The 440,326-nt window shown below is 41.4% G+C and overlaps 1 protein-coding gene across 4 annotated transcripts; it reads left to right on the forward strand.

Moving 5' to 3' along the window:
• Positions 99,888-439,693, forward strand: ZFAND3 (zinc finger AN1-type containing 3). 4 transcript variants are annotated; one of them, XM_021099855.1, is made up of 7 exons: positions 99,888-100,012; positions 100,538-100,820; positions 221,337-221,377; positions 355,732-355,914; positions 376,002-376,067; positions 406,436-406,603; positions 437,459-439,688. In XM_021099855.1, the coding sequence occupies exons 2-7, from the start codon at positions 100,750-100,752 to the stop codon at positions 437,611-437,613; spliced, it is 684 nt and encodes a 227-aa protein (XP_020955514.1). In that variant the 5' UTR covers positions 99,888-100,012; positions 100,538-100,749; the 3' UTR covers positions 437,614-439,688. The 4 variants fall into 4 exon arrangements, with proteins under 4 accessions (XP_020955514.1, XP_020955513.1, XP_020955512.1 ...); XM_021099854.1 differs by having other exon boundaries at positions 99,889-100,012; positions 100,521-100,820; positions 437,459-439,693; XM_021099853.1 differs by lacking the exon at positions 99,888-100,012 and having other exon boundaries at positions 100,260-100,820; positions 437,459-439,693.

Below are 440,326 nucleotides of genomic sequence, written 5' to 3' on the forward strand. Positions count from 1 at the left end.
ACAGCTCTGATTTGACCCCTGACCTGGGAACCTCCGCATGCCTTGGGTGCAGTCATAAAATGTCAAAAAATAAAATAAAATATAACATAAAATAAAGTTCAGTTTCTCAGTCACATTAGCCACGCCTCGAGTGCTCAGCAGTCACGCATAGCCAGGGACTACCGTTCTGGACGGTGCAGATAGAGAGCACTTCGGTCATCATAGGAGTTTTGTTGACAGCAGTGCTCAAGAATCTTTAACTCTGCTCCAGTTCCACGGCTTAGTAGCTGAGCAACCATGGGCAAGTTATCTAACCTCTCTTGTGTCTCAGTTTCCACATCTGAAAAATGGCAATAAGAATAGTACCAACCTCGTAAGGCTGTTGGGATTAAAAACATATGAAGTGCTCCATACCTTGCCTAACACATGGTAAGCACCCTAAAGAGTTCTAGTTTTATTATTACGAATCCTAGTCTAGGCCTTCATTTAACTAAGTAGGTAGCTAAAGGCTACAGAACCTAAGGCATTGCTTCAAAGCCACACAGCAAAAAAAAAATGCCCAAACTAGGGCTCCTGGTTCTATTTATCATGGCCTAATGATATAATACAGTTGATAAAGGACTTCCACATTTGACCCTCTCCAAAATGCTGGAAGGCTTGTAAATGAGGTTTCATTAACCCCATTTTACAGAATAAGAAACTGAGGCACAGAGAAGGTGAAGCAAACTTTTCAGGGTCAGGATGCTATTTACCAGGGTGGGGACATATTACTATCCAATGTTCTGCCCCCTGCTCTATTCTCCATTGCCTGTGCAAATTAACATGTAAGTGTGTGTGTTTGCGTGACAGTGTGTTCATTTGTTTACCATGCAGAGCTCAGGGAACTTTGTCCCCTATAGACCAAATATAAATTATGTAAATCATATTCATATGATCTCAATTATGTAAAAGCTGTATATAGAATAAAGACCAGAAGGACAAATACCCTTTTAATGATTATTATGGGTGATTTGCATTTCTGTCTTTATGTTTCTATTTTTGCACCCCCCCTTGGGGGGGGCATATCCATAGCATTTGGAAGTTTCCAGGCTAAGGATTGAATCTGAGCCACAGCTGTGACGTATGCCACAGCTGTGGCAACACCAGATTCTTTTTTTTTTTTGTATTTTCTAGGGCCGCACCCATGGCATATGGAGGTTCCCAGGCTAGGGGTCTAATCGGAGCTGTAGCCACCGGCCTACGCCAGAGCCACAGCAACGCAGGATCCGAGCCGCATCTGCAAGCTACACCACAGCTCACGGCAACACCAGATCCTTAACCCACCGAGCGAGGCCAGGGATGGAACCTGCAATCTCATGGTTCCTGGTCGGGTTCGTTAACCATTGCGCTACGACGGGAACTCCGGGAACACCAGATTCTTAACCTCCTGTGCCACAGCAGGAATGCCTATTTTCCTCCATTTTTTGTAAGCAGTATATATTATTTTTATAATCATAAATAAACAAATGTGGTTTTCAAATACATTTTTAAAATTAATTTCCTCTAATGTTTTCCCATGGTCTCCTGGGCCCTCTGAACAGTCAGGAGTCCTGAACTGGGGGTGGGTTTTGCCTGGCCAGATCCACCAGCAGACAGGAGGTTGGTGTTGTGTCTCTCAGCTCAGTCCCCTTCATCCAGAGGCCCTCAGGTCCCTCTGCACTAGAGTGGATTTGAATTTACTCAGCAGCATCCACATGCAATAAATGTCATACTGTTTTATTTTTTCAAGTCAAGTAAACTCTGATCCCAAGCCTCCAATTGCCAGCATGCTGAGAAATCAGCCTTAGTTATGTTTCGGGGGGAGTCTCCAGGGTCATAGAAGAATCTGGGACCCAGGAAAGAGGCCTCAGACCTGTGGTTGCCATGGTGATTGACTCCTGTTGCCTTGGCTCCTGAACCCTGGGCCAGGCCCCAGTTGGCGGGTTGCTCTGGACAGGCTCTGAGAGGTCTCCACAGCAGCGCTCTCAGTGACCATAAGTGGGCCCTGGAGACCCTCAGGGCCTTAGCACTTATCATTCAGCCTCCACAAATATCCCCATCCGGCACTGCAGGCCAGGGGGACACAAGGCCCCCCACTCAAGCACCCAAATCTCTGTCCCTTCCTGGCCTGAAGAGGCCCTTCTCCCTGCTGGTCAGTCGTGTTTTTTCTCATCCCTTATCTAGTCCATTCTCTCTTTGCTCCCCCTCCAGAGACCTCCGTCCCCAAACCTAACTGGGCAGGGCATCCCTGCTGTGTTGATAACAAAACCCAGAGCTCCCGGAGGCCAGAAAGCCCGGACTCAGACACTGACCTTGGTGCCTTTCTTGGGATATAAGAAGGGGAAATGTCAGTCATTATTCCAAGAGAAATGGGAAAACACATAATCACATTTCAGTGTAGATCCTGGCTGCACAACTCAAGCATGAACCTCATGTGAGGGCTTCTCAGATCTCTCCTTGCCAGGTCAAAGGAGCATTTATGTACTGGGAGTAAGGAAGAGAGTCCCGGAAGTCCCCGCCCCCGCCATCCGGGACTCAGGCTGGGAGAGGGCTTGACCTTGGAAACGCAGGCATTGGAGTTAGAGACACTAAAGTGCTGGACCAAGTAGGTGCTCAGTAAATACTGCCATCGTGGATGAGTCTAATCTGGGCACAGTCCTTCACGGCTCTGAGCCTCGCCACCTTTATCTGTCAAATGGGCATCCATTCATTCGACAGCTACGTCACGTTTACCAGACACTGTTCCAGGCACAAGGGTTGTACCAGTGAACACGACAAAGGCCCTCCCTTCCATGTTAGTGGGTGAGACAAACATAACGTTGTTATGTCATAGCAGGTCTAGAAGATCCTGCGGGTGTTCAGCCTAGCTTCACTCTTACTAGCTTCACTGCCCCTGGGGCTGACTGCTAATTGCTGGCATCCAGATACTTTTGCCCAAGGCCTTCTTTGCCTGCCCACGTAGTAGCCAGAAGAGCCAGGAACCCCCAGCTCCCTGGGAGCAACCCTCAGCCAATGACTTACAGGTCTGGTGCATGAACACCCTGGCTCCCTCACCCCTCAGGCAGGATGTGTGTCCCACACTAGGCTCCAGATTGCCCGGCAGGGTTGGCCTCCAGTCCCCCACTGTGGTAACTGGATAAATAATGCACACTTGATTGGCTGCCTTCCCCCTCTCCTGTATCACTTCCCCTTTTGCCCATGGGTGTTTCCTGGAGTCACTGACTACTATGTGCCCTTGAATCCTTGTCTTGGGGTCTGCTTCCGGGAAATCCAGCCCAAGACATCAGAGTATGATCAGTGCTATAAAAACAAAATTAGGAGTTCCTGTTGTGGTTCAGCGGGATAAAAACCCAACATAGTGTCCGTGAGGATGCAGTTCAATCCCTGGCCTCACTCAATGGGTTAAGGCTCTGGAGTTGCCATAAACTGCATCCAAGCACAGATGCAGCTCAGATCCAGTGTTGCTGTGGCTGTGCCTGCAGCTCCGATTCGATCTCTAGCCTGGGAACTTCCCCATGCAGCAGGCATGGCCATAAAAAAGAGAATGAAAAAATGAAAGTAGGACATAGGAGTGGAGAACAAGGGGAGGTGTCACTTTAGACAGGGTAGTCAAGGAAGGCCCCTCTGAGGAGGTGACTTTCAGTTTGATCAAGGACCTGAGTGAAGGGAGGGAGGCAGGGAGATGGATATCTGGTGGCAAGTGCATTCTAGGCAGAGGGAACAGCACATACAAAGGCCCTGGGGTGGAACCTCCTGGGAGCAGCAGGATGTCAATGACACCTTCCCGTGGCTTGCAGAGAGGATTCCTTCAGAAGGTCTATGTGGACTGGAAAGCCCTGGACACACTAAGCCTTTTTAAATTCCCTCTCAAGCTGGCGAGCTCTCTTCAGGGCATCACTTAGTCTCCTGCCCCACCCAGGCTGCTGGGCTCTGCCCCTCCCGCTCTGTGCTCACCCAGCCTCTCTGGCCTGGAGCAGGGCTGGGTTTTTCCAATAACTCATTGTGCAGCTTTTGTCATGATTAAAGAAACAAAAGCCCCAACGAGTAAACCGCATTCGGCGGCATTACGAGTTATTTATGAGAGGAAGAAAAGCAGCTTCAGAACTGGGGGAAGCCTGGGGAGGCAGAAAGACCCTCTGGATGGGGGACTGAGATCCTTGGATCACTCCAGTGCTGGCTGCCCACGCCCCTGCCCAGCAAAGAACAGCCTCTCTGCCCCCTCCCCCACTGCCAAAGCCCGGAGTCACCACCGCCCTTGCTACTAGATTGACTTCCACCCACTCATCCAGCTCTCAGCCATTCAATCAATTATTTCTGTACTCATTCATTCATTCAAACATGTATAGAGGGCCTACTGTGTGCCAGGCACTAACTGATGTCAGTATTTCTGGAGCGTAGACATAAGGCAGCAATTGTGTGCAGAAAGCAGCTCAGACAAGCTCAGAGCTGACTGTTCACATCTCAGCTTCTTCTTCAGTGGCTTCGCATCGGTAGCTTTAATTGGTTATGGTGGGAGTATTTTTTTTTTTTTTTTTTGTCTTTTTAGGGCTGCATCCTCGGCATATGGAGGTTCCCAGACTAGGGGTCGAATCAGAGCTGCAGCTGCCGGCCTACACCACAGCCACAGCCACAGCAACGCGGGATCTGAGCTGCATCTTCGGCCTATACCACAGCTCACGACAACACCAGATCCTTAACCCACTAAGCAAGGCCAGGGATCAAACCCGTGTTCTCGTGGATATTAGTTGGGTTTGTTAACCACTGAGCCATGACGAGAACTCCAAGGCAGCAGTATTTATATCATAGAAAGGTACAAATCAGGGCCTTTCCCCCAGAGAGCTGGGGTTGTTAAACATTCACTAACAGGCCACTGAACCAGGCCTCAGTATCCTGGGTCACGCAAAGCTGAACCCCCAAAACTCACCATCCAACCTGGAGAAGGGCATTGGCCCAATATACAGTGTCACTTTGGCGCCCCCAGATTTGTTGGACACAGAGCCAGGCTGGACTCCTACACAGTTGTCTTTGCAACCTAGGAGCACCAAGAACAGAGAATTTAATTCTATCATGCTCGGAATAAGAAGGCATGATGAAGGAGGTGCTTTTGAGCTGAGCCTTTAGGGAGAGGTGAGATGTCAGCTTGAAAGGAGGGTGTTCTGAATGGTGGGAGCAGTTTCTAGTCCAGGTGTGAGGGAGGGTCAGGCAGAGCGTCTTCACGCCACTTAAAGAAAAATGCCATAGCAGGGAGGTTTCCCCACCTATTACCTCCCAAGCACAGCAAAAATGAACTGCTTTCTGAAAGAAAAAAATTGATATTGCAAGAGCTGGATTGTCAGGGAGAGGCTGCTGGTTGAACACTGGGTACCGAGACGTGAGGCTGCCCCCCCCGCCTCCATCCTTTCTTAAGGAAGAGCCTGACCTATGGGGAAGATGTCTACTGTGCATGACAGGGGCAGCCAAGAGGCCACCATCAACCCACCCTCAACACCACCGCCATTGTTGTCACCAGGGGTCGCCGTGGCATGTAACCATCTGGCTGGCCTCACCGTTCCCACTGGCCCCAACATTATTTTGAGTAGGGCTCGTTGGTACTGTTTAGCAGCTCAGACAGACATACACACACGTGCAGGGCTTACAGACAGCAGGACACCCAAGCAAATCCAAATGCTTCAAGTACTCCAACTCTCTCCACGGCACCTAAGAGGAGGCTTCTCCCAGCTGTAATATTTGCCACCTCCTCACTCTGGGAGACAGCTGAGCCTCCCTCGGACACATACACACGGGTGTGCAGAGGCGAGCGTACAGGATGCAGCGCCACTGAGCACCAAACCAGCCAGGCGTGGGGGAGGCCAAAGTCCACTCGCCTTAACAATCCCGCCTGGACCTGGCGAGCCTGTGGCGGCCCACGCCTGGCCCTCGTCCTCCCAGTGATCCCAGCCTCGTCCCGCTTGTCTGATAAGATGCTGAGCTTCCCACCAGTTCAAGGCAGCCTCCCTTTCACTGTCCCTGGTCGGCTGCCAATGCAGCCGCCTTCGGGGAAGCCACGCAGAGCCTGAGCGTGCACTGGCTTTGTAGAACACGCCACGCAGTCCTCAAAATCAGATTCCTGTTCTTTCATTTAATCCTAGGAACCCTGGGAGGTAGGAGTTAGTGTCTCCAGTCTGCAGGTGAGGAGACCGAGGCTCTGAGTGACTCATCCAAGGGGAAAGTGGGACGAGAACCAAGGTGTGCTGATCGCAGGTGTTTAAGTCCTAGATGCTGTGCTAAACCCTGGAGATTCAAACATGAGCACCCATGACAGTAACGATAATGGCCAATAATAAAAATGATGACTAAGCTAAAGAAGCACCTGTATACCATCATCTCAACCTTTGCCACGACCCTTTCAGAGGCACCACATTCCCCGTCGCCTTTCAGGGGAGGACACTCAGCATCGTTCCTGTGCTGAAGGAATTCACTGTCAGCTCTGGGGTCTCTCAAGGTCAGCCCAAGACCTTGACTCTTCTAGAATGACTGAAGTAGAGGTTCTTGGATGGGACGCAGGAATGTGCTGGGAACCCTCTAGGGGGGAGCAATATGTGATTAAAGTGTGGGCACCAGTCCCCAGTCTTGGGGACTGATTGTCAGAGTTCCCTGGGCCACGGCTCTGGGCCCCCAACTTTATTCCTTTCATGATCCCCCCGTGTGAGCTCATCCACCCCCCAGCTCTGATCATCACCTACCCTCTGCAGCCTGCAGACAGCGTGGTGTAAGGTCAAGGACACTGCCCTGGAGTCAAGCTGCAGCTGCTTGTCTGTGTGACCTTGGACGACCTGCCTCACCTCCTTAAGCCCCAGTTTCCCCGCCTATAAAACAAAGCTAGTAATAGTAATAATAATAGCAGTTTCTTCCAGAGTGCTTCCACGGTGAGAGGCACTATTCTGAACCATGAACTCATGTAATCTCCCAGAGACCCCGTGAGGCGGGCTCTCAGCACAGGGCCCAGTGTGCTGGATGTGCTAGTAATCGTTAGCTGTTATTAGCTGCATCTTCTTCCCCCAGGCTTCCTAAGGCTGCCCACCTCTCTGCGTAACACTTACAACCTCATTCTTCCTCCTGCGTTTCTTCTCTCAGTGAATGGCTCACCGTTTTCTCATCACCCATGCAGACACCTGGGACCAAATCCTGAGCTCCTCCTTCCCGCTCTAAATCCACATTCAAGTCCTGCAGTCCACCTCCTCCACATCTCTCATTTCCATCCCCTGCATCCACTTCCTCTTCCCATCACCCCATCGCCGCTGCTTCTGCAGTGTGACCCTGCTCATTTCTCACCTGAATTATGCAAAGGGCTCCTGGTAGCTGCCTGCATCCGGCCTACACACCCTGCAAACCATCCTCCCGCTCTGCCGGAGATTTCCGAATTGCAAATCCACTGAAAATCCCTCTGTGGCTCACCACAGACTCCAGGATCAAGTGCAGACTCTTCAGCTTAGCACACTTAGTGCTCTGCCGGATCTGGGCCGGGCCTTCCTCCCCCCACTCTCCCCACCCACACTGCAGTATGGCTAGTTCAGTCATGCCAGTTCATTCCTCTGGCCCTTTGCACATGCAGTTTCCACAGTCTGGAGTGTCCTGCCCAGCTTCCTTTGTCTAACCAGTTCCCCACCTACCTCACGACTCAGCTCAGGCAACATCTCCTCCCAGAAGTCTCCCTGGATCTCACTAAGTTCTCCTCTGTCATGCTCCTAGTGTGATATCTTTGCTACATTGAGATAATAATGACATTATCCGTGTGTTCTCCCATCAAACACAGATGTCACCTGGAGGCTGATGGTTAAAATTAGCACAGTTGGGAGCTCCCGTTGTGGAGAAGCAGAAACGAATCTGGCTAGTATCCAAAAGGATGCGAGTTCAATCCCTGGCCTCACTCATTTGGTCGGGGATCCAGTGTTGCTGTGAGCTGTGGGGTAGGTCGCAAAAGCAGCTTGGATCCCGAGCTGCTATAGCTGTGGCCAGCAGCTATAGCTCTGATTCGACCCCTAGCCTGGGAACTTCCATATGCCGCAGGTGCGGCCCTAAAGGCAAAAAACGAACAAACATAATAAATTAGCACAGTCACTGCAGTCCAGGTCCACCACTTACTGATTAATTTCAGCTCCACCATTTATTAGCTGTGTGATCTTGGACAAGTTACTTAACTTCTCTGAGTCTCAGTTTCTTTGTCTTCACTATGAGGCTAATGAAAGTACCTAGCACATAAAGTGGTTGTCAGAATTGAGACATAGAAGGAAAAATGCTTAGCACAGTGTCTGGTGCAACCCAAGCACTCAATAAACATTAGCTAATAAGTTACATACCTGGTGCAAGGCATCCTGGGAAAATGAGTTCTGGCTTCTACTTAGGGGAAAGGCAGATACATAAGCTATGGAAGGCCCAAATAAAGGAGAAGTTTTGTTTTTTTTTTTTTGCTATTTCTTGGGCCACTGCCTCGGGATGTGGAGATTCCCAGGCTAGGGGTCGAATTGGAGCTGTAGCCACCGGCCTACACCAGAGCCACAGCAACGCAGGATCCGAGCCGCATCTGCAACCTACACCACAGCTCACGGCAACGCCAGATCGTTAACCCACTGAGCAAGGGCAGGGACCGAACCCGCAACCTCATGGTTCCTAGTCGGATTCGTTAACCACTGCGCCACGACGGGAACTCCAGGAAGAAGTTTTAGGCACCCGAGAAGGACAACAAATGTCCAATCTAATCCACCTCTTGGCTGCTTAAGATCAACATACACACTTCTTCCACTCTTTTTCCTTTTTTTTTTTTAAATAGCCATATGCACAGCATATGGAAGTTCCCAGGCCAGGGATTGAATCCAAGCTGCAGCTGTGAACCACACCTCAGCTGTGGCAATGCCGGATCCCTTAATCCACTGTGTCAGGCCAGGATCGACCCCGGGACTTCACAGCGATCCGAGCTGCTGCAGAAGAATTCTTCATCCACTGTGCCACAGCAGGAACTCTACACTTCTTCCATTCTTAAACTTACCCACCACCACCACCACCAAAACCTGCTTCCACCTAACATAATGTAATCATTCCTCACTAATGAAAACTTACCTTTTTGCTCAAGGGGTTCCAACCCAAATTCACACAGTAATAACACCGGCATAATTGGGATATTCATCCTTCTTCTAAATCCATCATGATCCCATGTTGATATTCTATAATCCATGCAACAAATTGCAAATATAATCATCAAAAACATCCTGTAACAATAATAAGGAATGGGAATGGGGAAGAAAAAATGGAATTTTTATTAAAATAGATTAATGTATTCATCACAAAGCAAAGTTTACAATATAAGTAGATACTATAGTTCTGTGTTTCTGTGTCTAATCACAAGCCCAGTATTTGTCATTTCATCCCATATCCCATTTGCCCTTCATAAGAGCCTCAGTTGATCAGGGTTCTTTATGCGGTGGGACAGCCTTAATCTTCTGTCTGGAGAAGGCTGAGCCTTCGATGATGCTGTCTGTGTGGACTTGCTGTGGTTTTCTGTTAACTTTTACCACTCGACCTAGAATAACTAGGAGATGCTGCATATACCTCCCTGCCCCATTGTCTCCTGCTGGTTGTTAAGGTCAGTCACCCCAGTCAACACTATCCCCCTTAAGCATGAGAAACCTAAAGGGCCTGGCAACTCACCTTCCAGTCACTGGAACTATTTTGCCCCCTGCTAGAAGTATTCTTATGGTGGATATTCAGACTTCTAAGATAGCGAAGTCTGAAGCCATGCAGCTAGCAAACCAAAAACTTACAAAGGGGTCTTTAGGTAAAAGAGTGCAAGAGATCTGGGTTGGAGATGTGAATTGCAGTTTCATCAGTTTCATTGAAAGCAGCATCATAGATGGGGTGCCCCAAAAGAGCATGAAAACAAGAAAAGGGCTAAAAACACGTCCTGGGGAACATTGCCTTGTAAAAGCTCAGCAGAGGAGGAGGAGAACTGGGGAGCCCGTGAGGTTGGGTGTTCTTTTTACTGAAAAGAACCAGTCCAGCGCCATCTACAATGAACCTCTGGGCAGCGGAGTCCCACCCAAGGGCAGACATGTCAAATGTTCATGTTCAGAGTTCCCGTTGTGGCACAGTAGAAACAAATCCAACTAGGAACCATGAGGTTTTGGGTTTGATCCCTGGCCTGGCTCAGTGGGTTAAGGATCCGGCATTGCCGAGAGCTGTGGTATAGGTTGCAGAGGCAGCTCAGATCTGGTGTTGCTGTAGCTGTGATGTAGGCCGGCAGCTGTAACTCAGACTAGACTCCTAGCCTTTGAACCTCCATATGCCACAAAGAGTTCATGCTCTTCATGCGTTCCCGCTGTGGCTCAGGGGTAACGAACGCAGCTTTATCCATGAGGATGTGGGTTTGATCCCTGGCCTCACTCAGTGATTAAGGATCCAGCGTTGCCATGAGCTGTGGTGTAGGTTGCAGACACGGCTTGGATCTGGCGTTACTATGGCTGTGCTGCAGGCTGGCAGCTACAGCTGCAATTCAACCCCTAGCCTAGGAACTTCCATATGCCACATGTGCAGCCCTAAAATGACCAAAAAAAAAAAAAATAGAATTCATGTTCCTTGGATAAAAGCTTGGGTCCCTCAAGCCATGCTGTAGACATTACAACACAGCCATGTCATTCCTTCATTTCTAGAAATTTTCTTTCTCAAGTCAAGAAAAACTGAAAAATGGGAAAAATATTAACATTCCCCCACATGCATTAAAGCTTCATAATCAACATAGAGATCCTACTGGTTTGAAGGAATGGTGTCAAATTGAAAGCAAAAGCTGAAAACCCAATTCTTGGAGTTGAAGGTTAAAGTCGGGGTCTCTGGGAACTGGGACAGGAGCTCACTGGGGGAATTTACCATCTAATCAGTCAATCCTGCTTGTACTGTTGCTATTATATCAGTGTATGCTGGTAGCCCTGAATGTTGCCAAAGGTGAGTCATTCTCACAAACAGAATAAATATTAATCAGTTTATATGCATAGCATACTTTACACAAATCCTGACTGATATTCTAAGAAATAAGCTCTGAAAGCAAAATAAGCCCTTAAACTGGCAATTTGGTACGTGTCATCCTGTTAACTTTGGGATATGAATGTCACATTCTTCAGGTACCCCCAGTCATGATCACTGGCTTTTTCCAGCGCTTGAACTTTCACCATGGAAGAAATGCAAAGAGAAGAAAATAGGAATGTGTGGAATTCTCAGACAAAAAATCAGAGACTGATCTAAAATCTGAAAGAGTAAAGGCAGTATCAATTTCAGTGGCAAAAGAAAATCAGGGAGAGATTGCTGAAAAAATGAGCTTATATGAAGCAACGTGTGTCCCAACACTCAAACTGAGGGCACTTTTGGACATTTTCCTGACAATTCAAACAATGTCAACACGACAGTTTTGGGTTTTTTTTTTTCCTATGTCTGGAATGTTTTTGCAAAACCAAGATCAAAACTCTCAGGTCAATTAATGCTTCATGGGTTTTAACTTTTTCATTTTAAGAATAATTTTTTTTTTGGTCTTTTTGTCTTTTTAGGGCCACACCCGTGGCATAAGGAAGTTCCCAGGCTAGGAGTCCAATTGGAGATGCAGCCACGAGCCTATGCCACAGCCACAGCAATGTGGAATCCGAGCCGTGTGTGCGACCGACACCACAGCTCATGACAACACCAGATCCTTAACCCACTGAGCAAGGCCGGAGATCAAACCTGCCACCTCATGGTTCCTAGTCGGATTCGTTAACCACTGAGCCATGATCCGAACTCTAAGAATAAAATTTTTAATATTAAATATTCACATCTTTCCATTTTAATGACTTTTGACATTAAATTTTGTGTTAATGTTCCTTTATTTATTTATTTTTAATTCCTTTATTTTAATGTTTTATCTTTCAAATACCCATATCAGGAAGGTATCAATTTCCGTATTATTGAAATATGTAGTTGTTCAATATATTTTTTTTTTTCTTTTTTTTTTTTTTTGTTCCGTAGCTGTTGTAGGTTGCAGATTGATAGTTGCTTGGTGTAGGGTGTACAGCTCATTCATAGTGAACTCCATATCCGAGATATATATTGATTCACAGTATAGTGTGCTTCAGAGATATTAAAGGTTTGGTTCCAGACCATGGTAATAAAGTAAATATCGTAATAAAGCAAAAGTCACATGAATTTTTTGTTTCCCAATGCATGTGAAAGCCATATTTATAACATTTTGTAGTCTATTAAATGTGCAATAGCATTATGTCTAAAAAAATGTATATACCTTAACTTTAAAATACTTTATTGCTAAAAAATGCTGACCATCATCTGAGCCATCAGCAAGTTATAACAGTAACATCAAAGATCACTGATCACGGATCCCCATAACCAGCATAATAATGATAGGAGTTCCCATTGTGGCTCAGTAGGTTAAGAACCCAACATAATGTCTGTGAGGATGTGGGTTCAATCCCTGGACTCAATCAGTGGGTTAAGGATCCCTCGTTGCCACAAACTGTGGCATAGGTGGCAGAAGCAGCTCAGATCTGGCATTGCTATGGCTGTGCCTAAGGCGGCAGCTGCAGCTCCAGTTCGACCTGAGGACTTCCATATGCTGCAGGTGCAGCTGTAAAAAGAAAAAATGTATATAATAATGACAAAAAAGCTTGAACTATTGTGAGAGTTACCAAAAATGTGACAAAGAGAAACAAAGCTAGCAAATGCTATTGGAAAAACAGGACTGATAGACTTGGTCGACACAGGGTTGCCACAAAACTTCCTTCAATTTGTAAAAATACAATATCTGCGAAGCACAGTAAAGCAAAGCACAATAAAATGAGGCATGCCTGTGATAACGGATCATGCATTTCACAATCTTTTCTTTTTTTTAAACAAAAGACCTCTGAAAGTTTTAGCATAATCCTATTGGAAAGGAAAAATTTTCGCTCTTTATTATTGATGGGCACTCTTTTTTTTTTTTTTTTTGGCCACACCCACAGCATGAGGAAATTCCTGAGGGCAGAGATTGAATCCAAGCCACAGCCACGACCTATTCACAGCTGGGGCAACACAGGATCCTAAACCCACTGCGCTGGGCCAGAAGTTGAACTCGCACCTCCAAAGAGACAATGCCAGATCTTAACCTGCTGCACCACAGCGAAAACTCCAGGGGTACTCATTTTTTAAAAAAAACACACAAATATAGTGTTATGGAAAGTACAAAATACAGAATGATTTCAGGAATTTCCAAGAATTCTCAGGATTCCAATTTCCCATTCCCAAACCCATCTAGTTGGTGGCTGTCAGGAATCTCGAAGGATTGCAGATCTGCACCCTTGACTGGGAAAACTGGATGGGCCCAGTATTTGCAGGTTGCCAGGCTCACCAGCAGCCACCCCCCCTCAGCCCTCAGTGACCTCATGCCCAGCACTCCAGATCCGCACAGACTTGGAGCCATCAGAACCGTGGGTCAGCCTCTCTCTTCCCTGGTCCCCAGGAGAAGAGGAGAGTAACATTTACCTTCCTCCTAATTTTGTCCTTTCCAAATGTCAACAGGGAAGGGAGGGGACTCTTGCTCTGTCAGCTCCACACCAGCCTCCCCCGTACTTGTTTATAGGGGGCGGGGGAGGGGTGTGTCTGGGATCCCTGGGAGATCAGGGTGGCTCTGGGCAAATAAGGCCACTCCTGTTGGGGTGTGGAAACCTGGGCACCTCTCCTCCAGACTTCCTGAAACCCAGGAAATGTGGAAGCGGGTACAAAGCCCCCTAACAAACAGAGTGTCTGTCCCAGACGAAGGACAGCAGTTCTATCTATGGATATGTGCTGAAGTAGCCCAAGACTTTGTTTTTTTGTTTGTTTGTTTTTGTTTTTGCTTTTTAGGGCCACACCCGATGCATATGGAAGTTCCCAGGCTAGGGGTCTAATCTGAGCTACAGCTGCCGGCCTACACCACAGCCACAGCAACGCCAGATCCAAGCTGCCTCTGTGACCTACACCACAGCTCACACCAATGCTGGATCCTTAACCCACTGAGCATGGCCAGGGATCGAACAGGCATCTTCATGGATACTAGTTGGGTTCATTATCACTGAGCCACAACGTGGTGTAGGTTGCAGGCTCAGCTCAGATCCCGAATTGCAGTGGCTGTGGTATAAGGCCAGCAGCTACATCTCTGATTCGACCCTTAGTCTGAGAACTTCAATATGCCACAAATGTGGCCCTAAAAAAAGACCAAGAAAAAAAAAAAAAAAAAAAAAGAAGGGAGGAGGGAAGGGAGGAGGAGGGAGGAAAGTGGGGAGGGGGAGAAGACGAGAAGGTCCCTGATTTGTAGTATTTGCCAGTTTCCATAGTGTGAATACTTCCGTTAAGAGTAATTTCAGGAGTTCCCATCATGGCCCAGTGGTTAACGAATCCAACTAGGGTCCCTGGCCTTGCTCCAGGGGTTAAGAATCCGGCGTTGCCGTGAGCTGTGGTGTAGGTTGCAGACACAGCTCGGATCCCATGTTACTGTGGCTGTGGCCTAGGCCAGTGGCTGCAGCTCCGATTTGACCTCTAGCCTGGGAACCTCCATATGCCAAGTGTGCAACCCTAAAAAGCAAAACAAACAAACAAAAAAGCAAAAAAGAACCACACAACCAATTACCATGAGCTCCCGGGTGACAGATGAGGATTTGGGGACCTATTTCTTATCCTAGCAGCTGAGGCTGCCACCCTAGTGCTCTGCATCCCTGTCAGACACCTGAAGCTGACCCAGCCCTAGGATTCTGACCCGGTGGTGCTGGCCAGTGAGCAGGAAAGATTGATCCCGAAGGCAAGCCAGTCAACACTTAACCCTCTGACTACAGTCTCGGCCTTGACACCAGCTCTCCACCGCCTTTGCCACCACGTGTGGGCAGGCTGGGCATCGCTGGGAGCCAGGTGCCTGCTGCACCGAGAGGCAATTTATGAACCGTGGGTATTTTGTCTGTTTACTTGAAAGCACAAAAATTTGTCACTTGTGTGGGTAATTTGCTGCTAATTACGAGCTTACAATCTGCAGATAGGAAAATCAGGGCCAACGTGCGCTTCTTGAGGAAGAGGAAAATTACCCCAAGTAGTGTGTAATTATACACTTAGCGGGCACGGCGCTCCCAGCCCTCACCCTTCCCACGGAGGGCTGGCGGGGCAGGGTGGGTCTGCACACAGGCCCACTGGGGCTTCCTCATGGGGAGGGGGAGCCCACCCACTGCTGCCAAGGCCCCAGGACATGGCTGCCAGGCCTCCGCCATTCCCTCCACTGAGCACAGAAGGGAGGTGAGGGGAAAGGCTCAGACACCTCCCTCAGGGAGCATCCCGTTGGAGTGGAGACACAGCCTCTGTCCCCGCAGCTCCTGAGTCTGACGGAGACGGCACAGGCCAGGACCTCAGGAAGACCCCAGTCTGAAGGGGGAGACACCGTTCCTGCCGGGAGGGACCCACTCTGATTGGGGGTACAGAATGCCTGCCCTCCGGAACCCCTACTCTGACATCAGGGCAGACATCAGATCATGTCCAGGCCACTGGGGAGCCTGGGTCTGTTGAAGCGTCACGGCCCTGCCTTGAAGGGCTCCCGAGTGGGATGGAGGAGGAGCGCCCTTGTCCTCAAGGAGCTCTCTGCTGAGGAAGGCATAGGCCCTGATCTTGGGAGCCCCCAGCTTCCTGGGGGGACACAGCTCCTGTCTACAACGGCTCCTGTTTTTTTCTTTTTGGCTGCACTCACAGCATTCCTACAAGTTCCTGGGCCAGGGATCGAACCCAGGCCATAGCAGAGACTAAGCTGCTATGGTGACAATGCCTGATCCTTAACCCATGGAGCCACATGGGAACTCCAATTTTTTTTGTTTTTTTGGCTACACCCACATCCTGAAGAAGTTCCCAGGCCAGGGACTGAACCCGAGCCGCAGCAGTCACCCAAGATGCTGCAGTGACAACACAGGATCCTTAACCTGCTGAGCCACAGGGGAACTCCAAGGGCTCAGATTCTGAGGGAGGAGGACGCCCTCAGTCTGATGGGAGAGACAAGCCCTTGTGCTCAGAGTACCTCTATTCGATGGGAAGACAAAGCTGCTGATTTCTGGTTGTCTCCGAGCTTCTTTATGTCCGTTATCCCTAGAAAAGAAACAACCTAACAGTGAGTCTCAGGTTAGCAGGCTACTCACCCCTTCTGGCTCTGGAGATTGTGTCTCCACCCCCACAGTCTTCCCGTAGGTACGCCCAGTGCCCCCTCCCCCAAGACCCTCACACTTTTCAGGTTCCCTCCAGCCATCCCCCGATGGATAATGAGTTAGGCGATCCTGGAAAATCCCTCTCCCTTCCTCTCTTCCTGATCCCTTTTTTTGCTGGCATAAATCATTCATGACTTGCAATAAGGGCCTCCGTGGTCCCTTCCCTGCCCCCTGCAGAAAATATTATTTAACAGAAAGGTGACAGTTATGTAATTTAGTCTCGGTCTCCATTATTGATGAATTTGACCATGAAATATTTAGGCTCCTCCGTGTTCTGATGCTCAGGGTCTGACAGTAACAGTGTCACATTCTAGTTTATCCTCATGGAAGATGTGTCAATCAGGGATGCCCTGCCCCATCCACTCAAGGCTACCCTCCCCGCCCAGCACAAACCCCAGCTCTCCCCACCCAGGGTTCCATCCAGCACTGACAATAAGGGGTCTTTTGTTTCCCGGGGATCCACTGTCTCATCTCCACACCAGCAAAGTCGCCAGAGTGGTGTGAATTCAAGACATTCTGAGAAGGAAGAGAAAGGGGGAGGGAGGGAGAGAGGGAAAGAGGCATTGTGTGTTAAGTTTCTGTAAGTGCTGGCATTGTATTAACTCATTTAATTCTCCCACCAACCCTATAAGGTAGATATTATTACAATTCCTTTGCATTTGAGGACATGGAGGCTCAGAGAGGTTAAGACATGCAGCTAGGCTATGGCAGAGCTGAAATCAATTGCACTGATCTAGCTTGCAAGCATCTGTCCTCTCCACTCCACTGTGGTGGAAACAGATTCTACCAGAAGACAGCTTGTGCCAGAAGACATGCCTGGGGCAATATAACACATGCATTCAGTGACTTCCAGTCCAGGGCTCTTTCTGTTCTGGATCCAAGTTCTTGGCTGGGAATTCCAGGTGGAGTGAGGAGAAGACAGGAGAGAAGAAAGGAGACAGGGTACTTCATCAAAGGACTTCTAGCCTGATGGGGGAGACAGTGCACTCGAGGAATCAACATCCCTAACAGGGGAGTTCCTGTTGTGGCTCAGCGGTAAGAATCCGATTAGTATCCATGAGGTTGAGGGTTCAATCCCTGGCCTCGACCAGTGGGTTAAGGATCTGGTGTTGCTGTGGGCTGTGGTGTAGGTCAGATCTGATGTTGTTATTTGGCTCCCTAGCCTGGGAATTCCATATGCTGTGGGTGCGGCCCAAAAAGCCAAAAATAAATAAATAATAAATAAATAAAAATAATAAAATACTAGCGGAAAGCCATGGCCAATTCTGTTGGCCCAGGTAGGGGGCAGAGCTGCAATTGGGGAAACGGAGGCCTGAGCATCCTCTTGGAAGCTGGAGGGAAGGTCTTTGAGCCTTTCACCATGGCACAGCCCTTCAGACTGCTCTGGAACCCCCTGGAGGTGCTGTGCACCCATAAAGTCACTGAGAAGACCTTCTTCCTCCCGGTTCTACAGGTTGGCTATCTGTTCCCAGATGCAGGTGATTGACGAGCACGAGCAGCTCTGGTGTGATGTTAAAAAATGCATTAGGCTAATTGCATGCTAATTAAACAGACAAGGCCATTACGCTGCTCAGGGGGCCCATCTGTGCTCCAGGGCATCCCCAGTCAGGGGCGGCTGGCAGAGTTGGGGACCTCAAGACACTAAGGACCCAGACCAGCAGAGGGATGAACAAGGTGACCCTCAGAGGGAGCTGAAGGGGGTCAGTGAGTCAAATTGGCAGGCACTTCACTACCATAACTAGCTTTCTAACCACAACTCACCAGCTATTAAATAAGGGTAATAAGCTCCCTGTTGGTGGAGTTAAGCAAGCAGACAAAGGATTCCTGTGCATCAGGTGGAGAGAATGACAATTCTGTCAATGCTTCCATTCCCAAGATTTAGGGTTCCTGAGACAGAGGACAAGCCCTGCCCTCCTGGGCAGAAAGAAGGAGAGATGCCCACGGACACAGCATGGAGGTTTCTGGAGACCCTCTTCTCCCCCGACCAAACAGGGACACATAATATGTGGGCCCTGAGGGCCCCAGAGCTCTGGGAGGAGAGATGGGGAAGTGGAGACACCCCTACTTCCCAGCCCCATTGCTATCACTGCAGAAAAGAGGTTTCTGCCGGGGTCTGGGGATGGGCTCATTTCATTTCATCATCTGGTGCCTCGTGTGTAAATATTTCATATCCCCATTGAATATTTTGGGATGATTATGAATTCTTGATGTGATAAGAACCTTGGTATGCATGAGATGCAGTCAGCCACTGGGAGGGGAGGCACAGGAGAGGGCACATCAGATAAATCATTACAAACCCTGAGCCCCGAGTGAACCAGCTAACACCCGCACATCTCTCGCCCTGGCCCCCACCTGCGTGCCAACCAATTTCCCACCCAAGTACCACGCACACCTTCATGTTACTGCCCTCTACCCACATACCACCACATGCCACTCTATGCCAGCTACATGTCACCAATGACACACAGGCCATTGTCCACTTACTTTTTGATCCTGGCAATCCTCATTGTCATTGTTGTCATTGCCCATCTACCTGGTGTATGATTGTTCCCAGATGACCTCCATGGCCAGCATCTTGCGTGAGGTCAGAAGGACAGAGATCATGACCTTGCAATAATTACAGCACAGAGAGTGGAAACCACACAGTACCAAAATGACGCTTAAAAAGTTCTCATCTGCTTGTGTAACAAAAAATCTTTCACTTGATAATTAAAACGTCCAGTCCATTAAGAGCAAAAGAAAGTGGTAGAAGTGCAAATGGAACTAGACTGCCCATGTGCTGGTAATGGCTGATACTGAGCAATGCCACGTAGGAATCCATTACAGCGTTCTCTCTACTCGCAGATAGGTTCTATATTTTCCACAATAAAGCTTGTATTTATTTATTTATTTACAGCCACACCTGTGGCACATGGAACTTCCCAGGCAAGGGGTCAAATCGGAGATGGAGCTGCCAGCCTACACCACAGCCACAGCAATGCTGGATCCAAGCTGCATCTGCCACCTACGCTGCAGCTTGGGGCAACGCTGGATCCTTAACCCACTGAGCGAGGCCAGGGATCGAACCCACATCCTCACAGACACTGTGTCAGTAGGTTAAGATCCGCTGAACCAAAATAGCAACTCCAAAACTTGTTTGGTAGAGCCTGCTTTGCGACTTTCCGACACAGGCACTTTCACGCCAGTTTGAAGCCTCCTCCTGGCTGGTCCCCTGTTTCCCTCATGGGAAATTTTGTGGGTTCTTGGAAGATAAACTGCTCCTAACTCACCGCTGGGCTTTCTCCCCTGTCATTGTTCCCTGACATGGGTGTGGCACTCTCCAGCTGTCATTTCATCTGCCGTCAGTCTCTCTTCATTTCCAATCTCTGGTCTACTCCTTTGGAAGACTACCAGCCAATCCCAGTTGGCTCCCAGATGTTCCGTGAGAAGTCTTCAGCATCCTTTGCCCTTACAAAGTGCTGACTCATCTACCATCAAAGCAGGTGGCCAGGCATAGCTTCTAGTTTTCCTGTGTGGCATTCTCTCGGTGTCTGCATCCAAATTTCCCTCTTATAAAGACATCAGCCATTGGATTTAGGACCCAGTATTGATTGCCTTGCAAATAAGCTCACATTCGCAGGTGTCCTCAGTATGTCTTTTAAGGGAACACAATTCAACCCACAACCACCACCCAGGAGGAGATGTTTAGGAAGCATGCGAGAATGCAGGCTTGGAGCTTAAAACCAACATCCTCAGAAAAACAGCTGAGGGTGATGCCAGGCTGAGGCCAAGAGGGAGGAAGGGTCTTATATGCTGTTCTCCTAAACCCCTGCACGAGGTTCCACCAGATGTTTTGGGGGGCAGTAAAAGAGAGGGGAGAGACTCCGTGATATAGCAGGTCCAGCCGGGGCAATGGGGTGGGTGTTTAGGATGAGATTGGGGAGCATAGCTCTCGAATTTGGGAGGGCGAATCTCAAATAACTCCCCAGCCAAACCCTGAAATGTCCGGCACTTGGTGCACTTTGTGCTCAGAACATCATCTCCAACAGACTGTGATTCCAGAGTGGGATCACTGAGGTGACAGCTGTAACATGCCAGACACTGGTTTAAGTGCTGGGCATCAGTGAGAAACAAAGCAGATAACATCCCTGCCTTGGTGGGGCTGACGTTCTTATAGGACCACATATGAAACTCACAGCATTTTGCTTTTTTAATTTTTATGTCCGTACCTTGGCATACAGAACTTTCTGGGCCAGGGATTGAATCCGAGCCACAGTAATGCCTGATCCTTCAACCCACTGTGCCAGGCCTGGGATCGAACCCGGGCCTCGGCAGCCACCCAAGCCATTGCAGACGGATTCTTAACCCACTGCACCACAGCAGGAACTCTCTATGCTCAGGTTTGAATGAAAATACATTGCTCAGTTCACTTTCTAGAACAATGGAAAATCCAGAGCAGAGCCTGTAGAGAAAGGGACAGACATCAAGTGTTTTGATCTGGGTGTGATGAGGGAGACAGCTGTAGTTCAGAAGAAAATCAGGCTGAGAGTCAGGAGGCCGGCTGGTAACAGAGGAGAAGTCTTGGGCAGATCAGTATCCCTCTCTGGGCCTCAGTTTCCTCACTGGTAAGGGAACAGGACTAGATTAGGCTCCTGCTTTCTTCACAGTCATCAAGCAACTCGTTGTTGCTGAAGTTAACACAAGCAGCGATAAAACCACAGCCACACACGAAACACAAGCAATGGTTACCTCGGCAGGGGCTCTTCCTAGGGAGAGGCACAAGGGTGTCTTTTTCTTATTACTCAATGAATTTATTACATTTATAGTTGTACAATGATCATCACAATCCAGTTTTAAGGTATTTCCATCCCACACCCCCAGTGCATGCCCCCACCCCCCACACTATCTCCTTTGGAAACCATAAGTTTTTCAAAGTCTGTGAGTCAGTATATATTCTGCAAAGAAGTTCATTCTGTCCTTTCAGATTCCACATGTCAGTAAAAGCATTTGATGTTGGTGTCTCGTTGTCTGACTTCGCTTAGCATGATAATTTCTAGGTCCATCCATGTTGCTAAAAATGCTGTTATTTCATTCCTTTTGGTGGACAAGTAATATTCCATTGTGTCTGTGTACCACATCTTCTTGATCCACTCTGTCAATGGACATTTAGGTTGTTTCCATGTCTTGGCTATTGCAAATAGTGCTGCAATGAACATCGGAGTACATGTGTCTTTTTGCGTCATGGTTTTCTCTGGATAGATGCCCAGGAGTGGGATTGCTGGATCAAATGGTAGTTCTGTTTTTAGTTTTCTGAGGAATCTCCATACTGTTTTCCAGTGGTTGCACCAATTTACAATCCCACCAACAGTGTAATAGGGTTCCTTTTTCTCCACATTGGTGTCTTCTGAATCAAAGGAGACATTCTCTCTTACTCTGGGTGGTGGTTACATGGGTGTGTGCATGACTCAAAGTTATCAATCTCAATTCTAGATGGTATGGTATATGTTATACTCATGGCATGTAAGGTAGACCTCGACAAAGCTCTGCTATATAAAGGTAAACAAACAGCCACACATGTGCACCAGCTGCAGACTGCTGCCCCCCGCGATGACCAGGCACCTCCAAAGTGATGCCACTGGTTCCCAGGGAGGAAGGACCTGAGATGCTCAAGGGCTCAATTTGGTCGACACACACTCACTGAGCATCTTCTCTGCCCCACTTGCATCTGGCCATAAGGAGGCTCAAGCTTACAGAAGGCACAGCCCCTGCCGCCAGGGGGCTCCCCATCTGGGAAGGAAGACTACCTTCAGCACAGGCTGGAAGAGACAGCAGAGAGAATCTCCAGTAAGTATTGTAGGAAAGGCCCAGGAAGAAGTGGTTCATTCCACCTGGGGCTCTGAGGAGGCCCTTGAAGGGAGAGGCATTTAAATGGATCTCCAACCGATGACATCATCTCTCTCTTTCTTCTAAGGCAGTAAGACCCCAGACCGGATTTTTAGCCAGGTACGTGATTCAAAATAAAGACTAAATTTCCCATCCTCCCTTGCAACTTGCCAATGGGAGGTAAGTGGAAATGCGGTGTGGTGGCTCTGCCAGCCTTCCTTAAAGGCAGGCACTCAGACCCTCTGTGCTCTTTGTTGTTTAGAACACAGAGGTGATGGCTGGAGCTCTAGCTGTTGCCTTGGATCGTGAGAATGGGAACCACATCCTAGAGATGACAAATTCATAAACTGGAATGAGTCTGGGTCCTGGAGGACTTTATGGAGCAGAGTTCCATTGGGACTTCTATGTGAAAAAGAAAAAAAATCTATTTTAAGTCACTATTATTTGAGGAGGTCCCTGTGATTTGCAGCTGAATAGGAATCAAATGGGTAGAATTCAGGAATGGGTGGGGAACAAATACATGCAAGTGCCTGGTGTCTCCTGAAAAAGCTGCCACACCCAGGGTGACACTTGCATAGAGGGTTCAGGGAGAGGGAAGTGAGTACAGGGAGATGAGGGGGAAGGAGCTGGTTGGGACCAGGCATGGGGAGCTCACATGCGCCTTCCTGAGTGGTCTGAACTTTATACCCCGGTTTGGGTTTGGGGGTAGATGGGAGATAGAGCAGGCTGAGAGGCAAGGAGTCCGTGTGAGAGGCTGAGGCTCCAGCCAGGGATGCAGTCAGTGCAGATGGTGAGGAGGGATGGAAGGAAGAGACACTCAGGGTGGAAACCCCTGGATCCACGTAGGTCATGGTGGGGACTGGATCTGGCGCCCAGGTTTCTGGATAAAGGGACAGAAGGGGCTGTGGTGCCAGTTGAAGGTTTAGGATTTGCAGAAGATGATCACATTTGCAGAAGAAGATCCTGACAAATTGATGCAGACAAATTGAATTTGAGGTTCCAGTACGAGAGCCTAATGGAAGTGTTTGATGCACAAGGGGAACTGCCAGCCGGGCGTCCTTGGATAAAGCTCTGGACAAGCGATAGGGATGTACTGGGGAGTCTGCTTGGGGGCAGTAAAGCTGGTGATGACGACGGTTGAAGAGATTATGGGGCAGACCTCACCCAGTGGGTTAAGGATTCCATGTGGCTGTGGTTGTGGCGTAGGCCAGCAGCTGCAGCTCTTATTCAATCCCTAGCCCAGGAACATCCATATGCTGCAGGTGTGGCCATAAAAAGGGGGAGAAATAATAATTTTTAAAAAAGAGGCATTCCAGAGTTCCCGTCGTGGCGCAGTGGTTAACAAATCCAACTAGGAACCATGAGGTTGTGGGCTCGATCCCTAGCCTTGCTCAGTGAGTTAAGGAGCCAGCGTTGCTGTGAGCTGTGGTGCAGGTCGCAGATGTGGCTCCAATCCCACATTGCTGTGGCTCTGGTATAGGCCGGCAGCTACAGTTCCGATTGGACCTCTAGCCTGGGAACCTCCATGTGCCGTGGGAGTGGCCCTGGAAAAGGCAAAAAGACAAAAAAAAAAAAAAAAAAAAAAAAAAAAGGCGTTCCTGTCGTGGCTCAGAGGTTAACGAACCTGAACCCGACTAACATCCATGAGGATGCAGATTTGATCCCTGGCCTTGATTAAGGATCCGGCTTTGCTGTGAGCTGTGGTGTAGGTCACCGACGTGACTCGGATCTGGCCTTGCTGTGGCTGTGGCGTAGGCCGGCAGCTGTAGCTCTGATTAGACCCCTAGCCTGGGACCCTCCATGTGCTGAGAGTGCACCCCTAAAAAGACAAAAAGACAAAAAAAAAAAAAAAAAGGAGAGAGAGATTATAGGGCAGGGGGTGCCAGAATTGACCTCTGCTGAGGGGCTGCTTGCATTTCAGGGGAGGACAGAAGGAGGAGCGTGTGGAGGAGAAGGAGGAGCCACAGAAGAGGTAGGAGGAGAAGTGAGTGAGTTCAGTGTCAGCGAAACAGAGAGAGCGTGAGTTTCAAAAAGGAAGTACATGGATACCGAGGGTCAAATGTTGTGCCAAGGGAGGAGGCAAACACTGCCCAGGGACAGTGGGGACCTGCCCACGGTGACATTGAGGGAGGGGGAAGGGGGAGGGGAGCAGACTCACCTTGAGAAATACAGATACCCCCTCCGGTGCCTAATCCCCTCCTCCATGTCTAATCTCCAATGACTGAATCCAAGCTTATTTCCTGCACTTTTTGCAAACAGGTCAATGGCATCTGCCCTAACATGGAAAACAGCTTGGTTCTTTAAACACAAAACCCATGTTTAAAATTTAAATAAAATGCAAACCAACCTTGTGGAGTTAAAAAAATTGGGGGGAGTTCCTGTCGTGGTTTAGCAGTTAGTAAACCTGACTAGCATCCATGAGGACATGGGTTCAATCCCTGGCCTCGCTCAATGGGTTGAGGATCTGGCATTGCTGTCAGCTGTGGTGTAGGTCATAGATGCGGCTCAGATCCCTCGTGGCTGTGGCTGTGGTATAGGCCAGTGGCTACAGCTCCGATTGGACCCCTAGCCTGGGAACCTCCATATGCTGCAAGTGTGGCCCTTAAAAGACAAAAAGACCAAAAAAAGATTTTGGCCGCACCCACTGCCTGTGGCAGTTCCGGGCCAGGGATTGAACCTGAACCACAGCAGTGACAACACCAGATCCTTAACCTGCTAAGGCACCAGAAGACTCCTGAATTATTTTTTTAATACAGCTTGTCATACAGTCTCACCTAATTTGCCAGAGAAATGTTTCTAAATTAACTTATTGTTTCTCACCCTGCCAAAAACTTCTGTAACAGGTGTGCCTTGACAATATGTCCACAGGACAGAGTGCATTTATAAGTCAGGAGTGTGAGCCTGGTGTGTGCACTCACACATGGACACCCACCACTTGGGGTCAGGGCCCAGCAGGCCAGGCCTGGGAACTGATGTGGATAATCACAAACCCCCTCCCCCGCCCCCATGTGAGAGAGTGGGTCTCGTTATACATCACTGCTTAACTCTCTGTGCTCCAACAGCCCGTGGGCTCCTAGCAACAGGGGCTGCAGTTTCCACCCTCTCTTTTCCATACCCCTCATCCCCCAGTGGTGTGCCTGGGAGCAAACCCAACAACAGCGCCCCCCACCCCACCCCTGGCACATAGAGGGACTCCAGGGACCACCCAGATGGCCCCGACTTGATGCTGTGATGCCAGTTCTGAGAGAACCAGTCCTCCAGACCCCCGATTACCGCCTGGCCCTTTCCCTCAGCTCTTCAAGCCGCTAAAGGAGAGCTGGAGAGAAGGGCAAATGCCTGATGAGCCAAGCCGACCATACAGGGGCCTTGGCTCAGCTGTGAGGCCACGTATTGCCCGTGATCATTCCCTCGGTTCCTAGTTGCAGCTCCAGAAGTGACTCAAACACACCAGAAATTAATAACAATCACACTAGCCTCCTCCACCCCCCACCCCCAAGACCCGTCCTAGAGACCCCTGCATCAGCACCTGGAGGCTCTCACAGCCCGGCTCTGTCTTTTACACTCCTCTAGACCCTACAGGTTTAGAAAGATTTGAACACCTTCCCCTCTATAAGAATAATAACCAATATCTATTGAGTGCATGTGTGTCCTATGACCTGAGAATGCATGGTCTCCTTAAATCCTTTAACTGCCCTGCGTGAATGATGCTCTTATTATCTCTTTTTTTGCAGGTGAAATGATACAATGTCTAGGATAGGTTTTAAGATACTCCAACAGGTACAAGAAGAGAGGGTGGAAGAGATGAAACAAAACTAGGCAAATACTGATAAGTTGTAGAACCCGGATATTGCGCTACATAGGAGTTCATTATTACAGTTCTCTCTGTATGTTTGTTTGGAAATTGCCATAATTAAAAATAAAAATTTAAAAATAAAAGCAGAAATGGCATGTAGTACATGCTCATTAAATGTGTTAAGTATTTATTATTATCTCATAAGGATTAAGTGATATAATTATGTAAAGAACCGAGTATTAATTCCTGTATTCCAGAAAAGGGCGGGAGGGTTGCGCTTAGCTGCCGCTGCTATTATTATTACTTAGAGCAGGCCCCTCCTCCTGTCCTATTACCCAGCCCTGTGCCCCTACCCACTGCCCCCCGCACCCCTACCCCGTCTCCATCCAGGTCTTCCCCTACCAGCTGCATCCCGGAGGGCCCCGCAGCAGCACCGCCATCACCCTTGAAATGACCGCGTGGCTGTAAATGATAAGAGCTTGTATGTGTGCCCCGTCTCCCGGTGTCTCTGGGAGCCCAGTCTGGCGGGCACACGGGGGCAGGAACAGCATTTCTCCTTCATCCACTCAGCAAACATTTGTGGGGCCGGACGCCGTGGGAACCGCAGTCCCACTAGCTCCTGAGGCTGTGGGCTGCCAGGGGCGCTCCTGAGCCCAGTGCTTACGTGACCTGGGGAAGCCGTGGTGACTTCTCAGAGTTCAGGGAGGCCGGGAGACCAGCGGGGCCCCGCGTCTGCTATACAGCCCCATCCAGGCCGTCGCAGGCGCAGACACAGGAGAGTGGGTGGGGGCCCCCGGGCCCCCCCCTACCCCGTCCGGTCCCCTCCAGCCCCTCCCAACATCCCAGAAGCCCAATGCAGAGGGCTGCCTCCTCTGGCTCTAATTTTAACCCCGTCGAAGGTGCCAATCGTTCATTTTCAAAGCTGTTTCAAAGTGACTCTGATAAGCAAATTGCTGGCAGCCCTGGCGGGTGATTATTCCTGCATTAATCAGGGGGAAATTATGCCAGTTACTGATTAACTAATTACAGCAATCAGATCAGCTGGGAGAACAGGGCAGGAGAAGGAGCCAAGGTAAACACAGCCTGGGAAAGGTGAAGGAGGCAATTTGGGGCGGGGGCAGAGGGCAGAGCCACGTGGTCCCTTCCTCCCGCCTCTGACCCAACCACCCCACCCCCGCTGAATGTGCTTGAGGCTGGAGCCGGGCTCCCAGTCTGATAGGGGAGGCAGGGCCCAACCTCCAGGAATTAGTGCCTAGCCAGACAGGAGGTGTTGCCCTGCCAGCTTCTGCCAGGTCCCCATCTGCTGAAGGACACAGATTCTGGCCTTCAGGAGACACTTTCTGGTAAAGAAAGCTGAGGTTTCTACACCTACCCCACCCCCACCCACTCCTAGGGAGAAGACCTGAGGATAGTCAGGACTTGGCCATTAAGACACATCTCAGGAGTTCTCTTCTGGTGCAGCTGGTTAAGAATATGATGTTGTTATTGCAGCAACTTGGGTCACTACTGTGGCAAGGGTTTGATCCCTGGCTGGGGACCTTCCACATGTTGCTGGTACAGTCTTAGAATCAGGGAAACAGGAGTTCCCATCGTGGCTCAACAGCAACAAACCCAACTGATGTCCATGAGAATGTGGATTTGATCCCTGGCCTAGCTCAGTGGGTTAGATCCAGTGTTGCCGTGAGCTGTGCTGTACGTCACAGACGTGGCTCAGATCTGGCGTTGCTGTGGCTGTGGCGTAGACTGGCAACTGCAGCTCCAATTGAACCCCTATCCTAGGAACCTCCATGTGCTTTGGTGCAGCCCTAAAAAAAAATCAGTGAAACAAGGGGGAAAAGAGGGTGAGGCATGACAGCCAGGGCTTCGGGACACAGAACCCCGAAGTTGCCTGGTCAGCCTGGTCAAGGGTCACCTGCCTCTGCCCAGTGGCTGCCCTCACACCCAGAAAGGAGAATGAAGCCCATCCTGCCCTCCCCCCACACTCAGCAGAAGCCCCCACGATGCACCTCAGAGAAGCATGGAGCCTCCTTTCAGCATCCTCTGTGCTCCTCCCTGACCTCCTGCCTCCCACGTCCTTCTACTCATGATTAGGTTTGGGTGTGTGTCTCTGTGGGGAGAGACCAAAGTTGGGACCTGGTTCAGCAGGTTGCAGCCACCTGGCTCAGTACAGAAGGTGGCACTGCAAGAGATGCCGTTTCTTGCAGATGCAGGGGCCAGAGGGCAGGGCGGGGCAGCCATTCTCTCCCCAAGGCTTCTCATTATGGAGTCAGGGTGAGAGGCTTGATGCCCGGTGATCACACAGGCCTCTGGGGAGGAGCTGTAGGGTCCCCAGGGAGGCCGCTGCTGGTATGTGTGTGTGTGTGTGGTTCAGTGAGGGTTATCTGCAGGCTGGATGCACAGGGCTCTCAGGCTCAGACTGGAACCTTGCTTCTCTGGATGGGAAGCCTCCATGTGTCCCTTCCCCAGACTTCAGCATGATTTCTCTTCCTGGGGGGCAGTGGGGGCAGACCAGGGAATGGGTGCCCAAGGATGGGGGTGAGGGCTGCCTGGCCAGAGGCTGTGGGGGTCAGCTGCCAAGGTGGCCATTGGCTGGCGCTGGCGGTCATGGGGTAAGGGTCTCGACCACATGGTCTCTTCAGGGTCCTAGAGAACTGCAGCTGCCCCAGGAGGGTGACCCAGGGTGGTGGGGCTATGAGGGAACCAGTGCCAGCAACAAAGACTCTGCCCAGACTGCTGTCCCCTGGGAAGAGCTGCAGGAGGGGGAGGTCACTTAAGGGACACCACACGTCTGTCCTCTTCCATCTCCCCTTGTTCTGCCAGCTTCCATATCAGGGCTGGTGGGAGATTAGGCTGGGGCTGACCCAAGCTGTTCTGGACCTGGCTGCAGGGCTGGACAATGGATGAGGGCAGCCAGCTTCGACCTGACTGGAGGGAGGCTAAAGAGATGGAGCAAGAGAGGAAGACTGCAGCCCCAGGTATCTGACCATTTGTGTGTGATCACTTCCAATGGCTAAATGCTTGCTATATGCCAACTGGTATCATGAACTCCAGTTTATAGATGGGGAACCTGAGGCTTGAGAAAGTAATTTGCTTAAGTGTTATTACTTAAGGCTCCTGGTCCATAACCGCTATGCAGCATTGCCACCCAGTCCTTTGAAATGTGGAAGGATGGTAGTGACCTGACAGGGTGACGGGAAGATGAAATGAGATGATGCTTGTAGAGAGCATCAGACACTGTCACTGAACACCTGCTATGTAACAGGTGCTGTCATGAGAGCCAGAGGACATGAATAAATGAATGACAGACCCTGCCCTTGAGAGCTCCTGGTTTAAAGGGGAAAGTGGATGCAGAAGAGATAAACCTAGGAGTTCCCACGGTGGCTCAGCGGAAATGAATCTGACTAGCATCCATGAGGACACAGGTTCGATCCCTGGCCTCGCTCAGTGGGTCAAGGATCCGGTGTTGCTGTGAGCTGTGGTGTAGGTCACAGATGCAGCTCAGATCCCGCGTTGCTGTGGCTATAGTGCAGGCCAGCAGCTATAGCTCTGATTGGACCCCTAGCCTGGGAACCTCCATGTGTCGTGGGTGCGGCCTTCAAAAGATAAAAAAAAAAAAAAAAGAAGAAGAAGAAGAGATAAACCAGCAGACTGCACAGTGCATGCTCTCAAAGAGGACTGGAGGCAGTAACAGGGTGGGGAGAGGGGTGACCATCCAGGGCGAGGAGGGAAGACTTCTGGGAAGTGATATTTGAGTGGCAGCTGTAAAGATGAAATGAGGAGCAGGAAGGGCATCAGGACGAGGAAGCAGAATATACAAAATCACAGAGGTGGGGAGTCCTTAGGGAAATGCAAGAGGTTCAATGTGGCTGCAGCAAGGTGTACGGGGGAGGAAGGGAGCTGCCAAGTGTGGCCCTGGCAGATGTGAGGGAGCTGCAAATGCTGTGCATTTTTTTTTCTTTTTATGGCTGCACCTGCAGCATATGAAAATTCCTGGGCTAGGGGTTGAATTGGAGCTGCAGCTGTGGCCCAGTTCACAGCCACAGCAATCATGGATCGTAGCTACATCTATGACCTAGGCCACAGTTTACAGCCACATTGGATCCTTAACCCACTGACCAAGGCCAGACACTGAACCTGCATCATTATGGACACTGTGTCAGGTTCATAACGCACTGAGCCACAACAGGAACTCCAGAGATTTAGCATTTATGCTAGAATAGATAAGAGTCTTTAGAAGTTTTTAAGGAATATGTTACTGGAATTTTGTTGTTGTTGTTGTTACAAAAGTAACAAAGTAATGCCTTATTTTAACTGCACCCATGATATATAGAAGTTCTCAGGTTAGGAATCAAACCCATGCCACAGTTATAACCAGAGCCGCAGCAGTGGCAGTGCCAGATTCCTTTACCCAGTGAGTCATAAGGGAACTCCACAAAGTAATACATTTTAAAACCATTCAAATAGGTCAAGTAATAAGTGCAGGATGTAAAAAATAAAAATTGATATTTGACTACTCCCCATGCCCCTTCCCAAACCCTCTCCCTAAATTAATCAAAAGTTTGTTTTCCTCCCCTGGGCAGAGGAAATCAGTTGTCCCCGTTCCTGTATTCTTTTTGCAAAGAGAATATTAGCTGAGAACATGGCTCCCTGGGACGAAGACCACATTTCCCAGGCTCCCTTGAACTAGATGTGACTATGGGAGTAGGCTCTGGCAAATGGGATGTAACCAAAATCAATATATGAGACTTTGAGGAAATGACCTTTTAAGGGAAGAGGACATGCTACTCTTGGTGCCTTCCTCCGTCCTGTTGGTTAGGATGTTGAGGTGATGGCTGAAGCTAAAGCAGCCGTCTTGGGCCAAGAGGTAAACCTGGGAAAGGAAGTTAGTCATAGTGGATAGAAAGAACCAAAATGACTTCATGGAATAGAACCACCATACAAGCCCTGAACCATTTACCTCCAGAACTTTAAGTGAGAGAGAAGAAAACTATCCAGCTTAACACACTCTTGTTTTGTGGCCTTTTTTTCTGTCATTCAAAACTGAATCTAGTATAATCTAATCTTTTCCCTATCTCCCCTCCAAAATATAAACATATACAGATTTTTAATGGGACCCAAATACACATATTAGTCTGAAACTTGATTTCTCATGTGCAACTTTTTAAGTCAACAATCAGATCAACCTCCTTTTTAACAGTTGCATGATATTCTAAAATTGGACCATAATACATCCAACCATTCTCCTATTCATGGACATTCAGATTTCCAGGTTCTTTTGCCATCACCAGCGACATGGCAATAGATACCAAGTACAAGATTCTTTCGAGCTAGTGGTTGTTTTGCTTCTGTTGGGTCAATTCTGCAAAAATAGGCTTGGGTCAATGAGAAAGTATACTGGGGTCAGACCTGCTCCTAAGTCCTAAGCCATGAAGGCAGAATAGGAGGCCTGATTTGGAGGGCTTCACAGCTGAGGACATATCTCTTCTTTTCCTCCTCCCTCTCCTCCCCTCCTCCCCCCTGCCCAGGGCCTACCCTTTTATCAGCATGCAAGTAGTTTCACAGCACAGGTGGAGAGATGACTGCATCTCAGACAGGGGCCACTTAACCTCACTCAGAGGCACCAGCCCTTAGAAGCAGGTCATTTTCCCAGAGAAAATCCTGAGAGTGAAGAGGCCCTGGTCCCCTGAAGAGGGACTGAAGAAGCCTTGAGACATAGGAAAGGGAGTTCAGAAAGGCATCCTGAGGAGTCCAAAGACAAAACTTTATGCAGAAACCCAGAAAACCAAAGCCTAAAGCAGTCCTATTGTGTCTCAGTGTGTTAAGAATCCAGCTATTATCCATGAGGATGCAGGTTCAATCAATGGCCTCCCTGGTGTTAAGGATCTGGCGTTAAGGATCTGGCGTTGCTGTGAGCTGCAGTGTAGGTTTGCAGATGTGGCTCAGACCCTGCGTTCCTGTGGCTATGGCTGTGGCCAGAGGCTGCAGTTCTGATTTGACCCCTAGCCTGGGAATTTCCAGATGCTGCAGGTACAGCTCTAAAAAGGGAGAAAACACACACACACACACAAATAAAAAACAAAGCCTGAGACTTCTAGCCCCTTCCATCATAATTTGCTGCATGATCCTGGGCTGACCTCCCACTTGCCTTAGCCTCTGTGTCCTCAGCTGCAAAGGGAACTGAAATTGCACATTTTGCTCAGGGTGGGCCTGGAGCAAGTCTTCCTACCCCGCGGGCTGCCTCTCCTTCCCACCTCCACCTCCTTGATCTTCTACCGTCCTCTCTTCCACGCGGCCAGAAGAAGGGGAGTGGTACCCCCTGCCTTGGTTTCCCTCCAAGTCAGGCTGGAGGCCATCAGCTTTGTTCCCAGGGCAGGTAGCAGGGGCGCAGCTCTGGAAAGAAAGCTGTGAGTACCGTGCAGGGAGCCCCTGGCCGAGCTGGGCTGTCAGGGGGCGATTTAGGGCGATTGCTTTCCACCAGGCTCATTGTTTCACCGCAGCACATATTTCCTCGGCGTTGCTACAAGACGTCCATTTGGCAAACCCCAGCAGGCCGCGGGCCCCGCTCTCCGCCAGTGAAGAGGCGGGCGGGCACTACTGATGACTGGAGTAAATCTGAACTCACAATTAAAATCTCTTTAGAGATTGCAGCCAAGTGACTGATGGATAGGACCCCGGGCTCCATCCGTCCCCCTCCACGCTCCTCCGCCAAGACAGATATCGACAGGCCATCATAAATAGCCCCGCATACCCAGGGCCTCAGAGGCTGGCAGGAGGTGTGGTGGAGATTCGAGGAAAGGGCTGAACTGGGCCCTGCTCCTTGGGGTTCTAGGTGGGGGAGGGAGTTCTGTGCAAATCATCCCCAATGGGTAGGGAAGGTATGTCCAAAACAAGGAAGCCAAGGCCCTGGGGACTTCCTCAAAGCCCGACTTCCTTAACCTTCCCACCCCAAACTCAGTATGGGCTCCTGGGACCACCACACCCTCTGCCCTGGGGCACAATGTCCCCTCTCTGGTATGTCCTTTGCCTCCCCCAACACCTACCGCATAGCAGAGGTTGTCAGGACCCCACAGCATCCCTCTGTCCTTACCTCGTTGGCGGCCCACGTGAGCCTGACTGCCAAGGGCCAGAACCTGCATTCTCTGCTTGAAGGCGTTCTCTGGCCACCAGAGCCCACTTTGCCACCTGTGTGGCGGGCCAGGTGTGCTGAGGAATGAATGCCTCCCAGGGTGGCCCTCACCCATGGTGGGTGGGAATCGACAGGAGTGCAAAGCCCCCAGCTCCCTCAGCACCCCAGTGAGACAACTGAGATGCGCCCTTCACAGCTTGCAGAGGGAGTGAGCCGGGTTCCCCGTAGTGGTGACCGGCTCCCCCGTAGTGGTGACCGGCTCCGTGATAAACCCTGCCTCGGCTCCCTTCCGTCCAGGTCTCTCTTCCCTACTCCCTGTGAGTACATTCTGGGTTCCTCCCAAATTAACTCCATGCACTCTTTTCCTTACCTTAGGGTCTGTTTCTGGGTGAGCTCAAATCAAAAGAGCTACTCATGAAGTTCCTGCTGTGGCTCAGTGGGTTAAGGACCTGGTGTCTCTGTGAGGATACGGGTTTGATCCCTAGCCTCGCTCAGTGGGTTAAAGACCGGCGTTGCAGCAAGCTGTGGTGTAGGTTGCAGATTCGGCTCAGATCCAGTATGGCTGTGGTGTAGACCCCAGCTGCAGCTCGAATTCAGCCCCTGGCCTGGGAACTTCCATATGCTACAGAGGTGACTGTAAAAAGAAAAAAAAAAAATCATCTTTGAATCCTCCATCTGCCTTGTTCTCCACCAAGGAAGACTTTCCCCGTCCTGTGCCACATCCAACACTATCAGGCATTGACACAGTATCTCTAATATTCTCTGGCACATATCAGTGCCCGAACAGGTTCCCCCAGCTAGATCGGAGCCTCTTGAGGGCAGGAACATGGCTTTGTATTATCTTGACGTCCTTCAAGTCCCACACAGCGCTGTATGCACAACAGCAGCTCAATAGCTGTTTAGTGAATAATTAACTGAATGAATGAGCCAGTGAGTGAATTAAGTGTTCTTGTCAATTAAGAGAATGGGGATGAGGAGCCTTTTCTGCCTATGAAAAAAGAAATAAGCAAGAGAGAGCCACGTGAACAGAGAACAACTTAACTTAGCTCTGTTTTGTTTTAAGCAAGGAATATAAAGCATTTTATCGATCTGCCTTTCAAATTAAGAACAGGCAACGTACAGCCATTCAATAAATAATACATAATAGAAACACTTTGGTTCCAAAATACGGCTAATTAAGGGAGAACAAAGGAGGAGCCAGGAGGGGAAATGAGAGACAGACCAGAGAGGCAGGGTCAGGGTCAGAGATAGAGAGACAGAGACCACGAGAGACTACGAGATGGAACATGGCTTGGGGGCAGAGGAAGGGGGCAGTGAGTCACAGAGACAGTGAGAAAGCGGAGGCTGGAGGTCCCTTGGCAGCTGGGGCCGTTCCAGGCGCTGGGCTGCAGGGGAGATGCAGAGGCAGAGGAAGATCATCCTTTAATGACATTTGGGGGCCAGAAGTAAAGATCTGCTACCAGGAAGATGCCCACTCCTACTCCGGAAGGATGGCACCCTTTCGTCCGAGCCCTTGAAAGGAGGATTCTTAAGGCTGTCAGGACCATTGGGGCTCTGAGGTGGTTTGCGGTTAAAGATGAGGACAAATTGGAATGTGGACAGTGAGTCAGAGGTGGCTGGACACCTACATTCATTATTCTAAGAGCTAAGGCCGATTAGTACTTCCTGCCTGCCAGGGTACGTGGGCTAAGTTCTTTATGTGCCTTAAGTGCATTTAAACATTGTAACAACTCCAGACAGGTACTGTTCTCATCCCCGTCTCTCAGATGAGAATAGAGGCTCATGGAAGTAACGTGCCCAATATATCACAGGGTGAGGAAGTGGTAGAATAAGCCAGAATCTAACACCATGTCTCCTGACTGCAGGGGCCTGTGCCTTCAGGCCTTCCTGTTGTCACTTTTGAAGCCCAGGGAAGGGGGACAGAAGGGGGACAATCACTGTGGAAGGCTCATGAAGACAGAGGAGAGCTCTCTCTCTTTTTTTCTTTTCTTTTTTTTTTTTAGCTTTTTAGGGCTGTACCTGTGACATATGGAGGTTCCCAGGCTAGCGGCTGAATCAGAGCTGCAGCTGCCAGCCTGCACCACAGCCACTGTAACTCAGGATCTGAGCCACATCTGCCACCTACACCACAGCTCACGGCAATGCTGGATTCCCACTCTACTGAGTGGGGCCAGGGACCAAACCCACATCCTCATGGATACTAGTCGGGTTTGTTTCCACTGAGCCACAACAGGAACACCCAAGAGAGGGTCTCTCTTACCTACCATAGCCTCTGAGACACCCAGCCCTGCACCAACTTCTTGCCCTATGTCCATGTGGTATTTTCTTCCTAATTTACCAACTGGCCACCGAGGATCTAAAATCCAAGTGTGGCGTTCCCATCATGGCGCAGTGGTTAAGGAATCCGACTAGAAACCATGAGGCTGCGGGTTTGATCCCTGGCCTCTCTCAGTGGGTTAAGGATCGTTGCCGTGAGCTGTGGTATAGGTCGAAGATCCGGCTCGGATCCCACGTTGCTGTGGCTGTGGTGTAGGCCGGTGGCTACAGCTCCGATTCAACCCCTAGCCTGGGAACTCCATATGCCGTGGGAGCAGGCCTAGAAAAGACAAAATAAATAAATAAGTAAATAGATAAATAAATAAATAAAATTAAATAAAATCCAAGTGTGATGGGGGAGGGGGTGTTTACATTTTGGCCAAAGGCTTGACACCCCTGGCTTGAGGGTGTGGAGAGAATATAGGCTGGGAATCTAGACAGATGAAGGCAATGTCTCCTCTGGGTGGCATCACTGTGTCCCTCCATGCCAGTCCAGCCCTGGGAGCAGGATTACACCTGCCTGACCCAAAGTCATCGAGACTCTCCCCAGGGCCTCGGACTTGCCTTTTACAAGGTTAGTCTCTCCCCTAGCCTCCCCTATCCTGATGCAACTCCTCTCTGGGTCCTTCAGGGTCTGCGGGCTGGCGCATCCCCTTTCTTCTCCTTCTCCACCTTCTACTGGCCCAGAATTAGCTGGGCCCGTGCCTAGGAGATCAAGGCTCAGGGCAGAAGTCCCAGAGCTCAGGACCCTGCGGTTCTCTTAGAAAAGCAGTCAAGGAGTTTCCGCTGTGGCACAATGAGATTAGTGGCATCTTAGGAGCACTGGGACGCAGGTTCAATCCCTGCCTTAACAGTGGGTTTAGGATCCGGTCCTGCCGAAGCTGTGGCTTTGGTGGCAACTGCGGCTTGGATCTGATCCCTGACCTGGGAGCTCCATATGCCATGAAGCAGCCAAAAAAAAGAAAAAAAAAAGAAGTCAGGATGGGGGTGGGAAAAGAAACTCCTATACCCAGTGACCCCCATGGACCTCATACATCCCAGTCTAAAACGAATACTTTTCTTCTTCTTTTTTCTTTTTTTTCTGGGGGTGGCCTCACCGCAGCATATGGCATTCCTAGGCCAGGGATCAAAACCCAGCAGCAATTGCAACGTACGTCACAGCTGCGGCAATGCTGGATCCTTAACCTACTACACCAGCCTGGGGATTGAACCCAAGTCCTGCCTCTGCAGAGACACCATTGATCCCCTTATGCCATGGTGGGAACACCAAAAGAATACTTCTGAGATGGACAGGGGAGTAAAAGAGGACGTCAAGAAGTTGGAAAGGATTTAGTGAGTTTCTTAATCCCCGACCCTGAAACCACATCAGTCAAACACACACAAAGCCCCTTCCCAATGCCTGCGCTGGCCCACCCCGCATCACCTGTGCTCCAACCTCAGCCTTCACCCAACTTTGGTCCCACCACTCTTTCTGTACCCTCCGGGGACCTCAGTGACTTTCCCAATGGATTTTAATTGCCCGACAAAAGTAATACCAATATTTGTAAGGGAACAAACACAGACACCATAAATAAATATATTACTGACTCATTGAATTAATTAGTGTTTAATTACTTGAAATTACCATCAGTTACTACCAATTACTTGAACAACAAGTTTCTTGCTCCATTACGGATGGCAATTCTCAGGGTGAAATTCAGAGAGCTCAGGCCCCATTAGATCTCACCCTGGCCCTTCACCCCTGCTTCCCTCTTTTATTCCCTCATTCATTCCTTCATCATATATTTACTGGGCATTTACAATATGCCAACACTGTCCAAGGCATTGGGGATACATCGGTGACCAAAAACAGAGTCTCTGCCCTCATGGAGCTTACAATCTGATGAGTGAAGATAAACAAAAAATTATGTGGTATTTTAGAAGGTGATGCATGAGATGTAGAAAAATAAGCAGGGCAGAGCTCCCTGGTGGCTCAGGGGCTAAGGATCTAGTGCTGTCACTGCTGTGGTGGGGGTTTGATCCCTGGCCTGAGTACTTCCATATACCGTGGGTACAGCCAAAAAGAAAAAAATAAAAGTGGGGAAGAGGTACAGAGTCCTGGGATTGATATTTAAATAGCACAGTCATGAGTGATGACCTGAGCATCGTCCCTTTGCCTCTCCAGACCCACTCCCCACGCCCCTCCACCCAGCTCTGTACCCAGGGAGGCTGACCTGCATGGGCTGCATCACCTGGGGCCCCTGCTCTCTGGCTGCTGTTAAGTCTGGCCAATGGGGAGCCCCACGGATCAGAGGGGAGCCAGGGGAGTACCCAGGCTGGCTGCATCCCTCCACCAAGGACCTCATCCCCTATCAGCTTGCCCTTTCCACTCAGTCCTTTTTTTTTTTTTTTCTTTTTTGGCCACCCCTCAACATATGGAGGTTCCCAGGCCAGAGACTGAATCTGAGCCAGAGTTGCCACCTATGTCCCAGCTGCAGCAACACCGGATCCCTAACCCACTGCTCTGGACTAGGGATCAAACCCATGTCCCTGTCACTGCAGACACTGTGGATCCTGTTGCACCATAGTGGGAACATCTCCACTCTCCTTTTTGCATCTTAGATTTTACAACGGCTGTGTGCCTCCCACCTGACCCGTCCACCCTGTGGTCTGTCCTTGGGGTGGTCACAACGCCTCACTGTAAAAGCCTAGGGTCCGGCACTATCCTTTGTGGTTTCCAAACACCCTGCCCACCTCTTGGCAAACTCTCCTTAAAGGATCTACATCTGAGTGTGCCATCTGTTTTCCGCTGGGATCTGACAGGTAGAGAGGGCATCATTGATAAGGTGACATTGGAGCAGGGGTCTGAAGGAGAGTTCCCTGTGGCTGTCTGGGAACAAAGTTTCCCAGGCCCAAGAACAGCAAATGCAAAAGTCAGAGACAGGACTGTGCTTGGCATCTTTGTGGCTGGAGCAGAGTGACTGCAGGGGGTTGGGGGCGAAGCGAGAAAGGCAAGTTGGAGAGAAGGCAGGAGGCCAGGTCAGCCGGGGTCTTGTAGGCATTTTAAGGACTTCAGCTTCTTCTCTGAGCAAAATGGGGACCCATTGCAGTATTTGGAGCAGTGAAATGACTTGAGGGACCCATATTTCAAAGGGTCGCTCTGGTGGTTGTGTTAAGAATAGACTACAACGTAAGGGGAAACCACTTAGGGGACTAGCACGGTCAAGAGACCATAATAATGACTATTAAGGTGAGAGGCAGTGGTGGCTGAGACCAGGGTGGGCGGAATGGGAGTGCTGAGAAACAGCCACCCTCCAGATGTCATTTGAAGTAGAGCCAACAGGATTAGCTAATTGATTGGAATGACGAGGGAAAGGAAGTGTGGACCTCTCCAAGGCTTTGAGCAATGGGAAGGATTTACCGAGACAGGAAGACATCAGGAGAAGCAGGTTTGGGGGGAAGATCCAGAGCTGAAATGGAACAGGTTAGGAGTTCCCTGGTGGCCTGGGGTTAAGGTCTCAGCACTGTCACTGCTGTGGCTCGGGTTCAATCCCTGGCCCAGGAATTTCCAAATGTGGTGAGCATGGTCCCCTCACCCAGAATGGAACATGTTAGTAAGGGCATAGCCTAGAATGTGGACGTGAGGTACCCCGATCCCAAATCCAGGCAGTTCCTTTCTCAGTCTTCTTGGATGGGCAAGACACCCTAACTGCCCTTCACCACGTGTTGTCTCCTGCCCCCTTCCCTGATGGAGGCGTTCCTTTAACTCAAACTGAGATATCAAAGGTTCTCGGGCTTCCCTCTCCCCCTGGTCCAGGGCCTCCTGCTCTCTGTTGAATGCTGGCATGCCCGGGTATGGTTGCGCTCCAGAGCAGGGGAGGAGAAGGAACGAGGGAACCCGGGAGAAGATTCCTGCCTGGGTACAGCGGAGGAGGAGGGCAATTGTTTTCTCCTCCCCACAGTTTAGGACGCTGGTGCCAAAAAATAAATGTGGATTGAGAGTAACCCCAATCTCACTTGGGTCAGAGCAATCAAAATGTAATTGGGTTTGTGAATAACTAATGTTTACACTGATGTTGTTCTAATAGGACGATGACACCTGGAGTGTGACTCTGCCGGCTCTGCTCAGTGAGAAACTTGGGTTTTCACAGAAACTGGGTCAGGCAGCAAATGATGGAGAAAGAAGCCACTGTCCTGGGTTAGGTGACCAGAATGGGGAGGTCCCCGAGGTTCTCTGGGCAGATGTGCAGAGGCTGTCATTTTGGGAGCTGGGTGTCTGGGAGAGCAGTTTCACCCAGGAATAATGTCGTCATGATCATCATTTCACGTGCCATGTATTGAGCACCTACTATATGCCAGACACATAGTCCGTTATCCCTACAGTAAGCCAGTGAGATGAATTTTACCATCCCCTCTTTATGGAAAAGGCTGCTAGGCCTGGGGAGGCTGGTGACTGGCTCTGCCCGTCTCATCTGGTCAGTGGCACAGATGAGTCCAAGGTCAAGTCTGTTTAGATCCAAACTCCTCTCCCAACCCCACTCTGTCTCCACAGAACAAGGGAAGCCATACAAGAAGAATACTGCCTCTTCTAGGAGCCATCAAGGTCCCTTAAGGGGCAGGAGTCAGGAGTGGAAATAGAAGCAGCTATGAAGTTAACTTTCTTTTCTTTTCCTTTCTTTCTTTCTTTCTTTCTTTCTTTCTTTCTTTCTTTCTTTCTTTCTTTCTTTCTTTCTTTCTTTCTTTCTTTCTTTTCTCTCTGATTCCATTTTAAATGGGATTGTTTCTCAATTTTTTCTTTGAATTGTCATGTTAGTGTATAGAAATGCAACTGATTTTTTTTTTCTTTGCCCAGGCTAGGGATTGAATTCGAGCTGCAGCCACCAGCCTGCACCACAGCCACAGCACACCAGATCTGAGATGCCTCTGTGACCTACACCACAGTTCATGGCAACGCCGGATCCTTAGCCCACTGAGCAAGGCCAGGGATCAAACCGCATACTCATGGATACGAGTTGGGTTTGTAAGCCACTGAGCCACAATGGGAACTCTGAAACTGATTTTTAAGTTGATTTTGTGTCCTTCAACCTAGCTGAATTTAATTTTTCCTAATATTTTTTGGTGAAATCGTAGATATTTTTACATATAATATCCTGTCATCTGTTAAGAGAGAATTTTACTTCTTCTTTTCGAACTTTAAATTCTTTTTTTTTTTTTTGGCTGCACCTCTGGCATGAGTAAGTTCCCAAGCCACAGCAGTGACCTGAGCCACAGCAGTGACAATGTCAGATCCTTAATCACTAGGTCACCAGGGAACTCCCTGAAATTTCTGACTCCCTTGTTCTTCTGAGTCAAGCTAAAGTGGGTAGTGAAGCCAGGCTGGTAGTTACCTTCCTGTCGGTGACCAGGTGATAATGTGATGGTGGGGATATTGGCTGCTGCCACATGACAAGGACGTCACTGGTGATGGTGCTACTCTTACTGTGGTGGAAGTGCCCCAGGTGGTGGGAGTGGGCGTTGGGATGCTGTCAGAGACCCTGTTAGTGTCACCTCAGCTGTGACAGCGTGAGGGATGCCCCACACTGCAGTCCTGGCGATGCACTGGAGACCTCCTGGGAAGCAGGACTCAGGCTGGCATCCCTGCTGGTGCCTTGCCCTTCCCCCCACAACCAGGGGAAGCCCTCTGCCCCCCCCTCCACCCTCAGCGAAGGGGACAGGCTTCTGTGGTGTAGGACTGGTTTTATTGTGTTCCCTGTTCTGGACAGGGTAAGCGATGGCTCTGCCTCTCCAGGGGGACGAATGTGATAAATAACCAGAGAGGACAAGCGGGAGGAAGCTGCCCAGCCACCAAAAGTCATAAGTCTCTGTCCAGCCACGTGGCAGGCTCATTACAGAAAGCTCCAAAGCCATCCTGGGCTGCCCAGCCTGGAGCTCAGGAGAGCCCCCCCAATGCAGAGCTCCCAGCCCTGTGGCTCTGCAGATCGGCTCCTGGACTCACCAACCTCATCTCCTTGACCGCTCTCTGCCCACCAGGCTGGACGCACCCAATACACCCTTAGGGCATCCAGGGCTCAGGACTCTCCTGTGCAGGGAGGCATCTGACAAGGCTTTCCCAATGTCCTTGGAAATAGGGTAAACAGATATGAGTTAAATGATAACCTAGTTAGATGCACTGGGCTGCAACATAACCACGGAGGCCTGAGTTCCAATCCCACCTCTGGCACTTACCTGTCAACTGTGACTTTGGCAATTCACTTAACCTCTTCTCTCCCACAAAATGGAGATGATCACACACACTTTGCTTTATTGGAGTGAGAATATGGGATAGTGAAAGGTCCCAATTACAAATGTGATGTCAACATTTCCGTGCCTTCTGAGAGCCTGGTATAGGTCTTTACATAAATGATCTCATTCAATACACGCACAGGTGCAGTGTGGCTGGTACTCTCCTATCCCTATTTTGCAGATAAGAAAACTGAAGCACAAAGATGCTAATCAACTTGACAAATGACACATTGCTAGCCAGTGGAGAAGTGGGCGTTGAACCCAGGTAATCTGCCATCAGAGCTCTTCCCTACTAGACTGCCAACCTCATATACACAGGCACTCAACAATGCATATTTATTGAGCAGTTACTGCATTAAGCCAGACTCATGAGGTCCTTCTAACTCTAAGACATACATGACATTTGCATAGAATATTACATTTGAGAAGCTGTTTTCTTATGTAACTTCAGAAAACCCTGTGAGGTGGGTATTATTATCTTTATTTCCCTAGGAGGGACTAGAAGATGCTTAGGGAGTTCCCATTGTGGGTCAGCAGTAATGAATCCAACTAGTATCCATGAGGATGCGAATTTGATCCCTGGCCTCACTCAGTGGGTTAAGGATCCGGTGTTGCTGCAAGCTGCAACACAGGTCACAGATGTGGCTCAGACCTGGCATTGCTGTGGCTGAAGTGCAAGCTGGCGGCTGCAGCTCCAATTCAGTCCCTAGCCTGGGAACTTCCATAAGCTGCAGGTGTGGCCCTTAAAAAAAAAAAAAAAAAAAAGGATGCGTAGAAAGGCTGTGACTTCTCCAATGTCACACATTCAGAAGTGGCCGGACCAGCGCCTGAGCTCAAGGTCTCTGACAAGGAACCCCACAGTCCCCTAAGGCTTGCTCCTTTTCCTTTGTTCCCTTCAACATGTGGTCGCTTCCCAAATACCCACAATGCTCTTGAAAAGCAAAAGGGGGACTTGATTACAAATGATGACAACAGGAATCGCCAGCCCCTCCATGACGTGGCTTCTCACTAACGGGACACTCACTCCCTCCCGGGATCAAATACACTCATTTGAAAAAATAATTGGCGGGGGTTAAGAGCAGAGTCAGTGCACATCTAGAATATAAAAAAGAAACTACAGCAGATCAATAAGAAAGAGTCAGACAACCCAATAGAAAAACGAACAAAAGATTTAAACAGACACTTCATACAAGAGGCCATCGAAATGGCCACCAGGCACATGACAAATGCTCCACACCATTAGTCATCAGGGAAATGCAAATTCAGTGAGATACCATGTCACACCCACAGAAGGGGTAAAATCTGAAAGATCAACAAAACCAAATGTCAGTGAGGATGTTCATATGTTTGTGGTGTGAGCAGAAAGCAGGACCACTACCTACCAGAAGTGTTTAGCATCATCTACAAAACGCATGCATCCTGACCCAGAAATTCCACCCCTGGGGATAGACTCAAACTATGAGTACACACGTGCACCCAAATTATTAAAAAACAGAGTGTTTATAGCCATGCGACTCATTACAGCCCCAGCTGGAGGCAACTCTAATCATCAACAGTAGGACAGATATATCCATTGTGCTATATTTGTATAATGGAGTATTACATATCCATGAGAATAATATAGATGAAACTCACAGAGAGTGCTGGGCAAAAGAAATCAGATAGAAATGAATATATCCTGTATGATTCCATTTATACAAAGTACAAAAATGGGAGACGCTAATCTATGGTGTTAGCAGTCACAAGATGGTTACTCTGGGCAGGGGGAAGTAACTGGAAATAGAAATCTGGGTGCTTCCATACAAAAGAACAAAATGATGCCATTTGCAACAACATGGATGCAACTAGAGATTCTCATACTAAGTGAAGTAAGTTAGAAAGAGAAGGACAAGTACCCTGTCACCTATATGTGGATTCTAAAATATGGCACAGGAGTTCCTGCTGTGGCCCAATGGGATGGGCAACATCTTGAGAGTGCTGGGATGCAGGTTTGATCCCCAGCCCTGTACAGTGGGTTGGCGATCCAGTGTTGCAGCAGCTGCAGCTTGGGTCGACCCTGTGGCTCAGATCTGATTCCTGGCCCAGGAGCTCCATGTGCAAAAAAAAAAAAAAAAAAAAAATATATGTATACACACATACATATATGCACAAATGAACCCATCTACAAAACAGAAACAGGCTCACAGACAGACAGAACAGACTTGTAGTCGCCAAGGGGGAAGCGGGAGAGAGTGGGAGTTTGGGGTTGGTAGATGCAAACTATTATATTTAGAATGGATGGGTGATGAGGCCCTGCTGTACAGCACAGGGAACTACATCCAAAACCCTGGGATAGGCTATGATGACTGAGTCACCCTGCATTTCAGCAGAAACTGGCACAACATTGTAAATCAACTATACTTTAATAAAAAAAAAAGAAAGAAAGAAAAAGAAATAAGGGTTTTCAGGTGGCCTGTATCATTCCATTCCTGTATCATTCATCCGGGTGCTGATTACATTGTGTCACTCGTGAAAAATGGTCAAACTATACGCTTATGATTTGGGGCCTTTTCTGAATATATGCTTCAGTAAAAAGTTAAAAAGAAAAAGTGTGGCATCAGTGAATGGAGAACGGAATCCACCCTTCTTTTCTTGACAGGGTTGCCAGACTGGCAGAAAGGAAACTGTAGGATGTGGTGTGTCTGGACTCCACTGGCCTCCTGTGATGTCCTTGTGAAGAAGATGGATGCATACGGCTGGGTGACCATGTAGCTAGGTGGATAAAACCACTGTCCCCAAAGAGTGCTAATTAAGGGATCTGTGTCCACCTGGAGGGAAACTTCTACTGCCTCCAGGCTCTGTCCTTGTCCTTGGCAGTCCAGCGCAGTTATCAGGGACTGCAATGAAGACATAACAGGCAGGCTTATCACAGTCACGGATGACACGAACCCAGAAGGCAGAGAGAGGAGGACAGAGCATGACAGAAGCAAGATCCGTAATGATTTTGGCAGAATGGTCAAGTGGAGCAAACCTAACAAGGTGAAATTGAGTCAAGGATCTGTGGGAGGACCTGCGACTGGGGCTAAAAGCTAAGTTCCCGGGGAAAGGATGGGATGGGAGTCCTAGGTTTAGAGCTGCAGCTCTGTGAGTGGAGGGAGGGAGCTCCCCCAGGGTGGGGACCCTCTCGTTTTCTCTCAGGACCCCCAGGGCCTACCTCAGGGCCTGGTTCAGACAAAGTGCTCAGAAAGGGTTGCCAAATGACCGCCTGAATGAAGGAGCGGGCAGTGCCTGGTTGTGGCGCTCTGGCCCCCAGGCCATGTAAGAGAATCTGTGGAGTCAGATTCGTTTCTGCTGTGCTGCCACAGGAAATCCCGGATCCTTTTAAAGGGATGTAGACAAACTACTACCAGTTCAGAGGGGAGCCAGAGACCCGTCTTTGAAGAACCATAGAAAATACTGGCTGGGAGTTCCCGTCATGGCTCGGAGGGCTAAGAATCTGATTAGTAGCCATGAGGATGCAGGTTCGATCCCTGGCCTTGCTCAGTGGGTTAAGGATCCGGCGTTGCCATGAGCTGTGGTCTAGGTCGAAGATGCAGCTCGGATCCTGCGGTGCTGTGGTTGTGGTGTAGGCCGGCAGCTATAGCTCTGATTCGACCCCTAGCCTGGGAACCTCCATGTGCCACATCTGCAGCCTACCGAAAAAGAAAAAGAAAACACCAGCCATGTTTAAGCAGCGAAAGAGAAGCCTGGGTGGGGGTGGGAATGAGGACGTTCACAGTCTTCAAAACCCACAGGACTGCTCAGCTGTAAAACGGAGATGCTCATATCTATAACACAGGGTGTGGGGGACACAATGAGAAATGCAGTCACCATCCCAGGGCTTATGGGACTGAGTCCATTGTGGCCAGACTAGAAGGATGCTTATGGGTCTGTGGACCCTGGTCTGTGGCTGGTAGCTCAGCTGGCTTGACTAGAGTTTCCTGGAGATACACTGTAATAGCAGCTCAAGCAGACTCCCTCCTGACAGGCACCCCCTAATGAACTACATGTGTCTGAATCCCTGTCTCAGGCTCTGCATTCAGGAAATCTGACCCAAGACACACAGCAGCAGCAGCAGTAGCAGCAGCAGCAGTAGCAGCTGCAGCAAGAGCAGCTTAATACTGTGTGTTGAATGAGTGAAAAAGGATGAGACACTCCAGGCTTGGGAAGAGGCCCGCCTTCTCCTGAAGACCACAGAACACTAGGTCCACGTGGCTGAGGTTGGCAAGGCCTCCCAGGCCCTCCCCCAGTCAGAGTTACTGCCCACTCTGCTGTGTCTGGGAGATGCTGCCGACAGTGGCCTTGGGCCTCAGGATGGATTGATTAATTAATTACTGCCAGTACCGGCGAGAGAAGGCAGCCAGCCTGACAGCTCGGGCTGCTGGCAGGGCTCGTGGTGCCCCTCCCGGTTCCTCTTGGCAGGTGAGGTCTTCATTCCCCTGCACTTGGCAGAGGCAGCCTGGGAAGGGGCAGGCCTGAACCCAGGTGGGGGTGCATAGTCTGGAGAGAGAGGACCCAGGGGCCTTTCTTAAGGCCTGGGAATGAGCACTTCTTATCCCCTGCCTTCAGAGTCTCTCATGGAGAAATTATCCCACTGTTCAGATAGGGAAACGGAGGCCTCAAGAAAGAGACATGGAAATTTGTCTAGGGTCTAGGTTTTGCGGGGGTGGGTGGGTGATGACATCCTAGGCCCTCTGTCTCCCAACACGCCTTTTTTTTTTTTTTTTGGCTGTACCTGCACCACACAGAACTTCCAGGCCAGGGATCAAACCCGAACCACAGCAGTGACCAGAGCCACTTGGTGACAACACCAGATCTTAAGCCCTAGACCACAGGGAACACCCCTATGTGGCTTTTACCTGCTTTGGAGTGTGGAGGGTAAGAGGAGGGGGCAGAATTTCTGGTAAGTTCTCTCCCTTTCCTCCTCCCTACTGGAGAGCTTCCTGTCAGCAGGTGCCTTTCCAGCCTGAGGCAGATCAGGAAAAAGAGATACAAACTCCAAGAAATGTTCACATAGGCTGGGGGGCGGTGAGGAAAGAGGAGGCACTCTACTCCCAGCTCTGCGTTAGTCTGTGGTTCCTCACCCCCACCCCACCCCCACCCCTCCCCCTCCCCCTCCCCCACCACCTCACTCCATCCCATCCACCCCTTCCTCGAAGCCTGCCCAGAGCTGACAGGAAGGGCAGCCGCTTCCCTGCCACCACATGCCAGAGAGGGGGCTGAGGGCTGTCTGCTCCTCGAGGGGGACATGAGAATTTACCTCTCTGGGCCTCAGTTTCCCCAGCTCTAAAGTGGGAACAGAGGTGATTCCCAGCTGGGGTGGTTGGAAAGAACTAAGGTGTAAATACGCGGAAAGCAGTTGGAAGAGTGCCTGGCAGATAGGAAGGCAAGTTTCATCAAATCTGAGCTGTCGAGGTTTGGATACACCATGGCTTTATGTACTTCTAAGAAAAACAAAACACGGCTGACAATAACTGGAACATTCACTGCTTGTAAGACGCATCCTGATTTCAGAAATGTTAAAATCGTGGGGAAAATGTGCTTCTTAGAAAGATGAAATGCAGCATTATTCTCATTCTTATTGCTCCCTAACGGAAGCACTTAGCCCCCCACCAGCTGCACGGCAGGTGCTGAATAAACATTTGCCGAGTGACTGAGTGACAGCTCAGCCCCCGCCCACCCGAGGGGCGAGGAGGCCCTGGGAGCCCGGCGCCCGCCCCTCCCCCATCGCCCTCCCCACCTGGCTTCCAGCTCCCTCCCCGCGGGCCTGCCTGGCCCTAGGCTTTCTCAGTCCCCAGCTCTCCCTCTTTGTCCAAATCAAGACAACAAACTCGGGAGATCCTGTCATGGCTCAGCGGAAATGAATCCGACTAGTATTTGTGAGGACTGGGTTCGAACCCTGGCCTCGCCCAGTGGGTCGAGGATCCAGTGTTGTTGTAAGTTGTCACAGATGTGGCTTGGATCCCGTGTTGCTGTGACTGTGGTGTAGGCCAGCAACTCTAGCTCCGATTGGACTCCTAGCCTGGGAACCTCCATATGCCGAGGGTGGGGCCCTCAAAAGCAAAAAAAAAAAAAAAAGACACAAACATGTACAACCCCAACACCCCAACAGGCTCCCAATGGGTGAATTCAGTAGACTGGCAAACAGTCCCTCCCCCTGCCCCACACCCATACGGGCACCTACCATACTCTGGCGGCCCAGCCCAAATAAAGCACACCTGTCTGCGGGACACTCCAGAGTGACAGGTCACGGGACAGTGCCACTGAAGGATGTCCTGGCTCCTGCACTGACTGCAGAGAACGCTCTGGGGTAGGCAGAGGGCTTGCAGGGTGGAGGGCAGGGAACACATGTATGTACCTACCTCTCTCTCCCTTCTCCCAGTCTTCTAGGAGATTCCAGTCCCAGCTGTAACCTTGGTCACATTACTTCTTGGAACTGCAGTGTTCCCTCTCTGTAAAATGGGAGATAACAAGAGCAGTTCCCTCCTACGCTTGGTGAGAGGGTTAAATAAGACAATTTGCAGGAGATCCTCTGTGGCTCAGGGGTGAAGGACCTGGTGTTGTCACTGCCAAGGCTGGGATGGCTGCTGTGCCTTGGGTTCAATCCCTAGCCTGGGAACTTCCGCATGCCACAGGCACAGTCAAAACCACACACACACACACACACACACACACACACACACACACACACGCACAGAGGAGTTCCTGTTGTGGTTCAGCAGGTTAAGAACACAACTAGTATCCATGAGGATGGGGGCTCGATCCCTGGTCTCGTTCAGTGGGTTAAGGAGCATGAATTGCTGTGGCTGTGGTGTAGACTGGCAGCTGCAGCTCTAATTTGACCCCTAGCCTGGAACTTCCATATGCCTCAGGTGCAGCTCTTAAAAAAACTAAACTAAAATGAAAATAAAACATACACAGACACACAACATGCAGTGTCTAGAGGAGTGTCCCCCTCCCGGTCCTCCCTCCTCCCCTCCTGGACTCCCTCACCTGCTTCTCTCTCCTCCGACACCGATCTAGCCCTGCCCTATAACCTACTTAACACCAAGACTGATTAATTTTCCTTCAACCACTAAGATGCACTTTAATCCTGGGGGGGAGAGGGGGAGGTGGAAGCCTGGGGCTGGGGGCAGCAGAGCCAGTGAGGGGCCTTCCTCACACAGGGAATCTGTACTCTGGCTCTTCCCACAAAGATTTAATTTGTATCTTAATGGGCCTCAGCCTCCTCCATAAAAGCCCTAAAGTGCCTTTTTATTTAAAAAAAAAATAAAAGTTGCTGATTGTGTCTACTGCTTCCTGGGGGATGGCAGAGGGGAGGGCAGGGGAGAGAGGATGAAGAGTGGCAGGGCCTGGGGGCTGTCAGATTCTGGTTCCCCCTCTGCTCCCCTTGCCTAGAACCAGAACGGGGTGGGGGATTGGTGAGCAGCCCCAGTTCTGACAGCCCAGGGTCCCCTTGCCTGGGACCACAGTCCTAGTTGGTAGTGAGGAGGTGGCTGCTCCTGGCCAGTCTGGCAAGCACAGTTATGGCCTGAAATACTGGACCCTATTTCCCTGGGCACCAGCCCCCTGGGAGGACAGCTAGTTGGGATGCAGCCTTTATAATCATCCACCCAACAACCCCCACTGATCACACAATAGGACGTTCTGCTGGGACCCCTGGGGCTTTAGGGAGGAGGAAAAGGAGAGGAGTTGAATGAATGTTTCAACAATGCTTAGTGGCTCTCCCTGGCCAATGCCAGCCAGTTCTGCCTCTCTACTTCACCCCACACAGCACCTGATCAGCATCCCCTTCAAAGCCCAGCCACAGCCATGACCTTGCCCTTGACCACCTATGCATCTCTAGCTCCTCCCAGCATCTTATTTTATTTATTTATTATTATTATTTTTTTTGGCTGCATCCACAGCATGTGGAACTTCCTGGGCCAGGATCGAACTCAAGCCACCACAGTGACAACACCGGATCCATAACCTGCTGAGCCACAACCCTCCAGAATCCTTCTTAAAGCCTTTTGTCTTTCTTGTAACTGAAAAGAAAGTTTTCTTGTAACTTTCTATTATTGAAGGCAGAGGAGTATGGGGATTGCTGAGGAACCCAAAGCGTGGTGTTCACCTGTCCCAAATGGGAAGCTCCAATTCTAAAAACAGGACCCCTAAACCTTTGTCTCTTAGTATCAAGATTTCTTCCAACAGACAGTGTTCCAGGCCAGTGAGGCTCAGGCAGTTCCAATGAGGAGGAACAGATATGTCTGCAAAATACAATTCAGTGCCAATCAAGATAACTTGTAATGCTACAGATAAAAAAGAAAACAGCAAAGCTCCCAGCTTTCCTTCTCTTGAAGCTTTCTTAAAAATTGAAGTAGAGTTAATTTGCAGTAGTATATTAGTTTCAGGTGTAGAGCATCGTCATCCCGTATTTTTACAGATTATACTCCATTAAAAGTTATTACAAGGTAATGGCAGTAATTCCCTGTGCTGTACAACATATCCTCGATGCTCATCTATTTTATACGGAGTAATCTGTATCTTTTAATCCTATACCCCTAATTTGTCCCTCTCCACTTCCCTCTTCCCTTTGGTAACCACTAGTTTGTTTTATACATCTGTAAGTCTGTTTCTGCTTTTCTTTTTTCTTTTTTTGGCTGCACCCACAGCATGCAGAAGTTCCAAGGCCAGGGATCAAACCTGTGCCACAGCTGCCGTCCAAGCCACAGCCGTGACAACACCTTACCCTTAACCTGCTGAGCCAACAGGGAATTCCTGTTTCTGTTTTGCCTGTACAGTTGTTTACATTATTTTTTAGATTCTGCATGTAAGTGATGTCATTCAGTACCTGTCTTTCTCTTTGACTTATTTTGCTTATCTGCTACCAATTCTTCATCCTCTTTCTTTTTGTGGGTTTTGGAAGCTGGTATGTAGCTGGGTAGTGGTAGTGGATTTTTACTGAAAAAAGCAGCATTTTAGGCCCACAAGTTGAAGGGGTACGCCAACAAGAAGCCAGACAATCTACATCATGGAGCCTCCGGGAGGCGTGAGCACTGAAGACATCAAGTACAACTGGAGGTGGGAGTGAGGGGTGAGGCCAAAACCTGGAAGATTGGTTACGCAGTCTCCAGAAGGAGCAATTAGAACTTTGGGTCTCTTCTTAGACCTTGGTTAGGTGTCCCCACCTCACCCCCACCCCAGCAAAAGACTGGTGGCTTATTCCCAGGAGAGGATGAATCAAGGAGTTACCACAAAACAGGGGTGGCTTAAAACAATACACGTCTTCCTCACAGCTCTGGAGGCCTGAGGTCTGAGATCAAGGTGTCAGCAGGACCTGGCTCCCTCCCAAAGCTCTAGGGGAGAATCCTTCTTGCCTATTCGAGCTTTCAAGGCTCCAGATGTTCCTTGGCTTGTTGGCTGCATCACTCCAATCTCTGCTTCCATCTTCGCATGGACTATCCATAGGTATATTCGCATGGACCTATCTGGGTTCAACTGTTAAAAAAAAAAAAAAAATACTAAGAAAATGGGAAGGAAAAATTAAGAAAATTCAAAGAGCAATTGAGAAGATCTAACATATGGCTAAAAGGAGTATCAGAAAAAGAAAAACAGAGAGTATAGAGGGGAAAAAAGAAGCAAAAATATAACACAAGAAAATTTCCCAGTACTAAAAGACATGCTTGAGATTATCCAGAGCAATGAATAGAAAAGGACCCCTAAAAAACTACATCATTGTGAAATTTCAAAACACTATTAACAAAAAAGAAATGCTAAAAGCTTCCAGAGAGGAAAAAAAAAAAAAAGGTCACTTGCAAAGAAAAGGAATCAATCAGGACATCAATCAGATTTTTCAGCCATACAAGTAGAAGGTAGAAGACAATGAACCGACTCATTCTAAATTCTGAGGCATGGTTTCCTATCTAGAACTGCATACAAAGAAGCTCTTGCTGGAGTTCCGGTCGTGGCGCAGTGGTTAACGAATCTGACTAGGAACCATGAGGTTGCAGGTTTGATCCCTGGCCTCGCTTTGCGGGTTAAGGATCCGTCATTGCCGTGAGCTGTGGTATAGGTTGCAGACACGGCTCAGATCCTGCGTTGCTGTGGCTCTGGTGTAGGCTGGCGGCTACAGCTCCGATTGGACCCCTAGCCTGGGAACCTCCATATGCCGCAGGAGTGGCCCTAGAAAAGGCAAAAAGACAAAAAAAAAAAAAAAAAAAAAAAAAAAAAGTTCCTGCTACAGCTCAGCTGAAACAAACCCAACTAATATCCATAAGGATGTGGGTTTAACCCCAGGGCTTTCTCAGTGGGTTAAGGATCTGGCATTGCTGTGAGCTGCGGTGTAGGTCACAGACGTGGCTTCAATTAGACTCCTAGCCTGGGAACTTCCACATGCCACAGATACTGCCCCCCAAAAAAAGATAGAATTGTAGATTTGCTTACCCAGCAAAATTATCAACCAAGGGAAGAGTAGAATAAAGACATGTTCAGACATGCAACATATCAACATATATATCTATATATCCCCTGCTAGGAGCCTAGAGTCTCCAGATCCTGCTTTTATTTAAAATGTTGCTGTTTGGCTGATTGTATTAGTTTCCTATTGCTGCTGATCAAAATGCCACAAAACAGTGATTTAAAACAACACAATTTTATTATTTTATATTTCTATAGGATAGAGTCTGACACTAATCTCACTGAGCTATCTGTTTTCTTGCCTTTTCCAGGTTCTAGAGGCTGCTCTCATTCCTTGGCTCATAGCCCCATTCCATCTTCAAAGCCAGCCGAACTTTCATCACATCTCATCACATCCCTCTGACTCTGTTTCCATCATTATATTTCCTTCCCTCATTCTGGATCTTCTGCCTCAGTCTTCCTTTTTTAAGGGCCCTTGTGGGTCCCACCTGGACCCACAAGGATAATTTCCCTATTTTAAGGTCATCTGGTTAATAATCTTAATTCTATTTGTAACCCTGATTCCCCTTTACCATAACTTAACATAGTTATAGATTCTGGAGATTAGGACACAGACTTCTTTGGGGGATGGGGGGATTTATTCTGCTTAGCACAATAACGGATTCTGTTTTACATTAATTTTGATCTTTTTTCATTTTTGGCTGCCCCATGGCATATGGAGTTCCCAGGCCAGGGATTGGATCTGAGCAGAAATTGCGACCCACACCTCAGCTACTGCAACACCAGATCCTTAACCCACTGTGCTGAGCCGGGTATCGAACCTGCGTCTCAGAGATCCCAAGAGGCCACCAATCCCGTTGCACCACAGCGGGAACCCCTTAATTTTTTAGAGATATTGCATGAAAATAATGTTTCTCTTAATTACTGAATTTTTAGGCACCATTTACATTTTATGCCTGAGCTGGGTGAGGGATCCTAATTCAGGCCCTTTTTGCCCACCCCTCCCAGCCTCAGGCCCAGCCCAGCCAAGCCACCTGGGCCCCGGGCTGCCTGGAATCCAGCCAAGTTCTGCAAGCTCTTTCCCAGCTGTGCATTTCTCTGCTCCAGTTTGAGAGACAGGGGACTCAGGTTGCAGAGTTAACGGAGGGAAGAGAAGTTTTTCAGCTCCCCCTGGGCTCCAGGGAGGAGCCAGGCCCTAGCGGCTACACACCTGATCCCCCCTCGGGGCTGTAGAGAAAGCCAGCCTTCAAGCCTGGCAGCAAGCAGGGAGGTGTGTTGGGGGGGGGGTGCAGATAGGAGAACTGAAAGAGGATCCTATAACTGCCTGAAGGTCAGGGGCAGCCAGCGGTGTCTATGCCACTGCAGGGGGGATGCTGGAAAGCTGATGCCACTCACACTCTGGAGAGGCCCCTGGGAGGTGGCGGTTCTGATTCTCAGCCTCCTAGCAATGTCACAAAGGACATTGCTGGGGGAGGATGGACTGGGAGCAGAGCAAAAGACAGGGAAATGGGGGTCCCCATCCCAGAAGTGGGGGTGGGGAGGGAGGGGCCCACAGGGGAGGGACCTGTGAGCAACAGAGCTCTCAGAGTCCAGAATCCAGAGGGTGGAAGGAGGGCAGGCTTAACAAGCTGATTCTAACTGCCACGTCTGTGCGAGCCTGCACGGCAGTCCGCATGGGAGGCTGTGTACCCGAGGTCTTAGCCTGAATAGCTTTTTAAAGACCCCAGAGCGAGTCAATATTCTCTTCTGATTCTTTCCACAACCCCAAGAGGCAGGCCAGGTAATCGGCATTTTGCAGAATTGGGAACTCCAATTGGGTCACCACGGCTCAGAGCCCCGGATCTCCCAGGTCCCTCCTCCTCACCACCCAGCCTCTCTCCTAGGAAAGGAAGTGGGAGTGACGAGGAACAGATGACGGACAGACACCACCACTGTCACCCCCCCACAGCAACATGTCTGGCTCCGGTGTCACCATGTAGGACAATGTTAACCTCAGTTCTCCTTGCAGAGTCAGCCCTCAGAGGAGCCAGTAGAGGAGCCCAGAGGGGGAGCCAGCATGGGCCTGTTGGGGGACCCACCCCCCGCGGTCCTCCGCCCAGAACTGCCAGGCTCCCCCTTCTCCCCACATCCGCCGCTACAGAGGTCAGATAGTGGGGTCTAGGGTCACTGGTCTCAGGCCTTTGCAGCCCCCTCCCCTGGGGTGAAGGTTGGTCCAGCTGTCTCCTGTTTCTCCCTCTGGCCTCCCTCCCTCACCACCTTGCTTCAGGCCCACCTGCCCAGAGAAGGACCCAGACCCAGAAGGGCTCCTGACCAGGCCCGCCAGGCCTGCAGCCTCCCCTCGCCAGCACGAAGGGCACCTAGAGGAAGGGATTTTTAGAAGGTGGCTTCTTTCTGAGATACCCTGTCTCCCTGCCACAGGCACTTCATTTTATCATCCACGGACACTGCACAGCAGGGACTTGGCAAATATTGATTCTCTTCCCTCCCTGCGCTGTGGCCAAGACTCCAGGAACAATTTTCCCTCAAACAAGAGCTGGGGGCAGGCCCAGGTGTTCCCAAAGCCAGGCCACCCTCCTGGGTCCTGCCAGCGTGGAAAGGCCTCTCTACGTGTTCAGCGTGGCCTGGTGGGAGGCAGGGGGGTGGACGGGGTACCCTCTCAGGGGCAGGCCTGACTGGCAGCTTCAGGTTTTCTCAATGAGGTGAGATGATGGGGCAGGTCCTTCTCCCCCCTGCCCCCGCCCAGCGCTGGCCAGGGCCTCTGAACCCATCAAATGAGAACCAGGCGCAAATTAAGAGACTGAAGCACAAGGGCACTGAAGCTGGTAATTTTCCATCCACTAAGGGAAAGTTCTCCGGGAATAACTAACAGGTGGAGAGGGCAGTGGGAGGGGGGGTCTCCGGAGACTAGGCGCAGAGAGGAGCTTGAGGGGCAGAGGGGAATGGGCGGGGGAAGAAGGGACATTCACCTGCCCTGAAAGGGGAGCGGAGAAGATGCCCCGGACTCGAGAGGGTGGGCAGTTTGCAAGGTAAACGGGGGTTTCTCTGAGCCTCTGGATGCCTGAACTCCTCACTGCCCAGGGGGTGGCCTGGGGGGGGTGCCCAGGAGGGCCGTTGAGCTGAGGGGTCAGAGGTCCTGGTCTGGGCTCCAGGAGGCCACCCCACCAGACCCTCCCTGGGGGCCCAATCAGAGGTTCAGAACACAGAGCTGTCAACTTATTACTCAAATGACCCAAGCTGTTGACCCACAACTAATCACTATTGGTTTGCATATTTTGCATATCATTTGCATTCACCAGGGGTCTGTCAAAACCTCTGCAATCGCTCTCAGGAGGCCCCTGCCCTGTTTCTCGGGTCTCCTTTGTGCCCAACCCCCTGTCCTCCTTTGTGCCCTCATCCCCCAAGGCCAGCCCCATCTTCCTGCCCTGCTCTCTCATCTGAGGTCAGACAGAGCAGCATGTGGGTGGGGCGTCTCTACACCCCAAGGGTACTGCAGGGGCAGCTGGGAGCAGCTGGGGGCACCTTGGAAGGGGGTGGCCGAGACCTGCTTGGTGATTAATCCTCCCGCTAATGGAGGCTTTGCTGCCACCAGGGCTTTTAAGGAAACTCAGGAAAGCCCTTTAGCACCATTAGAACTGTCTCTGAGGTCCTCAGCCGGCTCATTAGCGGCCCTTCACTTCGCAATTAGCAGCCCCTCCCTGGCGCAGGAGGGGAGGAAAGCTTCAAGGAGCCTCTCAGGCCCAAGGCCCCTGTGGACTGCAGCCTCCACCACTCCCCACCCTCCCCACTCACCAAAGTCTCTGAAAAGGAGTGAAACTGCCCCTGCCGCTCTCCGAAGTCCACGTTGCAGCTGGAAATGATGTGTGTGCAACCTGACCTGTCCTAGACAAGGTAAGCAAGGTCCAGAGAGGACATGAAGCTTGCCCGAGGCCAGCCTGGCCGTGCAAGCCTGACTGGAGGCAAGCGTTCAGCCTCCCAGCACTGCATCCCAGCCTCAGGCCTCCTCTGTTTGCTTCATTAGGAAAGGCGGCCCCTTCTCTAAGAACCCTGGAGAGCGGGCAGGCCCATGACCTGGTCAGGACAAATCCCCGGGCTAGAAGCCAAATGTGACAACCCCTGGGAGTCTCCTATCAGCCCAGGACACTGGGTTCTCCCATATGCTGGGCAAGAGCAAATGAGGTGAACCAGTTCAATTTCAAAACTGGCTGTAGGGAGTTCCCGTTGTGGCTCAGTAGGTTAAGAACACTACCTAGGATCAGTGAGGATGCAGGTTCAATCCCTGGCCTCGCTCAGTGGGTTAAGGATCCGGCGTTGCCACAAGCTGTAGCCTAGGTCGCAGATGCAGTTCAGATCCAGTGTTGCTGTGGCTGTGGTAAGGCCGACAGCTGCAGCTCCAATTCAACCCTTAGCCCAGGAACTTCCATGTGTCTCGGTTTGCTATTAAAAAAAACAACAACATAACACTGTATGTAAAGCTCCCCATTGCTTATTGCATATCAGTTTAAGGCAAAGGAGGCTGGGGAGTTCCCATCGTGGCTCAACGGTAACAAACCCAACTAGTATGCATGAGGACGTGGGTTCCATCCCTGGCTTCGATCAGTGGGTTAAGACTCTGGCGTTGCCATGAGCTGTGGTCTCGTACGAAGATACAGCTTAGATCCAGCAACACTGTGGCTGTGATGTAGGCCAGAGGCTACAGCTCTGATTCGATCCCTAGCCTGGGGTGCAGCCCTAGAAAGAAGAAAAAAAGAAGGCTGTCTAGGGGGGAAATCATGTGGAGAGAATGGCCATCATTATTCCCTGAGAAAGCTTGCACAGGAGGAAGATTTGGGCACAGGAAGGATTTCATTTTCTTTCTTTTTTTAAAAAAAAATTATTTTTTAAATTTTTATAGTTGATTTACAATGTTCTGTCAATTTCTGCTGTACAGTAAAGTGACCCAGTTACACATACACATACATTCTTTTTCTCACATTATCCTCCATCATGTTCCATCACAAGTGACTGGATACAGTTCCCTGTGTTACACAGCAGGATCTCATTGCCAGTCCACTCCAAATGCAATAGTTTGCATCTACCAACCCCAAATTCCCAGTCCATCCCACTCCCTCCCCTTCCCCCTTAATAACCACAAGTCTGTTCTCCATGCCCATGAGTTTGTTTCTTTTCTGTAGAAAGGTTCATTTGTGCCATATATTAGATTCCAGATACAAGTGATATCATATGGTATTTGTCTTTCTGACTTCACTTAGTATGAGAGTCTCTAGTTCCATCCATTGTTTTATTATTTTTATGGCTGAGTAGTATTCCATTGTGTATACATACCACATCTTCTTAATCCATTCATCTGTCGATGGACATTTAGGTTGTTTCCATGTCTTGGCTATTGTGAACAGTGCTGCAATGAGCATAAGGGTGCCTGTATCTTTTTCAAGGAAGTTTTGTATGGATAGAGGCCCAGGAATGGGACTGCTGGATCATATTATTGTTCTATATTTAGTTTTCTGAGGTACCTCCATACTGTTCTCCACAGTGGTTGTACCAATTTACACTCCCACCAACAGTGTAGAAGGATCCCCTTTTCTTCACACCCTCTCCAGCATTTGTTATTTGTAGGCTTATTAGTGGTAGCCATTCTGACTGGTGTGAGGTGGTACCTCATTGTAGTTTTAATTTGTATTTCTCTAACAATTAGTGATGTTGAGCATTTTTTCATGTGCCTGTTGGCCATCTGGCCATGTCTTTGGAGAAATGTCTATTCAGGTCTTCTGCCCATTTTTCAACTGGGTTGTTTGTCTTTTTGCTGTTGAGTTTGTATGAGTTGTTTGTATATTTTGGAGATGAAGCTCTTGTGGGTTGCATCATTTGCAACTATTTTCTCCCATTCTGTAAGTTGTCTTTTTGGTTTTTTTTTTTTTTATGGTTTCCTTTGCTGTGCAGGATTTCATTTTCAATCTACACAAATAGGAACACCCGTCCTGAGCCAGAGCCCCTGCTGGGTTCGAGAAGGCACACAAAGTGAAGGAGACATGTCTTGACTCTCAGGCCAAATGGAAGAATGATTTGGAGCAGATCTTTTCAGTTATGCTGAGACTCAGTTTTTCCATTTGTAAAACGGGAATCATACCTGATGCTTTAGGAAGCCTGAAAGGCCATAAAGAATTGGGTCTCAGGGAGCAGTCAGGGAGGATGGTAGAAATGACAGTGAGAGTCTACAGCATGGCTTCTTGCATGTGAGTGCTCAGCAGTCATTCGTGCTGTCCTTATTATTTGTTGCAGTGGTAGTTGCTATGGAGATTGATTTCTGACCTCAAGGTACCAGGCTGGAAATCATATACTGCAGCCTCCTTCCCAACAGGTTACAAGATAGAGGAAATGGCATTTATTAAGCACCTACTGTGTGCCAGGCACCGCATTGGACACTTTGCATGTGTTAACATATTTGGTCCTCATGGTCCCTAACGGGAGAGTTAACATCCTTCCTCCTTCTCATTTTAGAGATGAGGAAATGGGGGCTTGTTCAAAGATTCCGCACCCACAATTCCAATGTGTGGGTGGGACAGTGTTGGGGAGGGGGTTTCCCACATACCCCCAGGTAGTTCTCTAGGACACCAGCTGGGTGTCCTACAATTCCACTCAATTCTGACACCATCTACACAGACAGAGCATCAGATCCCAAGGACTGCCCCCTGCCTCAGATGCCAATTGTAAGCTTAGGTTGTTAACTGCTTCTGACCAGCAGGCTACAGATGGGAGGTTCAATTCATTTGCTGGAGTAGCTCACAGAACTCAGGAAACTCATTTACCCACTAGACTACTGGTTTATTACAAAGGATAATGAAGGATACAAATTGACAGCCAGACGAAGAGCAAGGTCCCCAACAAAGGAACTTGTGTCCTCATGGAGTTTGGGACTTAGCACGGAGGTAGTGGCACACGGAATCTTTCTGTTACCCGACCTGGAGGCTCTCTGAACCCTATCCTTTTTCAGTATTTTATGGAGGATTCCTCACAAAGGGCAGTGGATCAAATTATTGGCCATTGGCAATTGATTCAACCTCCATCCCCACCCTCCACAGAGTTCACGGGGTGGGGACTTGAAGGTCCAGCCCTCTAACCACGTGGTTGGCTCCTCTGGCAACCAGCTCCCCTCCATAACTGCTTTCCATAAGTCAGCTCATTAACACAAACTCAGGTATAATGGGAAGGGGCTTGTTATGAATAAGAAACCCAGGAGTTCCCATTTTGGCTCAGTGGGTTTCGGACCCAACGTTGTCTCCGTGAGGATACGGGTTTGATCCCCTGGCCTCACTCAGTGGGTGAAGGATCTCAAGTTGCAGCATAGGTTACAGATGTGGCTCAGATCTGGTGTTGCCAAGGCTGTGGCATAGGCCTTAGCTGCAGCAGCTCCAATTCAGCCCCTAGCCTGGGGAACTTCCATATGCTGCAGGTGCAACCATAAAAAGAGAGAAAAAAAAAGAAACCCATTTTACATTTATGGCTCTGACATGATTTTAGGAACTGAGTACAAAATATCAAATATTATGATAAGAGGTGTTCTTATTGCTCTTATCACTCAGGAAATTCCAAAGGTTTGAGGCAATATGAGCCAGGAATTGTAGATTAAATATATATACATATATATATATAATATATATACATATATATATGTATGTGTGTGTGTGTGTATATATATACATTTCTTACAAATAAGAATGTTCCCCAAGGTTACACTGCTCTTAATATGCAGAGCATAACAGGTACAAGAATGTACCTGTTTTATTCATTACAGCCCACACTGAAAACCACCCAGATATCTATCAAGAGGAGAACAGTTGAGTAAACTGTGGTATATATTCATACAGTGGAGTACTCCATAGCGACGAAAAATAATGAGTTACTGCTACAAATGATAACATGTACAAACCCCATGGACTTAATGTGGAGCAAAAGAAGCCAGATACAAAAGGGTACCTACTGCATGATTCTATTTATATAAGTTTCGCTAACAAGCAAAACTAATCAGTGGTGATCGAGGCCAGAGTAACAGTGACCTTGAAGTGGTAGAGAGTGGAAGGGGATTGTGGAAGGGGGCTTCCAGGAGGCTGGAAATGTTCTCCATCTTGATCTAAGCAGTTGGCGGTTCTAAGGGTCTGAGTATACATGTGTAAAAATGCATCGAGGGAGTTCCCGATGTGGCACAGTGGTTAACGAATCCGACTAGGAACCATGAGGTTGCGCGTTTGATCCCTGCCCTTGCTCAGTGGGTTAATGATCCAGCGTTGCCGTGAGCTGTGGTGTAGGTTGCAGACGCGGCTCGGATCCCGCATTGCTGTGGCTCTGGTGTAGGCCGGTGGCTACAGCTCCGATTGGACCCCTAGCCTGGGAACCTCCATATGCCTCGGGAGCGGCCCAAAGATATAGCAAAAAGACAAAAAAAAAAAAAAAAAAAAAAATGCATTGAGCTGCATTCTCAAGATATTCCTCCATAAAAAAGAAAGAAAACGAATAAATAAGGGAAATCAATGTGTAATATATATCACTGAAAAATGTGCCAGACCATGTCTGGAGTAGCCAAATAAACGCTGGCTTTGCATCCTGGCAGAAAGTGGGGATGGGGAGGCAGACCCGGACCCATGTGCCCTTAAATGGAAGGGACAGGTCCTAAGTCTGTACATAGAGAGAGGGGTGTCTGCATTCTGTGCCCCCGCCCAGTGCCTCCCCCTTGGGAGGAGCCTTCCAGACCAGTGCCCCCCCCCCCGCCCGCGCTACCCAGGAGGGGAAGGGGGAGGGGAAGGGAGGGAGGGGGGAAGGAAGAAGAAGGAGCAGGGAGGAGAGAGGGGAAGGCAAGAGGGGAGTAGGGGTACATTTCCTTCGAGCTTCCTGTGGTTCTGACTCCTGGAGGAATTAAGTTCAGGGGGACCGTCTTAATCACCCAGGGAGAAGGTGTGGCACTGGCAGGAGCCTGGGAGGCTGGGAGAGACGAGACATTTCTGTGCATTTTGATGGGTCTTGAAGAGCATTCGCCCTGAGTGCTAGATGATATGCCAGTGCATGTCCCAGATGGGGAGGACAGGGAGGCTGGCTGGCTGGCAGATTTCCTGGAGGGGCAGACTCCTGCTGGCTTGCATGCCCAGACCCAGCTGCCCCCACGGGAGCAGGGAGCAGAGCCAGTGACCAGCCCTCCCAGGCCTGGAGCCCCCCAAGCCTGCCCTCCCTCTGTTCCTTCATCCTCTGCTTCTTTCCAACCAGCCACCTGACTGTCTTTCCTTCTGTTTCTGTGTTTCCTGCCCCTCCTCTGGCCCTCTCCCTGGACTCTTACCCCACTTCCCTCTCCCTGTCTCTCCATCTCCCACCTCTTCTCCTAGCGCCCCCCCCACTCCCCCTTATTCCCCAGGCGTGTGGCTCCTCTCTAGCCCAATATAAATAATAGAAATTAATTTGTCAGCCAGCACACATGGCCCAGCCAGCGTAGCAGCGAGCTGAGGAGGAAAGCTGGTTGAAATAATTATTCTTGACTTAAGAAATCGTTCTTTTTATTCCTGAAGGCTAATGGAGTAAGAGCAGCGCCTGGCCAGCCTGTGCTAATAATGGCCGACAGTGTGGGCTTGAGGAGGGGAGCAGCATCTTCTGGTCCCCCTGTAATGAGCAGATCCCTCACACACACACTTTCCACCCCACTTTCTATTTAAAAGGCAAATGAGGAGTTCCCGCTGTGGCTCAATGGGTTAAGACCCAACGAGTATCCATGAGGATGCAGGTTCAATCCCTGGCCTCACTCAGTGGGTTAAGGATCCAGTGTTGCTGCAGAATGTGGCTTGGATCTGGCGTTGCTATGGCCATGGTGTAGGCCAGGAGCTATGGCTCTGATTTGACCCCTAGCTCTGGAAACTTCCATGTGCCATGAATGTGGCCCTAAAAAAAAAAAAAAAAGACTAAAAGGCAAATGAAGCATTGAGCAACACTCCCTAGGTTATTGGAATCATGCATACGGTTTGGGGATAGGAATTTTTTTTTTTTTTCTTTTTTGGCTGGCCCTCAGCAGACGCAGTTCCCAGGCCAGGGATCAGATCCGAGCTGCAGTTGTGACTTAAGCAGAAGCTGCAGCAACGCCAGATCCCTAACACACTGTGCCGAGCCAGGAATCGAACCAGCATCCCAGTGCTCCCAAGACACTGCTGATCCCATTGCGCCATAGCAGGAACTCTAGGGGGACAGGATTTTTCATCAGAAGCATTCCCCCAGTCCCTAACTCCCCCCTCTCTCTGGTGCACAGGCCTGCCCCTCAGAGGGGATGTTCTCCTTCGGGTCAGGTGGAGAAAGATGCGGAGAGGAAGCCACTTCCCCAAGGGAAAAGCACCTAACATTTGCCAAGGTTCTCCACCGTGCCATGTACCGTGTTAGACCCACCAGCCCAGTGGGTGGACCCTCGGAGTGCAGGCCGACCATCTGCCCGTTTACCCACCAGCAAACTGAGAACTTAAGCAACTTGTCCAAGATTGAAGAGAAGAATCACCAGCACCCCAGGAGAGACTTGACTCCCTCACCCCAGCATGAGGGTAGAGGGAGAGTGATGGGAGATTTGAGGATCGTATCTATCAGTCCTGGCAGGGAACACGGTTTCATTGAAGGCATATAAATGGACTATTTACAGAGGTACAGGCAGCTTTAAGGAAACTAATGAGAGATGATGAAGCACCCAGGGCTAGTTACCATCCCAGGCGTGAAGGAGGAAAGGGAGAGGGCTGGCAGCTCACTCCATAGGAACCGCAACTCATGGCCTTGGTGGGGAAAGGCAGCCTCGGGGAGGGGGTGAGCTAAATACCCTGGCCTTTCCCTCCTGCTGCTCTCAGATCTATCACTGGTGCCTCCCAACTAGAATCCAGAGAGCCAAAATGGCCAAGACATGCAGTTGTGGAGGTTGGCCTTCCAGGCGCAAAGCAAAGTGGAGAAGGGCAGAGAGCAGATGGAAGCAGAGCGAGGAATAGCCAGTATGGGGGCGGGGGTGTTCTGGGGGTTCTGAGCAGGGACCAAATGGGTCCAAGAGAAGCTAGGGAGTCCAGAGGGGAGAGGATGAGGCACCCTCAGACTTGGAAACCAATTTCTGTCTCCTGGGAGCAGCACCCATTCCTGTCTGGGGGGGAGGTACCAGTAGGGGATCTTTGGGAAATCCAGATAGAACCAGGACCCCAAGAAATAGCTGGAAAAATCGAACGGCTCCCTGGAGAATGAGAATCTGCCTGCAAGTTGGGAGGAGGGAGGTGGAGAAGGAGCTAAAATTTTTTTTTTTTTTTTTTTTTTTTTGTCTTTTGTCTTTGTTGCTATTTCTTGGGCCGCTCCCGCGGCATATGGAGGTTCCCAGGCTAGGGGTCCAATCGGAGCTGTAGCCACCGGCCTACGCCAGAGCCACAGCAACGCGGGATCCGAGCCGCGTCTGCAACCTACACCACAGCTCACGGCAACGCCAGATCATTAACCCACTGAGCAAGGGCAGGGATCAAACGCGCAACCTCATGGTTCCTAGTCGGATTCGTTAACCACTGCGCCACGACGGGAACTCCCAGGAGCTAAAATTTTTTTAATGATTTAAGTTTCAGACGTGCAGCATTAGAATCTGACATCTGTATACACTACAGAATGGTCACCCCCGCCTGCCTAGTTACCATCCATCCCCATATGGTTGATCCCCTTCACCCACTTAAGAAGGAGCTGATTTAGGAGTTCCCGTCGTGGCACAGTGGTTAACGAATCCGACTAGGAACCATGGGGTTGCAGGTTTGGTCGCTGACCTTCCTCAGTGGGTTAACGATCCGGCGTTGCCGTGAGCTGTGGTGTAGGTTGCAGACTCGGCTCGGATCCTGCGTTGCTGTGGCTCTGGCGTAGGCCAGGGGCTACAGCTCTGATTCGACCCCTAGCCTGGGAACCTCCATATGCCGCGGGAGCGGCCCAAAGAAATAGCAAAAAGACCAAAAAAAAAAAAAAAAAAAAAAGGAGCTGATTGAGTGATGATGAGGCACCAAGCATGGACATAACTTGAAAAGGGGTGGTGACAGAGAGGGCACACAGTCTGCATAAAAGCATCCAGGTAGTAAAAGGTGTTGGGAGAAGGGGTGGGGGTGGGGGTTTAGGGGGAGAATCCGAACTCAGCTTCCTCAACTGGAGGTGAAGTCCTAGGAGGGGCTGGGGTCTCCTCTAATCCCTCCCCATCCGCCTCCTGCATTTTGAGGGTGAGGAATTGTCCAGAAAAGGCCCTGAATACCCTGCTGAGCCCTGAGCTGGCGAGGCCAGGGGCCTGGTGGATGGAGTGCCTGGCTGGCCTCCCCGCTGCTCCTGCGGTCTCACCTTCCATCCATCTTCCCTCTGCACAGCACAGCTGCCGCCAGGATCTTTCCAAAACTACAACCCCGATCCCGTCAGTCACGCCTGAGTCCCCTCCGAGGCTCCCCACTGTACCCATCAAGTCTGGAGTCTGGCCCTCCCCTGCGGTGGCTGACAGTGCCAGCGCGGGGCCCCTTCCCTCCCCCCAGCCCTGTTCCCCCTCCCACCCCCACACTGAATTGCCAAGTGCCCAGAATGTCTTAACGTCTGCCCCTTTCAAACGCTGTCCCCTGAGCTTCAAATCTCTACCATCCACCCTCACACCCACCTCTGGCGAATGCCCAGTCTGTCTTACCAAAGACAGCACTTCCTTCAGAGGCCTTTCCTGGCACTCCCAAGCTGTCTATTTTATTTATTTTATTATTTATGTATTTATTTTTTAGGGCCGCAGTCTTGGCACATGGAAGTTCCCAGGCTATGGGCAGAATCAGAGCCGTAGCTGCCAGCCTATGCCACAGCCACGTCTACCACAGCTCATCCTCAACCCAGTGAGCGAGGCCAGGGATCCAACCTGCCTCCAGATGGATCCTAGTCAGATTTGTTACCGCTGAGCTACAATGGGAACTCCCTGATTTTCTATTTTAAAACATACTTCTCCTATATATTAAGCTTATTAGACAGCAAATGTGCTTCTTGTGACCTTATCTTTGTCTCCCCTTGACTGTAAACCCCATGAAGTGGGGGCTTTGGCTCATTCACTGTTATAACCCCACTGCCCAGTTAGTAGGTGCTTTGTATCTATGCTAACATCCATACAAGGGGATACGATACAGCTGCATAAAAACCAGGAAAGCTTGATATGTACTCACATGGAACCACCCCCCAAGACACCCTGTGAAAAGCTGACTAGAGTGTGTATCTGTGGAAAACAAAGGAAAACAGAATGCACCTGTATTGTTGGGTCTATACGTAATCCCTCCAGAAAGAAACTCAAAGGAACTGATGAAACTGACTGTATCTGAGAAGATCCCAATGGTGCGAGTTGGGGTTAGGAGCAGAGGGAGTTCTCGACGTTTGTATCTGGGATCTATTCAATAAATAAATAAATAAACAAAATCATAATTAAAACTCATGAGAAATATTTGATAACTCATTGGGTAGCCCAGAAGCCCCAAAGTACAGAATATATGGTTTGGTTGGAGTTACTTGCCACTGCCACCCACTCTTCCTGGGTTGTCCAGACCCTGGGCCTGCCAGGAGACACTTGGGAACCAAAGAAGGACCTAGAGAGGCTGGTGCAGAGAGCAAGCATGTGGATCTTCCTTAAGTGAGGTGGGTCTGTGAGGAATTTCCTGGGAGCCCAAGAGCTCAGGGGAGAGGCAAGGAGCTGGGCTCAGAGTGGGTGTCTCTCTGCCTCCCTGCGCTACGGACCTTCTCTGGGCTCTCTGTTTCCACTGAGAACAGAAGAAAAGGCCTGGCATAAACTCTAATAGGAGGGATGGGAGTTAGACAGCAGAGAGAACTTCCCAGAAGGAAAGGGCTTAGCTATTTCTGTCATCCATCCTCAGTCCCTCAGGGCTGGCTGGAGGGCAGGTGTGGTATCTTCTCATCTCTTTCCCAGGCAGTAGAACTTCAAGTGTTCTTTCCCTTGAACTTGGATCCATGAGCCTGATTCTGGAGGATCCCATCAGAGTGTGAGCAGCCCAAACCCCCCTTCCTTCCTTTCAGAGCTGCCTCCCCCCGTCTCTCCTGCCTTAGCTTCCTCCCTCAGTCCTCCCAACCAGCCAATAAAACGGGAAAGCCTCTTAAAGCAAAAACCATACCGCCTACTGCACAGTGTTCAGCACCACCCAGGGTAGCAGGCAGAGGCTTGGGGAGGGCAAGGAGGACGGGGCAGTTACGGCCACAGAAGAGCAGGAGAGCTTCACCTCACTTCTCCTTTGGGCGGGGGTGGAGGGAACGTCTCAGCTTTCCAAGTGCCCCAGACACACCCCTAATCAGCCCAGTCGCCCCGCATCCTCCTCTCCGTGGGCAGGCCCCACGTTGAGGGCTGCAGCTTTCTTGCCGGTTACTGGAGAAGCTCCGCCCTCCCCAAAAGACACGCCCCCTCAGGAGCAAGGACCGCCCCCCCCCAACTCCAGCATCTTTCTCCGGCTGAGGAAGCCCTCAGCCAGGAGAGAAGAAACTGGGCTACTCCCAGCTCCCCACGAACCCGCCGGGCGGTCTTCAACAACAACAGCCTCAATTCTCAGACTGCTTTCTGCAGCAGTAAAATCCAATAAACTCCAGAGGTTTAAATGAGGTAAAGCACCTGCAAAGGCTTTAAACACTGTCTCTTCGTAAAAGAAGATCTTTATTTGGATTTGCGGATTGTTGGGGCTGTTTGTTTAGTTTGCTTGGTGTGTCAGGAGAGAATCCCAGGGAACGACTCCACAAACCAAAGGCAAGCCCCCCCTAGAGGTGATTTAGGGGGTGGTTAAGGAATGTTCCTAGGACGACGGGCAGGAGCCTGAGAAGAGTGGATGCCCATCTGCCCTCTCCCCTGAGCAAGCTCCTGACCCTCCCCACCTGCCCAGACCCCCCCGCTTCCCACCCTCCCTTAGGCAAAGCTGTCATTTATTCGCTTTGGGTGGATCCAGGAGGAGGCACTGAGAGAATCTGGAGAAGTGCCAGGGCTTGGTTAATACCCTGAGAGATGTTAACATCATTTTCTTTTTTTCTTAATGGTTTTTATTTTTTCAGTTATAGTTGGTTTACAGTGTTCTGTCAACTTCTACCGTACAGCAAAGTGACCCAGTCACCCCACATATATACATTCTTTTTCTCACATTATCCTCCGTCACGCTCCATCATAAGTGACTGGATATAGTTAGTTCCCAGTGCCATACAGCAGGATCTCATTGCTTATCCACTCAAAATGCAATAGTTTGCATCTATTAACCCCAGACTCCCAGTCCTTCCCCCTCCTCCTTGGCAACCACAAGTCTGTTCTCCAAGTCCATTTTTTTTCTGTGGAAAGGTGCCATATATTAGATTCTAGATATAAGTGATATCATATGGTATTTGTCTTTCTGACTTAGTATGAGAGTCTCTAGTTCCATCCATGTTGCTGCAAATGGCATTATTTTGTTATTTTTTATGGCTGAGTAGTATTCCATTGTGTATATGTACCACATCTTCTTAATCCATTCAACATCATTTTCTAAGTTGAGTTATATTTGCAGTAAAGTACATGAATCTTAAGGGTCCGGCTCAGTTAATTTTTACATATGGCTGCACTCAGGTAACCACCACTTTGATCAAGATATAGAACATGTCCACATTTCCAGCACCTCAAAAGGTGCAGGCCTCCACCCAGTCAACACCCCCTCCCCCGAAGGTAGCCACTCTTACAATTCCTATTGGCATAAATTAATTTTGCCTCTTCTCAAACATCATGTTAATGGAGTGAATCACACAGCATGGGATGTTTTTGGTGCCTGGCTTCTTTCACTCAACATTACTCTGTGAGAGTCATCCATGGTGTTGCAAGGGGTGATGGGAATTCTTTTTCCTTGCCAGCTGGCTTCACTGTATACTATTAGCAGTATTACATTGAGGGTAAATACATATGACATAGCCCAGCACCATGTATATATTTATTTAACTTCTTGTTGGTGACTATTTGCGTTGTTTCCAGTTGTTGGCTCTGATGAATGAAGCTGCTCTGAACACTCTTGTATCGTCTTCTGATGAATCCATTAACGTTATTTTGAGACACATACTTGACTTTTAAAATAAACAACAACATACCACTTTCCACTTCCTCCCACTGAGTTGTGCCAGCAGGGATAAGATTGCTGAAACTTCTCAGTGTGGATGAGTCTGGGGGAGAAGAGGCAGCCTCAGGCCCCCTGGACAGATCCCAGAAGCCTCTAACTATAGCCTTGGGTCTTGGTGGCACTAGATGAGGCCCTGGCCAAATTCTTATACCCAGAACCCAGGGAAAGAGTAAAGCAGAACAGGTTCTAAAACCTGCTTGGGTGTTTCTAGCATGGATTTTATAACACATATGATTTCACAGATGAAGAAGCAGAGATTTGGAGCGACTGAGCAACCTGGATTCAAATCCCGGCTCTGCCAGCTACTCACTGTGTGGTCTTAGACAAATTTATTTAAATTCTCTGAGCCTCCATTTCCTCACCTAGAAAAATGCGGATAGTAATGTTTACCTCATAGGGTTGTCAGAAGAATTAAATAACAGATGTAAATCACCTAGCGTGGTACTTGGCATCTATAATAATGATTCTTTTTCTTGTTTCTTTTCTGCTCAAGGTCACACAGCTAGTAACCAGGAAAAAAAATTTAAACCAGAGCTCTTAAAGCGAAGGGGACAGAGTGAAAAAGGACCATTTTTGGGGGGCCAAATTTGGGACTGTGTCCATGCTCTGTGTCTCTGCCTTCTCTGTATCCAGCATAATACATGGCATACAATTAGCTCTTAATAAATGCTTGTTGGATGACCGAATGGAGGAGGGAATGAATAAGCCCAGTCCTTCACACTCAAATTGCTTTGAAGCCTTGGTTTAACCTGGCCTCCAACTGGGACTTAGCAGGATGGAGAAACTGGCAGGGCAGGACCGCAGGGTAGATGGGGGACCCTGGGGCTCTCACCTCAGCCAGGAAGGGTTTCTTGGCTGAATGAGGCTGGGTCAGAGAGCACACATCAGGGAGCAGAGAGCACATGTCGAGGAGCAGAGGGAGAGGGAGGGCAAGAAGAGAAAGAGGCACTAGGAGCAGGTGCCTAAGCCGCATGAGCCATGAATGGGACTGTCATGGGGCCACATGGAATATGGGGGCTCTGGGGGCTCTGCATGGAGCTGGCCAGGTCAAGAGGTCAGCCAGGGCACCTGGAAGATAACACTACCATTCTGATCCTCTGTAAACCCAGGGGCCGGGAAAGCAAGTTTGCAGAATGCACAGCAAGGCGGGGAAGCCGGTCTGGGATTCCTGCCTTCACCTCAGGGAGGTGGGGTTGGCTCTCCCACTCACTGATCCTCAGGGATGACTCATGGCTGAGTTGTCAGGAGTGCAGAGGGTTCCAGAGAGGAGGGCCAGCCTCGGCCTCTCCCATCTGTGCACAGCCAGTCCTGGCAGCCTAGCAACGTGAGTGTTCCCAGGCTGGCCACAGGGGGGCAGGGGAGAGCCAGGCCTGGCATTCAGGCCATCTGGGCCTTTCCTGGGCTGGGAAGAGCACTGGACTGGGAGTCAGGGGGCCTGGGTGCTAGACCTTCCTGGACCTCCTGCGTGCTTGCCCTCAAGGGCAAGCCTCTTTCTCCCTCTGTGCCTCAGCTAATCCCCAAATGGGCGTGATGACACTTCTCCTGCCTGAAACCTGGATGTCTCACTTGTCCTTTGTGTTTATGCCTCAAGTTAGAGAAGCCAGGGAAGTTTTCCCAGTTGATGAAAGTAGTTAATCACACTCCCAGCTTTGCTGCCCAGAAAGACTTAGGGAAACTGCTTTCTTTGAGATAATGTCATCTAAATCCATCAGGGGTACAAATAGGGAATAAGAGAACGTGACAGTAGTGGGCAACTGTGTGAGATGCTTTGCTCTCATTCTCTCGGTGAAATCCTCACAACCGCCCTTCAGGCTGGACTTGCGCATGAGGGCAGCTTTCTGATTCTTTGTTTTTATAGGAACTGTAACTTACATGCAGTGAAGCGCCCTAACCTTGAGTGCACGTACAGCTCAATCGAGCTTTACTATATGTGCTCCTGTGTAACCGCTGCTCAGATAAAGGATTTCCAGTGTCCAGAAGGTTCCCTCTTCCCACACAGTCAATGACCCCCATGGTGGAGCTCCCTCGTGGCTCAGCAGGTTAAGGATCTGGCATTGTCCCTGCTGTGGCTCTAGTTATACCTGTAGTACAAGGTTTGAACCCTGGCCAGGGAACTTCTACATGCCATGGGTGTGCCTCTCCTCACCCCACCCCCCAAAAAAATCCCAAGGGTAACCTCTATTCTGAATTCGAAATAGTATTTTTCTCCATTACCTAGGATGAGGATACTGAGGTTCAGCCATGTGGTAAATTGCCCAAAGTTACATAGCTGGAATAGCACTGCTTGTACTTTTGGTGGAAGAAAGCTTGAAGGAGGATGTGAGTGTGCCTGAACCCAACCTCTCCAATGGACAGCTGTCCTGTGAGCTCCCCGCCTCCCCATGGCAGCCAGCTCCAGGCAGGGAATGGCTTTGCCTCCATTGGCTGAAGCTAAAGCCTCCCTTGCCCCCTCCTGCTCATCCCCACTGGCACTGGGGTGCCTCACCTCAATGAGGACAGACCCATGTCCCATTTCCAAGGGCTTTAAGCCTCAAAAGTCTTTAACAGAGAAGTGACCGAAGCTTCCTTCTGTGAGCAATATCCAGCAGTTTTCTCCTGGTGGTTGGTGATCCCTCTTCATAGCCCAGCCTTAGGCCACCTGGAGTGGTGCAGACTGTCACCAGGCAACCTTGCCCCCTCCCTGATCCTCCCTGGGGTGCTGAATAGGTTTGGGCTGAGATTCTACCCCCTTGATGCTACCACTCAGGAAGTGACCCCAGTTCTCGGAGAGGATGTTCCAGCCACTAGCATCATTGCTATTTCCCAGCCTCTCATGAGGGGTCATCCATCCCTATGGGGCTGACTCAGAAATTGTCTTTAATGCACATATGTGTGTAGATTGATCTCAGAATTCTCTTTATCTCCAATCCCTAACATTCTTTACACTCTCCTTAAAATTTTGAAAATACCAGTCCTTCTGATTGTAAGAAGTAGCATGATTTACCAAAAGGAATCCTGGGTCTGGTGTTTCACAGAGATGGGCTTGAGTTTCAGCTCTGGCAACTTCTCTGTGTGGCATTGGGTAAATTGCTTTATGTTTCTGTTGCAAAGACTGCGAGTGTTGCCTCTCTTCTTTGTAGTAATAGAACCTCCAAGTTTTAGTTCAGCACATGGCCACCCAGAAGACATTTCCTAGCCTCCCTTATATGTCCCTGGGTGGCCATGTGACTAAGTTCTGGCCAATGGGAAATAAACATAAATGTCATGTGACAGCTTTGAGGAATTTTCCTTAAAATCAGGCATCCTTTAACCTCTTCTTCATTTTCCCTTCATCCCTCTTCTAACTGGGAACAAAGATGTGAGGGCTGGAGCTCCAGCCACCATCTTGGGCTATCATAACAAGGGCCACACTAGGAGTGGTGAAGCAGCAAGCCCTGAGGACTGGGTACAGAAGAGCTGCCATACCAGCCCAGTCATCTCACCTATGACTTTCACATATGCAAGAAACAAACTTCTTTCTTTGGGTCTTTGTTACTTGCAATATAGCTTATTCCTAACTAATATACCTTCTAAGCCTCAGCTTCCTGATCTGTAAAATGGAGATAACAATGTCTACCTTGAAGGCTGCTCTGGGGAGGATCAAAGGGGGTAACATACAAAAAGGGCCTAGTATAGCATAGTAAATACTAATTTATTAAACACACTAATACTAGAAATAGTATATGTAGTATAAATAGTATAATAGCAAAAATACCAGGAGTTCCTTGGTGGCCTAGTGGGTTCAGGATCCAGTGTTGTCCCTGCTGTGGCTCAGGTCACTGCCATGGCTCAGGTTCTATCCTTAGCCCAGGAATTTGCACATGCTGGAAGCACTGCCAAAGAATATATTCATACTAAAACATCTGTTCACACCTTCCTCCGTAATGTCTGTGCTCATTCAGTGCAGGACGGAGCATCCCCTGTGCATCTGACACTACACTGGGCACTGGAGATTCAGAAATAAAAGCTAGAGTCACTACCAGTTCATGGGAAGACAGGTGAGTAAACAGACACAGTGTGGCCATGGCTCAGCTGGTGGAACTGTCACCAAGGCACCGAGGAAAAGTGCCCAATGGAGGAGGAAGAGCAGCGCTGACTGGGTAGAAGTGGTAGGGCCTGGGGAGGCTTTCTGGAAGAGGTGATGCTGGAGCTGAATTTCAAAGCTGGCGGAAGAATTAGCGCAGAGGAAGGCATCTCGGTGGAAGATGTTAAACACGCAAAGGCACAGAGGCACGGCTGCGTGAGCCGTGTTTATGGAACTTGAGGAAACCATTAGGACTGGAGCCTGAGTGGGAGGAAGCAGCTGCAAGAGATGAAGCCCTTGCCTGCCAGAAGCATCTGTCTTTTGGCCTCAGGGGCCAGAGTACCCGTGTGACCTTGATTAATGACAGCAACTACAATTCAGATTGTGGGGGGGAGTGTGCACACGCGCGCGTGTGTTGGAGTGGGAGTAGATATATAAACACACACAGATATATGTACACACACATATATATACACATAGAGAATAAGATTATACCTGTAGGAGTTCCCATTGTGGCGCAGTGGAAATGAATCCAACTAATATTCATTAGGAGGCAGGTTTGATTCCTGGTCTTGCTCAGTGGGTTGAGGATCCAGCATTGCTGTGCGTTGTGGTGTAGGTCACAGACTCAGCTCAGATCTGGTATTGGTGTGGTGTAGGCTGGCAGCTGGAGCTCTGATTTGACTGCTAGCCTGGGAACCTCTATATACTGCAGTTTGGGCCCTAAAACAGCAAAAAAAAAAAAGAAAAGATTATACCTGTATATAAGACTGTTTGTTAGCATTCTGGTTGCAAGTAACAGAAACTAATTGAAGGAAGAAAGGGGAAATTTATTATTACAAAGACAGGAATGTCTGTGGAATCCACACAGCCATCAAAACTGGGCCCCAACATAATGAGGTCCCCGCCCCAAATGAGCTTAGATTAGAGGACAAGCCTCAAGTCAGTCCTGACTCAGGCTCCCTGCAGCTCTCCTCCTCTCCCGGGTTTCAAGGCCCAGGCAGAGCCTCTGAATATCGAAGCTTAGGGCAGATAACCTCCCGGATCCAATTCTATGGTCCAGTGAAAGGACCTAGTAAACTAAGTTGGCCCCTAGACACCATCGCTGTGAAAGGCAGGAGGAGGGGACAGTCCCACAGGATGTAGGAGATAAGAACGAGGAATCTCAGAGAGCTCAGGGTGTCCTCATTCTCATTATTATTCCCAACGAATAGTAATGGTACAATTATACTAATAATAGGTGGTATAATACTAATTGTGCAATAACAATGGTAGTGGTAGGAACCAAGCCACTCTGAGGACTTATTCCGTTGCTGACTGGTGTTCTAAGCCTTTGAAGTGTCTTTACTCATTTATTCTTCAAAACACCCCCATCTGGTCGGTGCTGTCATCACACCCATCTTACAGACGATGACACTGAGGTGCTTTTAGTCAAGGCTGCACACTCAGAAGCCCAGATTTGAATCCAGGCAGTGTGGTGTCAGATGCTCTACCCCCTCACCCCTACAGCACTAAGGAGACTCTACTGTGTGTCCCAAAGTGTGTGTCTGAGCCTCGTTCCCAGCCCACATGGACATGTGCACACATGCACACACAGCATAACTTAGGTGTATAACATTCTCTGTTTGGCTCTCAGCCCAGGCTCAGTCATACTAAGTGCCTGGGATAAAATGCCTGCCCTGACTGCTTGGGGTCTACATCAGTGCTTACATTGGGGCCAGCTGTCCTCAGGCCCAGTTGTCGCAAACCTTCATGCTTTCTCTCCTCTCATGCTATCAGACCTGCTCCTTGAAAGTATTTGCAACTCATTATTACAAACATGTAAGTGACTGAGAGAAGCTTAATACCCTACCCCATACTTAATAGTCCTTAAAAGTCAATCCTGGGGTTCCTGTTGTGGCACAGCGGAGACGAATCTGACTAGGAACCATGAGGTTTCGGGTTCAATCCCTGGCCTCGATCAGTGGGTTAAGGATCCGGCATTGCCGTGAACTGTGGTGTAGGTTACAGATGCGACTTGGATCTGGCATTTCTATGGCTCCGGCGTAGGCCAGCAGAACAGCTCTGATTTGACCCCTAGCCTGGGAACCTCCATATGCCGTGGGTGCAGCCCTAAAAAGACAAAAAGACAAAAAAAAAAAAAAAAAAATCAATCCTTGGAGTTCCCGTCATGGTGCAGCAGAAACGAATCCTACTAGGAACCATGAGGTTGCGTGTTCGATTCCTGGCCTTGTTCAGTGGGTTGAGGATCCAGTGTTGCCATGAGCTGTGGTGTAGATTGAAGAGGCAGCTCAGACCTGGCGTTGCTGTGGCTGTGGTGTAGGCTGGCAGCTGCAACTCTAATTTGACCCTTAGCCTGGGAACTTCCATATGCCACGGTTGTGGCCCTAAAAACACAGGGAAAAAAAAAAGTCAATCCTATGGATGCTCAGCCTGGACCACATAATCATCTTTCTCTAACATCCTCCATGGCTCTAGATTTTTTTCAGAGCAGAACCCAAACCCTAGCCCAGCATTCGCAGCACTGAATCTAACCCATCTGTTCAGCCTTATCTCCTACTTCATACAACCATGGTGTCCCGTTTTTTAAAGACACACAGTTCAGATAAGTAGAAATGCTTGTCCACTTTAGTGAGGAAATAGTGAGAAGAGAGGGCTGTGGGAATTTTCAGGAAATAAAGTGGTCACCAGAGATAGAGAGTGGTGCTGAGAAGTGCTGGCAGAGGGTGCACTCGGCAAGAAGGACACGGGGCGTTTCCTTGTGGCATGGTTGGAGGATCAGGCATTTTTACTGCCGTGGTGAGGGTTGCTGCTGCGGTGAGGGTTCAATCCCTGGTCTGGGAGCTTCCACATGCCATGGGCCCAGCCAAAAAAAGAAAAGAGAGAGAAAGAGAAGAACATGGGCAGTGAGAGGGGTGGGAAACTGGAGCCAAAGGAGGCTTGTCTTTCTCCCCACATGTCCTGTGCCCCAAGGCTGGAAACAAGAAATGATGGTGATAATAAAAATAGCGATAGGAGTTCCCATCGGGGCTCAGTGGTTAATGAATCCGACTAGGAACCATGAGGTTGTGGGTTCGATCCCTGGCCTTGCTCAATGAGTTAAGGCCGGCATTGCCGTGGGCTGTGGTATAGGTCGCAGACGCAGCTCAGATCCCACATTGCTGTGGCTCTGGTGTAGGCTGGCAGCTACAGCTCCGATTAGACCCTTAGCCTGGGAACCTCCATATGCGTGGGAGCGGCCCTAGAAAAGGCAAAAAGACAAAAAGTAAAAATAAAAATTTAAATTAAAATAGCGATAATGATGAGTTCCTGCTGTGGCGTAAGGGGACCAGTGGCATCTCTGGAGTACTAGGACACAGGTTCAATCCTTGGCCCAGCACGTGGGTTCAGAATCCAGTGTTGCAGCAGCTGTGGCTCCAATCTGATCCCCGGCCCAGGAACTCCATATGCTGCGGGGCAGCCAAAAAAGAAAAAAAAAAAAAATAGTAATGATGAAAATAAGAGCTAATGTTTATATTCAGTGAAACAGCCAGACACTGTTCTGAGCATGGAGGTATATTGATTCATTTGATCGTCACAATTACTATAAGATAGATACCATTGTCTCTGTTTCATGGATGAGAAAACTGCGGCCAGGTAGGCAATAAACTCAGTTCCCCGTCTCCTCTGGACCAACTCTGGCTTCTGTTAGAGCCCCCTTTTTCTTTTTCTTTTTTTTTTTAGGGCCACATCCAAAGCATATGGAGGTTCCCAGGCTAGGGGCTGAATTGGAGCTACAGCTGCCAGCCTGCCACAGCCACAGCAATGCCAGATCTGAGCGAGTCTGTGATCTATGCCACAGTTTGTGGCCATGCCGAATCCTTAAACCTCTGAGGCAGGGATTGAACCCACATCCTCACAGATACTCGTCAGATTCATTTCCTCGGAGCCACGACAGGAACTCCTGTTAGAGCCCCTCTCCTCTCCCAGCTCATCTCCTTCTGTCCTTCTTCCTCAGGCGCCGTTTGTATCTGGGCCCCTCCTCCTGCCTCCCGCTCCTGCCATCCTTCTGTCTGTCTGCCACCCTCCCTCCTCTGCTTAGTACGCACGCATACACTTCCCACTCCAGTCACTCATCATCCATCAAAGTCAAAAAGGGAACCTGGCACGTGACCAAGCTCTGTGCCATCAGTAACGTGCTAATGCCCCATCCTGGAGGAGGCTGCTGCGGGCTGGGGGAGACGGGGTCGGAGGGCTGAGCCTGGTGGGCAAAGAGAATCTTCCTAGATCCCGTTAGTCCTGAATGGGCGTTGGTGTGAAAGAGGCATGGAATTGACCTCCGCTTTCCAGGAAGGGTCTGGAAAATGATTTGGATCTGGATTCCTCATAGTCCAGCTCTGTTTCTGGACGCCTCCCAGAATGTGATAGGGAGACACAGCCCAGGCCCTGGCCCTTAGGATAAGGCCCCATCCAGGGCTGAGAGGTGGGGACAGGCCAGGGAGCGAGGCAGCAGGAGGGACAAGGCAGGCAGCAGACCGAGGCCCTGGGAGCCAGCTGTGAGTCTGCTACTAAGAGGGATTCATTCCAGAGAGGAGCTGGAGCGTCACTGAGGGCAGGGCCACTTCTCCTTCCCACTGCACTTTATTTTATTTATTTTAATTTTTTTTAGGGCTGCACCTGCAGCATGTGGAAGTTCCCAGGTTAGGTGGAGCTGTAGCTGCCAGTATATCTATACCACAGCCACAGCAACATTGGCTCTGAGCCACGTCTGCAACCTAGACCACAGCTCACAGCAACACTGGATCCTTAACCCACTAAGCAAGGCCAGGGATCGAACCCACATCCTCATGGATATTGGTTAGATTCTCAACCCACTGAGCCTCAATGGGAACTCCCCGCTGCACTTTATTTGTTTGTTTATTTTATTTGATTGTGGCATGTCGAAGTTCTTGGGCCAGGGATGAAACCTGTGCCCCAGATGCAGCAATGCCAGATTCTTAACCCACTGTACCACAAGGGAACCTCCCTTCCCACTTTATTTATTTATTTATTTATTTATTTATTTTGTCTTTTTGCCTTTTATTGAGCCACTCCCACAGCATATGGAGGTTCCCACGCTAGGGGTCTAATTGGAGCTCTAGTGACCAGCCTACGCAAGAGCCACAGCAACGCGGGATAGGGGCGGCGTCTGCAACCTACACCACAGCTCACGGCAACGCCGGATCCTTAACCCACTGAGTGAGGCCAGGGAATGAACTCGCCACCTCATGGTGTCTAGTCGGATTCATTAACCACTGCAACACGGTGGGAACTCCATTGGTAGATTCTTTATCATCTGCATTAAGGTCTCCTAGCATGGGTGAATTAGCAGAGAAAAATTTCAAATTAGTCTAAGTGCTAATGGGTCCAGATCCACCCATTTTGGTAAGTTAGGGAGCCCATGGGTCAAATAAATATTCTACAAGCATGAAGCTGATTGGTGGACATTTTCCAAATAATGGATGCACTTTTGGACGACACTTATTACTCACCCTCAATGATCAGAAATTCGGACAAGAGTAGACCTTGCAAAAAGTAGAAACGTAGCAAACACGTACACAGAAATCAGATTATGATGAAATCCAAGCATAGAAGGTGGGATTTGAATCCTCTTTGTGGTAATGAATCCAGTAGGAGGGGGGAGACTTGCGGGTTCCCGGATATCCAGGCTCAGGCTTTGTCCTGTGATTCTAATTCATCTCCTTTGATTTCCTCTGTGCAAGCTGGATGCTCCAGGAAGCATCTTCAGGACCACATGAAAGCTTTAAGAGTTTTTTTGGGGAGTTCCCATCGTGGCGCAACGGAAACCAATCCGACTAGGAACCATGAGGTTGAGGGGTCCATCCCTGGCCTCGCTCAGTGGGTTAAGGATCCGGCGTTGCTGTGGCTGTGGTGTAGGCCGGCGGCTACAGCTTCGATTAGACCCCTAGACTGGGAACCTCCATATGCCACGGGTGCAGCCCTAACAGACGAAAAAAAAAAGAAAAATCTTTTTTGGTTGTTTTTTTTGTTGTTTTTTTGGGGGGTTTTTTGTTTGTTTGCTTTTTAGGGCCACACCCTCAGCATATACAAGTCCCAGACTCGGGGTCAAATCAGAGCTACAGCTGCCAGCCTACACCACAGCCACGGCAACACAGGATCTGAGCCGTGTCTTCAACCTACACTGCAGTTCACAGCAAGTTGACAAATCCTTAACCCACTGAACAGGGCCTGGGATTGAACCCACATCCTCATGGATACTAGTCAGGTTTGTAACCTCTGAGCCACAATAGGAACTCAAAGAGATTTATAGAGTTAAAATCCAGGATGGTTTTTCCACCGTTTGGTTCTGTACATTGAATGGCTGAACTGAGGCGGCAGGGCCCCCCGTGTGGAGGCGACCTGCCCATCCCCATCTCACAAGGAAAAATTCACTGTCATTGCATTTACTTTCAGGACCCCTGAACCCTGGAGGATAAAGCTCCTCTTCCTTCCCAGCTTCCCTTACCAGGCATGAGGGGGCACTTCTAGGAGCGCTTCCTGCCAGCCCCCAGCCTGCCCTGCCCGCCCCCGTCTCCTCTGTCAATGAAGTACTAGGAAGAAATTGAGGGATCCCAACAGCCAGTCTGCAAACAGTGTTGGGGAGCCATTTCTTTTGGAAAAGCGCCTCCTATTTGGAAGGTTCTTCTTTGGGGACTCCCCTCTGGGCGAGAAATAACTTCCTCCCTGAGGACTCCCATTCTACGGAGAACGCCTTCACTTGGGCACCTCTACCAGTGGAGAAATCCTAAAGGAAACCCCTTCTTGGTTTCTTGATGGGTAGTCCACCAGGCTGGGCCGGGTAAACTGGGGCACTGGAGTGGGAGGGGGTGAGAGAGAGGTTTCTGGATGGAAGAGGTCAGGGTTCCTGGTGTTTAATCCAAAGACTGGATGGTCATTTACTACTTCGTTAGAACAATATTGATATCTTTTCAGAAACTGTACTGGGGAATTCTCACTGTGGCACAGCAGGTTAGGGATCTGGTGTTGTCTCTGTGGAGGTGGATGTTTGATCCCATGTCTGGCGCTATGGGTTAAGGATCCGGCATTGCCACAGCTGTGGCATAGGTTGTAGCTGCATCTTGGATTAGGTTCCTGGCCTGGGAGCTTCCATATGACATGGGTTCGGCTGAAAAAAAAGCTGAAGAAGAAGAAAAAGAAAGAGAAACGGTGCTGGGAGGCAGGATAGGTGAGCATGGTGGAGAGTGAAAAATACCCAGGATTCTGTATTCTACCTCTGCTCACACTGCCTCCTGCCTCCCACCCCCCACTTCCCTCCTCTAGGTCAGGGGCTCCCAACTAGAGGGATTGTGCCTCATGGGGGACCCTTGGCAAGCAATTCCTAAGACATTTGGGGTTGTCACAACTGGGAGAGTGGATGCTACTGGCATCTGATGGGTAGATACAGGACAGCCCCCCACAACTAAGAATGATCAGGCCCAGAATGTCCAGAGTGCTGACACTGAGCAAGACCAGCCTAGGGTGACAGAGCTCACTCTGTGGAGGGTGAGTAGACCAGGGACCAGGCCCTGGTGAGGGGGCCATTTGTGGCTCTTGGCCTCACGGGCAAAGAAAAAGTCATTCTTCTCTGTTCTAAAGATCCAAAAGTGTGGAGTTCCCGTTGTGGCTCAGTGGGTTAAGAACCCGACATAGTCTCTGTGTGGTGCAGGTTCGATCCCTGGCCTCGCTCAGTGGGTTAAGGATCTGTCATTGCTGTGGCTGTGGTATAGGCTGGCAGCTGTAGCTCTGATTTGACCCCTAGCCTGGGAACTTCCATATGCTGCAGGTGCTGCCCCCAAAAGACAAATAAATAAATAAATATCCAAAACTTTGAAAGGGTGATGGAGGGCTGTGGGAATCAGGGAGGCTATAGAGAGCAGTCAAGTGGTCCGGGTTGGCCTGGTCTGAGGTGGTGGAGAAAAGGGTGGAAGTGATGAGAACTCCCCCTGCTTTCCCAAAGGGATGGATCTGGACAGTGTGGCCTGTCCTTGCAGAGCAGGGAGGGCGGGGGGTGGGGGGTGGGGCAGTGAGGGGGACATGAAGCTGGCCAAGCTACTATTGCCTGAGCTTCTGTCTCTGCTGCTGATCTCAGGGACAAGAATTACTGTAGCCCATTATAGCCCTAACCAGGGACAAATACAGTAGCATTAATTTAATTTTATTTACATTTCAGAGTCATTTAGAGGGAATAAATTGAACCAAAGTTGATTGAAAGTATCCTACAGGATAGGCCCTGAGCTTCCTCAGGCTACCAAGCCTTGATGAATGATGGCAGCAATTTCTGCCCAGAGCACCAGTCTCCCTGGAAGGCTGGACAGGAGGCGGAAGAAATGGCCCGCTTGCTTCTAGAAGCCAGAGGGTGGGCGCCCAGCCCCCTCTCCCTTCACTGCCCCCAACAAGCTCCTTAAACAACTTGCCCTTGCTCCTCTCCCGTTTTCCTCACAGGCTTAGGATGCCTTCCTTCCGAAAATCCATGCTTCAATTCAATTCAACTACAGCATACGGTGATTGAGTGCTAATGCTTGACTGAATTCTGGGCATCAGAGATGAAAAAGCCAATTTTGTGGATGTTGGAGTCAGGACTCAACTTCCAGTTTTACCCATTAAGAATTTTTGGGAGTTCCTGTCGTGGCACAGTGGTTAACGAATCCGACTAGGAACCATGAGGTTGCGGGTTTGGTCCCTGCCCTTGCTCAGTGGGTTAATGATCCGGTGTTGCCCGTGAGCTGTGGTGTAGGTTGCAGACACGGCTCGGATCCCGCGTTGCTGTGGCTCTGGCGTAGGCCGGTGGCTCGATTCGTAGGGCCCATATGGCAGCGCCGGAGGTTTTTGTCATTTTATCTTCTTTTAGTTTCTTCATTTTAACCAGATTCCGTGTATTCGAATCACCCTGAGGCCTTTGCTTGGGTAAATCCATTGCCGTACTGTTGTAGTGGACCTCGGATCCCGTGCTGGCTCTAGCGTAGCGGGGAGCTCCGAAGAACTAATTGGGGCCCAAAAGGAAGACAAAAATAAATAAACAAATAAATAAATAAAATGAGACTACGAGTTCCCTGCTGGCTTAGTGGGTTAAGGATCTGGTGTTGTCACTGCTGTGGCTCAGGTTTGTTTGATCCCTGGCCAGGGAACTTTCACAGGCCCAGGGTGAGGCCAAAAAATGACAAAAGCAGGAAAAAGAAAAGTGCTATTTTTAAAAAACCTAGTACAGTCTCTTCTACCTCCTTGGTAGGTGGTTCTTTCATTTAGGCAAACACCTTGAAGAGTTTTGATAGGTGATTTTGGCAGGAAAGAGGAGGGGTTGTGGGCCCAGCCTGGGATGCAAGCCCTAAGCTCAAGGGAACTGAATTGCTTTGCATAACAAGTAGGGGACAGGAGGCCTGGAAAGGGGGCAAAAGAAAAGCCAGAAAGTCTGGAGCAGATAGTGCCAACTGGCTGAATGCAAAGCCTTTTATTAAAAACCCATCTCTCCTGCCTTAGGGATGCAGAGGAGGAGCTAGATGTGGCTGCTAGATGTGGGGTTAATGGGGCCTGGAGTGCCATCACCCCCAGGTGTGTTACTTTCCTGTCTCAGGTAGGATTTGGGGATCCTTCCTGGGGATGAGGAGTACAGATGATCACATGGTGGAAAAGGGACCTGAGAGGGACCAACCCATCCAATGACAGTGGCCAGCGCAGTTCTAGGGTTTGTGACACTTACCAGGGAAATGTAAGTTGTTTTGTACCCTATGTTGTAATTACCCCCAATTGAGTCCAGATCTTCAGTAAAAATTAACACTGTCATGGCGAGTAAGTGGCACTTCAGGGGATGAGCGGTGTCCAATGAGTGGTGTCCAGTGTGGGGCAAAGTGTTGCAATAAGAAGACAGTGGCCAAGGAGCCCAGGGCCAGCAAAGAGCCCTGTGAGAGGAGAAAAGGAAGGTGAAAGCCACTGAGTGCCTGCTCTGGGTCAGGATTGTTCCAAGAGCAGGCAACACTCCTCTATGGTGACAGAAGTCAGAATGGTGGTTGCTTTTGTGGGGGACAGGTGAGAAAGGGCCTCTGGGGTATCAGAGATGTTCATTACTGTGATCTGGATGGTGTTTATGCAGGGGTATGTGTGTGGGGGAGGGTAAAACAAACCGTATATGTAAGGTTTGTGCACTTTTTTTTTTTTTTTTTTGGCTGTATATGGAAGTTCCCAGGCCAGGGATGGAATCTGAGCTGCAGCTGCTGCAATGCTGGATCATTAACCTGCTCTGCCACAGTGCCCTTTTTTATATGTATATTTCACCTCAATAAAGGCAAACGAGGAGTTCCCATTGCGGCTCAGCCGTAACAAACCTGACTGGTATCCATGAGGTTGGCTTCACTCAGTTAGTGGGGGATCTGGCATTGCTGTGAGCTGTGGTGTAGGTCACAGACACAGCTTGGATCTGGTGTTACTGTAGCTGTGGTGTAGGCTGGCAGTTGCAGCTCTGATTCGACCCCTAGGCTGGGAACATCCATATGCCTCAGGTGTGGCCCTAAAATAAACAAACAAACAAATAAATGCAAACAAACATTAGGCAACAACAAGAGTAACTTAATCAGGTTACAACCTTGGGCAGCCCTCACCACAATCTTTGTGCCCAATGTCTCTCATTCCCGCCCAGTCTCTGGAAACCACCCTTCTACCTTCTGCCTCCCTGGATTTGCCTCTTCCTTCCGGGCATTTCATGTTAGCAGAGTCATAAATACGTGGACTTTTGCATCTTCCACTGAGCCTAACGTTTTTGACATTCATTCATATGGTAGCATGTACCAGTGCTTCTTTCCCTTCATTGCTGAATCCCATTCTGATGGATGGACGTACCCTTAACCAGTTAATGAACATTTGGGTTGTTTTTACATCAGGGCTATGATAAATCATGTTGCTATGAATATTTGTCTGCAAGTCTTTGTGTGGACAAATATTTTCATTTCTCTTGGTGGGTGGATATCTAGGGTTGTATAGCAAACCTATGTTTAACCTATTAAGAAACTGCCAAACAATTTTCCAAAGTGGCTGACCCATTTCACATTCCTACCAGCAATCCAGCAGGCTTCCAGTTTTCCCACATTCTCCCCAGGACCTGTTGATGTCTGTCTTTTTGCTTATGGTCGTTCTAGTGGCGGTGAGAAGCATCTCATTATGGTTTTGATTTGCATTCCCCTAACAACTAATGATGTTGCATATATATTCATGTGCTTACTAGCTATGCATATAGCTCCTCTGGTGGAATGTCTAGTCAAATCCTTTGTCCACTTTTAAATTGGATGGGTTGTCTTTTCATTATGGAGTTAAAAGAATTTTTTTATGTATTCTAAATTCCAGTTCTTTATCAAATATATGCTTTGCAAACATTTCCTCCCAGTCCGTGGCTTGTCTTTTCTTTCTTTCTTCCTTTCTTTCTCCCTTCCTTCATCCCTCCCCTCTTCCGTCTTTCCTTCCCTCCCTCCTCCCTTTCTTTCTTCTTCCCTCACTTTCTTCCTCTCTTTCTTTCTCTCTTTCCTTCTTTTTTTGATGGTACTTTTTTTTTTTTTTTCCTTTTTATGGCCACACCTGCAGCATATGGAAGTTCCCAGGCTAGGAGGTGAATCCAAGTTGCAGCTGCTGCCACAGCCACAGCCACAACTACAGCAACGCCAGATCTGAGCCACAACTGCGACCTATGCCACAGCTTGTGGCAACATTGGATCCTTAACCCACTGAGTGTGTCCAGAGATGGAACCCATATCCTCACAGACACTATGTTGTGTTCTTAACCCACTGAGCCACAGTGGGAACTCCTTGATGGTACCTTTTAAAGCATGAGTTTTTCTGGACTTCTCTTAAATGAAGTTGAAGTAAACTGCTGTTTTTCTTTCAGAAGAATAACTGAGGCAAAGCTTTCCCTTCTCCAGGTGGAATGTCTCGTAGGCCTTGCAGTGTGTGCAGCATGCTGCACGAGCATGAAAGAGAAAGTGCAGAATTCTCGGTGGGACATTGGGAAATGAAACTTCTTGGGGTATTTGGCATTTGAGGTAGAGGATAGGTCAGAAAGTTCTTCCTTAGCTGTCTCATCTGTCAGCTGTGTCTTTAAAGAGTTGATGCTCTCTTTCAGTCTGGCTGCACTAACCCTGGATACAATAGATTAGTTATGTCTGGTTTTGAGCTTTCTATAAATGGAATCATATAGCAGGTACTTTGTGCCTGACTTCTTTTGCTCAACATCAGCTTTATATGAATCGTTCACATCGTCGTGTGTAACAGTAATGTGTTCATCCTCATTCTGAGAAGATGTGGAATTAGAGACATGGTCTCAAACCCTGGCTCTACCACTTAAAAATTAAGTCCGTGGGCAGCAAATTTAGCCTTGAGAACTTCAGTCTCCTCATCTGCAGGCTGAAGAAGATAAAATTTCTCTTGCATAGTTACTGTAAGGCTTATACTTACTACAATAACCAATATATGTAAAGCATGTGGAAATTACTCAAAAAATGTAAGCTGTATTATTTATCAATGGCTTATTTGCTAAATGATCTCTGAGAAGGAAATAGAACCACAATGGTTTTGAACTTCCAAGATTCACATCCACACCTGGGTACAAGTGTGCGCACATGCACACACAAAAGGTTCACATCTGTGTACACACCTGTACCTGTGTATATACATACACACACTCCTACCAGCATGAGCAGTTTGCACATTTTTCCTCCCAGCAGCTCTTGAAAGAAAGATACACCAGATGGGACTGGGTCTGCTACATGACTGAGCAGCCCCCACGTCAGAAAGTCATAATCACTGAATCCATCATGTGGTGCAGCCCTGGCGAGGGCATAGCTCCTCATCCTGCCCACTGGGCCGAGGAGGAATGTGTCCTCCTCCTCCTCCAGAGCAGAGAGCAGACATGGGCGGGCAGTTGCCAGGCAGTGGAGCCAAAAGAACAGATGGCAGCTGCACAGCCTCCTTCCAGCCCCGTTCCCGGGCTGCCAGGAAGAAGCTCAGGCGGCAAGGGTTTGGTGGATACCTCCCTCCCCTCACTAGGCCACCCTGACCCTGTCCTCCTCTTTTTTTTTGGCCGCATCTGCAGCAGCATGCGGAAATTCAGGGGCCAGGGACCTAACCCAAGCCACAGCAGTGACACGAGCCACTGTAGGGATAGTGCCCGTTCCTTAATCCAGTGAACCACACAGGAACTCCCTGCACTCTGTCCTCTTCATGGGCTTTGGAGTAACACAGACCAGGCCACGGCTCTTATTACCTACTAGCTGTGTAGCTCAGACAGGGTGAACAGCCTCTCTGAGTGCCCTGAACAGAACCCTAATTCTCTCATCCAGTTATAACCTGATCTCTGCTCCCTAACTGCTGATCAGAAGGCAACTAGCCTTACTTAATTAAGCACAGTCTTAGCAAGATTACCAAATACTACACGCCCCAAATCTACCTACACACATAGTTCCCACCTATGGCAGAGGCTGGAGGTGCTGCCTCCTATCCCCCCAGGACCTACCACTTCAGGTAGTCACCCACTAACTTCCAGTGGCCAGTCTCTACACCTCTTCGCCTGAGGGCTTTCTCTGAAACCAAGCACAGGTGCTCTGCCAGCACAAGGCAGGCTGAAGAGCAGCCGTCAACCACAAACAGCAGCGGGTGTATAAATACTCAGGCTCCCCACCCTCCAGGTGGGATAATGTTAAGTTATGCTTCCACGCAGTCCTCACAGGACTGGTCACTGAGCTCTAGCCATGCCCAGTGATAGCTGGCTTGATTGGCCACTTCACCACCCAGAAGTGTTCTCTGCACCTCCCAGCCCTTGTTTCAGAGTCTGCTTTTGCAGGGGGAGGGTGGGGAGGCATCCGATGGAAGATAACATCCTTAGCCTTTCAACGCCTTCCTGAACCTCTAAGTCTCTTCTCCAATCATAACCATTTCCCTGAGACACCAATTCTGCTCAGCCTTCTAAATACCTACTCTGGGGGTTCCCGTTGTGGCTCAGCAGGTTTAAGAAAACACTGTCCGTGAGGATGCGGGTTTGATTCCTGTCCTCATTCAGTGGGTTAAGGATCTGGCATTGCTGCAAGATGCAGCGTAGGTTGAAGATGTGGCTCAGATCTGGTGTTGCTATGATGGTGGCGTAGACCTGCAACTCCAATTCGACCCTTCACCTGGGAACTTCCATATGCTGCAGGTGCAGCCATAAAAAAGATTAAAAAGAAGCCTACTCCTGACTCCCAGGCCAGTTCCTCTGACTCTGGCTTCAGTCTAACAGTGAATTCAAACCTTTCCCCCTAATGCCTCCCCCTTTCTCAGATACCTTTGGTTTTTCCCACTGGGTCAGTTCTTGGAGCCCAGCCTGGCCCCATGACTATGACTGCAGACTTGAGCAAGGGTCTTGATGGGGAACGCTGGGCCATTCCTTGGGGGTGACAGAGCTGTAGAGCTGCTGCTTCTGGCTGTTTTTCCACCTCTAGACAGGAAGTCAGGAAGGCTCAAACAGGTCCTGGATGATCCACCTTCGGGAGCTCAGGGCTGGGACCAAGTCCACCAGGCCAGGCTGACCCAGGGGGGCAGAGCTGAGCCTGCAGGAGAGGAGATGGGGTTGGGAGCCTGAGGGGATGGCATTCCCCTCAGTGCTTGCCCCTCATCTGCATTGTCCTGTCTTTTCTCCTTTAATTCTGCCCTTTTGTACCTATAAGCCGCAACTAGAGGCCTTACGAAAAAAGTGCCCAGACTGGCAATTCAAACAAACATTAGTCAAAGTTAATTCACATTATTTCCCTGAATTTTATTTTATTTATTTATTTTTGGGCTGCACCTGCAGCACATGGAAGTTCCCAGGCAAGAGATCCAACCTGAGCCACAGATGTAACCTGCACCGCAGCTGCAGCAATGCTAGATCCTTAAGCTGCGGCACCACATGGAACGTCCCCCCTGAATATTAGACTCTTGAAAATTAAAAGTCTGGGAGCTCCTGTTGTGGCTCAGCAGTAACGAACCTGACCAGTATCCATGAAGCCGCAGGTTTGATCCCTGGCCTTGCTCAGTAGGTTGAGGATCCAGCTTTGTCATGAGCTGTGATGTAGGTCACAGACTGGCTTGAATCCCATGTTGCTGTGGCTGTGGTGTAGGCTGATGGCTACAGCTCTGATTTGACCCCTAGCCTGGGAACTTCATATGTCACAGATGTGGCCCTAAAAAGCCAAAAAAAAAAAAAAAATATATATATATACACATACATATACATATATATGTATATGAAAGGGCACAAAGAAGAAAATTTTTTTTCATTTTTTTATTACTCAAATGAATTTATCACATCTGTAGTTGTATAATGATCATAACAATCTGATTTCACAGGATTTCCATCCCACAGCCCAAGCACATCCCCCCACCCCCCAAACTGTCTCCTCCAGAGACCATAAGTTTTTCAATGTCTGTGAGTCAGCATCTGTTTTGCAAAGAAGTTCCGTCTGTCCTTTTTTCAGATTCCACATGTCAGTGAAAGCGTTTGATGTTGGTGTCTCATTGTATGGCTGACTTCACTTAGCATGATAGTTTCTAGGTCCATCCATGTTGCTAAAAATGCTGGTATTTGGTTCTTTTTGATGGCTGAGTAATATTCCATTGTATATATGTACCACATCTTCTTGATCCACTCCTTTGTCGATGGATATTTAGGTTGTTTCCATGTCTTGGCTATTGTAAATAGTGCTGCAATGAACACTGGAGTACATGTGTCTTTGCGAGTCGTGGTTTTCTCTGGATCGATGCCCAGGAGTGGGATTGCTGGATCAAATGGTCGTTCTATGTTTAGTTTTCTGAGGAATCTCCATAACGTTTTCCACAGTGGTTGCACCAATTTACAATCCCACCAACAGTGTCCTAGGGTTCCTTTTTCTTCACACCCTCTCCAGCTCTTATTGTTTGTAGACTTTTGGATGATGGCCATTCTGGCTGGTGTAAGGTGGTACCTCAGAGTGGTTTTGGTTTGCATTTCTCTAACGATGAGTGATGTTGAACATCTTTCCATGTGTTTTTTGGCCATCTGTATGTCTTTGGAGAATTGTCTGTTTAGATCTTCTGCCCATTTTTGGATGGGGCTGTTTGTTTTTTTGGTATGGAGCTGCAGAAGTTGTTTATAAATTTTGGAGATGAATCCCTTGTCAGTCGATTCATTTGCGGAGATTTTCTCCCATTCTGTGGGTTGTCTTTTTGTGTTGTTTAGGGTTTCCTTTGCTGTGCAGAAACTTTGAAGTTTGATTAGATCCCATTTGTTTATTTTACTTTTTATTGTCAATACTCTGATAGGTGGATCTGAGAAGATGTTGCTGTTGTTTATATCAGAGAGTGTTTGGCCTATGTTTTCCTCTAGGAGTTTGATAGTGTCTGGTCTTATATCTAGGTCTTTAATCCATTTGGAGTTTATTTTTGTGTATGGTGTTAGGGAGTGTTCTAATTTCATTCTTTTCCATGTGGCAAAAAAAAAGAGAGAAAATTAAAAGTCTAGCTAAAGACACAAATGACAGTAAAATCATTTGTAGTGCGTATGATGAAAGGTTAGTATTCTTAATATCCACATAAATATCTTTTTTTTGTCTTTTTTTGTTGTTGTTGTTGTCTTTTAGGGCTGCACCCGTGGCATATGGAGGTTCCCAGGGTAGGGGTCGAACCTGAGGTGAAGCTGCCAGCCTACCACAGCCACAGCAATGCCGGATCCTTAACTCATTGAGCAAGGCCAGGGATCGAACCAGTGTCCTCATGGATACTAGCTGGATTAATTAACTGCTGAGCCGCAATGGAAACTCTAACATAAATATCTTTAAATAAGAAAAGAACTCTTGCAGAAAAATTGGCAAAGGCTATAAACAGATAATGCACACAAAAATAAATCCAAATTCAAATATTTTTATATCATATCATATAAAAATATGATATGGTATATAAATAATCTGATTCTCATTAATGACCAAAAAGTGAAAATTTAAACAATCCGTTGGGTACCATTTTTTACCTTTGACCTTGGCAACAATGAAAAAGAGTAGTGATATGTCCCAGTGCTACTGAGGTGCGGGGAAATATGCCTTCTCATTCACCGTTTTTTTTTTTTCTTTCTTTCATCTTTTTAAGGCCCCACCTGTGGCATATGGAAGTTCCTGGGCTAGGTGTTGATTTGGAGCTGCAGCTGCTGGCCTCCGCCACAGCCATGGCAACACTGGATCCAAGCTGCAGCTTGCAGCAACTCTAGACCCACTGAGCAAGGCCAGGGTTCAAACTTGAATCCTCATGGATACCAGTGGGTTCTTAACCCACTGAGCCACAACGGGAACTCTTCATTCACTGTTGGAGGGAGTGTGAACTGGTACAACCTTTATGGAGGGAAATTTAGCCATATATAACAAATGTTAAAATGCGATTGCAATTCTTTTTTCTAAACAATTTATCCAAGACATTAATAGGACAAATTGGGGGAGATTCATTATAAAAGGGGGGAAGATTCATTGCAGAAATCACTGGTGGTACAGCAAGTTAAAGATCTGGTGTTGTCACTGCGATGGCTTGGGTTGCTGTTGTGGTGTGGGTTCAATCCCTGGCCCAGGAACTTCTGCATGCTGAAGCAGGTGTAGCCAAAAAAAAAAGTGGAAAGCTGGACTTAGCTGTCCTTCAAGACATTAAAAAAAAAAACTTTTAAATTGCCTGCCTCTATCTTTAGAGTGTAAGTACCAGTAAGTAGGGAAGCTTATGTGTCTCATTCACTGCTGTATCCTTAATGCCCCAAACAGTGCCTAATACATTGTAGGTGCTCAGTGTCTGATGAATGAATGAATGAATGAATGATAAGATAAATGAATTGGAGTTCCTGTCGTGGTTCAGTGAAAATGAATCTGACTAATATTCATGAGGATGCAGGTTCAATCCCTGGCCTCGCACAGTGAGTTAAAGATCTGGTGTTGCCCTGAGCTGTGGTGTAGGTCGCAGACATGGCTCGGGTCTGGCATTGCTGTGGCCAGCGGCTGCAGCCCAGATTTGATCTCTAGCCTGGGAACCTCCATATGCCTCAGGTGCGGCCCTTAAAAAGGAAAGAAAGAAAGAAAGAAAGAAAGAAACAATAGTAGTGAAAGTTTATGGAGCTTGTGCCATGGGCTACACTTGATGCTAAGATTTCCTCATGGATTGTATAATTTAATTTTCACAGAAAACCTATGACATAGGTAGATACTGTAATATATAGTCAGGATTTTCTTACTGAAACATATTGAAACCTGATTCAAATTAGTTTGGGGGGGAAAGGAAGTTACTTGTCCGTGTAAATGAAAAGTCCCCAGAGGGTTGTTCTGGCTTCAGACTTAGTTGGATTCAAGGACACAAACAATGTCTTGATGGTTTAGTTTTTTCTCTCTCCATCTTTCTTCTTTCCTCTGTGTTGGCTTGATCCCTAGGCAGCCTGATTCCACCTGAGGGGTAGTAGCTCTGGGCTTACATGGGCCTGAGGACACTTGCTATCAGAAGGCAAAGCTAGCAAGTCAGACTAGGGGTGGCCCTGGCTCTCCTTGAGCCAATCTGAATTCCTACGGCCAGAGGTTAGATGTGTATATTGTGTTGCCAGGATTTGGCCTCTGTTCACTGGTGCCCAATAGAAACATGAGACAGAGTTTTGGGTAAAGGAGAAAAAGGTACTTTTATTGCTTTGCCAGGTAAAGGGGGCCACAGCAAGTTACTGCCTTAAAGACTGTGCCCACTTCGGGAGAGGTAGGGAGGTGGTTTTATAGTTTGGGAGTGAAAAATAGGGCCATTGATAAGAATCAGGGTAGATGAGATCTTGCGTTGTTTTAATTAATTATTTATTTATTTACTTTTTATTACTTAATGAATTTATTACATTTATAGTTGTACAATGATCATCACAGTGCATTGTTTTTCAAAGCTGGTGTTTAGGTGGTCCCAGGATTCTGAGGATCCTTCTTTTGGAATGAAAAATGTTTCAGCAACATCTTTCTTTTGTGGGGGTTTCAGTTCTGTGATAGAACTCAAAGGTATTGTGATGTATATTCCTTGAGGAGGAACCAGGACCCTGCCCCGAGGCTTCACTATTCTCTTGACTGCTCCTCCCTGGTCTCTGCATCCCCTCCCTTCCCTGACTAGCAACTGTCTGAACCTACTTTTTGGAAATCAAGGAATGTCAAGGAGGCTGAAGCCTATTCCCCAAACAAGAAAAGGGGGACACAGAAAAGCTTGTGTGCCCAGGAGACCCACAGGGCCCCACTCGGTTTCAGTTAGAATATGCATCTCTGAGAAGGCCTGGGAACAGGAAATTGGGACCACTAAAGAGAAACTAAGCAGATGAAAACATAGCACATCATAGATGCCTCTGGTAACAGATGAGGAAACTGAAGCACATTCAGGCCAAGTAACTTCCCTGAAGTCTCAGAGCTAGTAGGTGGTAGGACACATATTTGAACACAGGAATCTTGACTTTGGAGCTTGTGATTTTAGTGTGATGGTTAATTTTCTGTGTCAACTTGACGGGGCCCTGCAGTGCCCAGATATTTGGTTAAACATTCTGGGTAGTCTGTAATGGTGTCTCCAGATGAGACTTGAATTGGTAGATTAAGGCAGATTGTCCTCTCCAGCAGACCTGAGTAGATCAGAAAGTTGAGCAGGAAGAGAATGTGCTCTCTGCCTGAGGGTGTTTGAATGAAGACATAAGTTTTCCATCTTCAGGCTCAGATTAGAACTTATACCATTGCCTGACCTAGTTTTCAAGTCTTTGGACTGCAAATCCTAGGACTTCTCAGCCTCTGTGATTGCAAGAGCCAATTCCTTATAACAAGTCTCTTTTTGCAGATATGGTTAATATAGATAAATGAATACATATAATTAATATACATGGTTAAACTTTATATATATCAATAAAGTCTCATCTGTATGCATGTTTGTATATATGCAACTGACAGCGCTAATGGCCTGAACCCAGCCAGAACAAGAACTGGGACTTGAACCCAAGTGCCAGGACTCAAACCCAGCCTAAACCCAGATTGGGACTTGGACCCACAGTTTTAAATTAGAATCACCTTGTGTCTGGACTTACTGAGGTTCAGGTTCTTCATGCCTCCGTGCAGAAGGAACTCAGCAAGAGACAAAGTGATAGGCAAGAAATAGATTTATTAGGATAGGACACTTGTGGAGCTCAGCAGTTAACAAACTGACTGGCATCCATGAGGATACAGGTTCGATCCCTGGCCTCACTCAGTGGGTTAAGGATCCGGTGTTGCCGTGAGCTGTGGTGTAGGTCACAGATGCTGCCTGGATCCCGCATTGCTGTGGCCCTGGTGTAGGCCAGCAGCTACAGCTCTAATTGGATCCCTAGCCTGGGAACCTCTATATGCCACAAGTGTGGCCCTGAGAAGACAGAAAGACCAAAAAAAAAAAAAGGGATAGGATACTTGTGAGAGATGCAAGCACAGGAGGCTCTGCCCAGAGGATCTGGTGGGCTACAGTTTTATCATCCAAGGGGCATGGGGGTTGGAAAGGCCCGCCTCTTCCTTTCTGGGACAGTAGCTCCTCCCTGGTATCCGATAAGGTGTGTATTCAAATCAGCAGAAGGGTGGTCCTCAAACTCCCGGCCTTGGTCTGAATCTGAACGCAGGCCTCATCCCACCCACCACCCAACAACCTGAGGCAGTTCTCATACCTCCACTAGTGAAGCAAGGCTTCCTTGTTCTGATGGCTTTTTTGAGCAATTTATTAACTTACAGTGATCTCCCAAAGTCCCCTAGTTTTCCCTCTCTACCTATGATCCTTTATTGGGACTTCTATAACTATCTGTGCCTACTCCATGCCTATCATTTATATATATATATGGTTTCATATATATGCTAACCAATAGGAGATAGGATACATACAGATTATATGTAATATATAATATGTATCATATATGTCTCTAGAGAACCCTAATACATTTAGCTACAAGACAATACTGCGAAGTTATTTGCATAGATATGAAAGATGTTCAAGACATATTTCTAAGGAAGTTTCGATTGTGGCTCAGTGGGTTAAGAATCTGACTAATATCCATGAGGATGCAGGTTCAATCCCTGACCTCACTCAGTGGGTTAAGGATCTGGTGTTGCCGTGACCTGTGGTGTAGGTCGCAGGCGTGGCTCAGGTCTAGCATTGCTGTGGCTGTGGCGTAGGCCTGCAGCTCCAGCTTCAATTCAACCCTAGCCTGGGAAGTTCCATGCACCTCTGATGAGGCCCCAAACAGACAAAAAAAAAAAAAAAAAAAAATCAGAAAGAAAGATATATTTCTAAGTTAAGAATAATCAGCTGGAGTATACTATGTGTTGAATGACTGCATTTATATAACCACATATAAATGAAAAGCCTGGAGAGCTATGTACCAAACTGTTAACAAAGGGTGGAGGGGTGGTATAAGGGAGAACTTTTACTTTCTCATTATTTGAATTTTTTTCCCCGCAAAGGTCAAGTATTTCTGGGAAAAACAATATTTCCATTCTTGAAAAGAAATGTAAAAGTCAGTAAAATCAAATTTCACACCAAGACGGGTGTGAGCAGCAGGGAAATCAGCAATTGCTTCATGAACAAGAGAACACAGGACGTGAAATGGCAACATTTTCTCCACTCCTCCCCTCTCCTCCCCATCGCACTCTTCATTTTATTTAATTTATTTTTAGTTTCCTGAGAAGGGCTGGAGACAGTATGCTTGATTGCTCTTCTCTTCCCTTGGCTCTGAGAGTTTATCCATGCCAACTGGACCGTAAGTGACTAAAAGAATCAACTGCACATCAGAAAACTCAAGAGCCAGAAGGACCCTTAGAGACGGTCTGGCTCAGTGACTTTTAAAAAAAAGAGAGAGATTTTATTTTTCTTTTGGAAAGTCAAACCCAAGAGAGGGAGGAGAGTAGAAACCAGAAATCTTGCTCTGAGAACATGGTTTGCCAGCCACTTATCTAATCTAATCTGACCATTTTGCAGAAGGGTGTCAGGTCTCTTGCTCTTGGCCAACTGTACTACAGGTTCCTAGGTCTGCACTTGGACTGCATTTTTTTCTGGACTTTCATAGGCTGAGCAGCTCCTGAGTTAGGCCATAGGCCATGTTGTGACTGTGGCGGGTCTCTGCATCTGTGCAGGTGAGAAATGCCCCCACTTTCTCTTTCCTGAAAGCTCAAGGCTCTTTTCTTTTTTAGGTTCATTGAAACTGGGTCCCATCCTCTCCAGGGGTCCAGGGTATTACAGGGTCCTCTGTTCCCAGGAGTGGGTCAAGGTCAAGGGATAGAAGAAAGAAGAGTGAGGGAAAACAAGATAGTGGCAAGGCAAAGAGCCTTGTTAAGCTCTTAGAATTAGGCTTGGGATTAGCCTTTATATCTAGGATTACATTTTACAGATAATATTAGGATTAGGATTAGGATTAGGATTGAGCCATTGTGGCTCAGTGGGTTAAAAACCCACCTAGAATCTGTGAGGATGTGGGTTCGATCCCTGGCCTCCATCAGTGGGTTAAGTATCCGGTGTTACTGTGGCTGTGGTGCAGGCTGGCAGCTGTGGTTCCCATTCGACCCCTAGCCTGGGAACCTCCATATGCCATGAGTGTGACAGCTAGAGTTTGGATGGGACATTGGGGCTAATATCAGGACTTATGATGGAAAGGTTTGAACTGGGAGTTAGAGAGAGTTGTAGGGTAAGGATTAAGACCAGAGCGGAATGACCATCTGCTTTGTCTCAGGTCTCTGTGCCTCCTATTTTGTTGTGACTTCCTGGGCTAAGGTCTTTGGTCTCATTATTACCAAGAAAGCAGCCCCTGCCCTTGAACCACACCTGGCTCTTTCACATACAACCTCATTTGCTACTTCATGAGCTCTGGCTGCTGAAGCATTAATATTATCCTTTCCTAAACCCTACTGAACACGTAGATGGCTCCTTTTGGGCCAACGGTGATCGCAAACTACCCCCGAGAGTAACATCACATGTTCATTCACAGGTACAGTAGCATAATCCACAGCAGAAAATAGTCAAGACAATTAGGACAAAAGCCCTTCTGCCAATTACCCCCACACTTTGGTCCCCTAATTTGATGATGCCCTGAAATTTTATGTCCTCTCTGAGCTTTCGGCCAACTGAGTGGGCATGTAATAGGAACTGGTTCAAGGGCTTTTTGGATAGAAACCTTGGGAACTAAGAGTGAGTGAAAAAGAGTTCTTGTCCTGGCTCAGCAGAAATGAATCTGACTAGTATGCATGAGGATGCAGGTTTGATCCCTGGCCTCGCTCAGTGGGTTAAGGATCTGGCGTTGCCGTGAGCTATGGTGTAGGTCACAGATACAACTCGGATCTGGTGTTGCTGTGGCTGTGGTGTTTCAGCAGCTGTTAGCTCTGATTCGACCCCTAGCCTGGGAACCTCCATATGCTGCAGGTGGGACCCTAAAAAGCAAAAAAGGAAAAAAAAAAAAAAAAAAGAGTGATCGAAGAGTTAGCCAGTTAGGAACATAATTAGAGGAAGCAGAAGAACACTTGGTCTCATTTCTTACAACTGCAGTATGATGAAAAGGCTCACAGTGAGTTGCTGTGTCTCTTGGGAAGGTAGGTGGTGAGGGAGACTTTCCCCCAGGATTGTCTGATTAGGATGCCAATTCATATATGGGCCTCATGTTGATTAACAAATTATTGTGCCTTTGCATTCATCCAACAAATATTTATTGAATCCCTACCAAATGTGCCTTGGGCATTATGTATTTAGCAGTAAACAGACATGATCTTTGGAGAGGAGACACACAGAGACATTTAATTTTAAGCTGTGATAGGTGCCGCAAAGGAAAAAGAGTGCCGTAGAAAATAAACGTGGGGCAACATAATGGGGCCGAGTGTCAGGGAAGGCTTCTTTGAGGGAGTGCCATTTAAATTTTGGTCTGTCATGGAAAAATACAAATCATTTAAAATAAAAACAAATTAGTTTCGGTCTGAAATAGTTTAAGTAGCAGCTTTCAGGAAAATTCTCAATCATGTCCATTGTTCTTTATGCTTTTGAATTTCAGGCTGCAATTTACCCCTGTTTTGGTCTGTGGTAGACACCTTTTGGAATCTTTGCCAAGAACATAATTGATCTTGAGAACTGTAGGCCACAAAGATGGGGTTCTGGCAGCCATGTTTGCCTTGCAAAGCCGAGCGCTTTGACTACACACTGCTCCACTGGCTAAAGAAGGCTGTGGAGGCTAAAGAAATAGACAACTTGACATAAGCTGGACCAATAAGGTTCTTTATCCTGGGAATTGGGATTCATAGATACTAATTAATCTTTGCTGATTCTTTTTTTTTTGGGGGGGTTGTCTTTTTGTCTTTTAAGGCCGAACCTGTGGCATATGGCGGTTCCTGGGCTAGGGGTTCAATCGGAACTGTAGCCACTGGCCTACACCACAGCCACAGCAATGTGGGATCTGAGCTGCATCTTCGACCTACACCACAGCTCACAGCATTGCCAGATCTTCAACCCATTGAGTGAGGCCAGGGATGGAACCCGAATCCTCCTGGATGCTAGTTGGGTTCACTAACCACTGAGCCATGATGGGAACTCCTGCTGATTCTTTTTTTTTTTTTTTTTCAATGGCTGCACCTGGGGCATAGGAAAGTTCCCAGGCCAGGTACCGAATTGAAATTGCAGCTGTAACCTGCAGCAATGCTGGAGATCCTTTCCGCTATGCTGGACCGTGGATCAAAGAGGCACCTCCCCAGAGAACCAAGCTGCTGCCATCAGATTCTTAACCCACTGAACTACAGTGGGAACTCTTCTCTGCTGGTTCTCTTTTTTTTTTCCTTCTTTTCTTTCTGTTTTTTGGCTGTCCCATGGCATATGGAGTTCCTGGGCCGGGGATCAGATCCGAGCCACAGCTGCGACGTAAGCTGCCACTGTGGCAGTGCTGAATCAACACACTGTGCGGGGCTGGGCATTGAACTTTCATCCCAGTGCTCCAGAGATGCTGCCAATCCCACTGAGCCACAGTGGACACTCCCCTCTGCTGGTTCTTTAAGTTAGCCTGGACAGCCATGTTCTCTGTGTACCCAGAGAAGCAGTGACAGGAGGTCTGCAAAGAGTGAATCATCTCTGTGGAGAGAGGCAGAGATGGAAGAATACTTGACCAGGGAGCAAAAGAGATAGTGAAGGAACAGCTACTTGGCTTCCTGCTGGTATTTTAGATCCTTGTCCCAGTTCTTCATGAGATCTTGGTGCTTTGTGTGCCCTGGAATTCTATAAGTTTTTTCCTTCAGAAAAAAAAAAATTTTTTTTTAATGGGTGCACTTGTGGCATACAGAAGTTCCTGGGCCAGGGACTGAGTATGAGCCTCAGCTGCAGCAATGCCTGATCCTTTAACCCACTGTGCTGGACCAGGGATCAAACCTGTGCCTCCACAGTGACTTGAGCCACTGCAGTTGGAGTCTTAACTCACTGAGCCAGGGTAGAATTCCAAAAAAATTTTTTTGAGGCATTCCCATTGTGGCTTAGCAGAATTAAGAAACTGACTAGTATCCATGAGGATGTGGGTTTGATCCCTGGCCTTGCTCAATGGGTTAAAGATCTAGGGTTGTTGAAAGCTGTGGTGTAGGTCACAAATTTGCGTCGTATCTCATGGCTGTGGTATAGATCTGTTGCTGCAGCTCTGACTTGACCCCTAGCCTAGAAACTTCCATATGCTGCAAGTGAGGCCATAAAGAAAAAGGTAAAAATTTTTTGGAGTTCTCTTGTGGCACAGTGGGTTAAGGCTCTGGTGTTGTCACTGCAGTGGCTCCAGTTGCTGCTGTGGGGCAGGATGGATCCCTGGACCGGGAACTTCCACATGCCACAGGTGCAGACACCCTCCCCAAAAGTTTCAGCTGGTTTTTGTACTAAGTGTGACTTTTATCCGATTAGCTCTTCTGTTTGACAAACATGGATCGAGTATGTTTCAATCCCACTCTGGGAATCCACGAATCCACAGAGCAGGCACAAACAGAATGGTGTATATAGAAATAAAATAGTAACATTTGGTAATAAAATTAATCTAGGTAATACCCTTTAAGGCTCTGGTACCCCCCTTGGGTTGTGGGTACATTAACAGCTATTTCTCAGAGATAGTCCTTTTGGAGGTAGGTTTTGTGAGAAGAGACAAGACATGTAAATTTCCTGGTCCTATAATGGAGACTATGTGGGCAGAGGAATGAGGGACCAATTCTGCCTTGTCAGTGTGTGGAAGGCATTGAAGAGGAGACAAGCAATGAATGGGCAGTAGAAGGGTGCTGGGAACCAGAGGAAGGGGCAGAGGACAATACAAGGGACAGAACCTTAGGCAATGTCTTATAAATACTGGGTACTCAATAAATGCTTGCTAATTGGAATAACTGGCAAACAGACAGGAATGCAAGCTGTTTGAAAGATGACAATCATGTTTGACACAAAATTTTCCTTTCGGTTTTAGGGTTTCTTTTTCCACAGACAAAAGAGTCACCAAGATGCCAGTAGAGAGAGTGCTACTTAATCTTTGTTAAACTCAAAGACTGCAAACCTTGCATGAATGTGGCAATTTTATGTCAGCTTAAGAGAAGATTTAAGGAAATATGAGTCCAATGAGAGCTAGGTGTATTGTATGAGTTCATTCATTCTATAGGTTTTTGACAGAAACATTTATTGAAGGCTTAGGAAAATCCACAAAGCTGAAACTAAATATTGCTCAAAATAAATCAGCATTCACATTTGGGGGTGCTTTGGTTTTAAGTGGTTTGATCTCTGCAATTGCTGTCTTCATCATCAACAGCCTCTTTAGGAGGATGCTAACTAAATGTGTTCCTTGCTCCTCAGAGGCCAAAAGAAGCAACAACATTTAATAAATCAACAGAACATGCACAAACAGAATGGTATAAAAAGAAATAACATTTGATAATAAAGTTCATGTAAGGCTCTCTTACTCCTGCCAGGTCGGGGGAACACCGCAGCTATTTCTAAGAGCCATAAGGGCCTCAGCTGTGGATCACCTTTCCAGGAAGTCTGGTGGAAGTTTCCTCCTCCTTGAATTTAGTCATCAACAACTGCCTTCTGTTCATAATTGGTTGGAGGTCAGTATAAGTTCCGGATCAAAGACAAGGAACGCTAAAGGACTCATTTTCTTAGTGGCTCAAACTTTTTGATCACTTAATTGCCATCACTGACTCGGCCATAGCTCCTCTCTAAAAATCAAAACGTCCACTCCAGGAAGAACAGAGGTTCTTCTAGTCTAGGCACAGGGAGTGGACTTGTGTCTCTGAGGTTGGGGACGCCGATGGGGTTAGAGGCACAGAACATGACTAAGACAACCACCCTCCCACCCCTTGCCATTGCTGCTGCAAAGAAGGAGGGTTATATTTCCCAGAAGTTCATTACTGCCAAAGGGTGACCAGTTCCCTGGGTGAGTTGGGTGTGGCAGGACTGGGAAGAGAGATTTCCAGGGGTTAGCAGTTGGTGGAGAAATGTTCCCCAGTATCTCCCAGGTCCAAGAGCGAAGAGTTAGTGGGCCTCTCAGGCAGCCGAAGACCCAGGCAACCCCCGGCCGACCGAGACTCACTTCCGGGTTTGGAAGCGCTCCTCCAGGCCCCTCCCCATACTGGGTTACGGGTGTCTCCGGGCGCATGCGCAGCGCTCAGGCGCCGCTCTGGGACTGGCCCAACTTACCTAAACAACTAATCTGCTCCTCCCCCTCTCGCTTGGGGCGTACCATTCGCGTTTGGGGGAAAGCAACGTGCCCCAGAGTACTCAGAAGCCTGCTCCCCTTTTTCACACGAGGGGAAGGTAAGTTTGCCTCAGATTCTAAAAGTTCCAACATAAGAAAGCCTCAAAAACCCGTCGCCGAGTGTTAGCTCAACGGTCTCGGCTTTGCCCACGGCCCAGTTCTCTTCCTTTGAGGCGCTGAACAAAGTGGCACGCCCGGATCCCAGCTGATCAGCTGCTGGGCTTTGGCGGCGGCTCCCCCGGGCGAGACCATTGTGACTCCTTGGGAGGGGTGCGTGAGGAGGGGAGGGGGCGGAGCGGCCATTGTCCGGTCAGCGCAGCCTCCGGGGGAGGGGAGGGTGTTACGGAGCGAGCGCGGCCGGGGGTTTCACAGCGGCCGCTGCTACGCCAGAGCCGGCGGGGGCCTCAGATCCTTGCCAGCGCCGCCGCACGGGACATCGCTCTGGCTGGAAGCGGCGGTGGGAGCTACCGAGGGCGCCGGGTCTTCCCTCCTCTCCCGCGGTCCTCGGTTCACCCGCACGCCCCACCTCCTCAGCTCCCCTCCCTCTGCTCTCCGCGCCTCCCCCAGCCCCCCCGTCTCCGTAGGTCGAGTGGTGCGGCCCGCCTCCAGCTGACCGGCCTGGAATCCCGGCTCGGAGCCCCGGACTCGCGCCCGCCCGCGCGCCCGCTCCCTCCCCCTCCCCCCGCCCCGAGCCCCCCGACGCCGCCGCCGCCGCCGCCTCCTTCTAGCGGGGCCCAGGCCCAGCCGCTGCCACCGTCGCCGAGCTCCGACGCCGCCGCCGCCGCCGCCGAGCACCATGGGAGACGCCGGGAGCGAGCGCAGCAAAGCGCCCAGCCTGCCGCCTCGCTGTCCCTGCGGCTTCTGGGGGTAAGTGCCCAGGCTGGGTGGGGGTGGGGGCGGGGGCCCAGGCGCTGGCGCCGGGGCTGCCTGGTCAGGCCTCGGGGCCCTGGGAGGCCGGAACCCTGGGGACTGGGCCCAGGCCGGGCCTTCGGGGAGGGGGCAGGGGCCGCGTCCTGAGGGAGGGTGCGGCGTGGGGAGCTGGGGGTGGGCAGAGGAGGCCCTGCCCGAGGTGTGCTGCCACCCTCGGGACTGCCTGCCGGAGACTTGGGCCGAAAGGGGCCGCCCGGGCCTGGTAAGGGGGCAGGGCTGCGGGCAGCGATGAGGGGGCGGTGTTGGCACCTCCGGGTGGAGCTGAGGTGCCCCCTTCTCTTGGCTTGTGAAGGCCAGCCCTTCCTCCCCTCTTTGGTAGGAGTTGGTGCCCAGGCAGTAGGAGGGTATTTCCTCTGACTTTTTCACCTCCCCTGCTCCCTGTCCCCCAGAGACTTGCATCATCACTTCCTAAATTATATCCCAGTGCCCCATTTGCTTTTAGGAAGCTGTTCACACGTCACCCATTTTTACAAGTCAGGCCCAGAACCCAGGCTAGGGTAAAGTTATAAGACTGTCGAGGTCTCACCTTTATTTAAAGCACGTTTCAGAAGATCTGTAATATTTCCTTGTCAAAAAAACTCAAGTCAGCTGGCTTAAGAACGTGAGAGCCAATTAGCTCAATTGGGTCAAATTTTCCTTCTTTCCTCACTTTTTTTTTTTTAATTCATGATAAAAGTATCCGCCTTGGCCAGCCTGTGTTATTACTTGGCCATCCTGTGTTAAGAGTGAAAATATATGAGATGGGAAATCAACTTTCCCACCTGTAGTTAGAGTTTAAATTCTCCTTGTAACATTTGGAGAGTTTTTATGGATTGCCACCCGTCTTACCTAACAGGTGCTTGCATCATACCTTTTGACTCTAGATCTGTTGTAAGGAAACAGGAGACTTTGAAGGCCGACTTGTGAGGTTTAGTCCTCTGTTTTGTTTTTACTTTCCAAAGATAACCTTGTATTTGGAAGTGCTTAGAGGCAGTAAGGAACTGATTATTTCTGGTGAGGACATCTTGGGAAGATGTATTGAAGTATTTTATCTCTGCTGTTTCTCACATCCTGGGAACTCTTGAGGTAGAAATTAAAGCTATGATTTTTGGGAGTGCAGAGCAAGATTAGAAAGTGGGTCTTGATATAGATTTTTGTGCAGTTTATCCTATCCAAAAATTATGACCAAAAAATCAGTTCTGACCTTCTCATCCTTCTGCCTTTACTTTCTTAAAAATTTCTCAGTGAAAGGACATTAGTTAAAAATAAGTTATGGCATTACCAAAAGTTCTGAAGATGTGAAAGTATCTTAGGTTTTATAGTCTACTTTTTGATTTGAAAATAGTAATTGTGTTGTCTGCTAAGTGGTTTCACAGTCTTAATTACCACAGGAATCTTAAGTAGGAATCATTATCTCTTTATTTATAATAGATGGGGAAACCAAGGCTTTACTTACAGATGGGGAAACTTCCCTTCGAATACAAGGATTTCAGGGTGGATGGAGCTGGTGAGCTCTTTAGAATGTTTAATACCATCACGTTTATGACATCAGTCTGCTGTCCTGGAAAAATCTGGTGTCACAAGCCTTGGATTGTAACTCATAAAGAAGACATGTGGCTCAAGGAAAGTAGCTGCCAGTGGCAGCTAATGCCCAGGATGTATCAGAGAGCCATTTCCTGGCAACATGTTTATGTCCTTGGGACTGTTATTATGAGTGGAACCCTTACTAAAAGATATATCACAACTTAGAAATTGAGGGAATAGAATAGTTTCTTACCTTTAGCCAGCAGAGTTCTGCGTAATGCAAGGAGAGTTTGTTAGTAGCAGAGAGAAATGGTTATACTCATGCCATACTTAACCTGTAAGCAACCAGGGCTGCTTTTTTTGATAATTTCAGTTTGGCACTTTTTATGAACTGCAGTTTGCCTAACAGGAATAGTGAAAACAAAGTTAATATTTTTATAGTGAAAGATTTTCTTTTTAGCCTTTCCTAAGGGTGTTCGAAGGCACATGTATAGTTCGCACACAAAATTGCCACCTAGTTTGCGTTATATCATGACTGACTTTGAACCTGGTTCCCTTATTGCATGGGTTACATTGATGTGTGTTTAAACTTAGAATGTAGTTGGCAAATATTTGGGTGCCTCTGAGGCACTGGCAACATCCTCTGGGTGCAGGGGGCACGGAGGAGTAAAATTACAAGTGTGTTAGGCTTGGTGTAGGGTGTGATGGAAGGGGCACCTAGTCCAGCTGAGGTGGAGGCAGAAGAAGAGGAAGAAGAAGGTAGAGGAAGGTAACCACCAGCCTAGTCCTGTAGGAAGACTAGGAGCGAGTGGAAATAGATGGGGAGAAGGGTTTCTTTCAGACGGAGGGAATAGCATGGGTGAAGGCCTGGATGTTAAGAGCACGACACATTTGAGGAGCTGAAAGTTCATTGGAGTGGATTGAGGAGTCAGATAGAAATGAGGCCGAGGTGGTGAGAGCAAGTGATGCTTAAGGCTTTGGATTTTTATCCTGAGTGCACTGGGGAGCTGTCGAAAAACTTTTGAGTTGTGAGGTGATTTTTTTAAAGTGAAAGATTACTGGATGATTTTGAGGATGGCCTGGGTATGTGGGTATAATTGTGTGTGTCTGTGTGTTTGTGGAATTGTTGCCAAGTCCAGAGGTACAGAATGGCTAGGAGCAGTGCTCTACCTCTGTTGTGGCCAGAGAATGGAGAGAAGTAGCTGTCAGAGCTGTTCAGGAAGTATCTTGCCTTTTCCCTTCATGAACATGAAGGTGTTCTCTGAAAACTTTAGTCAGCATTGCACTCTGGAGAAGCCACAGGTCTTAAAAGTCAGCTAGCCAGGGCCCACACCCAGCCCTTTGCGGAGGAGCCTCTCAGCAGAATGTTCTGGCACTAGCAGAGCAGTTCCTTTGGGATTGCTTTTCTCTCCAGTGACTTAGGCTGTAGGATTTGCTGCCCAGCACTGTCCACTCCGGTCAGTGGGGGTTGGTTAAAAGAGGAGAGCTTTGAGGTTGGTCTTATGGGAATGAAGTTAGAAAGGAGAATGCCAAGAGGATCATGCAATGCAAATATGGTCATGCTCAGAACACACACAGTTTCTAGTTTTCTCTTCTTTGGCTTTATATTGTGAAATTATGTGTAGGTATCTTTACTTTTTTATAACAAGACCACTGGGAAACTTTGCCTCTTTGGAAATTGTTGAAGATTTACCTCTTTATAAGTTGGAAGATGTTTCTTTACTACATAAATGTTTTTTAGGGTTAATCATAAACAGTTTTTTTCTCCAAGACATGGACTTAAAACTTTTAGTGCAATATGAGCATGAGCATTTTCTTGGCTTATTTTAGGCATTCAGTAATCATGCAAAAAACATGTTAGTTTATAATCACCAAATCTGAAATCTGAAAGTCAATTAGTGCATTTTCTTTAGTTGAAATGCTTATATATGTAAAAGTGCTTTTAAATTGTATAGATACGAGTGGTATTAGTTGAAGCTATGTTTTAAATTGTTTAGACGTGTAAAGTACACTGAAGGATATAGATTCCTCATGGATATTTTCAAAATTATCTAAAAGCTTTAAATTAGAAAGAGCAGGAGTTCCTGTCGTGGCGCAGTGGTTAACGAATCCGACTAGGAACCATGAGGTTGCGGGTTCGGTCCCTGCCCTTGCTCAGTGGGTTAACGATCTGGCGTTGCCGTGAGCTGTGGTGTAGGTTGCAGACGCGGCTCGGATCCCGCGTTGCTGTGGCTCTGGCGTAGGCCAGTGGCTACAGCTCCGATTCGACCCCTAGCCTGGGAACCTCCATATGCCGAGGGAGCAGCCCAAAGAAACAGCAAAAAGACTAAATAAATACATAAAAAAAAAAAAAATTAGAAAGAGCAGACCTCTAGAATATTACCAAAAAAGTTAGGAAGACAGTAAGAATATACTGAGTACACTGTAGGATAGTCGAAAGGGTAATTAATTAGGATGAGGAAAGGTGGACTTTTCTTTTTAATTCTACTTATTAAGTACAGATATTTACAGTTATTCTGCTTTTACAGTTGGAGACAATCTTATTGCATTGTAATTTAATGGAAACTTTGAGAAGTGCTATTTTTTCATAAGTTAGTTGAAAGTATAGTAAACATAAATGTTCAGTCTGGTATATAAGGAATAATGGGATAGTTTAGATATGAGATTTATTAGGTAAACTATTCATTGTTTTGATAAAAAAGGTTCATGATTTGTTTTCTTTTTTTTCTTTCTTTCTTTTCTTTTTTTTTTTTTTTTTTGTCTTTTTGTCCTTTTAGGGCTCGTACCCGAAGCATATGGAGGTTCCCAGGCTAGGGGTCTCATTGGAACTGCAGCTGCCGGCCTATTGCAGAGCCACAGCAACACCAGATCCGAGCTGCATCTATGACCTACACCACAGCTCATGGCAATGCTGGGTCCTTAACCCACTGAGCGAGGCCAGGGATTGAACCTGCAACCTCATGATTCCTAGTTGGATTTGTTTCCACTGCGCCACGACAGGAACTCCCATAATTTATTTTCTAATGAATCATGTCAAAATAAATACTGCGCAGGTACATTTTCTTTAGGGAAATAGATTTCATTGTATTTAATTTTGTGATCTATTCTGTTAAAGCATTTTACTAACTAGATCTGCTAGATAATGATAAATTTTAAATAAAGATGGTGTTAGGACAGAGATCAAGAGTAGTCTCAAAAAGTAAATTCTTCTCCATGAAATGGTTACTAGTAGAAAGTTGATTGAACAAGATACTGACTAGGCTAAATAGAAGTTATTTATTTTTCTTATTTTCTCTGATCACAGGCTTTGCGAATCAATGTGGAACTCTGTTTCTGTCACTTTGTGAGTTATCTGGCAAGTGTGCCGGTTCCTGGCAGTGTGTGGCCTCACACTCGTTTTTCATTTTTTCAATCTTCATCTCCGAATTGGATCATCTTGCCATATTTCAACCAGCTTAACCTGGCCTTTCAAATTCATGTGAACACAACATGAATCACTGGTTAATCAGTAGAATGTTCATTCCAGTGATGTCACTAATTATCTGTTTGATTATAAAACCCCCTTAAACATTCTCTTAAACACAAAACAGCTCATTTGTGAAGCTTTACTTTTTTTAAAAAAATTTTTATTATAATTGATTTACGGTGTTCTGTCAATTTCTGCTGTATAGCAAGTGATCCAGTTGTACATTTATATACATTCTTTACAGTATTCTACCACAGATGATTAGATATAGTTTCCTGTGCTATACAGCAGGATCTCATTGCTTATCCACTCCAGATGCAATAGTTTGCGCCTACTAACCCCAAGCTCCCAGTCCATTCCACTCCCCTCTTCCACCCCCTTGGCAACCACAAGTCTATTCTTCATGTCCACTTTTTTTTTTTTTTTTTAAGATTCTATATTTTTAGAGCAGTTTTAGTTTCAGAGCAAAATCGAGAGTAAGATACAGGGATTTCCTGTATACCCCTTGCCCCTACCTATGCACAGCCTCGCTTGTTTTCAGCATCCCCACCATAGTGGTGCATCTGTAACTATAATGAACCTACATCGACACGCCGTTATCACCCACAGTCCACTGGGGTTCACTCTTGGTGTTGTATATTCCTTGGGTTCCTTGTATCTATTACATTGTTGTATAGAGTAGTTTCACCGCCGTAAAAATCCTGTGTGTTCTACCTGTTCGTTGCTTCCTCCCTCCTAACCGCTGTCAACCACTCATCTTTTCACTCTTTCCATAGTTTTGCCCTTTCCAGTATGTCATATAGGTGGAATCACACTGTAGCCTTTTCACGTTGGCTTCTTTCACTTAATAATACGCATTTAAGGATCCTCCATATCTTTTTGTGGCTTGGTAGCTCATTTTTTTAATATTCCATTGTCTTGAGCTAACACAGTTTATCCATTCATCTTGGTTGCTTCCAAGTTTTGGCAGTTATAAATAAAGCCACTGTAAACATCCATGTACAGGTTCGTGTGGACATAAGTTTTTAATTCCTTTGGGTAAATTCCAGGAGTTGTACAGTTTTACTTTGCATCTTTAATTTTGTGTGCATGTGAAGATACAACATGTTTTAGGAGTTCCCATCGTGGCTCAGCAGAAATGAATCTGACAATTATCCATGAGGACGCAGGTTTGATCTCTGGCCTCGCTCAATGGGTTAAGGATCTGGCATTGCCATGAGCTGTGGTGTAGGTTGCAGATGCGGCTCAGATCTGGCATTGCTGTGGCCTAGGCCTGCAGCTATAGCTCTGATTAGACCCCTAGCCTGGGAATCTCCATATGCTGCAGGTGCTGCCCTAAAAAGACCAAAAAAAAAAAGATGCAAAATGCTTTAAATGAAGTATTCACTGTCATTATGTTTCTCTATTTGCCCCATTTTCCTGATAACATTTGGGGCATCTAGAAAACATAAAATTTGCCCTTTGGTGCGATGGAACACAGGGAAATTATTTTTTTAAGAGAACATAGTCATTGCTTACATTGGTTTGAAGCAGTAGCTTTTTAGGAGTTAACATGCAGGACATAATGGCTCTTTTGATATGATCGTCTTCTCTGAATTTACCCTTTTCTTTCCCATTCACCACTACCATCCCTTCCTCCCCAAAAATGAGAACCCAGTACTTTTAAGTTTACTGAAGACTTTTGACTAAAAAGATCAGGTTAATGAACCTGACTAGCATCCATGAGGACGCGGGTTTGACCTCTGGCCTCGCACCGTGGGTTGAGGATCCAGCGTTGCCCTGAGCTGTGGTGTAGGTTGCAGAGGCAGCTCAGATCCCCCATTGCTGTGGCTGTGGCTGTGGCTGTGGCATAGGTCAGTGGCTCCACCTCCAATTGGATCCCTAGCATGGGAACCTCCATATGCTGTGGGTGCAGCCCTAAAAAAAATATATATATATAATAATAATAAAATAAGACATAGTCCTCAATGATATTAAAATTAACATTAGTTTTTATACATTAACCTTTTTTGGGCTGGAAAAATCAGAAGGCTAAGAATTCTTTCTTTTCTTGTTTTTCTTTTATGGCCGTGCCTGGGGCATATGGAAGTTCCCAGGCTAGTGGTTGAATTGGAGCTGCAACTACTGGTCTGCACCACAGCAGTGCAGGATCTGAGCTGCATATGAGACCTGCGCTGCAGCTTGCAGCAACACTGTGTCCTTAACCCACTGAGCAAGGTCAGGGATCCAACCCGAATCCTCATGGATACTAGTCCGGTTCTTAACCTGCTGAGCCACAACGGGAACTCCTGTTTTTCATTATTTTTTTGGCTGCACCTGTGGCATGCGGAAGTTCTCAGGCCAGAACCCACGCTGCAGTTGGGATCTGTGCCATAGTGGTGTCAATGCTGATCTTTAACCTGCTGCATCACATGGGAACCTGAAATGACTAAGTTTCTTAAAAACCCAGCATATTAAATATTATTTACTGAAGTCAGAGTAGTAAGAGGGTGAGAGATAATGTAATTTGGATTTTTTTTTTTCTTGGCTGAGCCCGTAGCATGTGAAAGTTCCTGGGCCAGGGATCGAACCTGTGCCACAGCAGCGATCCTAGCACAGCAGTGGCAATACCAGTTCCATAACTTGCTGTGCCACAGTGGGAACTTCCACACTGGCTGTGTTTTAAATACTCTCTATCTCGGTAGCTAGTGCCTACTCCTTTGGGAAACACAGATATAGAATACTTCATTCTTCCAGAAAGTTCTGTTGGACAGGGTTCTTCTAGAATGTTGACCAGATAGGCAGCCAGGATTTTCAAGCTTTCTTTTCTTCCCTGTTTTTTTTTTTTTTTTTTAGTTTTATTGGGATATAATTGACATTCAAGCCTATTTTTTTCTGACTTCTCTAAATCTGTCTTTTCTCATATTATGAAAATGTGGGACTTGTCTAATTTTCAGCTCTGTTTTTTTTTTTTTCTTTCCCTGCTCCAGTATATTCTAGTCCAAAAGGGGAAGCAGTGCTATTGCTAATTCAGATTACTGGGACATGCCCCTTTGATCAGTTTTGGGAATTAAAATTTCAGTACAGGAGTTCCCGTCGTGGCGCAGTGGTTAACGAATCCGACTAGGAACCATGAGGTTGCAGGTTCGGTCCCTGCCCTTGCTCAGTGGGTTAACGATCCAGCGTTGCCGTGAGCTGTGGTGTAGGTTGCAGACGCGGCTCGGATCCCGCGTTGCTGTGGCTCTGGCGTAGGCCGGTGGCTACAGCTCCAATTCAACCCCTAGCCTGGGAACCTCCATATGCCGCGGGAGCGGCCCAAGAAATAGCAACAACAACAAAAAGACAAAAGACAAAAAAAAAAAAAAAAAATTTTCAGTACAAGTTAGTCTATAATTTGAACTTTTTTTTTCATATTAGGTTTTAGGTCAGTTATCTTTGCCCATTTTTTAGCTCTATTAAGCTGACAACCTCAGAGATGTTGAACTAATAAAGAATCTTTTTTTTTTCCTCCTTTTCTCTATAGTGAGGTGAATTTTTGAAGGTATTCATCTTGGATTATTTTTTGTAGAGGAGTAATATTTGTTTCACAAATGTAAATCTCATATGGCAGCTTTTGATACATCATTGGGGTAAATGCATTGGACTTGTTAAATTCAAGTCCCTGTATACAGAGGAAGATGGAGTGTGTTGGAATATCCAGCAACAGTGGGCAAGACCAAACTGATCTGTGATGCACTAGGCTGAGGGAATGGCACAAGATGAATTGAAAGTTCCATGTTATCCTTGAGGCCAGGGGACAGAGCTGCAGACAGTGCTGGACATCTGAAGTTACGGCTGCAGCTGTTGACCAGAGGAAAAAAGAATGCAGTAGGAAGAAGATGTAGTACTAGCTAACTGCATCTGTTCATTCAGCTGCACCAAATGTCATATATCATAAGCAGGTGCAGTTTTGTTAGGGTAGAGGAATATTCTGGGAAAGATCACGGATTGCAGCTGTGACCACTCTAGTGGGGGGTGGGGCAGACCACCCTACAGCATTTTGTGTCTCCTTTGTGGATAGGCTCTGTTTAACCTCATTGCTGCCTCCGTATCCTGGTAAAGAGTGAGGCTGGGGATGTTGTTCTTGGGACCTTTTGGGGCATGCCATTTCTCATTTCTTGCTGATAAAGTGGAGTGATATGAGGTGACAGTTGTTGATGTCTTATCCACCTCTTGGACTCTTACATACTGGTAAGTTGAAGTGCATTTGTATAAATCATCACACTCTCAGCCACACTTCCTGGAAGGAGAAGTGTTCTAACCATTCAAAAGTATCACAAATACTCTTCCTGCAGTCAAGTTCTTGGCCAGTATTTGGTTTCCTTACGTGGTTGCATTGGTAGGTAGCATTTCTGAACATGGTGTGGTGTGAGGGTGTTCCTCCAGCTTATGGCCCCAAACGGGAAGAGTGGGGCAGGAATTTGGAGAATATAGATTGGGTGGGGGGCTTCGCTGATCATAATATCTACATACTTTCACAGTCTTTGCCTATTTCAGGTCACTGGTTTTTCAATTTCAGCCCTTTCTAGGGTGTCTTATATGGATAGATACGCTGGCAAAGTTCTACCTTGAAGGAATGTTTTTTAGCATAATGAATGAAACACACAATAGGTTGAATAATACAGTCATTTTTCTAGTCAGGAGTGTTTTGTTTGTTTTTTGTTTTTTGGCTATGTCTGCAGCATGTAAAAGTTCCCGGGCCAGGGATCAATCCTGTGCCATAGCAGTGGTAGTGCCGCACCCTTAACCCGTAGGTCACCAGGGGCCCCCTGGCCAGGAGTGTATAACCAGTAAGAAATAATAAACTGAAAGTGGGAGAAAATGTGGTATATTTAAGTGTACGTTGTTTCTAGATATATGATTTCTTGATTTCTGTCCCAGGGAAGCGTGGGTGGTATTCTTCATTTTCTTCAGATGCCACTGAAATCCAGAAAACCATGTTTTTCAAGTGTTTTTGTTTGCATATGAAACTTCTCATGTATATACAAAATCTTCACAGTGTATGACTGTACAGTTTTTCTTAGTTTGCCTTTCCCTTTTAATGTAACACAAAGCTGTGCTACTCACCTTTAAAAGGATTTTTTTTTGTTTTTGGTCATGTTGATCCACAGAAATACTTGCTTATAAGGAACTTTTTTTTCTTTTGTTTATTAGGAGGATATAGTCATTTACTCTCTGAAGCCTATATCCCCTCTTTTTGTGTATAGACCACTGTTAATTAGCTTACCTGTTGTCCATTTCAAACCCCCCCCCCCAAAGTACGGTAGCAATTCCAAGATGTGATTAAACTGTGTGTTTTATTTGTAAAACCAATCTTTTTCTTCACTGTGTGTGACTCAGGATCTAATCAAGGAACAGTTGTAACTTAAGTGGTACAGATACAATCTTGAGTAAAAGTGTGGAGTGTTACGTGGTGTGTATACTAAGAGTCTCTTCGGGGGTTTATAATCTCAGTATTAGTATGTATTAATTTAGACAATGATAGCCACAGTAAAACTTTTTCTGTGGATGTATGTGCACCTAAAGGCTGCATTTTTTTCTCTTTGGTTTTAAACTGTCTGGTGACTAGATTTGTATGATCCTGTAGTTGAAAGCCCCCTAGGTTTATCTGAATAGTTTTACATTGTATGTATTTTTGGTTGGAACTAGAGGTACGAAGAATGGACTGTGTTGGTTTAGTGTTTAAATTTGGGATGCAGAGAAGTCACTGGACACATCTGTATCAGATATCAGATTTGGAGGTCAGTTGGAAGAGTAAGAACACAAAGTGGTCAAAGAGGAGACTGGGATGCAGGGTGGATGAGGGGAAATGTGAGATGGTAGTAATTAAGAATGAGGGTGCTTTGTGACTAGAGTCAAAATACACGAGGTGGCCACATCTGTAAGGGCTTGAGAAATTGATGTGAACAGGTGGTGTGGGTGAGATTAAAGAAAACATTCTGTCTTTTCTTCAAGCGTAGGGTGTGAGTTCCCTGGGGTCTTACAGGAAAGTGTTAAAGATCATTGGGAGAGAGCTGAGGTGCACATTCCAAACTAAAGTGGAAGCAGTAGCACTTTCAGCAGAATTGGTTTTCCATCTATTAGAGGCTCTTGGGCTCATTCCTCCTGCTAAGCCCAAAGGCACATCCTGAGCCAGGTAAAGGATAGTGCTTCATAGTGTCTCTGCAGGAGGCCATGGAGACTTTCTTCTTTCTGTTATTGGTATTGCCAAAAGCAACTCCATTCCTTGGGATGTATTCTCCATTTTCAACCTTCAAGCCTGGTGTGGAATGTTCAACAAAATGTTGCCCATTTTCCGCTTTACTTGTTGTTTGGGGGGTGGGGTGGGGGCGGGAAGAAAAACTCTCACAAGCACTTCTCTTTTAAAAGATTTTTTTTCTTCTTCATCTTTTTTTTTTTTTTTTTTTTTTTTTTTGCTGCACCAGTGGCATGTGAAGTTTCTGGACCAGGGATCAAACCCAAGCCACAGCAGTGACAACACTGAATCCTTAACCACTAGGCCACCGGGGAACTCCAAGGTTTTTCGATTAATACGTATGGGGGAGGTCACATTAAATTTAAAAGAATTTAATAGTAGTGCTGGTCGGGGAATAAGACCTTTCTTATTTGCTGATAGGTTGATGAAGGGCCCCCTCTCATCCAACCTAGGCTCTTCCAAAATGCCTCCAATGATGAAGGGCATGCTGATCTCTTTTCTCCAGAAAACCAGCTGAGCTCAGTGGCCAGGCATGGGCTTTGGAATCAGAGACCTGAATTGAGAATTTGACTTTATAAATTTCTGCTTGCTTTTGGGCAGTTTACCTCTCTGCCTCTTTTTCTTTAAAAAAAGTATATCCTAGAGTTGCTCTGAGGTTTAGTGAGCTCTGATGCCTGTCAAGGCCCTTGGCACAGTGCCTAACCAGGGTAATTACATTTATTAAGGACTGACTTCCCAGCCTTGAATGAAGGCACTTTAGTGACAGATTAATGGATGCCACATTCTCTTGCCTCACCTGGGCAGTTTGCATTTATAGTAATCTCCAGACCACTGCTATCTTGTCAGTTAATGAGGTTTCTGACTGGACTTTGGCTGGTTTGGCTGTTTTCCAGAGCCTATCCCTTGTTCAGTAAGCTTTGTTAAGCAATCTGTTGTGTGTCTTGAGTTCTACAAGGCATGATATATCTTGTTCTAGCTTCTGCCCTAAGAAAACTCACAGTGTGGGAGGGGCGGCAGACGGTAAACAGACAAAACACCATGAGGAAGGTGCTATGGGAGATCATCAGAGTACTGTGAAAGTACTGACAGGGCGTCTCACCGAGACTGGAAGTGGAGGATGGCCAGGAGGGCTTCTCTGAGGAGATGGTGCTTAAGCTGGGTGTAAAAGATGAGTAGGAGTTAACCACGTGGGGATGGTGAGGAAGGGCTTTCCAGGCAGGGGAAGCAGCTTATGAAAAGGCCGAGAGGAGTAAGAAAGTGTGCTGAATTCAGAGAATTGCAGAGTCAGTGCAGGATGTTAGCTGAGTTTATGGCATGAGGGAAGATGAAGCTGGGAGGATGAGCAGGGGCCAGTAAAGAACCTACTTGATTGCAGGGCTGTTGAATTTAGATTTTGTTCTGAGCAGTTTGTACCATTTAAGGATTTTAAGTATGGATGACAGATGATATTTATATTTCAAAAAAATTTTTTTCTGGCAGCATTGTGGAGGAGAATTGGAGGGTATAAGCATGGAAGCAGAGTTCACTTAGAGCATGTAAACCTTTTTGGGCCATGGATCCCTTTGGCAGTCTGGTGGACCCCTTCTCAGAATAATGCATGAAATAAAAAACTGATGATTTCAAAGGAAACTAGTGAGGTCTCAATGCACTTCTCTCTGTGGACTATAGAGTCTGTGAACCCTAGATAAAGCAACCCTGAGTCAATGCTCTAGTACAGTTGAGAATGATTGTAGGCTGAAACCTGGGTATTTTATATTTTAGTCCGTTCGAGCTGTGACAGCAAAAAAAAACCCATAGGCTAGCTGGCTTATAAACAACAAAAATTTATTTCTTGCAATTCTAGAAGCTAGAAGTCCAAGATCATGGCTCTGGTTGTGTCTAGTGAGAGCCAGCATCCTCATTGACGCTGTCTTCTCATTGTAGCCTAACATGGTAGAAGGGATAAGGAGCCTCTCTCCAGCCTCTTTTATAAGGGTACTAATCCCATGATCTAAGCAGAGCCCTCATGATCTAATTGCTTCCCAACGGCCCTGCCTCCAAACACCATCATATTGGGCATTAGGATTCAAGATGTGAATTCTCAGGGGACAGACATTTCACTCCATAGCACTAGGGCAGTGGGGACTGAAGAGGAAAGCCTGAGTATGAGAGCAGAGGCAGATTGGATGGGAGATTGAGTAGGTGGGTGGAAAAGAAAATGCAGCTGAGTGAAAAATGGCCAGTCACATTATGGTGGTTGTAGAAGTTTTGCCTACATACTGGTTAGCTTTGGAAAAGTTGTTTGTGACTCCATTTATTTGTAAGTCCAGTGTGAAATTAAAGAAGCAACCACTGGAATTCCTGTTGTGGCTCAGCAGAAATGAATCTTACTAGTATCCATGAGGATGCAGGTTTGAAGGGTCCCTGGCCTTGCTCAGTGAATTAAGGATCCAGCGTTGCCTGAGCTGTGGTATAGGTCTCAGATGCGGCTCGGATCTGGCATTGCTGTGGCTGTGGTTTAGGCCAGCAGCTGTAGCTCTGATTCAACCCCTAGCCTGAGAAACTCCATATGCTGTGGATACTGCCCTAAAAAGACAAAAAAAAAAAGGAGCAACCACTAATGCCATCTGTTAGTGGTGTGTAAAGTTTGGTTTGGTAGAAGAAAGTTTACACTTTGGAAGTTCTTAAAGTTGAAGTGCTAACAATACTTAGTCTCCCTGTTCATGAATGTTGGGATACCTTTTCATTTATCTGTCTTTAATTTCTTTCAACAATGTTTTATAGTTTGTGCAAATCTTGCAGTTCTTTGTTAAATTTATACCGATTTTATTTGCTTTGATAACTCTTATAGGTGGAATTGTTTTCTTAATTTCATTGTAAAATTATGTAGTCATATATAAATGCAGTTGATTTTTTTCACTTTTAAGAGTTTATTATTAAATGTCTTGTTCCATTCTTTTTTTAAGATGTGATTTGCTTTTTATTATTATTATTTTTTTAATAGTTATTTCCCCAATACATTTTTTTTTCCTACTGTACAGCATGGTGACCTAGTTATACATACATGTACACATTCTGTTTTCACACATTGTCATGCTCCATCATAAGTGACTAGACATAGTTCCCAGTGCTACCCAGCAGGATCTCATTGCTAATCCATTCCAAAGGCAATAGTTTGTATCTATTAACCCCAAGCTCCCCAACCACCCTACTCCCTCCCCCTCCCCCTTGGTAATCACAAATCTATTCTGCAAGTCCATGATTTTCTTTTCTGTGGAAAGGTTCATTTGTGCCTTATATTTGATTCCAGATATAAGTGATATCATATGGTATTTGTCTTTCTCTTTCTGACTTACTTCACTTAGTATGAGAGTCCCTAGTTCTATCCATGTTGCTGCAAATGGCATTATTTCATTCTTTTTTTTACGGCTGAGTAGTATTCCATTGTGTATATATACCACATCTTCCTAATCCAATCATCTGTTGATGGACATTTGGGTTGTTTCCATGTCTTGGCTATTGTGAATAGAGCTGCAGTGAACATGCAGGTGCATGTGTCTTTTTCAAGGAAAATTTTATCGGGATATATACCCAGGAGTGGGATTGCTGGATCATGTGGTAGTTCTATGTATAGATTTCAAAGGTATCTCCATGCTCATCTTCACAGTGGTTATACCAGCTTACATTCCCACCAACAGTGCAGAAGGTTCCCTTTTCTCCACACCCCCTCCAGCACATGTTATTTGTGGACTTATTAATAATGATGGCCATTCTGACTGGTGTGAGGTGGTACCTCATAGTAGTTTTGATTTGCCTTTCTGTAATAATCAGTGATATGGAGCATTTTTTCATGTGCTTGTTGGCTATCTGTCCATCTTCGTTGGAAAAATGTCTATTCAGGTCTTTTGCCCATGTTTCAATTGGGTTGTTGGTTTTTTTGCTGTTGAGTTGTATAAGTTGCCTGTATTTTCTAGAGATTGAGCCCTTGTCAGTTGCATGATTTGACACTATTTTCTCCCATTCTGTTAAGTTGTCTTTTTGTTTTCTTTTTGATTTGCTCTGCTGTGCAAAAGCTTGTCGGTTTGATTAGGTCCAATTGGTTTATTTTTGCTTTTCTTTCTTTCTTTTCTTTTCTTTTTTTTTTTTTTTTTTTTTTTTTGTCTTTTTGCAATTTCTTGGGCCACTCCTGCCGCATATGGAGGTTCCCAGGCTAGGGGTCAAATCGGAGCTGTAGCCACCGGCCTACGCCAGAGCCACAGCAACGCAGGATCCGAGCCGCATCTGCAACCTACACCACATCTCACGGCAACGCCGGATCGTTAACCCAGTGAGCAAGGGCAGGGACCGAACCCGCAACCTCATGGTTCCTAGTCGGATTCGTTAACCACTGCGCCACGACGGGAACTCCTGCTTTTATTTCTATTGCTTTGGGAGACTGACCTGAGAAAATACTCCTAATAAGGTTGATGTCAGAGAATGTTTTGCCTATGTTCTCTTCCAGGAGTTTGATGGTGTCTTATCTTACATTTAAGTCTTTAAGCCATTTTGAGTTTATTTTTGTGCAAGGTTGTGAGGATGTGTTCTAGTTTCATTGATGTGCATGCAGCTGTCCAGGTTTCCCAGCAGTGCTTGCTGAAAAGACTGTCTTTTTCCCATTTTATGTTCTTGCCTCCTCTGTCAAAGAGTAATTGACCACAGGTGTCTGGGTTTATTTCTGGGTTCTCTGTTCTGTTCCATTGGTCCGTCTGTCTATTTTGGTACCATTACCACACTGTCTTGATGACTGTGGCTTTGTAATAGTGCCTGAAGTCTGGGGGAGTTACACCTCCTGCTTGGTTTTTGTGCTTCAGAATTGCTTTGTCAATCTGGGTCTTCTGTGGTTCCATATAAATTTTTGGATTGTTTGTTCTAGTTCTGTGAAAAATGTCATGGGTAATTTGATAGGGATTGCATTGAATCTGTAGATTGCTCTGGGTAGTATAGCCATTTTTGCAATATTAATTTTTCCAACCCAGGAGCATAGAATATCTTTCCATTTCTTTATATTTTCTTTAATTTCTTTGATTAATGTTTTATAGTTCTCGGCATATAAGTCCTTTACCTCCTTGGTCAGATATATTCCCAGGTATTTGATTTTTCGGAGTGCAACTTTGAAAGGTATTGGAAATACAGTTGATTTTCGTGTATTGATCTTGTATCCTGGAACTCATTCATTAGCTCCAGTAATTTTTTTTTAGGATGTTTCTGTATGCAAGGTCATGTCACCTGCAAATAGGGATAGTTTTACTCCCCCCCCAAAAAAAAATCTGGATGCCTTTTATTTCTTTTTCTTGCTTAATTGCCCTGCCTAGAACTTCCAATACAAGGTTGAATAGAAGTGATGAAAGCGGACATCCTTGCCTTGTTCTAGATCTTGGGGCGGGGCTGGGGGAGCTTCAGTACTGTTAAGTAATGAGGTTAGCTGCGGTGATGATTTTAGCTTTTTTCTAAATGCCTTTTATCAAATTAAAGTTCTTTTGTATCCTTAGTTTGTTGAATTTATTATTTTCATGAAGGGGTAATGGGTTTGGTCAGATGCCTTTTCTGTGTCTGTTGAGACTGTCACTTTTTTTTTTTTTTCTTTTTTGTCCTTTAATCTTTTATTACATGATGTGTTGGTTTGGTTAATTTTCTGATGCTAAACCAGACTTGGGTTCCTGGGATTAGTCCTACTTGGTCTTGGTGTATAATCCTTTTTATTTGTTTTATTTGGATTTGGCTTGCTAGTATTTTGTTGAGAATTTCTGTGTCTATATGAGATTTTTGTCTCCATGGTATTTGGAGGTTCCCAGTTGGGTTCCCACAGCAACAAGGGATCTGAGCCATGTCTGAGACCTATACCATACCTTGTGGCAGTGCTGGATCCTTAACCCACTGAACAAAGCTAGGGGTGGAACTTGCGTCCTCATGGATGCTAGTCATATTCGTTTCTGCCAAGCCATGATAGGAACTCCTAGTTTTCTTTTGTTGTGAAATCTTTTTCTGGTTTTGATATCAGGGTAGTACTGGGTGCATAGGTTGAATTGGGACATGTTCCCTCCTTTTAAAATTTTTGGGAAGAGTTTGTGAATAATTGGTGTTCATTCTTCATAAATATTTGGTGAAATTCATCAGTGAAACCATCTGTACCTGGGCTTTTCTTTGTGGAAAGTTTTAAAAGTATCAATTTGACCTCCTTACTTGTAAGTCTATTCAGATTTTCTAATTTTTCTTGTGAGTTTTAATATTTCATGTTTTTCTAGGAATTTGTCATTTCCTCAAAATCATCTAATTGTTGACGTACAGTTGTTCATGATTTTCCCTTATATTTTAAAAATTATTTGTAACATTGGTAGTGATGTCCTCTCTTTCATTCCTGAGTTTAATATTAGTTTGGGTCATCTCTGTTTTTTCTTGTTCAGTCCAGCTAAAAGTTTATCAATTTTGTTGATCTTTGCAAAGAACCAACCCTGATTTCATGTATTTTCTCTATTTTTTTTTCTTTTTTTTTTTTTTGTCTTTTTGCCTTTTCTAGGGACGCTCCCGTGGCATATGGAGATTCCCAGGCTAGGGGTCCAGTCGGAGCTGTAGCCACCCGCCTTTGCCAGAGCCACAGCAATGTGGGATCCGAGCCAAATCTGCAACCTACACCACAGCTCACGGCAAGGCTGGATCCTTAACCCACTGAGCGAGGCCAGGGATCGAACCTGTAGCCTCATGGTTCCTAGTTGGATTCGTTAACCACTGCGCCTTGACGGGAGCTCTGTGTTTTGTTTTTTTTTTTAATAGCATTACTTTCTGCTCATTTTTATCATTTCCTTCCTTCAGCTTTCTTTAGAGTTAGTTTACTCTTCTCATGTTTCAAGATGGAAGATCAGTTTGATTTGAGCTCATTCTTTTTTTTTTTTTTTTTGTCTTTTTTTTTTTGCTATTTCTTTGGGCCACTCCTGCGGCATATGGAGGTTCCCAGGCTAGGGGTCGAATCAGAGCTGTAGCCCCCAGCCTACGCCAGAGCCACAGCAACGCGGGATCCGAGCCGAGTCTGCAACCTATACCACATCTCACGGCAACGCCAGATCGTTAACCCAGTGAGCAAGGGCAGGGACCGAACCCTCAACCTCATGGTTCCTAGTCAGATTCGTTAACCACTGCGCCACGACGGGAATTCTTCTTCTTTTTTTTTTTTTTTTTTTTTTTGTCTTTTGTCTTTTTTTGTTGTTGTTGTTATTGTTGCTATTTCTTGGGCCGCTTCCGCGGCATATGGAGGTTCCCAGGCTAGGGGTCGAATTGGAGCTGTAGCCACTGGCCTACGCCAGAGCCACAGCAACGCAGGATCCGAGCCGCGTCTGCAACCTACACCACAGCTCACGGCAACGCCGGATCATTAACCCACTGAGCAAGGGCAGGGATCGAACCCGCAACCTCATGGTTCCTAGTCGGATTCGTTAACCACTGCGCCACGACGGGAACTCCCATTCTTCTTTTTTAATATAGATGTACACAGGTATGAATTTCCTCTAAGCACTGCTTTAACTACATTCCATAAGTTTTGGTATATTCCCTCTTTTTTTTTTTTTTTTTTTTTTTTTTTTTTTTTTGTCTTTTTGTTTTTTAGGGCCACACCCACGGCATATGGATTTTGCCATGCTAGGGGTCTAACTGGAGCTGCAGTTGCCCTCCTATACCACAGCTCATGACAACACCAGATCCTTAACCTACTGAGTGAGGCCAGGGATCAAACCCACAATCTCATTGTTGCTAGTTGGATTTGTTTCTGCTGCGCCATGTCGGGAACTCCCTTTGCATATTCTCATTTAGGAGTATTTTCTAATTTATTTTTGTTTCAGTCTTTTTTTTTAAAGGTATGGCTCAAATATACTCAAATATTTATTTATTTATTTTTAAAATTTATTTATTTATTTTTTTTTGTCTTTTTTTGCTATTTCTTGGGCTGCTCCCGCGGCATATGGAGATTCCCAGGCTAGGGGTCGAATCGGAGCTGTAGCTGCCAGCCTACGCCAGAGCCACAGTAACGCAGGATCCGAGCCACGTCTGCAATCTACACTACAGCTCACGGCAACGCCGGATCGTTAACCCACTGAGCAAGGGCAGGGATCGAACACTCAACCTCATGGTTCTTAGTTGGATTCGTTAACCACTGCGCCACGACGGGAACTCCCAAATATACTCAAATATTTATACTGGAGGCAGTAGTAATTGCTATTATTTAATGGATAACTATCACTTTATATGTGTTATTCCCCTAATCCTCATAGGAATTGTGTGGTTGGTGAAATAGTAGTTTTCTGTTTTACAGACAATGAAACTGACACTTAGTTTTCCAAGATTTTGCATAGCAAATCAGTGGCCTGACTCTCGTTAGCACTGTGTTCCTTTCACCATGCTATGTTTCCACTCTAAACTACTTGGAAACAGTGGTGATTCCTTTATATAGAAGGTTAAATATGTTTTCATAATATACAGGCAGCAGCAAGTAGCTGGACTGAATTTAATATTTGTCATTCTATTCATGTATGGAATGCTGTCCTTTCTTCCATTTAAACATTTGGAATTTAGACTTTCCGTCCCAGATGTTACAAGGACTTTGGCTGGGATTGACTTTTAAATATGTGTTTTATGGGAGCCCTGTTGAATCAGAAAAGCAGCTTTAAATGGTATTTTATATTCAGATTCTGATGTGAAAAATAACTGTGTCCACAGTTAATTAAATCGTTATTTTAGGTGGGCCACTGTATGTTGAAGATCAAGTGTTTAAAAGTTTTCAGCTTTATTTTTTATTTTTTCTATACAGTTGAATTGCTTGTGGGACACAGAAGAGCTTTGTTGACCCTTTGAAAAACTGGCCAAATAGGGTTTTCATAATTTTTTTTTAATTACTCAAATGCATTTAATCACATCTGTAGTTGTATAATGATCATAATAATCCAGTTTCACAGATTTCCATCCCATAACCCAAGCACATCCCCCCACCCCCCAAACTGTCTCTCCAGAGACCGTAAGTTTTTCAATGTCTGTGAGTCAGCATCTGTTTTGCAAAGAAGTTCAGTCTGTCCTTTTTTCATATTCCACATGTCAGTGAAAGCATTTGATGTTGGTATCTCATTGTATGGCTGACTTCACTTAGTATGATAACTTCTCGGTCCATTCATGTTGCTAAAAATGCTGGTATTTCGTTCCTTTTAATGGCTGAGCAGTATTCCATTGTGTCTATGTACCACATCTTCTTGATCCACTCCTTTGTCGATGGATATTTAGGTTGTTTCCATGTCTTGGCTGTTGCAAATAGTGCTGCAATGAACATCGGAGTATATGAGTTGTGGTTTTCTCTGGATCGATGCCCAGGAGTGGGATTGTTGGGTCAAATGGTAGTTCTATTTTTAGTTTTCTGAGGACTCTCCATATTGTTTTCCACAGTGGTTGCACCAATTTACAATCCCACCAATAGCGTAATAGGGTTCCTTTTTCTCCACAGCCTTTCCAGCACTTATTGTTTGTAGACTTTTGGATGATGGCCATTCTGGCTGGTGTAAGGTGGTACCTCAGAGTGGTTTTGATTTGCATTTCTCTAATAATGAGTGATGTTGAACATCTTTCCATGTGTTTTTTGGCCATCTGTATGTGTTTGGAGAACTGTCTGTTTAGCTCTTCTGCCCATTTTTGGATGGGGCTGTTTGTTTTTTTGGTATGGAGCTGCAGAAGGTGTTTATATATTTTGGAGATGAATCCTTTGTCTGTTGATTCATTTGCAAAGATTTTCTCCCATTCTGTGGGTTGTCTTTTTGTGTTGTTTAGGGTTTCCTTTGCTGTGCAGAAACTTTTAAGTTTGATTAGATCCCATTTGTTTATTTTTGTTTTTATTGTCAGTATTCTTAAGCGGTGGGTCTGAGAAGATGTTGCTGTCATTATGTTTATGTCGGAGAGTGTTTGGCTTATGTTGTCTTCTAAGAGTTTTATAGTATCTGGTCTTTTATCTAGGTCTTTAATCCATTTGGAGTTTATTTTTGTGTATGGTGTTAGGGAGTGTTCTAATTTCATTCTTGTCCATGTGGCTGTTCAGTTTTCCCAGCACCACTTATTGAACAAGCTGTCCTTTCTCCATTGTATATTCTTGCCTCCTTTGTCATAGATGAGTTGGCTGTAGGTGCGTGGGTTTAATTCTGGGCTTTCTATCCTGTTCCCACTGATCTATATTTCTGTCTTTGTGCCAGTACCATGCAGTTTTGACGACTGTTGCTTTGTAGTATGGTCTGAAGTCCAGGGGCCTGATTCCTCCAGCTCCATTTTTCTTTTTCAGGATGTCTTTGGCTATTCTGGGTCTTTTGTGCTTCCAAACAAACTTTAAAATATTTTATTCGAGTTCTGTGAAAAATGTCCTTGGTAATTTGATAGGGATTGTGTTGAATCTGTATATTGCCTTAGGTAGTATAGTCATGTTGATAATATTAACTCTTCTAAACCAAGAGCATGGTATGTTTTTCCATCTATTTGTGTCATCTTTGATTTCTTTCATCAGTGTCTTATAGTTTTTGGAGTACAGGTCTTTTTGTCTCTTTAGGTAGGTTTACTCCTAGGTATTTTATTCTTTTGGATGTGATGGTAAACGGGATTGCTTCCCTAATTTCTCTTTCTGCTCTTTCATTGTTAGTGTATAGAAATGCCGTCAATTTCTGTGTATTGAGTTTGTATCCTGTGACTTTGCCAAATTCATGGATGAGCTCGAACAGTTTTCTGGTAGAGTCTTTAGGATTCTCTAGGTATAGTATCATGTCGTCTGCAAATAGAGATAGTTTTACTTCTTCCTTTCCAATTTGGATTCCTTTTACTTCTTTTACTTCTCTGATTGCTGTGGCTAGGACTTCCAAAAACTATGTCAAAGAGTAGTGGTGAGAGCAGACATCCTTGTCTTCTTCCTGATCTCAGCAGGAATTCTTTCAGTTTTTCACCATTGAGAATGATGTTTGCTGTGGGTTTGTCATATATGGCCTTTGTTATGTTGAGGTAGGTTGCCTCTATGCCCACTTTCTGAAGGGTTTTTATCAGAAATGGGTGTTGGATTTTGTCAAAGGCTTTTTCTACCTCTCTTGAGAGAATCATATGGTTTTTATTCTTCAGTTTGTTGATGTGGTGTATCACACTGATGGATTTGCGGATATTGAGGAACCCTTGCATCCCTGGGATCAATCCCACTTGATCATGATGTACAGTCCTTTTAATGTATTGTTGGATGTGGTTTGCTAGTATTTTGTTGAGAATTTTTGCATCTGTGTTCATTAGTGAAATAAGCCTATAGTTTTCTTTTTTTGTGGTATCTTTGTCTGGTTTTGGTATCAGGGTGATGGTGGCCTCGTAGAATGAGTTTGGGAGGATCTCTTCCTCTGCAATTTTTTGAAATAGTTTCAGAAGGATAGGTGTTAGCTCTTCTCAAATGTTTGATAGAATTCTCCTGTGACGCCATCTGGTCCTGGACTTTTGTTTGTTGGAAGTTTTTTTTTTTTTTTAAATGTTTAACTTTATTTATATATTTTTTTGTGTGTGTGTTTCTTTTTTTGCTATTTCTTGGGCTGCTCCCACGGCATATGGAGGTTCCCAGGCTAGGGGTCCAATCGGAGCTGTAGCCACCGGCCTATGCCAGAGCAACAGCAATGCGGGTTCCGAGCCGTGTCTGCAACCTACACCACATCTCACGGCAACGCCGTATCGTTAACCCAGTGAGCAAGGCCAGGGACCGAACCCACAACCTCATGGTTCCTAGTCAGATTCGTTAACCACTGCGCCATGACGGGAACTCCTGTTGGAAGTTTTTTAATCACAGTTTCAATTTCAGCTCTTGTGATTGGTCCATTCATCTTTTCTATTTCATCTTGGTTTAGTCTTGGAAGATTGTACTTTTCTAAGAATGTGTCCATTTCTTCTGGGTTTTCTGTTTTATTGGCATATAGTTGCATATAGTAATCTCTTATGAACCTTTGTATTTGTGATGTCTCTTGTTACTTTTTCATTTCTAATTTTATTGATTTGAGTACTCTCTTTTTTTCTTGGTAGGTCTGGCTAAGGGTTTATCAATTTTGCTGATCTTTTCAAAGAACCAACTTTTCGTTTCATTGATCTTTTCTATGGTTTTCTTTGTTTCTATTTCATTGATTTCTGCTCTAATCTTTATGATTTCTTTCCTTCTACTAACTTTAGGTCTTGTCTGTTCTTCTCTCTCAAGCTGCTTTAGATAGAAGATTAGCTTGTTTATTTGCGCTTTTTCTTGTTTCCTGAGGTGGGCTTGTATTGCTATAAACGTTCCTCCTTGAACGGCTTTTGCTGCATCCTATAGGTTTTTTTTTTTTTGTCTTTTTGCTATTTCTTTGGGCCGCTCCCACGGCATATGGAGGTTCCCAGGCTAGGGGTTGAATCGGAGCTGCAGCCACTGTCCTACGCCAGAGCCAGAGCAACGCAGGATCCGAGCCGCATCTGCAACCTACACCACAGCTCACGGCAACGCCAGATCGTTAACCCAGTGAGCAAGGCCAGGGACCGAACCCGCAACCTCATGGTTCCTAGTCGGATTCGTTAACCACTGCGCCACGATGGGAACTCCATGCATCCTATAGGTTTTGGAGTGTCATATCTTCGTTGTCATTTGCTTCTAGGTATTTTGTAATTTCCTCTTTGATTTTTTTCAGTGATCCATTCCTTGTTTAGTAGCATGGTGTTTAGTCTCCATGTGTTTGTGTTTTTTTGCAGATTTTTTTTGTTGATTTCCAGTTGTATAGTGTTGTGGTTGGAAAAGATGCTTGATATGATTTCAATTTTCTTAAAGTTACTGAGGTTGGATTTGTAGCCCAGGATGTGATCAATCTTGGAGAATGTTCCATGTGCACTTGAGAAGAATGGGTATTCTGTTGCTTTTGGTTGGAATGTCCTATAACTACCTATTAAGTCCATCTGGTTTAATGCATCATTCAGGGCCTGTGTTTCCTTATTGATTTTCTGTCTGGTTGATCTGCCCATTGCTGTAAGTGGGATGTTAAAGTCCCCCACTATTATTGTGTTATTGTCACTTTCTCCTTTTAAGGTTGTTAGCATTTGTGGTGAATCTATGTTGGGTCTGTAGATATTTACAATTATTATATCTTCTTCTTGGATTGATCCTTTGGTCATTATGTAATGACCTTCTTTGTCCCTTAAAATATTCTTCATTTTATTTTCTTTATTTTTTTGGTCTTTTTGCTATTTCTTTGGGCCGCTCCCGTGGCATATGGAGGTTCCCAGGCTAGGGGTCCAGTCGGAGCTGTAGCCACTGGCCTACGCCAGAGCCACAGCAATGCAGGATCCGAGCTGCATCTTCGACCTACACCACATCTCACGGCAACGCCGGATTGTTAACCCACTGAGCAAGGGCAGGGACCGAACCCACAACCTCATGGTTCCTAGTCGGATTCGTTAACCACTGCGCCATGATGGGAACTCCTATTCTTCATTTTAAAGTCTATTTTGTCTGATATGAGTATTGCTACTCCAGCTTTCTTTCGATTCCCATTTGCATGAAATATTTTCTTCCATCTTCTCACTTTCAATTTGTATGTGTCCCTAGAAGTGAAGTGGGTCTCTTGAAGACAGCATATATATGGGTCTTGTTTTTGTATCCATTCAGCCAGTCTATGTACTTTGGTTGGGGCGTTTAGTCCATTTGCATTTAAGGTAATCATTGATATGTATGTTCTTATTGCCATTTTATTAATTGCTTTGGATTTGTTCTTGTTGCTCTTTTTCCTTCTCTTGTTCTCTCCTCTTCTGGTTTGATGACTATCTTTAGGGTTGTATTTGAGTTGATTTTTCATTATTTGTGTATCAATTGTAGATTTTTGGTTTGCAGTTATTCTGAAGTTTTGATATAAGAATCTATATGTATATGAGATTGTTTTAAGTTGTTGTTTTCTTAATTGCAAGTTCATCTCCAGTGTCCTGCATTTGTACCCACCTCTTCTCATGATTTCTGATTTTGGTGGTATAATTGTGCATCAATGGTTTCATATCTTTACTGTATATATACTTTTACTGGTGAGCCTTGTCATTTGTGGTATTTTTGTTTCCTGTTGCTGTCTTGTCTTTTCTGCCTAGAGAAGTTCCTTTAGTATTTGTTGTATGGCTGGTTTAGTGTTGCTGAATTCTCTCAGCTTTTGCTTATCTGTAAAGCTTTTGATTTCTCCTTCAAATCTGAATGAGAGCCTTGCTGGGTAAAGTAATCTCGGTTGGAGGTTTTTTCCTTTCATCAGTTTAAGTATATTATGCCACTCCCTTCTGGCCTGCAGAGTTTCTGCCGATAGCCTTATCGGGGTTCCCTTGTATATTATTTGTTTCTTTTCCCTAGCTGCTTTCAAGATTTTCTCTTTGTCTTTAATTTTGGTCAGTTTGATTAGTATGTGTTTTGGGGTGTTCCTCCTTGGGTTTATTTTATATGGTACTTGTGCTTCCTGGATTTGAGTGAGTGATTCCTTCCCCATGTTAGGGAAGTTTTCGGCTATTATCTCTTGGAATATTTTTTCTGTCTCCTTCTCTCTCTCTTCTGCTGGCACCCTTATAATACGGATGTTGGTGCGTTTCACGTTGTCCCAGAGATCTCTGAGACTCTCTTCATTTGTTTTCAGTCTTTTTTCTCTTTTCTGTTCTGCATCTGTAATTTCCACTAATCTGTCCTCCACCTCGCTTATTCATTCTTCTGCCTCCTGTATTCTGCTTTTAGCTGCTTCTAGTGAATTTTTTATTTCAGTTATTGTATTTTGCATCTCTTCTTGTTTAAATTTTATATCTTGTACCTCTTTGCTCAGTGTTTCCTGTAAGTTATCAGTCTTTGCCTCCAGTTTATTTCCAATGTCTTGCATCATCTTCAGCATCAACAGTCTAAAGTCTTTTTCCTGGAGGCTGAGAATCTCATCACTTGGCTGATTTTCTGGAGTTTTTCCTTTCTCCCTCATCTGAGTTATAGTTCTTTGTCTTTTCATTTTTATAGGTTTTTGGTGTGGTGACCTTTTTACAGAAAATAGAGTTGTAGCCTCTCTTACTTCTGGTGTCTGCCTGCCTTGTGGCTGAAGTTGGTATGGGGGCTTGCTGTAGGCTTCTAATGGGAAGGGCTGATGCCTGCCCACTGGTAGGTGGAGCTGATTCTAATCCCTCTAGTGGTGGGGCTTTGTCTCTGGATGGGATTAGAGGCAGCTGTGTGCCTGAGGGGTCTTTAGGTAGCCTGTTTACTGAGGGGTGGGGCTGTGATCCCACCTGGATTGTTGTTTGCCCTGTTGTTTGAGGGCAGCATCTGCAGCATATGGAGGTTCTCAGGCTAGGGGTCTAATTGGAGCTGCAGCTGCAGCTGCCAGCCTACGTTACAGCCACAGCAACCTACAGTTGGGATCTGAGCTGCGTCTGCAACCTACAGTACAGCTCATGGCAATGCCGGATGCTCAACCCACTGAGCGAAGCCAGGGATTCAAACTGCAACCTCATGGTTCCTGGTCAGGTTTGTTTCTGTTGCACCATGACGGGAACTCCCTGAGTGGATAATCTTAAGTTGTGCTGAATCTGTTGAGTAGCTCTAGGGATTGAGGAGAAATTTATTTTCAAAACCACTGTAAGGCCTTGATATAAACCTTTAGGTGTTGCTGCTGATCTTCATGATCTGAAATGGACAAGGTAATTTATTTGTTAATAACTACTTGAATTAGGGCCTTTTTAATCACTTAGTAGTTTTATGAATCTTGGATTTGCACAAGGTATTAGTAACACTACCACAAGAATGCCACTAAGCCATTTTACTTTACAGTGTCTGCCTCTCCTATTACTTTGTGTACTTGAATCTGGGTGAGACAAAAGTCCTGCTGTAAATTGGAGGTAGTCTTCTTGACTCACAGATGTCCATGAGTCAACACTAATTACTGAGAGTCAGATGTTTGTACTGAAAAGTTCTCTTAGGTGACCTTAAACCTTTATGGTAATAATCTGCTTTAATAATTCCTTCTTTATTTGTCCAGCAACAAGGTGGTTTTGAGAAATTGTTAGTAACATCATGGAATCATGATAATATATAACACTTGTGTAGAACTTTATTTCTAAAATGTTTTCATGTAATCTCATTTATCCTCAGAAGCCTGTTTTTGGCAGGATAGATATTAACTGAACTTTACAGATGGGAAAACCAACTGGCAGCTTCAGGCATGGCTGTCTTCACAGGGTTGGTATTACTTGTTGAGATATTGCTGTCTGTGGTCTGTTCCTTGCTTCCAAAACTAGAAAGTTTTATAGTTTTATACTGAAGGGTTGCTAAGACTTTGTGGGAGATAGTTTTTTTTTTTTTTTTAGTCCTTTGTTCTTTAAGGGCCGCACCCAGTGGCATGTGGAGGTTCCCAGGCTAGGGTCCAATCGGAGCTGTTGTTGCTGGCCTACGCCAGAGCCGCAGCCACACCAGATCTGAGCCGCGTCTTCTTCAACCTACACCACAGCTCACAGCAATGCTTGATCCTTAACCCACTGATTGAGGCCAGGGATCGAACCTACAACCTCATGGTTCCTAGTCGGATTCATTTCCGAAGCACCATGACAGGAACTCCTGTGGGAGATAATTATGCTAACCAAACTCATGAGACCAGTTGATTAGAAAAAGCAGAGATAGCAATGAGATCCTGCTGTGTAGCACTGGGAACTATATCTAGTCACTTATGATGGAGCATGATGGAGGATAATGTGAGAAAAAGAATGTATGTATGTGTGACTGGGTCACTTTGCTGTACAGTAGAAAATTGATGGAACACTGTAAATCAGTTACAATGGAAAAAATAAATCATTAAAAAATAAAATTTAACAGTTTTTTTCAAAGAAGAAAAATGAGAGAGATGAGGAAGATTAATTACATTAATAAAGCGTGGAACCAGTCCGTTAAAATACTTTTTAGGTAATTCTTCATCTGTGACTGTAATGCTTTTATATGTTTGCCTCAGTAGAGTATCACTTTTGTGAAAACAAGCTACTTGAGAGGAATTCCCTTCGTGGCTCAGCAGAATTGAATCTGACTAGTATCCATGAGGACTCAGGTTTGATCCCTGGCCTCACTCAGTGGGTTAAGGATCTGGTGTTGCCTTGAGCTGTGGTGTAGGTTGCAGATGCGGCTCGGATCTGGAGTTGCTGTGGCTGTGGTGTAGGCCAGCAGCTGTAGCTCTGATTAGACCCCTAGCATGGGAACCTCCATATGCTGCGAGTGTGGCCCTAAAAAGCAAAAAAAAAAAAAAAGATACTTGACAAACAGTAAGTGGTTGAAAGGTTGTTGGATGATAGAAGAATCAGCACAGAGGTAATTGGATGATCTTGAGTAAATATTTTCTCCAGTAATGAAAGAGGGTAATGAAGAAAGCCAAAAGCTAAAGAAGAGGCTTAAGATGAGCCCTAGGTTTTTGAGCAATAGCTTAACGGAAAGAAACTACTTCTCTAGTAAACAGTTTTCTTTTTTTCTAACATTTTATCATGAAAAGATTTTATAAAAATACTAGAGTTGTGCACAAATTGTACACCCATTACCTATCACTCAGATTGTGTAATATTTTGCCTTATTTGCTTTCTACTTCTCAATCCATCTCATTTTTTTTAGTTTACAAATAAATGGCAGATATTAGGACATTTACTCCCAAATACTTTTGCATGCATATTATTAACTATGGTTTAATGTCTTTTTTTTTTTTTTTTTTTTTTTTAAGGCCGCATCCATGGCATATGGGGGGAAGTTCCCAGGCTAGGGGTCGAATCGGAGCTATAGCTGCCAGCCTGTGCCATAGCCACAGCAATGCCAGATCTGAGCTGTGTCTGCGACCTACACCACAGCTCACGGCAATGGTGGATCCTTAACCCACTGAGTGAGACCAGAGATGGAACCTTCGTCCTCATGGTTCCTAGTCAGATTCGTTTCCCTCAAGGCACGATGGGGAACTCCCCCCCCCCCTTTTTTTTCTTTTTTGGCTTTCCTGTGGCATATGGAGTTCCCAGGCCAGGGATCAGATCAGAGTTGCAGTTGCTACCTGTGCTGCAGCTTCAGATCCTTTAAGCCTCTGTCCCAGGCCACGGATTGAACCTGTGTCTTGGTACTGCACAGTTGAGCCACAGTAGGAACTCCGAAGTATAAGGTTGTAAAAAATTTTGAAGTACAGTGTAAAGTAAAAAACACAAAAATCTTAAGTATACTTAGTTTGGTGAGTTTTGACAAAGGTATTTACCTGTGTAACCCAAACCTATATCAAGGTAAACCTCACACTATACTGTATTATAAGGTCCTTTCACTGTGGAAAGTCCTCGAATGTTTCTTTCTAGTCATTCTGCTGCTCCTCTTCTTTTCCCAGGAATAATTCTTTTCTGACTGTAGATTAGTTTTGCCTGATTTGGAAGTCATGTAAATGGAATCATATTTTGCACTCTGTGTAAGGCTTCCTTGACTCTGTAATGTATCTTGGTAGTTTGTTCCTTTTTATTATTATGTATTTTAAAGTAGTTTCCATTGTGTGACTGTACCACCATTTTGTCTATTCTTCTCTTTATAGACACCCTAATTTGCTATTTTCTTTTAATATTTATTTATTTATTTATTGGCACTACCCATGGCATATTGAAGTTCCCAAGCCAGGAATTGAACCTGAGCGGCAGCTGCTACCTACCCTGCAGCTGCAGTAACACTGGATCCTTAAACCCACTGTGCTGGGTTGGGGATCAAACTCAGGCCTCCACAGCAACCCATGCTGCTGCAGTTGGGTTCTTAACCCACCCTCCCACAGTGGGAACTCCTGCTTTTTAATTATAACAATAATACTATAAAAGTCACTTTCCAGCTGTCATTCTTACCTAACATCAGGAAATGGGCTAGAATTGAGTGTAGTCTTCTCTAGATAACTTTATATTACAGCCTTGTTTTTTCCTAGTTGCCTTGATTTGATTTTAGATATGGTTTGTGAGATGCCCTAGCCCTTTGAGCACCCTGATTGCAAGCCATCTCATCCATTATGTATTGATTTCTACTGGGGAATGATTTTTTTTTAAAATCTTAATGCCCTCAGCCCTATGTGTACTGACTATTTAGGTGATTTGCTTTTTAAACAAAAGTGTGCCTGTTTGCACCTGTGATCTAATTTTGTAAAATCTTGCCTGTCTCCCTGCAGCTAAAGGCAATACTAAGAGCTAATGTGAGAGTTTTGGGAACTTGTGGTCCACTGTGTTCCTGTTCAGAGACCATGTTTGCTAATGACTTGACATTTGAGTCTGTTTTTGCAGTTACTCAGCATTTTCCTCATTAAAAAACTTGTAATATATCCAACAATCTTTGGAGTGTGAGATCTCTTTTTTTCTTTCCCAGATCAGACATCCCAGGTTCCTTTAACATTTCCAGTTGATCGTTTTCCTGCCATCAGTGTGGATTCTTGTAGTTTCTTTCTTTGTTTTTTAGAGTATATTTATTTATTTTTAAATTTTATTGAGGTATAGTTGATTTACAATATTGTATTAGGTTCACGTTTACAGCAAAATGATTATACATACATAAACATATATCTCTTCTTTTTTTTCCGTGTAGATTATCAAAGAACATTGAATAGAACACCCTTTAAAACAAGAAAGGAATGTATCCTACAAGTTTGTAGATGTCTGTCTAATGCTGAGTATAAAAGATCATTTCTTAACTTTGCTTTTTTTTTTTTTTTTGTCTTTTTAGGCCACACCCATGGCATATGGAAATTCCCAGGCTAGGGGTTGAACCGGAGCATAGCCACTGGCTTATGCCACAGCCACAGCAATACCAGATCCAAGCTGTGTTTGTGACCTACAGCAAGCTCATGGCAACTCCAGATCCTTAACTCAGAGTGAGTTACTAGACAGATTCGTTTCTGCTGAGCCACCACGGGAACTCCAACTTTGCATATATTATACTGCTTTAAAAATAACTCCACATGATTCCCTCCTCCATCTCCTCCTCTTTAAGTTACTCTGTATTATTACTGTGTTTAGCATGAGTGATCCTTTTGTCATTTTTGATTAATTTTTTAAATACCTAAATTTGCTAAACTACTTCTATTTTTTTCTATGTTTAGTTTTTATAGAACTTTTACTTATCAGTTCATAGTGTGTGTGTGTGTGTATTTTTTTTTCCCTTTTGTCTTTTTAGGGCTGCACCTGCGGCATACGGAGGTTCCCAGGCTAGGGTCCAATCGCAGCTGTTGCTGCCGGCCTACGCCAGAGCCACAGCAACACCAGATCTGAGCCACGTCTGCGACCTACACCACAGCTCACGGTAACACTGGATCCTTAACCCACTGAGTGAGGCCAGGGATCGAACCTGAAACCTCATGGTTCCTAGTTGGATTTGTTTCCACTGCTCCATGACGGGAACTCCATATCGTATCTCCATATTGTGTATTCTCTATTTTCCCATGAGGGATTGAAAATAAATTGGAGTATTAGGTTTAGTAGGTGGAATAACTTGTATTTGAGACCATAGGATTCTAATAAATGATGTTTTGGAAGAAATATTGGTGGTTGGAACTTGTTGAGCTTTTGATTCTGTCCTTTTAGGGAGGCTGCTGATAAACAGGTTGGGAAGGGCCCCTGGAAGTGCTTATAGGTAACAGTGAGTCCTCAAAACTTAGTGATGTGTCAGAGAACAACCTGACAAAACCCTGTGATAATTTCAAAACCTTGTAGCCTTTCTTATGGTGATTTCCTTTCCACGTTGGTTCTTTACTTGACATTAGTAACCAGAAGCAGAACAGAATGTTCTGAATTTCATCTTTCCCTTATCTGTTGAATAGGCTAGAGGTGTAGATTATGAAAACTTAGATATTCATGAGAGGAATTCTTTTTTTTTCTTTTCTGTTCCTTGCCAGTCTTTTTCGTATGCATCCAGCCATCTTGCTAATTTTCTTGGGATTGGGAGTGTGGCAGAAGCCTCACTCCTATTGGGAAAAGGTTTGCAAGGAGGCCTGGTACAGAATTGATGAGCCATGAGCAGAAGTTCTGAGACTGTTCTCCTTCTACCTAGTACCTTTCAAAGTTTGAAAGAAAGAAGTCAAAGCAGTTTCCAGTTGCAAAGTCCACCTCCCTTGCCGGGCACTGTGCTAACTGGGAGTACTTGCTATGCAGGAGCATATGGCTAATGGGATGAGAAAGAGACATTAGAGCATAGGCTCTATTCATGATTAAAAAAAATAGGTATCCTTTGGGTGCTGACACCATCTTTCATTCTGTGAAAGCATAGCTAATAAGAATGGTATTTGCCATCATCTTAGTGTACCAGACAAGCATGTAAAGAAGTTGCTAGGTTTGTAGTGGTTTGTTTTTTCCCAAAGGAAGTATCTTTTTTTTTTTTGCTTGTTTTTTTTTAGGGCCACACCCTTGGCATATGGAGATTCCCAGGCAAGGGGTCTAATTGAAGCTACAGCTGCAGGCCTACACCACAGCCACAGCAACGTGAGATCCGAGCTGAGTCTGCAACCTACACCACAGTTCCTGGCAATGCCGGATCCTTAACCCATTGAACGAGGCCAGGGGTTGAACCCGAAACCTCATGGTTCCTAGTCGGATTCTTTTCCACTGTGCCATGATGGGAACTCCAAAGGAAATATCTTTAAAAAAAAAAAAAAGGAAAAAAAAAATGGAGTTCCTGTTATGGCTCAGTGGTAATGAACCTGACTAGTATCCATGAAGATGTGGGTTTGATCCCTGGCCCCACTCAGTGGCTTAAGGATCTGGCTTGCTGTGAGACAAGGCTTGGATCCCATGTTGTTGTGGCTGTGGCATAGGCCAGCAGCTATAGCTCTGATTTGACCCCCTAGCCTGGGAACTTTCACCCCCCCCCAAAAATGTTACATGCTTATTTCAAGCAATTCAGAATTTTGTATATAGCATAAAATGAAACCACCTCCTTTGTACATACCGCTTTTGGAAGATGACTACTTTTTGGTATCTGACCTTCCAGACCAGAGGGTTTTCTTTGGTATAAAAAATAAGTTGCTTCTCTTGGGTGGTATACTCAGTTTGATTTTTATAACCTTTTCTTTGAAACATGACTGACAGTAGGTAATTTTGCATGTTAGGACACTTTGGTCATCTTTTGCGTGCTCTAAGAGTTGATAGCACATGCTATTAGAAACCTATCCAATAAGTTGTAACTCCTCTGAGGTTTTCTTTCTTTTATACGTGAAACAGTAATTTGGTTGTGGTGTGGTGAAAGCCCTGAAAGCTGGAGCTGTGATGGTAACTGCTGCAGTTACCTGCCTGGTGCTTTTTAGTAAACCACATCAAAACTTAGGATCTTAAAAAGCAATTTATTATTTCCTAGAGTTGAGAGACTCATCTGGCAACTGGCATAGCATCACTCCTGCCATATTGTAATGGTCAAAACAGTTACAGTGCCTGCCCAGATTCACGTGGGTAGGATTGGGGATTGGAATTCATCTCGGTCAGAGGTATAGCGGAGAGTTGGGGGTCCTTTTTAATCTTCACTGGTGGTGTGACTGATGCCGTGGCAGTCTTGGCAGTTACAGACTTTTTTTTTTTTTTTGTCTTTTTAGGGCCGTATCCATGGCATATGGAGGTTCCCAGGCTAGGGGTCAAATTGGAACTGTAGCTGCCCACACCACAGCCACAGCAATACCAGATCCGAGCGGTGTCTACGACCTACACCACAGCTCACAGCAGTGCCGGATCCTTAACCCACCGAGCAAGGCCAAGGGTCGAACCCGCAACCTCAAGGTTCCTAGTTGGATTTGTTTCCGCTGCGCCACAATGGGAACTCCCCAGAAGACCTTTCTTACCATTCATTTTTTAAGAAGTTTTCTTCTGGGTTAAAATTTACCATGCTCAGGCCCAGCTCCAAGGTAAATTTATTTGGTTATTGTTAGTAAAAGTGTAGAAACACGAATAGTTTGTTTATGGAAAGGTTAAAAGTAAATAAACTCTAGAGGAAGAATGTAAGATTTCCTAGTCCAACTCCCCTCAAGGAAGCCTACTTAGATTATTCTTTAAGAACTAACTTGCTGTATTGCTCTTTCTTACTGAGAACTGTGATAACTTGGAGAATATAAGAAAATGGTTTTTGAAGCAGATTGATATATTGTGTATCATTAAGAGAGCCAGGTGTGCCAGTCCCCACTTCTTCAGAGAGTTGCTAAGCCAGATAGCTTTCCCTGTAACTCAGTCCCCTCTAAACATACCCTCTTAGATAATGTTTGTGAAGTGCTTTGGGAAATAATGATGAAGTGGGTTGAAGCCAGTATGGTTCATAATTCTTGACTTTAGCTTAAGATGAGCCTCCCCTTGTCATTCAGGGTGCTTACTCTTAGAGATTTAATGGTAAGATATTTCTTTTCTGGGTTAGATTTTAAAAATGAAAATTTCCTGTAGTTCCCGTCATGGTGTGGCAGAAATAAATCCAACTAGGAACCGTGAAGTTGCAGGTTTGATCCCTGGCCTCACTCAGTGGGTTAAGGATCTGGTGTTGCCGTGAGCTATTGGATAGGTCGCAGACGTGGCTTGCATTCTGAATTGCTGTGGTTGTGGTGTAGGCTGGCAGCTGTAGCTCCGATTAGACCCCTAGCCTGGGATGCAGGTGTGGCTCTGAAAAGAAAAACAATTTTTTTTTCCTTCTGGGATTTGTTTAGAACTTGAACTGCCATGCATTCTAAGGTGTGTGGAGTGTTCTCTTCCCTGTCTACCTATGCTCTTGCAGTTCCCTCTGTTACAGTGTGTCTCTCCCATCACATACCCAGGCTCTTACTATATACCTGTGAGACTTTTTCTCAACCCACAGTATTGATGTTGATTTTCATTTGTTTCTTTTAGAGCACTGACTTATGTCTACGTGTCAGAGTTCATTATAAACTATTTTGAGTTCTGAGACCATCTCATCAACTTTATTGCCCTACAGAGCCTCACTTTATGCTTTGCTTAAGTTTAATGTGTTGAATGAAATGTATTCCTAGGTACACAGTATTCCACTAACCTGAGGCTTAGCAAAAGCTAACACTGGAGTGTTATAAAAAAGTGGAAATTATAATATGAAGAAAGCCATTGAGCATCAGATCATAATGGCAACTGATATTTCTGTAGCACTATATAGTATACAAACTCTTTTGCCTAAATTTTATTGGATACTTTTGACTCTTCTTAGAGGGTTGCAAGTATTTCCTCTTCTTAACAGATGAGTAAAGAGTGCCTGGAACTTGTTAAGCTCACTCGTCTGGAAAGAAGTGGAGCTGGAAGGCAAATCTAGATAGTAAGTGTCTCAGGCGGTCTTATAATTTATACTTGTGATTTTTATTCAGGTAGGTTCTACTTTAAGAATAAACAATATCTGAAGATACAAAATGGATGGAAAGATGAATTTAATTCTGGGCTTTACTAAAAGAGTTTATTATTTGTGTATATTAACCAGAGATTTAACTTGCAGCAGTGTGATTTATATTGTCCATTGACATTGTACTGGATGAGAAAGTTCCTTTTTGTATTTTTATATATTGAGACTTTAAGAAAAGTAACTTGTGGAAGTTCTCATTTTGGCTCATCAGTTCACGAACCCTACTAGTATCCATGAGGATGCAGATTTGATGCTGGCCTCACTCAGTGGGTTAAGGATCTGGCGTTGCCCTGAGCTATGGTGTAGGTTGCAGACGGGGCTCAGGTCTGGTGTTGCTATGGCTGTGGCATAGACTGACAGCTGCAGCTCCATTTTGACCCCTAGCCTGGGAACTTCCATATGCCACAGAGGCAGCCCTAAAAAGAAAAAAAGAAAAAAAGAAAGGTAATGTGTAACTTGTATAAAGTTATTTGCCCAAGTTAACAAGTGCTAATAAAATTTGTAAGTTAGCTTCATACTGGACAGAGTGCTGTAGATACAGAAACTGATTCGAATGACTGTTTTCTCAATTCTGTGTAGTATAGTATGTAATTAGCATCATTGTAAATGCGTAAGAGAGAAGTTTATCTATTAGATACAAAGGATGCTTTAGGGAATAGATCAGCAAACCTGTAGAGCCAAATCTAGCCAAAGAACTAAGAAATTTTTTTATAAGAATGTTTTTATGTTTTTAAATCATTGTAAAGTAGAATAATATTTATGTGAAAATTATATGAAATTCAAATTTCAGTGTCCACATAGTTTCATTGGAACAGTCACTCTCATTCATTTGCTTAACTGTTGGCAGCTTCTATCAAGCTCCAGTAGCAGAATTGAGTAGTTGTGACGGAGACCAGGTGGTCTGAAAAGCTAAAATATTTACAGAGAAGGTTTGCCAACCTGTGCCTTAGGATATTAGTGCTTAATTCTTTACTGTGGAACCTCAGTCGAGAGAAAGGCTAAGTTTACTAATGAAGACACTTGTTTGATTGCTGCAGTATTCTTTGTATTTAAGGGGGAGGGGCGGTATCACAACTGTTTTGAGAGTTTGATCCTTTCTTTGCTTGAGAATGATGTTCTTTGTCACTTGGCTTTGACAGTTGCAGCCTCTGTTGGGCACCCAGGTTTTATTTAGTTCTAATGTGCTGAGTTTGACTGATCCATTGTTTTTGACACTTTGAAAAGCACTTTTTTTAATGGCTTACGTTGAGATTTGCTTTTGAGGAGCTACTAATTGGCGTTCCAAACTGGACAGATTGAGGCCAGGTAAAGCCTGTAGGTGCCTGTCAGACAGCAGTGAAGTTAAAAATCACCTACTGTCAACATTAGGGAATTTTACTATCATGTTCATTTTTGAATAAGTGAAGGATCATTAGATTCCTGGAGTTGCAGCACTGAAGGGGGAAACTGGGTAGTTTGCCTCTGTGGAATGTTCTCTTTGTTTCTATAGTCTAATCATGAATTACTCTCTGCTAACTCTCTGTTTCTGACTTTGGTTAAAAATCAGTTCTCTGATAAGTTTTTAATTAGGAAGTGCAGAAATAGAACTGCTTGAGTTGCCATAACTTAAACTAGCCATGGAACTTTTAAACTGGAGAAAGAGCTTAGAAAGTGAGTTTATCAATGAAGACTTATTTGGAAAAAACAGAGGAGGCATGTGTTTGCTGCCTTAATGCTGGTCGTTTTGTATTGTATGAATCCAAAGACAGTTATAGATGGGGATAAAAACTGTTGAGAAAGCTGTTGACTTCTTTCTTTAAACTTCTATTTTGTGTGGAACTTTATAACTTTTTTTTTTTTTTTTTTTGTCTTTTGTTGTTGTAATTTCTTGGGCCACTTCCGCGGCATATGGAGGTTCCCAGGCTAGGGGTTGAATTGGAGCTGTAGCCACCGGCCTACGCCAGAGCCACAGCAACTCGGGGTCCGAGCCGCATCTGCAACCTACACCACAGCTCACGGCAACGCCGGATCGTTAACCCACTGAGCAAGGGCAGGGACCGAACCCGCAACTTCATGGTTCCTAGTCGGATTCGTTAACCACTGCGCCACGACGGGAACTCCCGGAACTTTATAACTTTGACCTAGTTTTGACAGTGAGGTTCTTCAACATCTTCTTTTCCTATAGAAGTAGATCTTTTTTTTTTTTGTCTTTTTAGGGCCACACAGCATATGGAGGTTCCCAGGCTAGGGGTCTAATTGGAGCTGTAGCCAGTGGCCTACACCACAGCCACAGCAATGTCAGATTCCAGCTGCGTCTGCCACCTACACCACCGTTCACGGCAACGATGGATCGATCTTCAGCTCACTGAGTGAGGCCAGGGATTGTGCTTCCTAGTTGGATTTGTTTCCCCTGCACCAGGACGACAACGGGAACTCCCTAGAAGTAGATCTTTAAATAAAAAAAGAATCAACTCCAAGATTTGACAGAAGTCTTAAAGCCGGTAGTGTTTTATTATTCAGGTAATTAAAATAAATTGCCTTGTAAACTGAAGGAATTAACTCAGATTCTACATTCCTACTGCCCTTCAGCAGTAGCAGCAAATGGTAAATGGCCAAAGTTGCAGTGGAGATGAGGGAGTACAGGTTCTCCATATCCCAGAGGCAGAGCTGTCCTTTTAGAGTTGCTTTGTGATGGTTCTTCTTTTTTTTCCGGTCTGCCTTCTTCTTCCCCTTCTTTGGGGGAAGGGGAGTGGTAAGTAATTTGTAAATACCTATCTTCCCCAGATGATTGTGTGTCTCCCCTGCTCCCCACTTTTGGCTGGTAGGTGCTGCGGCTTGATGTGGGATCTCAGTTCCCAGACCAGGATTAAACCTGGGCCTAGTGCTGAAAGCGCCAAGTCCTAACCACTAGACAACCAGGGAACTCCCCAGTTTGTCTCATTTAGTAATTTATGCTTGTTTAAAACTTCATCAGATTTAAGATGAACTGGAGTTGTGACAGTAGCAGGAACTTGTCCTTGAAGGATAGCTGATGGACTTACTGAAGTTTCTTGTGGGAGGGGTTATGATGGTCCCAAGGAAAGAAAAAAACTTTCTGGGTTCTGCCACCCTCTCCCTTCCTTTCCCGTAGTCTGGTCTGGTTGTCTCTTTCTTTTTTTTTTTTTTTTTTTGTCTTTTTGCCATTTCTTTGGGCCGCTCCCGCGGCATATGGAGGTTCCCAGGCTAGGGGTCGAATCGGAGCTGTAGCTGCCAGCCTACGCCAGAGCCACAGCAACGCAGGATCTGAGCTGCGTCTGCGACCTACACCACAGCTCACGGCAACCGGATCGTTAACCCACTGAGCAAGGCCAGGGATCGAACCTGCAACCTCATGGTTCCTAGTCAGATTCGTTAACCACTGCGCCACAACGGGAACTCCTGGTTGTCTCTTTCTTTGCCATATCCCTTCCTTTGCTCCTCCGTGCGGCTGTAAAGTGGCTATGTTGTGTCTCATCCACAAGTTGAGCAATGGATCATGAGAGAGAACACCTGCAGTCAAGCTGGGCACAGCCCCAGTAGGTTTACTACTTTGTTAGGGGCTTGCTCCTAGCCCTTGAGTATCATATTGAAAGCGGAAGAGAAGAAAAACATGGATTACTGATACATATAACCAGAGATAGTTGTACAGAAGTAATAACAGACACAAGATGGTTTTCTTTCAGTTGAAGCTCCTTGGAGCCAGTTAAGAGATGGTTTTTGGAAGAGGTGAGCTTTTCTGAAGAAGGATAGAGTGAAAATTTTTTTTTGTCTTTTTTTTTTTTTTTTGGTCTTTCTAGGGCTGCACTTGCAACATATGAGGATTCCCAGGTTAGGGTCCAATCGGAGCTGTAGCCACCAGCCTACACCTCAGCCATAGCAACTCAAGATCCAAGCCGAGTCTGAGACCTATACCACAGCTCACAGCAACGCTGGATCCTTAACCCACTGAGCGAGGCCAGGGATCGAACCCTCGTCCTCATGGATGCTAGTCAGGTTTGTTAACCACTGGGCCACAATGGAAATTCCTAGACTGAAATTATTTAAAGAGGTTTTTATAAAAACTGGAATTAGGAGTGGGAGTGGAAATCAATCAATACATATTCTACTGTTTGTTTTTGTGCTTGGCATAGTTCTCAGCACTGGGGATGTGAGAACAGGTCCTGCTCCCATGTAGCCTGTGAGAGGGTGAGGCGTGTAATGGATGATAGAGGTACTTAATGCTGTGGAGGGCCTGAGTTGGGGTTTGGTGGGAAATAGGTGGAATGATTGCCCCCCTCCCTCCAAAAAAAGGCCATGGTTAGAAATTGAGATATGATTTATGAGACCATTGGAAGATGGTCTCATTAGGAGACATCTGAAGGGCTTGTATTATTATTCATACAGTAGTTGAGAAAAAAGAATCTTATGATCTAAAGAGAATTGAAGTTAAGGGTTTTGACAGTAGAGGTAGCCCCCTTGCTCCTGGGCCCCTACAAGTTTTTGTTTTTGTATGTTCTTTTGCCTTTTTGGCATTAATTTCTGCTATTAGTATTTGGAGTATCAACAAGGGATTGGGGGAAAGGTAGAATGCTGCTTCTGAGCGCTCTCAGAATTTAGTCTGGGTGCTCTTATTTCTGATGGTTATGTCTGTGATCTTTCTGGTACAGCAGAGTTGAAAGGTATAAATTATTTCCATTGGTGTAGTGGATCTTAAGGTATAAATTACATACAGATCAGGTAAATCATTAAGATACATTGACTTTTGTCACTTCTCATTGAAGCAAAAGTCACAGTTTTATTTATTTTATGAACTTTTCTAGGTCTTGAAAAATCATGGCAGTTTTCTACTTTGGCCTGAGAGCCTTTTGTACAAGGTCAAATCACAGTTCCTTTAGAACTACAATTTCCTTGAGTCTGTTAATTAAATTCTCAATTTTGCCCCCTGAAATTCCTTCACTTTTTCTTTTGGAAGGGTATGTTTCTTAGCTCTTTCTTCTCAGAACTGCATCCTCACGCTCTCTAAGCCCTAATGGACCAGTTCCAAATACCTTTGGCTGTCTTGTGTGTACCTTGCCCCTGCTTTGGGGACACATTGTAAGATTTCTTTGGTTACAAGAAACAACAATTCCATTAACACTAGTTTGGTAAGGAGGAAGGAAGTTTAAGGCCATTCACTCCTTCATTCAAAAAACATTTATTGAGTGAGGCACTATTGTAGGGATATGAGGAAATCTCACATTAAGAGCAAGCTCCATGGTATGCCCTGTAAACCTGGAGGCTCTGAGGATCTTAATAATCGGCAAACTTTAGGGAACATCACAGTCACTTGAAAGACTTGTTGAAACGCAGATTGCTGGGCCCCATTCTTATAATGGGGCCAAGTAATTTGCATTTCTAGCAAGTTCCCTAGTGAGGTGGGGTTGCTGGTGCTGCTTCTCTGGGGACCACGATTTAGTTCCTTAAAGGGATTACCTAATTGATTCACTTCTGGCAACACATAAATGTTTCCTAATTCCCTTTTGCCATCATGGGTGTCTGATATCCTTCTTTCATCTAAATGGGATTTTTTGGGGGGAGGGGCAGTTATTCTTGAAGAGCACGAAAGTATACATAGGCCATGAAACATGCCCAGTAAAACACATAACCAACTGTGGTGGGCCTTTTGTTGTAGTCATCTATTTTTCTGTGATTTGATTTCTCCTCCTTTTTTCCTACCCATCCTTCCTTATTTTTTGTAAAACTCCCTGGTTTGCTTTTTTGCTTGCTTGCTTGCCTGCTTTCTTTCTTTCTCTTTCTCTTTTCTTTCTTTCTTTCCCTTTTTTGTCTGCCTTGTGGCACATGGTGTTCCCAGGCCAGGGATCAGATCTGAGCCATAGTTGTGACCTGAGCTGCAGTTGTGGCAACGGTGGATCCTTAATGCACCGTGCTGGGCCAGGGATCAAACCTGTGTCCCAGAGCTCCGGAGATGCATCACAGTGGGAACTCAATAAACTCCTAATTTTCTTTACAAAGTCTGAGTCAGCTTTGGAGTTTTTTTTGGGAGGGAAAGAGTATAATGTTCTAACTTTCTATAACCCTTTTCTCTCTTGAGGTTTAACACAAAGAGGAAAATGTATTTACTTCAATGATTCTTCCTTTAGTCTAGTCAGACCTTCACAGAGAGGAGGATTTTTTTTTTAAGAAAAAGTTGGAGGCTCTGAGGCTATTGAAGTATGTAATGCAGATTTGAAGTAGGACTGGGATAGTAGGAAGTAGAATAAGATAGAGTAGAAGAAACATGTGTTAATGGAAGGAAAATAAACTTTGAGAATTAATATCCTTACTGTATTTTTCCTGAAATGGATGCTGTAAAGTCAAGGCAGAGGTGGAACATAGTGGTGAAATAAAACAACTAGTACAGTAGAACAGAAATGTCCAGGAAAAAGCCATTGGTGGCTTTAATGTGAATTATTTTAGGGTGATGATTGGAAAGATTTGTGATAGGAAAACGAAGTACCCAGTGAAGATTGTACTTGGTGGTAGTTTTGCCAGGAATTAAAAAGAAGAGGGGAGTTCCTGTTGTGGCTCAGTGGTAATGAACCGGACTCGTTTTCATGAGGACAAGGGTTTGATTCCTGGCCTCGCTCAGTGGGTTAAAGATCCAGAATTGTTGTGAGCTGTGGTGTAGGTTGAAGATGAATGGCTATGATCTGGCATTGCTGTGGCTGAGGTATAGTCCAGCACCTATAGCTCTGATTCAACCCCTAGCCTGGGAACTCCTGTGTGCCATGGGTGCGACCCTAAGAAGACAAAAAAAAAAAAAGAGAAAGAAAAAGACAAATGGTCATTCCTTATACTAGACTGGTTCTTCCCAAAACGCTTTTATGGTGTTATTTAGTCTTCACAAATAAATTGGATGGCTGTTATTTTTCCCCATTTCACTGAGGATGAAATTTGGTAGAAACTTGATTTGCTTAAGTAAAGTCTAGGTTATTGAGTTCTTGAGGTTAGGCCTCAAAACCTAAGTCTTTTTTTTTTTTTTTCTTGGAAATCTTTCACTGTTTTCCCAGTCTTAGTTATATCTACCTAGGCAGAAGCCAGTACCATCTTTGACCCTTTCTACCCCTCTCTGTTTTCCACCCATCATTCACCACATGGGTTTTCCAGCTTTATCTTCTGTTTTTCTCTTCCTCCTTGCCATCAATGTCACCCTAGTTCAGGCAGCCCCTACTTGGCCACTAACATCTAAATGGAGCTTCTTACTGGGTTCTGGTCTTTCTCTCTCCTCCTATTCATTTTGTGGTCTTTGGAAAACAAACCTGTTAATGTCATTTACCCACCAAAAGAGCAGAATGAACCCTTACTCTTTTGATAGAGTTCAAACTTCTTAGTCTGGCCCTAGGCTATACCGTTTTACCTGATTGCCCAGTTTTTTCCACATACACATTCCTTGAGCCACATAAAACTAATTGTTGTTCTTATAATATTCTCTGAAAATCTCAAAAGTGTTATGTATAACTATGAATGGGTTTCATTATGACCCCAAATCTTATAATGGAGTTAAATTTTTCTTTGATACTCTTATTTAAGAGGGCAGAGCAGTACATAAAAGTAAAGATATCTCTCCAAGAGAGTTAAAACTGGAAAAATAAAAATACTTGATATTGGAGTTCCTGTTGTGGAGTGGTGGAAATGAATCTGACTAGTAGCCATGAGGATGAAGGTTTGATTCGTAGCCTCGCTCAGTGGGTCAGGGATCTGGCATTGCCGTGAGCAGTGTTGTAGGTCGCAGACACACCTTGGATCCCTAGTTGGTGTGACTGTGGCGTAGGCTGGCAGCTGTAGCTTCGATTTGACACCTAACCTGGAAACTTCCATATGCTACATGTGCGGCCCTAAAAAGCAAAAAGAACAACAACGAAAACCTTGATATTTACAAGGATAGATTTTCAGCTGTTAGGAAAAATTTGCTGCTTAAAATACTCACATACTCAGGGATCTGACTGGTTAATGTTTTGGTGTAGTTGCACATTGCCTCCTTGGGTTCCTTTCATAGGGTATACATTTTTGCTTTGTTTTGGACTTTTTGGTTAAAGATTGGTTTTTTTTATGCAGCAGTACAGAAATAAGAGAAAATATTATAGCATATGTAGAGTATGTTACATGTAAAATGTTCAACTTAGGCATCAAAAATAATTTTGATAGCTTCTAAAGAAGCCTATCTAAAGGAACATCACAAAGCCCATTTTTTTGGTCATGCCCTCGACATACGGAAGTTTCCTGGGCGAGGGATTGGACCTGCCCCATAGCAACTATTGAGGCTGCTGCAGTGATGGGGCCAGATCCTTAACTTGCTACTCTGTAAGGGAACTTCTCACAAAGCCCAATTTAATATACTTCTTGGCTTGGCTTATATTCTAGTACTGATGAAACCAAAACTAGGCTCTGTGACCTTAGCAAGTTACGTGACTTCCCTGGGATTGTTTCCTTACCTCATAAAAGGGCTTAGTAAGGTAGGCGGTTCTCCACAGATGGTGGGGAGGTTGAATTTGTCCCCGAGAGGACATGTGACACTCTGGAGATTTTTTTTTTTTGGTTGTTATCACTTAGTGGAGAGAAGTGCTAGTGACATCAAGTGGGTAGATGCCAAGGATACTGTTGAACATCCTACAATATATATAGGACATTCTCCAAAATAAAGTATTACCTGGAAGTGGCCCACTTTTGGTCTGTTCAATTCCATACTGTACCAATTGCTTGAAGTCTTTTTTCTACTCTGTCCCATTGAAACCATGCTCTTTTCCTTTGTTAACCTAGTGTGGTATCCTTATCAACTCTTGCACCAACCTTGCTTTTTCTAAACTCCTTGTTTTCTCATTTTCTCTCTTCATGGAATCTCTTTTTGCTTCCTATTCATACGCAGTTGACCCTTGAACTACGTGAGTTTGAATCCCTCTGATCCACTTATTTGCAGATTTTTTTTTTTCATTAGTAAATGCATGAACTCTGGTTGGTTGAATCTGCAGATATGGATTCTGACTGTAAGTTATATGCAGATTTTCGACTACATGGAGGGTCAGCGCCCCTGACCCCACATTATTCAAGGGTCAACTATATTTATAATGTCTCTTAAGAGATAATTTTTGTGTTCCCTTAGCATTTGATATTAATTTAAACTAAATCTTAATCATTTTTTTGTTGTTGTTTTTGTCTGTTTAGGGCTGCACCCACGGCACATGGAGGTTCCCAGGCTAGGAGTCGAATTGGAGCTATAGCCCCTGGCCTATACCACAGGCACAACAATGCCAGATCCAAGCAACCTACACCACAGCTCACAGCAAAGCTAGATCCTTAACCCACTGAGCGATGCCAGGCATTGGACCCGTATCCTCGTGGATACTAGTCAGATTCGTTTCTGCTGAGCCACGACGGGAACTCCTAAATCATAATTCTTTAATTTTACATGTTCCTATGTGTATTTTATTTTCTAAACTTTTTATTTATTTATTTTTTAATTTATTTTTTATTTTATTTTATTTTTTTTTGTCTTTTTGCTATTTCTTGGGCCTCTCCCATGGCATATGGAGGTTCCCAGGCTGGGGGTCGAATTGGAGCTATAGCCGCCGGCCTACCCCAGAGCCACAGCAACTCGGGATCCGAGCCGCGTCTGTAACCTACACCGCAGCTCACGGCAACGCCGGATCTTTAACCCACCAAGCAAGGGCAGGGACTGAACCCGCAACCTCATGGGCCCTAGTCGGATTCCTTAACCACTGCGCCACGATGGGAACTCCTCTAAACTTTTTAAGTTTCTCGGATGGTGTCCATTCTTTGCTTTTTAATCTTTTCTTCACTGTAGTTGTCTTTGAGAGTTTCGGTACTTTTTGAAACCTGGTGAATTTAGAAGGAAGAGTAAGAGAAGTTATGAGGACCTGATTGTGACTGGTATCCTTGTAGATCAATAACGTCTGTTTTGATGTGGCCTGAGTATTTTGCTTCATTTTCCATTACCAGAAATGCTCCAGCTTAGAATTAAGGGTTTTGATGTGAGTTAGCTCATTCCTATCACTGTATATTTATACCTGTGATCACTTACGTTGGTAGGATAGATGGGAAAAGAGGACTGGGTAAGATTGCATCATGACGAGGCTCGGATGGAGTTCTGAAATAGGTGGGCACAAGGTGCAACATGAGAGCAGGAGGGCACAAACTAGAGGGCAGTTAAAAGATAACTGGAAAAGTGGCCTGTTTAAAAATTTGCCAAGGGCTATTCCTGACCTTCAGAAAGAAGCTGGACTTTTTAAACTTCTGTTTCTTTCTTGCTTTCTGTTTCTTGTGTGCTTGACCCTGGAGTTTGAAACTTAGGTCAATAACTCCTATTACTAGAATTCAGTAATAATGTGGCTAAATAATTTTTCTGGTATACTCTGGGGACTTTAACCATACTTACAACATTGTTTTTAAGGGAAAATGAGTTCTGGGTTCCAAATAATTGAATTACAAATAGATTGTACTCTAGGAGAGAACTTCTAGTATATAAAATTTATTTATATAATATGGTTTAGTAAATGTGTTTTGTTTCCAAGCCTTTGCTCCTGAGCAATGTGTAATAGATGTAAGAAGTAGTGAGAAAATACTAAAACCTTTAAGAATCTAAACTATTTTATTAGGCACTTGGATAAATAACTAGATTGCAATGGAATTCCTGACTGCCAAAATTGAGGGGAAAAACTAATCATATAACATCTATTGTATTTTTTTTTTTTTTTTGGTCTTTTTTGTTGTTGTTGCTATTTCTTGGGCCGCTCCCGCGGCATATGGAGGTTCCCAGGCTAGGGGTCTAGTCGGAGCTGTAGCCACTGGCCTACACCAGAGCCACAGTAACGCGGGATCCGAGCCGCGTCTGCAACCTACACCACAGCTCACGGCAGCGCCGGATTGTTAACCCACTGAGCAAGGGCAGGGATCGAACCCGCAACCTCATGGTTCCTAGTCGGATTCGTTAACCACTGCGCCACGACGGGAACTCCTGTATTTTCTGATTACAAAAATAAAGTATGTTCAGGACAAAAACTCAAACACATGAAAATAAGGCTTTTATCATTCTTTGCACTTACAGTGGCCTAATCCACTATAAATCCACCAAACAGAAGACAGCAGGCAGAACATTTTCCTGAATGTGCCATCTTTAGGGAGACATAAATTCAGGTAAAATGCAGGTTCTTAGAGATGGTAGTGAAGGTCCCTAGGTTAATCTAATGCATTTTGAGACCAAAGAAATATGAATAATGATTAAAATATTTATTGAATATTTTCTGTTTGCGAGCAGTGTTCAAAGAATATTTCACGTATTATCTCCTTTCACCCTTTACAACTCTATCAGGTAGGTTAGTAATTCTTTGACACATGAGGAAACAGACTCAGACCTAAGTTGCTTGCCCAGTATCAGGCAATCAGGCTTGTGACAGGTGTGTTTGATTCCAGAACTCCCTCTTAATTACTGTATTAATGAGACTACATAGGCTAAAATGTCATGCTTAGATTTTTAAACAGTTTTTTTCCTATTTACTTTTTTCTTTTGTGGGGACTCGGCTGACCAAAATTGTATCACTTAATTATGGTTGGTTGTGCTGATCAGAAGCTTCTGCATTCTGTATGTTTGGTTTGAAAAAGCTAAAGCCAATAAATTAGTAATAAAAACAGTTTAGAAGGCAGGCCGTTAGACGTTTGAGGTTCACAGGAGAAATAAAATAGTGCTTTAGTGAGACATTTTGGCTCTTGCTGGATTGTGATATGAATGCTTGTTAATTACCTCTTCTAGTTTCTGGGTGATCCTCTCTAATATCAACAACCATCTGAAATACAGCTTTCTGGAAGATTGCATTGAGGGAAGTACTTTGGATTCTGTGACATTTGAAGTTTATGTCCATAATTTAACTGTTGATTAAAAAAAATTTTTTTTAGTCATGCTGATTCTTTGATATAGTGATTTCAACCTAATAAAAGAGGAAAGGGATTTAGTTTTGATGTTAGGAATTTTTTCTTACCTGCTTCAAAGGTTAGAATTTGAAGAGAAGAAAGAACAAGTACCCTGACTAATTTTGTTAGCCAAATGAAAAGCGTTAACTTTTTTTTTCTTTTCTTTTGGGTGGCAGTGAAAATGAATATAAAATCTGGGTTCTGTATTGAATTGGAAGAGTATATGTAAAACTTTATGTACTGTGAATATACATAGTTAATGTACTTTGTAATTATTGTTGCCTCATTCTGAGGAATAAGTTGGAAGAATTTTTTTCTTTCTGGATAGAAACCTCGTAAAATAATGGCGGTCGTAATCATGCATAATACTGCACTGTATACAAGGATGATCCCTACCCACTTGTCTTTTCCATCTCCCTCTTTTGGACTTAGCCCTTCCTCTATAAATATTGGTATTGGTTTCACTTCTTTTCTCTCCTTATTTTCTGTCAGCCTTTTGCATGGCTTCAGTAGAAGCATTTTTCTTGGATCCATTAAACTCTCCTTTCTAAACAACTTAATATTCCTTTTCTAGCTATGCGGATACCTGCTTCTTTCACTATTCAACATTTTCAGCTTTTTCGGACTTCTTCAGATCACACTCAAAACTCCACCTATTCAGTGAAGCAAACACCACCTACTGAATTTCACTTTCCCTTATCTCCCTGTCCTTTTGGTGAGGAGCACCCGCCATCCCCACATACATACTGTTTGTACTGATCTTAGGTCATCTGTTAAGTTCTAAAGTCCTTAGGGCACATGCTGATTTTGTTCTGATATGATGCATTATGTTGCTGCCTAATACTTTGGTACTTTATAAGTGATGACATGTAGTTCTCATTTGTTTATATGCAATAATTTTAGAAGTATATGTTTTATAATGCTGATTAACATGGTTAAATATTGTACCTAAAAGGTGATGCATAGTTAAAGCTGTTCTTTTACATTTTTGTGTGACTATATTCAAAAATCCAGAATAATGGAATAATAAGAATATCTGACTTTCATATGTCCTTTGAAATAAATTTGTCAGTTAGGATAAGTATTAACAAAATTGTTCATTTGTTCAGGATAAAACACTGTTGGGTTTTGTGGAAACATATACAAGAGTAGACAAGATATGGACTTCTGTTTACTTGCCTTATATTGGGGACACATGCTTTAAAAAAAATTTTTTTTTTCTGGCTTCCCCTGTGGCATATGGAAATTCCCTAGGCCGTAGATCGAATCTGAGCCATTGCTGTGACCTGTGCCACAGCTGTGGCAACACTGGGTCCTTAATTCACAGTGCTGGGCTGGAGATTGAACTTGCTTCTCTGCAGTGACCTGGGCTGCTTCAGTTAGGTTCTTAATCCACTGCACCATAGCAGGAACTCCTACAAATGCTTTCTAGATCTGAAGAACATGGTTCTGTGGAAACAATTGTGAATAAATACAACAGTCAGACTGTATGGGCATAAAGGTCTCTATTTAAAGAAATATTGAGGCCCAGCAAATTTCTTTTTTTTTTTTTTTGTCTTTTTGCTATTTCTTTGGGCCGCTCCCGCGGCATATGGAGGTTCCCAGGCTAGGGGTTGAATCAGAGCTGTAGCCACCGGCCTACGCCAGAGCCACAGCAACGTGGGATCCGAGCCGCGTCTGCAACCTACACCACATCTCACGGCAACACCGGATCGTTAACCCAGTGAGCAAGGCCAGGGACCGAACCCGCAACCTCATGGTTCCTAGTCGGATTCATTAACCACTGCGCCACACGGGAACTCCAGCAAATTTCAAATAATGTTTAACATTATTTGTTTATTATAATGTTTGTTATTATAATGTTTATGTGGTAGTGGAGGTTTGAATAAATCTCAAAAATTCATTGAAATGATGTGGGATTTATAGAACAAACTCTATGGAGGGTTTACAGAATAAAGGAGTGATTTAATGTCATTTCGATCAGTCGGGGAGGTCTTCCTGAAGGAGATGAATTGTCAGGCAGCTCAGGCTTACTATTATGGCTTATTGTGATGAGAGAGAATTGTAGGGTGTCACCTCAGCCTCTGCCACCAGAGGAGCACCGTGATGTGTGTGAAGGCTTGACTCTCCACCGACCAGGACCATGTCTGGAGTGTGTCTGGAGAAGTATGTGAGTTGTATTAGACTTTTTTTAGGAGTGTGCAGTAGCACAGGATATTATTTGCTTCTTAATAACTGTGTTCACTCAGGGTCCTAATCCTTCCCAATCTAGAAGGTAGAGTAGTCCTTATGGGCATCTTAGAATCACTTTAAGCACTGCCTGATCTCTAGTGATTGTCTTCTCTGTGCCCTAATTTTATGAGGGTGTGAATATATTTGTCATTATTCCAGGTGCAGTCACCCTTGTTAGGCCTAGTTTGACCTTGGGCATCCAGTCAATCCATGGCTGCCTTAGGCTGGTGTACCAGTCCCTGGTTCAGTTTGATACAACCAGAAAGCAGGGTCATCTTTACTGATGTACAGGCAACTTTATGCCAGAAGAACCTCTTGGTGTACTTTTCTGGGTGGTGGGGGGAGTGTGTTAAATTTTAGATGGTTTGCAGAAGATGTAGAGGGCCTTCGAGACTTCTTACTAGAATGCTGGGAAGAGAGAGATTTGAAATGCAGAAAGGTTTGGATAAGGTTTAAAACCAAACAGGCTAGCATTTGAGTAGATTGGGGGGTATTATAATAAAGAATCTTTGAAATCCATCCTACAGATTTTATTTTTTATTTTTACTTACTTATTTTTTGCTTTTTAGGGCTGCATCCGCAGCATATGGAGGTTCCCAGGCTAGGGATCTAATAGGAGCTACAGCTGCTGGCCTACACCACAGCCACAGCAACGCAGGATCTGGCTGTGTCTGTGACCTACACCACAGCTCACGGCAACGCTGGATCCTTAATCCACTGAGTGAGGCCAGGGGTTGAACCGGAAACCTCATGGTTCCTAGTCGGATTTGTTTCCGTTGAGCCACGAGGGGAACTCCTGTCCTACAGATTTTAGTCTCAGGACAATGGCTTCTGGCAGTGGAGATTAGTTTTTTCTTAAAAAATTTTAATTCGCAAATACAAAAGAAAGGTCTTTGTTCTCATCAAGACGACTGAAAAGTAGGCCATTGATTATAAAACACATTCTGTTATATATTTGTTGATTTGAACTTGAATGACACATATTGCTGTCCAACTTTTCTAACACTGAAATCTCTTTGTTAAACTAGGTAAAGAGAAGGTATAAAAGGCTTAAGAGCTGTCTTTTACATAGTGCTTTTTTTTTTTTTTTTTTTTTTGGCTACACCCAAGGCATGTAGAAGTTCCTGGGCCAGGGATCGAACTTGTGCTATAGCAGTGACAATGCTGGATCTTTAACCCACTGAGCTACCAGGGAACTCCTATAGTGCTTTGAAGACCAACAGGTTTACTCTCTGAGGAGCTGTTAATGCTTAATCAGCTCTTTTGTGTTTATTGTGTTCTGCTGCAAACGTCATTTTTGAATTTGCCAGTAATTGCACTGTCATTTCTTTTGACTGGAAGAACTGGAAAGAATAATTGTCTACCAGAGCCAGCACTGGGCACTTCACATTGACTTTTATTCATGTATCTTCTGTTAGGATTATGATTGTTTTTATGTACCTTTTTACCAACCTCTCCCAGTTTCCCTCACCCTCAAGCCCTTGGCAACCATCTTTCTACTCTTTTTTCTTTTTCTTTCTTTCTTTTTTTTTTTTGTCTTCTGTCTATTTAGGGACACACCCATGGCACATGGAAGTTCCCAGGGTAGGGGTCGAGTTGGAGCTGTAGCTGCTGTCCTACGTCACAACCACAGCAGTGCTGTATCTGAGCTTCATCTTTGACCTACACCACAGTTCACAGCAACACTGGATCCTTAACCCACTGAGCAAGAGCAGGGATCAAAACCCATGTCTCCATGGATACTAGTCGGGCTCGTTAACCACTGAGCCACAATGGGAATTCCTCTATTCTGTTTCTGATATTGACTTTTCTGTCCCCAGATTCCGCAAATAAGTGGTGCCACACAGTATTCGTCTTCTCTGTCTTGCATAATGCCCTCAAGGTTTATCCATGCTTTTGCAAACCGCAGGATTCCCTTCTTTCTCAGGGCTGACTAATATCCCATTATGTATATATACCACATGTCTTTTTCCATTCATCTGTTGGACACTTAGGTTGTTTCCCTGTCTTGGCTGTTGTGAACAATACTACAGTGAGCATGGAGGTGAAAATATCTCTTTGATATCCTGTATTCACTTCCTTTGGATATATACCCAGAATTGGTACTGCTGGGTCTTAGAATAGTTCAATTGTTAGTTTTTTGAGGAACCTCTATACTACTGTTTTCTGTTGTGGCTGCACCAGTAGTATACAAGGCTGGAACAGTGTATTGGAAATTTGGTTGAACTGCTCCCACAGACACACAAATTATTGTTCAGTAACAGATACATGATCAATTATGTCAACACCCTGGACACCCTAGAAGAAATGGATAAATTCAGAAACATACAGCCTATCAAAACTGAGAAATTGAGAAACCTGAACAAACCAATTACTAGTAAAGAGACTGATTCAGTAATCAAAGTCTTCCCAACAAACCAGAGTGCACAGGCATTCCCTTTCGTGCACATCCTTACCGACACTTACTGCTTTTTGCTCGTAACTGTTCTAATAAATGTGAAGTGATGGTGCATTGATTGCATTTCCCTAGTAATTAGTGATGTTGAGCACCTTTTTATGTACCTTTTGGGCATTTATGTGTCTTCTTTGGAAAAAGGTCTTTTTAATTCTGCTCATTTTTTAATTGGATTTTTTTTTTTTTTTTTTTTTTTGCTGTTGAGTTATGAGTTCTTTATATAGTTTGGATAGTAACCCTTTATTAGATATATGATTTGCAAATATTTTCTCCCATTTGTAAGTTGTCTGTTCATTTTTTTGGATGGTTTATTTCTTTTGCAGTGCAGATGTTTTTTAGTTTGGTGTAGTCCCACTTATTTTTGCTTTTGTTGTCTTTGCTTTTGGTGTCAAATCCAAAATGATGTTGCTGAAACTGACGTCAAAGAGCTTACCCCTTGTGTTTTCTTTTAGGAGTTTTATGGTTTCAGATCCTACGTTCAAGTTTTTAATCCATTTTGAGTTGATTTTCTGCATCTATTGAGATTATCATATGATTTTTATCCATTTTTTTATTGTTTTGTATCACATTATTTAGCAGATTTTGAACCATCCTTGAATCCCTTAAAAAAATCCCACTTGATCATGAGGTATGATCCTTTTAATAATAATGTTTTGTTTTTTTTTTGTCTTTATTGCTATTTCTTGGGCCGCTCCCATGGCATATGGAGGTTCCCAGGCTAGGGGTCTAATCGGAGCTGCAGCTCCGGCCTACGCCAGAGCCACAGCAACGCGGGATCCGAGCCGAGTCTGCAACCTATACCACAGCTCACGGCAACGCCAGATCGTTAACCCACTGAGCAAGGGCAGGGACCAAACCCGCAACCTCATGGTCCCTAGTCAGATTGTTAACCACTGCGCCACAACAGGAACTCCCCTTTTAATAATATTGTTGAATTCAGTTTGCTAATTTTTTTTTTGGAGGATTTTTGTATATATGTTCATTAGGGATATTGATTGTTAGTTTTTTTGTAGTTTCCTCACCTGGTTTTGGTGTCAGATGATGCTGGCCTCATAAAATGAGTTTGGAAATGTTCCCTCTTCAATTTTTTTGGAGTCTGAGAAGGATTGGTATTAATTCTTCTTTAAATGCTTGATGGAATTTACAAGTGAAGCCATCTATGCCTGGACTTTGGTTCGTTGGGAAGATTTTGATTCTTGAATAAGTCTCTTTACTAATAATTGGTTTGTTCAGGTTTTTTTGTTTTGTTTTGTTGTCTTTTTTTTTTTTAGGGATGCCCCCTTGGCATATGGAGGTTCCCAGGGTAGGGGTCAAATCAGAGCTGTAGCTGCCGGCCTACACCACAGCCACAGCAACGCAAGATCCAAGCTGTGTCTGTGACCTGCATCACAGTTCACGGCAATGCCGTATCCTTAACCCGCTGAGCGAGGCCAGAGATCGAACCTGCAACCTCATGATTACTAGTTGGGTTCATTAACCACTGATCCGCAATGGTAGCTCCATGTTTAGGTTTTTTTCTACCTCAGTTTCTCAACTTAATTTCTTAGTTTTGATAGGTTGTATGTTTTAGGAATTTATCCATTTCTTCTAGGTTGTCCATGTGTTGACATAATTGATCATGTATCTGTTATTGAACAGTAATTTGTGTGTCTGTGGGAGCACGTTAACCAAATTTCCAATACACATGTTCTAGCCTTTACTTAAGGAGACATCATGTTGTGATGCAGAGCGCATTGCCCTTGGAACCAGAAAGCCTAAGTTAACATCTTGTCCCCACCACTTGTTAGCTTTGTTATCTTGAATAAGACCACCTCTTCACACCTTAATTCTCTTAACTGTAAAATAAGCATATTTCCTGCATTTCAGAAAGGTAGTTTTAGGAATCAAGTATGGTAATGTGTATGGGAGAACTTTTTAAGCAGAAAAGAGAAAATTTGGGTTTTATATTTAGTTTCTATTTGTTTCAGACCTTTTTCATGAAGACAGTCATGACTCGCTTTTTGCTTAGTGCAGATTTTATCTGAGTAATCTGTGTTTGGCAATTTGAACTTTCAGTATTTCCTATTGTTGGTCCTCCCCCCATAGTTAGGATTCATAACTATGCCTGTCTGCAGTTATCAGCAGAGACTGTGCTGCTCCTTAAACTGTGTCTCAGATACACATAATTTCCAGGGCCCTAATAACTATTTTCTGATGAACCTTATGGTCACAGACTGAAAATGAGGTTTGCTTTTTGGGGAGGGTCATGATAGCAGCAGCCTGGAGACCAGCAGGTAAGGCTTTGGGGTGAATAATACATGAAGACTAAATTGATGAGTGGGCTCCTGGGATTATGAGACTGGCCTTGTACTTCAGTTAGTTTGGGTAATATTTTAGAAAGTAGCAACTTTTCTCCATAGTCATTTGAATTTTTTTTTTTTTTTGCTTTTTAGGGCCTCACCCGAGGCATATGGAGGTTCCCAGGCTAGGGTCCAATCTGAGCTGTAGCCACTGGCCTACTCCATAGCCACAGCAATGCAGGATATGAGCCGTGTCTGTGACTTACACCACAGCTCACGGCAACGCCAGATCCTTGACCCACGGAGCGAGACCAGGGATTGAAACCGAAACCTCATGGTTCCTAGTCTGATTCGTTTCCACTGCGCCATGAAGATTAACTTTAAAAAATTTCCCAAATTTCAAAAATTTGTTAGCTGTATTACTTGACTACAGTGTTAATGATCTTGCACTCCCCCTGCTGGCTGACTCTTTAGAAATACAATGAATTAAGGAAAAGAATACTAATTCTGAGCTGAGAGTATCTGTCAAATTTTATATTCTTTGTAGAAGTGGCTGATGTTATAGGAGGTGTCATTCGAGTAAGGAATTGATGCATTATGTCTTTCCTTTTTTGTGACTTGTTTACAGTGGTATTTAGTGCTCAGAGGATATTCATTTAGCATTTTTTGAAAAAAGGTAAACTTAGATTTAGTTATAGCATGTGTTATAAGTTTACTCTCCTGTGTTCTAAAAAGCCACCATTGGCCTACACCACAGCTATAGCTACGCCAGATCCTTAACCCATTGAGGCCAGGGATTGATCCCACAATCTCATGGTTCCTAGTCGGATTCGTTTCCGCTGTGCCACAACGGGAACTCCTTTAAGCTACTTTTTTCAACCAAAAATAACTTGTGGTTTGTGTGCCTTTATTTGGTCATTCATTCTTACGGCATTTATTTATTGAATGTCGCTTAGTTTCTGTAAAGCCCTGATAGGTGTTGAGGTGAACACAGAAGGATGAGGTGATACTCCATGAAGGCTTAGGGCTACTTCACTCCTAAGATCTAAACTCTCTGCCAATGAAAATATTAAATGCCAGTGTGTCATTAAATAGTGTGATGAATGCTATGGGATATTAAACACATTTGAATGTTAAAGATGATGAAGCCCATTGTGGTGTTAAAGATAAAGACAGGCATCAGAGTGCTTACAAGACTCTGAGGAATGGATGTAGTTCAGGTAGGCAGAAGTGGAGGATGTGACGGACAGGCATTCCAGGGAACAGCATGGTAAAAGGCATGAGTAGGATATTAGTGTAATTTATTTAGGGTACAGTGAAAAGCACTGTCCTGGAGCTTTACACACTTAGTCGATTTAATTCTTAAATTAATCCTCTGGTGTGGTGTGACTCTCTTTCACAGATAAAAGTAAGAAAGGCTTATAGGGGTTAAAATATTGTTAGCATTTCCATCTGCCAGTCATGAAAGTTCTAGGATTTATCTTGCATATATCTGAGTGCAGATGAAGCCTATGCTTCTCTGGCTGTAACTGAAGTTGGATAGGACCATGGAGCATAGGTATTGTGATGTGTGATTTTCATATTCCAAAATGCACTTATTGGGAATTAATGTAAATATGGCTAACTGGAGCTTTATTCTAAAACTTGGTTGTTTTTAGTGCTCGCTAAAATTTTATTGACCTATTGGTAGTAGGGAAAATACGTGTATGTTCTGCTCTGCGCACCCTGTCCCCACCAGGGCACTGGTAGAAATGGGATAACTGATACATAGCACTGTTTGCTGTCAGTCTGCATCTGACCTCAGTGTTCTTTTTTTAAAAAATGCACTCGAGAAGGTTATGCTCTAAGAAAATTTTATGTGAGCTTAATTTTATTCTTTAAGCCATACTTTCATTTCTTTGTCTTTTTAACAATGACCTGTTTCGTGTTACTGAAAAGTTTTAGTTTTCAAAGCTTTTTCATCTAGTTTAACCAAAATAATTTCTCAAACATATTTTCATGGGTGCTTATGTATTTGATTATAATAATTGCCTAACTAGGTCTAGGCATCCATCTATTCTGGGAGACAAACCAAAAAAGTCCAGGACAACTGGCATTTGGACCATTTGCTGACTCCTGTCTGATTAAATTGTTTTTGTCTGTAATGGGTGGATGGATTAGATCAATGGCATACACCAGGCTGCATAAGTACAGGACATTCTCTATACTGGGGGCTAAGTTAGAGACATTTATTCTTTCCCAGCAGATCATTTAAGGGAAAATATTTACTAGGTGTGTGTGGTTTATAAGACATAACTTGATCAATTTTAAGATTAGTGACAACTTAAAAAGTTCTGTTTTTGAATTTAAATAAAAAATTAAAGCTAAAGGGCTTTAGCTTTGAGGCCTGAATCTATCTGCATGATTTCTTTTTCACATTCACATATATAGGCAATTTCCCTTTATGTTTTTGCCAGATAACCTTCTCCATAATTGCACGCTTGTCTGGGGATCTAAGACAAGCAAAATAATGGTTTCTTAATTAAATATGAGAACTCTTAAGTAGTTACCATAATTCTACATGGGAAGGCTTATAGATTTCCTTGCAAGATTCATCTTCTGTAGGACACAATGAAGAATGATTAGGAGGAAAGGACATAGCAGATTATCAAGTATATTATGTCTGTGTTGAATAGCCTTTAAAAGAAACTGAGATATAATTGTCATATAACAAATATTTTATTTATTTTAGTTATACAACATAATGATATGTTTGAAACAATCATTACAATAAATTTACCTCCATCACCAAACATAGTTACATTTTTTTTTAAATGCTTGCTTCCCTATTGTTTTTATTTTTTATTTTTATTTATTTTTTTTGGGGGGGGGGCCTGCACCTTCGGCATGTGGAGGTTCCCAGGCTAGGGGTCAAATCGCAGCTGCAGCTGCTGGCCTACACCATAGATAGCCACAGCAACACTGGATCCTTCACCCACTGAGAGAGGCCAGGGATCAAACCCCAAACCTCATGGTTCCTAGTTGGATTCATTTCCGCTGTGCCACGACGGGAACTCCACACTCTCTTCTTTGTGATGAGAACTTTTAAGTCTACTCTCTTAGCAACTTTCAAATATACAATATGGTATTGTTAACTGTGTCACCATGCTGTACATTACATCCCCAGGTCTTAGTTATTTTATACCTTTTAACCACTGTTACCATCCATTACACCTATTCCCCACCCCCGCCTCTGGCAACCACCAGTCTGTTCTTTGTATTTATGAGGTTTTTGTTTTTTTAAGTTTCCACCTATAAGTGACAGCATATAGTATTTGTCTTTCTCTGTCTGACTTATTTCACTTAGCATCATGCCCTCAAGGTCCATCTGTATTTACTCAGATATCAGGATTGCCTTCTTTTTCATGATTGAATATACCCCATTGTATATATAAACACATTTACTGTTACTATCCATTTATAGACACTTAGGTTGTTTCCATGTCCTGGTTGGTGTAAATAATGCTGCAGTGAATGTGGGGGTGCAGGTATCTTTGTGAGATAGTGATTTTGTTTCTTCATCTAACTACCCAGAAGTGGAATTGCTGTTTCATGTGGTAGTTCAATTTTTAATTCTTTTTTTTTTTTTTTTTGTCTTTTGTCCTTTTAGGGCTGAACCCTTGGCATATGGAGGTTCCCAGGCTAGGGGTCTAATTGGAGCTGTTGCTGCCAGCCTGTACCACAGCCAGAGCTACGCAGGATCTGAGCCTCATCTGCGACCTACACCACAGCTCACAGCAACACCGGATCCTTAACCCACTGAGCAAGTCCAGGGATTGAACCCATACCTCATGGTTCCCAGTCAGATTTGTTTCTGCTGTGCCACAATGGGAACTCCTCAATTTTTAATTTTTTGAGGAACTTCCATATTGTTTACATAGTGGATACACCAGTTTACATTAGCACCAACAATGCACAAGGATTGAATACCTTTTTTTAATGAAAATCTATTCAAAAAAATTAAACACACACATATAAAACTTGTCAGCATTTTCACATATATATAGTTTTTTCTTCTATTGAAATTATGCTTTTTATTTTTTAATTTATTTATTTTTGTCTTTTTGCCTTTTCTAGGGCCCCTCCTGCGGCATATGGAGGTTCCCAGGCTAGGTGTCTAATTGGAGCTAGAGTTGCTGGCCTACGCCAGAGCCACAGCAACGCGGGTTCTGAGCCACATCTGTGACCTACATACACCACAGCTCACGGCAACGCCAGATCCTTAACCCACTGAACAAGGCCAGGGATCAAACCCGAAACCTCATGGTTCCTAGTCGGATTCTTTAACCACTGAGCTACTACGGGAACTCCCAAATTATGCTTTTTAAACTCAAGTAAAACAACATCTGTAATTGCACATAAACATTGTCTTAGCTTTTTTTTAAACTGAAGATTTCCCTTTTTGATGAAAATTTAGAAACTATTTCACATGAATTGTGTATCCATAATGCTATATCTTTGAACAAATTTTATGTGAAATGGAACTATATGGCTTGGGATGTGGGTTGAGCAGTTTGAGGAAGAGTAAATTGACCTCAGAATTTAATTCAGAGTTTAAAACTGCTGATGAGGCAAGAGTTGCCACTGGGAATGGAGAGCAGTGTTGAATAGGAGTGGGTCACAGATAATGTGGTTTAGCAGATTAGGGGTGGAATAATGGGTGCAAAATTTCTTCTTTGCTCATACTATGAAACTGGGAGTAGGGCTTTCATCAAAACTTCAGTCTTCCTGACTCTCTGGTTGCTTTACTGTATCCCAGTGTCTCTTTTGGCAACCCCTAACTTTATCCTTGTTGTAGCAGCAGTGTTAACCCCAGGCTGATGGTGAGATGATGGATTGGAGTTACTTAGCTATAGGTGAGGTTTACAAAAAAAATTGTTAGAAAGTGATTGGTTGGGATTATCATTCTAAGAACATTTTTAAATGAGTTTCTGAAATTAGACTCCAGGGTGATATTGTGAAGTTAGGAGTGTTTGGTTATAGTTTGCTTAGTGTTGTTACATGGTATGGTACTTGAGGGAATTCCAAACATTTCTGATTTCTTATTGGAATTAAAGAAAAGTTTGAAGTTAAAATATTGGCTTATCTGGAGTTCCCTTGTGGTGCAGTGGGTTAAGGATCTGGCATTGTCACTGTGGTGACTTGGGTTGTTGCTGTGGTGCGCCGCGAGTTCAGTCCCTGGCCCAGGAACTTCCACATGTTGTGGGCATGGCCAAAGAAAAAAAAAAAAAGGATTAAAAAAACCCTATTATTCTACAGTTCCGATTTGATCCCTAGCCTGAGAGTGTTCATATTCCAAGAGTGTGGCCCTAGAAAAAAAAAAGACCAAAAAAAATTATCCATAAATACTTATTTGTAGAGTAATCTTGATAAAACTATTTTGTTGATTTCTTTTCTTATCTTTTTTTTTTTTTTTTTTTGGCCATACCCACAGCATGTGGAAATTTCCCTGGTTAGGGATTGAACCTGTGCCACAGTTGCAACCTGTGCCACAGCTGTGGCAATGCTGGGTCCTTAACCTGCTACACCACAAGGGAACTTAGCTTTGTTGATGTCTTTTTTTTTTTTTTTTTTTTTTTTCCTGCCTTTTAGGGCTGCACCTGTGGCATATGGAGGTTCCCAAGCTAGGCATCCATTCAGAGCTATAGCTGCTGGCCTACGCCACAGCAACGCCAGGTCTGAGCTGCCTCTGCGACCTACACCACAGCTCACGGCAGTGCCAGACCTTAACCCACTGAGCGAGGCCAGGGATGGAACCTGTGTCCTCGTAGATACTAGTCAGATTCATTTCCACTGAGCCACGACAGGAACTCCAAAGATGGTCTTGTAGTTTGTTAACATTATTTGAAGAGACTCGGATTTCCCTCTGGGCTTTGAAGTGAAGTGGATGTTGTGCAGTAAAGAAGTAAATCCGTTCTCATTGTGGAACTTGCTGGCTAAGAGGCTATCACAGAGGGAAAGATACTAAGACAGCATTCATATTTTCCTGCATGAAAAATTCGTATGAATCAGCAATAAACTCAGAAGTAGCCATGTCACTCTGGTTTCTCTATTAAGGAGCTTTGGGCCTAAGCTTGCAGCTGACAGCTGCTCCAGTAAGGCATAGACACGTAACAGATTAGAGATACAAATTCAGATAAGGACTTGAATTACCTGTTTATCTGTTGCATTTTAGACCTATAAAGGGAGATATTATAGACCATTGGTTGTGCCCTTTTCTCTCTGCGGCACAGTCATTTGAGGAAAGGAGGTTTGAGATTGATCTTAATGTGGGCTTAAAGTTTTTTTCATTTCACATTAGTGTTACTTATTTTATTTGATCAACTAATGAAATACAGTGGCTCTTTGAATATCATACTGCTTGGCTATGATCACCTAAACGAGTGAGATAGCTAGAAAACTAAGAAATGCACACAGAGTCCCGTGGGCAGTGAACGAATCCGACAGGACCATGAGGTGCGGTTCGGTCCTGCGTTGCTCATGGGTTACGATCGCGTTGCGGAGCTGTGGTAGGTCGCAGACGCGGCTCGGTCTGTGGCTGTGGCTGGGAGGCTGGTGGCACAGCCCGATCGACCAGCTGGAACTCCATATGCCGTGGAGGCCAAAAAAAAAAAAAAACAACAAAAAAAAAAAAAAAAAAAAAAAAAAAAAAAAAAAAAAAAAAAAAAAAAAAAAAAAAAAGGACCAGCACTCAGTCTTTGACAGGGATACCAAAGTTTGTTTGTGGAAGAGACCAGTTGTCCCTTGTGGCATGAGCCTAAAGATGAGATGGCATTTTAGAGTTGAAAGTATTTTTGGACAAAGACTGGATTCTAGTACTGGCTTTCTTACTTGGGTTTATGATTTAACATTTCTGACCCAGAGTTGCTATTAATGCCAGTTGGGAGAATAATAGCTCCCTACTTTTTTTTTTCTTCTTTTTAAAAACAAGTTTGTTGCATGTGCCATTGAGAGATAAATAGGCATATATAAATGTTAAATATTGCTATTGAGGTTAGTGCATCTTGGAAGTTATATATAATGTTAGTTGTAGATTTGTCATAGATGCCTTTATTAGATTAAAAATATTCTTTATTTTCTGAGTTTTTTTGTTCTTCACAAATACATATTGACTTTTGTCAAATGATTTTTCTGTATCTTTTAAAATGGTCATATGACTTCCTTCTTTATTCTTGTTAATATGGTAAAAATATTTGGCCTCTGCTGTGATAGTTGAATGAAAAGTAATGATATTACTTGTTAAAATTGAGGGTTGCAAAAGATGCATGGAAATGTAGAGAGGAGTAATGAAATCAACCCGACAAAAGTCAGAAAGGCTTCCAGAAGAACTCAGCTGAGGTGGAGATTTGGAATTTGGTGAGTGGAGGGAGGGGAGTGACACATCTCAGGCAGAGGACATGGCTATTGTAGCAGGAGTATGTGATACATATTGGAGGTTGGTAGCCAGAGTTGTGGCTGCTGTGCAGGGGCAGGCTTATAAGCCTTCCCTGCTGTGTTAAGTTTCTATCTTAAACGTGGGTATGGAGGAGTTCCCGTCATGGTGCAGCAGAAATGAATCTGACTAGGAACCATGAGGTTGTGGGTTCGATCCCTGGTCTCCCTCAGTGGGTTGAGGATCCGGTGGATCTGGTTTTTGCTGTGGCTCTGGTGTAGGTTGGCAGCTGTAGCTCCAATTAGACCCCTAGCCTGAGAACCTCCATATGCTGTGGGTGTGGCCCTAAAAGGACAAAAGACAAAAAAAAAAAAAAGGTATGGAGAGCCACCAAAGAGTTTTGAGAAAATGAGAGGGCTCCTTATTTTGTAATAAAGATCTCTTCTGCACTGAGTAGTTTGGATGATGATGAGTTATTTGTTTAATGTTAAAAGAGCCTTAGATTCCTGAGATAAACCTCACTTGGTTATGATGGGTCATATTTTTTTATATATGGATAGATTCCATTTGTTAGTATATTGGTAAGGATTCTTATGCTCATGAAAACTATTTGTAGTATGTCAGGTTTTGTTGGCCTCAGAGTGAGTTGGTAAATGTTTCTTCTGTTTTTTTGGAAGAGTTTTGTATTCATTGGCATTAGTTACTCCTTAAATGGTTGAGAGAATTAGCCAGTGAAACTATTTGGACCTGTGGTTTCTTTGTGAGTGAGAAGTCGTTTGATAAGGAATTCAATTTCTTAAATGAAGTCAGGGCTATTAGCATATTTTCATCTGCATTATGTCCATTTTTACAAGTTGTATTTCTCATGGAACTTGTCCATTTCATCTCAATTATCAAATTGATTGGCATGAAGTTCATTCAATTTTTTATAACCTTAATATATGTAGAGTCCATAATGATAGTGACTGTTTCATTTCTGATACTAGTAAATAGGTATTTATCAATTTTGTTAATCTTTTTGAAAAAACTCAACTTTTTCCTTTATTTATTTGTTTTTCTCTGACACTGGTTTTTGGTCCTTCATTTTCTTTACTTTGGGTTTGTTACTTTGGTTTTTTGTTTTTTTTTTTTTTTTTTTTTGCTTTTATTTCTGGTTTCTTGGGGGCTGACTCTTAGGACATTTTATACCTTTTGTCTTTTCAAATATTGGCATTTAAAAGTATAACTTGTTGAGTATGGTGTTCTATAAATATCATTTAGTTCAAGGTTACAGGTAGTGTTTTTGTACTGATTTTTGTAAATCTAGTTTTATCAGTTGCTGAGAGAAGAATGTTAAAATCTCCAACATTTATTTGTATTTGTGTTAATAAAATTCTGGAATTTTTTTGAATTTATTTGTATTTGTGTTAATAAAATTCTGGAATTTTTTGCTGTATATATTTGAAGCTTAAATATTAGGCTTGTGTATGTTTATTATTGTCATTTTTTCCTGATGAATTGACCTTTTTAATCTTTATGAAATGTCCCTCATTCTCTCTGGTGATAAAGTTTACTTCCTTGGATAGGAATGTAGCCTCTTCAGCCTTCTTATGCTGCTTATTCCTTACCTGGTATGTACTTTTGCATCCTTTTGCTTTCAACTTTTCTGGTTCTTTGTATTTAAAGTCTGTCTCTTGCGGACAGCATGCATTTGGTTCTTGGTTTTTGTTTTTTGTTCCTGTCTTTTTAGGAGGCCACACCTGTGGCATATGGAAGTTCCCAGGCTAGGGGTCAAATTAGAGCTGCAGCTGCCTGGCCGCCTGTGCCACAGCCATATCTGAGCCATGTCTTCAACCTAACACCATAGCTCACGGCAACGCCGGATCCTTAACCCCCTGACTGAGGCCAGGCATTGAACACATATCCTCATGTTGGGTTTGTTACCACTGAGCCACAACGGGAACTCTCCAATTTTGTTTTTTTTCAAGATAATTTTGGCTATTCTGGGTCTTAGAATTTCTATACAACTTTTAGGATCAGCTTGTTAATTTTTTCAAAAAATTAACCAGATTTTGATAAGATTTGCATTGACTCTCTGAATCAATTTAGAGAGTATTGCCAAATTGAGTATTGCCAAATATTAAAGTCTTCTGATTCATGAACATGGATGTCTCTCCTTTTAGTTAATTCTTTAATTTCTTTCAGTGATGTTTTTTATAGTTTCGGCAAATAAATATTAACTTCCTTCGTTAAATTTATACCCGAATGTTATTTATTTTGATACTGTTGTGAATAGAATTATAATTTAAGTTTCAGATTGTTCATTGCTAGTGTAAAGAAATACAATTATTGTATATGATGATTTTGTCTTGCAACCTTGCTGAGCTTATTAATTTTATTAGTATTTTAGTGGATCTCTTAGGATTCACCATATAAGATCATGTCATTCTCAAATATAGAGATAGCTTTACTTGTTTTCCAGTCTGGATATCTTCTATTTCTTCTTCTTGCCTAATTGCCTTGTTTAGACCCTCTAGTTCAATGTAAAATTGATGGAATGAGAGTGGATATTTTTGTTTTGATTCTGTATTAGTTCTGTTGCTGCTGTAACAAATTGCCACAAATTTAGTGACTTCAAGCAACAGATTTGTTCTGCAGTTCTGGAGGTTAGACGTTCTATGGGGTTAATATCAGGGGACTGGCAAGACTGGTTCCTTCTGGAGTACAGAAAAAATCCATTTGGTTGCCTTTTCCAGCTTTTCTGGAGGCTGTCTGCACTATTTAACCTTTGGCCTCCTCCTCCTGAATCTTCAAATTGCATCACTCCAACTTCTGTTTCTGCCTTTATATTGCCTCTGTGTCTTTTAGTCCTCCTGCCCACTCTCTGCTATTACCCTTGTGATTACATTTGGCTTATTTGGATAACCTCTCACCGCAAGATCCTTAATTTAATCATATTTGCGAATTTTTTATTGCTATGTAGAGTAACCTATGTTCATAGGTTCTGGGGATTAGGGTATGGATATCTTGGGAACCATTATTTATTCTACCACAGTTCCTGATCTGAGGAGGAAAGTATTCAATACTTCAACATTGACTGTGATGTTAGCTGTGGGTTTTTCATAAATAGCCTTTGCCAGATTTAGGAAGTTCTTTTCTTCTTAATTGTGCTTGCTCTTTGTTGAGTGTTTTTTATCAGAAAATATTGGCTTTTGTCAGATGCTTTTTTTCTTTGTTTATTGAGTTGATCATGTGGTTTTTTTTGTCCTTTAGTCTATTGATATGGTATATCATATGATTTGGTTTTAAGTATTAAACCTTGTCCTTGGATAAATCTCACTTTGTCAGAGTCTGTAATGCTTTTTTGGTGGATTTCATTAGCTAGTATTTTGTTGAAGATTTTTATATCTGTAGTCATAGGGATACTGGGCTATAGTTTTCTTTTGTTGTGATGTCTTTGGTTTTGGCTCAGGGTAATGCTTAAGTTGGGATGTGTTCCTTTTCCATTTTTGGGGGAAAGTTTGAGAAGAATTGATACTAATTTGTCTTTAAATGTTTGGCAGGATTTCACCATTGAGGCCATCTGGGCCTGGCTTCTCTTTGTGGGAAAGAATTTGATCTTTTTCTTACAGATCTATTCAGATTTTCTACTTCCTGAGTTGGTTTTGGTAGTTTGCTTGCTTCTAGGAATTTGTTCATTTCATCTAAATTACCTAATTTGTTGATGTAGAGTTTTTATTTTCTTTTTTGCTTTCTAGGGCCACACCCACAGCATATGAAAGTTCCCAGGCTAGGGGCTAATCAAAGCTACAGCTGCCAGCCTGTGCCAGAGCCATAGCAATGCCAGATCTGAGCCACATTTGTGACCTACACCACAGCTCATGGCAACGCTCTGGATCCTTAACCCACTGAGCGAGGCCAGGGATCAAACCCACAACCTTATGGTTCCTTGTTAGATTCATTTCCACTGCACCATGATGGGAACTCCGAGTTTTTCTTAATTAGTATTATTCCTTTGTTACCTGTTTTATTTCTGAAAGGTGGATAATGATGTCCCTTTTTCGTTTTCAATTTTGGTAGTTTGATTTTCTCTCTTACTGGTCAGTTCAGCTAAAGGTATTTAAAAAATGTTTTCAAGGAATTGCTTATTGATTTCATTGATTTTTCTTTTTTCTGCTTCATTGGTTTTTGCTCTAATCTTTATTTTTCTTTCTTTTTGCTTGCTTTGCTTAGATTTAATTTTGTTTGCTGCCCTTTTTTTAGCATCTTAAGGTAAAGAATTAGATTACAGATTTGAGATTTTTTTTCATTTTTAAAAATGTCATTCAAAGCTATCAGTTTCCTGTGAGAACTGGTCTGGCTGTGTCCTAGAAGCTTTGGTATGTTTAGTTTTCATTTTTATTGTTCTCAAAGTATTTTAAATTTCCTTTGTAAATTCTTTGACCCATTGATTATTAGTAATGTGCAATTTAATATCTTAAAAATTCACTTCTGACTAAGAAATTAAAAAGAGAATAATCTTTTGTATATACCCACATACTTAACATTTCCTGTGTTTTTCTTTCTGAAGATTGGTGATTCCATCTTGCATCATTTTCCTTCTGTTAAGTGAATGTCCTTTAGCAAATTTCTTCTAAATCTGCTGGTGATGAATTCTCTTAGCTTTTGTTTTTCCCAAAATATTTTGTTTTCATTCTTGAAGGATATTTTTGCTGAATATAGAATTCAGTTGTACATTTTTTTCCTTTTAACATTTAAAATGTCCTTCTGCTGTCTTTTGGCCTCCATCGTTTTTTATAAGTCAGCAGTAATTCATGTTATTGTTTTCTTATATGCGATTTGTCTTTTTTTCCTTGGCTGTTTTACTAATTTTCTCTTTTATTTTTGATTGTCAGCAATTTGACCATAATGTGCTTAGATACTTCCTTTGTATTTTTCCTGCTTGTGGTTCACTGAGCTCTCAGAATCCATAAACTTCTTATACTCCATTTGGAAAATTTTCAGCCATTATTTTTTTCAACTATTTCTCTGCTCCATTCTTTCTCACTTCAAATCCGAAGTGAGATTATAGAACTCCAGTTATACATATTACACATGCCTGTTCACTTGTTTTTTTCCTCTCTGTTGTTCAGACTGGATAATTGCTATTGATCTTTTCTCTAGTGTCCTGACTCTTTTGCCACCTTTAATCTGAATCTAATGAATGTTTTCATTTTAGGTAATTTTCAATCTAGGTTTTACATTTGGTTCTTTTTTTGTAGTTTCTGTTTCTCTACTGAGATTTTCTATTTGTTGTGAGTATGTCTTTCTCTTTAATTCTTTTTTTGTTTTTGTTTTTCTTTTTTTTCTTCCTCCTCTTAATCCTTGAGCATAGTCATAGTAGCCACTTTTAAGATTCTTTTTTTTTTTTTTTTGTCTTTTTGCCATTTCTTGGGCCACTCCCATGGCATATGGAGGTTCCCAGGCTAGGGGTCTAATTGGAGCTGTAGCCACCAGCCAACGCCAGAGCCACAGCAACGCGGGATCCGAGCCGCGTCTGCAACCTACACCACAGCTCACGGCAACGCCGGATCGTTAACCCACTGAGCAAGGCCAGGGATTGAACCCGCAACCTCATGGTTCCTAGTCGGATTCGTTAACCACTGCGCCACGACGGGAACTCCAAGATTCTTGTCTATAAAGGAAGACTGGGGAATTATCTCAGGTTGAAGGAGACTAACAATACATAACAACTAAATGCAGTGTGAAATCTTGGAGATGCTAGCCCCCAAAAAGGGTATTAGTTGGGTTGATTGACAGATACGCATATGTTTTGTAAATGAATTTTTTTTTTTTTTTTTGGTCTTTTTGACTTTTCTAGGGCCGTTCCCAGGTTAGGAGGTCGAATGGAGGTTCCCAGGTTAGGGGTCGAATCAGAGCTGTAGTCACCAGCCTACGCCAGAGCCACAGCAACGCGGGATCTGAGCCGCGTCTGCAACCTATACCACAGCTCATGGCAACACCAGATCCTTAACCCACTGAGCAAGTCCAAGGATTGAACCCACAACCTCATGGTTCCTAGTCGGATTCGTTAAACACTCACTGCGGCACAACGGGAACTCCTGTAAATGAATATTTTTAAAAAATCATTTATATCAACTTATTGGTTGCTATAGTTGTGTAGGAGGGTTATGGAGGATGTTAACATTAAAGAAACCTCGGTGAAGACAGTTTAAAAAATTCTTCTCTACTAATTATAACATCCAAGTTATCTTGGTGTTGGTCTCTATTGATTGCCTTTTCTCTTCTGTGGATCATGTTTCTCTTTTCCTTTGAATTCTAGTAATTTGGAATTCAAGTTACTAGAATTCTGGACATTACAAACAATTCATTGTAGAGATCCTGAATCCATTTTGTACCTCCAAAGAATATTGACTGATTTTCTTATAGTAGGATGGGCTTGGACTCCAAGTGATCCACATCATGGATCACTCTGAACTTTGTCTCTGGCTCTTCATTCCAGGAAGAATGTGGTTTCTATCCAAATTGTATTATCTGACAATGCTTAACTGGGCTTATTCAGGCAAAAATCCAAAAAAAAAAAAAAAAAAAAAAAAAGAAGGAAGGAAAAGAAAACTTCTTAAATGCTATTCCTTTTTTCCAGTGACTTTCCTAAAGTGTCTCACTGTTTTTGATTGCTCTCCATTGCCTTCAGGTGGTTACATTTTATATTTTGTTCTAAGTCTATAGTTTTCTATGGAACACTTCATCCAATAGGAGCATATTAAGTTCCAGTAATCTTTGGAAACAGCTTCTGGAAGTGGAACTTAAAATTTTTTGGTTAACCATTTTCTTGAAGTATGATATATACACAAACAGTGCACCAGTTGTAACTCTGTAGCTCAGTGTGCCTTACAAATCGGACATAACTTAGGGAGCAAAAATAGAACATTACCATCACCTTAGAAGCCCCTTTCACATCCCTTCCCAATCAGTACTCCTTTCTATCTTCTAGTGCTTTAGATTAATTTTGCCTGATACTGAACTTTTTATAAATGATTTTATTCATATGTTTTGTTTTTTGTCTGGGGTCTGTTTTAATGTTTGTGAGAGTATTCCATGTTATGTGTAGTAGCTTGTTCATTCACATTGATGAAAAGTATTTCTGGAGTTCCTGTCATGGCTCAGTGGGTTAAGAACCTGATTAGTGTCTGTGAGGATGTGGGTTCGATCCCTGGCCTTGCTCAGTGGGTTAAGAATCTGGCATTGCTGTGAGCTGTGATGTAGGTCACAGACATGGCTTGGATCTAGTGTTGCTGTGGCTGTGGTGTAGGCCAGCAGCTGCAGCTCTGATTCAACCCCTAGCCTGGGAACTAACACATGCTGCAGGTGTGCCTCCCCCCCCCCAAAAAAAGAAAAAGCTATTTTATTGTCTGACTTTATGGTGATTCATTTATCCTTTCAGCTATTAATGGGCATTTGGATTATTTACATTTTGCGCCTATTACAAAAAAGTGCTGCTTGAACATTCTTTTACATGTCTTTTGGTATACATGTGTTTGCAGTTCTGTTGGGTGGGAACAGATGATTGAATTTTTGGGTCCTAGAGTATATGAACCTTTTTATTCAGCTATGGTAGATACTGTCAAAGAATTGGCCAAAACAGTAGATCCTGGAGTTCCTGTTGTGGCTTAGTGGTAACGAACCCAACTCCTTCCTATCCATGAGGATGTGCATTTTTTTTTTTTTTTTTTTTTGTCTTTTTGCCTTTTCTTGGGCCACTCCCACAGCATATGGAGGTTCCCAGGCTAGGGGTCTAATTGGAGCTGTATAGCCACCGGCCTATGCCAGAGCCACAGCAACACAGGATCCAAGCCGCATCTGCAACCTGTACACCACAGCTCATGGCAACGCTGGATCCTTAACCCACTGAGCAAGGCCAGGGATTGAACCTGCAACCTCATGGTTCCTAGTGAGATTTGTTAACCACTGTGCCATGATGGGAACTCCCCACTACAAACACAATTTATCTATATGCTAGCCCCTGGTATTTGATGGATAAATGGTAGTTTGGTTATCTTATCTAAAAGGGAAACACAGCCTTAATTACTAGATAACAGTTGTTTGCTTGCTTGCTAAGGCTTATTGAATTTTAGTGGAATCGTTTATGTGGTTATGCTTCTTGGACATGTCATGTTATTGACAGTCATATGAAGTATTTTATCTAGTTTTATCATTACATAAATTCTGCTAACCTTGGTGGACTTAGAATTTCATGGTCTAGGAGTATGCAAGTTGTTGCCCTTAAATTGTTTGTTAAGGGAGTTAGCGTGGTGGCGCAGTGGAAACAAATCTGACTAGTATCCATGAGGATACGGGTTCGATCCCTGCCTCGCTCAGTTGGTTGGGGATCTGGCGATCCTGTGAGCTGTGGCATAGATCACAGACGCGGCTCAGATCCCACGTTGCTGTGGTTGTGGCATAAGCTGGCACCTGTAGCTTGGATTCGACCCCTAGCCTGGGAACTCCCATGTTCTGAGGGTGTGGCCTTCAAAGCCCCCCCCCCCCAATTGTTTGTTACAATGTACTTATGTTTTATGTGGGTGGAATTTTATAATTTTATGTTTATCATATTTTATAGAGACATACATTTATCACTCAATCTATACACAGTAGTTTTGGAAAATGGGTATGACGTAACTAATTTTGGGAAGATAAGCAGGAAATTGAAGAGCAACTGAGAGAAAGGTGGAAAATAAATGGTAACAGATTGACCTTCTGAAGATACATCTACACTGCAAGGTGTGATGCTTTGTGATACAAGTTATCTCAGACTGGGAAACTTTTCTAAAAAGGGACAGGCAGTTAGTATTTTAGGTCATATAGTCTCTTTTGCAGTTACTCAACTTAGTCATTGCAGTGCAAAAGCAGTCATAGACAATACATAAGAAGCGTAACTGTATTCCAATAACTGTCAACACTGCAGTGTGAAATCATATAATTGTCACATGTTGCAGAATAACATTCTTTGATTTTTTTTTTTTCCAGCTGCATAAAAATGTAAAAACCATTTGTATTGGTCCATCAGGGCTGCTTTAACAAATTGGTTGGCTTAAACAGAAATTTATTGCCTCAGGGTTCTGGAGGCTAGAAGTCAGAAGTCAAGGTATTGGCACATTAGTACTTTAGATGTTTAGAGGTGTTTTTAGGGATGTAAGGAAAGGCTCTGTTCTAACCTCTCTCCTTGGCTTGTAAATGGCCATCTTCTTGTGCAGCTTCATAGCCTCTTCCTTCTGTATTTGTCTGCTCTCTGTGTGTATAATTTCCCAGTCATACTGGACTAGGCCTGCCCTCATGGCCTCATTTTAACTTGATTACCTCTGTGAAGACCCTGTATCTAAGTAAGGTCACTTTCTGAGATATTGGGGGTTAGGACTTAAATATATATGTGTGTGTATGTATTTTTAAAAAATTATTTATTTATTTATTTATTTATTTATTTATTTATTTATTTAAAGGGAGGGTGATACAGTTCAATCCATGGCATCATTCTTAGCTTTGGGTCACTAAAGAAAAGTGGTGGGCTGGACTTGGCCGGGTGGTTCTACTTGTTGCCTCTTGGTTTATCTGATTGGGGCAGAGATGATCCCAGGATTTATCAGCCCGAAAGGCTTGTCTAGGTGCATCTTTGGGTGAGATGACTAATCTTGTGGACCCCTCAGGTTCACTAGAGGAACAATCATCAGTTTCATCTTTGGATATGAGGGTCAGCGGTTTATTGCTGTCAAATCTAATATAGCAAGTCTAATATTGACTTACTGGAGTATAGAAATATATCTTCTTAGACATATTTAAAGTTCAGGTTCAGATAACCATTTTTGTAATTTTAATTTTAGAAAGAGTAATAGATCTCCCCTCCCCCTCCCTCCCTTTGGAGATGTTCCTGGGAGGTGGGATAGAATTGTAACATAGAAGGTGGCTTAAAGCAGTGATTTAAATAGTTACTTAGCGTTGTGTGGAGGTGCTTTTTAAAGGCTTTCATAAACATTTGATGAGAATTTTATTTTAAAAATAAACTTGATTTTAATATATCAGTTATCACTAATGCATTATTGCTATTGTGTTGTCGTTTTTGTGCAGACCTCAAAAGCATTTTTTTTTGCTCTCTCTTTTGGGCCACAACTGCGGCATGTGGAAGTTCCCGGGCCAGGGACTGAACTCGTGCCACAGCAATGATCTGAGCCCTTGCAGTGACAACACGGGATACTTAACCCCCTGAGCCACATGGGAACTCCTTTTTGCTGTGTCTGTTTAAAGGGCTTCCTGAGGCTCTGAGGTGACTTGTTTAAAATAAAAAAATCAATCTGTTACCACTTGCAACTTATATAAGTGAATCAGAATTTTCTTCATCACCATCTGTATATTCTTGTTTGTATTTAACGTCTGTATCTGATTCTTATCTATAACCCCTGATTTTAGTGTATGTTAATCAGATTAGCCGTATTTTTTTTCAGTAGTTGACTTTATTAAATGTGAAGACTACATTTGAACTTAGATTTCCCTCACAACACTTTATTTTTAGGTTTATATTTATGTTCTTTGTAAGGTGTCACTTGAAAGGGAAATTTTTTTACTTCCTGAATATTTGGAAAATTGCTGGTTTAAGTATGTGTAACCTAATAGGAAAAGGTGAGGCAAGAGATAAAGGAAATTGGTTGTTTTAAATTGGGTTAATGTAATGATGGGCAAGGCACCGCAGAAATGAGATCAGTTCAGGTTACCAGTTACCCAAATTTTATTTTCATTACTGTGATGACTTTTGGAATATTGTGGGTACTGATTTGTTTTTGCCTTCAGTGTCAATAGATATATACCATTCTTTATATTTCTTTTTGTATAAGCTATTAAGTAGAGTTACTAGTAACTCCTGAATAGGCAAAGGAACTTCTTGCTTGTCTTAGTGGTAAGAGAAGGCGTCTCTGACAGCATTACAGCAAAATGTGTAGGTCCAGAAAGGTTTTAAAATAGACATTTCTTGGAGTTCCCGTCGTGGCGTAGTGGTTAACGAATCCGACTAGGAACCATGAGGTTGCGGGTTCCATCCCTGCCCTTGTTCAGTGGGTTAACGATCCAGCGTTGCCGTGAGCTGTGGTGTAGGTTGCAGACGCGGCTCGGATCCCGCGTTGCTGTGGCTCTGGCGTAGGCTGGTGGCTACAGCTCCGATTCAACCCCTAGCCTGGGAACCTCCATATGCCACGGGAGTGGCCCAAGAAATAGCAACAACAACGACAAAAGACAAAAAAAAAAAAAAAAAAAAGACATTTCTTGACTGTGCTGATAAGCTATAGAAGAAAATACAGAAAAGGAAGAACTATATCCCTATTGTATATGAAAGTCTGTATTTTTGGAATGTGTTCTTATTGCAGCAGTTCTTATATTTTGTTTGTGCAGTCGAAGTGATAGTGGTGTGTGGTTCTTTTGACGAGGTGCTAATATAGTTAATTGTATCTCTGGTCAGTCTTTCATATTAATCCCTAAAGGTCTGTAGAGAATAGTAAAGTTAGTTACAGTGTGTGTCGGATGCTGTTTGAAATATAGGTAAAGGGCACTTCGAAGTGTAATAATAGAACATTGAGCCTCTCATGCGTGTATTGATGCAAAGATATTGTACAGAGCTCACTTTCTTTTGGCTTGGAATGGGATGGTCATTGCAGATCTTTTTGCTTTGTTTCTGAGATTAAAATACATACACATGGGGAGTTCCCGTCGTGGTGCAGTGGTTAACGAATCCGACTAGGAACCATGAGGTTGTGGGTTCCATCCTTGGCCTCACTCAGTGGGTTAAGGATCCCATGTTGCCAGTGAGCTGTGGTGTAGGTTGCAGATGTGTCTGGGATCCCATGTTGCTGTGGCTCTGGGGTAGGCCGGCGGCTACAGCTCTGATTCGACCCTTAGCCTGGAAACCTCCACATACCGTGGGTGCGGCCCTAGAAAAGGCAAAAAAAAAAAAAAAAAAAAAAAATGGAGAGGAGAACTTAAAAAAAAAAAAATAAAAAAAATAAAACTGGCTTGTTGAAATTACTTTAGATAATTAATTACTTTAATTCATATTTATTATGTTCCTTTGCTTTGAAGGTGTTCTTGCTTCATTGTGGAAAGCCTGGAAGTGTATTAATTAATACTGAGCCTGCAGCAATCATTTCCTTGAGTGACACATGGATTGTGGGTTTTAATGTTTGTATATTTATGCAAGCACTTTATGCATGTGAAAGGAAGGGTGGAGGGTTTTGTATAGTTAATCAGTGGTATAGATATATTCTTAATTATATATCGTCAATTTTCCAATGGGAATAAATAAAGTTGTGATTTTTATAGTTTATCCTGAAGATGGACAAAATCATACCACTTTTCATTTGGGAACAATGTCACATTGGTATTTTCCCCATGATTGTGGAGGGAGAAATTCCTTAGTGGAGCTTTCTCATTTATTATTTAATATGAGCCCCAAGATTACCATGGGAATTGATTATTTCTTGGTTCCTGGCTGTATAGATATTTTTTTGAAACTGGGAGAAATAAGATAAAGGAAGCAAGTTCAAGCTGTTAGGTTAGAGAGAATTAGTTTAGTTTCTCAAAAGAATTTGTACTGATCTGGTTGGTCAGATTTCTCAGAGTGGCAGGGGAGAGACACTTCATAATCACAGGGATGGAATGAGAAGGGAAAAGGGGAATTTGCTTCATTCACTTCATGGGTAGTACTCAATCCCATGTTCCTTATACAGTTCTTAGATAGCTAGGAGTGTCTCATTTTTGCTTCAGGACAGTTACCTGCTCCAGATTACCCCTTCTCAGCCCTTTGAATTAATCTTAGAGACAGCGTTTGTCAGGATTGATTTAACGCTGTGATTAGAGCAGATATCCTTACTGGTCACATTTGAGGTCAGGAGCTTCAGAGGGAAACCATCCTATGTGTGGTTGACTATCAGCCTAAGTAAACTTCCTATTCTTTTTTTTTTTTTTTTTTTTTTTTTTGGACTTTTTAGGGCTGTAACCACGGCATATGGAAGTTCCCAGCCCAGGGATTGAATCGGAGCTGTAACTGCCAGCCTATACCACAGCGACAGCATGCCAGATCCGAGCTGAGTCTGCAACCTACACCACAGCTCACACCAATGCTGGATCCTTAACCCCCTGAGCGAGGCCAGGGATTGAACCCTGTATCCTCATGGATACTAGTAGGGCTCATTACTGCTGAGCCACAATGTAAACTTACTGTTCTTCATTCAACTCCTGTGACTTTTGTAATTGCCAGCTTTATATTCTTAACAAACTGTACCTTGGAGGAATTAGTGTGGAGTGGGATAGGATGATAAAGGGAGAGCAGGTTGGGACCACTTTGCTCAAAATTGTCTTTGTTGGCGGATGCTTCATAGATCTTTGGTCCAGCAAGAACCTCTAATTTTCATTCCAAATGCAGAAGTGGTTTTTTTTGGGGTGAATGGGAGGGTGAATTGATTTTAGAAAGTGGGAAAGTTTGACTGGAACTGTCTTTATTTGATACCTTCATGGATTTGCATATTAGAGGTAATTATTTCTTTTGGATATGCAATATAGTTTTTTCTCTCTGTTATTAACAAATATATAGGGGAGTTCCTGTCGTGGTTCAGTGGTTAACGAATCCGACTAGGAACCATGAGGTTGTGGGTTCATTCCCTGGCCTTGCTCAATGGGTTGAGGATCCGGCGTTGCCGTGAGCTGTGGTGTAGGTTGCAAACGAGTCTCGGATCCAGAGTTGCTATGGCTTTGGCGGCATAGGCCGGCGGTTACAGCTCCGATTAGACCCCTAACCTGGGAACCTGTGGGTGTGGCCCTAGAAAAGACAAAAAAAAAAAAAAAAAAAACCCAAAACAAAAAACAAATATATAGGTATATCCATGTATCAGAAACCAACTAAATGAATTAACTGCATAGTCAAAGGTAATTAAATGTATGGATCTGAAACTTTTTTCCCTGTATTTATTTAATGAGTATTTTAAAAGAGTATTCAAATAACTGAATGAAGTGGATGAATAAACATGCTTTTTGTCTGAATATGGATAATAGTAAATTCATTATTGGTAGAAGATAATTATCTTGTATGTTACAGATCTTTTAGAATCTGAGTTTGGGTTTGAAAAACTGAACACTTAGACCAAGATATATTTGATATTTAATCCTTTTGAACTAGTTTTGAACTAATTTTAGGATCCCTCAGACAAACATGTTGATTTGGAACTTTTTAAGGCAGGCTGTGCATGGATGGTTACAACCATTAGCCTGGCTGTATTCTAAGAATTAAAAGCAAAATGGTTGCATGTGATGTTTTGTATATTTGGCTTTAAAAAAACCCCCACAAGCTTTTAGAGGTTATGGTGAGATATGGGTCATTTTTTTTCCAGACGAGTTAGGTCATTAAGGCATTTACTCACATGAAATGTTTTCCTTTTTTCCTTTCTTGGTATTAAAAGAAAGGTGAATGGACAAAATAGCCATTAAAGGATTTAACTTTAAAAATGTAGCAGCAAAACCACACACTCCAACTGTCTATGTTACTTTAAGCTTTGTATTTCAAAACTATGTTCAATCTTTAGAAATAAACTCTCCAGGAGCTGAATGGTATTAACCAATGCTTTTCTTCTTTGCTTTATCCTATTGTGTCAGCAGGGATGCTGCAGCAGTTCCTTTTGATCTAAAAACAACTTTGTTCTGGAGGTGGAAAAAAATGTTCTAATCTGCTACTAAAATTTTACCTGACAGTGAGGTCAGTCAGACAATGGAATAACTTGCTGAGGGGGTTCAGTGAGAATCTGTCACTGGAGATTTTCCAGAATTGACTAGAATGAGCCACTAGGAACTGAGTATCAAGCTAGAAAAATCCTCCAGGATGAGATAACTCCTCTGAACTAAAATTTTTAAAGGAATTAAAATGTCTATATTGTAGGTTTTGAGAAAATATTGCCTAAAATAATTTATTCAGAATTTAGTTTTATGGGTATGTTTTAACCTAAACAAACATCTTTTCATAAAGGACATTTTTAATAAAGGAACATATTAATGAAAACTGTATAGTTCTAAATCATAAATTACTTTTTCATCATAAGTATTCTGAAAATTCCTTATTAGATCTCCTACTGTTGTGCCCTAGTGCTTCACAAAAGATATCCCTTCGCAGGAAACTGTAGTCAATATCTTATAATAACCTATAATGGAAAAGAATGTGAAAAAGAATACTTATATGTAGCTGAGTCACTTTGCTGTTTACTTGAAACATTGTAAATTAACTGTGCTTCAAAAAAATTTTTTTTTTGCCTACAAGGGAGGGCTGGGATTATTATGGCTAAATTACAGAGCTGGGTGGTGGCTGGCTGGACTGTCAGGGCCATTATTAATGTCCTATAAAGTGATGCTAGAGATTTAGATTTGATCCCCTCTTCTGTCTTTCTGCTTAGGCCAGCAAGAGGTAGGTTTGCTGCTGGAGGGATGCTGTTTAGCACTGGGGCAAGGCTGAATCTTTAATTCCCCGAAAGGTTCTCTTTTCACTAATTAGAAAGAAGCTGGGCTGTAGGAGCTTCGCTGTTTTCAGATTTCCTTGGCCAAAAAGCACCTGTGATATAGGGTTTTAAACATAGCAGTAGACCACTAAAGGGTGAAAACAAGAATTTTAAGTCTTCGGGATCTTCATAGAGATTTTTGATTTTGGCTTTTTGGGTTTTGAAAGCAAAGATTCTGTGTCGAGAAAGCAAGGACTGCAGGGATGGGGGTTGAGGCAGGGGTAGAGTTGAAGACTTTGTATTTAGAATTTCAACAAATGTAGTTTTTAAAAATTTTATTCCTCTCAATGCTAATATAGATAGTTAAATAAATTCAAAAAAGTCCCTGTATAATTACATGAAGACTTGAGGCCATTGGGATGCAGAGCTTAGCAAGTGGCGTGTGTCAGTACAGTTTTGTTTTTTTCACGTCCTAATAGCTGATTTAATTTCACTGGTTGCAGCAGAATGTGCCCAATGTTGAATTTTCTGCCTTTTCTAAAGCATGGCTGTGATAAAATCAGATGTATGCTGTAGCCCTCTTAATCTCTTCCTTCTCCCTTTGCACTGGGATGGGATACTTGTTAAGATTAGGACTCTGAGGCCTAGGGTTCCTCTGATGTTTGAAAGGATTACACTGGGAGGTACTTTTTCCAGGGCTAGGGTTCAAGACTGGCTGCTACACTTCTCTTCTGAAGAAGGATAGTAGAGATGAGTATAATTCCTGTATGATCCAGGGACACCAACCTCACTGATCTGTACACACCCCTCCCTCAGCCTCACACTGCCCCCATTTGTTTAGCTTGGAGAGTTTACATCTTTACCCTCTTTTTTGATGGTAGAGTGAGGGCAGGGGCTAGTTAGTCCATTTCCTGGGCTAGGCTACATATAAAGATGAAGAACAGGGAATAATTGGCCAGTTATTCTGGCATTTCTTATTAGATCCTCTGTGTCTCCATATTTGTTCATTGTGGGACTTTGGAATTTTTTTGTGTGTTTCCTATAAACATTTACTTTTCTGCCCGAGACATTCCAGGGGTTGCTTAATGTTTCACTAACACTATTAGGTATATGGTCAGTGTTTAAAACATAGGTCTAGTTAACAAACCAGCACTATGAGTCACAGATAGTATAAGTAGTGGACAAGGCACATCTGGAGGGTGAGTGCATCCTAGGATAATTTTATCTGATTGTAAATCAGCAGCATTATTTGTCACTCTGAAGAGAATTAACATTGGATTTTTCTTTTCTTCCTAATTTCTCTATCCCTTCTTCCCTCCATTTCCTTTCCTCTCCCTCTTTTTCACTTCTGATAGTATAGAAAATACTCAGATTGCAAATGAGTTTTATTTGCAAACATTTAGAAATCTACCCCATTCCTAAATAGTATGTCCCTTTTATTGTCGACTTTCTCTTTCCCCAAGTAGTTCATGATATATTCTGGAGATTTTTCAGTCCTGGGAACCTTTATCTAGAGTTTCTAAAGGTAAAAGTCACCCATCTTGGTTGACCCAGAGCTCTAGGGCCCTAAGAACTTGTGTGGATGAAAAGATGTCTAGAGTTCTGGAATATTTGTGGCTCTTATGATAGATAATGGTTTTGAACTTGACCACATAAAAGTGAGTGATATTGTTTTGATATTGTTTGGGACCAATCAGGGCTTTATAAGTAGTTGAAAGTGAAGTTTGTCTTGATTCACAAAAGTGAGAATTTTGTCCACTAAGCTTGCATGTCCTTTGTGAAAGTGATAGGACATAGTACCAGTGTGGCCTCAGGCTGTAGGCCTGAAAGTTTCTCATTTATGCCATTTATCTACTACACTAAATATTAAGCCTGTCTTCAGGCACTGAAGAGCATTTCTCTGAATGCTCCTTATGGTGGCCAGTCATTTCTTTGAACTTTGGATGGGGGAAATGATTAGTAAACTTTTTCAAGACAAGATGGGAAGAAAACGGTAGAGGATTGTCCTCTTGAAGAGTACTTAAAGTTTCTACTGAGTGGACAGTAGAACAATGAAAGGAGCCAGGGGTGTGTACGGAGACTTTGCCGCCCCAGGATTTGCCTGACCTTGGCTTTCTTATCTCTAAAACCCAAGAGCATATCCACCTTGTAGGATTGGTGTGAGGGGTAAGTAAAGAGTTGTGATTTGTATTTGGCCTTGATATATGTTAATTCCTTTTTACCCTTTATAAGTATAGATCTGAAGACAGTTTTGAAGAAAAATTCTAACGTTCTTTTTGAGCCTCAGTGTCCAGAATACTTTTTGAGATTACTTCCTAAAAGTAGGTTACAGCCCTTAATTGGGCATATGATTTGTTTATTTAAAAAAAAAAAAAAGAAGCAGCAGGAAAAAAAAGGTCTGGACAGAAACAACTGAGCAAATGTTTTTAATTTCTTTCTTTCTGTTTTTGCTTTTTAGAAGTTCCCAGGCTAGGGGTTGAACAAAGCTGCATTTGCTGGCCTACACCACACCCACAGCAACACCAGATTCCAGCTGCGCCTCTGACCTACACCACAGCTCAAGGCAGCGCTTAATCCTTAACCCACTGAGCAAGGCCAGGGATCGAAACCATGTCCTTGTGGACGCTAGACAGGTTCATTACCACTGAGCCATGACGGGAATGCCTAATTTCATTTTTTTAAGAGTAGTTTTAGATTCATGGAAAAATTGAGAAAAAGGTACAGAGATTTCCCATATACTTCCGCCCCCCCATATGCATAGCCTCCCCCATCATCAGTATCACCCAACTCAATACATTTTTTTGCAACTGATGAAGCTACATTGACACTTCATAATCACTCACAGTTCGTAATTTATGTTAGTGTTTACCCTTGATGTGGTAATTTCTGTGTGTTTGGAGTAATGTAACAACATCATATCATAAGAGTATTTTCATTGCCCAAAAAATCCTATGTGCTCAACCTATTCATCTCACCCTCCCATTTCAGCCCTTGGCAACCACTGATCCTTTTCTTGTCCCCATAGTTTTGAGTTTTGTAAAATGTGTAGTTGGAATCCTAGAGTTTGGAGCCTTTTCAGATTGTCTTCTTTCACTTAGTTGTGTGCATCTAAGGTTCCTCCATGTCTTTTCCTAGCTTGATAAATCACTTCTTTCTAGTGCTGAACAATACCAAATTGTCTGAGATGTTGAAAACAAAAAAAAAATTTTTTTTTTAAAAAATGGCTGTACCTGTGGCATATGGAAGTTCCCGGGCCAGAGATTGAATCTGAGCTGCATCTGTGACCTATACCACAGCTGTGGCAATGCCAGATCCTTAACCCACTACACGGGGCCAGGGATCAAACCTATGCCTCTGCAGTGCCCTGAACTGCTGCAGTTGGATTCTTTTTTTTTTTTTTGTCTTTTTGTCTTTTTGCTATTTCTTTGGGCCGCTCCCGCAGCATATGGAGGTTCCCAGGCTAGGGGTTGGATCGGAGCTGTAGCCACTGGCCAACACCAGAGCCACAGCAACGCGGGATCTGAGCCGCGTCTGCAACCTATACCACAGCTCACGGCAACACCGGATCGTCAACCCACTGAGCAAGGGCAGGGACCGAACCCTCAACCTCATGGTTCCTAGTCAGATTCGTTAACCACTGCGCCACGACGGGAACTCCTGCAGTTGGATTCTTAACCAACTTGTGCTACAGTGGGAACTCTGAAAAAATATTTTAAGTTCAAAGAATATGCTGAAGTTTAGCCTTTGAGTACTACAGCCAAGCTAAATTTCAAAGAAAACAATACTAGACTTTAATTGAGCGATATGACATTAGCCAAGTCACTTATGCATTTCTGGGCCTCATGTCTTTGTGTGGACGATTAGAAATTTAGACTTGATTTATTAAAGTACAAGCCTAATTGGCTTGATAGGCTGAATCCTAAAGCACTAGAGATTGGGCAGTACTAATTATTTCCGAATTAGAGGAGACCTTGCATGGTCATAGCATGGATAGGACCCTTCATTCTTCATTCCTCATTCCTCATTGACTTCTTCAACAAACTTTTGCTTGGTTAAAGTCATTACCTTAAAAACTTAAGAAGATATCTTAGTATATGTTCATATGACTATCCATGTATATGTTGCCAGTAAAAATTACATGTTATGGATGTTATAATCAAGCTGTTGGTTGTACTTCGTGCTTCCTTCTCTTTTCTGGTAATTTATTAAATAAATGAAAATTATAAAGCATAAAGAAGTTTTAGTGAAGTACAAAGTGTGGTGATATGAACAAACACCTTTTATTTTTCTTTAAAGTTTCGTTTTAGGTATAAATTTTGTTCTTGGATTTGAAAGCAGTGAAATTGCAGAGTAATGGAAGTTATTCTCTTATAAAAGTACATCAGCGCTACTTCTCAGTTTAAAAGAAATGCGTTTATTGTTCTTGCCATGTGTTAAGAATTTGTATTAAATACATAATCACTGTAAGTTTCATCTTTAAAAGTCATTAGTACTTTGTACCATCTAAAGCATTTGCTTTATATTAGGATTATTAAAGAAACATCTATCTTTTAAACAAGTTACCTTAAAGTATGTTACAAAGAAAGTCATAACTTCTGGTGTTGGGAATGAAGTTGTGATGAAAAGAAAAACCTCACCTTAAATTGTACTCTCTGATGGAAGAATCTTGTCTGTGGCATAGGCTTCCTCTCAACTTAATAATATGAAAAGCCTTGAATAAAACTACACATGCTATTCTATGTGCTTTAAAAAATATCTGAAAATAAACTTATGCTTGCTGGTATTATACACAATTATGATGTGTATAAAGCTGACTTTTGATAGCATTTTTATAGTTTTCTCTCTGTTTATAGAGTCTTCAGATAGTGCTCCCAGTTGTATATGTTTATGCTCTCAGTGCCCTTTACTTCGCTATAAAATGTTTCGTATGGAGAGACTTTACAAATGTGAGATCTTTAGTCTAACTTTCTTGGTAAAAGATATGTATTGCCTTTCATGTACAGTAAACTTTTTTCCCTCCTCTTGGGGAGGGTATCTTGTTGCTATTTCAAGTCCAAGGCAATTTTAACATAAAATTGTATTTTAGTTTCTGTGTAGATTACAAAACTATATTTGGTGGTAGATGCAGCTTACGTAAGTATACAATTATATGTATTTTTTGCCAAAAATGTGGTTGCCTTGTTTAGTAGTTAAGCTTTTAATTAATGAGAGTTAATCTAATTAGGATGTTAAGATGTTTGTTGATGAATCTATAATTTCAGGACAAGTTCTTTTAGCTATAGATTACAGAATAGTTTTTATTTTTTGAGAAATTAATATATAGGCTTTTGAAAACAAATGACCTTGGCAGAAACATTTGTGAAGTCTTGCTCTCTCATGTGCTCTTGGGCATTTTATTGTATTGAGATTTCTACTTGTATGTTCTCACCTATCATTTTTGGCTGTCCTAAGAAGGCATTCACAGACTCTACTTCTTAAGTGTTTTCCTAGTTTACTAAACAAAAACAAACTGTAGGGTGGAATCCTAAATTAAGGCTTTTCTCAATTATGTTACCTCTTCCTGCTGGGCAATTTTGTTAAGTCTGCAGCTATAAATTTTTTATATGTGTTTCAGCTTTTCTGTCTCAGAGTATTATTCAAAGTTTTGCAGCTTATGATTAAAAAAAATATAATAGGTGAGTGAAAAATAGTTTTCCATCGTGCACTGTTTAACTTTCTTTAAAGGTAGATTGGCAAATTTGAATGTTACATGGCTCGGTCTCTGCTATTGTAATCGATCAGCTCAGCTGAGCTCTGAACTAGTTTAATGAAGTCAGATAATATTAATTCTAAAGAGAATTAACATCTGAAATGTAGTTGCATAATTATAGCATCAGTAGTAATGGATAATTCAATCATTTATGCCTTATTCTTTTAGAGATTAATTTTTTCATGTCATTTGGATTGTCTAGGCATTGAATTTTTTTACATGACTTCCATTTTCCACAGTGCTCTGGGATCCTTAGAAATTTATGGTTAGACCAAAGTGCTATTCTCCAGGTTACATTCGTTTCTATTTTTGTTTAATTTCACTTGGTAATGTTTTATTTGCAGAAAGGTCACTCTTGAAATGAGTGAGGCTATAAGACTTGTATGGATTGCTTTTACTTGGATGTTGCTGAGTCCCTGGATGTTTTTGACTGCAAGTGATTTAATACTCTCTAAAGTGGCTTAAACAAAATGCTTTTCCACTGTGTAGAGAAGGACCTGTTTTTTTGTTTTTAAATCTCAATTTATTGTGGAATTATATCTTGTAAAACAAAAATATGAGAATATAAAATTGCTAAAATGTTTTAGAATGCTTGCTCTCAACTTCTGTATTTGTTTCATGGTAGGCTAATAACATACCCACCCTTTGGGACCACCCTTTGGGTAGCATGGGCTTAAACTGCACAGACAATCTATTATTTCACTTAATAGGAGGTCTGTAGTCAGTGGTTCTGGGGTGAGTTCAGCAGTTCTGCAGTTTGGTTGTCCTTCCCATTATGGTTATAAAATGGCTACAGCAGTTGCAGGTATCCCCCTTCATATGAGGACATTTGAAGAAAGAATGAAAGAGGAGGAGAAAAAAGGAACGTCTCCAGTTGCTCTTTTTTCTGCAAAATTAGGGAATGAAACTTCTCAGTAACTCCTGCTACCTTCAGAAACTTCCCTTTACATCTCGTTTGGTAGAACTGAGTCCCAGAGCCACACCTACATCAGTTGTTGGCAGAGAGGAGCAATGGGTGCCATATTGGCTTAGATCAATTTTGATTTCTACCCTTTTGCTGTGCCTAGGGTTGCCATAAGAAAAATGGGGATTTTGTGTGTTATGAGGAAGGAAGAATGGTGACTGGGTACGTTACCACTAGTATCTGTCACACTGAGAAGAGAGGTGAGTCTGAGAGGCATTGAACTTAATTTTTTTCATTATAGTTAAGAGAGTCCTAGGAAAGTGAGCAGAAATTAATAAATTCTGGAGTTCCTGTCATTACACAGTGGAAATGAATTTGACTAGGAACCATGAGGTTGCGGGTTCGCTCAGTAGGTTAAGGATCCTATGTTGCTGTGGCTGTGGTGTAGGTTGCAGATGCGGCTCGGATCTGGCATTGCTGTGGCTGTGGTGTAGGCCAGCAGCTGTAGCTCTGATTCGACCCGTATTCTGGGAACTTACATATGCCGCAGGTGTGGCCCTAAAAAACAAAAACAAAACAAAATAATAAATGCCTTTGAGACCCATTGTCCTTGATATTGGACTCTAGGCCCCTGTTGGTCAGTCTAGAATTTGCCATTGGAAATTGTTATTATAACACACTTGCCTACTAGCTAGAGTTTATTTGATTTGAATGTGATTAAGTAACCAGCAAGATTTTGCAAAAATAGAAAATGTATTCTTGTTTGTTGATAATAGCCTTTATTTTATAATTACTTTTGCTATTTTCAAACATATTTATGGAAGCTACACAGTATATATTTTAAAGTGATTTATTTATTTTCTGATTACTTTTTGCAGCTTTGTTAAAAAAAAAAAATGAAATGATTTGGCATGTTAAGACATGCTCCATCCATCATCTTTAGGATACTTCTCATGATACTTGTTTTGAACAACTAGGCCTTGTAGTTTGTTATGTTACTGCTTGCATTTAGCACTCAGTTCTTTTAGATAGGATGAAAACAGGAATTTAAAAAATATATGCAGCTGCTGTGTGTTGCTGCTCATAATAGCCAGAATCACTTTGGTTCCTTCTGTAGTCATATCCCAGCTAACAACATATGCAAGCATTGCTTTGATGGAATCAGTCTGGAATTAATAATTTGAAAACTTTACACATGTGATTTACAAATCCTTTCTCAGTTAACAGTTTTTTAATGAATATGTGTTTTTGCCTTTTGGTTTAAAAATAAACAGCACCTCAATTTGAGTCCCTACAGTATTTTTTTTTTTAATTAAAAAAATTTTTTTTGGGTCTTTTTGTCCTTTTAGAGCTGCACCAGCAGCATATGGAGGTTCCCAGGCTAGGGATCTAGTCAGAGCTGAAACCACTGGCCTATGCCAGAGCCACAGCAGCGCAGGATCCAAGCTGCATCTGCAACTTGCACCACAGCTCTTGGCAGCGTCGGATCCTGAACCCACTGAGCAAGACCAGGGATTGAACCTGCAACTTCATGGTTCCTAGTTTGATTCATTTCCCCTACGCCACGATGGGAACTCCCTGCTGCAGTATTTAACTGTTACTAAATTTGAGATATTTAGATGAGTGATCCCTGATTGTTGACATTTGGACTTTTGGGTCTCTATAGAGGAGAATAGGCTGAATGGAAGACTGTGAGTCTTAACAGCCAGGAGCCCCTGGGTCTCCTTCTTACTCCTTGTTGACTGGTACTGTGTGAAGAAGGCATTTCCCTTTTTGAGGGATAGTTGCCTTTTCTGTAAATACCTACTCTATTATTCTCTTCCATTGGGTTGTTTTGTGAAATGAATTAGATTATGAATACTCTAAAAGATTTCACAGATGTAGTCGACATGCATTATTATCATCAACAGTTAGTTTAATCAGATAGTAAAAAGGTACCCAAAGCACGAAAAGTATTGTTAAACTAAAATTGTCATATTAATTTAATTTTTACTAATTCACAAAGCAACCATTATTTAATAAGTTTACTTCATTTTTAAGGTAAGCACAGTCCTAGTATTCTGGAGTTTTTGATAATATGAGAATTTGAGCATCAACATATAGAATAGCAGAAGTTATTCAGAGTTCAGTTTTTATTTCGAAACAGTTTAAACTCTATTGATAGTTCCTTCCACCTTGGTATCTTAAAAGTAAAGCCAGGAGTAACTTCAGCCATATGGCAGAGCAGTCAGCTCCAAACATATGACCCCTCCACAGAAACATTGAAAAACAAGCAGAAGCTGGTAGAGCTAACTGTCAGAATCTGGAAAATAGGGGGTTATGGCAACCAAGCACACATTTTCATCACTACAAATTAAACAAAATACGGTTTAGCTATTACTTCCCTGCCAACACAACCTTCCCTCTTTCTCGCCAGCCCTCAACAACCACTAATCCGCTTTCTCTCTCTATAGATTTTCCTCTTGTAGATATTCCATAGAAGCAGAATCTAATAAAATGTAGTCTTTGTGACTGGGTTCTTTCACTTAGTGTGCTGTTTATAAAGTTCATCTGTGTAGTAGCATGTATTAATGCTTGCTTCCTTCTTGTGGCCAAGTATTCAGAACCTCATTTTCAATAGTGTGTAGAACAACTAGAAGAATACAGAAGATAAGGAAATGAAGACTTGAGCAACACTATAAACCAACTGGAGCTGATGGACATCTATGGAATACTTCACTAGCAGCAGAATATATGTTTTTCTCAAGTGCACATAGACAGTTCTCCAGGTTAGACCATATGCTAGGTGGTAAAATAAACCTCAATAAGTTTAAAAGGATAGAAATAGTATAAATTATGTGCTCCTGCCTACGGAATGACTTCAGAAATTAGTAGCAGGAAGAAGTTTGGGAAGCTCACCAATATGTGGAAATTAAACAACTTACTCCTAAGTATTACCAGTGGATTGAAGAAGAGATCAAAGGGTAAATCAGAAAATACTTCAAGATGAATGAAATTGAAGATACAACATATCAAAATGTATGCAGCTCAAGTGATGCTTAGAGGGAAATTTATAGCTGTAAATGCCTATACTCAGAGAGTAAAAGATATCAAATCAGTACTCTAGTCTTCCCCCTTAAGATAGTAGAAAAATAAGGCAAAGGAAACAGAAGGAAATGATAAAACTTGGAGTAGAATTTAGTGAGATGATAGGAAGAAAAAAAGGAAATTAGTGAAACCAAAAGCTAGTTGTTTGAAAAGATCAACAAAATTGATAAACATTTATCTAAAGAAAAATTAAAGAATTGATACCAATTCTTCACAAACCCTTAACAAAGGAGTGCACTTCCCACCTCGTTTCTTTATGAGGTCAGCATTATCCAGATACAAAACCAGACAAAGATTATCACAAGAAAACTACACACCAGTGTCTCTTATGCATATGGATGTGAAAAATCCTTAGCTAAATACTAGTAACATGTAAAAAGTATTATATACTATGACCAAGTGGGATTATCTCAGGAAACATTTACTTACCTAAAACCAATCAATATCAATAGAATAAAAAATTGATCATCTCAATAGAACTTAGAAAAAACATTGATAAAATCCAATACCCTTTCATGATAAAAACATTCAGCAAACTAATAGAGGAAAACCGCCTGAGAGGCATCTAGATATAACTTTTTATTGTTTTTTTAGTGGTTGCTTTGTCTTAGGATAGTCTGCCTTAAAATAATATACAATTTCATGTATAGTGTAAGGATCTTCTTTTTTTCTATCTGTTGGACTTTGTGTTATCCTTATCATGTCCTTTTACTTAAGAGAATACTTAGAAAAAAGTATTTACTTACATAGTCACTGTTTTCATGCTCTTTATTTTTTTGTTGAGATCTTTTATTTCCATTTGGTTTCATCTTCCTCCTCCTTGAAATACTTACTTTAACATTTCTTGCTGTGAAAGTGTGCTGGTATGGAACTTATTTAGCTTTTGTAGTCTTACTTAACCTTCATTTTCAAGATATATTTTCCCTGGTTATATAATTCTAGGTTGGCAGTTTTTTATTCATTGCTCTAAAGATAATGCTCCACTGTCTCTTTGCATTGTTTCCAAAGAAAAATTTGCTGATACCATTATCTTCCTCCCCATATACTTATTTTTTGGGTGCTTTAAGATTTTGTCTTTATTACAAAATAAGCTTAAAAGCTTTTGCACAGCATAGGAAACTATCGGCAAAATTAAAAGACCTTAGAATGGGAACAAAATATTTGCAAATGATGTAACTGACAAAGAATTACTATCCAACATATATAAAAGCTCTTACAACTCAACATCAGAAAAACAACTTAAGAAATGTGCCAAAGAGGAGTTCCCATTGTGGCGCAGCAGAAATGAATCTGACTAGGAACCATGAGGTTGCGGGTTCGATCCCTGGCCTCACTCACTGGGTTAAGGATCTGGCATTACTGTGAAGTGTGGTCTAGGTCGCAGATGTGGCTCAGAACTAGCATTACTGTGGCTGTGGTGTAGGCCAGCAGCTGTGGCTCTGGACCTCTAGTCTCGGAACCTCCATATGCCACGAGTGCTGTCCCAAAAAGCAAAAAGCAAAAAAAAAAAGGAAATGGGCTGAAGAACTGAATAGACATTTTTCCAAAGAGGGAATGCCAGGGGCCACAGGCACATGAAAATAAGTTCAACATTGCTAATCATCAGGGAAATGCAAATCTGAACCACAGTGAGATAGCACCTCACACCTGTCAGAATGGCTGTCATCAAAAAGACCACAAATAACAAATGCTGGTGAGGATGTGGAGAGAAGGGAGCCTTTGTACACTTTTGGTGGGACGGGATTGGTACTTGCATTATGGAAAATAGTTTGGAGGTTTCTCAAAAATCTAAAAACAACTACCATTTGACTCAGCAATTCCACTACTAAGTATATGTCTGAAAAGAAAACATAAATTTGAAAAGTTATATGTACCCCATTGTTCATAGCAGCATTATTTAGCCAAGATATGGAAGCCTCCTAAGTATCCATCAACAGGTGAATGGCTAAAGAAGGTATATGTATATACATAGACACACACACAGGAATACTACTCAGCCATAAAAATGAACTAAATTTTGCCATTTGCAGCAACGTGAATGGACGTGGACGGCCTTATGCTAAGTGAAATAAATCAGAGAAAGACAAATACTGTATGATAATGCTTAATATATGGAATCTTAAAAATATGACAAACTAATGAATGTAACAAAAAAGAAGTAGACTCAGAACCAACTATTGGTTACTGGTGAGGGGAGGAGTGGGAGGTCCAAATTAGTAGGTGTAGATAGGTTCAAGGGTGTATTGTATCATATGGGGAATATAACCAATAGTTTGTACTGGAAAGTAACTTTTAAAAATTATTTGGGAAGTAACTTAAAAATTATTTAAGAAGTGAAAAAAAGATTTTGTTACTAGTTTTAAGCAATTTTATTATGACATACCTTGATGTAGTTTTCTTTATACTTTTTGAGCTCAGGCTCAAGCCTTTTAGAACAATGGGCTTATCATTTTTAACAAAATTTTAAGGTATTTCTGATGTTTTTTCAAGTAGTCTGTTTCATAAACTCTGGTTACACATATATTAACTCTTTTGAAGTTTTCTCACTCATGCCTTACTCCTTCATTTTTTCCCCCTCTCTTTCATTGTGAACATTATTGCTAGAAATTAATTTATGTTTCCTTTCCTTTCCTCTTCTCTCTCTCTCTCTCTTTTTTTTTTTTTTTTTTCCTTTTTGGGGCCACACCTGCAGCATGTGGAAGTTCCCAGACCAGGGGTCCAATCAGAGCTGTAGCTACTGGCCTATGCCACAGCCTTAGCAACTCAGGATCCGAGCCATGTCTGCAACCTACATCACAGTTCATAGTGACGCCAGATCCTTAGCTCACTGAGCGAGTCCAGGGATGGAACCCACATCCTCATGGATACTAGTTGGATTTGTTACCACTGCGCCACAGTGGGAGCTTATCATTTATCTTTTCTTATGAAATATCTATCCTGTTAATTCTATCCAGTGTATTTTTCATCTTAAGCCAGTGTTTACATCTGTAGGAGTTCAGTTTGGTTCTTTTTCTTTCTCTCTTTCTTCCTTTCTTTTCTTTTCTTCTCCTTCCATCCATTCTTTTTTTCTTTTCCCTTTCTCTCTCTTCCTTTTCTCTCCCTTTCTTCATATAGACGTTCCCAGGCTAGGGGTGAAATGAGAGCTGCAACTGCAGACCTGTGCCACAGCAACACCTGACCAGATCCACGCTGGAGCTTACATATGACCTATGTACAGCATATGACTATGCTGGAGTTTACTGCAACGCCAAATCCTTAATGCACTGAGTGGGGCCATGGATCGAACCTGCATCCTCAGAGAGACTATGTTGGGTCCTTAACTCACTGAGCCATGATGGGTGCTCTTTTTTTTTTTTTTTAAATATCTCCCAAATCTTTACTTAACTTTTTGAACATAGAGAATACTATTACAATAATTGTTATAATGTTCCCCCCACAGTGTTTCTTATTTTCTTTTTTTTAGAATGATTTTTATCTTTTCCATTATAGTTAGTTTATAGTGTTCTGTCAGTTTTCTGCTGTACAGCAAAGTGACCCAGTCACAAATACATGTATACATTCTTTTTCTCAAATTATCCTCCATGTGCTCCATCATAAGTGACTAGATACAGTTCCCAACGCTATATAGCAGGATCTCATTACTTATCCATTCCAAAGGCAATCATTGTTACAATGTTCTTAGTTGTTGATTTTGTCTGTATCAGTTCTGGGTTGGTTTTGATTGATCTAATTGTTCTTGTCACTGTGGATAATATTTTTTTGTTTTTTTGTATGCTTGTTATAACTTTTTTTTTTGACCTGCCTGCAGGCATGTGGTAGTTCCTGAGCCCGGATCAAACACGTGTTATAGTAGTGACAATGCTGAATCCTTAACCTGCTAAGCCATCAGAGAACTTCTGTAATTTTTGATCATATACCAGACATTGCGAATTTTACCTTACTTGAGTGACAGCTTTTTTTGGATTTTTGTAAGTGTTTCTTGAGTCTTGTTTTAGAATGCAGTTTAGTTTCTTGGAAAGAGTTTGATTATGTCATGTCTTTTAAGCTTTTTTAGGCTGTACCAGATCAGTGTTTAACTGATCCACTACTGGCTTTATTCCACTACTGGCCTATGCTATTTATTCCACTAGTGCCCTATGAATTACGCTTTTCCATCTTCCATTAGGACTGATGGGAACAGGTACTATCCCAGGCCATGTGTTCCACTAGCCTGTGAGCTATGGCCGTTGTTCCCGCCAGTACTTTCTGGTGGTTTATTTCTTTCCCTCTCTTGTACACACTGATTAAATACTCAGCTAAATATTCAAAGAATATTCTTTAATTTCTCTCAGTAGTGTTTTAAAATTGTCAGTGAAGTGACCCTGTGCAGCTAGGTTTATTTTTGGCATTTGATTTTTTTAATGCTGATAAATAATACTGATTTAAACTTCACTATTTACTTGTTGCTTCAAATGTAGAAATAACATTTTTGTATGTTGACCTTAATAGTCAGAGATCTTGCCAAAATCATTTGCTAATTTTAATATTTATGGATTTCTTTGCACATTTTTATGTATCCAGTCATCCCAGATGTGAATAAAGACAGGGTTACTTCTTTATTTCTATTCCTTGTGGTTATGATTTTGCTTTTCTTGCTTAATTTCACTAGGTAAGATCTTTAGTATAATGTTGAGTAGATGTGGTGTTAGTGTACATCATTGCCTTTTTCCTGACTCAGGAAAAGTGTACAATAATTCAGTAGTAAGGGTGGTGCTAGCGTGTTATTATCATTCTTTTAAATTAGCTATTTTGATTAAGATTGTGATTTTTCTGAGGATGCATGTTTTCCTTCATAATCTGAAAGTATTGTTCATCTGTCCAGTTTAGATGTATATTTGGACTTAAGTTGTATATATAAATTAACACTTGAAATAAGAGCCACTTGGAGTTCCCGTCATGGCACAGCAGAAATTAATCCAATTAGGAACCATGAGGTGGTGGGTTTGATCCGTGGCCTCGCTGTGAATGGGTCAAGGATCCGGTGTTGCTGAGAGATGTGATGTATGTCGCACACGTGGCTTGGATCCTGTGTTGCTGTGGCTGTGGTTTAGGCTGGCAGCTGCAGCTCTGATTTGACCCCTAGCCTGGGAAGCTCCATATGCCACGGGTACGGCCCTAAAAAGACCAAAAAAAAAAAAAAAAAAAAAAAGAAAAGAAATAAGCACCACTCAAATGAGATTGATCTAATTTTTTACCCTTATGCCTTACAGACATGGAGATGCCCATTATCTTTGCATATTTCAAGTAAAGCTTATTCACAGTTTTATTCTGTAATTTACCCCTCTATTCTGAAAAAAATAATATTCACCTACTGAAAATTCATACGGTTCCAAATGATTTACAGGGCACAGTTAATCTTTTTACTCCAGTTAAACAGTTTCTTTACCTTGTAGCAACGTCTTAGCAGATTTTTTTCTTGGTAAGGGGTGTGTCCTTCCATTGTACTGTGCTAAACAGTTATACATTTAAATATGCACTGTATTGTACATAATGTATATGTATGTACAGTACATACATTCATCTTTTTGTGATATATCTTGAAATTGTTTCATATATAGTTATATAATTCTTTTGAAGAGCTTTATGTAATACTCAGTAGATGCAGTATAGTTGAATTAGTCTCTTGATAGACATTAAATTTTTTTCAATCTTGCTTTACTATTAGTTATTTAACTATTTGAGACAGTGCTGCAGAAAACCTTGTAATACACGTCTTCTGCAGATGTGTGAATATTTCTTCCCATACTTGTTCTTAATTTTATTTATAATGTATTTACACTTTGTTCTGAAAAAGCTGCATAGTGAAATACCTTTTTGGTGCTCCTGAGATGCAAATTACCTTTTAAAATTTTACTGCCTTAGATAGACTTCTGGAAGACATCTATGTTCAAGAACATCTCAGGGTAAAGTAATCTTACAAGTGGTGTTTAAGTAGAAATCCTCTCATGTGGAAAGTCATTGTAGGAGTTGCCGCTGTGGCACAGTGAGTTAAAAATCCTACTGCAGTGGCTCAGATTGTTGCAGAGGCGAGGGTTTGATCCCTGGCCTGGCACAGTGGGTTAAAGGATCCAGCTTGCCACAGCATGTTGCAGCTTCAGCTTGGGTTCAGTTTCTGGCCCAGGAACTTCCACGTGCCATAGATGCAGCTGTTAGGGGAAAAAAAAGGAAAGTCAGTGTAAAATTATAATCTCAAATAATAGGTGACATTAAATGTTTTGCTATTTTAGTTACTCTTAAGTTGATGTAGTTCTCTAAGCAGAGTAGACTTTTTCTTTTCCCTCTTTTGGGGAGAGTGATAAAGAGAAACAGGTATCCCGCTTGTTATAGTGTATGTAATAAGATTATTAATTCATTTAGCAGATTTGTTCCATGCAGTGTTCTGTGCTCTGGGAATATAACAGTAAACAGAGTTCTTCTTGGAACTTTTATTCTCAACTGGAGTGGGGGTGAGACTCCTACTCCAATGAGAATAAAGTAATTAATAATAAAATAAAAGAATATAGTAATTAGGAGTTCCAGCTGTGGTGCAGTGGGTTGAGGATCTGCTCTTGTCTTTGCCGTGGTGCAGGTTTGATCTCTGTTCCAAACAGTGGGTTAAGGATCAAGTGTTGTTGCAGCTGTGGCTTGTATTTGATCCTGGTCCAGGAACTTCCATATACCATGGGTACTGGGCTGCGGCGGGGGGGGGGGGGAAATACAATTATTAAACATGAAAATAATGAATATAAAATGATAGACCCATTGGTCATCAGTGCTAGAGAGAAAAAAGGCATTCAGGAAGACTAGGGAGTCCTGAGGTTTGGAGCATAGGGGGTATATTTTAAAACAGGGTGTGCTTTAGGGAAAGATCTACAGGAAACTGGTAATAGTGGTTGTTTCTAATAGAAGGAACTGGGTGTTCTGGCTGACAGAGATTAGAGTGCCTTTATTCTAATATTGTTTGTTAGTGCCTTTTGAAATTTCTGTTATAGGATACAATCATAAGAATAAATTTTATTGAAAGAGGCGACTGTGATGTTAGAGGTGAGGGAGAAGGGAGCTCCCCCACTTAGCTCAGTCTGTTCTTGTCCTTCTGTTGTGGCAGGGCCACCTTAGTTAAAAATGATAATAAGTGGTTCTTTAATTGTATTTTCATACTAATAGCATATTAGGGAGAAGGAGTTTCTGAGAAAGTAACGGAGTTTTCAGAGGCAAAATGGATAGGAGATGCAAAGCTGTCAACAACAATAACAAAGCACTTTGCTGTTACTTCAATCGTTAACAAGGCTGTTTGTCTTTCTAACATGAAAATGAAACCATCAATAACTAACTTCTAGCGCGTTTCAGTTAAGTATTTTAGGGAAACTTCAATCCTCTGAAAAAAACAGCAAGACTGAGTGGAGATGTGATGACCAACGCCATTTGCTGGGTGGCTTTCTCTCCATTACTGAAACTGAACTGCAGTTGCAGGCTGACTTGGGTTTCTTTTATAAAAGCCAAAGGATTCACACGTCCTTGGATTAACTACAGAGAGATTCTCCTAGCTGGGGCTTTTAACGAAATTGCAAAATACAAAAGTAACTTAATTTCTTACTTAGATCTTTTTTTTTTTTTTTTTTTTTGTCTTTTTGTTGTTGTTGTTGCTATTTCTTGGGCCGCTCCGGCGGCATATGGAGGTTCCCAGGCTAGGGGTCGAATCAGAGCTGTAGCCACCGGCCTACGCCAGAGCCACAGCAATGCGGGATCCGAGCCACGTCTGCAACCTACACCACAGCTCACGGCAACGCCGGACCATTAACCCAGTGAGCAAGGGCAGGGACCGAACCCGCAACCTCATGGTTCCTAGTCGGATTCGTTAACCACTGCGCCACGACGGGAACTCCCTTACTTAGATCTTTTGATTCTATATGTCAAACCAGTTAACCTGAAGCACTGGTGCTGTTGAGTGTTAATCTTGATATTTTGCTGTTTTGTCCTTGGTAAATCTTTTTTAGACTTTGGCTTTTATACTTGTTAATTTGCTGAAGGTAAAGGTAAATTAATTTGGAATCTGAATATGTTATACAAAGAATATAATATCAATTAAAATTATCACAAAATTTTGTCTTTTAATGTTTACCAGATCCTTCTAGTCCTTGTCTGGTGCATTCATGTTCATATTTCCAGTAGCTGTAATCATGAACTGGATCCCATTTACTTAACATTTTACAAACATTATTTTGTCTTGGTACTTTGTCTGGAAGTAGTTTCATAGGTGGTTTTTAATGGTAGTTTTTTTTTTTTTTTTTTTTTTTTTTTTTTTTTTTTTTGGTCTTTTTGCCTTTTCTAGGGCCGCTCCCGCAGCATATGGAGGTTTCCAGGCTAGGGGTCTAATTGGAGCTGTAGCTGCTGGCTTATGCCACAGTCACAGCAATGCTGATCCGAGCCACATCTGTGAACTATACCACAGCTCATGGCAACGCTGGATCCTTAACCCACTGAGCGAGGCCAGGGATCGAACCCGCAACCTCATGGTTCCTAGTTGGATTCGTTAACCACTGAGCCACAACGGGAACTCCCATGGTAGTTTCTTAATAGTTATTTTTTAGCTATTGCTAACATAGCATGGCGGAAAGATTACATCAGGAGTGTGATGTAATACAACTTTTTATTGAAGCTTTATACCTTACTATTCCCTAAGCTATTTGGAATTTCCCCCTCTTTGCACTAAAGTACACCTGTGATGCTTCTCATAGGAGGTTTTAATATTAATAATTTCTGAGATTATAGCTAGATTTCTTTTTCAGAGTAATATAAAGTTGGAAAATTGGCAAATATATTAACCTGTATCAGTAGTAACTCAGGATGAATCATTGTACTCTATTTTTTAAATATCAAGATTTTTATTCAGCTAAGTTTATTTTATTTTTTTGTTTAATTTATTTTTTTTTGTTTGTTTGTTTTTTAGGGCTGCACCTGCGGCATATGGAGGTTCCCAGGCTAGGTGTCTAATTGGAGCACACCTGTCGGCCTACATCACAGCCACAGCAGTGCCGATCCGAGCCACATCTGTGACTCATACCACAGCTCACGGCAATGCCAGATCCTTAACCCACTGAGCGAGGCCGGGGATTGAATCCAAAACCTCATGGTTCCTAGTCAGATTTGTTTCCTCTGCACCAAAACGGGAAGTCCTTATTCAGCTAAATTTATAAACCTCTTCAAACTTACTTAACATCTTGTTTAATTTTTCCTGATTTTTAATTTTGGGAATGGAGTGTGGATAACTACTCGACCTTAGCTGATAATGGAAAACTGTAATGTAAAATCTTTGTCTCATCTCCTTTTTCTTCTCCACAGTCTGAACGCCAAGTGCTGGGGACTAGAATTGTAGAGAATATTTGAAATTCATTTCTTTTTACATTAAAAAACCTAAACATTCAGCTTTCTTGCACATTTTTTTGAATTTTATCTGTAACTATTGAATCCAAGTTTTTATTTTTTATTTTTTTTTTGTCTTTTTGCTATTTCTTGGGCCGCTCCCGCAGCATGTGGAGGTTCCCAGGCTAGGGGTCTAATCGGAGCTGTAGCCACCGGCCTACACCAGAGCCACAGCAACGCGGGATCTGAGCCGCATCTGCAACCTATACCACAGCTCACGGCAACGCCAGATCCTTAACCCACTGAGCAAGGGCAGGGACCGAACCCGCAACCTCATGGTTCCTAGTCGGATTCATTAACCACTACGCCAGGACGGGAACTCCATCCAAGTTTTTAGAAATTACATACTTCAAGTGATAGAATAAGCAACACACATATATGTTAACAATCATTTTGTATTGATCTTATCATCTATTGAGCATTTATTTAAAACACAGTATTCAAGTAAAATATTAATGTGTTTCAGAAAATGTTTCAAGCTCTATAGAAGTTAACACAACCATAAGTGAAATATGCCCCTTTGCCTATCTATCCTTAGACTTTTTACTGTATCTTTCAAATATTTTTTCAATGTGTTTAGGTGCATATATATATGCATATGCTTCTCTTTGATGGCTTCTTCTTTGAGTGTTCTAAATACTGGAGTCCTCCAATGCTTAGTCCTGCCACCCTTTTCTGTACATTCTAGGTGTGGAGGGTTTTTTAATTTTAATTTTTCATTTTTTAAAGTTTTATTGAAGTGTAGTTGTTTTACAATGTTGTGATAATTTCTGCTGTACAAAAAAGTGATTCACTTATACATATACGCACATCCATTCTTTTTCAGATTCTTTTCCCATGTAGGTTATCGCAGAATAATGAGTAGAGTTCCCCGTGCTATAGAGCATGTCCCCATTGGCCAGTCATTCCATATACCTTTGTTGTGCATATGCCAGTCACAAACTCCAAGTCCATCCCTCCCCACCGCCTGTCCCCGTTGATAACCAGTAAGTTTCTTTTCAAATCTGTGAGTCTGTTTCTGTTCTGCAGGTAAATTCATTTGTATCCTTTTTAAAGATTCTCATTTAAGTGATATCAAAGGATGTTTGTCTTTCACTAACTTCACTTAGCATGGTCATCTCTAGGTCCATCCATGTTGCTTCAGATGTCATTATTACTTTAAAAAGTGTTCTTTTTTAAAAGGTTGCTTTGATCACTAATCTCCAGTTTTAGAGAGTCTTTATTTGTACATAAGGAGAATTTTTAAGCTTAGAGAACCAAGTTTTTTATAACTAATTTATTCAGTGGGTAGAGTTGTGTCAGAATTGTAATTAGCTGTATAGTTGAAAAACCCTGTAATTTAAAGTGTAAATATTTAGCCTTTCAAGTTAGATACAATAAAAAGAAACCAAAATGCCAGAATAATTGATTTCTTCTTTGGTTGAAGCATGAAATATTATGGCAGACTTTCAGACTAATAGAACAGTTTCCAGACATTGGATAAAATTGTTAGTTTATTACTAATATACCAATCTTCTAGATAACCACAATTGTTATCTCTGAACTTTGTCTTGTCATTCAGGCACTGATCATCATTTTCTGAATTTTCTAAATTACCTTCAGGCTTCTTCTGTCTACTGTATAACATTTCTTGCTACTTAACTCCTGCTTAACAGAATTTATTCCTTTTAACTTGTAAGGTAGGAGGGAGTTGAGAGTAGGCAAAATTCACATTAGTAGCCATGGTTCTTGAATGAGAAGTATAAAAAGAGGCTTAACATTTGATGAGGATTTAAAAATTATTCATTGATTTCACTGTAAATGATGGTGTACTCTAATAGCGTGAATAATTTAACTCGGTAGAATCTTTAAAGTTTACAAACTTGTAATTGTTTATCAGAATTAAAAAAGTTGCTTTTAAAAACTTGTTTTCCATAAATAAGTTGGAATTTGTGCTCTATAGCTAGATCCTGTTACCAAGCAATAGTCCTTTTGTGAGGGGTGAGGTTTTTGTTCTTTGGGTATTCCCAAAGGGCAGTATGAGGAAATTCTGAAGTAAAGGGCCAGATTAATTTAAAATGCACGTGAGCGCGTGCACACACACATACACACACACAAACCCCCACACACACCCACACACACCCACCCCCAAACTACTTGGCCTACTTGGAAGGGAATAAACAACTACAGGCTATGGTTTTTGCTTTTCTGGAATGCCAAATTTCAGCTCAGAGCAAATTCTTCAGCAGAGCAATAAACCTTTGAAAATTGCTTTATAATGGAAATGCTGACAGACCATTAACTATAGTGGTGCGAATGCACTGCTCTGACATACGTAAGGTTATCCCAAGTTGCTAAATACAATAAACCATGTTGGACAGTGTACATCCTGTGGAAGCCTATATGGGTGTATACAGCTTGTCATGTTATGCCTCCTCATTATTAGTGGAGATGCTCAAACATAGCACCTTTGACATGCAGGAGAGGTATCATTTTTGAAGGAAAGAGTGGTTTAGGCTCTGCTGATGCTGATAGCTCATTTTGTATTTGCCACACTGGAAAAGGCCCAGGGTAAATTTAACATGATGCATTTAATCACCATTCCAATTACAGTGCCACTGAAGCAGATCAATGTTTTCTTACTACCAATTCATTGGAACTTCTAGGTCATAAAGTATCATTATTAGGCATATTGGAAAGTCTCAGCCCAATGGAAATGTGGATTCTGGGATTTTTCCAATTGCTTTGAAATAGTAACAGAGGATGCTTGGGTGTACATTTCCCCCATGTAAAATGGAAATTGGAATTTAAAGAGATTGATATGACAAAGTGAGAATCCTATAATGCCCTAGGGAAGGATGAAGCATAATGTTCACATCTAAAAGTAAAATAAGGAAAATGACGGAAAGGAGTGGGTACTTCCGTAGCAGCCTGCTTAATGACTGATGTCCCTGCTAATAGTAAGTGTTGAGAGAATTTATCTTATTCTTGGCTGTGTTCACAGCACCTAGCACAGTGCCTGGCACATAATATGGGTGTCATTAAATATCTGTTGGTTTTTTTTGTAAGATAGGAGGGAGTTGAGAGTAGGCAGAATTCACATTAGTGGCCATGTTTGAGAGTAGTAGTTTATTTGAAAACTGCTTGAAGCTAGATTGTCAGGCATCTTGCTAAATGTTTTAAGGTTATGTGTGTGTGTTTATGTGTCAGTACATGCATACTATACATAATACATATACATGCGTTTAGAATTAATCCATAAAAGATTTTAAAGGCATTATAGGTACAATTTGGTATGTTGACTATCCTGATAAATGGGAAGATTCAAGAATATTTTGGGTAGAACCATATGCTCTGAAATGTGTGTAGTAAAGAGATTGGACATCATAACCAGGTTATATAAATAAGTCTGGTATTCCTGTACTCTAAAAATCAGTACTAATTGGACCAGCCTTATATGTTCTGTTTGATAAAAAAAAATTTTTTCCCCTTACTTGTCTGTTGCAATTCCTAAACTTGGCTGCCCACCTGGGCTTTTTAAGAAAATATAAAGATTCTTAGGCATTAGTTAGGAGATTTTGATTAACTAGGTTTGGGGTGGGGACTGGTTATATAAATTGTAAAGAAATTATATTTCCTTGGGTGCTTAGAAATAGCTAGTCTCCCCGTACCACTTCAAAATGAGCAGTGACAGTTACCCTGGACCTTTTGGGTTCTCTGTAAACAATAACCAGCATAGTAATTCATGCTTGGTCGTATACGGTGGAAGGGAAAGCAGTGCTAGTTTATGTCATACCGAAGGTCATTTATGTTTAGTGTTGACTTTCTGTCAGTATATTTTGCTAGAAAGCTACTGTCAGGACAGTTTGGGGAAGGATATGGTTTTCTTTTTTTCCTGTGGCATATTCATAGATTTGCATTACTAAAAGGTGCCTTAGAAATCATTCAGTTTATTTTCATCCTTTTATATTTGAATTAATCTTAAAAATGTTAGGGTTTGACTGGTCAGAATGGCCATCGTTAGAAAGTCTACAAATAATAAATGATGGAGAGGGTGTGGAGAAAAGGGAACCTTCCTACCCTGTCGTGGGGATGTAAATTGGTGTAGTCAGTATGGAAGACATTATGGAGGTTCCTTAAAAAATTAAGAATAGAGTTAGCATATGATTCTTCTCCTAGGCATATATCCAGAGAAAACTCTAAATTGGAAAGATACATGTACTCCAATGTTCATAGCAGCACTGTTTACATTAGCCAAGATATAGAAGCAACCTAACTGTCCATTGACAGATGAACGGATAACGAAGATGTGGGGTGTGTGTGTATATACACATATACATAGTGTGCACGTGCACACACACTATAGAATATTACTCAGTCATAAAGAATGAAATACTGCCATTTGCAGCAACACTGACAAATTTAGAGATTATCTTACTAAATGAAGTCTGAAAGAAGACAAACACCACATGATATCACTTATATGTGGAATCTAAAATATGATACAAGTGACGCATTTACAAAATAGAAACAGATTCACAGACATAGAAGACAAATTTATAGTCACCAAAGGGGAAGGGAGGATTAGCAATTGGGGATTAAGAGTATGTATAGTATGTATAAATGTGTGTACAGAATCACTTTGCTGTACACCAGAAACTAACATGACATTGTAAATTAACTGTACTTCAAAAAAAAGGGTGGGGTTTTAATCCCAGATGTGTCTCATATTCATTACCTCATTTCTCTAACCCTTCTTATACATAAAATGGGATTAATAACTCTTACCTTACGGATATTTTTAAGATTAAAATACAAAATTACTAGTATGTTCTTGCATGTAGTAAGTGCTCAACAAATGTTAGAGTTTATGGCATAGCTATTATGTGATCTGTGGTATACTTAAAAGCCAAAATAAGTAGAAAATTGTGGCAGTTAAATTCAAGTCAAATATACTGTATACCCATAAGCAGAGTTTTAAAAAAAATTGTGAAATACACATAACAGAAACATCTTTTTTTTAACTATTTTAAAGGGTACCATTTAATGGCATTTAGTACATTCATGGTGTTGTGCAACCATCATTACTCTCTAGTTCCAGAACATTTTCTTACTCCAAAAGGAAACCTGTACACATTAAGCAGTCACTTCCTATTTCCCCCTGTTCTCAGCCCTTGGCAAGCACCAATCTGCTTTCTGTTTTTCTGGATTTGCCTGTTTTATATGATTACGTATTAGTGACATCATTCAGTTTGTGGCCATTTGTGTTTGGCTTCTTTCACTTTGTGTGTTTTTAAGGTTCATTTGTGTTCCAGCACGTATCTGTACTTCATTTCTTTTATGGCTGAATAATAATCCATTGAATAGTTTTTTACCATAATTTGTTTATTCATTCATCAGTTGATGGACATTTGAGTTCTGAACCTTTTGGTGATTGTGAATAGTGCTGCCATGGGCAGTACTATTCATGTGCAGGTTTTTGTTTGAACAAGTTTTTGTTTGCAGTTCTTTTTGATAAATGCCTATGAATAGAATTTCTGGTTCATATGCTAATTCTGTGTTTATCTTAATTGAGAAACTGTTTTCCATGGTGGCTGTACCACCTTACAGGCCCACTAGCAATGCATGAGAGTGAGGGTTCAAACTTCTCCATTTCCTGGCCAAAACTTTAAAAAATTATAGCCATCCTATTAGGTGTGAAGTATATCCCATTATGTTTTGTTGTTAGGCTTTGTTATTCTTGTTGTTAGACTTTGTTTCAGATGTACACCATAATGATTTGCGATTTGCGGTTTGTATCCATTGCAAAGTGATCACCACATAAAGTCTAGCTAACAACTGTTATCTTACATAGTTACAAAAAAATTTTTTTTTGATGATAACTTTTAAGATCTCACTTGGCAAGTTTCAAGTATGTAATTTAGTATTATTAACTATAGTTGCCATGCTATTCTTTACATCCTCATGACTACTTATTCTACAACTGGAAGTTTGTACCTTTTGCCCCTTTCACTCATTTCTCCAACCTCCAGTCACTCACCTCTGGAAACCATCAATCTGTTGTTCTTCGTGTCTTATGAGCTTGGTTTTTTTTGCTTTTGATTTTTTGGATTCCACATCTAAGTGAGATCATGGGATATTTATCTCTCTCTGACTGACTTATTTAGCATGCGCTCAAGGTCTATCATGTTGTTGAAGGTGGCACAATTTTGTTCTTTTTTAATGGCTGAATAATATATTCTGTTGTGCTGCACATGTATATATATATATGTAAAACTTCTTTTTTATGTCATTGCTGGACACTTAGGTTGTTTCCATATCGTGGCTATTGCAAATAATGCAGTGAACATGGGGGTGCATATATCTGATTGAGTTAGCATTTTTGTTTTCTTTAAATAAATACCCAGAAGTGAAATTTCAGGATCATATAGCAGATCATTTTTTAAAAAATTTTATGAATCACTGTACTCTTCTTAATGACTATACAAGGGTTCCAGTTACTTCAGATCCTTGCCAGCATTGTTATTGTCTCTGTGATAATAGGCATTTTAACAGCGGTAAGGTAGTATCTCATTGTGTTTTTTGGTTTTGGTTTTTGTTTTTGTTTTTGTTTTGCTTTTTAGGGCCACTCCCGTGGCATATGGAGGTTCCCAGGCTAGGGGTCAGACCATCGGAGCTGTAGCTTCTGGCCTACATCACTCACAGCCACAGCAACGCCAGATCTGAGCTGGGTCTGTGAGTGACGTAGATCCATAACCCACTGAGTGAGGCCAGGGATCCCAACCCGCAACCTCATGGTTCCTAGTTGGATTCGTTTCCGCTGCGCCACAACAGGAACTCCTCATTGCGGTTTTGATTTACATTTCCCTGATGATTAGCGATGTGGAACATTTTTTTCATCTACCTCTTGGCCATCTGTATGTCTCATTGGATAAATGTCTATTCAGATCTTTTGCCTTTTTTTTTTTTTTTTTTTTTTTTCTTTTTATGGCCACAACTGCAACATATGAAGTTCCCGGACTAGGGGTAGAATCAGAACTGTAGCTCCCAGCCTACACCACAGCCACAGCAACACCAGATCTGAACTGCATTTGTGGCCTATACCATAGCTCGAGCTCGAGGTAACACTGGATCCCTAACCCACTGAGCAAGGCCAGGGATTAAACCTACATCCTCATGGATACCAGTTGGTTCTTAACCTGCTGAGCCACAATGGGGACTCCGTATGTTGGGTTTTTAACCTGCTGAGCTGCAACAGGAATTCCCGTTTTTGTTTTTTTAAATTTTATTTTTATGCCACACCTGTGGCATATGGGAGGTTCCTGGGCCAGGGATTGAATCCAGCCTGGCAACACTGGATCTTTTAACCCACGGCACCAAGCTGGGGATGATACCCGCATCTCTGCAGTGACCTGAGCCACTGCAGTTGGGTTCCTAACCTGCTGTGCCATGGTAGGAGCTCCCTTACCTGTTTTAAAATAAGGTGTTTTTTTTGTGATATTAAGATATGTGCTATTTATATATTTTGGATATTAACCACTTACTGGTCATATCATTTGCACATATTTTTTTCCCACTTAGTAGGTTGGCTTTTCATTTTGTTGATGGTTTCCTTTGCTGTGCAGAAACTTTTTAGTTTGATGTAGTCCCCTTTGTTTATTTTTGCTTTTGTTGCTTTTGGGGTCAGATTCCAAGAAATCATCATCAAGACCTGTGTCAAGGAGCTTTACCACCTGTTCTCTCCCCCCCCCCCGCCCCCTGGCAGCGATTTTATGGTTTTGGTTTTATGTATAAGCCTTCAATCCATTTTGAGTTGGTTTTTGGGTATAATGTAGGATAAGGGTGCAGTTTCGTTCTTTTGTGTGTGGCTGATCCCAGGACCATTTAATGAAGAGACTGTCCTTTCCCCATTGTATATTCTTGACTTCTTTGTATAAGTTAATTGACCATATATATGTGGGTTTGTTTCTTGGCTCTGTATTCTGTTCATTGATCTCTGTATCTCTTTTTATGCCAGTACCATAGTGCTTTGATCTCTATAGCTTCGTAGTGTAGTTTGAAACCAGGGAGCTGGATGCCTTCAGCTTTATTCTTCTTTCTCAAGGTTGCTTTGGATATTCAGAGTCTGTGATTCCACACAAATTTTAATAATTGTTCCTTTTCTCTGAAGAATGCTATTGGTGTTTTGACCAGAATTACATTGATTCTGTAGACTAGCAGTATGCATGTTTTAACAGTTATTCTTTCAATCTATGAACACAGAATATCTTTCCATTTATTTATGTCTTTTTTAGTTTCTCTCATCAGTATCTTATAGTTTTCAGTGTTACAGGTCTTTTACCTCCTGATTAAATTTATTCCTAGGTATTTTATTCTTTTTGATGAAATAATAAATGGAATTGTTATCTTTTTTTTTTTTTTTTGTCTTTTGTCTTTTTTTTGTTGTCGTTGTTGTTGCTATTTCTTGGGCCGCTCCTGCGGCATATGGAGGTTCCCAGGCTAGGGGTTGAATCAGAGCTGTAGCCACCGGCCTACGCCAGAGCCACAGCAACGCGGGATCCGAGCCGCGTCTGCAACCTACACCACAGCTCACGGCAACGCCGGATCGTTAACCCAGTGAGTAAGGGCAGGGACCGAACCCGCAACCTCATGGTTCCTAGTCGGATTCGTTAACCACTGCGCCACGACGGGAACTCCTGGAATTGTTATCTTAGAATTGTTATCTTAATTTCCCTTTCTGATAGTTTCTTCTTAGTGCATAGAAATGCAGCAGATTTTTGTATACTTTTATCTTTTTACTGTGTGTATGATATTAGTTGTGGACTTGTCATATGTGGCTTTTATTATATTGAAGTATATTCTCTTTATATCCACTTTGCCCACTTTGTTGAGAATTTTTATTGTAAATGGATGTTGAATTGTGTCGTGCTTTTTCTGCATCTGCTATGGTGATCATATGATTTTTATCCTTTGTTTCATTAATGTGGTACGTCGCATTGATTGGCTGATGTTGAACCATCCTTGCATCCTAGAATAAATCCTAGTTGATCACGGTATATGATCCTTTTTTTTTTTTTTTTTTTGTCTTTTGTCTTTTTGTCTTTTGTTCTTGTTGTTGTTGTTGTTGCTATTTCTTGGGCTGCTCCCGCGGCATATGGAGGTTCCCAGGCTAGGGGTTGAATCGGAGCTGTAGCCACCGGCCTACGCCAGAGCCACAGCAACGCAGGATCCGGGCCGCGTCTGCAACCTACACCACAGCTCACGGCAACGCCAGATCCTTAACCACTGAGCAAGGGCAGGGACTGAACCCGCAACCTCATGGTTCCTAGTCGGATTCGTTAACCACTGCGCCACAACGGAACTCCTGATCCTTTTAATATATTGCTGGATTTGGTTTGCTTATATTTTGTTGAGGATATTTGCATTTATGTTCATCAAGGAATTGGCCTGTAATTTTATTTTATTGTGGCATCCTTGTCTGGTTTTGGTATTAGGAGAATGCTGGCTTTGTAGAATGAATTTGGAAGTGCTTCCTCTCCTTTTTTTGAGATGAGTTTGAGAAGGACTGGTATTAATTCTTATTTGAATGTTTGGTAGAATTCACCAGTAAAGTCATCTAGTCCTAGACTTTTGTTTGTTGTGAGGTTTTTGATTACTGATTCAGTTTCATTATTAGTCATTGGTTTGTTCAGATTTTCTCTTTCTTCGTGATTTAATCTTGGTAGGTTTGTTTCTAGGAATTTATCCATTCTAGGATGTCAAATTTATTGGCATTATGGTTTTGGTTTTTGTTTTGCTGGAAACTAAAGACATTAGACACCTTCCCGATGTGATTGTTGACCATTTGTGTATCTTTGGAGAAATGTCTGTCTGGGTTCTTTGCCCATTTTTTGATTTGATCATTTGTCTTTTTTGTTGAAGGCAGAGTCTTTGGATTATAAAATTTATGTATTATAATTTAGGTGGGGACCTTATTTGGAAATATAGCAATAAGGGGTTATAGTTCTTTTTAAGTAGCATTTTTATTGAATGTTTTATTTCATCTGTTTTTAAAATAGAAATGTAATTTCCTTTACTTACATAGCTTAGCCTAATCTCTTACTCCCTGCCTCCAACCTATACTAACAGATAACCAGATTTATTCCTTTCCAAATTGTCATTGTTTTACTTTGATTGTTTTTCTAGGTTATGGAATGTTTCTTTTCCAACTTCTTTCTTACAGTCTTATTGAGGTATAATTTACTTACTATAAAATTCATTCACTGTAATTGTACAGTTTCCTGATTTTTAATAAAGATACAGTGTTCTACCACCATTACCACAGTAGTTTTAGAACATTTTCATTACACTGAAAAGTTTCTTTATGACTCTTGGGGGTAAATTTTTCTGCTCACATCCAGGCAACAACTGATCTGTTTTCTATTTCTATTGATTTGTCTTTTCTTGATATTTCACATAAATGGCATCTTAATATGTAGAAAGCTAGCTTTTTTCATTGAGATTAATATTTTTAAGGTTCATCCAGGTTGTAGCATGTATTTGTAGCATGCTCCTTCTTGTTACTGATTAGTAGTCCATTCTATGGGTAATATCCCATTTTATTTATCCATTTGTCATTTAATGGGCATCCGACTTGTTTCTAGTTTCTGGCTTTTATATAATGAATGTTCTTGTGTAAGTCTTCATGTAGACATCCTCCTTCAGCTTTTTATTTTGAAAAATTTCAACCCCATAGAAAGGTTGAGATAAGTAGTACACTGAAGGTACATGTACTTTTCACTGGAATCACTGATTATTAACCTTTGCTACCCATGCTTTACCTCTTTCTCTAAATATACCTTTTCAGAACCATTTGCACGTTTCATGGCCGTTTGCTTCTAAAATGTTTCAGCATGACTCTTAAAAGAATGAGGACACATTTTCTTATATATAACTATAGTATCATCAAACTCAAAAAAAAGTAGCAAGAATTTCATATCAGCTATTTATATTCATATTAAAATTTCTCCAGTTGTTCTAAAAATATCTTCTAGAGCTTTTTTTACCCCTTTTTTTTCTAACCCAGGATCCAAAAGTGATTTTTTTTTTGGTTCTTTTTTAGGGCTGCACCCACGGCATATGGAGGTTCCCAGGGTGGGGGTTGAGTTGGACTTAGAGCTGCCTGCCTACACCACAGCCACAGCAACGCCAGATCTGAGCTGCGTCTTCACCTATAGCACAACAGCTCATGGCAACGCCAGATCCTTAACCCACTGAGTGAGGCCAGGGATCGAACCTGCAACTTCATGGTTCCTAGTCAGATTTGTTTCTGCTGTGCCATGACGGGAACTCCCCAAAAGTGATTTTATAGATTATATTTGGTTACTTAACCTTAGTCTCTCTTTTTTCTTTCTTTTTTTTTTTTTTTTGCTTTTTAAGGCTGCACCCACAGCATATGGAGGTTCCCAAGCTAGGGGTCAAAATTGGAGCTACAGCTGCCGACCTACGCCACAGCCACAGCACTGCTGGATCCTTAACCCACTAAAAAGGCCAGGGATTGAACCTGCAACCTCATGTTTACTAGTTGGATTTGTTTCCACTGCGCCACAACAGGAACTCCTCTTAGTCTCTTTTAATATAGAATAGTTCTTCTGTTTTTCATGTCAGTGAGGTTTAGAAGAATGTAGGCCAGCTGTTCCACCTTTTAGATTTGTCTCATTGCTTTCTCATGATTTGTTTTAAGTTAAATGTTTTTGGCAAGGTTATCTAGTAGGTGAGGTTGTGTACTTTTTTATACAGTAGTGATTAAGTAAAAATGAGGTAAAGATTGGAATTAAAGACACCTTAGATATTTCAGTTTAAAGCATAAGTTTACAATGTATTGGGATGAACATAATGTCAGGTTGTCTCCTTACTTGAACAAATTTGTAAATATGGTCACTTAGTTAAGTACTGACTGTCAGATTCTAAAGATAAGACCTTTTGTATTTACTGATTTTTAGGGTGAAACTTTGAGACTCTATGATATCTTGTTCTTCAGTAACCTTTTTTACCTAATGGTTTCAGCATCTATACTTGAAATAAATACTCCATCAGTGGGAGGGTATTGCATGCATAGAATGCTTTAAAAAATTAACTTCTTTGGCTAAATAGTTCAGAAGGTATTTTGTTTGCATTGTCTTCTCTAGATTTCTATGCTCAGATAAATATATTTCAGATGTCTACCTGGCTTATTAATTGTTTATACTTATAGTTTCAAAGAAGAATTTATTGTACGTATATTTTTAGTATGTAAGGTATGGAGATGAACTTTATGTTTTAGAGTTAGCTTTTGGTATTTGATAGAAACTTAGTACTCTGTAAGACAGTAGAGAAATTAATGAAATCTAGTAAGATAGAGCACTTTCTCTAAAGTAAATAAACTTATATGTCACCAATTCACCCTCCCCAAACCAGATGTAATTATTTATGAGTATTAAGATTTCAGCAAGAGTTTCTTTTTCTCTGTAATTTTTATTTTATTTTATTTGTCTTTTGTCTTTTTAGGGCTGCACCCGTGGCATATGGAGATTCCCAGGCTAGGGGTCTAATCAGAGCTGTAGCTGCCATCCTATACCACAGCTCACAGCAACGCTGGATCCTTAACCCCTTGAATGAGGCCAGGGATCGAACCTGCAACCTCATGGTTACTAGTCGGATTCATTTCCACTGTGCCACGATGGGAAGTCCTGCAATTTTTTTTTAAGATTTTGGTAGAATTGCTTTATTTTGTCCTCTATGTGTTCCTAAAACTGCTTGTATTAAGGTACTGATTAATCATAGGTAGAATCTCAGAATGATACATATAAGCCTGTTAATATTTTTCTTTCTTTTTCTGGGAAAAGAGAATATGATATGTTGGTAATATCGGTAATTAATGTTATTTATTCTGTCATTCTGGTTTGTGACTGACTTGCCCCACACCATGGGAAATGTATACCAGAAATCTCTTATTCTAATGAGATTGATAGGTAAATGAAAAGAAAAATGTGTTTAAAGTATGGAATCCTGAAAAATAACAGTTTAATTTTAAATACGTGTGTGTGTGTTTTATTTTTTGGTGGTAGGCTTGAGACTTTTTCTTTGCATATCAGTGAACTGATTTGAGAGCCATACACTTTTTTCTTGTGTAAATCACACAATCTGTCGTTTGTGATAGCTTAGCTTATGGCCTCTGGAAATGACCTTCTTGGTGGGAACCCTTACTCGGCCTCATACTAGAATTTGAATTTAGGCAAATTACTTAAACTTCTCTGTGCCTCATTTTTCCTATGTGAAGAATGCAGAGGATAAAAGCAATGAGCTAGCAATTGTGAAACATAGACTGTGTAATAAAATGGTGAACTCATTTAGCCTTGCTAGCACATGGCACATGAATGCCTAGATAAATGTTTGTTAATTAACATCCAGTTTTGATCTCATTAATGGGATGAGATTCTAAAGATATTTGTAAAGCAATCTGAGGACACTCCTCAGATTTCTGTGATTTGTTCCTCAGTCTTGAAGTTGTCTTGCTTATGCTTAATCTGGCAGCATTCAGCATTCTTTTTTTTTTTTTTAATAGCACTGTGTCTTTTAATCGCTTCAAAGTATTCAACATAAATATCGTAAAAATAATGTTTTCTTGTACTTACTGGTTTAGATAGTAACCAAACCATGTGATCACAGCCACAAGCAAAATAGGCAAAAATATAAGGCATAGACAAAAAAATAAACTGGTTCTTTATAAACATTCAGCTCAGATGATTGAGCTATATTGGAAAATAGCTCTGCTGACTGAAAGAGTATTTGGCCTATTAGTCTGTTTTGGGAGAGTCTTAGGAGCATAGGTTAATAGAACCAGTTTAGTGGAGTCTTGACAAGAAAACCGCTATATTCTTTGGAGAAGATACTGCTCCTAGCGACTCACCCTCTTAGGGCATGCTGCAGGTTATATGTTGTGGGTTTGTTTCCTGCTAGATTACAGCTTTCCATCTTGGTTTTCTTACGATGGTTTAGGTAGCATATATTTGTGAGAGGTGGCAAATTGTATGGCCGAGAAGATAGACTCACCCATGATTACCAAGTTCTTCTTAGAACAATTCAGCCATACCTTAGCATAGGTCTTGGGAGGGGAGTCATGTACTCTAAGTTGAATTCTTTCAGATGGATCCTGAGCTTCTAATATTTCCAGCACAGTCTTAGATGTGACACGCAGAATATATTCATTACGTTTGTGAAGGGCATTAAGGTGGATGGAATAGGTGGTTCAGTAGACAACTGAATTGAAATTCAGAATATCTGATATTTTAGACAAGTTAGTGAATATACACGATATGGCGTTTAATAGTTTCAAAGCAAGATAATTTTCTTAAAGAAGGTAGATAAACAGCTGTGGAAATTCAGTATGGTGGTGGGATTGAATTTGTATCAGTGGTAATACAAACAATCCTAAGGTGGTAAGAAAACCAGTTAATAAGTAAGAGCCAGTGATGCCTTTGCATTTAAAACCACTGATAACAAGTCATATAATTGGAATGACACTTAAATCACAGGACCATACCTTCACATTAAATGAAGATCTCAGGAAAATGTTCCAGAGTGAGAAAACTGAAAAATTAGGAAATCATCCCTATCAGAAGGTTTTAGTGGATATTAAGCATAAAAATAATGGAGAGTTTAGTAGTTCTCTTAATAGATTATATGATTATATTATTGCATGATCATAGAGTCACAGTATGTCAGAAGTCACTGATATAAAGAACCCATTTTATTTTAATGGTTGGGAAAATCCTAAACCTCAGGTCACACATTCAGGCCAGGCTCTTTCCCTTCCAGGTCACGGCTCTTAGCACTTAACCCCTGTGGCACCTGTGTTTTCAGTCTTATGACAAGATTATATTAAGGCGTTTACAGTAGTAGGAAGGCTATAAAGTAAGATGTTAGATATTAATGATGTTGACATTTGGGAGGCAATGGAATATGACACAAAATGAAGCAGTGGAATCTCTTGTGGTTATAGAACAGGGATACTTTAGATTGAGTTTTATGGAGGCAGAGACAGAAAAGATGTACTATTGAGTTTCTTTCTAGCTCTTGTCTTTTTCTGCTGGGGGTTATAACTGCTCAGGTTGATTACATGGAGAATTTTCTTTTGCAGACTTTAGGTAATTTTGTATTTTGTGGTGAATGACTAAAACAGAAAATGAAAATTTTAAACTTTAAATTTTACTTCCTTTTCAGTGAGCATTGGACTGGGAATAAGAGAGTTTCTTTTTCGCTATTGCCTTTCATCCATTTCTCATCTAGGTTCAAGGAAGTTGTATCCCAATCCTTTCACCCAGCCTCCACAAGAATATCCTGGTAGACTGATGGAATATATGAAATGTTTGGAATTTGAACAAATGGATATTGCTTTGAAGTTCTAAAGACATTTTTTGATGCCAGTGACATAATTGCACATTTAAATTTTTCTTATGATTGTATGTTGCTGGATATTACTTTCACATTTTTCTTGTGACTGTGTGTTGCTGGCTATTACTTTCTCCTCCTTGTTTAGTAGATAAGCTGTAGGTACTTGCCTCTTAGCTGATTGACATGAACTGAAATGTTGCCTCTTGTAGATGTCTTTTCACTTGGATGTTTTCCAGCTGCTAGAAGCACCTTGTGCTTTTCTTTCTTAGCCTTATAGCCTACCCATGCTAACCTCTTCAACTTTGTAACTTGGACCCTTGTAACTCCCTCACTCCCAGGTTTATTTCTCATTTTCTGATAAAGATATAATAATAATGTGTTAGGTTTAGTTTTCATCTTTTATTAAAATTATCCTGTATTTGATCAGATTTTCCATAAAATCAATACTGAATGCCTCTTTTGCAAGCTTAAATTATCGTAAGAGCAGATAAATGTACACTTCACCAGTGTGAAGCAGAAATATTTGCCACTTGGGTAGCTGTCCTATGTAATATATAAGACATATATAATATGTACATATATAATTCTAAAATAGTTTTTATGTAATGATGGTTGAAAAAATGATGGAAAATGCAAGCCTCAGTATTATTCCTTAGAAGAAGTGGTTCTTTAGTATAGTTATTAACTCATTACAGAAGTTCCATAACCATTTAATTATTTTGACCACCATTTAGGTGAAAACACTCTGACCCCCATAAATGTAGTGTCTCCTAACCCTATTTGCAGCAGCGGCATGGCTAGCCAGGAGAAGAATAAGAACAGGGAATACCTCATTGTTAGCGCTCTTAAATTTTCTGTTCTCAGTTTAATTCTCAGATAGTTATTCCTGTACCACATGGTTGGGAATTCTTCTGTGTGTTGTTTTCATAGCAACACAAAGAATTCCGTTTGTGATGAACCAGTAGTACTTAATGTAGTAGAGAATTTTAAGAATTATTTTTTGTACCAGTAGTGCTTTATTGAACTATATATGTAGTAAAATGCACATCTTGGGTGTATAATCTTATGTGTATAATATATATGAATTTCAGCACATGTATCCACTTATGTAATCACCACCCAGATTAAGATATAGAACATTTGTATCACTCCGGAAAGTACATTCCTTTGATGTACAAGTCTAAAAAACTTTAATAACATGGATAGGAATAACTCAGGTGAGAAGTTTATTTTTTATAAATTTTTTAATAGATTATAGTTGATTTACAATGTTGTACCAATTTCTGCTATACAGCAAAAAGATCCAGTCATCCAGATACATACATTCCTTTTCTTACATAATCTTCCATCATGGTCTATCCCAAGAGGTAGTATATAGTTCCCTGTTCTTTACAGTAGGACTTCATTCCTTATCTATTCTAAATGTAATAGTTTCCATTGACTACCCCCAAACTCCCAGTTGACCCCACTCCCTCTCTCCCTCTTGGCAGCTACAGGTCTGTTCTTGTGTCTTGTGAGTCTGTTTCTGTTTATTTAGGTAGTGGGACTTAGGATCTCCCCTCCCCCCATTTTCTCTCTTACAAAAGTGAATTCTGCTGAGCATTAGTTTTACTCTAATATAGCATTTGAATTTTCCAAAATATTATATGTATTTTCAAACAAAGAGACCCACATACAAAGCATTCCGCCAACTTTTCAATAAGAAAAAGATATGTTTTGGTTAACATGAATATAGAAACTCTTAGGGTTATAGATTAACTAAAAATTTAAATAGTTAATTAAAGTATTAATTACATATCTATTTTAAAAAATCTTTAACTTTTTCATTTTGAGATAATTTAGATTTACATGCAGTTGTAAAAAAAAATAGATTTCGTATATTCTCTTTTCAGTTTACCCTAGTAATAACTGTACATGCATATTTAGGATGGTAGGTTATACTATCAAATTATATGCATTTGAACACACTCCTAATGTACATTTAAAATACTGTTCCACACTCATTTTATGAGACATTTATTTGAATGCTCCACATCTTCATAGCTATGAATGTCTTTAATATTTATTTATTAAAACCATATTTAAGGTCACTGACCATACTTTTTCAGTTATTCATTTCCTTACAAGTTGAGACAGAGCACTTTAAACACCTGTAAATGTTGCTTTCTGAGAATGTCATCTGAAGTCACAAAATTCATTCATATACCATTAGAGTTGCCATCATTTTGATGTTATTTATGATCTTCCTAACTTTCTAAAACTTCTATTGCATTACTTTCTACATGATCTTCAAAGGCTTTTTTCAGTGGCAGCTACTACCACTTCTGTAATCATGAGATCATACTCCAGAAATAGTATTTAATCTGTGTTGAAAACTATATTTTACTCCCTTTCAAAACTTGTTTGGTTTAGTAACTTTGGCAAAGCATCCAGCACTGGTGTTGTCTGATGTTTTTCCAGACTTCAGTGTTTATGCCCAGAGATGAGAACTTCACTCTCTCGCCCCTTTCACAGACTCTGACTGGATGGATGTCTTTGGGAGTTTGATTCCATTAACAGTCTTCCTCTTCGGAATCCCAAATGACATTCCTTTGGGCATGACTGCAGGCCTGGAGTTTTCACCTCTAGGTTTTGGGGTCTCTCTTTTTCTTTCTCTCTTGTTGATATGTAGTATAAAATCACTGGTCTCTATCTCAAAAGTAAGGACTGAATTATAAACCAGTTCTTGCTTCTTGAAGGGTAATTTTAGGGAAGAAAACCTTTCTTTATGTTTGGGCATACATGGCAAGACAGCTGCAGTTACTATATACAATGCATGCTAGAATCGATAGTGTCATTAAGTTTGTCTACGTGGAAAAAGTATTAGGCATTTTTATTCAATTCATTGTTTTTTGTTTTTTTTTTTTCCTCCTGCTTTTCTATAAGGGCTTTGCTTTTTTTTGGGGAGGGGTGTCATTTTTGGCTGCTCTATGGCATATGGAGTTTCTGGGCCAGAGATTGGTGCCACTGTTGTGACTTTAAGCTGCAGCTGCGGCAGTGCTGGATCCTTAACCCACTGTGCTGGCCGGGGAACAAACCCACATCCCAAGATGCCACCTATCCCATTGTGCCGAGGCAGGAACTCCACATATTTTAAGTTTTACTCTTTTTACTACTTTATTGGTCGTCATGCCTAATCTTGTTTTACTTGTTAGATAGTGCTAGTCTGAACTTTCAGTAATGTGTACAGGGCCACAGATGAAAATATGAACTTGTTTTACATCTGTGTATCTTTTTAGCGCAGGGACTTAGAACACATAAAACCAGAGACATATGCTGTGTCCTAACTGTCCTTGAATTTGGGTATAAAATGTTAAGAGTCTGTTCATTACAGTTCTCTACCTGAAATCTAAATTATTACATTGAAATTAGCTTTTAGGAGTTCCCATCGTGGCGCAGTGGTTAACGAATCTGACTAGGAACTGTGAGGTTGTGGGTTCGATCCCTGCACTTGCCCAGTGGGTTAAGGATCCGGCTTTGCCGTGAGCTGTTGTGTAGGTCGCAGACATGGCTCGGATCTGGTGTTGCTGTGGCTGTGGCGTAGGCCGGCGGCTACAGCTTCGATCCGATCTCTTGCCTAGGAACCTCCATATGCCACGGGAGCGGCCCTGGAAAAGGCAAAAAAAAGAAAGAAATTAGCTTTTAAAGTAGCATAATTCTTATTGCTACATTCTAGAAACTAATCTGCCTTATTAACGATTTTATCTTTTCCTTTACAATATTCTCTTAAAAAGAAAACTTTGGAGACATTGTCTGAATGATTTAGAGTGATGTGTAACAGTTCAGACAGACTGGATGCACTGTTGAAAGCCTCCTTTGTCATTGCTAGCTAGGATTTCACCTTTTTGAACTGGCCCTCTTGTTTGCCTGGAGTGAGCAAGAGTGATGATTTAGTAGAGTTGTTTGCTGTTTCCTAGCTGTTGTAGGAAGTTAGACTTTCCGGTTTTAAGTGTATGAGGTGGCACACATATTGTTACTAGTCTTTAATCATCTAATCTTACTTCTAAGGTGACAGGAATGATTTTTAGAGTGGAGGAGGCATTGTGGTTTGTTTTTCCTTCTCATTCTTTGCACATACATACATAGCCCTGCCCATCTCTCCTCATCTTCCTCTCCTTCTTCTGGGCAATTAAAAAAGATTGCATTAGGAAATGTGACAAGTTGATTTTTACAGATTGAGTCTCTTCATTAAGAATTCCCTTGGTAGTCAAGATTTTTAAACATTTTGTAATCCACGCCTAACCTAGAGAAACTAAGGGACATTAGGCTGGAATAGGTTGGCATATTTATGTATTGGTACCGTTATTTTTTTCCTTTTGACTCTTTTTTATCTTTCTTGTGCCTCATTTTCTTCCTCACTGACATGGTGACGTAATTGGTTTGTTTCCCTATTTGTATTACTATATTTTGGGGAGGGACCTGATATGTGTGTGTTTTCCTGGGTGGCAAGAGGTAGTAGTGTTTAATGAATGATAAAATATGAAAACTGTTTCTAGCATTCTCAGAAATTAAGAATGTTCTATCAGTTTCTTGAGACAATTAATAGTACTTAATGTTGGTGAGAGTGTATTTAAAAAAGTACTTTCAGATGCTTTTAATGAGAGTGTAAATTGGCAGAACTTACCTGGGAAATAATTTGGCAGTACTTAGCAAAATCATACCTTTTTATTTTAGTAGTTCTCCTTCTTGGAGTCAGTTTTTTTTTTGTTTTGTTTTGTTTTGTTTTTTTGGGTTTTTTTAGGGCCACACCTGCAGCATATGAAAGTTTCTAGGCTAGGGGTTGAATTGGAGCTGCAGCTGCCGGCCTACCCCACAGCCACAGCAACGTGGTATCCACCTTAGCTCATGGCAACAATAGATCCTAAACCTGCTGAGCAAGGCCAGGGATCAAACCTGCATCCTTAAGGATACTGGTTGAGTTCGTTATCACTGAGCCACAATGGGGACTCTCTCAGAGTCAGTTTTAAAGAAGGATATTCAGCTAGAGATTTATGACCAAAGATTTATGTCCAAAAAATGCTCATTATAGCAGTATTTATGATAGAAAAAAATCTGCAGCAAAGATTAAACATTGAACAGTAAGAAAGTAACTATATAAATTGTAGTATTAGTATGTAATGGACTACATTCCGCCAATATCTTCCTACATCTTCACATTGCCTTCCCCTCGCCTTTCCAAACTCCCTTTGACTCTCACAAAAATACTTGTAATGCCATTTAGAACTCACCTCGTTAATACAGAGTAAGCTCGAAATCTTTAGCGTAATTCATCTGCAAAGCCCTAACCCTGTATTAACGAGCTCACCTCGTCATTACAGAGTAAGCTCGAAATCTTGAGCGTAATTCATCTGCAAAACCCTAACCCTAACCCTAACCCTTTTTTCTAAGTAAGATAAATTCCAGGGATCCCAGCTTCCAGGGATTAGGATTTGATATCTTTGGGTAGCCATTATTCAACCTACTAAACGTTGGTTTTAGAGACATGGTAGCCATTGGAGATTTCTCCCTTCCTTTCTCCCTCCCTCCCTTTCTTTTCTTGGGCCGCAGGTGCAGCATGTGGAAGTTCCCAGGCTAGGGGTCGAACAGAGCTGGAGCTGCCTGCCTACACCACAGCAACACTGGATCATAACCCAGTGAGCAAGGCCAGGAATCGAACCTGCATCCTCGTGGATACTAGTTGGATTCATTTCTGCTGAGCCACAACAGGAACTCCTGGAGATTTCTTTTTCTATTCTTTTTTTTAAAAATGATTTTTATTTTTTCCATTATAGTTGGTTTACAGTGTTCTGTCAATTTTCTACTATACAGCAGAGTGATCCAGTCACACATACATATATACATTCTTTTTTCTCACTACTATCCTCCATCACAAGTGACTGGATAGTAGTTCCCAGTGCTATACAGCAGGATCTCATTGCTTATTCCTGGAGATTTCAATAAGAGTAGTTTCTTTGGAGCAGTTGAGAATGATATCTACCTTACATGCTTGCTACCACATAGAGAACTCTAGTTAGTCTATTCCAGGACTGTGTAGTTTGTTCACACTGTGCTTTATTGGGCAGTCAGGAGTGTTATGCCTGTGGTTAGCTTGAAGTTTTACATGTTGAACTTGAGAAAGGAGCAACGTTCCCAGAAGCCTCTGCCATTTTTTTCAAGTTCAGTGTTGTTGACTTTGTGATCCAAGTTGCCATTACTAGTAGCTATTATTTTATAGCCAAAGTTTGTCCCCCCCCCCAGATTTCAGACATCTCTGTTTTGATTAATAATATCAGTAGCTGTATTATTTCTTTCTTAATCTGATTGATAACTAAGTTTCTACTCAGAAAGTAGAATGGATGTCATTTAGGTACTACATAGGTACAGTGGGTATTTTAAAAACATCAGCTGTCTGAAGAGAAATAAGACCATGCAGGAAAAACAATGCTATTTTGCCGTTTTTCTTACCAGCCTTATGAAACACAGATGTTAAAACTGGTACACTTGGTGCTGAGCTGCCCTCAGTTCTTCTTTACAGGCTTTCCATTATCGGGATAGCAGGAGAGCATAAACAGGTTACCTCTGGCTCTTTGTGGCAGAGCGAGAATGAGAGAGAGCAACCATTTCAGGAAGAGACCTTATTCCCTTGGCAGGGGGTGGGGTTCTAGCAGCCAAGGAATTCCTTCATCCCCAGTACTTCCTTGAGTTGGAACTGAAATGGCTGGCAGCCTTGGGTTACTTCCCCGTGTGTGTGTGTGTGTGTGTGTGTGTGTGTGTGTGTGTGTGTGTGTATTTGTAGAGGAGGGCCAGGCTTGTGTTTCCTCCAGCTTTATTTTCTCCTGGAGCTGACTAGAACCCCGTAGATTAAATTGTTAGCTGTAGGACTGTTCTCCCTAACCACCAGTGTGGTCCCCTCAGCTTCTGTATTGAGGCAGAGACCCTAGTTTGACATGGTGAAAGAGCACAGATTTTGGAATTAGACCAGGTTCATCTGCTTAATATTTCCATAACCTTAGCAAGTAAAGTACCCTCTTGTGTAGCCTCTGTTTTCCTCTTTGGTAAAGTAAGGTCAGAGGCATCTGCTATTACACTTGCCACATAGTAGGTGTCTGAAAAATGTTAGGTGCCACTGTTAATACATCTCTTTGTTAATTCATTCTATTGATACTTAAATTTCCTTACTCCCTTTGATGTCTTTATATTAAGCAGAGTCCTAAGGAAAGATCTGCCTATGAAGATAGCATCTGTAGTGACCCCTTCCTACCTCCCACCTCCTCTCACTCCCCCCTCCTCATTTTATCATCCTGTAACAATTACTGTAACAATTACTGACAGTACAGTGAAGAATAGTCATAATCATCAGGGAATACTTTCTGAGGGAGTCTTCAATTAATTGTAAAATTTGCTACAGAGGGAAGAAGATAGTTGCCTAATTCATGTGTAGGAAGGGCTCTAGGCAAAGGCTCAGATAATGGGAGGGGAGTTGTTGAGGAATGAGGCTGTAGATAGGTCTGCTTACTGAAGAAAGAGTATTCTAGGAGGTTTTTGCAGTTAGGATGGCCTTTGGAGTTAGCTCAGACCCTAGGTCAGACACTTCCTCTGCAGTTCGTTCCCCAGTTATGTGACCATGGGCAAGCTGCTCACCTGTTAAATGGGGATGAAACTGTATGTCCTTGATTTCTAAGACCCTTCAATTTAATAATACCTTGGAGGAGGTGGTGGAAACATTTCCTCCTTATATTATTCATCACTGGTAGCCAATTGTATGATGCTTATTGGCTATAGAAATATTAAAGTGTTTTTTTAAAAGTGCATTTTAGAAACAAAGAAATATGGTAATACCCAATCTCAGAGATGTTGGGAAGATTAATAAGATAATGTAAAGTGCCCATCCAAGTCAGTACTCAGTGAATTGTAGCTGTTATTAACAGATGAAAGGACATGAGAAATAATTTGAATGGGAACATATGAAGAAAGGATTTTAAACGACATGGCCATAATGTGGCCAGAATCTGAAATTGAACTAGAGTGAGGTGAAAGAAGACCAAAAGTTAGGTATTGTTGTAGAGGTAATTGAGTGTGTAAATGAGGAGCAAATTTTACCCCCTTTCAGAGAGACTTTTCTCTCCTTTTAAGTCATGATTTTGTGGTGTATGTTCCAGTGTAAACACAGGGATGAGGTAATCATGTGGAATAAATTGACTCCTCTGTTATCTTCCAGGCATAGTATAGTATTTCTAAACTTGGTCCTGCATAAGTTGCAAGTCACAAAAAATAAAGCATTGCTAACTCACAGATAACAAACATACAAGTAAACAAGCATTGCTATTTTTTCGTTGTTTTTGTTTTGTTGTGGGGGAGGATTGGCTGAATACAGACATAACATTAATTTATTAGTTCAGTTGCCTGGCCAGGACATTTTTCACCTATATTTCAGACATCTTTGTTTTGATTAGAGTGACAACTGAATTTTTAGCTCTTCTTTCTTTTCTTTCTTTTTCTTTTTTTGCCCCAGGTCCAGCAAGACTATGAACCTCTGTTCCAAATGCTTTGCTGGTAAGTGCAGAAAAGGATTTTTAATTTATTTTTAATTTTCTTCTTTTGGTTGTTTTTAAGATTGTCTATTACCTTCCTTTGGGTTTATGCATGGGGTTTTATTTTCTTTGCTTGTGTGTGAAAGCAGTTTCTCCTCACCAAGGTACTTCATATATTTGCTCTTGAAATGAGTGAAATGAAATCTCACGTGTGCTTGTACCAAACAAACTTTCCTCAGTTTACAGTTGTTGGTGTATAGTGGAATTGGCATATAGTGGAATTCATGTTGTAGTAGGATAATATATGTGCATCTCTGATCATGATTTAACTGATTAATGGTGAATGTTGCTTTTACCCATGAGAATACAAGAGAAAGAATATTTTCATGTTGGAGTCAGGAAGAAAATAATATGAATTAGCCCTTATTAATCCAATCCCTCATTGAAATCACCTCTGGTAAGTCACTTAATCTCTTTGGGCATTAGATTCATCATTTGTAACACAAAGGGTTTAGGCTTGATGTTGCCAAGGGCCCTTTCCACCCCCTCAATGCTGATTGGTTAATGCTTTGAATTATGGCTCCTTCAGGAAATGGAAACTTTCAGGGTTGTGTTTTGTTTTGTTTTGTTTTTAAAGACCTTCACATCTAATCTTACATAAAATAAGTCTTTACTAATTGTGATGTGTTTATTACTTTTTATTACTTCAATCTTTTGGACACAAGGACAGATTTTAATCCGTAATATTCTTGTTTCCGAACTCAAAGCAAGTTCATGTGCCCCAATGCACAGTGAGGCCAAACAAACTAAAGTGTCAGAGTTTGGAGCCAAGAAAGGTTTTATTGAAGGGTCAACCAAGGAGGAAGGGCGGCTTGTGCTCCAAAACCCCCCAAACTCCTTGATGGTTTTCAGGAAGTTTTTGTAGGCAAAATTTAAGGTATGACTTTCTTCCTTATTGGTGGTTGGGTGGTGAGGTAACAGGAATCTTTTGCTCAGCCCAAAGTTGCCTTTTTCCACCTGGGTAGGGAGCGCCCACGCCCCCCACCGCAGAAGGACTCAAAGATATTGTTATGTATATTCCTTGAGGAGGACCCAGGATCCTGTTTTAATCGCTGCACTAAAGTTTCTTGATTGTTCACAGTTGGTTTCTGCATCACCTTACTTCCTTGATGAGCAGCGGTTTGCATCTGCTGATTGATTTTCAGGAAGGTCTAGGAGGCTGAAGCCTTTTTCCTGCAAATAAGAAACGAGGACCAGGAAAGGCTTTTGTGCCCAAGGAGGCCTCCATAAGGGTCCTACTCTGTCTCAAGCTGCAGTGCCGGAGAGGGGACTTGTGCAGAGGGGCTTGGGCATTTGAAAGGGAGAATGCGGGAGTAGGGGAGGGGCTGCTAGCTTGGCTCAGGTAATCAGAGGAGTAGAAAGATTACAAAGGTTTGGTTACTGTAAATGATGATTAGGCCTTCTCTGTTTGTTAGTTGACAGTTGTTGAAGTTAGGATTTTATCCTCCTACTGAAACTAAGAGATTGAGGCTCTGCCCTTCCTGATGACTGCCTTTTAAAGGAATGGCTTTCTTGTCCTTGAGAAAGACACTCCTGAGTGACTGAGTTGTAGGAGATAACATACACATCTCAAAGGGATAAAAGAAGGATTCAGAGTTTTAAATTGTAAATGCTCTCAGTTTGGGTGGCCAGGGGCCTGTAGTCAGGTGTTGACTAGAACGAACCTTAAATTCTTTTGGAAGCTTTGAGCTTTCTAAAACTGGCACTTTAAGAAGGGCTAGGGTCATTGAGCTGTTAAAAACTATTAGTGGTTGTTTAAATCTCTTAATGTAGGGGGACATGCATGTACAAAATCATTTGTCTTTAGAGTCTGTAGTTTTTATAGGACAGGGTCGAGGCGTAGTTGAAAGGAGGGCTTAGAGGAGCCTGGCTAGAATTTGGTCAAAGAGAGAATCTATGACAGTTTTGTCTTCTAGTCATTGTGGTATTTGGACAAGGAACTAATTGTAGTGTAAGTTTTAGACCTTTACATTTATGCCTAAACTAGAGGATAGGTGGGATGCAGTTAGGAGGGACGGAGTGGCAGTTTGTATCTGTTAAAATTCGGAATTTGTGAAATACTTTGGGTTTTTTAAAGGAAAAAATAACTCTAAGTTTAGTTTTTAACTCAGCTTTTAAGAGTATCTTTGCCATGTTAAGTGAATATATTCTGTTTTTCCTAATTACTCTGCATGTATGCAATTATAGATCTGAAGAAATGCTTCCTCACTGATAATAGTTTATAGTAAAGATGAAGTAGCATCGAGAGAAAATGTGTATTAGATTTTAGGTCTGTCTCCATATGGAGCTAGTTCCCTCTTAAAATTCACTAAAGTGTGGTTCTGGGAGAAGCTAGGCATCTTTAGGTCAGGTGGTTCACATTGTTACGGCAGATGCGCTGCAGCGTATCAGCTCTGGCGATAGCCCCGTGGCTGTAGTGTACCAGCTCTGGCAGCTCTGTGGCTGTAGTGGATCAGCTCTTTTACCCGGCGAGAAACCAAGCGAGCACTAGGAGAGTTGGAGAACTCAGGTTTATTACGCCGGCAGGCTCAGAGAAGATCGATCTTAAGAGTCTGAGCCCGGAAGAAGGGTTTCACAAGGCTTTTATGGGCTACGTCTTCCGGGTCCATGCTTGGCTAGTTGGACCGGAGTGACGTCAGGCAAGGTAGTAGATGTGGAAACAAATTTACAGAAGCAGATGTGTGGGGGAGGGGTGGTTGGGACAGTTGGCTAGACTTTGCTTAGTTATCATGGCTGGGGTCTCTCCTTTCTACATTTTTATTGGGACATTTTCTCCTACAACATCAGTACTCAAAGAACTGTCTCATGTCCCTAAGTAAACATAAAGTTTAAAAAACTGTTGATGAAGACAGTTCAACCATGATCTTTGTGTTTCTTTGGACTTGTAGTTTTATTTTCTATAGTTACCATTATTTATTGTATCTCTGGTGGTCTGTGTCAATTTACTCTTTACACAGCTTTGCCATTTTTTCTTTTAAAAATGCTAAGAGGCTATTTCAAAGTATGTAAAGAAACACTCCCTCATTTCCTCTTTACCTTTACCCCCACACTCCTGATTTCCCCAACATTCGTTGAAAGCAGTAGCTAGTAAACATCCTGCTTGATGAAGCAGCATTTGGTGTTTTTTGAAATTTAAAAGCAAAAAGATCATTGAACTCTAAAGATAGATTTGTGGATTTTATTTCTGTATGAAGGTGAAACTGTACAACTCATATTGGGACTTGAACCCACTGATTTTGAATTAAAAATCACACACCTGGTCTCAGAACTTACTTAAGTTCAGGTTCTTTATGCCTCAGCACAGAAGGAATTTAGAGGGGCAAAGTGATGGGTAAGAAGTAGATTTATTGAGAGAATTAGAGTGTAGGTGGTCTCAGAAGGCAAGAGTCAGTTGGAAAGTGCATAGTCCATAAATAGAATGTACTTCTGCCTCAAAAGGCAGGAATGTGTCCTGAGATATGGGGTGGTTAGTTTTTATGGTCTGGGTAATATCATAGGCAAAGTAGGAGTAGGAGGATTATTCCAACTATTTGGGGGAAGAACTGGGGGATTTCTAGGAATTGGGCCACCACCCATTTGTTGGCATTTTATGATCAGCTAGGGAACTGTCATGGCACCTGTGGGCTTGTCACTTGGCTGCTAATGTATTACAGTGAGTTGTATAATGAGGCTCAAGGTCCATTGGAAGTTGAATCTTCTGCCATCTTGGATCTAGTTGGTTCTAACCAGTTTTTATTGTATCCTCAATGGCTATGTCATGCTTTTAAAGGCTGTGCCCCGCCCCCTTCTCTCCTGTTTCAGAGATGCAGTATAGAAATGTATTATTGGAGCAGAGGCAGGAGATATGCAAGACAGCATGAAGATTACTTTGGCCAAAGCCACAGTGAGCTTAAATAGTCTTTTAAAGTGTATCAAATGTATAGTGTACTTAAAAAGGTGGAAAAGTTACTTGAAAATAGCTATTGTATACCATTAGGTTAGTTAAAGAGATTTTGTAGGATTCCTTTTTAAGATTATGTGGTGGCAAAATGAGTTTGTTATAACTTGTTTACGTAAAATTGAGTGAAATGAGTAAAGACATGTTTAAAGTCCTGTTGAGATAATAAGGTGCTGGCTTAGAAACCTTGGGTGCTAGTTTAAAGTTAACTTTGATAATTGTTTCTCTGATAAAATAGTCTACTTAATGGTGAGTACACACCCTCAAGTACTTCTGTCACTTCAGATATTTTCTCTTTGTGAAAGTTTGCTGGGCTGTTTAAAGTCAGAGGAAGCGACTAAGAAGGGAAAGGAGATGAGTATATGGAAAGTGAGAGTTACTTAAAAACCATTGAAATCTTAGCTGCTGGTAAATTATATGCCAAATAATAGTGTTTCTCTGAATTTTTAGAAATGTCTGTGGTAGCCGTTTGCTGTAAAGCAGAAGAGTGTCTGACTTGGCTGGATTTGTTATTCCTACAGGCTTGCAGCTCAATCAGAATCCTTCTCTTTAAGGGAGGGTAGTGTTCTTGACAGCTCTCATCTTGTACCCTAGTTTGGCCTGGCTGAAATCATTTAAGACCATTAGAAGTGTGTGTCGTTTCCCCGACCCCCATGTGTAATATTTTAGCCTTAAACTTCCTTTGACTTGAAGATCTTATCATCCAAGATTTTCTATGCCAGGATCACTAGGACACTTAACAGGAAGTATTCTAGGGAAGCATCAATAAGTGTTGACTCTGGTACTGTGATTTGAAGTACAATGGATTTAAAATGTTCTACTAGATTCTCTTTATCTGAGGTTATTATTTAGTCTTAAAAAAAAAAAAAGGCAATGGAGTTCCCATTGTGAAATGAATCCGACTAGTAACCATGAGGTTGTGGGTTTGATCTCTGGCCTTGCTCAGTGGGTTAAGGATCTGGTGTTGCCGTGAGCTGTGGTGTAGGTTGCAGATGTGGCTCAGATTCCTGTGCTGCAGTGGTTGCAGGCTGGCAGGTGTAGCTCCGATTAGATCCTGGGAACCTCCATATGCCGTGGGTGCGGCCCTAAAAAAAAAAAAAAAAGAAGGGAAAAAAAAGGGCAAAAGTTAATTTTACAGGAGTTCCTGCTGTGGTGCAGTGGGTTAATGACCCAGCTTGTTGCTGCAGCGTTGCCAGTTCCATCCCCCGCCCAGCACAGTGGGTTAAGGATCCAGCATTGCTCCAGTTGTGGTGTAGGTCACAGATGTGGCTCGGATTTGATTGCTGGCCTGGGAACTTCCATATGCTATAGATGTGGCCAAAAAAGGAAAAAACAGTTAATTTTACCATACTACATCCCCCCCCCCCCTGTTCTTTTGCTATTCTTCTCCCTTCCCCATCAGTTCCCCTTTCAACATGTTCTGTATTTTCCTTCCTCAAATCAAATCTGTACATTAGTTTGGAAATTTTGGTGTCTCTTTTTTAGACTAAGACTGTTCTGTGAGCAGAAGCCAGAAACAGCTGTAATTTTGGGTAAAGTTTATTCAGTCTTTGAGTTGATATATTATCCTTCTCAGTCAAGAGTGTTAATTTTAAAAATATTATTACTGAAGTAAGGACTTGCTTATAAGATTTGCAGCTTATTTAAAGCTATGGAAGAAATGTCTAAACCATTGAAAAGGATGGCATTTTATCACCATTGAATGTAAGTAATTGATCTTTCCACAGGTCTTGCCAATTTTTAAAGCTATCTGAGGATCTTTTTTTGGTTTAGTTTTGACTTTGCTATTCCCATTATAATATTCTATCTGTCATACAATTTTTTCATTAAACATTATATATATATTTTTTGTATAACTTTACTAAAAGAATCAGTAAATAGCTATAATAGAAAGCAACAAATTTCATGACATGATACTTGTGTGATGGTGATAAAAACACTTATTGGTTGAAACACTATTTTTAATGCAGTTTTTCAAACTATGTGTGTTATGATTGACTAGCAGATAGAGAAATCAATTCAGTGGATCATAATTAGTATTTAAAAATGAGTACAGGGAGTTCCCATTGTGACTTAGCAGTAACGAAACCTGACTGGTATCCATGAGATCGAGGGTTCAGTCCTGGCCTGGATCAGTGGGCTAAGGTTCTGACAGTGCCAGGATCTGTGGTGTAAGTCACAGATGTGGCTCAGATCCTGCGTTGCTGTGGCTGTGGTGTAGACCTGCACCTGCAGCTCCAATTAGACCCCTAGCCTGGGAACTTCCATGTGCTGCGGGTGCGGCCTTAATAATAATAATAATGATAATAAAAAAGTTGAAACAAATTGAGTACAATAGAAAATAATGAGTGTATCACAAATATTAAGGGTAAGTATTGTTTGTGAAACCTTTGAGTTATGTATATAAATGAAAATGATATGTTAATGGGTTGTGAAGTACATGCTACTATGTGATATGGTTTAAAAATTTTAAAACCATCAAATTGCAGAAATTCTTTGGAAAGTCGTTAAGTTACTTGAGATGTCATTTTCTTTGCATAACAGGGCATATTTCCTTTCTGTCTTTAGGCATGGTGTTAACCAGCTTATTTCTTAGGTTCTTTGTTCATTCTGAGCTCTTGACTAATTTAGATTATGTGATTTTTGTTGTGTGTGTGAAAGCACAAACTAAACCCAGATACCTACTCCTGTCGGTGTTAAAGATATATGAAAAGTTAAGCATAGCATCTGAAGGATTCTCCTGCCTCTTTGGAAAGTAGAAATGCCCCTGGTATTATTTTCTGTTTGAGTACAAACCCAATTTATGTATTTTGAGTTAAAGTTACCAACTGCTCTGATATTTAGGGACATTTAGTACTAAATTCACAATAACTCCCTGTAGTATACCGTGTTGAAGCCCAGCTATCATTTAAAGCAGTCTTTTTCACAGAATGGATTTTCTAAATAAAAAAAAGTATGCATGACAGAAACACCAAATGGGATGATCACAAGTGGGAAGTCAAATTTTATTATTATTATTTTATTTATTTATTTACTTATTTATTTTTTTTAAAGGAGAAGGCAGCAATTTATTTATTTATTTTTTGTCTTTTTGCTATTTCTTTGGGCGCTCCCGCGGCATATGGAGGTTCCCAGGCTAGGGGTCTAATCGGAGCTGTAGCCACTGGCCTACGCCAGAGCCACAGCAACTTGGGATCCGAGCCGCGTCTGCAACCTACACCACAGCTCACAGCAACGCCGGATCGTTAACCCACTGAGCAAGGGCAGGGACCGAACCCGCAACCTCATGGTTCCTAGTCGGGTTCGTTAACCACTGCGCCACGACGGGAACTCCCAGAAATTTTAAAGAACTGACTGAAGTAACTCTTCTAGCAGTGTATCATTTTTCCTACCACCCTGAGAAATGCTTCCTGCGGGGGACAGAGGAGTGTGGTAACTAGGAGGCAGCTTTAATCCGTAGACTAGTTTGTGCTTTATAAGGGAGTGAGCCTGAAGATATGTCCCAAGGGATGGGAGAGTCTGCGTAGTAGCACTGGTGACAGTTACTTAGCTGAAGACAAACTTGGAGTTCCCATCATGGCTCAGCGGTTAACAAACCTGACTAGTATCCATGAGGACACAGGTTCGATCCCTGGCCTCTAGCAGTGGGTTAAGGATCCACCGTTGCCGTGAGCTATGGTGTAGATTGCATATGCGGCTTGGATCCTGTGTTGCTGTGGCTTTGGTCTAGGCTGGCAGCTATAGCTCTGATTAGACCCCTACCCTGGGAACCTCCATATGCTGAGAGTGTGGCCCTAAAAAGACAAAAAAAAATTTAAAAAAGGAAGACACACTTTAACAAGTGCTCAGTGTGAAAAGAACCAGTAACTTCTTGTGGAGTTTTAGACTGTGTGTATGTGATTTTTAATAATTTTCAGTAATTTCTGTAAAAATGAACACTATTATGTCTAATATTTATAGGCAGAAAATAGTACTTCATTGAGAAATCAAAGTAAGCAGTTTCTTTTAAACCATAGACATGATTTGAACATATTGTTCCATTTTAGCCTAACTTTTAAGAAACATGCTATTCCATGATTCACATAAATTGGAAAAATAAGGGAGAGATGATTATTCACAGTGCAAGAAGCTTGCTTCTTTTACCTATTACAAAATAGTTCCTTTAAAGAGGAATGCTTTTAATGTATTACTTATATTGATTTATGGAAAAGGATACAACTGAAACTAAAGTGTAGGAGTCTCAGTTGAAGATTAAAGTGGATAAAGCATTTCTTAAATTATAAGCTAATGGTGAAGTTATTTAATTTTCTGAAAACTCTTCCCTCCCCCACTTTTGGCTGCCCCATGGCATATGGAGTTCAGGGCCAGGGATCAGATCTGAACCTCAGTTGCAACCTATGCTGCAGCTATGGCAACGCAGGATCCTTAACCCACTGTGTGGGGCCGGGATCTATCCAGCTCCAGACATACTGCCAATCCGATTGTACAACAGTGGGAACTCCTGAAAGTTACTTTAAATGTGACTTTTCATAATAAATGGAAAGATAGCTAAGCAAGCTTATTTTTGATGGTTAGCTGCCTTAGGCCTTGTTAGTGGTGAAAAATACTGCAGTAAAATAAAGAAAATGATACATGTTATGTAGGAAACGTATGACTCTAGAGCTGTGTACTTGGTTTTATAGGAATGTGTTTTTATGTACCCATTCAAATGAGTAACCTTAGGTGCTAGGTTCTGGTATTTAACATTGAGAAAATATTGTTATAAATTAATATATTTCTTTTACTAGCCTTGTCAGTTGGGAGAACATTAATTAAATCTGTTTAGTAATTTCATTTTCACATTCATTCTTTCTTGATATTGACATATAGTTGCTTTAAATTTAAAATGGATTTTGGAGAGGCTGTCAGGGATTGAAATAGCCAGTATTAAAGCAAGATTTCATTTTCTTCATTGCTGCATACTTTGTATCCAGTCTCAACATTACCAGGCTTGTTCAGCCGGCTAATCTGTGTAAATCCAAAATGGTTATTGAATAATAGAATTTCAGAATGTATGTGCTTAGTGCCATTAGCTTGTTTGGCATTCTTTTCCCTTTAATAAGTAGCATATAGGCATTAATTAAATGCTGACTGAGAGACTGCAAAGCAGTACATGTTATATATTGGTTTTAGTTAGACTACACATAATTTGTATGTATATAGTTGCATGGGATAAAGCTGAATGAAGGTACATGAAAAACAAGTTTAGTAGTCTCAGAGTAGAAGTATTTGGGGAGATTTTAATTATCTTTGATTTTGTTTTTATTATTAATGTAAATATAAAAATTATAAAATTAAAAAAAATGATAAAATTGTATGTTTGATGGGCTCCAGAAGTGTTTAGTTTCTTTGTTCAATAAGCAAAATAAAGTTGGCTGTAGCTTGTAACATGGAGAATCTCAATATTGACATCAGAGGTAAGTGATAGAGCAGTGGTGGGCCTGAGGTGGAATGATAGTTAAAAGCAAACGTTTTTCCTCAAGGTGATTTGAGTTTCATGGTAATTTCTAGAACAAGATAACATTCCCATTTCATAGCAAGTTAACTAAAATGTTTCCTTATGAACCTGGAACTCTTACTGCTTTGGAGTTGCAGTCTAATTTCTTTTCTGCTTCTGTTTCCTGTTAGAAGTTTAGAATAGAAGCTGCTTCATTCTAGTCAGCATCGAAAGGGAAGAATTTAGGATACAGCTGAATTTTGAGCATCTTACAGTAAAAGGAACAGAGTGAACCTAAAAAATTTAAAGCACTTCTTGTAAGCATGTTTCCTTATAAAAATTGTGGGAACCCTGTACCCATCAGTAAAATAGTTTAAAACAAAATAATCACTCTAATGAGTTGTTTTATGGCACAGTGAGCTTTGAGCAGTATAGTGGAATCTGTATGCTTGTCCTACCCTAACTTTTCAAATCACCTTTTCCTGGAAGTAAGGCAGCTGCTGCTCTTAAAGTGAAGTGTTTGAATAGGGTATTTCTGCCTTTGTAATTCTGTTAACTTGATTACTGTTCTGTATTCTTTGATTTCTGGAAAGCCCAAGAATGATTACTCAAGTCTACTTAACACACACATTGGCATGTGTTTGTTAAAAAGAGATAGTTCAGCTTATCAGGTTCTCTGAAACTTTTTGTATCCATTGGTGGGTATATATGTCTAGTGTGGGTGTCTGATATATAGAGTATTATAGAAAGTACTATAATAAACATTCAGAAGCCAACCCAGAAGTAACAAATACTAATATTTATTAGTATTAGTCCTTCCCTCCCCCCTCCCGCTTCGCCCTGTAAAATCTGTTTTCTTTTACCCCAGTCATCCTCTTTCATTCTCAGAGATGATCATCATCTTTCTTATTTTTATACTTTTTATTATGAATGGGTATTTATATAAACAATATATAATTCTGTTTTTAATATGTATAAGTGAGATGTTAAACTACATTCCCAGGCTAGGGGTCCAATCGGAGCTGTAGCTGCCGATGTACACCAGAGCCACAGCAACGCCAGATCCGAGCCGCATCTGCGACCTACACCACAGCTCACAGCAATGTCGGATCCTTAACCCACTGAGCAAGGCCACGGATTGAACCTGCAACCTCATGGTTCCTAGTCGGATTCGTAAACCACTGCGCCACCACAGGAACTCCTACAACTTGTATTTTTTTAAATAATGCTTTTAGAAATCAATCATGTTGACACATGTTGCTCTAGTTAATTTAAACTGTTACACTATTATAATGAAAGTCCTAGTTTACCAGAACAGTCTTAGTTTATGCTTTTTGTACCAGTAAAATCAATAACATCCCTTTGTATTCTTCAGTGTCCCAGTGTGGTTGGTAAATTATTGGTCACCCTAATCATACTGTGCTCTTCCAGTTTATCTAGTCCCCTGTTGATGGGCAGATTTTATATACATAGTTTTCAGCTACTGTTTTTATACCACAGTTGTGATAACCTCATGCTCTCTCTCTCCCTCTTTTTTTTTTTTTTTTTTAAGTATTTTTTAAACACTCGCTTGAATATATTAAGACTGTTTCTGGATTAGAAACCCTCTTCTTTGTGGTGTAGCTTCCTTGCTGTCAAATGAAAGCAAGTCGGGGCAGCAGGTCTTTAACTGATTAGCAAAGCTGAACTCTGGCAGCCCTTTCTGATCTTAGTCTATAGCAGTTTGCTGTCTTACTAATAAACATTCCTAAATTGTGTGGTTAATTATTATGCTAGTCAAGATAAATGAAGCATTGTGCTGAAGATGATGTTGTTAGGGAAATTATGTCAGAAATAATCATTGCATTTCTAATGGGAAACAAAATGTTGTGTGCTGTAAGTAGCAGAAAGGCAGATTCTTTTAGGCTAAGTAGAAAAATTGCGACCATGTGTCATTCTTTGAGATAAAATGGAAGAAAGTTAATAGTCATTGAGTCTTTTAAGATAGTTTGGTTCTGTCATTTGGCTTTGCTTCTGTCCACATATTGGTCTAAAGCTGTGGTCTTTGCGCGGGTGCGCAGGATTGTCTGTTGAGACAGTAAAGAGAAAATATTAGAATTTCTCCTTATATATTATATATATTTTTATCATTCTTTAAAGATTATTAATTTTTATAATGTGTATAATCTTATTGGTATTAGTTTGCTAGAGTTGCGATAACAAATTGTCACAAATTTGGTGGCTTAAAACAGTAAAAGTTTATTCACTCAGAGTTCTGGAGGTCAGAAGTCTGTAATCAAGACATGATGATGCCCGTGAGCAGGCTTGGTGCCTTCCAGAGGCTCTGGAGAGAATCCGTTCCATGCTTCTCCTAGCTTCTGGTTGCTGCTTGTCGTTTCTTGTGGACACATGACTGCAGTCTCTCCTTAATTTTCATATCTTTCTCCCTTGTGTGTCTCTGTCTTTTCTAAGGCCAAGTGTCATTGAAATTAGGGCCCTACCCTTAGGTAGGATGATCTTATCTCAAAATCCTTAAATATATTTGCCAAGATTCTTTCTCCAAATAAGATTATAGATTCCGGGTGGACTTTTTTGGGGGTTGGTGGTGGTAATCTGCTGCAGGAGTATATAACTATTTTTAAAACAAATAGATGTGTAAGAGGTGTGTGTTCAAATTTTATGCTGATGGTGCACCTCCGTGAAAGAGGCTTGGAGACCCCTAGTTTTGAGACCTGCTCGGGTTAGATGTGGTTTGGCCCCTTTCCACATAATAAAGGCAGCCCTCTATGACACGAAAGGTGACATGAGTTAAATGCTGATGTTTCATGTTCTCAGAAGACTAATATAAACTAAATCAGATGAGCACTTAGTCTTATGGGCTTTCTTTTAGGTTTGGCAGGAAAATGGATAACTATCAGGTAGACTCAGGAAAGCACAATGAAACTTTTTTTTGTGTTTCACTGGTCTTGACTCCACCATACTACAGTACTGGCTGTCTCCGTTGTGTTTGAATTACAGGGTTATGATCAGGTTGCTTGTTGATAGTTTTCTTGGTTATAATACCCTTATACTTAATCCTGAGTCCATAGAAGGGATGGTGGGAAAAAATGGTAGGGCATTATTTTCAGGCCATTAATGTATAACGAAATTTTGATCTTTAACAATACAAAATTTTACATCATTTAAAAGCCCCACTATTTAGCTGATTCTTACTGTATAAAATAGAACTGTTAACAATCTTAACTATTTACCAAAGGTTTAAATTTCTTAATTTACTTTTAGACTAAGTATTGGATATAGACAAGGAAAAAAAAAAAAAAACCTTAACCTAAGACTTATGGTTTGGAGAAATATAACAACATATATAAATCTTAAAAAGGGAATGCCAAAAAAAGGATACTAGAAATGGAGCAAGAATTACTGTTCGTGAAATAAGATGGAGGAAGGGCATGGGCAATTACATCTATATAACAGATGCTTTTAAAAAGGCAATAGAATCCTGAAATGAAGTAATTACAACAGTAATAACTAAGATGTCTGCAGCTCCTTTATGTTATAAAGCCGTTTTGCACAACATTATCCTTTTTGATCCTTACAGTTTTGATGATTTTGGATCTCCATGTTACAGATAAACTGCAGTGTGGAATTCCCTGGTGCAGTGGGTTAAGGATCTGGTACTCTTGTTGCACTGGCTTGGGTTGCTGCTATGGTTTGGGTTCAATCCCTGGCTGGGGCCTTCACATGCTAGTGGCATGTCCCCCCTGCCAAAAAAAAAACCCTCAAAAAAACCCAGAAACTGAAGTTTGTGTGGATTAAATAAATAAATTTTAAAGCAGGGAGCTGAAATTTGATTTTAGATGTTTAGACACCAGTCCCAGTCTTCTACCCCTATTCACTGTTGCCAGAGATGAATTGCATTGTATTGAACTTAAGTGTAGATTATGGTTATACCCTTTTCTTATTCTCCTTTCATTTAGTTCAGTTGCAGTTTGTCTTTAGATCTCAAGGGAGAATCAAAAACAGTGCTGGAAGCTTCACAAAGTGGCTAATTTGGGAAAAGGGGCACATGTGTGGTGGGGGGAGTGTTTTTGTCTAACGCATTTTCTAATTTGGTGGTGAGATCTTTATTTCTTTATATCTTTCTTGTTCTTGTTCATATAACTTTTAGCTCATTAACCTTGCTCTCTGCACTGTGTAGTGAAGTACTATTTCTAATTTAGTCTCCTGTGTTTTTGCTTCTCAGATTAAAAAAAAAAATGTTTGGAGGTGTGATTTAATTGCAAGGCTATTTTGCACATTGTCATTGTGAAGGCAAAGATGAGTTTCATATTTGGACAGCGCAGCCTGCATGTTTCATTTGTTAAGCTTTCTTGGTATTCCCATTCTCTCATACATGTGTGCATAATAGGTGTTGGGAAAAAGTCTTGTTTTGTTGTATCCATATTTAAGCAATTTGGTTGAGTTATGGAAAAGCCTATCGGCTGCCTTGTGTATTTGCTCATTTGGAAACCTCGTATAGTTTATAGAGACACTAGTGATTTGTTCCCCAGCCTCCCTGTGGATTTTGTTCCATATTACAATCTAATTCTACCCTCCTGTCCCATACTCCTGCACTGTTAATTTGTACATTTCGATGCAGTTTGTTTCATTGTGTGTTTTTGTAATCCAAACTGAATATAACGAGCTTTGTGCTTTGGGGACCTGGCTTTGCCTTGCCAATTAGAACAAAGTGGTTACTGAGAAAGAGTATGTTTTAAATAAAACATGGCACCTCTGAGTGGGACTGACACTCATTTGGGAGTAAGAGAGATGGTTCTAACTCTGACTCACAAAGAAGAGCCATTACTAAAGATCAGCACTTTTGAGGGGAAAAAAGGGTAAATATGCCTCCATAAAATATAGTTTTATAAATTTCCTCATGAACTAAATAAATTTAAAAGTTTGTCATTTCAAATCCACTTTTTTTCTTCATGATCAAGACTTGTTAGCAAAATTCTTTAAGTTTCTCTAGCCTAAATTCTGCTGCAGTTTCCAAATTTTGAATTATTCATGTTTAGGAAGGTGAGGGTGTATAAAACCATACCTCTGTTAGCCTCTAATATATCAAACCAAGTTTTCAGTGTAATAGAGGCCTTGCTCCAAAGATACTTGAAGATTATGAGGAAAATGTAAGATTTTGTAATTGTGTGTAGATGTCATTTTAGTGTTAGATGGTAACAGAATTTTGAGCTATTGGTGACTTGAGACTATTTGGAATTTTAGCAGCACTTTCATCAAATACTTAAAACACAGATGTTTTTGAGTAGATGTTTGTAGGCTGACAGTTTACAAATCCATCCCATAGAGAGACCCCTCATAAATTGAGACCCCCTCATAAGTTGATTCAATTATTGTATCTACCCTAAAAATAATAAATTCTGTTTTTAGCTTATATATCAAATTAAACTGTAGAATTCAACATTGGCATAAGGAAAGCATGAAGTTGCTTTTTTTTTTCCTGTTTTCCATAGGACTTGATTTGCAGGAAAAAATAGGACTATCAAAAGCTTTGAAATATAGACGATAAGGGGAAAGTTATACATGTAAAGACTGGGTGGTGGGAGTTCCTGCCATGGCTCAGCAGGTTAAGAACCCAACATAGTGTCCATGAGGATGCAGAAATATAAAAAACTATACAAAAAAACACTTTTGTAAATTTCCTCATGGACTAAATAAATAAAGTTTGTCATTTCAAGTCCACTTTTTTTCTTCATGATCAAGGCTTTTAGCTATAACAAATCAACTATATTTTTGATCCCTGGCCTTGCTCAGTGGGTTAAGGATCCAGCGTTGCTGTGACTTGTGGTGTAGGTCGAAGATGCGGCTCGATCCCACATTGTGGTGGCTATCTATGGTTTAGGCCGGCAGCTGCAGCCCCTATTCGACCCCTAGCCTGAGAACTTCAGTATGCTACCGGTGTGGCCATAAAAAAGAAAAAGACTTAGTACTAGGTTTAGATGACATTTTAACATTTATCAACCTGTGTAAGCAAGAAAGAACAAGAGGAATGCATTTCCATGGAATAATTCAGTTAAAAAGTATATAGGTATACCCTGTTGAAGCCAGTTTAATTAGACTAAATTAAACTAAACCTACACTGTCCTAAAGTCTTGAAAGCCCCACTGACAGTTTTAAGATATAGTCATTATAACAGTATTATTAAGGCATCAACACTCCCATTTTTGAAGATTAACATGTGGACTGATAGTATTTTAAGTTTGAACCATTTTCTGAGTAAAGATAATTAAGGCTTAAATCTGCTGCTGCCTTCTCCTGTACTGTTCTAACCTGTGGCTGAACTAACAGGCCAAGATGAATAACTTTGAAAATAATCAACATCTTCAGAAATCATTGAATTTGCTAGCTTTGGCTAAAGTGACAATGGCTCATATGGTTTAAGATCCAGTAGCTATTAATCTCCATGCTTGAAGGACAGATTAATGTCAGGAAAAGTCTCTTGTAAAAGAACTTCTAACACATGTCCTAGACTTCTGTTGGCAACTGAAAGCTAGGTTATTCCTTTCTTCTGTGTCTGTTCAGTTACTCAATTTATGTCTTAACTGTTTTTGTAACACAGTTTTTAGGATGTCTCCAGGTGTTGAATCACCACTAATCATGTGGTATTGGGAAATAGTGATCATGGAATGTTTGATTGGGAGAAATCTTAGAGTCTTTCCTATCTAAAACACTGCTGCTTATTCCAGATGTCTATTGAATTAATGAATTTCAAAGCAAATTGAGGTGGTGGGGACAAAAAGTGGCTTGTTTTTTCATCTTTTATGTGTATCTTTCAACCTCAGTTTCTTTTCTCCTTCCATTTGTAACTATGCTAAATTAATAATCTTGGAGACCAGAAAGAAATCTGTAACAAAGTGGCAAGACGACTTTTGTTTTTCTAAGGATTATATGTGTTTTTCTTTTTACTAGGTTAATTCATTTGCTGATTGTTTCGTAGCACATGTGCACACACACACATATACATATTTGTGATGTTGCCTGTAGCTTTTGTAGCAGATTAAGAATTTAGGTAATGGGGAGATCCCGTCTTAGTGCAGCGGAAACGAATCCAACTAGGAACCATGAGGATGCAGGTTCAGTCGCTCAGTGGGTTAAAAATCCGGTGTTGCTGTGAGCTGTGGTGTAGGTCGCAGATGTGGCTCAGATCCCACCTTGCTGTGGCTCTCGTATAGGTCAGCAGCTACAGCTCCAATTAGACCCCTAGCCTGGGAACCTCCGTATGCCTCGGGTGAGGCCCTAAAAAGACAAAAGACAAAAAAAAAGGGGGGGAGAGAGAAAAAGAATTTAGATAATGGCAGTACTGGATACTTATTTAATACTCTTCCTTTTGAGAGGGGGAAACTACGTAGTATTTAGAAAAATAGCAACAAAAGCAGATGATTTTGTACAGTGGGAAATTTTGTGTTGGAACATCATTTACATAGTCTTATATTAGTGGTAATCACTTATTTTTGGATATGCCAAATGGTATAAAGTTTATAAGACAAAAATGAATGTCTTGCCTAAAACACTTTTTAAAAAATGTGTATAAAAGTTGTCATATAAAAGAACTGACTTTGTTTTAAGCAAACCTTTCCTTTTTTTGGTGTTAATTTTTTTTTTTTTTTTTGCTATTTCTTGGGCCGCTCCCGCGGCATATGGAGGTTTCCAGGCTAGGAGTCGAATCGGAGCTGTAGCCACTGGCCTACGCCAGAGCCACAGCAACGAGGGATCTGAGCCGTGTCTGCAACCTACACCACAGCTCACGGCAACGCCGGATCGCCAACCCACTGAGCAAGGGCAGGGACCGAACTCGCAACCTCGTGGTTCCTAGTTGGATTCGTTAACCACTGCACCACAACGGGAACTCCTGGTGTTAATATTTTGAGCCTGTGAAAAGCACAGGTCAATCTTAAGTGCTTGTCAGAAACCTGGACACTTGAGGCACTACTGGTTGTCAGTTCTTGTTAAAATTCTGTGGGTGACTCTAGTTGCATCATAACTGGAATTCAGAGGACCAGCGCACCGTGATACCAGAGTAGTGTTTTGATACCTCACAGGGCTGGTGTCCTTTGTTTGTTTAGTGGCTCCACTGAAAGGCTGTCTGGGACCTCTGTGAGTTTTAGATGGAATTAAATGCAGGTTATTCAGGGTAGAGAGTCCAAGTGAGAGAATGGAAGGCAATGGAAGGGCACACAGCAACCCCTTTTTTTTTTTTTTAAAGCTGCATCCAAGGGAACCTTTTCAAAGTATATTGTAAAGGTCAGGTTTCATGTATTTTCTGCTTGTGCTCTGTGTGACTGAATGGAAGCTCTTTTACTTCTGATTTATAAGCTATTTACCATGACTCAGTATTTTGTGAACACCTACCATTGTTAGCACTTTTGTTTTTGTGTGGCCTCACCCTTAAAATAAAAAATAAAGACACAGTCTGAATTTATAGAAGCCCTTTCTTATAGACTTTTGCTGCACAGCATAAAAGTGCACTAACCTTAGAGGGAAGGTAATGGTTTGGATTTTTCAAGAACAGAACTGGGTTTCCCCCTTCCTTCATGTACATTATAAAGTACCAACAAACCCTTTCTCAGTAGTTTAAAATTGTGACTTCTCTTTATTCTCTTGTACCCTGATCATGGTTGAGGGTGAGGGAAACATTAATTTTTCTTAATTAGTATCTGTTAAATTCACCGATGCTTTAATTTCTCAGAGCATTATCAAAGAAATTGTTTTTTATTGCTTTGGAAACTAGTTTTTAAAAGTTTTGCTGTAACATAGAGGAACCTTGAAGACATTGTGCCAAGTGAAATAAGCTAGTTACAAAAGGACAAATAACTGTGATTCCACTTACATGAGGTACCAAGGAGTGGTCTGATTTATAGAGCCAGAGAGTAGAGTGGTGGTTGCCAGGGGCTAGAGGAAAGGAAGGATGGGAAGTTCTGGAGATAGATGGCGGTGATGGTTGCACAATAGTGTGAATTTACAAAATGCCACTGAATTGTCACTTAAAATGGTTGTGATAGTAAATTTGATGTTACATGTATTCTACCCACAGTTAAAAATAATGATAAAAATGTTTAATCTTGGATTTTGAGAATAATTTTGCTCTCCACATTTGCCCAAAACAAATCTTTATTCCAGTTTCTTTTTAAAAAAACATTATTAACAGGAGACTAATTGTGAATATTTCTTCCTATTTTATGCAGCCATAACAGTCTTCAGAAGAGGTGGATAAAAATGAAAAGTATTTACAGAAATAAGTTAAAAGGACAAATGAAAACAACTCATCTTCTTTTCCCTCCTTTAATTTTCTGTGTAAAATGATTCCATGGCAAATGTATATATAATGAGCAAAATGAAAATGTAGTGGCTTTGGTTTGGGGAAAGCTACTTAACCTAGAATATCAGGTAACTCATTTGTCAAATGAAGGTCATTATACTTTCCTTGGAATTAAATGAGATGACATACGTAAAGTCTCTTTTAAAAGTATTTTTCACAGTACTACATGCACAGTTTAAATAGTCACTATATTATGTGCAACAAAATGCCCCACCCTTCCTATTCACTATTAGAATTAATGAATAATATTGTGATTTGTGACCTTAGAGAACAATGTTTATCCTTTTGAGGTCACGGGCCTTGGAAAACCTGCTGAAAGCTGTAGATTTGTCTCTGAGGAAAATGTGCATGTGCTCATGGTTTTGTACACATCTTTTTGTGGGTTTATAAATTTCACTGGAACACCTGCATTCAAGTCAAGAATTCTGCTTCAGAGTCGTCTCATTAGGAATGGTAGCTATGGAAGCCATATTAAAGAAGGAAAGAGTGGCGAGGTGGGAGCTCATAATTGTGGATGTGGACAGACCTTCATGATTGTGAGGATTGGTGAGCGTGGACTGATGATTGTGGAATTCCCCTTTTGGAGGCCCTTAAAATAATTGTGTGGCAGCCCAAATATCTCTTGAGTTTTTAGGGATACTGTGAAAGAAAATGTACTCATTTCAGAAAACTGAAATGATGGCCTCTGGCTTTCCTGAATTCCTTTCCTTGTCACTTGTTTTTTGCTACCTTTCAGCTCTGGAGGGGCCAAAATTGTTTACTGTGTTTGGGATGACTCAGTCTTAATAGTCTTTCTGTCATGCATTAACCAAGTGTGCCCTCTTTCAGGAAAAGCAAATATTTGTTTCTGGAAGAACATGAATTGTTTTCCCATCACTTGCCAATTTTAGTAGAAACATTTCACTTTGTCTTATGTCCTTGGTCAGGTGCTTTAGACTTGGTATCACATTTTTTTCCATTGAGTTTCAACTCTCCTTTTTGTTCAGTGTGTGACTTTGGACAAATGACTTAAATATCTCTGAAACTCAGCTTGCCCTTTTGCTTTTGATGCTAATAACCTGCTGGGCAGGGGTTTTTAAGAAACGAATTTTTAAGATACCTAGTATACTGTGAACCTATACTCATATAATAAGTGGCATCTTACTAGACACAGTGTAATAGAATATGTTAATGAACAATGCTAAAATGATAAAGATTTTGTTTCTTATTTAAGGAGAAAATTTGGCTCTAACATCTAGAGCTGGTGTGGAATAATTTTGCATAGATTGAAAATAAACAAACTGAAAACTCTAAGACATTGATGAAAGAAATTGAAGACACAAATAAATGGAAAAATACCCTGTTCTCATTAGTTTGAAAAATATTGTTAAAATATTCTCACTACCCAAAGCAGCCTACAGATTGATGCAGTGCAATTCCTATTAAAATCACAGTGGCATTTTTTAGAGGAAGAAAATCCTAAAATTCGTATGGAACCACAAGAAACCTCAGATAACCAAATGAATCTTGAAAAGGAACAACAAAGCTGGTTGTTCCTGATTTCGAACTATGTTACAAAGCTATCATAATCAAAGGACTATGGCACTAGCATAAAAACAGACACACTGGCCAGTGGAACAGAATAGAGTGCCTAGACAGGAGGACATCTGTTTATACAGTCAATAATCTTTGACAAGGGCACCGAGAATATACAATGGGGAAAGGATAGTTTCTTTAATAAATAGTGTTGAGAAAACTGGACAGCCATATGCTGTCACATACACAAAAATGAACTCAAAACAGATTAAAGATTTAGTTGTAAGAACTGATACTATAAAATTCCTAGAGGAAAACTTAAAAAAGATCTTTGACATAGGTCTTGGCAGTGTTTTGTTGTTTTTTTTTGTTTGTTTGTTTTGTTTTTGCTGTGATAGCAAAAGCACAGGTAACAAAACCGAAAATATATCGGACTATATTAAAATAAAAGTTGTACAAAGCAAATGAAACCATCAACAGAATGAAAAGGCAGTGTTGAAAGAAAATATTTGCAATCCATATGTCTGATAAGGGTCTAATATCCAGAATATATAAGAAATTCATATAATTCACTAGCAGAACCCCCCAAATAACTTGATTGAAAAATGGGCAAAGGACCTAAATAGACATTTTTTCCAAGGGAGGCATGCAAATGGCCAACAGCCAAATGAAAAAGAGCTTAATATTAGTAATCATCAGGTCAGTGCAAATCAAAACCACGAGATAGTATGTCATACTTACTAGGATGGCTGTTATCAAAAGGACAAGAGATGACAGGTGTTGTTGAGGGTGTGGAGAAAAGGGATCTCTCCTACTCCGGTGAAAATGTAAATTGTATAGTCATTGTGGAACATAGTAAAATTCCTCAAAAAATTAAAAATAGAACTACCGTATGATCCAGCAATTCCACTTTTGGGTTTATATCCCCAGGAAATAAATCAGTATCTCAGATATCTGCACTCCTATTTTCATTGTAGCATTATTCACAGTATGGAAACAACCTAAGTGTGTGTTAGTGGTTGAACAGATAAAGAAAATATCATGGGGGGGTGTGTGGAAAGAGGAGGACGGAGAAATATTACTCAGGTGTGAAACCCAAGGAAACTTCTTTTTTGTGACAAATTGGATGAACTTGGAGGACATTATGCAAGTCTGGCAGAGAAACAAATACGATCTCAGTTCTATGTAGAGTCTGAAAAAGTAAAACTCACAGAAGCAGAGTAGACAGTTGGTTGCTAGAGGCTAGGGGAGTGGGTGAAATAGAAGGTATTGGTCAAAGGACACAGACTTTCAGTTTTAAGTGAATAAATTCTGGTGTCTATAGTTTAGTGCTGAATTATATACCTGAAATTTGCCAAGTGAGTAGATTTTAAATGTTCTCTCTACATCAAGAACAGTAACTGTGTGAGGTGATCATTTTACAGTGCACGTTGTATATATCAAATCATCTCGTTGCACACCTTAAATATGTATAATTTTTGTCAATTATATCTTAATAAAGCTGGGAAAAGAAGCTAAATATAGCGAAAACAGAGTTTCCAGCTGCTTTTTACCTAAGGATTATGGTTTAGTTGTCAAGGAAATGTGATATATATATATATATATATATTTCTATCCTCAGTTTAATCTTGGAAGCTAAATATCTGATCCAAGTTAGTGAGCACTTGGTTTGGTTTTTATTTAGAAAAACATTGACATTGTTCTAACAGTAAAGTTTGGGCTGAGTGTATATCAGCTCTTCTTTCACACTTAATGCTTTTAAGAAGCCTTGTCTGGGAGTTCCCCCGGTGGCATAGTGGGTTATCAATCTGGCTTGTCTTTGTGGAGGACTGGTTGGATCCCTGACCTGGCACAGTGGGTTAAGGATCTGGCGTTGATGCAGCTATGGTATAGATTGCAATTATGGTTCAGATTCGATCCCTGGCCTGGCAACTTCCATATGCTGCTGGTGTGGCTGAAAAAGGGACAGGAGCGAAGTCTTACTTGGCTTTTCAGGACCTCCAGATGGGCATGGGTAAACCTTATGTTTACATTGCTTATATTACACAAAGGTAAATTTCTGTAGAAGTAGGTATGAATTATGGTAAATTCCTCCCCTAAGTTTGCTTTATGTATTTCCAGAGCCTTAAGATGATTGGTCTTCATTCATGGTATCTGCAAAGTGAAGTCTGAGTCTTAGTTTAATGTACAAAAATAGTTAAAGGGTTAAAGGAGCTGAAACCTGCCATAGGTTTTAGTACCAGTCATCTTCAGGTTCGGTTCCCATTCGTAGGTGTCAGTGAAGGTATTACTTGGTGAAGAAGTAAATTAGAGCTAAATCCATGATGAGTAGAGCTGCAATAATAAGTAGTGAGGTATGGTGTTCTTAGCAGCCCATTTTACTTTCAGAATTCTCTTAAATACAGAGCTTTGTTTTGTGTTGCAGTTTTAACCACCATGATGCACCATAGTGGTCCATAAATTCAGGCTTCAGTCTAGCTCTGACGTTAATGTGCGGTAACAGCATGTGTTGTTTCAGTGTTATCAGTGCAGTTTCTCCACAGTAGTGATGGTTTCTGCAAATGCATTTAGCCTAACTGCAGCAAGATACAGATGTCAGGAGTTCCCATCATGGTGCAGTGGAAACAAATCTGACTAGGAACCAGGAGGTTGCGGGTTCGATCTCAGGCCTTGCTCAGTGGGGTAAGGATCTGGCGTTGCTGTGAGCTGTGGTGTAGGTTGCAGACGTGGCTCTGATCCTGTGTTGCTGCGGCTGTGGCGTAGGCCGGCAGCTATGGCCTGGATTTGACTCCTAGCCTGGGAACCTCCATATGCTGCGGGTGGTGCCCAAAAAAAAAGCAAACAAAACACAACACAAATGTCAGCATTGGAGTCATAAATGGCTTCATATCTGAATTGTGGTCTATTAGTATTATGTGTGCAATGTTAAAACCAGATTTTTTTTTTTTTAACTTAAAAATGATTACAGTTTTAAGCAATTAACCATGTATTTTTCTACTGACTGTGGTGGTGTTTCTCATCTGTATAGTTTCACTAAAGGTTATCAGTTTGATTAATACAGATGCACATTATAGATGGAAATGGTAATGACATGTAAATTGTCAAATATATAAATATAAATAGTTGGACATATAAGAATCTGATGTGAACACGATAGGACTTTATTAAAAGACCTTATCCTTCTGATCCTTGCTTTATATAAATCAGCATTTTCTGGAACTGCTCTCTGGTTATATCTGTACCTTGAAAATCTTTCTATTAAATTGGGATAACTTTTATCTTTCAGATCCAGAATTAAATTGAGACCAAAGAGAGGCAAATTCTTCAGGCTTCCAATTTAAATTGAAACTATTTCTTTCTGAGGAGTACACTTATAATCTGAGCCTCTGAAACTTGAAAAGAAGTGCTATATGGAAATAAATTGTATCTGTTCAGAAGATAGTTTTCTTGAATATCTGCTTTGTTTATTGCTTTGCATTAGGCATTGTAGAATTGTAGATATAGCCCCTGTGCTCAAAGACCTTCACTTTTAATTGGGGAGATTAGGCATAAACATTGAAGTAACAGTACACCCTTGAAAATTGTGGGAGATGTGTTCTAAAATCTTCAAGATACCAATGTAGCATATCGTTTTCTTAGCTATAAATGTGGGTGGTAATACCATACCTCTCAGTATTGTTCTGAGAATTATTTGAGATCCTGTGTGACATAAAAATTGTAAAACCTTACTGAGCTGGCCTGCTTAGGCTCACTGATCAGCCAAGTAACTCATGCCTATGCAGCTGTCCTGCAACACAATTTAAATTCATACTTAGCAAGATAATTTCTTACATGTAGTGAACCTTGAAACCCCACGTATTAAATCCTTGAATGCCAGGTGTGGCGTGTGACAAATATTTCAGATCTTCGTTGCCAGCACACATTCACATACACCTTGTACTCTCTGGACAGAGGGTGATAAGGACTGTCATTGGTGATGTTTGCCCCAACCTGGCACCTTCCTCTCTTTTGTGGAACTGCTCACTCTCCATGAATTGTATCCTCCTAGCTTGTATGCATACTGCTGTTATTCAAACAACCACCTCAGAACTTTGTAGCTACCTTCCCATGTGCATATCTTCCCTTTATTTAGAAGTTTAGAAAAGACTGCCATATTCACTTATTTGTTGATTCATTTGAGCTAAGGCAACTACTTTTATAAAAACTTCTACTGATCTCCATGTTAAATGACACTCATTTATCTCAAGAATATCCCCCCCTTAAAAAAATTAAAGTCATGGCTGGATTCTAGTTTTTAGGTTTCCCTCCTGCTTCACCAGTACCAAAAGCTTTTCCTGTGAAGCTTTATAGTCTGCTTCTGAATACAGAAGCCTTCCCTTTCAAGTCCTCTCTTTTCTTTGACTTTTTGCTCTTTTGCTCTGAACTTAGAACTTAAGATTGTTTTGTTGATCTAGGTGTTCAGTCTTTTTTTTTTTTGCCATTTCTTAGGCCGCTCCTGCGGCATATGGAGATTCCCAGGCCTAGGGGTCGAATCAGAGCTGTAGCCACCAGCCTACATCAGAGCCACAACAATGCGGGATCCGAGCCGTGCCTGTAACCTACACCACAGCTCACAGCAATGCCAGATCCTTAACCCACTGAGCAAGGCCAGGGATCCAACTGCAACCTCAGGGTTCCTAGTCAGATTCGTTAACCACGGAAACTCCGATGTTAAATCTTTCTATCCAAGATCTCTCTATTGGATACCACACTACCATACTACAACACTGCAACAGGATTAGTCCATAATGTAAGGTGCATAAGATGAATATTTAACTATGTTTTTCTGTACTTTTCTCAGAATCTCGGCTGTGAGGTCTGTTAACTTACTAATGATGCTTTTCTGGAAAAATTGTTGACTGTTTTTGGCTTGGGCTAGTGTTTTATAGGGTAAAAATCCTTTTCAGATCTTATTTTTTCTGTTGAATTTTGTTTTTCCTTCTGTTCCATTCTTCTTTTTCTTCCCTCCACCCCTAGTTTTTTCCTGATCTTCCTCTCCCAAGTCCTACAAATGCAACAAACACTTGAGCACAAATCTTTCCTCAGCCTTATGAACTATTATCACTTTCTCAAAGATCATGTAGTATAATATAGTAAAAGAAATATGGACTTTAGAGACCTACTCTGACCCCTAGCTATTGCAGGTGGGTTCACCCTGGTTTTGTGTCTCTTACCACCATGCCAAGCTACTGGACCAGGAGAGGTGCCTGATTCATGAGGACGTCAACTTTTAACCTCTGTCCTGTGTGATTCTGGGAGAAATGTGACCTTCTAAGAGAGGCAGCGGGAAATTTAAACTAGGGACGGGCAAGTGTACGTCTGTGGTTGAAGTAGAGGAAGCCCTGGGCAGAGAGAACAAAGCAGAAACATGTGTGATATCAGTGACTGCACAGCCTCTCAGAGAGATGGCCAGCCAGCATAACTTTAGTTTCTGAGAGTAACCTGGGTTCTGATATTGGCACACAAGATATATGTGTTCTTGTGACCTCCTGCTCTCTCACTCAGGGCAGGTTAAAAGGCGTATTCTCTCTTGGACATAATAGAGTATAGGCCAAAATACCCTTGAACGCCCGTGGTCCATCATGCATTGAGAAAATTTTCTCCCATCATTTCTGAATTAAGTTGATTTTCATTTCTTCCTACTTTGTATTGTTTTCAGGACTCCTTGGCTTAGTAGTTAAGGGCTTCAGTTCAGAAATTAGACGTCTTTTTTTTTTTTTTTTTTTTGCTTCCTTTCTTTTAAAATTTTGTTTTAAAAAATTGAAGTATAGTGATTTACAATGTTGTGTCATTTTTCTGCTGTACAGCAAAGCAACCCAGTCTCTCCCCTCCCCCACTCATACACTCACACAGTCTTTTATGTTCTATCACAAGAGATTGGACCCAGTCATACATATATATATGTGTATCACATATTATTTTACATCAAGTTCTATCACAAGAGATTGGCTATAGTTCCCTGAGTTGTACAATAAAACCTCATTGCTTATCCATTCTAAACGTAATAGTTTGCACCTACTAACCCCAAATTCCCAGTTCCAGTCCACTCCCTCCTACTCAGCAACTGTAACTCTGTTCTCTATGTCTGTGAGTCTATTTCTGTTCTGTAGATAGGTTAATTTGTGCCACATTTTAGATTCCATGTATAAGTGATAAAATATTTTTCTTTTTCTGGCTTACTTCACTTAATATGAGAATCTCTAGTTGCATCCATGTTGCTGCAAATGGCATTATTTCATTCTTTTTTATGGCCAAGTAGTATTCCATTGTGTATATGTACCACATCTTCTTAATCCATTCTTCTGTCAATGGATATTTAGGTTGTTTACATGTCTTAGCTGTTTTGAATAGTGCTGCTATGAACATACCAGTGGATGTATCTTTTTGTCCAGATATATGCCCCAGAGTGGGATTGCTTGATCATATTATAGTTCTATATTCAGTTTTCTGAGGAATCTCCATACTGTTCTCCATAGTGGTTGTTACCAGTTTACATTCCTACCAACCAACAGTGTAGGAGGGTTCCCTTTTCTTCACACTTTCCAGCACTTGTTATTGTAAACTTATTAATGATGGCCATTCTGACCAGTGTGAGATAGTACCTCATTGTAGTATTGATTTGCATTTCTCTAGTAGTTAATGATGTTGAATGTTTTTTCATGTGCCTGCTGGCCATCTGTGTGTCCTCTTTGGAGAAATACGTAGTTAGGTCTTATCCTCATTTTTCTGTTGGGTTGGTTGTTTTTTTGTTGTTCAGCTGTATGAGTTGTTTTTATATTTTGGAGATTAAGCCCTGTTGCATTGTTTTCTCCTAGTCCACAGGTTGCCTTTTCATTTTTTTTTTTTTTTTTTTTGTCTTTTTGCTATTTCTTGGGCCGCTCCCATGGCATATGGAGGTTCCCAGGCTAGGGGTCGAATTGGAGCTGTAGCCACCAGCCTACTCCAGAGCCACAGCAACTTGGGATCCGAGCTGCGTCTGTAACCTACACCACAGCTCACGGCAACGCCGGATCGTTAACCCACTGAGCAAGGGCAGGGACCGAACCCGCAACCTCATGGTTCCTAGTCGGATTCGTTAACCACTGCACCATGACGGGAACTCCCCTTTTCATTCTTTTAATGGTTTCCTTTACTGTGCAAAAGCTTGTAAGTTTGATTGGATCCCATTTGCTTATTTTGTTTTTAGGTCTATGACCTTGGGAGACTGACCTAAGAAAACATTTGCATGGTTGATGTCAGAGAATGTTTTGCCTATATGTTCTCTTCTAGGAATTTTATGGTGTGTTGTCTTATGATGAAGTCTTTAAGCCATTTTGAGGGTTCTTTTGTGTGTGTGTGCATGGCGTGTTCTAGTCTCATTGATTTACATGCAGCCAGTTTTCCCAGCACCATTTGTTGAAGGACTTTTTCCTATTTTATATTCTTGCCTCCTTTGTTTAAGATTAATTGACCATGGGTTTATTTCTGGGCTCTCTATTCTGTTCCGTTGATCTGTATGTGTTTTTGTACCAGTACCACACTGTCTTGATTACTGTAGTTTTGTAATATTGTCCACAGTCTGGGAGAGTTATACCTCCTGCTTTGCTTTTTTTTCCCCCTCAGTATTGCTTTGGCAATTCTGACTCTTTTATGGTTCCATATAAATTTTGGATAATTTGTTCTGATTCTGTGAAAACTGTCATGGTTTTTTTTTTTTGGCTGAGTCTTTTTTTTTATGATTTTATTTTTTCCATTATCGTTGGTTTACAGTGTTCTGTCAGTTTGTACTGTACTGTACAGCAAAGCAAACCATATATATATATGTGTGTGTGTGCATATTTTTTCTCACATTATCTATCATGTTCCATCACAAATGACTAGATATAGTTCCCTGTGAGATATATATATATAGCAGGATCTCACTTCTTCTCCACTCCAAATGGATTATTTGCATCTATTAACCCCAGACTGCCAGTCCATTCTACTCCCTACCCCTCCCTCTTGGCAACCACAAGTCTGTCCTCCAAGTCCATGAGTTTCTTTTTTGTGAAACGGTTCATTTGTGCTATGTATTAAATTCTGATATAAGTGATATCATATAGTATTTGGCTTTCTCTTTCTGACTTAGTTCACTTAGTATGAGAGTCTCTAGTTCCATCCATGTTGCTGAAAATGGCATTATTTCACTCTTTTTTATGGCCGAGTAGTATTCCATTGTGAATATGAACCACATCTTCTTAATCCATTCATCTGTTGATGGACATTTGGGTTTCCATGTCTTGACTATTGTGAATAGTGCTGCAGTGAACGTACAGGTGCATGTATCTCTTTCAATGAAAATTTTGTCTGGATTTAGGCCCAAGAGTGGGATTCCTGGATCATATGGTAGTTCTATATTTAGTTTTCTAAGGTACCTCCATACTGTTTTCCATAGTGGTTGTACCAGTTTACATTCCTTGCGACAGTGTAGGAGGATACCCTTTTTTCCACACTCTCTCTAGCACTTGCTATTTGTTGACTTGTTAATGATGGTCATTCTGACAGGTGTGAGGTGGTACTTCATTGTAGTTTTGATTTGCATTTCTCTAATCTGTGATGTTGAGCATTTTTTCATGTGGTTCTTGGTCATCTGTGTATCTTTAGAGAAATGTCTGTTCATGTCTTTTGTCCATTTTTCAATTGGGCTGTTAGTTTTTTTGCTGTTGAGTTGTATAAATTGTTTGTATATTTTAGAGATTAAGCCTTTGTCAGTTGAGTTATTTGAAACTATTTTCTCCCATTCTGTAAGTTGTCTTTCTGTTTTCTGTGGTTTCTTTGTTGTGCAAAAGCTTGTCAGTTTGATTAGGCCCCATTGGTTTATTTTTGCTTTTCTGTTGCCTTGGGAGACTGACCACAAGAAAACATTTGCATAGAATGTTTTGCCTATGTTCTCTTCTAGGAGTTTGATGGTGTCTTGTCTTACATTTAAGTCTTTAAGCCTTTTTGAGTTTATTTTTGTGCATGGTATGAGAGTGATTTACATGTGGCTGTCCAGTTTTCTCAGCACCGCTTGTTGAAAAGGCTGTCTGAAAAAGAATATAAAATGGGAAAACCATTTTATATTCTTGCCTCCTTTGTTGAAGATTAATTGACTGTAGGTGTCTGGGTTTATTTCTCGGTTCTTTATTCTGTTCCATTAATGTGTGTGTCTGTGGTGGTACCAGTACCACACTGTCTTGTTTACTGTAGTTTTGTAATATTGCCTGAAGTCTGGGAGAGTTATGCCTCCTGCTTGATTTTTGTTCCTCAGGATTGCTTTGGCAATTCTGAGTCTTTCGTGGTTCCATGTAAATTTTTGGATTGTTTGTTCTAGTTTTTGAAAACTGTTATGGATAATTTGATAGGGATTGCATTGAATCTATAGATTGCTTTGGGTAGTATGACCTTTTTAACTATTAATTCTTTCAGTCCAGGAGCATGGGATAGTTTTCCATTTCTTTGAATCATCTTTAATTTCCTTGATTAATGTTTTAATAGTTCTCAGCATATAAGTCTTTAACCTCCTTGGTCAGATTTATTCCTAGGTGTTTAATTTCGAGGGGTCCAATTTTAAAAGTTTTTTTTTTTTGATATTGTTTTTCTAATATTTCATTGCCAGTGTACAGAAATGCAACCGGTTTCTAAATGTTAATCTTGTATCCTGCAGACATCTTTTTTACTTTGTTTTCTGGGCAAATTGTACTCTACTCTCATTTGGAAAATGAGACTAGAGATAAGACTTAGCTTGCTGTCAGGATTTAAGAAGGTATTGTGTATAACATAAACAGAACCTGGTGTATAGTAAATGTTCTGTAAATGTTAGCTTATTATATATGAACTTACGATATGAAAACCTTAATGTATTGCCTTTCAAACTGTTTTTGATGGAAGACCAGTTCTTTTTTCTTCCAACCTGTCACATTCCAATATTTTTGAAAAATACAATAAAATGAATTGCAAGAATTAAAAAAAACCAGCAATAAAGGCATAGATTATAAGTTCTATTTTTTATTATAGTCAATAGACAAAGTTATTCTGTCAAGTTAATACAAAATTCTTAATTCTTACCATTAGTATCTCTCCTTATCTTATTATAGATCATTAGTGCTTTTCAGAGTGGTGTTGGTCTGGTCATACTTTGAGTAGCACTGTAGTGTTATGGAGAATATTATAGAAGGAAGAAAACATGTATAACGTAGTTGGGGAACAAAATATAGAACGATTCTTATTTAGTGGTTAGCAATTCAAATCCATTTCTTGACCTGGACAGAGTGTGAGGGACATCTGAGGCCTTTGGAATACCTTTTATGATTGTTATTTCACCCCCTTGCCAGATAATGGAGTTTTGTTTTTGTTTTTTCTTCAAGCTGTGCAGTTCTCCCCTAATTGCTTGTCAGTTTAGAAATAAGAAAACTCTCCTTGTTGCAGTCCAGATAAACATGCATTGTCTTGGACAAATCAGTTTTGCTAACTGAATAAGAGCAGGATGCTGAGTAATGCTACTTCTTGGGCTAAAGTGAAGCAGTCAGTGGCAGTGTGGTAAGAAAAAGGATTTAAGGATTCCCTAAAGCATAACCTCAAACCAGACTGCATGCTTGTGGACAAGTGGGGAACCATAGACAGAGGAGCTTGGCATTTGTGTTTTCCTTCTCTACAATGGCTTGAGAGACCATGCATCTCTCAATTGCAACCAGCTTATCTTCCAAGTAGCAGCAGTAGCTGACAACCAAACGTCTGCAAAATGCTAGATGCAGCCAGGATTGGGTATTCTCTTCCAAATATTTTATGGAAACCAAGTGTTAGCAAATTTTATCTCTCCGTGAGCACATACTGTATGCCAAGGCATTGTGCTAAAAATAAAGGTGTTTTTAAAACATATCTCACTTAATTCTCACACAGACCATAAGCTTGATCCCCATTATTAAATGAGCAGACAAGGTTTAGAGAGATTAAGCAGCCTCTCTAAAGTCTTGTAGTTTTTTGTTTGCTTATTTATTTATTTTTGCTTTTTACGGCCGAACCGCAGCATATGGCGGTTCCCAGGCTAGGGGACCAATCGGAGCTACAGCTGCTGGCCTACACCACAGCCACAGCAACATCGGATCTGAGCTGCGTTTGTAACCCACACCACAGTTCACCCACATGGGGATCCTTAACCCATTAGGCAAGGCCAGGGATCAAACCTGCAACGTCATGGTTCCTAGTTGGATTCATTTCCTCTGTGCCACAGTGGGAACTCCAAGTCTTGTAGTTCAAAAGTAGCTGAACCTGATTTTGAAGCTAGGTTTGCCAGATTCCTAGATAGTTTTTTTTTTCCCCTCCTTTTTCACCTTAAAAAAAATCACAGATAACTTTTAGAACCATTTGAAATTGCTGACCTGATGTTTCATTACTTCCTAGTGTTTTAATGTTTATTTTCTAAGAAAATATTTTCATACCTAACTAAAGTACAATGATCAAATTTAGGAAATTAACATTGATACATTACTGTTATCTAATCCTTAGACAACATTCGAGTTTGCAGATTATCTCAATGATGTCTTTTATATTATATATCCCCATAATGTCTTTTTATTTCTTTTGGGAGTAATTTCTCAGTCTTTTCTTGACTTTGTGATTTTGGCACCTTTGGAGATTACATGGCAGTTATTTTATAGAATGTCTCTTGATTTGATTTTAATCTGTTATTTCTTCATGATGCAAGCCATACCTTTGGAGGATATCACATAAGTGATGTTTTTCTCATTGTACCCTGTCATGTCATACAATTTCAGTTTGACGCATTGTAGTGATGACTACTTTTACTGCCTTATTGAGATGTTGTCCACTAGGCTTCATTACTGTAAAGTTACTCTTCTTGTTATATTGTAATTAATACATTTTATGTGGGAAAGTCCTTTTAAGTAGGTAAGTATTTCATCTCCATGACACTGTTTTTTTAATCATTAAATTTGTGTCTGTAGCGGCTTATGTTTTATTCAGTGGGTTATAATCTGTTACTACCACTATGTATTTTGATGCCCAGTTGTCCCAGGTTTGACCAGTGAGAGCCTCTTCAGGCTGATTTCTACGTCTTTGTGAATATCCCTTGACAAAATATTCTTCAGCTTTTGCTTGCTTCCTGGTGCAAGATGATTTTCTAGGCTCATCTTATACTTGCCCTAGCCTAGCCCCAGAATCACTCATTTCTCTAAGGAACTCTTGTTCTTTTAAGTGGAAAACAGTATTCAGAAGCCAAGATCTGGGTGATTAGTGTGCTTATTATTATTGAGGTAGAATTCCTTTCAGTTATTATACACACATTTAACCTCTATATTTATTTATACCTTTTTTTCTTTCCTTTTTTGGGCCACACCTGTGGCATATGGAGGTTCCTAGGCTAGGGGTTGAATCAGAGCTATAGCTGCTGGCCTCCGCCACAGCCACAGCAATGCCAGATCTGAGCTACATCTGTGACCAACACCACAGCTCAAGGCAACTCGGGATCCTTAACCCATGGAGCAAGGCCAGGGATCGAACCCACAACCTCATGGTTCCTAGTCGGATTCATTTCTGCTGTGCCACATGGGAACTCCTGTTCATATCTTTATTAAGTATTTTGAAAGTATACTTATCTTCGTAATAACTTTCAATAAGGACATGAATTCCTGTTAACTCCAATTCCAGTCTAACACCACAGAATTCATTTTAGTTTGCTTTCTTTCTTGTTTTGTAATGTCATTCTCTTACAATGAGAACCCTGGCTTCCACTGTCCTGAATAGTTATTAAGTGTTGTAATAGATAAGTATTTATAATGCCCCTGTATGTATCCCTGAATGTTACCTCATCCCCTGCAGGGATGCTCTGCTTTTCTCTCTTAGGCTGAGACTTGCCATTTCAGACGTCTCCCCACTTTCCCTCTCCCAGTGTGTGATACCGTGCTCCCAACTTGGGCTTCCAAGTGAATTTTCATGACTGTATCCTGCCATCTCAGTTCTCTTATTTTGATGTTTTCACTACTGTATATAAACTGCAACATTAAGGGTTCTTAAAAATGATTGTCCTGCTGGTAGGAGAGCACCAACTAAAATATTTAAGTTGGGAACAGTAGAGCTGAAAAATAAAACTTCCTGGGATCAGCCTGGGTCAGTAATTTGTATTCTGCAAATTATCACAACTAGAATTGTTTCTTTGGCAAGAAATTGGGGCTTAATGGACTATCTCTAGAAGTCTCATTAGAGATTAAAAAGAAGAACAAGTCTTACTGTTATGCAGAGGGTGTAGAATGTGGTAGCTTCTTGGGTGGGAAGAGGGCTTAGAATGGATGGAAAAAGAATCTTCTCTGTAGGGACTAATTGGGATAGGCCTCACCATTGGCAGGATATTATGCATTCAGCAAGCCAGACGGGATGGAGACTTAGGTTGGGGCAAACTAGATGCAGAAACTCTTGGGAAGGGTGTAAGGAGCAAACAGACTGTTGGAGGATCAGTAGGAGGCGTGGAGCTGAGCTTTAATATGAGGTGGGATGGGGTGGGCTGACAGTTATATTTGGTCTGTGCTGTTCTATGGGGAAAATAAGCAGGAAGGATGGCTGGCATTTACTGAAAGGGAGATTTTAAGTCTCTTTTAACAGCAAGGACTAGGACAGTGAATGAGCTGGATGGCACACTGCCCTAGAGTACGTTCATTCCCAGTGTCACATACTTCCTTGTTTTTTCTCATCAGTCCAAACTGATAAGAAAATTTATTCTGTTTTCGAAATACCCCAGAGTGAATTAAGTAATTTGGAGATACCGTGAAATCTTACCCCTGAAATTCTTAAAGATGTAACTCAGGTCAGTTAAACTGTGGAGTATTGGTATTAGAAGTCATCCCCCCACCCCCCTTTTTTTTAAACAAGAGAAAGGTGTATTGGTGCATCAAATATACAGTAGTGAGTTACTCAGAAAACCTTTAGGTATTGGGGAAAATTGGTCTAGTAGTTACTGGATTTTGCTCCAGTTCATACTTTTTTTTTTTGCCATCCCTCTCCTACCTGAATTCAGTAATTTGGGACTTATTTACTCCCTTAATATTGAGGGAAACTGTTTCTCTGATGGGAACCCTTGGTAATAAATTCTTGCTCAGTGTTTAGAAGACATCAGATCCCCTTATGATATTGAAATCATTTAGCGTCTTTAAAGTGAGAGAAATTAGAGGACTCATTAGAATGTAAAGTCATTTCCAGAAAGAAAAAACGTGGGTCACCATATCGTATTTTCCATGCCAAGAAAATGTGAGCACTTGGTTGGATCGGGTAAAAGATATATCCTTATACTATTCTTGCAGTTTTTGAAAGTTTAGAATTAGGTAGAAATTAAGTCGTAGAAAATTGTACATGCTAAGGTTCCATCCAGTTTCATCTGTACTGAAAGGCCAAAAGAGCATATTCCAATGACTGAGTACTGACAGAACTTGGTTCTATGGCATGAATTATCCTAGGGCCCCCTCACTGAGGACCAGGACCCAGAAGGTTCAAGGTCTTGACTCACATATCAGGGTAGGTGGAATGGGGAGCTCCTAGTTTTTGTCTTTTTGCTATTTCTTTGGGCCGCTCCCGTGGCATATGGAGGTTCCCAGGCTAGGGGTTGAATCAGAGCTGTAGCCCCCAGCCTACGCCAGAGCCACAGCAACGCAGGATCTGAGCGCGTCTGTGACCTACACCACAGCTCACAGCAACGCCGGATCGTTAACCCACTGAGCAAGGGCAGGGACCAAACCTGCAACCTCATGGTTCCTAGTAGATTCGTTAACCACTGTGCCACGACGAGAACTCCAGGACTCTTAATTATTCCTTCCCAGTCTTTCTCTGATGATATACATTGAAAATTTGGATTAGTGATGTGGTTTGTGTTTTGATAAAAGCACTTGTCCTCAGAGATCTGAATGATGCCATCCAGCCTGCATCAGGAACTCTTTTAGCTTTCCTTTAAGTAGCCCTCTTAGGCTCTGCTTCTCTCACTCTCCAGTGCTTTACACAGAGCAGAGTACTTTGGCAATTCTTGTTACTGTTGAACCTGTAATCTAGGCCTTAGATTATGTGACTTTTTTCTAAGCCATCTAGTGCCCCAGCCCTTAATTGCTGTAATTAACTCAGCCCTGGTTTGTACACACCAAAGTACCTTTTGTAAATGCAAGAGATGCTGTTCTGTGTGTCTGAGTGAGGGAATGAGTCCAGGGTTAGCTAAGTGTCTGTCTAATTGAGATGAAATTTTTGCTTTTGATACTTGTTGATTTGACTGCCTTCTAAGTAACATGATGAATTTGTTGCTGATGGCTGGATGAAGTTTAGGGGCATAGTTCCTCATGTTGCTAAGCTCTAGAATGACTGAAAGTCTTCTTGGTACATTCTAGTCAGCAGACTCACTTATTTCTAGGGTTTCCTTAAGAATCGACAATGTTAGCTTTTCATATTTGCATTATTTTCTTTCTGGCTTAATAGCAGAAATGAAGGTTTCTTATTTCATTTGTATCAAATTCCTCAGGGTGATATTTTTTGTTCTTATTAAATGGTGGTTTCCCCAAATATTTTTTGGGTGCATAGGAGGGAAGGAAAAAATGGAAGGCCGCAATTAGTTGGGTGCATTGAGTTTTTCTCTTGCTTCCTTCCTTTAGGTTGTATAATCTCTCTCCAAGCAATTTACTAGGGTTGGTAGGCCCCTGCTGTTACGTCTTACTCAGTACCGCACACAGAGGATCCACATAAAGCTAGGTTCAGCACATAAACCTCACTCTTGGAGCATCAATTCATCAAACCAGACTTTTTGTTTTGTAAGGCATTCAGAGTCTATGCTTGCCTCTGCAAGGCTTCAGAAATAATCGATGATTCTTCGTTAATGAAAATACATCCCTAGGTGTCTGATGCACATTAAATATGTTGTTAGAATAACAAATGTGGCTGCCTAGCCTTTTTTGGACCCTAGCAGTTATATGGAATGTGAGCATGTTCATTTTGAAGATCCATAAAGAGTCAAGACTTACCAAAGTATGGTTTGAAACATCAAAGAATAGCTCTTAGTGTCACAGTAGTTGTTATTTGAATGGGATTTTTTATGTTATTAGTGGATTGATAGTTGGGACAAGGTGCTATACATGATGCTTTTTCCTCTGTAAGGTTTTTGGCCTCATTAAATTACATGTGACATTGGAAAAAGATTTTATTTTGACAGAAGGGAAACTGTTTCTTTAAGTGAAAGAGTTAGATGAGTGATAGACAATATTCATCTCCACTGTTGGCTGCAAACTGGGATTAGAGTGGTTTTGTTAGCAGTCAGCTGGAAGACGGGTGCTGTAAAGTCAGTAATGTATGGCTTCAATGAAGATTCCACTTAAATGAAAATGAACCTGAATTATTCATGCAATTTACCAACATTTATATCCATTAATAAGGTGATAGTTTATTTTGAAAAACCTTTGCACTTAGTGAATTTGTTGGCACTTCACTCCTCTGAATTCATTTGTCAAAGTCATTAGATCTTCTATCACTATATCCACGGCTTTTAATTGTTTGACTGCTTTGCCTCAATTTCTGAGTTGCTGATTTGGTAAAGCTGTCTTGATTTTCTTTATCAGCCTTCAAATGTTCCAGATGGTTAGAACAACTTGTGTGCCATAGATTATTGATGGTACTTTGCATTGTAGTTAAATACATCTAAGGTAAAGGGAATTTTATAGGATTAAAAAACGAGGAGTTCCTGTTGTGGCTCAGTGGTTAACTAACCCAGCTGGTATCCATGATGATGTGGGGTCAATCCCTGACCTTACCCAGTGGATTAAGGATCTGGCACTGCTGTGAGCTGTGGTGTAGGTCACAGATGTGGCTCAAATCTGGTGTTGCTGTGGCTGTGGTATAGGCCAGCAGCTACAGCTCCAATTTGACTCCTAGCCTGGGAACTTTCATATGCTGTGGGTGCAGCCCTAAAAAGACAAAAATAAAAAAAAAAGATCTGTGCTGCGTACTAGGTTGATAATGTCTAGAGCTAATTTCATTCCATGGGTGGCCTCAGTACTTGGACTTTAAAAAGCATTGATTCATAAAACTGTATTTGTTCCTTTCCATTATGGTTTAATCCAGGATATTGAATATAGTTCCCTGTGTTAAGCAGTAGGACCTTGTTCATCTGTCTTATACATAGTTTGTATCTGCTAATCCCAAATTCCTAATTTATACCCCCTTCCTTTGTAACTATAAATTTGTATTCTGTGTCTATGAGTCTGTTTCTGTTTTGTAAATAAATTCATTTGTGTCATATTTTAGATTTCACATATAAATGATATCATATAATATTTGTCTTTGTCTTTCTGACTTTCTGAGTATGATAATCTCTATTCCATCCATGTTGCTACAAATGGCATTATTTCATTCTTTTTCATGACCGAGTAGTATTCCATTGTATATGTATGTACTACACCTTTATCCATTCCTCTGTCGATGACATTTAGGTTGCTTCCATGTCTTGGAAGCGCTATTGTAAATAGTGCTGCAATGAACATTAGGATTTATCTTTTTTAATTGGAGTTTCCTTTTTTCTTTTTTTTTTCAGGGCGGGGGGCACATCTGTGGCATATGGAGGTTCCCAGGCCAGGGATCCAATCTGAGCTGCAGCTGTGACCTACACCACACCTGTGGCAACTCTGGATCCTTAACCCATTGCGCTGGGCCAGGGATGGAACCCATGCCTCAGCAGCAACCCAGGCCACTGCAGAGACAGTGCCTGATCCTTAACCCTCTGTGCCACAGTGGGAACTCCTCAAATTAGAGTTTTCTCCAGATACATGCCCAGGAGTGGGATCATATGGTAACTTATTTTTAGTTTTTTAAAGGAACTTGCATACTATTTTCCACAGTGGCTGTGCCAGTTTGCATTCCCACCAACAGCATAGGAAGATCCCCTTTTCTCCACACCCTCTCCAGCATTTATTATTGGTAGCTTTTTTTTTTCTTTTTACTGATACACCTGTGGCATATGGAAGTTTCCAGGCTAGGGGTCAGTTGGAGCTGCAGCTGCTGGCCTACACCACAGCCACATGGGATCTGAGCCGCATCGCATCTGTGACCTGCACCACAGCTCACAGCAACACCAGATCCTTAACCCACTGAGTGAGGCCAGGGATTGAACCCATGTCCCCCTCATGGTCACTAGTCGGGTTCATTACTGCTGAGCCACAACAGGAACTCCCGCATTTACCATATTCTTAAGGAGCAATACAGTAGTCAGTATATTGTGTAATAGGTTTGGTTAGTTCTCTGTCTCTCAGAAAGACACTTTTAGTGACTTGAGAGTTTATTGCCTACTAACTGTAGGAAAGTAATTGATTTTTGCTTTACTCAAAACTGCTTGACTTGAAAGTGTTTTATAACAAATAATTCTTTTGGCTACTTTCCATACCTGTCTCCTTTACCATCATTACTTATTTTCTTTGAAAAATTTTCTGCCTACAAGTATTCTTTGCTTTACAAAATTTAATATGTAGGTAAATGTGGGAGTAAATTTTCACATCACAAAGAATTCTTGCTTTTCAAGGTCATCTTCACAGTTTCCCCTAAATAGCACCTCTAATGTCATTAACCTTAAGTTATTCAGTTCATTAATTGAAGGTTATTTGGAAGTGAAACTATATTAACCAGTGGCAAAGTAAAATTCAGTATATATAAATATATATGTTCTTTTTTTAGGGCTACACTCATGGCATATGGAGATTCCCAGGCTAGGGGTCAGATCTGAGCTGTACTGCTGGCCTACACCATAGCTCATGGCAACACCAGATCCTTAACCCACTGAGTAAGGCCAGGGATCAAACCTGCATCCTCATGGTTACTAGTCAGATTTATTTCTGCTGAGCTACAATGGGAACTACCCCCAAAATAATTTTGATCACATATTGGATGAAGTGAGGCATCACTGACTTCAGGAAACTGGCCAGTTAGCCATGAACTGATGAGCTATCTCCTCACATTTTCATCTACATACTTCATTTTAAGCTCCTCAGTATCCTTGCTTGTACTAGAGTAGAAGTCTGTTTTTGTGAAGTTGTTAATATAAATAATGGTGAGAAATAACTGTTTCACTCAGGTTCATTCTCTGAATGAAAGTGGTTCTCACTCAAAGCAGCCTTACTTTCTGTATAACCCAGATTAATCCATTGCGGGGATAAACAGGCTAAGGAAGATCAGCTTTGTGGAAAGACTCACTAAAACATTTCATTAAATATAAAAACATTCTTTAGCTGTAATGTAGAAATCTAAGGGAAAATTTGAAGGCCATTATTCTAGTTTGAGAAGTGCTTTTACTGGTAGTGATGTGAATGCAGAAGAAAGGAGAAAGTGTTAACAGAGGCAAGATAGTGGTCTGAATTAATGTGGCTTGTATTAGAAATATGTTTATTGTACATTTAAAAATTTTTAAAATTTTGATATATTTATTGAGATATATTTGACATAATGTATATACCTATGAAACCATCACAATTGCGATAATGAACACAGTCATCAATCTGCAAAAGCTTTCTCTCTCCCATTAGAACCTCTCCTTCCCACTCAGACTCATCTGCTTTCTGTCACTATAGATTAATTAGCACTTTGTAGATTTTTATATAACTAGAATCATATGATATATATTCTCTTTGGGGGTGTGTATTGTGTGTGTCTGCCTTCTTTCAGCATAATTATTTTGAAATTCATCTGTACTATTGGCTGTATCAGTAGTTCATTTCTTTCATTTTCTAAGTGGTATTCTATTGTGTAGATTTATCACAAGCTATTTATCCCTTTATATGTTGTGGACATTTCAGTTGTTTCCAGGTATTGGCAATTACAAATAAAGGTGCTGTAGGAGTTCCTGTCATGGCTCAATAGTAATGAACCCAACTAATATCCATGAGGACGTGGGTTTGATCCATGGCCTTGCTCAGTGGGTTAAGGATCCAGCATTGCTGTGAGCTGTGGTGTAGGTTTGAAGACATGGCTCTGATTCAACCCCTAGCCTAGGAACTTCCATATGCCAAAGGTGCATCCCTAAAGAGCAAAGCAAGGAGTTCCTGTTGTCCCATTGTGGCACAGTGAAAATGAATCTGACTAGTACCCATGAGGATGCAGGTTCAATCTCTGGCCTTGCTCTGTGGGTCAGGGATCTGGCATTGCCATGAGCTGTGGTGGGTCCGCAATCTGGCATTGCCATGAGCTGTGGAGGCAGACCAGCTTGGATCCCAAGTTGCTGTGGTTGCGGTGTAGGCTGGCAGCTGTAGCTCTGATTCGACATCTAGCCTGGGAACTTCCATGTGTTGCAAGTGCAGCCCTAAAAAGCAAAAAGGAAAACAAAAATAAACCCAAACCAACCCAACAACAACAAAAAAAGGTGCTGTAAACATTCATATGCAAGTCTTTATATGGACATATACTACTTATATTCTTTTTGGGCAAATTCCTAGAAATGCGATGGCTGGAGCACATGATAGGTGTTTGTTTTACTTGTTAAGAAACTGCCAGACTTTTCCAAAGTGCCTGTACCATGTAATACTCCCATCAGCAGGGTATGGAAGTTCTGGTTCCTCCGTATCCTTCCTAGCAATTGCTGTGGTCAGTCTTTTTTAATTTTGACCACTCGTGTGTACTGGTATCTCATTGTGATTATCATTTGCATTTCTCTAATGACATTTAGCATCTTTTTCATGGGCTTATTTGCCATCCCTGTATCATCTTTGGTGATCTGTCAAAACTTTTTGGCAGTGACAATTTGGAGGAAATTTTTTGAATTTCAGTTTTTAGGTTAGATTGTTCATTTTATTGTTACTGAGTTTTGAGAAATCTTTGTAAATTTTAGATACAGGTCCTTTTCAGATAGATGCTTTGTAAAGATTTTTCCTGCTTGTGGCTTATCTTTTTATTTTATTAGTGACTTTTTTCTTTTCCCCCTCTTTTGGGCTGTGCCCATGGCATATGGATGTTCCTGGGCCAGGGTTTGAACCTGGACCACAACAGAGATCTGAGCCACTGAAGGTGCAAAGCTGTGCAGAGATCTTAACCCAATGTGCCACAAGGCAACTTCTTAATGGTGAATTTTGAAGAGCAGATGTTTTAGTTTTGATGAAGTTCAGTTTATTTATTTATTCTATTATAGATTATACTTTTGAAGAATTTTTTCTATATTCAAGGAGTTTCATGGTTTTAGGCTTTATTACATTTGGATTTATGATTTATTTTGTGTTAATTTTTATATGAAGTATGAGGTATAGATCCAACTTTATTTTTTGTTGTCAGCAGTAATAGTTGAAAAAGGTGTTTTTCTCCAGTGTGTTTCCTTTAGGCCTTAATCAAATATCACTTGTCCATTTATATATGGATTTTTTCCCCCCTCTGGACTCTACATTCTGTTGCATTGAATTGTCTGTCTTTATACCCCAATACTGTACTCTTGATTTACTGAACCTTTTAATAATTTTTGAAATCAGGCGGTGTTAACACTTCAGCTTTTTTTCCCCAGAATTATCTTGGCTATTCTAGGTTCTTTTTGTTTCAATATGACATTTAGAATCAGTTTGTTCTTTTCTACAAAGAAGCCATCCTTTTGTTATTGGGATTGCTATGAATCTATGGATAACTCAGGGAGAATTGACTCATTTTAACCGTTTTTTTGGTTGTTGTTGTTGTTTTTTTGCTTTTTAGGGCCACAGCTTTGGCATATGAAAGTTCCTAGGCTAGGAGTCAAATGGGAGCTATAGCTGCAGGCCTACACTATAGCCACAGCCATGTCAGATCTAAGCCATGTCTTTGTCCTGCACCACAGCTCATGGCCACACCGGATTCTTAATCCACTGAGCAAAGCCAGGGATTGAACCCGCATCCTCATGGTTACTAGTCAGGTTTGTAACCCACTGAGCTGCAACAAGAACACCCCGTTTTAACAATCTTAAGTCCTTTGATCCAAAATCCAGAAAATCTGTTTCCATTTTAGTTCTTTAATTCTCTTGGCAGTATCTTATAGGTTTTTTGCATCTTTTGCCAGATTTATCGTAAAGTATTTAATATTTTTGTTATTATAAATGTTATATAAAGTTTTTTTGTTTCCGATCATTTGTATATTGATTTTATATCCTATTACTTAAGTAAAGTACTTATTAACATATTAGTTCTAGCAGCTTTATTGTCTTCCTTGGGTTTTATACATAAATAATCCTGTTTTCAATGAATGAGGGGAGTTTCCTTCTTTCTCTCCAGTTTGGATGCCTTTCATTTCTTTTTTCTTGCTTGACTGTACTGGCTGGATCCAGAAGTACAGTGTTGAATGAAGGTGGTGAGAGCAGATATCTGATCTAAGAGGAAAAGTGGTCTTTCACCATTTAGTGTTTTTAATAGATGTTCTTGATTCAGTTGATGAAGTTCCCTTTTATTCTTAGTTTGCTCACTTTTTTTATCAAGAATGAAAGTTGGATTTTTGTAAAACACTTTGTCTGTGGAGATGATTATATGGCTTTTCTCTTTTAGTTTGTTAATCTAGTGAATTAGTTATACTAATTGGTTTTCAAATGTTAAAATAGCCCTTCATTTTTGAAATAAGCCCCACTTGATGATGCATTATCCTTTTAATGAGTAATGTGGGTTCAATTTGATAATGTTTTATTTAGAATTTTTGTATCTGTATCTTATGTGTCTGTAGTTTTCCTATCTCATACGGGATTTGTCTGGTTTTGTGATCAGAATCCCTTCTGACCTTATCAGAATGAGTTGGGACGTATCCCTTCCACTTCAGTTGTCTGTCTGTAAGAGTTTTTTAAGAATTGGCATCATTTCTTCTTAAATGGTTGAATTCATCACTGAAGCCATCTATGCCAGGAGTTTTCTTTGTGGGAGGGTTTTGAACTACAAATAGTTACTTTTAGTAAAGATAGAGTGCTATTTAGATTATCTCTTTATTTTTGAGTGGGTCTTAGTAGCTTGTCTTTCAGTAATTTTGTCTCTTTCATGCAGTTTGTCATATTTATGATACAAAGTTCGTAACATGTGATTGTTTTTAATATCTGTAAAACTATAGTGATGACAGCTCTTATTTCTGATATTGGTAATTGTGTCTTCTCTCTTTTTTTCTTATTGAGTCTGGCTAGAGGTTTATCAAGTTATTGATTGTCTCAGAGAACTAGCTTTTGGCTTCATTTCTTTTTCTCTTTTGTTTCGTTTTTTTTTTTTTTTTAATTTTCAGTTAGATCTTTATTATTTCTTTCCTGTACTGTGTTTAATTTGTTCTTCATTTTCCAGTTTCTTAAAGTAGAAGCTCACTTTATTGATTTAAAATCTATTCTAATAAAGATATTTAATGCTATAAATTTCTCTTAAGTACTGCTTTAGTAGCAGTCTACAGATTCTGCTAATAATGTTATTTTAATGTCCTTATCTGCTAATTCTCACATCTGTGTTCTGGGGTTGGTTGCTGGCTTAGTCCTTTCAGGCTACTATAACAAAATACCACAGACTGGGTAGCTTTATAAACAACAGAAATTTCTTTCTTAGAGTTATGGAGGCTGGAAGTCCAGGATCAGGGTGCCGGTATGGTTGAGTGAGGACTGTCTTCCAGATCACGGACTTCACCTTGTATCCTCACATGGTGGGCGGGGCTCGGTAGCCCTGTGAGAGCTCTTTTACAAGAGCACTGTATCATTCATGAGGGATCTAACCTTGTGACCTAGTCACCTCCCAAAGGCCCTTCCTACTAACACTGTCGCCTTTGGGGATTAGGATTTCAGCACAGGAATTTGAGGTGGGAGACAAACATTCAGACCACAGCAGTTATGAATGGTTCATTATTCTTATTATGGGCTATGTTTTCCTATATTGTGTACCTGATAATTTCTGTTTAGATGCTAGATACTGTGAGATTTACCATGTTGGGTACTGGAGATTTTTGTCCACACAATCTTCTTGAGCTTTGTTCTGGGATGCAGTTAAGTTACTTTGAAGCAATTTGATCTCTTGGAGTTGTACTCTTTTTTTTTTTTTTTCCCCTCACTTTTAAGTTGGACCCAGAGTAGTGCTCCCTCTAGGGTTAATTTTTCTTCATTTCTGAGGCAAGATCTTGAGTGCTTTTACCCATCCATTGCCCCTGAATTATGAACTTTCTCTGCTTGACCTTTGGGAACAGACACTGTTCCCTTCCTTGTATGCATGGCAGGTAACTATTCCTCCTAATCCTTTGAATGATCATTTCTTGGCCTTAGATGGTAGGTTTTTTTGTTTGTTTGTTTGTTTTTTGTTTTTTGTTTTGTTTTTTTTTAATATGCATGTGATAGTCTGTACCCTTATTGTGTCCTCTGAACCCTGGCTGCATCAGTCTCCCCAGACTCATTTTATTTCCTCAGCTCAGGGTATCTTCTGGGTAGCATCTGCTGTACAGTTTGCAGGGCCCCGTGTAAAATGAAAATGTGGACCTTTTGTCCAAAAATTATTTACAATTTCAAAATAGCACCAGAAGAGCATTATACCCAGCACACACAGGTCCCTTGTGAGCTGCAGCTGCACAAGTTACATGTGCCTGAAGGCAGTGCTACTGTGGGCTCTCACTTCACTTCATCCTTCTGTGGCCTGGAAACTCTCTTCAGGGCAGTAAGCTGGGATTGTCTCCTTTGTTTCCTATATCTCAGGAATCAACTGTCCTTTTTTGCCAGATGTCCAAAGTTTTGAAAACTGTTACCTCATGTATTTAGGGAGAGAGGTTGGTTTTGATTGTTTCAGGCAGGAGGATAAATCCAGTTCCTGTTAGTCCCTCCCAGCTGGAAGCAGAAAATATTTTCAGTGTAAAGATCTGATAGCTTCTTTTTTGTGTTTTGTTTAAGGACCTGCAAACATGTCTTGTGTCACACTGGGATTCTCCTATCTGGTCTCTTGGCTTGGCACCTGGTTTTGATAGTTGTTGGGGTAAAATCTGTCTTGCGTCATTGCTGATCTCTTTTCCACTCTTAATTCCTTGGCTGGAGCATCTTGAAGTGGAAGGAAATTTCCTGGTAACCATCAACTCATTTTCTGAATTGTACCACTTGATTTCAGGCAAGCACTAGCTTCCTGCTTGAAATCACTCTGCCCTTATTTGTTTCCATGTTGCATTTAAATGCAAGCTCCAGATGGGTAAGGACGTTCTGTTTTCTCCCATCTTCTGCAAAATACATCCTTTTGTAGTACAATTTGATCGGCATTTGTGCAGTAAGGTATTAACAGCCTTTCACATATGCCCTGCCCTATTAGCAAGAATATACAGTGATACAGAAATGAATTTGTCAAGAGTTTTATGGCTCCATGATCTATTGTACAATATTAATCCTGCTGCAGTGTTATTAAGTCGTTTTTCATCTCCCCTCAAATTAATGTTGACGTTCTATTACTGGATTTGTTCTTGTCCCTAGATTAAAACATAAAGGAAAATAATCTTTCGTGGTACAATATTAAAATTAATTGTAGGGTAAGCAGGACCTTGCTTGGTAAAGTAGAATCCTCCTGGAAAAATTATGAGTTTATTTCTCTGCTTTCTACTTGTTCATGTACACGAAAAGCACAATTGGAATATGCTTCTAAGGGCACAAGGATAATATAGCAAGGAAAGGAGGCAAATTTAAAGTACATAAGATTTTCCAAGGAGAGAAATAAGAAAATTATAGGCCTGAGCCTGGGGAGACCACAATTAATGAGTGTTTCCAGCCTAAAGGCTGATAGAAATGCTGGTAGTATTAGATGTGTAGGTAGAAGGATTCGGATTGGCTTAGAGTGAATGCTGTTATCTTATTTTCATAGGAATATCATATTTCATCTATTTATAAGAATTTAAAGGCACTTATAAATCACATGATGAGGTTAACGCTTATGAAGCATCTGGACTCGGAATAAAGAGAACTGTTGTAGTTTTAAAATTAAGACTGATGCTTTTCTGTGGAATTTTTAAAAGTTATCATTTTTGCCCATATGGGAGCAGATCTCTCTTACCTGTGACCTCAGTAATGAGATCTCAGGGTATTTTGGTGATTTCTTGTCATAGTTAGGTAGATAATTTGGAATACTAGTCTGGAATCCTATAGTAATAATTTAGACCAAGGAGTAAGTTGAAATTTACTTTAAAATACTTATTTGTACTTTTTAGTGAAAGAAGCAAGCTGAAATATAATATTTGTTTTATAAAATACTCCTTTTTGTAAAATATTTACTTTTTAAAAAGATAACAAATAATTAAAAAAATTTTTTTTGTATAACCATCATGAGTAAAAATTTAGCCAATTGTATTTTTATAGCTGCACCTGCAGCACATGGATGTTCCCAGGCTAGGGGTTGAATAGGAACTGCAGCTGCTGACCTACGCCATAGCCATAGCAATGTGGAATCTGAGCTGCAGCTAGTGGTAACACTGGATCCTTAACCTAGTAAGTGAGGCCAGGGGTGAACCTGTATCCTCATGGACACTTATGTTGGGTTCTTAACCTGCTAAGCCACAGTGGGAACTCCTATATTTTTGTATTTGTAAATGATGTAAGCATTGCAGCAACCTTAAAGGAGGTGAGCATTGATGTTAGGGCAAGGAAAATTGATGTTGAATCTCTGATAAGTTGGAAAAATAATCACCATTTATCAGCTGGGTACAGTGGGTATTCATATTTTTAATATTGTAAGTCATTTTTATGAATACTGTACAGAAAGAAGTAAGAATAAAAGGATAGTGAAAAACTTAGGAATTTTAATTAGAATTTAAATGTAGGAAACTTCTTAGTATCAAGTAAATTTAGGCATGCAAAAATCATAAAGGGTGAAAATACTATCTATATATGTAATTTTAGCAGAATGGAGTATTCTTTTTTTTTTTTTTTGCGGAGTATTATGTGAGTGTCCTTCCTGATAAATGACATATTCTTTTTATCTCTAAAAATATATTCTTAGAGCCTAGAATGCTCCTTTCTGTCTCTTTGCATTCATCTGATTCGTCTAGTATATATTTAATCATCTTCCTCTGTTTGTTTTCTCCTCTTTGCCATCATGGGCAGAAAATACAAAACTCTGAATTCTTAACTGTATTCTTTGGAAGCTAAAAGCATTCTGCAAAGATGGTGTCTCCCATCTTCTATTTCTTCTTGAAAGATGATGCAAATACATCATAAAATGCAGTGAGAAACTGAAGGATATGATTTATTTCTCTGTTGTATCATCCTTCAATCTAGGTAATTCCATCATTTTTCTTTTCTTAATACAAATACAGTTTTTTCAAAAACATAGTTGGTTATAATTGAGGAGTAATGATGAGTAATGGTGAAATAATTGCTGGGATGATGAAATGGCCATATGTTTCAAGATATAGGAAAAATAAGATCTTTAAGCTCCTGTAATATATGTCTTAGATTTATAAATGGCTCTCATGGACCATTATGGTAATTGTGAGATGGAATATAGTATTCCTTTCAATGACTCTAAGAGTAAAGGTCAATAAATATCAATCCTCACAGAACTGCTGAAAAAGAAACCATAATCTAAATTGAGTCTGATGAACTGAGGGTTAAGAGCTTTTAAGGTAAAGCTTTCCAGGCCTCCAATTATACATTTGAGAAGTGGAAATGGATTATGAGTGGCAGAACCATGGGTTGGAATGATTGATCAGACTCATGCAAGCTTAGCTTCTGCATTCCCCCAGTTGGTGTTAGAAAGCAAATTAAGAATTTGAACACCAGTCACTGCCTGTAGTTTCTTCTTTAGTTGATGATAAGGTGTAGAGATATCACCTCCTGGCAACTTTTAAATTGTATTTGATTACATAATTTCAACACAGCAGTGTTATTCTTGATACAGTGCTAATGGTGACTTGGCATTAACCAGTACTTAGGAAAGGATGATGATTTGTTCAAAACTTCCTTTTTGAAGCATGATGGACTTCCCCATCCTAGAATCCAGGTGTTCAGCACTACTTTAGTCTGTAGGAGTGAATGAACTGCTTTTTCAGATGTTAGGGCAAGGTTTAGCTAAGCCTAAAGACAGTGAGTGAGCCAGCTATAGATGCTGTTGGCATGTTTCACTTTTGAGAATGTGAAATGCCTAGAACTTAGTCTTTTAATTTTCAGAGAGGACATTGCTGTAACTGTTACATGTTTACAGGGCTGATGCAGCAATTGTACTTTTCTTTTTAACATAGTCTCAAGTTGAATGTGGAACTTGTTGGAAAAAAAATTTGAAAGGAATGTATCATTTGTGAATGTATCATTTCTAATTGTTCAGTTGTGTAAGACTTCTAATACTCTATTTCCCTTAGTTTCTTCTATCTTGGTAAGCAATGAGTATTTATTGACAGTAGAGGAATGGGATACTCCTTCTGCAAAATATTCCTTCTATTTTGTAAAATAAAAATTTCTTTGTAATGACAGTTTAACAAATAGTTATGTATTACAAATGTAGGTGGGGTGAGGAATAGGAAAGTGATAGTTGGGGGATACAGGAATATAACAGTCCTGGCCCAGAGAAAATCTTATATTTGCCACGTTTTTTAACATCTTAGTCTAACACTTTTTTTTCAAGGTTAAAAAAAAAAAAACATCAGTACAGTAAAGTTTAGGTTGATGTTACCACTTAAACTGTTAGCGCCACCAACAGAGTTAAGCATAAACAATTGTGGAGGGAAAAAGGGGAACAGGTAAAGAGAATTTAGAAGAAGCGGTAAACAGACAAGAGAAAAACATCAACCTAAACTTTACTGATTTTTTTTTTTTAACTTTGAAAATTAAAGTGTGAAATTGTGATACTCATGTGAAATTTGCCTTTTATTCTTCTGGTTTCTTTTAACACTTGAACTACCTTTTAATTTCAGATCTAGCCACCCATCTAACAAGTTTTTATTGAATATCTACTGTGCTATGCTTTGTGCTGATATGATATCCTTAGACTGAAAATGATAACCAGCTCTCTGAGGCACATTTGTATTTTTTAACAGGAAACACAAAGTAGAGATGTCTGCAGATGTGTTTTATCTGGCCTGTAGTATTTTAAAACGTAAGGAGTTTTCATGTAAATTTTGAATGTTTTCTCTATACAAAATGTAGTATTTTTGTTTCCTCTTTTAATTTCTCAGTGCTTCCTTTGCTGGAGTTGATTAAATGTTGCCCCTTTAGACTGGGAGACTTTCTTGAGGTTGCCGCAGAATCATACTGCCTATTGTTCTGAACCTCACTTTTACTCACTTAAATTACCTGCCCAGGTATTTGAGTTTGTAACCTGTGCCCTTAAGTGACTGGACTTTGATGAGATTAATCAGCTACTTCTAGGAGAGGATTTAAGCAGACTTGGGGATGGTAGCAATGATTGAATGTCATTATAATTGGCACCAAAAGTTAGGCTTAGGAAGCTGCTGCCAGTACCACCTGCACGTAAATGTTTTCTTTGGGGAGTGAAGAAGTAACTCCACCAATTTCCTTAAATGGCAAATAGTGACTAGCCCCCAGTGTTAGGTTTTTTATTCTTAGTTTGGTGGCTACAAATAAGTGTTTTTAAATTAGTAAACCCCCCTGAATCCTCTGTCCAGCTTTGCTCTGATCTAGCTTTTTTTTTTTCAAATAGCATTTTGGCAAATAATTTAATCTTTCCATCCAGAAAAGTTTAATCATTAGAGCAAGAGGTGAATCTCTGAAAAAGGAGTGCTGTAATATTTAACCATTCACACTTAACCAGAAAGGTGGATTTTTTTTTCATTATTTGTTCCTTTACTATAAACATATATATATATATTAAATGTAATGAATTCCTTTTTTTTTTTTTTTTTTTTTTTGGTCTTTTTACCATTTCTTGGGCCACTCCAGCAGTATATGGAGGTTCCCAGGCTAGGGGTCGAATTGGAGCTGCGGCCGCCGACCTAAGCCAGAGCCACAGCAACGCAGAATCCGAGCCCTGTCTGCGACCTACACCACAGCTCATGGCAACGCCGGATCGTTAACCCACCGAGCAAGGGCAGGGATCAAACCTTCAACCTCATGGTTCCTAGTTGGATTCATTAACCACTGCGCCACAATGGGAACTCCCTTTTACTATATTTTTAAAGGCAGACTTTGTTTCATACTCAACATGTTGTAAAGAAGCCTAAGCCATAGCTATGTCAAGGAAAAAATTTTCAGAAAGCTTATTAAATGTTCCAGGCATGGGGAATACAAAGATGATTAATTAGCATGTGATCTCACTCAGATAGGCTGTGATTTATCAGTTTTAAAACTTGCTCCTGAATGTAGGTCAGTGATTGATCTCAGAGACCCAAGGGCCTTGATAAAAATTCAAGAATTTAGATTGGAGTAGGGTTTTACTTTGAGTAAGATTATAGTACCTGCTGGCAAAGTTTGAAATTTAACTGCAGTTCTAGGAGATACTGCAAATACTCAGAACAAAGGAGGAGACTTGAGGTGAATAGCCAGCAAATGTCTGAGCATGAGGAAAATTCAGTTGTCATATAAGGAGTCAGAGGTTTACAGGTGGTGAGGTTCAGAGGAATTAGTTTTTAGGATTTGAAAGAATGGTTCAGAGTTTTGAATTGGCTGTAGAAGTCCCCCCAGTAACAACATTTAGCATTCCTTTAATTGGAAACTTTATTGCCTTAAAATTTACAAGCAAGTGGGAAAGTTAGTAGAAAAAACAGAATTCACTTCATAGAAATTTAAAATATTCTGAAGTGCATCCTTCTGAGGAAAAAAAAAAATGAAGGTAGTTGTATTTGTGTGTGGTATTGGGGCTATATACCTAACCTATACCTAAAAAAATCTTAAGCATTCTCAGTGCAGTAATTGACTGCTGTCAAACAGTAATTCAGAGTTACCTGCAGGATTTTTGCAACCTGTAACTACCTTGGCCCAGCCGCAATTGTATTGGATATAAATCTTAACCCCTTTGTGGACACTCCTGTCTGGTGCAAGACTTCTGAGGCCATTTGCCTGCATGTAGTCCAATTGGGATTAAGAGGAGAGGAGAGAAGAGCCAGATTGGTGACATTGTGACTCTTCTCACTGGAAACGGGTGTGGATCTAATGACCCAGATCATGATTTGCTTGGTCTCAGCTGCTCTTTCTTTAAAAAGGAGTATTACTACTATTGGACTTTCAAAATGAAACATCTTAAAAATAGTGGTTTCTGATAGATTCATTAGTATTTCCTGGGAAGAAATTCTGAGTTTCTCAGGCAAATCTAGAACTGTTCTAATTATTTGCATATTTTTGTCCCCATAGAACATGTTTTGAAAACTGGTTGTTAATGTTGTTGGAGTTGAGAGAAAATACTGTGTAAGTTAATTTTTTTTTGGTAAAAGTTTTAAATGGTACATTAGAAGTAAAATAGTAATTTTGTAAAAAAAAAGTTGAAAAAAATGAAGCAAAGTTCCCATAGTAATGTTATCTTTGCCCTCACACAGCTGCGTTATTACCCCATTGGACTGTGTGATTAATGCTTTTTCCTGATAACCACAGAAGCACATAGGATTCTTTCTGTATCACTGGGTCTGAACTTTAATGCTACTTTCCCAGTAAGCTGTGTAAATACGTGGTCTCAATATGTAGCTCCAGTTTGACCTTTATACTTGCTATTCCTGCCAGAATTTGTCCTTGCAGTGCTTTCTTGCTTCATCTGTTGCAAACTCTTTCCTGTCCCCCTCACCCCTCTTCCGGAAATGTCACTGCTCTGAAATTTGTTTATTTTCTCATTTCGTCTCTCCATTCCTGACATTCCTCATTATTCCCCCCCCCCATATTCAAGCTGTTCACTTTCTCTCAATTCAGTTTCTAATGATAAGCTTATTGGATTTCTTTATTTTGTTTTGCAAAATTAAAATATTTTCTAAATGTTTTTCTTATTAGCTCCATGTCTCTTTTGAAGCCAGCCCCTATCCTGAGATAAAATAAATATTTGACATTTGTTTTCATATTTCTTCTAACAACTCCTTTTGTTCTTCATGCTCATTTAAAGATGTGGCCTTAATGTAGACTATTAGCTCTTCCCTTTTCTCCCCTCCCTCTCTCCAGCATTTACTGTGTATGCTCTATGTCAGGGACTCTTAGGCTCTAGAAATAGAGCAGTAAGAAGGCTGCATACTTTTTAAGTGTCCAGTTTTTATTTGTTCCACAAATATTTAACTGAACACCTAACGCATATTGGACACTACACTAGCACTGGGAACATAGCAGAAAATGAAGCTGCTAAATCCTGTACCATCAGGGACCCTAAATTCTTGTAGGAGGAGAGATCAATATAAAAATATGTAGTATGTCAGATGATGATGAGTGCTCTGGGAAAAAGAATAGTTAAGGGGATGGAGGCCCTAGGGAAAAGGGTGTATACATATATGAGCTTCCTAGTTTTTGTAGGGAAGGTCAGTAGGTAAAGACCTAGCCATGTGGTTAACTAAGGGAAAAGTATCCAGGCAGAGGTGACAGCAAGTGTTAAGGTCCTGGGGCCGGTTGGGAGAGTGTTCAAGATGTGTTCCAGGAATAGCAAAAATGCCACTGTTGGTTGGTGCAGAGTTAAATACTAGTAAAAGCTGGAGCGTGAGATAATAAGCTTGAGTCATTGAGGCTCTTGTATGCTTTTTACTCTGGTTAAGATGGGAAGTCAGTGTAGAGTCGGGTTTGTTTGATCATGTCAGAGGAGTGATATGATTATACTTAGTTTTAAAAGGTTTACTTGGGCTGCTATGTGGGGGCAAAGGAGGATACACTATTATGTAAAGTAAAAGAGTATGGAATATTACAGTAATTCAAGTTTGTGGTCATGACGGTGTGGACCAGGGCTGTGGAGTTGAACAGAATTGTTAGTAGTTTGGATATACTTTGAAGATAGATTTGACAGGATTTTTTTGATACAGTTAAAGATGATTACAAAATTTTGGCTTAAGCAGCTAGAAAGATGGAATTGCCTTTTACTAAAATGAAGAAGGCTGCCAGAGAAGCAGTTTTGTTGGGAAAATGAAGAATTGAGTTTTGGACATGTGAAGTTTGAGATGCTGTCCTACTGGATAAGGGCACCTAAGTTTGATAATCATGTTTCTTTGGAGTTAGCTGTTTGCTTGGTTAAAAGCAACAAAAGTAGTGATCTGTTTATACATAACCGTACGTTTAACTTTTTTCTTTTTTTACTTACAACCTTTTCTCTTCTTCCTACCGATGAGGATCACTTTTTTGTTGTTGGAGAGCGTGCTCTGGTATCCTTATATCCATGTGGTAAATTTGAGAGCCATGTTAGTATTTTGCTCTTTGGTGTGAATGCTATTTATTTGACTGAGTATAAGAGTCTACATTAAAAATTATTTTTGGGCATTCCCATTGTGGCTTAGTGGTAATGAGCCTGACTAGTACCCATGAAGATGTGGGTTTAATCCCTGGCCTCGTGTTCAGTGGGTTAAAGATCTGGTACTGCCATGAGCTGCATTGTATGTCAAGGATGTGGCTCAGATCCTGCGTTGCTGTGGCTGTGGTGTAGGCTGGCAGCTGTAGCTCTGATTGGACCCCAGCCTGGGAACTTCCATATGTTTCAGGTGCAGCCCCAGAAAGCAAAAAAAAAAAAAAAATCCCTCAGAAAATCTGTCTAACAAGAGTCCCAAAATGAGAAAGCAGGGAAAAATGGGAGGGGGTCAAAGTAATAATGAAAGAGAATTTCCGGTGTTAAAGACTGAGATTCTCAAATTCAGTGGATTTGCAGCAGATAAGATAAATGAGATAAGACCCCATTCAAACTAAAACTTCTTAACAGATTAAGAAAATTCTTCCAAAAGAAATTTCACACCAACTTCCCTACTTAAGGAGATTGAGATAGCCAAACTTCATTAGCATCTTTGGTTGCTATGAGTCAATGAAAGGATGCCTTTAAAGCAGGATATGAAGTGTCAGGGTTTGGAGAGTAAAATTTTAGATACAGTGACCAGAGAAGACCTTTTAAATAAAAATCTGAAGGATGTGAAGTAGCTAGCCATGTAGATACCTAGGAGATGAGCAACCCAGGCAGAGAGAACATAACGGCAGAGATCCAGAGGCAGAAGTATTCTTGATGTTTCAGAACAACAAGGGAGCCAGTGACTGCAGCAGAGAGAGCAAACAGTGAGTAGTAGGAGATGAAGTCAAGGGGTAAGGGGCTCTCAGGTCATGTAAGGGCTGGTGTGTCATGGTAAAGATTAGTATTTACTGAATGAGATGAAAATCCACTGAAGGGTCTTGAGCGGAGTGGTGCTATCATCTGCTGTGCATTTTAGCAGGTAGAGTCTTCTGTGTTAAGAAATGACTGGAGGGGAGTTCCTGTCGTGGTGCAGTGGTTGACGAATCCGACTGGGAACCATGAGGTGGCGGGTTTGGTCCCTGCCCTTGCTCAGTGGGTTAACGATCCGGCATTGCTGTGAGCTGTGGTGTAGGTTGCAGATGCAGCTCGGATCCCGCATTGCTGTGGCTCTGGCGTAGGCCAGTGGCTACAGCTCCGATTCGACCCCTAGCCTGGGAACCTCCATATGCCGCGGAAGCAGCCCAAGAAATAGCTAAAAAAGACCAAAAAAAAAAAAAAAAGAACGAAGAAATGACTGGAGGACCAGAGCAAGGGCAGTTAGGAAGTTACTGTAGTAATCCAGGGAGAGTTCACAGTGGCTTCCATCAGAGTAATGATAGTAAGGATGATGAACAGTAGTTGAATTTGGAAACTTTTTTTTTTTTTTTTTGAAGGTGGAATTGGCAGGATCATGGGCAGATTAGATTTTGGGGGAGAAGGGAAAGGGAGAGAGAAACAGACAGATCAATAAAGTATGATATTAATATTTTTTGGCCTAAGCAATTCCTGAATGAAATGACCACAAACTGAATTGCAGAAGGTGGAGAGCGGGCTAGGGCAAGAATATTCAAAGCTTACCTTTAGACATGATTTTAAACCCTTTTGATCTTTGCCAGTCAGAAACGTGAAAAAAAATTATTTTAATTTTCATTTCTCCAGTTATGAGTGAAATTGAGCATTTGCATTTTCTTTATTGTGACCCATCTATTTTAATTAGTTAATTTGGAGATTTCAAATTTCACCATCTCTTGGGTGGTTCTTTTTCTTTTGATTTGTAGGAATCCTTTTTATAAACTAAGAAATTAGCCCTTTGTGGTATTTGTTGCAAAAAATCACCCTGCCCCAGTTTTTATTTCAAAAACCTTCTGATGGTGTTTTTATACAATTTTGACTTTTTAAAAAATTGCTGAATTAGTCTTTTATAGTGTCAGGGTTTGGATCATACTTAGGCCTTCACCCTAATATCATTTTAAAAACTATGTATTTTTTGCTAGTAATTTTGTAATTTCATTTGCATTTAAATCTTTACTTCGTTTGGATGTTAAATGAAATAAAATGATGTCCTAGACGATGGTCTTGTTTAAGGTATGCTTTGGAAAGTCAGGATGCAACTGCAGAACCTCCATGTTCATAGATGGAGCAGGACTCTAGAAGTGTCAACAAAGGATATAGTAACAGAGACTAGCCTTTTCTCAGATTTCTCATAGTTATCTTCCTTTGGAAGGATTTGATTGACTGTTTATCTGTATAGTTCAGAAAACTTTGGGGCTAAATCAACATCAGCTGGAGGGCTTGTTAAAATACTGACTGCTAAACCTTACCTCCAGAGTTTGATTCTCTAGGTTTGGTATATGGCCTGAGAATTACTATTTCTAACAAGTTCTTAGATGATACTACATTTTGGAGTAGGGATTCTGGACTTAAGGTCTGAAATGAGAAGGTTTGAGTTCACATCCCTGCTCTGGTACTTAACTAGCTCTGTGTTTTGCTTCAGGGTTTTATTTTGTTTCATGTCTCTTCTCCCTCCCCCACAAGCCAAATTTCCCTTTTCTTGAAACAGGTATGTATTTAAGAAGCTGCTTTGAGGACTACTGTTTTTGAAGTAGTTAGCACATATCTGAAACACAGTGAATGCCCTTAATAAAGTTGCTGCTGCTTTTTTTGAGCTTTCTTTTTGGTCATAGAGTTACTGCTGTCCCATAAGAAGATAATATGAGCAGAATGTAATTTAAAAATTTATAGTAGCCATATAAACAAAATGAAAAAGGTGGAATTAACTTTAATTCAGCATATATGAAATATTTCAAAATATAATCAATAGGAAGTTACTGATGAGGTATTTTACATACATTTCTTCATAGTAAGTCTTTGAAATTTGGCATCTATTTTGTACTTTTAACACATCTCAATTCAGACTGGACAGATTCCAAGTACCTAAAGCCATTTGTGGCCAGTGACAACCGTTTTAGACAGTGCCAGTCTAACCAGCATTCCTCTTCACCCTCTCTTCCATTATGTCTAGCTGTACTTCAGGTGCTGATTCTTGGTCTGATTAATTATAGACTTGGAAGAGAAGCTTGTTGTTTCACTTGATGTGGAAGACTGACTGGGCGTGGCAGGTGTCCTTGAGCTGGATGTAGGCTTTTTAAGTCTCTTGAGAGATGAACCAGTAAAGAGTTTGTATTCCTGGGAGTCAGTTGCCATCAGGGATATCTGGCCAAGTTAGAACCCAGTCTGAAAGGTCTCTTGCAAGTTCTGCAGGCTTGAGTATGTCTGACTTGAAGAGTAGCTCTGGAAATCTCCAGGGGTATAAGGAATAGCCCTGATTCTTAAAATCATGTCTTCTCTTTGGTTTCTAGTACTCGGTCTCTTGACTCATAGGAGAGGCATTTCTCTTCCCTGTGTGTCTGTGGAGGCTCTTTCTTGTGAAGGAGGATCCCTTTAGGACTTGTGATTAGTTTTTGATAGAGTAAATATATACTACTTCAAACAGCCACTGTGCCATTTTTTTTTGGCAAGGATTTTGCTAGGGTATACATATATATCTGATAATTGCAGTGTTGCAGTCTTAGTGAAATTTTTTTACATGCCCCTGTTTTGCTGGACACAGTAGCACATTTTAAAGGCATATGGCATACTTTTGTCTTTTGCAAGTATTTCTATTAAGTAAATATTTGAACTCCCACTATGTGCATAACACAGTTTTCTTATTCTTTACAGGTCCTCTTTTGGAGTTTCATATTTTTCAAAGACTGTTCTTAATCATCTAACTTTTACATATTGTAACCAACATAATGAAATCCTACTAGAAGAAAGATTTCTGGTTATTAAACTTTTTATATTCGTTCAGCATTCTTTTCACACTTGACTCATTGAAAGATAAACAAATTAAATGTTAAGATTTTCTTGCCCATGGTGATAAATCATGTTTGATAAATCCTTTAAATTTATAAATGGGCAATATGATTTACATTTTTTGAAAATATCTTACTATTCTTACTTCCTGGCTTTCTCTAAATTGATTGGGGCTTTTCTTTTAACTTATGTAATAAAGTTTGGGAGCTGTGTTGTTTCTTAGACTAGGCTTTTTAAAATCCACTCACCCTTGAAAACTCTCTTCTGAATTTGTTTTTTTTTTAAGGCAGCATTTCCTGTGCTTCAAAAAGAAAGACTTTTATGTCTGTGCTGCCTATCATACATCAGCATTTAATTTATCATCTTTTGCTGCTGAGAGAAAAGTTATGAGGATTTGGGTGTTCTTTGGGTATATGAGCAAAGCTCAGTACTGCAAGTAGATGAAAACACTGAAGCCCCTACACTCATTCTCCCCCTCCCAACTTTATAGTTTAAAAAACATACAAGCCTACAGAAGGTTAAGACTGGAACATTGAGTATCTGTATATTCTTCACTTCGACCAACTGAATATTAGTGTTGGGGAAAAGTGACTCTAGCTTGAATTGTCATTGTCAGAAAGTGAGACACATGAACCACGGGGGCATCTCGACAAGGCTCTTCTGCAGAAGGGTGCAAGTGCTCAAAAAGTGTGCACAAAAGAAGGAAGACCTTCCTATTTATCCCTAATGCAGGTGGTACATCTGTCCCCTTCCCATTGGTCAGGTCAGGGTGCACATTCTTCTTGGTTGGCTAATCTGAAACAAATTATTACTGGGAGAAGAGAGAAGAGGGTGGAGGTGGAGGAGGGTATCTTAGACGAAGCAGGAACAAAATGGAGTAACCAAGACTTCCTTTGATAGAAAAGATATATGTTAATGCTCACATTAGTATTTGTGACATTTGCTTTTGCTCCCTTCTCCTCTATTCTTTGCTACCTTGCTGCATGCACGTTGTAGCATCCTGACACCTTACCCCCAAATTCTTTAGCATGCACTTCCTAAGAATAAGATAGCACAATACCATTACCATTAATGGTACCAATAAGTACCAAATACCATTAATTTTTTTTTCTTTTTTTTCTTTTTAGGGCCGCGCCTGCAGCATATGGAAGTTCCCAGGCTAGGGTCAAATTGCAGCGGTAGCTGCCGGCGTACACCACAGCCACAGCAACACAGGATCCGAGCCACATCTGCGACCTATACCACAGCTAACGGCAACACTGGATCCTTAACCCACTGAGCGAGGCCAGGGATCGAACTTGTCTCCTCATGGATACTAGTCGGGTTCGTTAACCATTGAGCCATGATAGGAACTCCCACAATACCATTATACCTAAGAAAAACATCAACAATTTCAGAGTATTTAATACACAGTAGTCTCTATTCAGATTTCCCAAGTTGTTCCCTAATTCTTTTTAGGTTTTTATTTTTTCTATTATAGTTGATTTACATTGTTCTCCTAATTTTTCTCTAAAGCAGTTTAAGGAGTTCCCATCAAAACAGGAAAACGAATCCAACTAGGAACCATGAGGTTGCGGGTTCAATCCCGGGCCTTGCTCAGTGGGTTAAGGGTCTGGCATTGCCATGGACTGTGGTGTAGGTCGCAAACACGGCTGTTGATTTGGCGTTGCTGTGGCTGTGGTGGAGGCCGGCAGCTGTAGCTCAGATTAGACCCCTAGCCTAGGGCAAGTGCAGCCCTAAAAAGAAAAAAGACAAAAAAAAAAAAAAGGAGGGGCAGTTTAAAAATTTTGTTTTTAATCCCAGATCCAGTCAAGATTCCAGCATTTGATTGTCTCTTTGTTTTAGTCCGCAGTGGTTTTCTGGTCGTTCCCCCCCCCCTTTTTTAAAAGAAGACAAGGCTGGGTCAAATTCTAAGTTTCATACACTCTTTAGCATTCAAGATTTATCATATTGATTCCCTCATGATTAAATTCAGCTTTAACATTATTTGCAAGAATTGCTTTATAGATGACATGTTCTTTACTCATCATACCAGGTGTTCCACAGAGTCAGGTTGTGCTACTCTTGTACCTATAGCCAAGTTTAATACTTCCTCAAGTTGATGACTGTTTGATTGCTTCATTATATACCTATATTTTTTGACCTGTAGTGACTAAGTAATCTATGGGATCCAAGCTCACTTTTGGATTAAATTTTGTACGGTCAAGAAGTGTTTTATTAACCTAGAAAAAAAAATCTGGATATGTATTTATTAGCTTAAAACATTTTTTTTTATTTTGTTATGTGATCCTAAGCCTAATGAAATCGTAGAGCTAGAAATAGAGCCATTGCTCAGTTTTGTTAACCTTTAACAAATGATTTTATTTTTAAAGAGAATTTCTTTATTCAAATTACTGGTAATATGGGCTACTTATTATTACCAATAACAATAAAGTGTTGGTACAAATCTATCGGTTTTAAAAATTTGGGAATTTAGAATTTTTTTTTTTTTTTTTTTTTTTTTGTCTATTTGCTATTTCTTGGGCCGCTCCCGCGGCATATGGAGGTTCCCAGGCTAGGGGTCTAATCAGTGCCATAGCCACCAGCCTACGCCAGAGCCACAGCAACGCGGGATCCGAGCCGTGTCTGCAACCTACACCACAGCTCACGGGCAACGCGGATAGTTAATCCACTGAGCAAGGGCAGGGACCGAACCCGCAGCCTCATGGTTCCTAGTCGGATTCGTTAACCACTGCGCCACGACAGGGAACTCCGAATTTAGAAATTTTTAAAGTGTTTTCTGAAATAGTTTAATAGCTTGTCTTCAACCTAACCAAATTGAAATGGTCACATAATAATGATAGATTTAAAATATTTACATTACAGAGCACTATATAGTAATGTCTTCCTTCCTTCTTTCCTTCCTGCCTTCCCTCCTCTCTCACTCCCTTCCTTCCTTTCCTCTCTTCCTTTTTTTCTTCTCATTCTTTCTTTCTCCTCCTCCTTCTTCTTCATATAATTCTGAACTCTTTGGGGGCAGCTTGTAATAATTTCTTTTTTTGGCAGAGATACAGAAATCCTCCTTTAAAGAATGGATGTTACCAGTAAAGATAAATCGTTATTGAACTGCCGCTTAAACAGGGTGTGCCATGGAACCAATGAGAGAATTTGATTTCTAACTTTTTGCATTTTTACATTTACTTACTAGAATTGTGTGTTTGTGGTTCGAAGAACAAGTTGATGGTAAATATGTTGGCTTCTGTTAGGAAAAAAAATGTTAGTTATATGATGATTATAGATGGTATTATCGTCCCAGACATGGAGCAAAGAGGTTAAAGTCACTGGAGGGAAAAATTCTAAAATGTTAATAGGTGGCTTACTTCCCATAGTGGACTTGGGAAATGAGAAAACACTTATTCTTTCTTTGACTTTATTTTTCTTGCATTTCCTTCTACTAGGAATCATTTAGATTAGGTAGACCACCTGGTGTCTGGCTTAGAGTGAACAGGAATATTTATGAGCTGGCTGAAGCAGTTCTTAAGTGTCCACTCTTCGATAGAGAGAGACTGCTTATTCCAAGCTCAGACATTACTTTTCCCACAGAAATTGCCTGCCATCACCTCCGTAGCAGTAGAATGACTAATTATGAGCTGGAGTCTTTTAACATTTTTCACTGTTTTGACATTGTGTGCTTGGCAGGGTATAGGGCACTTCTTTACTTCTTAAGGGTGTCTGTATTTATCAGATACAATGTAGATGCCATTACAATGTTAAATATATGATTTGTAACTCTTACTTTCCAATTTCCATCAATAAAGCACAGCTGCTTACTTACAAATCAGGCTGGATTAAGCAGTTTGTTACATCTCATGGCTCACTAGAGTAATTTGAAACAGTGAAGATTTACCAAGCATATAAAACCAGATTTTCATTGGTGCGGTTTTGTGCTTTGTTAACATTCAGCCTTAGTCGCTAGATCTTAGGTAGGTTCTCCAAGCAGACTAGCATACAGTAGTGGCCAGCTCCTAGTTTCCTATTTCAGGGAGGAGTGGTGATTTTGATGATGGTGTTCTAGAATATTGTCTCTAGCTGATCAAGCAGGCTGTTGGTGGTGGTGTGGCAGTTGGACAGCTCCTTTACTGAATGAGAGTGAAAGGCAAGAGTAGAAACGGGAAGGTGACACCGTGCTGGAGACACCTGGGTGAGGGTATGTGTTCTTTTGATGCACTGTGCCACGTCAAGGGCAGAAAGGCAGCTGTTGACTCCTGGCAGATCCTTTTAACCAGATTTTCTCCCTCCTTTTTAGGAGATTTACTTGGTTGAAATTTATTTCTCTCACGTTTCTTAAGGTGAGGTAGACTTCTATCTTGGGTGTCATTTTTTTTCTCAGTTGTCGGGGGAAGGGTTTTAGGAGAACTTACTGTCTGGAAGCATTTAATTTTCAACCATATTTGCCTTTAGCAGCCCAAAGTATGTAGGAATGCAGTTGAGTTTTAGGATGCCCCAATCTCTCCGTTTCTTGTGCACATTGTTTCTGGGTTTCTGTTAATGAAAAAGGAATTCCCTTTTGGAAAACAGCATCAGGAATGTGCAGTGATAATTTGTTCCTTAGCCAGATGTTGCATAATTTAATTTTGCAGTGGGAATAAAAAATCTTTAAAGAATTCAATTGATATTTATTGAATGTTGACTCTATATGCTATGTATGGTGCTGGGGGAAATACTGAGATGAGTGATGCAGAGCCCTCCCTTTGAAATTTTATTTTTTATTTTTATTTTTTTTTTGTCTTTTGTCTTTTTGTCTTTTGTTGTTGTTGTTGTTGTTGTTGTTGCTATTTCTTGGGCCGCTCCCGCAGCATATGGAGGGTCCCAGGCTAGGGGTTGAATCGGAGCTGTAGCCACCGGCCTACGCCACAGCCACAGCAACGCGGGATCCGAGCCGCGTCTGCAACCTACACCACAGCTCACGGCAACACCGGATCGTTAACCCACCGAGCAAGGGCAGGGACCGAACCCGCAACCTCATGGTTCCTAGTCGGATTCGTTAACCACTGAACTCCTCAGGGAGTTCCCGTCGTGGCGCAGTGGTGCATCCGACCAAGAACCATGAGGTTGCGGGTTCGGTCCCTGCCATTGCTCAGTGGGTTAACGATCCGGTGTTGCCGTGAGCTGTGGTGTAGGTTGCAGACGCGGCTCGGATCCCGCGTTGCTGTGGCTGTGGCGTAGGCCGGTGGCTACAGCTCCGATTCAACCCCTAGCCTGGGAACCTCCATATGCCGCGGGAGCGGCCCAAGAAATAGCAAAAAGACCAAAAATAAATAAATAAATAAATAATTAATTAATTAAATAAAATGTCCTCATTTAAAAAAAAAGCTATTTAATGAGATAAAAAATAAAACAAAGCTCACAAGTAAAATGAGTAGATACGTGTTTGAAATATTAAATCAGTAGGTATTTTTTATGGGATACTATCAAACTATTCTAATTTAAGGATATTTTAAACCATTGGACTTTTGTAGAAAATAATTTAAGAGCAGATTTTCAGAAATTGTAGTCTTGCCAATACACGACAGATAATCAACACAAAATATGTACTGCTTTAAGATTATATTGATGGTTTTCAGAGTATTTCTCTTCAACACTGTTATCTGATCAACATATATATATATGTATATATGAAGGGACTAATGAACTTTATCATATACTTAAATTTATAAATGTATATAAGTATAATGATAATGTAAGTTTATCATACACTTGTTATATACAGTTCTTTTTTAGTTACAAAACTTTAAGAGTAAATTTTATGGGGGACTCTTAGAGATTAGTAACTGTCCTGCAGTTACAGAGCTTAGCTGGAAGAGCTGGGATTCAAATCAGGCAAGTTAGATATTTTAGCACCTTTTATTTCTTGAGCTCAGTTATCCCCTGCACCCCTTCCAGCTAGATCCTTTTTTTTTTTTTTTTTTTCTGTTCAATATGATTTGGAAGAACCTGCAAAATTCAGTCTCAATAAAAGTGACTTTTTTCCTTCAAACTTTTATTGTGAGAGAAAATTTTAAGGAAAAATGGGATTAATTTCATTACCTAAATTGAGTTTCTGATAAATACACATATTTTGCAATGTGTAAGTGTATTTGTGATTTTATATTATACTATTTCTGAATCATTGTATCGGACATTTCACATACTTGTTTTTAAAATTACTCTGAATTGGTATGTATTATGCTATTGACCTAATTTCTTCATGTTTGCTCATCTCTCTCCCTACTTTGGGACTGTTTTGGTTGTTTTCAGTTTTTTATTATTATACATAATGTAATAATGAACATCTTTCTGCATAGAATTAGTATTTTGTTGAATTATTTTTATAGGGTAAATTCCCAGAAGTGGGTCAAATATTCTATTGAACCTTATATGTTAGTTTGTGCCTAGCAGTACCTTTATTATGTTAATTAGGGAGAAGTAAATTTGCAGAATAAAATGCATTATTTTCCTTGTAAAGTCATTTTGCATATAAAAAATAGATTGATTTTTTATGGTTTTTTTATACTGTTTTCTTATTTCTGTTGGGAAAAGTAAGAATTCCAGAGATATAGGCAATATTTAAAATTAGATGTGCTTGTAACATTTCAGTTTAATCATTCTCTGGCATGGTATTTTAGTTTTTACATTTTCAGGAATATAACTGGTATGTGATTCCAAACCTTGTAAGGAAAATAAGGGTAGAGGAAAGAATGTCATTGTATTGGAGGAATAAGGCTCAGGAATGTTGATTGACTGTGATGATGAGAGTTTTATTCTCATTAGCAAGACATCTGGGACAGCTCATGTGCGTGGTGGCAGAAGAGTAGAGGCTCCCATAAAAATACACAGGCAGTTCATATCCCTAGGGAGCCCCAGGCTAGCTTCTACTTGGGGTTAAGACAGCCACTGCAGGGAGAGGTAGTTCTGGGGCAAACTTGGGTGCTCTGTGAAGTGCTCCTGTGATGCTTCTTGCTTCAGGTGAAGTGTTTTATTCTCCCTCGCTGAGGGCCAGCATTGCTGTTGCATTTATCTTTTGAATCCTAGTACATTGCTTGGCACATAATAGACCTTTTTAAAGTGCTTATTCAATTGAGTTAAATTCATAGGTGAGTTTTGAAAAAAGTGACTAGCTGATATGCAGTGAAAATTGTACTGGATAACTTGAGGCTGCTTGGGCAGATACACAAAGTTGCTGGGAAAAATTTTTGATGGCTTCAGTAGATGGCTAATAGAATTAGAAGGTGGTTTAGGAAGAAGAGGTGATGTTAACTGCTGTATTGTAATCTTCTTTGAAAACTTAAAACCCTGCAAAAATAAATGTTTTTAGTAGCTTTATTATGAGCTTTAAAACCTGGAGGCATCCAAGATATCCTTCAATAGATGAAGGAATAAACAAACTCTGGTATGTCCATTCAAAGGAATATTATTCAGTGATAAAAAGAGATATTCTGCATAGTAATAGAGTCTGAGACATTAGTAAAACTCATGTTTAGCTTATTATTGGTGAAAATGCTTGTATGTAGAAATAATTATAAATATATGTACACACAGGTTAGTTTATATACATATATATCCTTACTCAGTTGAGAGGGCCTAGAAGTAATGACATCCCATTAGCAATGAGCATACCTAGCACTCAGATCTTGGTGTTTGTTTGGTCTTTTTAGGGCCGAACCACTTGGCACATGGAGGTTCCCACGCTAGGGGTTCTATTGGAGCTGTAGCCACTGGCCTACGCCACAGCCACAGCAATGCCAGATGCACGCCGCATCTGTGACCTACACCACAGCTCACAGCAACCCCAGATCCTTAACCCACTGAGCAGGGCCAGGAATTGAACCTTCATCCTCATGGATACTAGTCAGATTCATTTCTACTGAGCCACGACAGGAACTCCCGGGTCTTGATTTTTAACATCATTTTCCAACCAAAAGAGAAACAGCCAGTTCTAAGACTGGGGTGGAAAATGTACAAAATGAGCATGGTTCATATTGCTAGAAAGTATAGGAAGTGCTTGGGGAAACAAAAACCCACCCCCACAATGATGGGATCATGTCGTAGGAACATAGTAGCCAACTGAAAGAGCTCCCAGTAGCCAAAGAAGAAACAATTTGAGCAACAAAATAAAGTAGTAATAAGTTATAACCCAAAGTATAAAATATTCATGAGTCCATACTGTTATAATTAGTGGTTGATTAAATAAATAAAAGAGGAGTTCCCGTCGTGGCGCAGTGGTTAACGAATCCGACTAGGAACCACGAGGTTGCGGGTTCCATCCCTGCCCTTGCTCAGTGGGTTAACGATCCGGCGTTGCCGTGAGCTGTGGTGTAGGTTGCAGACGTGGCTCGGATCCTGCGTTGCTGTGCCTCTGGCGTAGGCCGGTGGCTACAGCTCCGATTGGACCCCTAGCCTGGGAACCTCCATATGCTGCGGGAGCGGCCCAAGAAATAGCAACAACAACAACAGACAAAAAGACAAAAGACCAAAAAAAAAAAAAAATAAATAAATAAATAAAAGAGAAGAGACTATGCAGAATTTGCTGTGCAAAAGGATTCTGAATTATTTAGGTAGATACTCTTCCCTCAAGGAGGAGCCTGAGTCTCCACCCCTTAAGTATGGGTTGTGAGCAATGATTTTTCCCCAAAGAGGAGCACAGAATGGAAAGGAGTGGGGGAAATAGAGAAACCTGACAAATATCACCTCAACCAGGTGATCAAGATTAACATCAAGTGCTAATTCATTCATATTGATGGCATATACCTTTGATATGATGTGATGAGAAGGGTACTCTACCTATATGGTCTTCATCTCCCAAACTCATAAATCCAGTCTAACTCCACAAAACACCAGACAAACCCAAATCAGTGTACATTGTATGAAATACCTAACTCATACTCTTCCTAACTATAAAGGTCATAAAAAAAAAAGGAAAGTCTGAGAAGCTGTCAGAGTTAAGCAGGCCCTGAAGAGACATAATGACTAAATATAACGTGATATCCTGGATGGGATTCCGGAACAGAAAAGGAATCAGTGAAAACTAAGGAAATATGATGTATAGACTTCATATTCAATGAAGTTAATAGTGTATCAGTCTTGTACTACACATAGAAAATGTTGAAGATGCCACCCCAAAGTTATTAGAGCTCATCAATGAATTCTGTTAAGTTTCAGGATACAAAATTAATTTATAGGAATCTGTTGAATTTCTTTATACTAATAACTATCAGAAAGAGAAATTAAGGAAACAGTTGATTTACAGTCATACTTAAAAAAAAAGAAAAAAAGGAGTTCTTCTTGTGGTTAAGAACCTAACATAGTGTCCATGAGGATGCGGGTTTGAGCCCTGGCCTCGCTCAGTGGGTTAAGGATCTGGTGTTGCCCTGGCTGTGGTGTAGGCCTGCAGTTCCAGCTCTGATTCAACCCCTAGTAGCCTGGGAATTTCCATGTGCCACAGGTGTGGATGTGAAAAGGAAAAAAAGAAACACTAAGAAAGTGTAAAAGATTTGTGCTTGGAAGATCATAAGGCACTGATGAAAAAATTGGAGACAAAAATGGAAAGGTACACTGTGTTTATGGATTGGAAGAATTAGTATTGTTAAAATTACCATGCTAATCAAGGTAATCTATAGATTCAATACAATCTTTATTAAAATACCAGTGGCATTTTTCACAGGACTAGAACAAATAGTTAACAAATTTGTATGGAAACACAAAAGACTTTGAATAGCCAGAAGAATCTGGAGAAAGAAGAACAGAGCTGGAGGAATCATGCTCCCTAAACTTCAGACTACACTACAAAGCTGCAGTAATTAGAACATTTTGGTACTTGCACAAAAGCAGACTTACAGGTCAGTGAAACAGAATAGAGAGCCCAGATATAACCCCACATATTTGTGGTCAATGTGTGACAAAGGGGCAAGAATATAATGGAGAAAAGGCAGTCTCTTTACTAAGCGGTGCTGGGAAAACTGGACAGCTACATATAAAAAAATGAAATTAGAACATTTTCTCACACCGTATACAAAAATAAATTAAAAATGGATTTAAGGCCTATATGTAATGCTGGAAGCCATAAAACTCCTAGAAGAAAACAGGCAGAATACTCTGGCATGAATCATAGCAATATTTTCTTGAATCTCTTCTAAGACAAAGGAAACAAAAATAAACAAGTGAGACCTAATTGAACTTTAAAGCTTTTGTGCAGCAAAGATAACCATTCACAAAACAAAAAAGACAACCTACTGAATGGGAGAAAATATTTACAAATGATATGACTGTTAAGACATTAGGATCCAGTGTATCCAGCTGTTCTAAAAAATTGTTATTAAGAAAAAATATTTCTGGGTCATACACAGCTAGAATTGCTTACATTTATCACCTGATGAAATTAGAAAAAATTTTTTTAATGAAAGCAAATTCAGATAAGAAATCAAAAAGTTTCCTGGGATAAACCTAGAGGTTGCAGTATGAGAGCTATCTTGATTTTCATGTTTATCACTTGCAAGGAACCAGTCAGCTTCTATTAATTAATTATGAACTCTTTTTATCTAAGGAGAACATATTGAAAAATTTAGAAATGCAGGGATGCCTACATAGCCATTTGCAAGGGAGAATTTTTTTAATCTCCAAAATAAACTCTGAGCCTTTGTGTGGGAAGCTTTTTTTTTTTTTAAAAAGGGCTGTGCCTGAGCATATGGAAGTTCCTAGGCTAGTGGTTAAATCAGAGCTGAAGCTGCTGGCCTACACCACAGCCACAGCAATGTCAGATCCAAGCTGTGTCTGCTACCCACACCCACAGTTCATGGCAATGCTGGATTCTTAACCCACTAAGTGGGGCCAGGGATTGAACCCACATCTCATGGACACTAGTCGGGTTTGTAACCTGCTGAGCCACAGTGGGAACTCCTTGTGTGGGAAGCATTCTGATTTATCTTTATTTGGTTAAACTTGACCTGGAGTGGATAGTGCCAACTTCCATGTTGAATAATAACCATAATTCGCTGGAAATAATGTTTGTTCAGATATTTCTGAAACTGGCTTACCCCTCTTCACAAGCCCATTTCTACTCATGTCTGACCTTTTGGAAGGTTCACAGCACCCCGAAAACTATAATTAGGCTGGAAAACTAAAGGGCTCTAGACTATAGTTAAAGATGATGCCCTTAGGAAGCATAGTCTAGTTCTGAATTACATTGCATCTTGTGAGACATTTCTATGCTGTGTTATAAATGATTTCCACCCTGGTGTTTTTTCCTGCTCAGTTTATTTTGTGTTCCTGGGATCTTTCCACAGAGCACCACAAACTATTTTAGAATCTTATCTTTCAGTGGGCTTGTGGCCAAATGTTCAGAACTCCAGATTTTAGAGACTGTAGCATTACTTTTTTACGACATAAAATTACAGGCTTGATATTAGCACTTGTTCTTTTTTAGCCATTAATTCATCTCATGGTCACAGATAAATACCCTAAATTTGTATGACGTAATTGGTATAGCTAGATGTCTGATTTATCCAGTTTTGCAAAACTTTTTTCAGGACATAAACATTTATTTGTACTTTCCCCTAGCTCCCAACAAGCTCATAGAGAGGGGAATAAAAGTGTACGTAGCTTCTTTGTCCCTGGGAATAAAAATTAGTTGCACACAAAAGAAGTGACTTGGACTGAGTTCTGCTCAACCTTTTTCTTTTAGTCTAAATATTGATCTAGTAAGTGAATGCAGAGTTTAAGTCATGTGCTACCATTATGCTTGATTTATGTTTTAGTTTCCTCATTATTTGAAATGTAGATAAGACTAGTTCCCAAACTCACTGAACTTTTAGGGCTCAAGATCTGTCAGCTTTGATTATTCGATTTAGATTTGACTTAAAGTGGCTAAAATTCTGTTGGGCTTCTGATATTTCTCTTTGTTGAAATCACTGATGTATTAAAGCAAAAATAGGACAGATACCAAGATCAAATTGCTCAGTGGTCGAAAGGAAATAGTTATACTTGCCAGATTAACTAGATTTTAATATCCTTTAAGATGCTGGATATCTGATCCAGTGCCTAGCAGGTAAATAGTAGTTGTTTACCAAAAAGGATCCCTTTCCTCTTTTATGACCCAAATCTTTGGTCTCTAATTAGCAGACAAAAATTGAGATAATTTATTGTAGTACCAGACGGATATATGTTTTTAAGCACTGAAAATACAATCCAGCATGAACATTTTAAATAAGGAGTTTTGTCCAATTTAATAGAGTCCAAATTATAGAATACTCAGATGTGATTTTAAAAAAGTAGCAAAATATACTATGCATCTCTGTGTTACATAAGTTGATGTATCCATAAATCAGGCTTGGTTCAATAGTAAACACTTGTCAAAGTCTAGACTATAGTTAAAGATGATGCCCTTAGGAAGCATAGTCTAGTTCTGAATTACATTGCCGAATTTTAACTTAATTTAGAATTATTAAAACGTGTCTTTTACACTGTATTTGCTTATAAATGGGAATTAATGAAATTCAAGTAAATGAACTTGTATCTCTTTCCCTTCACCTTTGGGGCACTCTTCAATCACTGCTTTATCTTTGTACGTAGCCATCATCTTCTGTGTTCTGATTTCTTTTTTCTTTTTCTCTATTTTTTCTTTAGGGCTCTAATATTGAGTGGCAACTCATTTTTTCTTCCTGTCAGCTTTCTTATTTAATTTTGTTACATTTCCTATCAGACCTAAAGATGACCAAGGCTCGATATCCAGCTTCCTGGGGCCAGCTTTCTAGGCTGGTCTCTTGGAGGAATTTTTGGAGTATGGTATTTTTAAAATTTGGTAACATGGAATTGGGTGTAGAAGATGAGGAGAAGGTATGGTAGGGGCTTTAAATTAAAATCCTAAAACTTGGATGCATTCAGTTTGGGATCTTGTGATTTTAGAAATCTTTTGTGTTATTATGAGGTTGGTTTCTGATAGTAGATATTTGGTGGAATCTTGGCAAAGGAGGAATCTGATTTCTAAGACATTAGCTCTTAGTATTGCTGTATTGCCTACCTTGGAGATGTGATGGGTGTTCTTTTTCTGTGGCATTTCTTTCCCTTCCCTCTCCCTTCCTACCTTCCTTTCCCCTCCCTCCCTTCCTTGATTCCTTCCACTTTAAGGACAGCAGTATTCTGATAAAGGCAATGTAGTATTGTAAATGCAAAAACTTACCTATTTTTTGACAAGAATAGGTAGAATTAGTCACTTTCATTCAGGTGGAAGTGACTAATACTAAATGCAGCAAATTTTTCGTTTGCACTTTTGCTTTTGTAGTTTCTAAATTTTCAGTATTTGAGTATGTAACTTACAAATTCATAACCTTCAAACTTGACTTTTTAACCCAACACTTGATGTTATTGTAGAATAGGAATGGTGTGGAAAAATGAGATCCAGAAATATTCTCAACGTTTAACCATTCGAAGTTAAAATTTTTATCCATTTCAGGAAATGTCTACATGTACAAAGATCAGCATCATGTGGTAAAGTGGAAAACAGAGTGATTCCCTTTTGGGTGGAATTAGTCAGTAATCAGTGAGGGCTTTGCTGAAGTCTATAAGATACAGGTCTTGAAATAGAAAATCATTATGATCCTTTCTAACTGAAAGTTGGTGATTTTCTTGGCATCACAAATTAATGGGAGTATATGTGGATGGTGAAATACTCAACCTGTAACAAGAAGTGGACAGTCTTCAAGGAGATAATTAGCTTCTGAAAGAGCAGTGGCTTTGAAGTTTTTATATGAGCAAGACTGAAAATGAGAGTCTGCTCAGCACATTTGCGGGGAATTTTTGATAAATTTCTTTAGTGCCATTTCAAATCCCAGCAGCTCCACACAGGATAGTTTTATTTTGGGCTCTGTTATGGGCATATTCTATAAATCTGCTCTCACTGGACAGATCTGTCTATGTATTTTTTGAAAAAGTACCAAAGCCTCAAAGATAAGGTTTAATATCTTTACCAAAAGATGCAGACATTGACAGATGGTTTCTAAGGATAATTCCTTGCAGTCAAACCTTAATTTCTTTTTAGTGCCAATATATAAAATGAGTATAGGTATGTATTATTACATTGCCAATAAGAACTAACATTGATTGCCAAAAACATACTTTTAATAGCACCCAACTTTTCTAGATCAGAATTACGCAGTATAAGGCCCTTTTAAACAAGTGTGAGAAGCCTCAGTCTTTCTCTCAGTTTTGGACTTTGGGGCAAGTCATTTAACCACTCAGAGTTTACTTATTTGTAGAATGATAACATTATCTATTCCATCTGTAATATAGAATTCTTGTGAAAAAATTATATCATGTATGTTAAAACATTTTGAATATAGTATTTAAAAATTTCATGGCCATGGTACTGTCATAAGTCCATCTTCTGATTGGGAAGGGAAAATTTTCAATAATTTAAAATTACTTATGAAACTAGTAATTAGTTTGTGCACACTTTTCAGAATTGGTGAAACCAGAGTCTGTCTCACATAACCAGTAAGGACTGTGATAATCTCCTGAGCAATCCGGTTACTCTTCTCTTTTTCTACGCACTGACTCTTTTCTACACACCGTAGTGATTCTCTTTTTTCCCTTGAGATTCAGGTTTAGTTATGTATCTCTCATGGTCTTTCACTTAAGAGAGAGGGAGAGAGGGAAGGAGAGGGAGGGAGAGGGAGAAAAGGAAGGAAGAGAGAAGGAAAGGAAAGGAAGGAGCAAAAACTTTTTGTACCCTTATTTCCTTTTTAGACAAAAATATTTAAGATAGACTTGTGGAAAGATTATAACAAAGTCATTGAAGTCAAAAGTGCACAGTAGTCTCTCCTTATCTTTGGCAAATGTATTTCAAGACCCCTAGCAGATTCTTGAAACTACAGATAGTATTGAATCCTATATAAACTATTTTTTCCCCTAAACTTAAGGGACTAGTAGTGTATGTAATGTGGGTATGCTGGACAAAGGGATGAGTCACGTCCTGGGCAGAATGGGATGGGACAGCATGAGATTTCATCATGCTACTGAGAACAGTATGCAATTTAAAACTTATAAATTGTTCATTTTTGGAATTTTTGATGTATTTTTGGACTGAGGTTGACCACAGGCAACTGAAAGTGGAAAGTGGAACCATGGACAAGGAGGTACTACAGATTCTAGATTGTAACAGGCAAGCAAGCACCAGTTTGATTAAATCTGGTCCTTTTTGGTATTCTGCTCTCTGATGGAAGAAGTTCTTAAGGCCAGGGCCACTTTATGGTTATGTATAGAATTCAGCAAGAACTCTGAGCCTTTTTACTTCATTCTAAGTAAGTTATGATTATGTGTATTTTCAGAATATGTGGTGGAATTATTTATTGTTAGAAGTAGAAAATAGTGTTGACGGAAGCTACCTTTCTCAAGACACCATACAAGCAGAATAGTTTCACTTCCTTTGCCAGTTATGACAAATAGCTTTCCATTTATAGTGTTACATGAGAATCTGAACACATTAAATCAAATAATCACTTTTCTTATAATGGATTCTTAAAAAATCTTTTTAATTATTATAATTATTACATTCTGCATAGTTAATAATGTGTGATTTGCCAAGAGGAGAATATTACAGCTGAAAAATCTTAATTTTATCAGGTTTCTAAAACAGAATAGGATTCAGAATATTACTGTGGTTTATAGTTCTTTGCTATATGTGAGGCAAAGTAGACTGCTTGGATGTTATCAGTCTGTACTAAAGTGAGTGTACAATTCAGGGGACACGAGCACCTGTGTAGATGTTTGGCAGATTTATTAAGCCTATATTCTGGTTCTTTGAAATCCCTTTAAGAAGTTATTAATTAGGTAATCACAGATCATTGAACCAGAAGACTCTTCACTTGGTTTGTGTGCTAAATGAACTCAGATGAAGGCAGAGGCAGTAACTCTCCCCTGCGTCCTGTAGCTGTGAGGCTCACCTTGAAGGTATGTAATATAGGTTTCTTTTGCTTCAGTTTCCTGTAGTGATAGTTCAACATGCAGCACACCTTAGAGAAAAGCATCATCTTCCCAATTTGAAGATGTACAATTTATATATAGTTTTGTGTGTGGGAAGAGTTGGAGGAGAAAGTGAGTTTAATGGACCTGAGGTAATGTTTAATAACAAAAGATGTAAGTTAAATTGACCAGCTGTTGTGTCTCTACATTTAATATAATAGCATGTGGGATGGTGAGAAATTTCACACTAATTTTATTTCACACTAACTTCTGATTGTTTCTTTTTTATACAGAACATGTGAAATTTGCATAATTAAGAGGCTCTCAATTCCAAATTAAATATAAATTTGGCCTTCTTTAGGTAGTCTGAAGTGGGTTTTTGTTTTGTTTTTTTAAATGGCCCCACCTGTGGCAAATGGAAGTTCCTGGGCCAGGGATCGAATCTGAGTCACAGCTGTGACCTACACCACAGCTGTGCAGTGTGGAATCCTTAACCCACTGCATTGGGCTGGGAATCAAACCTATATCTCCTCAGCCACCTGAGCTGCTGCAGTCAGATCCTTAAACCACTGCACCACTGCAGGACTCCTGCAGAATAGTGTTTTTAAATGAAATTTGGGTTCAAAAAATTAACCTAGAAAGGCTTAGAGAAAATTTTAACACAATTGGGAAAGCAACCCAAACCAACTTCAGTAGTGGATGGTGTACATTGCCATACTGAATATTCACATATATAGTTCTCATGAAATATTGGAATATATACCTTGAAATCTTAAAGAATGATTTAGGGACTTGATACTCAAAATATAATCCAGGGACAATCTATATTAGTAGCATCATTTGAGAACTACTGGAAATGCAGAATCTCAGGCCCCACTGCAAACCTGCTGAATCAGAATCTGCATTTTAACAAGATCCACCACCACCACCACCCCGCCCCCGCCCCTGCACGCGCCAAGTGTTTCACATGCCTAACAGAGTTAGATACTGATTTAGGGGATCTTTCTAAAAGCCAGAGTTTCAGTTAGTTAAGTTTCATATGGCCTTTGCTACATCTCATTAACAGTTGTTCCAAATCTAGGATTATAAATAAATTACTTAAAATAGCAACTAGGACTAGCCCAACAATGTATTATAGGGAGGCCTTGAGACTGACATAAATGATAACATGACTTATAATTAGCTTATCAACTAGATAAAAATTGGTATTTTTAAAGAAATTGCAAGTTGTGTTTAAGGTTTATATTTTCAGGCTAGTTTTATATTTAGAAAACCTAGGTATAATCATAGGTACAGGCACATTTTTTTTAAGCATGAAGACTTTTATGTCACATATTTTTGGGCTACACTGTTAACAAACAATAGTATTTTTAAATAAAAATGAAAAAAAAAGTTGGAAACTATTTTAAAAGTTTACAACTTTACTCCTCCCCCTCCAGCCCCGCAAGTTTCAGGGCTGTTTACAGTGAACATGTTGAACCTGAGGACTCCTCTGTGTTTGGACTGGTGTAGCCCACTGGGAGATCCTGCCTCGCTCCTTGTTCCTCCCTTCCTCTCTTTTTCCTTCCTTCCTTCCTTCCTCTCCCTCCCTCCCTCCTTCCCTCCTCGCCCTTCCTCCCTCCCCTCTATTCCATAGACAGTTTAGCTGTTCAGTAGCTTAAACTTAAGTTTCTTGAAGGTGGTACTAAACTTCTTGAGGACTTTGTCTAGTATTTACACAAAGACCATTGCTCATTCACTACTGTTCTCTTGAAGGGAATAGGTTTAGCCCTGCTGAGTATGATTTCAGCTGTGAGAATCACAATGGAATTTCTAGTAACCAATATTTAAATATATATAATCATTCCTTTGTGCTTGTATATGAATTCCCTTGAGGATGCTTATCTGCAGACGTGTTGATCACAGGTTGGCTCTCTTACTCCTGTAGTAGAATTGGTCCCCTTGTGTCTCTGTTGTCAGTAAATAGGAAGTGCCTGAATTGCCTTCTGTGGAGGAAATGAATGATTGGAGTCTTTGAGCAGAAGGGAATCATTTTATACCTTTTCGTGTCTTTGGAATTTTGAGCCCTATAAATATATTACTAATCAAATTAATATTTTATTTATTTGTTTGTTTGTTTATTATTTTTTGGTCTTTCGTCTTTTTAGGGCTGCCCCTGCAGCATATGGAGGTTCCCAGGCTAGGGGTCTAATCTGAGCTGTAGCCGCCAGCCTACACCACAGCCACAGCCACACCAGATCTGAGATGCATCTGCAACCTACACCACAGTTCACAGCAACGCCGGATCCTTAACCCACTGAGCAAGGTCAGGGATTGAACCCGTAACCTCATGGTTCCTAGTCGGATTCGTTTCCACTGCGCCACGACGGGAACTCCAAATTAATATTTTATTAAATAAAGTTCAAAGAAAAAATTCCTTCAAGTGTGTGGTTGTGATGCCAGGTACTTTTGTGTGGAAAGGGAGAGAATAAAGGTTTGATGGCATCTTGACAGGCTAAATGCTTTTGACCTTACTTCTGCTAATATCCTGCATTTACAGTGGTAGATTTCTTCTCTTTCCTTCCTCAGCAGCAGGTAACTTCCAGAACACTGCTGGTTGTCAGATTATAAAAGAGTCAGTGTTCTGATCTCCCACCCTGCAGTATTCAGTGTAAATACCCAAAAATGGTTATATAAGGAGAGATGAAGCCATCTTTCAAATCTCTCTCATACATCTGTTAGCCTGCAAGAGCCAAAGCTATATTCTGAACTCTTAATAGGGCCCTGCCATAATCTATAAAATGTAGCCACCATCCAGGTTTTGTTTTGGAAATGAGTTTGGTTTAGCCTCTTTTGAAGGGGGTTCCCTGAGATATTTCTGGGCCAGATTGTCTCCTCTTTCCAACTGTATCCACATACTAACATAGAGACTTCGCTTTGCTTAGATATGGACACATTTTAAGGGGGCAGATGCTATGATTGGTAGTGACCACTACCTTTTAAGTTACAAACTGTATTTAGTCACCAGAATAACAATAGGTTACAGTTACTATCTTCTCTGAAATTTAAAGTTTATATCTTACTTGTTTTGGTCCTGATGAAATCAGACTATTTAGGGGGAGGGTATTGTGGGGGAAACAATGTTTATTTCATTTCTGTCAGATAACTCATCAGAAGAATATGGTCTGCCTTGGAGTCTAAAGCCTCAGTATGGTATTTTGAAGGTTCATATATGATGGCATCATTTTGATTAGATTAATTCAGGTTCAGTGGTATGCCTTTTACTTTCATCTGCAGCTGTTAGTCTTTTCATGCCTTTGTTAAAGCTTCAATGGGAATGTAGTAATGACAGATTGTGAAAAGCTCTAACTTTCCTGTTTTAGTTTGTTAATTTAGCTAAACGTTTCTCTAAATACTTTGTATGCAGAATATTAAATATAGCTGGAGAATGCTTAAATGCAAGGTCACATTTGAAGATAGATATTCCCATAGGGCTATGCTTTACATATCTAATAGTTTGTGATTGCCTCAGAACCCTGAAAAGAATATGAACTTAGAATTTATTGCTCCTCGATGGTTAAATCTGCAACTTGATAGTGGAGGCTTCTTTCATCAGTTGAATTGAGTGAGAGTGACAGCATTGGTATATTGGGTGTATCTATGATCATATTTGACTGTTTTATAGTTCATATGTGATAGGTTAGAAAAACATTTTCAGGAATTTTATACATGCATACATGATTTTAAGAAATAATTACACCCTTTGTGAATTTCTTTTTGTCTTTTTGTTGTTGTTGTTGTTGTTGCTATTTCTTGGGCCGCTCCTGCGGCATATGGAGTTCCCAGGCTAGGGGTCCAATCGGAGCTGTAGCCCCCAGCCTACGCCAGAGCCACAGCAACGCGGGATCCGAGCTGCGTCTGCAACCTACACCACAGCTCACGGCAACGCCGGATCGTTAACCCACTGAGCAAGGGCAGGGACTGAACCCGCAACCTCATGGTTCCTAGTCGGATTCGTTAACCACTGCGCCACGACGGGAACTCCCCTTTGTGAATTTCTAAGATAGGTGATACATGCTGGTAGATGAAATCAACACTGCATTAGAATTAGCTTGATAACTTCAGCAAGTCACTTTTTCTGTGTATTAATTTCCTCTTCCATAAAAATAGGAAAGTAGGAAATGTGTTATTTAAGGTATCAATAATCTGTGGTTATTCATCTAATTTTGTATAGTGTAGGACAGTCTTATAAATGAATAGGTAAATTAGCCAAAATACGTTAGTAGATGATTGGAAAAAAAAACTTGATGATCATGAATTTGGAAAGGGGAGGAAAAAACCCCCAACATTATGGTTAGTAATAGTTTGTAGAAAAGCAAAAAATTTATTTGAAGGATGATAGATGTTTAGGACCAGCCCTGGAGTGCCTTTAGCCATCCTTTCTGAGGCTCACAATCCCAGCCCTGAGCCAGTGCTCATGCTCTCCTTTCTGCCCCTCCATATTCTTTTCCCAGTGATGCTGAGGCTCCCTCTGACACCTGTCTTTTTCCCAGTCATCAACCCATTCCTTTTATGCTGCATTAAAGTTTTTCTGGTTTCAGTGTTCCAGAGTTCTAAACTAACATGATAAACTGTGTTGATTTTTTAAAAAACTGCTTTATTGAGATATAATTCACATTCCATAAAATTCATGCATTTAAAGTTTACAATTCAGTAGTTTTTAGTATATTCACAAGAGTTGTGCCGCCATCACCACAATATAATTTTAGAATATTTTCATCTCCAAAAGAAATTCTGTACTCATAAAGTATATTGATTTGATCATCCTTAACCACATATTTTGTATAATAGTTGCTGGCTCTCGAATACCGTTAATAACTCAAAAGAGTGACTCTAGTGGTAGAGGTTTTAGACACTGTGATAAGGATATCAGAGATAATCATTTTGGTGCTTCCGATGCTGAGCTGCTCTGCCATGTAATTAGGACAGGCCCTGGATGTGGAATGAATGGATCACCTCTTTTGTATTTTATTTAGGATTAAGACACAGTTTGGGGGAAAGCTGGGCTTGTTACTAAGGGTTCCATGGCTAGCTAGTAGCTATGACAATGTGAGAGCAGTGATAAAAGGACATCTTCCAGAATTAGCGTGGTGAGCAGCAGTGACTGAATGCTCCTCCATGTTGTGACTAGTAAAGTAATTACCACCTGTACACTGCATGTTTTACATTTGTAGATCTTTACATGTAGGGACTTGTAGACATTTGTTATGGACTGTTAAAGATCCAAGGGAGAAAAATTATTTCTATGTATATCTTAATTTTAGCATTTATTTATTTATTTATTTTTAAAATTTATTTATTATCTTTTTGCTTTTCCTAGGGCCTCTCCCGTGGCATATGCAGGTTCCCAGGGTAGGGGTCAAGTTGGAGCTGTAGCTGCCAGCCGACGCCAGAGCCACAGCAACATAGGATCCGAGCCATGTCTGTGACCTACACCACAGCTCATGGCAATGCTGGATCCTTAACTCATTGAGCAAGGCCAGGGATCGAATCCACGACCTCATGGTTCCTAGTCAGATTCGTTAACCACTGAGTCCTGATGGGAACTCCTTGAGCATTTATTTTTATTCTTCTGATTAATTTTCTGTCTTTACCTGTTATTGTTAGAATCAGTTTATTTCGTTTTTGTTTTTGTTTTATTTAATGGACCTACCATATGGACATTTCTGGGCCAGAGTTTGAATCTGAGCTGCAGCTGCAACCTTCACCACAGCTGCAGCAATCCCAGATCCTTTAATCCAACCTGCTCCTCTGCAGTGACTCAAGCTGCTGCAATTGGATTCTTAGTCCATTGCACCAACAGTGGGAACTCCTATTTTTAATGAAATTTTAAATTGGCTTTTTTTGAGATAAAATTTATTTAAAATAAAAGTCAATGACATTTAAGAGTGTAATTTGGTAAGTTTGGGCATATGTATATAGTCGTGTAATCAACAGCATGATCATGATACATACTGCATTTCTATCACCCCAGAAGTTTCCTCATACCTCTTGGTTAGTTAGTCATCCTACTCCTTCATCTCTGGTTCCTGCAGCCACTGATCTGCTGTCATTACCATTTTGCTTTTTCTAAAAATTCATATCACTATAAGTATACAGTATTTAGTCCTTCATGTCTGGCTTCTTTCACTTAGCATAATATCGTTGGGACTCCTTTATGTTGTTGCATGTTCCAGTAGTTTGTTCCTTTTCGTTGTACGGGTTTACCACAATTTGTTGAGTTGACACGTGTGTTGCTTTCAGTTTTGGACTATTTTGTGTTAAGCCGCTATGAGCATTTGAATATAGGTTTTTATATCGACATATTCATATATATATTTTGCGTAAATACGCAAGAGTTGTATGTTTGATAGAGTATAGCAAGTGTATGCTTCACTATATAAGAAATTGCTAAACGGTCTTCCAAAGTGGCTATACCACTGTATATTCTATATTCCCATTAGTATCATAAGACAGTTCCAGCTGTTCCGCATCTTTGTCAACACTTGGTATTGTCATTCTTTTCAAATTTTAGCCATTCCGGTGAGTGTGTGGTAATAAATATTATGGTTTTAATTTGTGTTTCCTTAAAGTTTGTTTTTTAATGGATGTGGATATGTACTTTGTGACACTATGTTAAAAGCACCAAATGGGAAGTAATTTTGTGTTGCTGTGTCTTTTTTTTTTTTAGATTTTATTACCATTTTGCTTTGTAATCTTTATATTCTCAGAATATAATTTGATTCTCCACAATTAGAAGCACAGTTATTTTATATTTTAATTGGTTTTCTAACTGTCTAGAAATCTTTTAGATACTTAAAATATGATCAAATACTGTAATTCTTTGTGATTATACCTTATCAGTTAGGATTCTGGGGAAATAAAACCTTATATAAATCTTCAAAGTGATTTTTAACCCTTACCCTTTTCTCAGTTAACTAACAGATACATAATTGTATTTCATAAGTCATTCTTTTTTTGGTGAATTGGTAATACGAAAATATAGAAAAGAGAAGGATATACTCAGGTTTTGACATTTGATAGTTGGGATATATATAGCATGTTGAGGCATATTCTGTACAAGAATTGAGATTTTCAGCCTGCTAAGCTTCAGAGTATATATGTGTATATATATATATGTGTGTGTGTATTCAGTATATATTCATATATATTCAGTATATATATATTAATATTTATTTTTTATATTTTATTTTTTGTCTTTTTGCCTTTTCTAGGGCTGCGTCTGTGGCACATGGAGGTTCCCAGGCTAGGGGTCTAATCAGAGCTGTAGCCACTGGCCTACGACAGCAGCACAGGATCCAAGCCGCATCTTTGACCAACACCACAGCTCACAGCAATGCCAATCCTTAACCCACTGAGCAAGGCCAGGGATTGAACCCGCAACCTCATGGTTCCTAGTCAGATTTGTTTCCATTGCACCATGGTGGGAACTCCGCTTCATTATCTTTTAAATGGTGGTGAGGTGGAGGCAGTGGTGGACTGCTGCTGCCTGCTCTGTAATGTAGATATTCTCCTCCATATTGGAGAAATTGTATCTTGTTGCCAAGAAGTAGGGGAACTATTGGGTAAAATATCTGAGCAGCCAAATTTGATATCCTGTTAACATTTCATTGCCCTGAGGGAGCCTCTCCTTTCTGTTTGAAACCACTTTTTAATCTTTATGTAATGATGTGATAGGGTCCAGGAATCTTAACTTGAATGTCAATTAAGGGCCTTTGGGAAAGTAGGGGAGGGTGAGGGATACATCAGACTTGGCCACCCTCTAGTGGCTGCCGTGGCCATACTGCAATTTAACTGATCCTTTTCTAGTGTGCTTTAGAAAGGACCCGGCTGAGGGACTTGTCTCTGTAGAATTCCTTTCTGTTCTGCAGAGTAAAACATCTGGATTGATGAAAAACTTTTTAGTAAGGAGTTACTTGAAATGTCAACATTGGTTATCTCTGGGTAGTATGATTATTGGTGGTTTTATTTTCATAATTATACTTTCTGTATCTTTTGAATTTTATTCAGTTAACTTTCTGTGTTTTAAGCCAGAGAAATACAAAGGGAGACTCAGGTGCAAGAAAGCTCCTTATTGGTCACTTTTGTGTGCTAGGCACTGTTAAATAATATCATCCACAATCCTTAAAATACAGATTTGAGTTGCATTGATTCCTGTGAACAAGATTCTTAGCTTCATTTGAGGTTTTAATGGAATACTGGTTGTTAGCCAACCTTTCTGTGCTACAGAGTTCTTGCTCATGCTGCTTCCGAGAATGTTTTTTGACTTCTTCAGTCTTGCCTCGTAGAGTCCTCTTCATCTCAAACCATCACTTTCATAACCATCTCAGACATCACTTTCCTTCTGGACCACTCACTGTGCCTGTGAAGTTTCACAGTAAATATGTTCTGTGTTCCTATTAGTCTTAAAATATTTTTAGTATAGTACTTATTGCCTTTTGCTGTAGTTATTATGCGTTATGCATGTTGCTAATTTTCTAGCTTTGCTGTGCTTTTTAATATTCCATAGCCCCCAAACAACATTTAGAAAATACACAATTATAAGTATTCACCTAAAATTGTATGTTGAGAACTTCTTCCTGTCTCAGTTTGAAATTGGATTGTATTTTCCTTGTTTATTTTCATCAGTTGCTTGGAACTATAATTATTTTCCTAGAACCAGTATTTCAAATGATGTGTAGGTAGAGTTCCCGTTTTGGCTTAGAGGTAATGAACCTGACTTACTAGGGGAAGTGGGTTTGATCCCTGGCCTTACTTAGTGGGTTAAGGATCCGGCTGTGGTGTAGGTTGCAGACATGGCTGGCATCTCACATTGCCTTGGCTGTAGCATAGCCCTACAGCTACCTACAGTTCCAATTTGACCTCTAGCCTGGGAACTTCATGTGCCATTGGCATGGCCTTTAAAAAAAAAAAAAAAAAAAAAAAAAAAAAGGACAAATAGTGTGTAGGTGTGTAATCCCTAAAACCAGTTTCAAAACTTTGCACATTTAAAAACTCTGGAGACTTTAAAAAAGCCCAGTAACTTGGTCACACCGTATACTAATTAAATAAAAGTATTTGGGCTGGGAGCAGGCATCAGTGGTTTATGAAGACCCCCACATGGAAAGCAAAATTTATGAACCACTGTGTGATGCATAGCTGCTAAAGTTAAACTCATGCCATTTAAAACTGCTTTTTAGAGGAAAGTACCTTTTCTGAGTCAGGTGCAAAAGTGTTCTAATGGCCTAAGACCTATAAATAATGAACAGGCTTAATGTCCAGATATTTGCTGATAAAGTATTTTGATAAATACTTTGATATTTGAAAGTATTTGAAAAATACTTTGATAAATATTTTGATAAAGTATTTTGTTGTCTGTACTTTGCATATTTTTCCAGTTTACTCTCAGATGGTTCCAAAAAATATTCAGAGGGAGAAAATGAATGATAAGGCAAATCTGAAAAAATGTAAACAATTGGTGAATCTTGTAAAGAAAGAATATGTGGGAGTTCCTTGTATTAGTCTTATATATTTTCTGTAAAATTTTATAAAACTTTTTAAAAGTTTTGTAACAAGAAAAAGTGTTAACTTAGATCTCTAATTGGTAAAACACAGAGAGACTTTTTTTTTTATTTTTTGAAAGCTTAGGTGGGGAGGGTGCAGCTTGGCTTGAGTTATTTCATTTTACTCATGTCATTTATCCAAAATTCTCTTCCTCTTGGGGCTCTAATTTCTAAAGGGATAAGCTCCCCATCCCACCTCTCCCCCAGGATACAGAGGAGATGGCATCTAGTTAAGCATCAACCCAGTTCTCTTTGTCTCTTTTTTCTGCTTCAGAGGCACAAAATACTGTTTCCTCTATGGGCGCCTAAGGGTGATGGAAGTACAATTCTACAAATTCAGAAAATAATTATTGAGGTTTTCTAAACACAAAGCAATTTTCTAGTTGCTGCATTGTTGATTCACCCATCCATCCATCCATCCATCCATTTCATTCATATGTGGAACTATTTGATTTTCTTAGAGAAGGGTTTGAGTATATTTTAAATTGCATTTTTAGTTGGAAAATATCTTTGATTATTTAATTTAGCCTTCTTTTTACAAAGTGATAGATGAAAAATCATACTTTAAAGTCTCGAGGGAAAGGGAGTATATATTGCACTGTTTCTCGTATTATCTAGAATTCATTATTAAGTATCTGCATTTATATTATATCTATTTCATGTTACATCTATACCCTTGATGCTTAGTTAACTGTGCTATTGTTTCTTTTTTAAAAATGTGGCTGTTAATTATGTAGACACATTCAATCTCATTACTAATCGGGGAAATACAAATTGAAATAAAAATGAGATAATTACATACTTATATTGGCAACATTTAAATATCTGGCAATACCCAGTGTTGGCAAGGATGTGTAAGTCCTGCTAATTGGTAGGAGTATGAATTGAATATCCCTTCATGAGCAATTTGACAATATTTGATAAAGGCAGCATTCCCTTTGGCCTGGCAATTGTACTTCTGAGTCTGTACCCTGGAAGTGCTATAATGCTTGTGCAAAAGAGACAGGTACAAGAAGTGTTTGTATTAGCAGAAAAATTAGGAACAAGCTAACTGTCCAAAATCAGATGAATAGATTAATTGTGGTTTGTTCATACACTGGAACAATATGCAGCTGTCAGCATGAAATAGATTTCAAAACCATGGCTGAATAGAAAAGCAAGTTTCTAAATGATGAACATATATGATTCCATTATATAAAGTTTAAAAACATGCCCTTGGAAGGCAAGTCCTGAACCAAATTTGGGATCGTGGTTAACCTATGGGAAAGAAAGAAGAGGATGAGAATGGGGAAGGAGTGTACACAGACCTTTGACTTGACCTGCAATGTTTTCTTTCTTTTTAAAGCCTGTGAAGTAAATATAGTAAAATGTTTGATTAGACAAAGTAGAAAGCAGTTCATGTTATTCTCTATAACTTTCTGTATATTTAAAAAGCACGATTAGATACATTTAGAGTAGTGTGTTTACAAGGTGCCACAGATTGAGTGATCAGTAGTATTGTAGAGCAGCAGACCACTTCTTACATATTACCCTGGGATTTAAAGGCAGTGCTTCAGAATTTAGGTTTTGGAGTCAGATATATCTGGGAGAGAATCCCAGTTTATCCACTCAGCTGTCTGACTTTGAGCAACTTTAGTATTCTCTTATATGAAGTAGCAGTCAAACTTCACCTCCTAGGGTGAGTTTTGAGATTTTGAAAAAGAAAAGAAATTGTGGCACATATTAAGCACTCAGTATTTGACTGCTGCACTTAGCCTTTAACCACCTAGATTAAATCATCCTAGTATCAAGGAGCCATTCTTCAGTAGAGATTCATGATGATATGAGGACAAAGTGTTACATAAACAGTAATGCTTGTTTTCTGTGTAGTGTAATTAAAAGTTTCTAAAATACAAAATCCATGTGAAAACCTAGAGATCATATTAGTTATAGTTCTGTACTGAATTCTACCTAGGAGCTTAATCATGAAAGATCATTGAAGTTAACTTTGTTACTGTGCTTTCCCCTTGTGTAACCTTGCTTTTTAAAAGAAAAATCTCCTTAATAAAAGAAAAAAGCTCCTTAAAACTAGGTCAATTACTTGTAATTTTTCAGCAACTGAAATCTCCATTCTTAATGGATTTGTCTAGTGAAAGGTATGAATAAAAACAGGTATGGATATATTAACACAAGTATAGCAGATGAAATGATATTTCTGGGAAAAAATCCTTTGCTTGAAGATGACATTTTTGGTGATTTTTTTCCCTTTGTTTTTTAGTATAAGATATATATATTTGGTCTTTTTGTCTTTTTTAGGGCTACACACACACCCAGGCTAGGGGTCCACTTGGAGCCTATGCCAGAGCCACAGCAACGCGGATCCGCGCCACATTTGTGACCTACATCACAGCTCACGGCAACACTGGATCCTTAACCCACTGAGCAGGGCCAGGAATCGAACCCACAACCTCATGGTTCCTAGTCGGATTCGTTAACCACTGAGCCACCATGGGAACTCCAAGATTAATATATTTTTAACTGTCTTTTGAAAACTGGCTTTAGGGACTTTTAGAAATATTGTATTCATAAACCAGGCTTAGACATCTGGTCAGAGGGTCAGTCTTTCTTTACTGTATGCAGAAGAGAGAACAACTTTTTTTTTTTTTTTTTTTTTTTTAATGTCTTGAATTTCCTTAACCTGGCATTGCATGCCTTCTGGTCAGACTCATCAAATCAAGAGGTCAGTGGGAGTGCTGAGATATCTGAGATGCTTTTGTTTCAGATAACCCCATAGTGAAATGATTATGGGCATTTTAGAGCCGTGGGTGTGTGCCAGGTGCCCAAAGCCAAGGGGATGGTTGAGTCCAGCCATAAGGTGGCAGTGGATTAACTTTTCCATCCAACTTCCCTAATGGATTGAGTAATCACTTCTCGAAACAAACCAAAGGGTAATAAAAGATTCAGAGGGAGGCAGGAAGCTTTGGGATAAAGAACAGGAGGAAGAACCACTGTGGGAGAGGTGGGCAGGGGCCGTTTGGCATTCACTTAGAAGCGCTGCCTTTGCATTCCACAATGACTTCAGCTGGTATTTGAAGCTAGTTATTAGTGTGCCCAGTGAGCCATGCATTCCTGAGGTAGCTCAGTGTTTTTAAAATGAAGTCTGAAAGCTTGATCTGCTTAGTTCCACTAAACCACTGTTCATATTTTTTCTGAAGGCACTTTAGCAGAGCCTGTCTTTTCATTTTGTGAATACTAAACTGCAAAGTAAATGATGCTCTCACAGTAGATACACATTTTAGAATTTCTGTATTTGATACTGAGGGGGGAAGATAGGGTGTTTGTGTCTCACTAAAGAGGGATACCCTTTCTTTCATTAGAAAAAAAAAGAACTATATGTTTCTAGTATATATTTCTATGTTCTAAGGAACTTCCTTCATCTTTAACTTTCCTAGCCGAAGATATGTGTCTGTTTTGTTTTTTGTTTGATTGGGTTTTTTGGTTTGTTTGTTTTGTTTTTGTTTTTCCTCATTTGTGCTGTTTCCATAATGGGAGTAGGTGTTAACTGAGGGTATTTTCTTAAACAACAGAAGATAACATTCATGTCAATACTCATGGATCTCTGGTTTTGCGTTTTGTCCCATCTCCCCAAGTCTCTATCCTTTTATTCTCAAAATTGTGCTATTCCTGGTTTCCTGGAAATTATAATTATTTATCCCTTTTCCCACTTCTGTAACTTTCAGAGACTCTTTAGGGTCAGCTCCCTCTTATAGTTGTTGATGGACTGTCACAGCTGAAGATCCAGTTATCCCAGTAGACTATGGATTTAGCATGTTTTTATGTGACTTTCAAAATAAGATGGGTTAAGTAATGTCACTTGTAACCTGTCTCCTAAAAAATTATAACATAGTGAAACATTCTATAAGGTGGTCTTAGTCTTGTCATCTGTATAATCTTTATGATAAAAGGGATCCACTGAAATTACATATTCTTTTAATGTCTTCTCATTGACTAAATGGAGGAAATGTTTTAGTTTTTTGCATTTTGAAATAAATACAAAGAACATTGAAATATTATCTTGCTAAGTGATATAAGACAGAGGAAGACAAGCAATGTACAACTTAAATGCATAATCTAAAAATATTAAACCCAGAGAAATGGAGAGTTAGAGTAGTGGTTACTAGGGGCTGTAGAGTGAGGGACATGGGAAGATATTGGTCAAAGGGTACAAACTTCCAGATACAAGATTAACAACTTGTGGGGATCTAATGGACAACATGATGATAATAGCTAATAATACTGTATAATACTTGATGTTAAGAGAGATCTTAAAAATTCCTCTCCCCCACAAGAGATGGTAATTTTTGACAAGAGAGAGGTATTAGCTAATGCTATAGTAGTAATCATTTTCAGTTTATAAATGTGTCAAACCTATACATTGTACACTTTGAATTTATACAATGTTATATGTCAATTCTGTCTCCATAAAGCTAGAAATAAAGTATTATATATTGTAGCATATCATAAATTGTTACAATTAAGCTGTCTCATAATGGTTTTTTTTTTTTTACTATCTTTCAGAGCATTTTAAAAATATAACATCACTTTATTTTTAAACAGAAGGTACACACAAATTCTGCAAAAAAACCTTTAAAGTTTAAAAGTACTCCCATCCACAGTCTGCCCCTCTTTATATATACTCATTTTGGTTTTCTTATTTGTATAGTGTCTCTTGTACCATCTTCTTTCCATTCACTATGTTCTGGAGGTCATTTCATATCAGTACAAATAGAGTTAAAGTTGACTCATTTTATTTTATGCCTCCATATTTTTGCATTATGCTATAATGTATTTAACCAGTTCTCCGTTGTTGGATATTTAGAGTTCCCCACCTTTTTGCTACAACAGTGTTGATTATTATCTGTGTACATTAGGCACTTGTACAAGCAAGGTTATATCTGTAAGGTGAACTAGTAGAAGTGGAATTGATTGATCAAGGGCTATGTGCATTTTTAATTTTGATATTGCCAAATTGCTCTCCAGAGAAGTTGCAACAGTTTATAACTCGCACTAGCAGTGTTTGAGGGTATCATTTGGTCCACTCTTTTGGCAGTAGAGAATAAACGTTTTTCTTTGTCAATCTAAAAGATTGTTTTAAAGTGTTTTAATTTTGTTTTAATTCATATATTCTGAGGATGAACTTTTTTTGTATGCATAAAGAATGCTTCAGATTTCTCTTCTGTAAATAGTGTGTTTATGTCCTTTGTCCATTTTCTGTTAGGCTTTCGATCTTTTTCCTTTTTATTTGTGTGAACCCTTTCTTTATTAAGGAAATGAGTACTTTTTCTATACTATGTGCTGTAATTATTTTCCCCAAACATTTGTCATTTTGACCATTTATGGCATGTGTTGAAATGTAGAAAGTTTTATTTTTATGTAGTCACTTTATCAGTTTTTACTTTCACGGCTTCAGGATTTTGTGTCAGACTGAAAGGCTTTCCAAATTAAAAAGAAAAATTCATTTTATTTTACTACTTTTTTGGTTTTGCTTTTTATGTTTAAATAGGCTTATTTTTGTCCACAGAAGACATCTCAAACATTAATTTCATTAATTCAAAACACTGTTTTTGGTTTGCTCATGATAATAGCCATTACTATTAACTTGTAGGATTCCCTGTATGGCATACCCAGCCAGACTAATAGTCAAGTCATAGCTTCAGAACTTCACTGCTCTGTGAGGTGGGCAGATTAGTGAATCTAAGTCTCTCTTTCCTCATATATAAAGAATAATTGTACCTACCCGTGGAGTAGTTATGGAAATTGGAAGATAATGTATATATTAGTTATATTCTTAGATTGGGGCATCACAATTTGTAATTCAACACATACTAGTTTTCTTCCTTCCTCTGACCTGAATGTCACAGTGATGGTAAAATTTAAAAAGGTAGAATTCACACAGCAAAGGAAACCATTAAAAAAAAAAAGGCAGCTAACAGAATGGGAGAAAATAATTTCAAATGATGCAGCTGACAAGGGCTTAATATCTAAAATATACAAACAATTTATACAACTCAATAGCAAAAAAGCCAACAACCCAATGGAATAAGGGGCAAAAGACCTGAATAGACATTTCTCAAAAAAGATATACAGATGGCTAACAAGTGCATGAAAAAATGCTCAACATCACTGATTATTAGAAAATGCAAATCAAAACTACCATGAGGTACCACTTCACACCAGTCAGAATGGCCATCATTGGAGTTCCCGTCGTGGCGCAGTGGTTAACGAATCCGAACCATGAGGTTGCGGGTTCAATCCCTGCCCTTGCTCAGTGGGTTAAGGATCCAGCTTTGCCGTTAGCTGTGGTGTAGGTTGCAGACGCGGCTCGGATCCCGCATTGCTGTGGCTCTGGCATAGGCCGGTGGCTACAGCTCCGATTCGACCCCTAGCCTGGGAACCTCCATATGCCGCAGGAGCGGCCCAAGAAATGGCAAAAAGACCAAAAAAAAAAAAATTTAAAAAAAAAAAAAGAATGGCCATCATTAATAAGTCCACAAATAACAAATGCTGGAGGGAGTGTGGAGAAAAGGGAACCCTCTTGCATTATTGGTGGGAATGTAACTGGTACAACCACTGTGGGGAACAGTATGGAGGTACCTCAGAAAACTCAATGTAGAACTACCATATGACCCAGCAATCCCACTCTTGGGCATATATCCAGATAAAACTTTCCTTTAAAAAGACACATGCACCGGTATGTTCATTGCAGCTCTGTGCACAATAGCCAAAACATGGAAATAACCTAAATGTCCATTGACAGATGAATGGATTAAGAAGAGGTGGTATATATACATACATAAACATACCACTGTTTCTGAGTGAAGTAAGTCAGAAAGAGAAAGACAAATACTTTGTGATATCACTTATATCTGGAATCTAGTATACAGCACAAATGAACCTTCCCACAGAAAAGAAACTCATGGACATGGAGAACAGACTTGTGGTTACCAAGGGGGATGGGGGAGGGAGTGGGATGGACCGGGAACTTGGGGTTAATAGATGTAAACTATTGCCTTTAGAATGGATAAGCAGTGAGAGCCTGCTGTATAGCACTGGGAACTATATCTAGTCACTTATGATGGAGCATGATAATGTGAGAAAAAAAAGAATGTATATATGTATGTGTGACTGGGTCAACTTGCTGTACAGTAGAAAATTGAGGGAACACTGTAAGTCACCTATAATGGGAAAAAATCATTAAAAATTTTTTAAAAAGGTAGAATTCAGTTGCTGATAAAAGCATCTTCCAGGTTATCTGATAAAATACTGTGTGTTTTAGTGACTCTTTGGTATTAACATACTCTGACATACTCTGTCCATTGCATCATTTTAAGTTTAAATAGTAGTATTTGCTTTCCAAGGAGGAGGCAGCTACAGGTGTATATGTTAAAGCAAGACAGCTACACGGTGGCATGTGGAAAAAAATTTTTAAAGAAAATTATTTTTAAAGAGGATTTAAAAACACATCTTCTTATTTTTCCCCTTTCCCCATTGCACAGTCCGATGTTGTCCACATTGCTCTGGGTCTTCTCACCAAATGAGTTTTGTATCTCTAAGTTAATTTTCTGCCAAAATCACTTCAGGCTGATGACTGTGGTGTTTGTGTATCCATTAAGCACACTGCCAGGATACGTCCACTACTTTCCACCTCTCCCATTAAACAGCTGTCAGCAGGTTTACAGAGCTGCTCTCTTGCTCTGCATTAATTGTAGAGAGCCACAAGATGCAATTCAAAGCATAACGGAGTTACATAGAGCTGGTTTAGGTATTACAGAAGAAGGGTAAACATAAATGCTGTCATCAGTTGGGTCCAGTTTATCAGTGTTTATACTTATATGAATAGAAAAGATATAGAAGGAAATGAGTTTCAGTTTTTAAACTCTGTCTTGGTTAACCTTTCTCTTGCTTCATTCAACAACCTCTACCAGTAAAATTCAACAATTCTGATCAAGCACATATTGGAGGAGTCTTGGGTAAGAAGCTCTCATTAAAGTTGTATATAGCACCCTGCTGAGCTTTACAATTGGTTTTGAAATGAAAATCTGTTAGATTAGAGCAAACATTATCCTAGCTGCAGTGATAAGTAATGTGGAAAAGATTAATGATTTTTCTTTGAAAGCCAGTGAGCATTAAGTCTGCTACTGTGCCCTTTTTAAAAAGGTGGAGGTGAGGGAGGTAGCAGGGAGGAAGGACAGACCATGCTTTTCATAGCTCAGTGCTTATCTTCTTTATATAAATTAGTGATTCCCTTTCTCTCTTGGTTTTACCAAGGAAGCTTTCAATTTCAGCTATACCCCAAGGACTACAACTTTTCATTGACTAGAGAAGGTAGGGTGGAACCAGGAAGGAGGAGGGAGTTAGAAAAAAAACTACCTTCTTTATGTAACATTAAAACTTCTCACTTCTCTCTTCCTGTTGGTATAGTTTTCTTATTGTCTTTTCCCTGGATAAGTTGTGGCTCTATGATCTCTCCTCTTGGGGCAGATGTCTAAAGATGAAGGGGTGAAAAATTAGTGAAAGGTGAAATTGGTTGGGCTGCTGTTAAAACCTTAGAATCCCTGAGTTAGAAGGGCTGCCCAAGACCTTTGCTGCTTCCTCATTCAGCCACAAGTGCTGCTGTTGTATGTTTGCCACAAGACCTTCAGTGTGAGGCAGGGAGAGTTGCACCAGCACCATTTTGAAGCAGTATGTGCCCTAGAAGAGAAAAACTTGTCTAGGCGAATATTTTAGAAGTCATCAATACCTAAACGTAGATCTGTGTATCATAGCAGACTTGGGATGGTATCAACACCATTCTGATTCTGAAATTTGGAAATCAGGTATCTGGTTTCAGGACCAAAATTAGGTTTTTATTTGTTGTTTGAATGTGGTCTCTTGTAAACCCCTGCTATTCAAAGTATGCTCTCCAGACCAGCAGCATCCTTATCACCTTGAAGCTTGTTAGAAATGCAGAATCTCAGATCCTGCCCCCAATCTACCAAATACAAATCAGAATCTGCATTTTAACAAGATCTCCAAGTTATTTAAATGCATGTTAAAGTTTGAGAAGCTCTGTTTTTCTAAAATCAGCATGTGCTATGTTTTCCCCTTTGTTTCATAGTAGGCAAAAAGGTTTTAAAAAAGAAAGAACATACCTTTTATTTCACCAAAAGGAAACCTAATCATGATTTTGGCGGCATTGCAATGCCACATTGTTTGGTACTATTTCTGCATCTTCTTGGAGTTGCTATTTGTATATGCAGTTATTTCTCCCTAATCTCCACACACAACAGAAATAAGTCAGCTCTTTGTTTTGTAGCTCTTTTAATAACAGTTACCACTTATTAAGAGTTTGCTGTATTCCAGGCACAATACTAACTTTATAAAGTTCTCTGAATTCACCCTTATAATAATATCTTCCCCTCCTCAACCCCCTCCATGAAGAAGAAGGCCTAGAGAATTCTAATGTGTCTTGATTAGGTCATCTATCACCTAAGAATTAAGGCTGAGATTCAGACTTGAATTTGTGTGAGCTGAAAACCCTTTAGCCAACGTGCTTTTTCTTTTCCTCTGCCATTCAGTCAGGATTTATCTAAGATCAGATAGGTGAAATGTATAATTTGTACTAATTCAGAGTATTTGACTTGAGGATTACCATTCTTTTGATCTCATAGAGCACAATACAGCCTGGTACAAATAGCTTTAGACTGGAATTCAGGAGATCAGGATTCTAATATAGTTAGGCTAACATCCATTTTTTTGTTTTTGCTCTTTTTTCCTTTGTAAACTTAGGATCCAAGAATATATGTTGGGGAAGGGGGTTGTTGGTTCATTGTAAAGGCAAAGAACCTGGATATCCTTTGCAAATAAGTAAAATCAAATTTTCAACTAGAATGTGGTATCCTTTTTTAATTTCTCTATTTATAATTTACTAGGGGAAAAAGTAGTTGGTAAAAAAACCTTTCAACAAATCTATAAATGTAGGAGCTTTCATAGGTGAGCTAGCCAGGCACTTTGAAATGAGAAAGGTTTGATTTTTCTGACCTTTACTTGGAAAACCTTTCTGGAGAAGGAGCTATGCATGTGTATAAAATGTATTTTAAAGTAGACATTCCCCTTTTCATTGAATGTTAGTTAGTCTGACTGAGGTATAATTGCTAAAAATTATTTTGATACTTTTAATAACAATATGAAAGTTTTTACATTTTAAAGGAAAGCTAGTTTTCCTAAAGAAAAATCTAGAATGTGCTTTCAATTTCAAGCTGTTTATAATCTGACTTTTGGGCAAAGGCAAGGAGGAAATATTTCATTTTGGCAAGAGGGAAATAGCCAAATACAAGAGCAGTTCCATATACCCACGAGAAAAATGTCATTACTTTCTGGAAAAATCAAGAATGGTTCAAGATAAAAATTGGTATGAGAAGCTTTCAAGTAACTTAAGTGGTTTTTTTTTTTTTTTTTTTTTTTTTTTTTTTTTTTTGGTGTGTGTCTTTTTGCCTTTTCTTGAGCCGCTCCCACAGCATATGGAGGTTCCTAGGCTAGGGGTCTAATCGGAGCTGTAGCCACTGGCCTACGCCAGAGCCACAGCAACTTGGGATCCGAGCCGCATCTGCAACCTACACCACAGCTCACGGCAACGCTGGATCATTAACCCACTGAGCAAGGGCAGGGATCAAACGCGCAACCTCATGGTTCCTAGTCAGATTCATTAACCACTGAGCCATGATGGGAACTCCACTTAAGTGATATTTCTAAGAGCTTATTCAGTTTGTTCTCTAATATTTTCTTTTAGTATTAAAACTACTACTCCATTATAGGAAAAAACATTTTTGTTATGATGTTAGACAACTATAGAAATTCACCATTTGTATTCAGTATTCCTTTTTTCAAAGATACATTATTCAACACAGCAGTTCTACTAGATATAGAATTGAAAATAGGCACACAAACAAGTACATGTATGTTCATGTTTATAACAGCACTATTCACATCAGCAAAAAGGTAGAAACTGCCCAATGCCTATCATTGAATGAATGGATAAACAAACTGTGGTATATCCATACAGAGGAACATCAGCCAGCCACAGAAAGGAGTGTAGTACAGATGCATGTGGGAATGCGGGGGAACCTCAGAAATATTTACTGTAAGTGAAAGAAACCAGACATGAAACCAATCATATTGTATGATTCCGTTTGTATGAAATACACAGAATAGGTTGATCCATAGAGACAGGATTCAGATTGGTGGATGCTAGGGGCAGCAGGGAGAAGGAAATGGAGAGCAACCGCTTAACATGACAACATTTCCTTATGGGTATTGAGGATGGCTTGGAACTGAAGAGAGGTGGTGGTCACACAACGTTATAAATGTTCTAAGTGCCACTGAATTGCTCATTTAAAAATGGTTCATTTTATGTGAATTTCACATCAATAAAAAGCATACATATTATTCATGATTTCTCCTTTGGTTGAATCTTTTAATGTATTTAGTACATGTTCACATGTCACATAAGTATCTCTTCCCAAATTTCAGTGTTGAGTTTAGAACATTTTAATATTAGGTCCGTTTGTTACATTAACTTGCTTTAGAAATAAGTTTTATACTCTAAGAGTATTTTTTTTTTTTTTTTTGTCTTTTGTTGTTGTTGTTGCTATTTCTTGGGCGCTCCCGCGGCATATGGAGGTTCCCAGGCTAGGGGTCCAATCGGAGCTGTAGCCACCGGCCTACGCCAGAGCCACAGCAACGCAGGATCCGAGCCGCGTCTGCAACCTACACCACAGCTCACGGCAACGCCGGATCATTAACCCACTGAGCAAGGGCAGGGACCGAACCCGCAACCTCATGGTTCCTAGTCGGATTCGTTAACCACTGCACCACGACGGGAACTCCCCTATACTCTAAGAGTATTAATTAAATTGCTGGAAATATGGCAGCATTTAAAAAAATTTTTTTCGCCACCCAGAATTCGCAAGTGACAAACTTTTAGAGATGGACTTCACTTAGGAGAGGTAAAGGTCTTCCTTTGGTGACACCAGTACATTTTTCTTAGGTACTTACAATGCTTTCACTTCTTAATTAGAAGTGATAATTTATTTTCCTTCCTTTTTTATTTGGCAGGATACCCAAGTCAAGGAAGAAAAATGGCATGCCCATCAAATGAGGAAGAAAATTTCTCTGAATGATTTTACTTATTTTTTGAAATGAATTAATATTGCAGTCAGATTATTTTTAAAAGTACACCTGAAAATATCATTGCATCATTCTGGAGAACTCATCATTCTTTTTTTGTCTATTTTGTTCTTGTGAAATATTTAATACTGCTGAATTAGTGGTATTTATGATTATAAATCATAAGCCTTTAAAGAGAAGATGAGTCTGACAGATAACTTGCTTACTCAACTTTTGGCTTTGGCCAGTCTCACCTATGTAGGTTATATTATTTAGCCATAAAAAGAAATGAAGTATTTTAACATGCTGCAACATGGATAAACTTTAAAAACATTACACTGCATGAAAGCAGTCAGTCACAATAGACCATATCTTACGATTCCATTTATATGAAATGTTTAGAATAGTCACATCTATAGAAACAGAAAGTAGATCGGTGGTTTTATCAGACTGGGAGGGGAGATTGGAGAGAAATGGACGGAGGTCACCTGTTAATGGGTACAGGATTTCTCTTGGTGGTGGCTACACAACTCTGTGAATGTATTTCAAATGGTTGAATTATGTACTTTAAATGGGTGAACTGTGTAGTATGTGAATTACATCCCAATAAAGCTATTACAAAATTTTAAATTATAAGTTATTGACGAATCCTTTTTCAGATGCACTTCAAAATCCAGTTCTTAGAAGAAACTCCTTAATCTCTCTGTCCCCTAAACACTCAATATATATTCAATTTATACTGGGTCATGTTATGCTTGGTACATCATTATAATTTTTCTTTATGACCTCTACTTCTCCATTTTCAAGTTCTGGAACAGTGTCTTTTGTACATTGTGTTAGCAGTGTGATCAGGGTCTTTGTTTACCCACAGAAGACATTAGGAATGCTTGGAAACAATGTAAGGATGCAGAGTACGCTTACTCAGCTTTGAAGTTCTGCATCACGTTATGCAAACATTTAGTTTTTACATTCTTTTAGGATCTCTCTTTAGTTGAGTTTAAGATACTTTAAAAATGTGACAGTGGACATCTCCCATCCACGTGTGTGCTAGGTATTTTAGCTCTTTATATTGTTTATGTGTGTATGATATAAAACGTAGACATCAGTCTCAAAGTGTGAATGCTGCACTCTTTGGGAAGCAAATTGAGTTTTAGTTGCTGCCTATACATTAGCTAGTTTTTTCTCTTACAGATGAAATATAAGATCCAAGTTATTGAGTTGATTAATGTTTATAAAATAAGGAGTGGATTTACTGACTTTTTTCTTTTGAAACTAAATGAACTCTTGTCCCATTTCAGAAATATTTCCCCCAGTCCCCAGGCCAGGAGGAGAGACCTTAAGGGCTCTAGGGACATGGATTCTAGTGATGGATAACGAATAATGAACATAAACAAAATGGTGGGTAAATAGATGATGGAAACATAGATGGATATCAACATCTGCTAGTCCCTTAAGATAAGGGATAGTAAGTAGAGTAGATCATATAAGTAGAGTAGATCATAGTGATTTTCTTCCATGCCCTTCTGCTTCTTGCTCTTAAAATATTTCTCCTCAGTATAAATCCCGCAAGCTTTTTAAAATGCTTCATTATTTACAAGTACTCCATTCTCATTCAGTCATTCTTCAGAAACCCCATGCTGAATTTTCATGGAATCTTTAAGGTCCTTCTCAAAAGAACCAAGGAGTTTTGAATCACTTATGGAGATGTCTTTTTTCCCAAGGTTAACTTTTCCTTTTGTAAGTATATTTTAGGCAGCAACTTGTCCTTCTAAAGGTACCTCTTTTTTAATAGAGCATTTTTAATAGAATATATTGTTTAGCTGCCTTGGAATTAAATCTATAAAATATTAATGAATGTACCAAGGCTTGAAAAACCCAGCAGTGGGTGTGTAACTTATCTAGCTTTCAGTAGCTCAGAGAGAGTAGCAAGAAATCAAAGCAAAATTTTGAAGAAAAACTGTTCTTCACGGCTGGCTGCCTTGGTGGGCATAAAATATTAAAATTTGTACAAAAGGCTGATGTTCTCAGCAGAGGCTTTGAAACCAATCTGGATATCTTAGGAGAGTGGGAGGTATGGTAGGGTGAATAGAAGACTGACTCAGCAAAGCATCTCATAGAGCCCTCAGCCACAGACTAAGGTGGGAGCCACTGTTGATCTCATCTGAGCTGCCCCTTCTGCAGAGCCTTACTTTTATTTTCTCTGTTAATTCACACAGGTCTGTCGTTGCAGGGGCTGGGAAGACACTGCTTTTTCAAAGGCTTAAAGATGGTAACCAGCATTCTGCAGGACATTGATCTCCTCAAATTGTCAGTCCATTTAGGAGAGCACATTTGCTAACGCAGTGGCAGTGTTCGGAAATTGTCTTCAGGTCCCTATTTCATAGGGCTGTGTAAACCTCCCTTTAGCCAGCATCTTAGAAATACCATCAAGCCCACGAGCAGGCTGAACCTTTTCCTTTCCTTCTCTCTGTGCTGTACTTTTTGTCTCCTACTGGAATTTAGACTTAAGAGCACACAGTTACGTGGGCACTTTTTAAAAAAATTTTTTTTGTCTCTTTCTAGGACCACATATGCGGCATATGGAGGTTCCCAGGCTAGGGGTCTAATTGGAGCTGTAGCCGCTGGCCTGCACCACAGCCATAGCAATGTGGGATCTGAACCATGTCTGCGACCTACAGCACAGCTCACGGCAATGCCTGATCCATAACCCACTGAGCAGGGCCAGGGATCGAACCCGCAACCTCATGGTTCCTAGTCGGATTCGTTAACCACTTAGTCACGATGGGAACTCCTATTTTTTTTAAAACAAGGTAACAATATATGTGAATTAGGAAATATAGGTCTCTAGCCTTCATTATAAATTTTGAATAGGGTTTGTGGGACCTAAATGTCTGTGATAAATTGAGAGTTTTAGGTAAACATTACACCTGTTTTTATGTATTGTGTTAAAATTTTAAAAATGTTCCTTTATCTTTAAAAAAAAAAAAAACAAAACCCTTTCATCTCTGGTTAGCCTTAATAAACTACTGTCTGAATGTACAATGGTCCATATCCTATGCTTGTATTTATTGTCTAGGCAAAATGTCCTTTTTTTCCCAGTTAATTTCCTCAGACAAATGCAGATCCGCTTGATTGGGTTTGGAAGGTGATGACCATTACATGTCTGACCTGAAGTGCTATGGTAGTAAAGAAGCCACTTACTGACCTCTCCTTAACAGTATGGTGGCAAAATAAGGTCAAAATTAAAGTGCCAGAGAATAAATTCCTGGTTGCAGCTTTCCACCTTGCCCTGAAGTGATGCTGTGAGATCTTGGCCTAGCTTCTGGTTTATCATGGATAGATTTTATACGTTCCATGCAGAATTCCATCACAGAGTGTAACTAAATTACTTGCCTTATAAAGAAAGCATGAGGCAGAATAGCCTACTCTAAATGAAGCTCTATTTTTTGCTTGTAAGGAATTGTTTTAATTACCTCTGATTAGATGTGTTTTCAGTGAGTTTGACCTTGACTCTCATCACAGGTAGGTAAATAGGCAAGATTGGGCACTTTACAAAAGGGAATATCCAACTGGTCAATAAATGTATGAAAAATACTTACAACTCTTAATCATCAGAAAAGTACAAGGAAAGTATGATGTGTTTAGAATATAGATCAACAGGAATCTTTATGCACTTCCAGTAGGAGGGTAAACTCATCTCTCTTTGGAGCAAATATGATGAGGCAAACATTATTTATGTTTACCTTAAAATTTTCTGTATTTAGTGCTCTTCGTTTCTCTGTGAAGACCTAAGTTTCTGATGTCAAATTCCTTCTGCCTAAAGAACTTTATTTGATATTTCTTGTCTGCAGGCATTAAATTCTGTTCATGTGTGTGGGGGGAGCTAGTCATCATTAATTTTTCAAATATATTTCACCCGGGTATAGAATTATGGGTTGACTCTTTTCAGCGCTTGTAAACATGTTGCTCCATTGTCTTCTGGCTTTCATAGTTTCAGATATGAAGATCTGCTGTTAATTCTTATCATACTCTTAAACATGTTTTTTCTTCCTTTCGTTACCTTCAAGATTTTAATCTTTATCTTAGGTTTCCAACACTTTGACTAGAAGATGGGGTGTATGTGTGTGATGTTGCTCCATGTTTTCTGAGCTCAGACTGGGATGAGCTGTAATTTCATCAATATTATTTTTGCTTCACTTTCTCTTATTCTAGTATCACAGTTACACATATGTAAGGCTGTTCAACTGCCCTTGACGTTTTGGTCTTTATTTTCTGTGCTTTTCTCAGTGTGATTCAGTTTGAGCAATTTCTCTTTAGCTTTCTCATCAAAACATAAAATACAGAGAAATCCACACTAGTGCTAATCATAGTAAAACTAGACTCTCTGGCAGCACAGAGAATTGGGTACAATCATAGTAAAAATGCTGAAACTTAAATTATTCAGGGTAAAGGACTTTTCACTAAAAGAAGAACACTAAGACCAGCAGAAACAATGAAACCCAGAAGTCAGTAGGATAACATCTTTAAAAAGGCAGAAAGAAAATAATTGTCAAATTGTAGTTCAGAGGGAGTTCCCATTGTGGCTTGGCAGGTTCGATCCCTGACCTCGCTCAGTGGGTTAAGGACCTGGTGTTGCCATGAGCTGCGGTACAGGTTGCACACGCTGCTTGGATCCAGCCTGGCTATGGCCCTGGTGTAGGCCAACAGCTGTAGCTCCGATTTGACCCCTAGCCTAGGAACTTGCATATGCTGCAGGTGCGGCCGTAAAAAGCAACAACAACAAGTTCAAACACAGTGAAAATATCCTTCAGAAATAAAGATGAGAAGACATTTTCATGAAAACAGAAACTAGGTGAATCTGTTAGTTACCCATTTGCTTTAAAAGTATGAGAGAGAAGGGAGGGAGGGGAAAAATGCCAGACAGAAAAGCTCATAGAAGAAATGAACAACAGGACATAAAATTATCATTCCAGTGAATATTGACTTTGAAAATTAATAATTCCAGTGTGTTCTGGAGTTTGAAACAGATGTAGAACCAAAACGGACAACAGAAACAAAAGAAGAAGGGCAATAAATGGAGTAAAAGGTGCTCAGGCTCTTAATAGTATCTGAGATAGGGTAAAAAACAGTAATTTGAATAAGGATGTGATAAAGATGCAACTGAAGGTTCATGTACTCATGATAGAACTCAGGTCTTTCTATGAGCTACCTAACTTTGTTTTTCTTCTTCATTCTTGGTGCTGTATCACCTGTTTTATTTGCATCATTTTCTGTGCCCTGTCTTTTTCTTTAAGATGAGGCATAGTTACTCTTTAATCCTGTGCTTTTTTTTTTCCCCCCTACAACTTTCATTCACTTCCTGACTAGCTGCCCCAGTACTTAATACAGTTTCAGGTTCGTCTTTTCCTCAGCTATTATTCACCTACTCTTCAGAGGAACTTCTGTTTATCCTACTACGCCCAGCCCTACTTTTTCATATTTTGCCCTCCGAAAAGCACAAACTACCCCTATGTTATTCAGTACTGGCCTTGGTTTTAGATCTAGTTGCAAATCTGTCTTGGTTCTGGAATCTTTCTTTGATGCATAGAGGACAGTACTCAGACTTTGGAGTCCAGTAGATTATTATATCCAGACTCTGCCACTTTGTAGTTCTGTGACCCTGAGCAAGTTTACTAACCTACATGTGCCTCCATTCTCCAGCTGTAAATGAAGATGAATATAACTACCTCAAAAGCTTGTTAGTTATTTGAGCTAACACTTAGTTGCCCAATAAAGTTCCTATCTGGACATTTTAATGTATCTCCTTTCTTATTGATTTATATTTTACATAATTGAAATCCTACTTAGTTTTTAATCCTGTGTTTTTGGTGTGTTTATCCATGTTAATATAATAATGCTAATAATTCTGATACAGGTCTTATTGCAGTATAATCAATATAATAAAAGAAATTCCATTTTATAGTGAAGGTAATAATCTTTGAAAATATTGTTGATGGTATACTAATCTAGGCTATATGAACATGCTAAATTTTAATCATTTTTTTCATTGAATGTATCGTCTGTTTGCAGTTTTCACCAATAGAAAAATAACCTTGTGTGGAACATCTTTGTGAAGTCTTTGAGACAGTTAAGTTCTTATATCAGGAGTGTCACTTGGGCTCAGTGGTCATGGAGGTGTGATAGGAAGGGCCATAAGTGAAAGAGCAGGTTACACGGAGGCATGGATCTCATTATCTAAAAGGGAACAAAAGTCTGAGCTTATTTCTGTAAAATATACTGAGGAACTTCTGGGGAAGGCAGAAGTTTGGGTTATTTTCAAGAGGTGATAAATACCTACCTCTCTTTTGAACGTTAGAATTAAGGGCAACTGAAAGGTGATTATCTAACAACTCTGGAGGAGAATGGTGACCAAGCAAAGCCCAAAGGAGTCCTTGGACTTTGTTCATTGCATGTATACCTGCGTTGTGGGATCCCTGTCTTATTTTGTTTATTTATTTTTTTGGTCTTTTGTCTTTTTAGGGCCACATCCATGGCATATGGAGGTTCCCAGGCTAGGGGTCCAATTGGAACTGTGGTCGCTGGCCTATGCCACAGCCACAGCAATGCCAGATCTGAGCTGCACATCTTTGACCTACACCACAGCTCACAGCAACACCAGATCCTTAACCAATCATTGAACGAGGCCAGGGATCGAACCCGCAACCTCATGGTTCCTAGAATTCGTGTCCGCTGTGCCATGACGGGAAGTACAGGGATCCATATCTTATTTAATAGCTGACCCTCCAACCACATGTATTTGACTTCGTGGATCCACTTAAACATAGATTTTTAAAAGTAGTAAATATTCTATTTGTGCACGATCCTTGAATAGTGAGGGATGAAGGATATGGAGGGTCAGCTGTAAGTTACCTGCAGATTTTCCACTCAGTGCAGGGTGGATACCCCAAGCCCCCAGTGTTGGTCAAGGGTCAGATGTAGTTAGACTCTAGCAAATTCTTTTGCTTATGATTAGCTTTGGTTTCTTTGAAAGATATGTTCTAAATTGATTTATTATTATCTATTCAGATCTAGGAACTAGAAAGTAAGATCAGACCAGGTTTTGTGATTGCAAATTTACTATGCAGAGCCCATGTTGCAGCTCTTCATGAGACGTCAGCCTTGATTGTCTGCTCAAAATGCTGATACAAAGACTGTTACAGTCACTTAGCAAAAGGAGGTATATTTTTTTTTATAAAGCTAATGAGAAGCTTATTGAAAAGACGTAGAACCTGATAGCTGAAAAAATGTAAACACTTAAGCCACAATGGCTGCAAGTAAACCCATATCCAAGAGCTAGGTTCCTGATATCTTAGTTTGAAATGTCTTTACTAATCTTCATTTATTTTAAGATGGAAAATTTGCCTTTCTGAGTGTAAATCAAGTTGAAAAGTTTTCCTAGCTAGAGTTGATGTCCTTACACCAGCTGCTCATTTGATCCAGTTAATGGAACTTGTATTTTTTGCAATGTTCCCTCTTTACCTAATTGTGAGACTAAGCTTGTTGATTGTAGGGGGCTCACAGGAATGGTATGCAGGCCGCTTTTACCTGGTAATTAGAACTGCCTGTGTGTGACAGTCAGTAGTTTAAAGCGGTAATTCAGCTCTGTCTAGAAGGATTATTTACCCTTCCATTTACTCACATTTCTCTATTTATACCAAAATTTACATGCCAATCCACAGTTAGTTTTCTGTGGCAATGTACTGTGCACAGTTAGCAAATGTGCCTTGAGTTGAAAGTCCTTTCATCTTGTATTTTTCTTATAGTTGAGAAGGTAGATTTTCATTTTCTCCTTAGAAGTTCTCCTGAGAAGTCTTTTAGGGATGACTCAATCATCACTCAGTCCGGTCCAGCATAGGATATCGCTATAATAGCTCTCAAGACGTTCATCTAAGGGCACTTGACAAAACAATAAAATTATTAGCTTTAGTTATTTAAGCAAGCGGAGTTAAATCTTTTGTTTAAATACCCTTCTTCTAGATACATATTGTTTTAAAATAAATTTTATTTTGCAAGTGACTTAAAATTCTAAGAATTAAAAAGTATAACTTCTAATGAAAGAGTATTTTCTAGTATGTACATCAATTTTCCATCCCCTTCCGGATCTGAAAAAGTGTTAATCTAAAATTGGCATTTTTACTGAAGCAGTTGATTCCTCAGCTTTTAAAAATAGATTTAAATTTATCAATTGTATTTTACATTTAATTTCGGCTTTTTTGTGAACTCAGATGTGCCAAATTGCATGCATCAGTGTTTTTATTTAGTGAAAGATACTAGTACCTCCCCTTTCTATATGAAGCTTTTTACCTTCCCCAACTCCACCCTACCCCATATAAGAAATGAAGATGTTAAAACACAGTAATTCAGAATAAGAAAGGAGAAAATCCATTGATTAGTGTAACAGACCCTTGATAAATCTGCTTAGCTCAAAAGCCACTCAATACATTATAATGGGATGTGCCATCCTTCTCTAGTTATTTTATTAGGAAAAAAAATTTTGAATTTCCACTTCAAGGAGTAGGGAACATATAAAAAGATCATAATGGTTTGGAACTTTTGGTTTCCAAAGTTGACATTAAATTAAATCAATCAAAAATTTTTAAAAAGATCATCTGTTGAAAGCTGATAATGGGTCTTCTACCCAAATAGGGACTCCAGGTACAGGCGTACCTTGTTTTATTGCGCTTTTGCCGCTTGGGCTTCAGATACTGTATTTTTTACAGATTGAAGGTTTGTGACAACCTGTATTGTCAGATGATGGTTAGTATTTTTTTAGCAATAAAGTATTTTAAAATTAAAGTATGTACATTTTTAGACATAATGCTATATTACACACTTAATAGACTACAGTGTGTTGTAAATATAACTTTTATATGAATTTGGAAACAAAAAATTTTGTGTGACTTACTTAACTGCAATAAGATTTGCTTCATTATGGCCTTGCTCATTGGGTTAAGGATCTGGCATTGCTGTGAGCTGTGGTGTAGGTTGCAGACGTGGCTCGGATCCTGTGTTGCTGTGGCTGTGGTGTAGGTGGGCAGCTACAGCTCTGATTCGACCCCTTCTCTGGAAACCTCCATGTGCCATGGGTGTGGCCCTAAAAAAGACAAAAGAAAGAAAAAAAAGAATTAAGTTCAATTATGTATTGAGCTTGAAGATTAAATACAATTATGTATTTAATCTTCAAACTATCATAGTGTAAAGACTAAATTAAAGCAGATTACAGTTTCTGATCTTGGTTCTTCATGGAAAATAACTGTAGTAGTAGAACTTCATATTTTTTGCTAGATTGAAAGTCAAATCTCATAGCTTAGGCATGGCACTGACTGATAAAAGATCTACAAATCTCTTTTCACCAATGTTACCCGAGTTCCTTACATTGAGGAATTTCATCTCTCTGGGGACCATATGAATGCTTCAAGGAAACCACTCCCCAATATTATTTCTTTCAATCCATATTTGTTTTCTAGGGTGTGTTCTTTTTTTTTTTTTTTTTCTTCTGCCCTTTATTACCTGTATGACTTAAGACATATGACTTAATCTCTGTGAGTCCCAGTCTCTTCATTTCTGTAAGCCCCTACTTCCTTATGGTGGGTTTGGTTCCTAGTTACAGTATGTGACTCTCAGTAGTCAGTTACTCAGTGAACATGTGGTGGTGGTTCTTTTAGAGTTATTAATCTTTGTTATGTAGGCTTTCTTGTCATCTGATATTATTACTATGTACATCTCTTCTTAGGCCTAAATCAAATAAGAATATATATCTTGACTTCATTTTTTAGAGCAGTTTTAAGTCCACAGCAAAATCAAGGCAAAGTTACAGAGATTTCTCATGTACTCCCTGCCCCCACACATGCACAATCTCCCCATCATCAGCATCCCGACCAGATCATTTATCACCTGAAGTCCATAGGATTCACTCTTGGTGTTATATATTCTCTGGGTTTGAACAAATGTATCATGACTCACATCCACGGTTGTAGTGACATGCAGAGTGGTTCTTCTGCTGCAGAAATTCTCCATGCTCTAGTTATTCCTCCCTCCCTCCCTGTAACCCCTGGCAACCATTGATCTTTTTTTTTTTTTTTTTTTCTGTCTACATAGTTTTGCCTTTTTCAGAATGTTGTATAGTTGGAGTCATACATTACATAGCTGTTTTACATTGGCGTCTTTCACTTAGTAATATGCGTTTCAACTTTCTCCATGTCTTTTTGTGGCTTGATAATTCATTTTTCATTAGCCCTGAATAGTATTCCATTGTCTGGATATATCACAGTTGATTTATACATTCACCCATTGAAGGACATCTTGGTTGCTTTCATGTTTTGGCACTTATGGATAAAACTTCTATAAATACCCATGTTCAGGGTTATTTGTGGGCTTAAGTTTTCTAGCCCCTTGGGTAAATACCAAGGAGCTTGATTGCTGGATCACATGGTAAGAATATGTTTAGTTTTGTAAGACGTCACGAAACAGTTGTCTTCCAAGGTGGTTGTACCATTTTGCATTCTCACTAGCAATGAATGAGAGTTCCTGTTGCTCCACACCTTCACCAGCATTTGGTGTTGTCAGTGTTTTGGATTTTAGCCATTCTGATTAGTGTATATAGTATTTTGTTTTAATTCGCATTTCTCTGATGACATATGATGTGGAACGTCTTTTCATATAATTATTTGCCATCTGTACATCTTTGGTAAGGTGTCTGTCAAAGCCTAGGTCCATTTTATAATTGGGTTGCCTGTGTTCTTACTGTTGAGTTTTAAGAGTTGTTTGTATATTTTGGATAACAGTCCTTTATCAGAGATGTCCTTGAAAATATTTTCTTCTGGTCTATGGCTTGGCTTCTCATCCTGTTGACAGTGTCTTTAGCAGAGCAGAGATTAGTTTTAATAAGTTCAGTTTATCAATCTTTTCTTCATGGGCTTTGCTTTTGGTATTACACCTTCAAGTCCTTATTAAACCTGAAGTCATCTAGATTTTCTGTCTTGAGAATCTTGAATAAGAGATAGTGATAGCTTTGGAGTTGAGGCTCAAAAGTGAGCCTTTTTGTTTGTTTTTCAGCGTGTATCATGGGACCATATTTTACCATGTTTATGTGCTGAAGATCAGGAGCCAGCCCACAGGGAGAGCTGAAGAGAGGCTGGTTGGTTTGAAGTGGCCCTAAGCCTGCCCAGTTGTGTAACTGTTTCTAACAAAGTTTGGCAGCCTAGATTAGAAGCAGACTTTGGGACTGATTCAGATTCAGGGTTTGTTTATTGGGGCCCATGGAACAGAAGGCAGAGATTGCAAGGAAGTTAGGAATTGGTCACAGTAGTCCAAATAATGGACCATAGGAATTTGGGCTGGGTTAGATAAGGACGTGAGACTGACATTAAACCGATCACTTTAGAGGAACTGGGGAAGAGAAGCAAGAATAGTAGGAATAAAGGAGAGAAGTACAGACAGTGGAAGTAAAGTAGATTGTGGTCAGAGTATGTGATGGTGAGTTTAAAATTTTCTGAAATGGATAGTTTGGGGTCCTGAGGGTCAGGTTATTATTGCCTTGGGAATGGTTGCTGAAGCAGAATGAAGACAAATGTCATTAGAAATGAGGTGAAAGCCCTTGGTGACTTCCGTGTTGGGGAGGTTGTCTGCAGGATAAGGATGGAGGAGAGCAGTTCCCATTTATTGGATTTTCTATACAGGTATTATTCTCTAGGCCTTATGTGTATTAACTCAATAGAAAGTCAGATTGGACCCTAAATAAAACTACTCTAACCCTAGAATTCGGTTGAATATAGGAGAATAGAAAATAGTCTATTTTCTCATGAATTTTTCAGACTGTTCGTCATGTTTTAAGAAATGATCAAGAAATGTTAAGTGGAAATCAGGTTGTGTGAAGTTGGCACTATTATTAAACTCAAGGAAGCATGCGGGTCCCTTTGCTGATCTTTAGAACATACAGGGAGGCCACTGCCCTTTTGTGTGGTAAATCCTTTCCTTCTATTTGATCTCTGTACAGCCAGGAAAATGAACACCATTTCCAAATTGCGTAAATCTCCCAAGATTGGTAGCTCACAAACGAACTATGAAAACCTGTGAAAGAGACTGTGTATAACAAATTTTGAATTTTATATGGTATTTCTTAATGGTTTCTAAGTTAATTTTCCTATCCTCTATGGAACTGTAACTATCGACAACTTTAAAAATCATTGTTCTCCTCTCCTTCTACAAAGGAATAGAACAGAACATTGTTTTCTTGCTTGAGAAATTCTTGCTTTAGCCACTTGTTCTTTCACTGCTTTATTTTTTAAATTTTGCTTTATTTCAGAGGAAGTCGAATACTTAAAGACACATATATCTTCAGAGAGAATAATGATCCAGGGTGAATATCAGCAATTAGGATTTAAGATCATTTAATTATTACAGATTACTTTTTGCTTAGCTATAACCAGCTGTTTAAGTTGTGGTGGATGTTTCGTAATTAATATAAAGTAGAACCAACTTGAGTAAATATTTTCTATTTGTGATTAGAGGTACTACATTCTTTGCAGATCTTCTTTTGTCGTTTTAAATATAATCAGGTTTGAAATTTCCTGTTAAATGTACGGGGCTGTTGCTGGCTTGCCTATGCTCTTAAATAGTCAGAATTGAGTGAAATTAAATTTTTACACCTCCTGAGCCTCGTGTAAAGTTGATTTCACACTGACCTTTGGGGTTCATAAATATAGGTCAGCTTTTCTTTCTTGGTGGTTTTTTGACACTTTGATGCATGGGATTATGGAAATTTTGTACATTCATTAAAGTTATTCTTTTTGCTTGGTGAACTACAGCTAAGTTGAAGTATGTAACTCAAGAGCAAAAGGAATTAAAGTGCTTTTGCTTGAGAAGACGTCTTCACATGTGACATCCTAAACCTTCCATTATGTTTGTTTACTTTGCAGTTTCATATTCAAAATATGTAATTATAGCTGAGACATTTTTTTCTTAGAACCTTTTTTAAACAAAGGGTTCCATCTTTCTGCTGCTGTAATTTTGCTTATTCAGGCCATGCCTTATAGTTTCTAAGCAACCAAAATGATACATGGCTACGCATATATGTCCAGCATTTAAACAATGGTGTATTTTACCTTTGAAACTGTTAAAAATAATCCTTGAAAAGGGAGAGGGTGGTGCATTTTCTAATGTAGTCACATTCTGGGTGTTCAGTAATATTTATATTTCGTCACAGACAAAATAGTAAACTCATGTTGCTTGATTAGTATATAGGAATTTCTCATTAATGTAGTTCTTAAAGATTTTTGCGTTTTCTTTTTCTAAAATATAGACTGTCGTATAAACAGTGTTGAGTCATTCAAGAACTGAGCAAACACATACCGGTAATCTAGGAAAGGTGCAAATTCTGTCATCTTGTATACATGTTTTAATTTTCTAGAGTGGGAATTTTTGGAATGGGATGGCTGCGTAAGAAAGTTGGTGGGCCCTCTCCCTAATGAAAAAACCGTTTAGTGAAAATAATTTTAAAAATTAAAAAAAAAAAATCTAGAAATCATCTTAAGAGTATGTAGCAAATGGGAGAAAACACTTATTCTACAGTATCTGCTAAATCTTGATAAGAACAGCAAGAGCATTTGAGACACCACCTACACCCATTCACTACTTCTGGTAACTCTGTGTTAAGGTCTCTCCAAGCAGATGTGGCCAAGAATACAGAGCTCTTTCTCCCCCCCACTTCAAGTCTAGGAATACAGTTTCACCCCAAGAGGGACAGGCAGCCAACATCCCTTATCTGCCTCCAGCCCTGCATTGCAGGAGTGTTCTGGACAGGGTTAGGTGAGAGGATAGGGGTGCTTCCCTGACCCAGCTTCTACTCAATGACCTCAGCCCCAGACATAACAAGCCAAAGATACTGAAACCCTGATTGCCCTTGTCCCAGCTTGCTCAAAGGGTAGAGGTGGACTATACCAGGAAGGGCAAGCCAAGAGGAAGGAGGGGGTCACTCTAGGAGAAGTGAATTGCTGTCCTCCTCCTCAGCACCTCTGTGTTGGTAAGGGTTCTTTGTTGTTGGGGGTGGGGACCTGCAGACCCTGGCTTTATTTGGAACAAAGCCTAGAGAAGTCATGTCTAAGGGCATTGTTCAAAACTAGTGCAAGAGAGGGAAGGTGGCTCTTTGATACGAGGAGCAAAAAGGTAAACCAGCCAGAAATTTATCAGAACCAAGGAAAAGGACTGCCACACAGAGAGCCCTGCTGGGGATCACAGCCATTTCTGAGGATGTGGAAGGCTGTGTACATGCATTAGGCTGTTCTCACTCAGGAGCACTTTGAGTAGAGACTGTAGGGTGGACTTGAAAGCGTTCTTCAAGCCACACACATTCATCAGCAAAATGTGGAAGGAAGTCTTACCGGCTCAAAGGGCTTGAGAAACCTAAGAACAAACACTGACTAAACAGTAAATTATTCTGACTCTCGGAAAATTCCTAGAAAGCCACATTGCACGTTTATCCCTGGTGGTGTGGAAGACTGTGCACGCCCAGGGCTGCACCCTCTCAGTATTCCCAGAGAGCGTGCCTCCGAGCTACTGGTCCCTCGCTGAATGCAGGACAAAATCATAAATTCCTTGAAAAATGAAAGCAGTCTCCAAGCCGCACACACATTCAAAGGGTGAAAACCTGACTAGTTAAGGAGGCTTAAGCACAACCTTTGACCAGTAACTGTTTTATGTGGACCCAGGGGTGACCTGTGGGAATCTAGGCTAAAAGATTAAAACAGGGGAAATGCCTGAGCAGGGACTGTGAAAAGTCTGAACTGCACATTGCAGGGTAAATAGACTTCAGAGATATATAGTATGACCAATCACTAAACAAACAACCAGTGAGCCAAACGACAAGAACAACCCCTGCCCGACACAGGGAGAATAAGTAACCGGAGTTGGTACAATATATTATCTAAGATGTCCAGTCTTCAACAAAAGTTGTAAGATATGCAATGAAAATGGGAAGTGTGACCATAAGCAGGCAAAAAAATAAGCGAAGGAAAGTGCCTTTCAGTGGGTTTCAGATGTTTAAGACAGATTTCAAATTAATATGTTTAAAAATTATATAATTATAAATATGTTTAAAGGAAGGTATGTTTACAATGATGTATCAAAGAGCATCGACAGATGGAAGTGAACCAAATGAAATAGACTTAAGAAGCCAAGTTGATAACCAAACTTTAATATGTAATATAAACTATCTGAATATGTTTTAAAAACTAAACTGACGAGATATCAAAAAACTTATCACTTCATTTTCTATATAATGTGTAGCTTTCTCACTTGAACAGATGACACTTGTCCATTTAATTCTGTTTTATAAGACACCAACCAAGTTACTTCAGAGCTTCTGTAAAACATAATGTAGATTTTGCCTAAGGAGCAGAATTAACCATAGTCATATGATATCCTGCTAACCTTGCTACTGAGTTATTGTGTCAGGGAACACAATAGGAACCCCATAGCCATTTCCAGCTTAGAACCTCTTAAAGGTTGTAAAGCGTAATGGGTAAGCACATGCAACCTAAAATATCGGAAATTAGTAGAAAGTGTTTTCAGTATTGTCTGAGTGGTAGCCAACCCTTGGTGTGGCTCTCCTATTGTGGTCTTCCTGAATGTTTGACACAAGCTAGCCATCTGGGCTTCAAGCAGAATAGGAGTTTAATTAATTGGAATTCACCTTCTAGAATGTCAGTAAACATCTACTGCCATATATATGCCATATACTCATCTCAGATTTCTCAAATCATGAAATGTTACCTTCCCATCAGGATAGGCATGGTTGGGGTACTCCAACTAATTAAAGAAGATAGGCGTATCCATAATGCAGGAATACATTATAAATAAGACTCGAAAATCTTTTTTTCCTCTGAGTCCTGATTTCATGCATAAATTGTGTCAAACATTTTCATCCTTAAATAAATATAACTTACATTTTCTTTCAAGCTGACCCTGTATTCACTTGTCTCCAGGAAGAATTTAAAGTATGTCACAGTTCAGATTTTTGGTTCTCAGAGAAGCGTGATGGTGCTTGTTTATTAACAAGCATTGTACAAGCATTGTAACCACCAACACATCACTATTTTAGAGGTAGGGCTTAGGTGATGACTCTTAATGTTTCTCACAATCCGGGTTGCCCATACAGTTAGCTGATGTGGTATAATTAATTGAAAGGCATCAGCTGCTAGGTAAAATGTATCTATGCTTTAGTGTAGATAAGGGAAGCAGCTTACCCCTGTCCAGAGCAGGGGCACAGTAGCACTTCCCATTGGGTACCCAGTCACTGCCAGTACCCCATAATTAGGACAAGGCTCTTGGGGGCCCTTTCAAAAGCTCATCTTGTGTCATTCTCTTGAGGGGTGGTTGTCCCCTCCTGCTCTTCTGGAGACCAGCCAAGTGACTGCCTGTTCATCAAGTGTGTAAATAACTGATAGCACATCCAGCATATCACTGAGTGTTTATTGCAAAACTTGGCGAAGCAAAGATTAATTTCCCAAACTGCGCATCCTTAATCTTGCAACTTAAAACTTTTCCTTCACATGATCCTAACGCTTATTGTCTATGAAGGGGTTGTGTGGAAGACAAGGAGCCAATTAATACAAGTACTGAAGAATGGAGAGGGTAGAGAGTAAAAAACAGAGTGGGGGCCACGCTTTGCTCCTTCATGGGTCTCCACATATGGGGAAAGGGGGCTTTCAGGACTGTACTACAGCCCAACCAAGCAGGGCCTCATGGGTTCATGAGCTGGTCTGAGTGTATTGATAGCAGGCAGACATGATGCAAATATAACAGACACTAAAACTGGTTAAATCTGGGGGCTCCCTGGTGGCTCAGCAGATTAAGGATCTGGTGTTGTCTGCTGTGGCTTGGGTCACTGCTGTGGCTTGGGTTTGATCCCAGGCCCTGGGAGTTCTGCATGCTGTGGACACAGCCAAAAAAAAAAAAATTTTTTTTTTGGGGTTGTTAAATCTAGTAGTGAGAATGCAGTTATTTTCATGTTCTCTATGTTTTGTTTTTAATATTAAACAAAATGTTTTTAAAAAGCCGCTTATGACATACGTGTAGAAAATATTTCCCTTCCTAATTCTACCACCTGGGTATTACTACTTCTAATCTTATGGTGTATCTCTGTTAGATATTTGGGAGAGAAATGGATAAAAGAACAACAACAACAACAAAAAACCCTGAACAATTTAATTTTTATTCACAAAGAGTATATTAAACATAGTATTTGTAAGTCTACATTTTCCACTTCTTTCCCACTGTTTATGTACATCTCCTCTTAAAGGACATTTTGGTTATTAACACTGTTAACAGAAAAGGTTGTAACTATTTTTGCAAAAGCTTGACTATTTTGTATATATCTTTTTAAAAGAAATTCATTATGTATATTTTAGTTTTTTTTAATTGTGGTAAAATTCACATACCATAAAACTTAACCATCTTGACCATTTTTTTTTTTATTTTAATTTTTTCGCTTTTTAGGGCTGCACCCACTGCACATGGAGGTTCCAGGACTAGGGGTTGAATTGGAGCTACAGCTGCCGGCCTACACCACAGCAACGTCAGATCCTTAACCTACTGAGCGAGGCCAGGGATTGAACCCGCAGTGTCATGGTTCCTAGTTGGATTTGTTTTTCCTGTGCCACGGTGGGAACTCCCATCTTGGCCGTTTAAATGTATATAGTTCAGGAGTTCCCGTCGTGGCGCAGTGGTTAACTAATCCGACTAGGAACCATGAGGTTGTGGGTTCGGTCCCTGGCCTTGCTCAGTGGGTTAAGGACCCAGCGTTGCCGTGAGCTGTGGTGTAGGTTGCTCGGATCCCGCGTTGCTGTGGCTCTGGCGTAGGCTGGTGGCTATGGCACTGATTAGACCCCTAGCCTGGGAACCTCCATATGCTGCGGGAGTGGCCCAAGAAATGGCAAAAAGACAAAAAAAAAAAAAAAAGAAAGAAAAAAATGTATGTAGTTCAGTATGTTAAGTACATTCACATTGTCATATAACCAATCTCCAGAATTTTCATCTGGCAAAACTGAAACTCTCTATTGATAAACACTCATTAAGCAACAACTCTCAATTCCCTTCTCCTCCATTCTACTTCATGTTTTTTTTTTTTTTTTTTAGGGCCACACTTGTGGCACATGGAAGTTCCCTGGGTTAGGGGTCGGGTAGGAGCTGTAGCCACGGGCCTAAACCACAGCCATAGCAGCACAGGATCCGAGCCATGTCTGCAACCTCCACCACAGCTCACAGCAACACTGGATCCTTAACCTACTGAGCAAGGCCAGGGATGGAACCTCTGTCCTCATGGATGTTAGTTGGGTTCATTACCACCAAGTCATTTCTTGTCTGTGAATTCGACTACTCCATATACCTCATATAAGTGGAATCCATACATTGGTTTTGTGACTGGCTTATTTCATTTAACATAATTTCCTCAGAGTTCATCCATGTTGTAGCATGTGATAGAATCCCCTTCCTTTTTAAAGCTAATATCCCATTATATGCATATCCTGTGTTTTCTTTATCCATTTATTCACCAGTGAATGCTTGGGTTCTTCCATGTACATACCTTTTAAAATCTTTTAAAAATTTTGATGCAATTTCAAACTTTAAAAAAGCTGCAAAAAAAAAAAAAATACATAGAACTTCCATATGTCCTTTATGTAGATTCAACCCTTGTTTACCCTTTTTATCATTCTATGTATGTATGTATGGTGTCACACACCCCATCTTTTTTTTTTTTTTTTTTTTTTTTTTTTTTTTTTTTTTTTTTTAAGGGCAGCACCTGTGGCAGGCAAATGGAGGTTCCCAGGCTAGGGGTTGAATTGGAGCTGTAGCCGCTGGTCTACATCACAGCCATAGCCACACCAGATCTGAGTCGCATCTGTGACCTACACCACAGCTCACGGCAATGCTGGATCCTTAGCCCACCAAGTGAGGCCAGGGATGGAACCTGCGTCCTCATGAATGCTAATCACATTAGTTTCTGCTGAGCCAAAACAGGAACTCCCCCCCCCCCCGCCCCACACACACACATCTTTTCCTGAATTGTTTGAACATAAATTGGAGACATTGTGCCCTTTTTTTTTTTTTTTTAAGGGCTGCACTTGAGGCATATGGAGGTTCTCAGGTTAGGGATCTAATGGAGCTACAGCTGCTGCCCTATGCCACAGCCACAGCAACGCAGGATCTGAGCCATGACTGTGACTCACAGCAACGCCAGATCTTTAACCCACTGAATGAGACCAGGGATTGAACCTACAATCTTATGGTTCCTAATGGGGTTCGTTTCCATTGTGCCATACTGGAAACTCCTGTGCCTTTTTTAATCCTTAATATTTTACTGTGTAGTTCCTTAGGAACAAAGATAATCTCATATATAATTACACTAAGGTAATCAAAATCAAGAAATATAATACTGATACCATTTTATTATCTAAGCCACAGACTATATTCAGATTGCACTGTTTGTCTCAGTAATACCTTTTTTATGCTAACCTCCTCCCCGGGCCCCCTCTACCCCCATCAGAGTTTAATTCATTGCATTTAGTTGTCATGTCTCCTTAGTCTCCTTTAGTCTGGAATTATCCCTTGGCCTGTTTTTTATTTGTTTTTCTTGACCTTGACATTAGTGAGGAGTCCAGGTCAGTTATTTTGTAGATGTTCCTCAATTTGTGTTTGTCTGATATTTCCTCATGATTAGATTCAAGTAGGCATTTTGAGAGGAATATTACTAAAATGGTGTGTCCTCATTGCATCATATCAGTAGATGTGTGATTAAGGTGAAATCCCCAGGTCTCTCCATAAAATTAATATTTTTCCTTTCTAATTAGTAAGGAATTTGTGGGGAGATGCTTTGAGACTATATAAATACCCTGTTCTTTATCAAAATTTTATACACTAGTTTTAGCATCCATTGATTTTTGTTAACAACATTTCTTCTGTATTTATTAGTTTGCCTTCTGCTGTAACAAAGAGCTTTTCCTTCTCTCTCATTTTAAAATTATATCGATATGAACCCATGAATTTCTGTTTTTATTCAGTTCATTATAATTCATTCCTTTTTTTTTTTTTTTTTTGGTTGCATCTGCAGCATGTAGAAATTTCTGGGTCAGAGATTGAACCCACACCACAGCAGCAACCCAAACCACTGCACTGACAATGCTCAGATCCTTAACCTTCTATGCCACAGCAGAACTCTTATTACTTCTTTTTTTGTTTTTAATGTTCAAAATGTACTGGATTTGGCCACTGTGAATCCTTTCAAGCTTATTTCTATGTCCTTTTTTTATGTCACTATTATTTTTTAATATATACATCTTTTGTACTTGTTTTCCACAAAAAATTTTTCTTAAAGTGAAATTGCTGGATTAAAAAATATGCACATTTCAGTAGTTTGCATCTATTAACCCCAAGCTCCCAGTCCACCCCACTCCCTCCTTCTCCCCCTTGGCAACCACGAGTCTGTTCTCCAAGTCCATGAATTTCTTTTCTGTGGAAAGGTTCATTTGTGCTTTATATTAGATTCCAGATATAAGTGATATCATATGATATTTGTCTTTCTGACTGACTTCACTTAGCATGAGTCTCTAGTTCCATCCATGTTGCTGCAAATGGCATTATTTTATTCTTTTTTATGACTGTTTAGTATTGCATTATGTATATATACCACATCTTTTTTTTTTTTTCTTTTTGCCTTTTCTAGGGCCGCTTACTGTGGCATATGGAGGTTCCCAGGCTAGGGGTCTAAGCGGAGCTGTAGCCACTGACCTATGCCAGAGCCACAGCAACTCGGGATCTGAGCTGAGTGTGCAACCTACACCACAGCTCATGGCAACGCCGGATCCTTAGCCCACTGAGCAAGGCCAGGGACCGAACCCACAACCTCATGGTTCCTAGTCGGATTCGTTAATCACTGTGCCATGACAGGAACTCCCACATCTTCTTAATCCATTCATCTGGGTTGTTTCCATGTCACATGGCTATTGTGAATAGAGCTGCAGTGACATGCGGGTGCATGTGTCTTTTTCAAGGAAAATTTTGTCTGGATATATACCCAAGAGTGGGATTGATGGATCTTATGGTAGTTCTATGTATAGATTTCAAAGGTATCTCCATGCTCATCTCCACAGTGGTTATACCAGCTTACATTCCCACCAACAGTGCAGAAGTTTCCCTTTTCTCCACCCCACCCCCAGCACATGTTATTTGTGGACTTATTATAATGATGGCCATTCTGACTGGTGTGAGGTGGTACCTCATAGTAGTTTTGATTTGCCTTTCTGTAATAATCAGTGATATGGAGCATTTTTTCATGTGCTTGTTGGCTATCTGTCCATCTTCGTTGGAAAAATGTCTATTCAGGTCTTTTGCCCATGTTTCAATTGGGTTGTTGGTTTTTTTGCTGTTGAGTTGTATAAGTTGCCTGTATATTCTAGAGATTGAGCCCTTGTCAGTTGCATGATTTGACACTATTTTCTCCCATTCTGATAAGTTGTCTTTTTGTTTTCTTTTTGATTTGCTCTGCTGTGCAAAAGCTTGTCGGTTTGATTAGGTCCAATTGGTTTATTTTTGCTTTTATTTCTATTGCTTTGGGAGACTGACCTGAGAAAATACTCCTAATAAGGTTGATGTCAGAGAATGTTTTGCCTATGTTCTCTTCCAGGAGTTTGATGGTGTCTTATCTTACATTTAAGTCTTTAAGCCATTTTGAGTTTATTTTTGTGCAAGGTTGTGAGGATGTGTTCTAGTTTCATTGATGTGCATGCAGCTGTCCAGGTTTCCCAGCAGTGCTTGCTGAAAAGACTGTCTTTTTCCCATTTTATGTTCTTGCCTCCTCTGTCAAAGAGTAATTGACCACAGGTGTCTGGGTTTATTTTGGGTTCTCTGTTCTGTTCCATTGGGTCTGTCTATTTTGGTACCATTACCACACTGTCTTGATGACTGTGGCTTTGTAATAGTGCCTGAAGTCTGGGAGAGTTATGCCTCCTGCTTGGCAATGAGATCCTACTGTGTACCACTGGCAACTATGTCTAGTCACTTATGATGGAACATGATAATGTGAGAAAATAGAATGTGTACATGTATGTGTAACTGGGTCACCATGCTGTACGGTAGAAAAAAATTGTATTGCAGAAATAACAATTAAAATATATATGCACATTTCAAATTTGGACTAAATCAGTCACCCTTGTGGCCGATTCGAGGGGCAGGAAAGTATGCTCATTTAAATTTTTGATGTATATTTCTTGAGCTGGTTTGTAAGGAGCATAAGGATATTTTTGTCATTACTGGCTTTCAGCTACAAGAAACAAGAAAGGTAGCAAAAAAAGTAGACAGAGGTCAGTAAGAGGTTAGCATTCTTTCAGTGCTATTCAGGACTCATACTTCACAACTGTCTGAATGACTGTACCAGACTTTGGGGAGATATTTTAAAGAATAGATGATTAACAGTATGTAATTTATATTAAGTAACACAAACCTACTTGGGAAAGTTATGGCTAGTGTTCATAGTGGGGTGCACTTCTTTTCTAGAATCATATATTTTTGTATTTCTCATTTGAGCTTCTACTTCAGTGATTAAAATGCCCAGAACAAGTGGATTTCCTTCCTCGTCTGTGCCTCACTTTCCTCATTTGTAGAGTGAAGATGTATTTGATCATTGGTATTACAGCCTTTTTTACTATCACATCCTACAAGAAATGCATTTTACATTGTGAATCAATGCTTATTAATACATGTGTATAACAAGTCTATAAAGTTTTATGAAACAAAGTTTAGTCTTACTATCTGAAGTGCATTCTGATATTTTCTATTCTGTGTCTTTAAAATACTGGTGGTACCTTTGAAATTGATTTTATTTATTTATTTATTTATTTTGTCTTTTCAGAGGTGTATGCATGGCCTATGGAAGTTCCCAGGCTAGGGTTTGAATTGGAGCTGTAGCTGCCTGCCTACACCCATAGCCACAGTAATGCAGGATCCAAGCCACGTCTGCGACCTACACCACAGCTCAGGGCAACACCAGATCCTTAACCCACTGAGTGAGGCCAGGAATCGAACCTGCACCCTCATAGATACTAGTCGGGTTCGCTAGCGCTGAGCCACGGGTTCGCTAGCGCTGAACTCTGAATTGTTTCTGGATCAAAAACCTTATGGTACATTATTTCTAAACTTTTTAGTTCCAAAATTACATGAGAATGTTCTTTGAAATTATTTTAAAATGACAAGGTGGAGAATACAGATTTTGTGACAAGATCTGTCACTGGAGTAGTCAGAAAGAACCATTTTTTTCTTATATAGATACTTGTAGCCAATTTAACAAAAACCAGTCTGATAAAAGTTTGGTCTCTCCAATTATAAGTATTGCTAGTAAAAGTCAATTTTGCTATTTTTCTCCCTTTAACCCTCTGCATCCACTTTCCTCCTCTCTCTCCCCTCCTTCCCCTCCTTCCTTCTTTCCCTCCATCCCTTCATTTCTGGCCATGACTAAATGGTTAATGAAAAGATTTTTTTGAAGAAGTATTGCTGGATTTTAATTTGGTTGACAGTAAGGCTAATCACTGCTCTTACTTTTTAAAAGATTTGTGGGGAAACATTGTTAGCTATGCAAATAAGGTTATGACTATAATGTTTTCCCTATCTGAAATGAATAAAATTGAAACAAAACCTCATCCTTGAGTCATCTTGCAGAAGAATTTGAGCTCTTGCTTACTTGCGCCACGGTTCACTCTTGACTGGGCATGCCAGCATCTCTAATGCCTCAGCAAGAACCTGGCTGAAGAGAATGTAATTTTCCTTGTCGCTCTCAGTTTTAGTTTTTAGGAAAAATAGGTGAATGGAATTTAACATAGATCAAATTGATAAACACATTATTAAAAGAGAAATTGGGAATGTGGTACAGCCTTCCTTGACATGCTAGTAGCCTTTTCCCTTGAGTTTGCACTACAGTGTTACTCACACAGAGAGTCAAGTGAAATGGTAAATCAGTTTCGTGAAATGAGAGCTTTGGGGCTGGTTGTATTGGGGAGATGTTTTTACTCTTGATAACATGTATGTAAAGATGCAAAAGTGATTGTTCTTTCATTTTAGGGCAAATCTTTTTCAAGTTTGTATGATTTGTGCTAAGACAGTAAAGTATAAACTGCAAGGGAAATTGTTGTACTGCTTTGGCAGTGTTACACCTAACATAAACATACTCTGTTCATTTTTGTTTATCCATTACTTTTCAGCTCCTCACGTTTTAGATCTGTCACTTAGATTTGGCATGTCTTGCCTTAAAACCTGTTCAGTTCTGTTTAGCTGATAGTTCTTCTGGATGTGTTTTTTGCCCCGAAAGGGAAAATGGAAGAAAAAATACCCAAGACAAAACATAACTTTGATCTTCTTATACAGAAATTCTAGTTTAATTCACATAGAATTTTATTCCTAATTTGATAAACATTTTCTAGTACTTTTCCTCCCTTTCAGCTTTATTAGTAGCCTTCACTTCAGTATAGATACAGGTATAAGTATATATTATTTTATTTTATTTTTTATTTTTTTTTATTTTTGTCTTTTTGTCTTTTTTGTTGTTGTTGTTGTTGTTGTTGTTGTTGCTATTTCTTGGGCTGCTCCCTCGGCATATGGAGGTTCCCAGGCTAGGGGTTGAATCGGAGCTGTAGCCACCGGCCTACGCCAGAGCGACAGCAACGCGGGATCCGAGCCGCGTCTGCAATCTACACCACAGCTCACGGCAACGCCGGATCGTTAACCCACTGAGCAAGGCCAGGGATCGAACCCACAACCTCATGGTTCCTAGTCGGATTTGTTAACCACTGCGCCACGACGGGAACTCCTATTTTAAAATGTTAATGAAATCCCCACATAAAAATGAGATTACAATGTTTATTTTTATGAAATTATTACTACTTTCCATAAAATGGTAGTTTAATGGCATGTGATATAGGCTAATGAAGAATTAGCCTATATCACATGCCATTAAATATTTGAAAGATGATTTTTAAACAGATAACTTCTTCCTCATCCTATTCAAAACACATTTGCCCACACTTGTGAGCATATTCCCAAGTGGAAAAGTATTTTAATAATGAGTTAATTGTATCAAATTTCACCTGTCCTGTTAAATTTAGATAAAATCAGATTGTATTGTTTCGTTAGTATAAGGGCAGTTGGTTCCTAAGAAGAATTTTCTCTTATTTTTTCCCATTCGATAGGGAGATATAAATATTTCAGTACATTGACTTAGTAGCCTTTTGTCCATTTGAGAATCAGGGAAAAGCCAAATAAAAGACATTAAAAGACAAATAAACATATAGCATGGCCTCATTAATTTGAAACAAATTATATTTTGAGTTAACAGGTTTTCAGTTGCATGGAAATTACGGTTTTCTCAGATAAGACTATTTTCAGTAAACCAGTTTCAGCCTAGTATAGTTTTACTGCAATTCATGTATTCAGAATTTCATAAGCAATAATAGAATTTAATGGAGCCTGGTAGAAAACTCAGAATATTTCCCCAACCCACACTGTCCAGCAACTTGGAAAATCAGAGTTAGGTCTTTTGAGCTAGTGTTAAAAATCACTAGTAATGGCTATATGTTGTGACCTGACTTCTTTCAAACTCACTTGCCTTCTTTTAGGCCCTTTGATACCTTTCAGAATTTGGTATCTGTGTTCGTTTTTCTGAAGAGAAAAATAGGCCTGTATGATATACAGTATTGCATACAAGATTAACCCAGAATTATATGCGGACTTTCTGTGCTCACAAGTTATGAACCCTAGGTTAGTTTCTTGTTTCCAGGTATTTGCTGCCCCCCTAGGGGGAGGAGTATACAAGTCCCCATCATCAGACTTGACCATGAAACATCTTTTAACAAATAGAATGTGAACAAAAATTTTATGTCCCACTACTGAACAGAAACTTTAACAGCCATAATATAGTTCCACATATCTCTATTCCCTCTGCCGCAAGACCAATGGTATGCCACTCGTTCATTCTGTATTCCTGGAATGAAAACACATGTGAACAAAAACAACAAACTATTGTTGTAAAGCCTCTAGCTTTTAGGATAATGTGTAATTGCAGCATACATTAGCCTGAGCTGATATAAGAACCCTAGGTTGGGAATCTCTATTCTACATGAGTTTTTTTGACACTCATTTGTTATTCATTCAAAAATGTATTGTAATCTCCCATTCTCACAACGATCCTAGAGGTTAGATCTTTAACATTTTGCAGATGAGGAAGCAGCTCTAAATAAGGTAACTCTCCTGATGTCGCACAGCCTCTGAGTAGCTTAACCCATATTCAAACATAGGTCTGTCTGATTTTCTTTGAATTATATCTCTATATGGTCCTGTTTGCTCTTTATATCTAGGCACTGATGTATCTTATGAACACTTTTTTTTTTTTAAATCAACATGGGGGATTAATAATGCAGTGTACAGAACTTTTATTTAATAAATACTTTATCTCTTTTTAAATCAGGCATCTTATAAACTGTTGCCTTGCAAGGCACAGATAATGTTATGATTGGAGGTTTTTCTTTTTGTTTTTAAGTTTGGAATCACATCCCTTTTCATGAGGCATATACTTATGTCAGCCACAGTAGTCATCACTCTCTACTATTTTAAGCCAGCTGACTTTGATAATTTATAATATCTACCTGGTCCCTGAAAACTTTTGGGTATGTAACACCAGATTGTCTTACTTAGTATACATTGTTATTGAAGTTGAGTTAGATATAATTCCCACCTGATCATTCATTGGCTTCAGAGGAATTATTTTTCATTGTCACAGTCTCAAATTGGCAAAATTTTAAATTGTGTGCAAGGAGGCAAAAGGATAATAAAAAGATCATAGTTAATTTGAAACTTACTAGCCTGTCATTGTTTTAAAACTTTTAACATGTAATTACCTAACATCACCCACACAATAACCTTATGAAATAGTTGTGATTATTATTCCCATTTTAGAGAGGGAGAATACTGAAGCAAGTGAAGTTACATAACTTGCCCAAGGTCACACAACAATCAAGAGTTTGAGGCAGGATGTGAACTCAGTCTGATTCTGCATTACTAAACATCACACTGTGATAGAGGATCTGTAGTTAACTGCAAGAGCTTTTCTCTTTCTTTCTTTTTGAGGAGAAAATGATTTTTATTCTCCCTAATGTCTAAACATTTCATTTTGGCTTTTCTGAGTATCATAAAATGAATAAGTATGTGTTAGATTGGATTCCATAGGTTTAATTCAAATAGCACAAATACAGTAATCAGAACAAAATGGCCTTTGAAAATCACTGACAAATTCATTTGCATTGAAAGGAGTTTGAGGTGAAAAGACTAAGGGACCATTTAAGTTCCAACAGCAGTCCAAGATTCGTGCACAAAATCATTAAAATTTTTTTCAAGTTTTTTAAAAATTAAATTTTTTAAAAAAATTTTGAGCTTTTATTATGAGCGGAAAATTCTCTTAGGTCTTTACTTGATAGCCATTGTGTGAACAGCAGGTTTTCCCTTATTTTATGCCACAGCCTTTTCATACTGTCCATAGTGTTCTTCAGAAAGAACACATACTCTTTCTACTATTAGACACATGCCTTTTGCGGGTTGTGAATCATACAAACATCAGATATTCTTTTGCTCTCTCGAGTTCATTGGATAAAAATTAGTCACTTAGCCCTGCTCTTTGAATCTTGTGAAAATAATGATCTTCACTGAACATCTCCTGATATGCTTTAATAGGTGTAATAAAATGTTAGGAAACCTTTATCACTTCATCCTTTAAAATTTTTTTCTCTGCATTGTTTGAAAAATAATTATTTGTGTTGAACCTTTGCAAGTTCCGTCTTAAGGGAAAGTGTGTCTCAAAAGTTAATACCACCACCCTGAGCTGAATTTCCTAAAACATGTGAAATGCTCAGCTTAGCAGTGAAGCTTAACAGTAGGAAGACTAAAGATTGGGGGTAGTGACCCTGCTGTGAGATGATGAGACAGAGAACTGAGTGGATTGAGAACTATCATTAATCTTGAGAACTATCATTAAAGGCAAGAGCTCCCCTCAGACATGGGGGGGGGGGAGCAAAGACAAAGAGAACCAAGTTGCAGGGGCATCAGTGGGCAGGGACACAAACACTGCTCCCTTCCACTTTCCCAAAAAAGGTGGGCAGATGAGAGGGGGTTTTGTTTTGTTTTGTCTTTTCTCCTGTCAGTTCTAGATGGTAAATGGAAGGGCTGGCAGCATGAAGACTGGATACAATTATAAAAAACAATTAAGGATCTAAAAAAGGTGAATTTTCTTTTTCTAATATATTCCCAGAGCTTTTCTAATTTTCTGTTGTCATTGAAGTCTTTATGGGGTGTTTGAAACTTTAGGTCTGAAATGAAAAAAATTCTTCTAGGCTCCAGCCTCTTCAGCAGTTAAGTTTGTGCCACATCCGTGTCATTGGAGTGATTCATGAATGACAGTGAGGACTAATGGTTTGAGGGGAGGTCTTTAAATGGATCAGCTGTAAACAGATAGGTCCGAGGTGTTTTTTTGTTTTTGTTTCTGTTCTGTTTTTTGGTTCTAATTTGCCTATTTTATTTAGTCAGCTTTGCCTGACATTTCCACAGTGTGCCTAGCTCTGTTGTTTATTTGGATGGTTGAGCTACATGTGTGAGATATATGTATATGCACACACATTAGCAAATACTCATTTTGTTGAAAGTAGATTAATGTCACAGTAATCAGAAAACTTCTCCCTGTATTTTTAATTTTTTAAAAAGTTGACACATTTTGCCGTTAGACAAAAATGAGATAAATGTGGCTCTTATGCACTGTTATTGTAGTACTAATAGATTGTTAGATATTTGCTGTAATGTTAACATGTTAATTTATGCCCTGTAAATGAATATGAACACACTATTGCTGGGAAAACTCTATAGTCTGCACAATAAATGCTGTATAAGAAATAAGCCTTCTTCCAAATAACTTTTTTTTTTGCTACTTCACACTTCTTTGCAGTAGGCGCCATAGGTGTGAAGAATCTACAGACTGTATAATTTCAGTGATAAACCACATTATAAAATAGCTTAATTACTGGTAAGAGTTTTGCTTGTAAGCTTTGTCAACTTCATATATTCTCTGTTGACTTCTTTTACAAGAAGACATGCTTTTGGGAGCCAATCTAGTATTATTTCTAGTATTCTGAATTAAAAACTTGAAGCTTGGTAGTCTGAACCTAAGCAGACAGGACTTGAGAGACCTTTTGAGTTGCTTCAGAACCAGTTCCCTGTGGTGAATAGTAAGGAAGAAAAAATTTATATATGCAGGGATAGTTTATAGAATTCAAATATTTGTTTGTTGATGGGGTGCTTAATATTCAACTGTATGTAGAAGCTTTCTTGTTTCCTAGAAAGAAATTTGATAGCAATTTGAGGTCTGTTAATATTTGAGTGAACACTATTTTTCAACTCGGTGTGTTCACCACTATTAAATAAGTTAAATCCAAGAAATCTATATTGTGTATTATGTGGCAGGCATTTTGCTAGAGTCTGGTGTAAACAGTGAATAAGACATTCATTCATTCATCCAAGAAATATTTACTAAGTACCTTTTATGGATAATGTTAAGGGCCTCCCTGAGGAAAGAGTGCTTATGTTAAGGTTCAAAATGAATAGGAGTTACCAAGGTGAATAGCAAGATAGAGTCTCCCACATACCTAGGATTATCAAGATACTCCAAGTTGAGAAAAAGGATGGAGTGTTCAGAAAACCTAAAAGCACCCCAGAATGGCTGAAGCAGGGGAGCAGGAGCAGTGGCTTGAGAGGAGACTGAGGAGATCTCCAAAAGCCAGTTCTTGAAGAGATTTCTAAATTATAAGCCATGTTTAGGATTTTGAATCTGATTATTAAGGCAATGGAAGGCCATTCAAAGGTTTAGGGAGGAAAACAGCTTTGTCAGAATTTGTTTTTTACAGCATCACTCTGATTGCACAAGGGAGGATAGGATACAAAGAAATCAATTAGGTTGCTGTTGGAGGATGATGATGGCAACTTGGATAAGGATGGTAACTGAGCAGTGGGTGGATGCCAGAGACATTCAGGAGTGGGAAATGACCAGACGGGGTATTTCTTAAGATGTAAAATAAGGGAGGGAGAACATGGACTCTGAGAGGATTCCCAGGTACCTGACTCCAGCCTCTAGGATAATGTTGGTGCCATCCCCTGAGATGGGGAAAAGGACAGAAGACAAAGGTCTGTTTTAATTTCTGAGACTTGAGGGCTTAGGGAACACAAGGCAGGAGTCATTTATCATCAATAGGAAATACATATATGGTGTTCATGTATGTATGTTTACATACCAATGTGTACATATGTGTATATAAATACTTATGGGAGCTCCCATCGTGGCGCAGAGGAAAAGGATCTGACTAGGAATCATGAGGTTGCGGGTGCGATCTCTGGCCTCGCTCGGTGGGTTCAGGATCCGGCATTTCCGTGAGCTGTGGTGTAGGTTGCAGATGTGGCTTGGATCTGGTGTTGCTGTGGCTCTGGCGATGGCCGGCAGTTACAGCTCCGATTAAACCCTTAGCCTGGGAAAACCTCCATATGCCACAGGTGCGGCCCTAAAAACACAAAAAACAAAAATACATACATACACACATACATATATATGTATATTTTCAAAACTTGTATGAAGGTAATCAAGCAGTATCAAAATGGTTCTGATCAGTCTGTTTATTCAGAGATCAAAGAAGACAATCTGAATTTTAAAGAGGAGGAATCTGGCAGGGTAAAGGGTTTTTTTGTTTGTGTTTTCAAGAAGCTAGTAGAGATTACTCATGAAAGAAAATTAAATGAACACAGCCACAATGAGTAGGTCACAGTTTTCTCCATAAGCTAGGATCCAAGGACAGTGCATTTTAAGGTTTTAATATTAATCAGTTCGTCCTTTGGTTCTTGGTAATTCTTGACTAAACCAGTTGGTTTTTGCTAAGGCTATTAACCTGGTTAATATTCAACTACTAGAATTCTGTTAAGGTTTTAATCAGAAGGTTAAAACTCTGGCTTATGAATTGGTTGGCTACTGCTAAAGACTTTATGGCTTTTTCTTTTTTATTTCTTTTTTTGGCTATGCTCACAGCATGTGAAAGTTCCCAGGCCAGGGATTGAACTTGCTGAATCCTTAATTTGCTGAGCCAACAGGAAACTCCCTAGCTTTTTAAAATAGGATATCTAAGGTTTGTGGTTGGGGTAGAAATGTGCAGTTTTTAAAAACTAGAAATGTGCTTATGAATGGAATCTATAGCCTATTGTGGAGATAAATTGGGTGAAAGGATGATGAAGAGAGGAAAAAGGACCATGTTCTATTCAAGGAGGCCTTTAAACAATGACTTGCATGAACCAAACTTTTGGGATATCAGAATTGAATTTTTATTTTTAACATTTCCACTTTAATTGGCTGCTTGAAACATAAAGCATTTTATGGTGTGAAATACCAAATTAAAGCTTCCAGTGGGAACATGGAGTTGTAATCTGTGATACAGAGTCAGATGGCGTTTGGAGCCTGGGAATGGAAATGTGGGACCCGGAAAAGTCACCCCTGCAAGCTGGGCTGTGGTTGCTCAGGGATGTGTGCTGTAGTGGGATGTAGGATACTGGAATCCCACAAACTTCAGTCTCACAGCTGGGCTCCAGCATTTGTTAGGAGAGGGCAGGTCACCCAAACTTGCCAGTGCACCTCCCCCACCCCCCTGTTCTCTGCTGAAGTGTGAAGATGACATCCACCACCCACTTTATTTTGAGGATTAAATGAAAAAAATGAATGTGAGGTCTCTGGCAGAGTGCCTTGCACATACATGGCAATGTATGTTCCTCTTTCTCCTCCTGTTTAATTTTCTTTATACCCAGCTTTAGTGTCTGTAATAATGATATAGAAGCCTTATTACTGGCCGAATAGATTTAATGAATAAGTTAAATGGAAGTTGAATTTCTCTTCTCTCCTCATTGATTATGAAAATAGAAATTCATAGGTATTGAGCACTTTTAGAAACGCTAATAAACCAGATGATACTAGGAGTGCCCCCAGAGGCCCCTAAAATAGTTTGTGAAAGGTTTAAAATAACAATTGATAAAGTAATTAATTAATTAATTGTCTTCTTAGGGCTGCAAGTGCAGCATATGGAAGTTCCCAGGCTAGGGGTCGAATTGGAACTATAGCTGCTGGTCACAGCCACAGCAAGGCAGGATCCAAGCCGTGTATGCAACCTACACCACAGCTCATGACAAAGCTGGATCACTGACCCACTGAGTGAGGCCAGGGATTGAGCCTTAATCCCCATGGATACTAGTCAGGTCCACAACCTACTGTGCCACGATTACTTCGTGGGAACTCCCAATAAAATAATTTAAAATGTAATCCAGTCATATGATTATTAGAGAAATTTAAATCAAAACTACTATGAGGTACCACCTCACACCAGTCAGAATGACCATCATTAATAAGCTCACAGATAACAAATGCTGGAGAGGATCTGGAGAAAAGGGAACCCTCCAGCACTGTTGGTGGGAATGTAAATTGGTACAACCACTATGGAAAACAGTATGGACGTACCTCAGAAAACTAAATATGGAACTATCATATGACCCAGCAACCCCATGCTTGGGCATATATCCAGATAAAACTTGCCTTGAAAAAGAGACATGCACCCATATGTTCATTGCAGCACTATGCACAATAGCCAAAACATGGAAACAACCTAAATGTCCATTGACAGATGAATAGATTAAGAAGATGTGGTATATATATATACAATGGAATACTACTCAGCCATCAAAAAGAACAAAATGATGCCATATGCAGCAACATGGATGGAACTAGAGATTCTCCTACTAAGTGAAGTAAGTCAGAAGGAGAAAGACAAATACCGTATGATATCATTTATATCCGAAATCTAATATAAGGTGCAAACGAACCTTTCCACAGGAAAGAAAGTCATGGACATGGAGAACAGACTTGTGGTTGCTGTGGAGGAGGAGGAGTGAGTGGGATGGATTGGGAATTTGGGGTAAATAGATGCAAACCATTGCCTTTGGAATGGATAAGCAATGAGATCCTGCTGTATAGCGCTGGGGACTATATCTAGTCACTTACGATGGAGCATGATAATGTGGGGGAAAAAGAACGTATACATGTATGTGTGACTGAGTTACCTTGCTGTACAATAGAAAATTGACAGAACACTGTAAATCAGCTATAATGGAAAAGATAAAAATCATTATAAAATAAAAATAAAACCATCCCAAAAAATTAAAAAAAAATTAATCCAGTGATGGTCGTTCTACAGAAAAACATTTGGCCACTTACTCATTCAGTTAACATTTATGGAGCACTGTTTTTGTCCCAGGACTGTATAATGTGGGAGACTGACAAGTGAACAGATGATTCTTCCACACCATAGTAAGTCCTGGGCTCTGAGAAATCACAAGGTGTTGTGCCAGGAGAACTGGACAGTTATGCCAAATGTTTTGAAAATGTGCATCCTCTTTTTCTTAGTTGATCTATGTCTAGCAATATAACCTAAGGAAATTTAATGAAATTTTCCTTATAGTGGTGGAAGTTATACTGGAAATTTATAACAAAAATGAATTAGTTTAATTTCTATATTGTAAATTTATGTACCCGTCAGTGATCACACAGATCTGTAAGTGGCAAAGAAAAAAATATTCATGTTATATTTCTAAGAGCAAAAAGTAGGCTTCTAAAGAGTGTTTAAAAAAATAATTTTAAAGAAAGTTTAATGAAATCCTTTCCAAATCACTTGTGTGTATTCTCTGCCTTGAAGAAATTATTCAAATAGACGTAGTTAATGGTCATAATCTGGAAGTGAGATGGGAGTTTAAAATAAGCATTTTGCCAAATGTATATAGTACACCTGAGAGACAAACTATTGATGTGTGTGTGCTTGTGTGTGTGTGTGTATAAAGGGGAGTTTGGAGTAATGACTAGATTACTAGTAAGTCTGCCCAGGTGAGTGAGCTTGTCAGGAGAGCAGGGTGGTATGCTTTTCCAGTGCTCCCAGTCTTTTGAGGTACCCTTTATAATAAGAGGATTGACCTGGAGAAAAATATATCCAGTGAATGTGTCAACCGCAGATTTATAAAGGAAGACATCAAGAAACATGGCAAATATGTGCTGGAGATTGTATAGTTGGGACCCAGTGATTGTCTTTAGACACAAACATCATATAACCTCAAAGGGTTATTGTGCCTGAGTAAATGAGTCTGTGTGTATGTGTCTGTCTGGAGGCATTGGCGCTTGTGTTAAATGGTACAATGATGACTCACTTTCAGTTCTTTTAGGGCCAAAGAACATTTCCAGTTAAATGGTAGAGAGGTGATTATAGGAGAGACACAGTGATTATTGACATAGGAGAGCTAATGAGATGACATGATATAAAAAAGAAGCATCATCGTTGCAGTCTTTTTATTCCACTTACATAGTACCTTTTTCTCTGAAGGTGCTATACAAATAACATTGAGATAATAAGTCATTATAAATGTCAAAACACTGGAGAATAAGAAAGTGACTAGGAGAAATAAATACACAGAAGCTGTAGAGGCTTTAGATCACTGGTGGGAAGAGCAGGTTAGTGATTGGCTAAATCCATTGCATTCACAATTGATGTTGTAAATGGGTGGGAGCTTGGCATTGAGGTCTTTTCCTAGGGCCAGTGTCTAGTGCTCACCATTCTATATCCTGTAGTTGCGATTGAAGATGATAGATTTTCATGTTGGATGGACCTGTATTTAAATCTTAATCCTGCTCATTATACTTACTAGCTGTTAACCTGGAACTAATTACCTAAATTTTCTGGAGTTCCCGTTGTGGCGCAGCAGAAACGAATCTGACTAGGAACCATGAGGTTGCGGGTTTGATCCCTGGCCTTGCTCAGTGGGTTAAGGATCCAGTGTTACCTTGAGCTGTGGTGTAGGTCGCAGATGCATCTCGGATGTGGTGTTGCTGCGGCTCTGGAGTAGGCTGGCAGCTACATCTCCAGTTAGACCCCTAGCCTGGGAACCTCCGCATACCATGGTTGTGGCCCTAAAAGGAGAAAAAGACAAAATAAATAAATTTTCTGAGCCTCAGTTTCTTCACCAATAAAGTGGTGGTAATTATATCTCCCATGTTAGGGTTGTTCAGAGGATTTAAGTAAGTGGGTTAAATACATGAAACCTTTAGTTCAGTGCCTGGCACACGGTGAATGCAACGTAAGTGCTAGCTATTCTTTTTTTTTTTTTGCTTTTTAGGGCCGCACCCTCGGCATACGGAGATTCCCAGGCTGGGGGTCAAATCCGAACTATAGCTGCTGGCCTACACCACATCCACAGCAATGTGGGATCCGAGCTGTGTCTGTGACCTATACCACAGCTCAGGGCTCACGGCAGTGCCAGTGATTGAACCTACAATCTCATGGTTGCTGGTCGGATTTGTTTCTGCTTAGCCACAATGGGAACTCCAAGTACTATTCTTATGTTCAGAATAGGTCAGAATAGTGATTCAGAAATAGCAGCAATAGCTTCTCTCTGGTTCAAAGGATAAGGCAATATGGGATTTGTAGACTAGCTTTAGATTTTAAAAAATGAAGCATAGGAGTTCTCTTGTGACAACCAATGGTTATCTATCTGGCATTGTCATTGCAGCCGCTTGGGTTGCTGCTGTGGCATAAGTTCCATCCTTGGCCCAGAATTTATGCATGCTATGGGTGTGGCCAAAAATTATCAAATTTAAAATTAACATACAGAGACTATACATAATAAACAGTCATATACCTACCACAAGCTTTAAGAAATTTAAAAAATTAGAGATAGAATTGAAGATCCTGTTCCTTCCTCCCATGCCTAGATAACTACTATCCTGAATTTGTTGTATTATTTCCACATACATTTTTATATTATAACTATGTAGCCATAAAAATGTGTTGTTGCATATTTAAATTTTTATATAAATATTGTTAGACTGTATATATTTTCTGTAGCTTGATTTTTTTTCTTTCAACATGGTTTTTGAGATTATTCTCTTATAGCTTCATTCATTCATTAACTGCCACAAAGCATTCCATTATATGAATGAATGATAATTTTAATCTCTTGTCTGTTAACGGACATTTCCTATAATTTTGAATATTTGTGCGTAGCTCTCACTTCATATTGCCCTCCCTTAATCTTAGTGGTAACCACACTCCTGCATTGTTTAGACGTATGTATTCCTAAATAATACATTAGTTGAATTTTGCCTGTTTTTAAGGTTTATGTAGGACACTCTTACTATTTTAGTGATCTTTAAGTTCTACAGTATGATTTTGAGATTTATTCGTGTTGATGTGTAGGGCAGTAGTTGTTTTCACTATGTACATTTGTCCATTATTTGAATGTATTATAATTTGTGAATCTTTAGGTTGCTTTTGACTTTTTACTATTACAAACAATGTATAATTAACATCCTACACTTGTGTGTTGAGTTTCTCTCAGGCATATACGTAGTAATGAAATGACTGGGATATAGGTAATTAATGTGCATCTTTAGCTTTACTTGATATTGATAAATAGTAATTACATTATCTTTTAAATATACCTATTTTCTGATTTCTAATTTGACCCATGAGTTTAAAGTGTATTTCAAAATTTTCCAAATATATAGAATTTTTGTTACCATTTTTTTTTTTTTTTTTTTTTTTTGTCTTTTTGCTATTTATTGGGCCGCTCCTGCGGCATATGGAGGTTTTCAGGCTAGGGGTCGAATCGGTTCTGCAGCTCCCGGCCTGTGCCAGAGCCACAGCAACGCTGGATCCAAGCCGCGTCTGCAACCTACACCACAGCTCATGGCAATACCGGATTGTTAACCCACTGAGCAAGGGCAGGGACCGAACCCGCAACCTCATGGTTCCCAGTCAGATTCGTTAACCACTGTGCCACGAAGGGAACTCCTGTTACCAATTTTTAATTTAATTGCTCTATGGTCAGTTAATAATCTGTATCTTACTAATTCTTTGGTATCTGTTGAGACTTTTGCTTTATAGCCTAATGTGTGGTCATAGTTTATCCAGGTTTCAGGCCATTTTTGTAAATATTGCACGTGTGTTTGAAAATAATTCATTATCTAATTGTCATTTTCCCATAGATACATTTTTTTTGCTTGACATATTTTGAGGCTTTGTTATTGGGTGTATACAGATTTAGAATTGTTTTATGTTTCTGGTAATTTTTTTTTTTTACTATTATATAATGATCCTTTATATCTCTAATAATGCTTTTTACTCTAAAGTCTGTGTCTCTCAGCAGTTCTGTAGCTATTACTGGCTTTTTTAATCATTTGTATTGCTGGTATTTTGTTTATATACTTTAAAATTTTCCTCTCATGTGTATGTTTTTAATATGTCTCTTGGAAACTGCATAAAAAATAAGACTTTGTTTATTCGGTCTCAATTTTCTTTTTTAGTTTTCTGTTCCTTCTTTAAATAATTTTTTTTTATTATAGTCGATGTACAGTGTTCTGTCAGTTTCTGCTGTACAAAGTAACCCAGTCATACACACACACACACACACACACACACACACACACACACACACACACACACACAGTATTTTTCTCAAGTCATCCCCCATCATGTACTCTCTGAAGAGACTGGACACAATTCCCTGTTTTATACAGTAGGACCCCATTGCCCATCCAGTCTAAGTGTAATAGTTTGTGTCTACTAACCTGAAACTCCCAGTCCATACCACTCTCTCCCCACTCCTCTTTGGCAACCACAGGTCTGTTCTCCATGTCTGTGAATCTGTTTCTCTTTTGTAGATAGGTTCATTTGTGCTATATTTTAGATTCCACATATAAAGTGATATTATATGGTATTTGTCTTTTTCTTTCTTCCTTACTTAGTATGAGAATCTCTAGTTGCATCCATATTGCTGCAAATGACATTAATTCATTCTTTTTATGGCTGAGTAGTATTCCACTGTATATATATGTACAACAACCTCTTAATCCATTCATCTGTTGATGGACATTTAGGTTATTTTCATGTCTTGGCTATTGTGAACAGTGCTGTTGTGAACATATGGTGCATGTATCTTTTTGAATTGTAGTTTTGTCTGGATTTATGCCCAGGAGTGGGACTGCAGGATCATATGGTAGCTCTATATTTAGTTTTCTGAGGAACCTTCATAGTGTGCCAATACTGTACCAATTTACATTCCCAACAACAGTGTGGGGAGAGTTCTCTTTTCTCCAGATTTGTAGAGTTATTAATAATGGCCATTCTGACCAGTGCGAGGTGGTACCTCATTGTAGTTTTGATTTGCATTACTCTAATAATTAGTGATGTTGAGCATTAATTTTCTTTTTACCTGCTAAGTTTAGTCTCTTTACTTATTACTACTATTGATGTATTTATTCTTATTTCTGCCATCTTACTGTGTTTTTCTATTTTCCCTTTTTTCTCTTCTGTTTTTTTTTCCTTCTTACCTGTATTGGTTTGCACAACTTTTCTTTATTCCTTTTACCTCTGATTACCCCCCCCCCCCAAATTTTAACGTGCATTTGGCTTTGCAAAGTCTTACATTAGGAGTTCCCGTCGTGGCGCAGTGGTTAACGAATCCGACTAGGAACCATGAGGTTGCGGGTTCGATCCCTGCCCTTGCTCAGTGGGTTAACGATCCGGCGTTGCCGTGAGCTGTGGTGTAGGTTGCAGACGCGGCTCGGATCCCGCGTTGCTGTGGCTCTGGCGTAGGCCGGTGGCTACAGCTCCGATTCAACCCCTAGCCTGGGAACCTCCATATGCCGCAGGAGCGGCCCAAGAAATAGCAACAACAACAACAACAACAACAACAACAAAAAGTCTTACATTAAAATCAGCATGTCTCCCATTCATCTGAAATCTTTAACTCAGTTACCCTCCGCCAAGCATATGTTTTTGACCAATATTTTACTTCCACTTGTTGTAATTTTTATATTAACTTTCATTGTTTTCTAATACCCAAGGTGATTATGAACTCTTAAGCTGGTTTTCTCACTTCTTCTCTTCAGATTTTCAAAAGAAACAACCAGACGATGATTCCACTCCAAGTACAAGTAACAGCCAATCAGATTTGTTTTCTGAAGAGACCACCAGTGACAACAACAATACCTCGATAACCACACCAACTCTTAGTTCCAGCCAGCAACCGCTTCCGACAGAACTGAATGTAACTTCACCAAGTAAAGAGGAGTGTAAGTACCCAGATCCTGTGAACTGGTAGAGAAAGCAGCCTGAGAATCATGAGTTCCTCATGAGGTAATGGCTCATTCCAGAAAAAGGATAGCAGCTCTTTTAATTCAGCATTAAGTGTGGACATCTAGCCCCAAGTAAGCAAGATAGAGAATGTTTTAGTCTTCCACCGAGCTTGAGTTTCTTAAAAGATAGCCTTTTATGTTAACTGTCAAGGCACATGAGGTTTTGAACCAGTCTAGGGCAGTTGTTCCCAGCTCTGGCTGTAAATTAGAATCCACTGGGGATTTAAAAAAAAAATTTTTAATCTTCACTATCGTTCCCTGAGTCTAATTTAATTGATCTGGAGGGATCAGATCAATGATCTGTTCTTTTTAATTCTTCAGAAAATTCTAATGTGTGGCAAGAATTGAGAACCACTGGTCTGGGGAACTTACCCTGATTTAAGCACCTTGGATTGAAGCCTTACTTCTGCCACTAACTGAGCCTTGAATGTTTCTAGGCAGTTAACCAAGATAACACTGTAAACACTTCATAGAACATTGAGTATTTGAAGGGAGGAGGAAATGGTCTCTGTTACTTTTCTGTGAGTCCTCAGTGGTAGGTAGGATATTATGATCATATATATGATATGGAAGTCCACTGTTCACTTAATCTTTATAATGCTATAACCATTTCCTTTAGGATACAACTATAACTGACAGAGTTGGTTGAAAATTATAGTGTTGTTACGACATAGCAGTTTTAACCTTTTAGAAGCTTTACTTAACAGGTTGAAATTTGGTGTTTCAAATTTAATGAATATCTAGAAACCCTTAGAATGTGATAGGCTAGAATGTTCTATCTACTAACTTTGGAAAAGATTAGTAGAGAACAGATATTTATCTAAACCTAAACCACTGTACTAGATAAAATGAGAATATAAAAGTAAAACAGTCCCTGTAAAGTAAAAAAAGGCCATAGTCCATATTCTCAAAGAATTTACTATTTAGGAGATGAAATTAAATATCATTGGTTTTCAACCAGGTGTGATTTTGCCTCTCTTGCTCCCTTCAATGCTGTGAACATCCTGCACTGTATCAAGACAGCCCTCTACAACAGGGAATTACCCAGCCTGATATGTCCATTACACCAAGGTTTAGAAACCCTGATACATGGTTATGTGCACCCATTTTAATGGTCCTTCTTATGTATTAAAGACATTGACTGTTGAAGGAAGGGTGTTGGTTTACTGGAAAAAGTGGTGTTGACAACAGTGTTGCAAAAAAATTATGCTGGAATAACATCGAAGTGAGAGAATTTTTAAAATACTGTAACCTATTGTATAGAGATCTAGGGGAAGGTGTAGAAATGAAGAGGAGGAAAACGAGAGTAGTAATGATAATGTTGAGGCAATAGGTTTTGCTTTGTTTTAAAAAAAACTATCTGGGCTTATGCACTTATTTAGGAATTGATGAAAGCTATGGCCCTGTTAGAAAAATAACCTACCATCCATTTATACTCAATTTTGAATAAAATTTTTCTAAAGCTCTCTGTGGTTACAAACTCCTAGTCTAAGGGAAAGGCTGGAGCTGGTTAGGATCTCATCTTATGGAATTGCATCTGAAGGATCTGCACATACAGGATCAGGCCACAGGAAAACAGCTTGAGCAGCCCAAATAGGACAGAGACTGAGATAACAGCTGCCTTTTATTGAGTTACTTTATGTGCAAGACATTGTCTTATGTTTCTCTTTTATTCCTCATGACAACTCATTGAGGTGTAAATACTGTCATTATCAGGCACAAGGAGATCAGGTAATTTGCCTCTGGTAGCAAACTAATAGATATCAGAACCAGGACTCAAATTCAGGCATCTGGCTTCAGAATCCATGCTTTTAATCATTTAATTCCCAGTGTGAAATATAACTGCCACAGAGAATAGAAAAAATTCATGTTGGCAAGGTTAGCACTTTCTTTCTCTGTTATTAAGGTATGTGGAGACTCAAATTATTGAGTTAGGCTGATTGTCAGGTGCACTTTAAGTACATAAAGCGGGGAGGTCTTGCTTCATGACAAAATTCCATCTTCATAACCCTTTTCTCCTCCTGGCCTGGGCTTTGATCTGTCCTAGCTCTGGAGCCCCTGGAACACAACACTTCTGTGTTTCCATAACTTGCCATTCCAGGCTGCTGTAGACTGCCGAGTTTTTTCTTTTGGTATGTAAATAAATACTTTCAGTCTGATTAAGCATGTGTCCTTCTACTAGTTTCAGATCCATTCTTTCTGGTGACATCACTACCTTCAACCATTATGTGTTTAACTCTTGAGGTGAAACTCTTAGAAGCTAATCTCACTTCCTGATTCTTATGGAACTCATTATTGTAAACCATTCTAAAATGTGATCTAATCTGAGCTATCTGTAGTGATGACATAAGTGTTCAACCTGGGCACTTTGAGTTGGAGCTCAGGAGAGAGAAGTCAGGGTTGTCTTCATCCTTGTGCAGATGATGGGCAAAGCCCTTAGGGGTTAAATGAGATTGTCAAGGGTAGGAACAAAGAAAAGCAGTGAGCTTGGAACCTTGAGAAAAACCAAAACAGAGGAGGCAACTGAAGAGGACAGAAAAGAGGCAAGAATGTTAGTGGGCAAGATCACAAAAGTCAAGGAACAAATTTCAACTTACATTATGGACTTTATTAATAATGAAAATGTTCACTCATATATGAAGTGTTTGGCTATATTCTAAGCACTCTTCTAAGCTCATTACATGTACTAACGTTTAATTTTCACAATACCCCAGAAGGTGGGTGCTTTTATTAGCCCCATTTTTATAGATGAGGAAGTTGAAGCATGGAATGGTTCCGTAACTTCTGCCCAGGGTTCAGCCCACCTGCTTCAGTGTAGCTCATGTTCCAGCCCACCAGTTTGGCTCCAGAGCCTGTGCTTTCAACCACTATAGCGTATTGCCTCAACACTCTGAAAGTGCTGCAGAAAACCAAACTGACGAGATATTTGGATTTGGTGCTCATATGATTTATTACTGAAATAAACTATTTAATAAACTATTTCAGTGGTTTGTATATTCACTTAGCAGTCTTAGCTCAATAGCACTAGGTTAAATGCTGGATACAGAATTGAATAAAATTGGGTCTCTATCGTTTTCAATACATGTGTCTCTCCTTGAGATTTTGGCTTGTTCTTCAAAATAGGTAGGTGCATAAGAATTTTAAGGTGAAAGGGAGGCACTAGGAAGAACGGTGGTCAATAAGCGTGTCATTTGCAAAGGCTTTCTTAGGTGGGTTTTGCTACCTCAGCTAGATTGAAAACTGTGCTAGAGTGAGATGTGTGCCTGGTCTGTGGGTGGGGCATTAAAGCCAATAAGTTAGGTGTATTGTAAATCAACAGGAGATAAAGTGATTGCCAAGTATCAATTGAAGACCCATGTGAGATTAGTTAGGCTGGTCCGTTGACACCTTGCAGATTTCTTCCACCATGACCTAAGAGAAGAAAGGTAGAGGAAGAGCCAGCAAGGGATTGCTTATATTAATCCTACAGCATCTTTAAGAGACCAGAATTTCATCTGTTGCTCCTTCTTAGCTTCCCTTAGAGAGTTATAGAGAAGTAGGGTGTGGAAATTGCTGGGAAATGGGTTTGGGATTCCAAATTCAAGTGTTACATAATGTGTAAACTAGACAGTAGTTGTGGATCCATTATTGGGTGGAACCAGCAGTACTGTGTCTTCTTTGGGGCTTGTGGAAGGTTTTACTCTTTTCCTAATAATCAAGAGAATGAATGTCGCTTACACCTGCTTTCTACTTTTTGCTGTTAAATTCGCATAAGAACAGAAGGGTGGAGAGAGTCTGGGTGCATTAATGCTATTTTGAAAAACTGCAATTAGAGTAAGAACTATTAACGAGAGTATGTAAAGCAGAAAATAGGACAAAATTTTATCTGAAAGAATTTCTTAAAATACCTTGACTGAAGGTCAAATAAAGCAGATACTTAAAAGCTTCAAGTGGTATTTCTTTGAACATACACGTGTCTCTTCTTATCCCATCTTATGTGTATCTGCAAAAGAATCTGTGGAACTTTAACTGTAAGAACCGCTTTCAAGAGTAAACAACATTCTAATAGTGACCAATGGACTTGTCATAACATGTAAATGCTATAAATATGGTCATAGCTATCATCAGAGTACTTATTAAGTAGCACTGTTCTACATGCTTAGCTGTATTAACCTGCTTCACAAACTTCATAATACCCTGTAAGTGGGTACTGTTACCATATCTGTTTCACAGAGGTGGAAATGGGGGCACAGGATGACTCTATCTTGCAGATCACAGAGCATCTGGCTTTCCAGTATCAATCTATAGCTGCCGTCTCTGCAGTGATTTATAGTGTAAAGGATGTTGCATGCAAATAAAGTCAGAGGAAAGAGTGTTGTGCGAACACTTAAAAAGAACAAAATAATACACATTTCTTAATGCTTTTGCTGCTACCTGTTTATTCTCCCAATTTCCAGTTTTTCATAAGGGGGTGAGGTGTGATTTATACTTTGTTTCTTGAGCCAACTTTTGAAGAAAGAAAGCACAGTGTCAGGTTGTGGATAGAATACCAGACCTTGTTTGTTGTTTTGTTGTGATTTTCAGATGGGCAGATGACTGATCACCTTTATTCAGAGTCTTAATCAGATTGGACATTAAAATAATTTTTTAAAAATTCTCTTTTCTCTATGTCTTCTATAAATCAGATTTCTTATTGTGATCTTAAGGGCCTGGGCATTCCTTCATATGACTTGTTTGGGAGCCTTAGGATGTGCAGGCCTACTTAGGTTTTGTGTTTTTTGTTTTTTTTTTTGTTGTTGTTGTTGTTGTTGTTTTTTGTTTTTGTTTTTGTTTTTGGATTTTTAGCCAGTCCCACTACATATTGGAATGAAGTTAAGGTGTTGGTGGAGAGTTGGCTGGTCTGCTTCTTTCTAGGCAGGAGAGGAAAGGATCCAATGCCCACTACTAGGAAAGAGTAATGCAAGAAGTGAGCTTGTTTGCAAATATTGTGACATTTTAATATAGCAGTCAGAGAGGGCCCACCTCATACAGAACACTCTTCTGTGCTCAGTAGAGGCACATACACAGAATTAAACAGCAACCAAAACTTATATAAAACAGTACAAGAGAAATTGGCAAAACATAACCCATGGGCCAAATTGGTCCATCACCTGTTTTTGTATGGCCCATGAGCTAAGAATGATTTTAAATGAAGAAAATCAGAAGAACAGTAATTTTACAACATGTGAAAATTATTTGAAATTCAAATTCCAGTGTTCATAAGTCAATTTCTATTGAACACAGCCATTCTCATTCATTTATGTGTTGCCTGTGACTGCTTCTGCATGATAACAGCAGAATTGGGCAGTTGCTACAGAGACCCAGTGGTCCTTTTCAGAGAAAGTTTGTCAAGCTCAATTTTACAAAACACTTTGACAAACATTGTTTTTCTGGGCTCATCCTGACAATGTGCAACACAGGTGGGGCAGATAGGCGCCGCCTTATTTTGCAGATGATGAATGGGTTTGCATGGTGACCTGCTTTGAATCACCTGACAGAGCTACAACTCAGTTCTAGGCAATATTTTATCTGTAATGCTCAATTTTTTTTCCTGTTCTTCACTACATCTACCTAAGAGATGCTTTTGTTGTAGCCAAAATAAAATATACAGAAAAACTGAGAACATTACTAACTGGAATGTTAGTGAAGACTTTCAATGAATAAAAAGCTTCATTGCCAAGTGCTGGCTGGATTTTCCTTTAATATGACAGTGATTCCCAAAATAGAAATTTGAGAGCAATTTGGTTAAATTAATTTGGTTGAACAAAGAGATTCCATTGTTTCCTTGGAAACTGGTTCCTGGGGATATCCTAACTTCCTCAGGCATTTAAAAAGTAAAATGGTGGTGTGTTTTAACACATTTCCTCGCTTAAATGTCCTTGGGTCTTTGAACATGCATTGGGCTTCATTGGCTGCCCATTGCTGCTTCATCCCTGTCTGACAGATCTGTCCCTTGAAAAATTAATATCACTGCCACCAAGTGGCTGAACTTTGTTTTTACCAATTAAATTCATAATAATCTCTATCTCTAAATGAAACTAGTTTTCCCTTTTCAGACTGCCTACTTGAAGACCAAATATTGGGCAAAACAGGCTGACTTATTCTAGTAGAACATTTAGAAAATATTACCAATTAAAAAATATTTTATGACTTCCTGCTGGGCTGGTTTTAAGTGAAATATGGTGAGGAGATTTATTTACAGTTCTCTCTGTATGTGTCTTTCTCTTCCTTTTTCTCTAATGAAGCTTGGAGCATCAGGCCGTTTATCAGAGATAATTATACAACAGATGGAGCTTTTCTGATGTATAATAGTCTCAAAGTGGAAGATTCTTTCCGTAATGAAGAATGCCGAAACTTTAAATGTCTCTTTTGATTTTAATTTAAAGGGTTTTTTTTTTTCCAGTGCATTTATTTATCTTGAAGCTGGTTCTGTAAAGCATGCTGTTTTATTAGGGCTGTGTTCTAAAAAGATTGATACTTTGCAGTACAGTATGATAATGTATAGTTGTATGCTATATTGTATTGATTCACCAGGAATCAATGAATAGGATCATTAAATGCATCCTTATCAAAATGGAAAAGAGCTTGAGCAGTTTAGCAGTGTTTTCTTATGGAAATTATTTCTATTCCACAATGTTTAAGCGCTTGTTCAGGCACTTAAGGTGTCTTCCGATCTTTTTTTTTTTTTCTTTTTTTGGTCAAAATAGAGTTAAAATTAAAAGCAAAAACCATGATTTTTTTATATTATTCTTTGCTGGCTTTTTTTCTTCTTAAGTTTTAATTCTCTTTTAAGTATACAAGTAAAGCAAAGACATACAGGTTTATATAGAATAAGAGGTGAAAATACTCATTTAATGTCTCTACCCCACCAAATTCCAGCTCTTTGCTAAGATAACCACTATTTATTCATTTTGTATTATATATATTCTTTATCTATACAGTTATGTACATGTTTACATAAATATACAAATGAGAGCACACTGTACCTACGTTGTGTAACTTGCTTTTTTATTTAACAATATAGAGATCTTTCTAGGTCAGCACATAGAGGTCAGCCTAATTCTTTTTAAACTGCTGTGTATTATTATTATTTTCTCTTTTCTTTTGAAGCTATTTCTGATATTTCACTACTGTAAACACATAATTAAACATTTTTATATATAAATAATGGTACATACATGGTTTTTTTATGATAAATACGTGGAAGAGGAACTAACAAGTCAGAATATATTTAAAATTTTGATGTACACTGCCAAATTAATTTCCAAAATGACATTACTACTGTACTCTTCTGTATCTCTTTATTTGAGTGATCTTTTTTTCCCCCCATACTTTTACCAGTGTTAGATGTTCTTTTTGTTGGAGTGGGGGGAGCACCAGGCAAAATAAAAGCTCCTTCTAACATGCATTTTCCTGACATCTCAAGATAGTGAGATAGTGAGCACAGTTACATATGTTTATTAGCTATTTATGTCTCCAGTGATTTCCCTATTTGTATTCTTTGCTTATTTGTTTTTTTATTAGCATCTTTTTCTTACTGATTTGTAGGAGCTCCTTACATATTCTGGATAATAAATCTTTGTTACATATCTTGCAGATACTTTCTCCTGGTTTGTCACTTTTAATTTGGATTTGGGTGCCTTACTTACATTCCATTAGAACATTTACAAACTATAAAATTCAAAGACTTGGTCTTTTGACTTCTAGATTTGTATTTCAGAGTGCTTTCTCCCTCACAGGGTTATAAAAATATTTTTCTATAAGTTTTATAGTTTATATTCAGCTTTTGACTCCATCTGAATTTATTTCGAATGTGAAATGAGGTATAGGGGTTTACTTTTATTATCTTTCCAGATGGGTAACCAGTTATCTCAAACCTGGTTTAAAATTCCATTATTATTATTATATAAACATAAATCTGTTTTTAGACTCTTATTTTGTTCCATTGGTCTAATTATATATTCCTGAGACTGGAAGGTAACTTTGTGCTGTGTATTGATATCTGATAGAGCTAGTTCCCCCTTAGATTACCTTTTTCTAAATTTTGTTGGCTGTTTTTTTAGTATTTTCTTTTCTTGGTAAATCTCATCGAATTCTATTAAAAATTACAGCGTGATTGTAGATTGGGATTACATTGAATATATAGCTTTATATTTTCCATTACTAACTCTGATCCTACTTCTCATTTCTTTTCTTTTTTTTTTTTTTTTTTTGTCTTTTTGCCATTTCTAGGGCTGCTCCTTCGGCATATGGAGGTTCATAGGCTAGGGGTCAAATTGGAGCTGTAGCGCCTGCCTACGCCAGAGCCACAGCAATGCGGGATCAGAGCCGCATCTTCAACCTACACCACAGCTCATGGCAACACCGGATCCTTAACCCACTGAGGAAGGCCAGGGATCAGACCCGCAACCTCATGGTTCCTAGTCGGATCGTTAACCCCTGAGCCACGACGGGAACTCCCAACTTCTCATTTCTAATACATGTGAAATATATTAGTATTTTACACATAAATATAGTATTTTCTATAGGTTTATTATCAATATTATTTACTAAGAGACTTTATTTATAGTTTGCTTTTTTTTTTTTTTTTTGCCACACCCTCAGCATATGGAAGTTCCTGGGCCAGGGATTGAATCAGAGCTATAGCTGTGACCTACGCCACAGCTGAGGCAATGCTGGATCCTTAACCTGCAGTGACACAGTGGGAACTCCCTAAGTTATTTTTAATCAGAGGAATGTTGAATTTTATAAAATGTTTTCAGCTTCTATTGAAATGATCATATAGATTTCTCCTTTAATGTGTACTCTCTTAATTTAATAGACTTCCAATGTTAAACTGTCTTTGCATTCCTTGAATAAACTTTATTCTTTCAGTATGATTTGATTTTAAAATTTGTACCTTTTAAATAAGTGAATTAACTGTATGTATGTGTGTATTTATAGTGGTGGCATGATATTCCTGTCTAGCGTAGATATCAGCTTTCTATTAATTTCACAGAAAGATTTTCATCTTGCCTTGTGCCCCAACACAACTTTTTGTTCTGCCATTATGTATATATTCTTTGAAAGTGTGAAGAACGTACAAAACTGATTGGTCTGGTATTTGATATTGAACTGTTTATATTTTCTGCCTCGTTTAAAGTGAATTTTGGCATTTTGTATTATTATAAAAGCATGTTTCATTTGTATTTCTAAATTTATTGGAATAAAGTTAAATATAATGCTTTTATTGTAAAAATTTCTTCTATTGAAGGTGCTTTTTACAGTATTTTTCTACCAAGTACACAAACTAAATTTTATTCTTAACTGCTCTGATGTTGTTTATATTTCCTAATTTGTCTTTGTTTATGGTCTTCTAATGTTAGCTCAGTGGAAAAATATTAAAGCTCTAGGGGAAATTGTTACTGCCACCATTGTGCTTTCATAGGATTACAATCATAATCTTTAGACTGTTCTTCTGATTTTGTCCTAGTCCGTTAAACTTGTCAGATGAAGAAACTTGTCTCTCATTGGTATAATGTTAAACAAAAATGGAAATCATCTCATTTACCCCTCACGACCTATTTGATCATCCAGATTCTTAATTTTGTAGAAGACCTCCTTCCCCCATGTAATCTGGACCTCCTTGTATTTAATCTGCCTGTATTTCCTAGCACGAATGCCCAGCTCTGAACTAAACCAGATCCTTATTGTCCCCAGAAGAAACCATGGCAACTCACATCACCATGTTTATTCATGCTCTTGGAAGCCCTCCTCAGAACCCTTTCATCCACGCTTGCTTCCTCCCTGAACCTAATCGCATATTGTCTTGGTCACTACTCTGACTTGAGAATGTCATCCCCTCTGTAGTGATTGGAAGTTAACCCCCAAATTAGCAGTATTTTCATTTTATTCTACTTTGCTCTGTCCCAAAGCACCTAGCAAGACCATACACAGTAAATGCTTACTGATTTAAATGTCTAGAAAAGTTTACTAATGTTTTTGTGTTTTTTTGTTTTTGTTTTTTACTGTTGAGACCCTATTAATGTGTTTTGATACATTAATGAGAGGCTTCTCATTGCCTGAACCTCATTTTGAGCAGGTGCTTAATATTCTTTCATTATTTTTCCTGTGCCATTCAGTTTCCCTAACAGGTTTTGAAATTTCGTTGTCGGAGTTCCCATTGTGGCTCAGTGGTTAACGAATCTGACTAGGAACCATGAGGTTGTGGGTTCGATCCCTCCTTGCTCAGTGGGTTAAGGATCCGTTGTTGCCGGGAGCTGTGGTGTAGGTCACCGATGCGGCTTGGATCTAGCGTTGCTGTGGCTCTGGAGTAGGCTGGCCATGGGTGTGACCCTAGAAAAGACAAGAAAAAGAAATTTGGTTGTCTTGTGATGACAATTCATCTCTTTTATCAGAGCTTTTAGAATAATGAGAAACTTTCGTTGTTGTTTTAACTGTGCAAATAGCCACCTGCCTGTAGTGAAATATCAGTTTTTGCTCGTGGGTATACTTTTATCACCCGAATATCCCCTTCAGGATTCTCTTTTGCAACAGAGAAGACTACCAAACTTTAAACACCTATTTTCGAAGATCCCTAAAGAAGTCTGCAAATCTGAAATGTTAGTTTCCTATAAAGATTTCCTCAGGCACTTATGAGATTATATGATTATTGATATTCCTCCTAGGTTCGGAAGCAGCAGCATCACTGCCCCCTCTTTGCAAATGCAGATTTTTTTATGTTCTTATTAAATGAAATGCTTTATACTTCGCTATGAAAATAAAGGTCACAGTGAACAACCACACTTTACATAGCTTTTAGCCTTTTGCAGTTGTCATACTGTTTTTATTTTGTATAGATGCAGGTAATAAGTGACACTGTACTGATTTTAAACTAAATCTAAGCTTTATTATGACAGAAGTGTTTGGCTGAAAAAAATCATAATAGGGGCATCTGTCTATTTGGGTGTGTTAGAAGTTGTTATTTTAAGCTTAATGCTAATGTATTTTAATGGTGTTTGTGAACTTCTCTGCAAAGTCAGAGCTACCCTTGCCAAAAAATGACTACCTATCACTGCACTTTGTGTTAATATATTCTGTTGCCTTATAAACCATTTCACTTTTTGATCTATCAAATATGTGTTTAGATTTAATAAACAAGAGGATGTCATGTTGGTGAGGAATTTTTAAAATTCCAAAATGTCAATTTTTCTTCTTAATTCAAATTGTGGCATTTTCAACTATTATTTGCCAAGAAAGATCCTATTAGTAAGATCTGCTAGTGTTCGCTTCTGTAAAACAAGGAGGTTTAACTAAGTTTCCTTTCAATCATTGCCACTTTGAGCATGTTGCCAACTGTGATACAGCTCCTTATAGGAGAGGCTCAGCAAAGGGTCAGGGACGAAGGGCACCTATGTTCAAAATTTGGCCTAAATAAGCCCGTTTTTCTATTTTTCTCTGGAGCCTCTTAAGAACATGCACAAGTCACTTCCCTTTCTGAGGAAGGCACTGCAGTCTTTCAGTTACTGACACAAAACAAGATTTAAGCAAACACTCTTGGTAGCTAAACTATGTCAGAAAATAAAAGCTCTTCTAATGCTGAGTCGTTTCTTCATTAATGTTGTTATGAGATTCATGCTTGTGTTGATGGTGAAATGCAAATATAGAAATTTGAGTTAAGCCTGCAAATAGTCAGAACTGAAGTCTAAATTGGAGAAGTGACAGCTCCTGATTTCATATCCATATTAAATATGCTTTGTCACAGAGAGAAACAAAAGTGACTGAAAATAGAACTGACTTCATTCGCCAGGTGATATTTGGACCTCTCAAAAAAGGATTCTTTCTAGATTTGAACCTCAAGATGGTAGCATCTTAGAATTTCAGGGTTATTTGCTTTTGGAATATTGGTGGTGTTTGCCAGCATATTAATATACAGCTCTGTTTTGGTTATAAGGGTTCTAGTGAGAGGTTGCATCTGAAAAACTGAAATCAAACAAATTTAACTGCTCGCTCAGAATCCTTTGAGTTCCAGGAAACATGTTTTTACTCTTCCTACCTAAGTAGCATAAATAAAATGTCCTGGGTTGAAATGATAACTGTAGAGTTTATTCCACTCTCAGTTTTGTTGAGAATGGGCAAACCTTTTACTACTATTTATACTAGTGCATTGATTGATCTCTGCAAAACTGGAATAAATTAGTTGGCATGTGAATAAAGTCCAGAGAGATTGGAAATTATAACCTGTTTTGTGCTATACCCGTGGTTCTCAAAGTGTAGCCTAAGAACCCCTAGAGGTCCCTAGGACCCATTCAGGAGGTTCCACAAGGTCCTTCCTTTTCTAATTATATGCCTGTGTGAGGGTGTTTTTTTTCTTCATATGCTTCATATAAGCAATATGTTCTAACAGATTGGATATAGATATGAAAATCCAGGTTTCTTCCATTAAGCCAGGCTGCTGTTCATTTTTTTTAAAAAAAGTTATAGTTGGAGTTCCAGTCGTGGCACAGTGGAAACAAATCTGACTGGGAACCGTGAGGTTGAGGGTTCAATCCCTGGCCTCACTCGGTGGGTTAAGGATCTGGTGTTGCTGTGAGCTGTGGTGTAGGTCACAGACACGGCTCGGATTCTGCATTGCTGTGGCTGTAGTGTAGGCTGGCAGCTGTAGCTCTGATTAGACCCCTGGCCTGCGAACCTCCATGTGCCGCAGTCGTGGTCCTAAAAAGACAAAAGACCAAAAAAAACCTTTTTTTAAAGTTATAGTTATTTTTCATAAAACTGTATTTTTATGTTGACTTGTAATTATTTTCGTGATTTTTTAAATGAAGATTAATTTTTTTTCCAGTTTTAATTTCAGGTAAGGTATATCAATAGATACAACCCACATAAACAAAAGCTCTTTCATGTCCTTAATAATTTTTAAGTGTAAAAAAGTTCTGAAGACCAAAATGTTTTGAGAACTGCTGTGCTAGATTAACATGTAACATGTCGTGAAAATCATACTGTCTATTAATACTTTCATTTGCCTTCTGAACAGCCATGTATGTTCAATAATTGATTCTGGTCTGGATTGTTGTCATTATATTTTGAACACCTAGTGTGCTAGAGTACCAAGATGAGTAAGACTTTGCCACTAACCCTAAAGCTCATGCCATTAAAGTTGTTGCTGGGTCAGGAGAGAGTGTTTCTTCCAAAATGCATCCCTTGGCCCCAGTAGGGCTGTCCAGTAGAAGAGAGTCAGTGCTGGGCACATGGAAAGCAGTCCTGTATCATTTTGCTTATATTTTGTTCCCTGGGGAAGGTGGTGTGGGAGAATTTTAAATTTTATTTCTGTTGAGCAAATAGGCTAATAAGCACACACATATACACACTAATATCTGCAGAGCTGCCCAGCTATAATTATTTAGAGGAGAAGGGATGGAATACTTACGAAATTTTGTTGAGAGGCCCTTAATGAACAAAACAGAGAGGTACCAGAAGCAGCTTCTTACTCACTTTGGAAATCCTCATGAATACCTTATTTAGATCTAAATGGTTTAGGAGATCAGGCAATGAGTTAGGATTCGAACTTCAGAGAGATTAACACTTAGATTCTGCAGCAAGCTTCATAAATGGTTTAATTTGGAAGTTTCATTTGGAGAAATGGGAAGGCTGGTATCTGGGCTGAAGATTTTCTGTAAACTTAGATCCCCTTTCATTATAACTTTATGTATCCTTGTTTTTAATCGATGGTGCTTTTCAAACTCAATTATGCAGACAGATTAGATGTGTCCTTTCTGATTAAAAGAGTTCATGAATTGCAGGTTTAGGGTAAAGTTGGAGGATAGGGTTTTCTTTTCTGAAGAGATGGCTTGTTTCTGGTGCATTCTGGTCTGTCCCTAATACTCATTTATTACCATTTACTATTTTATTCTCTGGTGTGTGTTGAAGGTTTTTAAAGAAGAAATGTTCTACTGCTAAAGAAATGTAGATTCTTTGAATATTTTTAAAAGATAGTTTTGCATTCTTGATTTGGCCACACCAGAAAACAGTGTAGTTTATTTCATTTCACTATCTCCATTGCATAGATTTTTTTTTTCTTTTTTTTGTCTTTTTGCTTTTTTCTAGGGCCGCTCCCGTGGCATATGGAGGTTCCCAGGCTAGGGGTCTAATCAAAGCTGTACCTGCTGACCTACGCCACAGCCACAGCAACGTGGGATCCAGGCCACATCTGTGACCTACACCACAGCTCACGGCAACGCTAGGTCCTTAACCCACTGAGCAGGGATCGAGCCCGCAACCTCATGGTTCCTAGTCGGATTCGTTAACCACTGCGCCACAACGGGAACTCCTGCATAGATTTTTTTTAAAGATGCCTCAGCAGAAAGCACTTTCTAAGGTATTATGACTCTCTAGAGTGGAGGGAAAATTGTAGCTCTTAAATCTCTGATCCAAAGTCACCTTTTGAACAGCAAGCCTGGAAAAGTGAGATGTTGCAAAGATAAACAATGTACACATTATGATAGAGTGGAATTGACAAGCTGGTTAAAAAAGGATGATGCATTTCTAATTAGCCCACAGTGCCTTTAGTTGGAAATTAATTAGGTACTGTTATGTAAATGTCATGTTAATTAAGCAAGAATATTGAAGTGTTATAAATCTACAAAAAGAATGGCTATTTTTGTGTATTAATGTTTTACAGTTACCATGAAAGAGCTGGTAGTGAATATTTGTTTGATTATTAAGCTTCTGGCAATTTTTAGCTGACTGACTCCTTGACAGTCCATTTTTCCTAATTGATGTGGCTTAGCACTTGGTGTAATTGCAGCCAATGAGGGCTAGTGGAACCAGGAGCCAAAAATAACCACTCATCATAGCTCTTTTAACAAAACTTTTCTGAGTAGAATGTTGGTCTCTATTTTCAAGGTTAAGGAGAAATGCTATTTTTCTGTGTTTATTCAGGCTTAGTTTTTGAGTGCCTAAGATGATTGCCAGCATAAATGCAGCTGCCCTCCACACCTGTGTTCTCTTCTTTCTCCAGAGTCGTAGTCTTCAACCAGTCAGTTGGATTGACTACTGCATTGCTAGCTCAGTGTTTTTTGACATGCTCAATAACTCTATAGAAGGCTGAAAAAGAGAATTTAAGGTTTCTGCCACTTTGGCTTGAAATGTGAATGTTGACAGTTGATAGGATTTTATTCAGTCCTTCTGGTTTTGCAGGTTACAGTGAAGTTAGTATGCAGATTTGACCTCTGTCTTCAACTTTACAGGGCTAAAATCAGTACTGATTCTCCTAAAAAAATCCACTACCCTATGGCAGAAGCTATAAAGATTTCTAGTTGTTGAGAATACAACTGAAGAATTTCATTTCATGGCTCTCATGTGGAATTGCAAATGTGATCCATAGTGCTGCATTATGTATGACACCTTTAATATAAGAATAGAAACATCCCTAGAAGACAAGATAGAGCATTCAGACTTAGTCACAAACCACAAGCTACCTCAGACATTATTTACTTGCAGATTTCAGACTCTGAATTGTTGAAACTTAAGAAAAAGTCCTGAATGTCATATCCAATGAAAGAAATGATAGTTATCAAAAATCTTCAGATAATGAAGAACCTTGAAAAAATTCACATATTCAGGTTTACTTTAGCAAAAGAAAGCAAAAGGCACTCATAGTGATTGGGTGAAAGTTCAGGTTGGCTAATCTTGAAATCATCTGGTTCAGAATTCCCGGAGAGTTGACATATTAAGTAAGGAACCTTACTTAGGATTTTATTTTTAATATTTAACAACCTCAAACTTATTGTTCCAAACTCACAGTTGCTGCTAATATAGGATAATGGGTAATGGTATCAATCATTCAATGCTTAGAAATGCATATATTTTCCCAACCTTGATCTCTCATTCATATACACACACATACACACACAGCCATCACTATATTCACTGGTAGAACCTGAACACAGGCATAAAGAAGCTTCTTTATCTTTCTCTGTCCACCCTGCTGCTTGGAAGAAGAAGAAGAGAGGCCAAAAATAGGAGAGTTTACATATGCCAGCCCCTTTCTCAGGCATTAGCCAACTCCATTCCTTGATGGAACAGATGCCCTGACTTTGAACCTTACCATCAGCTCTCAAAATTACTTTGTTTGCTATACCCACGTGAGACTTGTATTGCATTTTTATTGTTGTGGACAAAAATCTGAAAAGGTTCCCCTTGAGTGGCCTTTAATTTCTTGCATTCATTTTAACAGAGTTGATTTGCAATTAATTGTGTAAGGGTAGATATTGTAATCTCCTGTGGCTACTGCTTTTATTTGAGAGTGTAGGAATTTTATATGACAGCACAATTAGTGTAGAATATATGTGCAGTGCTCATGCACATCTGTTCTGGATTTTAAAGAGTTTCATAGGTTATAGTCTGCCAGACCAAACTTAATTCCAAGCTCTCTGTTTATAATATTGTCCAATTATCAAGGCTGGGATATATTATCACTGCCAGTTACTCCTGCTGTCAATTTGTTTTGGCTCAACTATGGTTCTATTTGTATTTTACTGTAATGTAGTGAATACATTGGATTGGGTTGTTAGTTTAACAAGCTCTCTGGAGAGTACTTTCATGGTGATGCATGTTGAGATATGCTAGGTAGCCTTAAAGTTATTTGCGTATTTGCCAAAACCTACAGAAATTCATTCACTAGGAATTTTCAGAAGGATAAACTTTCAACCTACAGATGAGGTAAAGATTGCATTTGTAAACATGAGAGTGTTAATTCATGAGTCCCAGCCAAATTTCTTCAGGGTTTTTGATTTAACCAATTTCTCTCTTCTATTATAATTTTACCGGATGAATTATTTCTATGTCCTTTTAAAGGAGTATTCTGGTAGCTAAGCTGTTATTGACTCTCCTGTTTTGTGTGGCTTATGATGTTGTGTGAACTCAGTGATCTTGGCCATATATAGAGCTGGGAGTTAAAAGTATTATCAGGGATTGGAACTAACTGGAGGGTTAATATTTACAGCATGCTCAGCTAATTTAAGAATGTATACTAATCTCTTTCTTTGCCTACCCCAACCTACTGTATCAGAATTTTCAGAGGTGGGATCTGGGAATCTGTATTTTTTTAAATGTTCTCTTGAACTTTCTGGATTCCAGCAATGTTCTAGTATTTTTATCTGATGGTTGTTACACAAGTGTGTATATGTTAAAAACTTCAGGGTATATACTTAAGATTTTGCACTTCTTTCTAGTATTCCATTCTCTGTATGTTAAACCTCAATAAAAAGGGTTTCAAAAAATGTACATTACTTTTCTGATTCAGTCAAGTGGCTTGTTCTGGTCACTTAATGAACACTGTTAAGTGTCCTTTGTCCATACAGTCATGACCCAAGAGTAGGTGACAAAGTGGGTCTTGACTCTTGGATGTATAAAACCTGGAGGGAGAAAAAGTGAAGGTACATAGTGTAGAACTTTTTTTTTTTTGATTGGTTGGTTTTTTTTTTTGGTCTTTTGTTTATTTAGGGCAGCACTCACTGCATATGGAGGTTCCCAGGCCAGAGGTCTAATTGGAGCTGTAGCCACTGGCCTATGCCACAGCCACAGCAGCACAGGATCACAGCAACACCAGATCTTTAACCCACTGAGTGAGGCAGGGATCGAACCTGCGTCCTCATTGATACCAGCTGGGTTCATTAACCACTGAGCTATGATGGGAACTCCTGATCTTCATTATTTATGAATTCTTTTTGTACAATTGAATTCATTAACACTGTAGCTTATGGGCAATTCTACTATCTCCAATTTTGTGAAACTGTCACTTACCCAGGATTACTCAGTAAGTAGAGAGTAGTTGCAGGATTTAACTACTTATGTTTCCCAAATAAAAATGTTTCATTGAACAATAACGAAAACCAAAAAAAAAACCTCTCCCCCTGGAAGCAGAAGCTATAGCATTTTATAGAGCTACAGTAGGTAATGCCTGGAGGGTTTTGAGGTTGTAGGGTCTGTATTAGTTCTTGATTTTTTTCCTCCATGTTGCTTATTTGCATGTGCATTTGGACCTCTGGAATTTTAGTATGTTAAGCTTTCTCTGGTGAATGTGACACTTGTAGAAAATTTTTGAATTGAAATGCCTTGCTCTTTTGGTCTTTCTTTTTATTTATTCTTGCCTCATTTTCAAATTCTTGAGAATTATTTCCAGGTGATGCTGGCCAGTGATAAGTATCGTTTCTCCTGATTACATTAAGTGTTTATTACCTGTTCCATATTCTTTGCACTTGATCATTTTGCATCTAGCTCTTTATTGCCATCATGTATTGTTCTTTGTTTAAACACACAAAATTTGTCTTTCTAACAAGATGATAAGCTACTTGAGCCAAGGGCCTAACCTGTGGTGGCACGTAGTAGATATTTGCTAAGGCCCTTTGACATTGACCACACAATGTACTTGGTTTTCCTCCCTTTTCCTGTTTCTCCTGTATTTCTTCTTATCAAGTCAACTATCAAGATCTGCTGCTATTATGGCCTTAGTATAGGAAAGAGTAGACTAACAATGAATTTCTCAGGCGGGCTCTCTAGGTTCCTAAACCCATGGATCTTGGTGGCATGCACTCTAGGAAAAGATCTCTGAGCTCTTTCATTTTTCCTTCCTTTTCTTTTTTTTGTCCACCCTGTGGCATATGGAGCTCCCGAGCCAGGGATCAGATCTGAGCTGCAGCGAACTAAGCTGCAGTTGCCGCAACACAAGATCCTTAACCCTGTGCTGGGCTGGGGGTCGAACCCATGTCCCAGTGCTCACAGGACGCTTCCAATCCCATTGTGCCACAACGGGATATCCTCTCCTTCCTTTTCGATGGAAGTCTTGTCATAGGTGATACACAGCTATGCTAAGTAATCATGTTACCCTTTGCCAGTTATAGTCACCTGGGGAGCCTTTTCAAAATAGATGTCTAACATTTGCCTGTGTCCTATTCCTTAAAGATCATCACTTCCAGAGCACGTCAAGAATCACCGGTATTCATGTTTATATAGTAACTTGCTATTTCAGAAGGTAGAGCATAGTTGATGGGGACTGTTGCAGTGTATATCAGTATCAACTCAAGAATTTGTCCCGATTCTGCAGAATGAAATTATTGCTTTTCAAGCCTTCATCCTTTGACTGACTACATCTCTTGCCTGCCCTGAAGTTATACCTACCTATCAGATCCCTGGGCCCACAAAGATTCCATTAAGGCCCTCTTCATATCTTCTTTTTATAATTATACTGGATATTCTTCCTTGGTCAGAAATGCTGTCTTTTTTTTTTTTGCTTTTGAGGGCTGCACCCTCGGCATATGGAGGTTCCCAGGCCAGGGGTCTAATCGGAGCTGTAGCTGCCGGCCTACACCACAGCCATAGCAACACCTGATCTGAGCCTCATCTGTGAGCTACCCCACAGCTCACGGCAATGCTGGATCCTTAACTCAGTGAGGCCGGGGATCGAACCCAAAACCTCATGGTTCCTAGTTGGATTTGTTTCCACTGTGCCACAATGAGAACTCCCATCAATGCTGTCTTTAAATATTAAACTGACCCTTATTTTTTTTGACAAGTAGTTTGTTCTTTAGGGAACTACCCCACTCCCCCTTAAATAAGGCCAGTTTTGCAGTAAGTTCAAAGATAGGGTGACTACTGAGCTATATCTAAGAGGGAGACTCTTGTTTATTGCTCTGTGGAAAAGGTCATCTCCCAAAACTTACGGATAATTTATGCTAATCTGGATCAAATTTCTAGTTAAAGTTTTATCCTTTAACGTCTTAACAGTGTGTGAGACTCTATTATTTTTTATGAAAAGCATGTTAATGTGTTGAAAGTGTATGGATCTAGAGACTGAATTGCTGAACTAGGAATTAACCTGCCACTACCACCAGCAACTCCATCTTTCCCACTACCTCTTCTTATGCATGTTTGTGGGTTGATTGCTGCCTTTTTAGGTTTCTCTTTAGGACAGCAGCAGTGGGTATGCGGAGGCCATGTCCTAACTGATGTGCTTGCCTTTCTGTTTCTAGGTGGGCCATGCACAGATACAGCTCATGTCTCGTTAATCACACCAACCAAAAGATCCTGTGGTACAGGTACGTACATCATTCTTATCTGGATTCATTCTTACCTGAATTATTCACAGGCATTAGCGACTGGTTTTAATGTGGTGTCCTTGCCAGGGTACTCTCTAATTTCTTCCATCATTTGTGAAGTGATGGATTATGTGCTTAGTATTGGGAGTAGAGTGTGAGCAGAGGTCACAGTGGTGCTTTTGAAGGTCAGATTGACTGAGTTAAAGCTGGCAGCAGGAAGCAAAAGGTGGACATCAAAATTTACCTACTTCCAAAGTCTGAAGAATATTAAGACCTGAACCACACAGAAGATGCAAATCATTGCCCAGTTTCTAGCATGTGGCTAATTTGTCTAAGTCTTAGACCTGCTAGAAAACATTATTTAATTAATGGTGGCTGGAGGGCAAAAGAAATTGTGGTATAGATAATCATGTTAACCAGTTAGTATCCTAACAGTTTTAGAAAATTATTTTCTTTCTTTTCTCTTAAGGCTATGGGGCTATACTGAAGTAATTCTTTTTGGATATGTGGAGGTCCCCCCCCCAAATCTTTGTGCATTTGTGACATTTTTATTAAGCATGAAGTCATGAATCTTGTAGCTCTCTAAAGAGCCCTCATAATGCCCATTACTCTCTTACCCTGTAACTTATTTCAACAGTATTTGCCTTTTAAACTAGTGCTGCCTGCTATTTTAAAGTGTCTTAATGATATTTGAAAGAGTCAAAATAATTACATTGTTTTGCTAAAGGTCACAGTCAAAGTTTTTTTCATAACTAAAAAAGTCCCTTTAACTCCCGAGCAGAAATAGCACAGATGGTCTCTGTGTACATACTTACGCGGAAACCTCAGCCCCTTTATTTCTTTTCTTTTATTTTTTTTATTTTTTTATTTTTTTTGTCTTTTCGCTATTTCTTTGGGCTGCTCCCGCGGCATATGGAGGTTCCCAGGCTAGGGGTCGAATCAGAGCTGTAGCCACCAGCCTACGCCAGAGCCACAGCAACTTGGGATCCGAGCCACGACTGCCAACCTACACCACAGCTCACGGCAACATTGGATTGTTAACCCACTGAGCAAGGGCAGGGACCGAACCCTCAACCTCATGGTTCCTAGTCAGATTCGTTAACCACTGCGCCACGACGGAAACTCCAACCTCAGCCCCTTTAAATGGTCGTAGTTTTGATATTAACCTCAAACAGGCCTGTCCCTGTGCAGCTTCAGAGTAACAGCCAGGTATTGAACTCTGAGGACCATAATTTTATTTTTCTGTTCCAAATGACTGGGTTTGAGGCTGGAATGTGTGAGATAGTCCTGGTATGCCCTCGGCCCTCCTGTGCCCAGTACCCAAGCTCCCCTGGGTAGTTCCTGATTGAGATAGAAGGGAGCTGTGCCTGGAGTGAGACAGACTGTCCTGCTTAGCCAGTGGGAAGTCCGAGAGCCATCTTCCCACCTGTTCCAGTCTGATGTCGGAAAACACTCAGAGCCCTTTGATTTCAGGTCCTTTGCCTCACTCATACAGTGTACTTTGGTCTTTTCTTTTTCCTTCCAGTCTTGGCCCTCAGGAAGGGGTTTACATTAGCATTACGACATGTTCAGGTAGCAGTCAAGGGGTGAGCCTTGAACACAGTGGCCATCCTGAGAGATCTAGGAAAGGGCCTCGCGCACTCAGCTTAGACACTGAAGCTAGTTGGGTATCGTGTACTTGTGTCCTTCATCTTGGCAGATCTGTTTCACCCTTTCTGCCCCCATGCATTCTTTGTTTCTAAAAAGAATAATAGCACTTAATGCATGCTTACTGCATGACCAGGCACCATTCATTGTACTTTTTACATAATGCACATTTAATCTTAAGCACAATTCTGCAAGGTGGTTATTCTTCTTTTACAGATAACAAAGCAAACTACTCAGAAGGTTAAATATATTTCCTAGGGGTAATATTGCTAGTAAGTAATAGAGTTAGGACTTGAACACACATCCCTCAGATTCTAAAGCCTCCCTTGTTTTTCCACTACATCATGTTACTGCTTATCACATTTTACCATAATTATTTATACTCCTAATCAGACAGTACAAAGCATATCGCTGAATAAAATGTGGAGAAAGAGAAACAGATTTGGAGAGCCATCTCCCTACCTACTCCAGCCTGTTTTAAAATAAGATTTTTAGAATAGGATTTTAAAATAGGATTCTAGAAACAGATCTTGTTTCAGATCCTATCCTTCCCACTTACAAAATATGGGAAGTTAACATCTCAAAATTTGTTCTTAATCTGTAAAATGAGGTGATAAATCTCATAGGTTGATGTGAGAAAAGAAATGATACACATAAAGCTCACATAATCTGCAGTAATGCTAGCTGCTATTATGCTGTAGTCCTGTCATTAAAGATTATGTCTGTACAGCGGCCAATCATTAAAAGTGTTGATGACGCATCAGTAGTTATTTTAGGCAAAAAGGAATAGATTAGAAGTACCAGAATGCATTGCCATACCGAGTGTCATTAACTGATTTTATGCTGATCACATTCTTTGTTGCATGGCAATATTACAGTAGGCACTGAAGGTAATATTTTTAGGTCTCCATGAGTGAAATTATAACTGAGGCATTGAGCTCTCAGTTGCACATTTTCAGGCCTTCTTCTGGGTAAATATATCCCTCTTAACTAGAAGAAGATTGAGAATTTCTGGCTTGGAAGGAAGTTAATGCAATGTGCAGGTCATCTCCCAAAAAGCCTAAAGGAAAGTTGAGATTTCTCACTGTGGACAGTAAAGGCCATCAAGTTCAGCTTGCTGTACTTCTCAAGTAGCCAGTCTGTGCCCCCTCAGGCTCCTTAAGCTATCTTGCCATCTTAGCCTTAAATAATGGCCCTGATTCTAGAGGACAGAACTTCCAGATTTTCAGAGGTAAATTGAATGATTTACTTTAAGAACCGTAGGCTGTCTTTGTCTCCATCTTTCTGTCTGTCCTGGAACCATCAGGTTGCCCATTCTCAGGATTCTGAGCATTTTTCTTGTGAATCATCTACACTCATTAGTGTTACATCCCTGGAGTGATCCTGTATTCTTTTTGTTTTGTTTTGTTTTGTCTTTTTAGGGCTGCACCTGTGAAATATGAAAGTTGCCAGGCTAGAGGTCTAGTTGGGGCTGTACCTGCCAGCCCATGCCATAGCCACAGCAATGCCAGATCTGAGCTGCGTCTGCAACCTACACTGCAGCTCATGGCATGGCTGGATCCTTAACCCCACTGAGTGAGGCCAGGAATTGAACCCGCAACCTCATGGTTCCTAGTTGGATTCATTTCTGCTGTGCCACAACGGGAATTCCTGATCCTGTATTCTTGATGTCTAGATTCTTCAAGAATAGGACTCATGCCTGTAACACATGCTCTGGTGCTTCTACCACAAGGGACACAGTAAAAGTAGCTCTCCCAGAGATCTCCCAGAGCACAGGGCTTCAGGCATAGGTGATCCGTAAATAATTACCTTGCAGTAGTATCATTTCTTACGAGCCATAGAGTAAAGCCCTCCGAGTTAGATCTTACTGATCCCCTGCCAGCCAGTCTATTATACAAGTTGGACCTAACGCAGCCTCTAGCTTAATAGTGATATGTGTTAGGAAAAGGACACTTAGGCTAGAATAAAGTGCTTCTTTGAGCCAGCAGTCTCAAGAAGGGCATACAATGTACAGTCTGTGAGGTATGGAGAGAAAAATCATAAACGCTCTTTGTCTCAGCCTTTTAAAATTTCTCTTTGCGGATTCCTTTCATAATTATGTATTAGCCCATTATGTATAGTTTACAACCAGCAAGTACACATACAGATGTATACATACTAAAGGTACATGACCAAATATCTTAGATGGGAATGTACAGTTGAAAAAGGTCAGTGACTTGGGAGTTTCTGTTGTTGGCTCAGCAGGTTAAGAACCCGACATTGTCTCTGTGAGGATGTGGGTTCGATCCCTGGCCTCGCTCAGTGGGTTGAGGATCTGGTGTTACTATAGGCTGCAGTATAGGTCGCAGGTATGGCTTGCATCCATAGTTGCTGTGGCTGCTGCCTAGGCCACAGCTGCAGTTCCAATTAGACCCCTAGCCCAGGAACTTCCATAGGCCACAGGTGCAGCTGTCAAAAGGCAAAAAAAAAAAAAAAAAAGATTTGTGACCTCTTTAGTATGCAGTATTCTTTTTAGTACTTTGAAAATTAGATCTGGAGTTCCTGTTGTGGTGCAGTGGTTAACAAATCCAACTAGGAACCATGAGGTTGCGGGTTCGATCCCTGGCCCTGCTCAGTTCGTTAACGATCCGGTGTTGCTGTGAGCTGTGGTGTAGGTTGCAGACACGGCTCGGATCCTGCGTTGCTGTGGCTCTGGTGCAGGCCGGTGGCTATAGCTCCAATTCGACCCCTAGCCTGGGAACCTCCATATGCCGCGGGAGCGGCCCAAGAATGGCAAAAAGACCCAAAAAAAAAAAAAAAAAAAAAAATTAGATCTGAAGATTAGCATTAGACCCATTATTATGTGGTTTAAGTCGTCAAGGCCTGGATGTAGCCTGAGTGGTTAGTAAGTGTTGTTTCTGTTTGTGTCTCAGGTGACTACTGTTTGATCAGAGGGTATTATAATTTGGACAGGTGGACAACAGTGCAGAGTATTTGGTCTGTAACCATCAAAATGAGAGAGGGGACTCTAAGAAATTGTTCTGTGATAACTGTGAGTCTGAGGAGGAGATCGTGAAAAGTAGCAGTAGTGGCAACTGAAAGTTCAGTTTGTGTTTCTGAGTTAGATGGGAAAGGCTTTTCTTTAGATGCTGCCTTCTAATCACAAAGCACTATTAGCAATTAAACTCTGTGTAGTTTTCAGATGGAGAAAAACAGCAGCACCATGATCGTTTTGGTCTTTAAGGGAGAAAAATGAAGTGAGTGTGTGTGTGTGGCTTTTAGAGCTCTGGGATATCTACAAGTCAGCAAAGAGTTGAAAAGTCCCAGGTTGCTTTTGGTGAGAATGTGAGAGTGAAGGTATATCACACCTTCAGATTGCTAGAGAGAGCTTACCTTTCTTCAAAGAGCTCAGAATGTTTTGCACATGTTCCCTTGTTAATTCTCACAACATTCCTGCCAAGAACAAGTATACTGTGAAGGAAAGACCTTGCTTTTCTTGGCAATCAACTACGGGAAGATTCCCTTTTGTCCTTCATCTTTTCTAAGTATCAAGTTATACCTTAAGCCAGAACTTGTAAGTTATCTCCTTTAGCTGTAGTTATCTCCTTTAGACAGCTTTTTTGGGAATGTATTTGGATACCTAGGTGAACGTCTTCATGCAGTCATATTTTCATGTTTAAAGTGCCTTGTGGGAAAGGAGGGAGGTTTGTTGCCTTTTCTTAGGATTTCTTATTTAAAGACGTTATATAACCCTTTTAAAAATAAGATTTAATTTGCAGAGAGTTACAGCAAAAGAAGTATTTTTTATTTCTTTGTTAGAGCTTGCTATTGGTGAACCTTTAAGTTTAAGCTGTAACAGACAGATAGAACCATGCCATGTCTTAAAGTTCCTTAGAGAAAGAGTCTCCTTCCAGCAGAGTCTTTAATGGTGAGCAGTCCAAGAACCCCGACACTCCCAAGGTGGGCATTAACCAACCTTTAGCCCTAGGCCCTAAGTTCAGTTTATTAAGGTCGACTTTTTAGCATATGAAAAAAATCACTTTGTTCCTTCCCTATTTCGACATTCTTATATGGCTTTTTTGTTTTTTCATTTTATTGTCCTTTTATCTCTGACGTTCAAATAAGAAAAAAGTTATAGACAAGTTTACAGACTTGGAAATACTGTCAGCAGACTTGGGTGCCACTGTATCTGTATTCGCTTTTGCTCTTCTTCCAGCAAGTATGTTGAGTAAATGATACTCTCTCTGATAGACTTTAAAAATGATGGTTTTAAGCTGTGTGTATGTTAAAAATGTGATTATAATTTGTAGAATAGCAAGTAAAATAACCATTTGTGGGGCCATAAGGGAGCTGTAGTATTGTCTGAGATGAAAGCAGATGGGACCAGAAACTGTCCCATTAAACATCAAGGCAGGTTTTTACAGGAAGTATCAACTTTCCACTCCTTAAGAAGCGTGCTAATTCATTTTAACTGTGTGTCCCTTGCCCCACCTCCCCTCCTCTCCTCTCCCTCCCCTCTCCTTCCCTCCCTTCCCCTCTTCCCTCCTCTTCTCTCTCAATTCCTTTGGAAAGCACATGTTTATCTTTTTGGGTCACCTGTCTCGGCGTGATGAATAATGACGTGAACTAGAGAACCTGGTGGTGTTCATTGTTTTCTCCCCCGTCCCCAAACCTTTTCATGACTCACTTCTCTCCAGCAACTTGCTTGTGATGTTATTGTCTGTTCTTACAAGAGTAGAAACTCCCTTTTCACCTGGGAGTTAAGAGAAGACTGATGTGCTAAACACTTTCCACATCAGTGTTCAGATGCCAGTTAAAGGGAAATATTTCCTTGTTGTTATGTTACCAAGAGGTTTATATAAGATCTTTTAAGTTGATCCAGAAGCTAAAGGGTAGTGGTGTTAAATCACAGGTGGCCCTTTAAATCTTAGACATAACCTATGGTTGTGTGTTTTATCTCCTGCTAGAGTCAGTATTCATGGAAACAGATCAACCAGTGCATTTAATCCCAGAAAGTTGAGTCAGTGACTGCAGACTGCATTGGTCACTATCACACATGGTAGGTTAACTCTTCTAGGAAGGACTCCATGAAGCTTTAAAGAAAGGTGGCTTTGGGTGTGAGTTAAACTGTGTAATTCAGTTCTTTTTCTTTTTTTGGTCCTTCAGGTATAGCTTTTCCCTCAGGTCTGCAATATCAGCATTTGAGATAGAAAATTAGAAAATTGACCTACTTATGTAATACGCAAGTTCTCATCCAGGGGAATATTAGGAAAGATATAAACCTTTCATTTTTTATTAGCATTTAATGTAACCATTGAAGAAAGATCAAAACAGTAAATCTGTCATGGCAAGGAAAAAAGTATTAAAAAAATGTTTTACCTTGTGCACTCATCATCCTATGTCTTGAAGGAGATCATTTGACTTCTGAGATGAGGGACAAAATGAATACCAAATATTTGGCAAGATTGCAAAAATTTCTCTAATCTAAAAGGTATCATCTTTGATATGTTTTATCATAGGAAAAAAAGCCACAGGTTATTGTGGTATGCCACTGTGATTGTTAACTGACGGTGGGTTCTGGTCATTGAGCGATTAATTGGGAAGGGAGGTAATCTGCTTAACCCTTTTTCTTGTCCCCCCCCCCCTAAAAACTTTCATCTGCTTGATTTGTTGTTTCTTAAAGAATAGAATGAGGTAGTAAGGCTCATAATGAGATGATTTGATCCTTAGTATGTAAACAATAGCAGGTGAGTTTAAAAGCATCTCACACATTGTATGGATTTCAGAAAAGCCTAAGGAGAGCTTACTGGTTTTTATTTGTACCCCCAAATGAGAGTTAGGCCCCATGGCCACCAGTTGCCGTGCTTGTAGTACAGCCCACCTAGACATGTGTGTGTTAATTTGCTGAAACTTGAAGTCTGAGGTTTGTTTCAGAGGCCTTGTTTGGGTTTTACTCCTGAGAAGCAGTGATTCTTCCTCTGAGAAAAGGTTGATGTGAGTGAATATCAAGCCAGGGTTCCAGTCTTATCAAGAGGAATTTTTGCATTTGAAGGATAAAAATACACTCTAGTGTAAAGAGGAAAAGGAAGGGTTATGAGGCTTATTACTATTTTGTGTATGTGTGTGCGTTGAGCTGCTTGTAGTCCATATGCTTTGTGCAAATTCAGTTTGCTCAGGTCCTTGAATGCAGTTACAACTGCTTTTTTGCCTTTATGGTCATTTATTTTTATCACAGCTTGCACTCTTACCAAGGAGAAAAGCCCTGAACTTCCATTAATTAGCTGTTCTATTGCTCCACTGAGGCAAAATTCCTGAGCCAACACTATTTAAAAAAGATACCAAGGGAATTTAATACCCCTCTCTTCCTTTGAAAGTTTCAGGTTTGGAGGGGGTTGTGCCTTTCAGGTTCTGCTCCATAGCATGTGTGTGCCTGTTAGAGGGCAACACGTTAGAAGTGTAGCTTTCCTGGAGCAGTCTTACCAGGAGCGCGACAGAACAACCACAAAGCTGCGTTATAAATCATCTGAGCCTCGCAATGATACTGCCCATTAAGGAGACTTTTTTTTGCCCTACTCAGTTCCTGGCTGTACTAATAGAACAGCGCATCAAGCAAGGCTGTAAATAAAAGTTATTACCTAATAGGTGGGTGCCGAAGTGGAACGGACGGAGCTGAGGCATGGAGCCCTTATTACTGCTCATCAGCAATTATAAACAGGATAAAGTGTCTGGGACTTGCGCTGATGCAGCGAGGGCTAATAGAGGCTGGGAATGACACTGGGCCGTGATAGGATGATGTATGCTGATGGGTTTTTACTGCCTCATCGTGCTGCTTGCTTCCAAGACAAGTTGTATTATCCGTTTTCCTGCTTGCTCATTTATCTGGAGAGGCAGGCCCATTGCCTCCCTGCCAGCAGGTGGGCTGGCATTTATTTCTCATACCTGTTTCTGCTTCTAAGGCACCCCCACCTTGTGAAAAGTTTTGGAAATATTTCATAATCATGGCCGATTAAAGCTGTGATCTTATTGTATTGCCTGCTGTCATGGTTATAGATCACACCTTCAGAAGTGGTTGCTTACATGGAATATAGGACGAGCTGAAGACCAGTCTAGTACTGCATGAAAAGACCGCTGTGACAGGGTCCTGTAGTAGTTTCTGTAGGAACATGCCAAAGAGGTGATAAGCATACATCTTGCCCCTGGGAGCTTATACCATAAAGAGACAGAATAAGTACAGAAACATAAATATAACTAATTCCAGCTTTAGAGAGCAAGAAATGTAACTAATGTTTGTTTTTAAAACAGGGAGGATAAATTATGCTAGTCATTAAGAGCAAATATGATACTAATGATTTTTTTTTTCTTTGAAAGAATTATCTTACTGATGAAATGCTTAGAATTCAGTGCCTTAGAGTCAGCACGTGTGATAAAGGGGTACTGGAATGTGAAGGGAAAGTCTAGCAGTGAGGATTGTGTTTTCTTGTGAACAGCAAACTGCAAATATGACTTGGCAATGCTTTTGAGTAGCAGATAAGCACCTGATCCTTAGGAAAATTGAGATACAGCTCTTTTCAACTTTGATCACTTAACTTCACTAAATCATAGTCATTAGACCTTTGAGATAGGGGAAATCTTAGCAGAGCCTCAGAGGAATGCTTTGAAAGGGTTTACCAGTTTGATCCAGGAGTTTATGAGCATTCTGGTAGTTAACTTGTGCCTTTAAATAAATACACCTCTTTATGAAGAACCTTCAAAACTTACCTATCAGGAGTCTTCCCACTGTTAGAGACATTGTAATTTTTCTATGGCATTATGTGATGCCTTAATTTATTTTAAGGAAGCCTGATGTATGATAATCTCAATATTACAAACCAGATAAACCAAGAATTAATGTGATAGGGAAGGCCTTCAATGTGTAAAATGTCTTGCCACTGGGTTATATGGATAGGTTTTTTTTTCCCTTTTGCGTATAATTTAATATTTGACATACCAGAGAACCGATTCATTCAGCGTGTTCTGTGGGTAATGGCCAATGGAATGGAAGAAGAAGGATAACTCTGAGGAAAAAATGTTTTAAAATAATAATAACAGGATTTGATGGCTGATGAGAGTAGACTGAAGAAAGCATTGCAAAGCTATAAACTTGGGGACCAGAAGGAAGAAAGATGTGACTGATGGCTAGGAGAGAGTGGGAGGAAAACTTGTTGAAACTATTTTCAGCTTTTGATAAGCAAAAATTTAGGTTATTATAGATAGTCCTGTAGAAAGTTATAAATGCAGACCTAGTCTGGAAATCATCTATCTAGAAGCAGTGATGGAAGGTGGCTAAGGGAATGAATACAGAAGAAGGGTTTGTACTTAGGGGGCTGGGAAAGAGAAGAGGAGCTGGTGAGTTAAGGAAGCTGAAGAAGGGTGAAAACTTCATTCAACATATGAAAGATGCACTGAAAAAAAGGGGCCAGGAAATGTGCGGACTAAGGACAGCTGTTGCAGAAGTTAGTGTAATGTGGTGGAAACCAAAGCCTGATGAGAGGGCCTTAAAGAGGCATTTGACAACAAGGAAATAAAGGCAGCAGACAAGTCGTTCGGAGTTAGCCATTGAAAACCAATAAATAGGGAGTTCACATTGTGCTGCAGTAGAAAGGAATCCGACTAGTATCCATGAGGACATGGATTCAATCCCTGGCCTCGCTCAGTGGATCAGGGATCTGGCATTGCCATGAGCTGTAATGCCAGTTGCAGACATAGCTCGGATCCTGTGTTGCTGTGGCTGTGGTGTAGGCCATCAGCTGCAGCTCCGATTTGACCCCTAGTTTGGGAACTTCCATATGCCAAGGGTGCAGCCCTAAAAAGCAAAAGCAAAAAGCAAAACAACCAACCAACCCCCCCCCCCCACACACACACCAATAAATAGTGGTGACTGGAGGGAGAAACAGGGTCAGGCATTTCTTGGTGTGGAGGTGACTAGAATGGAGAAATACTGTGCCCTTGTTGAGATAACAAAGGAAAAGTACACAGGAAAAGAAAGAAATGGAAAATGTTAGAGGAGGAGAGAAGAGATACACAAGCAAGATTCTTTAGAGGCAGAAGCCCAGAAGCATTACTTCTCTCCTAGAGTTTAAGCCAAGAGATACAGATATAGATAAATAGATTTTCTCTCTTAATATATATAGACAGGTGAGACAAGATGAACTATGGAGTTCATCCTCGAAGGCCTGTCATTTTCTGAATAAATAGATAAACAGCTATCAGTAGCGGTAGAAAACTGAGAGAACTACTGTAGACTGAAGAGGGAGAAAAAAGGATTTCCAAGTAGCAGCTAATCCAAACTGTCATTAAATAGTTTATATTTATTGTGGGCCAAAGTGAGACATTCTCTGGCTCCTGCAATTTAACCCAGAAGAAAAGAGCAAGGAGAGAACAAGCAGTACTCCTTTCTTGTTTTTTAATTATATTTTCATTTTTACAAAGGTAACACCAGGCAACACATCATAACCAAAGTAGTTTGTAAGAGAAAAACAGTCTAGAGACAGCCCCACCCCACAAACCTGACCAGCATTTGTCTCTTGACAGTCTCTATCTTAGTACTTTCATTCTTTAGGTTACCTTTATTAATTGTGGAAGAAAGAAGAAAAATGCTTTTATATCCCTACTTTTTGAGATGTCAGTTAGTAGGAAATATGAAGATTTAACTCAAACTGTTCTTCATCCCAACATTTTGTATTTATGTTACTTACGTTCAGTCTTTTTTTTTTCTTGATCCATCGATTTTCAGAACCATTTCTTAAACTATAAGTACCTATGCTCTGATTAGAGATAATTCCTTGTCATACCTACTGTCAGCTACATTTGTACTTTTTATATTGTCAGAGTTATTAACTGTTTACTTTTGGCCTGTGACTACAAGCAAATCTTCAATGTTATGTCCATAGGTTGTTTCTAAAAATTGAAAGCCAATAAATGCTATTCACATTATTGTGACTGTAAATGTTGTTCCCTGTCAGGAGGCCAAGTTATATGCTAAGAATAGATTTCTTTTTCTATGGATCTGCAGTCACATGCCTGGGCCTTTAAGGAGAATGTTCCTACATCAAAGCCAGTCGGGGTTTTTTTGCTGTTGTTATATTCCATCAGTTGCTCAAAAATCATGCTACATTCCAAAGTTCCTGTTGTGGCTCAGTGGTAATGAGCCTGACTAGTATCCATGAGAATGCAGGTTCAATCCCTGGCCTCGCTCAGTGGGTTAAGGATCTGGTGTTGCCCTGAGCTGTGGTTTAGGTTGCAGATGCTTTATATGTAGATTGTAATTTTTAATTGAGTTTTTTCCCTTGGCACTTACACTTCCTTTTTTTCTAACTTGAGTTATGCCTTTCACTTAAGACCTTCCTCCTGGAGCCCACCCTTCTTTCTCCTCCAGTCTAAACTATATGTTCTTTAAGTTTATTATGTCACCCCAGAAATTCCCTTTACTGTTCTCTCTTCTATTCCGTTATGTTTGGGACTACAACTCCCAAGTAAATTCCTTAGAGAAAGAGTGTTGGGGTTCTTACGTATCTGAAAATGTCTTTTCTGCCTCTGGCTTCATGGAAAGTTTGACTAGGATGAAAATTATTGCTCCCTTGTAGCATTCTGTGTTACTACTGAGAAGTCAGATGGCACCGATTTTCATTTTTATCAGTGTATATCTAGGATTTTTTCCACCTCTAGAACTCTTGGGATCAGGTTTTTATCCTTGGTGTTCAAAAGTAAAGTATCCCGTGGTCGTCTCTTTTTCCCTCATTCAAGATGCTGACTACTTGTTGGGCCCTAAGATCTGAAGACTGACTCCTTCATGGAACTGCAGATGGTCTTTGCTGTTCCCCAATCCAATAATGTTCCTTCTCTTTGGGGACTCATAGTACAAATGTTGGACCTGCTAGATTGGTGATCTTTTCTCTTAACCCCTTTCTTATAGTCTCCAACTCCTTTGTGTTCAGGTGCTTCTATTGAGTTTATTTTCCACCTCTTCTTTCGACTGTGAAGATTGTTGTTCTTTTTCTCTGAAGGTTTCTTTTTCATAGTATCCTATTCTTGTTTGTGACTATTACTATTATTTAGGAATGTCTTTCGAGTATATTAGTTAGTGGTTAGACTTGTTCTCTTCTCTTTGCTGAGTTCTCTGTGATTACTTTGAGGCCAATTTTTCTAGGAAGTCTTAGTCTTTTCCTTCCCGCTTCAGGTTCTCCTCCTCCTTTGCCTGGTGAAGCTTGATTTTCTGTTGACTTTTAAGAAAAAAAAAGCCTGGATGGGTGGGAAGGGTACCTACCATGCACCTTTCTTGAATGGGAATTTTTACTGGGAGCTCTCTGTGAAATGGAGTGGGGAAGAGGTGTTAACTGGCAGAATTTGTTTTGGGGAAGTGGAGAGCCTGCCACCAGGCTGTCAGGAGGACAGGAGGAGGAGGTGACTGTGAGGAGGAACCAGAGAAACAGCTTTGCTGGGTGGGTCACTCATTCTTTCTAGACAGGAGCTATCCGGAATTTTTTGCCAGGTAATTGTAGCCTGCTGCCAAAACCAGTACAGTGGTTTTACAAATACACTTTTCAGTGGATGCTCTGCTTTCTGCTCTGCTGTTCATTCTGCTTTCCTAAGACCGACTGTCTTGGTATGTGGTGGTTACTGCCTCTGCACTCACCACGCTTCAGCCTTAACCCATTCCCATTGCTCTCAACACCTAGAAATATGTTTAAAGTCTCTTGCTGATTATGTTAAACACATTTGGTTATATTTATTATGGTGGGTTCATTCTTCTTACTATTTTTGTGCTTTTATTTTAGTTGGGCCTGGGTGGAGGAGTCAGAGGAGAATGTGTTTATTTTTCTTGATGGAAGTTATCTGGGACAGAGTCAGGATTGTTCTTCCTCATTTAATTGTGGAACACAAAAAGGAAAGGTAGCCTCAATAGAATGTTGTTGTTTTTTGAAAATCTAGGGGATAGGAGTAAACCCAGGTTAAAGCCCCAGTTCTCAGGGGAAGAGGGGTACAGGTGTTGGTGATTGAGAATGTGGGCTCTAGAGGCAGACTCCCTGGGTTTACATTCCAGGGCCCTCTTTTACAACCATGTAACTGGAAGAGTAGTTGTTGGACCTATCAGTGAGCCTGATTTTCTCTTCTCTTGAATAACAGATGCAGCCATCAGATTGTTTTGAGGGAGATAAGATTATCCATTTAAAGTACCTAACATAGTGCCTGATAAATGCTCAAAGGAAATGGAGATGTGTGCAGAAGGTACCTGAGGAGGGTAAAGGGAAATTTGCGGGAGTGTGGAGGAAAGTGAGAAAACTCAAGTAACTCACGTATCAGGTTGGAAAGAGGAGTGGAATCAGAAACTGGTAATGAGGACCTCAGGCCAAGCAGTTCTGGTGGAAGAGTGCAGACATGGGAAGAAGGGCAGTCAAGGGACCAGGTGAGGGCATTTAGCAGCCCTGTTTGAACCAATGAGGCTGTGAGTGACAAGAAGCCCAGAAAACCTTTCTTAAGAAAATTTGGCATCAAAACAGGAAGATCAAACCTTTTCAGTTTATAGGCCTTATTTTATTATTTTTACTTTTTTATTTATTTTGTGTGTGTGTGTGTTTGTGTTTTCTTTTTCTTTTTCTTTTTCTTTTTTTTTTTGTCTTTTTGCCATTTCTAGGGCCGCTCCCGAGGCATATGGAGGTTCCCAGGCTAGGGGTCTAATCAGAACTGTAGCTGCCAGCCTACGCCAGAGCCACAGCAATGCAGGATCCGAGCCGCGTCTGTGACCTACACCACAGCTCACAGCAACGCCGGATCGTTAACCCACTGAGCAACGGCAGGGATTGAACCTGCAACCTCATGGTTCCTAGTCGGATTCGTTAATGACTGCGCCACAACGGGAACTCCCCTATAGGCCTTATTTTAAAAGTAAGATTTTATGTATTGGGAGAAAGTAATTCTTACAGAAATTTCTCAGGCTTGCCTTCCCCACCCCCAAAAATACTCTTATTTTCTGAGCTCGTCTCTAAGCTTTTATACTTATAATTGAGAACTCCTCCTTTCTGGGGCAGATCACACACAATTTAGGAGACACGGAGGGTTGATAGTTTTCTTGCAGTTAAAAGACTGGCTGTTGCATCCAAATCAACAACATGAGGGAACTTTAGCCAATAAATTTACTTCTTTATGATAAAAAAATCAGACAGCTCAACCTTGGAAGCATTCTTGTCATGGGGGACTTTATATTGTGACTAGTTATCTGAACAGCCAAGTGACTCTCTGTGGGCTCAGTTAACCAGCCTCCCACCACATATGTATAATTATTTTTAGCACATACACGCACACTGCTATAAAAGCTTGTTTGGCCTTATGCTCCCCTCCGTTCTGAATTCTCTGTTTCATTACCAGTATCTACCCACAGAGTTTCAGAGCCATTCCCAAATATCAGAACCACAACTCAGAATTTTAAATAAACCACATCTCTATTAGCTCATTGGACGGGGGAATTAGTTACATACTGTGCATTTCCCACATCCATCTACCCTTTCAAAACTTATTAAGAATGTATACATATATAAGCAAGAAAAGAGGGCATTTAACTCGAATTGTTAATTTTCTGTTAATTTAGAAAGGGGTGGAGAAACAATACAGGAGACAATCTTTAGATTTTTACTTTGAACATAGCCAAGATTTACTTGAAAAATATATTGCGCACCACTTATTTGTTTCTAGAGAAAGTTGAATAACTCTTTTCCAAAGATGTTATTACATTATAGCTTGAATTATATGTTCAAATATATACAGGGTAACTTTTAAAAGAAAGCTGGGCTGAAGGAGGGAACTTGTGTAGTACTGATTTAAATGGGAGGTATTAGCTGAGGCACAGTCTGTTTTCCAGCTTGACCTTAACTGATATTTCTTGTAACTGACAAGAATTCAGACTTACTTTTTCTTTGGCATCCTGTTGATAAATCCATTTCTAGGATTTAAATCACATCTTAAGGGAGTTCCCGTTGTGGCTCAGTGGTTAATGAATCCGATTAGGAACCCTGAGGTTGCGAGTTCGATCCCTGCCCTTGCTCAGTGGGTTAGGGATCCACCGTTGCCGTGAGCTGTGGGGTAGCTCGCAGACGAGGCTCAGATCTCACGTTGCTGTGGCTCTGGTGTAGGCCGGTGGCTACAGCTCCGATTAGACCCCTAGCCTGGGAACCTCCATATGCCGTGGGAGCCGCCCTAGAAAAGGCAAAAAGACAAAAAATAAAAATAAATTAAAAATCACATCTTAAGGTCTGGGTTATCATCCTTCCTGGAATAGCCATTGCAGTAAGTGATGCAATTAAAAATGGGTCCTTATTGGAACTGGAGGAAGTGTAAACTAAGAGGGTGACATGTAGAAGTTTGTGACTGATCATTAAAATGTACTTAACTACATTAAGTACTACTGATCATTAAGGTGTACTTAACTACATTAAGTAAAGTACTACTGATAATTAAAGTGTTGGCTTAACTGCACACCTGGAGAAGCAGGAGCTTTGACCTTACTGGTGATTACATATTACAACTGTCTGCCATGTACTCGCCCATCAGAACTAACATTTCTGGGAAGGAATTCAACAGGCACTCTAGTCAGTCATTTCCAAGTATGGCCACTCTAGGATACGGTTGTTGTTGCTTTTTTAACACACTTTCGGATTTATAGAAACTTTACATGAAGATTCCATAGAATTCTTAAGTACTTCCTCACCTAATTTCTCTAAATGCTTATTACCACATTGGTTTTCTCTGTTCTCTCTGCTCTTGCCCTTAGAGCGTGTGTGTGTGTGTGTGTGTGTGTGTTGTGTGTGTGTGTTCTATCCATATCCCTATTTCAGTAATTATCTTTGTTATACTAAAACCTTCAGTGTGTTATTCTTAAAATCAAGGTATTATCTTACATACAATTTTTAAAATTGGGAAGTTAATCATTGATAAAATTTAGAGTAGATTTTTTAGTATGGTTTATAGTGTGGACATAATGTGATAAATAATAATTCTTTAAGTGAAGTGTGTTGAGCTATGGTGTTTTGAATTGAGGTTAAAACGTTAGATGCTTATTCCTCTCATGTTTCAGATATGGACTAAAGATAACGTTGGTGATAATTTTGGGCAGAATTTCTTGCCTCTGGTTTTCAGCAGGTCATTTTACAAATGGGGTTACTTCTTTTTCCTTCATAAACCATTTTCCTGAAGCAGCTTTCTTCAACCTTCTACACACGTGGTAGCACCTGTATCAACACTGCTACAACCCTGAGCAGTGGACGCCTAACGTACTCATTCAGGGGCGGTAGGAGGGACCAGGACAAGGCTTTCTCTTGGCATTCTTTTCCTCAGGTTAAATTCTAACTTTAGGTTCACTTAGCCTCACATTGGAAAGTGTTAAAATGAGGCACAGACATATTTATTTATAAGCTTAAGGATTTACGCTGGGAGTAATGAGTCGAAAGACAGACTCTTGGGTGGAAGAAACTAAGTGATAGGTAGAGAGAGGAACTGAATTAAGTTGATGCTAAATTAGAAACAGAAATAGTTTAAAACAAATCAGCTATTTAATTTTAGCATCTGCTTAGTTATGCATTCAAGGTGATTTTTTTTTTTTAAATAGCAAAACAGAAACTTTCAGACATCCCCCCCCCGCCTGTACATTAAACCTGGAGCACAGCCCAAAGGATGACAGTCTCTCATTGCAAGATTACCATCCTTAGGAATTTGTCTTCTGTTATAGAGATGTTCCTTATTGTTGTTGTTGTTTTGTTGTGGGGTGCCAGTGGAGTACTAAATATAGCTGATTCTGCTCCTGTTCCTAGAGGCTTACATTGTAAGTCAAGCAGACCAAACAGTTGTGAGCTTCATAGAGGTGAGATGACTTGCGTGGGAATGTTAGACGTTTTGTGTGAATGTATGTTTTTAATAAAAAGCCGTCTTTACCCATGTCCTCTTCCTCTCTCTACCCTCCTACTCACGTGTTTTTCCATAAAAGGCACCTATTTTCAGTTTTCCTGCAAAATCAAAAACCAAATCAGATTAACCCTTGGGCAAATCATTCATGCTTTGGAAACCAAGATATGGGGGTACAGTATTATTTAAATACTTCTGGCATGTCCCTTTCCTCCTGGCTTTTGCAAATGAAAGTCACTAGTAGGAAGAAGTGGCTCTAGTCACATGCACTACATAGGTGTTCAAAACAGTTGAATGAGGAGTTCCTGTCATGGCTCAGTGGTTAATGAATCCAACTAGGAACCATGAGGTTGTGGGTTCGATCCCTGGCCTTGCTCAGTGCTTAAGGATCCGGCGTTGACATGAGCTGTGGTATAGGTTGCAGACGCGGTTCGAATCCCGCGTTGCTGTGGCTCTGGCGTAGGCCCATGGCTACAGCTCTGATTCAACCCTTAGTCTGGGAACCTCCATATGCCGCAGGAGTGGCCCAAGAAATGGCAAAAAGACAAAAAAATAAAACCCAAAAAACAGTTGAATGATTTTATAAGGTATAATATGAAAAATCTAGGTTTCATGTAACTATAGAGTAAGCAGAAGACTAATTCCATATTTTTAGGCAATGTAACTTCTAAATGAATGTTAAAAGAAACTAAATGAAAATAGTATTGCCTGCCATAGACACAGTCATAAGTTATAAATCTGAATATATAGTGACTTAATAGAGTCTCTCAAATTTCCCTTTCTTTGGATAATTGAAAATAAACTGGCTAATCTTAGTTTTCTGGAAATACTGGAAAAAGTGGTGTTCAAGACAAGTCTTAGCACTTTAAGACTTTTAGAACCCTTATGGTCATAGAACAGAAAGGCTTGTGGCCTTTGAGGAGTACATATTTCTCTTGGGTTTCTTAATCTTGCTCTCTCTCTATTTGTCTCATCTTAATGGTGCTACCTTATCCTGTACTCTACAGATGCTATAAACGTAATATTTAAAAAAAAATCAATGCATTGTAATGTTGTTGAACTCTAAAATACCCAAGCAGGTTATAAAAAAGGAAAGATCATCTCTTGAGGGTAATTTGTCAGTTATAGTGAGTAACTGAAAAATCTATGGGGAAAGTAATATGGTTTAGTTGGGCAGGCAGGACAAGTCTTGCTAATGGAGAAGCTAACACAAGGAGGTGGTACCAGGCCAGTACCAGCTATAGAGGATGATCATTGTATTGCCAGTCTGAAGGGTTCAGCTGACCACCCAACCCTCCAGAATCTAGCTCCTAGTGATAATCTTTTAAGTAAATAGTACAGAAGGAATGGCATTTAACAAACAATCTACTACAGGCATGTAGCCAACGCACCTTTTTTCAGATGAACCCAGGAGTGGTTTATGGGTTGGGCTACTCACCCTCATTTGTGCCTTTTTAACCAGACTTGATATATGAGCCAAAGGAAGCTATCAGGGTAGTTGAGAAGAGGAAGCTTTGACTTCTGCCTGTGGGACACATATAAAGGGGAGAAGGTATGTTTTACCTTTTCTGACCATTGAATGAAATAAAATTTCAAATAAAAATAATTGGCTCTTCCTTTGCTATTGGAGAGAAATTATTTTTTGCATCATGCTACAAATAATAAACTGTGGACAGTTTTTTTTTTAAATAAAGATGAAAGGAAAAAAATGAGTTTATTTCATATAAATAAAATACTATGACTGCAATTCAGAGATACTTGGAGAGTTAGCAGAAATACGAAGAAAATGGGATGAGGAGTAAATCTTATAAATCATATTCCAAGAGCAGAGGACAAGTAGGGTTATTCAGCTGAGATGGATCCTAGAGGAAGTGCACTGTCATGTTTGGATAAGAAGATTCTAAGTGGACCAGAGAGAGGTGCTTCTTTTCATTCCCATATGTAGCCCCAGTATCTCCCCCCACCCCCCAAATCCCAGAGGCAGCAGGGTCTTTGTAGACATAGGAAGTAGTAGAAGCAGAAGTAGCAAAAATTCACCTTCATGATAAGGTACCCTCATGGAAGAGCAGAAATAGAGTCTTGAAGTAGGACAGTTGGAGACAGGGCAGCATAGTGGTTAAGAGCAAGGATCTGGGTTCGCATTCCAACTTTCTGCTTACTAGTTGTTTGATCTTCAGCAGCTCACTTAACCCATGCCTCAGTTCTTCATCTTAAAATGCAGGTAAAAATAGTATCTACCTCATTCATATCATCGTTATAAAAGCTAAATGAGTTAATGTATGTAAAAGCATTTAAAGAGTCCCAGCACAGAATAAGTGCTTTGTGTTAGTGATTATTGTTGCAGTTATTCCTGAAACGTAACTTAAGGAATCCCTTTTGTGATGAGTGATCTTAAAAATGAGCTTGAACAAAAGGTTATATACCATGTGATTCTATCTATATGTTCATGTATGACCATGTAAATGACATTCTTGAAATGACAGAATTTTAGAAATTGAGGATAGGGTTTGCCAAGGAGCAGAGAGGAGAGGGGGAAGTAGGCATAGCTGTAAGAGTCAGCATGAGGGAGCCTTGTGGTGAGGAAATGTTCTGTAGCTTAACTGTATCAACATTCGAATCCTGGGTGTGACATTGTGCTAGGGTTTTGCAAGATGTTACCATTGGGGAAACTGAGTGAAGGATGGGGTTTTTTAAATTATTGCCCGTAGTTACATTTGAACCTACAATTATCTCAGAATAAATTATTTAATAATGATAGATGCAAACTATTGCCTTTGGAATGGATAAGCAATGGGATCCTGCTGTATAGCACTGGGAACTATACCTAGTCATTTATGATGGAGCATGATAATGTAAGAAAAAAGAATGTGTATGTGTGAGTGGGTCACCTTGGCTATATAGTAGAAAATTGACAGAACACTGTAAACCAGCTATAATGGAAAAAAAATCAGTAAAAAATTATTTTATTAAAATGAGAAAATGAGCTTGAAAGATTCCTGATAAAGATTTGCAGTTTTAAAGCCAGGTATGTGTCTGATCAGATAGACCAATATTAAGGTTAATGAACATGATAGAAAATTAATTTGGCCATTGGCATTTTAGTGAGATGTTTGTGAGCCCCAAGGGAAAAAAAATGGAACCAGTTAGAGTCAAAGAAGGAAAAGATAAACAGCAGCTTTATTTCCTTGAAAACCCATCCAACAGGTATTCTCCAATGCATTTGCTCCCCAGACCATGAAAAAATGTACTAATTGATACTATTTGGGTGAAGAGGAAAGGTAGAGGGTAAGATGAGCAACAACTTTTGTATACATGGTGTTCCGAAAAGCATAGCTAACAGCAGTGAACGTGAGGATGACAAATGTGGGCTAAGAACCACCTGTCTCCTTATATACAATATAGTTCTTAGTTCAAGAGGTACCTTTTTGACCTCTCCTTCTTCTACTTCCTACTCACACCCTCAACAGAATTTATCATTTCCACATTTTATGTTCGTAGCATTCTGTTCATATATTAATAGGCCATTTAGTGTGCTATAAGTTAATTTGTTTACGATTTTCCTTCTGGACCATGACTTCTTGAGCAGAGATTACTACTATATGCAGGTCTGATTTGTCAGTTCAAAGCCTGGCACACAGTAGGTGCCTGAGAACTAATTAATAAAATATTGACCATTGTTTTGGCTCTGAACAGAGTAGTCATTAATCTAGAGGCTTTAAATAAATTAAATCAGATAAACCGAGAATATTATTTTACTCAATAAGATTGTGATTTTTTTGCAAGTGAAGCTTTCTGGGCTTTTGCTTTATGTTTTTTATTCTGGTGAAGATTTTCTTTAGGTTTAAAGAGTTGAGTGATTCAGCAATGGAGAGATGTCTTGTAGGAACAACTAGCGGCAGTGTAAACCTGTCCGGAGGGGAAAGGCAATCAGAAAAGGGCCAGGAAGCTATTGGAAAGGAGATAATTGGAGAATGATTTGTGGCTTTCTGGGACCAACTTCAGTCACAGGCAGTGCCATCAGATTTTTAGAAGTCATGTTCTGAATCATAGCTAATAGCTAATTACTAATAGCTAACAATAGCTATGTTATCTCCTAATGTTCGCCTCAGCATCCATTCCTTGCCAAGGCACAGATGGACTGTATCCTGACGTCTTGTATTACAGGTGTGCAGTGGAGGAAGTTAGAGGAAGAACATCTCTTCCCTCACTGCCAAGATGCAGTGGGATCTGGGCTAGTTACACAGTGCTTACCCTGCTTCACCTGCCCTTCCTTGTGCCAATTCTCCAACCATGTGGGTTTGTCAGGGGCTTGCAGGAAGTTTTAATTTCTGGTCTTAAATATGAAACAGGAGGTATACAGTAAAAAAACTCCTTTCTTACAAACAAATAAATGATGCCAATAGGAATAGATAGAAAGAGGGAGTTTCCATTGTGGTTCACTGGGTTAAGAACCTGACCGGTATCCATGAGGATGTGGGTTTGATCCCTGGCTTTACTCAGTGGGTTAAAGGATCCAGTGTTCTTTGAGCTGTAGTGTAGGTCAAAGAAGTGGGATCTGGTATGGCTGTGGCATAGGCTGGCACCTGCACCTCCAATTCCACCCCTAGCCCAGGAACTTACATATGCTGCAGGTGTGGCTCTAAAAAGAACCCCCCCCCCCAAAAAAAAAGGAAAGAGAAAGAATCAACCAATCAGGAGTTCCCGTCGTGGTGCAGTGGTTAACGAATCCGACTAGGAACCATGAGGTTGCGGGTTCGATCCCTGGCCTTGCTCAGTGGGTTAACGATCCGGCGTTGCCATGAGCTGTGGTGTAGGTTGCAGACGCGGCTCGGATCCCATGTTGCTGTGGCTCTGGCATAGACTGGCAGCTACAGCTCCGATTAGACCCCTAGCCTGGGAACCTCCATATGCCGCGGGAGCGGCCCAAGAAATGACAAAAAGACCAAAAAAAAAAGAATCAACCAATCAATCCAGGATGGTGGTATGTCCCACAGGAAAACTAACCAAGACTGTCCAAAAAGCCCATGTCATTTGAATAAATGAACAATTTGAGAGGCATACTGTTCTAGATTAAAATATAACACATGCAGCTTGATGGGACATGCCTTTGAAAACTGAAGATAATTTCTATATGGACTAAATGTTAGATGGGATTAAAATGTTATTCTTAATTTTCTTGAGTATGATATTTTGGTCATGTAAAGTAATACTCTTATTAAATGTATATACATGAAGTATTTTGATTTTGCAACTTATTTTCAGATGGTTCAGTGTTGGGATGTATAAATTTGGAGGGGAGAGGTAAAGCAAAGTGATAGATGGTTCGTTAACAGTTGTTGAATCTGAATGGAGTGTACACAGATATTGTATTATTCTTTCAACTTTTCTATATTGTTGAAAATTTTCAAAATAAAAAATTGGGTGAAGGCTAAATACTTCTGAGGTTAGAACAAGGCAAAAATGTCCTCTCTCAATTCTCCTGTTTTAGCATCTTACTAGAAAGCCTAGACAGCACAATAGGAAAGAAAAAGTAATATAAGGCAGACAGATTAGACAGGAAGAACAGTTGAGGGAAAACCCTCACTTTAGATCTTAGACCTTAACCCTTTAGACCTGTTGGACTCTGATGCCATGATTTCATTTAAGATTATTTTATTTAATGAGCTGTTCTCCCCACAGCCCATTAGCTTCTCCTGCATGATCCTTTGATGAATTTATCATTGCTTTTCTCTGGTGTCAGAGTGTGCCACCAAAATTAGCTTCCAGCATCTTGTCTAGCAGCGGTCAGAGGGGAAGATGAGCCATGAGGAAGTGAGAATCTGATCCCAGTCTTTCAAATATGCCTTTGGAACATAATAGGTACTTATTTCATGAAGGGTGCAGATTATCATGACTTGTGACTTCATGTGTTCTCTGCTCTTTAAGCTATCTTCCAATCAAGAAAAATTCCTACACAAGTAGCCTCTGCATTGCTGTTTTGAAGATCGAAACCAGACAGTTAGATGGTGCAGTTACCCCCAAGATTTCTGGTGCCTTCTGTCTTTTAAGCAGACCAAGGAGGACAGAGACTCCAAAAGTTGAGATGTGCTCCCAAGTTAATTGGTTCTGCTGATTGATCACTCCAGGTCTCCTGATGCTGTGTTCCCAGCAGGGAGGAAGCGTCAGAGGTCTGCCTTCAGCCTGAGGCTGTGATAGACGAGGCCATCCTCAAGACAGCTTTGGTAGCAGAGGAGCGAGCCAGAGAAAGTAGTCTGGAGAGACGGGCGTGGAGATGGATGGAGAGGAGAGGGGTTAATGCTGAACAGTAGTGTGACCTGGCAGTTTGAGAGTGCCTGACCCTTAAAAGGGTTATGATAAGACATGGCATGCTGGGAGCATTTCAAGCTAGATTCATCTTTGTATTATGTATCAAATGAAAAGGCATTCTCCACAAATTTTTTTTCCAAAGACTTGAACTTCTTTCTCTGTGTAATAGCTTTTTAACAGGCGTGCTATTCCAAAATAGTTCTAGGACCATTAGGAAGATAAGAAAGAAGTGGGTGGATTCCAGTAGAATAAGTAGAAACAAAATTTTAATGGATAATGAGGGAGTTTTCTCTTATGAAGTCTCTTATGGCATACAGGGTAAGACGCCAGGGGAGGATGAATCTAATACACTGAAAGCAAGCAGGAGGAGAAACAGAAATACATATAAAACAGATTTTTTTAAAGTGTTTTTGTTTGTTTTTTTTTTTATCAGTTTTTCCAGTGAGAATGTGGTATTTCACGGACCTGAGGTTTGAGCGGCTTAAGCTTCTTTTAAATGGTCGAAGGAAAGATAGCAGTGATGTGTGAGGGTTCATTAATTATTGCTCTTACTGATGTTTGCACAGGCTGTTGGGATCATAAATGTCAATCTGTCAAGAGGCTGTGATAGGTTCTAAAAAAACTGATTGAGTACCTCAAAAGCTGTCATAGAGCCTGAGATTAAACAGATTCATCTTTCTTTCTTGGAAGTGAGGGAAGGTGGGGGTGGAGCGAATAGAAGAAGGCTTCCGTCTCTTTGTTGTCACTTTGCTTCTCCCACTCTCCTATTCCGAATCTGAGTGGTGGCTTGTACAGAGGGTCAGGAGCCTGACTGAGATGTCACAAGGACACGGTTGTGGTTAGCAGTCCCTGTTGCGTGCGGGCTGCCAGCTGCACAGTGATGGGAGATTAAGAAAAATTGGGATACAACTCTGACAGGCCTGACACAATTTATTTGGAAAATTTCAGCAGAGAACATGAGTAATAAAGACAAGAACAGTGACAGTAAGGAACAAATGTGAATTTCTGTCAGAGACGAAACAGAATTTTAAAAGAAGTAGGTTTGTTTGTTGTCTGCAGTCAAGTTTTGCACTTAAACTGTGTTCCTAAATTGAAAGTCTTACCATTACTTTTCTGCTATTGACTAGGAAAGTACAATTAGAAGACTTTCTCTCTTCAGAGAATTATATATTTTAAGAATCACTGTACTTGTTTCTTTGTCGTAAATTAAGAAATGGTTAATTCTAGGAAACTGATAGATAAAATGCTTTTTCTTAAGATTTTCCTTTCTCATTTAATCACATTATGATTCTTGATCAGACTTTCCTCTGGCTAGGAGATCTGATGTAGTGTCTTCCTCATTCTATTAAATGTAGGCAGAGGAAGAGGGGGTCTGGTGAGTATCAAGAACTGTGAGCCTGGCATGGGCATGTGGGCAGCACTTGTGTGGGTACAGACTAGATTATGTTCTCAAGAAAAAGCATACTGGGGAAAAATGTGCTTTGTTGGCCCTTTATAGAGGACTTTAATTAGAAGTCACTCCTAACTCCTGGGGTGGGAGCAGTTTCTAGCTTGCTGCTACATCTCCTCCTACTGCTAATGAGCATGCTCCTTGCAAGGACATGTTTCTTCTGACAGTTAAAGCTGCAGATGAGAGTTATTTCTGTTCACCTTTCTCTCTACATTTAACCCTTACTGCTCAGATTCAGATTATGCAAGTAGACTGGTATGTGTTTTTCATTGTTTAGGAAATTGAAAATGTTTCAGGGTAATAAGAATAATGTTTGTGAGCAAAAGGTATATAGTCAAAGTTTAATTTATTCAAATATGGACAATAGATGCGAATTCCTTTAGTGTTGGCCATATTTGGACCTTTTCTTTCTGGTAGTCCTTTAAAATTGGCATTAAATTTATAATTGAATAGTTGAATTATTTATTTCATTATTATGTAATTAGAATCCCTGTCCTGGACATCTGTTTCTCTTATTTAGGCAGCTCTCCCCATGGCACAGGTTTCATTAAGTAATTAGCAGAGGAGATGTAAATTTCTTATGCAGACATGATGATAATCCTGTAGACCGCTATTTATTTCATTAGCTTCTAATTAAAACACTAAGTTGACTTGTGAGGAAATGCCAAAGAATGGTTTGCTTCGCTGAGAAGTTATATATAACACAGTCACCTTCCTGGATGGCAGCGTGTGAAGGGTGGTAAATAGTTTAGGGGGTTATTTCCCCTCCCTCCTTGTGGTTGGGAGCATTAGAGGGCACAGAGATTCCTTTGCATTTAATAGAGCATTGAAGAGTTCCCACTGTGGTGCAGTTGGCTCAGCGGTGTCTCTGCAGCACCAGGTCACAGGTTCGATTGCCGGGTTGGCACAATGGGTTAAGGATCTGACGTTGCCACAGCGGCAGTGTAGGTAACAACTGTGGCTTGGGTATGATCCCTGACCTGGGAACTCCATATGCTGTGAGGTGGCCAAGAAAGAAAAAACAAAACAAAACAAAACCAAAAAAACAATTGACTGAGTGAAGGATACATGGGCTTATTCCAGAGTGCTAAAGTTATGAATCTCTTAATATTTAGGAACAGTTCCTTGATTTTGAAAAATAGCACATTCTGGTAAAGATTTCGTCTGTCTTGGTTTAGATGTGTTGAGGACTGCTTCTCATGGCTCAGACTTTCTATCCATGGATGCCTTTGGTCTTGGGCTTATACAGATGCTGAGACATTGACTCTCTGAGGACTGACTAGGGCCAGGTGCTGGTCCTTTAGGATGGCTGATTCAGCGCAGCCAGAAGCTGTTGGCAGCATCAGAAACCTCCCTTAGGACCCGCTGCTTCAGGAACATCCAGTGCTGCCTGGCCTCCAGAACAAATAACTTGGTTGTCTTTATATATAATGTAGAGTGGATAGAGGAAGATTTCAGCATGAGACCATGCAGACTTATTCCTTAGTTTTGTTGTTACTGGGTGCTCATTGGTGAAACAAGGTGGGGAATTAGAAGAGCCCAGACAGCCTTCTCATTTTGGGGGTTACATCATGCTGGGTTGTTTGGTGATGACCAGTGGTGATTATGATTATATTATAATCAATTCTGTTTCTCAATCTTAAGAATCGTATATTAAAATCTGCTGTATTCAGGAGTTCCTATTGTGGTTCAGTGGGTTACGAACCTAACTAGTATCCATGAGGTTGTGGGTTGGATCCTTGGCCTTGCTTAGTGGGTTAAGGATCCAGCATTGCGGTGGCTGTGGTGTAGGCCAGCACCTACAGCTCCAATTTGACCCCAGCCTTGGGAACCTCCATATGCCGCAGGTGCGGCCCTAAAAATCCAAAAAAAAAAAAAAAACCAACAACAAAAAAATTCACATCACTTTCTCTCTTAATTGAAAATAGCCATGGATAGCACTGCCATTCCGAAAGTAAATTGTCTTCTGATAGCAAAGGCTTGCTTTAGAAATGGAAGTGGGTGCTGTGTAGGTAGACAGCACCTTTGACAGTTTGGGACAGTCTCACCAGGGAAACAGCTTTGAATGTGAACATTGCACTTCCAGACATATATTAGGTTCTGTCAGTTAACAGGGCAAATGAAAGAGGGTCCAAGTCTTCATCTTTCTGTTACAGGTGTGCAGGCATCATATCAAGGCCCCCTGGATTTTAACAGGTTAATAATGCAAAGGCTTCAACTACTTCCCCTTCTTGTATGGACCCTAGTCTCTCTTCTCTCCCCACCTCACTGCCCTGGAGTTGGGGGTAATTTCTTATTTGGATGCTCCAGATTTAGGACCCTGTCTCAGAACAAACACAATTTTTGTTGTTGTTGTTACAGCTTTTACTCTAGAATTTTCTTGTTACCCAAAGGGAAAAAAGGTCTAAGTAGGGTTATTAATACAAATGGTGCCATTGTTAGTTTGTTTAAAAATAAAGGACCCCCCCCCCAGCAATGTGGCTCATACCAGGTGAATTCCTTTTGGCTGGCTGCTTTGTAATGATTTACATTTAGATTGTTGCTTGTTGTTCTTGTAGGGGAAGGGGAGGGGTCCCAGCTTGTCTGGCTGCCTCAGTCATCACACTGACTAGATTTGGACAGCTTTGCTCAGCAGAGCTGGGAAATAGGCTGAACTTACTTTCAATTGTTTTCATCAAAGGCCTTGTTTAGTTGGTTTGTATTGGGGGAAAACGTCATGTAGGACTGGAAGGACTAAATGAAATGAAAAATGAAGTTTACAATTGCCAAGAATGGTGTGTGCCTTCTGAATTCAGGGCACAATGCAGTAGGCTGGAGGGCTCTGAGCAGACGCCATCACAATCGAGGCCAGTGAGTGCCCAGGTGACGTGTAGCATCTTCACACAGAGGGAGCCTGGGGAAAGGCGTACCCACAGCCTTCATTGAAATACAGCCAGCGCCTGCTGCTTCTCACTAGAGCCACGTTGGCCAGAAGATCGTGACTGCCTAGGAGAAGCTGAGTTTAGGCGGAGGGCACATTAGTGAGCAAAGCAGATGAAACGTTCTGCCTTCCAGGAGTTCGTATTGTCCAGGGGACAAAGTCAGAAGATCAGTGCTGTGGAGGAACAAAGGGAAGGAAAAGGAGGAGGGGAAGGGCTACAGAAGGGGCAAGAGAGGTTTAGACCAGGTTTTCAGGGAGGACTTCATTGAAAAGGCGGCTTAAAATACTTAAAAGAGGTGAGATCCCTTGTGGATTGGGGTAAAGGGTATCTCAGACAAAGGGAACAGAAGGTGCAAAGGCCCTCGGGCAGGAGACAGGAGGCTAATGTGGATGGAGCAGAGGGGGAGAACAGCTAAGAAGAGGGCCCCTCATCATGCAGGCCCTTTCCAAGGGTCGGGGAAGTATCTGCACTTTTCCTCTGAGAAGAAGAGCCACTAGAGGATTTTGACCAGGAGAGTGAAATGATTTTAACTTGATTTTTGACAGGTGTGCTTGGCTGCTGTGTGAAGAATAGACTGTAGGGATAAGGGAAGGGCGGGGAGACCAGGAAGAGTACTTCACTGGGCTGGGTGAGATGGTGATGCCTGGACCAATGTGGTGGTGGTTGGAGGGGTGAGAAGGGGTGGAATCCGGGTCTGTTTAGGAGGCACCCTTCCAGAGGTGGTTTATTTTAGCACAACCTTGGCAAGAGGTGCACCATCAGTATGCAGTGGTAGCAATTCTGGGAGTACAGAGCCCCCTGGATGCTGTACCTTTTTTTTTTTTTGGAAGGCAAGAGTAATTTACAGCCTGCCTATGACATGAACTTTATTGCATTTGTCTTTTTTGAGGTTATTAAGACACAGTTGTCACAACACAACACCTTCCAACTTGGCACCAGCCCTAGGGTTGTGGTGCCAAGTGCTGCCTCGGTGCCACCCCACAAGTGAGGCCATGGGACAGCTGGCTGTGAACAAGCGAGGGTACTTCTTCACTCTGAATAAAAGTGGAATAGATTTCAGTATTGGAACCTGATTCTTATGTATTTAGTTGTGCTTAGGAATAGAAATGTGTTTTTACTAAAGAAGATTAGGGACACCCCCTCCATGAAACACCGAGTTTGGGTATGGAATTGTGCTAAGCATGGTGAGAAAAAGAAATAGTAGACATAGTCCCTTCTCTGGTGAAGTATAGTCTACTTGAGGACAAAGATCCAAGAGGAGATAAATAACTAATACAAGCAGAAAACAACTAGGCCTAGAGAAGGGGTGCAAAGAGAGGATCCCCTTTCCAGCTAGAGCGGTCTCCTCATAGAGATGACTGTTTTTATGTATGTATGTGTATGTGGATGTCTTTTTAGGGCCACATCCGTGGCATACGGAGATTCCCAGGCTAGGGATTGAATCAGAGCTGTGGCCACAGGCCTATGCCACAGCCACAGCAATGCCAGATCCTGAACCCACTGAGTGAAGCCAGTGATCAGACCCACATGCTCATGGTTACTAGTCGGATTCATAACCTGCTGAGCCCCAAGGGAACTCCCAAGGTGACTTTTTTAAAACAACAAAGAGGAGTTCCTGTTGTGGTGCATTGGAAACAAATCCGACTAGGAACCATGAGGTTGCAGGTTCGATCCCTGGCCTTGCTCAGTGGATTAAGGATCAGGCGTTGCTGTGAGCTGCGGTTGTAGGTTGCAGATGCAGCTCGGATCATGCGTTGCTGTGGTGTAGGCCAGCAGCTGTAGCTCCGATTGGACCCCTAGCCTGGGAACCTCCATTGTGCCGTGGGTATGGCCCTGAAAAGCAAAAAAAAAAATAAATAAAAATAAAAACAACAACAAAGAAGTGATGTCTATTGAGCCACCTCTGCCTTCTCTCCTAAGCTCAGGCCTGGCTTGTTAGAAGTCAACTCTGAAGGTATATGTTTGTCACAATTTGTCCAGCATAATCCAGGCCAGTCAGAACTGGGTCTTGCTCACACAGGTCCAGTTCCTGGAAAAGGGCTCTAGGCTGGTCAGGAGAATGCTTGGCAGTGCATTAATCAACTGTGCTTGCCGGGCCAGGCACTAACCATGACCCCCAAATGTGTTGTTTTGCTCAGATTCACAGTCTGAGAATGAGGCCTCGCCAGTGAAACGGCCACGACTACTGGAGAGTACTGAACGCCCCGAGGAAACCAGCCGATCCAAACAGAAAAGCCGCCGTCGGTGCTTCCAGTGCCAAACCAAACTGGAGCTGGTGCAGCAGGAGTTGGGATCCTGCCGCTGTGGTAAGCATCTCCCCCATGGCGTGGTGGAGACTGTCCTTGGCCCCCAGGTGTAGCTCTGGAACGTGTTCCTAAGAGGCTGAAGTCCTCCTCCATCTCCTGAGTACCTCCCTGCATTGCTGTAGGTTTGGAGCTTGGAAAGTCAGTAGTGGAGGATTCTTATTTCTGAACACCCTGTATTTCCTCTCAGATGTAGAAAAAAGGCAAAACATCCCCAACTCCTCTTGACACATATTTCTTTTTTTTTTTTGGTCTTTTTGCCATTTCTAGGGCCGATCCCATGGTACATGGAGGTTCCCAGGCTAGGGGTCGAATTGGAGCTGTAGCCACCGGCCTACGCCAGAGCCACAGCAACTCGGGATCCGAGCTGCTTCTGCAACCTACACCACAGCTCATGGCAATGCCGGATCCTTAACCCACTGAGCAAGGCCAGGGATCAAACCCGCAACCTCATGGTTCCTAGTCGGATTCGTTAACCACTGAGCTGCAACGGGAACTCCAACACATATTTCCTTAGAGTTGCATTGTCACTGCTTACTGCTCTCAACTCCCCATTGCATATTACTGTGGTTCCTTCTCATTGGTGACTTATTTAGAAATTAGCCAAACCAGAAATTCTGGGATATGTACCATAAAATTCAGATATTAAATTAATTTTGAATGAGCTTCTTACTACGTATAATAAATGGAAGATTTCTCCCCCATATCCCTTTTAAATTAAAGTTTGATTAGAAAATTATTTTCTTTGAACCGTAATTCATCGTCAGTTAACTCCTTGAAATAGCTTTAAAGTAACCTTTCCTTCTGTATCATCCAGCATAATACCAACTCTTAGAATTGCCGCAAACTAATGTGTTTTTAAAAAACTTTATACCCACCTACAATGGAACAAAACTTAGACCAATCCTTCCTTTCCTTTTGACCACATACATCATGTCCCAGAGAAGCAAAATTGTGTGGGTACGTTGTTTAGGCTGACATAGAGATTTCGTGCCCCTGTTTTTATTTCCTGACTTGAGGGCATAGTAGAATAAAATTGTTGTGCAGGACAGAGCTGTCCTCAGGCAGACTGGCCCCCACCTGTGAGAGTCCTTAGGTGGGAGCTTAGACGCTGACTTTCGCCACTGGGATAACCGTAGATGTTCTCCACACTGATGCTGCTCATCAGGCCCGATGGTTCTCTCCGCACTCAGCAGTTACGGTTACGCAGAGCCTTATCTTCTGAAGAGACAGCCCTCACTCCTCCTGCCCCTCAGTTATCTGCCCTGTTGGAAATGAGAAGGAGGGAAGGAGTACCAGCTTCTCATGGAAACTCCTTTCCGGTCATGACTAGAAGTTGTTTGTTACACACTCTGGTGTGTGGTACTCAGCAAGATCAGAAACACATACTCAGCTGCAGAAATGGAGGCCGACTTGGAGCCCAGGTGTCACCAGGGAAGTTTGTATTTTTCAGTTTGGCATTTATTTATCCTGTTAAATGCTTGTATGAAAATGTGAGATGAGAGGTAGGATAAGACATGGGGGCAGAGGCTGTCAGCAGTATTTTCAAATTCTGGCTGTGTTCCTACAACATGGCATGGCCCAGGTGAGCCCTGAACCTTAGTCTTAGGCTGCACCTTGATCAGCCCTGCAAGGTAGTTAAAATTCTTTTTTTTTTTTTTTTTTTTTTTTTTTTTATTAATTTTATTTTCACTGTACAGCATCATTATCTTACTTATACATTACAATTACAGTTTTACATTTCTTCTGTTGCATGAGTATCTAACATATTTCATTATTCAGCGGATTCTTGTAATTATTTACTTTACTGATAGCCAAGCTCGATCCTCCCACTCCTCCCCTCCATCAGCAACAAGTCTTCTCAATCATGATTGATTTTTTTTCTGAGATGTTATTTGTGTATATTATTCATTATATGATTCGTATGTATTTTTTTGTCTTTCTTATTTCACTCAGTATAGATTCTTATTCATCATTTGCTGCAATGCATGATTCATTTTTTTTATGTATGTATTATTTTATATACATTTCGATCAATCTCTGTCGATATTTGATTTTTCATGTCTCTATTGTGAATAGTGCTGCATAATGCGGTCATGTGTCTTTTAAGTAAGCTTTGTCGGATAGATAAATTCTTAATGAGATCATGAAGGAATACTGTGGTTAGCCAAGGAAACTCTAGGGTCTCATGGCTAACCAACTTTGCCCATATTGGGTCACCAGATCTTTTGTGGCCTGCAAATTCTTGATTTGGTTTTCACATGAACCATTGGGGGTTTCTGCAGTCTAGTTGTTACTAGTATTTTAAAGCCTCTCTGACCTGTTGCTTAGTGGTGGTTAAACACAGGCCTTGGTGGTTCCTAAATTAGAATCATGGGATTTTCCTGTACCTTACATTCTTGTTTCCTTCTTTAAAGTAACTGAATCCTGGGTATTACACAGGATTTGCCCTGGTGGATCAAGCAGTGGGCCCATCAAATGTGCTGTCTTGCCTCTGGCAGTAGCTAATAGCTCCTCTCTTTGTCAGACAAGCAGTGAGAATTCAGTTAGCACTGAGACATCCAGAGGAGTTGTAACCAAGTCTCCCATTTTACCCTTTGGCTTTGATGCCAACCACCTAATTTCCTAAGGTCTTTTTTTTTTTTTTTTTTGGTCTTTTTGCCTTTTCTAGGGCTGCAGATATGGAGGTTCCCAGGCTATGGGTCTAATCGGAGCTGTAGCCGCCAGCCTACACCAGAGCCACAGCAATGCGGGATCCGAGCCGTGTCTGCAACCCACACCACAGCTCATGGCAATGCCAGATCCTTAACCCCCTGAGCAAGCCAGGGATTGAACCCGCAACCTCATGGTTCTTAGTCGGATTCATTAACCACTGAGCCATGGCAGGAACTCCCTGATTTCCTAAGGTCTTAAGCACTAAACTGAAAATATCTAGAAACCCATGTTAGATGACTTCATGTGCTCCTCCAGTACAGCCAGCTTGACTGTACTACTGAGTGCAGATTGCTCTGCTATGCTCTTCACCACTCGGGCACGAGGCTGGGTTTCTAAGGGTTGGCCATAGACAAGCATTCTTTTTAAATGATCTAACATGTAGTCCCTTGGTTTGTGCCCAATTCCAAGAGTCTCCTTTTAAAAAGGTTTGGTTTTTCTGCTGGAGAAGAAAGGCCTTATCTTTCTGCAGTCCCTCCAGCTCAGCTTCCAAGAGAGAGCTGGGAGTTGAGTTTGGCCCACTGAGAGCTTCATGCTTATGTGCTCAGAAAAATGACTGAGTCAACTGCCACATTTTAAAAGATGAAGGACAGCAATAGGAATGCACACCTCTGGGACTGTCTTTAACAAATAGCTCTTGTGTTCCTCCTCCCTGTCTGCTTGGATCTCTCTAGGAAAAGGTGAGTTGTGTAGTTATTTCCTTGAGGTTGCATGGAGTGCTAGAGAGACATTTAACTGCCCTGAAAGGTTTTTGAGGAGGGGAAACACAGTAATTTACTACTGAAAGTGAAGACTCAGGAAGGTAGTTTGAACTCAAGCAGAATACTTCTTCACTGCAGAAAATCTTTTTTTATATATGTATTCACAATCTTTTTTCCATTCCCCTTCCACTCTGTACAGGTTATTAACTGCTGACAAGAAATTCACATCTCATAAATAATGCTTAAGAGCCACTGCTATATAAATTGAATGTGTTATGAATTGTGATGGGCCTTTTTGTAGCATTCGATGCCTAGAGCAGGAAGAACAGAGGATGTCATTTTCATTAATTTCTAATGAGGTGCCAATTAAAGACAGGGAAGACGCTCCAAAGGGAAGAGTGGCCAAGCTCCCCTGAATCCTCCGCCCGGGGCTGTCATCCAAACACTGCCAGCAAGCCTTCTCTAAAAATTCCATTAAATCACAGTCTCATCGAGAGCACACAGACACATTCAGCTCCCCTTTGATCTTCAAAAGAGCAATTTGTAAGGCAAGTTCTGAGCCTTCTCACATAGGGAACAGCTAGAGGTGATAGGAATTGTTAATTGCCAAGACACTCCATGGGCTTTCAATAAAGAGGTGAATTTTGAAGATGAATCTCCTCTGCCTCGCTGTGACTAGATAACCTTTAAATCAATAATACCAAAGTAACACCCTTTTCCTGTGAAATCTTTCTGGGTGCCAATTAGAAAAGGCATGTGGCGAGGCTGGGATGATATCCTGCATTCTAGAGTATCTTCAGCAGTTTAGCTTCTCAAGATGGAAAACAATGGCATAAAAATGGATTTATTTGTTTCATTTTCTACTCAGTAGGCAAATTGATCAGCTCGTTGTCATTACAGGAGTCTCATCTCTCCAGATGCCACCTAGAGGGTGTTCTTCTGAAATCTGGCCATCCTCATCATATCTGGGCCACATCACAGCCACCTGAGTGCTATGTTTTCCAAGTAGATCCTACATGATGCACACCGCATGGCTTTTTAATTGCTGTGCAGTGCTTCCCAGAACCACAGAATTAATTTTTAAATACTAGTCTAAGAGCTTGCATAAGTTACCGCATATTTTCAATTGACAGTGACTTACACTGTAAGCTGATATGCTCCCTTTGGGGACAGCAGTGCTTTTACTAACCTCTTGAGTAATCTGACTTCCTTTATTGCTTTCAAAATAAATTTTATATTCACTTTAGAAATGCAGAGCAATGCTTTACCTAGGACCATTAGTTTATCACCAGTTGCCTTAGTGGTCATTTCTGCCTTATCATTCACTATCAAGCTAAATTCAGCAAGCAGTTACTGAGATATGACTTTGCATAAAGCATTTCACTAGGTTTTGTGGGGAATATAGAAGCTAGATTACAGAATGTAGAAGCTCATAGTTTAGGTCAGGGATTTCAGACTTGAATGGGCATCAGTCACATGGAAGGCTGCTAAAACACAGACTGCTGGGCCCACCCCTGAGCTTCTGACTCACTGTGCCCATGGATGTTTAACAGGTTCTCAGGTGATGTTGATGCTGCTGGTGTGAGGACTGTGCTTTGAGAACTGCTGCTCTAGGCACTTCTCAATCCCAAGAAGCCTCTAAAAAATTAGAATGGGCCTCATTCTAAACAAATCAGAAGAGATTTCGAGGTATTGTTTTTAACTTTTTATTTGAAAATTACAGGTTTTTTTTTTTTTTTTTTTCTTTTTTATGGACATTTGAGAGTAAGTTGCAAACAGAGTGAGCCTGTATATACTTCAGGGAGTGTTTCCAATTTTATAACCACAGCTTCAGTAAATTGATACTGATAAATACTTTCATCAAAACTTTTGTCCACATGTCAGTTTTGCTAGTTGATCCAATGATGTTCTCTCTCTCTCTCTCTCTTTTTTTTTTTTTTTTTTTTTTTGCTTTTTAGGGCCTCACCTGCAGCACATGGAGGTTCCCAGGCTACAGGTCGAATTGGAGCTATAGCTGCCAGCCTACGCCACAGTCACACCAGATCTGAGCTTTGTCTGCGACCTAGACCACATGGCAACGCGGATCCTTAATATACTGACAAGGGCTAGGGATCAAACCTGCATCCTTGTGGATACTAGTCGGGTTTGCTTCTGCTGAGCCACTACAGGAACTCCCAGTGCTGTTCTTTATAAAAGCAGTTTCCTTCCAGTGCACAATCCGGTCCACAGTCAAGTATTGCATTTAGTTATCATGTTTCTTCAGACTTTTAACCTGGAATATTTTCATGGCTTTTTTTTTTTTTAAGTTTTATTGAAGTATAGTTAATTTACAAGGTTGTGGTAATTGCTGTATAGCAAAGTGACCCAGTCATGCATATACACATATCCTTTCTCTCTCAGACTCTTTTCCCACATAGATTATCACAGGATACTGGGTAGAGGTACCCTTCGGGCAGTTGTTCTATATACCTCAGTGTGCATATGCCAATCCCACACCCCCAGTCCATTCCTCCCACCCTCATAGCCTTTCTTTGTTTTTAACGATACTGACATTTTTGAAGACTGCATTCCTCCACACCCCTCCATTTACCCTCCCCACCCCCTTTTTTAATAGAGCACTCCTCATTTGGGGTTTGTCTGGTGTTTCTTCATGCTCAGATTCAGATTTCACATCAGCAGTCGGGTATGGTCTGAGGGCCCTGCGTCAGGAGGCACGGATGTCCACCCACCTCATTGCTGATGTTAATTTTGACCCACTCACCAAGTCAAGGCATTATCCAGTTTCTCAAAATAGTTAACTCTGTTTTTATTCTTGCAACTAGTAAGCAGTCTGTGGGAGACACTTTATATAAAGGTCCTGCTCATCATCAAAAAACACGTCTCCTAGATTTAGCATCCATTGATGATTCTTGCCTAAACCCATGTTTACTATGATGGTTGCAAAATGATGATTTTCTCACTCTAGTCCTTCTTACCATTTGCACTAGCATTCTCCTCTCCCATTTATTTACCCATTATTGGTATGGGCTCATGGGCTCTTACATTTTTCAGAGCTATAATCCATCACTATACTTAATTACTTTGGTGCTGAAATTGCCCCAAATTTGGCAACGGGAAGTTTCTTCAAGCTGAAATCTGTTTTTGTGACATGGCTCCCATTTAAAAAAAGCATTTTCTTACTCTGGCATAACAAGATGTGTTCTGGAGACATCTTATACTTACCTTTGCCCAGTCCTAGAATCAGCTACTTTCCCAAGGATCCCTAAGGTGATTTAAATGTGCATTCAAAGTAGGGATTTACTGGTTCTGAGAGGAAGGAAGGCCCATGCATAAGATAAACGGCATTCAGGGCAGCCTACCCATAAGAGTTTGAATCAAGGTACAAGCTATATGTTATAGGAATATGTGGAGAGAGAAATTAATTCCAGCTGGAGACTCTGGACATACTTCCACAGTAGGGGCACAGGGGGCTGGGTGGAGCTTAGATATGCAGAAAGGGGCGTGCTTGGACCAAGCTGGTGTCCTGAAGGTGGTGACCTCTGTGCAGCCTGTTGGAGCCTTGGGGTGAATTGAGGACAAACTGCTAGAAAAGGAGGGAAGGAGTTCCAGACTGTAGGGTTTGGACATTCATCTATAATGAAAACTTATCAGTGGTTTTGCAACACCTAATTTGACTTTTTAAAAAAAATTAAACGTACAAGAAAGCATAACAGGAGGCTGTTGAATCTTTTTAGAGTAGTCATCGAGGGAGAAGGTGAACTGATTTACTAAGTGAGAAGAACTGCATGTGTCACTACAGGGGACTGCACAGCAAACAGATGGTGATATCCTGAGGTCACCATGGGGCGAGGAGCCGGGCTGACTACAAAGCATGTAGGTGACATGTAAACACCAGCTGGTTCACCAGCATCAGAAATCACACAGATAAGCCTGTGTCTAGGCCTTTCTTTTAACTTTCTTCCAAGTCTGATTTAAACCTTTCAGAGACATTTGGCATTCTGTCCTATGTCTCAAAGAAAGGGAAACAGTATGTTCTTATAAAAGGCTTTATTCTGGGTGCAGAGTTCTAGGCTGGATCCCTCAGAAAACCCTGCTGTCCAAGGAAACACTTGAGGTCCTTTATCATGAACAGATTGGTTTGGCTGATGAGGTGTTACCATTATTGCTCTTGAGTGACACATTCACGCTGTGCCATGTGTGGTGTGGTGGCCAAGATTCCAGCCATATAGGAGCTCCTGATTTTGTGCTAAGTCTGGCAATGCAAGGCCTAGGTTTCTCCAGCACCTCTTAGCAGTGTGGTCTATGTTACCTTAGGGCTCAGGAGAAGGAGATGCCTGCCCACCCTCCACAAAGCAAAACCAAACCAGACCAAAACCCTTTGATGGGTTATTTTATGTGTGAGAGCTAAGAGTAATTGGAAATCGTGAGGCAAATTCTGAGAAAATTTTCTCCCACTGCTACTCTCTTCCTTTCACTCTCACTATACTTTTACCTAAACAAGAAGATGATATCTTTGTTCCCCATTTAATCTTTAATGTATAAGAGTTCTGGTCTAAAACCAAAAGGATTAGTCCCTCTGCTGCTGCTCTAAATTGCAAGTTGAGGTGTTAGAGCAAAACAAATCAAACCTTTACTGAACGCTAGCTCCATATATTTAGCCCATTAGGTTGCCATGTCCCAGAGATCCAGCCTACCATATGTCCTCTGACAAGGCTGTAGAGAGATACTGGAAACATGAGGAGCTCCCCTCCCCAGTAAAGGAGCATCAAAGACAAGCTTTTAAAAGACAAAATGTGCAGAGCACATTTGCCGAAGCCTGTGTCACTTCCCCACTTATACCCTACTGACAGGTGAACCATGAGGTAAAGTATTTTCCATCTGGATAATAAATTTGCAATTGCTTTTATAGTGGAGTCTTAGAAATAACAGCACAATAATAATTTCATCAAAATACTGGATAGGTTGCCCTGTTTAGAATACTTCTTTATGGGGTGGGGGGGAATGGCTTATTGCAAAAGGAAATGATTTTTTTGGTTTTAATTCTACCAGTAAATAATTTCAGGTAATTCTTTGCTCAGCAAGGGGTGTGTATGTGTGTGTTTTACAGGTTTTTTAATATATAATTTATATACCATAAAATTCACCTATTTCATAGTTCAGTGGGTTTTAGTAACTTTAAGGTGTGTAGCCATCACCTATTCAGAGTTCAGAATACTTCCATCATCCCAGAAAGTTCCTTTGTACCCAGTTTTTTGTCAGTCCCTACACTCTCCTACCACAGCCCCAGGCAACCACTGATCTACTTCTGTTGGTATAATTTTGCCTTTTCTGGAAATTTAACATCATTGGAGTCTATTTAGGTATATCTATGGCTATATATATATACACACATATAGTCTTGTGTATCCATGTAGCATGTTGTTTTTGAGATTCATCCATGTTGTTACATATCAGTAGTTCATTCCTCTTTAATGTTGAGTAGTATTTCATTATATGAATGATACCACATTAGTTTATCCATTTACCAGTTGACATACATTTAGGTTGTTCCAATTTGGGGATATTATGAGTAGAGCTGCTGTAAATATTCATGCAGAAGTCTCGTGTGGACATGTGCTTCAATTTCTTGGGTAAGTACATAGAGGTGGAATTGCCAGGTTGAATGGTCATTAACGTTTTAAGAAAATCCCATCAGCAGTATATTAGGGTTTCAGTTTCTCCATAATTTGCCAGCAGTTAACACTGTCATTCTTTTGAACTTCAGTTATTCTGGTGGTTGTGTGATGCTGTCTCACCATGGTATGTTAATTTAGATTTCTCTAATGACCAATGATGTTAAGCATCTTTTTCATATACCTTTTGGCCACTCATATATCTTCTTTTCTGGAGGGTCTGTTTAGACTTCAAATATTTTGCCCATTTTTAAAAGATTTACAGAATTGTTGCCTTTAATAATGTTTCTAGCCCATTAATATGATATGTCTTATCACTTGTTTGTCTTTAATTTCATAGCAGCATTTTATATTTTTCAGTATACATCTTTGTTAAGTTTATTCCTAAGTATTTTAATATTATGATGCTGTTGTTACAACAGTGTCTAATACAACAGTGATCTGAGGGAGAAAGGAGGGCTCTCAGGGGGTTGGACTGGCACCAGGTGGATAACCCACAAGGTTTCATGAAAATTCTTTAGTAAGTAAAAATGTAGGTGCTAAGGCAATTCTGAGTATTTTAAATTTTAAATATAAAATATTTCATATAATTTATATACAATGTAATTTATATACTATAAAATATAAATTTTATTTTATTTGCTGTTTCAAAATGCAGTCAGTTTTTTTTTTTTTTTTAATTATAGTTGGGAGCTCCCATTATGGCTCATGGGTTAAGAACCCAGCTAGTATCTATGAGGATGCAAGTTCGATCCCTTTCCTTTGTCAGTGAGTTAAGGATCTGGTGTTGCTGTGAGCTGTGGCATAGGTTGAAAATGTGGCTCAATCTGGTGTTGCTGTGGCTATGGCATAGACTGACAGCTGCAGCTCCAATTCGACTCCCTAACCTGCGAAATTCCATACGCTGCAGGTGCGGCCCTAAAAAGACATATACATATACATACATACAGTATAGTTGATATGTATTTGTGCCAAAATGACTTAGACATATAAATATGTTGTTTTTTGTATATTATTTTTCATCTTGGTCTGTTCTAAGAGACTGGATAGAGTTCCCTGTGCTATACAGCAGGATCTCATTGCTTATCCATTCTAAATGTAATAGTTTGCATCTATCAACCCCAAACTTCCAGTTGACCCCTCTCCCTCACCCTACCTCCTTGGCAACCGTAGTCTGTTCTCTATGTCTCTGAGTCTGTTTCTGTTTTGTTGTTAGGTTCATTTGTGCCATATTTTGGATTTGACATAAAAATGATATCATATGGTATTTGTCTTTTTCTGATTTACTTCACTTAGTATGATAATCTTTAGGTCCATCCATATTCTGCAAATGGCATTATTTCATTCTTTTTAATGGCTGAGTAGTATTCCATTGTATATACATACCACATCTTTTTAATCCCTTCATCTGTCAGTGGACATTTAGGTTGTTTCCTTTTCTTGGCTATTGTGAATAGTGCTGTGATGAACATACAGATGCATGTATCTTTTTGGTTTATAATATTGTTTAGATATATGCCCAGGAATGGGGTTTCTGAGGAACCTCTATACTGTTTTCCATAGTGGTTGTACCAATTTACATTCCACCCAGCAGAGTAGGAGGGTTTCCTTTGCTCTACATCATCTCTAGTATTTATTTGTCGACCGAATTGTGATCACTCTGACCTATGTAAGGTGGTACCTCATTGTAGTTTTGATTTGCAATTCTCCAATAATTAGTGATATTGAGCGTCTTTTCATGGTGCCTACTGACCATCCATATGTCTTCTTTGGAAAAATGTCTAGGTCTTCTGCATGTTTTTCAGTCGGGTTATTTGTTTTCTTGTTGAAATGCAGTCAGTTTTTGTGTATGGCCTTTTAGCCTGCAGTCTTACTAAATTCAATTATTCTAGACTCCTTAGGATTTTCTAAATCGATGATCATGTCATCTGCTAATATGGGCAGTTTTACTCCCCTCCAACCTGTATGCCTGTTATTTCTTTTTCTTATAGTATTGCATTGGCTGGGACCTCTAGCATAATGTTGAATGGAAGTGTTAAAATGGACCTCCTTGCCTTTTCCTTGATGTTCAGTAGAAAGCATTCAGTCTTTTACCTCTGAGTATGATTTCACTGTCCATTTTCATAGCTGTCCCCAACCCTGACAAGTTTTAGCAGTTATTACTTCTGGGATATATTGTAGGAAAACATAAGAAATGTCTAAATACATTCTCCCCAAATGGATGATGTAGCTCATGGGGAGCTACATGTGGCCTAAAAAAGGTCAACAAAGCTGTGTTTTAAAGAGTTTTGCCTTCCCATGCTTATAGTTAAAACCTATTTACTCCCTTTGTCCATATGTAGTGTGTCAGTCTGGCTGTAGGGGGGAAAGCCTGTGACCTGAGAGCCCTCCTTTCTCCCTCAGATCACTGTTGTATCAGACACCCAAGATGCTGCTCTGGGTTATTTTCATTTGAGGTGATGAAAGTCTACCACACTGAGACATGCTTTGAGATGCTCTGTTTGAATTAAATGCTTTTACCTAATACAAAATCACCAAAAAAATTGTGATACCACCAAACTTAGGAGCTTCAGCAAGTATTTAGTTCAACCCCCCCCCCTTTTAAATGAGAAAACCAGGACCAAAAAGATTGCCAGTTGCCTCATCTCATACCTGTGTTTGATGTGAAGCTCATCTCATACCTGGCTTTGATATGAAGCTCAAGGACTGCTAAAGAAGAGTTTCTGACCAACATGACTGCTGAGAGCAATGCCCACCTCTCCCTCCCTCCCCTCCTCCCTCCAGCCTAGCTCTTAGCCCCCACCGACTACAGCTTCTCATCATGTGTTCTTGCCCCTCCTTCCATGGACATCTGTCATCCAGCTCATCTCTTCTGAAGTACCCAGACGATTTCTTGGTCTTTCCTGCAAGTTAATACACCTGACTCTCTTAACCTCCTCTTAGTTCAGCTTCCAGAACCTTGTTTAGGACTTGGGACTCTTATATGTACCCTGTGCAGCAAAATGTCACCAAATTAGAAAAGTTATGGTAAAAATGAAATAGTATTTAGTCAAAATAGGGTTAAAATTTTTTTCTTTCAAAATTGATAAATTGTTCCCAAAAATATTGCTAAAGAAATGTCCTTTCTGGGGCCTTTAATGTGTATGGTTAAAACTTATTTGTGGAGTTCCTTTTGTGGCTCAGTGGAAACAAATCTGACTAGTACCCATGAGGACACAGGTTTGATCCCTGGCCTCACTCAGTGGGTTAAGGAGCCGGCATTGCCGTGAGCTGTGGTGTAGGTCACAGACATGGCTCAGATCTGGAGTTGCTACGGCCATGGCCTAGGCTGGCAGCTACAGCTGCTATTCAGCCCCTAGCCTGGGAACCTCCATATGCTGTGGGTGTGGCCCTAAAAAAAAACACAACTGGAGTTCCCATTGTGGTGCAGCGGAAATGAATTTGGCTAGGAGCCATAAGGTGGCAGGTGCGATCCCTGGCCTTGCTCAGTGGGTTAAGGATCCAGTGTTGCCGTGAGCTGTGGTGTAAGTCACAGATGCAGCTTGGATCTGGTATTGCTGTGGTTGTGGTATAGGCCAGCAGCTACAGCTCCAATTCATCCCCTAGCCTGGGAACCTCCATATGCTGTGGGTACAACCCTAAAAAGCAAAAAAGCAAAAAACCCACCTAATTTGTGTTTATTGCATTGTACACAGATATCTGCTATTAGACATTCTCTATTTTTTTATTTTTTATAATTTTTAATTTTTTCCATTATAGCCGGTTTATAGTGTTCTGTCAATTTTCTGCTGAACAGCAAGGTGACTGAGTCACACATACATGTATACATTCTTATTTCTTACATTATCATGCTCCATCATAAGTGACTAGATATAGTTCCCAGTGCTATACAGCAGGTTCTCATTGCTTTTCCATTCCAAAGGCAATGGTTTGCATCTATTAACCCCAAATTCTCAATCCATCCCACTCACTCCCCCTCCTCCACAGCAACCACAAGTCTGTTCTCCAAGTCCATGATTTTCTTTTCTGTGGAAAGGTTCATTTGTGCTCTATATTAGATTCTGATATAAGTGATATCATGTATTTGGCTTTCTCTTTCTGACTTAGTTCACTTAGTATGAGAGTCTCTAGTTCCATCCATGTTGCTGCAAATGGCATTATTTTGTTCTTTTTGATGGCTGAATAGTATTCCATTTGTGTATATGAACCACATCTTCTTAATCTATTCATCTGTCGATGGATGTTTAGGTTGTTTCCATGTCTTAGCTATTGTGAATAGTGCTGCAATGAACATATGGGTGCATGTGTCTTTTTCAAGGAAAGTTTTGTCTGGATATATGCCCAAGGGTGGGATTACTGGGTCATATGGTAGTTCCGTGTACGGTTTTCTGAGGTACCTCCATACTGTTTTCCATAGTGGTTGTACCAACTTACATTCCCACCAACAGTGTAGGAGGGTTCCCTTTTCTCCACACCCTCTCCAGCATTTATCTGTGGACTTATTAATGATGGCCATTTTGACTGGTGTGAGGTGGTACCTCATAGTAGTTTTGGTTTGTAACTCTCTGTCTTTCTAGATTCTTAGGTGACTCCTTCATGAGTAGTGCATCTTAAAAACTGTGGGCAGCACTTCAGAGTCCCTGGGTAGATGGGGATACTTCTTCTTTAGAAAGTAAAAATGTAGGTGCTAAGGCAGTTCTAACTTACCCCGGTTTGATATACTGCCTATACACTTAACAGCTCATTTTTTTCATAGGAAATGCACAGGTAATTTCAGGCAAAATAGAAGTACTAGAAATTTCCAGTGAGGTCATTCACGTGTAGAGGTTTTATATCACATCTAGGCAACTCCATTCTCTTTCACTTGGAGATTTACATCTTCTGAGTGTTGAACACATGCCTTCCTCACTGGTCTCCTCTCTCCTGTCAGATTCTAAAATCCTCAGATACCAGGACCGTGTGTTGCTCTAGAGCTTCCCACAGCCTGTGGCCTACAGTAGGTACCCTGTCAGTGTTGACTAACAACACACAAGAAAAAAGTTGGAAGTGAAAGAATGGCCGTTGTGGTGAGCCTGCTGGTTATCTTCAGGGGAAAGTCCTCTTGCGGTAGTGCTTGAAGGCAGGCCCATGCAGGTAATGGGAAAACGTCTGGGCCAATCTCCACGTGAATCCTTGACGCTGGTATACATGAGCCGAGGGTTTCCCAGTGGAATAATTGGCTGAAGGAAGAAGGTTTGGATAGAAAAACTTAGCACCATTTGCTTTTATGTTCTTTTATCTACCTTGAATTTTTATTGGTCGAGGGGGAAAAATCAGGCAAGATATACACTATTCTATCTTACATACACATGAACTATATTCTATCTTACGTATACGTGAACTATCTTACATACACATGAACTATTCTATCTTACATACACATGAACTTTTCTATCTTTGGTCTAACTAAAATTATTTGATGTGCTTATGGTTTAATTAAATACTCAACTTTAGGGATGTCTTTTTTGCATAAATAAAATCTGTGATTCAGCTTGCAGAAGAATAAGATGAGTTCTTTGGAGGTCACAGAGACTCCCAGGTCACAGACCTATTGTATATCCACAGCAGTCTCTCACTCCTGCGTAACAAACCCATCACTCTCTGACACAGAATCCAAACATGTAAGTGACTTACAAGTTATCCACCTGGTGCCAGTCCAACCCCCTGAACTACCGCTGCAGAAGCCCTGGCAGGAAATCCAACCACCACGTACATCTCCAGCCTGCAGGGAGTGTGGCCTGTCTTGTTGCCAGGCAGCTTAGACTGACTAAGTGCTTCCTCCAGTGAGCTAAAACCAGCCTCCGTATGTAACATGTCCTCATTCCTCCTGGAGAGACCTGTCACAAATTGTCTTCCTCTTCTGCAAGCCTTCTGTTCAGATATTTGAACGCGGTGGCTTTGGCTCTCCAGCTCCCCAGTTTCTCCCGTGGCAAGTCTTTTCACAGGAACTAAAGAATAATAGTGTGGGGACACCAAGGGCAGGGTTCACAGGAATGCCAGACGGGGCTCAGTGTTTGTCGCCACACTTTCCTCATCAGAGGCCCTCAGAAGATCTTGGTATCTTTTTTTTTTCTTCATGAAACCTTGTGGGTCTTCTGGGACTGCTCCGAAGTCTTCTCTTCCTTGGAGTCCGTGGTTGGCCTCTGTTGCTGTAGTTCTCAGAACGTGCTGAAGGTGTCTGCGTGTTTGCCTTCCTCTCCGACCACAGGCACGGGAGGACAGGACCGTGCTGTGCTCTTTATGGCGCAGCCCTGCCACAGTACCTGCGTGCAGTGTTGCCTGGGGGAGCCCTGTACCATGGCAGTTGTGTGATCTTCTAAGTGACAGAAGAACTTTACTGAGCACCTGCTATGTACTGGATGCCTGTACGTAATGATATAACTGTGCTATATCATTTGACCCTTATAAAAGCATTGTTGGAGAAATAGTACTCCTTTTTCACAGAGGTGAAAACTCAAGCTTTGAAGTTAAGCTACTCAGAAATATTAAGGGAGCACCTGACGCTTGAACCTCTGGTCTGTTGAGTTCCCAGAATCCCCCCACTTTTTGTGTCCCCAAACTGGCCATTGGGGTGCCCTAAACAGTGAGGGTATGAGTACAGCATGAGTTGTCTCTGTTTTCAGCCATCTGGATTTTAGCCATTCCTTAAGCATGTCCCTATCTCAGTGCTTTTCGATGAACACTGAATGGTAAAAATTTATGCAGCCTGCTCTGTGGGAACCACTTCAGACGGCATTAATGAGTCATCCCAGCGCACTGTTCTATGGGCTTCTTGTCACTCTGTCTAGACGCAGTGTTTCTCGAGGACAGGGTCCATGGCATTGCCACCTTTTTGTCCCCCACTGCGCCTGGGGAATGAGAGACAGTGGCACTTAATTCTTATTGACGTGTTCATTCTGTTTTCTCCTGAGTGCTGGTTCATGTCCTCATTTTCCTTGAAAACTTACCTCCTCCAAGATACCTTATGCTGTTGACCTCTCCTCAGTGCCCCGGGTTTATTACACAGAGCTGGATTGTATTGATTTTATTTGCAGTTGATTTCTTGCTTTGCTTCTTGTGTCCTTCAGCTGTTTTCCTCTCTGTGTGTCTTCAGCTATCTTTAAAGGCAGGAACTGGTGACTTCTTTCTTTCCCTCTCCTCCACCCAGCCCCTAGAACAGAGCTCTGTAAACAGTGCACAAATGACCAATAAATACTTTTGACTCCTTGAGCCTGATAGCTTCTTTCCCTTTCTGGACTGACAGCCCAACACTGGACCTTGAATCCTTTATTTATTAGATGAGATTTCTATAGCACCTTTCTTCCTAAGAGATCAGTATCAATGAAGTTCGTTTCTGTTTCTAGAAAGTCCTTTTACCTAAGCAGACCGATGTTCTGATAAGATCACATGATAGTCCTTACTGCTCAGCTGTTGGCCCCTGGAGATGGAGGCTCCAGGAAAAGCCTTGCCACTTCAAGTTTGGCTACTTTGTTGCCAGCAGTGAGCCTGAATAAGATGATGACAAATAGCAACACAAGCTCTGCAGTGTTGGTTGATTTTGTAGCCAGTATTACAAAAAGAGAACTTGCATTTGGAGGGGTGCTGCTGTCTTTGTCTTTCAGAAGCCAGATGCAGAGAAGGCTGCCCATTGGCAAGAGCCCAGGCACAGTGTTTTCGGGTTGTTGGCTCTCACGCAGTGTCTGGGGTCACTGGAACTGTCCAGCTTCTGAGACTCAAAGTCATGCTACCAGGGAGCTGGGTCCCTGGGACAGACCCACAAAGGGCATGAGGCCCAGAGACTCCCTGGCAAGGCAGGGAGTAAGTCCTAAGAGCTGGTGCTCTCCCAGCTGGTGGGCAAGGAGCTATCTCACTGCAGATGGGGGTAGTCAGGACTGACCGTGAGATACTGGAGCAGAGCTCAGAGGCCACACACTGAAAAGGGCAGATGAGTCTGCCCTGTAATTTATTGGAGAAGAGCCTAAAGTAATTGGATCAGCTGGCTTCTCTAGGAAATTGCTCATCTTTCCATGTTTCCTTGTTTGTACAGACATTATTCCACCCCTTTTGGGGGTTAGGTCTCAGCAGGACGGGAAGGCATCTCCTGCAGGCTCGGGAGGCAAATGAGGGCTTCAGCGCAGAGGCTTCTGGGTGTGGATCCTCAGCATTACCAGACATGCCCTGTCTTCCCGCCTGCAGGCAGGAAGACACTCTGCTGTCAGATCAGGAGTTAATAAGGCAACCATAGTTAGTGAGGAACAAAAGAAAAAGGAAGAAAAGGTGTTGGAGAGAAAGAAGGAGGAAACAAAGTAGAGAAAGACTAGAAACAGAAATGGGGAGAGAGAAGATAGTGTACATATATACAATGGAATTTAGCCATAAAAAGGAATGAAATAATGGATAGACCTAGAGATTATTATACTAAGTGAAATTAGTGAAAGACAAACATATAATATCACTTATATGTGGAATCTTAAAAAGATCAGATGAACTTATTTGCAGAACAGAAACAGACTCATAGACTTTGAAAACAAACTTAGGGTTACCAAAGGGAACAACAGGTTGGGGGAGGGACGGGCTGGGGGTGTGGGATTGGCATATGCACACTGTGGTATATGGAATGATTGGCCACCGGGGACCCTACTCAATATTCTGTGATAATAATCTCTGTGGGAAAAGTGCCTAAAACATAGATGGAAGGAAGGAATGGCAGAAAGTGCCTGTCTTTGCTTTGGGTGCCTTACCAACTGCTGTGTGTGTGAAATGTGCAGTGATTGGTGGGTGCCTGGGAGACAGGTGACACTGACCTGCAGGGACCTCTTCTGCATCAGCCCGCCAGGCCTGCTCCACTTATTCCAGTGAGTCCTCCAGAAGAGTGCTCTGGGGCTCTGGGGAGCTGAGGAGGTGTTCCATGCAGGGATCAGAGGCTTAAGATTCAGCCAAGATACACTTGTGATGCAGAGAGATGGGTTGTCCTTAGGCCATAGGGTGGGAGGCAGTAGGCAGTGGCTGCAATCATTGAAGGCATTTCTTCTCGGCCAAGGAGGCTTGGTCTAGGGGCCGCTCAGCTGCCCCTCAAAGAGCTTCTTCCCATCACCACGCAGCAGTGCCCTCCAGGGAGAAATGGAAGCTGTGAGTCAGCATGCTGTGCAGTTTGTGCGTCCTTGTGATTAATACATAGGATGACATGTACTCTCTTGAGATGTGTGCCATGGTGTTACAGATTCACCCAGGATGGGGCAGGTTCCACGCTTACACATTAAAGGGCCAGCTTTGTGTTTAATTCTCTTGGATCAATTAAATTGTTCTTCCCTTGAACTGAGCTACTACCCCAGGATTAATTTTCCTTGGAATCTGGAGTAATTGAACAAAATACTAGGGTAGAATAGGAAATTAATGTCAGTGGGAACCTGTGTGATTATGTTCAGTTCTTCATTATCTGTACTCAGCTCATTTGTGATCACGAGTTGCAGCAAAGTTTTAATTCCAGGAGAGCATCTAATGCCATCTTAGACATTTCTGGGTTGCCTCTCAGAGTGAGTTCACCAAATACAGGCTCATATTAATAATGACAGTAGAAAAGCATAATTAGGAAAATAAACCTGCTACTGCAAAATGAAAAGAAAAGAAACATATCCAAAGCCAGACAATGATAGTTTTCCAGTGCACTCGCAGCACCTGTCCTCCTAGGTGTTTGGAGGTAAATTCTCCAGGAGTGGGGGCCAGGGGCACAGATACAGTGTTAAACAGTCTTTTATTGTAGAAATAATTTTCTTTGAGTAAAATGTTGATTCAGATTATTTATTCATTCCACTTACTAATCTTCATTGAGTTCCAGAGGAACAGCAGGGACTAAAACTAACAAAGTCCCTGACCTCATGGTGCTTTTCATTCTTTGGGGGCGAGATGCAGAAAATGAGGGAACAGATAAACAAGATACTTTGTGATAGGAGTACCTGCCATGATGTGATAGACTGTCAGAAAACACAGGGGTGGGAGGTGGAAGCTGGGCTGAGACATAAAGTCTGGGGGAGCCAGCCATGTGGAGATGCAGGAAGGACGTGTCTGAGGCTGAGAGAACAAGGCCCCGGGGGCAGGAGCAGACTTGGCTTATCTGAGGCCCGAAAGGCAGCCAGTACCGTCAGGGCCTAGTGTGTAAGGAGGATGGGGAGGGAGAGCGCCGAGGCCTTTGCAAGGAGTTAGAGTTTTACTCTAAACATAGTGGGAAGGCACTGGAGGGCTTTAAGAAAAGGAGTTTTGCATTTTTAAAATTAGCCTGCTGGGAGACAGACGTAAGTGTATATGCACAGACTCAGGAATAGGTGAGGACTGCTGGTGGAGGTTGCATTGCCTGGGCGGGGGTGTATAACTGAAAGAATACGGTGGGGAACTTAGTTTTTGCTGAATATTACTTTATACAGAATGAATTTCTATTATATTCATGTGTTACCTGTTAAAAGAGGACTTAACCAACAAATATGAAAAAATACATCTCAGGTCATTATCCTTAAAAAAAGAGAGAGAGAAAGAAAATCCCTCTATGTGCTGTGAGGGAGAAGAGGGCTTGGAGAGCAGTAAGGAGCAGAAGCAGGGTGACTCCTGGCCTCTGGCCACCCTAGTGGTATTGGAGGCCGGGCCTCTCTGTGTCCCAGCCCTGCCGCTTCCTTCTGCTCAGTCAGCAGACTGCCTCGTTCCTGCTACAGCACTTCTGCATGAGAGGGGCGCCAGGGAGACTCAGGACATCTTCTTAAAGTATATCCAACAAGACTACCCGTAGGGCTAGTGAGAGGAGTAAGGGAGAGAGGAATCGGGAGTGAGTCCTGGGTCTGACTTGAGCAGCTGTGTGGATCTGGGATCATTTACTGAAATGGGAAGATTAGGAGATGAGCTGGCATAGGTGTCAGGAGGATTAAGAGTTCTGTTTTGAACATGTTGCAGTTGAGATTCCTGTTAGCCAATCTGCTTGGAGGTGTTTGTCAAGTAGGCAGTCGGGATAGAAGTTTGGAGTTGGAAGGAAGAACTTGTAGATGGAAATATGAATTCCAGAGGCTTCAACATTTAGATTATGCTTGAAGGCTTGGGTCTAGATGAGATTACTTCAAGGAGGGAACATAAAGGGGAACGTGCAGGAGAGCCGAGTTCTACGGTGGGTTTTACTTTTTGCTTTTTAATTTTTTTGGCCACCGTGTGCAGTGGCTTGATGTGGAAATCTCAGTTCCCAGACCAGGGATTGGACCCAGGCTGCTCCAGTGAAAGCACCAAGTCCTGACAGTTAGACCACCAGGGAGCTCCCCGTGGTGGCTTTTATTAGAAGGGAAGCCAGCGAAGGATTCTAAGGAGCAGCAACCAGCGAGGTGGGAGGAAAATCAGGAGCGTGCTAACGCAGAAGACAGGAGTGAAGCTCTTTGGGAAAGAAAGGAGTTAGAGTGAGGAGTTGGATTTGGCCACTTGAGCTCTGACAAGTTTCACTGATCCTTTAAGGTTCAGAGAACAGTCTCTTTTTAATTGAAGTATAGTTGATTTAAAGTATTGTATTAGTTTCAGGTATACAGCAGAGTTACTCAACTATATACGTATTCTTTTCCATTACAGGTTATTATAAGGTGTTGACTGTACTTCCCAGTGCTACACAGTAAATCCTAGTGGTGTGTGTGTGTTAATCCCATACTCCTGATCTGTCCCTCCTCCCACCTTTCCCCTTGGGGAACCATGAATTTGTTTTCTGTGTCTGTGAGTCTGTTTCTGCTGTGTATGTAGATTCGTTTGTATTGTTTTTTTAAGATTCCACATATTAGTGATATCCTAAAGTATGTATCTTTCTCTGACTTAATTTAGTATGATACTCCGTAGGTGCACCCATGTTGCTGCAAATGGCCATATTTCTTCCTTTTTATGGCTGTGTCATATTTGTATGTGTACACTTATATATATGTACACACCACATCTTCTTAAACCCGTTACTGGTTGATGGACACTTGGGCTGTTTGCATGTCTTAGCTGTGTAAATAGTGTTGCTGTGAACATTGGGGAGCATGTATCTTTTCAAATTTGTGAAAAACAGTCTGTTTGTAACTACTCTGAACTGTGCACTTTTCTGACCATAGGGAGTGTGTGATAAGTTACAGAAGCAATGTCTTTGCTTTCATGAAATCTTGTCAGGAAAAAAAGTTAAATGAAAAAAACTACACAAATGACCCTATAATTGTAATTGTGACTGGTGAATGAAGGAAAAGTCCAGGGTGCCATGAAAGCATGTGCTGGGGTCCTTGGCCTAGTCCAAGGGGTGCAGGACGATGGTCCTGAGGAAGAGCTGTTGCAACTGAGGCCTTAAGCAAGAATTGAGTCAACTCATTGTGAAAGAGTGTGGTTATCACAGGCGACAGTGTGTGGAGTCACTCTGGCTGCCGTGAGGATGGATTCCATGTGGACCACCACCGAGAGGAGGCTGTTGTAGTAGTAGTAGCCTTGGCACGAGATACTGGTGGCTTTGACTAGGTGGTGGCTGTGTGGATGGAAAGAAGAGGAAGGATTTGATTTTTGGAAACAGGATCCACAGGACTTGGTAGTTGAATATGAAGAAAGAGGACGATACCTGTGGTGACTCCAGGGTTGTGCCACAAGCCACTGGCTGCATGGTGGCCCCGCTCTCCTAGATGGGGGACCCTTAAGGGGAAGCTCTGCAGGGAAGTAGCAGGTGTTCCGTTCTGGACATCTCAATTTGAGGGCCTGTGCCAGGTAGATGATTGGATACTGTGGCATGAAGCTCCAGAGGGAGGTCTGGGGTAGAGAGAGATTTCAGACGAGTTAGTGTATCTGGTTAGAACTTTAAACCTTGACTGAATGCATTTGGGACAGAAAGAGGGTCAGCACTGCGTAATCCTCATAGTTAAAGGGCGGGAGGTGAGGAGCTGCCAGAGAAAGAGAAGGAGCACAAGGCAAGCCGTATGTCTCAGAGCCCATGGGCAATTGGCCCTTCCAGGTTTGTCACTGAGAACTGAAAAGGGCTCCGTGGATTCTGAAATGTTTAGATTCCATTTGTGGGGCTTTTAAATACACAGACTGGAGGGACTGTCTGGTGAAATCCTCATATCTGAGCCTCTTTACCACCCACTTCCCAAGTTAAGTGGGATTGGTTCTGGGGTCAGCTCCTCTTGCTCATCCAGATAGGAAGTCTCTGGAATTTTGAAGTGGGCTGCCTGTTCAATGGAGGGTTTTAACTATGTATAGTTTATAGTCTGACTTCAAATTTGAACTCCTGTCTGCAGCTAAAACATTCCTCTGCCACTGAATAAGCCTCTTTCCCTGCAGGGGAGGTGTGCTTTACTAGCTATGGACACTGAGCATCAGGAAGCTTGCTTCTCTGGCCTTCCCTCCACCTGCACCCCCATCCCACCCTCCTCCCCTGAGACACACAACATGGGCAGCAGATGCCGTGGGACCCGTGACCTTAAAGTTCAAATTTGTGAAAATAGAGACAAGTATGCTTATATTCTTGAGGTCCTCAAAATGACCTTTTTGAGTTATCGCGGTGAAAACAAAAAGCATGTAGAGAGACTTTTTGTTCTTTAAAGAAGCACATAAAACAAGTGCACATGATGCTGGCCCAGTTCAGGTGAAAACAGAGGGTTTGCAGAGAGGGTTTCCATCCATTCCTTTCTCGCTCATCCTTTTATGCCGGCTCCCAGCCCGACAGTCTCTGGGAACAGACGCGGGCTTTTCAGCACGCGGTCAGTACGTGACCAAACTTGGAAATGCACATGCTCTGCTCTGCTTATGAGAGAGGCTTGCAGAATCCTCAACCATACCTGTGAAGGAGCCCCCCACAGGAGCAAAGAAGGTGTTCTCTGCTGTCCTTGGGAAGTTTCTATGTCCCTTTCATGGGGTCCCTAACCACTGAATACTTTCCAGGCTGCCCTGTGTAGTCTTCATATATTTAAATCAAGTTTCTCTAAAATTTGCATATCTTCAACAGAAATCTCTATAGAGCTTGTCACTGTGCATCTGTAGTCTGCGCAGCGGTTTGTGGAGAGGGGCAGACGGAACGAGTACATCATTTGTTCAGAGGAAGATTTCCACATACCTTTATCTTTGTCAGTAGCAGTTTCTCAGAGAAGATGGTAACCAGTGTCTGGACGGAGTGGTAAAAAGGGAGGAGCAGAAAGAAGGCCATGTGGGTACGGGGGAGGCAGGGGCTTCTAGCTGTGAAGCCAGGTGAGTTAGTTGTACTGTGTAAGGTGAGCAGGGAGTTAACAGTATCCTGGTAACAGCCAGCCTTCCTTGGTCGAGGTTTCAGCTGCTCCAGCCTTGAATGCCCGTAACACCCCTCCTTACAGGGGACACACCCCAAAATCTGAAAGGCTAAACAGCTTCCAGCAGCCACATATCTGTCAAAGCAGTACAGCTGGAACATGAATCCAAGCCTTGGGCTCCAAAGCATAAGCTCCTCACTGGATTATCCAGAAAGAGAACTTGAGGTTCCCTTGAGGGATGTGCCATGGCAGCAGGGATGGGACTAAGCCAGAGGTTTCTCCCAACTCCGGTCTGTCATCTTTGTCTTCCCCCCGCGACCCCAGCATGTGGATTGAAAAGCCAGCAGAGAAAAATAGGGCAAGTATTAAGCATTCCCCCCCCCTTTTCTTTTTAGGGCCACACCTGAGGCATATGGAAGTTCCCAGGCTAGGGGTCAAATCAGAGTTGGAACTGCCGGCCTGTGTCACAGCCACAGCAACACCTCATCTTCGACCTGTACCACAGTTCATGGCAGTACCAGATTCTTAACCCATTGAGCGAGGCCAGGGATCAAACTCACATCCTCCTGGATACTGGTTGGGTACCCACTGAGCCAGAATGGGAGCTCCAAGTATTCCTTTCCTTTTCAGGTGTTGTTCTGGAGAGAGACACGTTGTCCCCCGCCAGCATTACCATTGGACATTCTAAGACTTGAGTGAACTGATTTTTGCCGGTTTAGTGTTCAGGGGGTGACAAAACAGGCCAGTTCTCTGCCAGGCTGGGCTGTGTGTCAGCAGCCTGCCAGCTGAGTTGCCCCCTTGGCAGTTCTTGGGTAGGATGGGTTCAGCACCCCCCCCTCCTTTTGCCTCTATTGCAGCTTTGGAGTTGGTTTTCTAGGAGACCTCTCTTTTTGAGAAGATAATCTTTTAAAGGACAAGGAAATGTTGAAAGAGAAGGCCATAAATCCTACTGAGAGGAGGATAAGGTCACCCAAAACCCAGAAGTTTCCTGGGAGTACCCTACCGTTCCGCTGTCCCCCATCTCTCCCCCTCCCCCACCATGGTGCAGAGAGGAGGCCAGGAGTGCAGGTCCCTCCTAGGGTTTTGGAATCCTAAATCCAGGTACCAAGAGGCTAATACTGCCTGCTTTCAGCTACTGAAATGAAATGCTGTTTGAAAAAGCAAGTCATTATTCCTATGGCAGAAATTGCCTTGAGCCGTTTTCTCTAGTTTTTAAATACACGTTCGTCTCTAGATAAACCAGGCTAGCGTAACGTGAGCCTGCAGCCAGCCCCCTTCTCCTTGTGCACCAAGGGGTTACAGAGCTTGCTGATGGGAGGGTTCTTGCAGGTTGGTGGAGATGGAGTTTCCTTCCTGATGCGGGGACCCCGCCCCCATCCCCACCCCATGGCAAAAATAGGTTCTTCTTGGTGGAGACGAGGATGAAGGGGCCGGTGAAAGGAGGAGATGTTCCTGGGACAGGGCAGACACCCCCACGGAGGAGAGAGGTCAGAGTTTTTGCAGGCAGGGGGCTGAGGAGATGTGAGTGACCCTCAGTCCTGTGTGCTGACACACACACACACGCTGCCTGGACTTCATGAGGCTGGGCTGTGACGTGGCTCCTCACCGCGGGCACACGGCTGCCTCAGGAGCTCTCTGCACGGGAAGGCTTGTCTGTCTTTACTTCCTGTCACATTGCTTTTTGTTCTAGCATTTAGCTTGTATCTAACTGATATTTTGATTTTGGGGAAAACGAATGATTGCTTCCACTGTAGATCTGTCTGGCATGGTTTAGTTGTTTTTATTAAATTATTGAGTACCTTGGGCCCTTCTAAATGGCAGGGTCTCCTTGCCTTTGGAAAACAGGCTGATACCCGCTTGGTGGTTCACTGCGGCTTTGGCTCCAGCTCCCTGTCCATCCACCCATTCTCTCCCCTGGCCCAGCCCAGCACTGTCAGCCAACCCAGTGAGCCAGGACCCGGTTCTGTTTCTTGGAGTGTGGTGCTTCCCCCTGCAAAGCCAGGCATGGAGGAGAATGTAAAGCAGCCGCATTCCATTCCCGAAACACCTGCAGCTGCTTTGCCTGCACCACGGGCCTGATGAAATAAAATGCATTAAGATCCTCTAATGCATTTCTGTGCTACAAATTCTGCCTTGGGCACTGGGTCAGCGGATGTGGTGTAATCTAGGGATTGCTGCTGGTGGGAGTATAAATGGCTAATGCCTTCCAACAAGCTTTCCTGTAGCCACCTGCTGTTCCCAACGTGTACTTACAAATGAGCTATGAGGTCCGTTAGCTGTCCTGAGCTTTAAGAAACCTTTATGTTGCTGGAAAAATGTGATTCTTTATTTCTGACGAGCTTGCCTGGTCATTTCAGACACATGGGTCGGGTGTATTTGTTGTTTATGTTTGAAATAGACTCTGTAGCAAGTGGTGCCTCTTGATGAGTTGAGATTTGGAGAGTTTGTTACCTGGGGTTTCTCAGGAAGCTTTGGGAGGCCTGGGTAGGCTGGGTTTGCTTTTGAATAGAAATGTCAGGGCACAGTCTCTGAATCTCCTGCCTGGGCCCCGCTGCTGGTGGCAGGTGGAGGACAGGCGAGTCTGTGCAGACCACACAGCACCTCAAGATCATTTCACAGTGTCTTTGGTCCCCAAGGCTTGTCAGTATTTCTCGGTTCTGATTGAACCTTTGACAATTTGAAATTCAAATGGCAAGAAGGCGTAAGACATTTTTTGTGAGTGGGGTGTAAAGGCCCCCTAGCAGCTGGAGCTGAGGCTTCACTAAAATGGCTGCTTTGGGAGACCCCCCCGCCAAGTGAGGGGATCAGCAAGACTGTGAATTTTGGCATCATTTTCTTTGTAGGAAATTCCATGGCCTGGAGGCCCAGGGCTTCAGCACCCCTTCTATTCAGCTACCTCCCCGCCCCTGTGGCCTGTGGTTGGGGTAGCTGTGGAGGGAAGGGAACTGGCAGGAGAGGCTGGAAATTGGGAATTGGGCTCAGCTGCCCTCAGGGCCCTGCCTCCCAGCCCTGCGGAGAGATAGAGGCCCTGGGGGTTCCTCTGGGCAGTGATTGTTGTGGAGTTTTGGATGTTGTTACAATTTCCATCTCACTTATAGCCAGGTCTTGGGCGTTATGTCATCTTTGCTTAGCGGTGGCACTTGACAGACTGTTCTCAGTCCTGGTGTGTAGTCTCAAAACACCCACACCCTCTCTGTGTAAGCAGAGGTGAGGTTTAGCTGCAGGCGATGGTGTCTGAATGAAGGGAGGACTTTGAGATGTTAGCTTTAAAAGCTGGAGTTTGAGTCCCACCAGATGGGTGTTTTTAGAAAGCCACACACCAGACCTTTATGGGTCTTGGAAAAATGAGACTCAGATCCATTATTCTGCTAAGAATGTTTTTTAGAGCCATCGGATGTTGTGTGTCCTCAGGTCTGTGTGACACACGGCTCGTTGGGGCCATGGGCTCCAGCTCTACGTCAGGTGGCCTGTGTCCAGTGTGCTCGTTTTTGCATGTGAGAGGATGCCATCAAGCTGCCTGTCCTCTGGCAAGAACCCCGGCCTCTCTCTGGGCGAGAGCAAGCTGAATGTGCGTTGGCATTTCTCATTCATGTGGGATCCTTCCAGGACAGAGGGTGGTCTAGATAGGTCTTGAATTGTACCTTTTGCCATAATCTTGTGTCTCTGATAGAGATAGGGAGGCCCTGCTCTGCTCCATTTCTTGTGTCTGTGGCCACAGGGCCCTGGGAAGAACTGCACGTGGGTTCTGCCACTGTGGTTGTCTGGGCAGGTGTCCTCTTTGTCCTGCCCGGGGCGTAGCGGCGAGACCTTTCATTGTAGCTGGCGGGGCAGGGTCGGGGCTGGGTCCTCCTCTCCTCTCCCCACACCCAGGGTGGCCTGTCAGGGGCCAGGCGGCGGCTGGTGGAGGGGCCTGGAAGGTGGGTGATGGGGTGGTGCCTGGGCTGCTGTCTCTTGTGTCCTTCCTTTTTAACCAAGGCTCATCCTGAATTGCTCTTCAGTGCCATCCAGGAAAGCAATACCCACACAAGTCGTTGAGTGGTTTGTGCACATTTACTGAAAACAACTCCACAGCCTTATAACAGAGCTCTGCTGCTTCCTCCTAGGCCAGTATTTCGTGGAAGACCAGTGATGGGGCTTCCCGGAGTCCGGGCAGCAGTTGTGTGCCCTGCAGGGAGGAGCTGAGGTTATACCATGTTTGATATTTATAGGCTAGTCTTTCTTCAAAAAGTTTGCCTTGGGTGTTTTGTTCTCTTTTAGGGGGTTGGCAACCTTGTAATTGTATTCTACTACTCATCCCTCTGAAGCACTATGTGTATGGCTGTCATAAGCAAAAGCATATTGAAATTGTTTTTAAAATGACATGATGCTGAACTACGGGGCCAAAGGAGGGCGTAGATATGCATTGTACATGTGAATGAGTGGGTTTAGTAATGATATATAACCTTAAAATCTGGAAAAAAGAATTGCATGATACCTGGGTGGTAACTCCAAGCTGATGTCACAGCTCAGCGGACCAGCTCAGTGTCCTCAGTGTTTCTTGCCTTCTGGACACAGCCTCGGCTGGCCCTCTCTGGAAAGGCCCCACTTGGTTTCTAATGAACGGTGTGAGGAAGTGTGCATGCTGGCCTAGCCAAGGCGGAAGCTCTACATCCCCTGCTGCTTTAAAACTGTGTCCATCACTGAAATGAGAATAGTCTTTTTCCCAGAGGCTTGGACTCACCTCTCTCCACATGCCTCACTTGGTCTCCAGAATCCAGAGTAGTTTAACGTGTGTGACATGTGAGTGGTGGGTACCAAGAAAACAGGGTAACCGTTCTCCCCACCCACCAGTCACACCTCCCTCTCATGTATTCAGAACAGCCCACCCCACCACTGACACCCAAATGCATTTAGCCAATTGGCTGCTGTCAGTAGATGATACCTACTCAGCATCTGGGACAAGTTCCAGCATGTAACTTCCTCCTAGTGAGTGGTCCTGACAGGAGAGGGAATTGAGCTGAATTTATGCCGTCTAATAACCTCAGTGCAGCAACTTGGGAAGTTAGCCTTCCAGAATTTCCCCCAGACTTTTCCCCAGTGAATTACAGTGTCATTTATTCTCATTTTTACCAGCACTGCTCCCCAAATTTACCTGCAATTAAGTGGTTTTCACCTTTCAAAAATCAAAGCCAAGTGTCAAGATGTGTCTGACAGAGGTACACAGGATTTTAATAGAGAAATAAGGTGTTTTGGGCTGAATGGAGAACACTTGGCTGGGTAGAGAGGCTGTCCAGAAGTTCCTTTGGCTGTCAGGCCTAGTGTCCTTTTCCAGACAGCGCCTAGGGCTCTGTAGTCCACCCAGGGTGGCCATGCTCTGGTGCTGGCGAGGGCACACTAAAGCCGATTGTGAGGGGCGTGGCGAGGGCGAGACCGAAGCCTCTCCCCTCCACGCATCTGCCTTTGACTAATGAGGTGTTGGGCTGAACCAGGGCTGAGTCAATTTCAGGGCTAATCCATTTCCTGCTACTTTTATTCAGCCAGCACCATTTATCAGAAGCAGCGGAACACCTCTGAGACCCTCTTCTGCATCATCCTGGTATCTTGAAGGAAGGGAAGGGTAGCAGGGGTCCTCCCACCCCTTATTGTAGATGCTGAAGCTGTAGAAATATGTCAGGACTTGGTGGCAGAAATGTCTCCACACACTTCCTGCTGCCACACAGCTGGTGCCCCCACCACAGCCCCCCGCCCCCGACCTGGCAGCAGATTCTCCCCAACCAGGTGGGCTTTGCTCCAGAGAGATGATTGTGCTGGTTAGATGCAGGATGCATATTGAGGCCATCCCCCCTTCTGCTGTGAAATCCTTTAGGAGAAATACAACTAGTATCCAATATCTTCGAGTAATGAACTTATCAGTAAATATAACACACGAGCTCATTAATCTTAACTTTGCTTTTGGGCCAAGTGGGAGCTCAGCTTCTCAGGAGACAAAAATTTCATCTCTGTTCCTTTTCTTAAAGCCAATCCCAATTTAGAGTCAAACATATTGCCCTGCTCTCCCTGGGAAGCAGTTAATAATGTGTTTTTTCAAGCAATGGATGGTCCAGGCTCGGCCTGGTTGCTCAGGCCCCTGGGCCGTGTGCACGTATCCTGCTCCGCTTGAGCTCAGGCATCAGCAGGGCTGAGTGTCAGCTGAGAAATGTTCTCTGGGTAAAGTTGATCTTAAAAGTTAAGGCTTTTGAAATTGTCCATCATGGCCACTCTTTGCTTCACTTTCTGTCGCTGTTCTCAGATCACTGCCTCTGTTCCTCTTTGAACAGAACCGAGGATGGGGAGATGACCAAGCAGAGCTTGCAGGGGCAGCTGCCCACTCAGTCTGGCTGCTTGGGGTCTGGGCATAGAGGAGTATCTTAGAAGAGATGCTGTTTGGCTTGGAGGATTAAGCCCCGCACCAGCTTAGCGGGGCTGCTGTGGGGCGCAGTTCATGGGGAGGGGGGTTCAGGAAAGGATCTCATTCATTACAGGTGGGTCCTGAGGACCTGATCCAGGCCCCCAGGACCTGGAGGTGTGACGGGATGAGGTGATGGTGAGGAGCCAGCCCAGATCTCCTGCCCTCTTCCCTGAAAGAAAGAGCCAGACAGACCCAGGGAACATGGGACATCTCCCCCCCACACCCACAGCCTTCCTAGGAGTGGACCAGAAGGGGAGAGGGGACGACGCCTGAGGGCCTCCTCGTTTCCACCTAGAAGGGCTTCATCTCTACAGTCTCCCGGCTCTGCCCGCCTCTCCTCCACCCTTTAGTCTGCAGCCCCAGTGTCCCCTTGGACTTCTCTGCTCCACAGAGGCCAGCCCTGCGGCCACCTCCACGCCCAGGAGAGGCGGGCAGGCTTCCTGGCCACCAGGCGGAGTTGGAAGCATCAGGTTCCTCTGAGATGCTGATTGGAGTTCAGCATTTCTGCTCTTTCCTCTCTTCCTGTGTTACACCTTTTCTAGCAGGATCACTTGCAGTGATCCGCTTGCCTTTGAGAGTCCTGTTCGTATGTGGGCTTCCATCTGATCACACCCACCATTCCCCCAAGCCCCGGGGACACAGGAGGTAGAATGGGATTTATGCCCAGTCATTGCTGCTCCCTCTCTGCCTCCTAGTAGGCGGGTGGGCTGTGGTGGGTACTGGGGCTTGCCAGGGTCGGCAGCTCTGTGCTCTCCCTCCTGCGTCGGGGCCGGCAGGGAAGGGCCTTGGAGCCCACTCGTTTCCCAGGGAGGCGCTGCCACGGTCGCCTTCACGGCCCAGGTGGGAGCAGCGCTGAATGAAGAGGCAGTCGTGGCCCTTGCACGTTCTGAGGACGTCATTGGACTTAACGTGAATGAAGGTGCTGGCTCTCCTGTTAAAGGGGTGACTCTGTAATAGACTCCAGCAGCTGGAGCCCCTGCCGTGACCACCCTCCACCCAGCTCTCTGGTCCCCAGGGAGAGCCGGGCTCTGGGCACGTGGAGGCCACCCTAACGATCTCCTCTCTTTCTCCCGCTGCTGCAGGTTACGTGTTCTGTATGTTACATCGCCTCCCCGAGCAGCACGACTGTACGTTTGACCACATGGGCCGCGGCCGAGAGGAAGCCATCATGAAAATGGTGAAACTGGACCGGAAAGTGGGGCGCTCTTGCCAGCGCATCGGGGAGGGGTGCTCCTGAAGGCCGGCTCAGCCGCCACGTGACGCTGTTCTTAGTTCACTAATGTTAGCCTTATTTAGGACAAAGTCAGCCAGACACCTTGTACTGGGCACGCGTCAGACTACAGCCAGTCCGTTTCCTTTCCGTAGCCAGCCATCCTGGTACTGTAGTTTAGGGGTTGATGGTGGTTGAAATTGATTTCTGGCTGGTTACTAAGGTGCCTGCTAGCCATTGTATAAAATTAAAACATGAAGAATATTTTTTTTTGAGCATGGCTAGTGGATTTAAAACAACACATACCTGTCACTGCTGGAGTCAAACTTATAAAAAGCCTTAAGCGGAAAGTGTTCCCGATGGAGACTCTGAGTCAATAGAGGAGGAGAAGCTGGTGTTCAAGTCCCCACGACGCACGTGGCTTCGCCGGAAACTCTGGTTAGTGTTCGGCCTTCACCTCTTCACTGTCCTTAGTCCCAGTAGCCAGGATACCTGGTGGCCACAGGAGGCTGCTGAGATTGGCCCCGAGACTGGGCTGGGCTGGGCGGTGGCCTCACTCTCCCACTGAGCAGGAAATGGGGGTGGGGGCAGGTTCTTAAGAAAATTTTTTACCTGACTTGCTACACAAAGCTCTCTCATCACACAAGAAGAGAAACAGTAACCTCACTTTGAAAATTAGCTCCACTCAAGACTAGCCCACGAATGACACCCACCTTTTCTGCACAGGACCCCTGGTCCTAAGGAGCAACCGGGGCTGCCCCCTGAACCCGGTTTGCCATTTGCCGAGTGCAGGGATCTGGCAGTTGATCAAATAAGGCTAATCGCAGCACAGCGACTGTGGCCTACAGACCGGCCTCTGCAGCTGGATTTCTGTAATGGGAGTTTTGTTAAAAGATGCTTCATAGCCGACAGGAATCAACAGAGGTGCTGGGGAACCTTCCAGCAGCAGCCTGCTCACCCGCTGCAGGGCTGGGAGGGTGACGCCTTGGCCTCACCACCTATGTCTGCGCGGCCCGTAGTCCCGGCACAACTCTCTGTGTCTGCCCTCGTGCCGGTTTGGTGAGGGAGGCAGCGTACGTCACAGGGACGGAGGTTGATCTGTCTGGACAGCGGTTTGTGGCCGTGGCCCAGCTCGAGAAGGACTTTTGCTCAGGTGGCTGGGGTCGGGGCAGGGGATGTCACTCGGCGTCGCCTCTTCTGGGGCCGAGAGGAGTTGAGCAGCACAGTAGCTCTGGCAGGTGGGGTGGGCGGAGGCGGGCCTGTTTGCCCGGGTTAGGAAATCGTCGCCTGGTCTGAGCCCCATCTGACCCGGGCCAGCGAGGGTCAGCGGCTCCTGCAGAGGCTACACACAGGCTACTGGAATAGTTTAACCCAGCAACCTTCCCCTTTATACCACAACAAATGTTCCTTCAACTCTGCCTGCAAAATAAGTTGATACCTACAACTACACATTTTTGGTCTGAAGATACTAAACTAGGAACCTATGCTTTTCCCAACCTCCTCTCCCTCCCACCCCCACCAGAGTGGAATCCGCTGCAGAATCTCCAGCCTTAATTCTTGCTTCAGGACCCAGACCAGTGTCTTGCTCTAGGGCAGCCAAGGGCAGAGGGGCCAGGTCTGCCCTGTTTACCACTGTTGTCAAGCCACGGCCCTCTGGCCAGTACCTGGCCATCCTCAGTGAGGTGGCCCGCCTCACCCCCCGCCCCAAGCTCCCATCACGAAGAGGCCACCAGGCGCCCTTCCGGCTGCCCCTCCTCAGGCCCTGCCGCTGCTGCGCCCAGGCAGCCTCGGGAAGCAGGCTCTCTGGGGAGCCCGGCCGCACCCAGGGCTGGCGGCCCGTCCACTTCCTGACGGTAGAGCTGGGGGGGTGGGGGGAGGGTTTGTTCCCCTGCAGTATCTGTTCTGTGAAGTTTGTTAAATGTAAGGAAAGCTTAAATTCTTGTATCTTTAAAAGAGAAAATCTTATTTAACCCTTTTGTGTTCTAGATTTACTTACACACATAGCCTAGAGCTCAGTTTTAGTTTTAACATTGTGAAAATATTAAAAGAATCTTGTAACTTTATTCTTTTTTCTCCTGCTGAAAAAAATTAAACCAATCCTATGAAAGTTTGGATTTCTCTGTTTCGCCGGTTCTCCTGAGTGCCACCTGGATAACCAGACAAATGGTAACAAGGTCTCTCTGACCAGAGCTTGAACGAGATGGAGGCTCGTGTGGGCCTTGTCTGGTACGCTGGGGATGGGGGCGCACAGGGGCCTTTGCGCTGTTTCTAGGGGACGCCACAGCGCAGTCGCACAGCTGTTGTGAACACACCGTTTGTGTAGTTACTCACCTAGGCAGCTGTGCACAATGAAGCTGCATCCTATCCATGAATTAACATGTATTTCCAAACAGCAGCGAAGCTTCTGTAGAGTTTCGGACAAAGTCCCCCTTTACAGATGACTCAGGAGAGCAGTTCCCACCCCCCGCCCAGCACGGCCCCACCCTCCCATCCAGGGCGCAAGGCCCTCACCAACCTTTGCAGACCCAGAAACCCACAGAGGCGGCCCGCCTTCTTGGGTGAATCAGGCGAGGCAGCATTGGCGAGCGGCGCGAAGGGCGTGCCAAGCCCCCGGCACCCCGAGGCGCCCTGCCCTCCCCCCGGAGCTGAGCCCTCACCCTCACCCTCTGACTCTTGCAGGCACAGGGGCAGTGGTGGCCGCAGACCTTGGTGCTGGGAGAGCCAGACAGGAGATTCTTGG

This window comes from Sus scrofa, chromosome 7 (assembly GCF_000003025.6).
Source record: "Sus scrofa isolate TJ Tabasco breed Duroc chromosome 7, Sscrofa11.1, whole genome shotgun sequence".
Taxonomy (NCBI): domain Eukaryota; kingdom Metazoa; phylum Chordata; class Mammalia; order Artiodactyla; family Suidae; genus Sus; species Sus scrofa.

What these genes read in the sequence shown, in the direction of transcription:
- ZFAND3 (XM_021099855.1), top strand. Translation starts at nt 100,750, where the DNA reads ATGGGAGACGCCGGGAGCGAGCGCAGCAAAGCGCCCAGCCTGCCGCCT. An exon ending in TGTCCCTGCGGCTTCTGGGG is followed by an intron (nt 100,821 to 221,336) that starts GTAAGTGCCCAG and finishes TTTTTGCCCCAG; the next exon opens with GTCCAGCAAGACTATGAACC. An exon ending in CTGTTCCAAATGCTTTGCTG is followed by an intron (nt 221,378 to 355,731) that starts GTAAGTGCAGAA and finishes TCTTCTCTTCAG; the next exon opens with ATTTTCAAAAGAAACAACCA.